The 570,908-nt window shown below is 55.0% G+C and overlaps 4 protein-coding genes and 5 long non-coding RNA genes across 23 annotated transcripts in view; 6 read left to right on the top strand and 3 right to left on the bottom strand.

Annotated features, from left to right (window-relative positions):
- The first annotated feature begins 37,995 nt into the window (after positions 1-37,995).
- On the top strand, positions 37,996-64,415 carry LOC116667821 (translation initiation factor IF-2-like). The gene is made up of 8 exons (XM_032493865.1): positions 37,996-38,185; positions 42,588-42,713; positions 46,094-46,147; positions 55,508-55,609; positions 55,832-56,007; positions 61,245-61,443; positions 61,540-61,831; positions 63,926-64,415. The coding sequence occupies exons 1-8, from the start codon at positions 37,996-37,998 to the stop codon at positions 64,413-64,415; spliced, it is 1,629 nt and encodes a 542-aa protein (XP_032349756.1).
- Positions 64,416-259,153: 194,738 nt separating this feature from the next.
- Positions 259,154-501,439, bottom strand: TBC1D22A (TBC1 domain family member 22A). Of its 9 annotated transcripts, XR_004324394.1 has the most exons (14): positions 501,233-501,439; positions 482,467-482,523; positions 481,320-481,660; positions 478,976-479,158; positions 427,767-427,837; positions 421,384-421,512; positions 418,152-418,214; positions 402,621-402,735; positions 360,671-360,780; positions 342,883-342,958; positions 324,208-324,335; positions 319,597-319,719; positions 318,599-318,700; positions 282,803-282,897 (listed from the first exon to the last, which is right to left on the bottom strand). XR_004324394.1 is itself a non-coding variant. In XM_032492502.1 (13 exons), exons 1-13 carry the CDS (start codon positions 501,292-501,294, stop codon positions 260,679-260,681), a joined length of 1,731 nt encoding a protein of 576 aa, XP_032348393.1. In that variant the 5' UTR covers positions 501,295-501,439; the 3' UTR covers positions 259,154-260,678. The 9 variants fall into 9 exon arrangements, 8 of the variants coding, with proteins under 8 accessions (XP_032348393.1, XP_032348394.1, XP_032348396.1 ...); XM_032492502.1 differs by lacking the exons at positions 318,599-318,700; positions 319,597-319,719 and adding an exon at positions 259,154-260,974 and having other exon boundaries at positions 282,798-282,897; XM_032492508.1 differs by lacking the exons at positions 318,599-318,700; positions 319,597-319,719 and adding an exon at positions 260,709-260,974 and having other exon boundaries at positions 282,802-282,897.
- LOC116667556 lies at positions 435,991-456,774 on the bottom strand. The gene is made up of 3 exons (XR_004324400.1): positions 456,763-456,774; positions 446,808-446,810; positions 435,991-436,096 (listed from the first exon to the last, which is right to left on the bottom strand). It is a non-coding gene; the product is annotated as an uncharacterized LOC116667556 (long non-coding RNA).
- On the top strand, positions 464,119-489,001 carry LOC116667555. Its single transcript, XR_004324399.1, has 3 exons — positions 464,119-464,133; positions 468,859-468,863; positions 488,611-489,001. It is a non-coding gene; the product is annotated as an uncharacterized LOC116667555 (long non-coding RNA).
- An 85-nt stretch (positions 501,440-501,524) lies between the features above and the next one.
- LOC106728662 lies at positions 501,525-516,346 on the top strand. Of its 4 annotated transcripts, XR_004324395.1 has the most exons (5): positions 501,525-501,730; positions 503,872-503,972; positions 505,501-505,632; positions 512,633-512,798; positions 513,406-513,941. It is a non-coding gene; the product is annotated as an uncharacterized LOC106728662 (long non-coding RNA). The 4 variants fall into 4 exon arrangements; XR_004324396.1 differs by lacking the exons at positions 512,633-512,798; positions 513,406-513,941 and adding an exon at positions 513,950-516,346 and having other exon boundaries at positions 501,530-501,730; XR_004324397.1 differs by lacking the exon at positions 512,633-512,798 and having other exon boundaries at positions 501,530-501,730.
- A 2,102-nt stretch (positions 516,347-518,448) lies between these two features.
- Positions 518,449-521,497, top strand: LOC116667554. The gene is made up of 3 exons (XR_004324398.1): positions 518,449-518,710; positions 519,292-520,968; positions 521,217-521,497. It is a non-coding gene; the product is annotated as an uncharacterized LOC116667554 (long non-coding RNA).
- Positions 521,498-527,034: 5,537 nt separating this feature from the next.
- On the top strand, positions 527,035-566,763 carry CERK (ceramide kinase). The gene is made up of 13 exons (XM_032492501.1): positions 527,035-527,329; positions 547,403-547,516; positions 547,863-547,985; positions 550,845-550,970; positions 552,078-552,141; positions 552,728-552,873; positions 556,027-556,101; positions 556,905-557,057; positions 560,188-560,293; positions 560,850-560,926; positions 561,601-561,806; positions 562,805-563,013; positions 564,686-566,763. The coding sequence occupies exons 1-13, from the start codon at positions 527,197-527,199 to the stop codon at positions 564,741-564,743; spliced, it is 1,590 nt and encodes a 529-aa protein (XP_032348392.1). The 5' UTR covers positions 527,035-527,196; the 3' UTR covers positions 564,744-566,763.
- On the top strand, positions 534,068-547,393 carry LOC116667553. Its single transcript, XR_004324393.1, has 3 exons — positions 534,068-542,833; positions 543,282-543,530; positions 544,150-547,393. It is a non-coding gene; the product is annotated as an uncharacterized LOC116667553 (long non-coding RNA).
- A 3,161-nt stretch (positions 566,764-569,924) lies between the features above and the next one.
- Positions 569,925-570,908, bottom strand: part of GRAMD4 (GRAM domain containing 4) — a 68,596-nt gene continuing 67,612 nt past the window's right edge. For all 4 annotated transcript variants that reach the window (XM_032492497.1, XM_032492498.1, XM_032492499.1 and 1 more), the window contains one exon: positions 569,925-570,908. This exon is cut by the window's right edge and continues 1,064 nt beyond it. The gene's annotated coding sequence lies outside the window, so the exon portion shown is untranslated.

Here is a 570,908-nt window from a genome sequence, read left to right as displayed (position 1 = left end):
GTGGTTCTGTTGGTTGTGGGTTTTGGTGGGAGCCTGGGAGAGGAGGGAGGACAGTGCCTGGCCCCATCAGGACACGGGGCATTTCCGGGAGAGTGACGGGTAAGGCCGGACATCGGCAGCCAGGGTCCTGGAGGGCCAGGACCCCCGTGGAAGGAGCTGAGACCTCCCCCGCGTACTGCACGGAAGGCCTGGGGATGCTTCCCCAGGCGCAGTGAGCTCAGCCCAGTGGGAGCACGGTGGGGAGGAGGGAGGGTGTTGAGGACATGACGTGGCTCCGGTTAGAGACCAGGAGGCCCATAATTTAAGCAGGGGCAATAGAGAGGTGGGGAGACTCTGCGAAAATAAGGACCTTCTGGGTGTTGTTCATGAGTAAATACGGGCATTGAAGACGGTTTCCAAATGCCCCGCCCTTGGCAGCGTCTTGAAGGATAATCCCATTAATTTAAATAGGAGCGCGGCAGGCAGGGAGGCAGGGAGGCAGCCGGGGGCGACTTGCTGCTTCGGAGTCCCCCGAGCAGGAAGTTTGGGGAAAGGACGCGATTGGGGATCCTCTTGGAGAACACAAGGTGGCTGAGGCTGTGGGGAGGGGGCTCACCAGGGAGAGAGGGCAGAGCGAAATGCCCAGGCTCAGGCCGACCTGGAGAGAGTCCCCTTGGCGTGAGAGGGACGCGCAGAGGCAGGCGCCTGGGAGAGGCAGGGGAGGTGCAGGGGCCAGCGGGGCGGCTGGTGGTGCAGCGTCAGAGCCCCGTGCCCCCCGATCACGCTGGCCTTCACGCCATCGTTCCTGTTGAGCCGACGTTTCCTTGTCTGCGCCGTGATTTTCGGAAACAATTTCCTGTTAACATTAACAACACAAAAATGCACTACATCCAGTTTCAATTTGGGGAAAGAGGACACTCTTCAGAATGCAGGCTCTGCTGGAAAAAATTTAATGACTTACAACTGACAGAATTCAAGATGTTAAAAGCATGGACTCAGTTAAACAGGGACGGGGGATCCTGAGTGTCCATCCACCTGGACGGTGAGTGTGAGGGCCCAGGAGGTGAAGAGACCTGCGCCCCACGCCTGGCCGCCACCCCTGTTGCAGCTCAGACCTGAAAAGGGAAACGTTTAAGGAAAGGAAATACGGGGCTGTGGAGGCACCGGGCGAGGGGCCTCACCCCTGGCCAGAATGTAGGGTGGCTCCTCGGGGGAGGGGCTGATTCGCGGAGAAACCATCGTGAAAACGGAGTGGATAGTTCCCATCCCCCGAGCTGGTCCTCAACACTGAAGCCCTGATGAAATTAGAGGAAGGGTCCTGGCAGGTCAAACAGAAATGGAAGCAGAGGCTGAGCCAACTTCGTCCTCCAAGACCCTCCAAGGCTGGGCCTCGTGCCTCCGGGAAGTCCCCGCGGGGACCCCAGGCCGGGCCGGTCCCTTCCCCGCTGCACATCCACCCTGACAAAGCTTGACAAACCATAGTTCCTTCTGGGTCAGAAATCAACTGACTGCTTGAAACACCGTGCTGAGGTGTGCCTGGCAGACAAAGCAACACGCGTTTAGTCTCTACAAGCAGTGGAGTCAGGAGGTGAGCGTCACCGTGTAGCCGTCACCACCATCACACCAGAAACACGGTCGTCACCCCCCGAGCTTCCCTCCCGCCGATTTACTTATTATGCGTGACAAGGACACTGAACACAGACCTACACTCTTGGCGTTTTAAGGTAACAGAGCAGCGCCACTAACCACAGGCCCATGCTCTGCAGCAGCCCTGGACCCCAGGGACTCACTCGGCAGGCACAGCGGGCCTTGGCTCTCCCCGTCGCCCTCCCCGCCGGCCAGCGCCGTGCTGCTCTCTGCCTCCGTGACTGTGACTACGCTGGGCTCCACGCGTAAGTGAGACCCCGCGGAATGCGTCTCATTTCACTCGGCATCACGTCCTCCGGGTTCACGTCCGTGGTCACGGGCGGCAGGGTCTCCTTCATCTTACGGCGGAGTAACGCTCCTTTGCAGGCGTGACCACATTTCTCTTCCACGCATCGGCCTGTGGCGCTTGGGTTGCTTCCGTGTCTCGGCTGCCGTGAGTCACGCTGCTGTGCCCGTGGGGGTGCGCTGTCTCTTCCAGACCCAGATTTCAGTGACTAACGGGCTAACGATCGCCTTGCGACTTGAAAGACAAGTGGGGCCTGTGGGAGCTGGGCACGGGGACGATCCACGCTTCCTGACCTGGGAACCGCGAGCTGCCAGCGTGTCCGGCTTCCCTTCGAGACCGTGACCTCCAGGAGGCAGGGGCCCGCGTCTCTGTGTCTCCGAGTCTCCGTGCCCAGCGTGGACCCGGTGCCCTGCAGGGCCTCACCGTGCGCCTGGTGGTGGATCGCGTGCACTACGGAGGGAACCGCGGCTGCTCTGTCTGACGGGAGAGGCCGGGCCTGGCCGTGGGCGCACAGAGGGCAGAGGCGGAGGTGGCCAGGTGTCCCTGCCACTCTGCCCGGAATGGCCAGGGAAGGCCCCGCTCCGGAGGGAGAAGGCGGAAGAGGACCAGCGCGTGGGGCGGGGTGGCAGTCTTGGCCTCGAAGGCAAATGACCCTCCCGGCTTCGGGCGCCACGTGCAGGAGGCGCAGCAGCAAGTTAAAACAGACCTTGTTAGGGGAGGGGGCTTGAGGCTTCTTCTCTGCCCGAGGCTGCCCCCCCGTGTGAGTTTGGAGTGTTGTAGACGGACACACATCAGCCAGTCAGTCACTAAGTAACCATGGAACAGGGTGGGCAGCAAAGCCGAGAGGGACCAATAGAAATTAGCCTCGTGGGAGAGGAGGGAAGGGGGCCGCCTGCCTGTCTTCTACCAACCGCGACACCGACGTCCCTGGCAGGCCTGGTAGATTTCCAGCACGGAGGAGCTTGGCCCTCAAGGGCCCGAGGAGTTACTCATGTGAACATTTAGGGGGGAAGCACCTCCACGTAACACGCTCTTCTCCAGGGGTGAGGACCAGCGCCCAGTGTGGATGCGTGGGTCACCCCAAGCATCCCCTGCGGGTCTCTGGTCTTGTGGGCACCGGGAATGTGGTCATGTCCAGGGGCTCAGACCCTTGTGGCCACTCTTTCCCATGAGCCCCCAGGGCAGCGTCTGGCAGGGCAGGCTGGCCTCCTCCAGGCCACTACATGGGGTCCGCCTGAGCCCGAGTCCTCCAGCGGGTGTGGCGGGGGGAGACTGGGACCCCACCTGCCACCTACTGCCCGGGCCACCTGACTTGGGGGTTGGGACAGCAGCTCTGTTCCCTGGGCTCTGCCCGCCAAGGTGTGGGCTCCAGCATCGGAACTCAGTGCACTTGGGTCCCGGGACCACAAGCAAACAGTGTCTGCAGCTGCCCCTAAGGTTTTAAAATCCTGTGTATTTTCATAGGGATAAAAAGTAGAAATGCACAAAAACCCACATAAGGGCTCACCTCTCTCAGGGCCCACTGGCCAGTGCTGTGGGGGACCAGGGAGGCCTGACCTCCATCTCAATACCACATCCTGGGCCCTGTGGGATGTTGGCCAGGTCCCTGGTCTCTTCCCACTGATGCCAGGAGCACCTTTCCCAGTTGTGGCCATCAGACATTGCTAAATGTTACCCCCCAGTTGAAAACAAATGACTCTCCTGAGCAGGGATTAGATTCGGACAACCCCCAAATTTGAGCGTGAAGACTGGGAGGTACCTTGGGGGGAGATGCTGGAACAGTCTTGGAGTTTGAGATTAGCCGTGTTCAGGAACGTCCCCCAGGGTACCAGGATGGAAGGCACATGTCAGGGTGCCCCAGGGTTCAGAGGCCCCCTGGGGAGAAGGAGTTGCCGGTGGGTGGGTGTGCCTGCCCCCCGACACCGAGGGATCCAGGTCTCCTTCTGGAGCAGCATACAGAAATGAAACCTTCAAGAGAACAAGAGATGTGCAGCAGTGGCCTGGAGCTGATGTGGCCCCCACCCCTAGATGAGCTGCAGCGAGACGGCCGAGGGACCAGCGGGGTCAGGGGATGCTGGAGGCCCTGGCCAAGCAGGGGCTGCGGTGACCCCAGGGCAAGGGGGCTCACAGGGCAAGTTCCCACATGCCTGTGCACCTGCTCTAGAGGCCGGACCCAGGACCCGTGCTCACGGTCCTGGCCTCCAGCCTCCAAGAGGATGTCAGTGTAGGAGGGAGGGGCACGCTGACCCAGGAAGACTACCAAAGGGGAGGGGCTCTCGGGGAGAGCTGAGCCCTCGGCCCCAGGAGCTGCCCCTTGACCTTGGAGGTGGATCTGTCCAACCATCCCATCCGTCCCCTCCTGAGCGTACAGCCAATTTCTGTCCCTACAACCAACCAGGCCTGGCCCAGAGGGTGAGGTCGGGGCCCTGAGAGGGTCTGCGAGGGGAGGGCTGCTGGCCGAGTTCTCCCCCCTGCTCCCACCCTGCAATGGATGCAGAGTAGAAGGGAAGCGAACACGACAGATTTGAGGAGCAGATGGCTTGAACCGTTTGGATTCTGCCGTTTAGCAGGCTGATGCGACGTGAAAACCCACCGAATAGCAGGGCTTAATTAGCAAATTAATAACAACTCAGCATCTGGTGACACTGGGAGGAAGCGCTGAGCTTCGGAGCCAGGCGGCGCTGGCCCCGGTCCTGCAGGGCCCTCCGCGCTGTGTGACCTTGGAGCCCCCCTCCCCCTGACCTCGGGAGGCCCCTTACCTTGGAGGACAGGTACCAGGATAACAGCAGCTTTTATCACTGCGGTAGTTACATGAAAGGACGCGCACCGCGCGGGCGAGGTGCCTGCATGAGCAGGAGCGGCGGGCGGCGGCCGCATCGCAGCACCGCGTAACCGGGGGTCTGAGTGGTCCGAGCAGCCCCACGCAGAGGGCAGGGCAGGGGCCACGTCGCTCCCCGGCCCGGGCTCTGCTGGCTTCACGCATGTCAGTTAGATGCACCTGATTTCCAGAAATTGTTGGGTTTACTTTGTTTCGTTGTTGTTGTGGTCTGTTTTTTTAATTTTATTTTTTTCAGTGACGTATAGTTGATTTACAGCAAAGTGTACAGCAAAGTGATCCTGTTATACGTATACGTATGTAGAGATATGTATTCATTTTCAGATTCTTTGCCATTATGCATTATTACAAGATATCGAATACAGTTCCCTGTGCTCTACAGTAGGTCCTTGTTTATCTAGTTTATATATAGTAGTGTGTGTCTGTTAATCCCCAAATTCCAAATTTGTCCCTCCCCTGTCAGCTTTAAATAAATGGATTTTCTAGGGTTTGGTGACGTCAGAAAAGCAAGGGAGGGCAGAGGTCCCCTCGGAGGGAGCTAGCCACGTTCCCACTGAAGGGCCTCCCGCCCAGCGCAGACGCAGAGCTCACCTGTAAACAGGCCCGAGGAGTGTTACTAAATCACTTTATTTTGGTGGGGGAAGTAACTGGGTTTATTTACCTGGGAGGAGGTGCTGGGGATTGAACCCCGGACCTCCTGCCCACTAAGCTCCTGCTCTAGGTACCGCTTGAGCTAGACCCCCTCCCACCAAGCCCAGGGTGTGAGCGCAGTCAGGAGGGGCGGGCTGGAGAGCGACCCAGGGTGTGCAGGGCTAAGACCGCCCGGGAGGGGGCGGAGGAGAGGAGGGAAGTCACTGGGCACTGTGCCCAGAGCTGGGGGCGGCACACCCAGGAGGCGGGCGGGAGGAGGGAGGGCAGGAGGGAGGCCCGCAGGAGGCCCCGCCCAGCCAGCTGAGAGTCCCGTCTCCCTCCCAAGGTCATCCTCGCGACCCAGCCCCCTGCTGCTCCTGCTTGTCGCACTGAATTTGTCCCCTGTGTCTCCATCTTTTAATGTGGGCATCTAACACCTCATCAGCGGGACTCAAATCCCCTGAGACCAACGAGAGCGAACAGCTCAGAGGTCGCAGCAAAACCCCTGGGTCTGCCTGGCGTCTGGGGGCCCTTGGGCGTGCTCCCTGACGGAAGAGCCCCTAAGCCTGCCTCCCAGGGTCACAGGCTCCGTGACCTCGCGGGCGACCACAGCTGCTCACTGGCTGTAAAACCCTCTGCAAACACGAGCCGTCTGGTTACATTCCTTCCCTTGGTGCAGAGAAGAACCTTGCAGGAACCGGACGAAATGCTACAACAGACTAAGTTTCCGCCTGCCCCTCGACCTGGGGCCGAGTGTAGCTGAATTTCCTGACTTTCAACCAGCTCTTCTGACAGAAAGGAACCATAGGTTCCCTTTGAGTCCTTTCATTATTTTGGAAACATCTGAACAGTAATTCTTTAAATTTATAGAGGGATCCTCTGGACAAAGCATTCTCACGGCATCACTTTGATCCATCTTAACGACAAGTCCCTGTCCAGCGGCTGGGGTGGGGGATTTTCTGCGGAGCCTGGGGGGCAACACGTGGGGCTGACCTGAGAAACAGCAGGTCTGGGGGAGAGGGGACCTCCAGGCACCTGGGGCTCCTCCTGCGATGCCCAGCATCACTGTCCTAGAGGGCTGTCGGCTCACCTGCTGAGACCAAGTGGGCCGGGCGGCCAGTGTCCCTGGACCTGGGGTGGTCCAGGTCTTGGTGGGGATGGTCAAGGGTCAGGTGGGTGATGAGGTTCAAGCCGGGGCGTTCTCTGGGATGCTTGGGGCTTGGGGGCTGGCCCCGCTCCCCACAACAGCCTCAGGAGTTCAAGTCCTGAAGCCTCAGAGCTGGCGGGGCGTTCAGAGGACCCCCAGGCCCAAGTGACAGTGTCGGGGGGCCCAGGTTCCCTCAGAGAGGGAAGGGCAGGGGCTCCAGGGAGAACCATCCGGCAGCCCGGCGTCGGCCACCCGCCTGCCTCACTGTGGGAACGGAGATGAGGCCCCTCATCAGGACCCCAAGGCCACACCTACAGTCTGTCCAAGAGAAACAAGGTAACAAAGAACATGGGTCTTGAAGGCAGCGGGTCCGGCTTCATTCCCAGCCCAGCTGCTTCGTCTAGTGGAGCCCCCGCTTCTCCACCCAGGAAACGAGAACCAAAGCCCCAGGCACGTCCTGCCCCACGGCAGGTCCCCGTCCTCCCTCCCTGCTACAGCCCAATTAGAACCTAAGCTGAAGGACCCAGAGATAAACAGACTCGGAGATGGCCCACGAGGGTGCTATTTAAAGCAATTTTGCCGATGGGGCACAGCGATCCAGGGAGACCAGCGGAGGGCAGGTGGTTGGGAAACTTTTGTTTTTTTAAATCACTTGGGCAAATGGTTTGTGCCCTGTGAACGTGACTTATCTGCGGTTCGACGTTCCCCCATGGCCATGCTTCATTCATGGAAGGGAGGAGAGGGTTGGCAAGAGCCCAGAGGTCTCACCAAGCGTTTCACTATTGATTTTTCGGGACTCGTTGACTAATGGGGCCATTTGGCACCAGGGTCCAGGGGAATGGAAGGGATCTCAGGTCTGCTGTTGATCCGGAAGCCGAAATGTGTATTCCTGGAAGGCGGATGGGGAGGACCTGTGCACATACATCTTCCCTTTTGTACAGATAAACCTCAGTCCAAGCCGGGTACTTACTTTGCAACCAGCACATAACTCAGGGTAATGGTTTAGAAATGTTTTACTGTGGGGCATTAAAAAATACACTTGGTCTTTGTCCCTGATTCCCAGAGCTGCTAAAACCCGCGGAATGTCTTGTTTGATAGAACCATTTTCTGTTATTCACAAGGAGCCCCTGTGGATCACCCCTGGGTTTATGCTAATGAGGCGGCTCAGGTGGGCCCCAGAGGTCACTTCAGGGTGGTGCTGGTCACCAGGGAGATCAAGTGATTAAAGGGGTGAGAATCTGAGCCCCACCCACCAACCTCCAGGGTGGGGAGGGGGCTGCGGACTGAGAAACACTAGAGCAGTGAGATCCCACGTGCCCCGGGTCTGTGGATGCTCGGGGTGCCGGGAGGGTGGCGCACTCGCAGGGGGCGCGGGGGGTCCATGCTGCCGCCCCCAGACCGTGCCCTGGGCACCTCTTCCCTTTGGCTGTTCTTGAATTGAAGCCTTTATAATAAACTAGTAAATGCAAGCGAAGCGTATTCTTGAGCTCTGTGGGATACACTAACACACTGCCGAGCGTGAGCGCGTGGCCGGCCCTGGACAAGCCGGCGGCAGCCCGAGGGCCCGCTGGCCGCTGGGTCTGAATCGGGGCCTCCAGGTGAGCCTGAGCCCTTAACCCACGGGGTCGGCGCAGCTGGCGCCAGAGTCGGATCGAACTGGAGGACAACCAGCTGGTGCTGGAGACCTGGAGGGTTGGTTGGCGCCAGGAATACCACACAGTTAAAATTGTGAAAATAAAAACAAATGGTAATAAGCAAATAGAATCCAACAGCACATAGAAAAGATTATACATCATGACCAAGTGGGGGTCACCCCAGGGACACAAGGATGGTTCAACACATGCAAATCTATCAATGCAATACATCACATCAACAAGAGAAAGGACAAAAACCACATGATCATCTCAACAGATGCAGAAAAAGCATTTGATAAAATTCAACACCCATTTATGATAGAAACTCTCACCAAAGTGGGTATAGAGGGAATATATCTCAACACAATAAAAGCTATATGTGACAAACCTACAGCCAGCATAGCACTCAACAGTGAAAAACTCAAAAGCTTCCCACTAAAATCTGGGACAAGACAGGGCTGCCCACTCTCACCACTCCTGTTCAACATAGTCCTGGAAGTCCTAGCCACAGCAATCAGGCAAGAGAGAGAAATAAAAGGGATCCAAATTGGAAAAGAAGAGGTAAAAGTGTCACTATATGCTGATGACATGTTACTATATATAGAAAACCCTTAAAGGTCCACACAAAACCTACCAGAGCTGATCGAAGAATTCAGCAAGGTAGCAGGTTACAAGATTAATGTTCAAAGGTCAGTTGCATTTCTTTACACTAACGATGAATCAACAGAAAAAGAACGTAAAGAAACAACCTCCTTTAAAATAGCACCCAAAGTAATAAAGTACTTAGGAATAAATCTAACCAAGGAGGGGTAAGAATGCAAGATAGAACAATGCAACCACAGCCCCGCATGTGTGGGAAGTGTCAGCTTGGACCCCAAGGAAGCTACTCCCTGTTACGCAAGGACCCCAGCCACACCCCCAGGGGGCCCTGTCATCCTGGCAGCCCCCACCCCCTGCAGCCCTTCCGGCTCCAACCTCTGCATCTCCCTCCTGCCCCGAGTTGGAGGAGAGAGGTTCTGTGTCCTCCGAGAACCTGCTGCCCCACCAGCTCTGTGCAGTCCTGAAGGGCAGCTTCATGACAGGCTGGCACTGCATCCCCGTTTGTCATTTTCACAGTTCCATCTCCTCCTCTGGACTCACAGACGCGCCTGCAGGCAATGCAGCCCTATTCGAATGGAGTCTCCCAGCAGCCCCCTGAACTACGGATGCTACCCTTTGTCAGTCACTCAGCCAGCACCTCCAGGCCTGCTCGTACCAAGAGGGGGGCGGGGGGGGGCAGGACTGACACATCAGCAGCGGCTGCCCTCAGGGAACCCACTGAGGACGCCACAAGAAAAGCTGGTACCTGGAGGTGGAGGGACACTGATGGTCTGGAGGGCCCAGAAGGACAGGCGGGCTCTTCCTGCTGCCCCATCCTCCAGATACAAGGAATCCTCAGGTTAACAAGAAGGTGGGCCTGAACAGGAGCCTCTCTCCCGGAGACACCTGGTGGTCCAGCCCTTTGCCCAGACAGTCGCTACGAACTCTCCACGAGAAAAATTCTCTCGAGCAAGAACTTTCTCTGGGCCAGTCTCAACTAACAGGCAACCTTGGGTGTTTACAAGAGCTCTGGTTGTAGGTTCAGGAAAGTGGAGGCTTCCAAGGGGGCTGGGGGGTGTCTTGTTGTAAACCGCCAGTGACTGCTGAACCGTTTCTTTTCCCGCTGCAAGCACCATCATCACACATGCCGCCCAGGATAAACGCACATGTGCACTCCTCACACACTCACCTTAAAAGCATCTACCTTCCCAAACAGCACCGGTCAAAATTGCCCAATATGTTAGAAGCGCCCAAAATATGGAGGAGGAAAGTGGTATATGGGACACATTGCTCTTTATGGATTCAGAACCCAACCACCAAGGGTGCTGACAAACCTCAGACTAACTCAGCTTTTAGTCCAAACTCTCACTTCCAAACTTGGAATATTGAAGTTTGGCCCCAAATGTCTTATCCCTGCAGGAAACAGGCGAAGTGATTCAAATGCAAAAACATAAGCTGAGAACACACACAACCTAACACATTTTGGGAATTAAATGAAGATAAATATGAAAAAGAGAGCCAGGAAATAAAAATATTTCACACACATACTCACACGAGACGTCAAAGTAGGTCCTCGCGGGCAGACCGCGGAGTGGGTGGATGGAAGGCTTGTGATGACAGCTTCCAGGAACGGGGTCAGGACAGAAGTGCTGCTGCAGGGGACGCAGATGGAGAAGCCGGGGAAGCGGGCTCACTGGTCCGCTTGAAGAAAAAGGGGAAACTTGAACAGGGCACATTGAAGGGAGATGTGTCAATTCTGCATGATACGGAAAATATTCCATATTAATGAGAAGCACGACCTACCATTCTTTGTGTGTGGAAAACTATTGCTGTGTTTTGAAAAAATAAATTAGTATTGACCAGACACACTCAAATATATAAAATGTGAACACACACACACACACACTCACTCACACACGGTGTGCAGCTGAAATCCAGCACCCCCACCATGTCACCCGCCATTGAGTGGGTGACGCTGTCCAGGAGCTGGGGGTCACAGCCCCAGATGAGATGACCATCCCACCAGGCCCTGCCTGCCCGTTACCACCTCTGCTGAGTGACAGCTTCCCAGATACTAACGCGATAAGCTCCGGAATACAGCTTGTTTGAATTCACTCCAGAATGAGAACGCCCAGTGTCATAACTGAGCAGGGCCCTACTGTCTTCATTGGTGACCATCTGGTATCTGCAGTGGGGTTTGTAACTGCTTAAAAGGGTTTTCTCATGCTCTTGCTGGCCAGGGTTGGGCTGGAGAGGAGGGAGGCTTAGGTGGTCCACCAAACCCCCTCGTGGTGCTGTGTGCAGGGATCATGCTCAGTGCCCTGCTCCTGACCCCAGTGCCCTGCTCACAGCCCCTTGTGGTTTCCTTGTATCCTGCTGTTTGAGCTGCAGGTCTCAGCCTGCAGCAGGAAGTCCCGGGCCTCAGCTGCCTAAAAGGCTAAAAGCATTTCTCAATCTGACTTTAAACTGCACAGGTTTTTCCCTAGAGCTCTTTCCATGGGGCCCCTCCCATGCATCCTTTGTTCCACGTACAAGAATATTAAGGGTCCCAAAGCCGAAGGTGACCTTCACACTGCAGCAGAGGGAGGGGACACTGCACCTGCAGAAACAAGAACAACTTTGCAACAGCTGGTTCCCCTGTATGTGGCCTCTGTGGAAACTGGACCCACCCCTTGAACTGGAAATTTTACTCTGAAACCCCCACCTTCCCACCCTAGCAGGCTCATAGTCGGAGGCATCAGCCCCCTGCGACCTCATTTGCTGGGCAAAGAAATAAAGCTGCCTTTTCTACTTCATCCAAAACCCTGTCCTCAAGTCTCAGTTTGGTAAGTGGGACACAGAGGCCGTGTTTCGGCAACATTGTGACTCTGGGTCCTTTGGGCTGATGGAGGACCAGGGTCTGAGGAACATCCCGCCTCACTCCTGCTTGTTAACCGCACATTCGGCAGAACCTTCCCCCACAGGCTTCCCTTCGGGATGGGGTGACAGTGAGATCATTTTGCTGTGGTCCCAGAGCACTTGAGAATGTCAGAGCCTAGCAACTGAGAGGAATACATTCTCAGCTCATTAAAGATTTAATCAAACGATTTACGCGATTCAGGGTCCCCAAACATATGTGGGGCCCGCGGCGCACCAGCTGCACAGGCGGGTGTGAGGACCTGGTGGCAGTCGGTGCCGGCGGGGCAGGGGCCGGGAGACAAACACGCCGCGGTCTGTAGAAACAGCTATTCTCACGTAAAGCAGCGAGGGAAATGGACTGGGGTCTGCGTAGGGAAGGGGCTTCTCCTCACACCTGATTCTGACTGCAGCAGCGGGGAGCACGTCTGCTCTGAGCCAGGGCTGCTGAGATGCCGAGCCCCCGGCACCTTTGTCTAGTGGAATCCGAGAGGGAGGGTCTGCAGCAGGACGCACGCACCTGCCTCGAGCCACCCCCCCCCACCCAGGAGGGGTGGGCTCACGCTGGGCACAGGTGGGCTCGCTGTGGGTGGTGATCCAGGAAGGGGCCCACGTCTGCTCCTCCACCTCTCGGAAGGAGCGAGTGGCCGCGGGGCTTTGCCGAGTGTGAGATCTTACCTGGTGGGTTCAGGCCAGCAGGTCTCGCCCGCATCCTCCAGGAACGCTGTCTGGTCCTGATGAAGGCAGGCACCTGAGCCAGGAGGGCCGACCTGAACCACGCTGAGCCTTCCACCTGGGCTTTCCAGAACTTTCTTGCTCTGGTCCTACTTCCCGCCTGTTTCCCACGGAGCCGTCTGTCAGCCAGGAGCTGTGTGTTCACGCGGGAGCAATGGCACTTTGTGGTGAGTGAAGTGATTTCTTGATGTGGCTTCTGTCACGTTATTTGTTTTATGATGTGCTTTTGATGGAAGGCGTCAGCCCCAGAGATGTTACTGATGGCTCCTGTGAATCTGCATTAAAAATACCCCGAGCTGGAAAATGTCATCCGTGGTGGCCCAAGCTGGCCGGGTCCCCACCACAGCCAGCTTACTCAAAGCAGCGGAAAGGCAGATTCAGCTCCACCAAGTGCCAGACCGGGCATGGAGGGGTCTCCAGAGAGGAAAGGACACAGACCGAGGTTAAGTCGCTCACATCGCTGGGACGGGGTGAGGTGGCTGATAGACACGACCAACCTCTGACCAACCTCCGCTTCGTGGATCCACTGCTGGCTTAGCTGATCTGCTGCTATTTCGGGACAAGCCGAGCCAACAAGTAACAACTTCCACCTTCTGCAAAACCCACCAACTTGCATTCACCCTTCAGCATCCCTCATCTGCACAACAGCTTGTGCCCGCCCAGACGTGAGTGGGAACGCGGTGGGAAAGTCCACCCCGCCCCGCTGTCTGTCAGACACGCCCTTTCACTTTCAGTACACCCAGCGACCGAAACTACCTCTCAGTACCCTTCATTTGCTTAAGAACCCACCAGTCAGCTCCCACCCGTGGGGATAAATAACCAAGCCTGTATGCAGAAAAGCGGGCTCCAGCCCAACTGGACAGCCCTCTGCAGGTTCCCAAAATAGACTTGACTCTGCCTTGAGCTGTCTCTCTCCTTTCTTTCTCTCCATCCGACTCTGACAGTGGTGTGGGTCATGGCTGGCAGCCCAGCGTGGAGCTGCAGAAGCATATAGAGTGTATGTGTCATTCTTGAGCCCCGGATGAGGGCCGGGAGCTGAGGGGACCTCACGCAGGACCGGCCTGGGGCCAGGAGTGGAGATGGAGTCGGTCCTTGTGGGGTCAGCTGAGCTGCGTCTCTGCCTGGGGCTGGTCGCTGAGACCCGTGAGTAAAGGACAGAGCCCAACACACCTGCTGGCTCCGGAACCAGCCCTCCATCTCTCCCAAGGCTCACCCGGCCAGCCGCTGGACAGAGGAATTGAAGGTCTCAACAGCGTTTCAAACTCTACACGTCCAAAACCAAGTTCATGACTGTTGACTGAAAAATATGCACAACCTGAAAGTTGAGAGTTATGTTTTAGTCAGTGGACTTTCTAAGGACTTAAGCCCAGAAGACAGCTTCTCAGACCCCTCTGAGGGACTGCTCCGGGGAAGCGGGGGAGGAGCCAGGATATGTAGGAGTTCTTGCAACAAAGACAGGTAGTCAGAACATCGAAAGATCACTGTTAATTAAAGAAAACCAGACAGCTTTTCTATGTGCGGGAAGGTGCAGAGGTCTGGGCTCATTGAAATCACCCCTCTGATCTGCACTGAGCGCTCCAGGGCCACTGTCCTGTGCTTTCCCATCCCGAGTCCCCTCAGGGGGCACCATGGGAGACGGTGGCAGAGGCCTGGCTGCCTGCTTGTCCGCATCCTGAGTCCCCCTGCTCACTGTCGGGGCGGCGGTAGCGGCAGGTGACTTGGTGGACAGCACCCTTTGTGCACTGACGTGGCTGCAATAGTTTTCATTCACGCGATCTTCCTGCAAACCCGCTCCCCTCCTCCCTCCCCACCCCACTGCCCGCCCCTCATCCCGGGCAGAAACCTGACTCCTCTGAGCCGTCCCCTCCCCTGACTGGCGTCTTCCTTGGGCCCCTCTAGTCGCTCTGCAGGCTGAGCTCAGGGCTCTTTCTAAAACGTCTCGCTCAGAGGCTGACATGGAGCCCTGCCCCCCTGGGCTTACCCCTCACAAGTGTATCACTCGGGCAATCCTTTAACCACTTCCGGCCTCAGTTTCCTCGTCTGTAAAGTGGGAAGAGTAACAGCACCCCCACACACAGGCACACGGAGGAGGAACTGAATTCCTGTAAACCTGCTTGGGGCAGTGACTGGCCCAGGAAGCGACCCCGAAACACGAGGTTCAATAAAGATAATAATGGGGGACTCTGTTCAAAACATTTTCTTACACTTTCTTCAAATGCTTGAACTATGTGCCTAAACAGGCACGTGAGTTGATGTATAATTAAAAAGATAATAGAATGTAAAATACATACGTATCCATTCCTTTTCAGATTCTCTTCCACTACAGGTTAGCACAAGCTATTGAATGTAGCTCCCTGCGCTGCACAGGAGGGCCTTGTTACTTACCTGCTGTGCGTAGGGCACTTTGTATCTGTTAATCCCAAGCTCCTAATTTATCCCTCCCCACCCCCTTTCCCCTTTGGTAGCCTAGTTTGTTTTCTGTGTCTGTGGGTCTGTTTCTGGTTGTAAACAAGGGCATTGTGTCGCACGTTTAGATCCACACTTAAGCGGTGTCGTGGTATTTGTCCCTCTCTGTCTGACTCACTGCACTCAGTATGATCATCTCCGGGCCCTTCTCACACTCAGCACAGGGTTGGGGGAGAGCACGGCTGTAAGATGTGGGGAGATTTGAACTTAATCCGTTGGCTCCAGGTTGAGGTCCCACCGCTGCAGTCGAGCTAACTGACGAGGACACAGGCCTCCTGTCTTGACCCGCGCTTAGCAAAGTGTCCGGGGAGACCGCTCCCACCCTGGCTGCAGACTCGGGCAGCCCACGTGGTGAGGCTGTGGCACCTGGGCCCGGACCGCACGGTAGCACGGGGCCGCGCTTCTGTGTCCCCACGTCGAGGACCAGCTGTGGACGGGGGTGCACATTCACCCCACGACAGAACCCCTTTCTTGCCTCCGCCAGCCGTCGCCGCATCCATCACCACATCCCAGAGGCCGGCTGCAGCTGTTCAGAGCAGACATCCATCCTTCCCTCGGAGAACTGTGTTATCGTCCCCCCGTGTCACGATGATTTTGACAGGATAATTTGAAAGATAACTTATTGAACGCTTAGTCATATTTGTCAAACAAACAATTGAAAACTGTCTGTTTCCTCGCAGTCACTGAGCACGCCCGCCCGCAGACTTCAGAACTCACGGCAGACAGGCGGGATTCATGGTTCTCTCCCGCTGAAAGCAGCAATTGTGGGCGCAGACAGAAGTCGGAGCTGGCCTCAGGCAAAATTTTGATAGGGTGACATTTTTCTCCCAAATATGTTGTCCAGCATCCCGGGGCCCCTTTCCCTGGACGGATCCAGCAGGTCTGGAAAGTTTTAGCATTCATGTTTCCTTTGTCCTCATGACTCAGTCCAACCTGAGGACAAGCCATTCTTTCCCACCTGATCAGCGAGTGACTGGACTCGGTCATTCCCTGGACGTGCAGACCGACGCCCACCCCAGATGCCCCACTCACCCGCCCGCCAAGCCGAGGACCTGGACCAACCCTACAGTCTGCCTCCGGGCATCACTCCTGGCCATGAGTCACAGGCATCCGACAGGCATCTGCCGGTCAGTTCCTCTCCATCGCCGGCTCGCATTCAGGCGCTGGGCCGCCCCCGCGTGGCCCGGCCCCTTCTCTGTGTGCACTTGCTCCCTCCACTGTCTCACCAGCCATGGCTGTAGGTGTCCCCAGGTACTGACAGCAGTCAGCTGCCCCTTGCCCGAGCTTGAGACTGGAGGGTCCAAGTCTCCCTAACACCCATGGGGTCATCTGACGGGGGTCTACACGCACACGCCCAGACCCTGACTGAGTCTCCACCCGCTGACGCCGTGCCCCCAGGCTCTTCCCTTCCCAGGAAACGGTGGACCCTTCACTCTATTCTTCAGACCAAAGTCCTTGATACATGGCCCGCCCGCAAACTCACTTCTACCTTCAAAACAGGGGAGAATCAGAGCCCCTGGCCTCTCCCCTGGTTCTGCAAAGCCTCCAGCAGGCTCCTCCCACTGCCCCTCAGCTCCGCCTCCAGCCCGTCCTCAGCGCTGGTGCCAAAGCTGATCCTTTTGAAGCCCAGGTCAGAGATGGGATGGTGCTCAGAGCTCCTCGGTGCTCCTTCTCATGTGGGGACAGCTGGGGTCTCACACTGGCCCTGGGACCTCAGCATCACCCACCCCCCACCAGAATACAAGCCACAAAAGGGAGGCTCTTTTCCTCGTTCGCGGCTGCACCCCCAGCCTGAGCCGCAGCCTGGCCCCCAGCAGGTGCTGTGCACGCGTGTGTTGGAGGCGCTCTGAGTGCGCGGGGGTGGGAAGCCAACAGCACCATCAGGGAAGGCCAAGTGGCCGCGGAGGCCAGGCTGGGGCAGGAGGCGATGGGGTCGCCGGGGGAGCCGGGCTGACACGCCTCGTGCCGGAGCAGGCGTGCACTTCGTCCTTAGCCGCGTGGGGAGCCCCTGGCGCCTCCGGGTGCAGGGAGCAGTGCAGCCCGACTTGTGCAGCAGGGAAGCCCCCCAAAGGAAGGAGGGCAGAGTGAGGGAGGAAGGGGTGCGACAGAGGAGGGGCAGCTGGGACAGGGGGCAGAGGATGCCCATCCACTGCCCAGTCCGTCGTCAGGTCCCAGCTTCGGCCGCCACCGGCTCTGCCACCCTTTTCCTTCCCCTTTGTCCGCCCCCTCCCCCCTGCGTGTCGGCTCCCAACACGCTGGACCCCTGTCACCTCCACCCTCCCTCTAATTCCTCAGCTCCGTGTCCTCAGAGTGACGAGAGCTCTGCCAGGCTGGCTTCTCCTTGTCTGCTCCCTGCAGAGATCAATGACCCATTTTCCCTCAAAGGAAAGAAAGATGCGACTGAACCAGTTCCTTCAGAGCCTCCTCCACTGGGTTCCCAAAACACTTGGGCCCCCCTCGCTGGAGCACTTAGGGGGAACTGTGGTCGCTTTGTCTGTCTCCTTTGTGGCCATGAGCTCGCCGGGTGTGGGGACTGCATCCCATTCATCCCTGTGCGCCCAGTGCCTCCCGCAGACACCGCCGGCGCGCAGTAGGAGGGCGGGGAGTGCCTCTGAATAAGCGCCCGAGGAAGGGAGGGGGGAGGGAGGGAGGTGGCTGCGGCTCCACCCTAGTATGGAGACGTCACACCTGTGCCTGCAATTCCTGGAGGGGTCGCAGCGAACGCCACTAATGGCGTAGCCGCCCCGGCTACGTGGAGACGGCTTCCGAGTCCGCCGTGGTGTATTTCACAGGAAAGCGGGATGTGGATTACCCTGAAATTAATGAAACATATACAAAAAATTAATGAGATGAAAATGGCTTATGAAAGCAGCAAATAGCTTCTATTGACGGCATGCCTGGCAAGTCCCGGCCTCCTAAATCATAATAAACCATCGCTGGAACACGACGCACCTGCGGTCGGAGCGGTTTGGTGCCGGCTGGTCCCGCCCTCGCTCTGCCTTCAGGCTCCCTCTCCGCCCGCAGACGGCGGGCGACGGCCGCTCCTGGGCCGTCTCAAGGTGCCCGGAGGAGGAGAGGAGCAGCACCTTTAACAAGTCAAATTGCTGGAGAGACGTGACTGGCGACTTGCAGACGCTACTAAGTCAGAATTTAAGCTCATTCAGAGGCGGAACTGAAACTCACGGAGCACGTTTGACAAAGCTGACCTTAAGGCACGTAGTCCAGCACGATTGTCGGTGCCCCCTAACCCAGCGGGGAAATCTCTAAAGGCCACCATTTTAATGCCATGGGTTGATTACAGGTGGTCCAACCTGGTAAGGTCTCTTGATCATCCTGCTTTGTTGGAGAACTGCTGATTCACAGTATCATGTCTAGAAACATCTTATTTTTAACACTGATGATTCGGACTTATCCTGGATCTTTAACCCCCGTCCCTGACCCTCAGCGCTCACCCGCTTAGTCCATTAACCTGGATTCTCCCGAGGCAGGTGGCTGAGAACTCGCGGCCTCGGGTCCTCACTGATGCGCTGCCTCCAGCCCCAGCCGGGCCCTCAGCCCAGAGGACCCCTTCCCCTACCTCCTCCTCCTCAGCCCCGTCACACGTCACACACACGGGGTGGGGGGTAAAGTCAGAGGCGGGGCAGTTTCCGAGGCCCCTGCAGAGAAGGGAGATTACAACTAACATTCAGGGTCCCAGGTGTACTGAACCCCCAGGTAAGACGCACCCCAGGTGGGCGCCTGATTCCGGGAGGCAGGGCTGACTCTCCAGACGGAACAGGATCTGCCTCCTCGGTCCTCCCTGACAAGGAGGAAGCCCCCGCCCGGGGTGTCCCCCCTCCCACTGCGCACTTCCCGCCTGGAGCAGCCCAGCGCCCCCACGTCTGCTCACTGGAGTCGGGGCCTCAGAAGAAACGCCAGGGCCCCTGTCCCCACCTGGGGCCACATTCATGGGCAGCAGCATTGATGCTCATGTCCCTGTGGGCATCATCTGGCCCCTTCTGCTCCCTGCCGTCACAGCCCCCATGGCCGCCGTGTCTCAGCACAGCCTGGGCCGCCACCTTTCTGCCCCTCTCCAGCTCTGGCAAGGAGGCAAAGATGTGGGCTCCTCATCCGTGCTTCGCAGCTGCAGGGGCTGCGTCAGCGGAGAGCCCTGCCCGCCCACCCCCCCCCCCCGGGTGGGACAGACCTACGGCCCTGTCAGGACAGAGCGTGGCCCTTCCAGGCACGTGCAGTAGGCGGCACCTCCCCAGGCTGCTCCATGGGGGGCACTTCGGTGTAGGAGTCAGTGCTGGGTCTCTCCAGTCCTCTTCAAGTCATCACCAGAGGGGTCCTGCTAACAAAGACCTCACTCCCTTCCCACCGGGAACCTTCACACTCTGCCCCCCTCACCACCACCAAGTGGAAATAACTCAGAGCCATAGCCCACCCGGCTGGCCCCTCCAGCCTCATCTCCCACTCTCCCCACCCCCTTTAGCCACCAGCAAACCCAGTCCTCTGGGGCGCTCCAAAACGCCACCACGGAAGTGCCCCTGTTACCTTCAGATCTTCCCGTTCCCCTAAAATGCTCTTCCCCATTTTACTCACTAGGCTAATGTCAACCCAACCCCACAGTATTTTGTTCAGCTTCACTTCCTTCAGGAAGCATTTCTCATGTTTTAACAACAATTTTGTTTTGTTCGATGCTTACCTGCATTAAATGCACGGGCATCATCACTGCACTTTTGTTTACAACAGAAAATAAAATTAACAATGAAATCACCCTCTTTTGTGGGCTGATTTGGAAAAACATCATGGTGGGTGTGTTGTGGAATAGCACGCAGCCATCACAAAGAACAAGGCAGAGTCCACTCCATGCTTATGAAACCCATCAAGCCAAAACTGGAAGGTCATCCCTCCAAATCAAAAGCAAAATGATACAGAGAATGTAACTGTGTGCCAACTGGCGCTCAACCACCGAGAGAGAACTTATTGCAATAAATTTAAAACACAGTTATTAGTCTCAATAGTTGGACGATTAGATAGATAGATAAATAGATGTAATTAGAAAATCCTCATTTGGTAACCATTGTAATAATAACTGATTCAGGCAGCAGCCATCAACAGATGGATGGCAAACCTAACGGGTGAACATCTGCAGAATAACAGGATATTTACATGAACTCAGAGCATCTCTGCACGAGGTCCTGTGAATCACAAAGGGGACAGTTGTCGCTTTCCAGTGGGGGAAGCTGGCTGGCCCCAAGTCCACCCGGTGATGAAACGGCACCTCACAGCGGGACAGCCCACCCCCGTGCCTCCTGGTACCGTGTGCAGAAAAGGACACGGTGTTGTCTGTGCACGTTTCTGCCCAGATTGCATAACCTGAATCTTTAGGGAACAGCAGAAAAATTTAAAAAAACAAGAGACACACCACAAAACTCACAATCCCCAAATGCCGTGTCATGAGAGACTCCGGCGGACGGAGGCATGTTTGCAGTTAGAGGGAACGCAGGATGCAGCCCAGAGACGGGATTCCATTTTGCTGCCAAGACCTCAGCCATTCATTTGGCAACATCTGAACAACACCTGCAGGAAAGACAGACATCTTCTTCCACGGCTGACATGCTGCCCTCTACAGCCGTAGGTGTGAGACGAAGTGCCGGGTTCTTCAGGAGGGCGCAGGAGCACCAGTCTACAGCTTGCTCTCGGATATCTCAGAGAGAGCACATCCGTCCCACGACCACGGTAAACACACCAGGGGAAAGGGTTCAGCAAAGCTCAAAATACATGAAAACCTCCAGGACAAACAGCAGATCAAGTGCAAGGGGAAGAAGGAGGGAAACACCGAGCTGACAGGAAGTAAAGAAGCACCATGACAAATGCAGTGTCTGAGCTCATTTGGGTTCATAAGTCAAAGAAACAGGAAAATAAAAATAACGACCCAAACAGGGAAATTTGAGTAACGGTTGTTTTATCACCTTAAGGAGTCGCTGTCAGATGATTCCGGTGTAGAGCAGCCCTGGCTCCTCCAAAGACAGGTGCTCGGGTATTTGCGAGAGGAAGGAGGTGACATCTGGAGTCTGGTTCACAAGGGCCCTGTCGGGGTGGAGAGCGGGCGGGACAGGCCGTGGCAACTGTGGGAGCTGGGCGATGGGTACGCGGGGGTTCATCATGACACACTTTGTGCTTTTATATATGCTTGAATTTTCCATCATGCAGAGCTTAAAAAATAATGAGGGAGAGCTTTACGTGCTGATGTGGGAAAAAATGGATAAGGCATATCCAGTGAATTGAACAAAGTGAATTTTTATATGCAAAACGACTCTTTTTCTGCAAAAAGGTGGATGGATGAATAGATAGACAGTTAGATGAAGGTATGCACTATAAATCTTGAATTTCTTGAATTATGCAGATTAAGTAATATACAAATACATACATATAAACACATGCTTGTGGGGCCTGGAAGCGTCCTGGGAAGGCACCGTTAGCAGCTATTGCTTCCCAAGACCAGGGGTGAGGGGAAGGGTGATTTTTTTCGGCCCTTCTGCACTATGAGTATTTTTTCCATGGCAGGTAGTAATTTTACTATTTAAAACCAATTTACATTTCAAAATAATGATGGTATTTGAAAAAAAAAACTGGAGAAGCTTCAATCTCCTACAATGGGAGACTGATTAAATAAATTAAAACCAAAGCAGACAGGTGAACATTCTGACTCAGCTAGGGAACGAATGATGTGGTTCTGGTCTAACTGTCATCGGAAGATGTGAAGGAAATAAAAAGACATGTTGCAAAATGCTGTGTGACCAAGCCCCCTTGTGAACACATGTCTGGATCTGGGTCCCAAAATGATTGCTTTCAGCTTGGGTTTAAGAATAAAATCTCTTATTTTTATTGACCCATAATTTCAAAACGTTCCTCAATGAACACGAAGTAATTCTGAAATGAAAAAGCTACAGCTGCACACATCTGCCCGTGTACCTCCCCCAGCCTCGACTCGGAGACCGAGACTCATGCCCACAGCCCCAGCCCCTGTGCCTGGGGGAATCGGGGCTCGGCAAACAGCTGCCAATCTGAACTGGACTGGCTCGTCCAAATCCATGAAGTCAGGACATGTATACGCTCTGATAGACATACGGCGAGTTCCTCATGAACAAAGCCATCTGCTTCTCCCCAACAAGCCACACGGCCCCGTCCAACCATCCAGGGATGCGAGTCTGCCTGCGAGGCACTGAGCTGAGCTCTGGAGACGAGCCGTTGCGGAGACGGGAGCCGGCGTAGACCAGCGGGCTGGGTGAAGAGCTAAGCAGCGGCTAGAGCAGAGGCGAGCACCTGGTGGAGGAGCCCGGGGGCCGCGACCTACAGGGGCCGGGGAGCACTTCCGTGGGACCGGAGCAGTCGGGCACCCAAGCACGGCTCCCGGAGATGCTGGGATGGGCTGGCAGCTGGCGGAGTCAAGCCAGTGATACAGGGAAATCACACAGCAAGCGTTACTCTCTGTGACCGCCCCGCAAATTGCCACAAACCGGGCAGCTCGGAACAGGAGACGCGAGTTCTCTCGCAGTCCTGAAGGCCAGGAGTCTGGGGCCAAGGTGTCTGTAAGCCCAGTCCTTCCGGAGGCTCAAGCACAGGGCCATCCTGCCTCCTCCTGCTCCCGGGGGCTCCAGGCCTCTTGGGTTGTGGCCGCCTCCCTCCCGTCTCTGCCTCCCCCTGCATGTGGCCTCGGTCTCTCATCAGGACGCTCTCACTGGGTCTAGGGCCCACGCTAATGATCTCAATGACCTCGCTGCAATCCTTAAACCCAGCTGCAAAGACCCCATTCCAAATAAGGCTGCCTTCCGAGGCTTCCCATAGGCGTGACCGTGGGGGGAGCTCTAGTCAGCTGTCTGCACCCAGACTCCAGGACAAGGATGCTCGGCCAAGATGAGGGGTGTCAGGTCGGCCCGGCTGTGCAGCTGAGCAAACATGAAGGCAGAGATGGGCTCCTGGGAGTGGGGGTCAGAGCAGTGGGGAGACGCGGAGGAGACAGACCACCCAGCCCGGAGCTCCCTCCGGAGGAGCCAAGGGGAGGAGGGGTGGCGGCCTCCCTCCCTCGGGACTCCCAGGATTTGCGCTGTCCACCGTTTCCGATCAACATTGGCTAGAAGGAGCAGGCAAGGCATGTCCTAGCTGGGGACCAGCCACAAGGAGAAGCCATCTGCAGGGGAGGCTGAACCCCCAGAGTGGGGTCTGTTTGGGGAACGCACCCCCTCAGGCACCCTGAGACCACAGGAGGCCCCCAGAGTAACCCGCGTGATGGCGCAACTTTGGGCAAAACGCGACGTCTCTGAGCCTCTGTCTCAAGCGTGACGTGGACAAAGCCCATCTCACGTGCCTCCGAGAGCTCTTGGGAAAACAGAACCCTGTGCCCTGGGAAAGCCTGTGGGAGACGCATCCCCGGTCAAACACGAGGAAGCGTCGCCACTGCTATCTTTGTTCTCGTCCGGGTCCTGGGTGGACCATTTGTTCATCTCTCCATCTTGACGGACAGGAAACCGAACAAGAATTATAACCAGTTGAGAATGTAGGGAGGTTGGAACCCTCATACACTGACAGCAGTGATGTAAATTGGTACCACGTCTTTGGAAAGCCCTTCAGCTCTTCCTCAAAAGGCTGAACACAGAGTGACCAGCTGACCCAGCACGCCCACTCTCAGGTGCACACCTAAGAGAAGTGAAAACACATGTCTGTACAAAATCCTGGACACAAATGTTCACAGGAGCATTATTCATAATAACCCCAAAGCGGGAACAACCCAAATGCTCATCAACAAATGAATGCATACATAACGTGGGGTATTCATACAAAGGACTGGAAAAAAAGAATTGTAACCAGATGATGTGGTTTTTGAAAATTGCTTTACCCCCTTACAACAAGAAGCATAAATCCTGAGGTTTTACAACCACTGGGGCTAAATGTGAAATGTTTCTTCCTGGTTGAAGGGGCAGCGGAGAGTTTCCTAGAAGGTGTTCACCTATGTTGTTGCCAGAAACCCAGTGAGCCTGCATCCTACGCAGCCAGGAAGGGGGGACGTTCTAGGAGAGCAAGAGGTGATGGAAGAGGCATTGCCAGGACTTCTAGACCTTGGTCAGGGCTGGGTGCTCGCCAAGGGCACTCTGGGTCACTGGCCAGTACGGCGAGCCCTTCCCTGGTCACTTCTCTCCTGTGACTGAACCCTCTTCTTGTCCTGAAGACAGGAGTCTCCCCACCATGGGCGCTCACCACCCCAGTCAGTCCTCTAGGAGTTACAGCAGAAGCAGGACATGTGGCCGCCATGGTCAGGAGGGCGCATGATGGCCCAGGGACCCCCTTCCTGGCCTCGGTAAGGACTCCAGCAGCAGGTCTTCAAAGCTATTTTCCTTGAGGTTTTCAACTGGCAGATTAGAGTCAACGTCTCGTATTTGCCGCTGCGCATTTCAGCAATCACAAGGTGTTACTGATTGGCAAATTCAAACGCATATTGTCCCTAATTTGAGGTTAATTATATATAACATTTCAAAGGAGGTAATCTCATTAATTTTGATTTGCTTCTAACAGTATTAAAGCACGCAGTGGAAGAACAACTCGATTAAAATGGAGCGCACGGGGAACCCCAGCTCCTTCAGCCGCACCGTTGCGGGCAGGCACTTTATTAGCTGGGAGGAGCCAGGAAGGACGCCGGTGGTGGAACTTCTCCAAAATCAACAGTGTGCTTCTCTGAAGCTCCACCGGTGGGCGGGTTCGCTCGTGGCGCCGGTCCCCAGCTCCGGCGGGTGTGCATCCGTGTTTCATACACTTCAGTTGGATGAATTAATGAATGAATGGGAGGCCCCTGTGGGACAGTCATGGCAGATGTGGGGGGGGGGCGGTGGTCTGTGATTGAATCCCTTCTTCGTGCACTGTTTCAACCAAAATAAAACACAGAGTGTCGTCCACGTGTCGGGCGCCGGGGGAGGGAATCGGCAAATGCAGACATGAGTGAAGAAGCAGGACTGGAGGTGCCGGCGGTGCCGTTAGAGCACCAGTCCCACAGGGGGCCCTGCAGGGCGGACGGACGGCTGGGACGGACAGACGGGCACTGGTCAGCCACGTGGCCGGGGTGGGCCAGGAGGCGGGGCCGGCCCTGCTGAGGGCGTGCGCCTGATGCAGACCCGCAGGCAGGGGAGCCTGCGCCAGCTGTCTGAAGTCAGCGGCACGCCCGGGGCTGCTCCAGGGCAGGTGGGGCCGGCGGGTGGGGGGTGAGGGGCCTGGGGAGACTTTAAGCAGCTGTCCCAGATCTGGTCGGCATCATTCCTTCAGTTCTTAGTGGAGAGAAGATTGTGAGTGGATAAGAGAGGCCAGTGCTGTGCTGTGATTTATTTGGTGTCCGGCAAGTGTGAGACACTGAGAATAAAAAGATTTTTAAAGTTTTAAATCGTTAAATAGCTGATAAACATCAAAGAGCACGGTGAGAGGGATGTTTTCCCCCAGGAAATTAGACGCTCACCCTTCTATAAACAGCCGAGCTTGGCCCCCCGTCTGAAGAGGGGCCATCCTGCCACGGTAATAATGCTCCCCAAGCATCCTTTTCGTCCCCAGGGGAGGAAAGAACGTCTCCACGGTTTAGATCATTTTCACACGGTGTGGACGTTTTTCACAGCTTATGTTACCTGCTGCCAAATCGTCTCCTGAGCAAGTCGTACCAGCTTAGGGCGCTGCCAGCAACCGGTGGCTCCCAGTCCCCCACGGCCTCCCCCCTGAGAGGCAGCTTCTGCGAATTCAGAGTTACTTTCTACTTTTGAGCAAAGTTTCGATCAACTCAGTCAACTTCCTTTTCCGTCTTCCTCCCTCCCTCCCGCCGTAACTGGTCACCAGGCAAGCAGAGGCTGGGCTCCCGGAGCAGAGGGCGGGGTGGGCCCTGCAGCCCGGGGGAGGGGCGGGGCCAGGCCTCTGAGCCTCACCTGCCCCACCTGAGATGGGAGTTTGTCATTCAAGAGCCTCTGGTGCACCTGAGTTAGGAGGGCGTCTTTGTCCTTTTCAGCTGTGGCAACAAAATACCGTCAACTCGGCAGCTTATAACCCGCAGACGTTGCTTCTCACAGTCGTGGAGGCTGGACGTTCAAGGTCGAGGCGCCCGCAGTTTCCATGTCTGGTGAGTCTGCTCCCTGGTACAGACAGCCACCTCTGCCCTGTGTCCTCACAGGGCGGCAGGGGCGAGGGCACTCCCTGGGGCGTCTTTGATCAGGGCACTAGCCCCACGCATGAGGGCTGCACCCTCGTGACAAGATCACCCCCAGAGGCCCCACCCCCAACTTCATCCCCCGGGGGTTAGGTTACACACAGGGGCATGAGAGGGACACATTCAGCCCGTCGCACAGGGTGGCTTGGCTGGAGTTCATTTTGAAGGCATCCTCGTGGCTTCCAGGCTCAGAGTGTACACAGGGACCCGACGTCAGACCCCCCTGCTCTGTGAGGAGGAGGTCAGGGTGCCTTGGACTGAGCTGGAGGTGCTGGAAGTAGAAGGGGGTGCTTCTGGGGGATAAAACTGGACCAGGTGGACAGACGCCGGAGGGTTTGGAAGCGTCTGCAGACGGGAAGGCCTCTGGGGACAGGTGTGCACAGCTGGAGGACAGGTGAAGCTGTGCCACTGAGGTGGGGAACCCCGGAGAGGAGGATGCAGGCAGAAGATGTCACCCTGTCACCGCCTCTGCCCAGTCTGCTTCTCTGGAGGGAGCCGGTCCCTCCGCCCCCGCCCCGGGGGACCAGACGGGGCCACGGAGCCGGGAGAGGACATGGCTCTCCCTCACCCGCTTGCCTCCTCCGGGCTCCCCGACTGCGCCGCGTGTAAGCGAAGCTCTTCCGACCAGGAGAACTAAGGCATCCTGGCTGTGCGCTGACAGCGTTTGGAAAGGAACCTGGACAGGCAGGCTCAGCAGGCGGACGGGGAATGTGACAGGGCGGGCGGCCATCGGAGCGGCTTGCAATCTTTATACTAAAAAGCACGCCCGGCCGCAGACAGAGCCAGTCGGGTGACAGCCCAGATGAGACAAGCAGGGAGCAGAAAATCAAATACCAGTCAGGTTATTTGATTTGGGGTACACATTTGTGGCAAGAGAACTAAATCATATATTGATCCCAAATAGGAGCAAGTTCAAGCTGTGGCTTTTCTCAAGGGGTAAAACACTTTGGAGCCTCAACCACCAGGAAAAGACACAAACAGAGGACGCGGGATGGGCGACTCTGAATCGGAAAGGCCGCTTGCATCTGACTGATTGGATGGATTTTCCACCTTATTTTGTTGGAGGGAAGTTCATTTTGTGCCTTTGCAGGTCCGGCCAGCTCAGGCAGGCCCAGAGGCCGCCTGAGTGGGAGGGGGTCCTCCTGGGGCCTCGCCGTCGAGTCGGGTGGGCCAGACGGAGGAGGCAGGCGGGGGCGCCTCGCTCTGCCTGCGGCGTCTCGGAAGGTTCCACTGAAGAGGCTACAGCTGGTCTTGACCTGGAAAGATGAGTAAATGCCCGCCAGGAAGAGGAACGGGGAGGGGCCCAAGCAGAGGGAGCAGCTGAGACAGAAGGATGCCTCGGGGAAGAGGTTTGGAGGAGACGACGTGGGGAAATGCCATGGAAAGGGAGGCACAGCCTGTCCACGGAGGGCTGTCGGCATCACTCAGAGGATGTCAGGGTTCACTCATTCATTCCAAATCACTAAGTGAATGCTTGCTTTCGTAGGTGCTGGGGGGACTGTGGTGAATAGGGTTCCTGCCCCATGGACTTCAAGTCCAGTCACTCGGGAGGGGGAGTATTAAGGATGTTCCAGGCGTGTACGTATATAATGATGCCTCGTGTCAGTGAACGAGGGAAGCGAGCTGGGTGCTGTAGGGGAAAATCCAGGCAGGGTCTCTCCCAGGGTTAGGGGTCAGTGTTGAGAGGAGAACCCAGCGTGGGCACGATTTCCCGGCGAGGCACACGGGGTGGGCGTATCCCCCAGGCCGCAGCAGGGAAGGCAAGGGGAACAGAGGGAAGACGGAATGAAATGAGACAGAAAGGCAGATTTTTATTTCTACAAATAACAGCCTTTAGGGAGAAAGGCCGAGCCCAGGTGGACATGGAATTATGATTTCAATGGATTCATTAATCACAAAATTGCGTCCACTTAGGTATCAAAGTCTATTCCAAAGCTACAATAGTTAAGAGTACGGTGTTAGCATCAGGATAGAAAAAAAAGAAACAGAGAACAAAAGAGAGAAAAGGTGAGGGCGGAAAATATGATAAAGGTGATGTTTCAAATCCAAGGGGAAAGGGAAGGCTTTCTTACAACCAATATAATTAGTATAATTAGCTAGCCATTTGGGGAAACACTGAGACGGATCTCTTTTATACGTACACCAAAATAGATCCCAGATGAACAGAAGATCTGAAATATTTTTAAACACTTAAACTGTGAGGCAATATTTACTTTTCTAATCTATGAAGCAATTATCCCGTTATAATCGCTGGGTGAGGAAAGCTTCTCTGCACCTGACTTCACTGGAAAATCTACAAAGTCACAGATCAGTAATTTGACTACATGACAATAAAAACTGCGTAGGGAAAATAATGAGCGCTGACAAGTTGAAAAGGCAGAGGAACCGGGAGACAAGAGTAATTTTTCTTAATATGTGAAGAGCCCTTACAGATCAGGGGTAACAGGGAGCCCTTCAAGAGAAGGAAAATGGGCCACAGGTTCAGTACAGGAAACCCAGCTCAGCCCCACGAGAAGGCAAGCAACACAGGTGAGATAAGAAGACATGTGCGCGTTGCGCCGGCCTGACTGTAGGAACCCTCTGTCCAGTGCTCGCGCGGGTGTGGCCGCGCACGTGCCGGCCCGAGCCGGGGGCCGCTTCCCGGCACAGAATCTCTCAAGAGCCCCGGGGGGAAGGTGCCAGAAAAGCTGAAAATGGGCACCTCCTTCCGCGTACCAGGGCAGGGACTTCACCCAAGTAAATAAATGTGTAAGTGCGCTTGCCGGAGCGCCCCTTCTGATAATGATTTTAGAATAATCTAAATACAGGATTTGTTGAATTTATTTTTTACGACTCCCTCCCACAAGGCAACACTATGAAAACGACCCTGCGAGGGGTGTTCCTAACATGAGGGGCTTTTCAGATCTGCTTACTGAGTGACAGAGTGCACCCCGTGTTTGTTTGAAACACGCTCTCTCCCTCTCTCTCCCCATCTGTCCATCTCATCTGAGCAGCAATTTTCACATTTCAGGAAGTGTCCAGTAGGACACGCAGCAGCCGACTCCTGCCCTCAGAGTCAGTGGTGCTCTGGTCCACTTTTGCTTTCTTCTGTAGACTTTTCTGTCTTTTTGTGATAAGCATAAAATACTTTGAGAATTAGGGGGAAAATAAAGCTATTTCCCACCCCCAAAAAAGAGGCAAAAAAAAAAATAGGTTACAATGGTATATAAGGGACAATCCCACTCTTGTTTTAAAACTGTTTCTGTGCAAAGGGCGGAAGCAAGCCCCGCTAAGTGTAACAATGGCTGTGGGGCGGCAGGGTTTGGAATAAATTCTCCCTCCAGAAGCTCCGCACTGGCTAAAATGCGTGCAATGTGTATACATTACTCTATGAAAACAAGCAGAAAATAGTAAATGCTTGAAGTCAGTCCATGGGGGAAAGCCAGCCATGCGCAAGGACAGCTAAGCCAGTGCCTTAAAGACAGGAAGTCTGGTGCCCTGTCACCCTCTGCCCCCAAGTGAGCTGCGTCCCCTGGGCTGCTCTGAGCCCCAGGGATTCAGGGGCTGAGGCAACCCCCACGTGGGGGACCCTGCCACCCTCTGGTTGTGGTGGCCCCAGTGAGGGGAGGTGGGGAGAGACCCACCAGCTGTGGCCCAGGCTAACCCATCACTTCCACTCAGGGTCCTGGAAAATTCATCACATGACCACTCCTGCAAAGGGTGCTGGGAAATGTAGTCCAGATGGGCAGCCAGGAGCCTGTGGTCATCCGGTCGCTCAGGAAGCAGGGAGAGTGGGCTTTGCAGGACAGCTGCCAACTCTGCACACAAGGGGCAGGTGGGGCCCTGCATGCCCAGCTCGGGGCAAGGGCTGCACTCAGGGCACCACACGTATCTCACACACACACACACACACACACACACACACACTGGGAGTGACTTAGCCAGTGGGTGACTTCAGTAAAGCAGCCAGCAAGCTCTGCTGGGCTCTGGGGTTGACCTTCTTTCAGATCACACGTCCACAAGGAGGGAGCGTCCTGGCCTACACTGGCCATGTGGTGAGCCTGCAGTGGGCTTAGTCCCTGGAGGGGAGAGGGCTGCACTCATCCATCTGTGTCCGGAGCTGGAGACGACTCTCCAGCTTAGGGAGACCGTTCAAACGCATCAGTCATGGGACGGTGGAGGCAGGAGACAGGAGAGACGCACCTGCAATGTCAAGGGATGTCAGGTCACCAGCAAAGCACCGGAAGCAGAGAGAGGACAGGAGCAGTTTGTACCTCGCAGCCCCAGGAGGAACCAGCTCTGCCGAGACCTGGATCTCGGATTCCAGCCTCCAGACCATGGGGCAGTAAGGTCCTGCTGTTTAAGCCGCCCGGTGTGCAGTGTTTGTTACCCAGCTGGAAACCAGCACCATGGAGAGAGCCCTGTGTCCTCCCACAGGGACCTCGGTGCCCAGGACGCAGGGCAGCTCCCGGGCGGACCTGCCGAGAGCCCCCTTCACAGGCACAGAGGCCAGCAGTCCAGCTGGTTTCTGCACGAGCCTGGCCGTCTGCAACCATGTGCCCGCCTCCAGCCGTGGGCTTCGGGGCAGCGGGGCCCCCGGGAGGAGAAGGGGCTGCAGGGACGCAGGCTCACGGCAGAGGCCTGCAGAGCGGCCTTCTGGCCCCCGCTGCCCACGTGGCTTCATGCCAAGCAGGTCGCCCTCGGGACGCCGGAACAGATCTCCCCCAAGAAGGAAGAACCACACTCAGTGGGAATTCACGTTCAGACATTTCAAGCCACCGTCTGCGGGGAGTGCCTTAGGAGTCCAGCAGGCATGGGAACTGCAGAACCAGCACAGAGCCAGCTGCCTGCTCCAGGGGGTCTCCATCCTCCCGGGGCTTTGCCAAGCCACATCCGGCCCAGACCGTTCAGTCCGTTTAACGCCTTCCAACTTCCTTGCTCACCTGCTTGTGACAACACAAACGATCATCCAGACAGGAAACAGGCCGGCTTGAACCCTCGCCTTCCTCTCCCTCCCACCATCACCACCACCTCTGCCTCCTGCCACCAGCACACGTGTCTCCTCAAACCCACATGAGGCCTGGTGGACGAGGAACAGTGAGGCATGTCCACCCCCGCTAGTGTGGGGACGAGCTGTCTGGGGATCTCATTAGAATCTGCTGCTTTTAGAGGCAATGAAAGGACAGTTTAGAAAGTTCCAGGCCTCCTAGGAATTCACCAGACGCTGGAGGAGCGGTGAGTGACAGCCTCTCCTCTCCCGGCCAGCTCTGAGTGTTGAATTGAAATGCAGCCCAGTCAATACAATTGTCAACTTCCAAAAATAGCCCTGTTAGAAATGCCAGTTGCCTTGGACCCTGAGGGGAAGTGCCTTCCGTGGGGTCCTCGTCAACCCCGGCAGAGCTGACGGAAGGCCTTAGGAACTTGCTCACAGAACAAATCAGGGAGTTGATTTCAGAATTCACTGGACATGGGTGAAGGCAGGTCACACACAGCATGTGGCTTACAGAACAAAACGTCGCCCTCCTGTCTGCACGTGGCTTTAGGGCTCCTGAGTGGTGTCCAAACCCTTTATTCCATTTGGTCCTCAAAGTGCTAGAGTAACTTCTTGTCACAAAGCAGCAGCAAGAAAACGCCACCTTTCATAAGGAAAATGAAAATCCTGTACCTCCAAGGTTGGCACTGAACAGAGTGCCAGGTGCAGACGGTGGGGGCACCTGTGGTCCAGATGCTTCTCCAAGACCCACCCCCTCCCCCAGGGCATCCCACAGATTCCAATGAAGCTGATATGATGTCATCGAGAATGCTGACCCCTCCAGCCCCTCTGCAGCCCGGGACCCATCCATCCCGCAGCCCAGCCTAGCCAGGTGGCACTGGGGCAGGTCCTCTCTCCAAGGTCAGGAGTAACAACGGGCAAACGCCACCCACAAAGGCTAATCCAGTTTATGCCCAAGGTCTCCTCTCATAGCTGCATTTTTTTTAAGTTTACCTTGAATCCCAGCCTCTTGAGATGAGTGTCTTCTCGACATTAAGAAGTGCCTGGGGGTGTGATAAGTCAGTTCTTTCTTTCACCTTTATGTCCTCTGATCCTCGTCTTCACCTGATGACATTAGTGGGTAATTAGCCTCCTTCTAGTTGAGGGAAGGTGACCTTATAGGTTATGAGATTTGCCCAAACTCAGAATTCTAGGAATGGTCGAGCAGGGCTTGAGGCAGAGGCAACTCCCAGCTCCCTTTCCCCCTCCCGAAGGTCTCTCCTCGGGGCTCTGTGCTGGCCCAGGCTCGCGCTCTCACCAGGTTCCTCTGTCATTCACCGTGGTTGCCATCCATTCCTCCCTGTCCGTGGGGGACCCACTCCCCAACCACCCCATCCTTGTTTTTGTGGGCTAGTTTTTCTTTCACCTTCTTTCAGAAATAAAGTTACAGTAATTTTACTGTTGATAGTTCAACTTGTTGACTCTCTTTCACTCATTTACTTTGTTTTTCTTGCTGTGTGTTGGATCTCAGGTGCACAGAACTGGATAATCATCATTCTTTGTTCGTGACTGTAACAGAGCTCATTTTCCAAAGATGCCCAAGTGGGTGTACACCCCATCCCAGGGGCTCTTCCCGCAACGTGCTGCTGGCACGCTTCCACCCACAGGTGAGGTCTTTCTCATACTGTCAAGGTTTCACTCAAATGTGAGTCTCTCTTCAGGGTCTCCGTTCTGTTCTGTGATGAGTCTGCCTACCCGTCCCCAGTATGGTGATGGCCAGGTTCTGCTGCTTCACATTAAGACCTGATTCGTCTAGTAGACAAAGTCCTCCTAGTCCTACAAAAGCATTCTGGCATTCTCGGCCATTGCCTCTTCCATACGATGTTTAGAATCATCTTGAAAATGTCGTTAAAATGTCTGATTTGGACTCCATTAAATCTTAGATCAAACTGGGGGTAATTTACGTATTTACCACGTGAAGTCTTCCTACCTGTGCACACATTATCCTTCTATTTATTCGATCCTCTTTAATACCTCATTAAAAAGTTTGAACATCCTCTGTTAGTTTCCTTCATAATCCTCGTTTTTTGATACTCTTAACTGATAGTGTCTCCTCCTTGATTATCCTATGCATTTTGTATGTTAACATGACTAAGCCATTTGGCTAAACACTCATTATTTCTGATAATTAGTGCGTGGGTCCTTTTGTAATTTCTATTTAAATAATCATGTCATCTCCAAATGATGACAGCTCTGTTTCCTCTTTCCAATTCTTTGCCTTTTTCTCATTAATGGCTTGGCCAGGACCTCTGGCACAGCATTAAAGAGAGGTAGCAACACAGAGTAGCCTTCTCCCCACTGGTTACAAAGAATGTTTCCAACATTTCCCCCTTTAGGATGGTGGACTATTTGTCTGTGTTTAATATCCCATTATCTTAATTACTGCTGCTTCATAATGAACTTTGATAATCAGGCATTAAAGTCCTCCATAACCCTTCTTTTTGTTCAATAGTTTCTTGGTGATTCTTGCTACCTTGGATTTCCATACAACTCTTTAAACAGCTTATAAGTGTCCTCAGAAAATTTACTGAAACTTTTAAAGGAATTACATTAGGTCTTTAGACAAAAGTATCTTAAGTGGATATCTTTACAACATTTAGTTTTCAATCCATGAACATGGTATAGCCACTGTGTGCTGGAAAACAGTGAATAACAGTGTCTTACAGCATTTGCCAGTTTCTGTGCTGCGAATACAGTCATCTTAGCCACTTTCAAAGCACACATGAGTGTTAGTGGACACAGACTTGGGAAGAGATACATAAAACTGGCTCTTAAAGGAAGTTATGGACAAGTCAGTGGATACAGCCCTGCATTTATTTGGGTCTCCTTTAATCTCTCCATAATGTTTTGTTTTTTCCTATGTAGGGAGTTGCATGATTTCCCTAGACTTTGGACGCTCTTGTAAATGTTATTGTAAATGGCACTTTGAGATTTGATTTTATAATATACATCAGACCGCCAAGGATGCAAAGACAGGCAAATGCATAATGAATGATTTGTTGATAACAGATCACAATAAAGGAGAAAATATTATCTATATTTTCAGACTTTGGAAACATTTTAAGGAAATACAATTGATGTCTGTGTATCGACCTCTTCCTAAAAGACCTGTCAAAGTCACACTTTTGCTAGCTTATTTCTATCTTCTTTTCACTTCTTTATGTATATAATCATTTTGTCTTCAAATAATGATAATTTTATTTCTTGCTTCCCAATTATTCCACATTCAGTTTCCCCTTCTTGCCTCTTTTTTATAATAGGCACCGTCTCCCTTTGTGTGGTACGACAGCATTAAGTCTGATGCGTTTGTAGTGGTTTCTTTTATAAACATACTTTCACATATTAAGGAATTGGCATACCTCTATTTCTAGTGTTCTAAAATTTTTGTATGGCTTTTGTGTTGAATTTATTAAATACTTTTTTAAATCTACTGTATCATGTAGCTTTATCTTTTATTCTGTTTTCGCTGTATATTACATGAAATGACTTTCAAGTGTTAAATCGACCTAAAATTGTTGGACGACAGCCAGCACGGCTGTGCCGTGTGATCTCTGTATATTGCTTGGCTTGTTGAGCTGATATTTGGTTTAGTATTTCTGCATTTATGTTCATGAGAAAGATTGTCCTGCAGTTCTCTTTTCTGTTAAAGTACTTGTCAGATTCTACTATTAAGGTTATGCTGGCCTCATGAAATGAATTAGGAAGTAGCCCTCTTATTCCATTTTCAACCTGTTTCACCATGAAGGGCCTTGGTGTGGTTTCCTTTTTATTAAATCCACTGAGGGTTTATCGTGCTTCTTGAATCTGCAGCTTAATGTTTTTGCCAATTCTGAAAATTTCCCAGTTGCATTGTTGCCTTCAAAAATTGCAGTTGCCCCATTCTCTTTCATCTCTGCTTATGGGGCTATTTTATGGGGGGAGCAGATCTTTCCACTGTGACCCATGTATGTCTTATAGTTGGCTTGAGTCTCTGTGAGGACTACTTTTTTCCAATTCACCCTTATTCCAGAGCGTAGGATATTTGAGTTCTCCACATTAAAATTCTAGAATGTGTACAAGGGTCCCTTATTTTGGTCAAGCCATGAATTGAACTTTTGTCCCCAAAGCACCATGGGTCTATAAAAACTGGTCAGCTACCCAGGCTTTTAGCCACAGCTAGTGAATCAGCAACTACCTGGAAGGAAAACGAAATTCCAGACGCTAGACTCTGGTCTCTCTGCTTCTCTCTAGAACTTCTCTCTGGAGTATAGCCACCCAAGTTCTGGCAGCTCGTTACTCTTACCCACTAACCTAGAGAGCTCATTTTTTGTCAACATTGTTCTGTCATATTGTCATGAAGTTGTAGCTTTATAGTAAGTCTTGAAATCAGGTAGCAAGAGTCTCCCCACTCTGTTCGTCCTTTCCAAAACTGTTTTGGATATAAGCTGTAGAATCATATATATATATATATATATATATATATATATATATATATATATATACACACACACACACACACACACACATAATACTATATATATAGTAATATATAAATATATAATATATTTTACATGCATTATATGCTACATATTCAATTGTTTTTCAATGAAAGTGCTAAGTCAATTCAATAGAAAATGATAACCATTTTAAAAAGTGGTGTTAAAAATAATTAGACTCTATCTGCAGAAAAATTAACCTCAGCCCATACCTTGTACCATATAGAAAAATTATCTGGGAATTAATCATGGATCAAAAACCTTAAAACTATAAAATGTCTAGCAGAAAATAGAAGAAAATCTTTGTAGCTTTGGGTTACTCAAGCAATTCTTCAATAGGGCACATAGAGCATAAATTGTGAAGGAAAAATTGTTACATTGGACTTCATCAAAACTGAAAAATTCTTTAAAAGGCACTCCTAGGAACACAAAAAAAACAAGCCAGAGAGTGAAAGAAAATATTTGCATATCCAGTGAAACACTGGTTTTAAAAATGTGTTTAAAAATTCACGAAAGTCAATGATAAGCAAATAAACTACCCAATTTAAAAAAAGAAATAGACAAAAGATTTGAACAGTCCCTTTACCAAAGGGACACAGGTACCAAATAGGCATGAAGCATGTAGAAAGATACTTGGCATCATTGGTCATTACAAAAATATAAATTAAAATGAAACACCATTACTCAGCTATAAGAATAATTAAGTAAAATCAAATTTATGAAAATACTGATAACATCAACTGTTGGCAAGAATGTGGAGCACCTAGAACTCTCACACACTGCTGTTAGGAATGCAAAATGGCACACCCCTTTGGAAACCAGTTTGATGAGTTCTTTTGAAGTCAAATATACAATTACCAAAAAATCCAGCAACCCGACTTCTGGGTGTTTGTCCAAGAGAAGTAGAACCATATGGTCTCACAAACACCTGTCTGTGAATGTTCACAGACGGTTCATTCACAGCTGGAAAAAATACAGTAAAAAAAATGCCCGTCACCTGGTGAGCGGATGAACAAGTCACGACATAGCCCTACAGATGGAATACTACTCAGCCGTCAGGGCTGACAGTACGTGCTACCGACTTCAGTAACAGGGATGTGTCTCAAACACATTGTACTCAGTTGAACGAAGACACAGACAAAGACTACACAGTGTGTGGTTCTGTTTGTGTAACAAACTACAAAAGACAAACTGTAGAGACAGCAGATAGATCAGGGGGTGCCGGCGAGTAGGGGTAGGGAGGGGATTTGTCTACTAAGGGGGATGAGAGAGCTTTTAGAAGGTAACGGAAATGTTCTTTATCTTGGTTAAGGAAGAAGTTACATGACCCTATGCTCCTGTCACAATTTGTAGGACTGCACATTTTTTATTAAAATCTTGCTTTTATATAAATTATAACTCAAGAAACCCAACTTTTAAGATAGTTGATCATTTCTCTTTAACATTTACCTGTTCTGTTTTCCCTTCCTCTGCTCATTGCCGCTCATGCTTGGCGCTCCCTTGCCTGCACAAGCCAGGGCTTATGTTATACTTCTGTTTTCTTGCTCCAAATGGAGACTGCAGTTCCCGAATGACCATTCACACTGCCTTGACTCTGGAGGGGCGTGTAGTCTCCAGTCCTGACTTCTCTGAGGGACCGATTGTAAGTTCTGACTGGTGTGAGGGCTGTGCCTGGCTTCTGCTGCTGGATTACCAGCTGCACAGCCGTCCTGTCCCTCACCTGGCCCGACACTCACCGTAGGACCCGTCGTTTCTGACTTTCTTTGCCTCTCGAGGTTTCTTCCTTGGTTATTGATATAATCAGGTTGTGTGTATTTCCTTGAGTTCATTTTGGTAATTACACACCGTCAGAATATCCTTCATTCGATTGATTTATTATTTAATAAATTTAAAATGTATTCAATTTTAAAAATATATTCATACATCACTGTCAATAGGATTCTTGAGTAACTTCAAGTTTTCCCTTATTTGTTCTTACGCGCTGTTTTTGACGCTAGTGGTGTTTATCTGTGTTTCTTTCTTTTTTGTTGTTTTTGTCAGTTGAAGTTTATCAGTTTTATTGTTTCTGTTGCAGACAGTAAGTTCTTGAATTACACTTACCAACTCTGCCACTTCTCCATTTTTTACATCTCTTGTTTCCACTTTCATCTTTAGTGTTTAATGATTGTCCTCCTTTCTTGTATCATTGTTTTTCTGTAGATTTTTACATTTTAATTAAAGCAGGTGGTTGCTGGCGGCAGTGGTTATAGCGACCGCCCTGCCTGCGTCCCCGCCCTGGGGAGCCCCTGCCCAGCCTGACCGGGGCTTCGCCGCGGCATCTGCTGGCTGCTGGGCCGATGTTGGGATGCACACAAGGGAGACCTGGAAGGCGCTTCATCCTGGGCTCGCCTACCTTGCCGTACTGGGGAACCTGAGCCCATCCCGTGAAGGAGCCCAGGCTGACCTGCTGGAGCAGCGCTCATGCAGAACCAGTGTGCCCCAGCCAACGGCCTGCCAGCCACGGTGAGCAGTCAGGGCAACGTTAGACCAGCCAGTGTATCCGCCAGGGACACGGACGCCAGGAGAAGCCCAGCAGAGACCAGCCTCACCCAGCCAGCTCTGAGGAAGGACTCAGCCGACCCACAGAGCCCAGCACGACGGTTGTCTGAAGGTACTGAGATTTGGGGTGGTTTCTCATGCACCTAAAGCTAACGAATATAATTGTTCTGTTCATAGTGTCATTTTCTGGTAAGGTAATTCCCAGTTATCAATTTTTCTTTGAGGGTTATCTGGCTGGATGCCTTAAATTTGGGTATATAGTTTTCAGCATAATCTGTAGTTGAAGTCTTCCTTCCTTCCCTCCCTCCTTCTTTCCCTCCTTCCTTCATCCCTTCCTTTCTGCTACGAATGAGTTAAGAGAACATTTATATTCTACCTTTCCTTAGTTTAAAAGCTTGTTCTTACTTTTCAGCACTATGACAGCGTGCTTTGCCAAAGGAAGCTGAATGATTCCTGCCTTTGTAGTGGATTGTTGGCTTCTTCACAGCTTAAGAGTTCATCTGTTTTTATAAACAGTTCAGGAAAAGAGTAGACATTCCCTACAGGATTCATGCTTCAGTGACTGATGTCTCTCCAGCCGCCTCTCCTAGACTGTGTGCTTCACAGGCGCGGGACGCCTGTCGCCTCACCGCCGCCCCGGCGCGTGCACGCTGCCTGGCATATAGGATGAAACAGGAAGTACAGGGGTTAGTTATTCTGTTACCATCGAGCTACTGCCAATTTCTCCATGTGTATCTAATGCCCTTTCTTTCTATATTACCTGTTGGTCATAAGGTCTCCTCTGTCTGTGAGGTTACCTTTCATCTCTATAAAATCATAACTTTGTCTTGTGATGCATTATGCCAAGAACACCCCTTGGTCTGATGTTGATATTGGAACTCCTGTGAATCCATTGCCTGCTCTGTTATTGCCCCTCCGTGGCAGAGGTGGCTAGGTGGCCACCCAATACCCATTCTCCATTCTATCCTTGGTTTAAAAAAAAAAAAACACTTTTACTGGGGGCATCAACATGCCCATCTAAACACTCACATTTCCTCTTAAGTAGGGATGGTGATATGACTAAGTTCTGGCCAATGAGATGTAAGGGGAAGTTGCTGAGTGAAACCTGAGGAAGACATCTTAAGGGATGGCCAGGGAGTGCTACCACACCCCTTACCTGTGCCCTGCTGCCTGGCAGGCAGATGTGGTAGCCAGCGCTTCCTGCAGCCATCTTGGATGCTGAGGTCCTCTGAGGGCAAAGGCTGTGCACCAAGTGACGGAGCAGCAGAAAGAGCAGGACTAGTCTCCGTGGCCTCATGGTGTGGCCACGTGTCCCAGTGCTCTGACGTCTGCACTTACATTACCTGAGAAGACAAGCTCTCACAGGTGTGTGCTGCAGCATCCAGACTTAATTCCAGATCAGCTCTCCCCAGTCAGTGGTCAAGACGCAACCAAGCAGCCTGAACCTCAGACCAGGAATTGGGTAGACTCACCTCGCTGTCTCCCATGCACCCACATCACCCGGCTTCAGCCCACATCTCCCCACTCATTCCATACCATCCCCCTCCCCTTTCTCATGCATTAATTACAAGATTTTTGTAAACTTCTTTCAGAATTTAAAAAAACTGCTTTATACTTAAGTAATTTCAATACTCAAAATAAATCCTGTTGTGCCATAACTTTGCCATCAGTGAACTCCTAATTTGTCTCATCTGTTGGTTAATGGGCGCAGATCTCCAAATGATATCTAAAAAGGCTACACAGGGTGTGTGTGTGTGTCTGTGTGTCTGGGTGTGAGTGATCCCTTGCTTGTGGCCTTCACACCTTAAAAATCAACCAACCTAATTCAATCAACCTTCACTGGAAACCAAGATATTGGATTATAAAGGTTTTCTCTTAAAAATCTTGGCAGAACCCACGGACACTTTCTTTCCTTCTTTCTCTGTAAGCATGGCTAAGTGAGCAGATTACAAAAGGTAGATGCGCAGAGCTCTCTGGACCAGGGCCTTCTGGGCATCACTCCCTCGGGAAGTCCGGATGGAAGATCAGGACACAGGCAAGTCCCTAGCTTCTTAGGACCATCCCAATTCAACCTCGAGCTCACATCCAGGAACTCAGCATCTCAGGATCCAGAGGGGCCCGTGCCATGGCCACAGCAAGGAGGGATTGTTGCTACCCCTGCTGAACACCGTGACTGCCTCCCCTACTCAGCACCACAGGTAAAGGGCTGGTGCTGGATCATCACGTGTGTCCCGCTGACCTTTGGAAAGTGAGAAGCGTGGACCCCTTGGAGCTTGGGGTCTGCCTCCTCCCCTGCGTGGATGTGCTGAACCAACCCCCCCCCCGCCCAGAGACTGCTCCACCGCCAGGCACCACCCAGACTCTGGAGGAGGCCCTCCTGGCTGAGCTTGGGCAGAAATTTCATCTGGGGCCTGTAGTGGGTTAGGTAGTGGCCCTCAAAAGATATGTCAGTGTCTTAACCCCAGGACCCTGTGAGTGTGACTGTACTTGGAGACGTAACCAACAAGGATCTCGGACAAGTGCATCCTGGGTTTAGAGGGGCCCCGAACCCTCAGGGGAGAAAGGCTATGGAGGTTTGAGACACAGGAGAGGAGGCCACGTGAAGACAGAGGCAGAGACTGAGTGATGCTGCCGCAAACCAGGGAACATCTGAAGCCTCCGGAAGGAGGTGGCCTTGCCAGCACCTTGACTTCTGACTTCTGGTCTCCAGACGGTGAGAGAATAAACTTCTGTTGCCTTAGGCTACCATGTGTGTGGTTAGTTGCCACAACAGCCCTAGGACACTAACACAGGGACTTGATTCATTAGCGGCAATTTATTAATAAAACTGAGTTCAAATTGTTCAAAGTTGGGGTGTCGTGGGCTGCCATCTGGTAGTGCTTGTGGGACACTCTCTGTGGATCTGTGAAAGGATGAAACAGAGGGTGCACCTGGGCCAGTCTGACCTTGGAGGTAACGCAAGTGCTGCCCTCCTTCCAGAGGCAGGAGGCAGCAGTGGCATGAAGGTGGGCACTGGATCCAGGCTGCCTGGTGCGAGCCCCGTTCTGTGCAACACACAACCGGGCCAGAGCTTTGGGAAAGCGAATCAGTCTTTCTGAGTCCCAGTTCTGTAGTGTGGGTGCCAGTACTTACCTCATGATTCAAATTATACACATAAGGAGTTCAGAGGATTGTCACATTATTATCACCATAATCATCACCATCACCAAGAGATAAACTGTCACCACCACCACCACCATCACCACTATCACCACGGACACCATCACCACCACAACAACCATCATCGCCATCACCAAGAGATAAACTGTCACCACCACCATCACCACTATCACCATGGGCACCATCACCATCACCACCACATCACCTCATTGTCACCATGAGAGCTAAACTGTCCACCATGTGAAACTCTACCAGAGCCCTGTGCTCCAGGAGAACAGCGATGGTTAAGAAATGCTTACCCACCATCCATATTCCAGGAAACCGCTTGCTACAAAGAATCCACTTGCCCATGTGACTTAGATAAGACCCCTGGATGCCTCTTGCTTACCTCGGACAAGACCAGATGCAGACCCTCAAAGTCCCATTCCGTGCCTCACAAATGACTAGGTGAGTGGCTTGTTCCCACTGATCGGTGGGAACAAGGTGCTTGCTAACTGGCTACAGCAAACTGGAGTTGAGTCCCCTCCCACCCCCAGTCAGCCTGAGCCAGCAGGCAGCTGTCCCTCGTGGCCCCTCCAGAGAGTCAGCTGACCACAAGGAAACACATTCCCTGCTCAGCTGTCCCATCACATGACCCATTCCCCATAGTTGGTTCTTTTTAGCCTCGTTTGCCCCTCCCTATAAAAGGAAATCCCTCTCTGCCTGACCTTCGAGGTGCTGCAGATCTGACCCTGAGAGCATGCTCCCTATTTCGATGGTCCCCCTCCATTATTGCAATGATCCTCACCTACGGAAGCGGTCCCTAAACCTGGACCTGTTTTCTTCGGCGCTGTCCATTTCAGCACTCCTCGTGTGAGGAATGCAGGAGGGTTGGGCCAGAGGTCTTCTGAAAAGCACTTCTGCGTCACAGCTGCTCCGGGCCTGGAGGGATGGCCACTTCCCCTCATTGACCATGGGCTTGGTTTCAAGTCTGAAGGGTTCAGAGCAATGGCCCTGTTAACTTCCCCTCTGTGGGTGAGGCTTGGGCTGGCCAGTTCCCTGGGCCACACCTCAGTGGTCACTGGTAGTGTCCTGGCTGCCTTCACAGAAACATCCAGCTCCTCACCGTCTGGAGGCTAGAAGTCCAACGGCAATGTGTCAGCGGGGCTGGTTCCTTCTGCGTTTTACCTCATCTTAACTAATTGCATCTGTCAAGACCCTATTTCCAAATAAAGTCACATCCTGAAGTCCTAGGGGGTAGGATTTCAACATAGGAATTTGAGGGGGACAAAGTTTGGCCCAGAACAGTCACCACACCTCCCACACGGAAGTCAGGCATCTGCGCCCACCACCCTCTTCTGCGTTTCCAACTCCAGGCGAGCTACCCACTGGGCAGCGGGCTCAGGACTGGCCAGCTCCGTCCCCAGCCGACCTGGCCACCCGCAGTGTGGAGGGCGTGGAGGACAAGCACCAGGCTGCCCTGCCCCAGCTCCCAGACTCCTGTGTGGGGAGGGGTCACCACTCACCCCCCTCCAGCACACACTCCTCCAGGCGGAGCCCTGCCCAGAGCGGGACTGGCTGCAGGAGCTGGAAACCCAGGGCTTCAGCTTTGACCGGGAGCCCCACGGACACACCTCCTAAGGCCCTGGCAGAAGCCGCCCCTCTGAGGGCATTTGGGCCTTGAATGCAGGAGGGGAGGAAGCCGAGGCCACAGGACCCTCGTCCAGGTTGGTGCACCGTCTCTCTTCTACCTGGATATTTACCCCATGGTTTCCTTTATCCTTGTAATTTAAATTTTTCACTGGATGTGTCTTATTTTGAGTTTCGTGTAATAAGCTGTTTCTACCTGATAAATGAGCTGTTTCTTCAAAGGAGAAAACTCATCTTCCATGTCTCCCATTTTTGCTCAGTTCTGTGTCTTCAGAGCTCTTACCGGACACATAAATTACCTGCTTGACGCTCTCTGTACTCTGTCTACTGCTCTGAACGTTGCTCTCATTCCTTCTGCCTCTCCGGTCTTTTCTTCCCCCACCAGGAGCAATTGCGAGCAGCTTCCCAGGGCCAGCTCTTCAGCCTCTGTGTGATGTACCAGGGGGGTTACTGTCACCGCTGTTCATAGATGGAGCAACCTGGGGACAGAGAGGGCAGGTAAACTGCCCAGGTTAATCAGCTTGTCAAGGGGCAGAGTCAGGATCCTCAAAGGAAGCCATCATATTCGCTCAGAAGAAACAGAACTGGGCCTGCCCCCCATCACCACACGTGTCCCATCCTCTCCTGAGCATCACCTCTGGTCCAGCGGGAACGCCATCCCCAGAGATGCAAGCAAACGCCCACGCCCTCTGGGACACCTCCCCGGGGCAGCGGGGCAGGTGTTAGGACAGGCAGGGCCCCCAGAGGGACGGGAGATCACCGGTCTGTCGGGAGCGTGTCTCAGCACATCCGGGGTAATTAACCAGGCCCCAAGTCCCCGGCTCCTCCCGAATGCACATATTCTAAAATGTTCCTCTGAACCCTGAACGCATCAGACAGTGGCAGAAACAAAAACACCACACAAGCGATCGCTTAGAAACACGACCTGTTTTTCCTTCCCCGAGCCAAAGCCTGTCTGCACACTTCCGTGCTTTTACAGCCTTTATTAAGAGAAGCGAGAACTCAGTCTATTTGATTTATAATTGAAAATCATAAACTATAGCGTTCACCTGCTGTTCCCGTGCACTGGTGAAACGATACAAGGCTGTTCCATCGCTCAGCCTGGTAATTGGCATGAGCCGGCATCAGTATGCACCGCGGCGTTCCCAGGGGCCCGCTAACAAGTTGATACAACTGCACAGGCTGGAGAGCAGAAACTTAGTAAAAATATTATTTCGCACTGATTTGTTCTCTGCCTCCCGCTTCGTGAAGAGTCACCAGGACGCACGAGGGCACTTCAGCAGCAGGGGCTGGCGGAGGAGCGGGCCTGGGTCTGGCTGCACACGTGGCCCCCGTCCTTGGCCACGCGCTGACCCCTTGGCCCCAGCCCAGAGCAGACCCAGGTGGTGCCTCAGGCACCACCATTCTCAAGCCTGGAGGGGCTCCGACATGGGCTCCCACAGCCAGAGAAGACACACGCCACCTTCGAGGACCCGCCTCTGGGCCTTGGTGCACCTCCAGCTCCAGCAGGGCTGGTCTTCTGCTGAGCGTGGTCCTGCGTCGTCCAGCTGGTCCTAGGGACACAGAGGTGACTGAGAGGCAGTGGCAGCCTCCCCTCCCCTCAGGGATCCTGGTCGTGCAGGGGAGGCTGGTGGGATGTGTCACAGCAGAGGAAGTAAACAGTCTGGACGAAGAGCGGGGGGTGGGGTCGATCACTTCAGACCACGAGGGAGTCACGACCGTTCCCCGCTGAGCTTAGCAGGGGCCCTCAGAGCTGAGACGCAGGAGGGTCAGGGTGAGCCTCGGGAGCCCTGCCAGGGTTGAAGGGGTGGCAGCAGGGCTGGGCGCTGCCCACACTGTGCACTGCCCATCAAAAACGTCCATTCTTCCTATAGCACTGCAGTAGAAACTTGTACAATTTTTTAATTAATAAAGAGAAGAATGACACCAACATATATAAGGTACACATGTGGATTTTTGTTTCATTATATCATTTTTCTAATTTTTAAAAAAATCAACATGCAGTGAAACTGACTTTGTTGGACTGACAGTCGTATGCGATTTAACACACGTATGGATTCTGTAACCTCCACTGTAATCAGAGTGGAGGGCGGTTTCATCACCCCCAAAACGCCCGCCAGGGCTGCCCCTTTGTGGCCACCCCCCTCCCACCTGCTGGCACCCCCTGACCTGCTCCGGTCCTTCTAGTTTGCTCTTCCGGGAAGATGGCACTCATGAATCCCACGGCGAGACCGCGTCTCTCCCACAGCGTCAAGCTTTGGAGACGCGCCCGGGTTGTACGTGGGTCAATATTCACTCATTTTTTATCACCAAACCATATTTCATTGTATGGATGTAGCACAGTTTGCTTATCCAGCTAAAGGACCAAGGGGCGGTTTCCATTTTTTGATGATTATGAATAAAACCTCTATAAATATCCATGCTGTGCAGAGCTTTCGTTTCTCTATGACAATTACCTGGGAACGCGGTTGCTGGATCATAGATAAGAGTAGGTTTCACTTGATAAGAAGCTGCCAGAGTTTTCCCAGAGGCCGTGAGTACCATTCTGCATTCCCGCCAGCACAGCGTGCGTGAGCCCCAGCGCTGCACACCCTCTCCTGCATTTGGCGGTGTCGGCGCTTGTGATCGCGTGTGGAGGCATCTCCCTGGGGTGCTAATGTGCACTTCCCTAGTGGCGAGTCACGGTGCCGGTCTCCTCCTGGGCTCGTGCACCTCAGTGTCTCTTCCTGGGGGAAGTGTCTGTTCAGATCTGGTGCTCAATTCTCTTCCCCACTGGGTTTGTTTCTAACTGCTGAGTTTTGCAAGCTCCTTATATGTTCTGAGTATTTTATCTGACATGTGATTTGCAAATACCTTCCCCGAGTCTGCAACTTGGGTTTTCATCCTCTGAACAGGGTCTTTCGCAGAACAGAAGTATCTAGTTTTGATGAAATCCTGGGGTTTTTTTCTTCTTAGACCACGTTTTTGGATTTCTTTACATGACAGGTCACAAATATTTACGCTTACCTTCTGAAAAATGTATCCATTTACTTTTGCATTTAGATCTACGACCTTTCTGAGTTTTTGCGAGGTGCCAAGTTTCACTCCAGATTCTAGATTTGCACGTGAGTGTCAAATTGCTCCAGCACCATTCGTTGGAAATGAGTCCTTTCTGCTTTCCATTACGTGTTAGCACGTGTCTGTTAGACGTATTCTGTTGGTTCATTTCTCTGCTTTCTGTTCTGTCCTTTAGGCCCACGAGCCCACCCCTTCGCCACACCTCAGCCTCGAGAGCCACAGCTCTATGGTAAGTCCTAAAACCAGGTAACGGGCCTCCTCCACGTCGATTCTTCTCTTTAAAAATGTTGCTTTGGCTATTCTAATTCCTTTGGTTTTCCATATACATTTTTTAATCCATTTGTCTATGCCTACAGAAAAAGAATCCACTGGGATTTTTGTTGAAACTGCACTAAATCTCTAGGTCCATTTGGAAAGAATTTAAGTCTTAGCTACATTGACTCTTCCCATCCATGAATATGGCGCCTCCCTCCCTTGACTTAGGTCTTATTTGATTCCTTACTTTCATGTTTCGTGGTTCTCAGCGCACTGATCCTGTATCTGTTCCATTAGATTTAAAGCCCAGTGTTTCATATGGTTTGGAAATATTTTAAATGGTAGCGTTTCTATTAACTTTGGTTTCAAAATGGTTTCCAAATTCATTGCTAGTATACAAATACATGATTTAATTTTGTCTGTTGATCTGTTTCCTACGTTGTCACAAAACCCACTTATCCTAGTAACTTTCTTGTTGATTCTTGGGATTTTCTGTGCATGCAGTTGCATCATACACAACGGCTACAACTTTCCTTCTTCCTTCCCAGCATGCATGCCTTTTACTCCTTTTTCTTGCTGTCATGCACGGCCTAGGACTCAGCGTGGTGTTGAACAGGAATGGTGGAAATGTGCATCCTTGCCTTGGTCCTGATCTTAGGAGGAGAACGTTGAGACTTTTCACTGTTAAGTCTGGAGAATGCCCTTCATCAGGTTGAAAAGGTGGCCTACTTTTCCTAGTTTGCTGACAGCTTCTGTTGTGAATGGAGCTGAATTTTGTCAAAAAGTTTTCTGCAGAATTTTATTTGACAAATGGGTTTTTTCTGTTTTTGTTTTTGTTTTTTTTTTTTTGGTCTTTTTCATGCTGGATCATGGTGATTGGTTTTTGAATACTGAACACGTCTTCTGTACCCTTGGACTCCATTTGTTAAGATTTTGCTGTCATTTTTGCACCTCTGTTCATGAAAGCTTGATCTTTTTTTTGGGCTCTCTTTTTTATCAGGGTAGTTTCAACCGCATAAAATGAATTAGGAAGTGGTCCCTCCTCTCTAATTGTCTGGGGGGAAAACCATATTGATACAGCATTACTTCATCTTTAAATATTGGACAGAATTGACCAGCGAAATCGTCTAGGCCCGGGCATTTGTTTTCCTTTGTTCCTTTGGAAGATTTTAAGCTATAAATTCAATTTCTTTGATGGATATGGGACTCCTCAGGTTATCTATTTCTTCTTGAGTGAATTATGGTGGTTTGTGGCTTTGGAGGAATTGATTCATTTCATCAAAGTTGTCAAATGTGTGTGTGTAGAGTTGTTTGTAGTGTTTGCTTATTAACCCTTGAATGTCTGTGGATTGTGTAGTGATGTCCCCTCTTTGTTCAAACTGAAAATGTGTCCCTTTCTTTCTTTCTCTCTCTCTCTCTTTCTCCATTTCTGTTTTTCTCTCTTTCTTCCTTTGCCGGTCTGGCTAGAAGTTTATCCATTTATTGATCTTTTTAGAAAAAACAGGCTTTCATTCCTCTTTTTTTTTTTTTTTTTTTGGTCTGTTTTTGTGCTCTCACCGTATTGTTTTCCACCCCAGCCATCACGACTCCTTTTCTTCTCATCTGGGCTTACTAGGCCCTTCGTTTCTGTAGTCTTAAGGTGGCGACACGTTTTTGATTCTGAGCATTTCTTTCTCACGTAAATACTAAACACCATACATCGCCCTCCGAGCGCCCCTGGCTGCCCCCCACAGACTCTTACTCGTGGTTTATACGCTGTGTTTCCATTTTCGTTCTGTTCAAAGTATTTTTTAATCTCCCATAAGGCTTCCTCTTTGGCCCGTATATTACTTAGAAGTTTTCTGTTCAACTATCAAATATTAAAGATTCACCAGCTATCTTTCTCTTATCCATTTCTGGTTTAATTCCATTTTGTTCAGAGAACATACTTTGCGTGACTTCAATTATTTTAAAATGCATTGGGGTCTGTTTCACGGTTAGAATAGAGTCTATTGGGGGTAACATTCCACGTGCACTTGTAAAGAATCCACAATTCTTCTAATGTGGGTTAGAGTATTACTTAAGTGTCATTCAGACCCAGCTGGCCGACAGGGTCCTCGGTCTCCTAGGTCTTTGCTGACTTTCTGCCTGTTTGTTGCATCGATCGCTGACAAGGGAATGTGTTGAAGTCTACAATACAGTTGTTAACCTGTTCATTTCGCCTTTCAGTTCTATCACTTTTTACTTCATTTACTTTGAAGTTCAGTGTTTTAAGACTGTTGCCTCCTCTTGGTAGATCGGCCCCTTTATGACATGTAATGTCCCTCTTTACCCCTGATCACCTTCTTTGCCCTGAAGTCCGTGTGGCCCAGGTTCCTTTGGATCAGAGAACACATGCTGTCTGTTCACCCATTGTTCTGCTTTCACGTCACCTGTATCCTTATGTTCAAAGCGGGTTTTTGAAAGGGCCCACCACTGTGTCTTTTCTTAATCAATCCTGACCATCTCTAACTTTTAAAAGATACAATTTGTTATTATACTAATGTTTATTTTCTTAGCCATCAGTGTATACAGCGTTATTGAAATTCATTTTAAACACCACAAAATTCACCCACTTGGAGTGTCCAGCTGCTTGACTCTGGTGTATCCACAGAGTCTGTAACCATCCGACAACCTGATTTTGGAGCAGTTTCAACCCCACGCTCAGCAGCGTCTGTCTCCGCTCCCTGGGCCCACCCCAGGAGGCCACTGCTTTACGTTCTGTCTCTGCGGACGTCCCCGTTCTGGACGTTTCACCTACGATACGTGGTTTCTCTGACTGACTTCCCATCTCTCTCTCTTCTAGATGGTATGTTTAGACTATCTGCATTCTGGTTTTCTTCCCTATTTCCCATTTTCGGATTTAATTAATTGAATTTGTTTTAATATTCCCCCTTATTCTGCTTTCTGAGGTTTGGACCATGCCTTTTGCGGGGTTATGTCCGGGCTTGCTGTAGGAGTTACAATGCACGCACTGAACGTCTCACGGTGCGTGTTGACTCTGTGTCTCACCACATCAGGTGGCCTGCATAAGCCCGAGCGTCATGGGAGTGCTTCCCAGTGCCTCTGCGCTGCCTCCCGCAGTGGAATCACGCCCACAAACCTTGAACATCCCATCAGACAGCATTCTAATTTTTGCTTTCGGTGGTCTTATTTTAAAGAACTTCAGAGAACATTCTGTTTACTTGGAAAGTCGTCATTCCCTTATTTCTTCCTTTCTACCTAGTATTTCACATTTCCCTCTGGTGTAATCTCCCTTATTTCTGAAAAAACCTCCTTCGGCATTTCTATGAGAGCAGATCTGCTGGCAGCAAATTCTCCCAGGGTTCCTTCATCTGTCTCTTCTCTTCTTTACCCCGGGTGTAGAATTCTGGGCTGACAGCTCTCTTCTTCCGGTTCTTTTAAAAGGTTGTATCAGTTCCTCCTGGCTGTTCCTCTTTCTTAGGAGAGATCTGCAGTCACTTGGTTCGTTGCTTCCTTAGATGCTGTTCGGTGTCTTTCTCTCAACACCTTTGTTTGGTTTATCTTGTTGTTTGGTCTTTGAATTTGGGTTTGGGGCGGGGTGGTCGTTAGTTTTCAGCAGCTCAGTTATTATGTGTCTGGTCCAGGATTTCTTTGAGTTCACCTTCTTGGAGGTTTTTGACTATGAACGAACGTTTATGTCTTCCCCAAATTTAGGGAGTTTTCAGCCAACATTTTTTTTTCAAATAATTTTTCTGCATCACGTTCTGTTTTTCTCTTTTCCTGAGACTCTGATGGCACGCATGCTGGAGCTTTCTTACTGCCCCAGAGGCCTGGAGGTTCTGTTCACTTTCTCCCAGTGCCTCCTCTCTGGTGTTCAGAACTGGTCTTTTGTTGGCTTGTCTTCCAGTTCACCAGCTCTTTCTTCTGTCATCGCCAATCTGCTAGTGACTCCATCTGTGAAATTTCTATTTCAGGGATTATATGCAGCCCTAAAACTTCCATTTGCTTCTTCTTTATACTTTTTTTTCCTTTGTTGAGAGCTCCATTCTTACCATTTATTTCCAGAGGGTTTGCCCTTACTTCTTAAGCCATGGTTTTTAAAGTACTTTTCTAAGATGCCAGCATCTGTGTCTTCTCAGCTCTGACGTCTGCTGATTGGCTTTCGTCTTGCAAGCTGGCTTTCCCCTTTTCTGTGTGTGCGCCTGTCACTTTGGGGTTGTGGTGATGTTGGACTGGACATTTTGATTGTTATGCTGTGAGGCTCTAGGTCCTGTTCAAATCCTCTGGATCATGCAGGTGTTCGGTGTAGCAGACAGTCAACCTGATTATGTTCAGAACAAAGCTCAGGCACTCCTCCTGAGGGCTGTAGCTTCAATGTCAGCTCAGTTTCAAAGTCTCTGTGGTGCTTTGCAGGTCTGTCCAGCATGTGTGCACTCGGGGGCCAGTGTGGGACGTGGGCAGCAGAGTATCTCATAATTTAGCTCTCAGAATCCAAGGCGTGCTCCTTAACATCAGATCCGTGTGTGCACAGCTTAGAGAAGCCAGGAGCTCGTGCTCCACTTCACAGGACAGCTGTCTTGACTTCCTTTCTCATCATGATTGCCTCACACTTTTTGGTTCTCTGGGGCCCCTTTTGCAGTCCTCAAGCCAAAAGCCTGGGCTGCAATTTTTTTCTGCTTCGCTGTGTATTTTCCTCAACTGCATTTGGGTCTGGACCGAACATTAGGAGAACAGAAGACAAAGCAATAAGAACTCACCTCTTGCTGTTAGGACCACATCTAGGAGGGGGGAAACCCCCTCCCTGTGCCTCTGAGGTGCCCGCCCAGCCCCGTCTTTTCCGCTGCATCCTCTTGGGTTGTGGCAAGACAGAAAGGATAAGAGGGAAAGCAACACAGTGGGTTCCCCTCACTGCCCCTAAGCCTCGGGGGGCTCCTTTTCTGTCCCTCGGGCCGAAGTGCAGGGGTTTTTCCTGAGGCTCTTTCAGACCACACCTGGTCTGTACGTCCACGTTTCGTGCTGCCTTTAACGCCAGGCTGGGAGACACCAATGGGAAGCTCCCCGCCTGTTTGGTACCTGTCTGCTTCCTCGGTCTGCTGGCTGCCACCTCCCTCTCCAAGCCCCACGTAACCTCTGCCCAAGCTTCACATTTGTGCTCAGCAGGATAACAAGACAGGATGCACTTAATATTTCTTGCTCAAAATTGGAACTCAACATTGTGTCTTTAACCTGCTTGACAATCCTGCAGGAAGTGAACGTTACCTCCCGGTTGCAAACAAGGAAGCTGCGGCTCAGAGCATTTACATCATGGACCCAGGATCACACAGCCAGTGACTAGGGCTCAGAGCCAGGTCCGTGTGGCTTCAGATCCTGTGCTTTGTCTCCACAGCGCCCCGACCCTTTGGGGGTCACCATGTAGGGAGGGGATGTGGGGTGTGGAGTGGGTACCCTGGGCCCTGCGCCAGCTCACTCTCCTTGGGACCCCCCTGTGCCAGCTCCTGCCTTTGTGCTCGCTTTCACCACCTGGAAGATGTGGGAGGCTCTTCTAAATGGTCTGTCTTGGGGCCTCGCAGGTCTGGCAGCACATGGTTTTCTCTTGGAACAGGTTACACCAGAGGCAGTTTGCGAACGCTTCTGGTTGCCAGGGGCAACCCGGGTGGACGCCTAGGATGACTCACCTGAGTTACTCTTCCCCTGATAGCCAGGATCCCCTCGCCCAGGCTGTCCTGGGGCCCTGCTGCTGGGAAGGGGTTAACAGGTGGCTTCCTCCTGTTTTAATGTTGACAGAACATACCTGTTTGGTGTTGGGGGAACCCCGTGGTCTCCCCCACCCCCAGGGCTACAAGCTGCCTGGCCCTGCAGCCACACAGACGGTGAGATGCACCCTCGGCCCCCGGGTGGAGCCTAGGAACGAGAGACTACATGGCTGGTGTCTGAGGGGCTAGGAGCGTGGGCTCCGGTTTTGCACAGGACTCCGCGGGTCCTCAGTGCCTGTGGGGGACTCCGCTCCCAGGCGTGAGGTTTGCCTTCATTTTCCAGACAGTGCCCAGGAGGTGGGGTAGAGCCCCAGCCAGCCCCTGCTGATCCCCAGGACTTCTCACCCCTGCCCTTCCCTGGAGCCCTCTGCCCCGAGCGTCAGGCTGGACAAGGCAGGGCCCCGCCCAGCCACAGGCTGCGCCCTGAGGGCTCAGCTGCAAGGCCCGTCCTCCCGTGGGCCAGCTCCTCCGCCCACGCTGACCTCCTTCTAGGGCTCTGCCTTTTATTTATCTAGAGCAAGAAAGTAAACCACCTGGCCAGGGTCCCAAGACCCCAGAGCCCGGGCCGCTGAGAGCCTGTGCCTCCAGCCAGCCTGGGCCTGGCTCCCGCCGGCCGGGCCTCCCCCTTCTCCACCCAGCGCCAGGGGCGCCCAAAGCGAGCGGTTCTGTGCTCGTGAATTGCAAGCAGGCAGGAAGCTGTGTGCGCCACAAATGGGGTTTTTCTGGGTCACAGCTCAGAAGGAATAAAAGATTCTGATGGAGTTACAGAGAGGAGCGGCTGGGTTCCAGGTGCGATAGCAGAGCCGGGGCCAGGCCCGGAGCGCCCTCCTGCCCAGCGGCCAATAAGGAGGCCAGCAGAGGGGGCTGGACAGAGGGTTCAGGGGCTGGCCCGCCCCCACTAAGTGACTGTGTGCCCTTGAGCTGGCCCCCCACCTCTCGGGACCCCACTGCTGTAAATGACCGCGGCTCTGAGCCCCGCGGCTCACTGTATCTCAGGGAGGTCGCACCGAGGGGACCAGCAGCTCTGCACCTATTTGCCTGTCTTCTCAGCAGCCCCCCAGGGCTCCCTGGCACGTGAGTGCTGAGGGACCCCGGCCAGCAGCACTCAGGAAATGCCGGCAGCTCCCACCACTGGGCCGTTTCCCACACGGCAAAACTGAGGCCCAGGTGGGGATGCAGAGGGGCAGTTTAGAGAGGGGCCTGGCGCCCGTGGCAGGGCTGCGCCCGGCAAGGCAGCGGTGCCACGGGGCCACCAAAGAAGCTGCCTAGTGTTTGGTCTTCCCGGCGCTTGTCAGCGTTTAACACAGGGCTGCACCGCTGTGTTCTTTACAGGAGGCACCGCCATCCCCCTTCCCCTACCCCCTTTACATTATAATAGAAAAGTTATTCACCAGACACTTGTTAAAACCAGCAAGACAGGCTCTATTCAAGATCCCTGCCATGGGCCAAGAGATTGAACTCAGCTCCCAGTATAGGGGGTTTAAAACCAAAGCGCAGGGGTAGGCGGTCAGTGGGTGGACAGTCGTGAAGAGGGACCCACTGAGGCACAAGGAAAGGGGACGTCTTGCTTAAGTGGCCCCTCGGGACTCTTGCGGAAGGCGGGCCAAGATGATCGGTTATCCAGGTGGGGGACACTCAGCAAAGGGACCAGCAGGATTCTGCGCTCAAACTGGGCTCAGCCGGCCAAGGCCCAGGCCCAGCTGAGAAGGGCCGGAGGGGCGCAGCTCTCTCTTGGTCCAGAAGCATGTCCCCGTCAGAGGGCACGGCTCACTTCATCCCGTCCCCACAGCACGCAGGGCCCCCCTCGGGCCAGGGCCAAGGACGTTTAGTTTCCTGCCTGCAGCGCTCAGCCGGCTGCCCGCCTCCTCTTGACGTTCTCTGCTGTCTTGTCCTCAGTCACCTGCTCCCCCAGGTCGGTTTACTCCCCCATGAAATGAAGAGCGACATGCTTCTGTGATCCGGTGGGGGGGGGGAATGGGGGGAAGCTCTGTGCTTTGAGCAGATCCACCTAGCTTGGGGTCTGTGCTCAGGGCACCTCCCAGACAGCCTCTCCTCACCGCACCTGCACCCCAGCACCCCCATGCCAGGCCGCCTGGCGTCTCCCACCCTCAGCGTCCCCCACACCCCCTCCTCCCTGCCCCCTCCTCCGATGCACTTGACGTTCGGCAGATGTGCGGTGTGTTCGTGGCTGTCAGTCTCCTCCCTCCAGGACTCACGCTCTGGGAAGGGGGACCTGGGACTCTGTTCCCCCCGCCCCACCGCACACATCCTGGACGAGGTGCCCGGCCAGTGCCTGGTGACGGAGTGGCGGGTGGCGTGGCGGGTGGCGTGCCAGGCTCCACCTGGGTTGGCACTTCGGATGCGCTCTGCCTCGTCCTTCCCTGGCCCTGGACTCAAAGCCAGGGCTGATGACAGGCCCCTGGTGGACGAGGAGCCTGGAGTGGGCCCCCGGGAGGAGAGGGAGGTCCCGGTGTCCATCCCAGGGCAGGGACCGGTCGGAGGAGGCTCCTTGTTGTTGGCTGTGGTGACCTGGCTTGTTTTGATTTGTTGGTGGAAGAGTTTCCGGCATGTTCACGTGGCGGCGGGGGAAAGAGAGGGGCAGGAGAGACTGAAGATACCAAGAGCCTCTGACCTGGATCAGGGTGCAGAGCGGGTGGAGGGCCACCCAGCCAGCAGCCAGGCTCAGACGGCAGGCTCACTGCCCAGCCCTGTGCCCACGCCCTGGCCGCTCCGAGGTCCCCTGGGATGCCCAGGGCCTCGTCCGGTCGCACCTCTGCTCCCACCCCAGGCTCCGGGTGCTGCTGGGGACCAACCCAAGAGGGTGGCACACCTGACAGCCCCTGACCCCCACCCAACGGGCCCCCATGCGGCTCGTCACTCCTCCTGCATCCTTGGTCCACTGTGCTTCTGTGCCAGCAGAGAGGGTAATGATCGCAGCTATAACAGGGACACCAGCTGCCCAAGGACGCTGAGCCGACGCGAGCAGGGACCCATCTCAGCCCCGGGACAGGGAGCTCGGTGGTCAGTGCTCACTAAGCAGGAAGATGTGGCCACCAGGAGGACGCTGCACAGGGCAGGGGGTGGTGCCGAGCCCAGCACCCAGATGACCCGAGGGGAGGGAGCAGGCACAGGCCAGCGTCCCTGGGGGGGATGGGCCGCAGGTCCCCCAGCAGCCTCAGCAGCAGGAGCTGGCCACCCCCAGAGCTGCCCGCCCTCCCCGCTGCACCCCGCCTGTCCCTCTCGGTCCCGCCCCGCTCCCATCCAGCCCTCCCCGACCAGAGAGCAGGACCGGGCCGAGGGTCCCTGGGCCTGCGCCCAGCCCAGTCCTGCCCCGAGCGGGCCCTGAGGGAAGCCTGCGGATGAAACAGCAGATGCAGCTGTGAGAACAGCCATCCTTCGGGGAGCGATAAGGCCGTGCAGCCCATCAGTCAGTGGGAAAGAGACATTCTCACAGATTTATTAAAAAGCATCTTCAGAGTGTAATTGCTAAACACTATTTTGCTGTCATCTGCCTTTTCAAAACGGGGTTATCTACACATATCTGTGTGCGGTCTCACGGGAACCGGCGCTCTGACTGATCCACCCTTTCTTTTATTCAGCCCACAGACGCCTCTCTGAGAGGATGCATCAGCGGAGAGGCAAAGACTCAGAGCAGCTGAAGCTGGTGGGGAAGGTCGGCCCTGAGCGGGCCCTCCTGGACTGTGACACACCCACCCCCTGCACCCAACTCCCCTCACCCACCCCGTCCTGGGGACCGTCCCCTGCCGAGGGGGCCAGCTGGAGGACCAGGGCCTCCTGTTGGTCCCTGGGACCATCAGCCACGCACAGCATCGTTCACCCTCCCCTCCCCCACCCCTGGGCGCGCGTGCCTTCGTTCACGCAGCGGACGTGCCCTGACACTCCCGCCCGTGGCCCCGTTGCAGCGGCGCGGGTGGAAGCGCTAGTGAGGATGGAAGCGGCGACGGAGGAGCCTCAGTCCCGTCAGTCACTCAGCACAAGCTCCCTGCGCCCCTACTGCGTGCGGGACGGGACGGCACCACCGAGGACACACGGCGAGCACAGCAGCCGCCAGCGCTGGCACACGGTGGAGGCGACACAGGTGGGTGCACGGGCGATGCAGGAGGCGGCTGGAAACCGGCGGGCGGGATGGAGGATAAGGGAATGAGAACACAGATGAGAGGAACACCGGAAACTCCCGGCGAGCGAGTCCCCCGGCCACGCCCAGCGGCACGCGCCTGCCACCTGCTCCCCGCTGAGCAGAGGGGAGACCGAGGCCGGGAGCTTACGGATGCGGCCAGGCCTCCCGGCCGGGCGGGGCTGCAGGCCCCGGTGGCGGCCTCTGGGGCAGCGCTGCCCGGCGCAGGCCTCACAGCTCGCCTCGCGCTTAGAGTCGTGTGCACTTTTGCGTTTCATAGCAGCCACATTTCACAAAGTCAAAAGAAACGGGTGAAATTAATTTCAGTAGCAAAGTTCGTTAAACCCAATTGATCCAAAATATTATCATTTCAATGAGGGAGCAATATGAAAAAAAATTATTGAGCTCTTTTTTTTTTTTCAAAAGAAGTGTTTGAAATCCAGAGTGTGTGTGTCCTCAGCACACCTCAACGCCGACCAGCCACGTTCCATGTGCGCCACAGACACACGTGGCTCGTGGCCGCCACATTGGACAGTGAAGAGTGGATCTGGGGAGACAGGCGAGCGGGCATGAGGCTGGCGTGGAAGGATGGTCAGGACGACGTGACGCTCTCCGTGAGTTCTGGATGTTGGGAAAGAGCCAGCTTTAAGAATCTCTATGGGAAGAACTTCACCGGCCAAAGGAACGGAGGAGGCATTGGCCCTAGGCTAGGAATGGTCTGGGTATGTCTGAGGAGCAGGAGAAAGGTCACTGGGTGAGGGCACGCGGGGCCACGGGGAATGTGGCAGAGGAGAAGCGTCAGGAGCCAGGTGGGAGGACGAGGTGAGGACACAGAGGAGGAGCAGGCAAAGGACACGTGGCTGGGCACCCCCGGCACTCAGGAGCCTGCTGGGGAAGCAGCCGGCCAGGAAGGGACACGCTCAGGGACGAGAAGTCGGCCGGCATCGCTGTGTCACAGGAGCCACGTGCAGACTTCATCTCGCAGGCACAGCAGCGGTCCACACTGCCGGCAGGGGCCGCACTCGGGGCGGGGGCTCCGCGGCTATGAGGATGTGGGCGTGGGGAGCGCACTGCAGTCGCCTTCAGCTTTTCCCTGGTTTCGGCTGTCCCAGCTTTCTGGCCTTCAGGGAGGTGGACGCCTTCTGTGGAATGAAAAATTCCCCTCCACACTCAGCCCACACAAATAAGATCAATCCAGTGAGAAAGCTCTGAGGGGCCGGCGTCTCCTGTGGGGCCGTCGTCCGGCCGGAATTACCTTCGTTAGACTGATGGGGAGGAAAGGGAGGTCACACAGCAAGAACCACTGCTCCCGCCCAAGGCCGCCGGGGGGCTCACGGTCGCCTGGCGTGGCCCCCGTTTCTGCCCATTGTGGCACTGAATAAACATGCCGCCTGTTTTCGGTGACCGTACAGACCAGCTCTCCCCTTTTGCTTCTCCAGGGCTGCAGGGTCCACGTCTGCTGGAAGCTTGATGGGAATCTGTTACCTTTCCTGAGATGATTTAAATGCGCAGTTATTCCCAGGGAGCAGCATTCAGCCCCCGTCTGCAAGCGGGGTCTGTGACTCTGCGCAGCCACGGCCTCAGCACTGCCAGGTGTGGCCTCCAGAGCTACCTGTACTCACAACCCCCAGGGGTCGAAGGCGGGCTCCGCCCTTCATCCCCTGTGGTGGGGGACCTCGGCGAGGGACCTCGGAACACGGAGAGAGGGTTTGCGAGGCTCAGCTGTCTTCATTGCAAAGTCCTGCGTGGGCAGCCGTCAGGGAACCCCTGCAAGAAAGACGCACAGGGGGAGATGGTTCGGTAGAAAGTTCTGGAGCAAGAGTTCAGAGGGGCTTGGGGGTCAATGGCCCAGTCTGTCCATGACTCTCTGTGGAGCCTCAGGGGACCGGTCTAGAACCAGGGAGGCCGGGATGGGTAAGGCAGACCAGGTCGCTGGGTCCACGAGCACACATCCTGGTGGGGGGCGTCCAGCTGTATTTGCTCCCACTCTCACCCCTTCACCTTGACTCCCGGGAGTCTAACTCCTCAGCTCTGCAGTGGAAGCAAGGACAGCTCAGATGGCCCTTCCTGAAACCCAGGGCCGCGCCATCGCAGTGAAGTTCTGTGCAAAGTACTCACAGCTGCCACGAGGAGAAAGCAGCCAGCGCCTGCGGACAGAGGAGCGGACACACGAAGTGCGGCGCGTCCACGCGGCGGAGTCTTGTCTGGCCGCAAACAGGGAGGAAATGCTGATACATGGATGGACCTTAAAACCCTTAAAGAGGCATCTGCCTTGTATTAGGTGATAGAATGCATTCACTATAGGACAGGTGCCACACAATTCCACTGTGTGCCGTCCCTTGTGTAGGCAAGTCCGCAGAGACAGAAAGGAGGAGGGTGGTCACCAGGGCTGGGGGAGCGGCAGGGGGAGCTGTCCTTCAGTGGGGACACAGTTTCTGTCTGGACACATGAAGAAGCTCTGGAGACGGAGGGTGGTGATCATTGCACAACAGTGTGAATGTCGTTAATGCCGCTGAATCGTACACTGACAAATGGCTAAACTGGTACATTTTATGTTATGTGTATTTGGCCCCAATAAAAAGAAAATTAAAACATTTTAACTTTTTTTTAAAAAATGAGGCATTATTACTATTTGTGAGACAGTGGTCTGGCCTATGGGTGCAAGAACCCTGTCCGGTCGGTCACCCCCCAACATTTCCGAGGGTCCACGAAGCACCAGGGAGTGTTCCGAGCGCCGGGGACCCAGAGGTGCGCCGCACAGCCAGGGCCGGCGCCCCTGCAGCCTTCGCCCGGTGGGAGGATCACACTACAAGTTAACAAACTCCAGATGCAGTAACTCCAGATCCTGTGAAGGCTTGAGAAGGAGATGTGAAAGGGTGGTGAGCGAACCCCTAAAGAGCTGGGGTGTCTGGTGTGGAGAGTCAGAGGGGTGTGGGGAGGGGCGGCTGGAACGGGAGGCCCCTGGCCGTGGAGGTGGGCGTGGGGCCCTGCGTGGGGGCAGCAGACAGCGCTGGGGCAGGTAGGGGAGGCTGGAAGTTCACCAATTAATGTTCCACCCTCGGGGCTGAAAAAGAATAGGTGAGTCGCGGAAGAAAGAGGAAAGGAAACAATGGAGACAGTGAGCGCTGGTGGATAAATGGAAAGCAGAGTGGGCGAGTGCGCTGGGCGTTATCAGCGTCCTAGCTCTGCAAGAAAAGTGAGGCACCGAAGGGTGATTAGAGGAAAAGGCAGAGGTTCACACGCTGCCGAAGTGAGAGTTATTGAAAATAAATGAACTAAGTGTTCTGCTTTAGAAGCTGAAAAAAAAATTAAATGAACTCAAGAAGATAGAAGAGAGGAAGTAAGGTAATGAGCTCAAATTCATAAACAGGAAGCAAAGGTAAAATAGAAACAGCCCACAAAGCTAAAGCTGCTTCTTCGGAAGTCCTGAGAGTCCCGACAAACCTCCCACCGCGGGGCTGAGAGAGAGAGGGGGGCGCCTCTGGCGGGGCGTCGGCTGGAGCAGCCGCTCTGCAGACCAGGTCACCGAGAGCACAGGCAAGGAAGTCTGTCCCTCGTGGAACAGAAACTGTTCCTCTAGATAGTCTGGGAGAGTTATTCCTCCAGCCTCTTTCTTTCTCTTCAGTAATGCTTTGGCAATTCTAGGTCTTTGATGGTTCCATATAAATTTTGTTATGATTTGTTCTAGTTCTGTGAAATATGTCCTGGGTAATTTGATAGGGATTGCATTAAATCTGTAGATTGCCTTGGAGACATACAAATGATCAAAAGGCACATGAAAAAAATGCTCAATATCACTAATTATCAGAGAAATGCAAATCAAAACTACAATGAGGTATCACCTCACACCAGTCAGAATGGCCATCATTCAAAAATCCACAAATGACAAATGCTGGAGAGGCTGTGGAGAAATGGGAACCCTCCTACACTGCTGGTGGGAATGCAGTTTGGTGCAGCCACTATGGAAAACAGTGTGGAGATTCCTCAAAAGACTAGGAATAGACTTACCATATGACCCAGGAATCCCACTCCTGGGCTTGTATCCAGAAGGAAATCTACTTCAGGATGACACCTGCACCCCAATGTTCATAGCAGCACTATTTACAATAGCCAAAACATGGAAACAGCCTAAATGTCCATCAACAGGTGACTGGATAAAGAAGATGTGGTATATTTATACAATGGAATACTACTCAGCCATAAAAACTGACAACATAATGCCATTTGCAGCAACATGGATGCTCCTGGAGAATGTCATTCTAAGTGAAGTAAGCCAGAAAGAGAAAGAAAAATACCATATGAGATCGCTCATATGTGGAATCTAAAAACAAAAACAAAAACAAACAAACAAACAAAAACAAAGCATAAATACAGGACAGAAATAAACTCATAGACAGAGAATACAGACTTGTGGTTGCCAGGGTGGTGGAGATGGGAAGGGATAGACTGGGATTTCAAAATTGTAGAATAGATAAACAAGATTACACTGTATAGCACAGGGAAATATACACAAAATGTTATGATAACTCACAGAGAAAAAAATGTGACAATGAGTGTGTACATGTCCATGAATGACTGAAAAATTGTGCTGAGCACTGGAATTTGACACAACATTGTAAAGTGATTATAAATCAGTGAAAAATGTTAAAAAAAGAAAAAAAAAAAAGAAAGAAACTGTTCCTCTAGATAAATACACAGCAGGAACTCCACACCTGCTCGCAAGGAGGCACGGGTAAGGGTGATGGTTGGTCATGGAAAAAACAGACCCAAATTAGAAGTTCACCAAAAAGAGGAGGTGTGGCCAAAATGGCAGAGCAGGAATCCCCTGGGCTCCCCAACCCCCACAATTACACCGGAATTACAGCTATTTACAGAGCAGCTCTCTCTGAAAATGACAGGAAGCCGACAGGAAAGATTTTCCGCGACTAAAGATGTGAAGAAGGAGGCACAATGAGACGGGCAGGAGGCGCGGAGATGCTCTGCAGCCAAGGCCACGCCCCCGGGTAGGCGGCCCACCAACAGGAGGGTAGTTAAAACTGCAGAGTTTCCCCAGGGAGCGAGGGGTCGGAGCCGCGCAGCAGCCTCCCCAGCCCGTGTCCTGCACTGAGATGAGCCCCCAGAACGTCTGACTTTGAAGGCCAGCAGGTCCTGCGTTCAGGAGAGCCCGAGAGCAGTAGGAAACACGGACTCGGCTCCTATAGGGTGCTTACGAAATCTCCCACGTTCTGAGTCCCAGTGCAGAAGCAGTCACTGGAAAGGAGCCAGCCCGCTTGCTGGTCTTGGAGAGCCACCTGGAGAGGCTGGAGGCCCCTGGGGCTCTCTCTGGGGACATGGATGCTGACAAAGGCCCACTCTGCCACAAGGACACTGCTGCCGAAAAGCGCCATTCTGGAGTCCTCAGTCTAACCTAGTAGCACCAGGGGCTTACCACCCCCACAGCCAGGACACCCCCAGGCCGTGCAGCCAGCCCCACGAAGACACGACCCCTCCCACCAGTGGCCCGGCATCAGCCTCAGGACCCCCCAGGCCATGCAGCCAGCCACGCCAGGATCCGGCCCACCCACCGGCAGCCCGGCAGCGCAGCAGCCACTGCACAAGGCAGGGCCCGGCAGCCAGCCAGGCCGGGGGCCAGCCCCGGCGACAGCACACCCACAGCAGCCAGCGAGGCCCACGGACCCCGCGTGGGGGCACCCCGAGAGCACAGCACTCCGAAGGCCAGAGGGGAGCGTGCTGCTCCACCCAGCAGGGCGTCTCCCTCAGCAGGGCCACTTCTCCAAGACCCGGAAAGGTAAGCAAGCTACCGAACACACGGAAATAAACACAGAGAAATGGGCAGAGTGAGGAGACAGAGGGGTACGTCCCAAATGAAAGAACAAGACAAAGCCCCAGAAGCGCTGTGAAGTTGCGGCAAGCGATCCGCCAGGTGAACAGCCCCGGTGCTCTCATGAAGATGCTCGCAGACTCAGCCTGGGTGAAGAGCGAGAAGGGTACAAAGAGAAAACACAGAGAAGAACCAAACAGAGCTGAAGATGCAGTAACTTAAACAAAAGCACCCTCAGAGACACCGGCGGTCGGTTAGCTGATACAGACGAGCGGGTCTGAGAACCAGAAGACAGAGCCGTGGAGATCTCCCAAGCTGAGCAGAAAACAAGGATTTTCAGAAAAAAATGAGTGTAGTTTGAGAGACCTCTGGGACAGCGTTAAGAGCACTGACGTTCGCGTTGCAGGGGTCCCAGCAGGAGACGAGAAGGAAGAAGGGACGGACAACTTACTTCCAGAAAAAAATAGCTGAAAACTTCCCACAACAGAGGAAAGAAACTGACACGCAGGTCCGGGAACCACAGCGAGTCCCACACAAGATCAACCCAAAGAGGTCCACACCGAGGCACGCCACAATTAACACGGCAAAAACCGAAGACAAAGAGGGAAAAGTAAGGCAGTAAGAAAAAAGCCGCCAGTGACACGCGAGGGAGCCCCCGTCAGGCGGGCACCTGCCCTTCCAGCTCAGAGTGCAGGCCGGGGGAGGGGGGGGTGTATGCCTTCAGAGTCATCAAAGGAAAACCCACAACCAAGAATCCTCTACCCCTCAGATTTGCAGGAGAGAGAGAGAGTCTGGAGGCCTGTGAAAGCGGAGAGCGCGCGTCGCTGCTGAACTCGCTTTACAAGAGATGCTGGAGGCACGTGTCTAAGCAGGAGAGAAAAGAGCGCGGCTGGAAATCTGAAAATCACGGAAAGGATCATCTCGCTGGTGGAGGCAAATGCGTGGTAAGTGGGGCATCAGGGCTTACAAGGCCAGGAGGGAGGCGAGGGCACAAAAGTGGTGGAAACCGCCGATGGCCACGGTGAGCGGCTTGTGTGTTAAGGGACACACAAGGCAAAATGATGCCAAACGTGACACCCGAGTATCAGCCACGGGCGGAGGCACAGTTAAGACCACGGGTGTTCAGAGCGCGTTGGGTGTGAGAGCTCATCAGCTTCCTGTCCTCGCAGCGCAGGAGCGTAAGGGGGAAGGGGGAAGGGCTGGGGCCGCGGAGCCAGTGACATTCCAAATCAGATGGGACCGTAAACCGACTGCATGACCATCCGGCTCCGGGCTGGACTCTGACCTCCCGCCATTTGCCAGTTAAATATTCGAGTGGTGTATGGAGTGGGGGACAAACACTAGTGACAGACCAGGAGGAAACGTGACAAACGGTTTCCTGACTCAGGACAGGAGCCCGTCCCATGCATAGCATCAAAGAAAAACACCCTAACGGGCAAGACGGAGAAAAATTTACTGTTTCACTCCATAAAGATTAAAAAAATAATAATTTTTTGCAAAAATACTATAAACAACATTTAAAAACAAATGACACACTTTACAAGGTGCAGAGAGCTGAGATGCGCACGGGCGGAGGGCAGAGTGGCCTCGGAGGCAAGGCGGGTCACTGGGGGTGGGGGAGATCCCTGGGGGAGAGGACCAGGGCCGGGACACCCCCTCTCCCCCCGCCCGCCCCAGGCCCCTCTGCGGACTGGCCGCCTCCCCTCCTCAGATTTCCAGCCGCGCTCTTTTCTCTCCTGCTTAGACACGTGCCTCCAGCATCTCTTGTAAAGCGAGTTCAGCAGCGACGCGCGCTCTCCGCTTTCACAGGCCTCCAGACTCTCTCTCTCTCCCTCAAATCTGAGGGGTAGAGGATTCTTGGTTGTGGGTTTTCCTTTGATGACTCTGAAGGTGGCTGATCACTAACACCAGGGGCCTAAGGAAGCGACTCAGGAATGGTGAAATCTCAGAGCAAGTTCCTGGGGCTCACAGCACAGAAAGGTTTCTTTTTTAATGCCCCTACTCCTGTGCTGTGGCCTTTAAGTTCAGAAATAAGTGTGACAGCCCAAGATGTGTTTGTAGAAATACTCCTTCAAGAACCCTAAACTCCCGGCCTGAGCATGAGCATGTGGGTGTTGGTGAGAACCTCAACCCAGCAGCCATTCCTCCTGGAGACATCGCAGAGCAGGCCTCAGAGGCGTCCCACCCACGGAGCTGGGGGCCCGGGCACGCCGCCTCCATCCCTCCAGCGGCTTCGCCCGGCCCGGGGCCTCCGCCAGCCCCGTGGGCAGAGCCGGCCCCGGGCACGGAGGACAGTCCCCGCAGCACAGCGATGCAGAGGGGCGCAGGCAAGACAGCAGGGGCCCCCGCCACGGGGGGCGGGCGACAGGCAGGAGAAGGGGAACGGCACGGTCGCTCGGTGGCCGTGGCAGGACCAGGAGCCCTCAGCTCAGGGGGAGCCCCGGGAGCCGCCCAGAGCGGTGGTCGCAGAGCCCTGAAGCAGCAGGAGGAGGGGGAGGAGCTCCGAGGCAGCGACCAGGAGCCGAGCGCCCCCGGGAAGGGGGAGTCGTGAGCGGCCCTCCCCGCACACCCGGCCCGGGGGCTGCTGGGGGGGCTCACGCTGAGTGTCATCGCTCCCCCGTCGCTGCCACCGCGCCTGCCGCCCTGCAGAGGGGACGGCTCCCTGCTGGGCGGGCTTATGTCTCACTGGAAGTGCTGGTGCCTCGTCCCGACAGGTAGCCGGCCCCCCCCCCCCCCGGAGACTCGGGGATGGCACCACGCCGCCTCGGGGGGCCAGGGGCGGGGCGGCGGGCCTGCTCCAGGCGCTGATGCGCGGAGGGGCCCGGGGAAGCCCCCTCGCGGTGGGAGGGCCCGCGCCCGCCCCCCGCCCCTTCCCCAGCCGCCACCCACCACCCACCGGCTCCTGGTGCCGCATGAATATAAATTCACTGCTTCTCTTAATAACTGGAGGTAAAAGTCTATGTAAACCCAATTGTCGGAGCGCTAATAATCCGGTTTCTCTCGGCAGGGTCAGTCCTCTGGGCTCCATCTACAGAACAAATGTTTGCCATCCCCCGGTAAGCGCTTCTCGGGGATAAATAAATAATCGAGGAGCTGATCGCGTGTACACCTGGCCACACATTTATGTATTCTTTTCTTTGCACATCCATAACCCCACTGGAACTGGACTTACAAATTCAAGTTGTCTTCCCGTATCTTCCTTTCCACCGGCAGAGCCAGCACAGAGGCAAGGAGAGCGGCATGTCCGGAGGGTGGCCGACCGGGCGCCCGGGACCCCACGCCTCCCCGCCCGGAGCTTGGCTGCGCCCCCCCCCCCCGCCCCCCGATCTCCCCACCCACGGCCCAGCAGCCCGGCTGGCAGAGACACATTTGCAGAACACCTACTGTTGCCAAGACGGGTCGTGGGCTCCTCACCTCTCCTGGGGCTGGGTCCTTCTTCTGGAACTAGAGGGCACCCGGTGTCAAGGAGTAGGGGGCTGTCGGGCTGCATGGGTTGGGGTCCTGAATGCTGATGCTTCCTCACCTCCACCCTCCACGGGAGCAAGAGGAAGAGGAGCGGGCGGGGAACCCTGGGCAGGTGTCAGGGCTGCTCTGAACCTCGGCTTCTTCACCCCTCTCATAATGCACAGAGTGCTCCCAGAGAGACCCACGTAGGTTTGTTAAAAAGTCACCAAATATTTATTTTTAATGAGGGGCTGCTGGGGCAAGACGAGGTCCCTGCTTGGAGGGCCAGGAAGTGAGGGCTGCAGAAAAGGCACAAAGAAGGCTGGGAGCACAGAGGCGGATGGGCTAATTCTGACTAGAGTGTGAAGGTGCAGGGGGAGGGGTTTGGGGAAAGTCTCATCAAGGAAGAGGCCAATAGCCAGATGCTGAGGGAAGAAGGGTAGGCGCTGGGGAGCCTGAGAAGCAAGAACAGACAGGGACAGAGGTGGGGGTGCTGGGAGGTGCGGGAGAGCGGGCCCTGCAGAGGCGGGGCCCAGGCAGGGGCGGGCAGTGCGGACGCCGTGTAGGCCCGTCTGGTAGCTGAGGGGCGGTCTCAGAACACCCATACCCAGGAGAGCCGTGGGGCAGTCAGCCCTGGGCGACCCCCTGAGCCCCAGCCAGAGGGCTCCTGGGTGAGCCGAGCGCACCCACCCTGACCAGGCAGGACCCTGACCGTTTTGTACCCGGGTTCCCTCTCCTTTGGCTCAGGTGTCACCACCCGCCCTCAGCAGCCTTTACCGTCTGCAAGGAGCCTGGCGGGGCGTCGGGGCTGGCCCGTGGGGCAGCCTCTGCTTGGCCAACATCAAAGCATGTGTCACAGCCCATCCTCCGGTGCGCACCTGGGAGGGCACAGTGAGAGTGCCCACTCCCTGTGGAAGCAGAGGAGGGAGGCTCAGCCAGGAAGCCACGCGGCGAGGACCCCCGCTCACGGCTGCAGAGCCAGGCCCAGGGCAGGGCTCCCCCGGCTCTCCCAGGCCGTCTCAGAGCCCAGCACTCCACCTCTGCGGCCGCTTCGGGCTGGCAGAGTCTGGGGGCCCTGGGGACCTCAGGACACCGTGCCAGGGAGGACTCCGCAGGGCCCAAGCCCTCCGCGTGTCTGGGACCGCTCCGAGCACCCAGTGTGTGAACTTGGCAGGGCTGCCCCCACCCTGCACACCCACCGTCCCGTCCCCCCAGCCCCGGGGAAGGAACTGGGGGCCACACCTACCTTGGACTCCCCTGGAAAAGAAGGCCTTGTGTCACCGGTTTCCGAGGCCGAGGAGAGAGCTGGCTTGTCTCCGAATCTCACATTTCATTGCTCCTTCCCAAACGAAGTAAGTAAAGAAAGAAAGAAGCGAGGCCGGCTCCCCCGCTGGCCTGCGCCTGCAGGCTGAAATTGATTATTTTCTTTGCCTGGTGCCCAATATCCGTGCTCACTGAGAAACATAGCTCTGAAGCAGTGGGTTTTTAAACTTGTCTGCACACCGGGCCCTCTCAGGAAGCATCTTTCTTGCCTTTGAACAGCCGGGCCCTCGCGGCAGGGGTCTGCTGGGCCTTTTTATAAGCAGCAGAGGCATTTTTCTTCCCCGCAACAAGAGCCTGGCCAGCGAGTCCCCAGGAGCTGCCAAGGCTATCTGGAGAAGTGTCCTTCCCTTCCTTCCAGGGCCAGATCTGCCCTCCCGGGGGTGTCCTGGAACTGGGGCCCCTGACTAGGGGGAAGAGTGGGTCTGGCCGAATCCTGACACCTGGGGCGGGCGGGCCTCGTCCCTCTGCCCCTCCCCCAAGTCTGCAGGGCTGGCGGCGACACACACTCATGTGCACAGGACGGCAGGAGCTCTCGGGGATCTCTGGACGGGAAAGACGAGGGACTCCCTACTGTCATCTCTCAAGTAGGAGGGAGGGATTCTGGGCCTCAGCCCCCCAGCAGGGTCGGTCCCCCCAGCAGCACCCTCGTCTCCACAGAAGCACCAGGGGTTGGAGGAACAGAGTGAAGGTAAAAGCTGACTCCCTGTCAATTTGGGAAACAGAGCGACACGAGCAGACGAGAGGTGCAGGGGGCTCTCCGGGCGCCGGGCTCTGTGCGGTAGGGCAGCAGCCACGCCCTTTAGAGCCCCCAGCCCCGCTCTACCTGTGCAAGCAGCTGTGCTTGGGCCCTTTCATCTCATCCATCAGCAGCCCTGAGACGCAAGACTTTTTGCCTGTTTTATATTCGATGGAACTAGCGGGTAGGGGTGGAGCTCAGGGGTGGAGCACGTGCTTAGCATGCATGGCGTCCTGGGCTCAGTCCCCAGGACCTCCGTTAAAAAACGAATAACTGAATGTAATTACCTGTCCCCCCCCCCAAATAAAAAGGGTTGCTAAGTAAACATTAAAAACAAAAGACAAAATAGTTGTTTAGTAAACATAAAATTTTTTAAAAAGACAAAATATAATCAGTGGAACTAAAAGCAGAGACGTTGGGCTGCCCACCTGGGCTCCCCCAGCCAGCAGGGGCAGAGCTGCGTCCTGGCCCGGCGAGCCCACGGCACGCCCAGCCTCGCCTTGTCCGGAAGAGCTGGCCCAAGCGTGCTTGTTTGGTGTTCGCTCGCCGCCCCTCCCAGCCCCACAGAAAAGCTGCCTGAGCTCGGAGACGCTCGGCAGGAGCGCAGACACACAGAGCCGGGCGGGGGGGGAGGATGAGACCCCTGTCCGGGGCCCCCTCTCCCGGACCCGTGCCGGCCCCCTGCCTACACACGGGTCTGCGGCGACGAGCCAAGCGCAGAATCAGCGCTCACCCCGGCCCCCCCACCACGCGCAGGGCCGCGCAGGGGGCGCAACGACCGGACCGGGAAGAGGCAGCACTTTTACAGAGCTTATGGGTTGAAGGAAAAGAAAACCCTGGCATTCTGTCCTGTTCGGAGCAATGCTCCTGCGGCTGTTTGGATTATAAACTATCATCGAGCGGTTCCTGTAATGTAAAGTCTACAAGATGGACATAATTAAAAACCATTGATTAATTTTTTTTTCCCCAAACCTCCAGGTGAGACTATAAACTCGATGTGATGGAGAAATGCCAGACCTGGAGTGACCGGAGCTAAGACAGTCTTTGTAACAAGACGGCCGCCGTGAGAGTGGAGGTGACCGCGGCCTGCAGCGGGGGTGGGGACACACTCACCAGTAGGAGGGACGTCAGCGCAGCCGTGGGGGTGCTGGCACACGCAAGGGAGAGCGACACACCAGCCGCAGAGTAACAGAGACAACGCCACCTGCATGGACTCCGACAGCACGTCACAGCGCCGGGCGCCAGGCACGGGGCACAGGACCGGTGACACAGCCAAGAGCGAAGCAGACGCCCTTCCCGCCCCCGATGCTTTACCGCCCGGAGCATGGACACCAGCAGCAGACTTCGCAGGGAGGGTGGGAGGACTCCAGGGCCGTCGGGAAGCAGGGAGCCAGGGGCACCGGGGCCAGGAGCCGGGGCCTCGCAGGGTCCGCTGGGTGGGAGGCCCCACAGTGCTGACGGTGCCTGGGGCCGTGCTGGATAGGCACATCCAAGCCCAGGCCACGCGAGCCCCCCGGCCTGCCTGGAAACTGAGATGTGCGTTTGGTTCAGTCACACTGCCAGGGAACTTCGCCAAACACCCCAAGTGGCCAAGTCACCTGGAAATCGGTTTGTCCCGACAGCAAGGCCGCCCTCCCCACCACGGTTTCCTGGATAGGCCACAGCAGAGCAAATGAGGGTGCCCCCTGGTCCTCTGTCCACTGGCCCAGGGCAGAGTGGGAGGGGGGAGGCGTGCCCGGGAGAGGCCAGCTTCCCAGAACGCCAAGTGCAGGAAGGCGGTGCCGTGGGGCACAGAGACTGTTAGGAAAGAGACACAAAAGAGAAGCAGGAGAAAGCAAAGCGGAAGGATCCGGCGGCAGCAGCCCTGGGCCCAGGCGGGGGTGCTGGTCAGCACCCGGAAGCCTGCGGTCCCCGCCGGGTGGGGGGGTAGGACCGGGGTCCTCACCAGCATCCGTCATCCCCACCAGCATCTGCGGCGCCAGGGCTCCCACGGGGGCTGGTTTCAAGCTCCCAATGTGATACCAGCTGACAGGCCAAGCTCCTGGAGATTCAGCGGCCAGCAGTACCGGCCAGCCCCAGCGCGACCCCTTCCTCTCTGCTGGCTCCTGGTTAGGTCTCATGGAGGAGCTGCAAAGAAAGCCCCCAGAGCAGGCCCCTTGGGGGGCAGGGGGCTGGGCACTGCGGTCTGTTTACTGTAGGCCCCCAGGAGCTTGGGTCCTAAAGTGTCCTTTCCATTCACGGCACTCAAATCAGCTCTCCATTACCTTTCATTTAAAACATTATTTTTGTTTGTTTTTATTTTTATTAATTTTGGGGGGGGTGTAATTAGGTTTTTATTTATTTATAATAGTGGTACTGGGGACTGAACGTAGGACCTCACGCAGGCCAGACACACGCTCAGCCACTGAGCCATACCCTCCCCCTCCGCCGCCACCGCTTGATTTATCAGCCGCGTGTGCGCACCAGGCAAGTTCAAGGTCTGTGCTCGACTGGAAAGCTACACACTCAGGGTGGGCCCACCCTCGTGGAAACCCCCAGAGGCCCAGGAGGCACCCTCCCAGCAGAGGGCCGGGGCGGAAGAAAGAGAAAGCTTGCGGAAGGCCGTGCACCATGAGGTCCAGGGACGGAGGGCTTGGCCCAGCTCGGAGACGGGGCCGGGCCGTCCCCAGGCCGCCGAGCAGAGCAGGTGTCCCCTCCAGGAAGGTGAGGAGCTGCCCAGACACAGATGCGCAGGTGGGCCCAGCAAGGGTCAGCTCAAGGATGGGGTGGCCCGGAGGGACAAGAGGTCGGGGCCGCAGCGGGGAGAGCCCGCCCCCCACTCACTCCCCCGGGGGTGTCCCAGGCTTACCCGGTGCTCCTGCCCCCCACGACCCGGGCTTTCCATCTGCAGACCCCACAGCCCAGTGAGACGTGCCTGAGGGTGTCCCCACGGAAAACCAGAAGACCAGGGTGAGAGCTGACGGGATCCGAGCCAGCATCTGAACTGGATCCAGGCCGGCGGCTCACAGTGCCGAGCGCGCCAGGCAGGCCCGTGGATCTCTCTGCAGCGCCCAGGAGAGCGCGCCCTGAGTGTCCGCCTGCCCGAAGCCCCCCGCCCCCCGTCCCTGCCGGCTGCCGGCAGAGCCTCCAGGACCCTCGCGGGGCCGGGCGCAGGGGCAGAGGGAAGACGTAAAGCAGGAGCTCTGGACGCAGCGGGGACACCTGGCCACACCTGCCCACGGACCCAGCGAGTGACTGCACGGTCACGGGGGAGGGCATGATGGGGGCATGCCCAGACTTTCCCGAACGTGCCCGAATGGCTCTGGCTGCCCCCTCGAGGTGGAGCGGAGAGGGGCGCCGATGAGGAAGGCGGTGCTCGCCGCCCCGGCGCCCCAGCCTCTGGTGTCCTCTTTTCGCTCCCCCGGCTCGCCCGGGACTCCATCTCCCCGCTGCACAGTCCCCGTCGTTGACTTTCCGGGATACGTCCTTCTCCCTTCAGCACTCACTTCATACATCTCCCCAGCGTGGTCAGACCCAGGCCCCCTCGGTCTCACCGTTCACGTCACCCTGGTGGGTATTTGCACTCTTTAATCTCTGCACACGTTCAGGGAGGAGGAGGCAGGATGGAAAGCGAGGCAGCGGGGCCCGTAAGGAGTACAGCCGTCCTGGGGCCCCCCAGGGTTTGGAGGTGACCACTGGAGCAGGAATCTGGCGCTCTCACTGACCCCACTCAGACAAAAGGAAGAGGGAGGCAGCCTCGTAGACACGACTCACAGTCCCTGCCGCAACGGAGCATTTAGAGCCAGGCAAGCGGGCGCACCCGTGCAGAGGACAGGCCTCCCGTGGGTGCGGGGGCGCGGACCTGGTGAACAAACCGATGCAGAGGCCATGCGTGGGGACACCCTGACGGCCACCATGGCCACGCTCGGAGCCCCACGGCCGCAGGGCCGCCGGGCCTCACTGTGAGGCCTGAGTTCTCTGCTCTGCGTGTGGGAACCCTTTTATTTCCTAATGCCTCAGTTAAAAGCCACAGCCTGTTCAAAGCTCAGTCCCACGTCTGATCAGAAACTTGCTCCTTCCCGAGTTCAGTCGGTCCCTCGACCAGCAGGGCCCCCGCCCTCTTCCTAGACTGACTGAGGAAAAGCAAGAGGCGAAACCAAGGGGAACCTGGGGACAAGACGAAGCGAGGCAGGTCCCAAAACAAAGCAACCAGAGAGGCGCCATGGGAGCCGGGAGGCGAGGGGCGTGGCTCTGCCTGACCCCACCAGGGAGGCCGGAGGGCTTCCTGGAGGAGGGGAGCTTCCCTGTTTTTGTCTGTGTCGACCTCTTGGGGGTCTGTTACCCACAGTTAGAGTGTAAGCTCCCCAGAGGCAGAGGTGTGACCCGTGGGGATCCGAACAGCGAATGGTGGGACCCTGCACCCCACGACAGGCAGCGCATCCTGGGCACTGGGCTCTGAGTTCGGAGTGTGGACGGTGGAGCTGGGTCTGCGAGGCCAGGGGTCTCCCTCTGAGCCCCTCCATGCAGCACACTGGCACGGCCGTGGTCGGGGGCTCATCTCTGACCTGCGCGGCCCAAGGACACAGCACAAAGTCTGCACCTCCCTTCCCGCCAGGGCAGCCTGGACCGCAGAGTCCAACCCCATGGGAGCAGCTGGGGCTTCTCATGTCAGATTTAGAGTCAAGACGACAGAGACACCAGACACCTAAAATCCATCTGCAACGTAATTGAAAATTTTTCCATTTTTATTTAGAGTTGTCGAGCTCTGATTCAAGGCTGAGAAGAGGAAAGGCAACTTCTCATTTCCTTTGCTCATCCCTAATCTCTGCCGCTGAGGGTTTAATTTCCAAGTCAAAGTTAATAAATCGTGGAGGCACCCGATGGCTTCATGGCCCTCCTGACTCCTTCCCCAGCCTGCGGGGCGGCACTGGCCAGCCCCCCAGGGCAGGAGCTCAGAGGACTCCAGAAACAGAGCCACCCCATGGGATGTCATCCTGGGAGCCCCTGGAGAGGGGGGACCGACCAGTGTCCTCAACCTGGATCGTCACCGGCAGGTTTGAATAAAATAAACAGAATATGAGTCAGTTAACTAAGAATGAAGAAAGATGAATTGAAATGTATCAGTAATACTAATAGCTCAGACTTAGCAAGTGCCATTTATTTATCTGCAAACACGTTCAGTCTTCCCTCCGCAGCATTTAAAACACCGCAGGAAGAGACGGTCCTATCGGCCCCCTGCGGGGGGAGGGCACTGTGGCCACGGCGGGGGGGACCCCGCTGCCCATGGACGCAGAACGCCAACGCGTCAAGCTGGGCTGGAGCCTGTGTCTGCCCAGAAACAGCCTCATTCCTCAGACCCTGAAGTCCACCTGCCCGAAAGTCTCCTGTGTTGATGTCCCTGGGGGTGGCGTGAGTCAGAGTTGGCCCAGAACATTCTAGGGGCATCTGGAATCCAAACTTCTCTGCAGAGATGAGCTCCTGAGCCCTCCTGAACCCTGGTCTGATGTCACCCTCTTTGTCTCCACACTGAACGCTGAGCGAATGTGCTATTTCTGAGAAGACAATCTGTGGTTTCAAAGTGGTTGAGTAAGAGTAATCCGAGAAAATTAACGTCTGCAGGTGGAAGGGGAGACATGCCATTCTGAAAATAGTAAAGCTCTGCCCAGCCTGCTGGTGCCCACAGCCCATCACCCTGCTCTCGCCCCTAAGCATTGCCACATGCTGCGTCCCCATCAGGGATGCCCGTTCCCTCCCTCCTCTGCCTGTGTCCACCTGACAAATGCCCAGAGTCTGCCACAGCTCAGGTCTAATTGTCACCACCTCCAGGAAGCCTTCCTGGGCCTGCGCTCCCTCCTGTGCGCTCACGTTCTCATCCTCCTCTCCACTGCAGTGCTTACCAACCGGGTGTAATTGCCAGTCTGTGTGCCCCTCATGTGTGGCCCTGGGAGCTACCAAGGCAGGGACCCAGGCTTGCTTTTGCCCCCGTGGGAACAGGGAGATGGAACACCCCAGTGAACCCAAACAAGGCTTTTACAGGAAAAACCTTTCTCCCCTCGAGGTGCTTTCTAGTCCTCTTCCAATTCCTGCACAAACCTATCCTGTAACAGCCCGACTGCTGGAAAGGGCAGAGGAGCAGAATCATGACAGACAGAAGCAACCAGCTGTCCTCTGCAGGTCCCCTCCAACCTCTTCTTTCAAAGTGTCATTTGTTCGATCAGTGGACAAAGACCTGCTGAGCACCTCCATTCCTGGGCGTGCTCCAGGCACCGTGGAATGACAGTGGCTAGGATGAAAGTGGTCCCTGCCCTCACGGGGGTCAAGCCTCGGTGAACAAACAGACAACAAAATTAGCAGAAAGAGCTGAGCCAGGCTCTTCCACTCCAAGTACACGGGAAACCTGTGTCAAGTGTAACTTTTAAAAGTTGCAAACATAGTTAAGGTTAAAATGAGAGGAGCCAGGTCCCTGAAACAGAGTGGGAACTCGAGGCCGGGGCATTGCGGGGCATCTGACCAGATACGAGGCCCAGGGGCTGGGTCTAGGACTTTCATGTCCACACTGGGCAGAAGACACGGCCTTGTGTAAAGTCAGGACAAGGAAGCGAGGTCCCTGCATAAAGGCAGGATCCGAGATGGGCAACCCACCCAGAAAAGTGGACAGAAACTGCCCCCCAAGTAGGCGGCTGAAGGAGGAGGTCACCTTGTTTCCAGATGTGTTCAGAAACAAAGGCTCTCATGAAAATTAAACACATAAGCCTTGACCACATATAGGTTTGGGGTCTGAACTTAGAAGAGCAATATAGAGTAAAAGTCTGCAAAGAACAAAGGCCCCAGACTGGTGAAAACCTGGGGTTTCTGGGCAGAAGGAAGAAAAGAAACAAAATATATATCAGCAGAGACACACCCACCACTCAGAGTCCGTGAGACTCCCACAGCCAAAAACAAAAACAACTCACAGTGAAGACAGATTCACAACAACAAAATGACAAACCACACAAGTAATTAACCCACCGTGAGCCAGCACGAGCAGATACCACAAAAGAAGAGTTAGTGCCAGTGTCAGCAGGCTTAGACTAGGCCATGCTGTGTAACAAAACCCCCCAAATCCCCGTGGCTGAAAGAAGCAAGCATGTTTGCCTCACTCACACTATGTGGCATCCTGCAGGTTGGCTTTGACTCTGTCCACGTGTCTTTGTCATCCTAAAAGCCCATTAGCGTGAGTAGCCACTATTTGGGACATGTTCTCACAGGCAAAGGTTCATAAGCCTACTGTTAAAATGTGGCACTTTTGCTTGTATTCATTTAGCCAAAGTTATCCCCAAACTGATGTTGGGGGGTGGGAAAGCATCTGTTCAGCATCTACAACCCTCTTAGAAAGGCTGAGAATAATTGGGGGCAGCACACTAAATGTGAGGATTCTGCAAAACCATAAAATGGTTATGTTTAAAATAATTACAGGGATGAAATAAGGAATAGAAACCATGTGGAAAACACGAGATTCTGGAAAGAACAAGCAGATTTAGAAAAAAGCCATATAGAGTTTCTCAGAACAAAGAAGACCATCATTTAAACTTCAAAGTCCGACAGTCATTTCAATGGTAGACTGAAGCAGCTGAACAGAGAATCAGTGAACTGGAAGGCAGGAATGAGGACGTAGCCTGGAACGCAGCACGGAGAGGAGGAGGATTTGAAAGCACAACTGAGGTTGGAGGAAGCTGAGACTAAACAAACACAATCCTGACATGGGTCTCACTTGAATTCCAGACGAAAATCATAAAGAGAAGGAGGCAGTACAGAAGAGCTTCAGAAGTCCGTGAGGAGAGTGACTTCAAGCCTAGAATTCTCTACCAAGGTAAGCCAGCGAAGACTGTTTAAGTCAGCTGTACCATATTCCGTGACAAAAAGCGATACCCGTTGTCTCTTGACAGTCCTGCTGGATAAATTAGAATGTCGGCTGAAACATCGCTGAATCCTGGGGCAGCTTTTATTCCAGAGCTGTAACTGGGAGCACACTAACTCGTTCCATTTTACCTGTTGCCATTGTCAGCGAAGACAAAGTTAATGGCAGAAGTCAGCTTAATAGAAGTGGGAGATAGAAAATGCATCGTGGCCCGAAGGCTGGTGTAGCATTGGCTGCATTCACCAAAGTGGTGTAAACTGAGTGAGGGAGGTGAGGACCTTCAGATTAGAGGATGCGTACCAGTCAGAAGTAAACCTTCCTGGCAAGTAGAGATTGAGTTTCTTAGTGTCTATTTACAGCACTCCTCTCTTCCATCTTAACACGTTTAATGAAGCTCTCCAGACCACTGTGTCCTGGTCCGCGGATTTGAAGACAGGAGACTGTCTCTCCTTTGTAGAAAGCAGATGCTGGGCAGAGCTTCTGAAAAGAATTACTCAGCCCCTGCCTCCTGGCGCAAGCACCCCCCGGTCACTAAGGCGCAGCACAGCCTCCTCCCTCCTGCTCGTCCCTGGGGCAGGGTCGTTTCCTGAAAAGCTCAAGGAATCAGGCTTGAAAATGTACTTGGAAAGCAGTGGCAGTGCATGTCAGTAAGTGCGTATCCGGAAACACTAACCCTCAAGGAATTCAAGCGGGATTATCGTGGAAGAGTATTGTTGCATTGCACAGACTTCTGAAAGTCATTCTGACTTTATTTATTACTCTGGAGTAATAAAGGAAGCACGTGCCCAGAAGAGCCGCACAGAGCAGCAAACGCAGCTGCCGGGAAGACGGGCAGAGAGAGCGAGGGAGGCTGCCCGTCCTGGGCCAGCACGGCTCCCGGTTGGCAGCCGCTCGCCGGGGAGCGCGCTCTGTCTCGGCGTGTTCGTGAACAGCCACGGGAGCCCCCCTGCGTTCCGGCATCCGGCGGAAGATCGAGAGGCTGCTGTCCCAGTCGTTTGCTGTTGGGTCCCTGAAGACGAGTAACACATAGCTTCTAACCCGGGAATTTCCAGTCTAGCCGGAGACAGAGCGCACCCCCGCGTCCACACCGGATGCTCGCTGACCTCACGTGCGCCGAAGTCTAGTCCCTGGAGGGGCGGCAGGGAGAGGGGGCCCTGCCCAGCAAGGCTCCCGGCGAGCGGTGCCCCGGAGCACAGCGTGGGCCGGCCGGAGCCGGCCAGGCTGGGCAGCAAGCTGCGGAGAAGGTGGGGTCTCGGCTTGCCCCTGGCCTTTAGCAGAAGGCAGGCAGGCGGCTTTGTTCAGCACACAGGCAGAGGCTTCCTCGACACCCATGACGAGACTGGAAGGCTCACCGCGGGTCTTGGTGAACCGCGACGCAGCGGCTCGGAGGACCCGCTGTGGTCTATTGACACCAAACCATGTGCGCCGCTCTTTATGGGCAATTGAAGGAAATTTCAGGAGTAATTTTGATTACAAGCAATTTTCACCTCCTAGGTGACTTTAGGACCAAACTCTATAAAAGATCCAGCTCCACTGTAAACAAGCAATTACATCCCAAGTGCTGCACGTAGTGACAACAGGGTGTCGGAGGCGAGGGGAAAATACAAAGAGGGGTGATTATCTCTGTTTGGGGTTTTCAAGAGAGACTTCAGACAGAGGGTGAGGGCTGAATAGGGCCTGGAAACTGAAAAGAAGCCTTTCAGGTGCTGAGATGGGGGTGGGCATTCCAGGCAGAGGGCAGCCTTTGAAAGCACAGCTGGGAAGCGGCGTGCTTGCTGTCAGGACAGCAGGCGGCTTGGTGTTCACGGAGCACAGGCGCCAGGAGGGCAGACGGCGCCCTTTTAAGGCGCCAAGGAGCTCGGTGCCTCCCGAAGGCACAGGGGAGACAGAGCACTTCTCACAGGGCAGCGCTGTGATTGGATTTGCATTTTTCAAAATCCGCTATGGCTGCCTGGTAAAGAAAATTACTGAAAGGGTAAAACTGGAAGCAAAGAAACCCACTAGCAGCTTTGAGGGCCTGGGGAGACGCGCCAGAGGGCGCCAGCACCTGGGATGCCAGCCCCCGGGCGGCGGGCGGGCTGCATCCCACCCCTCCCAACAGGGGCTTGTGGGACCCCCCGGGGGGTGCTGTTACTGAATGAAGTAAAAGCTACAAAGGAGATTCAAGGCGGAGTTCAAGCCACCTGCAGGAGCGCCGAGGCCGTGGGCCGCCTGGGACCTTCCAGGGTGAGGGCCCGACGTGCCTCCCAGGAGGAGAAGGCCGAGAGCGGGCCGCCCCCGCCGGGAAAGCCAGAAGCCCCACAAAGCAACGCTAGTGCAAGAAGGCGGCAGAAGGCTGGGGCCGCGCCCCCGGGAGGCACGCTCGCCTGCCCGCGGCCGCCTGAGACCCCAAGAAGAAGAGACTTTCAATGCTTGAATGAGAACAGCAGGGAGAGCCTTGGCCAAGGGCAAGGCCCCCTGCCACGTGCTCAGCCTCCCGGACACACGCACGACCAGCACATAGCTACTGGGCCTCCCCGGGAGCCTCGTGCTCTCCAAGGACACGCGACGCACGGCCGCGCTGCCCTGCCCTCGGGGAGCTCGCGCTGCAGGAGGAGACACGGCGGCCGCCCCGTCACCCGCGGGAGCGTCGGCCGTCTTCAGACCGTCCTGCCTGGGCCTCCACACTCACTGCAAAGATGAATGGATTGTGCTCCCTGGCCTGGGGGGTTGGAAGCATGCACAGACCTCCGCATTCTAGGATGACTGCGAGTGCTCTAGAGCTGGGGTACGGAGGAAGAGTGGGAGCAGGAGGGAGGTGGACTGGCAGTGGTGACGAGCCTCCAGAGGCCTTCCAGGAGGGGCGGGAACTGCGCTGGGGCTTGAAAGATGGGTGGTAGGAAGAGAAATCCAAGCGAGAGATGGACCACAAATAGGTATGGCTCTGGAAGACTCAAGCCATGGCACATAACGTGAGAGGGCAAATGTGGCTAACACAGGGGGAGTGGAGGGGTGAGAGACGACTCGAACCAGGTGGAGAGCAGGCCGTGGGGAGCTAGTCTGCTCGGATCAAGAAGCCAGAAGCTGTCTTTCTGGTCGTGGGAAGACACCAGGCGTGGTCAACGGCCAGCTGGCGGGACAAGCGTGGTCTCTTCCTCTCTGGCAGATAGCGACATCCAGGGATGCTGGAAGGAATGCATGGACCCCGTTGCAGACATGGGTGGGGGTGAGGGAGAAGGACGTTGCTCGCCCCCCACGGTGGCTTGAGCACACTTCCCACGTGTCTCTCCTGCTGGCCCAGGGCAGAGCCCCTCTTCTGCACATCCCCCACACTTAGACTCGGCACATTCCAGGACGACGCTTGGTGCTCTGTGAATCTGAACTCAAGGACAGACTCGACAGAACCAAAATGAGGAGAAGGAACCATAGGCAATGACCATCAAAGGGCATTGTTTGCTATTATTATTGTTTATTATTATTCCATGTAATAGGAGATACAATTAAGGCTCAAAGAGGCTGAATAATAAAACCCAAAGTCGTGGAGTTCTTGGAAGACGGGGGGTTGGGTCCAGGTACGTGGGATTCCGCGCCATTATTCCAACACTGTGGAGTCAGCTAGATTTGGGTCAGGGCTCCAGCCTTCTCTCACTGTATGACCTTCCGCCAGTCACTTAGCCTCTCTGACCACTTACTAGAACTTTTCCAATGAAACTTTCATTGACTCTACAGAACAGGCCCTTTACTGCGTGCAGCATCAGTCTCCTTTTACAGCCGAAGACGCTGAGACTAAGAAAACACCCCGAACCGCCAGCCGTGCTGTGGCTTCCTCTCAGGCTCGGACCCGTGTCAGCTTGGTCCTCAGCCCCGGTCACTTCCCAGCGCACCGGGCACTCCAAGCGTGGAGGTCCGCGCGGGAGCCCAGCTCATGCCGAGCTCGTCGTGTCCCTGCTGAGTGGATCGATGCTCCCTTCAACCATCACTTTCACTTTAAAAGCCACAGAATCCGAAGAAAGGAAAAGAATTGCCATGAGAAATGACACTGATCAGAACCACGGGGAACGCACATGACGGGGAGTCCAAGGAGAGGAGACTGGGAACAAACAAACAGAGAGGGTCGGTGACAGGCCCCGGAGACGTGTCATCAGAGAAGCCCCATGTGAAGAGGAAGGGGAGCTGGCAGCTCCAGAGGCTGCCAGGCTTTTCTTCAAGGGCATTTGCCATCGTCGGGCGGCCCACAACGTGTTCCTGCTTAGAGAAGGTGCAGCCCCTTCGCGCGGCTCCGGACAGACGGCCCTCGCCTCTGCTGGTTAGCCGGTGCAGACGAGGTGTGCTGGCTGGTTAGTCGATGGGTAGATGGGTGAGGGGTGGTTGGTTAGCGGTTTTCTCCCTAAACGACAACACTTGGACCCTCATAATCTAACAGGAAGCTCCCCCTGCACCAGTGAGGGGGTGTGAACTGAGCGCTTCCAGTGGAGACACATTGCACAGGACCTTCATTTGTGTCGCTTCTGCTCTATTTTCTTGGCACAAAAGAAAAGGAAAAGAAAAGAACTCGGGTGGTGTGTGGTTTATTTCCTGCCTTTCCATCCAGCCGGTGGGACAGGAGACAGAACTCGCCCTTCTTCCCGTTCACGCACAGCCCTCACGATACAAGCAGCTGGTCAGCTGTGTGTGAGTCCAGCGATTTAAGACAGTGTTTAATACAAAATAGCCCCTCATGCAATCCAGTGCCTTTATCAAGTTCTCAACCAAAGACAGACCCACCAGTCAGAGCTCCGTAACCCTCTGAGGGATCACACTGCAAAGAAGTTTATAGAAGCTTTGAGGAATTATCAAAAGGAAACTGGCTTACTCAGGACTTCTGTCATCACAAAGAATTTAAACCCCACAGAAGGAGCTCCTCGAAGGCAGCGCACGATTGATGCTCTTTCCTTCGGTGTTTATGGAGCGCGCGCAGCGGGCGGGACGTGTGCTGAGAAATACGCCCGGCCTGCTCCTGCTCCCAGAGGCGCTGCTGGCTTTCCCACAGAAGCACGTCCTCAGAACGGAGCACGGAATGACTGAGAGATGATCCCTGTTCCACAGTCATCCACCCAGTAAACGCTTTCTGAACACGAGGTGCCGTGATCTGTCCTAAGCCCTGAAGGCGGAGGGAGGCCAAGCCACATGCCCACAGCGGTAGAAACGGGGGTTCCAGATGGCTGCAAACCCTGGTTAGCGCCACAATGAAGTCAGCTTCTGGGCTCGGCTCTGCGACACCCACCTCGATGGCTCGGGTCTGCTGTGTTTGACAAACATTGTCCCCAGGTCCTGGAAGCCATGCGTGGTGTTTCCAGGAGAAGCCATCTGGCTCTGAAGTGACGTTTAAACAGAAGTGGCAGAGCAGCTACACCATGAAATGTCCTTGACCGCACGGGCCGGGCAGGCCTTTGCAAGTTCGTCACAGCCTCCCCTGCGCTGCCAGCCCCTCGTGGGTGGGGAGGCGAGGCCCCCGCCCTGTTATCCACACTCGGTGCTCCACTCCCTCCAACACCGTTGGAGGCCCATGTTCAGAAGTAAAACTCTTCCCAGGGGCCTTTTATAAAATCCCCTCCCAGTGGGAGACTTTCTGGAGACAAAAGCAAACCCGTCTAACTTATTGTGGAAATTGATTATCCATTCCCGAGGCCCTGTTGCGGGCTGCTTGGAAGGGAGGCACGAGACTGATTTTGCCAGAGGGAAAACGGGGCAGAACCAGGCAGGACTCTGCCAGCGGGAGACCTCTCCCAGCTGACTCACAGCCACCTTTCCACGTTGTGCCGAGGGCTGCGGGTGATCGGAGCAGATGCACGGGGTGCGGGACTCAAAATAGCCCTCCCTGTGGGTGCTGTCAGCCCCGCCGGCACCAGAGCTGGCAGGCGGGGCTCGGAATAACGACCTTGAGCTTGCCGAGGGCGCGTGCCCCTGACCCACAGGACTGACAGTGAGGCTGGGCATCTCCTTCAGTCCAGAGATGAGGGCACCTTTGCCCAAGTGAATGAACTTCTGGGGACTCACGGGAAAGGGAGAGGGAGGGCAGAAGGAGACCCTCGAGGAGTCAGTCACTCACCCCTGGGGCTCCAGGTAAGAGGGGCCACTTCCACGGTTCCCACGGGGACCTCGGCGTCCCCACAGTGCGTCTGCTCAGACAGGTTGAACTGGGACATGAGAAGGCCCTCAGAAGGTTATTAGCACCTTACAAATGGTCCTCATTTTATCAAGTTCACAGCAAAAGAAAAGGGCTCTTGCCCCCTCCCCAGGCCAACAGAACACAGGACAGAGCTGCCCAGTAAACCCAGCTCAGCCCAGAGAAGGCCTCTGGCATCTGGGCTGGTGACTGGAAAGGAAGAGAGGGACTCACCCAGACCCTCTCCCGCCGGGGCTGGCAATTCCATAGAGGTGAACTGTGATCAGGGCCAGAATCCACATCCTGGGCGGAGGTAATTACAACTTGGAAGCACTGCTTTAATTCCTCCGTTTGTGCCCCGCACTGCGGAGCAGCCTGTCGTGTGCGGGGCCCCGCGGGGCGGCAGCCTCGCACCCACGCTTGGACCAGCTCACTCGGTGGAAGGTGCTGGGCCCTCTGTGCCCACAGCAGAGGTCAGGAGAGCAGTCCCGGGTCCTAGGGTTTTCGGACAAAGGTTTCCAATCCCAGCGGGCCCTGGGGCAGGTTGACCCTGGAGGACCAGATGGCCAAAGCAGGGGTGTGTGTGCTCGGCGGAGGGCACTGCAGTGAAGAGGCTGCAGACCCGCAGGCGACATGCAGCAGGGGGTGCGTGACCGGGGCCTCTGAACACCCCCAGCAGCTCTCCATCAGTGGCACAGGCGTCCGGGCCGACCGGGTGTGGGCAGGGAAATCTCTCTGCAGCCAGAGGAAGCCAAGGCAGCCTGGAAGGAGGGGCCGGTGAGCCCCGCAGAGGGGGGATGATGTCCTCTTAGTAATTAAACACAGCAATTAATCATGGTGCCACTTTGGAAAAATCAGGTTCCCAGCAGGAAGCAGAATTCCATTCAGAGGCTGAACTGGGGGGATGGACGGACTGTTTACAGAAAGAAGGGCAGGTCTGGGAGCCGCCCCGGAGACTGAAGCCAGAGCTGGCGGCTGCAGGAAGCCACGGCCACCCCGGGTCAGGGACACGGGGCAGGAGTGGCCGCTGGAGCTGCAGGAGGGAGTAAGGAGGGGCTGTTCTGGGGTTCAGCCAGAACGCAGCCCAAGAGTCGGGTGGGAGGAGGCACCGAGTTCTGCTCCTGCCCCATCTCCTGCCAGAACTTTCAGTGGCTGCACGCACTGGGGCGCGGGGCAGGGCAAGGCCTGGATCTGGGGGGCAGACAGAGAGTAACCAGGTTCCCTCCCAGCTGGAGAAGTCAGAAGAGCCAGGGCACCCCCAGGGGGACGCTGGCTCCTGGAGCAGACGCCAGCATCCTCCCAGGCCCCTGGGGGCCCTGGGGGCCTCCATCCCGGCCCATCCTGAGAGCCAGGGGAGCAGCACCAGTGCTGCTCTTACCTGTACCGCTGGGTTGGGACTGTCGTCTCTGCGCACCTGCCTGGGCCCCAGCTGGGTCCTTGGTCCCACGATGGCAGAACTGCCACCCACACCCTCTCTGTCCCGAAGGAGGGCAGCTGGCACCGGCTGAGCACCCGCCGCACGCAGGCGGGGCCCAGGGGTGCACTGTGTTTGCCACTTCTGTTCTCTCGCTCCTGCCTCACAGTCAGGCCCCAGCTGGACGGAGCAGGGACTGTGGTCCCGTCCAGATGAGGGGATTACATAGGACGATGAAGCCACAGCCCAGGACCACCTGGAGCCGCCAGGACCCAGAAGAGGCAGGAGGGACCCTCCCACCCATGGAGTCTCCAGCAGGAGACCCCCCGCGACCCCCCCCGCGACTGTGGATTCTGACTCTAGAACTGTGGGAGCATCGATGTCTGTTGTTTTAAGCCCCTGGTTGGTGGTAATCGGTTCCATCAAAGTCCCAGGACACTGAAGTGACCTTTGAGGTCGCCCCCACTGGAAATCGGCACAGACTGGGCGGAGCCTTGTGGGAAGCCAGTATGAGATCGGCGGCCCCTCTGCGGCCCGAGCCCCCTGCGGGGTCTGGAGAAAGGCAGGCCGGCTGGACTCCCCCACCCAGGACACGCGATGCGGAGATGGATGTGTGACTGCGGCGCCCAACAAGCCGGAGACACTCAGTTCAGGGCAGCTGCCATCACCAGAGGTTTAGAAACAAAACCAGGAGAGGGAGGGGAGCTGGGGCCGTGGTGAGGGCAGCGGAGAACGGGGGAGAACCGACAGCCGGCTCGATAAACCGGGAAACGTCTGTGACACAAATAGAACCAAAGCCAATCTAGTGATGGAAGGAGCCAGCCGGCCGTTAGGTATTGATAAACGGCTCATTAATATGAAACTTTGCTCCATTTAGTATCTCTTATTGCCAATTAGCAGTAATGTCTCCACCACACTTTAGACGATTGCAAATTAATGGTTATCCATTTTCCTGGGACAAGCCTGGCAGAGGGCTTCTGCGGGGTCACGCTGAGCCGACCAGTAGAGCCTTGTGGAGCACTGCACCCGAGCTGGAGGCACCTGGGACCTGGGGCTGCCGAAGCGCCAGGCAGCAAGGACACTGTCCACGGGCACAGAGGAGTCCCCAGATCCTCGTGTGCTGTGCAGCCGTGGGAACGGGGACCCTTCCCGAGTTCCCCCCGCTTCTCACGCCAGCCGCCAACCCCATCTCTCTTCCCGGGTGATTAATGGTGGTAAGCTTGCGTCACCAGGTGAACAGTGGACCTGTGCTCCTGAGAGTTATGGGGGAAGTAAAGCCATCCCTCTCCTGGCCCAGACAGATAGCGGGACTTACGGCAGGGCATTCAGCATTCTTTCTGGGGCAGAAGGACATCGATCTGTGTTGAACGCATCAGGCTGTTTACGTGGTTGGTTATCGGAAAAACCTGACCCAAAGCATGCCGCGTGGGTTCGGGCCCCTCGTCCACAGCGGGGGCTCCTGGGGACGCCTCGTGGTCCCGGGGAGGGTGTGGACGGGCAGTCAGAACTGGGCTCCAGGTCCCCACTGCGGCCCAGAGAGATGAGCCGCTGGGACCACAGGGGTCACACGCACATCCACCCAAAGCCTGCGGGGCCGTGTACACACACCCGCTCGCACCTCCCAGGAGCCCACGGACAGGTGTGTGCACACACAGGGGTAGACACCCTCACCTCCAGTTCCTGCTACACATGACTTTTGCTCCCAGGGGCCTCCCTTATAAGCCGGCCTCCACCTGGGACCCGAGTTCTTGGGAGGAGGACCCTGATCTCCAGGGCTCATCCCTGATGCCCCAGCAGAGCCCAGGGACTGGTACACAGAGGGGGAAGCACACATCTGATGGGGGGTGGACCAACTCAGAAACAAATGCCTGGTTCGGTGAGGCTCACACACCTGCGCAGGTGTGTGCACCCGCAGAGCCGGGCCTCCCCCCTCCCCCGCCCCACGGCACGGCCCCCTCACTTCCCCGCCCCCCCTCCCCCGGGCTCACCTTCAGCTTCCGGCTCCTGCCCCGGCTGCCTGGGAGTCTCCACCTCCTCCTGCGCTCACAGCAGCAGGCTCCTTCCTCCGCCCCACACAGGTTCCTGCGGCCCCGGCTGCCTGTGGGGCTGGCCCCCCGCACCACCCTCACCCCCTTCACCCGTCACCACCCAGCCCCCTCACCTTGACGTTCTGTCCTCCATGGAACCCGCGTGTCCCAGCGCAGCCCCCCTCCCGTGGGACAGAATCCACTCTTAAAACTGATCCCAAATCAACACGGCCCCCTGCTTGCTCTGAAGGGCCGGGACACGGGGATGTCCTGTGGCTGCTGTGGCCACAGACTTAGTGGCTTTCACAACATACGTTTCTTCTCTTCCAATTCCGGGGAATGGAGGTCCCAAAGGTTCTAGGGCGAACGTTTCCAGCCTCAGAGCTGCACCTCCTGCATCCCTTCCTCCGCCTTCAGGGCCCGCACGCGCGTCCCCGCCCTCTCCCCGCCTCTGTGTCATGGGGCCTTCTCCTCTTCTGAGCTCTCGTCTGTAAGGACCCTTGTGATGACATTGGGCCACCCACATAATCCGGGTCACCTCCTGCCTCATTCAGGGTCCTTAACTTATTCACGTTTGCAAAGTCCCTCCCTGCCCGCACCGCCAGCTCCCCGTGCCCCGCACACAGCGCCCTCCCTCCCGGCTCACGGCCCCACTGCAGTACACAGGGACTCCCCGAGGCTCCACATGGGGTTTCACTCCTAAATCTTGTGTCCTGTGTTGATGCAACTTGGTGACGGGTGCCCGGGGTGTGGACGTAGAAGGTGTGGGTTCAAATCCACCTTCCACCTTCCCGTGTTCTGGCCCCTCAGCCCTAGAATAAGTCCTCATGACCATTCGGCCCAGGGCCGGCGCTGAGCCTTGGGGAGACATCATCCCTGGGCCCCGAGCCTCGAGTCCCTTGGCCCTGGACAGTCGCCACTCAGCATGGGGCTGCTGGTTCTGTGGTCTCCACCCTCAGACCGTCCGCTGCTTCGGGCGAGCCCTTCCTTTCCTGCCTCTGCCGTCCTGGCACTCAGTGGCATCAGCAGCATTGGCCACGTGCCCAGGACCAGTCCCACATTTGCCGCGTAGAGCCTCAACAGCAGGGACCTTGTCCCCAGGGCGGGGGGTGGCCTCAGAAAGCACCTACCATGAGGTCTGGGGCGTGGTGGTCCCCTTATGCTCAGTGCACCTGCTTCTGTCCCTGCACAGCGCCCTGGACAGGTAAGCGCAGCCCTGCAGACCAGCTCCCCCAGGGCCGAGTGTGCCTTCAAGAGTGAGCAGGAAAGGGAGGGGCTGGGGAGAGGAGGCCCACCCTAACCGGGGAACCTCTAAGTGACCTCAGCTGACACCCTGCCTCGATGGAGTGGCCTCTGAGCAGGGTGGTTGGGAGCAAGTGGATGTGGTCAAGGCCAGGCCTGACAATGACCCCAAAGGTCCAGCTGACTGGAGGCAGGCACCTGATCCCAGGCCCCAGCAGAGGGACGGGGCTCATTCACATTAAGACTTGAGCATGTCCGCTGTCTCCAGGGGGGCAGCTGAGCCTGCGTCCATCACCGCCAAGCCCGGCAGGATACTGATTCTGTGTCAAGACCAGTAAAGGAAGACATTCGGGCGTGGCTGGTCTCACCGGCCCACCCCAGCTCCCAGCCCAGACCACCCCCCCGATCTGAGAATGACCTCAGGACTCCCAGGCGCTCCACTCCTGCCCCTGCCCCTCCCACTCAGGCCCCTGACTTCAGCTCCATGGGGGCGGGGCGGGGCAGGGGTGATGGGCCTGGACTAGAGGAAGTGGCTCCCACAATAGGGTTAGACATCGCACCCCCCCCCAATTTCTTTGGCAGACTCGGCTAAAAGCTGCCCCCTAGACATTCCATCCAATTATTTAAATTCCAGCCTCTTCGCTTGCTCTGAAGATTGGACAGGATTGGACATTTATTAGCTAACTGAATGGCTGTAATAAGATAGCAAATCCAAAGGAGCAGAAAATTAAATGTTCTTGAGTTATCTTATTGAAATTTCCCTTCTACGGCTTTTATTGGAGGCGACAGTGCCAGAATTTCAAAGATGCATTTTAAGAGACTTCTTTCCAGGGTTACCCTGCGGAAGCTGAAGCCATCAAAATGGAAGCAGCCAGCTCCAACCACCGAGTTGGGCCACCTCCGGGCGAGGCAGGGACGCCAGCCCCGCAGCCCGGCTGGCGTTCCTCACCAGTCCCCGGGGAATCCAGAACAAGCACCCGCGTGCCCGGAGGATGGTTCTGCCAATGCAGACATTGCATTTTATTAAGAGGGTTCACTGTTTTATTCATTGAATTTTGATTGCTTATTATCATATGGAGATACACTGATGTCATCAGAGAGGCCGGAGACAAAACCACCATGGGTCTGCGGTGGGCTCGGCCCACCAAACCAGGACCCCGCCCAAGCGCCAGTGCGCGTCTTGATGCGGGCACAGTGAAGTCGTCAGGACGGGAGGGCAGGCTCCTGAGATGGTGGGGCCCAGCTGGGAAGGGCCGCGGAGCGCCACGTGGGGGCTGTTTGAAGCCCCAGGCCCAGCAGGCCTTCCCTCAGGGTGGGAGACCCTTCGTGCTGGGCTCAGTGGCTCCTGCCAGGGTCCCTGCCTCGACTCAGGTCAACCTTTCTGGAAAAGTTCACCCTACCCCTCAGACTGCTTTACCTGCCTGCAGACCATGGGGTGGTAAGAATAATGGTGACCGTCTGCACCAGAGTGGGTGGAGCTTGAGACGATCATACTAAGTGAAGTAAGTCAGACAGAGAAAGACAAATGTCACGTGGTATCACTTCCATGTGGAGTCTAGACAAAAAGAGACAAATGAACTTATTTACAAAACAAACAGATTTACAAACAGAGCAAAAAAAAAAAAAAAATACTCATGGTTACCAAAGGGGAAAGGGCTCAAAGGGGAAAAGGAGTTTGGGATTAACAGATACACACCGCAGAATGTAAAATGAACAGCAAGGACCTACTGCAGCGCACAGGGCACTGTAGTCAATAGCTTGTGATGCCTACAGTGGAAAACAGTATGAAAAAGAACACATGCACGTGCATGGCCGAGCCACCGTGCTGTCCGCCAGAAACTGACACAGCGTTGCAGATCAACTACACTGCAATTAAAAAAAAAACCAGAATGGTAACAGCAGGACTTGTGCCTGGTCTTAACCGCTAAAGGGGGCAGAGTGACGACATGCAAAGAAAAAGTGCAGTGGTGCTCACGGTCCCCTGGAAACGGGAGGCGTGCTGCCCTGCGGGGCCACTGGGAGAAGCACCAGACCTGACAGGAGACGGGGAGGAGGGAGGGGGGCCCAGCCCAGCCTGCATCAGAGTCTCTGAGGGAAGGGACGGGGGAGGAATTAGCCAGCCGGGGAGGGGCGCCTCTCCTAGCCAGCAAGGCCCCTCCCCCGCCAAGGTGTCAAACCCTTACAAAATAGGAGAAAATGAGGAACGTGATGAACGCACAGCACATCTTTCTTGCTCCCACAAGCAGAGGATCTACTCGACTTGAGAGGAAAGATTCCGTGGCTGAGAACATAAGAGCAGGACCCTGGTTCAGGGACAGGATGCAGGGCATCTCCAGAGCGACGCCCAGGGCCCTGGGCTGCTCAGCACAACGGGGCTCAGGGGAAGGGGTCAGGAAAGATGTCCCCATTCTGGGGCTGCAGTGCCCCTAGACCGACAGGCGGGGAGGCGGGGCTGGGTGTGGGGTTGGAGAGCAGATGGACAGGCGCCTCGAGAGCCCTTGGTGGCAGGCGCTGCGCGTGCCAGTCCCCTGAGCCCCCCGTGCCGAGCACCTGTGGGGCATGGGCTCAGGGCCAAGCAAGGGCTACTAGGCCCTCGCTGGTGAGCTGGCTGTCCACAGGGAGAGAGACACACACGCAGAGCCACACGTGCTTACACACGGCAGCAGCCAAGGCCCTCGTGCGGGGGTCCTCAGCCCTGGGTGGCCTCACTTCTCCCCTTCAGACAGGAAGACCTCCAGGCTGAGACTGGAGCTGAATGGGCCATCCTGCCCGGGACGGAGGACTGCAGGTTCCAGGAGGCGGGGCAAGGAATCTGGTGACTAGGAGCCCACTGGGGGTGGCATGTGCGGAGGAAGGAGGGGGTGGTCCCAGAGGATCGGGAGAAGCAGGCCCCCGGGGCAGGGGGACAGGGGAGGGGGGGTGGCAGCCATGTCTCGTTCATTGCCACCCCAGATCCTGGCTCAGAAGAGAAACCCCACAAATGTTTGTTAGTTAATGAGATGATTGCAAAGCAAGCTTTTTGTGATCCAACAAGGAAAAACTGAGCACCGAACAGAAGATTCGGGGACTCGTTCTGCAGGCGAGGAGGCCTTAGGAGGCAGTCGAGCATGACCTTCTTCAGTGAGATTCGCCGCTTAACAAGCACGCGGTCAGCCTCCAAAGGCACTGATGTGTGACAGGCCGGGAGTGAGGCCCGAGGACGCACCACGGGCTGGGGCAGCCCTGCCCCGAGCGGCTCACAGGGTCAGGAGCAGAGGCGGTGGCGGCCAGTGGCCAGCAAGTGGGGGCGCGGTGGGCGGCCTGAGACGCAGCAGGGTGACCGCTGCCAGGGCGTCATGGCGGCCGGGAAAGGTGTCCCAGAGAATCTGAGCTCATGCCTGGAAGATCCGTCCGGGGTTCACCAGGTACAGTGGTTCCCTGTGACCCCATAACCAGGCAGCACAAACGGATTGGCTTCAATAACAGATATTGATTCTCTCACCGTCTGGAGACCAGAAGTCCGGGATCAAGGTGTGGGCGGAGCTGGTCCCTTCTGGAGGCTGCGAGGGGAGCCCACCCCAGGCCTCTCTCCCAGCTTCCGATGCTGTGAGCAACCCTCAGTGCTCGCTGGCTGCAGATGCCCCACCCCAGCCTCTGCCTCCATGGTCACGGGGCCTCCTGGTGTGTGTCTGCGTCCTCTCCTCTTCTCTTAAGGACAGTCACTGGATTTAGGGCCACTCCAATCCCGGGTGATGTCCTCAACTCAAGAGCCTTACTCAAGTATGTCTTCAAAAGCCCTAGTTCCAAAGACAGTCACATCCTGAGGTTTTCGGTGGGCGTGCGCTTGTCTGAGCCACGATTCAGCTCCCTGCACCAGGGAGGCCAGGTGGGGTGGGGAGGTGGCAGCCGGCAGCACCAAGAGCACGGTGGCCCCTGGAACGGCCAGGCCGCTGCTCCCCACCCCCACGGTCACTCCAGAAAGTGTTGAGAACCCCCGTGGTGGAGGGAAGGGGTGGAGGGGATGTAAGTCTCCGAACTCCAACCAAAAGTTACCTGCGTGAGTTTTACTGAGAGCGTTTATGAAGTTGCAGCCATCTGACAGCCGTTCCGGCGTTCTGTTGACGCTGCTAAACCCGTCCACACTCAGGGCCGGGAAGACCCATGGTTGCTTTGTGCATCACACAGACATCTGTAAACTGGATCCTCCTTTCCTCCCTTTAAAAAATAATTTCCCTCAACCGTGATACGCAGACAGGTTTGCACTGAGGAGTGCTGCCTGCGAGGCTGGAAATGCTGGGTGGGAGTGGGAAAGGCAGATGTGGAACGGCCCCCCAGCCACAGAGGGGCTTTCTGGCAAATGCAGTCAGATACTTGATAAGTTGCTAACAGTACGGGTGTTAAAGGGCTGCCTTCCTCTTTCCCAGAGAGCGAGAGCATGTATGGGAATTTGCGACACAATGGAAAACAGGAGGCGACGGAAAGGGGCTTCTTGGGGTTAATATTTACAGTGCTTTCCATTCCTAAAGGGCTCACGACCCTCTCTGAGCTTCTGCCTGCCCACCGCGGGCTCCCGGGAGCTCCCTTCCCAACGCTGGGGTGCGGACGAGAGCACGTGCGCCCAGCCCTGCCCGGCTCTCTCCAGGTGGGGCCGTCCCGGCAGCCCTGGGAGACGGACACCCTCACAGCCCTGCCCTCAAGCTGCCTCCCGCCAGCTAGTGGCCTCCTGACCCGGGGAGAATTAGCCGGTCTCTGCGGGACTCAGTTTCCCTGTCCTCACAGCGGGAGGGAAGACGGCAACACCCCTTGTTAGGGTGAGGCAGTGAAATGGTAAGACGGGAAGCGCTCAGATGAGGCTCGGACACGTGAGTCTAGAGAAACACCGGTGGGGCATTTGCAGGCAAGGATGGGCGAAGGGCGGACCATCACCCCTGGATCAGGTCACTCCCTGTGGAGCAGGAAACCACACTCGCTGCCCTCTGAGGGGGAGGGGAGGCGGGGCTGGCAGGAATCACTGGTCAGGAACTGCCAAAGGGTGGGGCTAGGGTGTCCATCACTAATCGGGTGGTTGGCTAGGATCAGGGCTGCAAGACTTTAACATTCATCACTTGTTCATTCACCAGAATATGCCAGGGTCTTTGTTAGACGCAGGACATCAGTGTTCGAAGGGCTCTCGTGATTCGGCTGGTCCTGCTGGCTCTTCACCTCCCCCCATGGCCAGCACTGGGCAGATCAGTAAACTGAGGCTCAGGGAAGCATGTGACCATCTACGCAGGAAAGGGATTCCTGTTCTTCAGAACCTGCTCCCTGCTCCCATCACCCCCCCAGACGCAAGCCTCTGGTCACAGCACCCCACAGGTTGCAAAGTCTGTCAAAGCAAGGCTCCCAGGTACCCCCCCACCCGTCAACCTCCCCGCCACCATCCCCCAGAGCACACACTCCTCCCCTGTAACGGGGTGCCGGGGTGCCCTCAGGACCAGCACGGGGCCTGGAGCCGAGCACACACCTGCAGGACCAGTGAGTGAAGGGCAGAGCCTCTTCCCAGTGTCTGCGGCTCCCCCCAGGGTTACTCTGCACCGCGGAGGCTCGGAGCTGCCTCGCTTGCACCCCTCCGTTCTCACCTTGGCCCTGTCAGGCTTGCGACACCATGAGCCACAGCCCTCACGCAGGACTGTCTCCCGAGGAGCAGCAGCAGCCTTTACATCTCCACAGCGACCTCTCACCCTCACACAGAGGGACCGAGATGCAGCTGGAAGTATCACGTCCTGGTTTTACAGGTGAGGAGGCTGAAGTTCAGCCCAGTCACTGGTTGTCCCAGGCTCACACAGCCGTAATCCCAGCTCCAACCTGGGGCTGCTGCCTGGGGGCCCTGCTCCCCACAGGAACGGCTCCCTTTCCTACCGAGCACACCCCGGCCCCCGCCAAAGGACTCATGGACTACTGGTACCTTCCATCTTGTTTAAGGTGATGCCCTAAAACACACCTGGAAGTTCAGAAGGCAGTGCGGACAAGAAAAGGAGGGGCTCTGGGATGAGCCGAGCGGTGGGGAGGGGTTGGAGGTTTTCACTGTATATAGACGCGGGGTGACCAAAGGGGGCAGGGCAGGGGAGGGGTAAATTAGGAGTTTGGGATTCACATATACACACTGCTATATATAAAACAGATACACAGCAAGTACCTACTGTACAGCACAGGGAACAGTATTCAATTTCATGTAATAACATACAATGGGAAAGAATCTGAAAAAATACGTGTATATGGACACATATAACTGAGTCACTGGGCTGTACACCTGAAACTAACGTTGTAAACCAACTGCACTTCATTTTTAAAAAGTAAAAAAAAAAAAAAAAAAAATCTGTGTATAAATCGGAAAAAAACAGATGTAAGTGCATATATACATACAATCCCCAAACTGAGAGACGCTGAGAGACACTGACGGCAGTGACATTCCAGCAGCAATGAGCGTACTTTGTGCCCAGATCTTGTCTGAATACCATTCTCCACCAAAGGAACCAGGGCTCCTCAGAGAAATGGTCGATTCCAGGGCTGAGACGGGGGAAGCACAAATTGAGGCTTAAATACCTTGATGGGCCAGAACACAAGGAAGGGGTCAAAGAATGCCAGAGACATGTCACAAAAGACACAGAAGTGACTTTTGCTACCAGGGACTGAATTTATGCTGCCCCGAAAAACAATCTAAAAAATGGTCAACAAACATGAAATAAAGGATTGCAGGACCTCAGACATCAGGCCTTGATGTGAGTGAGTGATACTGAGGGAGGGAAAACAAATGAGAGGTCCCAGGATTTCCTCAGTTTACAACCCGGAGGGAGTTTCCAGCCCAGGGGCACTCCCTGAGCGGAGGAGACAGAGCAGACAGTCTGGGGAAACCAAGGAGGGTAGCGTTCATTTGACAGAGCACCAGAGAGAAGGGAGATGCCCAGAGAGGAATTCCAGAGGTCTGCAGAGGGTCCCTCCACCAGTCGGCTGAAAACTGATTGGCACATAAATATGAGGGAACAACCTGAAACCACAGAAGGAGGAGTAAAGGTAACAATGACCAGTGTGCACACACAGGACTGGGAATGGTGCCTCTCCACAAGCCAGACTGGAAAATGTCACCTTTCACCAGGCTTTGGGGGGATACTCAGGAGAGCCTTGCCCCAGCAGCAGAGAATAAACAGCTGTGGACTGGACCCTGTTTCAATTCCCAAAGAAATCTTAAAAGCAGGACCTGAAAAGATCAAATTGTTTCAAATAACTTAACTGCATCCCATTAAAAAAAAGCTCAAGAATATTTCTAGGAGTACAAATTATGCCCTGGATTGGACACTGCTTCAATTCCCAAAGAAATCTTAAAAGCAGGACCTGAAAAGATCAAATTGTTTCAAATAACTTAACTGCATCCCATTAAAAAAAAGCTCAAGAATATTTCTAGGAGTACAAATTATGCCCTGGATTGGACACTGCTTCAATTCCCAAAGAAATCTTAAAAGCAGGACCTGAAAAGACCAAACTGTTTCAAATAACTTAACTGCATCCCATAAAAAAAAAAAAAAGCTCAAGAATGCTTCTAGGAGTACAAATTATCCAGCATCAAACAAGGCAAAATTCACAATGTTTGGCATCCAACCAGATTACCAGGCGTGCAAAGAAGTAGAAAAATATGACCTAGGATAAGGGAATAATCAATTGAAACTAACCCAGAACTGACACAGATATTAAAATCAGCAGAGAAGGACATTAAAACAGTTATTATGACTTCATTCCATATGTTCAAGAAGCTAATCCCATATGTTCATGAAAGATGGAAAACAAAATGTCCCAAATTGAACATTTAGAGATGAAACTACAAAGCATAAGATGAAAAATACACTGACTAAGATTAAAGGCAGAAGGAAAGATTAGTAAACTTGAAGATACAGCCACAGAAACTACCCAAAATAAAACACAGTGGGGAGAAAAAGAACTTTTAGAAAGTGAACCGAGCATCAGTGAGATTTGGGACAGCCTCAATTTGCCTAATTTGTTTCAGGTTCTGAGAAAGAGGATGCTGGGGGAGGGAGGGAGAAAGAAATATTTTCAGAGATATTTCAAGTGTTATAACTATAAACCCACAGATCCAAGAAGCTCAATGAACCCCAAGTGTAAGAAAGATGAAGAAAACAACACCGAGGCACATCATAATCAAACCCAAAAAGCAGCCAGAGATGAAGGACACGTCATACACAAAGGAGCAAAGGTTAGTATAACGACAAATTTCTCTTCACAAAAGGTGGAAGCAAGAAATTTCCCATCAAAGATGATGTGAGCAAGAAGACAGAGAAAAGTACTGAAAGAAAAAACTGCCAATCCAGAATTCTATATCCACCAAGTACACCATTAATACAAAGATTTCTGCTCTCACGGCTTGCAGTCTACTTTCCACTGGAGATACTAGCTAGTGAAATAAGACAAGTAAAATAAACAAAAGGAAGTTGTAAAGTGAAAGTGTCTTTGTTCGCAGACAACATGATTGTCTACGTAGGAAATTGGATGAAATATAAGCAAAAGAACCCCTAGAATGAATGACGTTAGCAAGATTACTAGACACAAGACCAAAACACAAATCAGCTGTGTATCTACGTATTAGTAACAATCAAATTTTAAAATTTTAAAAACAATAACAATTACAATAGCATAAAATATGAAATACTTAGGGATAAATCTGACAAAAGATGTACAACGTCTATAAACTGCAAACTACAAAACATTGCCAGGAGAAATTAAAGAAGACAAATTACATAAGATATGCCCTGCTAATTCATTGAAAGACTCGATACTGTTAAGATGTCAGTCCTTCCCAAATTGATCTGTAGGTTTAAGACAATTCAAAAAAATTTTATAGCAGTTTTTTTTTTGTAGAAGTTAACAATCTGTTCTAAAATTTCTATGAAAATTCAAAGACTGTTGAACAACTAAACAAAGGAAAACAAGAACAAAAATAGGACAACTAAAATTCCCTGATCTCAAGACTTATGATGATAACCAGGACAAGCTGGTATTGGCAGCAAATTAGAAGAAAACAGATCAATGGGGCAGAACAGGGTCCAGAAATAGACCCAAAAGACCCACACATATGTGGGCCACCAAGTGTTTTTAAAGATGTAAAGGCAGTGCAGTGGAGAAGGGATAACTGTTCTCACAAATGGCGCTAGAACAAATGGATATGCATATGCAAGAAATGTGCTTCAATCCATACCTCTCACCACGTACTAAAATTAACTCAATGTGCTACTGAAAACTATAAAACTTCTAGGAGCAAAAAAAAAAAAAAACAGAAAAAAACCTTGTGGCCTTAAATTAGGCTAAGTTTTCTTTGATATGGTGCCAAAAGTTAAATCTAAAAAAGAAAAAAGAAAATTAAATTTTCTTCTCTTTGAAAAAAACTTTTAAGAGGATGGAAAAGAAAACCACAGACTTGGAGAAAATATTTGCAAATCATGTATCAGACAAAAGACACGTATCCAGACAATGTAGAGAATTTTCAAAACTCAAGAATGTGAACAACTTAATTTTTTTAGAAGGCAGAATGAAACATCATGAACAGACACACACACTTCATGGAAGAAAATACAGCTAGCAGCTATGCACATAAAAAGATGCTCAGAATTACTGTCATCAGGGAAATGCAAATTAAAAACCTCAAGGAGATACCACTCCGCGTATGCCAGAAGGGCTACATGTAAGACGAGTGACCTTCCCAAGCGCAGAGGGTGCTGTGAGAAACCACAGCCTCTAGAAGCAGAAACTGGAAGCCATGGAAAACTGACGTTTCTGAAAATGTTGAACTCACGTGGACTGTACGATCCTGTCAGTACCCCTAGGTATTTGCCGAAGGGATAAGGCAAGCGTGGGTCCATGCAAACACCTGTGCGTGGGGGTTCATAGCAGCTTTATTTTGTAATATTCAGTTATATTTCAATCAAGCTGTTTTTAAAAAAAAAAAGGCACAAAAGCCAGAAGAGGTTCTTACAGGCTAAATCTGAGAACATCTCAGCATCATAGTAAATTCTGATCATGACATATTAGAATCCTTTGAACAGCACAGGAACTTCTGAGTTCATGTTATCAGTATATACCAAGTGTATGTCAACATCTATTACACTCATACCAATTAGTTAATCGATTATTATGGAGCAGGGAATTTTATTTCTTATAGAAGAATGCTAACAATAAATGCAGAGCCACACTGCTGTATTGTATAGCACAAGGGAATACAACCATTATTTTGCAATAATTTTAAATGGAGTATAATCTATAAAAATATTGAATCATTATGACTATGTTGTACACCTGAAACTAATATAATGTTGTAAGTCAACTATACTTTACTATGAATAAGTAAATGAAGTAGAAAATGATAAAATTTAAAAATTGTCACTTATCGACCTATACAGAAATAAGTAATTCAAATAAGAACTATCAAGACATGATAAAACTAATAGGTGATAATGGAATGAGGAATATTATTTCATATAGTCACACAGTATCTCCCAAATACTTATAAATTGCAAAAACAAACCAGGAAAAAAAAGCAGTAACCCAACAGAAAAGAAGCCTGACAGATACTATCTTAATCAAATAATGTGACAGATTGTATTTTCCAAAGATGCCTTCTACAGTATCTCCCATCCTACCTGCCCTTCTTGCAGGACCTGACACTCCCCCATCACGGGGTGAGGTCTGTCCCCTCCCTTTGAACATGGATTGGTCTAGTGACTTCCTTGGCCAACAGAATATGGTGGAAGTGTGACACCTGAGGCTAGGTCATCAAAATGCCATGCACTTCCACCTTGCGTTCTTAGAACATGCACTCTGAGGAAGCCAGCTGCCCCGTCAGGAGTCCAACAGCCCTGGAATGGCATGCTGTTGGAAAGTCTAAACTGGCCTGCATGGAGTGGTCCTAAGACTATAGGAAGAAAGAGAGGGAGAAAGGTCCAGCCACCAGTTGTAGCCACCTCTCACTGTCACCACATGAGAGATCCCAAATCTGAACTCCCAGCTGAGGCTTCCCTGAAGTCCCAATACACAGAAACCATCAAGCTTATACAATGGTTGTTTTATGCTACTAAGTGCTGGGGTTGTTTGTCACACAGCAATAGCTAACTGCAACAGTGATGAAAGTTATCATCGATAACATGACACCTGATAAGATGTAATGAGACATACACAGCAGTGTGTGTGTAATATTCTGGATAAAGATACATAACCTGGGTCCAATCATAAGGAACCATCAGACAACCCTAAATTAATGGACATACTACAAAATGACCAGCCTGTCATCTGAAAACATACCAAGGTCATGAAAGTCAAGGAACTGTTCCAGAAAGATCCTAAAGAGAGATTGTAAGAGGCTGTGATGAGTGGTCCTGAATTGGGTTCTTCTGCTATTAAAGGGCATCGTTGGGACAACTGGTGAAACTTGAGTAGGGTCTTCCAGTGATGGGCACTATTTTTGCAACTTTTTTCTTGCAAGTTTGAGATCGTTTCAAAATAAAAAGGAAAAGAAAAGAAATGGTCTTGCTTGCGCTAAATTCTGATGAAAGGGCTTGTGTGTGCTCAAGGCTAAGAAAGGAAGTCATTTCTACACCATTCAGGCTTTCTTCTCCCAGCCCTGGGGATTCATCAGGTAATGAGGCTCCATTTAGACACCTGGACCAAAGAAACACTTACAGCCCCATCAGGAGGCTGACGGGGCCACAGAGGTCACAGGTGAGTGATCAGGGAAGAAGTCGTGTTGGGGAGAGGAGCCTCCTGAGGTCATCATTTTGCATATGGTTCTTAATAATGCAACATTGAGTCTATTAAACAGAGTAAAAGGTAACTTTGGCCTGTGGGAAAGGACCATTATGCAAATTCAGGCAGAAGTAAGCCTTTTAAAATGCACATATTTAACTAAAGCATCCAGAGTTTTGGTCATTAGTTTCTTTTAAAAATGTTCCCCAGGAAGCATTGTTTCCACCAATTGCCGTTGTACAGGAAAAAAGCTAAGAATTTGGGTTCAAGTGAGCCAGGGCGCCAGCTCCACTTTGTTGCTTAATCTACCGTGGGGGATTGAGGGTGCTACTTAAAGTCTCTGAGGCCCAGTGTCCTCACCAGCGCTTTTTTTTTTTTTTTTTTCCTAAATCCTTTCCAGACCTAATTAGTATGCTTCTGAAGTTCTGAGTTAGTGCAGAATCTTTGGGGTGGAGCTGTCCAGAGACTTGCAGTGCTGAAGCTTGTTGTTGCCAAAGCCCTGGCATGAATGTGCCCTCTCTGAAATATGTCTCTGGGATCCACCTGTACCATCCTGTCTGTTGGTGGCGGAACGTCTGCTCTGCAGCCATGGAAACAGCTCTCAGAAAAGCAATTAGTGCACAGGTGTATGCTTTAGGTCTGTGATGTTCTGAATTTATTTATAACTGTAAAAGCAATTAGTCTACATAATGAACTAATCACTTACTGGAATTTGGAGCTCTTTTGGAACTCCATGTAACACACATGTATCAAGCAAAATTTATTTTTCTAAATGCCGATAATTAAATCAACTACAATTTCATTGCAATTAGATTTGAGCACAGCTATCATAGTAGATTTGGAAATTGCCTTGTGGGGTTTTTTTCTCCCTCCTTCCTGCTGGTTTAAAAAGTTAAGTGAGAATATACTAAGGCAAATAATATTTCTTTGGAGAACTGTCCACGGGAGCATGTATTTAAAGTGCGATACTAAGCAAGGCCCTAGGATGAGAGGGGGAGCCAGGAGGTATCGGGAATGTGAGGAGAAAAGAGGAGGGAAAGTCATCTAGGAAAGCAGGAGAGAGAATGGACTGGAAAATGTGGTGGAAATTTCTGGGCAGTTTCAAGAGCCCACTTAAAGGTAGGGATCAAGAATTTAAAGTGACTATATTCAGTATCTTGTAATAACCTTTAATAAAAAAGAATATGAAAAAAACCTATATGTATTTCCATGACTGGGACATTGTGCTACATGCCAGAAATTGAAACATTGTAACTGACTGTACTTTAATTTTAAAAAGAATTTAAAATGAGACCTTTCAGCATGGTGCTGCGTTTTTCTCCAGCTACACTCACCTGAGCAGGTGCAGGTGAGTAGGTATCTAGTTGGAGATGATCAGAGATGTGGTTTGGCCCAAGTGAGGATGATGAAATGAAAGAGGGGCAAGAGAGTTGAGGGTACAGCCAAGGGAGTGGGCACGACTAGATCATGAAACGCCATGCAGTATCAGCTGTGTGGTCACGGCGAGACTTTAAAACCCTTAACTCACATGGCATCGTTCTTCTGCTCAAAGCCACCAGTGCTTCAGAAGCACTTACGGTGAACCCTACCTCAAAGCCCCCCCCCCACCGTGGCCTGGCCCCTCACAGTCTCTCTGACCCCAGCTGCTCCTGCTCCGCCCCACCCCCACTGTGCTCAGTCACACTGTTGCCAGTAGATGCAGTTGGTGTTCCGGGTTCTCATATCGTCGCAGAAAGAATTCAGAGATAAGACGTAGTGGTTAAAAAAAGTAAAGTGAGGGTTTATTAAAGGATGGATAGTACCCGCTCAAGGGGAGAGCGGGCAGGCTCAGGTGAGCGGCTGCCCTGTGTTTCTTCGGCAAGTTAGTTACATGGGGTGTAAAAATGAATGGGTGGACTATTCACTGGGGAGGGAAGCGTTTGGGGTCGTGTTCCCTGATTATCATCCCAACTCCACCTTCCCGAAGGGAGGAGGGATTTCTGTCCTTATTTAGTCTGGATCGGAAGTGTCCTGGCGTCAGTGCATGATGGGTACTTCTGATCTGCAAGGCTAATTTTATCGAAATGAGGGCATAATGAGCAAAAAGGTTACATTCGGACACTGGAGATTGCTGCCTTTTCTCACCTTTCTTTGTTTGTCTCCAGGCCACTCATCACCCCAAAAGTTGTGACCACTTATCAGCCCAAAGGTTCCTGCTTTTCTTTCTCTGCCCAGGGACCCCTGGTGCTTACATGATGTGTGGTTTCCTGCATTTGGCTTGTGCCCCTCCTTTCTGCCCGATTGCTGCCATTTGGTCTGTGTCCCCCTTTCTCTACTCGTTTCTAGCTATCTGCCTGCTCTAACAACACTGATCCCTTTGGTTTGCCTCAAGCCCACAGGCACACTCCCACCTCAGGACCTTTGCACTTGCTGTCTCCCCACCTGGAACACTTCTCTCTCAAGTATCCCTTTGCCTCACTCTCTCACTTGCCTGAGATCTTTACTCATAGACCTCTTCTCACAAAGACGATCCCAGCCACTCCACTTAGAAGTCACCCCAGCTTGTCCCCCTTCCTTACCCTAGCCTTCTACTGAAATACATCTCACCCTCCTGCTGTATATTTTGTTCCTTTGCTAGACTGTACACATGAGGTCAGGGATGGTGTCTGTCTTCCTGAGTGCTCAGTTCCGGCGTCCAGCACACAGTAGGTGCTCAGCAAGCATCAAATGAATAAACGCCCTTTGTGTCCACATCACTAGCCCCTGTTTATAACTGGTTTAGAACGCTTATCATATTTTACTTAAATTATTTGTTCACATGTAAGTATCACTCATGTCTTCATCTTTGTGTCCCATTGGCTAGCAACGGCCAGGCAGAGGCAGGACCTAGCAAATATGTGTTAGAAGAATGAATAACAGACACATGAGCTTGTTTGTAGGACAGAGGCGGACTCACAGACATAGAGAACAGGAAGCGGGTGTGGGGGATGGATTGGGAGTTCAAGATTTGCAGATACTGACTGGTGTATATAAGACAGACGGACAGGCTTGTGCTGTGTCGCCCAGGGAACTATATTCGATATCTTGTGGCAGCTTGCGGTGAAAAGGAATGTGAACACGAACATACGTATACTCACGTGTGGCTGGGGCAGTGTGCTGTACACCGGAAACTGACACAAACTGTACTTCAATTTAAAAAATGAATGAATGGAGTGTTGAAAAATGTAACTTACCACGACAAGACGGGGGCCCATGAAACTGACTTCTTGTACATCCCCAGGATTTGGCACGGAGCTCTGGCACGGAGCTCTGGCACAGAGCAATTCGTCTCGGCGTAAAGTGTGTGGTGAAGAACCCACTCATCTCCTCCTGCTGTCCATTCACACATCCTTCTCGCCATCTCAGCATCTCCCACACAAGGCTCTCACCATCCCAGGATACCCACTCCCCACCTTCTTTAATTGCCTCCCAGTCTAGCCCTCCCTTCCGTGATCACAACACCCCCCAGCACAAGAGACAGTCAGGGCACCCCCCAGCAAGGAGAGCAAAGGAGATCTGAAGTTTGCTTTTTGGATGCATCACCCAGAGCTCTTCCCGTCTTCCTGCGAGACTTGCAGCTCGTGGCAGGCGGCGCCCTTACATCGCCCTGCACCGTCCCAAATGGGTCCAGGCGCTCCTACACCTCGGGTGCAAGTTCATCATTCAGATGTCTGTGTCCTCACCAGGATCATCATCAGCACAAGCCAAGCACCGCAGGTGCATGGCGTCCGCGCAGTAAAGAGGTAAAGGTGAGGACGCCTCTCCAGCTCTCTAAGGGGAACGCAAGATGACTGCAGCCGGCGGGATGTCAGAGCAGGTGTTACCATCATAAAGAAACCAGGGAACTGTTCACGCAAAGGGGAAAAGCAGACTGCAGCAAAGCGGGATGTGCTTACGACCCTGTATTTTTTGTCCAGGCTCCAAGCATAGCTGTCCTCAACTCCATCCCTTCCCTCTTCTCCAGCAGTGTAAGTACTGGTGAAGGATGTGATAAAATGCCATTTTAAGAAATAGTTAACATTTCTATAATTGTATTCACCGTCAGGGCAACTTTATATTCATTGGCCCATTCACCTGTCGTAACACACCTGAGAGAACTACTCTCATTCCCGTCACGCTGAGATGCGGGGGATTTCAAGGTCGGCTGCTGGAAAGCTGGGATTCGAATCCCAGACCCCCGGCACCCACCCGTGCCTGCTCCCCAGTTGGCCGCAGGAGGACGCCGCTCCGTGCCGCACGGCGGGGAGAAGGGGGCGTCCACGGCTGGGGCTGCCCTGCCCTGCCCTGCCCTGGAGAATCACCGCAGCCAGCGTGCGAGCTCCTCACCTCCATCCTCTCGTTTCCACAAGTTACTCCATTAAGAGGAAAGGTTAGATAAACGCTGTGCTCCGAGTCGATGCCGGCAGGCTGCCTCTCCCGCTGGCTGCCAGCCCCACTGCCGGCCCCGAGAGCGCTCTAAACGCCTTTTACTGCCTCATGATCACCCGCGCTGTGCTCAAGCTCACCTGGTTATTTAAACTCCAATAAAAGGTAAAATAAAAAAAAAAAAACCTTAATGGTCTAAAACTTGCTTTTTTGAACAACCTAAGAGGACACTTTACTCATAAACGTAAGCGAGGAAACAGGATTCCATTTCTGCGGTTATGAGACAAATAAATACCCCCGCAGGGCCCCGCCGCCATGGCGTCGAGCACCCCTAGCCGGTGCCGACGGCTCTCACCGTGCTGCTTCAGCATCCGGGGCTCTTCACAGCCGTGGAAGCGGCTCCTGGGAGGGAGAGGACGCGACCCCTGTGGGCAGGCCCGCCCTCCTGTCCCGCATAGGGCGGGACCACCATCCCCTCCCGCAGTCAGCTCTGGAGCACCTGGGACACTGCAGACCTGGGATGGGAACCTAGAGCTGGGCACAGCTCCCACCCTCCAGGCCCCGGTGAGGACACATGTAAACCACGGAAGCCCAACACATTCAGGTGCCATTGAGGAAGGTCAGGGTGTCCCTGGGGCTCAGAGAAAGACACTCAGTCCAGCCTGGGCATTCATAGAAGGCTTCCTCGAGGAGACTGGATTCACGCTCAAAGAAATTAATAGGATTTCGCCAGGTAAAGAAAAGAAGAGAATTTCCCAGACCAAGGGGAGAGCCCCGGTGACAGTGGGGGAAGCAAAGCATTTCATTCATGACAGTGGGGGACCTAGAGCAGGAGACGGCGGGACAGCCCGAATGCAGGCTGGATGGGGGGTGACCGACTGTGCAGAGCCTGGGACGCCTGGCTGGAGCACTTCACAAGTGGGGGACAGGCCGGAGTGGCTCTGAGCACGCAGGAGCCTCATGTGAACGGCACTCAGGAGTACAACGCTCCCTCCCACTGCGCTCCCTGACGCGGGAACGGATGCAAACGATGAAGGGCAGAGAAGTGGCTCCTCCCTCCCAGGCATCCTCTCCCCACAGGACCGTGGCTCCTGCATCACGTCTGGCAGAGGAGCCAGGAGGTCCAGGGGCAGCGGCGGGTCTGCACGCCTACCAGCAGGGGACCTGGGCCCGCCCTCCCGTGCGCCTGTGCCACTCCGAGCACACACCTCCCTCAGGGTCTGGCTGGCCTCTTGCACCAGCAGTGCCCCACACGTGTGTGTACAGTGAGCCAGGTGACAGGGGCAGGGAGAGCGGGAGCAGGCTCCCCTAGCCGCTGGCAGGACACAGTCGATTCCAAGAAAATCTGTGAGAACACGTAACACCGTGTGTGGGTGCAGACCTGGACCAGCCCCTGCAGGGTCCCCTGGAGGAGTGGGCTCTGGCTCTAGGGGCCCTCAGTCTGCAGGGAGGGCCGACCAACAACACAAGGGACCGTAAGAGATCAGATGTCCCCTTCATCACCCTCTGCTGGACATGGATGGAGTCTGCTCAGCGCATTGGCTCCAAGCCTCATCTGCTCACGGAAAGCATCTCTCACCCCCAGCCAGCCTCTCTTGGCTTCCTGAATATGGTGGTCAGTGGTGTGTGTCCGTGTGGCTGGGCCAGATGTTTGGTCAGACGCTATTCTGGGTGTGGCTGCGATGGTGTCTTTTGGACAAGATTAATATTTAAATTTAAATTAATGTTTAAATTTGAGTGAAGCAGATGCCCATCCACGATGTGGGTGGGCCTCGCCCAATCAGGGGAAGACCCAAATGGACCAAAGACTGGCTTCCTCCAACTAAGAGGGAGCTCTGCCAGCAAATGGGCTTTGAACATGAGCTGCAACATCAGCTCTTCCCTGGGCCTCCAGCCTGCCCGCCCACCCTGCATATTTTGGATTTACCACCTTCCTTAATAATGTGAGCCAGTTCCTTAAAATAAATCTCTCCCTCCCTCCCTCTCTCTCTCTCTCATTGTCGTTCTCTCATTGGTTCTGTTTCTCTGAAGAACCCTGACTGATCCAATAAATCAGGATGAGCTGCCCCTGCAGGCTGGCCTGTTGCTCCACAGCCCACCATCTCCTCCAGTTGTCCCATCCAGACTGTCCGCATGAGACACAGCTCCTGTCCTTACGCAGAAGTCTCCATGCCAGGTTACAGGCCATTGGGAAGGCCCCCAGCAGTGGTGCCTGGGCTCCAAAGTGCTGTGGGCTTCCTGACGTGGCCCTTCCTGCCTTTTCTGTAGCCACAGGATCGTGAGGTCAGAATTCATTTGCATCCCAGACCCACACTGTGCCCAAACCACCCCCGTGGACCTTCCGGCTGCCTCCTGACCCTGCTCCTCACTGCCTGGGGAGCATTCCTTGGGTTCTGCTGTAGATCATGTCATGTTTTCCAAGTTGTCACGGTTACCCCTGTCACCATGTGACCTGTGGTGTCTCCCCAGGGGAGGGGGGACGCATTCCACCCCCCACCCTGTGGGCCACGTCACTTGCTTTACCCATTAAATGTGAGCAGAGAGCTTTAAGGACACTGCGTGTTTCCATCAGCCTTCGCACTTTTCCCTCTGCTTTAAGAACGGAAAACCCGAACAAATAGCTCCTCCCTCTACCTGGTTCCCAGAAGAGAGAAGATACAAGGAGCAGAGCCATGGGCAGGTCACACCCGACGTATAATATGAAGTAAGTCTTTTTGCGGTGAGACACTGGATGCGACGTTGTGTGTTGCCACGGCACAATTTAGCAAAAGCTGTCTAAGGTGGGCTCCACCCACCCTCCTCACAACCTGACTTCTGACTCTGCACATCCTCACCCTCCCACCCAAAGGGTCCCAGCTGGATCCATCAGTCCAGCAGACCCAGCTCTCTATGTCCACGTAGACACGAGTGACTTCTGCTCCTGCTCAGAGTGTCTTCAGGTCCCATGTAAGTCAGTAAATGCAAGTGGAGAAGCATGGAGGAGTGGTACCTTCCTCCATGATGGAGACCCCCTAAGACAGATGCTACAGCTCCAGCCTGAAGCGGAGAGCGCCTGGTGCCACAGGAGAGAAGCCAACGAGGCCCACCAGCACTGAGATGCAGGACAGACCCCCCTCTGAGCGGCTCACTCATCCAGCTGCCCCAGATGCTCAGCTAGCCATTAAAACCAAATCAAATGAGTCTGAGTCCAGTGTCACTATTCTAAGTCCCATCCCACCAAAACCAATTTCCACCCTGCCTAAAAAGAACAGCTTTAAAGTGCCTGTTTGACCCTTTTACTCTCCCCCAAGTGCCCATCTGCAGGGATGGATGAACAGCAGGAGGTAACTGCTTCTTGCAAAACCACACTCAGTAATGAGAAGTGAACTGGAGGTGCTTCCCGCATGGACAGCTCTTAAAGCACAGAGTCGAGAGGACCCTACGAGAAAGCTGGTCCTCCAAGGGCTGTACCTTCATATAACACTGACCTGGAAAGACCTCAGGTAAAGACAACAAAGAATCTACTTTGGTTCCAATTTGGTGTTCAGTGGATGGAAAATCAAAATCTCCCCTGATTCTTTGGAACCCCAAGCAAGTCCCCACGTGGTTTTGCAGCCTCAACTCATACCAACTGTGTTAAAAAGAAAAAAAAAAATAACCTCAAGTGAGAGATTATTTTAAAGTTGTCCTATCCTGAGCTGGTAACAACCCAAAGCTCCTACAGAATCAAATACAGGCCTTCAACACAGGCCTCACACAATTCTCACTTGTAAAGTTATAAGGAAAATGAGCCTTGGTCAAAAATCACAGAAGGAACAAAAAGGCAGGCTGCATGCATGAGAGCCAGCAGGGGCAGGAGGCAGCAGAATCGCAGCTCAAAGACTCCAGCTATTGCATCTGTAAAGGCTGGAATAAAGAATAAGCAAGTGAAATATGCTTCAAGAAATCACACTTTAAATATGCAGAAAGTACAAAAGACTCTGAAAAAGAAGGGTGCAGATTTGAAAAGTAACTAGAAGTTCTAGAAATTGAAAAAATAAAAGATAATAATTGGAATAAAAAACGCAACAGACAGGTTATAGCAGATTATACACAGCTGACAGAACAATTATTAAACTGGAAGGAAAGCTGTAGCACAACACAAAAAGAGGTGATAGAGGTGAAAGCTGGTTAGCAGGGGACAGAGCGGGGAGGGGATGCAATCAGAGTTCTACAAGGTGCAAATACGGAGGAGGAGGGAGAGGCCAGACTCATTAGGTGCTGGGTAGGAGTTTTCAGAAACAGAAGAAAGGCAGATTTGGGCAGTCTAACCAAACACAACAAGAATACATTTCTAAAGAGAAGTCCACACACAAATACATCACAGCAAACCACAGGACAAGCAAGGAGAATATCAAAGAGACAAAAATATTCAGAGAAGCAAGAAGAAAACAAATACCACCCACAAAGTACCAGCAGTCAGAGTGAGGGTTGATTTCTCACCAGCAGCTGAGGATGCCAAAAAGTGCAGTTATCCTTCAGCGTGTTTCAGAGAGAGAACAGAGTGCTCAGAAAAACGATCATTTAACAACCATTGAAAATGAAGACACCTTTCAGACGTAAAATAACTTAAGATGATGTGCCATCAGTTACCTTGATGGACAACCAACAGTGTCATGTAAAACCATAACTTGGGAATCCCAGAGGGGATGGTGGGAAAAGAGATGGAAAAGTAGGCAAATAAGTCTACACGACGTTAAGCTACATAAACTCTAAACAACAACAAAAGCACCAACGACAGCACCAAAATGACCTAATTTGGGGGCTTAAAATTATACAAATTGTTAACATTTGGACAAAATCACACCTAAGTAGAGAAGGGAATGCTGGAAGGTAAAGTATTCTGAGACCCTTGAGTTGTTGGGGGAAAGGGCAGATTCATGACCTAGTTTTTACTTTGTTGGGTATAAAAGTAAAGGCTTCTTGGGGAACGATTGAAATAAAATAAATAAATAAAAGTGCAAAAGCCTCCTAAGACGCATTGAGGAAAAATGGAATGAACAAAACAAATTCCATAATACATAGGAGGAAATGGTAAGAAAGGAAACAGAAGAAGGAAGAGAAATAGACAAAGTTGATTGAACTGGATTTTTAAAAGATCTATCTACTATATGCTATTTACAAGAAAACTTGCAAAACCTCAAGGAGCAGGAAGGATGGAAGAAAAGGATGGAAGAAGATCTATCAGAAGGGTTAGAATCAGGAGCAACACGTGGGGAAGCTTGAGAGCACATTGCCCATTGCACGAAGTACAAAAAGCATTTAGAGAAGATAAGATCGTGGCCAGCAGGATAGGGGTGGCAGGAGTCAGTCACAGAAGGTCAAGAGGGAAGAGCATGTGCATTAAATGTGATGGCCCAGCATAGATCCAAAGAAAACCCTAATTTGAAAAGATACATGAACCTCAATGTTCATAGCAGCACTATTTACAATAGCCAAGACATGGAAGCAACCTAAATGTCCATCGACAGATGACTGGATAAAGAAGAAGTGGTACATATATACAATGGCATACTACTCAGGCATAAAAAAGAATGAAATAATGCCATGTGCAGCAATATGGATGGACCTAGAGATTATCATATTAAGTGAAGTAAGCCAGACAGAGAAAGAAAAATATCATATGATATCACTTATATGTGGAATCTTTAAAAAATGATACAAGTGAACTTATTTATAAAAACAGAAACAGATTCACAAACATAGAAAACAAACTTATGGTTATGCAAGAGAAAAATGGTTAGGGGAGGAATCATTTAGAAGTTTGGGATTAACAGATACAAACTACTGTATATAAAATAGATAAACAACAAATTGCTACCATATAGCACAGGGAAGTACATTCAATATCCTGTAATAAACCATAATGGAAAAAAATATGACTGCCTGGGTTTTGCATCTGGTTTTCTTTGAATTGCTAGCTATGTGTCCTGAGAGAGATGTGTTTTATTCCAACAAATATTATTTTGAAGTTAATTAAACTCACCATCATCATACCTTCTAAGTTTGTCATGGGGAATAAATGAGACCACGAGTGTTCTGCACAATGCCTGGGGCGTGGTAACGAGCCCCTAAACCTCTGCCATTTTTGCAGAGCTGTGATGCTGGACAGAGAGGCTGGGAACAAGCTGTGCAGAGGCCCCAAATGTCATTGAAAGGTGTTTGGATATTATCCTGAAAGGGAGAAAGGCCCCTTAAGAATTCTGAGTAGGTCAAGTGTAGAGCACAGGGAACTATATTCAATTTCTTGTAATAACATACAATGGAAAAGAATCTGAAAAGAAAACATATATGTGTATGTATATGTGTAACTGAATCACTGTGCTGTACCCTTGAAACTAACACTGTAAATCAACTACAATTCAGTAAAAAATATTTTTAAAATAAATTTTTTTAACAAATAAACAAACAAACAAATAAATAAATATTTACTTACATTTTAACACATTTATATCTGTTTGGGGAAATCCTCCCATGTACTCATTTCACTGTATTTCTGATTTGTTGGTATCTATTGCTGCACAACAAAACACCAAAAAATCTTAGTGGTTTGAGCCATCAACACACTTTTTCCTTGCTTCCACATCCACACTCTGGGCCAGCAGCGATGGCACGGTCTTTGTTGGGTGGGGTCACCTAGGACAGCTGGATAGAAGCTGGAGGACTCGTGTCCAATATGGCTCGTGCACCTGACCAATAGGCTGTGCTGGCACGATGCTGGAGCTTGGCTGGAGTGCTGTCTGCCGGGGGCCTTGGTGCCTCTCCACATGGGCAACTGGGCTTCCTCACAACATGGCAGCTTGGTGCCAAAGACCAGCATTTCAAGAGCAGTGAAAGTGACCAGCCTCTTAAGGGCTGTGCCCGAACACTGACACAACGTCATTTCTGCCATACTCTGCCCAGGTTCAAAGGGCGAGGGCATAGATCATGACTCTAAATGGGATGACCAACAAAGATTTTGCAGCCATCTTTAATTCACCATGATCTTCTTTTCTTTACATGCTAGATTTTTAAAACACTTCTTGCTGGAAATGCATTTGAGGGTGCCCACAATCCTACCTTCCTCATACTCCAAATTTTCTCTTTCCTTTTTGAAATAAGTTTCCCAGCATGCCTAGGATGGGGTCCTACCACTTCTTTACCCAAAATCACCAAACATAAAGCAATTTTCCTAATGATGTATAGCTGAATTCCCAGCTGACTTAAACTTCAGCATCCTTTATAACACATTCATATGCATCTACAAATCCTATCTTTTTTCTCCCTTTGGTCTGAAGGGGGTTGTACTTTGAGATATTTTAAGAACATTTTTTCACGTATTCTTCCAAAAGCATGTCTGAAAAAAAAGTGCTTCTGATAAATATGTATTAAATGTGAAGTCTTTAAAGGTGGTCGGACCTGTTTTGCATCCTTATACGTGGCTTTCTGAATTAATTTTGAATCCTTAAAGGGCTTCTTAGTCATTAATTACAATTAACTCCATCAATTGTTATGCTCCATGCATTCCTGATCCAGTCCCTGAAGGCTGATCAATCTGCATAATGGATGCCTCCTCCAGCGCATCTCACTGGGTCCTGGTGGCAAATAAGTCAGTGAGTCCCTGGAGCCTCAGGCGACCACCAGGAGCTGCTCCCAGACTTGAATTTTTGCCCTGGAATTTGCCCTTAGGAATGCAAGCTTTTCACATAAAGCCATTCATGCCACCCAAACAGGATGCCTGGAGGCAGGAGCACTCCCATAATGGACACGGTCAAGGGTCAAGGCCCGGGCTGTGGTCAGAGGGTTGGGAGGATAAAATGTATGCCCCCAAAGAGCCTTCCTGAAACAGCTGAATGTTGCCAAATTAATCATTGAGGAAATTGATCTCTACGCCTTTGGCAAAGTGACCTCGCTTTGCATGGGAGATGCAGTCACGGTCAGAGCCAAGCCGTGTGCGTGCTGGTGCCTTTGTTCCTCCACGGCACGTCCTGCTGCAGAACTGATCATGCGGTGATTGTGTCACGGAGCAGGGCCCTACGGGGTGTCCCCGGACAGAACCCTCATGTCCTCCGCCTGCCTCTCGTCTGCAGAGAAACTTTAGCCAAAGAATAAATTTTATCAGAGAAGCGAGAAAGTGCAGAAAGATAGGAAACCAGTCAAGCAAGACAAAATAATAACAGCTCGGTCATTAAACAAAGTCAGGGGCCTCTAGCTCCTCCCCCAGGGCTAGAGGTCGTATTCTGAGCCCCGTCCTCTGAGCTGCTTTGCAGGAACCCCACCCCAGGTGGAAGGAGTTACCTACAGGATGACCAGGCTGCAGCCATGACGGAAGCGGCCCCAGTTCCGAGAACTGGCCTCAAGGAAATGGGAACAAACCGAGCCTGGAGCTGAAGACTAACTGCACGTAAAGCAATCAAGACGACGCTGCTCAGACCGTCACTGACTGACACGGGTGTCAGAGCCGACCGTGCTGTTCTGTGCGTGGCCCCTCCCTCCGCCTGTGCGCCCCTGGGACTCCCCCTTGAAAACTCTTGCCTCCTAATCAGCAACAGGGAGTTGGTTCTTTGGGACATGAGCCCACCTTCTCCCCAGGATTGCTGCTTCCTCGGTAAACGTATCTTTCCTTTTACCCAACACTTGTCTCTCAGCATTGGATTCTTGGGCAACGAGCAGCTGACCCTGAGTTGGGTGACAATGACACAAAGTGGCCGTGCAGTCCTCAGACCCAGGCTCAGTCCAAGGACTGGGACAGCACAGTCCCCTGCATCCCCAGGTCTCAGCCTCCTCTCCTGTGGCGGGGCCAATAGCTGACTCCCTGGAAGGGCTGTCAGAATTAATCGGGCAGGTGCCCGTGAAAGGCTCGGCTCCGTTCCTGGACAGAGGGAACTATGAATAAACGCTCCACGTTATTTTTACTTCCCAAGGCCTGTCTCCCTCGGGAGATTGTAAATTCACAATGGAGATGGCAGATGGGAGCTTGGCCATATCTTTTGCTTTCTTATCCTATTTCCAAAGACTGGAACCAGCTCAAATTCTATATGCTTAGGACAACGGCCTTAGGAATGGGACCAGAGGCCATCAAAGCTCTTCCTCCTTCCCAGGATCCCATTTTTCCATCCTTAGAATTTCCCTGCGAGTCCTCTCTTTTTAAATACCTATTTAATTCTTCACCATGCCCTAATTCTGCCTATGCAGTCCGTTCCTTCATCTTGCTGAAAAACTTAAACATGTTTATTTTTAAATCTTCTTCAGACTGTTCCGTCATCTGTAGTTCTGGGATGTGAATTTGAGTGTGTGCTGTGTGGTCTCTGTACTTTTTACTCTGAGTGCGTCTTGCATGAGAATTGTTGTCCGGGGGCGTCCCGAGCACCCTAGGTGGTGGGAGCACCGCTGTGCAGCGGTCTGGGGTTTGTGTTCTTTGGAACAAGTGGCTTCGACCCATTCCAGATGCATTTTTTCCCAGACCCAGCCCTGACCTCTCACCTCAAGGCCTGTGTGGCATAAATAAGAACGCTATGCATCCAGGGTTGGCATCACAGAACAGGAGCCCACAGCTCAGAGCAGGCACTCACTCGGTTGTCTCATTCCCAGAAGCGACAGCCTTCATCAGACCCTGGCTTTGTGAAGGGGGCCCAGTCCAGCTCTCCCCCACCCCTACTCCCGACTCTGCCCTGAAACTCACACCCCTACGCTAGTCTCGAACCCCGTCTGCTCCTGGTCCCCGAGGCTTCCCCTTGCTTTCAAGGTCTGCATGCATTTACAGTTTCCTCTTATACTTTATCTGTCATTGCGGCATGTTTGAAGCAGGCGAGGCATCCTGTATCAATTCAGTTTGCCATGTTGACTGTAAGTCATAAAAACACAGAGGCAATGCCGGTGGCACGGTGACAGCACCAGCCAAGGTGGCGATGCTGGTCAAGTGCGTGCCGCAGCCTCACGGGGCTGCCCTAGCTTAACCCTCACAGCCATGCTGTGGGTCAGATATTCTGATCCTGATTTGATAGATAAGAAACTCAGAATTAATATTTTCTTTCTTTTCCAAAAGGGAAGGCCAGAATTGGCTGGGCTCATCCAGAACGAGGGAGAAGCTTCCAGAGCTCAGGGCTTCCAGGATGACCAGCAGTCCCCCCCCCCCCAACCCCGGGATCGCACAACGTGGGGGGGGGGGCTAGGAAGGGGGCAGGAGCAAGGACGTTAGCCCATCCCGTGACGTGGTCCTGGGAGATCTGAGGGCCACCCCACCTGCGTCAAGGCCGCTAAGCACCACCTGAGGCCATTAGGAACCAAGGCGCAGAGCTGACCTTGTCTAGAGGTGGTTCCCTCCTGTCCCCGCCCACATGAAAGAGTGGCCAGATGGGGAGGTTGTGGGCTCATGTCTGTGTCCTCCCCAACCCCCACGTGGAAGCTCCAGCCCCCAGTGGGACGGCGTTAGTGTCTCCAAATCAGGTCCTTGGCCTCCTTAATCAATAGAAATTGATAAAAGGCCAGACAAGGAGGTCAGGCAAGGCTTTCCTGGGACTCGTGCTGCAGCAGGAGGAAGCAAAACTGAGTCACAGGTTCCCTTGCTCGCTCCCCAGGGAGCAGTGAGCTGGCCCCTTAAATGGGGTGAGGGTGGGGACAGATCCGGGGGTCGGGTGAGGGGTGGCTCAGGAGGTCTGCCTGCCCCGTGGTGGGGCCGTGTGCAGGGGTCACGTGCGGGACCTGTTTTGCTCCCGGCATCTCAGAAGAGGCAGCTCGGTTTTTGGTCTTTTTGTATCTTGTTCATAACTCACCCCAGCTGCTCACACATGCAGTTATTTTCCACCCCTTTTGTTTCTTTCTGTTCTGCTGCCGGAGGAGACGTTTGTCCCCCTGTAAGCTCTGCGGTAAAGGGTCCCAGGCCCCAGGTCCCAGGTCCCCGCCTGTCTCACACTGAGACTTCTCAAGGCAAGACTTCAAGGCAAGATCTGCCGACAGCCACACGAAACCCACTTCTGATTGGAGGGGCCACAGGCAGGAAGGAGGGAGTGGACACCCACAAGAATCTCAAGTTCACGTGCTGAGCCGTTGCAGCTCTGACTGTGAGCAAAGGCAAGTAGGTCACGTCCAAACCCTGGGCACCCAGCCGGAGGGAAACCAGGACCAAGTGGGACCGGCCGTGGGTGCTGGAGTCACAGGCACCTGGGACGTCGCCGGGGCGCCCTGAGGCCCCTGACTCCAGGCAGCATCCCCTTCTGTCTTCTCTTGTGGCCTCTGAGTCTGGAAGTCAGCTGGTCCAGGAGGGAGTCCCTGAGTGTTGAATGAATGGATGGATGGCTTCCCAACTGATGCCACTGAGGGACCCCACCCAGTGCTCCAGGTTGGAAACCCTTAACCAGAAGCTCCCTCCCCGCCCTCCCCCGGGGGGTGTCACAGGGGCATGCTCTGTGGCTCCCTCCATGGGCTCAGCCGTGCTCGGCAAGGACCCGCAGACAACACACGCTCATCTTACTGGCTGCCTGCGCCCTGGCCCCACTCCCCCTGGGGTGCACCAACCCCCAGAGGCTGTGAGCTCCTTGCTGACAGGCGCCGTGTCCTGCACGTGGAGAACAATCCAGAAGCCAACATCAGGCCTGGCCGGGAGCACAGTCCATGCCTGTGTGTGCCGGGCTGGTGGGGTGTGGATGGGGCAGACACAGGCAGAACAGGCTGTGGGGGGTGGGGGCAGAACCCCCACATTCCGAGGCCTGACTGGGGTACTTTGCAGACCCCCGGTACAGAAGCAGTGATTCCCTCCTTTGCACAAAGGAGGTTTAATACGGTTTACAGAGGTTAGTGTCTCCCCAGGGGCCGCAGCTCAAGACGCAGCACACACGCTTCAACTCACCTCTGTCTGTCTGTCTGTCTGTCTGCAAGCCTGTGCTCTCAGCAGTGACGCCACAGCAGGCGGCCTTCCTGGTGCCCCTGAGGCCCGTCGCCCAGTCCCCAACATCCCAGCCCTCAGGTCGAGCCTCCCTGGTTCCAGGCACCTCCTGTCGGATCCCCAGCGGGTGGGGTGCTGTGAGCAGAAGGGGAGGTGCTGGGAGGGGCTTCTGTGGGCAGGTGGTCGTGAGGTCTGCGGGCAGAAGGCAGCTGCACAGAGACTAGAGCCCAGGCGGGGCAGCCCCAGGACTGTCCCCTCCCGTGGCCCTGGTGTCACGGAGCCCTGACCACACACTCTCTCCATCAGCAACAGTCAACACACCCGCCGCAGCATTTAGAACACACTAAGTGGCCCCGCGTTTACAACCCAGATAAACTCCTCTTTAATGAGAATACTTTCCCTTCCATTATTTTATGGGCAGCCGGTTAGAGACGTTTAGTAAAAAATCATTTAAAACAGCAATAAGGCAGCTGATGGGGGGAAAATGGGATCTGGGCCCTGAGCATCATTTAACACTGCAAACACCGTGGAAAAAGCGAGGGCCTCGACGGGCAGTGTGTGAGTAAAGGCCAACGCGCAGCCGCCCTGGGTGCGTGTTTAAGACCAAAGGTGCCAGCAGGGTGCAGCTCAGGGAGAGGCGCAGGGCTGGGAGCCGCGTGGGAGCGCAGCGGACACCGGGGTCCAGCTGGGGGGAGAGGCCCCAGGAGGGGAGGGACTGAGAGGCCCACTCAGAGTTCAGACCAGAAAGAGTCTGAAGGAGGAGCAGGGAGGGAGCCACCACTACAGGGCCCCCTGGGGCAGCAGGGTCCCGGGGCCGGGCACCAGGGTAACCATGTGAGTGATGGTGCTTCCAAACCCGGACACGGTGACCATGACGCTGACCTGCTGGAGACGGGAGCCTGCATTTCACAGGCCCACCTCTGTGCCCACCGTTCCACACGTAACCATGCGTCCATGCCCACACCAGCCTTCAAGGTGGGGATTGTGAAGGTTCCCGTCTTACCAAAGGGGGAAACGGAGGCACAGAGAAGCATGAAGTATTGAACTCACCCCAAAGGCATGGTAAGGTGTAGAGAGGATGGTGAACCTCTAAGCCTGTCCTGCCTCAGCCTCCACCCCACCCTGAGGACCCCAGGAGGCCCACATCACCCACCCCAGGCAGAGCTGGGAGCCATGGTCCCAAATTCCACTTGGTCTCATACGAGTTTGTCCTTTGCGAGCTGGGGTGGACTGTGCGACGCCTAGAGCTCAGCTCCCGGCCTCCAGGTGCCCAGCCGCAGAAGCAGCACTGAGGACAGAAGCAGAGACCACGGCTCGCGGAGAGAGGGGCCAGCTCAGGGAGGAAGGGCGCTGAGCCGAGGAGGGACAGGGCCAAGACCCTCGGGATGGGGCCCACGGACCACACTCTGGTCCGCCCACCAAGCCTCCACTGCTGCCAGTGTCCTCAGCCCTCAGAGCCCCGCTGGAAAGCAGCACCCGCCCTCGAAGTGCAGCCAGGAGAGAGGGCAGGTGAGCGGCCCTCCGGGACTCGGGCTGCCACAGGGGGCGTGGGCGTAACTTCCAGGGCTGGAGCAGGGGAGCCCCGCACCCTGAGGGCAGACGTGTGTGCAGCCCAGGGGCAGCTTACCCCGGCGGAGGCGGCTGCAGATTAAAGGCAGCCTGCAGACATTTTCCAACATGAAAGAATTTGGAAACTAAAGCCCCTATGAGCACTTCTTGATAAAAATCACTCACATAAAATGCATCCGGGCAGGAGATGAAGCAAGAAAAGAAACTGGGAGTGAGGGAGACACGGGGGGGGGGGGGGGGGGGCGGGAGCCACCCATGAGCACGGACAGCTGCGCGCGCGCACGGGCATCGAAAGCTGAGCCTGCGTCCGCATCCACACGTAACTAAGGCTTTTAAGCAACTCGAGGAGCACGTTTGCACTAGGATGGTGACGTCATAAACCCTGACAAAATAAAAATTAAATGAGCGACAAAATTTGGGCGAGGGGGCGAGGGAGAGGAAGCAGAAGTGCAAAACCTAGAATCGTTGCATTTTTTTCCAGCCGTGAGTTAGTCCTCACTGTCTAAAGCTGCAAAAGAAATGTGTCTTAAAAAATAATGACTCCGGGCTTTTCACGGTTTTTATAATTTATTTCCTATTCTTAGATCATTTAGGAACTAAAATCTCTTGCGGCTTAAAAAAAATGATCTGAAGGTTCTGAAAGTCTTTCCGTTTTGTATCAGTTTCTCTTCCGTCTGTTAAATGCAAATGGAGTTAAATTTACGAATTTGTATGTTTTGAAAGCATGATTAAATAATGCTGCCCTTACAACAGTACGTCTACGAGCCTGCCTGTGTAGATTCTGCACCTGCTACAGGGGCTGCCGCCTCCCCTACGCCCTGCCCTCCACTCCCCTGTGTCCACGCCACGGTCACCCGAGGGAGAGCGCAGTTTTCAAAGATGGTGACGGTGATGTCTTGCTTCCCGACGCTCTAGGCAGTGCGACCTTGTTCTCTTATCAGGAGGTGGCCCTGATCCCCCTCCTCTTGAATTTGGCCTCAGGGAGACACTCGCGATTGGGGAGGACACAGTGTGACGGGGCAGGGGGGCCAGAAGAGGCTCGCCGCTGTGCCGTGCTCTCTGGGAACACTCACTCTGCAGGCCCTTTCCTGGGGGCTCCCCCTCCGTGGACCCGGCCGCCCCAGCCATGGGTCTTCCCAGCTGAAGCCGCAGGGACACACCCCAGTCCCAGTTCCCGGCCCACAGGGTCCACGAGCACAAGAAGCGCAACACGACACCGTGGCGCGCGCCGCTGCGTGCGGGGCTGCGTGTCCGGAACGGCGGACGCCCGAGAAGGTCCCTGACCGCAGGTCGTCTCTGAGCAGGAGGGCTCTAGGTCATTTGGTGCTTTCTTCCTTATACACGGCTTGAATTGTCTTTAAATGAATACTTACTGCCTTTACACAAATGCCATCACTTGTTTATTTTTAATTACATTTCATCAGATCTTTTTTTGGAGGGGGAGGCAATTAGGTTTATTTATTCATTTTTTAGTGGAGGGCCTGGGGACTGAACCCAGGACCCGGTGCACGCTGAGCACGCGCCCCACCCCGAGCGCTCCCCTCTCCACCTGCGTCGCTCGCTTCTGGTTGACTATGCTAGCCATTCGGGGGTTGCTCTCAGCTCCACGGACGTCTCTGCAAACCTGAGTTTCCGTATCCTGCGTTCATTCAAGACTGGGTTCAGTGGCATGAGACGGCCAGCTCCCTGGGGCAGTCTGTCCGGGGCCAGGGAGCATCATCCATCAACTCTGACCCTACGCAGCTACCGCTGCGGCTGGCGAGGACGAGGGGCCCAGTGTTGACGGCAGGTGGCCTGGCTCCCAGGGTCACTGCTCGTGGTCCACACCACTTGGGACTGGGCTCAGCTGGGACAAGGGTTCCTGCCTCTGCCGGTTTGGGTGGAGGGCTGAACTCCCTGAAAACTCAGCTTGGAGGGCTGCTGTACGCCAATGACCTTCCCAGGAAAGCTGTCCTGACTTCTGTTCTTCAAGAGCCACCCTGTCACTCAGCACCAGAATATCATCCTAATTAAAAGCCTCTCTGCTCCAAATAGCTCCCTTACTTAAGGCTGTTTCTTTCACTAATCACAGAAAAGCTGTTCCAAAGTCACTTTTTTTACATAAGATCCATATGTCAGCACTCCAGCCTGTTAATGGGATCATCCCAAAACAAAACAGAAAGAAAAGACTTAACGGCATGTATCTGAGGGTCCTCCGCGTGAGAGCACCATCAAAGCGGGCTTGCAGACAAGTTTATGAATGGGTCAGGTGCATTAAAGAGATGCATGGTCATCGTGAGGAGATCTGATAAATGACTTCAAAATAAAGGAACCCAGTGTAAATGGACATGTTTGATGTTTCAAGGCATTTTCCGGCAGGCTGGAAAGATGGTTAGCAGCAGAAAGCACCAAGGCTGCAATTGGGGGGGAGGATGCTGCTGGAATCCTGGGCTGCGGACTCAGACACCCGAAGCTCCTTCGGACGCACCTCCTCCGGGCTGCATGACCTTGGGCGGGTTACGTAAGCCTCTGCACCAAGGGGTGGGCTCCTAGGACTGGGTTGACGATCACATGAGACAATCTACGTAAAAAGTACTGAGCAGGGAGCCCGGCTCCCCAAGAGCACACAAGGACTGTTAGCTAACGTCATCTGACCCACTTCTGCGTTTAGCCAGCGGTGAGCGGGCCCCCCTGCACTGGAAGACGCCCAGCCAGTGGTGGGCTGGGACAGGCCTGCACGGCTCAAGGTTATAAGCATCTCTTCCCAACTCAGCATTCAGTGGCATCACGTGGGTGGCCTGAAATGAGCCACCGTGGAGTGTATGCACCACAAAAACTGACAAACACCATAACTTGAGGCTTTCTTTCCATCGAGTAGCCATTAAATACTGACCAGCACAGCTCTGGACCCAACAGAAGAGAGATGGATGGGGATGATTTAAAGGACCCTGAAAACCTGGTTGGGAGGGGAGACTGGGCATCAGACCATCTGACCTTGAAGGGTCACTCTTCAAACATGGTGAATGCCGCACATTGCTGGGGACAGAGCTTGGGCTGCAGTGTCAGAGCTGGATGTGAACTCTCCCATTTTAGAGACGGGAGATCTGAGGCTCCCGTTGGGCCTGGGACCTGCTTGGGATACGAGGATTATGAATGATGGAGTCAGGACTAGAGCTCAGCCCTGCTTTTTCTCATCAAGGAGCCCCTCATGCCACCTACCCTGGACCCAGAAGGCGTCCGGAGGCCCTGAAGACGCCTGAACAGCGATGGGACCCAGTGGGTGGCGCGCCTGGAAGGCAGTCCGCGCGGGCTGAGGGGTCCTGGCTGAGCTCCTGGTGCTGGGGCTTGTGTTTTTCCACAGGAACTACAGGGAGCAAACCAAATAAACACTCAAAGCCCCAGATGAACCCACGTTGCTAAATCCCGCTGGGAAACAGTTTTTAAAAGAGGAAGAAGCTTCCACCGGCTCCGCATTCACTTGCACAAGCCGCAGAGCAGGGTTCTTTTATTTTTATCAGGGAACAAGTCGAAACAGCCCTGCAAATTAAGGAAATAACTTTGCAAAACTCAAGTTTTATGTTTTCTTATTTTAGAAATATTCATTGCCTCGAAATGCGTCGCCCATGTACTTATATAAAAGCATTTTTCTCTCCCATTTGCCAATTTTTAATGATTTTTCTTTCCCTCTACTTACAACAAATCAATCATTTCAAATTAATTAAGTTTTCATTAAAATGTATTATTGTAATATCCCAGGTACTGCATAGTGATTTTGTTTCCAGGAGAACAAGCCTGCAAGAAAACACTATGAATTTTTTTGCAAGGAGACAATTCCAACCCCATTATTCCTCCAGCATCTGGCACAGGGAATTTGCACACAGTAGGGTCCAAATAAATGTCTGCTAGAAGAACGAATAGCAGTTCTAATTATTAGTGTCATTAATAAGGCGAGGACATTCACAGAGGGTTTTCAAAGGCGTGAAGCTATTTCGCATAGGTTATTTCATTTTGTTCTTACCGTCCTCTGACGGAGCCTGAATAGATCCTTTTTCATTGGTTAATGAGAAAACCAAGACTTAGAATGTGAAGCCGTTCACCGAGGAGCACACAGCATGGGGCAGAGTTGCCGCTCAGACGTGCGTCCCTCCAACCCCGAACGCACTTGGGGGTGAGGTCGGGCGGCGGGGGGGGGGGGTCCTGGTCCCAGGAGACGGAAGGTGTCTCCGCCGTCAGGCTCTCCCCGCTCTTAGCTCCAGACCGTGTTGCTTCTCAGTTTGGGGCACAGCTGTTCTCTTTTCAAGACCGACCAGCTTGATTCAAAATCAGAGCCAGTTGCATGTTTTGAGACTATCAAGGAACTTAGAAAATTTGAACACTGCAGGGGAAGCAGTTCCCAAGTTATTTAGAAAGAAGAAAATTGACCTTGATTTTGAGGGCCATTAAGCCTTCTATTCACTCCTTTTCAGTGATGCTGCTTCAGAGGCATGGGTGGAGGGGCAGGTACCATGAGGGGCACGGAGACCTGAGCGAAACCTCCAAAAGTTTGGGGGGGAAATGGAAAGCACTAATCTGGATGATTGAAGGGGATTATAAACGTTCTTGACTTGGCGTCTTGCAGACTTGGCCTTGAAGCACCTTGGGTGAAGTCTCTGAGTCCTAGGAGCATCCACATGGCAAGCGTCCCAGCCGCTGGGCCAGAAGGATGGACAGGGGAAGACAATCTGGGTTCTTTGGTATAAGAATTAAACAAATTCCTAGTTTGTTCATTATTGAATTTCACAGTCTTACTCTGGGAGCCTGTCTGCATCGAGGCAGAGGGGACACGCCAGCCCCTGCCCCATCCTGTTCCCCGCACTGAACGTTTCTACCAGGGACGCTGTCTTGGGGACTCTCAAAGTCCCTCCAGCAGGACAAGGAGCCATCCCCACCTAAGCAGCCTGGAAGGGAAACACCCCAGGAGACACCTTGGAGATGACAAAGCTGGCCTCCTGGGCCAGCCTGCCTGCCCCAGGCCCTTTGCTTGTGCCATGTCCTCCAACAAGAACTCTGAGCAGGCACAGAGGGAGGTGGGCCTCTGTGGCAGACAGACCATGTTCCCTGGATCCAGCACCTGTGGGTTCAAATCCCGCTGGGGTATTCCATGTTGTCTTACCACCGGCGAGTTAGGTCTCTGGCTCCACTGGTGACGCCCGTCAGAAAGCCAGCTTACACACTCTGGGTAACGCAGTCAGGTGGCATCGTTGCAGACAGCACCCTTGAGAGTGGGTGCCTAGCACCCCCAGGGATGACATCTGGTCCCTACCAACAGGACAAAGGCAGTCGTTCTGTAAATGCCACATCACTCTGATGGAACTGGGGTGGGTGGGGTGGGGTGGGGGTGGGCCCCCCCTCCCAGGTGGGCCCCCCCTCCCCTCTCCCCGGGAAAGTGGAACTGGGCCCAAGAAAACCCGTGTCTTCCAGGGGCTGCACTTGTGCCCCCAGGTCGGGAGCTGCAGGAGGCTCCATGGAGCAGGGGCACGTCCCTAGAGAAAGCGGGGTGGAAGCCAAGCGGTGTACACACCAAGAGCAGAGAGAAAGTTGCTTCTCCAGATCTGACCCTGCTCTGACCCTCATCTGTCTGACCCTGATCTGACCCTCATCTGACCTTGCTCTGACCATCATCTGACACTCATCTGACCCTCATCTGACTGACCCTCATCTGACCCTTGTGGGACCTTCCCCCTCCCAGGGTCCAGGCTGCACTCCCCACCGCATCACACAAGACACTTGAGAATTCCCATAACCAGCCCCTGTTTCCCGTTGGTGGTGCCCTGAGTTTGCTTCTGTTCTTTGCAAGCAAATGGCTTAATTAAAGCCATAAAGGAGCAGCCAGCGGGGCTCCCATCTCACGACTGGAGCTCAACACTGCACCTCTTTTCTCTCCACCAATGGCTGGAATCAGACCCATTCAGCCCAAAACTATCGCCTCCCCACACTCAGAGCAAGGCTGCAGGGGCCGGGGGCCAGAACCCATGTGGCGCCCCACCAAGCTTCTGGAGAAATCAAACTCTCCTTGGAGGGGGCCCCAGGGCCGAGGTTGCCTGCACCTGTGCAGGGGCAAGCAGGGGAGACGCAAGGATAGCCTGGGCCTTGGGCCAGAGGCTCAGGTGGCAGCCACCTTCAGCTGTCACAGATCACCCAGCAGAGCCCCCTCCCCCTCGCCCAGTGCCACCCAGGGACACAGACATTCTGCAGCACCAGCCCAGCCCCCTTCATGCCCCGGACACGGTCCGCGCTCCAGGCTCTAGCCGCTGCTTGCCCACTGCCCCCAGAGCGGCCAGGTCAGGACCACAGGACACACAGGCCGAGGCGTGAGCCCGGGGCCCTGGCCCCTCCCCAGATGGCCCCTCCCCAGAGGCCCCGAGTGTCAAGACACTGCCCACCCTTTGAAGCAACGGCTGCTTGGCTGGGTCGGAACCCACAGAATTTATGCTCCTTGACTCCTGATGGCATTATTTAAATTGCCTCTGATTTATCACTGACTCAATATGCATTGTCATTTTTAAGTAATTACAGAAAATACTGCGATCTAAGTGCTACCGCACCAGGCGCACAGGCTCCAGATAAACACCGCGCCTGCCGTCAGTCAGCGCGGCGGTGCGAATCGACGCCGACTGAGTTGTTCTGGCGCGGCTGGTCCCGCAAGCCCCGCTGCTGCGGCTGGGGCCCGGGCCCCGCCGTTGGAGGACAGGGGCCGGGAGCAGCCCGCGCCCCTCGCCGCTTCTGCGGGCGCCTGTCTCCCCGGGGGCCCCGCGGGCGTCCTCCCCCACACGCCCCCGGGGGCCGGCAAGGGCACAGGACGCTGCAGGAGGGACTCGGCCACCGCCCTGGCCGGAGACACACGGAGCCCACTCTCTCCTCGGCTCCTTTACCAAACACTCGTTTATGTAAATACACCACATGCCCAGGCATGTGCTATGTCCAGTGAGAGAGACCAGGACAGCTGTGACGCCTGCCCAGGAGCTGTTCTGAGTCCTGTCTGGGGGATCCGATGCAGGTGTGTAGGTGACGAGAGGGTCTGAGCTGTGGCTCTGCTCTGCTTACTGGCAGGGTGGCCCCAGGGACAGACCTAGCTGTCGGAGCCTCAGGTGTCCTCTGGAGAACAGTCTGCCCCCATCCACCTCCCACCACAGCTGATGAAGAGGGTAACTGAGCTGACTGACAAGAGGGCATTTGCAGGTGGCAAAGTGCTGTTCAGGAGTGAAGGGCTGGTGTCGCAGCAGCAGGACAGTGGCTCGCAGAAAACGCAGTGATCCATGAAGGAAGCGAGAAGAGCTCCGCACAGAACAGGGGCTGGTCCGCTCACCTCCTTGTGGGTGAGAGCAGGGCTCGTGACACTACTTAATGTAAACAATAATCAATAAACTAGGACTCATTTCCATAAAAAGGGTCATTCAAAGGAGGAAACAGAAGATGGGACAGAGGTTGGTACCTACTTGGTGTCCAAAAATACTTGTTGCTTGAACAAATGAGAAGAGAAATGTCAAGAGGGGAGAATCTGGGAGCCCCACCAGAAGCTGATGGAGAAAAGCAGGAAGAATCAGAGAGAGACACAGCACAAGGGTGCGAGGGACACACAGGAGCTGGGTGGGGTCAGGGAGTGACTGGGAATGGCTGAAAACCTGCCCCAGAATGAGGGACAAGCATGATGGAAGAAAAATGGGGTGGGGGAAGAAAACCCAAAACCCCCTCTCACCCTCAGCACAAGAATGTTCTAACTCTAACACAGTCAATCGGCAGAGTAAGAAGTGACTCCGGAAGGAGCTGACTGCATGGAACAATTAGCCCGTGAAAGAATTACAGTCTGGGGTTCTCGAAGAAATGAGGGAGACTGTCCCTTTAAAAGCACAAAGAAGGTACAGAAAAATGGGAAAGGCGCAGAAGAAACAATAGACATGTGTTTTAAAAACTAATTGGAAAACTAGGGGGAAAGTTTAAGTTCTTGAAATGAAATTTGTGATAAAAAGAACACCTTTGGGGCAGAACACAGTTAAAGAGAGAATTGGTGAATTGGAGAGAGTGTCGAGGCATGCAGCTTGACTGCCCCCAGAGAGACACGATTTATGGAGATGAACAGGTGTGGGCGTGTAAACACACACACCCCGAATCTCATTAGTTCCGTGTATTTTTTTTCATACTTGAACATTTCTGAAATTGGGATCCCTGTTACAACTGAAGCTCACTTACAACCCCTCTCAGTCCAGACTGGAGATGAAGATGGGGGAAGTGGCATTTTCCCTGCCCGGCACCTAAACACACGACGCACCTACAAGCACTTGGAGTTAAAGTTTGTGGTTAAGATTTGAATTCATGGCCATAAACCTGAGTATGTAGACTTGGTTTAAAATCTCAGGAGGAGGGTGCAGGGCTTTTGCAACCCTTTCTGCATGGTGGGTTTTCCTCACGCACAGCAAGGCTGCAGCCCTTTGGGACCTCAGCTTCAGGCAGGGGTCTCCAACCGGACTCCTGACCGTGCACATGTTTCTTAGTGACACATGGAAAAAGTACCCTCCTTCTAAGGAGGAAGGGCAGGGGTGTGCATCCAGGGATGTTGCCGGTCCTGAGAGAGGCATCACCTGAAGAGGGCCCTGCGGATGCAGCGTCAGACACTAGCCTTGAGTGTCAGTCATATGATGGGAGGCTTCAAAGAGAAGGGGGAAAGACAGCTTGACGTCTCCCAGAGCCACAAACAAGTGAGTTTATGAAAGTAAACATCAAGGCAGCACGTAAGGCTGCACTTTGTAATTGTTTCATCCAAAAGTGCCAACCACGTCCTCGGAAGATCTGTCCGGCCTCCTTCCTCAGAATTCTCTTCAGCAGCCCCTAAATGGTGCAGACTTCCCCGCAGGTGCCTGAGTCTGCCGACCTGCCTGGAAGGGCCAGGACACGCCATCCGGGCCAGGACACGCCTTCCACACCAGGACACGCCGGCCTTGACAGGACACATGGTCCACACCAGGACACGCCATCCACACCAGGACACGCCGGCCACACCAGGACACGCCATCCACACCAGGACACACCGGCCACACCAGGACACACCGGCCACACCAGGATGCACTGGCCACACCAGGACACACCATCCATGCCAGCCTGCCCCGCCACCCTGCCCCGCCACCCCTCTTCTCAGCTGGCTTGGAGCCTCAAGGCTCCAACTCGCCTGGGGGGCAGTTGGCCCTGAGTTTATTAAATTTTTAGCTTGCACTTTTCTAACAAGTATATTTACTACCAGGTGTGATTTTCCATGAGAGGTGGCAAACATAATGTTTGCAGAACAGCATATAAATGAGATATATTACCGCCCGCACCGCAGCGGTTTGTCAGCAGCAGAACGAGGGCTGGTGAGCTGGAAGCGACGCTCAGACACTTTATGTCCTGATCAGCTCGGCTTTCCGTTTATACAGGCGCTCTTCCAGGTCTTGGACACAGTCGAGGAAACTAGTTGAGAGTTTGGGATGGATGTATAATGCATTATAAATTTTTCCCTTTTCAAATAATGGGAAATAAACTCCTGGTTAACACATTTACACAGAACTGATTTTCCGTGGTTCTCGGGTGACTGACGTGAGAGAGAGAAGCCTGTATTAAGCACTTGCATTTCCCCGAGAAAAAAAATATATACAGCTCGCTGTTAATGTTTAAAAATGTAAAGAAAAACCACTAAAATCATGTAATTTATATAACCTCCAAACAAACAAAGAAAAACACAAATTTAGAAAGTACCATTAATTCTATAGAAGGCAAAAATGAAAAGGGTTAAAAGCAAGAAACATAGGATAATCTGGATATGACTCTACACATACAGGGAACCACAGCAAAGGCAAAAGGACTGGAGTCATGGAGTGAAAGTCCCAGAACACCGTGCTGGATTTTTAAACATGACTAATAACTGACTGCAAGAAACATACCTGAAAGCAAACCACACAGAGAAGCTGAAAATAAGTGGATGGAAAAATACATACAAGAGAAATACTACACAAAAGAAAGGGATGTCTCAAGGCAGAGGGAATAGCCCACAAAAGACATGTGTCAACAGATGAGGAACTATGAAAGCTCAGCAATAAGGAAACAACACCCCATTTTTAAAAACAGGCAAAAAATTGGGGGCAGACATCTCACCAAAGAAGATACCTGGTTGGCAAATGATCATACGAACAGGTGCTCAGTCGGCATCGCTGGTCACCAGGGAAACGCAGCTTAAAGCCCCGAGGAGACATCACTTCCACCCACTGCAACTGCTGAAACTGGGAGAAACCCAACAGCAGCAAAGGCTGCAATACTGGGGCAGTTAGGACGCAGAACAAGCAAGTGCGTTTCTCATCCATCGCCCGTGGAGACGCGGGCGGTACAGTCACTACAGGAACGAAGAGGCTTCTCATAAAAAGGCAGTTCCTTGTACAGTTCAATATCCAGTTGCCATGTGACCCAGCAATCTTACTCCTTGGTGTGAGAACAAAGTACAACTTACAGTCACACACAAGTCTGATCGTAAGATCTTATGGCAACCCCAACCTGGAAACAACCCAAATGTCCTTCAACAGGTGAACAGAGAAACAAATAAACAGACAAAGACAACTTTTTTAACCTGATTAGGACTCAGAAACTGCCACCAAATTTGAGAAGCCATTTCACTGGACTCGCAAACTCTCTGTACAAAGGAACAGCACTCAGAAACATGACGCAACTGAGTTCGTGATTCACACTCAAAAGTGGGTGACTGAACTGTATGTTGTAAAAAGCACCTGCCACATGAGGCTAAGTGTATCACCCCATCTCTATGACATTCTTTTTTTTTTTTAACTGAAGTATATTCAGTTACAATGTGTCAATTCCTGGTGTACAGCATAATGTTTCAGTCACACATTTGCATTCATATATTCATTTTCATATTCTTTTTCATTATATGTTATTACAAGATATTGAATATAGTTCCCTATGCTACACAGAAGAAATTTTGTATATCTATTTTTATATATAGTAGTTAATATCTGCACATCTGGGGAGGACCCTCTTCCAGGACTGCAGACAGCCACCTTCTCACTGCGTCTTCACAGGTGGAGACAGTAATTGTGTCTCTCCTCTCTTTTCTTATAAGGGCACTAATCCCATTGCAGGAGCCCCACCCTCATGACCTATTACCCCACCTCCAAAGACTCTCAGAGGTTTGGGCTTCAACACATAAATGGGGAGGGGATACACAATTCAGCTCATCGTATTGACACATTGTTCATTGAAGAAGCCGTTCCATTTTATAATCTCGCTAGCACAGCATGAGGATTCCAAATTCTCCACATCATCCCCAACATTTGTAATTATCTATCTTTTCTTGCTATAACCACCCTAATGGGTCCGAAGCAGTAACCCATTGTGATTCTGACTTGCATTTTTCTGATGACTAATGAGGTTAAGCCACTTCTCATGCATTTATTGTCCGTTTGTTTATCCTCCTTGGAGGAACGTCTATTCAAATCCTTGCCCATTTTTAATTGGGCCATTCATCTTTTTCCCGCTGAGCTAGAAGTTCTTTATGTAGTCTAGGTACAAGTCCCTTCTCAGATAGAAGATTCGCAAATATTTCCCCTCATCCTGTGGGTATTTTTCTCCTTCTTTCCACTTTCTTGGTGTGTCCTGTACGGCACAAAATTTTTTTCTCTCGATGGAGTCCAACTTGCCTGTTTTCATCTTGTCGCTTGTGCTTTGATGTAATATCTAAGAAGCCACTGCCTCTCTGGTCTAAGGCCATGAAAGCTTTATACCCGCTTTTTTATAATAGTTTCATAGTTTCAGCTCTTACATTTAAGAGCTAACTTTTGTGTCTGTTACAGTTTGAGTTAATTCTTTATCCATGTTGTGAGATAGAAGAGTAACTTGATTCCTTCACACGTGGAAATCCAATTGTCTCAGCAGCAACAGTTGGAAAAGTTATCCTTTTCCCCATTGAATTGTCTTGGCACTCTATTCGGAAATCAATCCGCCATAGATACACGGGTTTATTTCTGAACTCTCAAATCCATTCCACAGATCCACCTGTCCATCCTTGCATCAGGACCACACTGTCTTGAATATGGTAGCAAGGCAGTAAGGTTTGAAATTGTAGAAAGTGAGCCCTCCAACTCTGTTGTTCTTTTTGACATAGTATTGGATATTCTGGGTGCCTTGATGTTACCCATGAATTTTAGGACCAGCTTGACTACAGCTTCAAGGAAGGCAGTGGAGATTATCACAGGGATTGTGTTGAACATACAAATCTACTGGGGGAGGATTATCATCTTAATATTAATACTTCCAATCCATGAACACGAGGATTCTTGCCAGTTATTAAATCTTCTTTAATTTTCCAACAATGTTTTGCAGTTTTCAGAGTATGCATTTTGTGCTTGTTTCTTAAAATAGTTTTGAAATATTTTATTATTTCAATGCTACTGTAATTGAAATTATTTTCTTAGTTTCCCTTTTGAATTGTTCCTTGCAAGAATGTAGAAATAAAATTTATTTTATATATTGACCTTGCATCTTGCAATCTTGGTGAACATGCTCATTAGTTTAATGGTTTCGGGGGATTCCTTCTGGTTTTCTGTGTACAAGTTTATATTATCTGCACAAAATCTACACACAGGAATATCATACTTAAAATACAAAACAAACAAACAAAAAAGAGAAACTTTTGAAATAAGTCAGAAAATAACAGCTTCTTGCCATTAAAAGAACACAAATAAGAATGACATTTTTCTCATCAGAAACCATGCAAGCAGGAAGAGAGGGAAGTGAAACAGTTAAAACACTGAAAGGAAAAAAATTGACCTAGAATTCTGTACAGAGAAAGTATTCCTTCAAAAGTTAAGGAAAAATACTTTTCAGAAAAGTTAAAATTTAGAGAACTTGTTGCCAGCAGACGCACCTTGCATGAAATACTAAAAGAAGTTCTTTATAGAGAAAGAAAATGATGCAAACCGTATACTCAGATCAAAATAAAGAAAGAAAAAGCTTAGGAGAGGAAACAAACAAAGGTAAAATAAAATATTTTATTTTTCTTAAACTTACCTGATCTAATAACTAATTGTTCAAAGCAATAATGGTAACAGTGTGTTGGGAGATGATTGCATACAGACAAGTGAAATGCATGACAGCAACTAGATGAGGAACACGGGAGAGTAATTGGGGATATTCTGTTAAGTTACCTGAATCACCTACAAACTGGTTGGATGTTGTTAAGAGCAGACTTAGATTGGTCATAAGAGGATGTTGCAAACTCTAGGGCAACCACCTCAAAAGTTTAAAAAAGAAGTGTAATCGCTGTGCTAAGAGAGGAGTGAATGGACAGCACATTGGATTTCTAATAGAGGAGCAAAAACAGAATCATATAAAATGTTCAATTAAACCTGCAGAAAAAGAGAGAGAGGAAAAAGCAACCAAGTGTGAGTGCAGCTGATAGAAACAAGCGTGGCAGGTCTGAGTCCAGCCGCACCACCGATCGCTTCGTATGTGAGTGGTCTAAGCGCACCAGTTAAGACAGACTTTCAGAGCATTAAAAAAAGATGAAATTATACATTGTCTACAAGAGATTAAACATAAAGACATAGGTACATTATAAGTAAAGAGACAGAAAAGATATTTTATACTAACACTAATCAAAAGAGAACTGGAGGAAAGTACATTAATTTCAGACAAAGCAGGCTTCAGAACAAGGAAAATGCCAGTGATGAAGAGGGGCACCACGCAATGACCAAACTCACACAAGAGGAAACAGACATCCTGAATCTAAATCTATTCAATGAACTGAGTCAATAATTAACAACATTCTGAGAAAAGAAAGCCCCAGGCCCAGATGCTCTCACTGGTGAATTCTGCCAAACATATCAGCAAGAAATGGTACCAGTCCTCTCCAACTTAGTCCAGAAAACAGAAGTGGAAGGACAATTTTCTAACTCAGTGTTCTATGAGGTCACCTTTGCGCTTGTGCTAAAGCCAAATAAAGACATTACAGGAAAGGAAAATTACAGGTCAACATTCATCGTGGACAAAGATGCAAAAATTCTCCACAAAATGTCAGCAAATTGAAGTCCAACAATGTGTAAAAAGAAATGTCCACCACACTCAAGTGGTACTTGTTCCAGGTACACATTCAGTTCATGTAAGTCATCACATAACAGATTAAACAAGAAAGAACCAATGATCACACCAATAGATACAGAAAGCGCTTTTGACAAAATCCAACCTCCATTCATGGCTTTTACATTTTTCAGCAAACTAAGAATAGAAGGGAATTTCCTCAACTTGATAAAATACATCTGCAAAAAAATCTTACAGCTGATCTCATACTCAACACTGAGAAACTAGATGTTTGCCCCTTCGGTCGAGACCTAGGCAAGAATGCTTCTTCCCTCCCCTCCTATGTAACATTGTACTAGAATTGGTAGCTAAAGCAATAAGGCAAGAAAGAAGCCAATCGGAAAATGGTGCAAGCTGTATGATTCCAACCATAGGACATTCTGGAAAAGGCAAAGCTGTACATTTAAAAAAAAAAAGTTAGTGGTTGCCAGGGGTTGGGGGGAGGCAAGAAGAAAGAACAAATAAACAAAACACGGGATTTTTAGGGCAGGGAAGCTAGTCTGTATGAGATTGTAACAGCGGATACATGAAATCACATGTTCGTCCAAACCCACAGAACATACAACATAGAGTGAACCTTTGTGTAACCAGGAGCTTGAGTGGACAACAGTGTATCTGTGTTGGTTCATCAGTGGTAACAGATGTGGCACGCTAACGCAAGGTTATGAAAATGGGGGAGAGGTGTATGGGGACTCTCCATACTCTCTAAGTTCTTCTGTAAAGCTGAAACTATTTTAAAAAATAGAATCTATTTCTTTGTGAAGAACAGATAAGCAAGACAAGCGCGACACTGCAGCGCAGCTGGGAAGTGCGCTGCGCTCCCGCACGGAAAGGGCCCCAGCGGCAAGACGCCGTTTCCCGAAGCCAGGGCGCGCTCTTGTCACAACCCCAGCCAGACGTCAGCAAAGTGCTTCGGGGAACCTGATCAGCTCACCTTAGAACTCACCTGGTGGAGCACAGCCTCTGCGCCGGCTAAGGAGATGCTGAAGGAGAAAACGGGACGGGCTCTGTCCCACCGAAGGGCAGCGCAGTCGGAGGAGTGTGGTGTGAGCACGGGGACAGAAAGTAAGCCACCGGAACAGGACGCGCCACACAGAAACAGACTCACCTGCCAACGGAAACCTGAAGTTAACAGGGTGCTGGGGACCCCTCTCCTTCCCTGATACCTGGAGAAGAAAGAACGGAGCCGTCCCAGGGACGAGAGCCCAGCTCCGAACCGCCCAGGCCCCCAGGAGCGGAGGAAGGGGATCCTGGGCTCCAAGAGCCCCTGATTCTGGCCAGACACGCAGGAAACCTTCTCCAGAGGAAGGTGATAAAGATTCCAGGCTTAAAACCGTTTCCCGCAGTTTTCCATATACAACACCCAACATCCAATCAGCGTCAGCCCCGTGCACAGCGAGGCAAAGCACACGCCGGGAGGGAACAAATGAGTTACTCCGTAAATGTTGCTGGAATGAGTGTTCACGCACAAAAAAAAAAAAAATATCTGAAGCCTGACACAGTCCTGCACAGGTGGGGCTGGAGGCTTGGCTGAACTATTTCATAGCAGGAACAGCTGGTTTCGTAAGTTCAGTGGTACGGTCCCAGCCGATCCTGTACAAGTCAGGCTGGACCGTGAGCGGGGCTGAGCTCCGGGGCGCTTAGGCCTCCAATCACGCCACGTTGAGATCCCAGCATAAATACTTCATATGGTTGAAGAAAATCTCCTTTAAGAAGACACATGCCAGGGGAGGGTGGAGGGATAAATTGGGAGTTCAGAATTTGCAGATACAAATTACTATGTATAAAATAAACAACATCCTACCGTACAGCACAGGGAACCATAGTCAGTATCTTGTAATGGCCTGTAATGGAAAAGAATCTGAAAAGGAATATGTGTGTGTGAATGAATCACTATGCTGTACACATGAAACTAGATAACATCACAAACCGACTACAGTCCAATAAAAACAAAGGCACGTTCCGCAGTCTAACAGCCTGTCCTGGGCAGGGTCTTCCCAACTCCACCGCGCTGCCCTCCCCACAGAAGCGGAATACTGGCCAGAAGCCCTTGGCGCCAGTCTCTGCTAGGTGGCCAGTGCTGGTGTCTGCCATGGATCGTCAGTGACACCCAGGAGGGGCTGCACACCCGGCACGACCCCAACCCCACACAGCACACACAAATCCGTTCTGTCAGATGAAAGACCTAAATGGTAGAAAGCAAACTGCAAAAGTTTTTAAGAGAAAATCCGGGAGAATATCTTTAGGATCTAAAGGCAGCGATGTCTTAACAACACACACGTACGCGTGCACACACACACACACAAACCCACAAACTATAAAGGAAGATAACTTTGTTTTCAAAGAATAGCATAATTTTTTTCAAATAGCATAATTTTTGTTTTCAAAAAATAGCATAAAAATCGCATAATCATAACCTGGGACACGCTATTCCAACTAACATAACCGACCGGGTGGCAGCACTTGGAATATGTCAAGATGCAACAGGCAAGTCACGGAAGAGAAAGCATGGGTGGCCACTGTGTCAGTCCGAGCTCTCTAGGGACACAGAGCCCACAAGGGGTCCGTACCATTTATTCTGAGGAACCAACTCGCACCATCACAGAGCCGACAAGTCTGAAATCCGCTCGGCGGCCCAGCGGGTGGGACCCGAGGCAGGAGTCAACACTGCAGTCTTCGCGGAGAATTTCTCCTTTTCTGGGAAAACATAGTGTTTCCTCACAGGGCCTTCAACTGATTGGGTGAGGCCCACCCACAGTCCCCAAGAATGTCCTTCACTTAAAGTCTCCAGGCTGCAGATCCCCCGCATCTACAGAACACCCTCACGGCAGCTCCTGGGTGTGGTGCAATTAAACTCCTGGGGACGACAGCCCAGAGTTCGCATGATCTCACCATCATGGCATCAAACATGAAAGGACGCCCACGGTCGCGAACCACCAGGGAAGTGCCCACTAAGCTCCCTGGTGTCCCTCAGATGGACAGCGGGCCCAGGCAACCATACCACACGTGGTTGAGGGTGTGGCAGGATTGACTTTGTGTGCATGCTGGTGGCAGAGACAGTGGGTGAGGACCTTGGAGGGCCCCCGGGCGCAGAACCTGTAGTGTCTCTCTCTGCCCCGAAGTGGGATGGCCCGGCTTTACACCTAGGCTCTGCCACTTCTCAGCCACATGACCTTGGGTGGACTATTTAGCCTCCATGTGCCTCGACTGTCTCATCTGTAAATTGGGGTCGTGTGAGCTGCAACCTCCGGCAGTACCTAACAAAGGGCGCACACCCTACAGTTCAGCCAGCCCATCTCCAGGTGCTTCTGACCGCTGAACTCTGCCGCCTACATTCACGGGGAGGGGACAGGGAACTTGCCAGAAGAAGACGGAAAGTTACCCTACAGAGCGTGGAAACAGAATCACCAATTTCTGGGTGGCCCAGCGGCCAGCGTTCATCCCCAGGATGCAGCCTCAGCTCCCTCCTTGCTCCTTACCAGGGGGACCGACCCTCATGTCCACTTGCCTCTGGCCCCTCCGGACCAGCATTCGGACAGCGCCACAGCCCCCAAGATTCCCTAGCAAGGCCCCACCCATGGGCGGGGCACACGCATCAGCCCCAGGGGAGCAGAAGCCGGCGGCCCCAGCAGGATGAGCCCCGCCGTTCACACAGTAGGAGCGCAGTAGACACTTGCTGAGTCAACGCATCAGCTGTGTTCATGGAAGGTCCTGCATCGTGGGCCTGAATTCCAGAGCTTCTCAAGGAATGTGTCTAGAGCAAACGCAGGCGTGCAGCGGGAGACGTCGAGCCGAGTCAGCGCAGCCGCCATGTCCCGGGCCATCCAGGAGCTCAGGGCTTTCCCGCGGACACAGCACTGCTGGGTGCTGAGGGACTTGGACTCCCCAACAGAAGGGAGGTGGGGAAGGCTGCCTTTCCCAGCGGACCTTGGAAGTGGTGACGTGGAGCATCTCGGGAGCCCACCTGGGCGCACACCTGGGGACCAGCAGCCTCGTGGCCCCCGGCTCGAGGCAGGAAGGGGGCTCAGGAATGAACTGTCACCTTGGTGCCTGTTTATCCAAAGCGGCTTCACTCCTGTGCCAGGAGGGGCGGGGGAAAGGGGTCTTGGCCGAGGCAGGAGGGGACTGAGAGGCCTCCTGCCAGGATGGAGCTGAGACGCGAGGGCGGCAGGGTCTGCATGACAGAGCCACACCCAGCATGACAGGCAGTCAGGGGCTCGGGCTCGGAGCCGGGAGAATCTTAACACAGGCAAGATTTATCGCCTGCCACTCACCAAATGTACTTACAATAAAACCTGACATCACTGGAGTTTCTGGAACAAATATTCATTTGTTTTTGGGCTCTGGCATTGAGGCCAATCCATCTCTGAGTGACGCCACGGGTGTGGACAAACAGCATCCCGGCACGGGAGCCGTGGGGGCCGGGGGAGGCTGTCCTCTCAGGCCCAGGAGCCGGGGCGCTGGGCACTAGCCACCCAAGCCCGGGGCGCGTGGGGCGGCCACCCCCCCAATGCGCTGGTCACACCCGGAGCCTGGGGACTGACGCGTGGGGACGCGCGTTCCTGCACTCGGGTGAGGAAGCTCAGAGCCCCAGGGTGCTCTGACAGATGGGCAGGCTGCACTCCCTGGGCCCCTGGCTGGCTTCGGGGTGGCTTCAAATGAGAAAATGAGAGCGTGTGGGTCTGGACAGGGTGACCCCCCTGCACCCACCAGAGAACAACATGAGGAGATCCAGGCCCAGATACCTGGACCACCCGTGGCCACGTCCGTCTGGGGATGGGCTGGACCATGAGGAGAGTCCCACCCCTCACTCTCATACCAGGAAGGAGCTGAAGACGGAGGAGGGAGGAGAGGGTTGGGTTTGGTTTTGGTTTGTGAGCACTTACAGTGTTCGAGGAACCCAGCTTGGGGCCCCACGGACATTACAGCTTTTAACCCTCCCCAAGGCCCTAAAGCGGAATCTACACCATTCTACAGATGAGAACACTGAGACTCGGGAAAGGTGAATAACCACCCAAGGTCCTGCAGACAGTAACAAGCATCATGGAGATGGGAGGCCAGGCCCACCTGTCCCCTCCCCCCAAGGACATGCTCCTGGCATCACTCCAGGGACCCAGGCCTGCCACAGTGCGTCAGCGACCTTCCCATCTCCCCGGGACCATCAGCGTGTCCTCGACTGTCCTTCCCCGTTCCTGCTGCACCCCAGTGCTACCAAGGATCCACACCTCACCTCTCCCAGGAAGCCCCCCAGTTCCTGCCCACTTCTGTTGGCCCCCAGGCTCCTAGGGAGGACGTGGCAGATCCAGGAACGCAGGACGGGGGCTGACACAGGAGCCCAGGGAGCAGTGGGGACTATGATGAACCAGAGACACTGGCGCTTTCCAAGGGGACAGGCTACTTATTTCCAGCGGGCTGTACTCCATGCACATCCAGCTCAAGGATGGCCAAATCTCTTCATTTTTCAACAAAAAACAAAAGAAATACAGAGTGCAATTGAACCCTCTCAGGGTTTACACATTGGTTTGAGATTTTGTGAAAACACTAAGCAATGTTCAATTGCAGGTGGATGGCCGTCCAAGTGGCCACCACTGTGATCAGGGCCATCAGCCAACGATCACAAGGGTGCAGCACAGAACAGAGCAAGGGCTGTGCCTGAGCAAGCCGGACCTGAAGGCGCCATTGCTCTAAAGAATGTTTCACCAAGGGAGGGCACCCCTGGGAGGCAGGCAGATGCCAGGCAGGCCAGTGTGCATGGTGGGGGGGGGGGGCTCCTGACTCAAGTTCTCAAGGGAAGGGACGCTGTCAGATCCCCCTGTGTCTCCACTGCAAGCACGTGGGCCTCGCTGACAGCACTCAATTGCCCAGTGAGTGAACACTCTCACCTGCCCTTTCCTTCTTTTTCAGATTTTCTAACAGATCTTCTCCCCTTGGCCGAGTTGAAGTGCAAAGCTCTTGTTTTCTAGAAGAGATTGTCTGAGACGCTCTCTGTGCTTGGACAGAGAGAGAATGACTTTTTGAGATAAAGCAGTTAATTAATGCAGGGCTTCCAGGCCTCAGCCGGGGCTGCGCTCGGAGCTGGAGGGGTCCACAGATAAGGGGGCGTGTGAGAGGTCGGCTGAGCCCCACAGAGGACTAGGCACAGTCCAAGCTGCCCTCAGACTCGAGCACACAGCGGCCCCACCTAGAGAAACAGACCCCGGGCCCATCCCCAGAGCTCCTGCTGCAGCCGGTCTGGGTGGGCCCTGAGAGTCTGCATTTCCAACAAGTTCCCCTCCCACCACACCCCCTCCACCCCCGCCCGGGGCTGGTGCTGCTCTGCCCTTTGTGAGCCTAGAACAGGAGAATGGGGTGGGGAGACCCCTTCCCTCCCATGGCAGCTGAAACGCGAGACTGGCGTTCAGACAGATCTGAGTTCAAAGCTCTGCTCTTGGACTGACCGCCTCTGGACTCGAGATGCCACTCGGCTTCCCCAGGCCCCCGACCAATAGGGACAGGATGGCCTGGCTCTCGCCGTGAGGACTGGAGGGCACGATGGGCAGGAACGTGAGCACATGGTGTGCGCCCAGGGAACCCGGCACGGGGGAGGGAACGCGGGATGACCCGGAGTAGCAGGCACAGCCACCAGGGGGCAGCAGTGAGCGGCCAAGACCTCCCACTGCTGCCAACAGAAGACCACAAACTCAGCCACTTCAGCCCCACAAATGTTGCATCTCGAAGCTCTGGAGGCTGAGTCTGACCTGGGTCTCACTGATGTCAGGGTGCACTGGGGCCAGCTCCTTCTGGAGTCTCCTGGCGAGGGCCTGCCTCCTGGCCCCTTCCAGCCTCTTGGGTGGTGCCCCTTCTGCCGTCCTCAGAACCAGCAGTGCAGCGTCTTCAGATCTCTCTGCCTCCGTCATCACGTCTCCCCCTCTGATACTGACCCTCTTGCTTCCCTCTCACGAGGATGCTTGTGATTTTGGACCCACCAGATAGCCCAGGACCACCTCCCCATCTCAAGGCCCTGAACTGAGTCACGTCTGCAAAGTCCCTTTGCCGTGTAAGGAAATGCAGGCACAATTTCCAGGGACTAGGACATGAGCATCTCTGGGGTCCTTATTCCACCCCCAACAAGTGGGCTTCCCCTCCAGCCTGCCCTTAATGGATGCATGGCCCTGCCCCCCAGGCTTTGGTGGTGAAGACCAGGGCCAGCCTTGGGCAGAGCGAGCAGGTGCAAACCTGGGAGTGAAGGGAGGCAAGCCCGAGAAAAGGGTGGGGTGTCAGGCTCCTGCCAGGGGAGAGCACAGGCAGGGCCCCAGGGATGCGGAGGGGCCCCCACGCTTCTCATCTCAGCAGGACCCGAGGAATGAGGGTGCCCGGGTCTCCTGGAGGATGGCAGCTTTCAGCTCTGTTTCCGTCCTCACTGCTGGCTCTGGAAGCAGAATCCCTGCAGAGAACCTCAGGAGGCTGGTGGGGGTAATCCAACACGGGTGTAAGGCACGGTCCAGGGAGAATCCGAGGCCAGCATCCGGCGAGCCGTGAGTGTCCTCCAGACCCCCACGGGGGAGCTCGGCGCCTCCCGAGAGCCAGCACCTCTGATGGTCTTTGATGTCAGCATGGCAGGGATCTGGCCATCATTTCTGAAGCCAACTTTAACCTGACATACCGGCTGAGCTCCCTCTGAGCTGTTTCCCAAAAGGTTCAGAGCTGCCCAGAGTTCCATGTTGGGCAGAAGTGTGGTAGAAAACTATGGGAGTTAGGAGGCCCCATTAGAAGGTGGATCCAAAAGCATTTCTATCTTTGGGGACCCAAGTCAGAGTCCATCCATGCACACAGGCCTAGCACTGCCAGCATCTGCCTGCCTCCGTGGAGCACCTTTCCCCTAGGAAGCTCCTTTAGAGTAAAGACACCTTCAGGTGTGGCTTGCTCAAGCACAGCCATCACTCCATCCTGCACTGCACCCTTTACATTGTTCACAGTGGAGGTCACACGGGCCACTCTCCACCTGCAAAAAGGCCTTGTTAAGTGTTTTAACAAATTTCAAACTGATGTCTAAGCCCTGAGAGAATCATCTGAACTATCTTTTTCTGTTTATTTGGTGTTTTTTTAAATTTTCTTTCTTTTATAAAAAAATGTGGTAACATACATAAAATTTACCATCTTGTTGTAAAACAGCAACCCAGGGGATCTGTGGGCACCGCAGGAAAGGGTCACCTTGGTCTGCCTATGGTGGAAGGGAGGAGGGGTTCCTGGGTGCAGGTGACGTGAACTGAGGCTTAAGGCTGGGGGGGAACAGCCCACAGAGAGCCCGGGTGGGGGGGCTACTCTGGCTGATACTCCCAAGCCCAGGACTCGGGCCGCGCGGTCAGGAGAGCCCACCGTGGTGGGCAGGACCCCAGGCAGCCTGGCAGTGCCACCAGCTCGCCCTGCCCTCTTGGGGAGCTCTGGGGCCCTCTCCCCTCTAGAGAACCCCAAGAAAACAGGACAGGGCTCAGTGGTTCTGGAGGCCCTTAAGGGCTCACATTCCTGATAAGCCAACTCTTCGCCGCCGCCACGAAAGTCATGGCCCCCAGGACTCCCCGTGGATACAGTGAACATCCGATCCCATGGGTCAAGGGTGCAAAACTGGTGTCAGCAGCCCAAAGACAGGCTTAGCACTGGGGACAGACGCCGCCCCGCGTCCCCACTGTGTGCCTCCTCTCCCACCCTCGCCGGCGCAGCCGCGGCCCCTGTGGCATCAGGGGAAGGGCCCCCACAGGTGGCCCTGCGCTGGCAGCCCTGCAGAGGACACAGTTATGTGAAACGAATCCTTCTCCCAAAATTAAACCTCAGAAACATGTTTAATAAGCGGGCATCCCCATCTCCCGGGCGGTGGGCAGCGGGACCCTCTTCACAAACAATCAGCCATGACTCCGGCACGTTTCCCGACAGCGAGCGGCGGCAGGCTCTCAGAGGGTTCCCCCATTCTGCTTGTTAGGACGTGGTCTTTAAAACTGAGTTCCTCCCAAACACCTTGGAAAATTGGGGCTGTTCATCGCACCAGTTATGAAATACTGCAGACGCCGTCCGCGATCTGAAAGAAAGGTGTCCCGGATCCTGGCGAGACGCCGCCTGTGCTCCCTCAGGCCCTGCTCTCGCGCCTGGGTGCCCGTCGGGGCGGGAGGGATTGAAGGGGGCTCCGCGAAGCTCCACGGGGCAGAGCACCCAGACTTACAGTCTGAGTGAGTTGGATGCCCCACGGGTCCACTCACTCATCACCTCCGTCCCAGTCCCCCAGCACCTCCTCGGCCACGTCTGCCGATGGGGAGGCCTCTCGGAGAGTAAGCAGTGCACGGTGGGACCCAGAGGCCACGCCTGGACCCCGCGTGGCGGGAGAGGGAGGCTGGGAGGCAGTCCTTGCGGGGCTGAGGCTGCAGGAAGCCCAGGAGCCGTGCCAGACAGAGAAGAGACGTCGCCAAGCACGAGGCCTGAAGAAAGGCATCTTCCAGGCGTCTGCATGCGCCCGGCCCCGGCCAGGAGGCGGTGGGCGGGGAGGCACGGTGTGGCCATCGGAGAGGCCAAGCCCAGAGGGGCTGACCAACATGATGTGACTGACGCACAGGGTCTAGCGGCAGGGAGGGCGTCCCTAGGTGATTTCATACCCCCACTGCACAGCCAGGTTCTCCGTGGCGCTGTGGGGCAGCTGGCGGAAAGGCCTGAGGCCAGAGGCTGGGAGACCAGGATGCAGGCCTGTGGTCGGGGCAGAGGGGCTGCTGGGCCCTGGAGGGGGAACTTCAGTTGCTCACAGAAGGGTACTTGAGCTGCAAAGCTCAGAGCTGGAAGGGTCCCTAGTGGGACAAATGTTGTCCCTGAGCCAGGAGATGGGTGTGGGGTCTCACGCTGGCTTTGTGGCCCTTTCTTCTGTGACTCAGTTTCTCCAGGGAGCCGGGGAATGACCGAGGCTGTAGGTAAGATTCCAGCCTCCTGTGATGTTTTGAGGGCACAACCATCTGGGCCTGTCCTCGGGGTCCCTGGTCCCGCCCACCCAGCAGGTAACCCCGCCCTGGCCCACCTCCCCCTCCAGGCAGCCCTTCTGAAGACACGTGAACCCTATCAAAAGGCTGCCCTCCTCCGAGAGCCTCCTGGGGCTCCCAGGATGAAGACGGAACCTTCAAGCCTCCAGCCTCACCGGCCCCAGGCTCCACTTCTGTCTGTGGTGGGTCACCCTGACCGCCCCTGGTTCCTAATCCCACCCCACTGTGTGCAGCTCAGGGCGTGGGCACACAGCACGCCTTCGTTCTGGAATATTCTGCGCCCAATCGGGGGCCCCGTCAACGTTCCTGGTGATGCCCTCCCCCCATTATTCCCACGGCACTCGGTCCCTCTCACAGCCCTGGCCCAGCTGGATTTTACATCTGCACGTGTGACACTTAAACTCACTCCCCCATCAGACCCCCTGTGAGGGCCAGAGCCCCGCCCGTTCCGGCTCCCACCCCAGGGGAGGCCGCCCTCCCCTGACCAGGCTGCTGTGTGCTCCTTCATCCCCAGGAGACGAAGTTCCGGACGAGCAGGAAGGAGGCAGAGACTAAAGGGTCTTGTGCCCCAGCCCCCGTGGAAAGCAGCCCCTAACTGCCCGGGTCTAGCGCGTCGCCCACACCGTCCAGACTCCTGCCCAGAGGCAGAGTTACAAACCCCGGGGCTGGTGCCCCCTCCCTCTGTGATGGAAGCAACTGAGCTTTTGCGAGCTCAAGGCTCTGCGTTCCAGGGAGACAGTGGGGGCCTCCTTGGCGGAGATGGAGGGACGCGGAGAAAGGCAGCCCCAGCCTCCAGCCACCTGCGGCGAAACACAAGGATAGGTTATTTGGGACTCAAAGGGACACTGCCCCCGCCTCCACTGATCGAGATCAGGTCCGGATCAGAAGGCGCTCCCAGCACGAGCCCCGCCCGGAGAACAGGGCTGCGAGGAGGGGGCTCGGCCTCGGGGCCGTCATTTCCACGCACCTGTTCCGGTGGGAGGGGAGCGTCGCGTTGCCAGCGCTGCAGTGCAGGCTGCAGGGAAAGTTTTGTTTCCTGCCTCCTCTGTAGCACAGACGTCCAGGAAACTGGCGAATCAACACGTGGGCGGATCCAGTCCACGCGACACGTTGTGCCGACAAGGACACCCAAGACGGCGGCTCAGCTGAAGCACCAGCCCTGGAGTCCAGGGCGCTGAGTCCCGGCCTAGCCATCCCGGGTGGCGCGATTCGAGCCTGGCCCGGGGTCGGGGACGAGGTCCCCGCAGGTGTGGGTACCGGGTACCGAGCCAGGCCTGGGGTTGGGGGGTGAGGAGGGGCAGAGCCTGGTCCTCACCACCCTCATCTCCCAGCTGCCCGGGCTGCTCCTGCCAAGGTTTAAATCACACGTGTGTGAGAATTAATGCATTCTCTCTAATTGTAATAAATTCATTTGAAAGCCCCACAGTAACGGGAAAATGGTGTTCTTGTCCTCAAAGAGCCCGGCTGGCGTGTGCCTAAGCCCCCTCGCTGTCAGCACCAGTGAGCCCTGCATGTCCTCTCTTGAATCCTCCCTGCACCCTGATATTCGGGATGGGGGGAGCCCAGGATGGGGTATCTCCTTCCCCCTCCCTCCTCCTCACTGTAAATCTGTGCCCACCTCCCTGTTCGTGGTGTTTCTCATGCAAAAGACAGATGTTTCAAGGTTGCTCTCAGAGCCGCCCGGCAGGGCCCCGTCAGGTTAGCCAGATCTCTGCACCACGCCGTCCTGGTCGAGAGTGGGTGACAGGGTGTGGACTGCCCAGCGCCCTCCCCTTGTCTCTGTGACTCAAAGCCGGGCACTGGGAGGGAAGTGGATTCCTAGCAGTCACACGCACAGACCCCTCATTCAGCTGGGCACGGGCCCTGCCACCTCCCCCTCCTCAGTACTGGCCCACCTGACCTCCCTGGCCTCTCCGCACTGCCAGCAGAGCCACCCCAATTCAGGCCTTCCTGCAAACACTGTTGGAAACCACTGTCCCACCCTACGCCTGGGCCCCCATCCATTCTCCAACACGCCCGACCATGTCAGCCCGGGCACCAGCTGCCCCGTCGCCCACCCTCCACCGGAAGCTCCAACAGAGCCCTGGGTCCTAGGCGCCCACATGGGTGTCACATAACCAGGAGAGCCCGTCTGCCCTGCTGGACGTGATCGTCCTGGGAGCGGGCACTGGGCTGGGGACCACCAGCCCTGTATCCTATCATCCAGCGCGGCCGCCTGTCAGATCCCAGTCTGAGCGCAGGTGGGCGCCAGCATCCTGGAAGCGTCAGACAGACCAGTGTCCACATTGTGCTCTCAGAGCTTCTACAGAGGTGATCTAGAAGCTTATATTTGGGGCAGGGGTCCAGGAACCCACACAGCTTTGCCCGAGTGCATTCAGGGCAGTCTTTGGAAGCCAAGCTGCAGCAAACACAGGATGCAGCCCCAGTGACCAGGGAGGCTCACGTCTCACCAAATGTGATCAGTGATGAACCCCAGGGGCCTGGCCTGGGGTCATGGGGACATGAGATGCGAGACACCTCGGAGGGGCTTTCTCACCACAGGAGCTGTGAGGCCGGACACAGGTTGTACCTGATAAAGAACCACAAGCAGGTTAAAACCTCCCTCATCTGCCGTGGAGACCAGAGAAGCGCAGGTGAGCCGCGAACACGAGGCCAGGAGGCAGGCGCTGCGCTGAGGTTCTGCACAGAGCAGGAGCGGACGGGCGTGCGACCCACAGCCCTGCACAGGGTCGCGGTCGGTAAATGCAAGGAGCAGGTGAAGATCCCGGGGTCAAAGTGTGACCTCGGGATGCTGCGGAGGATTCCGAGGGTTTCACGATGACCATCAGGGCTCTGGTCCACTGGAATGAGGCCCGTCCACTGCGATGGCTCAGCACCTGGGACAGCGGGGAGCCCAGGACAGGGTCTGCGTGGGACTCAAGAGTCAGGACGGCCAAGGGGACCGGGACCAAGATGAGAAACACTCCCAGGGCCTCGTCAGCTCCTTAACGAGGACTCGGAGTGTCCTTGAGGTGGTCACGCTGTGTCCTTACGTGGTTGCTTCGAGAAAACTGCACCTAATCCATTCAAGTGTGGTTTAGTCACTGTGACAAACCCTCTGCCGACTTTGTGGCGGCCATCAGCTGAACCCTACTTGCTGTGAGGACTTAGACGGCTGAGAGGCACTTGGGGTCTCTCTCCCAGCGCAGGAAGTTCAGGGCTTCACGACTTGCAGGGTGGACATCAGTGAGGCCGTTCCCACGCCACACAGGGCTCTTTTTTTTTTTTAGTTTTCTTTCCTTTTTGTTTAGTTTTCTTTCTTTCTATTTTTTTTCTTTTTCTTTTTTTAGTATAGCCAGTTTACCGTGGTGGGTCAATTTCTGGTGTACACTAATAGTTCAGTCATAAATACACATACACATATCCTTTTTCAGATTCTTCTTCACTACGCTTTTTTTTTTAATTTTTTAAAAATTTTAATTGAAGTATAGTCAGTTGCGACGTGTGAATTTGATGCACAGCACAATGTCCCAGCCAGGCGTACACATATATAGATTGGTTTCCATATTTTTTCCATTAAAAAATTACAAGATATTGAACCTAGTTCCCTGTCCTAGACAAAAGAAACTTTTTTTTACTTGATTTCTGTAAATTCCTTATGGAGAATATATGATCAGTATTCAGCTTCACCAATAATCCATGCAAGGCAGAGTTAAATAAAAATAAAAGCAGGTTTTCAAATGGCAAGGGAAAGATAGCGGTTCCCCCTGCCTCTCTTCAGACATTAACCACAAAGCACAGGAGGAAATGAAACACAGAAGCGTGTGTAGGCCTGAACCTCAGGTGCCGGGGGTGCTGCCGCGCGCAGTGGGTCCACAGACTCGGGGAAAGGGGCCAGGAAGGGCTGCCTGTCGGGGCAGGTGTCAGGGGGAAGCCCACGCCACAGCAAGGACTTTCCACCAGTTTTGGATGAGGGGACCCAGACACAGACCTGTGACAGAGCATCCTTGCACCAAGCTGGCAGTTTCCCAGAAGAGAAAAACGGGACTGAACCGGGCGTCCCACTGAGATGCTCCATTGGCAGGAAGCCATTTCATAAAGAGTTGGGCCGGGGAGGGGCTCTGCTGTGAATTAAGTGTGGCCCCCAGTGCGGCCAGGGAGACGCAGAACCAAAACCATGCAGCCTGAGCCCTCAGGAGACTCTCCGCTGGTCTGTAACACACACCAGACACTTCACCGCAATCAGGGGACATGTTCAGTTTAATGGGGAATCAGTTCTATACGTACAAGAGCCCAAAGCAGAGGTAAAAGGATGGAGAGAAAACCAAGAGGAGATGGATGAAAAGTGACAGCTCACAGGAAGAAAGCGCAAGGAACACGTAAAACCACACCCGCAGCAGCAAACCCAGCTGAGCGTGGTGTGGAGACAAATGCACACACTGAGGACAGCATGGTGATAGACACGGAACGGGGCCGAGAAAGGCAGGCAAATGGGGTGGGAACCCACAGACGTGGGAGACAACAGGGGTACAGACAGGGCTGGTGTCTGCGAAGGAGAGAGCAAGTTAATCAAACAGGAAAATGTCTAATATCATTCAAGAACAACTCTCATAAGGAAACAGGACTGGAGTCTACAGAGGGAAAGGCGCATGTCTCAGGGGAAAAAAACTGGCAAAAGATGCTAGCAAGGTTGCTCAAGGTTAAAGATGAAGAAAGCATTACTTCAGCAGCCAGAGGGAAAAACCAAGCCACGGAAAGGGAAGGCCAGTAGCCCGGCCTCAGCCGTCCCCATGACACACCCGCGCGGGCATCGGACGACTGAAGCCCGCCGCGTCCTCAAAGGGGAGACGGGGGCCCACGAGCTTCGCAGCCAGCCCACCCGCCGTCCAAGCACAAAGACAAAAGACAAAGAAGTTTTGAAATCTCAGCATCCAGAGGAAAAGCCTTAAAACGAGCTCATCCTGCAGGAGCCACCGGAAGGCAGCTCTGGGCGAGAGACGTGCGGTGGAAGCGGAGCGGAGGCACGGCGGCGAGGACGCGCACACGGCTAACTGGGAGAGAGACAGAAACGCGTGTGGGGTGTTAGTTACCAGAGAAACTGTAAGTGTTAAGTATGAGCACAGCTGAGAAACCCTGAGACTCTCAGAGGCTGGAAGAGAAAGGGTAGGTCATTCGGGGGGAGCCAGAGGGACACAGACTTCCTCACGTGTCATGACCAGAGACAAAATGTGCTTCAGTCTGGTAAGTCAATTGCTAGGTGTGCAAGGATGTGGGGACGCACAGCCGCAGACTCTGAGAGGGAAAAGGGAAACCAAGCAACGTTGCAGAGGAAGCCGAGGCGTGCTTGTGCCGTAGTTTCTCATCGTGTGTCGTCAGTAAAGGACTGAGCCGAGCACGCCAAGCCAGAACCACGAGGCGGCCACTAGGCAAACTCCTGCACACTAAACACAGACGACACAGCGAAAGGACACCAAGGACCTGCAGTGACGGACATTCTTCAGACGTGATCAAAAGCAGCAAATCTGACGACAACAGAGGGCGCCCCAGAAAGAGGGTAAAACTGGGCCAGGAAGGAAAACCCAGGCTCCGTCCTGAGATGATTGGAAAACAACGTGACTCGAGTTAAAGATCGATGCGTCCAAGACAAACGCATAGAGAAGTGCAGGATGGCAGTCGATGTCGGAGAGGGGACGAGAGGGACTATGCCAAACCAGAAAGGCACTTCGGAATGTCAGAGACTGCAGTCCACAGAGCAGCCTGCAATCAGGGACATGAACGCAACGGGACATGGGGCCGCTCGCAGGGCGGGGGCCCGGAGGAGGCCCGATGCAGCGGCGGTGCGCTCAGGGAGGAGACGCGCGTGCTCACGTCTTGGGCCAGGACAGATCACGGTGGGACGATGCGCAGAACCGCAGGAGCTCGCGGTGGAGCTTCAGGGGAGCAGAGGGTCGTCGGGAAGCACACGGAATCATGGGTGGTCCTGCCTCGGCCACACGCAGGGCAGCACAAAACCTGGAATCCAAAGAAGAAAACGAGTTTGATGGCAAAAGAATTATTTTAACCTTCACGTCAAGAAATCTATAAGCTAAATCAAAAGACCAACTACAAACCGGGGAAAGGGCTTGGAATTTATGTCACAAAGTGTTATTTCTTCTTCATCAAAAAAAAGAGTTCTTCAGATCGGTAAGAAAACCAATAGGACAAGAGAAAGGCAATCCGAGGCCACGAGCCCAGTTTACTGGAAAAGGAAGGACAAACAGCATTAAGCACATGAAGACTGTCCGGCCTCACACACGCTCTTCCGAAATTAAAACTGCAGGAGGCGGCATTTTCAGTTTGATTCTGTCAACTTCCGTTTGATCTTGTCAGACGCCGACAAAACGCTGACAGGTGCTTGGTGGTTAGAAGACAGAGCCACAGACACTGCGACAGAATTCTACTGGGTACCAGCCAGCGGTGAGCCTGGAAAAGGGAGCACCCCCGGCACGTCAGTCAAGAGGGGCTTCACGCAGGCACTTACGGGCGCACAGAGCTGTCCGAAAGAGCCGAGGGCGGGGAAGCTTCCGGAGTGCTCGGGAATCTCAGGAGGGCAGAGGCTGCAGGGAGCCCACCGCAGGCCCCAGCTGTGCACGTGTGGGGCGCGCAGGGAAGCACACCTGCGAACCACTGGCAAACGCACACCAGGTTTCATCGAAACCCCCACCTCCCACCCTCGCCCACACCAGCTTCTCCTTCTGTCGGGCTTCTGCAGTTCACAGCAGCGCCCTCGCTGGCAGACACTGAACAAGATCCCTGCTGTCAAAAGGTTTGGGGAAAGTCGTTTCCAGGCTGTGGCCCTTGCAATATGGGGGTGGGGGGCACAAAAGGGGAGAAGGAATGAGAAGGAACAACAGATGACGCAGAAGAGTGGGCTGATTGGTTCAACCTCTCTGATTAACGACACCCATCAGATGTGCCCTAAGACCCAGTAATTACACCTCCAGGAATTTATCCTACTGGTATTTTAGGGCATCTGCAAAATGACACGTCTGCCAAGCTGTTATTCACAGCGCTGTTAGTAACATCAAAAGATTAGAAACACCATGAAAGCACATTAGTCCATGACTGGTAAAACCAGTTTCTATGCATTCATGTAACAGAATATTGGGCGTCCATTCAAAGCAACAAGGCAAAGTGCTGGAGAGCGTGTGAGGGGAAGGGCCCCCCCGCCCCGCACTGCTGGTGGGACTGCAATCTGGCACAGCCACCATGGAGAGCAGTATGGAGATTCCTTAAAAAGCTAAAAACAGACCTACTATATGACCCAGCAATCCCACTCCTGGGCATATGTCTGGAGGGAAAGCCAATTCAAAAGATATGTGCACCCCGATATTCAGAGCAGCACTGTTTACAACAGCCAAGACATGGAAGCAGCCTGAACGTCTGCTGACAGATGACTGGATAAAGAAGATGCGATACACACACACACAATGGATACTACTCTGCCGTAGAAAAGAGTGAAATAATGCCATTTGCAGCAACGTGGACGGACCTGGAGATCATTATACTAAGTGAAGTAAGTCAGATAAAGAAAAACAAACTATCATATGATATCACTTATATGTGGAATCTAAAACAATGGCACAAGTGAATTTATTTACAAAACAGAAACAGATTCACAGACAGAAAACAAACTTACAGTTACTGGTGAGGGGGCAGAGGGGAGGAGGGGTAAATTGTAGTTTGGGATTAGAAGACACACACTACTGTGTATAAAATAGATAAACAACAAGGACCTATGTGCAGCACAGGGAACTGGATTCAATATCTTGCAGTAAACTATAATGAAAAATAATACACGTGTGTGTGGATAACTGAATAACCATGCTGCACACCAGAGACAAACACAACATTGTAAATCAACTATACTTCAATTTAGGAAAAATTCAATGAGGCAGTTTTACATGACAATGTGGTTCCATCTCCAAGACACATTGTCAAGTGAATAAAGCAAAAACAGCGGATGCAATGTGCTGCCATTTGTGCAAAAAGTGTACAGTTGTGTAAAAAATAAAATAACCACGGGTACATAAGCATGTCTGTGCATGGACTTACTTTCCAAGGTTCACAAGAAACAGCAAGTGAAGTTACATTTGGAGAGGAGAACTGGGCACAGGCTGGCCAGGAAGGGTCACCCTACTCTGCCTGCATTGTTTGCTTCCCCACGTACTGCTAATCGCAACAAGGATGCTGTTTGTGTCAGTCAAGGTCCAATCAGAGAAGGAGAACCATTAAGTACAGATGTGGTGATGGAGACGGAGGTGGTGACAGAGATGGAGGTGGAGTTGGAGATGGTGATGGTGGTGGAGATGGAGGAGGAGGGGGAGATAAAGATGGATTTTTTACAGGGATTTGACCTCACACAACGGTGGGAGCTGGTTAAGGGGTCTCTCGAGGGAGCCTAACATCCCCAGGACGGGAGGTGGGGAGGGAAGAAGACTGTGGGTGCGGGAGCCTGGGGGTGGACAGATACCACGTCCCACTGTTGCCTCTGACCTTGGCAGTGTGGGTGACCTCAGGATCCGGCCCTCCATCATGGACTTGAATGTGCACACCTGAAGCCAGAGGAGCTGGAGGAACAGAGTCGGCCAGCGGATAAAGGGCGACACACGGAAGCCACCAGGTCCAGCCTCCACGTTTCCCTCCACTGCTCACAGTGAGACGCCTCCTGCCCCGCTCTGCCCGAAGCCCCCGGGAAGGGAATTCGGGGAAGCGTCTTCCACCCAGCCAAGGGGACATGTCACAAAACCGCCACCCTTTCAAAAATATTAATAGGGTTGTACTTTATATCCACTTTAAAAATACTGAGAAATGGGTCTTAATCCTGGCCAGAGCATCAATAAAGTCGATGCAGCCATATGTCCTTGGTGTCCGTATAAACTGGTACGGACTGAGGAGCAGCAAGTTGGATGGACAGCTCGAGAAGCAGCTGGAGCTCTCACACCACTTCTGGGAATCGGACAAAAAAATCATTGCCATCCAGAGTCAGGGGGAGAGGGGAGGCTCCATCCCGCCATCATAACATGTCCTCTAACAACGGTTAGAAGCAAGCGAAATACCCAAAAAGTTACCCAGGCGCGTGCAGCCTCGCTCTTCACAGCTTTTACGCATTTTGATGCTGCAAGCTCTGCCCACGTGAAAAATGCGTGCCACATTAAGGCAAGAGGAGCAGGACACCAGAATGTGTTTGTGCTTCGCTGGCGTCTGCGCAGCAAGGCGAGTTACACGAGGCCCAGTGTGCAACGCCCCGGGGACGCCCTGCCCTCCACGGCCGACAGGCCCCGACAGCTCCCCAAATATCGGAGCTTTCCCAGGAAGCAGGTGCCCGGGGCTGCCAACTATCGACCCCTCCTCGACGTGAAAGGCTTCACACAGGTTATCAGCGATGCTCTGAGCAGCCCAGCCAGGTGGGCCCCAGCATCCCTGCATCGGCCCCGAGGACACGGAGGTTCAGGCAGGTGAAGCCGAGGCCTCGCAGCTCTGAGCGGCAGACCAGCCGGGAGCCCGCGCCGGGCCCTCCTCGGCAGCGCGCCGCGACTCCCCGGTCCTCCCGGAGATCTGTGACGGGACGCGGGCGCCTGCTGACGGCTTTTTTCAGATTAATCTAATTTTTCATCCTATTCAGAGTAAGGGTTTGGCAGGGATTTCTATTCCCTGACCGTGTCCGTTCGCATTACATGGAAGTGATTTCCAATTGATTTAAGAGCCTTACTCCCGGGTGCTGGGTCCCCGCAGGCTGGACATGCTTCCAGCTTGGTTTCTAAGTGATTCGATATATTTTAGAACAGAACTGACTACAGGAAAGAGACTTCTCAGCGGTGCCCGTGGACAGACAGGCTCCGGAAGGAGGGGATTGGGCGGCGAGCATAGAAAGAGTTTGGCCCATTTTCCCTTCCCACTTGGGAAGGATGCCCAGGGGGTCCTAGGAGGAGGGAGGCGAGACACTACGCCCTCCGCTGTCTTCCAGGAACTGCCTCCCCCTCATTCTCTCTCCTGCCATGAAAAGGGCCAAGCTGCTCGTCTGACTGGCCAAATCCGGGCAGGACTGGCCCCGGCTGGGTCTTCTCCAACAGCAGGGCACTGATTCCCTCCCGGCACCCGTGCTCCTCCGAGGGGGACCTTCATTTCCTCTCGCCAGGAAGCGGTCTTTCTCCAGGCGCCGGTCTGGGCCGGACGCATAGAGAGTGCTGGAAGGGGCGGACTGCGCACCTGCCCCAGCCCAGGCCTCAAGCGGCCGCACGTCCTCTGGGAAACCCACCAGTGGCCAGCGCACGGCGGGGCCACCTGCTGGCCCGGGAGCCGCACGTGGGCCACCACCCACTGCTCCAGCGGACTGCCTGCCGCCCCCGGGAGCAGAGCCACCTCGCCAGCCTGAGGCTGCCCGCACACACGTCGGGGAGCCCCGGGGGGCCGGAAGGACCTGCCCGCAAGTCCGTTGGGGCCGGTTCCCGTGGATTTGCTAACGGGTGGGGTCTCGGCTTCTAATCCCTGCTCTGCCGCCTGGCCCCTCCCGTCCAGGCAGCCTGGTCCCCTCCCGTCCAGGCAGCAGGAAGGAGCTAACCCGGGCTGGCCCTGGGGGCCAGGCTGCCATCCCTTCTCCCTACCCACTCCTCTGTCCCACAGGGCGCTGTGCCTCAGGGGCCAGCCCAGCACTGGCGGCAACCACAGCCACACTCCCCGCAGGCAAGCTGCTGCCCAGGGTCACCACCATCCGGCCACCCGAGAGGAGCCCTGGGGAGGAGGGCACAGGGTCCCGTCCGGGTCTCGGGCTTCACCTGCACGCCCTGACCAACCAGGGAGGCTGGGGCACCAGGGCGCGGACACCCTCGTCACACTCCCTGTTTGGCTGGCGCTTCTGAGCTCTCGGAGCTGAGGACGGGCAGGATGGGGGTAGGCACACCTGGGTTCCTGGTCACACGCAGGAGCACCGTCCAAATCCCAACTCGATCCCCTAGGAAAAAACACAATCCTGTTCACACGAGTCTGGGATCCTATTTTAAGGGAGTAATCGGAGAAGAGCGTTCAGATTGATCATCAGGGCTGTTCCCTGCAGCCTTACGACTCTGGAAAGCAACTCGGGCAAGTTATCAAGTAAACGTCGGTGCCTCGAGGGTGCAACGTCCCCGAGGACCAGTCGGTTGTCTTCACCAACTGTCTTCACCAGGATGCTTGGTCCGCAGACCACGAGCCCCTCGGGGCCCCGCCCGCAGAAAGTGGTCCAGGACCAGGGGGCCGGGGGGCTCAGTTACTGACTCATCACAGTTGCGAGCGGTCCCTAAGCCCCTGTGTACCAGAGCCCGCGGGGCTGAGCCTACAAGCTGGCGGGCTGCTGGGGAGGAGCAAGGTGGTCACAGCCCGCCACTGCGAGGAGAGGGCGGGGCGTGCCCCAGGCAGGAGACGGGGCTCGGGGCCCAAGGACCTGGGTCTGCTCTCGGCCACTCTACACCCACCCACTCCCCAAGCCCACCAGCCCAGCACCTGGCCTCACCCTGACCAGGACACCAGCCTGGGCACCCAACTCTCTCCTGTCCTGCCCCCCTGCCCCCTTGTCCTTGGAGAGTGTCACCAACGCCTGCCACTGAAGCCCTCTCCTCGGCCTCGGGCCCCGGCTTCCCGCTTCTCCACCAGGACAGAGCCAGAGCTCTCACTCCACTGCCCTGTCCTCAGCTCTGTCCCCTCCTGGCCAGCCTTGCCACTCACCCTCCAGGTTGGTCCATTTTACCCATCCAGTTGGCCAGGCCAAGGCGCCCAGACATGTGATCAGACGCCAGCCTGGATGTGGCTGTGAGGGTGTTTTGGGAGATGCGGTGAACAGCCACAGCCAGCCGACTTGGACTGGAGCCAAGCAGGAGGTGACCCTCCACGTGTGGGTGGGCCTCGTCCAGTCAGTTGAAGGCTTTAAGAGAGAAAAGCGTGAGCTCCCTGAGGAAGAAGGGAATGCTGCCAGCAGAGCCTTGGGGCCCAAGACACTGCAACCTCAGCCCTTCTCGGGTCGCCAGCCATTAGCCCGCCCTGCGGGTCCGCAAATCCACAGTCACATGGGCTGGTGCCTTGAAATGAATCTCTCTGTCCCTCTTTCTCTCCGTCTCTCTTTCTCCCCGCCCCCCACGTGTATATACATAGCCTCCTGTTGGTGCTGGTTCCCGGAAGAACCCAGCTCCCATCCCACAGGGTCTCCTCTGCTGGTGGAACTCGGTCAGTGGAACCCTGGCCCTCCTGTCGGTGCTGAGGTCCCAGGGCCCCCAGCTGAGTCCTCCTCTCCCTAATGACCCCTGGGGCGCCCTCCTTGGAGTCTTATGGAACCGTGTGAAGCGAGAACAGCTGTTTACATGTGAGGGGTCAGAGCGCAGGGGTCATGTAAGCCACCCTGCCCCACAGCTCAGCCGCAGAGCCTGTCACAGCCGGCCGGGCCCCAGAGTCCCCAGCCATGTCCCCAGCCACGTCCCCGGCCACAGCCGCCACACCAAGCTCCCGCAGCCTTCCCCAGCCCTGACCGCTGTCTCTGGGTTTCCTTGCCCACCACGCACCCTCCCAGCTCGCACACAGGCCCCCAGACGTCACTGCCCCTGGGGATCCGGGCCCCACCAACCCAGCCCCATGGTGCGTGTGGTCTCCCGGCCAGGACTCCGCACTGTCCTCACCGGGCAGCCAGTCCTCACCCAGCATCCGCATCACCATGTGCGGCCTCTCCGCCGCAGCCGCTCTCGCACAGTCCTGCGCAGGGACCCGCAGGGCCCAGGCGTGGGGCTGGGATGAAGGACTAACCGTGTTGCTCTGTCTGCTGCTGTTGCTGCTGAAGATTTCTCAATCATCAAATAATTTGATACCTCGAATCCAAAAAGGGTATAAAAGCAATTTTGCTTCAGTTTGCAGTGTGCATTTTTATCTCTTACCTTGGAAAAGTGCTCATTCACAGACTGTGCATGGGCTTCGGGGAAGAAAGGTGACCATACCTCCCTCTGGGGATTTCTCTTCTTTTAAGCCGGTCCGTTAACCATTTCTGTTGCTTTGACGTGGATTAGCCAACCAGTCAGGCAAGGCAGGGCTTATTTAGTTGCTTGGAAGGGAGGGATTTTCAACACTGAAGTTTAGGAAAGTAACAGGCATCTGCATGCTGTGGGGGCGTGGATGGGGTTCGGGGGGGACCTGTCACCTCAGCTGCGCCGTCCCTGCATGTCCAACACTCCCCCTGCCCCCCGAGTGCCGCCAGAGTCAGGGAGCGGGCCACAAGCACCATCGGGGCAGCTGCTGTCCTGAGAGCATCCTCGCCGGTCTGCTCAGGACCCTGGGGTCTGGGGAAGAGCAGGGGTAGGGTGGGAGGAAGGGGGGACAGGAGATGGATGGACAGAGGAAGACCAAGGCATGTGAGTCAGAGACGGAGAGCGGGAGGCCCTGCTGGGCAAGCTCCTGGGGACGGCACGTCTCCTGGGCTGGGCAGGTGCGGCGCAAGGGGGTCGGGGCCGCACCAGCCGGCAGTCCCAGCGCCCCAGCTCCGAGAGGCTCGGGGGTGGGTGTTCGCCGTGCATCACACAGGCCCCAGACACACACACACACACACACACACACACACACACGAGCCGTGAGACTCTGCGGTGCAGGAATCACTCTGAGGCCGATGCACAGCCCACCCCTCGGGGGTGTTCCCCTCTAGAAGGTGAGAACAGTGAGGGCGTTTGGGTTCCAAGTGAGAGCAACAAAACTGAGCTAGTTTGCACCAAAAAGGGGGGGAGGAGGGAGAGAAAAAAAGAGGAGGCGGAGGAAGAGAGGAAGAAGACGTGTCTTTGAACGGCTGGGGCGGAGCTCTGACAGGAACACACCAGATCCAGACCAATCAGACCTTCCTTCCTCGAGGAGAGAGCAAAACTGGCTCAAACTGGTCCAGCAGACCCGCTCCCGGACTGTCTCCACCAGGACCACATCAGAAGCACCAGGAGGCATTTTGTTGTCGTCGTAAAATGCACTTAACCTGAAATTTACCATCTTAACTGTTTTCAAGTGTCCAGTTCAATGGCACTAAGCACATCCATGTTGTGTGCAACCATCCCCACCCTCCGTCTCCAGGGTGCTTTTCACCTTCCCAACCGGACACTCTGTCCCCACTGGACACTAACTGACCGTCCCCCCAACCCCAGCCCCTGACCCCGCCATCCTACTTTCTGTCCCTGTGAGTCTGACTCCTTAAGCGAAATCCCACAGCGCGTACCTTTTGGGGACTGGTTTATTTCACTGCACACAGTGTCCTCAGGTTTCATCCGTGTTGCAGCGTGTCAGAATTTCTCTCCTTTTAAGGCTAAATAAACGGCCATTGGATGTGTGTGTATCGCATTCGGTTGATCCGTTCACCCACTGACGGACACCTGGGTTGTTTCCGCCTCTCGGCTGTTGTAAACAACGCTGCTATAGATAATGCTGCTGGGAATGTGGGTGCGCAAACATCTCTTCGAGACCCTGCTTTCAGTTATCCTGGGTGACCACCCTGAAGCGGGGTGGCTGGATCACTTAATAATAGTATTTTTTATTTTATTGAGGAACCGCCATACCGTTTTCTATAATAGCTCACCTAGAAAGTTTTAACCAAGTCTCCAAGTGACCGGATAAGCCCTGGAGTTCGGAAGTGACTACACGGGCTCCTCACCTGATGTGACTCTGTTATGACGACCGGAACATGACGTCTCTTCCCGGGAATCCAAAGCCCCCAGAGGATCTGACCTGGGGGGCCGACGCTGGTTGACCATCCCTGGGCCAGTCAGCTGCGTCCAGACGGCCAAGCAGAACCACGGCCGCTGGGAGCCCCACCCAGAGGCTGGCCGAGGGTCCTGGAAAAGAGGACCCGAAACACCCCAGCAGGTGTCTACCAACTGGGAGATAGTCTTTCAACGTCTCAAAGCCTCAGGGAGCAATGAAGTCATTCCAGCAAAGGGGCGTGGAGAAGGCTGGAGGAGACTGGGGCTCCCGGGGACGGGCGGCTCACGGGGAGGACTCAGGCTTTGGGGTCACGGACCGGCGTTCACACGCAGCCCTGCCACTGGCAGCCGTGTGGCTGTGGTCTCCGAACCGCGGGTGCCTCACCTAGAAGGCAGGATGATGGGGCACGTTTCCCAAGGTGCAGGGCGTTAGTGAGATGTCTGCTGCACATGGCAGGAATTCTGACTGCCCGCAGGGACCCTGAGAGCAGGGGCTGGAGACTAGGGAGACCCACAGGTCCACAGCCTGGGGCTCGTTGAGTGGCCTCTGATGCCACCAGGGATCTGCTTCCGTCTACCTTTCCGCTCCGCGATCCTCGGGGGTGTGAGCTGAGCCGTGTCCTCCCAGAAGACGCTGAAGTGCTAACTGCCGAGGCCCCAGCTCGTGACCTTGTGTGGAAAACGGGGCCACTGCAGGCGTTCTTAGTGACGATGAGGCCATCCTGGAGGAGCGCGGGCCCAAAGGCATGATGACCGGCGTCGTCACAGGAAGAGAAGACAGGGAGGTTGGCGAGATGACGGAGCAGAAGGACGTGGTGCGCCCCCTCCCACGAACACAGTGAAGCTGCAGCTACGTACGGAACCAATCTCTCACGTACCCGCTGAACTTCGGCAGAATAGCTCTTACAATCGGAAATACAAGGAAATCTTCACAAAACCGGATGAACAACAAGGTCCCACTGTCTAGCATAGGGAACTGTAGTCAGTATCTTACAGTAACCTACAATGAAAAAGCACAGGAAAACAAATACATGTACGTGCGTGTGCCTGAAACACGACGCTGTGCACCAGGAACTGACACAACGCATAAACTGATGACACTTCAATTAAAAAAAGAAGAAGAGAAGAAAGACACAGACCCACAGAGAGAAGCCACGTGAAGGCAGAGGGAGAGGCTGAGAGACGCAGCTGCAAACCAAGGACGCTGACGGCACAGAAGCTAAGAGAAGGAGCCGGGACAGATGCCCCCCAGGAGCCTCAGAGGGAGCTCTGCCCTGCCGGGGCCTCGATCTCAGACTCCCGCCTCCGCCACAGGGAGGGAATCCGCGTCTGTTCCTTCACGCCCCTCAGTTTGTTACAGGAACCGCAGGGAACCCATGCGCTTCCCATGTGCGCGTCCACCAGTTGCAAACGGCCGCTCCTCCAGCAACTTCTCACATCTCAGCAGAGAGAACTGGGGTCACATGGCCTGAATCCCAGGGCAGGATAGAAAAGAGAGTTGTTGGGAAAAAAGAAAGAAAGAGAAAGAAACCAAAAAAATGAAAAAAATCAAGTAAAAATCAAAGTTAAAATAGAGAGAAAAATATTTTAACAATAAAAAATTTTTAAATAAAAAAAAAAAAGAAAATAGAGTTGTGCATGGTGCTGTTCTCGGGCTGGACTCGTTTCCCCCCCACCCCCAACAGGATCAGGATTCTGTTGATAAGAAAGCGGGGGAAGCTGATACTCTGAAGACAGCCAGCAGTGGTATGGGGGGGGGGGGGGGCGGGAGGGGCGGGGTCCTGGTCCCAAGTCACGCCCTCTGTCTGGTAGCTCCCTGCTTCCCTGAGACCACAGCTCATTTCTCAAAAACAGACATATATATGTACACACATACATTACATGTAATATAATCTTATCACTTGTCTAATGTTTGCCATGTGCCACGAACTCCCCTAAGAGCTTTCTCTGGGCTACTCATTTAATCCTCACAGCACATCTGTGAGCAGTAACCTCGTCTCTCCTTTTACAGACGAGGCAAAGAGAGGTTAAGAAACTTGCCCAAGGTCACACAGCCAGAAAGTGGAGGAGCTGGAATTTGAACCAAGTCTCTGTCATCTCTCCACGGTGCTTCACCAGATCTGCTAACATCATACTTGCTTGAAAAATACATCTATTTATTTGGCTAATGGGATCGAATAGGAAGAAAATAAATTTTTAAAAAAACTCATTGGAGTCATTCATTAAAAATACACAAAACCATGTGGATCTGCTTTTAACCCTCAGCGGGGGGTGAGCCCAGCGGGCTGGGTGTTTCCAGTGGAAAGGCTTCCGAGGCTGGCACTCACCCCATGTGCTTGTCCTTCGTGACACCGGCTGAGTTCTGATTTCTGGAAACTGGAGAAGTGGATATTTATGTCATCAAGAAGAGCTTCTAGGAAGCGCTTCCCAGCCACAAATCAGAGGCAAGCGCTCACCCAGATGGACTCCCTTCTCATCCTCTGTGTCAGACACAGCGTCTCAGCCCCAAAGCCATCTGAACTTTGGCTCGCCGGTCTGCATTTTCAGGCGTCCCCCGTGCACCCAGCATTGTCTCAAGTCTGTAAATCCCGTCCTCCATGCAGCCTCTGGCCCCATCCTGGTCCCCGTGGGCTGTCACAGACTGTGCGCTTCATTAAGAGGGTTTTATTATTATTACTATTATTACTACTATTACATGAAATTTTCCACGCCAGCTCCTCCAGGGCCATGAAGCCAGAGTGCTCTGAACTTTGCCCTGATTTCCAAGAAAATAGCTCAGCTTTTTGACAGTGGTCATCAGTGTTCCGGCCCATCTCTGCCCCCGGAGACCCATTCGGTCCCAAGTTGCGGTGGGGCCCTCAATCCTTCGTCCGCAGCTTCGTCCGGGCCCTTCTCGGCTCAGCCCCTGCTGGGTCTTAGCCCTGCACGCGTCCTGGCTGCTTGCCTGACACTCGCGTCTAGGACTTTTTCTGGCTTTTGGCCCAGATCCCCTCCAGGCTCCCAGGAACCTTCCAAAAAGAAGATGAGGGAAGAAAGGTGGACCGAGACAAGCAGACAGTCAGAGACACAGGTGACAACCAGGAGTAGCTCGAACTCATGTTCAGCCGGGGCTCCAGGAGAAAAGGGACAGTGCGGGGCCGAGGCCACGTTTGAGAAGATGAGCGCTGAGAGTTCTCTGGAACTGATGAGGGACGTCAGCAGACACATGCTGGAAGCCAAACCAACTGCAGGCAGAGCAGGTAAAGAACAAGCATGCCTGGTACTTCACAGTGAGACTGCAGAACTCGAACTACAAGAGGAAGTCTTCAGACTTGAGGACTAAATAAAAGGCGGAGTCCCTTCAAAGGCACAGGCTTAGAAGGCGGGCCGGGCTTCTCCAGGGCGGGCGCGGAAGCCCAGAGAAGCCGCAGGACCTCAGCATGGCCGAGTCGTGCTGCCACACCCCGCTCAGGCGCTCCGGAGGGAGCAGGGTCGGGGAGAAGGCAGCTCTCAAGGATTTCGCCAACAGCAAACCTACACCGAGAGAGAGTCCAAATGACGTTCAACGGACAGGAGGAAATTATCCAGACGCAACTGAGCAGTAAACAGGGGACTCAGTCTAAACACACACTGTGCAGACCAACGACGCAGCACCTGTGGGTTTATAAACACAGGACTAAGATGCCGGCACCACAGCATGCATGTCAGGGGGAGAAGGAAGAGTTAAGTGTCCTAGAGTTCTTGCAGTGCCCCGGGCGGCGGGTGGATATCCATTAGCAGTGAAGTTGATGTGCCAATGAGGCCTGTTGTAATTTCTAAGGTGATCACTAAAATTAAAGAGGGCATATTTCTAAATTAAAAGAGGAAAAAGTGGAACCATTTTTTTTAAAAAAAAAACCTCTCAAATCAGCCCAAAAGAAAGCAAGAAAATGAGAAAAAGGACCTAGAACAGGTGTAACAAAGACTTGGCAGTAAAAGCAGAATCTTAATTTTAAAATGTCAGTAATCATATTAAACGTAAACGGTCGCTATGGACTGAATTCCCCCCAGCACCCCCCCCCCGAATCCATGTTGAAGCCGTAACCCCAACGTGGCTGCATCTGGAGACAGAACTTCTAGGAAGTAATTCAGGGTAAATGAGGTCACAAGGGTAGGGTCCTCATCCCACATGGCTGGCGTCCTTTTCTTTTGTTTCTCTCTCTCTCTTTTTTTAATCTAAAAATGTCTTTATTTCACACTCATTTTTTGCATTCTTTTTTATTGAAATGTGGAACAATATAAAATAAAATAAAACCAATATACACTAAAAAATAAAATATAAAAAATAGAATAAAATATTTTTTAAAAATAAAACCAATGTAAAATTTTAAAGGTGATACCTACAGAATCTACAGGAACAATCTGCCTTTGTGCTAAGAATTTTTGACCATTTAGATGAAGATAACTAATTTCTGGGGAAACACAGCATCCCAGAACTGCCTGAAGAAAATAAAATCAAAATTGTCTTATAAACTATGAAATTATTGTATCGGTAATATAAAAACCCTCCCCACAAAGAAAACTCTAAGCAAAGGTTTATTCAGTGGAAAGTTCTACCAAACATTGAATGAGGAAAGAATTCCCAACATACACAAATTCTTTCAGACAAAAGAGGAAAAAAAGGAGCCCTTCCCAACGCGTTCTCTTAGACGGGCATGCTTCTGCTCCAGACGTGACGAAGATGGTGTTGAGAAGAACATAGAAGGCAGACATCAGTTATGAATGCAGATGGGAACATTCTAAATGAAGTGCTAGCATACTGCGTTAATAATTATCTAAGAAAGATAACAGCCACATAATGACCTGATCTGTTTATCCCCAGAATGCAAATTAGTTCCAACGTTAGAAAATTGATCAGTGTAATTTGTCACTCTGACAGCTGAAGGAGGAAAATCATGATCCTCTCCAAACAAAGAAAATGTGGTTTGAAAAATTCAATATTCATTATGATTTTAAAAACATAATTGAATCAATTTAAAAATAGAATGAAACGTCCTTAATCTGAGATGTGTCTTCCAAAAATCCCACACAAAGTATCGCTCTTCATGGTGAAAAATTTAAATCTCTGTTGAGAGTAGGGAAGACACATTTCCATCCAATATCTTCCAGTAGGGCTGATTGGTGCATGAAGTCAAGGAAAATAAACAATACATGCAAGAACTGGGGGGAAAATTAAAAAATAAACTGAACTGTTACTATTTGCAGATGCTATAGTATAAAGGTAATGCAAAGACATTTTTGCCATGTAATTTGAGTTAATGTAAAATTTTTCTAATGCAGCAGAATATATAAATTTATATTAAAAATCTATTTTATTTCTACATGCCAGAAAACAATTTTTTACAGAGAGCACCCATAGGCTTTTCGGATTCTGATAGTAGTGGAGAAGCCTATTTCAAACTAATCATCGTGCTGATAACAATTATAAACTCTGAGCAAAACGTAAAAAGCAAATTTTTGAAGTCACAGGAGAGCAAAGACTTTAGACAGAAACTGGGCGGCGATACCACACGTGGAAGAAGACAGTCCTGCTGGGTGAGACCTACTTACCAGGCTCTTCCCGGAGGGGCAGCACGCAGGAGACGGCGTTCGTGCAGAGAACAGCGTCTTAGTCGCGAATAAAATATTTCAGAAAAGAAAAAAAACATGTTAGACGTTAGGTGTCAGAGCGTCTGGAAAATGAGGGTGAAAAGAACCTGAACGAGAAAGAAGTGATGTGGAAGTGTAGTCCCTGAAAAACCAAGGCAAGGTGACGAGGGGTTTAAAACATATAATCGAAGAAGTGTTGCTGGAAATTCTTCTCTTTTCTACTATATCCAACATCTTGTAATGGAAAAGAGTCTGAAAGAGTATATATGTGTGTGTGTAACTGAATCACTGTGCTGTACACCTGAAAATAGCACAGCATTGTAAATCAACTATAATAAAAATAAATAAATAAGATTTCTAAATGTGACCAGAATCAACCTACAGCTGCAAGTCTCAACAAATTCCAGTCAAGATAAACACACACACACACACACACACACACACATTTGGACACTTCATAATCAAACTGATGGAAAAAATAATGAGAAAAAATCGTCATCAGCCAAAGAAACTTCCTCACTGGGCAGGAGAGAGAATTGATGCAGAATTTCCCTTCTCACCTTAAACAACTTGAAAACTGCTCAAAATACATAAAACAACCATTTCATACGTTGGAGCAAAACGCCGTGCAGGACAGGAGTCCCTGAGATAGGACAACGAGCATGGTTAAGTCCTGCGGTCGCCCTGGCTTTCCTGGGGCAGAGTGCAGACGTCCTGACAAAGGGAGGGGAGAGCTGGGGGCAGGTCGGGGAGCTCAGCACTGGAATGCGCAAGGCAGATTACCAGAGAACGAACTCTAGAAACCTTCATAAGCATCTCCTGGAGGAGACTGGCTGGATGCTAGTCTCTGCGTGCATGTAGCAAAGCAGCACAAAGCCAGTCTGCTGGGGCAGTCATCACGGAGACGCTCCCAGACCTCACTGAGGGATGGAAGACATTTTAATTCATCCTTCCAGAGCAGAAAGTCCTCGGGAGGGTGGGGGGCTTAGCTCAGTGGTAGAGCGTGAGCTTGGCAGGCACAAGGTCCTGGGATCGATCTCTAGTGCCTCCGTTTAAGAAAAGAAAGAAGGAAATTATGAGTAGAAAGACTTTGTTAAAACGTAGTGTTCTATGAAGACCTTCCAAGGGGCCCCATGGCAGAGCACTGGTACTCGGGCTAAAAGTTCCCTGGCAGGGGCTACTCTAGACTCCACCAACAAAGCTCAAACACAGCCTTCAAGAGATCAACTTGATCTCCAAGTGATCTGAGTGCCTGTCGAAGCAGCAAACATCAACACAGAAACGTCAACAGCGTAGACTTTGAACAGCCTGGCATCCAAATAAAACCTGCAAACTCTAAACATTCAAAAAAGAAAGTTCATAGAGAAACATCCATCACCCAGACAAGGACTTAAAGACAGCTAACGTAAGTGTTTAAATTTGCTCAGCTATTTAAAGGACAGCATGAACACTGAAAAAAATGGAAAAGAGCCAGAGAGCCAGCAGCAAGTATCTAGAATCAGCAAGTACAATCCCTCAAAGGAAGATTTCACGAGGTGGGGCTGGCAGCACAGGGCCCACTGGAGAGCAGACGGCTAATCAATTCAAAACCACAGCAAAAGAAACTACACAGTGTGAAGCAGGAGGGGGAAAGGATTCAAAGAGCAAGTCGCCCTGAATGCAGCTTCCGTAACCAATGGGATGCTATCACACAGCTGGGACGTGTGCATCGGAGACACAGACAGGGGAAGAGACTGCTTCAAGAACTACGTTTTTAATTTTTCCAAATTTGATGACAACTCTAAATCTGCAAATGCAAACAGCTCAGGATAAAAAAATTTTTAAAGAAAGAAAGAAAAGGAGACCACACAAAGTCACAACTAAACTAAACCAAAATTGCTGAAAGCCAGTGATAAAGAAAAAAATCTTAAAAGCAGCCAGGGTTGGGGGAGAAGACCTTCAGGCAGCAGACGCAGCCTCTGAAACCACACAAGTCAGAAGACACGGAATGCCGTCTCTAAAGCACTGAAAGAAAACACTGTCAACCTGAAATCCTATATCCAGCCAGAGAAGCCTGTAAAAGTGAAGGTCAAATTTCAACACTTGCCTCCCAGTAACTAACAGAGCGTATGGACAGACCACCGGTGAGTTTAAGGAAATACTTAATGTTATCAACCTACCAGACTAGTGACGCTTACATAGCACTCCACCCAGGGGCAACATTCTGTTCAAATAAACGTAAAACATGCACCAAAGATACACTATTTGCTGGACCACAAAGTAAATCTCAAATGTTTAAAAAATATCTATGAAACAGAAACAGACTTGTGGACATAGTAAACAATCTTATGGTCCCCAGGGGAAAGAGGGTGGGAAGGGATAAATTTGGGAGTTTGAGATTTGCAAAAGTTAACCACTGTATATAAAAATAGATTAAAAAAACAAATTTCTTCTGTAGAGCACAGGGAACTATATTCAATATCTTATGATAACCTTTAATGAAAAAGAATATGAAAACGAATATATATATATATATATATATATATATATATATATATATATATATATATAGAATATGTATATATATGCATGACTGGGACATGGTGCTGTGCACCAGGAAAGGACACGTTGTAACTGACTATACTTCAATTTTAAAAATGTTGAAATTATACTATAACAGAAATTTTATAAAAGCAGAATTAAATTAGAAACCAATAATAGAAAAAGATATTTTGAAAAACCCCAAACATTTGAAAATTAAATGATATACAAGCAAACAATGCACAGGGCAAAGGAGAAATCCCAAGGGAAGCCAGAAAATAATTTAGGCCAAAAAAATAAGAAGGAAATTACCAACCTTTATGATTTGCCGCCAATATAGCAAATAAAAGAGAATTAAGAGCTTTAAATGTTTGCATTGGAAAATCAGAAACATCTAAGATCGGTAACCCTATTTTCGACCTTAAGAAGCTGGAGAAAGCGTATGGAAGATGCAAAGTCATTAGAAGGAAAGAAATCGTCAAGTTAATGGCAGAAATAAAGTGGAAAAGAGGCAAAGAGAAGATCGATAAAATCAAACTATGGTTCTTATGAAAAACTGACTAATCTGATAAACGCCTAGGGTATCTGATGGAGACTGTAAGACAGGACAGAAGTCTGCCATCAGGAATAAAAGATGCAACATAATTGCAGACCTCGCATCATCAAAGGGGTAATATAAAAACGTTATGAAAAAAACGTATGCCGACAAATTCAACTACTTGTACGAACTAGACAAATTCGTTGAAAGACTCAAATTACCAAAACTGACTCAGAAAGAAATGGAAAATCTGAATAGCCCTCTGACTATTAAAGAAATTAAATTCACAAAAACTTGTCCGCAAAAGTAACTCCAGGCCCAGACGTTTTCACTGACAAGCTGTACAACACGTTAGAAAAAAGTAAAACCAATTCTACACAATTACTTTTGGAAAATGGAGGAACAGGGCAAAGCTCACGATTTATTTTATAAAGCCAGCATCACCAGCCACTAAAGCCCGATAAAGACATGACAAGACAAGGAAATTATCACCAGTATTTCCCACATACATATCTGCAAAACCTTTCACAGACTCTTAGAAATCAAATCCACCAAAATGTGAAAGGCGGTGTATTCCAGAAATGCAAGTTTGCTTCCACATTCAAAGTAACAGGAAAGGCACCATCCTAACAGAATAGAGGAGAAAACCAATGTGTTTTCTCAACAGAGCAAACGCGTCTAACGCAATTTAATGTCCATCTGTGTTAACAATTCTCCACAAACTAGGAATAGAAAGGAACTTCTTCAAAATAATAAAAGCACCCCCAGAAACAGCAGCTAACAAAATCTTTAACAATGAAAACCCAACTCTCTCCCCGAAAACGGGGAACAGGGCACAGTGCAGGCCACTCTCTTTCATCGTCTCTGCTCAGCACTCTAGCGGAGGTCCCAGCCAGGGCCACGAGCAAGGAATGGAAATAAAAAGCATCCAATTGAAAAAACAGGAGCAAAATGTTTTTATTCATAAACGATGGGCTTGGATCTGATATGATTAACGGAAATGAGTCAGAGAGTCACATGTAAGTGCTAAGACTATAAAAGTTTTGAGAAAAGATCTTTGCAACCCTGAGATAGCAAAGATTTCTTAGCTGTGATACAAAAAGCACAAACATCAAAGGAGCTGTTGATAAATTGGACTTCATAAAATTCGAAACTTCTGCTCTCCAAAAACATCACAGGGAAAATGAAAAGGCCAGTCTCAGATTGTCCCGTGGTGTCTGCAACCGTCTATCTTAACAAGGAACTGGCACCCAGGACATACAAAGAGCTCCTACAACTCAATTATCAGAAGACAAGTAAAAGTGGAAGAAAGATTTGAAAAGACCTCTCATAAAAGAAGAAAAAAATAGTCAATGCGAACGTGAACAAACATTTAACGCCACTCGTCATCAGAGAAAAGCAGATTAAAGCCACGGCCAGATGCCACAACACACCCGGCGCGGCGGCAGGAGCGTAATGCCACACGGAGACAGCGTGGAGTGATGGGGACCCTCACACAACGTGGGGGTGGCCTTCAGGGCTGCCATCGCTATGAGACACCTTAGGCAGCTAATCCTGTACCTACGCTGTGACTCGGACGACTTACTCCTAGCGCTTACCCAAGATAAACAAAAACATTTGCTGAGATCTGTACATCGATGCTCATAACAGCTTAATTCATAAGAGCCAGAGACTGAGCGCAGCCCAGACGACCCCATACACGCAGCAACACGGTGAATCTAAACCCGTCACACTAAATGAAAAAACCGAGACACTGAACAATGCCTACTGTATGGCCCCATTTACATCAAATTCTGGAACAAACGGAAGTGCTCTCCAGTGATGAAAAGGCGCTCAGAGGCGGCTTGGGGCTGGGGGTCAGCGTGGTCATTGGCTCTGGGCAAAGGGGCGAGGGGACTTGGGGTGACGGAAACAGCCTCTGCCTTGACTGGGGTGGCAGCACACCCAGGCGTACATTTGTCAAGACTTCACTTCGCTGCACACTTAAAGTGACTGTGATTGTCTGCATGTACAATGTAACCTTACAAAGTTGCTTTCAAAAAGAATAAAAGACTTGCCCGGACCCAACGCAAAAGAAGATACAGGAAAAGCCGACAAGCTTGTGAAAGTTGCTCGGCATCATCAGCCATCAGGGAAACGCACGTTCAAGTCCCAGCCAGGCGCGCCTCCCGCTGGCTCGGGAGGGGTGGAGTTTAAGTGGCAGAGAACACCTGCCAGGGCGAGGGCGGCCGGGGCCCGCAGGCGGCGGCTGGCGGACGTGTGAAACGCTGCAAGCGCTTTGGCAACGTTTCTGTATTTTCTCCTAAAGCTAAACACACCCCACCTACAAACCAGGAACCTCACGTCCAGGTGTTCACCCAGGAAACGGGAAGGCACACCCACACGGGGACTCCCACCAGAACGTTGACAGCAGCTGTGTTCGCAACCGCCAAAAGCTGAAGGCAACCAGATAGCCGTCAGCAGGGGGCGGCACCCTCGGTGGCGTGTTCACCCGGCGGAACGCCGCGCGGAAATGAAAGGAGCGGCCACGGACACGCGGACGACACGCGCAAGCCCCACAGGCGTCGAAGGAGAGCCGCCGGGCACCGACGGGCAAACGCAGTCTGATTCCAGCGGCACGCCGTTCTCAGCCAGGCAGATCCAACCCGCAGCGACAGAAAGCCAGACGGCGGTCGCCTCAGCAAGACGGACGGGGCCCCTGCCCGGAGAGAGGTGCCCGGGAGCCTTCCTGAGTGAGGTCTCGTTGCCTTGAGTGCGCGCCAAGTGTCAGAGCTCACTGCACTGTCCTCCAAATTTGGTGTGATTCATTGTACGCAAATCATACCAATGAGGAAAGCGCGGGGGGAATAAATTTACAACAGCATCTAAAAATATGAAGAAGGAAGACATCTCACAAAGATGAGAGAAGTCTTTATTCAGGAAACTGTCAAACATTATCGAGACATTTAAAGGAAGCTGGTAAAATGGAGAAAACACACTTTGCATTGACCGGTGGAGACAACCTCACGCAGACGCTCACGGGCGCCGCGCACAGACGGTCTGTAACGCCGGCCCAAAGCCCCGGCAGCCGGCCTGTGGGTCTCGGCGCTGGTTCTAGAGTGAATGTGGAGACGCGGTGGGCGCGAATAGTCCAGACAGCGTTGGCAAGACACAAGCGCGTTTGCTCTGCCAGATGCCAGGACTGACTGTAAGGCTCCTGTGATCAGTGTAGAAACAGGCCGCGGGCACCGGACGCTTGATTTAGAGCAAAGATGGGTCTGAGGGCACAGAAGGGGAGAAACAGTTCTGGGACGACTGGTCGTCCAGACGGGAAACAGTGACACTTGACTTCTCCACCCATGGCACGTGGATGCCACACAGACGGAGGTCCCAACAGGGTAGTCACGACACTCAGTAAAGCTCTCAAATGATGGTATGAAAAAGCCTCCTCATGACCTTCAGGTGCGGAAGGATTTTTGAACAGCATCCAAAATGCCATCATCATAAAGGGAGAATTGGGTGAATCTGACCACATAAAAATTAAGGGTCCTTTTGGGAAGGTGGGGAGGTGGTTAGGTTCATTTATTTATTTATTTAATGGAGGTGCTGGGGACTGAACCCAGGGCCTCGTGCGTGCTAAGCAGGTGCTCCGCCGCTGAGCTGCGCCCTCCCACCCCCCAGATTAAGTATTTCTATAAATCCACAAACACCAGGAGGGGAGTGGGAAGGCGTGCACGTCGTGGCAGAAAATACCTGCATGTGACTTTGAAGGTCTCGCCTCTGCAGGAGGTAAGGAGCCCTACAAACCCAGGAGACGTGAGGGCCCAGCGCGCCCACCAGCACCATCACGGAAGCACATCTCCGACTGTCGCTGTACATGGAAAACAGCGGCCCGCCCACCACGAGGGAAACTCGGTGAGAAACGACCACGAACCACCAGGAGAGCTCAGACGGTGAGAACCAGGGAGGTCGCAGAGCGACGGGAGGGCTCCTACGATGCCATCCCCCCCGAGCCCCGCGCAGCAGACCTGCCCAAGGAACGTACAGGCGCGCGTGCTCCGTGACCCAGCCTTCTCTCCCGGGCGCACGCTCAGCAGGGAAGCGCGCACTCCGGTGCCGGGACCCCGCGCTCCCCGACTAGCACGTGCACGAGGTAGCGGAGACGAGATCGAACCCCCCGCAGCCGCACGCAGCCCGGGATTAACCTGTGAAGCGCAGAGCTGGGTGAGCCAGCCAGGCACAGACGTGCGTGCTCTGTTGTTTCTCTGGTTAAATATTTAGAACACGCAGAACTAAGCTGTATTGTTGAAAGACACCTGCCTTGCTGTTTGAGGATGGCAAAGTGACAGTAAGGCAAGGAAGGGACTGCCTAAGGACCAGGGTTACCGTCGCCTTCCAGGAGGCCCGGACCCAGGCAGGGAGGGGTCCTCGGTGGGGTGGGGGGCCTGGTGACGGGCTGGAGGTGGGAACGCGGGCGGAAGCTGGGCGTGCTTCGGAGTCAGAGTCAAGGGAGGATTTCTCTGGGACCTGGGAGCTGGTGCGGCTCATTTGGATGCTGATGGCCAAGGACCAGAAAGGCAAGCAGAAGCTGGGCAGGGAGGAGGAGACAGCGGGGTGGACCTCGGGCGCCTGCGCAGTTCCTCCCGCGGAACACGGGTCCAGGACAGGAGGCTGATAGGGTCAGGGGAGGGAAGCTGAGAGGATCTACTGTCTGTTCCCGCCTCCTTTCTCAGAAAAATAGGAAGCAGGGTCAGGGCTCCCTGCCAGGGCTTCTGCAACCACCTAGATTTCTCAGCAGCCCTGGACCAGGCCCAAGACCAGGTCAGCAGGTCCCCAGCACCATCCCCAGAGGGCCGCAGCATCTCACGTGGACTGGGAGGGGCCCACACAGAAACAGTGGGGACACTGCGCCCGCTGTGTCAGAGCCACAGAGCCAGGGGCTGGGGGCTGTCACTTGACAGAGCACAAATCAAGGCCTGAAGGAAAACGCTTTAAAAAAACACCATCTGTGTTGCCAAAAAAAAGACTCGAACAAGTTGCACCAGTGCAATTCTCCAAGTGGTCAGCGCTCCATGATGGTGTTGAAAATGTTACAGAAACCCTGGGCACATCTCCACCAGGCAGCGCAGCTGCAGGGATGGGAAGGAGGCAAGTTGGTTCTGAAAACTCTGAATTTAAGATCTGCCGTGAAAAACGTGTCTGTGCGGCTGACATGGTAAAACTGAGGAACTGGGGAAGCACCGGCTGTTCTCGGCTTTCTGGGAGGAAATGGATCGGCGCCCCCGGCACCGCCCCCTCCCCGCACACCGGCCGCCGCCCGAGGGCAGGTTCCGCCTGGAGTTCAGGTGCTAAAATATGGATTCTCACTCCACAGACTCAACCTCGCAGTCACCGACTTCAGCGCCGGCTTCCCTGGCTGACATTCTTGCGCACTGAAATGAACTTCTTTGAAAATGGCAAGAATTATAGGAAACTATGGTAACAGTTAATGATCAAGCGTGCAGCTTTGAAGGGAAACCATCAGACGCGCTCGCCCACGCTGTTTGGGGAGGGTGACTGTTCGATTCCTAGAGGAGAATTATGAAGATCTCCAGAGCAACATCTGTGGATGGGGAGGAAAACGTCGTCATTATTTTGAAATATTCGATATAAAAAGTTCAATTAGATTCAAAATCCATTTGCATTATCACCCAAAAACCCCACCATTATCTTTGTCAACGGAAGAAAAAGACGATTGTGAGACCAGAAGACGGCGCGCTCCCTTGGAGTTCAGTCGAGAGATTCGAAATGGCTTGGACTCGGGTTAACGGTGAGAAAGGAGCTTCTGCCCGGCTGAGAAGCCCCAACAATGACCTGCGTGGCGTTCGCTCTGGCTGGGCTGGGGTCTGGCAGTTAACGAGGGAGGAGCTCCTCGACCCAGGAGCTGCCTGAGGCCCTTTCAGATGTAAACCTGACGTTAAGAAGGTCATGTGCGTGGCAAGCTATCTCTGAGTTTTAATTTTTGAGAGGGTTTGATTTGGAAGTTTTACATAAATTCAACAGTCGATCTGTCCTACAACTTTGCATCTTTTTCTTAAAACCATACAGTATGAAAACGTACGGGCACTTCACCACACCCCACATGTGTGGCCCCGAGGCCCCTGCGGTGTGCCCCCAGCTCGGCGCACAAAGGTGGCAGCTTCTGGGTCTGCAGGACACGAACAGGCCTCAGGAGCTTCTCCATCTTGGGCCCAGGATTGCAACAGTGGGCCCAGACACAGGCAGCCCACGAGTGAAGCCCCACTCCAGCCCGAGGCTGTCGGGCTCGCACTGGGCTGCCCTGAGCCTCAGTTTCCTCATCTGTAAAATGGGTCAAATAACCTATGCAGGTTTTGAGCACAGTGAAGCAGCCAATCTTGACCCAAAATGACCACTCGGTTTGCATGTGAAACAACTTTGCAGAAGGAGGGCAGACAGTCCCGAAAGGCAGACCCAGGCCACCGGCGGGAGCAGCCCGGTGGGTGACTGAGGCCGTGTGACCAGGCACTTAGGTGGCGACACCTGTCGTGAGCCCCAGGTGGGTCAGAGCTGAGTCTGGCCAAGACCCCCAGTCCAGCCCCCGGGTCAGGGCTCGGCTCACCACATGCACCCCAGGGTGTCCCGGTGGGGCAGGTGGAGCAGAGCCTGGTCTGAAATCACCCCAGCTGGCCCGCACTCAATGCAGCTCTGTGCTGCGGGGACACCAAGGCCCACGAAGCCCCCTTCTCGGCCAGCCTTGGGGGAGGGCTCTGCTCTCACGTGGGGCCATCAGCAGAGCCAGGTCTCTGGGAAGCATCCGGCCACAGGCCACCATGGCTCCCAGGAAGATGTGAGACATAGTGGGCCTGGCTGGTCAGGGCCTCGGGCAGCAGGGCCCCCAGCTCCCAAGGGCTCCTGACTCCCAGACTCCTCTCCTGGCTCCAGCCAAAGGCAACCCCGAAGAACCCACCAACCTGCTGGAACACGGGAGGGCAGAGCAGTGGCCCTGGGCCCCGCCACTCCTTTTCGGTGGCCGCTGGGCTGTGCCCGCAGGCCTGCAAAGCCCCGCACTCTCCCAGCTCTAGACCAAAGACAGAGCCCAGGGTCAGGGACAGGCATCAGCACTTTAGTGAGTGGGGGCGCTTCCACTCCTGAGGGGAGGCCCCGGAGTGAGTCCCCGCTGTGTGCGGCCGACAGCAGGCAGGACATGGCAGCGGGCTTTGCTCCCGGGGGCAGATAGGGGGGTTACCAGTTACAGGGGAAACTGACATCAGGTTGGGGCATCAGTTACCAGGGAAACCAGCTGAGGGCCACCCCCTCACCACCCCTTTGATAAGCACAGCGGGGAGCTCTGATCTAAAGCTGGACAAGGAGGGAGGGTGTAGCTCAGTGGTGGAGCGTGTGCTTAGCATGGACAAGGTCCTGGGTTCCATCCCCAGCACCTCCATTAAGTAAAATAAAAATAAATAAACCTCATTGCCTCCCCCTGCTAAAAGTAAATAAATGAAACTAAAGCTAGCGAATCACTCGCTGGGGCCTGGGGCGAGCGTGCGGGAAGGCAGGCCAGTGAGCGGGGCAGGAGAAGCAGGGACAGGCCAAGCAGAGGGCGCACAGAGAGCCGGAGGCCAGCCGTCTGAAGTGGCCTGTCCACACAGTGGCCGAGTGACCCACGGGTTCAAAAGCATTTTAAATCTGCCTACTTTTTACCCCAACGTATATATGCCCTTCTAAGGGGAGGCCGGGGGACCCAGACCCCTGGGTGGGTGGCATCCTTGCACTCTGCTCTCTTCCACGAGCAGGGACAGACATCCTGGAGGAAGGATTTGGGAGCAAAGAGCCCCGTGGGTTGTTCCATGTGGTCACTGGAACCAGACAGACCCAAATAGCACAAAGACCTCTTCGCACGAGTCCAGGGCCCCATGGCCACCTCTAGTCCACCTGGAAGCTTCTCAGCACCAGGCTCCATCCCAGTGGGGCTGCTGGGGGCCTCCCTTCAAGTCTCGTGGAGGGAGGTTTCTGAACTTGTTAGAAGAGGCACAAATCACCCTCCCTCGCCTCTAAGATGTCTGGTGGGGGGACCTCAATTGACAAAATCAGTATTGGCACGTACAGGTTCATTGCATCTTCCCAGCGAATTCCCAGCCCTCCCCCCTTCGGATATCTCACGCACAGCCGTCATGGCAGGGCACCAACCGGTAATTAGCTCCCCAAACCTCCAGTGGAAACCAGTCCTCTTCGATTCTTGTCAAACTCTTTTAATTATGGATGTGCAGGCAGCCTGCTCAGAAACTCATCTTAGATGTAAGACAGCCTACCTTCTGCCGTGCCAGGTTTAAAGAAGAGAGTTTAATGAGCCTGGAAGTTAGCAAAGAAATGAACTTTTTAAAACACACTGGTGGGTGGGATTGGAAAGACGCACCTCCCGCAAGAAGCTTTTCCTGACCAGAATCCTACTGCCTGCATCCTGCCCAGAAGCCCCCCCTCCCTCCCTGGACACCCCTCCCCCCCCCCCCCCCCCCGCCACAAGGTGACGTGGCAGCTCCTGCCGGGAGAGGCGGAGTCTGAGCACCACGCCCTGGAATCTGGACGGGCCCTGCCACTTGCTTCGGGCCAAAGAGCCCTGCAAAAATGCCATCGTCCCATTCTGAGCCTGGCCTCAGCGGGCCCTGCGGGCCTCTGCTCCCTCCCAGCCCAGGCCCGCCCACTGCAGGGCCAGACACCAGCCGGAGCGGCCTGTCCCAGGCAGCCAGACCTCAGCCGACCCACCCTCTGGCCCCCAGTGCAGGAGTGAGCCCAGCCCACCCCCGCCCAGCCAGGCCAGGTCAGCCCCGCAGGCCTGCAGATAGAGGAGTCAGAAGCAATTGTCCTTTTGAGTTATTAGACGTGAGGGTAGCTTGTTATGTGCTGAGAGCTAACTGATACAAAAGACATGGGCCTCGGTTTTCTCATCTGTGAAATGGATATAGAGATGCCGGCCCCAGTCCAGGGCAGCCACCAAGTCCTTCTAACTTAGTCACTTAAATCCCTCCTGAGGTGTGGGTCTCCAGCCCAGACCCATCTCACCCACCCCTACTCTGGCAGGGACCCTGGGAAGAAATTTCCAAGCACACAGCTGGCCTTGACTTCACACACAGCTCAGCTCAGGGTACCCCAGGGGCACCCTGGGCCCTGGGTGAGGACCTGCCTCTGGTGCAGGACACTGGACCCTTTCGACACGGCTCCCACACACCCCCTCGTGCTACCCAGAGCTGCCCCATCTCTGTCCTGCTCTGTACCCTTCGCACACTCTGTTCCCTCTGCCTGAAATGTACATTCTCCTCCCAAACCCTCCAGCTCCTGGCAAACTCCTGCGCCATCTTCAGGACCTACCTTCCCCAATGGCCCATGGCCAGCCCTCTGCCAAGTTCCCAGTGGGCAGCCATGCTCCCCAGTGGTCAGGAATACAGGTAAGTCCCCAGGCTGGCACCCTGCCTGTGCTGCTGACCAGCAGGGTGACCTCAGGGCCACCGCCTGTCCTCTCTGAGCCTCAGTTTCCCCATCTCTCTCATGGATGTGATTTGGGAAGGGTCCCCACAGTTTTGCCACGAGGAGTGGGCCATCCATGTGGGGGGCCATGCAGCACACAGCTGATGGGGTCAGGGGTAGACATGAAGACTGAGAGCTCCCTGCTTCCCCTCCAGGCCCAAATCCTGGTCGGTTTACTGGGCTCTCTCAAACCCACTGATTTCTAAGTCAGGGACCTCCAAAAATGAGTGTTCCAATCTGGCCTTTCAGCCAAAGGACAGGACTGGGGAGGACTCGGGGACGCAGCCCTCACCCCCTGTGCCCGATGGACCTTCCCCGGCCGGCCACCAGTCTCTCTTTCCACCCGGACCTCTGGAGCCACCCGGACCCCACCTCCAATGCCGTCCTTGAGAGGTAATTAGTCCACAAGCCACAATCTCTGCCTTTTTGAAATTCATGCCCGAACCCTCGCGACCCGCTGGGCTTCATCTCAGACGCCCGCGCCCTTTCATCTTCCCAGCTGCCTTCATTAATCCGCACACCCCGGCTCAGCGCCGCGGCCTCGGCCCTGCACCCTGCCCGGGCCTCCTCCTCCCGGCCTCTGCACGACGGGGGACGGGCTGCTTGTCTGCCACCGGCCCGGCTCGCCTTTCCCTTCGATTTGCAGAAAGCCTCAGGTCCCTGGCGAAGGCAGGTGGGGGCAGATTAATTGGCCGAGGCAGACGGGGTCCGTTCCGCCCCTACATGGGCGAGGGGCAGTGCAGAGGCCGCCGTCTAATTGGTTACCTGTAACCCTCTCCTTTTGTTTTTGATTTCATTCTAACTTCTAACATTTGAAGCTGCATCATATTAATTATTGCCGCCTCTTTCTGAGGCTCCCCTCGCCCAGCAAAGGGCAGGTCCATTTCTCAAAGGCAGGAGGACAGCCGTCGTGTGCGCGGCCGCGAGCAGCCCTGGGGGCTCCGGCCCCGAGTCCAGCGCAGACCCCTGCGCGTGGGGAGACTGAGGCTGGGAGAGGCGGTGCCCACCCAGGCCTGCGGCGCCCTGCCCCGGGGGCCCCCGCTCCGCTGCCCTCTGCCTGCTCCCGCGTCTGCAGGTCCCGGGCAACGGGGTGGAGGAGAAGGGACGAGGGACAAAGCCGCTCGTTTTCACTCTCCCGTCCTCTGGCGCTCCGCGGGAGCTCTGGAGGCATCCTCTCTTGATGTTTCTGAAGGCTGGCAACTCAGCATGCCACCCGGCCCGCCTGCCACGTCACCCTCAGGAGGAGGACGCTGACGTGGCCACGAAGCCTGAGGCCGGGTCTGGGCGGAGGTCTTGGGAGCGACCCGCCCGGACTCTCCGGGCCTGAGCAGGGTCTGTAGGCACTCTGGCCACTGAGGATGCCCCCTGCCGCCACCCGGCACGGCCCCTTCACGGTCCCCTGCCACTCAGGGCAGACTGGAGAGAGACGGGCATCAACAGGACCCGCGACTTTCTCCATCACTTGGGCTGCCCTGAAGGATGTCACAGACCAGGGGCTGACACAGGAAGCGGCCTCGAGGTTGGGAGGATGCAGTTCAAGGTGCCGGCAGATGTGGAGCCTCAGGGTGAGACACCCCTCCTCCCTGTGTGTGCAGGTGTCCCTGTCCTCGCGCTGTCCTCTCCTTACAAGGCACCTCCCTTGTGGCCTTGTCACCTCCCAAAGGTCCCATCGCACTGAGGATCAGGCTTCGACATGTGAATCTGACGGGGTCACACTCAGTCTGGAGCGGCCGCTGGAAGGCAGGCGTGCTGACCCCGAGCACTGGTGCTGGACCTCTGCTCGGCCACGGCAAGGGCTAACGCAGGGCTGGGTCACAAGCCACCTCTAGGGAGCCCTCGGCGGCGAGCGGGTTCTGCAGGGCCGCTGGACCCGAGCTCAGCCCCCCCAGCCAGGGGCTCTGGGACGGCCGCGTCCCTGCTCCGGGAGGCAGGTGCTTGATGGCCAACGTGGAGGGGGGTGCAGGACCCTCCCTGTGCTCACCCTTCATGCCTTCACCCCAGGACTCATACTTCTCGGGCGCCCCTGCAGTCCAGGTGCGGGGGACGTGGGATCCTCACTCCTGCAGATCTGCGAGGGGTCTGACCGTCGGCAGAAACGGGTGCTGATGGATCTAAGTGGAGAGAAAACCCTTTGAAGGATGTGGGGCCTCTCAGGACTGAGAGGCCTGGAAAAGGGGCCTGGGGCCAAGGCGGCTCCCGCCACAGCCTCATCCCAGGCGCGGGGATCAGCAGAAAAGCAGGAAAGGACGAGCCCCTCCGTGTCTTCCCTCCGCGTCCCCAGCCGCTGACAACGCAAGAGACGGCATGGGGGGGGGTGCAGCTCAGTGGCAGAGCACGTGCTTAGTGTGCACGAGGTCCTGGGTTCAATCCCCAGTGCCCCAACTTAAAAAAAAAAAAAAAGTTTTTTAAAAAAATGCAAGAAGCCTCTAGTGACCCGAGGGCACCGGCCACACCAGGGCGGCTGGCTTCCCGGTCGCTCTTACTAACCCTAATCAGATGCACCCCTGGGGCCTGGCCCTGACCTTACAGCCTGCCGCCCGGATCCTCCTTCCCAAAAGGCCCCAGGGCCACCTGCCTAAAGTTTCAAGGCCTCCTTTTCCAGAAACTTCCACCGCCCGCCAGAGTGCAGTGCTTTGAGCCTCCTGCCCTAATTGCAGGCAGCGATTGTCCCCACAGTTTCAGGGCCAACAGCTAGGCTAAGTGGCCGTCCCCAAAACCCATTTCCTGCCTGGCTGGGCACCGAATGTTCTTTCCCTCTAAGTAAAATAAACAGGCCTCCACTCCCCGCACTTTTCTATTTGCCGTCCACTAAAGCCTTCTAGCTCCTGGGTTTTACACAACTAAGATTTATAGTATCTATTCTCCCCTGTGCAGAAGCCCCAGATAATGTTAATAGATGGATAGTTTTGCCAATAAATCCCTCCGGCAGTGGAGAGAAATATCTATTTCAGATGAGTTCTCAAGACCCAAATCCGCATTCCACACGGCGGAGGGCACCTGGGCTGAACCACAACTCCGCTCACCAGGCAAGGGAGGGCCCTTCGTCAAGGCCCAGCCTGGGGCCCCCACCTCTGCATCCTGGTAGCTGGAGAGACGCCAGGACCAACGTGGGGAGGGCGGCTGCCTCGGGGAAGTGCCCCTGGGACGGGTAGACCAGAAGGCCACCCCTCGATCGTCTGGGATTGCCCAGGGAGCTCTGCCCAGGAAAGGGGTTCAGTGAACACTCACCAGTCAGGCAGCTGATCGGCCACCACGACACCCTCTCACAGCTCACATCCCTGCCAGCCTCAGGGCCCCCGGCGGCGACCTCAGGAGCAGCCCTGGCCCTCCTCTTCTGGACGCCCGCTCCCAGGCACCCAGTTCTCTCTGCTTCCAGCTCACCCCTCTTCCCAGGGCTGCTGACAGGGTCCCCTGGCCTCAGATTCTCCCACCATCCACCCTCACCCGTGGCCAGTCACCCATCCTGAATGACTGACCTTCCTGACCAAGAACCCTCGGCCACCCCAGGCTCTCCATTCAAAGCGAGAATGGTGACCTTCCAACTGTGTTTGACAGGACTCTCCCATGCATTCAAGGCCCTCCGAGGTGGGGACCCATGCCACTTCTCCAGAGGCCCCCACCAGTCCCCTTCACTCACCACAACTGGGCCCCACAGGGGCCTGTGCCTTGGACACACAGACCCACATTGGCTCCCTGCTCCTTCTTCCCCCACCAGCTGAGGTCACCCAGCTTCCTGATTCCCAGCAGAGATGCCACCGCCTCCAGGCAGTTCTCCTGATCATCTTGTTTGCCAAGTGCCCATCACACACAGGGCACTGTCCCTGTGCTGGCAAGAGGGCAGCGGACGCAGCTTCCTGGCCGTCCTCCCACACACCTCCGTGCGTGCTCTCTTCCTGGAGGGCTCGGCTCTTCTCGGCCTCCCAGTTAGGACCAGAGTCCAGCTCCCAGCACGGGGCCATCTGTGCTCTGCCTGCCTGGCAGCATCCGGGGCGAGGGCTGCCTCAATCCAGGGCCACAGAGGCCAGCACAGCTGGCAGGGAGAGAAGCAGTCCACCTGCATCTCTTACTTATATATATATAAAATACATATATATATTATGTCTCCAAATCGCTTAAGCAGTATGATCTCCAAGATAGAGAAGTGGAAATGTGGTCACAACAAACACTAACCCGCACTGCACCCCTGCGTTCACAATTATTCTCCTGTGATCCTGGAGGGACCCTTGGAGGCGGTCCCCGCCCTGGACACACGGACAAATGACATCCTCAGGCTGGGAAGACAGCAGGTGTCCCGCCAGGGCCTCGGACTCGGGGGGGACCCGCTGGGAGGGGGCAGGACTACGCAGCGATGGGTTCTCTCCACGCCCGCCCCAGATTCAGGATTTTGTCTCAACTTCTATGTGAATTTACCTGCTGGCTCCACCGGGACTCACAACCCCGGGCGGGCCATCTAATTCCTCACACTTTTCTTTTACTTTAACCTTTCTTTTCTCATCTGAAAATTGGGGTGACAGCAGTTTCACTGGTTAACGCGGGGTGTGTGGGGCCAGTGGGAGAAGTGGACGCCGGGCTCGGCGCAACCTGGCCTGGCTTCGGCGCTCACCCGGTGAGCTGTCGCTGTGCCACTGCACAAGCCTGTCTGTCAGGAGGAAATCTCACCCTCAGCGAAAGGGAAATAACTCCATAAAGAGAACGGCCTCCGGTCACGCCTGGAGGTAAGGACGGCGCGGGGTGGCTGCCCCCTTCAGTGTCAGCGAGGGGAGTCGGCTGCGCTCGCCCCGGGGCGTCGGCGTGGAAGTCGCCGTCTTGCCTCGTGCAGCTTCTGATGCTCACCTGCATGTGTTCCTGCACAAAGGAGGCCGAGGGCTCTGACCCGCCTCCTCCGAGTTGGGACATCCCAGGGCCCCGAAGCAGCAGGGACCTGCTCACAGCCTCTACGGGGATCCCACCCCGACGCCCTGCAGCCTGAATCCCCCCACGCCCCCCGCCATCCCCAACACAGGAGCTGGGAACACTGGGAACGCCAGGGTGGGCACGGGCCCAGGGTGGCCCCCATCCCCTCTCTAGCCGCAAGCCCAGCATCTCCCAGTCCTGAGCCCACCCAGACCTGCCCATGGCTCCTCCTCATCACAGGACAAGGCCTGGACGCCCTCCGCCAAGTGGCCAGTCCACCCGGAGGGCCGCCCCGGGGGCCTCGCAGGTAGGCAGGCAGGACGATGGGCCCCCCTGCGGTTCCCTTCATGAACGTTCTTGCACAAGTACGCGAGGTCAGGCCGGCCTCAGGAGTTAGCTTGTGCCACAGAATCACTGTGCTTTTTCCTGACCCGTCCTCACATCTTCCCTACAAATTCGTAAGTTACAATCACCTCCCCAAGCTATTAAATAGAGTTCCCTGTACCCTGTAAGGAAAAAGAATACGATAAAGAATACGTATGTGTGACTGAGTCACCCACTCCACATTGTAAATCAACTATAACGTCTTTAAAGAGTAATAAAGGAAACAAAAAAAAACTCACCTCTCCAGGTACCCTTTCCAGGTGGGTCTCCTGGCTCCCCACCCCCACCTTCCTCGTGAGGCGCCCCTCCCGCCGCGCCAGGCTCCCTGACGCCCTCGCGCGGCCTTGGACCTGTGCGGGGCTGCCCTGTGCACTCGCTCTCCCTTTTCAGCATCGTCTGCTTCCATAAATGAAGTCTGAGCTCTGCGGGGCAGTGTCCTCCTGGAACGAGCTGGCAAGTGTGGTCGCAAGCAACAGAGTCCAGTGCACGAGAAAGGGCCGCTGGGCCAGGCACCCACCGTCTCCGCCCCAGTCGTAGGCCACCCGACTCCAGCGGGCAAGGCGGAGGGGGCGAGCGGTGGGCAGTGACCCCCACAGGCCCAGTCGGGACCTCTCTCCTGAGCCCTGGGCTTCAAGGAGCAGAACCTTCATCCACAACGGTGCCCCGCATGCTGAGCCGTGGGGCCCAGGACACGGGCCCCAGAGGGGGCACTGATCGTGGACAGGGCAGACCTGGGGATGGGAGGAAGTCAGTCTGTGGAGGGAACAGGGGCCTGGGGTCCCTGGGAGGGATTGGGGAGAGGGAGCCTGAGACAAGCCGGGTCCCGTGGTGACCCGGCCAGCAGGGCCCCCCGCTCCCATCCCGACCTCCCATGCCCCTGGGTCACACCCATGATCACCCAGAAGACAGGCCCAGCCGGAGGTACCACACAGCTAATCCCAAACAGGCAGCAGGGCCGGGCCAGCCCACACCACCTCCACTGCCCACCCGGACCTGACGTGCAGCTCTGACACCCAGCGTCCCCCACCCCCAGGCCTCTTCCACGGAGAGCAGACAAGCACCAGACCCCAGAGACCCACCTCCAAGGGGGGCAAGGCGGCACTCTGCCCACAGGCGCCCCCTGCCCACCCCAGGCCTGCCAGGCTTCTCCACCTCCATTGGACCTCTGTCTGGTCATCAGGATCATGGGCCCTCTGGCTCACATTCCAAATGGACGCCTGGGGACGTGGGCTCATAAACACCCCTTTCAAATCTCAAACTCCCAATTTGTCCCTTCCCACCCCCTTTTCCCCCGATAACCATAGGTTTGTTTACCGTGTCTGTGAGTCTGTACTGCGTATAAAATAGATAAAACAATAAGGTCCTCCTGTGCAGCACAGGGAACTATATTCAATATCTTGTAGTCGCCTACAATGAAAAAGAATCTGAAAACAAACACATGCATGTATGTGTATGACTGAAACACGATGCTGTGCACCAGAAACTGACACATTGTAAACTGACTGTACTTCAATAAAAAAAAAACAAAACAAAACAAAATAAAAAACCTTTTCAGAACAGAGGCTCCGAGAAGCTGAGACACCTTGATTCAGAGGCTTGGCAAAATTAGATCCTGGAGTCGCTGGGTTTTTTGAAGCATTAAATCTCTAGATTGCAGAGCGTGCGCCCCATTCAGAAGGTAACGGGGGTTCCGGGAGGCCAGGTAGCGCAATGGTTAGGGGTGTGGCTCTGGGGTCAGGCTGCTGGGACTTCAAAATGCCTTAAAGAATAAAAAGACAGAATAAACCATTCTATATACATGTAACGGATACCAGAAGTCCCAGAAAAATGAGCTGCAATTCTGTGCTGATCTGAAAGGTCTCCTAGGCACACTGTTGTCCTAGAATGTTCTCTGGTCTTTAATTATTCACTCCCTTTTCCCTGAGAGGATTCCCCTCTCCACCGGGTGCTTACAATTCAAAAATCTTCCAGGAGAGAGACCATACCCCCACCCAATGACAAGGGACCTGACCGCGTGACTCCCTTGGGCCAAGGACAAGCCAGCAGAAGGGACAAGCCTCCCATCTGAGCAGCAGCTCCAAGAGGTGCCCCAGGAAGGACAGGTCCCCATGGGAGCACACGCTCAGCCTCTGATTTGGAAAGTCGCCAAGGTCTGGGCACAGTGGCGCCTGTCCCATGACCTCGGAGGCTGTGTGCACACGATGAACAGTGGCAGACAGGTGCAGAGCCGTCCTCTCGTCCCGGGGCGGGGCCACTCCAGAAGATAAACCAAAGCCCGGTGGGAGCAGAGGGATGGGGGCAGGAGCTGGAAATGTCACCACAGTCCCCAAAGTGCCACGTGCTTTCTCATCCCGTGCACTCTTCCCCCAGGAGAGCAGCCAGTCCTTTCCAACACCTCTTTGCGCATGGGGACGGTGACACCACGGCTGTCCAGCTCTCGCAGGGACAGAGAGACCCTGACAACCAGCCAGGGGACAGGAAGGCCAACCAGCCTGGGTCCAGCTCCCCGAAAGAGTGGCCCCTCGGAGCAGAGGTGGGCACCAGGGCTCAGCAGGTGCCGGGTGGCCCCCATGCCAGGCCAGCACAGGCCCTGCCTAGAGCCCACAGCTGCACCCCGGACCAAGGGGAGACCAGGCTCCCTCCGGGGCCGGCCTCCTGAGCTCTGCGCCTTGCTGAGGGCTCCTGGTGGCTCACCTCTCTTCCCCACCCATTTTCCCAGCAAAACAATTGCTTGATACTGTCCCAAGGTGCTCAGAAGTCATCCAGCCATGAAATAGCAGAGCCACGTGCCATCCAGATAAACTAACCATTTCTTAGAGCTGCCCAACTCAGACTGTGGGGTCCTCAGGGCGAGGCCGGGGGGACCACGGAGCCGAGGGGGTGAAAGAACCTTTCTCTTCCCTCCCGAGTGGTTCAGGTCCTCGCAGCCCCTCCCCTGCCTTTGATGGAGTGGCGGTTAATGCTGTTTTACCAACTTTCCCTCGACGGGGGCTGCCTCCATCCAGGAGCTAATTGTATTGACATTAACCTGTTTGAGCAGGTCTCAAGTATCAATAAATCATGTTTTAGTAGCCCGTCTTATTACCGCACTTTGTTAATGTATTCCACTTGAAGTGGCAAATAGCCCGAGAAATCATTGCTTTCCTGTAATATACTTTGTCTTTTTAAGTCTTTTCTTTCCTCCTGGTAGTTCAGATAGTTCTCATGTTGATTTAGAGGTGAATAAAAATGAAGGCAGGGCTGGTGCTGGGCATGGGGCCACAATCCCCCTCCATCCACAGGGCTCCGTCTCACCCAGGCAACAGCCCTCCGCGTGTCCCTCCATGTCCATAAACAAGCAGAATGTGAATAATTGCTTGTAATTTACTTGTTTCTCTGTAAGAAGGATCCAGGGCGTGTATAATCCAAGACTTCTGAGAAGGGCTTGGGGCTGAGCATCGCAAAGAACCACCTTCATTTAGGCTATTTTAAAATATCAAAATTAGTAGATGAGCAAAGAAATAAAAATTGCAAAAAAAAAAAAAAGGAACTTACAGGTGGCCAAAATCTAGCTCTGAGCTTACCGGCAGCCAGGGCAAAAAGAGAAATACTTTTTGAATTTAATTCACATTTGGAATATAATGGAAGCTGGCACCCATCACTGAGAGGAGGGCCTGGTCCGCAGCTCCAGCCCTGGCCAGAGCACGCCTGGAAAATCTTCCATGACTGAGTAAACTGTGACAGGGAAGAACACGTCAGTCTCCATATTAGACCTGTGCCTTTGGCTCTGCCCTGGGCTCTGTGTCCTGGACTCAGTGGTGCTGGTTCTTCTCCTTCTGTAAGAGAATGTTGCTTGGAGCCTGAAATACACAGGCGAGCCCACTCTCAAGGCTCTGACCTTTAAGGGTGTGACACTTTTCCATTCATCTAGTAATACAAAGTTGCAGAACGAAGAAAAATATTTGTCTATGTTTTTAATGGAGGCACTGGGGATTGACTCCAGGGCCTTGTGCGTGCTGACCATGTGCTCTGCCACTGAGCTGCGCCCTCCTCCCTAGAATAACATGTCTTGTTGGAGGTTTACAGGGACATCCTGACCTGACCCACGTGGACGGCTGCAAGAACAAAGGATTCCCACACCAAGAAGTTTGCAACAGCCAGCCACACCCACTTCCCTTTTTAGTATAAAAGGAGCCTGAATTCTGACTTGGGGAAGATGGTTCTCCAGGGCATTAGTCCCCCGTCTTCTCGGTCTGCCTTCTTTCCAAGTAAAGTCATCATTCCTGCCCCAACACCTCGTCTCCCAATTTATTAGCCTGTTGTGTGGCGAGCAGAACGGGTTTGGACTCGGTAACAAAATGACTGTGCCTTCATTTAGATACAAATATCTTTGGGGTTTCATTTCTTTCCAAGATCTCTCCTTCACATACTTAAAGGACTGAAATCATTTCAATTGCTAAATAAATGTTTGTTTATGAACTTGAGCTTTGCAGTCAGACAAGAAGGAGCATATAACCTGGTTGTGACACGGACCATCTCTGCACCTGGGACAAGCCCCGTCCCGACTCCGAGCCTCAGTCCCCGCCTCTCTCAGATGAGGATGGTAATGCCTTGTGCAGGTTAAATGAGAAAATACATGTGAGTTCTTGGCAGACAGCAAGTTCTCTGTGGTCAGCTGCTGGGGACAGAGGTGCCGAGAGCCTGCCCCCACCTTCCCAAGAGCCAAGAACCAGTTCCCTCTAACTAGGGAGGAATCTGACGCATCAGTTTTGTTGGCGGGTTTTACATGCAGACCCCAGGAATGAGAGTACCACTCGCTCATTCAAACCCTCATTCTTATCTTGTGGGTCCTGGCCTGTTCAGGGAACAAACATCTTTTTTTCTAACAGCTTCCAATGGGGTGTCTGTGTTCCAGCCCTCGCGTGGACATCTGTCTCTTTAGAGGAAGCCTCCTCAGGCAAGAATGGCTCCAGAAGCCCAGCCAACATCACAAAGGCGTTTACGTCATCCAGGAGCCTCCGTGTCATTCACCATGTCTTGACATGAGTCAAACAATCTACTCCCTAAGCAAGAATGTCCCGTGCCCTAAATAAGTCAGAGCAGAAGCTCTGCAAAAGCTGAGCCCTCAGAAGCCCGCTCGGTGTTTCTACCGTGATGCCTACTTCCCGCTGCAGATGGAATATCCACCCCTTGGCTGCGCTCCGGAGCCCTGGGCGCCCTGGGAGCCCTGGTGGGGAGGGGGGCAGAGCTTGCCGCGGTCGCCCACTGCTCTGGGAGCGGGCGTGTCTGCCCGTGGTCAGGAGCGTGTCCTCCCTATAGGGATCCGGGTACGTGCATGAGGCTGCACCCCAGAGAGAGCCGGGCTGGGAGACGGGTGGGGTCCTGGCATAAGGCGGAAGGAGCCACGGGAGGAGGGACGTCGGGGAGGGAGGGCAGGAAGCAGAGGAAGGGAGGAAGGGAGGGAGGGTGGAAGGAAGTCGTCCGCTCCTCCCAGCCGCAGGCCTCCTCCACCCCTGCGTCTCCCTGGGCAAGGTCCCCTCCAGGGGCCCACAGCCTCAGAGGACGTGCTCAGAGCAGACACAGAACCACACTCGCTGCAGCAGGTGCCAAAAGCAGGTGCACTTTTTGTTGAAACCTGCACAAGTCCTGGAGGCCAGACTGACAAAGAGCTTACAGCCAGTCCAGCAGCTCCCCGAGCGAAGGGGGAGGTGAGGGCTGATGCCACACACACACACACACACACACACACACACATACACACACATACACACACATACACACACACACATACACACACACACACACACACGGGTGTGCAGGGCACCGTGGGTAAGGCACACATCCAGGGGAGCACGTCTGTGGGTATGTGCAGGTGCTCACACGTGTGAGCACCAGCATCTGTGCACGTGTGCCCGTGCATGCAGATACACACAGGTGCACATGCCAACATGTGTGTGATGTGTCCCTGAGCACACACGGTGATGCACAGGGGCACCTGCATGTTCACATGTGTGTGCACCTGCAGACGTGTGTGCGTGTGCATGGGTGTGTGCAGATACACACATGGGTACAAGTGTACATGTGTGGACATGTGTGCACATACGTGCAGATGCACACGGGCACCGTGGGCTCCTTCCTGTGACTGCTCTGGTTTGGAGAATTGCTGCAGCCAAGGGAGGCCGTGCACCAGAAGGAGCCCTTCCCTCCAGCCCCCCTGAGTCTCAGAGACCTGAGGGGACAGAGCCAGGCCGGGGCGCCCTTCCTGACGGGCGGGGATCCTCCTGTCCAGAACCTGGGGCAGCGTCTCCTGCAGGAGTGCACTTGCAGCGCAGTATTTTAACAAGGTGGAGGTGGGGCCGTGGGAGAGCGGAGCCCTGTGCACTGTGATGGGACTCCTCGAGGGCACAGCCGCTGTTGAGAACAGTACGCAACTTCCTCCAAAATTTAAAACAGAACCACCATGTGATCCAGCAAGCCCAATTCTGGGTATAAACCCCAAAGAACTGAAAGCAGGGTCTCAAAAAGGCAGCTGCACTCCCGTGTTCGTGGCAGCATTGTTCGCAACAGCCAAGTGTGGAAACAACCCACACGGCCAGCAGCTGATCCCTGAGGGGTGGTGTGGACCACTAGCCTCCACTGGCCAACACGCTGGATTGAAACTTACCTCGGCCACTTCGCGCGGAGCTGATAACACGCTGTTCCCGGACTGGGGCCGCTTGTGTCTATTGAAACCCTGCGTCTTTCCTGCTGGGAGGCAGGGACACCCAGTTCTCTGGGTTCCCGCTTCCTGGTTTCCGCCCAGAGAGAGCATCAGTGCTGCGGATCCCTGACTGACTTCAGGTGGTTCCAATACCAAACACGGACACCGTGCCCTCAGTGAATAACTTCTTCACTTAAAGTGGCTTCCGTCTCTTTGGAAGAAAAGAATAAGAAAATGAAAGCTGCAGGAAGACAACACGGCACCGAGTAAAGCGTGTTTACATATGCAGGCAGGCACCCGCCTGCCGTGGGGAAGCGGCGGGGAAGCTGCCAGCGAACGAACAGCCTACCCCAAGAAAGCGGTTCTCACCCTGGAGCGCGAGCCGTGGGCTCGGGGCTGGGCTGCAGGAGAGACGCCCAGGAGGCCAAGCCTCTCAGCCCCAGCGCCGGGCGTCCAGAACCTTCCATGGCTGGTGGGAAGGCCGAGGAGACCCTGAGCTGTCCCCAGCCACCATCAGGGGGCCCTGGTCTCCCGGAAGTGCCATTGTCACCGAGGCCCGGCCACCGAGGGCACGTCCTCCCAGCGGACCAGGAGGGGCTGCTCAGAGCACAGAGACAAAGCCTGCCCATCGCAGGGGGCTGGGGGGAGGCCGGGCTTACAAGCACAGTCTTCACTATTTTTTAACCTTTTTTTATTGAGTTACAGTCATTTTACAATGTTGTCAAATTCCAGCCTCGAGCACAATTTTTCAGTTACACGTGAACATACGTATATTCATTGTCACATTCTTTTTCTCTGTGAGCTACCACCAGATCTTGTATCTATTTCCCTGTGCTACACAGTATAATATTATTTATCTATTCTGCATACGCCTGTCAGTATCTACAAATTTTGAACTACTTATTTAGCAGCTGGGGACAGGGAGTGTGTGGGTGCAGCTCAAGGCGTGTCATGGACGTCACGCTGGCTAATGACCCCCCCCCATCCTGCAGAGCCCGGCTCCTGCCTCGTCACACTGCTGCCGCCAGCCCCGCCAGCCCCAGGCCTGCTCAGGTCCCACCGGAGGCGCGGGGGGTGCGAGCTCCTGCCCCACTCCCTCCCCTGGGCCCTGGGGCGCCAGGCCTGCTCAGGGGAGAATCTGGGTCTCATGCTCGCAGTGAGGGGCACAGGGAGGCCAGGCCAGCTGGTCATTCCCATCAATTCACTCAGTGAAACAGACTCTGAGGGACCAGCGCAAACCAGGCACTGGTGCCGCCCACGTGGGCTGTTATGTGGCTTATCTGGCCTGAGAGAGCCAAAGCCCAAACCTACAGCCTGAAAATTCGAGAATCAATCAGACCAACAAGGTTAGACACTGAGAAACCGGCACTTCTGGAAGCTGAGACGAAAGGAGGGCTGGCGGGGTGGAGAGGACTGGGTGAAGCGTGCGAGAGGCTGTGAAGTCCTGCGCGCTTCCTGCACCCCGGGGCACGTCCACCCTGGCGGAAGTTTGGGTTTACTCCCTGGAGAAGGAGGACAGACTCTGGGCCAGGCGTCCCAGCAGAGCTGATGGACGTTGCAACGTGGATAATGAAGCTCAAAGTCCACTGGAGGGCGAATCTCCTGCCATCCTGGGCCTCCAGCTCTATTGGGAGTTGAGTTTTCCATCCCCTTGGTGCTAAATGGCTGGGTCATTTCTTTAGTGATTGTGCCCTGTCCCCTTCCCTCCTGTCTCAGAAGAACCGCTAGGAGAACACCACCAGGCCAAGAGGAACGTCCAGTAACTGCTGATGTCACGGGTCCCCAGACATGGTCCACCCAGATCGCCCTGCAGTGAGACTCGACACTGACCACCCCCACCAGCACTCAGAGCTTCCACCTGCTTCTTGGACCCCCGTTCCCTTCTCTGAGCTGAGAGCCCGGATGAGCAGACGTCCGCCTCCAGCATAGAACAGATGCCAAAGCCAACCGCAGGAAAGAGGGGGGCGAGCAAGGGCTGGCAGGAAGAGGGCTCCCCGCACACCTCAGAGAGAGAGACATTGCATCCACGAGGCAAAACCAGGAGCTCCAAAGAAAGGGAGGGAAGGACGTCATTCTGAAGGGGTGGCGGGTGCACCAGGAATTCAGGACTTGCAGACACGCACTGCTGTACACGAAACAGATGAACAGCGGGTCCTGGGCACAGCACGGGGAACCACAGCCAAGCCCTGTGATAACACGTAGTGGAAAAGAACAGAAGGGACATGCGCGCAAGTGCGTGGAGGACGGAGTCACCGTGATGTACGCTGCAAAGTAGCGCAACACTGTACACTGACTACTTCAGTTTTTTTCTTTAAAGGCTACCAAGCGCCCAGAACACACAGATGAGGATGGACCAGACCAGGACACGTCGCTGGGAAGTGTCAGAATCCAGGACAAGCGCGGAAGACGCCTCGGCCCTCCAGATGGGGCCAGAAAACAGGGCCCACACAAAGGACCAGAAAGCGACGTGGAGTCGGGCCTCTCAGGGGCAGCCCTGAAGCGCAGAGCGCGGCGAGGCCGCCCGTATCCCCAGGGGGAGCACTTCCAGCTAGAATTCTTTACCCCGGGAAATGCTCAGGCGAGCGCATGGGTACCGTGATGGCATTTCCAGACACACAGGGCCTGGACTCAAAACTTAACTTCCTCGCGTTGTTCTTCGAGCAGGTACTGGGGGATGACTCCACCAAAACCAATGAATAAAAGAAGAAAAGAAGCAACTAGACTCAGGAAGCAGGGGGTCGATGCAGAGGGCCCCCAGGAGGAGGAGGAGATCAGCGCAGAGGCTGACAGCCCAGGCTGGGGTGGTCCAGCCCAAGAGACAGACATGCTTAGATGCACCCAGATGCTCCCTGTTGTCATATCATCACCCAAAGGACAGAACGCCCAGGCGACACCGGCCCGAGTCCTGACCTGCGCTGGGCACAGCCACACACAGAGGGAGCCCTGGCCTCCCCTCGACCCGGTGCTTGCAGGACCACCAGAAGCATGCACTCTCGGTCATCCACAGCCACGTTCTGCAGAGACCTGGTCCTGAAACCATGAAACAGAAACACGGGCCGCCCTGCAGTGTTTCCAGACACTGGGGATCCCTGGGTCTTGCCCACCGATTTCCCCAAGAGGGACTTGCAAACCCTCAGGAAAGCTGAAATTGAGGGCGACCCAGGGTCTGTGAGCCCTGTGTTCTCAGCCTCTCTTCCTCCACTGGGGTGACGTACCCTTCCTTACACGTCACACGTGTGCTGCACTGCCCCGAGGCCTTCTGGTATTTACAACCGATTGTCCTGGATGGTCCAGAAGAGCCAGGAAGGAATGACAGCAAGTCACGATCCTGCCTCCAGAAGGTCCCTCCAGAAGGGTCCCTGTTCTGAACTTGCTGCTTTGGGGCCCCCAGAAGCCATCCATTAAAGCACCCCTGGGCGCCCGCCTCACTCCAGCCCAGCGAGAGCTGTGCCCCAGCACCCGAGAAGCACGCCCTGTCTCCGGCCCCCGGGACCAGCCCGAGTCCATCAGAGGCCGATGCTGCCGTCAGGGAGAGAGGGCTCGGGAGGAGGTAGCACAGGGAAGACCGAACAGGGAAGAACAAATCTGACTCCATCCTGGATGTTTCTTTTACGTCAACCTTTGTATTTCTTCCACTTTTAACCTCATTCTATTGCTTTGGCTACAAGTTAACCACTAAAGGGCTGCTGCCTGTAAGCTTACTAACATAATGGCCCATCTCTGGGAACCCTGCCTCCCAGGCCATGGGCGTTTAGCTCACAGGAAACATCCTGGCCAGACCCGCCTGTGAACGAGGTCAGGAAGGAAGAAATTAACACCTCCCCTCCAGGCCCAGGAAATGTTTGGCTCTGCTGCCTCACCTTTTAGTATCAATGAAGCATAAATTCTAAGCCGGGTAAGATGGTTCTTTGGGACACTAGTCCACCACCTTCTCGGTCTGCTGGCTTTCCTAATAAAGTTGCTATTCCTTGCCCCAACACCTCATCCCTTGATTTATTGGCCTGACATACGAGCTTGGACTTGGGAACCAGAGGAGAGGCTAATTGTCGAATTCTTCCCCCAAATAGTGTGGACAAGGTCGGTTGCTGTGTAGCCATCATCTTACCCACCTTTTCAGTTTGGTTATTAGGAAGGTGTCCTGCCCAGCAGTGCCAAGGGACCTCTGTCTTGCCTCTCCCTGGACAGCAGCTCTGGTTTCTAAGGCCCTCATCAGTCAGGAGGCACAGGTGACAGTCACACGTGGAAGCTGGGAACCATCGTGCAGCATGAGGTAACCCCCTCAGTCTACATCACAAAGAATTAGATGTAACATGGACGGGGCTTGGTATCTATTCTTTACAGTGTTACAAGAATCTTTTGGGTTCTTTAAATGAAGTATCATCAGTTACACTGTGTCAGTTTCTGGTGTACAGCATAATGTTTCAGTCATACATATACATACACATTCGTTTTCATATTCTTTCTCATTACAGCTTACTACAAGATATTGAATACAGTTGCCTGTGCTGTACAGAAGAAATTTCTTGTTTTTTTATTTCATATATAGTAGTTAGTATTTGCAAATCTTGAAATCTCAATTTCTCTCTTCCCACCACCTTTTCCCCCAGTAACCATACATGTGTTCTCTATGTCTGTGAGTCTGTTTCTGTTTTGTAGATAAGTTTATTCATGTCTCCTTTTTTCTTTTTTTAGATTCCACATGTGAGTGATCTCATATGGTATTTTTCTTTCTCTTTCTGGCTTACTTCACTTAGAATGACGATCTCCAGGTCCATCCATGTTGCTGCAAATGGCGTTATTTTGTTCTGTTTTATGGCTGAGTACTATCCCATTGTATAAATATATCACATCTTCTTTATCCAGTCATCTGTCAATGGATATTTAAGTTGTTCACATGTCTTGATACCAACAATGAAACAGGATGAATACTGTGAGATAAGTGATAGTGATTCTCTACAATGAAATTAAAATACGTTAGGATGTTTCCGTTTTAATGATCACGTAGAATATGCAGCCCCATTACAATGATTAAACCTTATAAATAACATTTCAAAGAATTTTGGGTAATTTCCAAGTCAATATCTTTCTTTAAGAATGTTATTGACCATCTCAGCTACTACTGCTCCGGCGGATCAAAGAGTTTCTCCAAACTGAAATTCCTTTTTTAAAACGTATCTAAGAACTACAATGGCTGGAGAAAGGGTGTCTAATTTGTCATTACTGTCAATGAAATGCAAATTGTGTGAAAATCTTAATTATACAACACAATTAGCGACATTGCTGAAATGAAGGCAAGAAAATCAATTTTATAGAATAAACATACAGTCATTTATAAATTATGCAAGTTTTTGTTTTATTACTCATCCAGGCTTTATTGGCCCATCAACAGAACACCCAGGCATCTGCAATAATAATTAAATTCCATTCTCTGACAGTTTGCCAGCTTCCAGTTACCAGAAAATAACCCATCACTTTATATATCTTTTCAATTTTGTTGTTATGAAGGTATATTTGTCAAATCAGGAGGCTAGAACATTTTTTATTTACTGGTTCGTTAACTTGATTTATAATTTCTAAATATTCCGACATATGGTGGATGTGGGGCTGTGTTTGTCCTTTTGCCCCGAGCCCCATAAATGTCAGGGAGGGAGGCAGACAGAATTAGGAAGGGGTACACAGAAGATCTCAGCTACCAGAATATTCTCTTTCCCTTCCCAGGAGCTGGATGTGTGGGTGTTTGTCTTGTTATTTCTCTGCCAACTGTATTTATATTTTATGCATTCTTTTGCATGTATGGTATAAATGACAATAACAAACAAAATCAAAATAAAGCTGAGAAGAAGGACCTGCCCTGTTTACCACACAAAAGGGGTCTGCTTACCAGACAAGGTCACGTACAGAAATGCACATTGTAAACCCAAAACCTGGCTCCAGTGCAAACCACCCTTCCTGTTGCTCTGCCTCTAGCCGGGGGTGGGGGTGGGGGGTGAGCATTATCAGCTCAGTCGAGAACAAAAGCCCTGTTGCCATTTTCCTCACCAGAATTTTTAATATCATGTTTTCTCCTGCACTGACTCGAAACACAACACTCACCTATCTTGGAAATTTTGGAAACTAAGAATAAAAAGGAAGCACAGATCTCACCAGCCAGAGAAAACCACAGTGGAGACAAATTTCAGTCTTTTAAAACCTGCGTCTGTCTTTCAATCTATAACTGTGTGTGGGTGAGGTCAGCCTCCAAATGTAATGCTGGCCTGGTTGTGCTTCTCACTTAGCATGCTAGACACTTCCCCATGTTATTACAAACTCATTGTAAGCATCTTTGGCTGCATAATTTACTTAATCATTTCCTCATTAGAGGACATTTAGGCAGGTTCTAATTTCTCCCTCTCACAAATTGCCCAGTGATGAATGAACAGCAGTCTTCCTGAGTCTGTGTGTGGACTTCGGAGCCTTTCCTCAGGACCAATACCTAGAAATGGCCTTGAGAGCCGTTGAGATTCCAGGTGTGGCTCTTGAAGACATTGGTTTTATAGGTACCCACGCATCCTGACCTTTCTCATTCGGGCGAGGACGTGCTGGCAGCCTGGAGCGCAGCGCCAGGTACTAAGGGAGCCTGAAAGCCACGTGGAGAGAGACAGGCTGGGAACCCCGTCCTGGCTTTGCAAACACTGTCAGGTGACCTCAGGACACTCACAGCCTCCCTCAGGGTTGATCTCCTCACCTGCAACAAAGAGAGGATCCTGACTACCAGGCCCAGTGCTTGTCAGGATCACAAACAATGTGGGCAAACACCTAACCCAGTGCCTGGTACACAGCAGACACTCAGACTTTTTAAAAGTGCCCTGTTCCTAATTTTTCTGAATAAAGGTTTCAGGGGAGACTCTGATTGGCCTGCCTGGAGTCATGTGCCCCCCTCTGAGCCAATCACCATGGACTCTGAGCCAATTGCCATGGGCTCTGATTGGCCAGCCCTGGGTGTCTTGCTCATCCTGACAGGGGAGGTAGACATGGGGTCAGCCCATCAGAACTACAAGGACTGAGAGTCGCGGGTCCCCCAGAGAGGGATTCTGCCACCAGAGGGGTAAGGGGGCTGGACACCAGATGTCCATGGCGTCAATAACAAGGCCTCCCACGCTGCTTGTCTGGGGACAGGCTGGGTCCCCAGACAGCGTCCCAGGACCACGTGGGCGTGGGAGGATGATCCCATAAGGGACAAAACAAAGCAAACCAAGGATGGAGCTCGCTGCTGGCTGCCACAGACACAGAGGGTTCCCAAGACCCGGAGGGTGGTTGACCCCAGTGAGCTTGAAAATCTCTCCAACCTTGAGAGACTAAAACTACAGGCAGGTCTAGAAAAGGGGCACTTTCGCCAACCCGAGGAGGCAAAGGCTTCGCCACCTGGGAAATCCAATGCTCTGCTAGAAATCCGTGGCCAGAGCCTTCACTGCCAGGACACGAACACACCAGCTGGCCCCCCAGCCCCAGGCCAGCCCCAGAGCCGCTTGTCCGCGAGGCCTCCCTGACCCCTGGCGTGGGCAAACAGGGCCGGCACCAGCTGAAGGCGACTAAACCAGATTTCACCCCCACTGTTGCCGTAGGGAGAGGATCCAGGGTACCCTGAGCTCATCTCCACCTGTGCAGAGGTGACTGGGCATCTTAAAGGGAGGGGGAGGAGGGAAGACGGGGTTGCAGCAGAGGCAGAGAAGCAGGAATTTACAAAAAGCGGGGAGGTGGGCCACGGGACACCCTCTGGCCCAGGTGAGGCTCCTTCCCCCCCAGCGAGGATGGGGACAGGGCCCATCTTCAGGTGTCGGCGGGAACCAACAAGCATCTCTCCTGGCAGCCTGGAGCTTTCCCGGGCAGGAACTGAAGAGACCGTGAGCTGTGAGAAATGATGCCAGCGCGGGTCCGAGTCTCCTGGGGAGGGTGGACAGGATCGTTTGTGCGGAGGCACACACGTGGCACACCGCGCAGGCCTCTTCAAGAACAGGGCTCAGGGGGGCCTACGCTGGGGAAAGTGTGTGTCAGCCCCACTGCACCCCTCTACCATGGCCACAGCCCCGAATTACAGCTGTTTGAGTGCCTAACTCTCAGCCCAGACCTCTGTCAGATGCCCGAGGACGCCTTCCACCTCCACGGCCCTGTGCCCTACGCGGGGAGTGATGGAGGATAAACTCCCAGGTGAGCCCAGGGACAGACGGCGAGACAAGCTGGGCCAGGCAGGTGCACGGCTCCGAGCCCCTCACAGACCTAGGCCCACACGCTGGGGTTTTGACCCAGGATCTGGATTGAGGGCGCTCAGGGGCTGGCTTTAAACTCCCTGACGCCCCTGAACCCACTGGCTTAGCACCTGCAGCTGCGCCTCTCAAGTGACCCCTCGGCTGCACAGAGTCGGGCCTCCAGGTGGCTCCCCTGGGCCCTCCCACTCCCTTCTCCACGCCGCCCCTCTGGGCATAGGAGTCAGGGATCCCACTCCCACTTCTCTGCACCTCCCTTGGGGTGACGAGTCCTCAGACTCAGGTCAGGCTTTGGAGGCAGACAGACAAAGGAAACCCCTCAGCCCGGTTGGCTGGAGACTGCCTGAGCCCTCAGGCCACCACCCCGCCACCACCCTGCCACCCCGGGGCTGGGCCGCGGCCAGAGCTCCGGGCAGCAAGGAAGCCCGCTTCTCCGGGCACCGCCCACGTTCCCGGGCTCGCTGAGGGGGCAGGAGCATTCCCGGCCGTGCTGGAGTCCCCAGTTATAACACAGTCCAACTCAGCTCTGCCCATCCCTCCTCCCACGGGAGCCACAAGTAGTAGAGGGTAAAGGCAGGGAAGGCCTAAGATCATCTCACCCGCCACCAGCTTTGACAGACGGGGAACCTGAGGCCGGGGAGGCGCTCGGTCCCGCACGGCGGACTGCGTTGCGTCTCCCAGGAACAGGCCTCCATGCCTTGTTTCCTCATTTCACTCACAGTTTGGGCACCACCACCCGGCACCACGTCCTTCCTAAGGCTGAACATGTTAGCTTCAGGGTTTGGTTTTGGAAAACCACAGAAAGGGCACATTGATGTGGTGTGTCCCTTCTGCGGGGTCCCTTCCTGGCAGCGTCTCAGATTCTAATTCAAAACTGTGCTCGCTTTGAAGACGGAAACAGCTGGAGGAGAGAAATGGACGGGCCAGGACAGGACAGCGGGCTTTTCTAGGCCTCTGCGGGAGAAGGGAGGGAGGGACGGGCGGGCTGAGCACGTGGGCTTCTTGGTGACACAGGGGACGGAGGCCGCACCTGGCTAGTCTGGGGCTGTCAGGCGGACCAGGGGCAGGCTTTCAGAGAGCAGAGAGGGGCTTTGGGAGGGCCGCCCGCTCCCGGCAAACACAGCCACTGTCTAGTAAGTGGCATCGTGCAAACCCTGACAGCCACTCAGACTCGGAGCTGACGGATTAATTTTATCTTAAATCTTTAGCCAGAGGAAATAGATCACGATGTAGCTTTTTACAACCAGACACGGTGACAAAACAGAAGTTACATCTGCACTTGGGCAGCCATTGCTGGTGCCACACGCCCACCATTACAGATCAGGTGCCACGGGGCAGGCGTCTCTGTCCAGGTCACAGCTGTGCCCGGGGGCGTAGAGCAGTCCCTGGCCCGAAGCAGGCACCTGCCAAGCACCCGCCAAGCACGAGGGCAGTGACGACGTACCCACGTACCCAGTGGCCTCCCTGGGGGAGGGGGAGGGTGGGGAAGAGGGGACGATACAGTGACAGCAAGCAAAGTGGGGAGCAGCCCAGGCCCCCAGGCGGCACACGATGCCAAGGGGGGCGGCGCAGGGCTGTGGGGGCAGCTCACCCAGACGGGGGGCAATCCGGGAGGGCTTCCCAGAGACAGTGGTGCCTGGTCTTAGAGCAAAGGGGGATTCACAGATTTTTAAAAAGTAGAGAAAGGTGAGTCCAGAGAGAGGGCCACTCAGTCACTCATCAGCTCTTCCCAGAGCACGTACCACGTGCAGGAGATGCGAGGCTGAGGCAAGACGGTCAGGCCGGGTCACTGAGGAGCTGACGGCCTAGGAGGACAGACGCCCATGAGAAGGAGACGACCACAGCATCGGGCACACGACAGACCATCAGGTCTGGGAAGGAGGGATGGGCTCCGGGAGGCAGGCACGGCCCTGGGGGACCCGGCAGAGAGCACGGCACCCGAGGCTGAGAGGCGGGGCGGGGTGGGACGTGTGGGCGCGGTGCCTGGGCCTCGCCCCGCTCAGGCCAGAGCACGTCAGGGGGCTGGTTTCACTGCAGAAGGAGCCACGCCCCCCCGGGCGGGGCAGGAAAGGCTCTCCGGCCTCCCCTCCTGAGGAACGGCAGGGGACAGGAAAGAACAGAACGGGGGCCCCAAAGGAGGTTTCTGGGTCTCCAGGCAAGAGAGAGCAGGGCTCAGGGCCACAGCAGCAGAAGGTGCTGGAACACCAACGGGTGACAGTCTGGCCCTTTTAGCCCCCGCCCTCATCCCAGCCAGTGCCAGGAGGTGAAGGAGCCGGGCCCTCGGAGATTCACAGGGATGTTCACAAGCCCTTGTAGCCCCGCGTCTGCCCGGAGCAGGCGGGGGAGGTGGGGGGGGCAGACAGCATCCCCCACACTGATGAGAAACCCAGGCTGGGACTGGAGGCGACGAGCCCAAGGCCCTGGAGAGCTGGGCCAGCTCTACTGACACCCGGCCCCGCCAGCCTGGCCTGGGCCTGGCTCTGGCCAGACCCTCCTTTACTGCGCTCCTGCGGCCGCACTAACACACTGAGAGGCTCAAAACAACGTGGATTTATTGTCCTACGGATCTGCGGTCAGAAGTCCAAAGTGGGGGGCAAGCTCAGGGGAAACCCATTTCCTGGCCTTTCCGGGCTCCTGGGGAGCCCACATTCGTGGGCTTGTGACCCCATTCATTCAACCTCCAAGGCTACATGCCCTCTCTGCTTCTGACTCTGATTATTGACAGACAACACTGGGCCCGCCGGGGTGATCCAGGGTCCTCTGGGGGAGCCCAGGGCTGACCACAGGCCCCCTCTGCAGCCGGGCCCCCCACTGCCCTAAGACCCCCTCGCTCAGAGACCCCCGAACACCCAGCCTCGGGGCCAGTGGCTGACGTTTGGTGCTTTTTCCCTGTATCATCAGAATCAAAAATGCTGACCGGAGAGTTTCAAATCTTTATCTAAACCAAGATCAGAAACGTCTTCAAAGATGTGAGTACCTGACTCTCATTAGTTGGAAAAGTGGGGATCTGATAAAAACTGGCGTTGGTCCTTTAAAGCAAGAGGAAGCAGGGTAGGGGGGTGTCAGGGGGAGGAAGGGACACTCACTACGAGCCAGGAACCCAGGGCATCCTGCACACACCCCTCAGCGCCCACAGAATCATCCAGGAAAGGGGTTCGGTTGACTTTTTACAGACTCAGCATGGTCAGCTGTCTCGTCATCAACGCTTCACTGCCCACCCCCGCAGCAGGATGTGCGTCCGGCCCCCCTGAGGCTGGGCACGGCTGCGGGCTCACTCTGGCCAATGAGATGTGAGTGGAAGGGCCGTGTGCTGCTTCCTGAAGAAATGTTGAATCTCCACTGGGTCCACTACCGCTCTGTTCCTCTGCCTGGACCCTAGAACGTCCCAGAGGGGGCTCAGCGGGTCCCGTAGTGAAGAGCTGAGCTGCTCGCGTGAGTGTGGACGGAGGGGGTATGTGTCACGGCACCGGATCTCAGCCTACGCTGACGGACATTCACGGAGCCTGGGACTCAGGATAGCAGAGCTAATCCAACACGGCAGCAAGCCAGCACCTACGAGTCCACCATAAAAACAACAAGAAAACAGTATCCAATAGCCAATATCCATCCTTGAGCGTTTTCCTCATGGCAGGCACTGTGTCAGACGCTTACAGCCTTTCATCACAGCAGCCCTCTGAAGTAGGAGAAACTCGAACTGTCATTTTACAGGTGAGAAAACTGGGGTTCATGTCCCTTCATTCCAGTGTATCTCTACCTGACTCTTTTTAACATCTGCATAATATTCCACAATATGAATGCAGTCAAGTATGGGCACTCGTTCCCCTTCAATAAGTAATTCAGTCACTTCCACTATTTTAGGTTTGCAAACCACGCTGCAATCACTGTCCTGCTGCACACAGACCTGTGCACTTATGCCTGTGGGTAAAGCCCCAGAGTGGGATTGTAGAGTCAAGAACATACAATGCAGGCGGAGTTTTGATGGAAACTGAAACATTATCCATCCAAAAAGGGAAAAAAAAAAAAATAGTACCTTTTGATTAATTTCCATTCTCCTTGACAGGTAAGGAAGTGATTTCTCACTGCAGCACCAGCCCTGGACATCAGCAATATTTAAAATTTTACAACCCTGAGAGCTGAAAAGTAATCTCTCATTGTGTTTTCATTTGGATTTTTTAATTATTGATGAGGCTGTACCAGTCCTCCAGTATTCATCAGACGTCTGAGTTTGTCTTCTGTGAGGAGCAGGTGCCCGTCTTGAAACAAAGACCTGCTCCTGGTGGGGAACTTACTGTGACCTCGCACCCCCACCCGAACCCAAGCGACCTGGGAGGCGAGGTCCGTGTCTGCCGTGTCTCCACGCCCCCAGAGGGGACAGACGAGGGGAAAGGCTGTCTACTGAAAACTTCCTAAGTGCCCCGCACTGCTGCTGGACAATTTCCCCCGGAGTCTCTTTACCTCATGACAACCTGTGACTCACGTACACATCTGCCATTTCATCCCCAAATCCCAAAGTCCAAAATGCTCTAAAATCCAAAAGATTTTTCATAATTCATTTGGCAGAAAAACCGGAACTGAAGTCTCACGAGACCATTTATAATCCATTTACCACCTTAATTTGAGGAGTCATGTTTTGCTGCTAAAATAACAAATCTGATTCTGGGGTATTTGCCCTGGACCTGCTGGCAAGATTAGGAATATGTAATCCACGCTGGATTATTGTTCCAAAATCTGGAAGAAAATTTCTGAAAGTGGAACCCATATGCCTCAAGAGCTTCAGCTGAGGAGCTGCAGACCTGCGCGTTACCCCAAGTTATGAATGAAGACGCAGAGACTGGTGGCTTTCCCCTGGTGCGAAATTGCTGAAGGACAAAGCAGGAAATCCAGCTCTGCCCCCTAAGCCTGTGCCCCTCTCGGCCTCCTGCTTTCCGCTGACTTTTCACGCCAGATGATGGGGCCTCCAACCTTTGAGCTTTGGGACTGGTAAGAGCTCGGTGAGAGCCCCACATTCGCGAAGGCGACACTGGCCTTGCTTCCGCAGGGAGGGTGCAGGGCTTTTAAGCTGACTGGTTTCCCTGGGGTTTTAATGCCGGTGTGTTGTCATGGGTCCTAACTGCCACACAGGGGGCCATACCCCGCAGCCTGTGCCCAGGGCGCCAGGCGGCTCTCGCCCTGGGCGCGGCTGAAGGCGGCTGGGTCGGGAAGCAGGCTGCCTCCTCTAACAGATTAGTTTAATTAAAAGTGGGCTGGAGGCTTAGCCCGCACTGGAGACGGTCATTAGACAATCAAAATGCTTGGGTACAAGGAAGTAATTGCATCTCACAGAGACCTTTTTGCCATCAAGGCAGAATCAATCAATAATTAAATTAGAAGTGAAAATTAGTTGCTCAAGCCCTCAGCTCACAGACAAAGCGGACACTTCATGGCCCACTACAGGCGGAGGGCGTGGACACGAGGGGCCTCGGCCGCCAAAGCCCCCCCGAGGCCAAACCCCCAGGGACCCGAGCGAGGGCCCGTGCTCTCATCCGTGGTTGGAAGGGGCTTGACACAGTTGATTCCAAAATCCTGTAACAGTATGATTTCTTCACAGTTTGAGGAATCTGAGACAAATAGGAAAGGGGAATGGAGCAGGTGGCTACTGTTACAGAACGACTCAGTAGGGCGTGAGCAGTGAGGGCGGAGCCGGCAGGAGTCGGCAGGTGGGTGGGGTGGCCCCGCTGATCTTAGCTGGGTTTGCTCCTGGTCCGCGGGTCCGCGGGGATGGCCTGGCCTGGGCTGGGGGTTCTCTTCCAATGGCCGGAGCACCCTCCCTCTGCTGTCCAGCTCATCCTCCTGAGCCCAGGAGGCTGGCCAGGGCGTGGTCTACTGGGGCGTGGTCTTAAAGGGTGTGGTCTCCTATGGATGTGGGGGCGTGGTCTTCTAGGGTGTGGTCTTCTGGGGCGAGGTCTTCAAGAGTGCGGTCTTCTAAAGGGCGTGGTCTCCTAGGGCTACGGCAGAGGCCCAAGAGAGCAAGCAGAAGCACGTGGGGCCTTTTAAGGCTTGGAACTGGCACGCCATCACTAGAACCAGAAGGTCCCCAGCTAAAGCAAGCCACCTGCCAAGTCCCAAGTCAAGATGCAAGGGGACACTTGTGACAAGGGCGTGGATGCAGGTAGGGATGAAGAAATGGGGTTGATAGTTCAAACTTCTGCAGGGAATTCAGATTTTCTGTAACTCCTTTTGTAAGCCAGCCACGTTATGCGCGTTATCTCCAGGAATCTGCATAGCCACTCTATGATATGCATTATTACCACCCCCTTTTTAGAGACGGGGGAGCTGAGACTCTCAGAAGCAACCCCATCCAGTTAATGAGGCTGGACACAGACCTGCCTGCTTCCAGCACATTCCACCACCCCACCGCCTTCACCCTGGATGGAGTCAGGGCAGCTGGGCGCTAGTCCACACCCTGCCTCGCCTGCAGTGGGGGGCCTGGGACCAAGCGCTCCCATTTCTGGCCTGATTTTCTTCACTTGTGGACAAGGAAGCTTCCCGGCGCTTCAGAGGCCCCTGAGGTTCTGGGAGTCCCGGGCGTAAGGTCTAACTGACTGCGGAATCCAGCGAGTTTCTGTCGTGCTGCACGAGCGGGTGATGGCGCAGGAGATAGGGTGGACACGAAGCGCAGAGGCCGGCAGGCTAGCCCGCTTTGGTTCTAGTCCCAGAGGCGTGGGGCTTGAAAGGACTTTCAGGGTCGTCTGGCCGAGAGGCTTCCAAATATCTCTGCGCACGGCTCTGCTCGGCTGAATAATGGTCCCCACGATGTCCACATCTTAATCCCCCAAACCCGCGACGAGGGTACTTTACAAGGTGAAAGGGACTTTGCAGAAGTGGGTCCTCGCTGGAGAGACTCTCCTGGATCCTCCGAGTGGGTCCAGTCAAACCACGTGAGCTCTTAAAACTGGAAAACCTTTTCTGGCTGCGGTCAGAGAAATTCTATGCTGCTGGCTTTGAAGACAGAAGAGGGGCTGTGGGCAGCCCTCTACAAACTGGAAAAGGCCAAGGAACAGAGTCTCCCCTCGACTTTCCAGAAAGGCCTGGTGTCACCTCAAGTTTAATCCCGGGAGTCTCATTTCACTTCTGATCAAGAGGACTGTGAAAGCATAATTTGTGTTGTTTTAAGCCACTAAATTGGTGGTGACTTGTTATAGCAGCAACAGGAAACTAATGCAGTGAACTTCAGTACAAAACCTGTTGTATTACACGCCCAGGGGATATGCCATAGGAACTCTCCCACAAGTGACCAGGAACGTTCAGGTCCCAGTGGGAAACCGAACCACACAAGCCTGGAATCAGTCCATCAGGAGGAGAAAGGACGTGTTGAATTTTCTTACGGTTCTACAGTGGGATCCCACTCAAGGGAGAATGAAAGAACCACAGTGTGGACACCAGCACGGCTGGGCAGGCGCTCGAGGGTGACACACTGCGTGCCTTTGCCACCCCCTCTGTACAGCCCAAGACACGCAAAACCCACGATGTGCTGTAGACAGATACACACTTGCAAAGTTAGGAGCAAAATAAGAGAACGATAAATACAAGACTCAGGGCAGCGGTTGCTTCTCAGGGGAGGGGGCCGAGCGGGACTCGGAGGGCAAACCCAGGGGCTGCAAAGGTCACGTGTAACTCCCCAAGGTCATGCTCACTGCCAGGGTGTTCAGTGACGTGTTTGTCTGGGTACGCTACAGCTCCCAGATAAATATTATTTTAATTTTACCCAATGTTTAATTTTAAAACAAAACAAAAAAAAACAACAGAAATTTGGGAGGGTAGAGGAAAAATAGGAATCTCTGGCTCTATTAGTAGCTAAAATTCTGTATCTTACAATATAAACATTAAAAATGAAAATAAAGTTATTCTTTTTTAATTCAAGTACAGTTGATTTACAATGTTGCATTAGTTCCAAGTGTACAGCAAAGTGATTCAGTTATACATATACATATGTATATATTCTTTTTCAGATTCTTTTCCATTATAGGTTATTATAAGATACAGAATATAGTTCCCAAAATAAAATTATTACCGACACCTGTTTACTTACTTGTGTCGCTCTCCTTTCTCCATAGATCAGCACTGGGCCAGTAGTACTTGTCAGAAGAATGTATTTCTAACATGATTATATTACTTTAAATTTTTCCTAACTTTGCAGGTAATGGTCTTCAAATTGCATTTTTAAATTGTTAACATTCCACCTGACTCTTCTCAACAGGCTGTGTTTTTAATTTAAAAATATTATCTCTGCAGGAATGAAGTACCCGGTGAGCTCAGAGTAAATGCTGTGAAACGGAGAGTGTTTTCAGTCCTCGCATTTTGGCGCTGGAATGCGGAGCGGCTTCAGCAGCAATGTTGTCACAGACACTGCCTTCTGCCTCCACTCAGGGCACCCTGTCTCAATGCATATTTTTTCACGATGAAACATGTCAAGTACATCATCTCTATTCATGACTCTTTTGAAGGTTTTACCGAAGGAAGATGCTGTAAAACCCCAATCCTGGCTCTTCTCTGCTAGATTCCACTCCTGCCCCCAAACAAAGCCTTGTCCAAGCAGCTGCAGCCTACGCCCACGTCATCAATGTATCCAAATAAACTTACAGGAGCTTCATTGAAAGATTCTTCCTGGCTGTCAAGACCTACCAAGATTTAATGAGAATCTCAAAATAAAGACTTGCCCCCTCAGCCTCACCCCACACCATGTCCAGCTCCCCCGGGCTCCTGCAGGGATAAATCCCACTGTCTTCCTGTTTGCAAGTTTTCTCTGCAAAAATCACAATTTGTGGGAAATGTTCAGACCTGACGTTCTGCAGCTTCCATCTATTAAATACCTCAGTTAAAGATTTCCCACTGATTTTATAAAACTGCCTCCAACATCTAGAGGATTTGTTTATAAAAAAAAGTCTGGTACCGTTAGAGGACACTTGATTTACCAAGTAATGGAGCAAAGGTGCAAACGTTTCTCAAATCTGATTGATGACGTGAAAAGGGGAGAAAGGAGGGTCTACCATGCCGGAAAAATTAAACCGGAGGTTATTTAGCGTCTAACGTCAGCTTCGTCACCAAGCTGTTTATTTCGAGTCATCCTGGGCACACACATGATAGCTGCACGCTGTGACAGCGGCCACTTTGCTCAGGCTGGCCGGCCACCGCAGCTTGTCTGAAGGCACCACCAGAACCCAAGCCCGTGTCTGCACTTAGCTTGGAGAGAACGTTGCTTTTACCGTGACACCAGTGTCGCCAAAGTCACGTCGTTTCACCAGCTGCAGGAGAAATTTTAAAAGCTCTACTTCGATTCCATAAATTGGATGACGACGATCCAGCTGTCACTGGAGTTAAGTGGTTTTTTGGAAGCCTCTGGTAAAAACGACACAAAACTGGAATAATGTCGTGGATTCCAAATTCTGCTAATGGAGCCAACACAGCAAGGCCATCGCTTCCAGGAAAGACAGCCACCTGCTGTGGGGGGCGCGGCCGGGGCAGACCCTGCAGGGCTGCCTGACCGCGACCAGCGGGCTCACCCCTGACCTGGGCTTGGATGGTGGAGCCGGTGGGTTGAGGCCTGGCTGTCTTGAGAGGGCTCACTGCCTCCACCGCACCTCAGTGCAGCCGGGAGGGTGGGACTGTGTCCAAGGTGGAAAGCTCTGGCCAGATGCTGAGAAGAACCAGGCGAGCGTCAGCCCAGTCACCTGGAGAGCAGGGACACGGATGCCTCGGGGCCTCTGGGCTGCCTGCGGACCGTGTGGTCCACCTCTGTCCCCTCCCCTGGGCAGTTCTACAGTTTGCTGTCTTGTTATCATCACTTAATGCCTTTGAGGACAGTTGAGAGGAGATGATTTTAATGTTCCAGGCAAGAGCTGGGGACGGTGGCTGTCGAGATGCACGATAAGGTCACCTCACCAGCTGATGAACTGTGGACCCTGTCAAGCCCTGTAACTCCCCGATGAGCAGCGTTTTCCGCACCGTTTCTGTTCTGCATGAGAACGGCCATCGCTAGGAATGGGGGCCTGGAGGTCAGCAGGCACCGGCTGAGGCCACAGAGCCAGCAGGAGACGGAGTCGGGGTTCAGCCAGGCTTGTTGGGAACCTCAGGGCCCCCGGCTGCTTCATGTGAGGCAGAGATGCAAAGGCCACCAGGCAAGACAGAGCAGGAAGGAAAAACTCTGCAAACCTACAGACTTGATCGAGAACCAGGCGCAGAAAGACCCTCACACCCATGGCCTCCCGTCCCTCTTGGCTGGGCCCACCTGTGCCCAGCCGGGCAGCAGGGAAGTCCAGGCCAACACAGGGGTCACCAGCCTTGGGTTGACCTCCCTACAGGTGGATGCAATGGTCCCGGGGCCCCTCCCTGACACCCCATCCTGCAGAGGGAGGAGGTGCTAAACACCAACTACTCTCTCCGTAGCAGGAGCACTCGCATTTCTCAGGTCCCTGTGGCCCAGCGTCAGCCTGAACGGGGTCCGGAGAAGCCGCAAAGCTAGAGGCTATTTTTCAGACGCCCTCCCTCACCCGCTTATCAGGCTGTGTGCTGCTCCGTATGCACGAGCAGTGGCAGTCCTGCCCCGCTGCGGAGCAGCCGCAACGGTGCCCGTGGGACACAGCTTCCCAGTCGAGCGCCGACCTGCCCCGTGGTGTCCCCCACACTGTCCCCAGCTCGTGTCCACTCCAGTCCTGAGATCTGAGGCAGCACAGCCAAGTGCGCCTGGACTTTGGTGGCAAAGCGCCAGCTGGGGGACCCTGGGCAGCTCATGTCCCTTCATGCAGAGCTCATGTCCTCCTGCAGAGCTGCTGCGATGACCGAGCACCATGCCCGTGTCCGGCTTCCGCCCTGAGTGCCCGGGACCCTCAGACGCCCGGTTTGGGGCGAGTCCACAGGGAGGACCATCTTATCCCCGAGTCTTAGGGAAGCTGGCTGGAGGGGAGCCTTTTCCACGCCCCGCCCTCCCCACCCCCTGCTGAAGTGGGCGTCACTTCACAGAATGCAGATCCCGGCCATCGGACGCCCCCCTGGGCAGCGGCAACAAGAGAGCTGAAAGCCGCAGTGATAAACACACTCAGCAGACGATGGCGCAGGCGCCTCCTGATGGGTCCCGACAGGAAGCCAGGCCTCTCATCTCTCCGCGTCCCGGCCCACGGCCGGGCCCTGCCTCCCAGGGGGCTTTATCAGAAGCCCACCCCGGTTCACCTGTCCACACGTCCACTGGCGAGCCATCTCCCCGCGTGAGCGCCCGGGCACAGACAGCACGTGACTGCGCTGTGCGCGCGGAGGAGCCCGGCCCTCGCGCGGCGGGGCGGGGCCGGCGCTGGGGAGCGGCCGGGGAGGCAGCCGGCGGGGTGACTCCGGCGCCCAGTCTCCCGACTGTGCTGCGTCCGCCTGTCTCAGGCCTCCTGGTTCCGGGCTGGAGCCTCCAGCCCCACTCCCGCCACACCCCACAGCAGCCCTTCCAGTGACAAAGGGCCTTCCTGCGCGCTGCTCCCTCCGGATGAAGCCCCAACCTCTCAGCCTGGCCTCCCGCCCGTAGACTCCAGACCCAGGCCCGCTGGCTGGCCAGCCTCACCCACCCACCGTGGGCACTGAAGACGCCTGGTCCACAGAACACACCACACTGTCACTCACCCCTGGGCCTTTGCAAGTGCTGCTCCCTCCAGCTGGAAGGCCCACCCTTTTCTTCTTACCTGATTCTAGGACCCCACCTTCAAAACTCAGCACAAGGGTGTCCCCACCCCTGGAAGGCTAGTGATCTGACCCCACCACAGTCTGTGCTCCCACAGCACATGGTCCTGCCTTTCCATGCTGCGTGCCCATGATCTGTCCGTGTGTCCATCGTCCCAGCTCAACTTGAGCCACCTTCAGGCAGGTGGTCCTCGCTGGAGTCAGCACAGCACACACTCCTGGGCCCAAGCTGAGCCGAACACAGTACGCCCCTGCGTGTGTGAACAGAGGGGCCCATGGGCACAGCCGTCATGGTGTGGGCATGGGTGAGGGAGCCCAGAGGAGGCCCTGGCTTGGCCTGGGAACAGGAAAGCTCCCTGAGGCCTCCTGCACCCATCCTGGAGGCGAGAGAGGGAGGCAGCTGGGAAGAATGGGAGGGTGTTCAGGAGGAGGGAGCCTGAGAGCAAAGTCTACGAGCACAGACAGACCCCTACCCACTTTGGGACAGTCCAATTTTAGCAGGTTCTTGGGTTAAGACCCTCCCACCTTCTCTGAGTGTCCGGACACTCAGAATCAGCCTGGTAGGCAGGATGTACGGCTTGCCAGGTAGAGGAGCCTCCAGGCAGGGGTTGAGTCTGCTCTGGTCACACCCGCCCTGCTTCTCACCTAATGACCTAACTTCTCACCTAATGACCCTGAAGGGATAAACGGTCTGGGCGAGAATGCCCAACCCACAGGCCAGACAAAACCACCAGAGATGAACTTGCGCTGAGCCTGGGGCTCGCAGTGCACAGGTGGCAGGTGTTCCCAGGGTGCGTCTCTGAGTGAGGATCCTGAAAGCGGAGGGGCAGCTGAAAAACCTTGCCTCTCTGGGCACTGCTGCCCAGTGCAGAGGCAGAGAGAGCCCTCGCTGGCTGTGCTTCCAAACCACCAGCCCCTCTTCTGTCCTGGAGGGTGGGGGTCGGTGGGGGTCGGTGGGGGCAGGGTGTCTCTGCTGCAGACCTGGGGCCTGTGCTCCCCGCCAGCCTCAGCTAAGAGCCCCACAGCACACAGAGCCAGGAGAGGCTCCTTCTCCGCCTGGCGCCCCTCGATGCCGGGGGTTCTCCTTGGACACCAGGAGTAGTTATACCCAAGGGGGTCGACTGGGCTGAGTGGTGCCCCCCAAATTCACGCCCACCCAGAACCTCAGTACATGACCATATTTGGAAATAGGGTCTTTCCAGGTGTTTAGCTGAGATGAGGTCAGACTGGGTTCGATGAGCCCTGAGTCCAGTGACCGCGCCCCTCCGAGCAGACCGTGTGGGCACAGACGGGGAAGGGGTGGTGGTGGCGTGATGTGCTACCTGCCAGGGACTGCCGGCCACCACCAGAAGCTGGAAGAGGCAAGGAGACATTTTCTTCCAGAGCCTTCGGAGGAGGCAAGGCCCTGTCCACACCTGGACTCGGGACTTCTGGTGTCCAGGGCTGCGAGCGGCTACATCCCTGTTGTCTGAAGGCCCCGTTTGTGGTGCTTCGCGAGGCAGCCCCAGGAGCCCGCACCGGGGTACCTGAGTACCGGGCACTGTTCCATGGGCTCTGCATCAAATGTCATTTAATGTTTGCAGCAGCTTGTAAGGAGACTCCCGCAGACCCCCCACAGTACAGATGGGGACACTGCGGCACAGAGAGGCCAAGTAACCTGGCAGAGGTCACAGAGCCCTGGAGGCCACTGCCCGCGTGCCGCTGTCAGGCCCCGCCACGAGGAGCCCCAGGACCAGATACAGACACGCCGTCTGCGGGATCACAGAGCACCTAGGTGGCTGGCCGTGCTCGGACTGCACGGCCGTGAGCCCAGCGCTTGGACCTGCCGGGGGCCAGGGTTCCCCCAAGACCACCCAGCCGTTCCCGGACGTGCTGCACGAAGGAGCCCTCCCAGAAACCACTCTCCAGCCGTCTCGTCATCCTCCTCACCTCAGAAGGCAGCTCTGAAGAGTCACTCTGAGCTCAGAAAAGCTAATGAACCACATTCTTGCTCAGAGGGCTTGACGGGCCCATGGGAGGCAGAGGGCCCTTCCCCTGGGAGCTTCCAGATGGTGGGGGGTCCCAGGACATGGGTGTGAGGGGGCAGGCCTAGAGTGCCCCATCACAGCCTCCTTCAGGACTCCCCTCAGATGTCACCCCCTGGAAACTGACCTCCCCCCGGAACGCGGCTCTGAAGGGGCTGTGCTCTGTCTGGTTCCACAGTCAGGCGCCCCTGCAGCCCAAAGCATCAGCAGGATCTCTGTGGAGAGGCAGCCTGACAGTGTTCACCATGGGCCTTAACCTTGTCTTTACTGCTGCCCAGCTAGAGCTGGGCCTCAGTTTCCTCATCTGCACAATGGAGCTAATAACACTTCCCAGGAAGGCTGGGAGGCTAATAAAGACTGATGTAGTCAGCCCCCTAGTGCCACGGGCGGAGTCACTGCTCAGCAGGAGTTGCTCCTCCCCTCTGCACCTGTGGAGGACCACCGATAGAGGGTGACCGCCACGGAGCCCTCACTGCCTTAAAGTCACAAGGCTTCGTGTAAGCACTCCTCCTGTATAACCAAACTGTAATCCTGGCAACAGCCCTATGAAGTAAGCACTACTCCCCATTTTATAGATGAGAAAACTGAGTCACAGCAGACAAGTAATTGTCGTGGTCACCCCTGGCCGGTGGCAGAGCCAGGGTTAGCCTCCAGCTCCACCCTGTGGGCCCTGCCGTTGGGGGGAGAGGGCTGGTCCTCAGCTGGGTGACCTGGTGGTCACTCTGGCTCCATTCCTTCCCAGCCGGTGACGGGTCTCCCTGTGCCTCTGTCTCTCTCCCATAAAGGCTTCCATCACTGTCCTCAGAGGGCTGATCAGGGGACCAATGGGAAGCAGGATGCTGAGGCCCCGGCTGGCCCGGCTCCATCTCTGCCGGCCTCCCTGCAGACATGGGTTCAGGTGATGTGTTTTGAGAGAAGACACTATTGCAGACAAGAAGACGATGGGTAATTGATGCCTTAGCAGCCAGGACCAGAACCTAATTAATCTGTGCATCCAGACCACATAAATATTCACCCCCAATAAATCCCAGCATGCTGGGTGACGGCAGCTTGCTCAGAATCACTCTGTGTTCAACCCTCAGAAAGGCTAGCACAGCCAGCAATGCTGCCCCCGGCCCCAGCCAGTGGTATGTGAAATGCCACCTGCGCCCCCCGCTCCTCCGGGAGGGCCTCCCGGCCACCTCCTCCCCTAGACATTTCTTTGCTAGAGCATTCATTCTGACTTGGTGCTATGTGCTGGGGACAAGGAGACCAATTAAAGACGGGACCCTCCCTTAAGGAGTCCCACTCCAGGGGACAATCACACAGGAAGAGTGACCATGCACGGGGTTGTGTGGGGCACAGTTGGATGCCAGATCTGTGGGAGCCTCACAGAGGGAGCAACCAGGAGAGTCAGAGTGGAGAGCAGAGGAAAGGAAGCAGGAGGAGAGGAGGGAGGGGAGGGGGAGGGCCGAGAACCGGGTTTGACATCAGCCTGTGCATCACGCGTGCCCTGGTCACCAGCTGCTCTGCTCCGCCTCTACACCGGAAAGCCCAGAGGGCAGGGCCAGGGTCTTACTCGTTCTTCCTTTGATTCGCTCGTGATGTTTACAGCGCACCCACTGGGCACTGGGCGCTGTCCTGGGTGCTGAAAACGCAGCACTAGCAAAGCAGACGGGCCCCTGGCTTTGGGAACTGGAGCTTACGTTCTTTCCCATCTTGGAGCCCCATCCCTGCACCTGGTGCCCGCAGGTCCCGCGTAAATACTGGGGAAGGAGACTGGTGCAGCGTGCAGGATGTTATCCTACTGAACTGCCAGTTCCAGGTGCTACGTGGCCAGTGGCTCAGTTAGAACTGTGGGCCAGTGGAAAGGAACGCTCAGGGAACCACCTCCCAGTAATAGCTGCACACAGCTCTGGGCTGCACACCACGTCCTGGCAGAGCTGCAGACACCCTGCTGCGCCAAATAGCCGTCAGAAGCAAGGATGGATGGCAGACACATCTGTGTTCCAAGTGAATCATGAGGTTGACCAATCCTAGGCTAATGAGAAACATGGCAGGGGAGTCTGGAATTAGTCCCTTCCCACCTCAGACACTATCTGCTCACTCATAAAAGTCAGGACTGCAGAGATGTCAGCCCCCTGCTTAGCTTGGAGCTTCATTTAATTGTGGAGTCAGTGAATGAATAAATGAATGAATGAACAAAAGTATCATCCAGTCCAACCCCCTTAGTTTGGAGATGAAACTGAGGCCCCACAGTGGGAAGTCTCATCCAGCATCACAGAGAATGCTTCACAAGAGGTGGACCCAGGGAGGTCTCCGGTAAGAGGCATCAGGACCCAAGGCAGGGGTCCTCTCCCACCGTAAGGTCCAAAAACCAAGAGGGCCACTTGGACCAACAGAATGCATACTGCAGGGGATTGTTGCAGCTGCAACTTGGGAATCCAAGAAAGCGCAGGGCTAGCCCAGTATCCCCCAGATACCTGATGCTGGGACCCATCCCAGGCTCCTTCCTAGTGAGCCTGCTCACCTGTACCTGCCCTGGCAGGCCCTGCATGGGGTGCCTGACTGGACACCAAATCCAGCCCTTGTGAGTGGCCTCGAGCCACAGGGGTCCTAGAGCGCCCTTTGCAGGTCAGGACGTGCAGGGGGGTCTCGGGGGCTCAGACAGTGGCTGTACCCACCGTGAGTCTCTCAGTGCAGCTCTGCCAGCCTCCTCTCTCCCAAAACTGGAGACTGAAGCTGGCTGTTTTTGTGAACACAGCTCTCCCTTCCCCGACGATTACTTTTTCTGAAGTTTAAACAACCATGATTTCCCTTTCATGCTGCTGCATTTGTTTTCCGAGAAGACAATTACCCATTCATGGAGTACTAATGATCTATTAATATGGAAAGACTGGGGAGAGAGCTGGGTTCTGAAAGAACACACATTTTCATTCAAATAAATTACATGGATTTTTGATTAAAATGCTCCACTTAGAATGGACACTTAGTCATAGCCCTTTCTGGGCATCTGCTGCCAAGTCCTCTCCTTCATTATGGCCACGCTGAACAAAAGGCCTATTCAGAACGCAGGCTACTTGCAAGCCCTGGATGGCCCCCAGTCCTGGCATTCTCACTGCTTGCTTTGGTACCCCTCACCCCCCAGCGAGCTTCTGCAGAAATAAATCAGACCGGCGGGCTGGTGCAGAGTCGGGAGGAAGTGCCCCTGTCTCGGGTCCTGCTTCTCCAGAATCTCCTCCATGGCCAGGTTCTTGCCTCCCATCAGCTGTCTGAGCCCCCGTCGCATCATGACAGCAACCGACAGAAGGTTGATCAGCCCCAAAGCTTCCTCCTTACGCAGGACTCAGCCCCACATCTCTGTCTGATGGCTCAGGAGAAGCTGTTTCTTCTGACAGCCCTGCCGCGGCTGTCATGACAGCTGCTGATGCTGGTGCCTACATCCGCCCCCAAACGGATCAATGAGTCCAAACAGAACCGGGACTGACTTTGGCCGCAGAGATGAAATGCTTTCTGAATCTCCTTGGGACTTCTGCCTGTCTGCAACAACACTCCCGCCTGGGCCCCGGCACAGGCTTTCTTTCTAGTGGTGCCCCCAAGAACTCAGGGCTGTAGGATGGGGCTGTCCCAGGACACAGACATGTAGTGTTGCCTGGGGGAAGAGGCAGCAAGTTTCTACGGAGCTCCTGCCACCCGTCGGCTGCCTGCCTTGTACGTGGTCTCCTCTGTGCCTCAGTGTTCTCTTCTGTAAAGCGGACACGATCAGGACTCAGCCATGCTCTCCTCACAAGGAGCTGTGAGCACTGAATAAAGTCATAGAGTAAAACAGTAGGTGTCTTTATTCTTACAGACAAAACCACACCAGGGCCAGAGTCTGCGCAGGCTGCTTTAGAGACCTGACTTCTAATTCAGGCCAGAACAAAAGGTATTGTTTCCCTTTGACAGGAGAGGAACTGACTGCTTGGGGATTATATGACTCACCCAAGATAACGCTGATAAAAAAATAATAGCAGAGCTGAATTTCCCACACTCCGCACCACGTATCTTCCCTTCCACTGGGAAACGTCTTGGTTCTCTGGCGTTTGGGGGCCCTTCTCACTCCCTTCTGTGTCCCTCAGACCTTCCAGAACAAGTATTTGTGTGGGGTTTGCTGAAATTCTGGCTTGGTCAGTGTCACAGTTGTTCATTCCTGGAGCCAAAACCCCATTGGGCAACCTCTGAGGAACGGAATCTGCCCAGAGCTGGGTCAGCCCGAAGTTCCTGCTGGAAATGTGGCAGCGGCCAGATCCGTTGGGACCCACTGGTCTCAGGATGCAGCCTGGGGGTCACTCCAGAGCAGCAAGAAGCAACTGAGGAGTTGTGTTTCTGGAGACTCTCTCCTTGACGAGGCAGCCCTACTGCACGCATGAGAGCCCCTGGCAGACCGCACCACTCTTTCGTCAGACTCGACACAGTCCCACTGACTACTGCCTCTTGGAAATCAGCCCAGCTCTGGTGCCGGGGCGGCCTGGGGTCGAAGTCCGCCTCCTCTTGTGAGGGACGGCTAGGGGGCAGGGGGCAGTTACAGAATTTCCCCAAGGGCAGCATCCTGAGACGAAGCCCCTGCTTTGGGGGCTCCCAAGGGGCTGAGGACTCGGCACGTTGGGACAATGCTGTCACTGTGGTCCCGTGGAAGACGGGTGTGGCCCCCAAGACCCATCTCCAGCCCCAGAACGGGGGTATCTGGCTGAAGTGTCACCTCAAGGATGTAGCGTGCCGAGCTCCGAGCTCCAGGCTCAGGCAAGGCAGGGAGCTGGGTCTGGGAACAGGAGGTCCCCCAGGGCTGGGGTGGGGTCTCCACGCCTCCCTTGAGAAAGTCAGTCTCGGAAATCCTGAGGTAGCCTGAGGGCACACACCCTGAGGGTATTCAGCTGGGGCCAGGAGGTGGACATGGAAGTGGCCACAGGCAGAGAGCTGGCTGGTGACCTCTCCAGGGCCCCAGCTGGAAAGTGGCAGAGTCAGGACTTGAACTCAAGCTGCCTGGCCCCAAGGACAGTGCAGTTAACCACAGTGCTGTGCCGCCTCTGGGTGAGATGGTGCCAGCACATGGGCACCACTCAGCCAGTGGCGCCTGCCTCCCCTCAGCTTCCTGCGCATCCCTCGATGCCCTGCTCCAACAGCCCCTCCCCCAGGGAGTCTGCTGGAAGCCCGAGAGGCTGTTCCGGCCCCTGTGTCTGCTCTCAGGCTGCACGAACCGAAGTTCAGCTAGGTGCCAGCATCAGGTGGAACCCCAAGTCCTAAGTCCTGGTTGCAATTCTCCAGGGCCTCCCAGCCTTGGGGCCAAGAGACCATTGTCCCAGATCTGTCCCAGCCTCCAGCGAGAGGTAGGCCCTGATTTTCCCTTCTGCTCTCGAGTTTCAGTCTCCTTATCTAAAATGGAGAGTTTGGACCCCTCCCAGGTCACCTTGGCACTACAGTCATCTTCCAGAGGGACCTCCTAGGTTCCCCCCGGGTCACCTCCCCCAGGTAACCTACCCCCAGGTGTCTCCCCCTTCAAAGCCTTCAAAGAGCTATAAATGCAAAAAATTCTAAATGAACCAAATTCCAAAGAAAGACAAAACCTTCATAAGTGAAGGCTGCCAAGTCTGAGATCTCACTCCTCTGCCTGCCATAGGCCAGGAGACTTCAGGCCCAAGGAAAAGCCAGACAAACCTTTTAAGCACTGTGAGCTCATGTGACAGTAAGCTGGGATTTGAAATTGCCCCAAAGGTAAAAGTAATCTCTATCACCTGACAATGCCACATTAGAGACAGACGGGGGTGGGGCTGGAAAGCAGAGAGAGAGATCTTGAAGTTTCATGATGTTTGGATTCCAGGGCCCTGCTGGGGATGAAATGGTGTTTGAATTTATTCTCAAAAGAGTTGAACCCGTGCATAAACTAGAATTAATCAAAGAGTAACTGAATTCCCAATGAGCTCAACTCCTGCTAAGACCACAGAAGTCATCCCTTCAGGGAGACTGCAAGAGGAACTGGAGCTTGAGGTTGACAGCAAAGAGAGTGCCACACGGTCTCTTGGTACTTGCAGAAGAAAAGGGCCTGACCCCACCCTTCAGCACATCTGAAACCAGAGATGAACCAAACTTATGAGAGGTAAGGTCAGCCCCAGCTCGGCTGGACTCTTGGTTGAAAACGTGACCAATAATCAAGAGAAAAAACAGTTAGCAGAGGTAAATGCACAGATGACTGAGAGGCTGAAATTAGCACACAACAGCCTTAAACTTTTATTATAAGTTTGTTAATAATTTAGAGGAAAATACGATCAGAATGAATGAACAGAGATTATCGACTGATTAAAGCAAAGATCTTATCACTCTATGGGATATAGAACACGTAGAAATAAAGTACATAACGGTAATAGCACAGGGGAAGAGGAGTGAAAGGGAATTACACTGCTGTAACGTCCTTGTGCTGTGCCGGAAGTGGAATAATGTTAATGCAGTGTAGATTGCGATCATTTAAGGACGTACGTTGTAATACTCAGAGCACTTTAAAGAAAAGAGATACCAAAAGGCCAAGAGAGGACATACAATAGAATGTTTTAAAATTCTCAGTTAATCCAAGAGAAAGCAGTAAAGAATCAGAGAACAGATGGCACAAATAGAAAGCAAATAGCAAGAAAGTAGATGTAAACTCAACTTCATCAGTAATTTAATTAAATGTAAATGGAGTAAGTGTTCCAATTAGCAAGCAGGATTGTCAGATGGTACAAAATTAGAATAAAGTAAAATTACAGAACAATATCTCTTAAAATCATGTAAAAAGTTTGAACAAAGTATTAGTGAACCAAAACCTCTGTGTATATGTGTGTGCATCTGTGTGTGTGTGTTATAAACAAATGGGATTTATCCAGGCGCAAGGTTGGTTTAACATTTAAAACTCACCGTAATTCACCAAATCAAAAGAATAAAGGAGAAAAAAAAAATCATCATCATCTCAACAGATGCAGAAAAAGCATTTGATAAGATTCAACACAAAAGAAATCTCTCAGCAAAATGGAACAGACGAAACATCTTCAATCTAACAAAGAGTATCTGTTTTAAAGTCCTACAGCTAACATCATACTTAACAATGAAACACTGAGCACTTTACTTTAAGATTAGGAACCAGGCAAGGTGTCCTCCTTTGTTACTTCTGCTTGACATCACTGAGGGGTCCTAGCTGGTGCAGGAAAATAAGAAAAAGAAACAAAAGACAAAAAGATGAGCAGGAAGACGTAAAACTGTCTGTATGGGCAGACATGACTGTGTATATTGAGGTCTTAAGGAAGCTGTGACAAAACTACTAAAATTAACAGGCAAATTGAACAAATTTGTAAAAGGTAAAGTCGATATACCAAAATTAATTTTATTTCTATGCATCAGTAATGAACAATTGGAAAATGAACACTTTCAGTTCCATTTATAATGGGATCAAAACATACCAGATGCCTAAGAATCCATGCAGTAAAAGATACGTAAGATCTCCACACTGTGAACTATAAAAAACGTCGAGGGGATTAATGCTTTCAGAAACCTGAGTCAGCACAGCATTTTCGTAGATGAGAAAATTCAACGTTGCCAGGATGTCAATTCTCCCTAAACTGGTCCATAGAGTCCACCCAACCCCAGTAAAACCCAAGCAGGCTTTGTATTGACACTGAAGAGCTAATTTTAAAATTAATCTGATAATGTAAAGAGCTTAGAATTTCCAAGAAAATCTTTGGAAAAAAACAATAAAGTTGGAGAATACTCTCTGATATCAAGATTTACCATAAAGCTACAATAATTAAGATTGTGTGATCTTAGCTCAAAGACAGATCAATGGAGTAGAACAGAGTCCAGAAATAGGTCCACATCCATACAGTCAACTGAGGCACCAGGGCAAATCATCAGACAAAGGAGAGTCTCTCCAGCAAGCAGTAGTGGAAATACTGGCTGACAGTACAGAAAAAATAAAATTTGCTCCCTCCCTCACGCCATTCACACACATTAATTCAAGGCACATCATTGACCAAAAGGTAGAATGATGAATCGCCTAGAAGAGAAAACTCTCCTCACTGTTCTGGAGTAGGCAAATATTGTTTAGAGAGGACACAAAGAAGTAATTATAAAGGAAAAACTATAAATTTAATTTCATCAAAACTTAAAACTTCTGCTCATCAAAGACACTATTAAGTGAAAAGCAATCCATGGATCAGGAGAAATACACATGATACACATTTCTGACAAAGAACTCCTGAATGTCATATATAAAGAGCTGCCATAAATCAATAACAAAAAAAGCCAGCCCAATTAAAAATGGGCAAAAGGCATGAATGGGCTATTCACAAAGAGACGTGCTCGTGGCCTGTAAGTACAGGCAAAGAGCTCAAACTAATCGCCTGAAATCCACAGCAGGATGCCATCGCTGACTCACCAGAAGGGCTGGGAAGGTGAGACTGACTGTGACCAGTGCTGGCGAGGACGCAGGACCACTGGGGCTCTCACACTGCTCGTGAGAATGTAAAACGGGTAAACTGCTCTGGGAAGCTGTTTGGTGGTGTGTACTAAAACTAAGCACACGTTTACCACGCAGCCCCACAATTCAACTCCTAGGAGACACCTGAGAGGACGCACATGGCCACCAAAAAAGGAACCAGGATAATAGCTAGAAACTGGAGACAGTCCAGGTGCCCATCGACAGGGGAACGGGTGAACATCTGTTATCCATGCACACAGTGGCACACCCTTGTCAAGGAGAGGACACGGCCCGCAGGCACCTGCACGGGAGGCGCCCGTCAGAGAAGAGGGTCCTCCACGTGGCGGAGGCAGACGTCTCACCTGTGCTGCTTCCGGTGTTTGTCAAGGGCCACCCTGGGGAGCCTGTGGGCAGCTACAGTGGGTGTGCTTGTGGTCACCAGGCCTGGACGGCTGGGGCAAAAGGAGCCCACACCTCACATCAGAGGAGCTGGTTTGGGCACTTTGGGCCCTGTGCCCGCCCTCGAGTGTGTCACGGAGACTCTCGGAGCCTCAGTAGCCTCACCTCTAAAATGGGGCTGGTTAGCTGACTCCCGTGCCCTGTGCCCCACCTCCAACACCCCCAGAACCTGCCCTTTGCCACAGTTTCCCTCCTCCTGTCGACCAGTGACCAGCACGGGGCAGCTCCTGGGCCAGGTAGCCCTCGGGACATCCATCTCCGGCAAATGAAGGGGCGGGGGCTGGGATGCACGCGGGGGCGGGGAGAGGGGAGGAGGGAGGCCCTCTCCCTGTGCAGCAGGCGCACAGGTGGGCTCTACTCACAAGTCCACACTAAGAACTTCCTCCCATCCTCCGCTCTGCAAAGGGCAGAGGGGACGCCCCAGGGCTCTGCCACTGATGCAGATTCCTATCAACAGGAGGCAGGGTTACCCTCAGGAGGGCCGGGGGAGCGCCTTAGGAAGAGCCCGGGAGCCCGTGCCTACCCCACAGCCGGGGGCGGACGGAGGAAGGGCGCCTCCTGTCGCTCACGCTGCTGGCAGAACCTCGGGGGCCCCCACCCGCTGGGACTCCGGGGCCTGGGGCCTGGGGCCTGTTCTCCCTCTTGTCCTTGCTTCGTGGAGCCAGCATCTCCCCTTTCAGGCTCTGCTTCCTTGGCCACGTGAGACAGCAGGACTGAGTGGTCTATCGCATCACCAACTCTGCGGGCTCTCCAGGCAGGACTTGGACTCCCCGGGGCCCCTGCTGGCTGCTTCCTTGCTCCAGACGCCAGCAGTGGGGAGTCACTGGCTCCCTGGGGCTCCGGGCAGATGACAAGAGGCGTTTATGGGCTCAGAATAAGCAATGACCACACCTGTGGGGGGGCGTGGGGGGGAACCCAGGGTGACGGGGGTGACGGGCAGCCTGACCCTCTGGACAGGACAGGATGTGACTCGGGTCACAAGCAGCCCTTGAATCTCAGCTGTAGATTTGGCCCTCAGCCTCCTTGTGGCTACAGCAAAGAGGGAAGGGAGGGCAGGGACCAGATGCTCGCTGCTCCACAGTCCTTGTGCCGGCGATAGACGTGTCCCTTCTGGCAGTGCCCTGCCTGGAACTTGGGCCTGGGACCCCGGGACTTTCTGAGGCAAGGACCTCAACCCCATCTCAAAGGCCGGTGACCCCCTGCACATCCTGCCTGTCCCACGGCCCCATCTGGCTGCATTCCATGACTGGGCTGCCAGCGAGATGCTGGCCACCCTCCCTGCGACCTACGGGGCCTCCACCCATCTTGGTCAGAATCTGCCCTGGGCCCCAGCAGGGCTGGGGCCTCGCATCCCCCAAAAGGGCAGAGTCAGCTGCCCTCCTGTCCAGCCCTGTGTGTCCAGCGACATCCCCTTGACTCCAGGGCACTCCTGGGCCTGAGATTGTGATTAATTTTTTTCTTTAGAGAAGATGCATTTAAATTTAATTGCTGCTTGAAAGAGAAGGGGTGGGATGGGGCAGCTGGGGAGGAGGGACTGGAACAAAAGGAGAAAAGCAAAGGCCTGATCAATTGTTTCAATTTAAAGAGGCTGCAGTAAAATGGCTGGAAGACAGAGTTATGTGCCTCCTGAAAATGTGGCAATAAATAAGGGAAATCACCCAGAACAAATAGCACCAGCTGTTTAGATGAACAGAGGAGCCAGGAAATGTGAAGCATGGACGACCACAGCCGAAAATGATGGACAGAGACAGCAGGGGAGAGCAGAGACCCTCACACGGATGCCTGGTCCCAGGGAGGAGCCAGGGTGCTCAGACACCTTGAGGAGGGAGCACGGAGGGACCCTCTAGCCCCTCAGCCTGGGATGCCCTGGGGGGCGGGCCTCGGGGATCAGAAAGTCCTTGGGGGGAAATTGCCCAGCCAGGGCTCTGCAGTACAGACGCATCCCCAAGCCGTCGTTTATTCGTTCAGGGAACACCCGTGAGCTCCCACAACGTGCGCCTCATCCTCACAACAGCTCCACTTCACAGATGAAGAACCCACACTCAGGGCAGGTAACTGGTCTACCCAAGGCCCCATGGCATCTCTCCTCATGACCTGCCTGGATGCCCTCCCTGGTGAGCCACTCGGTCCCTGAGATCCTGGGAGAGGCCAAGTCAGGCTGAGCAGGACACTAGGACCCAGAGCGTTGGTTTAGCAGAACCCCTCCCTTCCACACCTGGGTCCAAGAGTGTTACACAAAGGGATGTCCCTCCACATGGAAACATGAGGAGGTGAGGAAAAAGTGTTCCCATATGCCAACTCCGAGCAGTGGCTAAAAGGAAGGAGCCCTGGGTATGGCATCCATGGACGAGTCACCCCATGGAGGCTCAGTTTCCCCATCTGTGAAATGGGGACAATAGGGTCCCAGAGCTGAAAGGGGCTGCGAAAGTCACCAAGCCCAAGCGCTTAGACCATGGTCATAGACGGCTTTGCACCCTGCTGAAGGGGGAGCTCACTGTATCCCCACATTGTTCACCCCACATCTGTGGGGATAAAGCTTCCCTCCCTACTGAGCCCGAAGCTCTCTCTCTTCCCCTAGAACGACTCAGAGCACGTGTGGCTTGGAGCAGACCTCTCAAAGCCTTCGCCATCCTCACCACCTCTCCCTCCCTCCCTCCTTCCGTGCAATGCCTGGATACCCAGCCCAGGCGCAGGTCAAGGCCAAATGCTCCCTGCAGAATCACCAGTCACTTACAATAACCCCGGTTCTCATCCTTGCCTGCTGGCTAAGGATTTTCTCCAGAATGTTTTCTTCCCTTGGCATAAACTGCTGGATAATGAGAATGCTGGTTGGTGTGCTGTGTAAAATGGGGCAAGACACATGAGCCTCCCTGCGCCTTGGGGTCCCCACGTGTAAAGCAGGGATGATAATGCCTCCCCATAGGGCTTTTGTAAGGATTAAATTAGCTATTTAGGTTAAGTGCTTACAATAGTGACCAGCAAACAGTAGGAACACTATAAATGTTAATAGTCATCATAATCGTACCATCACTGTCACCACCATCCTCACCATCACCATCACTGTCATCACCATCATCATCGCCCTCATCACCATCATCACCACCACATCATCATCACCATCACTGTCATCACCATCAACACCACCATCACAATCACCATCACCACTACCATCGCCACCATCCTCATCATCACCATCACTGTCACCACCACCATCACAATCACCATCACCACTACCATCGCCACCATCTTCATCACCTCCATAATGTTTATCATTACGTGTGGTTGTCACTATTTTTTCACCCATCAGATGAGGCTGCACTAGGTGCTCGGAAAGGGACCCTCCTGCGCTGGAACAAGAGATTCCTTAGCTCTCAACATCTGCCACACATTTCTGCTGTCAAGAGACTGCTGCATCTCAGGCTTACATGAGGTCACTTGTCTCATTGGTGTAATTGACCTAAACAGCCTTAATGAACTCAGTGCCTTCCCCCCCGCCCTCAGGGCATAAAGGGGCTGCTCCGTCTCTGTTCATCCCTGACACCGTGGCCTTCTCTGGGCAAAGTGTCACTCAGAGGAGAGTGGTGACACACATCTCACTGGCAATATTCATTTAGGGCGGCCCAGCCCCACCCCCGTGCCTATAAAACCCAAGGTAATGGTTGGTCTGCTCCGTGCCCACCCTGTTCACACAGGAAGGGAAACATCTGATGTTTCCATGGCAGCCACCCGACCCATATGTTCACAGGCTTTGCCAGACGTGTCTTCCCAGCACGCTGAGGATTTGAGCCCCTCACGGCCTTGTCAGGACCCAGGCCCACTGTCCCTCACCTGGCCTGTGCTCTGCACTGCCGCTGTCCCAGAGAGAGTTATAAAAGGCAAATGCGATCCAGTCACTCCGTGTCCAAAGACTTCAGAGCTTTCCACTGCCCACAAGATAAAGCCCAAGCTACTCAGCCTGAAGTCAGTGACCCCAGGACCCCAACCTCTTCAGCCTTGTGTTCCTGCCCCCACCTTCAGGGACCTTCCCCACCCCATGCCAATGGTATGTATGCATTCAGTTCCCTCTGACTGGGGGGCCCCTTCCCCACCCCCTTTGCTACAGACCAGCATTCAATCATCTCTTAAGGCCCAACTTATGCAATTCACCTCCTCTAAGACGCTCTCCTGATTGCCCAGCAGACACGCCGTCCATCAGACCCCCACGACACTGACTACATCTCGTCAACATGTCTGTTTACAGATCGCTCTTCACCAAGTATGCTCTGAAAGATGCAAGGGTGAGAACCACAGAAGAACCCTCTGAATCCTGGGGCCTAGCACAGAGGGACGCTCAGGACATGTTTAATGAATGAATGATTGAATGGATGCATGGTGGCTGGATAGATGGATGAATGGATGGTGGATGGATGGATGGATGGATGGATGGATGAATAGATTCATGTTACCAGAAGCAGGGCAAGCATGTCTTCTGCCAGGTCCCTGAGCAATGAGCTGCCTCTGACTGGGGCTGGAGCTGGGTCACAGGGCTGCTTCAGGATCCACTTCAGGATTCATGGATGGGTTGATGGGTGGGTGGATGGATGGATGGTAGACGGATTGATGGACGGGTGGATGGCCGCATCAGTGTATGACTGGTGGGTGGGTGGATGTGTAGGTGAGTATTTTTAAATTCAATTTGAGAACATTTTTTTCTTTAGTAAGGACATTAAGCTTTTCTATTTATCTATGACCTGAATGGATGTGTTATCTGCTGTATCTTTTTCTGTTTTATGCTTTTAGGATTTTGTGCTTATTTATCATGTTCTTTCATTTCTGAAAAAAAAAAAGCATGTATATGGATATGGTCATTTTGGGCTTTCATTCTTAACCAGTGATTTGGAAGCATGAATCCTGTTTCTAATTCTGTAAGCTTGCCTTTATGTTGTTAGAAGCATTCTTTAGTCTCCAAGTCTCTGAGGTCAAAGACAGGAAGGAACCTTTATCTTTTGACTCCTCTTTAAGAAAAAAGTATTGAATGCACTCTCTTTTCAGGGCCCCCCTCTGCCAGGGCCAGTGGGAGCATCAGGGAAGCCTCACTGCCGGGGCGCAATCCCGGGAGGCAGCTGGGAGGAGGGGTTCTGAAACCCCACGCCTCAGACCCATGTCCTCATCCGGCCTCTCCACGTGGCTGCCTGTGGCGCCTCCTGGGTCGGCTCTGGCCTGGCTCCGCTCTGGCCTGGCTCCAAGCAGCCCCCACGGGTCTGTTGGCGGCAGAGCCGTCACCACATCCTGGGAGAGGCTGACGGCCAGCACGTGTGCCCACATTCTGGGTCGCTGACCTTTGCTATAGCAACCATGCGTTTTGAATGAAATGCACGCTGAGGAGTGGAAGGCTATTTTCTCCCTGCTAAAGCAAGAGAAGTCCCATGTTGGCTGTCATCTGGGGGCAGGAGGCTCAGATCCTGTAAAGCATGACCTGAGAAAAGAGCATTCCAAGGCCAGGGGCTGAGGGGTGGCCCTCTGCTCCGAGCTCGCCCCTCCCGAGCTGTGGGCTGACTCCCTCACACACACCATGCCTCTCACCCACGCCGGCAGCCCTCTGAGTGGGGATGCGAGCCCCCCATCACAGGTGGGGCACAGGAGAGATGGAACTCGCCCCACGTCAGCAGCAGCGACTAGCAGCGTGGAGTTTCCACCCCAGAGGCGTGACTCCCAGGTCACCCTCTTTCCGATGCCCCAGGGCTCATCCCTGGGGGTCCCTCTGCCCCCTCTGCCACCTGCCACAAGGCTGGGGTCACCTGGTCTGATCCGCCCCAGTGGCCCAAGGGCCTCACCCCTCCCGGGTGTGCTTCACCCTACCTACATCACCTGCAGTGTTTCCTCTCCTTGGAACATTCTCTCCCCTCCTCCCCAGCCTCTGCGGACCCTGACATCCTTCTCAGTAGACGCAGGGAGGCTCCAAGCACAGGCCTCCGAGGGAGGCCACCCGAGGTGAAGCCCCAGCTTTGCCCCTTGCCTGCTGGGGAGTCAGGAGCCAAGTCCCAGAGCCATGGAACCTCGGTTCCTTGGTGCTGCAAAGACGACGGGGCGTCATCTTCCAAGCTGCCGAGAGAGATGATGACCGGGGACGCGAACGAGGCTCCTGGAGGCACCGCTGCTGGGTGGGGGCGCTGAGGTTGGACAGCCCCGCCCCCTGGGGGGATGTGGAGAATCCGTGAAGATGGAGGCTGACCTTGCGTTTCCCGACAGCTCCCCAGAAAGCTCAAGTCAGAGGGAAGCAGAGGTCTCCCAGGAGTGTGGGAAGGAGGAGGCCACAGCCCACGCCTTGGGGGTGGGGAGGGTGGAGGTGACAAAGCTCGGTGCTGGGGAGGAAGGGGGACCCAGGGCATTTGGTGTCTCCCAAGCCAGGGGAGGGGTCTAAAAATGATCCAAGTCTTCCAGAACGGCCGAAAGGCTGAGTTGTGAGAGAGCTCTGGGGAAGACTGGTTTGGAGATGAGGGGCCACTGGAGACCTTGGGAGGAGCGGTGGGTGACAGAGGACAGACTCCAGGGCTTGGAACCTTCAAAGTCGTTGAGCCCAAGCTCCCACTGGACGATGAGCCTCTTCCACAGTCTTCCAGACTACTTCTGTCCAGTCACTGCTTGATTACCTCCAATGACGGGGAACTCACTCCCCCAAGACAGTAGTCTTATTGTTGGACAACGCTCATCCGTTCTGAGAAGGACTTTCCTTTTCGCTTAACTCCAACCTATTTCTTTTCATTGTCTTATTTGGCAAAAGTATTTTAATTTGGGGGAAAATTTTCCAAATGTTAAAAATTTTATCAAAATTGTCTTCTCTTCAAATTTAATAATATTCTATTTGAAAATTAAAACTTACTTAGGATATATTTTTATTACATTTAATGAAGGATTGTTGGCTTCATAAGATGAAGAGGTTCACTTTCTCAGCCCCCATCTGTGCCATCCATGTCGAAAAATGCTGAAAATGATGAATGAAAGGAAACTGGGTGGAAGTGGAAGTAAGAAACAAAAATACAGTGAAAGGTATTTCCTTGGCTTTACAAATGTTCGTGTGCACTGTGTCTTACACTACAGAACATCCTCACCTGGTATTATGGTGTCAGTGAAGTTGCAGCAGCATTTTGAGACCAGCGTTCAGAGTTTAAAGAAAAAAGGGTGGACTATTTTAAATATCAGTGTGATGAGAGATTGAAAAGCCAAAAATCGTTCTCTACAGTTTCTCAAAGTAAAATGTAAAAGCCACCGAGGCCTCTTCCGGAGTTACCCCGTCACTAGCCGGAGACACGCGCGTGCGTCACCAGGAGACGGCGCTGGGCAGAAAGTCAGCACTGACCCTGCCCAGCACTGTGGTCACTCCTCGTAGAAATACTTCACTGCAAAAGTGAAGATCGAGCCAGCGGTGTGCGGGCAGGGCGCACTCTGGCCTGCGTGCGGGAGACTCCACAGACGTGCTGTCTGCTCGCACCGCTCCCACATCAGCTCCAGCTTGTGGCCTAAGAACTTCTCTCCAGGGCCTTCTTGACAGCGAACACAAGAGGGAGGAAGTACTCAGACGGCGGAAGGACTTTGTGAAGCCCATCGTTTATTCTGGAATGAGTGTGTTGACATTTGCACGGATGGTGCAAACCAGTGGCAGGCGAAGCTGGCACGGCCCTCAGCACAGTCGAGGCGGTGACACCCGCCGTCCCAGCAGCTATGGGATTCGTCACCACCACGTGCTTGCAGGGGGGAAATGTGTCCTTGAAGAGCAGCAAAAATTATTAATTTTATTCGGTTCTGATGCTTGAAGGTACAGGGTCTTTTTAACTTTCTCTGTGCTACGGTCTGAATGGTTGTGTTTCCCCAATATGTGGGTGGTGAAACCCTAACCCTAAAGGTGACAGTGTCAGGAGGTGGGTCTTCAGGGGGTGGTTAGGTCACAAGGGCGGAGCCCCCCCGGGATGGGATTAGTGTTCTTATAAGAGACTAAAACCACAGGGGCGGGGAGAGCTCAGTGGTAGGGTATGTGGTCAGCATGTATGAGGTCCCGGGTTCAATCAATCAATTTAATAAATAATACCTAATTTTCCCCACTTCAAAGCAATTACAAAAAAAGTTTAAAAAGTTTTTTTTAAAGAGACTGAAACAGAGCAGAACCCTATGGAGCCTTCTCAGGACAGACCACTCCCCATGTGCTCCGCCTGCCTCTCGTCTGCAGAGAAACTTTAGCCAAAGAATAAATTTCATCAGAGAAGCGAGAAAGTGCAGAAAGATAGGAAACCAGTCAAGCAAGACAAAATAATAACAGCTCGGTCATTAAACAAAGTCAGGGGCCTCTAGCTCCTCCCCCAGGGCTAGAGGTCGTATTCTGAGCCCCGTCCTCTGAGCTGCTTTGCAGGAACCCCACCCCCGGTGGAAGGAGTTACCTACAGGATGACCAGGCTGCAGCCATGACGGAAGCGGCCCCAGTTCCGAGAACTGGCCTCAAGGAAATGGGAACAAACCGAGCCTGGAGCTGAAGACTAACTGCACGTAAAGCAATCAAGACGACGCAGCTCAGACCGTCACTGACTGACACGGGTGTCAGAGCCGACCGTGCTGTTCTGTGCGTGGCCCCTCCCTCCGCCTGTGCGCCCCTGGGACTCCCCTTCAAAAGCTCCCGCCCACTGAGAGTCGGCGGGGGTTGGCCTCTGGACATGAGTCCACCTCCTCCTCCACAGCCCCCAGGTTGCTGGGCTCCAGCAAACTTTCCTTTCTACCAACGTGCCTCCTGAGTATTTCAAGCAGCGAGCAGCCAGGCCCGAGTCTCAGTAACAAGACCCCCCAGGGCTCCCTCGCCCCCTGCAGCACGCGCGGACACAGGGGGAAGATGCCGCCATAAACCAGGAAGAGAGCCCTCACCAAAGAGCACAGCCCAGCTGGTGCCCTGAGCTCAGACTTTCAGCCTCCAGATGGCGGGAAATAAATTTCTGTTGTTTATAAGCCACTCCGTCTGGGGTGTTTGGTCCCAGCAGCGTGGGCGGGGACAGTCGGGGACAAAACAGGAAGCACTCAGAAAGCACCTCCGCCTTGCACTGGGGACGGTGGTCATCTTCAGGGAAAGCTCTGCACAGATGTTTGAGTTCTGAGCTGAACTCACTCCCATTTCGTGCAATTTTTACTAAAAAGAGCAACAGACAAAATATGTTTATCCAGATATGGGTCGTGGGCAGGTATTTCCTTTGTTCAAAAATGAACGAAGCCAGCCTGTCATTCAAAGAAAACAACTGAGAGTCGTTGCCAATAATAAAACTTGAGTTTTGTGTGAAAATTAGAATTTTGGAAAAGGTGTGACCATCACTGCAAATTGATTGCCTCTCAATACTTAAAGCGTTTTCCAGTGAGATCGGTGGTGATGCTAACAAAGCTGATTTTTTTGACATAAATAAAACACATAACATAAAGTTTACCGTCTTGACCAATTTTCAGTGTGCAGTTCAGTGGCAGTAAGTGCACTCCTATTACTGTGAAATAGACCTCGCGGACCCCCCATTCTGCAAATCTGAAATGTCTGCACCCCTTAAATGACGTCGCCCCCTGCCCCTCCCCCAGCCCCAGGTCACAACCGCTCTGTTTCGCCCTATGAACCTGACTACTTTACATACCTTGTATCAGCACAACCATACAGTGTTAGTCTTGGTGTGACTGGCTTCTTTCACTTAGCGTGATGTCCTCAAGGTTCAGCCCTGTTGTGTGTGACAGAACCGCCTTCCTTTTCACAGGGATGGAAATACCCCACTGCCTGTGTCGACCACATTTTGCTTAGCCACTCATCCATCAGAGGAAATCTAGGTTGCTTCCACCTCTTGGCCCCTGTGAACGGCGCTGCTATGAACACAGGTGAGCAAATGTCTCTTTGAGACCCTGCTTTCGATTATTTTGGGGACATGCCCCAAAGTGGGATTGCTCGATCATATGATAGGTCTATTTTTAATTTTTTGAGGGGCTTCCATCCTGTTTCCCATGGCGACTGCACCATTTTACAAGCCCACCAACAGTACACAGGTGTTCTAACCCCCCTACACGCTCACCAGTACTTCCTTCTGCTGCCGTTGTAGTGCTTTTAGGAGCAGCCATCCTAGTGGGTGTTGGCCGGCATCTCACTGTGGCTCGGCTTTGCATTTTTCTGAATATTAGTGATACTGCAAATCTTCATATGCTTGTTGGTATTTGTATATCATCTTTGTAGAATAAAAATGTCTATTCAAGTCCTCGGCCCATTTTAAAACCTGGATTATTTCATTTTGTTGTTGTTGTTGTTGTTGTAGTTGAGTTGTAGGAGTTGTTCATATGCTGCAGATATTAACCCCTTATCAGATACACGATTCACAAATATTTTCTCTCATTCCAGAGGTTGCTCTTTACTTTGCCATGGCCTTTGATGTACAAACGTTTTTACGTTGGACGTGGTCCCATTTGTCTAGTTTTGCTTTTGTTGCCTGTGCTTTTGATGTCATATCCCAGAAACCACTGCCAAGTTCAATGTCACAAAGCTTGTCCCCTCTGTTTTCTTCTAGGAATTTTGTAGTTTTAGGTCTTATGTCTGTCTTTAATCCTTTTTGAGTTAATTCTGTATATGTTGCAAGATAAGGGTCTACCTCATTCTTTTGCATGTGGACATTCCATTTTCTCAACATCACTTGTTGAAGAGACTTTCTTTTCCCCACCAAGTGGTCTTGCCATCCTTGTTGAAGGTCACTTGATCAAATACATAAGGGTTCATTTCTGGGTTCTCTGTTCTCTTACATGATCTGTTTGTCTGCTTCTATGCCAGTACCACACTGTTTCAATCACCATAGCTTTGTAATATATTTTGCAATCAGGAAGTGTGAGTCCTTCCTACTTTTTTTCAAAATTATTTTTGGCTATTTGGATTTAGATTCCATGTGAATCTTAAGGTGTTTTTCCATGTGCAAAAAAATGTCACTAGGATTTTGATAGGGGTTGTGTTAGATCTGTAGCTTGTTTTAGGTAGCACTGACATCCTGACAATGTAGTCTTCCAGTCCGTGGACGTGGCTCTCTTTCTGTTTATAAACATATCTTCTTTCATTTCTTTCAGCAACGTTCTGCAGTTTGTCAGAGCACAAGGCTTCGCCTCCCTGGGTATGGTTAACACATGTGATTTTGTGGATAATATATAATGTAATGCATCAACATTTGGAGTATCTGCAAAACCAGATCATTTTCCAAATGACCAATGCATGACGTTACAAAGTCATAAAGGGTTAAATGATCCAGTCAAAATGCAGAATAGACAAGTTGAGTTTAATGTAACAGAGTACAAAAAGGTCACTGATACGGTTTCAGATTCCACAGTGCAACCGACCTTTAAAAAACCACCACTTGTCGGAGAAGAACAGCCACACTTATCTGAAAACACTGTTAAAGTACTCCTCCCTTTTCCAATTACATATCTGTGCTAAGCCAGGCTTTCCTCAAAATTCAAAACAAACAATATATTACAACAGATTGAATGCAGAAGCAGATATGAGAATCCATCTGTCTTCTTAAGTCAAACACTAAAGAGATTTGCAAAAACATGTAAAATAATGCCATTCTTCTTACTAACTTTTCTGTGTTTCAGAAATACAGTTATATTTTAGTAAAATGTTATTTATGTTACCACATAATGGGTTTATCACTGTGATTTTTAAGTGAAATCATTCACATTTTCAAAATTTCCCAGTTTTTGTTTCTAATATGGTATCAGTAGATATTGGCCACATAAAGAAAAGCAATTTTTTTCTTCTTGGGGTCCTTGATGGTTTTCAAAAGTGTAAAGGAACTGCTGATCTAAAGCACACTGAGAACAATTATGAATAGTCTGTAAATGTACAATTAAAAGTCATAACCATCACTGAATTATACACTTAAAAATGGGTAACGGCCCACTTTATCTTATGTGGATTTTACCTCAATAAAAAAGAAACGTAGCCACTGAAACAAAACACACACACACTAAATTACCCAAAGTAACAGGGACAAGAAAACAAAAGAGGGTGACATAGACTGTACAATAAAAAATAATTAAGATTTGAACAGAAAGCATAATTTTAAAATCATGACAGAATTAAAGTCGAACTATCTTACCACTATATCTATATATTGTAACTTATGTTAGCTAAACTTACATAATAAAAGAAAATGACTAAGAAGATACTGTTTGGAAACTCCATGTGTGGTCATCCCTGGGGAACTGCCCCTGCCAGGCAGCGATGAGGGGGTTGCTGCCAGGAACCCACTGGTAATAACCAATGGCTTGTCTCAAAGGGTGTGCTTTTCACTCATAAAAAGAACACAAAATGATCCTAAGATTAAGTCACAAAAAATCCATATCTACACTACGTGCAAGAAACACACTTCAAGCAAAGTGACTCAAAAAGATTAGGGGGTAAAAATTAACATAAAGAAAAAATAAAATAGAGGTCTCAATCTTAAGTAAGATTGAATTCAGAACAAAAAGCATTAAAGGGAGAAAAGCAGAGCCCATAATAATGCTAAAGGACGCAGTCCACAGATGGAGACCCAGTGTCTACGGACACCATGCACCGAACAGCAAAGCATCAACATCCACGAAGAAAACTCTTCAGGAAATTCAACACAAAGAGAAGGAAACACAATTCACCCCCCTTCATAAATGCATGTACCAATATAAGTCAATGTATTCATATAAACCATCATATTACCAGATCTAAAACAAACCACATGATCATCTCTAAGCTGGAAAAGCACTGATAAAACTCAATATCCATATTTTATTTTTAAAACCTCTCAAAGATGACTGGATTGATACTTACTGTAATAAAATACATTTATCTCATCTCAGAGGTCAGCATTATGTTTAATAGGAAAATACTTGTAAACATCCTCCCATTAACTACTCTAATTCAAAAAGACACATGCACACCAGTGTTCATAGCAGTACTATTTACAACAGCCAAGACATGGAAGCAATGCCCAATAATGGATGACTGGGTAAAGATGATGTTGTATACATATATACAATGGAATACTACTCAGCCTTTAAAAAGAATAAAATAACACCATTTGCAGCAATATGGATGGACGTAGAGATTGTCATTCTAAGTGAAGTAAGACAGAAAGAGAAAGAAAAATACCATATGAAATCGCTCATATGTGGAATCTTAAAAAAAAGAAAAAGAAGAAAAGAGGACATTAGTGAACTCATCTACAAAACAGAAACAGACTCGTAGACATAGTAAACAATCTTATGGTTACTGGGGGAAAGGGGGTGGGAAGGGATAAACTTGAGAGTTTGAGATTTGCAAAGGTTAACCACTATATATAAAAAAGATTAAAAAAACAAATTTCTTCTGTATAGCACACATAACTATATTCAATATCTTGTAATAACCTTTAATGAAAAAGAATATGAAAACAAATACATGTATGTATATGCATGACTGGGACACTGTGCTGTACACCAGAAATGGACACATTGTAACTGTACTTCAACTTAAAAAAATCCTCCCATTAAAGTTAAGACAAGACAAAAGACATCCACGATTGCAACTATTACTGAATCTTATCCTGAGATTTAAACACTCAGCACAACAGGAGAAAGAAATAAGATACATAAAAATTGAGATGAGATAAAATTATTATTGTTTGCAGATAAGATAAATGTCTGGAAGTTCCAAGAAAATGGATTGAAAAACTATTACAAATGATGACAGAATTCACCAAAGATGTTGACATAAAATTGGTATAAAGAAGGCGATAGCTTTTATGCACCTACAACAAAATTCACGAGAAGCTATAATGAAAAGAAGAGTAAAATACCTGGAAATACGCCTAAGAAATGTGCAAGCTCTATTGAAAAAGAAAATGTTAAAATAGAACTAAATATGAAAGCTGACTTAAGCACATGTGTACATATACTATGTTTTTGGATGGGAAGGCTAGACACCAATATGTCAATTATCCTCATGAAAAATATCAGCTGGGTGTTTTGAGGAACTAGATAAACTGGTCCAAACATTCTCATGAAAAAGAAGAAGAAGTGAGTAGACTTACCAGATAGTTAAATACATTAAAATTATAATAACGTTTAAATTGTGGTGCAGGTGCCTTCATATGCAGATCAAAGTACGGAAAAGAAAATCTCAAACACATGTGAGGATTGGCTACATAATGAAGGTGGAAAACCTAATTAAGAGAGAAGATGAATTACAAAACAAATGGCATCTGGAAAAAAGTTGAATCCCTACCTTACATCTCACAGAAAAATAATTTGCAGATGAATCAAATATTTCACCTGAAAACCAGGGCTATAAAAGTATTAGAAGAAAACATAAGAAAATTAGTTGAATCTCAGGCTGGCCAACCCTTCTGAGTATGTTAAAGCAGGCACATACACACACACACAGAAAAAACCTGAAAATTTTGACTACAGAAAACTTTCCAATTATGTGCTGTAAAAATCATATAAAGAAAATCGAAAGACATGTAAAAGAGTAGGAGGATGTGTGCATTCCATATCACAGAAGGGAATAGTTATTTTAATATATAAAGAACATCTACAAATCAGTAAGTAGCCAATGGCCAAAATGAAAAAACGGACAAGTCATGAGCAAACATTCACAGACAGGGAAAAGCACATGCCTCTTAAACATCTGAAGGAAGGCTCACCCTTACTCACAGCAAGGAAATGCAAATTAAAACTAAAATGAGACTGTTTTTTTTTAACTTACCATAGTTGCGAAGATCAAAACATTTGTCAACTCCATGATGATAACGTTGTGAGAAAACAGGCAGCTTGGTGTGCTGGTTAAGAGCATGAACTCGGCGGCCGGAATGTCCAGGTCTGAGTTTCAGTTTCACCGCTCAGTACACATGAGAAAATCACTTCATCCCACTAAGCCTCAGTTTCCTCTTCTGTAAAGGGGGTTGCTCTGAGGGTTAAGTGAGTTAACATTGCTCGAGTGCCTGGTAGAGTGTGTGTTGAATGTGACGCTAACTAAAATGAAATAAAAATATTGCTGATGGAAATGTAAATTGACACCAATTCTATGGAGAAAAGAAATTAATCCATTAAAAGTAGAAATGGATACAGCTTCCGGATGGTAATTCTGCTGGAAATACGCACTCATATGTGGGAGATGAACACGGAACACATTTCATTGTCTGAAAACGTGGCACATTGAAAACAACCCACACATGCTCACACAGGACTGGTGAGCAAATCGAGGCACATCCGCGTAACGGCAATTAGAGAGAAAACAAGACAAATCCAAGAAAAACCAAGGAGGGAAAAAGCAAAGATCACTGAATTAGAAAAGCAAGGGAAAGCACCGATAAATGACTATGATGACTTCTGTTGTTTTTGTTTTGTGTGAGAAAATAGGTAAATCTCTGGAAAACGTAATTCAAAAGGGAAGAAAGCAAGCAAACAAGATGCATAAATTATAAGAATACACAGCCGTCCCTCGGCATCCATCAGGGACTGGTTCCAGGACCCCTGCAGATACCAAAACTCACAGACACGAGTCCCTCGTGTAAAATGGGGGAGCACCGGCACGCAACCCGCACCATCCTTCACGCACTAAATCGTCTCTAGATGACCTGTGACACCCGGCACAACGTAAGTGCTGTGGCAGCAGCAAGTTCAAGTCTTGCTTTCTGGAACTCTCTGGAATTTTTTCCCGAGCATTTTCAATCTGATTTTGGTTGACACCACAGCTGCTGATACAAAGGGCCGGCTGTGTGTGTTTCTGTGTTAATGTATTTTGAGCTCCCCACGAAATGGGACATTATCCTTGGAAAATAGAACTTATAAAATTTCTAGACTATCGCGAGGAAGAGTAACAGTGCAAGGGAATGTTAAAGTGCGGTATAAAACCCTCCAAACCGTGCCGGGTTCAGATGGTTTCACATAACAGATCCCTCCAGTGCCAGATAAACAGCTTCAGACTTAAAAAAAAAAAAAAGAAGTGCCCTGATTTGTGTTAGAACATCATCTAACGTTAAGCAGCAGGACAGCAAGGAGAAGAACAGCCCGATCTCGCCTATTGCTGGACGTGTCAGGTCCCTTCCCTCCTTGGAGAGAGGACAAGGTTTGCTATGTGGCAGGCACAGCGGGGAGCAGAGACCTGTCTCCGGCTGAGCGCAGCGCTGCGCCCTAAGGACCCCGCAGGCGGCCAGCACGCGCTGCTGCCTGAGGAAGTGACGCCGAGCTGGGGCGGAGGGGCCTGAGAGACCCCAGCACGAGTGTCCAGGGAGGAGGGGGGCTGCCGGGCGGCTGAGGGAGAAGCCAGAGCAGGACAAGGGGAGAGGCGGCTTCAGGGCAGGGGAAGGGGTCCGGGTCTCTGACGGTGCCTGATACGGCGTCTTAACTAAGACGAGGGCTTCAGAGACCCGCGGGCTCTGGGGACTTCTGAGCGATGGGGTCTTTTCGCCACGGGGGTGGGAGCCGCGTACAGAGGGCTAAGGGGTGAGGGGAGGAGTGGGCTGGTGGCAGAGCCGGAGGTCAAAGATAAGAAAAGAGAAAGGACCATCAGCCAGGGTCCCTGAGAAGGTGAACCGCGGTGGGACCTCCCCCCCCCCCCACTCTACAATCTAAGGCCTGAAATCTCAACCAACTGAATGAAACCACTACAGATACTGACAAATGGCCCAACCAGGGGGCTCAACTCCAGTCATCTCAGGTCAAGGTGCTTTCAGAATGGGACACCTGCTGGATACACACCAATCTCCCTGATGGTCCAGCAAGGAAGCGCTTCTGCCTCCCCCTCCTCCCCCGTAGATGTCCCCCAAGGCGGTTGGTCAAGCCCTGGAAAGCTTCTCTAAACGCCGGTAACCTCTAGAGGGACCACGGCGCCACACGGCTCCTCCCCGTGATGTGCCAAGGAAGCTACATTCTCACTCTTGTTTTGCCACTTTCTGAAGTTTCAGCGGATGCTTCAAAGATCCAATAGGTATAATTATGGGAAAGGAGGCAGGAACAGTTTCGAGTTTCACCAAGGACACACAGACTAACACCCAGAAAACCCCTGAGAAGCAATTTTAAAAGAAAAGCACATACAACCTGCAACTAATCACAGTTCGGCAAGCTGGCCGGATTCTAAACGAACGTCTCACAACCTCTAGTTTCCCTGCAGAGTAGCAGTGACAGGTTAGCGCCTGTAACGGGGGTAAAAAAGTCCACTGGAAATATCAGCAGGTGGAAAACAAAAATGTAACTCCCAGGGGGAACTGCGACAAACATACTCGTAAATGTGGAAGCCAGTCTGTGTGTGTAGACGCAGGACTGGGACACTGTGCTGCACACCGGAAACGGACACATTGTCACTGACTGTACTTCAATTAAAAAAAAATTCAGTTCTTGTGTGAAGAAAAAACGCTAAGTTCTACAGAGAAGGTAACTCCCTACGTATACGGAGGGCCGTTCCACGCTGACGGAAACTCTGAGCGCTGTAAATACGTCAGTTCTCCCCAGATATTTCAAACATTTGGCCTTGAAGTCCTGGCTAAACAGCAACATTGTTTCCCAGTGAATCTGTTTAAAAAAATAAACAAATAAATAAACCTAAAATTACCTCCCCTTGATGGAAAAAAATTTTTTAACAAGAAAAAAAGGAAAAACATTAAAAACAACAACAAAACTCAGCGACATTGTCCTAAACTGCACCCTGAAACACTAGCAGGAGACAATCACAAAGGAAACTTGGAAAAGAAGGAAACAGGGGACGCCCCCCCCCACCCCCCGAGCTACTGAAACGTTCATTTAAAGCAACAGAGACAACGGCGCTGTGGTCCTAACACGGGCAGCCGCTGGTCAGGGGCCTTGTGAAACTGACGGCACCAAGGCTCAGCGGGACGGCTAAGCTTCCGGAGTAAAAGGAAAATGAACTGCCTGCAGCAGGCCTTCACCCCTCCGAAGACTGGGAACGCACTCAATCGACTCTCAACAACGGTTCCAGGAGGTGATGAAAACGTTCCAAAACTGATCTATGGTGATGGTTGCACAACTTGGAAAAATAACTTAGCTCGTTAAAATGTACCCTTGAAAAGGGTAAATTATACGACATGCAAAATACATCTCAATAAAGCTACTTTTAAAAAGTAGGAAGGGAAAAGAATTCCAGGAGACTTCCAGATCAAGATGGAGGTCCGAACTCACAGGCTTAGCTCTTTTTTCCTCCCCAGATCTCATATAAGTACTTTAAAAATATGAAAATAGACGGCAGCATTGGGGAACAGGAAATGATGAGTTAGGAATCAGAAAACCTGAGAAAACTCTGAAACACACAACGTGGATGAGATGGACTGGCACAGAGGTGGGACCGCCGAGAGACGGCGGGGACGGCAGCCCAGGCGCTGGAGGAGTCCCGGCAAGTCAGCCTTGAAGCCCCGGAGCCCCAGGGTTCGGCGGACAAGGTGGGGGAGGGAAGGGAAGGCAGTGATGGGGGACTGGTTGGCCCCTCAGCCACACCGGGCAGCGTCGCGTCGAGGCCGGGCCACACAGGCAGGACGGGCAGGTAGAAACAGTGCCTCCGTGAGGCCGGGGGCGGGGGGCTCCCACCGCTCCCAGCCCCGGGTCGAGGCCACAGCCAGGCGCGGTAGAGTCACGCCGGCCCACAGCCGCACCGCTGGTGTACACACTGCCTAGGGCTGCTTTCCTGCCACAAGGGCCGAGCAGAGGAGCTGTGACAGAGGCTGTGTGGCCTGCAGGGCTGAAATACATACGGAAAAACTTATCAACCCCCCGGTTAGAGAGAAAAGCCTGATGGCAGCCACTGGGGCCGCTGGAGGCCATTCCAGACCACGTGGATACAGAATACACTGATCTACAGAAAGAGTGGCTCCGTGGGGCGCTTAAATCCTCTCAGCCATGTCTCCAGCAGGACCTGGTGGTCAGATAATCCCTGATGAAACAGGATTAATGCCGGAAACAGAAGAGAATTTTAAACTTCTAATTAGTGTCCTCGGAGAGGCTCAGAAGGATGTTGTGTCCGTGAAATAAGAACTGAGCATGGTTTTTTAAATGGGGGATTACAGAGCAAGAAAGGGATCTTTGAAATTAAAAAACATGATTACTAAATCAGTGAAACTCAAAAGACGCCATGGGTAGCACGGCTGAAACCCCAACTGGTGAATCAGAGGCGAAGTCATTAAAGTCTCTTGGATCATAAAGAGACATGAGAGCTGGAAGCCGTGGGGATGAGGTTCAGAGACGTGGATGGACCCAGAGGAAGCCCCCGGGAGAGAAAGGAGGGGAAACGTAACTAGAGAAATTAGAGAAGAAGAGTTCCTGTGAGATGGGAAAGGCTTGCGCCTTCAGATCTTGGGCGTGTGAAGAAGGAATGATGGGAAAACAGTCATTCTCCGTATGCCCAGATGTCCTGCTGAAACGATGACTCCAAGGCTTCGAAAGACCTTTAAGCCTCCAGAGTAAAAGGAAAATAAATCATCTTAAAAAAAAAAAAAGAGTAAAGGTCCACTCCGCTGCTGACTGTCGCCTGCAACGCAGTGTGAGCACTGGCTCCGAGGCCTGAGGAGAAGGACTTCGGAACTGAGGTCCCAGGCGCGGGCGCGGCTCCGTGGTGGGGCACGCGCCTGGCATGCACGAGGCCCTGGGTTCCGTCCGTGGTATCGCCATTAAAACAAACAAACAAATAACCTGAATTACCTCTCCTCCAAAACAAACAAAAAAATGTTTTTAAAAACCTTGAATTCCATATCCCGACAAAATAAGGCTCCACATGTATTTACATATTTTCGGGGACTGGGCGACTGTATTACACGCCGTCCCCTCTGGGAGAACTATGACTGTGGGGTACAGCTCAGCAGGGCAAGGGAGAGAGAACCCGTACGGGGCACGAGAAACAAGAGTGAGCAAACAGACAATTAACGTGTAAGTTATGTTCAAATAATTACTGAGAAAATGAGGCTTTGTGCAGTTGTTGGACAATAATTCTGCCAATAGTTGGGGCATAATTTTCCTAAAGCAATGGACATAATGTGAAAGAAATTAATACCATTCTGGAGCTAAAATTCTGAACGATTGCAATAAAATTGTGCCAAATGTCGTGTCATATGCAAGTGTCAATTGATGACTTGGGTTAACTCTCAGAGTTTGACAGAAATGTGTGTGTTAATATTTCATTGAGTAGGACTCTGTGGGTTGCACGGAAACCCAACTCAACCCAGCTTAAAAACTAGGACTGGGAGTTGGAGATTTGTAGGTGTGTACAGAACAGATAGACAAGTTTATACTGTCAGCGCAGGGAAATATATTCAAGATCTCGCAGTAGCTCAGGGTGAAAAAGAACATGAAAACGAACACACGTATATTCGTGAATGACTGGAAAACTGCGCTGTGCACCAGAAATTGACACAGCATTGTACACTGACTAACTCAATCAAGAAGGGAAAAACTAGGACTGTGTTGTGAGGACACTGGGGCGACTCCCAGGACCCAAGGAGGAGACGCGGGTGGGGCCGCAGAACACAAGGAACCGGAAATTCAAACGCCGGGCGCCGCCTGGGCGTCCCTCCGCCCGACCGTCTTCCCGCCTCTGCGCGCATCCGGCCCCCAAGCAGCCCTGCAAGCGAGCGCGCGGCAGCGGGGCCCCGGCAGCACGGGCACTCGGGGACGAGGCAGGTCCTCCTTCTCCGCGCGGCTCCAGAACCTCTCGGGGAGACTAAGTGGCAGAGCTGGGTCAAGTGCGCACTCCAGAACCCATCAGCTGGGGCCCCGGGGCAAGAGCGAGTGCTTCCCGGGCTGATCGAGGCGCACGAAGGGCTTAGGGAGGGATCCGCACCCTAGAAAAGGGGGCACCGGGGCACGTGAGCCCACCAGCGACCACCACCGCCGCCCCGCCCACCCACAGGCAACCCCCTCACTCCGGGAAAGCCCCGCCCACGAGGAAATCAGGCCCAGGTGTGGGGCACATTCAGGGACCCGACAGCGCAGGAGCGGCAGGCGCTGGGAGGGGCCTCCCGTGCCCCCTAGTGTCCCACTCCCTGGGCCAGAGCCAGGAGGAGCGTCACCAGCCCCGGCTGGAGACCAGGGGCGCCACGGTGAGCAACACAGGCGTTCCCCTTCCCCCAGGTCCAGCGGGAGAGAGAGACGCTGGCCTCAGACTCATCCACAATTGCACGCCCCACACCCTCTGGTGCCAGGGCAGCGCGGACACACACACAGCTAAAAGTGCTGGCGCCTCCGCCGGCCACGCGCAACGTCTCCAGTGTGTAATGGCGTCTCCCTGCTGCTCCCTGGGGGACCTACTGGCGATGCCCCTGGATGGGAGGGGACAGAGCAGGCGTTGTTTAGAGGCTGCGATGACTTCCACCCGTCCCCACACTTCGGCAGCTGCCGCTCCCTGCGCTGGGGCGCCCTGTTCTGAGGGTCACTGCTACAGCTCCGAGCCTCTGGGTGACCCCTACTGCACAGCAAAACATTTAAACTTCGTGACTTAAAACAACAACCACTTGATTGTCTCGATTCTCCTGTTAGGTCAGTCCCGCTGGATGAGTGCAGGGTCCCGCCCGCAGCTGCAGTCACAGGGCGCTCACCTGCGCCCCCATCCCTCCTGCGTGGCCGCAGGCCCTCTCTCCACGGCCACCCCAGGAGGCAGTCAGACTTCCACGCGCCTGGAAGGGGCACGGCCTCCTGGGTGCTCCCGCTGGGCTCTCCTGGTGAGAGGAAACCACAGGCCCAGCCCAGAGTCGGTGCGTCCAGGACTCCTGCAGGTGTGACCGCCGGGAGGGGTGGCATCTTCAGAGACTGGCCGCCCCACCCACTCATTGTACAGTGGCCACCGGAACCGCTCCTGACCACGGGCTGGGCCAGGGCCACCTCGGGCTGTCCAAGTCCCCTGCGTGCTCTTAATCACTTTTCAAGCTCCTTGGTCTGCTCCCAGAGGTGTCCCCCCACCCGCAGCTGAGCTATGAGCTGCTGTGGGACAATGACTCATTTCCCCAGGCGCCCATCCCAGCGCCAGGCACACCAGTCATTGGCTGGATGAGTGACTCTGTCCCAGGACGTAGCAGGTGACAGCAGGGACCAAACGGGTGAAGTGAGCTCAAAGCACTGACGAAAGGACACAGGCAGAGAGCTTGGGGAGGACACAGTGCTCCTGGGATGTGGCCTCTCACTCTTCCTCCACACCCCCTGGGGACGCCCGGCCAGATGCAGAAGGCTGACTTAGGAGGAGGTCCTGCAGACAAGGGGGCTGGGCGGCCACAGCTGAGGGGTCCCTGCCTCCCCCTGCCTGCAGCCTGCCCAAGGCTGATCACCCTTACGACCCCACCTCCTCCCCTGAAGTGACCTGGGCCTCCCAAGGCATCTGCGCATCTCTGTGGGCTGACAGCTCTGGGCTCCAGACCCACCAGGCCCAGCCCGGCCCCGTCGGCAGCATCCTGGAGGCACAGCCCCTGCAGGTGGGCTCAGCACCCGGACTCAGATCCAGGCAGGACCACTTGGTAACACCAAGCAGAAACCACGGGCTCAGGGCCCAGGGTCTTCCCAACGCAAGCAAAGGGCCGGCCCGGAGCCCCCCTTCCTGGATGAGTGGGGGGCAGTGGGAGGCCCTGGGCCTCTGTGGGCAGCCAGGGCTGGGAGGTCTCCCTCGGCCTCGGCCCCCACCCTGCAAAGAAATGATTCATGCTCATGAGTCACGGTGGTGGGGGCTGCAGGGCCCGCACGTGGTGTCTCAGTCAATGAAGGCAGCCTCCCTGGGGGGAAGGGGCTGGAGACCCCCCCCCGACACACTAGCAGGCATGGAAGAGACAGGGGGGTGGCCAGGAGGGGCACGGCCACTATCCCCTAGATGGGTCGTCCTTGCCCGGCTCCCAGGCAGCCCAGCCTCCCGGTCCCCAGAGCCCTACCCCCTGTTCGATGTCCACCCCTTGCCCCTCGGTCTCCCTGCGTTGAGACTCCCTGCCCCTCCGCCCCACCCTCCCCCTCCAGAGAGTCCCAGAATGCACATTCCAGCCACTGGAATTCTCTCCTTGTGAACTGAACACGGGGGACCATTCAACAGGCGAGATGATGCAGGATGAATCCAGCAGAGAGGGTCCCGGCCCCCCACCCAGCCCACAGCGTGTGGCAGCTCCCAGGGCAGCCACGCCGGGGACCTCGGGCCCCTCCGCACACACCTCCTCTCCAGGAGGAAAGCCACCGTGACTGGGCTTCCCGCCCGGAGGGTGCCGGGCAGCCAGGCCGTCGGCAGAGGGAGCGGAAGCAGCATCTGATCATTTAATGGGGCACCCGGGGGGATACCTCGGAGACTGAGGGAGGAGACGTTTTAAAAGCACAGCGATAAACACACTGAACCGCGCAGAACCAACAGAGGCGGCGGCTTTGCTGATGAATACTGAAGTTCCGAAACTTTCAAGGGGACGCGGCCGGGCCCGAAGCAGACCGGAGGGGAGGCAGGGGCACCGCCCGCCGGGGGCCCAGGCTGCCGGGGCCTGGACAGGTGGGGTCCTCCCTCCGGGGAGACCGCCTGGCCTTTGGTTTTAAGACGAGCTGGCGGTCATGAGCTGCCGGTTTACCATCACGCTGCCATCGAGTCCCCTGTGCGTGGGAGTACCCACTGGGGAATGAACATATTTTGAGGGTGGCCCTTGGAGGCTGAGTAAGGCGGCCCCGGGCCAGGCGCTCCGACCTCCCTGCCCGGAGAGCCGTGCGGCCGCCTCCCCCTTAGCCACCAGCCCCCGCGGGTTCATCTGGTCTCCAGAGCCACCCTGTGGAGAAGACTCAGCCCTGACTCTCGTTCCCCCCTTACAGGGGTACCACTGAGGCCCGGCAAGGGCGGGCAAGATCCCACGGCCTGACAGGGCTGGGACCGTGTCCCTGACCAGGCAGCTGTGTCCGCGGCGCTGCGGGCACAGCACGTGCTCTGTGCCCGTCTCAGGAGCCTTCAGTGGAGGTGACAGCCTGTGCCCCCAGGGGAACGGAAGGCAGGCCTGTGTCCCGAGGGAGGTGGGGGGGTAGGAGTGCCAGGCACAGAATTAGGCACCGATACTGCGAGGGGGATTGAGGCGGGAGGCAGGGGGCAGGGCACAGCCACTAAAAGAATGACACTGCCGTTGAGCATGCGACATACACTGGTTAGAACCAGCTCAGCCCAAGGTGGCGAAGACCAGCGTCCAGTGACCTTGAGCTTCGTTATGCCCCCACTGCAACATATTAGCTGCCAATTAACATACCCACGGGCGCCAGGACAGCTCCCAGGCTGGCGGGAAAGGCCCCAAAGTGGGCGGGGCCCACTCCCCGGACACCCCCACCCCTCCCCCCAAGTAGCTGGAATCATCCTCCCACTCGTTAGCCTGTGAAGTGACCCGGTCCCTGAAAACACCACCCCGCACCTCGTGGCCGCTGTCCCCTCTGAGTGAGGCGCCCGCGCTGTCCATGGAGAGCGTCTCTCCCTGAATAAACCTGCTTTCACTTTACTGTGACTCGCTCTTGGGTTCTTCCCTGCCCGAGACACGAACTTCCTCCCTGCTAACAGTATTATGAGCTGGTTCCAAACAAGGCTCCGGAGGAAGACCGACCTGGTTCCAAGGCCACCCTGGCGCCGGGGGCTGTGTGATGGGGCGGGTTCTCCGCCATTCTGTGCCTCAGCTGCTTCACCTGGAAACGATGCCAATGCGCGTGTCTGCTCCCTCACGGGGCCGGGGAAGATCGAACCAGCGCCCAGGACACAGGAAGCGCTTGACAAGCATCCTCAGCTCTGGCTATTCGTGCTAGTTAGCCATCCCCGAATTCAGCAGCTTAGCGCGTCACACGCACTGATCGTCTCACCGAGTCTGCGGGGCGGAGCGGCCGGCTGGGCGGTTCCAGCTCAGTTCTCCTGGCAGGCGGCTGACGGCCCCAGTGGGGCGGGGGGGACCTCTTCCAAGACAGCCGTGGTGGGAGGCCCTGGGGTCCCCACAGCGTGGCAGCAGCCTCCCCAGAGCGAGCGACCAGAGAGAGGACCGGGAGAGAAGCTGGCAGGTCCCCACCGCCCCTCTGCCGCGCTTCGCCGTCAGAAGTGACTCGTTGCGTCCAGCCACACTCGAGGGAGCAGACCGGGCTCTGTCTTTCGAAGTGAGAAGATCTAAGAATATGGGGGACGTATTTTAAAACCATGGTGGTGTTGCTGGAAGAACCCAGCCCGATCTCCGCAGAGGGGAGACAGGACATTGTCTAGACAGCCCCACAGAAAGAGCCAGATGGTAACTAAAAGCAACTTGGAACATTCTTGACTTTCTGGCCAAGAGCCAGGTCCGCCTGCCCTGCTGACCCAGGTCCACCGGCCCAGGTGCACGACCAGGTCACCCCCGCCCCCGGCCACGCAGCCCCGCCCAGGGAGCAGTGTCCTCGCCATCCCCTCCCCACCAGGCATCATTCCTCCAGCCGGACCCCACAGGACACACCTCTCCTGGCTCAAGGAGGGGTCGCCCGCAGGCACCCAGGCTTCAGACACCCCACCATGACCCTGAGGGCCCCTGTTCAGGGGAGGTGGGGCGCCTGTGCCTTCCAGAAGGATCCCTCGCCGGAGGGGCAGCCTCAGGAGGGAGGCCGGGGAGGCTGCTCCACGGGAAGGAGGAGGGGGGGCCGGGGCGGGCAAGGAGGCTGTCCACGTCCAAGCTGGGGAGCAGCGGGCCTTCCTGCCGCACCTCCCGCCACCAGCAGCAGTGCGCAGGATGCGTGAGTCGCTCAGGTAAGGTGATGGTGTCGACAGCGAGAGGGGGAGACCGACCTTCCGAGCAACGAATATGTTTTGAAAACGGTCTTGGCCTTGGGGAAATGTTTGCACTGCTGTGCGTTCATCTGTCTATAAAATTCTAATCTATCCGCTTAAAACACGCGGGAAAATATTGTCTAACTGTGAAAAATCTTTTGTATGGAAAGTTTCAGTGTGTTTGTGCTCATTTGTGTGTGCATGTGTGCGCGTGTGTGCACGTGTGCGTGTGTTGTGTGTGTGCGTGTGTAAGTGTGTGTGAGTGTGTCGCCCACAAGAACAAGGGACGGCATCTCTGGGAAGATGGGGAGGGTACCAGCCACATCCCGGCGCATCTCACGTGCGTGGTGGAAGATGGACACCGTGGTCGACGGGGAGCCCCGGCGGCGAGGCTCCCCTCCCTTGGGCCCGCGGTCTGTGAGACTGTGTGACCACTGATGTTGTTAAAACCAAGCACGGGAGTGACAAGACTTAGAACCACACCTTCAGATCCCAGGATCACAAAATTCTCAGGCAAGATCCCCCCAAAACAGAGGTACAATCAGATGGCACTCACTAAAGGAAAACGTTTAATAACATTTTAGTGAAAACAAAATGGTTTTAGTACTGTTGATAGAATGAGATTCGAATACTACTTTAGCAATATGTTAGTTACTTCATCTTTATTTCAGTGTTTCTCACTTCAATTACAAATATCTCATAATGCACATACGTGTGTGTAATTTATAAATGAATAATTACACTTACGTTGGCTCATTGACTCAAACTTTTTTTTTCCTGCTGAGAAGGGGGACTCAGTTCCAGACTTTGGAGGCCACAGGTGTGGGGGGCTGGGGCCAGGTGACCGAGCTCAAGTCCGGCCCCATCACATGAGCTGCAGGACCCTCCCCCGGAGGTGGGGATGGTAACAGGCCAGCCTCAGAGACAAGATGGGACAAGATAATTCGTAAACTGTCCTCATCCCAGGACCCAGGAGAAGGCTCCAGCCCCCCGTTTACAGTGCAAAGTGGATCCTATGGGAATATTTCCCCCAAACACTCACCCCCCCACACACACACACACCGTGTACCCAGACAAAATGACCCAGTCAGTACTCCCTTCAGCCCCAACCCTGGTGACAAACCACACAGCCAACTTACCTGACAAACATGGTCACCACCACGCCTCTGAGAAGTTACCACCTGGCACGCCTCATCTGCTTTGACTTCACCAAAGGTCACATCATGTTATAGAACAGGAAGCTGGGTCCAGAGAGAAGGGACCGGCCCGGAGCCGCACAGCTGGTCAGTGCAGGGACCAGGACGTAACCCTTCTCTGCCTGGCTCCAGAGCCTGTCCCCTTCGTCAATCTCTAACCCTGCACCCGTCCCCGAGGGACAAGTCAGCCCCAGTTTCATGAGGGTTTTCCCCCACGAAAGGTGCTCCCTTACCCGTATGCCTAAGTGTGGTTCCTCTTTTAGACGCTCCGAAGGGTCTTCACGCGAATAAATGCACAAACCCTGGAGAGGCTCGGGAACCCCGCGCCCGTCCTCAGGGGCCGCTGCCCCTGGGTCAGCTCTGTCCCCACGGGGCTGAGGACACACCTGTGCCCAGATGCGCCCCAGGCAGCAACAGAGACCAAGCACTAACGAGCCAGAACCCGTCCTCCCTGAAGACAAAGCCCCAGATAGCTGACCAGACGCCTGGTGAGCCCTACAGCAAAGGCCTGAGCTTAACGGCCAGCGACACGGTGAGCAGGGGGCAGCGCTCTCTCCAGTCCCCACGCAGCCGTGAGCGCCTGACAACTGGGCCGTCTCCCCAAGTGCACGGCGTCGTTAAGGAAATGCTGCGCTCGGGCGCTTGTGGGGGCCCAGAGACGGAACAGCTGGGGCAGAGCGCCCTCAGCGATGAGCACACAGGGCTCTCCCGTGGTCCGGGGTGGGGGGGTCCAGAATGAAGACCGCAGGCGGGGCCTGGGCGGCCTGCGTCAGGTGATGGGGGACGGAGCGGGATGAGCCTGGGAAAGAGGAGACAACGGGGGCGGGGTCCCCACGTCAAACACTCGGATGGAGGAACGGGGTGCAGTCTGCCCCGGCGCCAGCGCTGGGCTGCGGTGGGGAACGCGCTGGGGGCGGACTTCAGGGAGAGCCTCTGGGCCGCGTGGGAGCTGAGTCCCCGGAAGGGATTCCGAGGGCTGGGGGCATGCAGCCCTGTCAGCATGGAGGCTGCCAGGGATACAGACCCCGCCAGGAAGCCTCAGTTACCAGGGGCACCGAGGCCAAACATGGAGCTCCGGCGAGCATTTTCAGGGCCTGGCAGCGCTGGCCAGCGCCGGGACACCCTGACCCCAACGAGGCATCTTGCTCCCTCCGCCGCGGTCCATGAGGGGTGACTCAGGGCCTCTCCCCACCTCCGCATCTCCCCAGGTGGTCCCAAATCCAACCCTGCTGCCAACAGGCTCAGCGCTCACATGTCCCCTCGAAGTTCCCAAGCGAGAGAATCCAGTCCAGTTGAAAAACACGTAGTGAGTGCTTCCCGTGTGCCAGGCACTGGGCCTGACAGTGAGCCCGGGGGTGGGCAGAGGGACCCGGGATCACAGAGAGTGCAGGTCAGATGGCTGCAGGCACACAGGAGAGCAGCGTGTGTGGCTCACCCAGGGGACTCTGAGAAGGTGATGCTGAGCAAAGAACTTAACTGGATGGAAGGGTGACCCCGCAGGTGTCTGGGAGGATGCTCCAGGCTGGGGGACATGCAAAGGCCCTGGGGCAGCCACATGTGGTGTGTTTGAGGGACAGCAGGCCGGCCAGTAGGCTTCTGTTGCAAAGGGAGCAGACACGGGGTAGAACGAGCCAGAAGTGGGTGAGGCCAGGGAGGGCTGTCTAAGATGCGCTGTTTCCGCCTGTGTGGGTGCTGATGGGAGATCCCAGGAGGTCGGGAAATACAGATGATACAGGAGCAGAGAGGGACAGTGAGGGGAAGGAGTCCGGGAATAATGTTAAAGGTAACGATTCACCAGACACTTGCTAAAAATGGCAAGACAGATTTTATAGGCGCTGCTGCAGAGGGAGAGATTGGGTGCAGGGCAGAGCTCAGCTCTGAAAGCAGCAAGGAGCCGGGCCCTGTAGCCAGAGCGGAGTGAGGGGTCTGTGGGGGGAAGCATAGGAGGGACCAGAGGAAGCGAGGCTCTGGCAAACCTGCCCACAGAATTCTTGTTCGAGGAAGGCCAAGGACTTAGAGGCCGGATGCCTAAGCCATCGGAGGAGCCTGTCTAACAAACAAGAAGCTGGTCAGCTAACCAAGGAGTTTGGCCAAGGAGGGCGCCCTTGTCAGGAGGCCAGGAGGGGTGGTTCTGGCCAGAGAGGCGGGGGCTGCCATCTGTCCATCAGTGCCCAGCAAATGACCAGTGCGGGGTGGGGGGCTGTGCTGCTGGAGCTCGTCAGTCACCACCGGCCCCAGGGCACCGCTGCTGGCGCCCCGCCCCCGGCCGGGTCCCGCCCTACCCCATCAGCTTCCTCCACAAGGTGGCAAATTTGAGCACCACACCGACCAGCCTCTCCTCCCAGAGGGAACCGGTTTCTCTGATTCACCCTAGTCCTGGCGGTTCCAGCGGGGCTGTGGGATGCCAGGACACACAGAGGGGGCCTAGATGAGCCCCTGGCCCCCAGCTCTGCTCTTGATCACCCCGCCCTGGTGTCCTCCAGGGACGCCGTGCTCTCTGAACTTGGACAGGGCCCTGCGGAAGCCATGAGCCGGCAGAGGAAAGGACCAGGGTGTGAGGTCGGCTGCCCCGCCAACCCCAAACACCCACCCCGAAATCCAGACACACATACAGATGTCACCCCCACCCACCCCAGCCCCGCCAGGCCCCTGGATGTGAACCGAACGTGGTTCTTAGAACCCTGTTCACCATGGCAGCCATTCTGGGGAACGAACTCACACAAGGCCTTCTGAGCAACCCCGAACAGCCGTCCACACAGCGGAGCGCTGGCTACAGACGTGCGGGGGTGGGCCCGCTCCCTGGGTTCCCCTGGGTCCTGAAATCCTGGCTCAGCTGACCACAGACCAGCGTGGGTCCAGAGGGGCTTCCCAAAACTGAGTGTGGACTGAGGCGCTCACCCGCCGGGCCCCTCCCCTCGGGGCCGGAGCGCCGTCACAGCCGCAGCAGGTCATCCGCTCGTTCGGAGAACGCCCCACGTTCGCTGCTCCGAGCTCCCCACTTACCTGGGGGTCAGGCCAGCCCCTCCCCGCCACATGCATGTTCTCCGGGGCCCTTTTTTGGGCACAAGGAGAGGGAAGCTCCTTCCTGCCCTCCTTCTGCTTTGAAGCAGCAAAGACTCGGGCCTTCGGTGGAGCACAGGGCGCGGCCGTGGGGGCCCTGCTGGTGGCCTCGAGTTCCATGCCATTGACTCTGAGGACTGTGTGACCACCACGTGTGGGAATCAGCCATCTTTGCCGATTAAGACGCAGGTGGGGGCGGAGGTGCGGGGAGAAGGCGAGAGGGGCCGTGGCATCATCCAGTTCCTGCTGAACAAGGAACAAGGGACACGAGGGTCCTGCCGTGAGCAGGGCGGTCACAGCCCCCTCGCACACCCATGGACAGATGGCCGGTGCATCCGAGAAACCCAAGATGACTCGGCAAGTCTCCGCAGGAGCAGCGCGTTCCAGGTGCCAGAACTGTTTCTCCGCGAAGGCTGGCTGGCAGCCTCACGGGGACCCTGAGGTCAGAGGCTCACGTCTGGGCGGGGTTCCAGGGATGGGGGCCGGGGCCCTGCAGGGGTGGGGTGCAGCAGGCCCCAGCGGGGAACCGGCTTTTCTGTCAAGATGCCCCCACCAGAGCCGGGAGGGGGCCGGGGGGTGCCCAGGACCCCAGACAGAGCATGGGAGCCCATGCCCTTTGACCAGCACAGCTCCGCTCAGGGACGACCGTCCACGCCGGGGCCTGAGAGGCCGGCAAGGCTCCCGCGACCCTAAGCCTGTCGGCCGCCCTTTCTGGTGACCACAGACCCATCCAGGGCTAAACGGAGCGGCCGCCCGCAGGGCCTGCAGCCGGCAAGGACCAGAGGCCATCCCACTGCTGAGTAGCCAGCTCCCTGAGTCACACCCCACGTGGGTAAGCTCTCGGGCTGCCTGCCACACATAAGCATCAACTGAGTGTGTTTCTTAAACGGAAGCATGAGCTGAGCCCAGGATGACTACCACCGACGTCACGGCCAGGGGTGAGAGCCACAGGCACGGAAGCCCCTGCAGCGCGCGGCCCTGTGAGGAAGAGCCGAGGGCGCTGTTTCACCGCCACCTTAGTCGGCTACAGTCCACGACCTCGTAACGTTCCAATTACTGGGAGTTAGGACTCAGCACCCAAGTGGCTGGTCCTGTGGCCTTCAGGCAAGGACAGGTTTAATTCCACAGCCTGATGGTTCCACACTGAGTCATGCTGGTCCTCCGGGTTCAAGAACAGGACATCCCCAGGGCACAGCCCCGGGTGCAGGGAAAGACATGGTCTGCCCTGGACGCCCCCTTCCTCTGCCAGGATCCGGGAGCATCAGGCCCGCCCGTCCTGCCGCCCGACTCGCTCCCCCAGTTGCTCGCCCAGGCTCCCGGGAGGAGGGAAGGACAGTCACACGCAGGTGAGCGACCTGGGGCCCAGCCAGCACACCCAGCCCCTGGCACTGACTGGCCAGAGCTACCGGGGCTGGGTGGACAGAGGGGCAGCCAAGGGGAGGCCTCTTTCCTCCTTACTTTCCTCTAAGATGTGCCTCGGCTGTCACCCACCTGGTCTGACCGCCAGGCTGGGTTGAGCGGGGACAAGGTGCCTCCTCCAGGGAGGGAGACCTTAGAAAGAAGCTTGGCGCTCACGGCGCCCACCTCCCCAGTGTGAACTCCGGTCACTGGAAAGGTCGGCTCTAACGCCCTGAACCAAAGGATGGGGGGACGGGGCGCCCGCCTCTGAGTCCACCTTGGAAGACAGGGCCTGGCCTTGGGGCTTAGAGGTCACGGGGCCACAGTAACAGGCTCTCACCCGCCCTCAGCTGAGCCCCCCGAAGTGGAGGCCGTGCCCAGGCCCCCAGGGAGGGAGAATTCAAAGAGCAGGCCTCCGCACCGCAGAACAGGACGGAGCAGGGCAGCCCTGCAGAGCCCTCGCCGGGGCTGGTTCCGCAGATCCGCGTCATTTCAGCCACACGCAGCCCCCCGGGAAGACAGCGAGCCCCCCAGGCTGTGCCCGTGGGGGAGAAGCACCTCCGGCCGGCACCCCTCCTGCCCCAGGAAGGCGGACGGGGTGGTCACCTTCTCGGGCCCAGCGGGTCTCTATGGTTTGTTAACGTGACGCAGCCGCCATCTCTGATGCAGCCACCGGTGGTATAAATTAATGACCTCTGCGGGCTGAGGGAAGGCACCTCGCTGTCCTGCTGGAAATTCTGCACATCAGCAAAACGCCCTCCTGGAAACCAGGCCGAGGAACCGCTCGCCCGCGGTGGAGGCCTCTCCATCTCTCCGTGGGGCTGTGTGGGCGGCGGGGCTCTGGATCCGGGGCCGGGCAGCCTGTGCAGAGGCCCCACACGGAGCTTGGACGGCCTCTGCGCCCGCGGGGACGCGCCATGGGCACTGGGTCCAGCTATTCGGACGCCGCGACCTTGGGCACCGAGAGCGCCCAGAAGAGTGAAGGGGTGCGGGTGGTGTCGGGGCTGGAGTTAGGGGTGTGGGGTCACCTGTAGGCCTCACTGGATGGCGCTCCAGTGCCTCTGCCTCTGTTGACACCCCTGTGGCCACAGCCAGTGCCCACCCGGTCCAGCAGTAGCCAAACCAGGAGGTGAGTTCACCCAGAGATGCTTTAGCGCTGTCCTGAACACTGAGCTCTCGGACCTGGGCAGGCTGGTGGGCTGGCCCACGGGGTGGCAGACGCACCCAGGGACAGAGTGGGGGGCCCCGTGCAGTGAAGGCAGGAGCCCTTCCAGCCTCGATGCATCACTTTCTACGCCCACAGCCGCAGGAGGCTCATGTCCGGCAAGTCTGGTGTGAGGGAACAGCACACGGGCACAGATTCAGGAAGGATGAGATAAATGTGGGCATTACTTACTGCAGCAGTCGGGCCTGCATCCTGTCCTACAAACCCAGCCACCCACCCAGGGGTGCGAGGGGCGGGGAGAACACAGGGGAGGGGAGCAGGGCTGAGAGACGAAGACAGGAGACCCTCCCGGCCCCACAAGGGGCCCAGGCAGCTGACCAGGCCCTGGGGTGCAGAAGCAGAAAGCAGGCCAGGCCCCCGGACCAAGCAGATGCAGCCCCTGCACGGGGAGCAGCCACGAGTCCGCAGAAAGGAAACCCAGGCTCCCCGGTCCCCCACCAGGTCCCCACATCACCCCAGATGCCCCGCCCCCACCCTGGACTGCCAAGCTCAGCGGTTCTGGTCCCTCCCAGGGAGCCCTCTCCCGCCCTATGATGTGGACACCGGGACCCCCATCGTGCATCGCTCTCCTGGGCTCTCCTCAGACTCCAGTCCTTTTATCCAACGCCTTGCAGTCTCCTTCACCCAACAGGCATCTCCCAGGTCACGTGTCCAGGACTAACCTCAACCCCACCCTGCCTGGGGGCACCTCCTCCCAAGGCACCCCCGTCTCAGGTCGTGGCAGGGGTGGCCCCTCCTCTCAGTCAGAGACACACCTTGAACATGGCAGGAGGCCCGCGTCGCTCCCCCGTCGGCACTGCTGCTACAGGATGAGCTCCTGAGCACGGTGTTCAAGCCCCCCAAGGGGCTGGTCCCAGACTACTTTTCCAGCCTGTCCTGCTTCCCCTTCCCGCCCGCCCCACCACGCCCCCAGGCTCTGCTCCGGGCTGGGCCCCCGGCCAGCCCCTCCCCACCTCTGCTTGTGCTCTTCTTTCCCTAGAACGCCCTCTTCTAGCCAGCGAACTCCTATGCATCCTTCAGGGCCCAGCTGAGAGGTCCCATTCTCTGGGAGGAGGTCCCTGAACCTCGAAGGCTGGACGAGCCCCCAGAGCGCTCATGTCCGGCCCTGAGCCCCTCTATCAGCGTTCATCCCACCCCAGGGCTAAGAGCCAGACAGAGACCAAGTCGTGACAAGTCCCTGGGCTCCGTCAGGCCTCGGCGCAGGGCTGGGCGCAGCATGTGCATGAGCGAGGCTCAGATCCAGAGGACAGAGGAAGCTGGGACCCAGGGCCCAGGAGCCCCAAGGGATGGAGGGTGTGGAGTGGGAGGACAAGCCCTAACCTTTCCAGGGTAATTATTACACCAGGAACCTTGAACCGCACACGTCTTCCGTAGGTGACCAAATAAATGACTACATTATGACACTTTAAGTTGACAAGTAAATCTTATTATAAGATGTAATGACACCATAAAAGACATCTTATTCATTCTTTTAGTCCTCTCGTTCAGTTGACACTTCATTACAGCTCCCGCGATGTGGAGGACTAAAACATTAATTTGGCGAATCGATGGAACTCTTTTCAGGAGCACGGTTTCCCGGCTCTGCCCGGCAGCCCCAGTGAGCACGCAGGACGGGGACCCTCAGCCCAGGGCGTGGGTCAGACCCAGGGGCCAGGGACTCAGTGTCCCCAGTGGGGGCGAGACCCCTTGCCTGAACACGCAGGGAGGGGAGCCCACCCACAGCCCCGTCTGTGACAAGGGGCTGCGCAGGGCAGAGGAGTGAGCATAAGGGGGCCATGTGGCCCTCTCCCGCCCACCCTGGGACCTGGGAAAGACGAGGGAGGGAGGGGACACAGCCCTGCCACAGGGACCCCGTCTATCCAGGTAGTCGTGCAGGAGCTGAAAGCGTGGCTCAGGTGGCTGGGATGCTTTGCAAGGACGATGAGGTTCAGAGACGCCAGGGGAAGGCCCCACCCGCAGCTCCTGGGACTGCCCTGCCTCCTCCCCTTCCTCTACTTTCCAATTTTCTAACGGCTCCCCCACCATCTTCATCATGGAAAAAACACATCTGGACATAGAGACAGAGAAGAATTGAAGTCACGCGCTAAACACATTCGGACCCTTTCCATCCTGCACCTGCCACCCCCCACCCCCACCCCGGGTCACAGGGCAGTGCCGCTCTCCCTCTTTCCCTCCGAAATTCAGTGATTGACGTGTCTCTTCCATCTTCACACCTGCCTCCAACTTGGAAACTGAACTGTTTAAAACAGCTCCATTTGAAGTTGTGATTTTTAAGGCTGATCATTTTTCCCTTCTTCTCACTATTAGCAAAATGCCAGAGACATATCTAAGCAAATTCTTTGAAACTGGAATAAAAGCAGGAAATAGCCTTCACAGAACTGTGAGGAGAGAACAGGAAGTGAGTGAGGAGGGCCACGGATGGGCAAGCGTGCCGGCCACGCCCATTGCCACACCACGCCCACCGCCACGCCACGCCCACCACCATGCCACGCCCACCGCCATGTCATACCCACACCACACACCCACTCTGCACCCAGACCTCCCTGGATGTCCACTCCTTCCCTCCACAGCCCCCAGATGAAGCGCACGTCCACTCGGGGATGACCGGAGAGCGCCTGGGCTCCATCCCGGCTCCCTGTGGCCAGGGGCCTGTCACCCCAGGAGGAGATGCAGGAAAGCCTGCTGCCTGGGGCTCCGGGCACGAGGCCCCCTGTGCTGGCTGAAGGCCCTGCTCCTGCACAATCCCTCCGCTCACGCCCAAGACTCCTCCCTAGGAGGCTGCCGGGGCCTGGGTGGCCAAGGCTGCTCCCTGCCAGGAGGAGGGGACAGAGGTGGCAGGTCCTCTGTTGTCACCTAAGGCAAACGTGGGGGCCAGTGCTAGGTGGGGCTTCTGGAGGAGGGGTGGTGGGGTCTCCAGGGACAGGGATGGAGCCTTGCATGGAGCCTTGACAGTGGCCTTAAAAACAGAAAGGGATTTCCCAGCCAGAGAAAGCCATTCTGAGCAGAGGGAGCGTCCCAGCAAAGGCAGAAGGTGCAGGACAGGACTGCAGGGGAACAGGGAGGGGACAGAGGGCATGGGGGCAGCTGTCTGATGGAGGTGGAGCCGCCAGAGTCAGGTGTCCCACCAAGCCGCGGCCAGTGTCCCGTACCGCCCAGGACCCCAGGTTCCCTACAGGAGCCCGGCCTCCAGTCCCAGAGGTCAGGGCACGGCCCTCTGTGGTCACTGCCCTGTGGGCATCCGCCTGGCAGGGGCTCAGGCTCCCCAGCCCCATCTGTGGCTGTCTATCTCCCCCACTTCCTCTCCACCTCTCTCTCCCTTCCCGCTCCCTCCCTCAGCCTCCTGCTTCTCTGAGGAGCTCACAGGGTCATCTCTGGGCCCACAAAATTAAATATCTGAAAGATGTGGGAACGTATCTTGGTTTCTATGGCAACAGGAGAATAATTCACATCTCCCAGGCAGACTGAAGAAGAACACATTTTTCTTGGCATCATGGGTGGCCAATTATTTTTAATAGCGGGTCAGGGCCGCTGTCCCCAGGTCCCTCTCCCCAACAGCGTTCCCTGGCGGTGGCGGTGGCCTGGTGAGGACGGTGGCCACTGAGAGCTAATTAAGAGACTCCAGCCTGGAGTGGGGAGCAGGGGCAACTTCCTGCCACTTGCCACCTGGGAGACCAAGGTCATACTATGACCATCTTCGTCCTGTGGCCTCGACTCCACTGGGGTGACCACGGAGGGTCACCACGGGGAGGCGTGGGCTTTGGGGTCCGGCCTCCCTGAGCCCAGGCACCACCCAGCATCTCACTTACTGGGGTGACCTTGAACATCATCTGAGTCCACGCCAGTGGGTGTCCTCCCTAGGTCACAGTGCCGGGAAGATAGGAGGCCTCAGTGAACGCTTGCTGAGTAAATGGACAGCCACTCAACCCCATGCGCCAGGCCAGCCCCTCACGACCCCTGCTGGGTAAAACCCCTCCTCTAGGGACGCCTGGGGGCCAGGCCAGCCCAGGCCTCACTGGCTGCAGGGCCCTGGCCTCTCCAGGAGGCCCCAAGCACTGTCATTCATTCGCTCCTCAAATATCATAAAGGACCAGTCAGAGGTCTGGTGGAGGCAGCTCTGAGCTCCGGAACAAGAGGTCCTGGAGGTGGTGGTTCTGGCTCTGAAGAAACAAACAGGTGGGGGTGGAGGAGAAGGAGGTGGGCTGACCTAAGGCATCGGCTCTGGGGATCTCGGGGGCCTCAGGTCCGAACCTAGCCGCCCCCGACTAACGCCCATCCCCGCATCAGAGACAGGTGGACGCGCACTCTCGGGCCTGGACGCCTGCGGCGAGGCCGCGCCCTCCTGGCCCGGCTGCACCTGCTCCGCCCCGCCCCTCAGGGCGAGGAGGCCCCGCCCCCTCCGGGTGCTCCCCTTGGTCCTGACCTGAGCGCCTTCCCTCTCGCGCAGTCTGGGTGCATCTCTGTTTCAAGTTTCCATGTTGGCCTCAGGCGCTTCTCCGCCTCAGACCGAGCTGGTCTCCCACAGAGACCTCTCTCCTCCCCCGCCTCCCTCGCATCTTCTGCTTCCGTGCTCTCGCCAAGCCTGGCTCCCCGACTTCTGAGCAAGCTGAGGTCTGCTGAGTTGTTCCTCTACCTCCATCTAAGAAGAGGCCATGTTCTCTGGGCAGTAAGCACACTGCCCCCACCCCAACTCTTTCTGTTTGTTTTTAAGATAAACCGACCCCCAGTTTGGGTCACTGAACACTAAGGCCCTGGTCACAGGCTGTAATTAACCAGTACAGTCTAAGGTCAGCATTTCCTTCAGTGACTCCTGGATCCAATTTAAAACCACATGCATGCCGGGTGGTCCAGCCCTAAAGAGTTATAAATAAAAGCTGCATTATTAACTCCACAGCACGGAGGTGGGGTTGGGGGCCTGTAGACTCTCAGCCCGCAGAATTGGTGGAAAAAAATAAACAAAACGCGACAAGCAGCAAATAACCCCCCTGTGGCTGCATTCTGGCCTCAGCTCCCCCAAGCCACATCCCTGCTCAGTGGGGGCCGAAGTCAGGCTGTTCCCCGTGAAAAGCACCAGACCCCACTCTCGGCAGACTCCGCAACCGCTCCTCAGGTTCACAGAAGCGAAAAGCACCCTCACAGCTGTGGACATGTAGGCCGCCCCGGCGTTCAAGCCCTCACCCCAGCTGTGCCCGGAGCCCCCAGCCCATGCTTTGCTCTCTAAATTCTGATCACTGGGGTTTGGTAGCATAGGCTGTAAAACCATCCGGCACACCGCCTTCGGAAAGGGAGCCATGTGGCCACCTGTGCAAGGTATTCAGTGACTACTGATCTACTCAGCGTTGAGTTCCTTCTTGAGTCAAGTTTTGGAATTTGTATTTTTTCTTAAAATTGTCCATTTCATCCAGGTTTTCAAATTCATAGGTACAAAAGCCATTCCTAGGACGCCCTTATGAGTTTTTAAAAATTAATAGATTACATTTTTAGAGAAGTTTTGAGTCACAGTAATGTTGAGAAGAAAGTACAGAGACTTCCCACGTACCCCCATGTGCCTCCTCCTCCCACAGGTGCACAGCCTCCTCCGCCATCAGCATCCCCCACCAGCTGCTACGTTTGTTACAGCCGGTGAACCCACATTGACACATCATCACCCGAAGCCCACAGCTGACACCAGAGTTCACTCTTGGTGTTGAACATTCTATGGGTTTGAACAGACGTCTAACGGCATGTATCTGCCAACATGGAATCACACAGAGTAGTCTCATGGCCCTAAAAAATCCTGTGTGTTCTGTCTGTTCTTTCCCCCACCCCACAACCACTGATCTTTTTACAGTCTTCATAGTTTTGCCTTTTCTAGAATGTCAGAGTTGGAATCGCACAGCATGCAACCTTTTCAGATTGGCTTCTTTCATTTGCTAATGAATCTAAGGTTCTTGCATATCTTTTCAAGGCTTTATGAAGCCTTTTCGAGGCCCATTTCTTTTTAGTGCTGCATAACATTCCATTGCTGGGGTGCATCATACTTTACCCAGTCACCTACTGAAGGACATCTTGCTTGTTTCCAAGTGCTGGCAATTATGAATAAACATCTGTCTGTAGGTTTCTGTGTGGATGTAAGTTTTCAAGCTCCCTTGGGTAGATACCAAGGAGCATGTGGTGAGCGTATGCTTAGTTTTAGGGAACCACCAAACTGTCCTCCACAGTGGCCGCACCATGTTGCGATCTCAGAGCCATCATGAGAGTTGCTGTTGCTCCGCATCCTTACCAGCATCTGATGTTGTCAAGTTTTCAGACTCCCGCCATTCTGTTGGGTATGCAGCGATGCCCCGCTGCTGGTTTAGTCTGCGTTTCCCTGATGACTTGAGATGCGGAGCACCTTTTCATAGGCTTACTTGCCATCTGTGCATCTTCTCTGGTGAGGCGTCTGCTCGGTTCTTCTGCCCATTTTTGAATCAGGTTGCTTGCTTTCTTGTTGTCGCATTTTAAGAGTTCATTGTGTATTTTGGAACACAGTCTTGTATCAGATTTGTTTTTCCAATATTTTCTCCCAGTCTGTGGCTTGTCTTCTCATTCTCTGATAATTATGATTTTTAAAATTTCTTCAGTATCTGTAGTTTGCCTCCTTTTTTTCCTTAATGTGGTTGAATTTTATTCCTTAGACATTTTTCTGTTTTTCATTCAGCATATATTCATTCAACCCCTGCTACATGTACATGCTGTTTTTGAGTGCTGGAAACACATCAACTGCAAAACAAAGGCCCCTGATGACATCGCTGGTCTAGTCTAAAAATTAACTTTGGTTTTATCAGTGATTTCCGTTATTTGTGTTTCTTTTCTACGGCAGTAACTTCTGCTTCTTTCTTATTTTAATCCTTATGAGTTTTTTTCCTGCACTTTTGCCCTCATTCATTGTCCAGCTTAAGCGGAATGTTGAGCTAAATTCTTTTAAATATTTGTCTTCCTATGATGTATTTGAGGCTATAAAGTCTCTAATTACTACTTTAGCTGCATCCCACAAGTGTTGACATTTTAGACTTTACTATTGTTTTATAATTTCCAGCAGGATTCCATTTTTCACTTCAGTGGGTTATTTATATGGGGACTTGGGCATTTAAATGTTCTCTTCGGTTGTGATTTCTAGTATCATTGCATTGTGGACAGAAGGCACAGGTCTGTATATTGTCAAGATTTCCTTTTGGTTTATTGAAATTCCCCTTATAATAGGCCAAACATTTGTAAATGTTTTTCATGTGCTGGAAATAAATGCATACTCTGTGGAAAGCAAAATTCTTTCTATTACATCAAACCATCATTCTTCTTTAAATCTCTTTTTTTAAACTGTTTCCCCTGTTGGTCCACACTTTTCTGTAAGAGACGGGTTCACACGTCCAGTTATGCTGTGGGAATGTCACTCTCTGCTTTCTGTCGGGGTCATGATGCCCTGTTTACACAGGCCCAGGGGTCACCCAGGTCCTCTCTTCATCGTAGGACACACCCCTTTGTCCTTGTGAACGCTCTTCAAAACTCTTTTTAGGGGAATAGATATTCTCAGCCTTCCTGTTGTTCGGTTAGTATTTCCTCACATTTATTTTTTTCATCTTCTTACTTCAAATCTTGTGCTGTTTTTTTTTTTTTTTGGTGTATCTCGTGTAAATAGTACACAGTATTTAAAAAGTATAATGTGACTCTCTCTGAATTAGGAATTTATTCATCATGATCACATCAGATCATATCTGAACTCCTTGGACAGTGTTAATATTTCCTCTTTACCCAATTTTTCCTTTGCGTCTCCCCACCTCCTTTCCTGTCTTCTCTTGACTTGATCAGTTTTGTTCATTAGCTTTCTTTTTCCTCTCCTGGAAGTTACACTCTATTTCTATTCTTTCAAGTTATCCTTAACTTTTTGTTTGTTCTTTGTTTCTTTGGTGGGGGAGGGTAATTAGGTTTATTTTTAATGGAGGTGCTGGGGATTGAACCCAGGACCTTGCGCATGCTAAGCACATGCTCTGCCACTGAGCTATACTTTCCCCCAAGTTAGTCTTAATTTTTTTTAAATAATTTCTTATAAACGTGTATTTTCTAAGACGTTCTCAAGTCAACCAGGTGAGTGGGCACCTGGACTGGAGAGAAGTGGTCGTTTTGCCAACACATCCGTTCATTGGGCAGCAACGACTGAAGAATCCCACCAGTGGAAACTAACGCTGGGAAAGTGCTCAGAAACACACGTTTATCAGCATCGTTTGCAATAGGAAAAAAAACCCTGTTATACAGCAAGGGGATAAACAAATTATGTTAATCCACACATAGAATATTATGCAGTCATTCAAGTCATGTTTCTGAGGAATTCTAATGACAGGAGAAAATGCTTCTGATGTTAGCATCACAAGATGTCCTCAGCAGGTCCCTTTCTGTCTGTTTCGGCTGCAGCAGGAACAGGAGATGCGGGAGGGGCCGCCTCAACTCTCTGAGCAGGAGGGAGGACTCAGGGATGGAGATAACGTGCCCCCCACACTGAGGCTGACCACACCAAGAGCTGGCAGTGAGGATGTCAAGGAGCAAACAAGAACCCTCGTAAGCCCCAGGTGGACACGTGAATTGGAAAACGTCTTTGGCCAATAGCTGGTCATCATCTATTACAGTGGAAGACACAGACGCCATGTGGTCACGTCCGTCCACTTCTGGGCGAACACCCAGCAGAACTGTGGGCACGTGTCTGCCAAGGAACCTGCATGCAGATGTCCAGGGCAGCAGTATTTACAATAGCCCCAAATGGAAACAACCCCAGCGTCCACCTGCAGTGGGAAGGACACGCTGAGGTCCGCGCATCTGTGAGAAAACAGCGGCACTGGGAGAAACCCGAAGCCCGGCTCCCCAGCCACGCGGACAGGCTCACAGACAGAAACGTCACTTGCAGAAGGGTCGGTCCTGTGTGACCCCCCAGGATGACACAGTTTAGGAAGGAGCAAAGCCACACTGCGGTGTCAGAGCTCAGGGCGGCATCCTCCTTGGGGAGGGGCATCAGGGGAGACTGGGGGTGTGGCCAGCGCTGCCTCCTGACGGAGGTGGTGGCCCCCTGTTGGCCTTGTGACAACTCACTGTCGCTCGATTTGTGTTGTGCGGTCTGCTGTGAGTACCCTACACCACCATTTTAAAGTAAAAACAACAAAGATCATTGCCAAATCTTCAGGAAAAAAAGTACAAAGCTTAGGAGGGTGGAGCTCAGTGGCAGAGCATGTGCCTAGCATGCCTGAGGTCCTGGGTTCAGTCCCCAGCGCCTCCATTAAATAAACAAATAGATAAATAAATAGATAAATAATCTGTTATTACTTCCCCCCCAAAACCAAAAAAACAAACAAAAATAAATTAAAAAAATATAAAGACTAAAAAGAGTGTAGTGGTTTTCTATTGCTGCTAACAATTACTGCAGACTTAGCCAGGGTGGGTCAGCTGCTCAGAACTCTCATGATTTCATTTTTTTTTTTTTTTGGACTATGAGTGATGTGGACATCTTAACAGTCACTGTATCTCTTCTTTTTGTGAATGGCCTATTTTCCGTGCTGGGCGCACTTTTATTTGCAGGAGTTATTATTGCCAGACTTATTTCCAAGACCTCTGTACGTACGAACGAGTTTAACTGCCTCACCGGTTGCAGACCTGCTTGCCGAGCTTGGTGTGATTTGCCTTTGTCCGCTGAGGTTTTTGAGCTCTGCTGGTCACTGCAGCGCGTTCTCCCGGTAGCAGACGGTAGATGTTTGTCATCTCTTCTCCTTTATTGTTTTGGTCCCTGGCACCACTCCATTTATTTCTATTTTGAGTATTTTCAGGGGGTGGTTTAGTTCTTGAATCCATTTATATGGAATTTACTTGGGCAAATTTTTTTTTAACTAAATGAATGATTAGCCTCAGTTTGACAATGAAACGGGCTCAGGAGCGGGATGCTTCAAGCACAGTCACACGGTCACGGAGTGGCTGCGAGCACTCCCTCCTTGTTGAGATCACCTCCGTCCCAGGGACAGGGGCTGGGGAGAGGCTACAGGAGGAGTGAGACAAGGCCTTGCAGCTGAGGGGGGCAGACCCCGTGGGGCTGGAGGGAAGGGGACGAGAAGAGTTGGTGGGGAGAGGGTCTGCTGGTGGGGCGGGAGCAGGGAAGCTCAGGGAGGGCCGCAGCTGCCTGACACTGGGAGCAAACCCCACTCACCAGCAGCCCTGAGAGCTGGCCCACGGGGCTGCAGGCCCAGCAGAAACCCCTGGCTCCAGGTGGACAGGCCGGAGGCCCAGGCGAGCTGTGGCCTGGCAGGTCCCGCCTTCCTGCAGCACGTCCTCCCCGCCACCGACTCCGTGTCAATGGGACCGGTTTGTTCAAACACAGGGAATCCCCCCGTTTCAGGTCCACGGTCAGCACCAGCACAAGAGCTCTTCCCGCCCACCAGTCACTGCAAAAGCACAAGTCCCTCAGCCCTCTCCCAGCCCCGCCCCCCGGACCCCATTCTCCCTGGCACCGGACCTCGGGGGGGCCGGCTGCCCCATGGGCTCCCTCGCAGCCATGGTGCAATGGGCAGGGCCTCTCCTGGTGCGAGACACTGCACAGGGACGGCTACCACCCAAAGCCAGGGGAGGGGCTGGACATTCAGGGCTGGGACAAGACGGACAGTCTTGTCCCCAGTCCTAGGAGCAGGGAAGATGGGCCGCAGACCCTGGTGTCTGCCCCAGGCAGGCGTCTGACAGACTGGCCAGATGGGGAGGCCCCTTCTAGTCCCAGGCCTGGCAGAGGGTCAGCTGAGGGCCAGCCTGGATCCTGACCCCGAGGCGGTGCCGTGGGTTTGGGCTGCAGGTCGAGGCTGGATCATACCCACCTTGTGTCCTCAGCTCCCTGTGAGGCCCTGGTGGGCTGCCCTCCCCCGCCCCCCCGACCCCCACCAGGCCTGGCGTACTGCAGGCGGCCTGTGTGGAGAGGCCCAGACCCTGGACTGTCCAGCAGCAGCTGCCGGGCTGGGCCAGTGCCCATGCCCCTGGCTCCCAGCTCTTGCCCGGCCCCGGGCCAGACAGCCAAGGCCCCTGAGCGGCTGGGCCGGCTCCCATCCCTTCAGGAAAGTCCTTGAATCAAGGATCGAGGCTGGGGGTTTCACTGCATCTTTATTCCTTGTTCAGCACATTGTATTCCAGACAGAACACCCTTAATCACTTCAGATTGATCGGCTCAGACCCCAAGGACCCTCGTCAACACCCCTCACATTCAGTTTCAGGTTTACACACACATGAAAATAGGCACTCGGCCTCAGTGAACTTCACAGACTCTTCCTATTTGAAAAATAAACTGTCTCTGGAGGCACATCCTTTGAGTCCCCAGCGTTCTGGCGGTGCAGGCAGCCCGGGCTACCGGCGGGCGGGGCGGGGCGGGGCTGCCTGCACCCAGCGGCTCTTCCTGGAAGGGGCTGCCTGGCGGGGGAGCAGCCACAGGCCCGGGGTCTGGGGGGGCGGGGGGGGGCGCTCAGGGTCTGGTCTAAGGCAAGCGGTTGCTCTGCTGACTGGGAGCTTCTGCCGTTCGCACAGGGTTTTGTGCTGATCTCTACACCACATCTCATCACCCAAGAACCCTTTTTTAAAACAAGGAGCGCACACCCATCCCACACGTGCATCTGCGCTCCCAGCCGCGGCCTCACAGCCTCCAGGCAGCATCCTGGTGCCTGAGCCGTGTGAGGACAGGCAGTGGCCCGGCTGCTCCCGGAGGACTGGCCCGCGGAGGCAGACACGCCTGCAAGCGGGTCGCTGAGGCCAGGGCTCCAGGGTCAGAGCCCCAGAGGGGTGTCCACGTCGCTGCCAGCCACACGTCTGTGACAGGTGCTCCTCTGCCCGGGCAGGGAGCGTGTGAGAAGCCAGACCGGGCCCGCGGAGCCTCGGGCAGGGCCCGCCTGGGACCTTCCGCCCTGGGCTCCCTGCCTGCGGACCAGCCAACAGCAGCAGCAGCAACTCTGCCTCCAGGCCCCCGAGACGCAGAAAGGGCGCCCCGAGAGGCCGGGTCCTCTCCTGGCCCCGCGGTGGCAGGTGGACGTGGAGGAGCCCTTCATGGCTCTGCGGCCGGACCGTCCCGTCCAGGGAGCCCAGCCGAGCCGACGCCCCGCACCTCCCGCAGAACAGCTCCCGCAGTGCGGCCTGCTCTCTCTTTGCGGAGGTGGTGGATAGAAAGTAAGGCAACTTCCAGCGGCCTCGCCCTGCCCCGCCTGCTCGTCAGAGCCTCCCAGGCCCTCGCCCGAGGCTTCCAAGCCAAGGGCAAGCCGAGAAAGCAAGTACACAGCAAAACTAAAGTGACGGCGGTCACAGACACCCGCCTGCTGGCAGAGGCCGGTGAGAGCCCAGACGTCGCAGGGGAGTGCAACGCTTCACTTACTGTTTTGTGTTTTATTCTCTCTCACTCAACAGAATAAAATTTTTCACTTTCCAAGTAAGAGTGAGATGACGCCACCCGCTCCGCCCCAGCGCCCAGACAGCAGCCTCTCCCAGAGGGCCGGCCGCCCGGCTGCCACAGGCCCACGGGCCGGGCTCCACGAGGGGGTCATTTGGCAAGGAGGCTCCAGGAGGGGGCAAGGAGGCGCCGGCCGTCTTGGGCCGCACGGCAGGGGCCCCCCAGCTCTCTTTGGTATCTCAGAAAACAAGACAGCCCAGCCCTCCCCGGGCCCTGGACCGCAGCCGGCGCCCCGTCCCCGTCCCGGCAGGTCGCTCCAGCAAGGCCTCTCCCTGGCCACAGGCCTCCAGCCGGCAGGTGGGGCGCGCTGCCCAGGGCGGGGGAGGCCGGCTGTGGCGGCCCGGGCTCACTTCTTGTAGTGATTGGGGGCGTCGGCGAAAGCAAACTTGAGGCGGTAGGCCTCGGCCAGCAGCAGGCTGATGTCCTCGTCGCCCCAGTGGGCCGTGGGCAGGTTCTGGAGGAAGAGTAGCAGCTCCTGGGGGGAGACAGACAGCCCGGGTCAGAGGGGGTGACCAGTGGGGTGGGGGTGGGAGGGGGGCTCCCTGCCCAGGGGCCCCAAAGAAACACACCGAGGCCGCAGAGGGCTGAGCAGAGGGGCTCCGTGGCTGTCCAGCCCCCATGGATCGTGTCCCCTCCCAGCGCAACCCCAACAGGCCCCAAGCCCTGCAGCCGGGAGGGAGCCCACGTGTGCTGGGATGCAGAGGGCCATGCCACCTGGCATGTCACAGCCACAGCCTCACGTAAGCGCTCTCCCAGGGCCCCAGGGTCCAGGCACCACCCCGCTCAGGAGGTTCAGAGCCTGGCTGCTGTGGGCACTCAGGACACAGACCCAGAAGCCAGGCCTGGGCTCGAATCCGGGCAGTGCCGCCTCCTGGCTGACCACCCCGGTTCCTCGGGGCCTGAGGAGGGTTCCCAGCTCCCACCTGGGCCATCGGCGCTTGGCGACATGGCGGCCCTGTCTGTGCCAGGCCTGCCGTCCTCACAGGCCACTCCCCCCGACCTGGTGAAGGGCCCTCTCCCCACTCCCGAACACAAGCCTCTCTGCCGATGTCGCCTCCCTGTTCCTGCTTCCCCTTCCTCCATCCCATTTCCTTTTGCATTTTGGACACTTTCTGGGGGCCTTTAAATTGAATTCACAGAGCAAATTTCCCTGGCAGAATGTCCCCGGGGACACATTCACATCAATCTGCTGTCTTTCACCATTAGCTGCGACTTACACGGGTGCCAATCCAATTCTGAGCAGGTCGTAAATAAATACCTTTGGTTTTATTTTTAATCCACTTCGCTTCATATTATCATGACCTCGCTCCTTGCAAGGTGAGAAGCAACACCCTCCCATCATGGTAACTCGCCAACTCCACCGCGCACTCAATTTCAGAATCTAATTTAGTCCCCGGGTTCACTGGATAAAGGGAGAATCGAAATGCCCAGTGCTCCGTGGCCTGCAATGCTAAAGAAGGAAAAATCTATCTGGGTGACCTTTACGGGAGGCGGTGAACACAGCCAAACACGCCCTTAAATACAGATTTCTTTCTTTAAGAGGCCTGTCTTATTTACGCGCTGGGCAGAGGCATCTCGGGTCCGGGAGCCTCGGCACAGCTCAGTCGCAAGCTGCTCTGCACTAACCACATCATTCGGGGAAAGGGCCGTCGGTCAGGCTGCTGGCGCTGGGTCACGTCGCAGGGCACCCGCTCTCCAGGGCAGCGAGGGCCCAGTCCAGCAAACTGGAAGGGCGATTCAGTTTTTATCGTAACTTTTCCATAAACAGTGCTGTGACCACGTTAGCAGATCCAAGAAGGAGAGGTTTGCTGGCGACACCACTGTCACAGAGAATCGAAATGAGTCAGGTCCCTGGGTTCTCCTCTCCCCACGTTCACGAGACGCTGCCACGGCAACAAAGCCGTGGCCCAGTGCACCCAGGGCTCCTGCCACCCTTAACAGCCTGTGTCACCTGTGTCCTTCCACAAAGGCAAAAACTGTCTGTGGTGGTCGGTGGGGGTTCAGAGTGGTGGCACCGCCCCCGCTGCACAGCCTGAGGCTGGCAGTTCTCGGCCCTAAGCACACGACAGTCACCCCCAGCCCCACTGAAGGCAGCAGCCCGAATCCCGACTGTCTTTGTTCTCAGTGTGAGGACTGGCTTTGACTGTCCTCTGGACGCTGAACGTCACATCATGGGCATGTGGATCGTGGCCGGCCCGTTCCCAGGCAGTCCCCCGCAGAGGCCCCGCCAGCACCTCCCCGGGAAACAGGGAGCCCCGCCGGCAGGCGAGCAGGTGGAGGGGGTGGGCAGAGCTCCCGCCCCGCTGGCCACCATGAACATCGCTGCACGGGACATCTTTGAGATGAAATCCTTCCTGCCACTGATTTCCACCTCTGGGCAGGTTCCAAGAGGTGAGCCTTCCAAAGTTAAAGGGCAAATAACGGTTACAGCTTTGGGGACTTCTTGCCAAAAGGGTTTCATTTTCCAGAGAGATGAGTCACATCACCACCTGCAAAGTATGATGACCTCCCCGTGTGCACCCGCCCACGAAGGACAGGATGGTGACAGGTGGGCGTCCGGGAGAGTGGACCGGGGTCCCCGCTCAGGGTCCCGGGTTCTCTGTCTGGTTGGCCCCCTGCAGAGGCTCCCACAAGCCCAGCAGCAAGACCACAGCCGGATGTAGAGGACCCGGGTCCCGGCCCGGCCCTGCTGCCACCAGGGCCCCACAGCGCTCTGTAGGCGTGTCCTTGCCGTCTTGACCTATGTCATGAGGTGGTCTGTCTCTTCTGTGACATCAACTGGTCCCCGTGTCCCCCACATGAAGCACCCGGGCCGCGGTGCCGACAGCAAACGTCTGCTCAGGCAGCCGGGCTGTCAGCTAAAAGCACACACCCCTTTGAAGGCTGCTGACCTGCCAGGGTTCAAACCCCAGACCCGCACTGATCCTCCACGCAAGTCTCGTGGCCCTTGGGGCCTCGATTTCCTCACCTGTAACGGGGGCGGTAACAGCCCTCCCTCCCGGGGCAGTTAGCACGTGCGCAGCACCCCCCGACGGCGCCAGGATGCAGCGAGCGCAAGGTGAGTGTCACCGCTGCTGTCACTGCTTAGCTGTCACTCAGGTCACTGTTGGTGGCCGTGCTGAAGTCCCAGCCGCAGTAACATTTGGTGCTGAATCAACCGTTTTCCGAGGGAAATGCCAGGTCGTCTGGCAAACAAGTTCAAGAGGAGACGGAATTCTCCCTGGATGGTTCACTCAGAGAGGGCGGCACCTACGCCTCGAGGGAGGAGATACCCACAGGGGTGGCCCCACGGGCTGTGGACGGGCCCCCGAGCGGGGAGCCTGCGTGAACAGGCCCCATCTGCTCACTTTGAGGGGAGGCCAAGGGACGAGACAGGACGCTGCTTTTCAGTAACGTCTTTGGACCGGATCCTCGAGTTCTGATGTCTGATACAGGAGGTGCTGTGTGCAACTTAAAATGGTCCCGAACTACTGATTAAGCAGGAGCTGTTTGGTGCACAAAACAGAAAGGCCCCATCACTCCATCTGCCTCGGCGCCAGGGCCACCCGGACCACGCCGCATCGGGGCAGGTGCCCCTCGCCCACCCAGGCCAGGGATCACACCTGCCCCTCGGACAGGACTCTGCAGAGCAGCCTCCTCCAAACCTCTCGACAGCCAACACGCCCCTCTGGTGCGGGGGCGAGTCCCAGGTGCCTCGAGGGAGGACCCCGCCCAGGTCCCCAGGACTCTGAGCTCCAGGTCCCAAGAACACAGCTCTTCCTCAGTGGACGTACAACTCCCTCCCTGGGCGACAGGGAGCAGGTCTGTCTGCTGGAGGAGCAAAGCGCCCTGCACCCTGTCCTGGTTCAGCACTGGGACAGCGAGGCGGGACCCCAGACAGGGCAGGGCAGAGGCTGAGTGCTGCTCCCGGCTGGCTCTCGCTGGCTGGCTGCGCGTTCATTCGGCGAGGAAGGCCAGGCCCAGGCGCCTGTGTGCCCAGTGCCGGCCCACGCTCTGGGCCCCAGGCAGCGGGAAGCGGGCAGCCCCGCCCCGGGGCCGGTGTGCGTGCAGGGTTGCGGGGTCCCCTCAGCTCTGAGCAGGGTCACAGCCGGGCGTGCGGCCGCTGGCTGCTCTCCCCGTGGCTCCCGGCCTGGGCTGGTCCCCCACCACAGGGCCTCCGTGGAGACGTGGGACCACACTGCAGATCTCAGATACTCAGTCTGAACCAAAGCCTATGAAGTGTTTCTTAACGTTCATGGTGGTCACAGGCTGAAAGATGTCCTGGCGTACACAGCATATAAAGTGAGCCTCACCTGTTCCCTCCATTTCTGTGAGGCCACCACTCAGCTTAAGCTCTCCCACGCGGTGGGCGTTCCCCTTGAGTGGACGGCACCACTCTGAGTGCACCACGACGGCACGGACCAGGCCCCCCTCCGCGGGACCCTCCGGCAGAGAACTTACCAGAAGGCTCCCATCAGTGGCAGCTCCTCCGCACCAGGGGCGGATAGCGCACCAGGGTCAGGAGTGCACCGACGGGCGACGGGGCCCGAGGCCCACGTGACCACTCGTTACTTCTCCTTTAACTGAGAAGAAATAGCAGCCCCTGCGCTGACGCACGGCCTAACTGGTCTAATTGACTTTCCCACTACGTCCCGATGGTCAATTTGTGCAGCTCGACAGCACACCCACCCCTGAGGTGCCCCGGCCACCTGGGGAGGCTGCGGGGACGCTCGGGGAGCAGGCCGGGGCACCTGGAGGCCCGGCCTGGGGGGCTCAGCGCCCGTGCAGCAGATGTGAGGTCGGAGCCCGGGCGGCCAGGGGCCCGGGAAGCCAGGGCCATTGCCTGCGAGGCGGGCACAGTCCCAGGAGAGACCTCCAGGCTGGGAGGGTCTGAGGGTCCATGACTCAGAGCCGTGCTGGGTGCACAGGAAGCCCACTGTCCACCACCGTCGTCATCACTGTCCCCCCGTTTACACCTGGGGGCCCTGGGCATGTCCCCAATGCCTCCTCAGAGGTGACGGGCTGCTCCTTCCAGAGCGTGCCGGGGACCAGAGGACCCCTCCCACACAGGCCCAGCGTGACGCCCAGCACGCGGGAGCTCCACCACCACTGCCACCATCCCCGCTGTGGCCATGGCCCTGCCCACCAGGGACCTGAGACGGCGAGTGTGGGGGGCACACAAAGCGGCCGCACCTGCCCTGCGCTCGGGGCCGACACCCTCCCTCTGCGAGCGCACGTCTGGTCGGGCCCACGAGGCAGGGCCCCCGCCCCCGCCCAGGCCACAGAAGGCTTAGGGACGGCTCAGCTGACCCCAGCAACGGGAGGGCTGCCCTCCTGAGCCCTGAACCTGGCCTCTATAGGACCCTGCCTCTCTGAGCGGCCACAGGCTCAGATGGGACGGTCCCCCTCAAATGCATCCCCACTCTCCCCCCCGAAACTTAGAAGGACATCTCACTGGAGCCCCGCAGCCCTGGACTGGTGGTCAGACAGCCGAGGCTCTGACCTGGTCCCAGCTGGGGCCCCTGCCCGTCAGCCCTCCAGCTCCAGCTGCCGAGGGCAAGCTGGCAGGGAGCTGGCTGGGGCGGGAGGAGCGCTGTGATGCTCCCGGAGCGGCGGAGGGGTTAATAAACCGAGACCCCGTCCCACTCCTGCTCCTCGGTGTCGGCACCACGCCACAGGAGGGGCCGCGAGGCCCGAGCGTGAACACTGCCTGTGAAAACCTTCTCATCTCCCTTATTTTTAACTGGGATTCTGTCACACCTGAGGTCCCTCAGTCAGTAGATCAAAGAATGCTGAGCACAGCCTGCCGCGCAGCAGCGTGGAGACGGCCCCACGGAGCTCGGCCCCGCCGGCGGCAGCTCCCACCTGGGCGGACCCGCGCTCAGGGGCCCAACGCGCCACATTCGTCCCTGCGGACGCACCAGGCTCTGACCCCAGCATCTCCCATCTCACGTGCCGTGGCTGTGAGGTGACCCCCGCCCCCCCAGCGGCCTCCCGCCTCCTCTCTCCCCTCTGCCTCCCAGGCTGTCCTGTGACAGCTGGTTTCTTTGACAATCTAGTTATTAGTTTGAAAATCTTGTCAAGTTCTGGACCAAACCAGGCCTAAAAATAGAAGGCCGGTGACAGCTGGCTGGGATGGACGGCCAGCTGCCAAGCTGGCCAGCTCGCTGGTGACAGCCCTCCCGAAGGTGGGACATGAAGGTGACACGGCGATAGAGTGGTCTTCCGAGGGGCCTCTGATGGCTCAGGGAGGGGCACTGTCCTTGCAATTAATCTCATAGTTCTTTGCCAGAAAAGGAATTCTAGAGAGAAGGCACCTGTGGGCACTGAAACCCAGCCTGACCGCGCACCCCAATCGAGCCAGCCCCTCCGCTTCCTGCCCTGCGCACGGCCGAGGGACGTGCCATCAGCACACGCAGAACACTTAAAATCCCGGCCCGGCAATCAGAGCTGGCTTCACCCTGCAAGGACCTCTCTGCTCCGAGGGATTCGGGGCCGGGTGGCCGGCCAGACGGGATGCTGTGGAGACGCCGTCCAGGGAGGGCCCTGGAGGACCCCCAGTCGGAAGGACACCTACTCACAGGGGAGTCCCAGCCCAGTTTACCTGCCGGGGAGGGTGTGGAGCTGGACGCGTGTGAAAGGAGGAGGGCGCGATGTGTCAGGCTCTCCCGCGTCTCCCACGCGTCCTCCCCGGGGCTCTGCCAGGACTCAGGGACTGATACCGGGCAGGCTCGTCCGGGCAGGGCCTTTCCCTCACATGCAGGGCCAGAGCAGCTGTCAGAGAGCACGGGGTGCCGAGGGACACTGAGGCAGGGCGGCCGGGAAGGGGCCCCGTGCCCCGTCATTCAAGCCCCCTGCTTCCCTCGCCGCGGGCAGGCACGGCGTCCACGGCATCCTGGGGGTGGCACCCCGCAGGCTGCAGAACAAGTGCCCTGGCGGCAGCAACTAAAACGCAAGCTTATTCCTGGAAGCCGCTCAAAACTAATCAACCAGCCTGCACGGCAGGGCTGTTGCCTCCTGGTCCCAGGAACACCCCGACTGTAAACCGTCTGCCGTTAGGACACTGCCCTTCTGTTTTCAGGGATGTTACAGGGTCACTGCCAAGAACTCTGCACCTGAGGTTTATGGACTTACAGGAGCAAAAGTTTCCTTTCAGTCTTCATCAATTCACTGAGGTGTCTACAGAGGAGATTCTCCCCTGACCCCCACCCCCATCCCCTCCACAAGGCCCTCAGTGACGGAGGGGACACCGCCAGGCTCAGCTGGGCCAAGGTGTGGGGGGTGGGGAGAGAGGTGGCTCCTAGGTCCTGATCCTCAGGCACGGCGCACTCCCTGGGGAGCGGAGCCAGGTTTCCAGAAGAGGTCCTCCCGGAGCCACGTTCTGGGGAGCTGTGTGGTTCCTTAAAACATCTCCACAGGCTGGTTGTCCTCAGGGCCTGTCACGATTTTACCATGTGACTCGGTTCCTTGAGGGCAGACGCTCAGACAGATGGCCCAGGAGGCCTCCAGAACTTCATGGTGTTCGACTAACTGCAGCAAAGCATGTGTCCCAGTACAGGTCGAGTCATGAGTGGGCGGGTGAGGGCGTGGGCAGGCAGATGGATGGAGGGATGGGTGGATGGATGGAGAGTAGGTGGATAGATGAGCGGGTGGGTGAGGGGGTAGGTGGGCAGATGAGTGGATGGATGGATGGATGAGTGCGTGGATGGATAGATGGGTGGGTGGGCAAATAAGCTGATAGGTGAGTGGATGGATGGATGGATAGATGGAGAATGGGTGGGTGGATAGATACGTGGGTGGGCGGATGGGTCAGTGGGCAGATGAGTGTGTGGGTGGACAGAAGCGTGGGCGGATGGGTGATGGGCAGATGAGTGTGTGGGTGGACAGATGGGTGGGCGGGTGCAGGGGCAGGCAGGAGGAGGAACAGATAAAAGAGTAAACAGAACAACTTCCGAGATGGTCCTGAAAGTAGGCCCTCGGCTCCAACTTTGCCGCTGGAAGCCAGCTAGTCCCACGAGCAGCCACCCTCAGCCCACCTGTGGGGCCACAGCTGTGGCAGATCCAGGTGCACACCCCCGGTGCCTGGCAGAGGGCCCAGCACACAGGAGGCTTATGTTCCATTAGCACCGTCACTGATCAAACTGAGGCATGAGAACCCTAACACACCCCGTGCCAGGAAACCACCTCGCAGAGCAGAGTTCCAGCCACGCTCGGCACCATCCACCTGAGCGCAGCTGGGAAACAGGTGGAACCTGACACACAGACTGTGGTCTTGAAACCAAGATAGCAGCCAGGTCAGTCCCTGCCCCTCCTGCCCTGCCTCTCACGCAGCCACGCTTCTTCTGCTTCCAGTGGGGTGGTCGGGGGCCTTCCCAAGGCATCTGCCAGGCAGGTGGGGCGGGGTGCGGCTGGACATCCCTGGGGCCCAGGCAGCTGCATGAGCCGGGGCAGGTCAACCTCTGGGCCCCAGACCTGGGGATACACCCACCCTCTGGAAGAGCCGCTTCAAGGATTAAAATGTACACGGAGAACACGCTGAGCGCCACAGAAGACACGCAATACGTTGGGCAGCTCAAGATGGCTGGGGTCCGGACCTCCGGCATGGGGGACTCGGACGGTGAGGACAAGTGACTTGACCAAGGCCACAGGCCAACGAGTGACCGAGCTGACCTCACCCCAGGCGCGGGGGCCTGAATCTCAGGCGCCCTCACTTCCAGCTGCCAGGCTGTAGGCGGGGGCAAGGCCGGGCTGGGCACCCTCCCCGACCCGAGGGCCGGCGGCCGCCCCAGGGCAGCTTCCCGTAACAGCCCGCTTCCTGCAATGTCCCCGCGCGGAATACTGCTCATAACCCGGAAGCGCAGCCTGAAACGGGTGGAACCAACTGGCCGCTGGGAAGGCAGAGAGAATTCAGCACACGCACTCAGAGCTGGAGCCACCTGACCACTGCCACTGATCTCCAAATACACGCAGCTCGATTTCTGCTCAAAATTATGTCCGCCAACCCCAAGGAGGGGGCACTACGTTGAGAAACGCCCGGCTTCACTGGGGGCGTGGTGGCCCCTCCCCACCTCCAGAGTGACAGCGGGCACCTGGTAGTGATTATAAAGGGACACTAGCGAGGCAGGAGCCAGGCACACCGCAGACTGGTATTAAGAGTGAGATTCTGGTCAAGAGAGCTCGTGTACTAGCAGACGTCACGTCATTCGACTTTGTGACAGGTTCACAGGCTGGCGCACCTGTTCCAACAGGAAGCAAGTTTATTGCAACAGGATTATGTGGAAACGTGAAACACGGCACCGGGAGCAGAGGTCTTCCCCGACCCCAGCAATGCCTGCGTCCAAGCGTGTGCACCGACTAAGGCTGTACGCTGTGGGCGCACGGCGAGACCCGCGCCCCGCTGGGGAGCCCGCCGCCTCCAGCGTGGCTGAGAGCAGGCCGGGGCGTCTGCGGGTGGGAGCTGGCTCATCGCCCTGAGACCCTGGGAAAGGAGGCTTCACACCTGCCCCAGCGGGCTGCCCTCCACCCAGCCCTTCAGAACACCCTGGGAGCACAGTCCAAAGCCCCTGCATAGAACAAGGTGGGTGGTGACCCCGCTGTGACAAGGAGGCAGGAACCCCCAGGGCAGCCCCATGTCTGAGCCACGGGGCTCCTGGCGCGCGCCCCAGGAAGGCGTGTGGAGGTGTTACCCACCCTAGTGCCAACGGTGCCCTAAGATGCTCTCTGAGCAGCCTGTGCTCCAGACAGAGCAGTGTTTGGATGCCCGAGTCCCGGGATGTAACCGTCACCGCACGAGCCCAGCGGTGACTCAGCGCACGCACGGCAGCGAGACACACAAGGTCAACTCCCAGCACAGGCTCCGTGTGGGATTCACGGGGGCCCTTCCAGGCCAAAGGGCCCACATCCAGGCTGGCTGCCTGCGGGAACGGCCACAGATGCAGGAGCTGGCCACGTGTGTGTCCTGGGCTTCCGCCAAACAGGCAGCTGGGAAGCACGCGGCGGTCCACAGACCCCCGAGGAGGCTCCCCGAGGATGTGCCGACTGGGACAAGCAGAGGAGGTCCCTGGAGCCTCTCCCCCGAGGGACTGCTCGCCAAGTAGGGGCCTGGGGGCTGCAGACACATGGCACTCGCAGCTTCTCCAGGAAAAGACGTGGACATCACGCTCGACTGCAGATAAACCCGTCCGCCACCTGACCCGCTGCACTGCAAGGCTGAGCACTCCTGGAGGCCATGTGTTCTCCACTGGAACACACAAAGCACCCGCGAGCAGCGGGTTGGGTGAGGCGTGTCCACGGCCACTTTCCCCAGCTGTAATTCCGGACAATGCCTCCTCCGTGAGCGAGGGGCCGGGGGCCGAGCCCAAGATACCCTGCCATCCTGACTCCTTGACTAGGATGGTGGGTTCACACGCAGTATCCCCCAGCCTCAGAATTACAGGGGACGTGGAAGCCTTCAGGTGACAGTGACCCTGGTGAGGATACTCCACGAGCGCCTGTGCGCCCCTGCACCTGCAGCAGCCCTGAGAGGGTGCTGGGCCCTCGAGACGGATGCCACCTGCTCTCAGCCGTGGGTTCTCCGGGGACTGGAGGTGCTCGGCAGGGAGGGGTTCCTGCCTCCAGCACAGAGCAGGGCTGGGGGCAGAGACATCCCAGCTCCCGCAGACAGAGCCCCAGGAGAGCCTGCCCCAGTGGAGAAGGAATGATGGGTGGGGTCCTCAGCTCCCTGACGAGGGGCAACCAGTTCCCATCTGCACCGAGGAAGGGTCAGGCGTCCACAGGACTCCTGCACCCCGTGCAGCTGGACCCTCCACCCGGCCAGCCCAGCTGAGGATCAGACACACTAAATAGGAGAAGAGCAAATATTTTCTCTTTGTATGAGGAATTAAAAGATCAATGCAACTTCTTCTGTGTGCTTTATCTCAAAAAACAAACACCCCAAAATTGAATTGAGAAATCCTATCGTGTTTGCCCTGAAAATCCTCAAACTCATTAGGGTAACAAAATGAACAGTCCGTACAGATCAAGGGCTTTTAGGATTGAAAGTGGATCGGAAGGCAGATTTCTCCAAACACTTCCAGGCCCTTCCATCTTAGCTTAATTTATTTTTCACGTGGCAGGAGGGGTGGGGACTTGACGAGCCCAGGACACTGTGGCCCCGTTTGTTAACTCTGTGCTAGACCCTGCCTGGGCCTGTGCTGGGTGAGGCAGGTCTGGGGGATACTGGGGGGGGGGGGGCGTGCCATGTGTCGGCCGGCACTTCGTCTGCATGGCGGTGGCCCCCACTCCCAGAGGGCCCCAGGTGTGCAGACAGAGTGGTGATTCCGCAGGTGCCTGCCCCCTGATGCTCTCTGAGTTCCTCTCAAGTCCCGCTCCGGGGGTGGGCAGGGGAAGTGGCCATGCAGGGTCACACAGGGGGTGGTCGCCTGGGCTCTTCGTGCCCCCCAGGGTCCGGGTCTGAGGAGGCGTACAGCCTCCTCCCCCATTGGTCTCCCGCCTCTGACGGAGACCCCCACGAAGGACCAGGGCGGGGCCGAGGCTGCAGGGGGTGCTGAGGAGGGGGGGCTGATGCTGGGAGCCTCAGGAAGCTGGACGCCAGGTGGCACCCAAGTCCTATGGTCCCTTTGCTTCTCTGAGCCTCATTTTCTAGCCTGGAAGTGGGGGATCTGAGACCCTCAAAGCCACCTGCTCCTTCCTCTTCCTGCCTGGGCCCCGCAGTGCCAACACCCACGGGGGACCTGGGCACCCCTCAGCAGTCTCCTGGCCAATCTTCTTCAGCCGGAGGGGTCTGGTCAGGACGCTGCCAGTACATGACGCGCGGGCGGCCACTTCCTGGAGGGTGGACGGAGCCCGAGCCCCTCGGTGCGGTGCCCCCTCCCCAGCACGGAGCCCTGGAGGCCTGGGGGTGCGTGACAGTCAGGTGGAAATCCCAGACGTGGTTAAGTGAGCGGAGAGGACACAGGAGAGAAAACAGCCACCATGAGGCACAAGGAGTTCTTTCCACAGAGGCGCCCCGAGCTGGCGGTTAATCCATCTGGGCCCGGCTGGGTGGGAGGCCCCACCTGGGGACACGCCCTCCGGGGCCGTCAGTTCCCACCTGGCTTCCTCTCCGTCCCAGGGTCGCAGGAAGCAGCCCCGCCCTCTCAGTCTCAGCGGCCAAGCAGCTAGTGGGCCTGTTAGGGTCGACTCCACCCCTCGCAGGTTCAGCACCTGAAAACCCCGAATCAGACCTGCCCACGGACAGGAAGCTTCCAAGCAGCAGCGGGCCCATCAGTGCCCGGGAAGGCAGCGGGCTGCGGACCGGCCAGCACAACGGCCTCGTGCGCCTCCCTGAACACCCCGACCACGCGCGCGCACGCGGGGCGTCGGGCCCCCCCTCGGGCCCGTGAAATCCTATTTCCACGCTGGATTCGTTGGGGTGTCCACGCAAGGCTGCAAGATGGAAGGCGTGACAGCTGAGCAGGAGACGATTTAATAAGTCCCGAGATGTAATTACATTTCTTCAGGGATGGAACAGATGAGCTTCTCCTAGTTTATCTGCCTTGGATATCAAACACCATTAATGCGATAATAACAGCCTTTCAATTAATGGTTTGAATGGTGGGTGTAATTTTTTCTTTAATGGCAAGACTGATTCAGGGCAGAAATGAGCAGGGAGAGAGACGCTGGCAAAATCCGTCAGTCGCATCTGCCCTCCGCCTCACCTGCGGGCAGGCCTGTCCTGATGGAGGTTCGGCCGGGAGCCCTGGGAACAACTGGGCTGGGGGAGATGCTGGGGGAGGCGCGACCCAGACCCAGGGGAGAGGGAGTCAGTGCGGGCGCTGAAATGTCACCTTCCGCCAGGAGAGAGAGCGTCTCCTTTATGAAAGGTGGGGGAGGAGCGGGGGTGGGAGGGAGAACACAGGCGCTTAGGCAGAGGACACCCCCAGGGAAGGGTGCCTGGGGCTGACGGTGCAGTGTTTAGTTTTAGTTGGGGGGGGATAAGTAATTAGATTTATTTAATTCTGTTTTTAGTAGAAGTGCTGGAGATTGAACCCAGGACCTCGTGCACGCGAAGCACACGCTCTACCACCGAGCTGCCCCCTCTGAACCTGCTGCGGGTCAGTGAAGTGTTCCTGGCGCCAGCTGACACGAGCACCGGCACGGGGGGCACCACGAATGCACCCCCCCGGGAGGGGGGCTCAGGCTGCCCTAGCGTCTCCTCCAGCAGCAGGAAGGCAGCTCCGGGCGGAGGCCCAGGAGCCCTGCGAGGCCTGGCCTGGAGGGCTGTGCCGTAATCCTGCACACAGATGGAGAAGCGGCCTACAAAGCAGGCCTGCAGGACCAAGGTCACCTCCCCCGAGGACCCCAACTCTGCTGCACAAGCAGGAGATCCCTGGGCTTCCACAGAGGTGCCCTGTACTGAAGGCAAAGCCTGGACGGTGGGCGGCCCTGTCTAGCTGGCAGGGCGAATGCTGGGACTCTGTCTGGCGCTCTTCCCAGGAGGTACCACAATAGGGGGACGGGGGCCTGGCCTGGGCACAGCCCCATGGCCCACGGGCTTGGGTTCCAGTGGCTCAGCACCCCCAGAACGTGAAACCCACCACAGACAGGGCTGACTTAATAGAAGCACAGACACGTCTGAGGATGGTCCTGGGACACAATTGATTTTCCGCAGCCTCAGGCGCTCCTGTCTATCCAAACAGAGTCCAGAGGTTCCCCTCTTAAAGGGAAAGGACCGCAGCAAAGGGCCCACCGTGGGCGGGCAGGGGCTGCAGGGGTGGGGACAGCCAGCTGAGTCACCCCGAGTCTCCCAAGCCCAGCGCCACCCCAGGGGGCTGCCCTGGGGGGAGAGGGAGGAACTAGGGAAACTGGTGAGGGCGGAGGGGTGGGCGGGCGGGCAGCAAGGAGGGTCCCTCAAATCAGCGAGCCCAGGCCTGTGTGGCTCAAGGGCACGCGAGGGCCACCTGCCCCAAAGAACACACGCCAGGCACCCATCAGCAGGCCTGGCAGGTGGACGGCCACTCTCTCTGCCGCCCCAGCCCCTCCTGCGATGCTGAGAAGGTACCTGGAGTTATTCAACGGACCCTGAGGCAGATGTGGCCACTTTCACAAGCCACCCTCCCCGTGACCCAGAAGGAGCAGCCCGGCCACGCGCGGCAGCCGGATGCCAGTGGCCACAGGAATGAATGCACGAGGGGCCGCAAGCAGAGGGACACAAACAGGTTGTGTGTGTGGCCCAGGGGTCGTTTCCTTAATGGCTATTTCAGTAAGAATTCCCCACCCGCAGAGGGAGGGGGCTGGTTTTTCAGAGATCAGGAAACAGCGGAAACACTTCTTTTCCTTGGCTCGTTTCTAAGAGGTTCTGAGGGTGCGTGCGCGGGGGCGTGCAAGCAGCGGCGGCTCCAAGCCCCTCCTCTGTCTGTGCCCTCACTCACCCCTTGCGGTAACCCTACGGGCACAGTGAGCGGGAGGCTGCGTGCGCCTTTCCGACGGGGAAAACCGAGGGTAGAGGGTCAGGAACGCCCCTCGCCGTCCCACCTCCCCGTGGGTCCGTGGGCGGATACCTTGGGGCGCCCCCAGCCTAGGCAGGGCCAGTGCCCCCGCCGTGGACGCCGTTCACGCCGTGGCCTCGGGCGGCCCTGCGTCCCACCTCCTAGTAAGCAGCTCTGCTGCCAGGCCCCAGCCCGGGCAGGCGGGGGAGAAGCAGGCCCGGGTCGTCCCCCCGCCTCACCTACCACTTGCGCTACAGTGGGGCCAGCGCCACGGGGAGCACAGGGCGCCCGCTGAGTGGATGGCAGCCGCGGACAGACACACAGACTTCCCACCAGGCTGCAGGGATGGGACCGTGCGGGCTCCCCCCATGCAGCCCCTGCTGCCCACACCTCCCCTGGACCCGGAGACGAGAAGACAGTGTGTGCCATCCTCGGGCTGAGGAATGGGGAAGGGGCTCCCTCCCTCTTCTCCTGACAAAGTCACTGTGCGCGTTCTGTGCTCTCGGTGCCGTAAGTGGGTCCCACTCTGAGGACACTCCTGACACTTGTACGGGACAAGCCTCGGTCACTTACACCCCCTCCCGGGACGAGGAGTGCCCCCCCCCGGCCATCGCTGCCCACCCTCCCGGGGCCTGGGGGCTGAGCACGGGGGCCCACGCTCCGCCTTCCAGTGCCTGCAAAGCTGCTGGCAGACGCCTTCCCAAGTTACTTCAAGGGGGCGGGAGGAGGGTCTTCCCTGGGTGTGGCCCAAATTCCTCCTGCTTTAACGGAGGGAAAACGCTCCCATGACGCCGGCGCACTTCCAGCCCCTCGGAGCCACGCTGAGCCCCTCGGACAAGTTCTCCTCCCGTCCTTCCACACACCCCGCCCCTCACGCTTCACTCGTGAACTCCAGCAAGGACGCTGCCCTTCAACTTGGCAGCACACGCCCGCCTCAGTCCTGACCAGCGTGCTTCGGTGACCACGGCGAGGGGCCGTCTCCCCACATCCGGTGAGGAGATGACAGCCGCTGTGCGGGGAGGGCGCCAGGCAGAGAAATGCCCGTGAGGGACAGGCCCCCGCGCTGGGCTTCACAGACAGGGCGCCATCGGCTGGCCCCACACAGGAGTCCACCTGGATACAGGGCAGGGGAATCTTCCAGAAAGTCCCACTGACTCTGCCGCTCTCTGCTTTCAGGGCAAAGGTAAGGGCGGGGGCGCCAAGGAGGACAGAGGTGCTCTCCCCGCCCGGCCCCGCACCACCTTCAAGGAGGTCCTGGCCTCCTGGAGGGCTGAGACCTCAGAGTCATGATACCTGGGCCTCAAGGATGCAGAGAACACTCACTGCAGGTGGCAAAGGCCCCCCCGGTGCGAGCACGGGCTGTCCCTCCCCGCTCCCCCCCCCCATGTGATTCCAAAGCTGCAAAGGATACTCAAAGGCCGGAGGCCAGCCAGACGAAGGCTCTAGCTGAGGAGCACCTGCTTCGAGAGCTCCGGTGAAGCAAATGGAAGCCACGGGGCTGCGGCCAGAGGCCGAGCACACTGGGCCCCGGCGTCCGGGCTGGAGCACAGCTGAGGGGCCAGGTCACCCGGCCCGGTTGCCGCAAAGCTCGGGCCTCGGGTGTTGTCCCTTTCTGTCTTTGTAAATGACCTCCCCCAGCCCCTCTCTGGTGCTGAGGAACCAATACTCGGCAGAAGGAAGCTTGGGCCAGCGAATGAAAGACACTTTGAGAGTGACTTACGGGCTGGACCAGGCAGGGTACAAGAGCCCCTCCATCACGGCATCCGGACCAGAGGGAGGGGACAGCCTGGGCACCTGAGTGGGTGCAGCTCCTGAGCTGTCAGTCGTGGGCAGGTGGGGGCAACCCGCAGGCACTGAGGGTCCTCAGATGAGCAGGACGCACTTCTCGCCTCTGGGGACCATGTGGAGTGCATGCATGTATGTCTGCACGTGCACATGTGTGTGAGCCGAGGGACAGACGTGCGTCTGTGGGGATCCCAGGACACCTGCTGCAGCGTCCAGGGCCTGCGAGCCAGTCACCAGGCACCTCCCCGCGGGGTCCCACCCCTTTACGGGGAATGAACCCGAGAGAGAAGCAGATGACCACCCACAGCGGGGACGTGGAAAATAAACACTCAGCCAAGAAAATGAAACATCCGTAATTCTCCTAACCCAGGCTAAATGACGACCCCCGGGCTCTGCCTCCGGCAGTTCTCATCTGAGCACCTGACACAAGTAACCTTAAGATCCTTTCTGTATATAGTTAATATATGCGGGTACTTACATGTGTAAGTATATGTCCTTACACACGTGGGTGTGTGTTTCCTACGTGTGTAGTGGGTAGATCTGCAATGTCCACATGCACGTGTGGACATGTGCTTTATATGCACGCATGCAGATTGTCTCCTGTATGCATCTTACATATGTGGACACACGTACATGTGAACATTTATACACATATACATATGCAGACTGTGTTTTCTACGTGTGTGTGAGCGTGGGTTTTCCATGCATATACACGTGCAGGCGTGCGTGCGTATTTACATGCATTTAGACGTATGTGATTTCAGATCACGCCTTTCCCCACATAGACACACGCTGAGAGCGTTTTCCCACGTCAGTAACTGTTACTTGAAGCTGCGACTTAGGGGGGTTACACTCCAACCAGCAGTGTCCCGTGACCCAGGGGACGGTTCCTCTAAGGCTGGATACCTAGACTGCGGACAATCTGTTTTCCCCTCATTATGAACCAGGGGAATTGCTGATCAAAGGTGAGGCTCCTGACGTACTACTAACGGCTCTCCAGAAAGGCTGCATCTCACCCGCCGGGGAGGAGGGAAGGCACAGGCCTGCTCCATGCCAACTTCATCGGTCTTAAGGAAGCACGCTTTTAAGAGCACGGCTGAGTGGACGGGCAGCATCTGTTTCGATTTCAATCCTTCAGGAGGGACAGAGGCGTCTTAGCTTTACGGGGCGGCCACACAGACTCTCCTGTGGGCCACCTGACGGCCTGCACCCACTGTCTTCTCCACATGGACATTTTCTCCTGATTACAGACACAGCCCCAAGGCCGAGCTTAGAATGCGTCACTCTCGCGAGGGCTGGCACATTCTCAGGTCAGGCCCCTGGCGCTCTGGCCGTTTTAAATTCACGTTGCAGCGGGGGGCGGGGGGGGGGGGTCAGTCACAAAAGTAATGTGAGTTCCAAGCGAGTGGGAGGAGAGCGTGTGGCTGGGAATTCTCCAGGGAGACTTTCACTCCTGTCCCACTCAGAGCCAAGTCTCAGACAGGAAAACCCACCCACCCAGCTCTGTCTGTCCGTCTGGTGCCCTCGCTTGGGCTCCGAGGTCCTGACTTGTGCAAAGGGTTTCTGGCTCACCTCCATCTGCTCGGACTCCAGGTTTTGTCCTGTGTCCTGGGCTGGGCTGTCTACGCCTGGGAGCTGGGTCCCCCCAGCAGGAACGAGCAGGTGCCTTCAGGGCCAACAGCATTCCAGGGCTGGCTACTCCTGGAAGAGTCCGCACGTTTAGAAAATCCGTTTTCCACCTCCCTGGTGCGTGTCTGTGCGTGCACCACGCAGGGGAAGTGGGGGAAGGCGTCCCTGGACACTGATTCATCAGGCGCAGAAACAAAGGAGACCGGGGGTTTTATGGGGCTGTCCCTGGTGTCCCCGGTGTTCCTGGCTGTCGATCTGAGACATTCTCTAGCATGTTAAGGTGAGTAATCTCTTATTCTACTTCCTTAAGAGCAGAACTTGGCTGAAGTTGTGATGAAGCTGTGTCCCCGGACCAGCTGCCGAGACTGCTTGTACAATCCGCAAGATTCCCGGTGGCCTTTCCTTCCGGGCTCTTGGAATTTCGGTGGGCACAGGGCGCTCTGCCACCTGCCCCAGCAACAGCCTTGGGCCCTGGTCTCGGTCGGCTGCGGGAGGGCGGCGGGCTCTGCGGGGCTCCCGTGCGGAGGGCGGGAGGAGCTACGCGCCCACTCGCTCTGCCAGTCCGGCCACTTACTTCACACGTGAGCTCCTTCACCGTCTTCACCACAGGTGACTGTTTCTCCACTGCCAGCTTCTTCAGTTGAGTTTATTCATGTTTCTAAGTAATAAAAAGCACTCTGGCTGTGGGTTTGCTTGCAAGCCCAGCGCGGCCGCACCCCACGCGGGCGGGAGCCTGCCCTGCGACACCAGGGCCGCCTTCCCCTCGGCAGAAGGCCTCTGATTTCCCAGCGCTCGGTTCCTCTGCTTTACCTTCACTACTGTCTGGTTTTAAAGGACTGTGCTCAGCAAATGTACCCGTGTGATTCCAGTTTTTCAGATTCTGGCAATTTCTATGGCCTCGATCAGATGATTAATTTTGCAAATATTTCACAAACACTTACCAGAAAAGATGCATCTCTGTACCATTCAAATTCCACCCAGAGCTCTTCAGCCACCCTGTGTCTCTGGCCAGCGGACCCACAGCAGCCCCGTGTCCAGCCTGATCCAATCCGCTGAGTCCCTCTTCCGGCCGCTCCACTCGACCCCCTTCTGTCCTGTAAAGTCCTAAATGCAGGTTTCATCGGCAGAGGGGAGAGGCCACAGGTGGAGACTTCTGCGAATGGAGACGTGGGGCTTCGTGTCCGTGAGCCCAGGAGTCTCTGCCGGGCGGTTCCTCACAGCAGAGGCCCCTCCGAGCCGCTGTCTTCACTGCGGTGTGGTCGCTTCCTCCTTGAAGTCCGACAGGGAGCCCGCCGAGCCTGCACCCCCGAATCTGTCCAGCTGCCGCCCTTCACCTGTGCTCCGGCTCCTCACAGCCTGGTCCCCCACCCGCCCCCCTCCTCTCTGTGCCCCCAGCCCTCCCGCCTCGGGCGGCTTCTCCAGCCCGACTGCCCCACCCCCACTGCATCCAGCCCCCTCCCCACACCTGGCCCTGCCTTGGGAGGCAGCCCAGGTTGAGAAGCCTCTGGCCTCCCACCAAGGCCTCCCTGGCTCTCTCGTTCCTTCTCAGGCTCATCACCCAATCGCCACCCCGACCCTGACCCCACACTCCCAGCACCAGCCTGACTTCCCTCCCCTGCAGAGCAGGCCGGTATCTGATCCGCTCCCACTCTGCGTCCTGGGTTCTCTCTCCCCCACCTGCCCCCGCACCTGATTCATGACGCCCATCCATCCTGTTCCCTGGCCCCAGGCCCCGGGCAGAGCCAGGAGCGGCCCTTCCTTCGTCTGTCACCCCTAGCCTGTCCAGCCCATCAGAGAGTCTCCCACAGACAGCACGGGCCTGGCCCAGATGGAGGGCCTGAGGGGACACCGGGGGACCAGGGACATCCCAGCAGACCGAGGCCTCCCAGCGGGCACTGCCCTTGCCTGTTCCCACCTGGTCCCCGCTAAGCTGCCGCTTACGATCCAAAGGACACAGGGGAAGGGTCTGAGACAGCAGAGGCCAGCACCGCCAGGGGCCTCCTCAGCCACGGGCCAAGCAGCCCAGAGCTCCACCCGGACACGGGCGCCGGGCGAGGCGTCCACGACGCACACACTGAGCACCCCTCTGTGGATTAAGTGGGGTTTCCAGACGGGGCCTCGCAGCCGGTCCTGCCCTCGCTCAGAGCCTCCCGCAGGCACGGGAAGCCGTCTCTCCTCGTGAGGCTGGTCGTTTGTCAGCAAACACGCAGCAGTGGGTTAAGTCACTGGGGGTGTTGACAGACCTCTGAGCTCCGGAGGGCTCCACGGAGAGGGAGGCTCCCTGGAAGTTCCACGCTCTGCTCGCCATAAATTTATGAACTTCTCTACTTCAAAAATCCAAACACTGCACACTGGCACCTCCCTTTGTATCAAAATCAAGAACCACACTGCCAATCTCTATGTAGAGAGAACTTGCCCACATCACAGAGCATCTCTGCGCCCGCAGTGCTGGGTCACAGCCCCAGGAGGCGGCGGGGCAGGAACCGCCCTGCCTGGGCGCTGCCCCCCCACCACGCAGCAGGGTGAGGGCAAACCGGGCCCTGGAGGCTGACTGAGGACCAGGGGGCCCCCCAGGGGCTGCAGTCAGACCCCTGGTGTCCCGGGATGCAAACGAAGCAGCTCAGACTTTGAGGGGATAAAATTGAACGTGTTTCCAGGATTTTATCAAGTGCACCTATGAATCAGCCAAAGAGCCCAGGACCCCAGCACCCTCATCTCACCTGCACCCCCCACTTGCGGGGGGTACACTCTGCCTCACAGCGTGTGGCAGCTCCAGGTCAAGACCTGAGCCCGGCCCTTCAGAGAGGTCTTCAGCCACCTGTGCCCCCCGGGAGCAGAGGGGCCTCGGCCGCTCACCCTCTCTGGGCCCCGAGTTCTCACCCCACAGACGACCAGGACGAGGTCGACATGCCAGGCGCACTGCCGGGGCACAGAAGGCCACACACAGGGAGCTCCTTCCACCAAAGACCCGACAAAACCTGGCTGGGAAAAAGTAGCCAGGTGGGCGGTGACATCCGCCTGGGGCCTGCAGGAAACGGTTTCCCAGCCAGAGAATCCCAAACGTGACTGGGGCAGGCACACCTGAGACACCGTCAGCCTGGTGAGCCTGAACCTCGGGGACCCAGGTGCCTGCACCACCCGGTCTCCAGGAGGCGCTCGGGGAGCCAGCCAGGCGCAGGTGCGAACGCTGTTCACGGTCACCAGGGAAGCTGGGCCCTTCCCCCAGCAAACGCATGGCCAGGCCGGTCCGCGGGCTCTCCCGCGCCTCCCGCGACCAAAGGACAGTGCAGTGGGAGCCCCAGTTTCTTGTCTGCGTTGATCCCACCTCACTGGGAACCCCAGGTAGGTGTGGTCCCGTCAACACCTCCAGGCCTGTGACGCACAGAGACGAGGGTGGGCGGAGTGGGTGGTGGGGCCCTAGCCCCCCAGCCTCGAGCAGGCCGCACACAAGCCCGACAGGGCAGGGCAGGAGGTGCGCCTCCCCCTTCACAGACCAGGACAGGAGGCTGGAAGAGGCTGGACCCGGCTACCGTCCCTCCGCTCCCCGCAGCGCACGGCCGGCCCTGTGCTGACCACAAGGGCAGGAGCCTGAGGGAGAAATGACCTCATATCCCCGTCCACCACCTCGGGTGGGGCAGGCTGGGCGCTGCGCTCTGCTGGCCCAGGTAGGGGTCCCTCTGGGTGGCCAAGGTGGAAAGCCACGGGGCAGGGCGGCAGGGCTGGCTGGCTCCTCCCACGGCCCTCGGGGGGAGGGGGAGGGTTCTCAGAGCGCCTGTCCGGCCCAGGAGCCGAGGGAGCACAGGCCAGGCGAGCTGCCCGGGGCCCTGTACTGTGACCCAGGACCGTAGGGCCTCCCTACTCATCCCCTCTCCTGAAAGATGAGGGGCTTGAGGAGGTGAAGCGGCTGGAAGGTGAGCCCCAGCCTGTCAGGGTGGAGCCTGGTCCCTGGTCCCCACCGCTGGGTCTCTTCACTGCAACACAGACAGCCCAGCCCTCCCCGGGGTCAGCACCCACGCAGGCCCTGGGCCACCGCACAAGGCCCACGTGGGGATGGGGACGGGGCTGGGACTTGGCCCTGGGTCAACCAAGCTGGGCAGCCAGGCGTCTGATCACGTGCCCAGCCCCTTCCTGGTAAACCACAGCCCATGGCCAACCCGAGGCTTCCGGGAGCCTCCAGGCCACCCTGCCGAGGACACACACCTGCCGGCGCAGCAGGCTTCTCTGGGGGCCTTGTGACAGCACGTTTAACAAGGCAGGGGTCCGCAGAGCCCAGGCCCCACGTGACCTGTGCCCTCCATCAGGGATTTCAAACAGCAGGTCAGTAGTGACCACGAGGAGTGCGGCTCAAAGTCCTTCTGCAAATAACCCTGAGAACTAAACGTAATACGTTCTCTCCTGCAGAAGGTCAAGCTCGGGTTCTTCTGAAAAGGCACTTACTTACTTGAAAATCTCTTTCTTCCAGAATTTCCTTCCTCCATCTCACGAGGAAAGCAGCGCAGACGTACAAGTGGAAATGCGCGAAGCCCTCGGGTTCCGACTGCAAGAGAGAACACGGCGGAGAGTGAGAGCGCGGCCGGCCAGGCGGGGCTCCGGGAGGACCGAGCTGCCGGCTCCCACCCAGGGCCTTCCTTTCAAGTCCTCGGCTCATGACAGTAAGCATGATCTTCTAAGTCCCGGCAGCCTGACGCGTGGAACGTGCACAGCAGACCTGCTGTCCACCTGCTTCTCCTGCCTGGGTGCGAGCAGCGGCGATAGAAGCCGAACCCAAGGGGCGCCATCCTACGCTGCCCCGTGGTGGGGGCACTTTCCCGGAGAGGCCACGGAGGCTGAGTCACTCGCCCCCGGGCGGGAGGAAAGGGGCCAAGCAGGGCAGACGCCCAGCCTGGGTCCAGCCCATGTGGTCCTGGGGCACCAGGAGACGCTGCCGACCCTGAAGCGGCTGGGGGAACAAGATGCTGCGTGTCCCTGCCCGCCTCCTCGGGCACAGATCACCGGTGGGTTCCGCTCGCCCTCCCAGGGCTCATGCCCCCTGACTTCAGGAGCCCCTGCACCTCTGTGGAGGCCGCCCAAGTTCAAGTGCACACCACCCACGCTGAGACAGGGGTTCCCTCGTCTGTGCCACACCTGTACGACCAGCGGCAACAGTTTACTAGGTAAAAATATAAAACAGATGCCGTGTAAGAGGATGCCACGCCCCAGGGAAAAATAAGGCAAGGAAGGTGGATGGGAAATGGCGGGGGCACTCGGGACGGGGTGGTTTGCAATTTAAATACAGCGGTCAGCCACCTAAGGGGACACTTAAATGAAGACCCAGAGAGGGGACACTGCTAGGTACCTGGGGGACAAACGCAAAGACCCTGAAGTTGGACAGTGTCTGGTGGGTGCGTCCATAAGTGCGGTGGGCCCAGCAGGGGCCGCGGGTGGAGGGGGAGGTGCAGACTCTCAGGGCCTCGCCAGTTGCTGGCTTGTTCCCGTGACACTGGAAGCTCTGAGCAGAGGAAAGACCCGGGCTTCCAAAGGGCGCCTCTGGCCGCCACGGACAGGCCTGGACTGGGCCAAGCGCTCTGCCGGCTCACCAGTCACCTCTTGCACTGTGCCCCACTTCCTGAGTTTCCCTTCCCTCCTTCTTTTTTATTCAGCATGTTCTTCTTTATCATTTTAAACATGTAACACGTCTTCCAGCACATCTCACGACTCTAAAATCTCTAGTGTTTCTGGGTAAAGAAGCTGTGGTATATTTATGCAGTGGAACACCACTCAGCCGTAAAAAAGAATAAATAATGCCATTTGCAGCAACACGGATGGACCTAGAGATCGGCATTCTAAGTGAAGCCAGAAAGAGAAAGAAAAATACCATATGAGATCGCTCATATGAGGACTCTTAAAAAAATGACACAAATGAACTTATTTACAAAACAGAGACTCACAAACAGAGAAAACAAACTTACAGTTACGGGGCAGGGAAGGGAGTGGGAAGGGGTAAGTTGGGAGTTCAAGATTTGCAGATACTAACTGATACATATAAAATAAACAAACAAGTTTCTTCTGTGCAGCATAGAGAACTGTATTCAATACCTTGTAATAAACTATAACGAAAAAGAAAATGAAAAGGAACGTACGTGTGCTCACGTACGACCGAAGCACTGTGCTGTGCACCAGACACTGGCACAACACTGTACGCTGACCGTACTACAACAAAAAAATAAAAATTTAAAAAAATAAAATAAAATCTGGAGATCTGTTCCTGCAACTGGACTTCTCTGCGGAGTCTCGCTCTCAGTGACCTGCTTCCTTGTACATCAGTGATCTTCCCCCTCTTGGAACTTATGTTTGATGGAATGAAATTATTTTTAAGGCAGGACAAAAAAAAAAATTCAAAGATAAAATTCCCTCTGCCCACCTGCGCTGTGCGTCTACAGCGCACACCAGCCAGGCCTTAGAAGACACAGGGGAGCCCGCTCAGGCTCACAGAGCAGTTTCCCCTGGCGCCAGCGAGGCACCGCCTTAGGAGACACTCCTTTCTCGGTCCTGCAGGGGCCACGATGACCCGCTGCTCAGCTTGTACGTAGGACACGGGCTGCGTAAACTGTCAGCATGTCGTCTGCTGTGCAAGTCCTTCTCTGTTTAACTTCTTGCGGGAGGAACGGTCCTCAGAGCTTTCTGAAAGCCTGTCTCCCGGGTTGTCATCCTCAGGTGGGCTCGAATAAAACTCTCCATTTCTTTCTTAGATTGACTATCAATTAATTTTTCGTTGGCGTGTTCCTCGGAACTTTCATCTGTTGGAATTCTTTGAGGCATGTATCAAAAATGGTTTTCTTTGGGGAAAAAATTTTTTTTGTATTGGCTTCTGCCAGCACCTAGGGCACTTTAGTTCCAGGATGATTTTCAACTAAGTTTCCAGCTTGGAATTTTTTAGGACAAGTGAGTAACGTGAACTGGGACTCAAACCCACGTGCCTGCAGGCCTGCAGCTGGACATCCTGGGGGAGGTGTTTTCCTCCCTTCCTCCCTAACCCCCGCGGCCAAGGCCAAGACAGGTGACACTGACGCCTGCTCAGCCCCTGGCCGGGCTCCAGGCTCCTCTCCCACCTGAGGCGCATTAACACCAGGCAGAAGGCCCCGGACATCAACTGGCAGGCGCCCCGGGTGGGGGGTGCTCGCCCTCATGTCCCCCCTTATTTCTCTCGATTTACGTTTTCTGGACGTTTCTGGTCTACAGTTGTCTCTCTTCCTTCGCGGCTACGTTTTTAAAAACTACGCCGGCACCCTCCGGGGTGTTCTGTGGCTTTTGTGACAGAGGGGCCTCTTAGTCTGCTCGACAGCTTTTAATCTAACCAGAGTGCAGAGGATCACCCTCACTCAGAATCCAGGAGACTGGCTGTGAGCTCTGTCTCCCGCAGGTGTCCCCGGCTGGGGAGCAGAATGTACTAGAAGCCACACGGTCATAGGGACGCAGCATTCGGGGAAAATGGAGTTTTATGGCTTCGCTTAAGCGGATTATTTGTCTTCAATGACTTGGTAAATTATATTAAAATAGCAATTTAATAAATAAAAATTCCCTATCATAATGGAAAATGGGCTTCTGTGCCAATGAGGCTTCACCTGAACAATAAACACCATCCCTGGCTGCCCAGGGCTGATCAGGGGGCTGGGTCTCAGGAGTGATACCCGCACGTTCCCAGGTGCCACTCAGCATAAAGGGGTCTCTGTCACCTTCGGGACTGGGGACGTTCAATCAGAGCCTCCCTGATGGGGGCCGAGTCAGCCCAGTCCACCAGCTGTTCCCAAAGAAGCCCAGAGGGAGCCGGCCCAGCACGCACAGCTCCCCAAGGGACGAGGATGAGACTTCAGGGAGCGCCCGGGCAGGGGTGCTGCCGGATGACCACAGGGCCGACCCGCTGGCAGCACCGAGCCGGGGCCCCTTCAGAGCGGCTCTGGGGAGGGGTGACTCCCAGGCCAGGCCTCTGGCCGCTGCACGGAGCCCAGCTTCACATCCTTATCTCCAGTCTTCCCAGGCTCCAAACTCCTTGGGAGGGAAAGGCGCCCAGAGGGCTGGAAAGAGCCCTCAGCGGTAGCCCGAAAGCAGGCCCTCTGCCTGGGGGCGCCCGGCAGAGCAGGCGAGGGGCTGAGCGGGGCACAGGAGCCCCAGGGAGCCGGGGAGGGGCAGCGGGGGGAGTCCTGCCACGGGCCTGGCTTCCCGGTCGTTCTGACCCCACCCCCAACCGCCATAGGGCAGGGACGATTCCGGCTGCCCTGGCCCTGCTCACACAGCCGTCAGCTCCGATGTCCCCTCAGCCTGAGCCCCGCTCCTGCAGCCCGGGGCCCAGCCTCCCCGCAAGCCCCCCAGCCCCTCCCCACAACACCTGCCGTCTGGAAACGAGCGCATGGGGGCCTTAGCTGGGCCGCCCTCTCAATGGCTTTGCTCCCAGCTGCCGTCTAAGCCCCCAGGGGCTGGGGTCTGTCCGCATCTTAACACCCTGCCCAGTGCAGAGCAAGTCGAGGACCCCTGGCTTCCCGGGGTGGAGCCCCCCTCTCTGCAACGACCTCGGCGTCGTCATCCTGTGTGAGGGACCGGAAGGAGCAGCGGTCTGCCCTGGAGCAGCCCACCGTCTGGGATGGGACCGAGGAAGGAAGCTTCAGGAAGCCTCTGGCACAGGGTTTTGGTCCCAGGGCCCTGGCCCGACAAGTCTAGGGCCAGCACCCGCGCCTCCGGGTGCCCATGGGCTTCTCCCACTGTGGTCAGAGGGGTGCTCACCCTGGGGATGTGCTTTCTTAGAACCACCTGCCTTGTTCTCACAGAAGTCCCAGCCTGAACTCAGGGCACAGCTGTCTGCACAGACATCCTGTCACCACGGCCGCATCACCCCCGTCAGTAAAGGTGATGGGTAACGGGGGGCTCCCAGGACGGCCAGGTCGCGCCGATGAGCCGCACCTGCTCCACACCCCCTCGAGACATGGAGCTTTGGAGACATGGTAACATCTCGATGTTGGCATCCTGGGACCAGGACATTCCTCTCCCGAACGGAGCATCTCCCACAGCAGAGTATAAGGAGACGTACACCAGTGTCGGAGGGAGCGCTGCTCGTCAGAACCCTGGGAACAGCTCAGTGCCCTTCACCAGGAGACCGGACACGGGTCCGCCTGCTCATACAGTCTAGAACTGTAGAGGGTGAAAGCAGATGCAATACAGCTACACCCGTCAACGTGCATACATGTTACACTGTAAAGCTGAACAAAGAGGCAGCTGCAGGATATGCACGCGCGGCGCGTTTATGAGAAGTTTCAGGACAGTCATTAGGGTCATACACACTGTTTACTGATGTATGTATGTGGTGAAAATACGAAAGCACATTTAGACATTGTAAAAACCAAGTTCAAGGTCGCGGTTACTTCTGAAAAGAAGGAAGGACGCTTCCGTGATAACGTCAAATTTAATTTTTAAATAATAAAGGATCTGAAACAGAAAGGAAAAAGGAACCTTCAGATGCGACGAGCCTGGGTATGGGGAGCATGCAGGCGTTCTGGTTGCCCACACTTTGCTGTGCACTGAAGACTTTTTATAATTAAAATAAAAGAAAAAGAGGACTCACTTGAAATGGCCTTTCCAAGGGTCACCAAGAGACCCGGCTCTGCAGGGGGGCCACTCAGCCCTGTGGCCACCGCCCAGCCCGGGGACCCGTCGGGCCCCTGTCCCCTTGCTGCCACTGGCTCTGAGGCCTCTGGCGCCCCGGTCCTTGGACTCTGACTCCCACCACCCTGGGCAACCCCCGCTCAGGTCACCCCCCCAGGGCCACAGGCATAGGTGTGGGGCGGCCCCCAACCTTCCTTCCGAGGGCCCTTCCCCAGTCCTTCAGCAAGGGGGGCTGTTGGCATGTCTGCACTTTTACGAAGCCTTGATTTTTGAGAGAAGCTCAAAGGAAGAGAACACAATGCAGAAGAGCTGTCCCCGGGGCCACCCTGCCCGCCCCCTCCCGTTACCGCTGGAAGCAGAAGATAAATCCAGACGCCTCCTAACATTACGCGTTTTCTTCAAACTGCGTGTCAGGTTCCGCAGCGGGCCTAGTTTTCGCTTATAAAATGACAAAGTGGAAGTTCAAAACGACTCCACACGATTAACTAAATGCAAATGACTTACGCACGACATACACTTTTTAAAATGTAGGAAATCAGGCAAAGAAACAGTTTTCCTTCTATTTTTTATAACAGAGAAATTGTGATAAAAGGAACCATTTTTCACCTTTAATTGCCTCATTAAACCTTCCTTATAATTCTGGGCACTGAAATAAAACCCAACGGCCTTCTGGCCCAGGAGATTTTCCTATGTACACGTATTTATGTAGATGTATTTCTGAGGCCATTCAAATGACAGGAATTGCTTCCCATTCTCTGTGCAGATTTGAGTGCACCAACTTCAGCTGTGCAAGCAAAACCTTTGCTATGACTTCCTTTGAAATATTCATCACCAGGCCAGTGCATCACACAATTACCTCCCAGGAATGCAGAGCACGGCCATTTTAAAACTCACACCAACACGCCCGTGGTTGGGGCAGGGGCTCGGAATGGAACTGTAAATCACATTTCATTATGCAGCCAAAGCCTGAAGCATAAATGAGCCTGGTGCTCATCCAGCCGGCCTCGGAGCAACTGATCCATTATCTGCACGCCAATCGCTATCAGCTCATGCTGGACGGACTCTTACTGGCACGTGTCTGTCTGTGTCTGAGAACACTCCACGTGGCTGAAAGACAGAGGTCATGGCCATTTGAGTTCAGTCCGGGAGTCCCTGGTGGGACACTCCTCTCTGCAGGCTGGGGAGGATGGGGACCCACAGTCTGCCCCCAGGCCTGGGGCTGTGGCTGTTCCCCTAAAGGACCAATCATTCCCAACTGAAATGAACATTTTAAAGCTGGAAAAGACACAAAACAACACAGAACATTGGAATACTTTAAAATTCCTAATAAATGTTGATTCCTTGGTTGATGATGTACAGAGATCTCTGGAGAAACAGGACCAAGAGGATATGTGTGTGTCGGGACAGCATGACACACACATCCAGAGAGAGAGATAGACAGACACACACATGTATGAAGACAGGCTGACTGCAGAGGCTTGGAGAGTCCAACATCTGCTGGGGAAGCCGGCAGGCTGGAGGCCCAGGCGAGAGCTGACGTTGCAGCTGAAGGGCAAAGGCCTCCCGGAGGCAGAAGGCTTTGGGTCTTTGTTTCATACGGGCCTTCAACTGATGAGACAGGCCCACCCACGTTACGGAGGGCAGTTCGCTTTATGCAAAGGCCACCAACTTAAATGTTAATCTCATCCAAGAATACCTTCACAGAAACATCCAGAATAACATTTGAACAAATATCTGGGTATCGTGGCCCAGCCTGGCTGACACAAAACTGACCATCACAGTTGACGACCACCCAGACCACGATCCAGCTTTAATTCTGAAAGGTGTTCTTTCAGGGCTGTGTTCCTCGGTCCTTTTAAATGCCAAAAAATTGGCTTACATATTCAATTAATCAACAACAACAAACAAATCAACAGTCCCTGAGGAGTCGCAAACTCCTAAGGCTCACAGAGCCATAAAGGAGGACAAGATCCACCGGCAAAGCCCAGTTCAGAGTCAAACAATGGCTTTGATTTAAATACGTCCGCCCGGGGCCTCAGGACAGACGCAGAGTCCCCCAGCACCGGCAGGCGGAACAGGCCGTGTGCCCCTCAGCCCGCCAGAGCACAGGCCGCCACCTCCGGGAGACCCCGGGGGAGTGGGGTTCGCACCACAAGTTCACATCGCAGGTGTGCTGCCTGCAAATGCCTGTCTCCTTCATGGATGAAATCAAAGACATCCTTTTAATGCTGCTCTGTCAAAACTTCATGAACTATATAGGCTCTCAGGGACCGCGGGGGCCAGGGTCAGCACGCACTGGCACCGGCTGCCCTTGTGACAGGCCCTCCCATTTCCCACGTCTACACACCATGTCCCTGACGGCCGGCATCTTCGAGGCCACGTGTCAGCGTCTGGTCTCTGGGCACCACCTGACAGGCGTGTTTCTACCCTGTGCAACCTGACCGTCTCCACCGTCGTTTAGTTTGTCAAGGACGTTCCTGGCAAATTAAAAGGAAAAAGACCCTGCTGTGGGTCCTGACTATTTTTCCTTTGAAGCAAGAAATGACATCACACCAGTGAACTACTCAGAGCTTCAATCCTCTCTGTAGACTGAATTTAGCCAAAAGAGCAGGAAGGTCGGGGAGGGGGGGCACGGCAGCTCTCGGTGAGCAAGCCAACTTTCTGTCCGCAGCCCTTTTCAAAATTTCCGCAAACTAGAAAGCACAGAATAAAGCAGCCCAGGTACCCGTCCCTCCGGCCCCACAAGGATCATATGTGGCCACCCTGTTTCAGCCATTAACCAATCCCCACGCCGCCCACACGCTGCCAGAATATTCCAAGGGCCTCCCCAGCATCACAAGTCATCCATGACAGTCTCCCTCGGAGCTGAGGACCTGACAAGACCACGCCACGTCTAAAAACGTGACAGTAACTCCTGACGGTGGCGAAGCAGGTCTCCGACGGGGCTCAGGACACGTCACCTGAACGTGTCATGCTGAAGGAGTTTGGGAAATGACAGGTGCTGGGAGGACGGTGTGCCTGTCCCCTGAAGCAGGTCACCGACCCTCCGGGAGAGGGGTCGCCCCCTCCCTGGAACAAAGGAGCGTCCACAGCTCCAATGACAACAGACAAGGAGAGGAAGGTGGACCCCAGGCCTTGCTGGGACCCAGCTCACAGACGCACCTCCTGCCCCCACGCCAACCCAGCACGTGACCCTCCGGTCTGACCGTCCCTCTGGGCCCTCACTTCCCCCAAGGCCCCGCGTCGCTCCGCGGCTTGTATCACATCCATCTGCGCGCCCGTCTCCTGTGACTCCGTCTTTTGTAACAAGAACCCCAGGCAGGGAGCGCTCCTCCCTCTCTAGTGTCCGAATCAAGTGTCTCCTGACTGAGACTCCGGAGAAGCACACTCCCCGTCCCCTCCCTCCCGTTTCTGTCCTGTCCCAGGGGCGTTTCAGCTCTGGTTCTGCAGCTGAAGCAGGGCTCGTGTCCCCTCTGCCAGGGTTTCCTGTAAGCTGGGACCCAGGTCTGGAAGCTGGACCGGTCTCAGGTGCGATTTCGTTTCGCCGGAACTGATGGGGACGCGCGCCCTGTGTGCTTCGCGGGTCTCGGGTCTCTCCCTCTGTGACGCTGCGCTGATGAGCGGGTCCAGGTGCTGCCGGATGGAGTCCCTCCGCATGGCGTTCCCTGCGAGCCACCTCACAAGGTCTTCAGAGCCATGGGTAAGCGCCCCTACCCGCTATTTCACTGGGGTGACAACGCGTCCTTTCATTCTCTGCATTGCTATCTGCATTTTTCCTGTAAGGAATAACTTTTCCTCAAAAACGACCTGTTTCCCCGAAAAGCACGACACTTGCAAGCCGGTGAGGGTTTAATGTAAAAACCGTCATGAATTCTGACTTTGATATACTCGGCACGTTTTAATCCGCAGGCGTCGTAACTCCCCCTGGTGCTCAGGTTCCCGTCTCTGGCCAGGAGGCGCCCGTCGCCTCTGAGAGGCTCCGACCGGAGGCCCGGGAACCAGCCCTCCTGCCCCGCCGGGAGAGGGCGCTTCTCTGAGGGGCCGGGTTCCTTCTCACGGGGGGAGGTGGGGACAGAGGCCCCACAGAGCCGCCTGTCTCCACCGGGTTCATCCCTGGTCCCGATAGTTCTCAGTGGTGGGAAGTAGAAGATATTTTATTTTATTTTTCTTAAAAAGAATACATCACCAGTTCTACGGAGTCTTAATTCATATTTAAGATTACAGCGTTTTTACTTCTTTGATTTTATGCTTGATTCTCTTTTACGTTAAAAACCTTAGCTCCTATAACATTATCATAATGACTTATTTGCTTTATCCTAATGTATGCCTTCACGTGTAATGTGTGTATATAAATAGCAGTTTCAAGACAGCACTAATATGATCACCAACAATCTGATTACTGAGAGGGGTTTAAACACTCTGGCAATTCATCCTGTGCTTGAGATGTACCCTTCCGGGGCTGTACATTCAAACTGCTGGAGAGTCTATCTGAAGTCATTCTTCTCTGTGATTAAGCCACCTAACTTGTACACAGTTAGGTTCATTTATTAAGTTTTAATTTCACTCTAGCTTTTCAAGGCCAGCTTTCCTATTCACGTTTAGTTTGGTTTTACAGTTAGGAAAAGCAATGCATGATTCCACAGTTTAAAAAATAAACAATCCAAACAAGGTGCACTTGGGGAAGTCAGGCTGCACCCCTGCCCCGCGCCCTGCCCGGCCCTCCACAAAGGCCACAGCTTTCGCACTGGGCTCTGGCTCATGCTTTCACTGACATTTTGCTTTGTTTGGAATATAAGGAAATTCACGTGTGCTCAGGAAAGGCGTGTCTGTCTGTGTGTCCATGCGTCTGCTTGTGCTCTCCAACCAACCAACCGACCGACCGAGCAGTGACGGGACACCACACACGTGGTCTGCGCCTTCTCCTCCCAGGACGCAGCGCCACCCAGAGCCCACCAGCCACGCCCAGAGAGCACCTGTCCCCTCCGCGCCCCGCGTGGCGCACCATCCCATGGGTGCGTCTGATTGTTCAACCAGCCCCGAGCTGCTGGACATCCATGGGGCTTCTGATCTTGCCGTCACAAACAACGCTGCAGTGAACAAGCCCATCACTACGGCATCTTGTGTCTTCTCCAGCTTGCCTTTTGGATGACTCCCGGCCAGCAGGTAAGAGCCTGTGTTGTTTGCTAGAGCACCGAACACCCCTGTGTGTGTTCTCACTGGGTGGCCCTGCTTTCCACCTGCTACAGCGCTGACCTCACTGCCCTGCACCTGCCGCCTCTCCCATCAGCCTACAGGCGAGTCACCACCAGCTGAAGGCTCAGGCTCAGTGGGCGTCAGACAACGTGGCCCCCTGCACAAACGTCACTGCACATACACTAACAGTACAGGGGAACAGGGGCCACGCTGTTGTTTTTTCCTTAAACTTCTCATTTTGTGATAACTGCAGACTCACACCCACTTGTGAGAAGAGACCCCACGGCCCCTTTACCTGGTTAGAGGCCATACTTCAAACTTGCAGGAAACGGAGTAACGGTCAACGCCCTGGCCTGGTGCGCTGAAAGTTTTTAATCTTCATTGTTTTTGTTTTGTTTTGTTTTGGTTTTGTTTTTTAGGGGGAGGTAATTAGTTTTTACTTACTTACTTACTTACTTATTTATTTGTTTATTTATTTATTTATTTTAGGGGAGGTACTGGGTTTTGAACGCAGGACCTTGTGTGTGCTGAGCATGTGCTCTACCTCTTGAGCTCTACCCTCCCCCCATCTTCACTGTTTAAATGAAAATTCATTTGTTTTGCATTACACATTCATCTGTGCACATATATGTGGACGCGGAATGCGTGTGCGTCCACGTGTCTGTATGTGGAAGTCGGTGTGATTTCTTCGAAGCAAAGTCTAGCCACTCTCCCATCTCTGGATTCCCGGTGAATAAATGTTACTTTGACCATAAAAATTACACTGTTCAGATCCTTGGCCATTATTTTTTTCCTACTTGATAACTCAAACACTGATAAGAAAGAATGAAAGCTCTCCGTTACCACTGCAATCTTTCTATCAGATTCTGACTTTCTGTTTTGTTATCTCCATGACTTAGGACATATATATTTAATATCGTTTTGCTACAGTAAAATGGCTGCCTTTAATTAACTCAGTACAATTTTCCTTAGTCTTTTTAATCTTACAATTATCATTTCTATTTCGCTTCTGCTCGAGTTTGATCGGGGGAGCTTTGCCAGGCATTTTATTTCTAATCCTCTGTGTCCCAAAAGGAGGAATAAATGCCAAGAAGGAAAATTCAAGGAAAATCAGACAAATAGACTTTAAGATTACATGAATGAAATATGCATCGACTCTGTGGGTATTTAAAATAATGTTTTGGGGGCTCTGTTTTACTTTTCGGAAAAACTTAACTCATGACCAATCAAGAACTTTGATATTTCACCATTTTTAAATTGTTTAGCTAAATATTGAGTTAACACAAAATATTTTTAAAATACTTGTAAGTAAAAGAATCCCAAGAGAACAAGAATTCTGAGACCTGCCATCACTTGCTCAAGAAGGAACTAACCTCTCACTGGGTCACGTTCCCCAAGGTCAGTCCAGCCCTCTCCTTTCACTCCCAAGCCCCGAAGGTAGAGACCAGCCCACATCGTGTGTCTGCCGTTTCCTTGACTTTCTCCATCTTGGCACCTGCAGTTGTTTCCTTCTGGATCTGAGTTTTAGATCAAGATAGCACAAGGTGCGTATGGATCGAGGGCTTCTATTCCATCCGACGCTACGTCCCTGAAATGCACGCCTGTCGCTTCACGTGACCGCAGACCGCGGCTAACTCTCACTGCCTCACGGGTGCCCTACTACCTGCTTACCCACACTGCTGCGCCGGGTCTGTAGGTCCTTCCCCGTTTCTTGCTGTCACAAGTCAGTAACCCTCGTGCACAGTTTAAGGGTCTCTGGAGAGCGCGGGTTCTCAGGCTGCTGTGTGCCCCGGAATCACGCCGAGGCCCGCCCCGGCACGTCTGAGTCAGGGGCCAGCTGGGCTGGGGCCAGACACCTGCATCTCCGAAGAGCTGCCGGTGCTGCTGCTGCTGCAGGCCCGGGGAGCACACGCAGGAGCCCCGCACCGTGGGGACACTGCGGGGACGGGGGCGCCCTGCAGTCCGCACCATCCACTCGGCTGCCACAGGCCACAGCGGGGTCCTGAGCGCTGCAAAGGTAGCCGGTGGGACTGAGGAACTAAAATGCTTTAAGTCTTTTATTTTTCATTAATATTCATTTAAATAACCACATGGCTGGTGACAGTGCAGCTCCAAGTACCCACAACCCAGGAGAGGAGCAGCTGGTCAAGAAGAAAGCATCTCCTCGGCTTTCCCAGGAAAAGCCGAATTATTTTTTGAGTTGTTTTTTTTTACTAGTTTACACCCCCGCCAGTGTATATAATGGTTCTTATCACCCCACAGCCTCACTTCTTCCCAAAATGTGATATTTTAGTGGGGGCAGGGTGTAGCTCAGTGGTAGAGTGTGTGCTTAGCAACCCCAGCACCTCCGTTAAAAATAATGAATAAACAAATAAATAAATAAAGCCTAATTTACCCCCCCCCAAATCAAGTAAATCAATAAAAAGAAACTGCCACTTAAAAAAAATAAAACGTGACACCTTACCTTTCACATTTGAGCTCAGGGTCCTGACACTCCCCCTGGTCGCAGGCAGGCGCACACAGCCCAGCACGAGGGGCCCGGGGCAGGCAAGGCGGGGCTCCGCCAACCAGCCTGGCCCCGGGCACAGAGCCCCGTGGGGGTGACTGCTTTACTCAGAGGGCGCTCCCCTCTGCCTCGCGGTTCGCGGTGAACCTTTCCTTTAGGCCTCAACACTGAAGCTCAAGTTCAAAAGACTTGAAAAAATGACTTCAGCGTTCCACTTACTCTGGGCTCACGTGCTGGCTCTGTGTTTGTTTGGTTTTATGGTTTGGGGTGGGGGTTCAGTCTGAGTATTTCTAGCCCGTGTTTTTAAACTATATTAGCTTTTGCTGACGTGTAAATCATCAGGTGAAACACAGAAACCAGAGAATCCTGTCTGATGAGTTCTGACAAGCAAAAGCCGCAGGGGAACCAACACCCCTGCCAACAAGAACACGCCCCTTGCGGGGGGTCGCCCCCGCCCCGCTAGTTCTCAGCCTGGGGGGGGGGTGCGCATGCGCCCCAGCGCTCCGCTCTTGTCGGCTCACACGACATCGCTGAGACTCACCCCCGGTGTCGCTGGCCAGCGCCCACTGTAGGAAGCTGTTTCTCCGTCTTTGCTGGTAGACGTGGAGCTGCTCTCAGTTTGGGTTGATGTGAGTAAAGAGCGACGGTCTCTCGCGCACAGGCTGTGAGTGCAAACACACACATTCGCGTCTCTTGTGTAAAGACCTAGGGGCAGAGCTGTTGGTCCGGGGCAGGTGCCCGCTTAGCTTTGTGAGAGGTCGCCAGTTCAACGTGCCCACCGGCCATGTGTGAGACTCCACGTACTTGCCATGCTGAGTGCCGCCAATCCTTCAACCTGAGCCACTCTGGGGAGTGTGCGGCGGTCCCTCACTGCGGTCTGGTCTGCGTTTCCCTGGTGACTAATGATGCTGAGCACTTTTTCGAGTGTTAACTGGCCATTCATCCATCTTCTGCCGTGAAACATCTGAGCCTTCTGTCCACTTTCTGATTGGGCTGTGTGTCTCTGTAACACCGAGCTACGGGGACTTCTACACACCCCGGAGAGGAGTCCTCTGTCAGGTGTGTGTATGATACACTTCCCCCGGTGTGCCTCTTGTCTATTCTGGACTCCACCTGGCTCCATTATCCTAGAATCCCCCGTATGTTGACACTGCACCACCCTGGTTCCTGCAGCTTCAGAGAACATCCTGAAATCAAGAGGTGAAGTTCTCCAACTTAGCTCTTCTTTAACCAAATGCTGTAAAGGTTGCAATCTGAGGCCCTTTGCGTTTCCATCTACAGTTTAGAATAAACTTGTTGGCTTCTACAAAAAAGCTCGGTACAAGGTGATTGAGACTGCACTGACTCCACAGATCAGCATGGGGAGAGTTAAGACCTTAATGTTAAGTCTTTATAAACATGGTAGATCTCACCAAATATTTCTTCATTTCTCTCAGTAATGCTTTGCAATTTTCAATGTAAAAATCCTAAGTAGCTTTGGTTAAACGTATCTGTAAGTATTTTTATGACTTTTATGTTACTATAAGTGGTACTGGTCTCTACACTTCACCTTCTAATCGTTCATTCCTATATACAGAAATAAATTAATTTTTGCATATTAACCTGTATCCAGCATCTTTATTAGCTCTTTTCTTTTTCCTTTGGTAGAATCTTCAGGATTTTCTACGTATGCAATCAATAAGGGAAGTTCAGCGTTTTCCTTTCCAATCATTGTAACTTTTATTTCATTGTCATCTCTGATCACCCTAGCTAGACCTTCAAGTACAATGCTGAACAGAATTAGTGAGAACAAATACTCCTGCCTTGTTCTCAACGTAGGGGGAAGCATTTGATGACCTTGCCATTAAATACGATGTGAGCGCCTGGATTCTGTCAGTGCCCTTTACCTCTGAGGAAGCCGCCTTCTGCTTCTCGTTTACTGAGAGCTCTCCTCGTGAACGGGTGTTGCATTTTGTCGAGTGCTTTTTCTGCATCTTTTGACACGACCATATCCTTCTCCCCCTTATTCTGTGCATGCGATCAGTCACGTTGATTTATTTTTCAATGCTCAACCAACCTTGCCCGTCGGAGGTAAGTTCCCTTCATCACGATGCACTGGCATTTCTATAATTCACCTGACTCAGTTTGCTAACACTCCGTCAGAGACTTCCGCAGCGTTGTTAATCAAGGTATTGGTTCATAATCTTTTCTAATAACACCCACGTCTCATTTTGGTATCTTTGATTGATAAAAAGAGCTGAGAACTCGGTGTCCCCTCTTCCTCCACACTGAATCTGTGTGCGACCGGCATTATTTCCTCCTTCAGCTCTGAAAGCCGGCCGGGGAAGCCGTGGGGGCCTGCAGCTGTCTTTGCGGGAAGCTGCTTAATCATGAAGCCGTTTCTTCAGCGAATTGCAGGGCTTTCGGGCTTCTCATCTCTTCCTGTGCAGAGCTGGGTGATTTTCGTCCTTCAGGGGTCTGTCCATTTCCTCTAGGCTGTTAATGTTACTGTCACAAGGTTGTCAATAAGATTCCGTCACCAGCTTCTGAACGTCTGTAGGGTCCGTATTGATGCCCCTCTTGTGCGTGACTCTGGTCTTCACTTCCGCTCTTCTTTCGGCTTCGGTTTCCCTGCCTGCAGACTTGTCACTGTTATTGACCTTATTTAAGCCAACTTTCCGTCTTGCTGGTTTCCTCTGCCGTTTGCCCATGTTCTGTTCTGGTGGTTGTTGCTCTTGTCATTTTTGTTTCCTTCCTCTGCTCACTTGGGTATTAATCTCCTCTTCTTTTTCTAGCTTCTGAAAGTAGAAACTAAAATTACTGATATTCAATCTTTCTTCTTTTCTGATGGATGCATGTATAGGAATATGTGAGCTCCCCATGCACAGCTTTCGCTGCACACTACAAATTCAAATGTTACCTTCTCATTATTCATCCAGTTTAAAATATTTCCTGATTTCCCTCTGATTTCTTTGACTCAAGGAGTAGCTAGAGGTGTGCTGCCTAATTCTCAAAAATTTGGAGAATTTTAGAATCATTCCCACTGATTTCTAACTTAATTCTCTTATGTAACATCCTCTGCATGATTTTGATCCTTTTAAACTTTCAGACTCGTTTTGTGGCCCAGGAAGCAGACTGTCTTGGCTGTTGGTCGCTCTGTACTTGAACGTTGTTGGCTCTCCCGGCTGTTGGATTTTAAGGGAATCATGCAAGTTGCCTGATGACATTTCTCTCTCTTCTCTGTCTTTACTGGTTTTTGGCCCATTTTATCAACCACTGAGACAGAAAAACCGAGATCTCCAGTTCTGACTGTGCAAGGTGTTCCAGTGACATTAATAGCCTTTAGCATCTTTTTATGCTAACTGCTCAGTTTACTGGCTCCCAGATTATGCAGTTCTTGTTAATTCAAATGCTAAACATAGCCCTGGGTAAAACCTCAACAGAGAATAACACCCCGCTCCCCCCCCCACCCCCCCAGTGCCCAGGCTGAGACAGGGGCGCGTGTCCCGCTGCCTCCCAGGCTGGGAAGTGCATTTGTTTTCTTCTAGTTTATTCTTCGTCCAAGGGTATACTCCATGCTCCGGCTTTACTTGCATGCCTTAGCTCCACATTCCCTAGCTGTGGGGACACAAAGTCTATCTCTTGTCCCAAGTGTGTGTTCAAACCCAAACCTACAGACTGGCAGCACCCCCTCCCACCTGTTTCCACTCGGGCCTCTGGGGATGACCCTGCCTCCCTGCAAGCACTTCCAAGTCTGCTTCTGACAGTCAGCCAGCAGTTCTGCGTGCTCCGAGGGTCACGAGGCATGCCGTATTAAAGCTCAGCCTGCTGTGAGGCTGCCTCTGACCCATACGGAAGTGACCTGGGGCTCTGAGTCCCCCTGGAACTCCTGGGTTTGCACGTGGGCTCCTGACTGTCCCACTCTGTTCAGTCTGGTTTCTCCAGCACGCGGTGTCCGGGACTGTGTCCTGCTCGCCTCTGTGCTTTCTCCCCGCCTCCCCCAACCTGGCCTGGGCCTAACGTGAAGGAGGTGCCCCCCAGAGTCCTGATGGGTGGGCTGGAAGAACAGGATGGGGCTGGATGGTAGCGTCCCCAAAGGCCAGCCTGCAGCTTTTGGGCTTTATCCGATGGGCAGTAGAGGCGACTAGGCAGGCAGGCGGTGGGACAGCTGCCCGGGGGCATGGAGCTCCCGGGACTCAGGGGACCAACAGAACAGCAGAACTGAGGAAGCACGGTCCACAGGGCCCTGCTTCTTCCCTGGGAAAGCGGCCATCAAAGAGCAGCTCAGAGAAGCCAGCATCCGAGTGAGTGAAGGAAGGGCACTGCACAGACCACGTGCACCTGTCCTTCTAAACCTACACACAAAGGTAAATTACCCACTTGAGTGGGTGTAGCTGAGGAACAATGAGAGACACAGCTCACAAGTGAGCCTATTTCTCTCCAGAGAAGGGATTCTCGAGTTGCCCAGGAAGGGTTAGGACTCAGAGTTAACAAAGTGCCTGCTTCCAGCACCTCCTCGGTTGTCATGGTGACATTTCCAACTGGAAATCATTGACACCGGCCAGTCCTTTCTCTTAACTTCTTCTAATAGACTGTGGCAACACATTGCAAGGGGAAAGCACATGTGGCCAGGAGCGCCAACCTGGGCCACCTCATCCAGCTGCTGCCTGGGGCCCACGGACGCCACCGCCTGGCCCGGATTACTGGTCCGGGAGGCACCCTCACCTCCACTGCTCTGGAGGAAAACAACGGTCAGGAGGGCAAGTCTGAATCTCTTTCTTCCAATACTGTGCTTTTGAAAACACCTGCCGTGGAATGACGTTCCCGAGGCCCACAGAACACAGGGAACAAAGCATGCCCCGCAGGCACGCCCCCCAGACGGCGCGGGGTGTGAGGCCCGTGTCTGGTCTGCACGCCCTTCCCTCCCTCCTGCCGGCCTGTGGTCTGGCTGCCAGGTTGCCTTCTGGCCACCACCACCGAGCCCGGGCAGGGCAGTCCCAACTGTGTTGGCGGAACTCTCTGGAAAGGCGCTCTGAGAGGGCCAGGAAGGTTCACAGGACTAACAGACACAAGCTGTCACAGGGGATGCTTCTGACCTCAGTTTTAAGGCTCCGGCCTTCCTGCTCCTTTGCTGGGACCCTGCGGCGTTCCAGGTAGGAAAGGCGACACACTGAATTCTAGAAAGGCACGGCGTTACTAAGTGAACAGAGGCGCCAACAGCACAGAACATATTCGGTACTTTAACACCATGAGTAAAAACTGCTGTTTTCCACAGCCCGGAACACCTTACGTGGTTGCAGTCCCACAGAGCACTGACTTTCTCTTTCCTTGTGAGCTTCCTGGGTCACGTGTGTTTCCTCGCTGAGTCTATGCTTCAGCTTCAACAGTTAGAAGACTCTCAGTATCATTTTTCCTGGAATAATTTGTTATCCATCATTTTTATGGCAGCATTAAATTTTAAGAGAGAATTGAGAGGGATAGAAAATCTATTGCATATTTCCAGCCCCAAAAGAAAGCCTTTAATAAATTTAGAACTTTGGAGTTTTACATTCAAATCTGACCCCAGGACAGAAAACCTGTGGGGAGCCATTTGTCCTCCACACGGGCATGTGGGGGCCGGTCGGCAGCCAGCAGGAAGGCCCCCAGGCCCCCGGCTGGCAGAAAAGAGCTCAGTCTGTTGAGCTCAGACCATGAGATGCGTGCCTACGAGCAGAGCAGCGAGGCCTGGGGGACACGGCGGCATTACCTTCCCCAGATAAGGTCTGGCAGGTGTTTGAAAGAGGCCCGCTCACAAGACACCAGGTAAATCAGAGCGGGGTGCCAGACACCCACCACCTACCCATGCAGCCCCCAGTGAATGCCGGCGAGCCAGGCCCTGTGCAGGGCAGAGGGACGTGGGCCCCAGCCAGGCAGCCCTACCCTCAAGGACTTCCTGGCTACTGTGCACAGCAGGTATGAAGACAGTGGCCCCAAGAAACAGCAGGAATGCTAACAGGTCCAGCAAAGTGCTGCAGGTACAGAGAGATGGGCCCCTACGTCTGAAACCCAGTGGAAGAGTTACTCTGCGGCTCCAACTTAGTAGGTCACTTCCAGCCACGCGTGGGGTCAGGCACCGCGCTGCTGGAAGCCAAGAGCGCAGCGAAGAGACGCCCAGACCGCACAGCAGCCCCCGCTGGAGAGCCAGTGGCGTGGCAGAGTGGCCCTGGGGAGAAGCAGTGGTCTGACCCAGGGAGCCTGAGTGCCAGTCCCTCCAGCCAGCTGTGCAGCTGGGCAGCCGCCCTCCCCGGCCCCCTGCAGGCCGTCTCCCCAGGCTGTGTCCCCTCCCTTTCACTCACTCCTGGAGCATAGCAGTGTCCCCCCCAGGCCTCTGCTTCCGGCCCTCCAGAGCAAGCACACTTTTCTAAGCAAACTCAGAGCGTCCCTAGATACCCACAATGTGCTCACCCACCCCGAACCAGGGAGGCTCACACGACAGTGCTTGCCCAGACTGAGGGGACACAGCCGGCGGCAGCACTAGGCTGAGTGTGTCACTTGCAATACAAAGAGGCAGCCGTCCCGGGGAGGAGCTGAGCCGGCCAAACGCAGGAGCACCTCTCATCAGAACCCTGCATGACGCATGATGAGAAATCATGCCTCCCCTTCAGGACGGGGAAGATTGATGTCTGCATCATATGGACTCTCTGGACTCCGAAATTCAAATGAGGAAATAACTTTTATTTATTAGGACTTGCCTGTTTGTTCTCCTCTCTCCCAGAATTTCAACAAACCAGAGCCATAAAACACGAGCAAGTGCTTCTGGGCTGACAGATGGAATCACGGGCTGATTAATGGACGGAGTTTCACTTAAAAGCAAAGGATGTGAAATTGACACAACACTGTAAACTGACAATATCTCAATGAAAAAAAAAGCAAATGATGGAAATGCAGGGCTGGATCAGGGCTTCCTGATTCACTTCTGGCTGCAGAAGCAAAGACTAAGCAAAGGTGGGGTGCGGCCGACCAGGAGCAAGCAGCCCCGGGGACAGCCGAGAGCACCAGCATTTCAGGGGGAGCGGGGAGGAGGGCGGGCCGGCACGGCCCCCAGAAAGCAACAGAGGACCAGCAGGGACAGACAGAGGACCACACACGCAGCCACAGCCTTGTGAAACCCAGAAGACTGCGTTCCGCAAGCGGGGCTGCAGGCGGAGGCTGGGCGGCCTGGGGCAGTGCCTGCTCCGCTCCAAGCCTCCCGAGCACCAACTGCAGACGCAGGCGCAGCCCAGCTCCCGGCGCAGCACCAGGCAGCAACGCGGCCAGGCGTGCTGGTGCTCACAGCAGCGCTGCCGCGCGTGGGCTCCCCGGAACTGGCACTATTATTACTGTCGTTGTTGTTGTTGTTGTTGATGCGAATGTTCTGCTGGATGAGCCTGGCCTGGAGAACTGCGGACGCGGCCCAGCACTCAGCCAGGACCACCTAGACCTCTCCCATCCACAGCAGGAAATCGACGCCAGGAATTGACACAACACTGTAAACTGACTACACTACAGTTAAAAAAAAAGAAAAACACAAAAAACCAGCAGGTTGGTGCTCGAGGCTCATCCCCTGGATCAAACCTGCAACAGAAATAATGTGAACCTGGAGATTCTTTGCTGAAAACTCTTCCACTTGGGTCCCAACGCCCAGAGTTTCACTTGGTAATTTAGTCAAATTAACTCCTTCCAAAACCGGCTTTTGCAACTTTTGTTGTATTATTAGATTTTGCGACTGGAGTTATTTTAACAACATACAATATAATTAGCTGCTTAATGTCATTAAGAAAATTTATGAGCCTTTATGAGTTGAAAAACAGCCCCAAATGGTATTTACGAGCTTTCCAGTACTAAAAATAGGGCCCCACTGCCTCAGTGAAACACACTTAAAAAAAAGTACAGTCACAAATAATATGTCTAATTATGTGTTAGAGTAATTCTCCGCTTCACCTTCTGAATTTCTAAACTCCTTACCTCATGTATCATTTTAATGATTTTTCCAGTTCATTCCCGGGGAAACTGGCTGATGGGGAATTAATTAATGGGTCCAATAAAGAGGCTGCCCGCATTGTTCCCACCAGCCTGAGCCCTGGCCTCATCTGCATGTCTCCTTTTGTTCTAAACAATAGCACTGCTGAGATTTCGGCATGAAATTGTTAGCTCATTAACGGGGACACAGTCGGATCCGTTTCCACAGATATTCATCAATTATCACATTTCACTGCGACATGAAGCCATGAATAGAGCAACCACTGGAGCATCTGGCCCCAGGGCCGGAGGGACACTACAGGTGTTTAAACGCGACGCTGCGATTCCACTTAATGCCATGACTCAGGATTATCCGAGCCCAGGAAAGACCCGCATGGAAGGGGAGAGCCCCTGTGAGATGGAGGGGAGGCTGCAGGTGCAGCTTTGGCATCATCCCACTGTGAGGACTTCCGGGGGAGAAGCACGGACGGCCTGGGTGAGGCAGGCTCTCCAAACAGCCCAGTGTGATGTCCGCATCCCAGGGACGCTGGCAGAGGAGGGCAGGCCCGGGGGACAGGGTCCTCTCCCCGATGGTGGGTCATGCGAAGGCACCCCCAAAGCCCAGGCTGTGTTGCCGCACCAACAGTCTGGCACCCAGACTTCTGCCCACAAGGCCCCCGCTGCCCGCCTGCCAGGAAAACAAGCTGGGAGACCAGAAGCCTGCCTGTGGCCCGACAGTCAGGCCATCCTCCCCGGCCATCCCTCCCTCGCACTTTGTATTGGCTGCAGTGAGGGAGCACCTGCCCTGACCCTCCTCACCCGAAGGCCCCCACAGCAGGATGCACTCTCCTTTGTCTTTCCACGTCCAGCATGTAGCACTAGGGCAGGTCCAAGTCTCCACACAGGTGCTCAGAGCATCAAATATGAATGGATGGACAGACAGACAGATGGACAAGTGTGCTACAGAGAGACAAGGCTGGCAGACCCCAGAGAGCTTTGAGAAGCTGGCCAAACGCTAAGCAAAGCATGGGGTGGGTGGGTGTGTGTGTGTGTGTCTGTGTGTGTGCGTGTGTGTCTGTGTGTGTGTGCGTGTGTGTCTGTGTGTGTGTGTGTTCTTAATCTGTGTTTTTCGAGTTACTGCAGAAACGGCCACGTTCCCCTCTGAGGTCCTGGCTCCAGCCCCAGCATCTCTGCCTGTTCTAGCCTGATCCCTGAAGACGCACGAAACCTCCCACCACGCAGGGCTGGAAAGGGCAGAGCTGGGTGGCCGGCCTGTGCCCTCCTGCAGGAAGCCCGGGCCGCTGGCACCTGCGCAGCTGGCGTCTTCACCCGCTGCACCGACTGTGTTCAGAGGTCACCACGTCCACACAACGGGAAGCCGCCAGGAGGGCAGGGAGGCCCTGTCTGTCCCTCTGTGAGTCCGTGCCCATCTCTGCGCACCTGGCTCTCCCTCCTGAGTCTCGCCTCTTCGTTATTACGATGAACAAAGGAAGAGGCAGGATTTCTTAATGCAAAACAATGGCGGGAAAGCCGGCACTGGGCTCACCTTCCAGCTGCCCCCACCCCCCCCCCCGCCTCCAGGGTCCTGGACGGAGAGGCAGAGTGCTTAGGAGGGGTCATCACGGCGCGCTGGCGCCAGGCCAGGCACATCAGGCCTCGGACACCGCAGGGGGCCTGCAGGCACAGAGCCGCCCCAGTTCAGCCCTCCTCCAAACACTTCTGCAGTTGCCCATCCAGAGCAAGCATCCAACCAGACAAAGAAGCAGGCTGGGGTGAGAGCAGGGACACTTGCGTGATCTGAGGCCGAGTCCATCCCAGGGCGGGGGAGTCCTCACCGCCCCAGGGGACAGCTGCTCCCGGGCAGGACTCAGTGGGTGATGCAGGGAAGCTGGCTGCCCGGGTGAGCTCAGCCCTCCAGGACCCTGAGCACGGACCTGCAGGAGTTGTGTGACAGGGACGGCAGCTCGGCAGCACAGCGCCGGGTGTGGCGAGTCCGACCCTAAAGGAGCAGGGCCCCCCGGGCGAGCTTCTGCGCTGCCGGGCTGAGCCACAGGCCAGCTGGGGCTTTGGGGGCCCAGCAGCCAGCCCACTCCCTCCTCCCCAACCTCCCCCTGCGGCCACCCACTTGGGGATTCCAGGCATCAACCTTCCTGCACTGAGCGGGAGGTGGCTTTGCGGCTGTTTTCACGTCTTTGGGGGCACTTTCTCTTTTCAGCAAAACCACCGACTCTTTGAGCAGTGACCCTGTGCTTTGCACGTATTCACTGCCAGTGGCTTAGTTCCCAAAACGCTGCTGGCATGTCACAGTGGCAAAGTGTCTGATGAAGTCAACTGCCTTCCCTACCTGTCCTCCCGGCTTGCTTTAAGCACACTTTCTGTACTCCCGCCAGCCCGCAGCGCCATGGGGCCCGCAGATGAGGCCGGTCTTTCCCGGACCCCTGCATCTAGCTGGCCACTGGCGATGGTCCCCAGATATGCCCAAGGTCCTCCAGCTCAGTGGATCCACAACACAGCTCAGCGTCTCCCCAGACTCCTCCTACCTACCCCGGCACACATCGCAGCCAGCCAGGGACCAGGCTCCGGGCAGAGTGGCCCTGGCTCCCCCTCCCTCCCCACGTTTGGTCCAGAGGAGGTATAGGGCAGGGAAAAACAGAGACTTCAAGACCTTTAACCTCTCAGCCCCTAAAACTAGAGGGGGAAATCTGAGGACACCATCCCTTAGGTCTCCTCCAGGGACCCAACCAATCAGCTCAGCCCTCCGAATTGAGAGACCCTGCCGGGTCCCCTTGGAGAAGCACAGCAGCGAGAGGAAATCTTTAACAAAATATATTCCTCGACCCCCCTGTCCCGGAGCAGCTCCAGGCACGCCTGGCCAGGTAGGTGGCGGGAGACGGCCCTGCCGAGGTGCCCTCTGACCTGCCAGGGAGAAAGGCCACCCCTGGGCAAGACGACGTCTGTGCTCACACGACTCTGCAGCCGGAGCTGGAGCTCGGTAACCTTTCACTGGTGTTATTAGTAAAGAGCCAGAAACAGATTAAAAAATAACCTTAATTTACGACTGAGATGCCTCTGGTTTACAGAAACACTGACACATCCTTTACAGCTGCCACGCGGTGACGACGGAGATTAACATGTATGGTCTGTTTTCCAAAAGACACGTCAGCTGCAGGAAAGAAAGTCACTTCTGGAGTTAACCTTCTTTTCTTTGTAAAATTTAGTTAAAAGCAGCTCAGCCCTGACACCTCGCCGCGCCGGAGACCCGAGGATAATGGAAAATGAAGCCCCTCGTGGAGACCGCAAGCTGTGCCCAGGGTTTGGCTTCACGGTGCCAGTGACGGCACCAGGGGGCCCAGCTCTGTCCCACTGCTGGGCAGGGCCAGGCCCAGGTTGGTCTCCAAAGCCACGGAGGTTTACTTGTAACTGCATTCACAGCCATGAGAAAAGGACTTTTTTTTTTTTTTCTGAAAATGTATTATCATTTCTGTACTTAAAATGCCATCAGGCGAAATGGATCAGATTGAACCATTTAATCCTTCCTGACATTAACCACAGAGTCGAACAGCTCAATCTGTACATTCGACAGAGATTGCAATTTTCCTGATCCTGTGTTTACTGAGCACACGTGGCCTCCCGGGACACAGCTGCCCAGAACGGAGCAGTGAGACTGTCCCATACAGCTCCCCGGGCCGACCAAGCACTGGTCTGCCCGGCACGCCGACCAGGAGGGCAGGGACAGGCTGACACGAAGGAGGGTCCCGCCGGCCGGTGCTCCTCACTCAGCACGACCACCACACTCGGGGCCAGGAGAGCCCATGTGATGCAGGTTTAACTGCACCCCCCAGAAAGACATCCTCACGGCCAGCTGCGGGGGACCTGTGAACACGGCTTTCCTGGGAACCAGAGTTTCTGAGACACAGTTAAGATGAAGTCACACCACCCAGTGTGCGGTGCTGGGCGGCTGAGCCCCAGGAAACAAACACACCACACAAGCAACACCCCACCGCGGCCTGCACCTCCTCGGCCTGGGTGGAAGGGGACCCTGACTTCCCCTCGAGACTGTGCTCCCCAAGCGTTTCTGGGGCCCCCCAGAGGCTTGTCATGTAAGCTGAGCAGCACCCATGCCCTGTCCCTCCGAGATCCCTGCAGCCCTCCCTGCAGGCTGCGGTCTGTCTGTCTGTCCAGATGAGGCCTCACTCTGTAGGGCTCCAGGTTCACGGCTGGGCAAAGCGACATCTGCCAAAGCTTTTCAAGGGCCTTTCGGAGGCTGTGAGCTCAGAGCAGAGGCAGAGGGAGGGACGCCGCACACGCCACACGCCACACGCCAGCCCCCGACCCCGGGGGGGCCAGTTCAAGTGCCCACGCTGGCAGGGAGGGATAAAGCGGAGTTTGGGACGCACAGATGCACACTGCTACGGATAGAGCAGATAACCGGCAAGGCCCTGCTGTGCAGCATGGGGAACTGTATCAATGCCTTATAGTAACACCACGTAAGGGAGAAGACCAGGAGAAGGACACAGACGTGCACACGTGTGACTGAATCACTGTGCTGTGCACCTGGAATTACACAGCGTTGTAAACCCACGCACTTCAATTAAAAAAACCTGAGCCACGTGGAAGAGGTTTCAGAAACCAGACAGGCGGGATGCTGAGGACAGCAGCAGACCCCAGCGTGAGAACACGGGGAGGGATCCACACCGGCCTTGAGGGTGGGCACCGTGGTGAGTGCTCTCCCACAGCTGGGAGCCGGTGGCTAGGAGGGGACTCACGGACCTCGGCCACCAACAGAGGGAGGTGTGGTTACAGGTCGGGCTCCAGCCCCCATCACCTCCCAGAGAGGGAACCCAAGGATCACGTGTGAGCCTGAGCCACAGGCGTGCGACACAAGCGGAGAGCCAGGCCACAGACACGCCCAAGGCCACTCCGCTGCAGGCGCAGGACTCGGGATCTGAACCCAGGTCCAGAGAGGGCGAGCCCGTCAACCCTGACACACAGGCCTCTACCCACGACGACACAGCCGAACATCAGGGATCCGTGGAGTGGCCTGTGAGAGGCAAGGACGGAAAGGCCAACAACTAGAAAGTTCCAGCCATGGAAATAGAGAGGGGCGCTGCAGCCGCACAGGAGGACGGGGCCCCCTGCCCAGAAGGAAGCTGCCGTCACCAGGCGCCCAGCAGCTGGATGCTGGGAGGTCAGACGGCTGATTAAACTGCATTTGCATATATATTCCCATTTTTAATATTCAAGAAATTAAAGTTTGTAATACATTTTTTAAAAACATAGTTTGGACTTAGTGCATATTCGGCTACTTCTCTGTGCGCAGCGTCTTGCCCCGTGGCTGGGCTGGCGCAGACGTTCCCTTTGGAGGCCGCACCCGCTCCCTATGCAGGCTGCCCGACGCCTGCCGGCCCGAGGCCGGGGATTCGGGGCTCCCAGGCTCCTTGGGGCCAGTGCTGGACGTGACACCTGGCAAACACCGGGTGCTCAAAACAGGGATGTGGGTCTGGACCGGACGGGTCCCGGCCACTGGGGCAAGTTCATACACTGAAAGGAAGAAACTCAAGTTTGCCAACGTCAGACTGATGGCCTAACAGAAAGTCCTTGTCCCTATTAGCCTGACGTCGCCCTTCAATGCTGTCGGGGTAAATGCGCACACAGCCGCAGGCCCGCGGGCAGCAGGCCCGGGGACACCGGCTCTCGGATGTGGAGCAGAACCCCACGCACCTGCCTGTCCCTGCACACGCACCCCACGCGGCACAGGAGGCGTCGGCAGGGCCTCCTGCCGGGCGGCTGGGACCCGGGGGACACAGGGCAGCTGAAGGAGGCTGCGCCAGCCTGGCCCTGCGGAGACCCCAGCCTGGAGAGTCCGACCAGCATGAGCACATCACAGGCTCCCTGAACCTCTGCAGGGAAGAACTCGGGCTGGGTTTCACCCTGTCGGCCATGCCTGGGTGACCAGGGGGCACTGTGGGGGCAAAGACATGCAGAAACTCCACCTCAGAAGGTGGCTGGGCCCCCGTGCGGGTGGAGGGGCCCCCGCTGCAGGCCCAGTGATAAACGGAGCCGACAGGGGCACAGAATACGCCTGACAAACGGACGCCCAGTAACTGGGCTGATGACGAGGCAGAAAGCGGGCTGGCAGGCCGCAGCGCTGCTCCCAACGCACGGGCGACACCCAGGAGCGGCTCTTCAAGGAGCTTAAGGCTGGAGAGGGGAACGGCCAGGCCAGGTGGGGCCTGGGGCCACAGGGAGACCTGTCCATCGCCTGGGGTGGGGGGGACATGCCCCCGGGCTCCCACCAGGGGTCAATGAGGGCACAGCCGGCCGGACCCGTGTCCTCCAGAGCCAGCCACCCAGGGCAGGGCAGCAGCAAGACGACCAATCAGGAGACCTGACGGCGGCTGGACGGGAGAAGGGTCTGGAGAGGGGGCTTGGTGACAGGTGACAAGGGTGGGGAATGGATGGCTCCCATCTCTGGCTTCCAGACTGGGAAGGGAGGTGGTCTCCTTTACTAGGAACAGTGCCCTAACCGGGAGAGTACGGCAGAATCACCGGCTGGACCTCTGGGCCCGTAAATGATTTGATATTACCTGGTGGACTCCAGTCTTCAAAACAAATGCAGGCTGCTCTAAATAAGCATTCGCAAGGACAAGCGACCAGGTTAGAAGCGTCCCACGGTCCCTCCAGACTCAGCTCCCGGGGCACCTGTGATGGTCTCAGCGGGGCTGTGGAGGTGCGTGCGGCAAAGTGACTCACAGGCCTTCCGAGGCACCACTCGGTGTCAGGGGCGCGGCGGGGCCAGCGAGCCTCCCGTGTGCTGCCGGGCACCGCCCTGTGCTGCCCACTCATGCTCCCGGCCTCTGGAGGCCGTGCAGCCCAGTGAGCACTGCCCTCGGCCCCCGCAGCCTAGGGACGGTCTGCAAGCCTGAGACTGAAATTGCAGGCGGCCAGGACAGTACCGTGGAGGAAAACCTGGCTCCCGAGGACAAGGTAAGGCGGGACGCTGCCCTACGTCTGTAAGAATAAAAGAGGAGCAGAGAAGGAGCGGGAGAGGAAGGGGCAGGAAGGAGAGGTGCCCCCGAGGTGCCTGTACCCGCCTGCACCGTCTCACCCTCCCCCCTCAAGACATAGGGTCCCCTCCACCAAAGCCCCGCACAGCGCAGCGCAGGGACCCGGACAGGCTGCCCAGCGGTGCTCCACCGGATGGGGAGCTTCTGAGCTGCACAGCACCCTGGATCCCAGCTCCAGGGAACGAGGTCCCCAGGGAGGTGGCTCCGGGCAGGGAGCGCAGCCCCAGGCGAGCACAGGTCCCAGGGGAGCCACGGTGCAGGCTCAGGACCACGGTCCCCGGACCGAAACCATCTCCTAAGGCCTGGAAGGGTTATTTTCCAAAAGTGCACATCTGAGAATATGAAAATCTTACAAAGATTTAAAAATAAAGTCATTTAATTACATATAACCACGCACCTTCCCTGATAAAATATGATTGTACGAGAATCTGCTCTAGTCTGGAAAATGCAAGGCTTATGTATTCACAGACCATCAAGAGTACTAGAATTTTCTGCTGAGGCCAAGATGGGAACTCCTCTCTGCTGCCCCTCCCCCACCCCTTTGCAACAATCCCCAGCCCCCAAAGGAGGAGAGGTCACCACAGGGACCCCCAGCCTTCCCAAGAGCAGCGCCTGACCACAGGCAGACAGGCAGACAGCTCCTCCCAGCTGTCCCGCCACCTCCCCCCTCGCCCTGCATGTCACCCCCCCAGCCTGGTCCTCTAGTCCCACCCAAATGCCTCCTCCCCCACAGAGCACTTCCTGAGCCACCCTTCCCCCAGAGTGCCCTCTCCCTGGCTCCAAACCCTTCTGTGTCCCTCCCTGCCCTTAGGAACTGTCTCCTGGGGCTATTTTGTGTTTTAGACAGACCACAGCTCCCTGACCCTCGTGCCTTCCTGCAGGTACAGCTCAGCGCCTGGGACCCTACAGGTCACAGCCCAGGGTCCGGACGAACACTGGCTGCAGCAGTGGGTACAACCAGCGGATCCCCTGGAGTTTAAACATGTCCACCAAGGAACTATGGATAAAGAAAAAGGTTACCTTGAAATGCAGCACAGCAAACTGCTAGATACATCCGAACTTCAGAAATCTAACAGTAACCACAGAAACAGAGACAGAATCAAGAGATTACTGCCAGCGCTCAGTCATATAACGAAAAACAGCATTGCAGCTGGTGAACCCATTACAGAAAGCAATATGGATGTTCCCTAAAAAGCCAAAAATAGAGTTATCGTGTGATCGAGCAGTCCCGCTCCTGGGCACACATCCGGAGGGAACTCTCATTCTGAAAGACACCTGCACCCCAGTGTTCACAGCGGCACTATTTACAGTAGCCAAGGCATGGAAGCAACCTAAATGTCCATCGACAGATGAATGGATAAAGTTGTGGTTTATTTGTACAATGCAGTACTACTCAGCCACAAAAAAGAATAAAATAATGCCATTTACAGCAACATGGATGGACCTAGAGATTATCATGCTAAGCGAAATAAGTCAAAGACAAACACCGTATGATATCAGTCATGGGAATCTAAAACAAAATGGCACAAATGGACTTATTTACAAAACAGAAACAGACTCACAGACTTAGAGAACAGACTTCTGGTTTCCAGGGAAGGGGGCGGGAGAGGGGTAAATTGAGATTTCAAGATTTGCAGATACTAACTACTGCATATAAAATAGATAAACAACAGGTTTCTACCGTAGAGCACAGGGAACTATACTCAATAACTTGCAGTAACCTATGATGGAAAAGAACATGGAAAGGAACATATATATGTACACGTATGACTGAAACATCACGCTGTGCACCAGAAATTGACACAACACTGTAAACTGACTAGACTTCAATTATTAAAAAGAAAAGAAAAGAGAAATGACATTAATTAAAATGCCCAATTCTCACAAGGCTGAAGACCATGTCACTGGCCGCAACCTACACGTGACGCTCCACAAAGCGACTGGCATCAGGGACTCTGGACACGCCTTGCCTATTCACCCCGAATCTGTCTTCAGGGACTATTAACACAGAAATAGCTTAAAGCAGAAATCACATCACGGTCATAAGGGCCCTGCAGACGGCCCACCACCCTTAAGCAGACAGTAATACATCCGCAGGGCAGGACACTCACTGCGCGCCCATGTGAAGCGCTGGCTACAAAGGCTGGGAGCCACTGGGGTGGAGACGTCGGACGGGGAGCACGGCACGCGCAGGAGTGCACCTGCGCCTCACATGTGATCACCACGTTTAAAGCATCCCCGGGCAGGGACAGAGAGGAGCCCTGCCGCGAGCCCAGCGGCTCTAGGTGTCGGGCTGGAGCTACCCGAGGTGGGGGGCTTTCTTTTCTCCACAGTTTCCACAACACACTCTCAGGTGAAATAAGAGAACGTGAAATTTTAGCAAACAAGCAGTGAAGGAGGCCTGTCGGGAATTTCATCACGGTCTGCAGGTTTATTTAGGCAAACCAACTGGCACCAGCCGAGGCCGCCTGGACGACCTTGGGTGAGCCCAGGTGAGGCCCGCCTCTCCCGGGGAGCTGTTCCGAGCTCAGCACTCAGGTGGGAAGAGGCCTGCGGAGGAGCTGGGAGGTGAACGTGTGGAAATCTCAGGACTCACACAGGGAGGCAGCCAACGGCTGGCCCAGGTCGGCGTCCAACATCACGGAGCCTGACCCCAGGGCCCAGGAAGGAGCGAGACTGCCGGCCACACGGAGTGACCCCCAGGGCCCCTGGCAGAGCACTGCCTCTCCTCGCGGTCACTAACAGAAGGTCACAGAAAATTGGACTGGAAACCTTGAGAACACTCCCCACACATGGGACACACAGGCCTCTCTTGAAAGCAGTTCTTAGGTAACTTTATGTGCTGGATTTCTTCCAGAAAACATAAACATCAAGGTAATCACCAGGCAATGCCAGAGCCTTAAAGGAGTGTGTATAGACCCAGGGCAGGTGGTCAGGAGGAGTGCCCTGCACCGATGGCCACGATGCGCCCCCTCAGCACGGCCCCTGACTGAGGGGCAGCAGGTGCCACCAGGCCCTGGGGTCAGTAAATCAGACAGCCCCCATGCCACGCCCCTCAGGCACTCCCAGGGCGAGGAGGCAGGCGGGGCCGGAGCACTCCCCACTCAAGTCCCCGCGTGTGGGTCCGCACGGGCGTGGCGTCGGGGCCCGAGCAGGGTCTGAGGGGGTGGAGGGCAGTGTCCTGGTGCCTACGTGACTCTGACTGTCCCCAGCCCTCACACTGGCAGCGGCCATCACTCCTGTCTCAGACGCCACGTCCACCCTGCCCTTTGCCCTTTTCCCTCTGCCTGGTAAGGGGGCCTGGGTAACCAGGGGTAGGGGGCGAGGCAGAGTCAGTGGATACACTGCGGAATGTACCAGGCCCAGCTCCCGCCCCTCGCTGGTCCTGCCACCCCACACCCACCTAGGAAGCATGGGGGCTGTGTCACACCTGGAGCCAATGCCCCCACCCCTCCTGACAACAATGAAATCTGTCCTTTCCAGAGCAACATGCCAGGGCCCGGCTGACCCCAGGAAGTGCTCTCCACAAAGGACCTGCACACCAAGGAGCGGCAGGCCCCACCCTGGGCCTCGTTTCTCGGCCGCCGTGGGGAGCCAGCTCCCAGATGAAACACTCCTGTCCAAGGAGCAGGGACCCTCTTCGCCGGTCTCCGTTCTTTCCTTCGTCCTCCAGGCTGACAGCAGTCTGGCCTGCATTTAAGGGACAGGCAGCCAAGTCCTTCCTGTTGCCCTCAACCCACTTCCACAGGCACGCCCAGCCCAGGCGGCCCGGGGGAGAGGCCAGCCCCCTTGGCCTCCAGATGGGGGCAAGTCCGGGCTGCTGAACGGAGGTCCTGCCGGGGCCAGTGAACATACGGGAGATTTTGCAGCAGGAAGAAGGCACGGCCTAAGCAAGGCAGGGCCGCGGGACCCCGCACCGCACAGCCCCTCCTCACAGCCTTTCAGGGCCGCCGCCGGAGCTGCACTCGCTCGGGGACGCTAACCCGCCACCCAGCGTGTTTTACCAGCTGCACGTCCTGCACCAGCTGCCAGCACACGGCACACGGAGTGGCCTCCCGAGCGCACATCCCAGGGGCCCTGCCTCCCCGCCTCCACCCGGCGCACAGCAGGGACCAGGGACGCGGGGCCAGCGGCCTGCAGGGGAGGACGCAGCAGAAAGCCCGCCTGCCAGGTAACAACGGGGCCGTGGGGCGCGCGCTCTCACTGTTAGAAAAGAGCTTTTATCGCTTCTTAGAAGACCTCCTTGCCATTAAATTCAGCTCCACAATTGGCTAGGCATCCCTGTCTACTTCAGAGCGAGGACAAATAGGAGTTCATTCAGACTGCGGGTTAGGGCGGCGCCGTCCCCGGCCTCTGGGCAGCCCCTGCGGGGAGCGGGCTGGGCGCCGGGCGATCGGGGAGCCCTTCGCCCTCCCGCCTGCACCGACGGCTCAGCAGAGGCATCCGCATCCGTGAGACCCAGCTGCCTGCCGTCCCGCCGCGTCCACCCGGCCGCGGACCAGTGGCTGCCTGCGTGGCCTGCCGCTCGGCCAACGCAGGTTACAGTCGCTCAGCAAATGACTTTTCAGAAATAATGAAGATTTCCATCTTTATAAAATTAAAATCAGAGACCACAATGTGAGAACATTACTTTTCTTGCTCCGAGGACAACTCGGAATTTCACCCGCAAAGGGACAGAGGCCTGCCCGAGTTGGCACCCGAGTGGAAGCTGATAGGTGTCCCACCTGCAGGTGATTCCAGTCCCAGGAAGTGCCCGGACCAAAGCTCCGGGCCCCGGACACCAGGCCAGCTGTGCCGGTGTGAACCAGGCCTGCAGAGGGAAGAAATCTTCCCCCAGTCCCCAAGCCCCGAGAAAGCTCTGGCAAAACCCAATCTTATTAAAACATGAAGAAAGAAAGTCCTAGAGTCACGAAGGACATCCTAGATACTCCTCTAAATACGGCCTCTAAGTCCCCAGGCCCCTGTCTTTATTGCCACCCTGCAAGGGTGACGCACCCCCTCCCAGCTCCTCCCTGCAAACTTATCAGCAGGGAGCACAGTCTTGCTGAATATTCTCATTTCTAAATCCTTCCCCAGCTGACAGTGATCTATGCCTGCCTCCTGTAGGAGGGCCGACATGAAAAGCTAACGACCTCAAATCTTAATGGGCTTATGAAAAAGTATGTTGTAAGGAGATCTGCTTCTCCAGTTTTATTAGATTAACCCAATCCATCAGCTTCCCCACCACCTGGTTCGCTGAGGGTGAATCAGGCGCCTGTGGCGCCCTGGAAGGTTCCGGAGAACCACGCGGCTCTGGGACACACTGGGTGCTCCCCACCCAGGCACAGCGACAGACACTCTGCAGGTACTGGGGAGTCTGATGGCCCACGGCCACCTTCCAGAGCCGGAGAGCAGGTCCCCACGACCCTGGGAAATGCAAGACCGCAGGATAGAGGATGGATCCCTGCACACAGTTTAAATGCTCCCCCATCGCTAAGTCACACACGACTAGGAGACAGAGCCGGGATGAGCAGCGGGGCTGACCGAGGGCTGAAGGCCTGGCACCAACACCACCCACCCCCTGACCTTCACCTGGGCCTGGAGGCAGGTGTGACAGCAGCCACGGGCCCCCTCACAGGTGGGGCTGGCGGTGTGGCCACAAGAACAGCGCTGCTTCCTTTACAGGCAGGAAACCAAGGTTTGCAGGAGTGAAAGCACCAACATGAACAGAGCTGGTCCACCCCCATGGAGGAGACCATGGGCCTGACCCCCGCACGGCCCCGCTGAGCTGAGCAGGTCCCGTGCCGCCGCGGCTCCCAAACAGCCCCGGTACAGCTGCACCCAGCTCAGCCCTCCACGGCGCAGGCCACGCCCACCTGACTCCTAAAGCCCTGGATACACGCCCTCTCCTCCAGGGAGGCCACCCTGCTTCGCTCTGCTGGAGTAGGGCTCTGGGTCCTACTCCAGGCAGGTGTGACTGCAGCCAAGGGCCCCCTCACAGGTGGGGCTGGAGGCCGCCCTGCTTCGCACTCCTGGAGTAGGGCTCTGGGTCCCGCCCTCGGTGCGAGGCCCTGCCCTCACAGAGCTGAATCCCCGTCACCCTCCTGACCCTCAAGGTCCAGCTGAGACGTGCCCCAGGGAAGCCTCAGCACCCCTGGGCAGGTGCGGTGCCCCCAATCCCCTCCCTCCTTCGTCACGTCCGTCACAGTGCTTCCTGCCCGGGCTGAACCGACGTCCCGCGGTGCCCCCACCCCAGGCTGCGGACACCCAGGGGGTGGGTGCCTCAGGCGTCGCAGTGGAGGCCCGAGGCTTTGTTGCCGTTGCCCAGACCAGGGTTCTGATTGTACCTGGTGGGTGGACGGATGGAGGAGCAGATGGGTGGACATAAGTAAAGACAGACGCACATACAACATCAGAAGGTACGCCCCCTTTGGGCTCAGGAAACTGTTAGTAGAGCTAACCTGCATTTCCAGTCAGAACTCTACTGCAATTCCATGGACTGACAGGCTGAGCTCCAAATTCGAAACTGTTTCTGGGAAGATGCACCCACCCCCTCAATCTTTGCAAAACGAATCTTTTCCCTTTAAAAGCGTCAGTGGTGCCCACGCTGCGCCGGACGCCACGGGCAGGTCTGTGACGAGCGAGGGCCCGGGCAAGGGCCACGTCTGCCTCCCGCCGTCACCGACGGCAGCCACCTCGCACCTCCTGCCCGCGCGTCTCCAGAGCGCGCCTCGGGCCGGGCCGCAGCTCCCGGCCCTCCCGGGTCTCACGGGCGTCTTCCTACCCGCTCCCGGTCTCCAGTCTGCGCTACCGACACCAAGACTCTGCGTATTCATTTCCTCTCGCCGTGTAACCAAGGTCAAACAGAGCAGGGCAGGCGTCCCTTCTCTTGCTGTTTCCGCAGGTCAGACCCGGGTTCAGCTGGGTCTCCTGGCTCAGGGCCTCTCGCGGGCTCAGCCCAGGGCTGGCAGGGACCTCCCTCGGAGCCCGCCACATGGGAGTCAGAGAACCACAAGTCCCAGGCTCACAGGCACATAATGTAAGACCACGTGGAGGGAGGGGCTTGGGCAAGTCACCAGAGCTCCGAGACCCCGGATCCAATTTCTGCAACGCCTGGCTGGTAGCAGCGAGAGCCCGGCAGTAGGACCCAGAGTCTGGACAGCTCTGCAGCTGAGACGCGACGAGGGAAGAACGGTGCTCCTTTCTAGCGCCCACAGTGTGCTCGGCACCTTCTAGCCTCAGAGCAGGCAAGCACCCGCCTCCCCGTGAAGTCCCCTGGCACAGGCCCATGCCATGCACTCCTGGGCCACTGCACAGCCCGGCTGCGACAGCCCACACAGCCCCCAGCCCCCGAACAAGGCCCACCAGGCCCTTCACAGAACCGTGGGCCAACCTCTGCATCAGAAACACCTCCTCCCACCTGCACAGCGACGCCAGGGGCTGAGCTTCAGGAACGGGGCTCACCTAAGGCTCCGAGGGGCAGCACTGGGCTGGGATGGAGATTCCAACAGCTCACAGGCAGTGTCCTCTGCTCCGTCTGGGGCAAGTGGGCGATTCGGAGCTTCACTAGCATAAAATGCCCTCAAGCCATGTGCCTCCAACAGCGCATGCACCGAGGCCTTGGGGCCAAAGGCCCGGGTACCAGCGAGCCTGTCGTGAGCCTCCGGGAGACGGCCCTGCCCCAAGGGGTCGCCCGAGAGGGCACGGTGACTAAACGAGCAGATCCAAAGCCACACCCCAGAGCACTGTCCGCACTTGGCCTCCCGCGCTCACAGCCAGCCCTAAGGATGCACTCGGGGACATGGGCAGCGCCAGTGTCTTACTTAGGATTCAAGCGACCTGTGGACACCACTAGGAAGGAATTTAACAAATGCCCAAAGCCAATGACGTTACTGTGTGATACTCACCTGGCCAAAGGAAGTTTTCCCTCGCCTTGAGACACAATCACTAGCCTGTGGGAAATGTGCCCTCCGAGGGGCCCTCAGCACCGCCGGCGTCCTCCCCGTCCTCTGGATGGGGGAGAGGAGCCACTGTCATCGCACAGCCACACACACAGTCACCTCCACGTGGACGCGAGGCTGTGACACCCCCTCCCATGACCCAGGGGCCCGACTCCCCAGGCTCACGCCCCAAGTATCAACCAGGGAAGGTAAGACCTCAGTCAGAACTCAGGTGTTTCTGGGAAGGAAGTTCTAAAATTCAGAGAAGACGCCACCACTTTCAGACCCTGGCCCTAACGTTTCCTTCCAGAAAGTGCTGACATTCCTTCTCACTCCAAGACGCTTCCCAGGGGCACAGTCACTTCTGGGTCAGCCTCACAGGGCCCCAGGGACGGAGGGACAGGCCGGCAGCATCCTCCGCCGCCTCCTGGGATCTGCACCCCTCCCACCACCACCAGCCAGCTCAGGGTCTTCCACTGCACGGCCACCCTCCCAGGCCCCTACCATCGGCGGGGGGGCCTCCAGCCAGTCCGTCTCCTCGTGGTCACCTCAGAGCCAGCTGAAGTCCCTGCCCCACTGACTCCACCAGCCCCTCCCACAACTGCACCCACCACGGGCAGCCACTCCGTGGGGGCCTATTCAGTTTACATCCAAGTGAACGAAGATGAAATGTAAAATGCAGTTCTTCAGTCACACTAATCATGTTTCTCAAGTGCTGAGAACCCACATGAAGCCAGAGGCCACGCCTGGGTGTTCCTGTCACCCTTGGACCTTCTGCCTCTTGGGAGCCTCCCTCCCCGGCTCCACGCTCCGGATGGTCCTCTCCTGCCTGGGGGGCGCCCCCTCCCTCTGGCCGCACCTCCTCCTCTCCCCTGACCTTCCCTAAGCCATCCCGGCCACGCCCATGGACTTCCTTCCTTTAAAGGCCAAATGTAATTTTATTGTGTGTGGATGTGTACACACACCCGATGTCTTCATCCTGCCATCCATCGATGCACACCTAGGCGGCCCTGTGTCTTGGCTGCTGTGAATCATGCTGCCATGGACAGGAGGGTGCAGGTCTCTCTCCGCGATAATGATTTCATTTCCTTTGGGTAAATTCAGTAAAGTTACAGGATTAAAGAAAAACAATATACAAAAATCAGCTGCATCTCTATACACTAACAACAAACTACTGGAGAGAGAAATTAAGAAAGCAATCCCATTTACAACTGTATCAAAAAGAATAAAATGCATAGAAATAAATTTAACCAAGAAAGCGTAAACTCTGTATACTGAAAAGTACAAACTGTTGATAAACGGAATTGAAGAGGACATAAAGCAATGGAAAGACATTCCACATTCACAGACTGCAAGAACTAACACTGTGAAAGCGTCCGGGTCACCCAAAGCGAGCCACAGACTCGAGGCGTTTCCTATCAAAGTTCCAAGGGCATTTGTCCCAGAAATAGGAAAACAAACCTAAAACGTGTCTGGAACCACAGAAGATCCTGAACAGCAGAAGCGATCTGGCTGACGCCCTAATACCACCTCGTGAAGGAGAACCACAAACCAGAAACTGCACCTCAGCGTCCTGCCCCTCAGGAGGCCTGCGTGTGTGGACCCCTCCGGGCGGCGCCTCTGCAGCAGGGCCCCTCTGGTGCAGGCACGCCCCACGCACGGGAGGCAGGACACGTGGGAGAAGCTGACGCGGCGGGACAGGAGCCCCAGTGCCCACCCCAGACAGCGTGTCGGGGGTCAGCGCCCTCTGCAACAGGGCACATGCATACCGACTCCCGTGGTCTGGGAGGAGGTCAAGCAGCTCAGACAAAAAGGTGGCTTCTGTCCCAGGGCCTGCAGGTGAGGGGCTGGGCCTCGGGGTCACGGATCCTGGGCCCTGCAGGCACCTGTGCCCACCAGGCCTCAAGCATGAAGTGCAGCCAGGGACACGGGGAGGGGGTGCGGCCCCCAGACCCACCCCTGCACCCGGGGCACCGGCCACTGCAGGGAGACACCCAAGGGGCAGGCCCTGGGCTCCGGGACATAGAGGCCCATGAGCCCGGAGCCAGGGCCACCATCCCTGGCCTGCCAGCGTTACAATAAATAAAAGCCGCACTGGTGGCTGTTTTTCCATAGATAAGCAATTCAGGAGAACGTGCGTGAGGTCCAAAGACAGGGAGGGGCCGCCAAGGCTCAGCAAGCCCTGGGCGAGCAGAGGGCACGGGCTGAGCGCCTCTGGTCACCCCGGAGCAGGCGGGCCCTGGAGTCACAAGCTCCCTAAATGCGCAGCTGTGGTGCTCTCCTGCCACAGGCTCCCCGTCCCCTACAGGGGCCCCCGAGGAGGGTCCCGGGGTCCAGCCTCAAGAGGTCACAGTGCCACTGTGCACTGTCACTCCTGTGACCTGTGGTCCCATGGCAGGGTCAGCCTGGGGTGCTCCAGACACCCCAGCTCTGTATCAGCTAAACTATGTCCCCCCAAATTCATAGGTTGAAGCCCAAACCCCCAACGGGCCCTTTAAGGAGGTTGACAAAGGAGAGGCCCTAATGCAGCAAGACTAAAGGAGGCTGAAGAGAACCAGACATCTCTCTCTCTCTCTCCACGTGAGGCCTGCAAGGACAGACTCTTCTCACAGGGCATGACGCTCAGACCTGCCCTCAGAGGCCCCTCCCAGGGACGTACGTGACTGGTGTCCAGTCTCAGGCCAGGCGCAGCCACGAGCGGCGGTGTGGCCCTGGGAGCGGCTGGAGGAGCCGCCTGGCCCAGGGGGGCCCCACGAGAAGGGCCGCACGCCTGGAAGGCAGAGGGGCTGAGCTTTCGCCTGCCCCCCAGACAGACGGCCGCTCACAGGCAGGAACCCTGCGTGGCCGGAGGCCAAGGGCCTCTGCCCTCCCTCGCATCCAGTGTGCCCCCTGCCCCACTGGGGAGAAGCCAGAGGGAGTGGCTCCAGCCAGCACCTCCATGGGGCCCAGTGAGGACACGGAGACTCTGAGAGAGCCCCCGGGAGGCTGCGGGTCCCCCCGGAGCCCACACCAGCCCACAACGGCACCCAGCGGCCTCTGCGGAGCCTGATAAACTCCAGCTACACTTCTCTGTCCACACCACACAGGAGGCGGTGGCTGTGGCCCAGAAACACCCCTGTGACCTCTCCTGTCAACCCGAAGCCCGTGCCTCCTCCAGACAGAGTGGGGCCGGGGGGAGGGGCCCCGAGGAGGAGCAGCGAGGGGCGGGAGGAGACGACTGGGACAGGAGCCGCCCCGACGGCCCCGACTCCCCGGCTGCAGACCGACAGCACGGGAAACACGCCAAGCATTCGAGGTCATCAAAATCCACGCGTGGGTCCAGCCGTGGAGGGCGGGATGCATTCTTGCAACAGCCCAGGGACGGGGAGACTGAGACCAGCCTGGCGGCCTGCTGGATGGGGCCTCACCACCTGCTTCCGCCCACGGCCGAGGCTCCCGGGAGCTGGACCACGGCAGCCGGCGCGCGGAGCCCTGCTCGTGCGGAGCACATGGGGCGGCCGGGGAGCAGGGGGCGTCTCCCCGCTGTCTGGGCTGCTTCTGGGCGGTCTGTGCTTTCTAACCGCCATCTTTCACGCTTGCGACGAACACCCCGCGCTCAGTTCTGTGCGGTGCCTAGTTCCCAGCCTGGGCCAGGGCGGGCGGCACCCATCCCAGAGGGTTTTAAGCTACTTTCTAAGGGGTTAAAGAGTCAACAAAACCTGTAATGGCCCAGCTAATAAACACCCAGCTTAGGGGAGAGTAATCACCCGATCGCCAGCCTGTGATTACCAGGTACTTTCATTGCCAAAAGATGCAATACAATTTCATGGTTACTTGGACCTGTAAAATAGAAACGCCCCCCATTTTTAAGATATGAAAAGGTTCACGAGCAGGGAACTGTCAGCTCAACAATGAGCCCGTGGTACAAATGAGTCAATTCATGACAAAATTTAATTTCAGGAAAATTAACTCAATAAAGATGCCACAATTGTGCTTAAAGTTTTAATACCTATTAGGAGTTTTAGCGAAGTGGTGCAGATCCATTTTCTGGCTCCTCAAAAGGCGACTGACTTAATACCTAATTTATTCGTAATGGGGACAGTATTACATGGAAGTCTGTGTTTAATGAGGGGACCCAGGACCTCGGCCTAACCCATCATGAGTGCAGAGCGTTTGCAGTTTACGGGATATTAAGTTTTGTTTCCTGGGATGTTACAGGGTCCTGATTGATAACACCCGCTGACGGCCGCTTGAACCAAACAGCCCCCAAAAAAAGGCTTTATGTCCCAGGAAATGTTAGCGGCCAGCAGTTCTGTAGCTGCCGAGTACCTAGAAAGCCAAACCAAAGTGGGGGACTTGGGTGCAATCTACTGACCAGTCTTAATTTCGGTCGTGAACACCATTAGAACGCACAGGCTGCGGCAGAGGACAGCAAAGGCGAAGCATAGCGCCGAGAGCCACCCAGCGCCCGTGGCCCCGCACAGGGCACACGGCCCACCAGGAACAAGGCTTCGGGTTACTGTTCCAGACAACCTGGGAGGGGCGAGCTCAGGGTGTGAGGTCGGCGAGCGTGGGGCCCAGCGGGGCAGCAGCCGGAGATCCCCATCCCGCGGGAAGAACACTCCATCCAGACCAAGGGCGCCCTCGACGGGGGAGGAGGGCTGGCCCGTCCAGCCTGCCCCTGGGCCCGGCCTCCCACCACCCCCCGCATGGACGGCCACAGGCGGGAGCCCAAGCCCACGTCTGGACTCCTGCTGCCCCACAGAAAGCCCGCTGCCTGGGGCTCCCACTCCCAGCCTCCGAAGCCAGCTGCCCGTCCAAGGCCCACGAAGGGATGACGCTCAGGGCAGGAACAACTCGGCTTCCCAGAGTTCAGAATGGAACCCAGCCTCCACAGGGATCCCATTCCAAGTCCACACAGCAGTGGCTACTCTGCACATGAGGAGGAGAGGCTGGCGTGCAGACCCGCAGCACGGCTCAGCGGCAGCGAGTGTCTCCACCCAGATGAGAAGGTGCCAGGATGAGCAACAGGACACTCGAGGGAACAAAGGTGGTTTGTTGCAGAAAACTCAATCTCCTGAAGAAATGAATTCCATCAAAATCGGTGGAGAGGAGAAAATTTCATATTGCTCTGACTCTGTCAGTGATCTTCAAAAAATCCTTATTATGAATAACTCAAAACAGACAACGTGCGAGTCCTGAGTGTGAATGTTTCCGGCAGCCGCAGCCCAGGCTCATGCCGGAGTTACCAGCCTCCTCGCCACGCTGACCCACCCCGGGGACCGGAGAAAATGCAAACTGCCAGCAAGCCCTGGGGACGCTGTCACTGCATGGTGGAATGAAATTCAGCTACAAATAAAACTGCAGAAAGTTCCTGCTCGACCTCATACCTAATCAAACGACAAGAACACCAGAAACGGACTTCAAGGCCGCATTTCCATGGAGAGGATGCTCCGAAGACAAAGCCAAGTACGGCACAGACCCGGAGCAGAGCGTGGCCAAGGCAAGCTGCGGCGGACAGGGCCCGGCCCTCGTCGGGGGGGGGGGGGGCCCGGCCCGGCTCCTGGCCCCCCTCCTTGGGAAGGGTGGGTGCTCACCTGGTAGGTGTCCCACAGGCGGACGGTGCACCTCAGGGGCAGCTCCCTCATCAGCAGGTTGTTCATCCAGCGGAAGGCAAACTGCAGGTACCTGACCTCGTGCTGCTCCAGGTGCCGGTGGACTTGCTCTGCGGGAGACGACACGGGCCCCAAGGCTGTCAGGAGAACCCGAGGTCCACCAGCAGCCCCGCATCCCTTCCCCGAGGCCCCGTGCCCGCCTCAGAAGCCCCTCCACCCACCCCAGCACCGCCCCCCAAGGAGCAAGGAAGTAATGAGTGCTTTCTAGCACAAGGCTCTTCCTCTCGTTCCGCCACGGGCGGCGGCGGAAGAAATATCCGGGATCACGACAGCTCCGTGCGTCGAGCGTGTGCCCCATGTGGGGTGCCCCGTGTGGGACGCCCCATGCCCCCCACCAGCAAGGTGAGCAGCCCCCTCCTGCCTCACACATGGGCACGTTGGTCTGAGAGGCCAGGGGACACCCTGGGACCTGAGGCGGAGCCCAGGCTGACCTGCATCTGTCTGGTCCCACGGGCGGTGTCCCAAGAGAAGGGACAAGCTCCTGGCTTCCAAGACACCTTCAGTCTCATGCCAGGCAAATGCTCCATGTGCTCCCACCCTGGCCAGTGAGGGGGCAGGCAGACACACCCCCGGACCCCCAGTTTAGGGCCCTGAGGGGAACCGAGCCCGCTGCGCGATCTCCCACCAGCCACAGGGTCCTTCTTCCTCACAGAGCTGCACGAACCGCATCTCCACAGCCGAGTCCCCAGCGTCCCCCACCCAGCCTCCCTGCAGGGTGACAACAACCACTGGAAAGGCTGCAGATCTCAGGCGCTCTGCGGTGTGGGGTCCTGGAAGGGCCCCTCCAGGGGGCAAAACACCCTGGCAATCCTGGGGACTAGCGCCTTTTCCCAGCATTCTGCCCACCAAGTGTGCTCGAAGGACCTGGGGAGCATGGGCGCTGCCGTAACACTGAGCAGATGCGGCCAATCCTCCAGGCTGGGAACCAGGGTGCTCCTATACTGACTTCTTTGAACCGGGGCCCCCGAGGACTGCTAACTGCCCTGTTTCTGCACACATCCCTTCTCCCACGTCGTGACTCACACATTCCTTCTCTCTAGGTCTTACCTCCCCCATCAGCCTGCCCTGAGAAGCAACCCTGAAAAGAGTTCTCCCAAAGAAAGTTCTAGAAATGGCACACAAACCAGTGTGAGAGAGAAGCTGGAGCTCTGCTGTTCACGGATCTGTCTTTACGCCTGTTCCTGATCACTTACAACGGCGCAGGAACTTATTTACAGAACCACTAAGCAAGAGGGAGGGGCCGGGGGGAGCCGGAGGACCCTGCCCTGAGACCCTCACCACGTTTTAACAATCGGGAAGGCAGTGCCGACTCCAAGCGTATCCAGTGGATTCAGGTGACTCTTCCTGGGTTCCGGAGCCCTGAGCATTTGTTCACGTCCCTCATCCTGCACAGCAAGGCGGAGGCTCGCCAGCTGAGGGGCCGGCAGGACCCTGACCTCCCAGGGTGCCCCCTGGATGCGATGCCCATGGGGTGGTGGCCTCGTCTGGGCCCGGCAAGCGGTGAGTGCCTGGCACGTCCGTGGATGGGGGGAAGCGAGTCTCCCGGCCAGGCCCCGTGCCCGCAGCGCCGTGGGCTTCCTCAGCTACAGGAGGGCGCCATTCTCGAGCGGGGAAGACAAACAACCCTGACAAGCGCCTGGGGGGCACATGGCACCGTCCTGCCGGAAAACGGCAAGCCACCAGTTTGGGAAATTAAACACATATTTCTGGAACATCTGTCACTGAAGGAACCTAACCAGATAAAAATTAACCCTTTCCACCTGAGGGGCCCCCCACCCCGTCTCAGGCTCGGGCAGAGGAGCCCACCCAGCCAGATCCAGTGGCCGACAGCCCTCCGGCAGCTCCCGCCCGCAGCACCCTCACCTGCGCCCGTGTGAGGCCAGCGAGGTGGCTCGCCCAGGGCTCACATGAGCCGCAGATGGGACCGCAGACCATCGCCCTCCTTGTCCTGAAGTGACCCCACAGACCCTCCCGGCGTCCCTGGGTACCAGCTGCCTGGGCACAGCCGTGCCCTCTGCAGACGGGGGCGGACCCCTCCTCCACAGGGGGCCCCTCACCCACCAGCTCTTTCAGGGAAGCTAATCAGGGCCTCCACGTGCCCCGCCGCCCGTGACAGTGAAGCCCCAGAAGAGACACGGCCAGCATCCTGTCCTCCAGGAGCCTGGCCACTCGCAGGAGAGACAAAGAAAACGCAGCCTTGAGCCTCCAAGTTGCCTCTTTTATCAGGATTGCCGACTCCGAGTGCCCAGAGCTTCTGGGCTTCTCTTCGCCCTGCCGCAGGCCCGAGCTGCTGAGCGGGGCTACGGAGGCCACCTCGTGCCCACCTGGTGGGGAGGCGCCTTGGGGGAGCGCCCGCCAGGCAGCCCACCCCCCGGCCGGGCCACGTCAGCTGGGTTCTGGCCAGCAGGAGCAGCCACCCCAGAACAACAGGGGGCAGGCCTCGCTCACGCGGACCGGCCTCTGTTCTGAGGCTGGGGCTTCTCTGGAAGCAGTGACAGAGAGTGACAGAGCGGGCCAGCCACCGCTCTCCCACCACCTCCTAACGTGCCGCCTCCGACGTGAGCGTGGTGAGAAATGGACTACTAAACTCTGGGCATTACTTTCAATTTACATACATCAGAGTGCAAATGTTTATGCTGAAAAGATTCATTTTTCCTGTTTTGTAAGTAATTGTGAGCAGATGCTCCATCACTGATAAAGGTAATTTGGTTAGCAATAATTCTGAATTTGAAATTTCCATTCCACTGGAAGTCAGAGTGTACACAGAGCGAACGAGCAGGCAGATGTAATTATTGTCATCTTTCAGGCTGAAGAGATAGATGCTTTTCATCAGACCCTTCCGCGGCAGGCCAGGGCGGGGACTGCTGCAAAGTCACAGCAGGCGGCTGTCCCCCAGCGCGCGCTGGGCGCGGCACCCGGCACCCGAAGCCGCGGGCCTGCAGACGGGCGCTCCTGCTGCAGCATCCCGTCTCCTCAGTTGAAAATAAAAATAAACAACACACACACACTGTGTCCCAGGATTGGCGCTAAAAGGAAAAAACCTGTACCCCTTCGACACGGCAGAGAAACACGTGCTGTTCACGCGTGGCCAGCGCCACTTAGATTAATTTGCCCAAAGAGTGAACGCAGTTGCTCGCACAAAGAGACCCGCCCAAAGCCCGTCCACAACGCCAAGCACAGACGTGACCGCGTCAGGCTTCCGCGGGCAAGGCCGGAATAGGCTTTGAGGGGGGAAGATTTCAATTCCCCAATCTGTTCAAAAGAGAAGAACAAAAACACGAGCCCACTGTCACTGAACACGGGCCCCTCTGCGCCCAAGGAGGCCCTCGCCCTGGGCTCCCCCGCCTCGTGTGCAGGGCTTGCTTTACGGTGAGAGTAAACAGCTACACAGAGGCGCCAGGCCCCAGAGGCAGGGCTGAGCCGCACCCCGCGAGGACCCAGGGCCCACGGCCGTGCCGAGGGGGCCGGAGAAAGAGGCCGAGGCAGAGGGCGACACGCACCAGGCCCGGCCCATAGCTCCGGGGAGCAGCAGCCCGGGGCCCCCGCTGCAGACTGACCTGCCACGGCCGCCCAGGGGGGTGCACCAGGGGGACAGAGGCCCGAGCTGGGAAGGGACCGGGCGGCAGGGGGAGTGAAGGACACAGAGCAGAATCCAGGCCCTGTGGTTCCACTCTCCAAGCAGCGGACACCCCCCAGCAAATCCTCGCAGGCCAGCAGTCCTGCCAGCCCCACATCGGGGCAGCGAGGAGGCCTGAGTCTGGGTGGCTGGACTGCCCTCTCCCTCAGCAGAGAGCCCGGCCAGACTGGTGAGTCGTGGAAAGACCTCGAGTTTCAGGGTTAGGAGAGCTGGGCTCCAAACCCAGGTCAGCTTCTGGAAGGTTCTCTAGGCTCTCAGGGCCTCCAGGTGCCCCCCTGGAAAACAGGGCGGGCCGCAGCTCCCGCACAGGACCCTCTCAGGAAAGTTCCTGACACAGGGGAATGCCAGCAGTGGGCACATGACTGGGTCCAGACCAAGAATGGGGAGGAGACGGCAGCTGAGCCTCACCCAGAAATAAAACCAGTGGAAGCTCTGACCAGGCAAATGGGGCCTCCACCAAACAGCCAGGGAGCCTGCTGTCATCTGTCTCCATGATCCAAGCTGTGAGCAGACGCAGCTTCAGGCCGACAGGTGCAGCTCAGGCTCCCCGTGGACTCTTCCCAGCAGCACAGCACAGGGAGCGAAGGGACAGGGCAGAGGGGACTAAAGACGTAAGGACCTGGACACACGGGGGCAGGAGGCCAGGCTGGGGGCCGTGGGTATGCAGGACCAGAGACGGGAGCACGAGGCCCACCCTGCAGCCCACGGTGGGACGCACCTTCCCAGTGCCGGGTGGGGTCCCAGCTGCCGGACGTCAGGGAAGAGGCGCCGGGGCCCACGACGCGGTCAGTCGTGCCTGCGCGACGACTCCAGACGCCCAGGCTCAGCAAGCGTCCCAGCGGGTGAACACGCAGACATGCGGGAGGGTGACAGGCCCTGACGCGGGGGCCGAAGGAGCTCCGAGTCCCAGGACCCTCCCCAACCTCGTCCTACTCCTGTCTCCCCCGGCTGGCCCTCCTGAGCTGCACCCTCTGTGACATGCTTTCCCAAGGTCTGCAAGCCACTCAGGCAAGTGACTGCAGCGGGGCCCGGGGACTGCGGCCTTCATCACTGCTCGGTCAGACGTGCGGCACCTGGGGGCCACGGGGCATGGCTGGATCTCGCAGAGAACAGAGCCCTCCGTGCGGGGGCCTGACGCTAACTCCGGGCGTGCTGTGGGGCATCCACTTTGGACTCGTGTTTCAGCAGAGGACTTCTGCCAGCATTAAAGGACCCTGAGAGCTGAGATCCAGACACACATCAGGGCAGGGGCCACACTGCACTTCCCCAAAAATCACTCCTCCCAGGCCAGGCCGTGTGGTGGCTAACCTCTCACGGGCTCCCCAGGGGAGGGTGAGGAAGGTGGCTCAGACCCTGGAGGCACCACCCACTTGTAAAGCCGTGGTGGCACAGCCCCAGGAAGAGGTCACAGCAAGCCGCCTGGCCTTGGGGACAGCGACGCCCCCACACTCTCGGGACCCCAGCATAGACAGCAGCGTGGGAAGGAAATGAGCCTCCCAGCAGGTCGTAAAGAAACCGTGTTTATCTGACACCACCACACACCATCTCTCCATCCCTAGGGACATGTTAAGGTCTATTTTTTTGACAGTAACATAATCTAAAATACGAGTTCTTCTGGCGCTACACAGAATCGCAGCGACGCAGCATTAAATCATCCCCACTTCACAGATGTCTTCATGGGCCTCAACAAACACCTCCGAGCCAGGGCCATTTCCACCCAAGGTTGCCGCACGGGGCCTGGGGGACAGAACGCAGGGGACAGAGCGGCCTTCCTGGGGGCCCAGGCACGGTACTGACTGCTCCAGAAGCCCCATAACGGCCGCCCTGGCCATGGACACAGGCAGATCGGGGAGGCCCAGGGGAGACGGCAGGCGGGTTAGGAGCCAGATCTGGTGGGTGGGGGCTGGAGGGGGCCCGGTTCTTGGCTCCGTCCCACTAACACCTGTGGAAGGTTTTAGGTGGGGACAGTGATGATGCTGACGGGGAGAGGAGCTCTCAAGGCCGCAGTGTGGACGGGATGCCATCAAACCTCAGACCTGGTGTCAGCCGAAAGGAAGTCTGACCCTACCCAAGGCCGCCCGGAAGTGGGGGCGCGCGGCCTTCCCAGAGCACGCCTCTCTCTCCGGGTGCGCATCAAGACTGAGAATGCGCCATCAACAAGGATGTGTCTCAGTGTGACTCCCACGCCCCTGCTGGCCCACACCTCCCCACGCTCAATACTCCGCTGCCCTTCGGAAGCCTTTGTGACCTCTCCCCACACTGGAGCTGACACCGCCCACCTCAGGGCCCCCCCAGCCACTCCTGCCTCAACTTATAGAGAGCACCTGGGACCCTTAGTGGCTTTGGTGGCTTGAATGGCTGACTATCCCTTTGAACTGTGGGCTCATAAGGATAAGAAATCCTGATTCCTTTCCATGTCCTGGACCCAAAGGGCAAGGTAGGAGGAGTTTTCCATGAAAGTGGGATGAAGGGATGGATGGAGGGAGGGGTGGAGGGAGGGGGGGGTGGGTAGATGGACAGAGGGAGGGAGGGAGGGAGGGAGGGATGGATGGAGGGATGGGTGGGTGGGTAGATGGACAGAGGGAGGGAGGGATGGTTAGCGGGTGGGTGAGCGGATGGATCACAGGAGAGAGGAGAGGAGGGAGGAGGTTGCTCAGTGAGGGAAGGGACAGAGGACAGGAGGGTGGAACTCGCATGTCTATGGAAAAGCACTGAAGCACTTTCCAAAGCGATTTCTATGACCGACACTTTCCTCATCACCTACTGGAAGACTGGAACACAGCTGAGAGAACGGACGTGTTCTGAGGGAGAGAAGGCATGTTATTGTGTCTCTGAGTAGAACCTTCGTGTAGGAAAGGGGATGAAATCAAACCACACACGTGCGTGGAGGGACTACGTATAGCTCTGGGCAGGGAATTACTCGTTCTGGCCCATGCTCTTATCAGGAAGAAAACAGAACAGCACAGGTGGCCCTACCTGTATAATCTAAGGTGCACTTTCAGAGCAAACAGGACGCGACCTAAGGTACACACGTGAAAACCGCGACACTGGTCTGGATGAGGGGAGAGAGCACAACAGGTCAGTCCACCTGGTTCCCGCTCCACGTTCCCGACACCACTCTGGCCACGCCCGCTGGTACTCAACCCTCCCGACAGCTCCTCGAGAAGCTGAAATGCCTCCCGAAGCTGTCCAGGTCCGCCCCAGCCCTCCTTCTCTGCACAGCGCTGCGCTGGTCAGCGCTGAACGACAGATCCTCTGGGAAGAGGCCTTGATTCCCAGCACTTGCCGATTCTGCGGCATAAATTCTGCTCCTGAGGCCACGTGGATGCGAGTCCCGGGACGCAGAGGTGGGAGGAGACACCGGCCGGTGCCCACCTGTTCCAACCCCTCCTCGGGCCTGTCCCCACACACACCCTCCCGGCACCCCCCCTTCACCCCCCCTTCACCCCCACACAGTCCAGCACCCACAGGCACGTCGCTGCTTCACCATTTCACACCAGCCCCTACTCAACACAGCAAACGGCCACCAAGGCTCAGAGCTGGTGCCGTCTTCCACGAAGCCCTCCCGGACCGCCTCCACCCCGGCCGCCACGCCCTCACTGCCAGCGTCCACAGGCATCTCAACTCATCGGGGCCTGTGTGGCTCCAGTGGAACGCCCCGGGGCCTCCACTCCCGTCTGTCAAGGGCAGATGCTGCCAGCTCCGACCTCACCAGCTGCCAGGAAGGGCGACGAGGTGCAGAGTGCCCAGTGGGGCCAAGCACGGGACCAGGCGGAGCTCCGTGGGCAGGGGGCACCCCAGCACCCAGAGGGCACCTATAATTGCTGGGTGCGGAAGCATTCCAGGCCACGCCCCATGGAGACCCCTGGTGCCCGGGGGCTGGGGCCCCCCTCCCAGACCAGGGGGCTTCAGAGGCCGTTCGAGAGGCATCTGAGCACCCTGCACGTACTTCCCTCCTTCCTGGCACCTTGCAAATTGACAGAAGAGGGCAAACATGGTGCCCGAAACAGGCAGAAAGACAGAAGTGAGAACAGAAAGGTGGACAAAGTCTCCCTCAACGGCAGGGCGGCTCCAGCCTGCACCAGTGCGGCACACAGCAGGAAGCAGCCCCGCACCCTGGGTCCACGGCACCGCGGACCCAGCGGGGAAGGGCGGCTGGGGCAGAGTGGGGCCTCGAGAAGCCGCTGGATGGCCTGGTGCCTGTAGCAGCCCTGCCCTCCCCACCTGTCCGGCCCCCAGAACCCGGGAGGACTTCACCACAGACTGAAACCGTGGGTCTCTGCATGGGGGCCCAGGCCTGGCAGAGGGCAGGGGACTGATCGTGCGGAGAGCTGCGGGCATGTGCTCGGCCTGCACTGTCCACGGCGCAGTGACAGGGTGTGACTGCAGGCGCGGCTGGGAGCACGGACACAGGGACCCGTGGCCCGAAGTACGGAGGGTCCACCTTCGTGAAACAGCAAGTGCCCCTCCTCCTTCTCCCAGCGCCGGCAGCTGACCAGCACGGGAAGGACTGTGACCTCGGTAACGAGAGGCGGTCCTCCTTCCCCGAGCCCGGCCCCCGATGCTGCCCCGTCCTGACCTTAAGCTGGACGCTGGTTCTTTAAGGGAGGGAGATAAAACGGCTCAGGGCGTCTCCAGCAACGTGTAAACACGATCAAAAATGACTTCGGGGAATCACTGCAAAACCAGATTTGATGGCCTACATTCAAAACCAAGACAACCTTGCCTTCTTAAGATCAAGGAGAATCGCTTTATTTGGACGTCTCTCCTTACAGTTTAATTAACTACTCTCAGTTTGGCCATAAACCTGGAACATAAATCTCGGACACAGGGACGCAAAGATACCATCATTGAGGAGCAGAGCAGCCACGCCCCAGCTCCGAGGGCCCTGCTCGTGCTCCACTGCTCACCGGGTGGCCATCGCTGCCTCCGGCACAAACATGCTCCCCACTTGAGCGCCCCCCAAGTGAGCCAGTGACCCTGGAGCTGCCTTCTGTGACTGCTCTGCTGAGTGGTTCCAGGAGGAAAGGTCAGCCAGGTCACAGACACAGCGTCTCGAAGCCAAGCAGATTCACCTGCCTCGGTGGCCCGTGGGGGGGGGCACCCAAGAGCTGAATGGGGACACGCCCGCCCAGGCCCACCCACCCCGTTCTCCGGCTGTAACGTGGGCTGGGTGGTGGTGGCCAGGCCTCCCGGGACCCTGCAGCCCAGACCTGCAAGGAGAGTTGTCCTTTGATTTTTAGAAAGTAAATCCTGCTCTACCTGCTCTCGGGAACACCTGACCACAGGCTTACACCGGGAGGAAAACACAAAGGGCTGGGGAGGCAGCGAGCCCAGGAAAGACAGAGCAGGGAAAGCGGGAGGGTCAGGGAGGCCCAGGCAACAGGGCCACAGCCTGCCTCCCCACACGGCCCTCTGGCCTGGGAGATGGCCGGGAGGGGCTACGGGCCTGACCCCAGGGTCCCAAGACGACAGTGGGGAGGCCTCTAGGACCGGGCTCCCTCTATTCAGAGAAGCCAAGTTTGATTTTCTGCCCCCTCCCTCTTCGCAGGGCGTCACAATGTGGGGGGGGGGGGCACCAGAAGGCACAAGACACAGCCAGGAGTCCCCAGAGAAACCGTGCACAGAGGGTGTGGGTCTGGGGAGGGCATCGCCTCTGTGCGGCTGCAGCCTGCTCCTCCCCCAGGAACCCTGGGGTGCAGGCAGGGCCAGGCGTGACTCTGAGCCCGGAAGACAGCGCTGGGCCCCCAGGAGGCTGGGGGAAGGCTGAGGGGGCTCGCCCGAGCTCAGTACTGACCCAGGAGGGGCAGAGCTGGAGGCCGCTGGAGACCATCCAGCCTGCGGGGAACCTGAGGCCAGGGAAGGGGCGGCGTAGTCCCACCTCAAAGGGGCGCTGTGACAAATCAACACAACAACGCAGATGAAGAGCTGGGGGCGGTGCCTCTGACTCGGCAGGTGCTTAATAGCTGCTGCTGCTCCCTCTCCCTCTCCCTCCCCATCTCCTGATGATGATGACCATTATCAGCAGCGACCAGCTTCAGAGTCAGTGCGGGAGGCTGAGCCAGAACCCGGGGGTAACCCTAACATGCTATTTTTTAGATTACAGGGAACTTCCACTATTTCTTTGATTTTTTTGGACTGGGTAATGCATCCCTCTTCTCAAAAATGCAACCAAATAGCCACGTAGGTTTTCAACTGAAGGCACGTTAAATCTACTGGACACCACTGGGAGAGTGAGAACCCACAGGGCACCTGCTGCCCAAAGGCCTTGGGCAGGCCCAGCACCGAGCCACCGGAGTAAGGACCCCTGTCCACGGAGACAAAGCCTCAGCCTGAGACAGGGAGGCAGGCTGGTAAGCGGACACACGGAGGCATCCCCGAGAGTCTACATGACCTCCCACAGCTGACGTCACCGCCCTCCATGTGTGATCTGCCAACCCTGGGCCCTGCATCTCCAGTGAAACCTCCCTTCATCCCAAAGGCGCCCCGGCCGTCTGGGGTCTGACGAGCGGGGGGGGGGGGGGGGGGGGTCCCTGCGAGTTCTCACGGTGCATGCCGACTGCTCCAGGGCCAGGCCGCACTGCTGGTGTATCCTCTGCTCTCTGACTGCTCACCGTGCAGCAGAAATAAAAATATTTTCACTTGGGTGGTAATAAAGCTGAATCTCGTTTCCAGCTGTAACCGAGTTCTCTCTTGAAAGAATAAGTCAATTTTAACCTTACAATGTAGGCAAGACAGCTTTCAGAGAAATTTCATTAAAATCACATTTAACCTAAATTAAAAAACACAGGAAAGGGAAAATGTACCCGCAACAGAGCTGGTTAGCACACCGAGGCAGAACCATTCTCCAGGAGCACGTTCTGGCATCTTTCCCCCTAGGGCGGACGTGTCCATTTTAGTAATAATGAAGCCTGGCGCCCGCCCTGGTCTCCCTGGGTTGGGGCAGTATCGGCCCCGCTAAGCGGCCTCCCAGGCCAGACAGGGGAGCCTGCCCAGGGAGCCAGCGCCAGACAGGCCCTTTGCCCACGAGGTCCAACACTCTGTGTCGACAGAGCCCCCAGACCAACCGCAGCCCCCACTGGGAAGGGGAGCCCACGCCCCCAACCCCACCACCTAACTGATAAAAATGCTAAAAACGCCGATGAGGTGATGGCGGTGCCCAGGTCGGCTGCAGCTCACGATGCGCCAGCACTGGTGTGAGCACTTCACCTGCCCTGACTCTCCCAGCCCCGGGGAAACCACCGCCAGTGTGGGGCTGCCACTCGCCGGCCACACCCCGTGGGGTGACAGAGCCCGAGCCTGAGCCCACACCAGCCAGCCTCCCAAGTCCCCCCGATGTCAGTCTCTGGCTCCCGGTGCCAACTTCCTCCTCAGCTGCGGCTCTGAAGGACAAAGTCCCACCTGACACGTACCCCACCTGCCTCCCCTGCTCAACCCAGGGACCACCGCCCCGCTCTGCTGCGCACAGGCAGTGGAAGAGGGCCGGGGGAGGCGGGGGGGGGGGCAGCCGAAGTGCATTGCAGGCAAAGGAAACAAACTGGAAGAGCAAAGCTGAGGTCACATGTGGTGCGTAAGGACAAACAAACTGCTCTAGGGTTCAACGCGGCCTAAAGCCGGCTGGAGGAGGCAGGGCCGTGGGTCAGACTGAGAAGGGCCTCGGAGGCCACTGCACGGCGAGTCTCGGCAGCCGCGTGGAGGATGGACAAGAGGAGGAAGGTGTGCATCTCAGGAAGTGACTGGAAGGTGGAAAGCAAGAACCTCCTAGGAGCTTGGCCTGCATCTGACTGTCACTAAAGATCAACAAGGTTAGTGTCCTGGGCAGCCATGGGCCGCCCCGCACGGCCGTGCCTGAGGACTTGGGTGACTGGCACACAACAGTTTCTCCGCATGTCATCCGTGGTCCTCGCGAAAACTCCAACTGCCCTGCCAGGGTGGTCAGTCTCTGCAGGACTGTGAACAGATTCACCAGCCAAGGGTTTCTAGGCCAGCCTGTCGGAGAATAATCACTCATAAGTCAGAAATCAGCCAGAAATTGATCTAACCTAGTGAAAAACACTGACTTCTCTTCAAACAATCACGTGGTGACCAGTGGAAAGTCAACACCGCTCAGCTGGTGTGCAGGTCAGTGCCAGCCTTTGGCCAGGAGAAGAACCCCCTCCCCGGAGGAGACAGGCTGCCCCTCCGGGGATGTGTAACGAGGTCAGTGTGCCCGGCGGGGGTGCGGGAAAGTCAGCGACCTCACACACAGCTGCCACACCCAGAAAACGAACCACACCTGAAGTGTACACTGGTGTGTACATGCGTGTTGGGGGGGGGTGTATGTGTGTACAGGTGCAGGTGTGAGTGTATTGGCGGGGCACATATACTGGCATGTGTGAACTTTAATTTCAAATGGCCATCACATGTAAGCAGTATTTTCGTCGCCACCTGCAACCTCCAGGACAAAAGGACTAAGTTTGAATTCAACTTGACGCCGTTCTGAACTCACCACTCGCAGGGCTGCCAGATAAGATACAGGAGGCCCAGCGAAATCTGGCTTTCAGTATGTGCCAAATATTGCATACTCATATTAAAAAATGGTCCGTTATTTACCTGAATTTCAAATTTAACTGAGTGTTTGATATTTTTATTTGCTAAATCTGACACCGCTAAGATCAGATGGGAAGGATTTACCCCGGCTTTTTTCTGCATAGGGAGAAAGCAGAGTTTGGGTGCGAAGACTGAAAAGGCACACTCCTGATGGTGGCTCCGGCCGCCCTGAGCAGCCCCGGGGGTGGTTCAGGCTTCTCTGCCTCCCTGGCCCACCAGAACCTCGGCTTTATGGTCCCTCAACAACCTGAGGGCAGAGCCCAGCAGACCTCGGCTGGCCAAGTCCCACCAGGAGCCACCCACTGGCTTCCCTCTTCATGCCCGTTTCCTTCCCTGGGGACAACTCACTAATCTGTGACACAATTCTTTAAATGTGATATTAAGTCTTCTGAGAAAGCCAAGCGTGGCCGTAACCAGATACACACATCTGCTGAGGCTATCTTCAAATATTTCTTTTTAATACTGAAATAGGTTCTCCATGATTTTTTTCGATCAAAAGACACAGCCAGGATTCCATTTACATGATCTCCTGTCACAAAAGATGCAGGTACAGAACCCAAGGTGGGGCTGCCCGCAGGTGGGCCCAGTCCCAGGACTCGGGCTAAGGGGCTCAGACTGCAGTCTTTCGAAGAGCCCGAGGGCTGAACGTGGGGGCAACTGGAGATCATGTGACCTCAAAGGTTAACATCAGGTGTAACAGATCCAAGGACAACAGATGCACAAGGTATGTCACCTGAGTAGACTGCGAAAGTTGAAATTTCACTTTCAAATACACAAAAATTTCCTCCAGTGCTTTGTATGTTAAAATTCTATCAGTCCACGGAGTGTTAACATGTATTTATTACTGAGGCAATAAACTACCGATGACTGGTGTGACCTGTTAATTTTATGCAGAGCAATCCTTTGCCAAGTAGGGAACAGTCTGACAGTTAACAAAAATATTGAGAGCACATGCTTCTAACTCCGAACTCCTCCCTACACCATGCCTGTTACTCTGTCCACAAGAGCGTGGGGCTCTCCCAGCCCAGGGCGGGGGGCACTTCTCTTTCCTCCTGCCTCTCGCCACAGCACGTGACTTGCTTTGGCCAATGAAATGCAGCCGAGTGTTGGGTACCACTTTCTGCTGAAAGCGTTAAGAGCCCGTGAGCAACCCCCAGAGCTTCTCCCTCATCACAGCAACGGGGCCAGGAAACTGCTGAAGGCAACAGCTCCAGCAGCCTGAGCCCCAAAGTGAGGACCACACAGAACAGGAACCCCAGTCAAGCCACAGGGGACGTGCCGTGTAAGGGAGAAACAAATGTTTGTTATTTAAGCTGCTGAGATTTCAGGCTGTCTGTTCACAATGCAGAGCTGAGCCTCCCGACTGGCAACAGTGACATCTGGCTTCTGCCTGGTGAGACCCTTACACTGAGCACTCAGAGCTCGGTCCCTGTGTGCACTGAGCCCCAACGCACTCCTGGGGCAAAGCTGTGTGCTCGTACCCTGTGCGAGGGGGTTCAAATCTAACCTGCCCCAAATAAGCAGAGGACACAGCACTGGTTTCCCAGACTCATCCTTCCGTCACCCACCTGCAGCCAGAGTGCCCCAAGGAAACAGCAAACGTCCCCAGCAGGGCTCGGAGGTGGCCTGCTGGAGGGTGACTGGCCCCATAGCAGCAACTCATTTGCACAAGAAGCAGCTCACTCCACTCCAGGGCCAAAATAAAGCTCAGTTTGGCAGGAACGAGAAATCCCTAGGCAAGCCCTTGCCCCAAAAAACGGGGCATGAGAATTCACCTTGTAGAAGCAAGTAACCGTTAGAAACAGATCTGGCTAAGGCTGCAGCTGCTGCTCATCCGGAAACCCCAAATCCTCTCCAATTTCCCAGTAGCCAGTGCGGTGATCTCCTGGGCCACAGACCCACTCTTAGTATTTCCCCATTCTGGCTGGGGTTTTGCCTTCCTGCACTGATTTCATCTGGTTCTGCTCCTAAGATGCCCATAAACCCACTCCTTTTCCCACAGACGTTTTGCACTGACCCCCTGGCTCCCAGGCTGGATGGGGTGCCGACTTCCAGGGCCCCTGATGGTCATAGCGACTGTGGCCCTGGGTGTGCTGCAGGGCGGGTGTGTGCCTGACTTGCTTTCCTTCTCGGTTATATCGCTTCTTAGAGGCAGCAAGGAACAACTCAGATTTAGGCAGCCTCTCGGAGGAATTTCAGATTCATTCTTGGAGCATGTTTCTGCTGGATGTGACTCTAGGGTGACTCTAGGGTGACAGCGCTGGTTCTCTCAGCACATTGAAGGTGTCTCCTTGTATTTTTGTTGAGAAGTCAGTGCTCAGACAGCTATTCTTAGAAAATAACCTTTTACTCTAGCTGCTTTAAGAATCAGTCTTCAGTTAACTCTTCCTGTGATGTGTTTACATAGTTTTCGCTTCACTCTCCTGAAGGTTCAACGAGCTCTTCAGTCAGTGAATTGGTTTATTTCAGTAGTTTTGGAAAACAACTCAATCATTATCTCTTCCAATTCTCACTTCCTCTCTCCTCTCCTTCTAGGGCTCCAGATAAATGTAAATGAGGCCCTTACCCATACTCTCTACACTCTCACTTCCTATATTTTTCATATTCTTTTCTCTCCATGTTTCATTTTGATTATTTTCTTCCAACCAATCTTCCAGTTCACTAATTTTCTCTACAGCTGTGTCTAATTTGTTAACCTTGCCCACTGAGTTTTTACTTTGGTTATCATATTTTTCAAATCTCTTATGCAAAAACATGTATTTCCTACTACCCTGGAAAACATTTTTAAGCTTCTCTTTTCGGTGTTTCTCCACACACAGTAGAGAGACTAGTTTTGTGGTCTACGTCTAAGAATTACAGAAGCTTAACATCTTATAGGCCTGCTTCTGTTATCTGTTATTTCTGTCTGTTCTCACTTAAGGAGCCATGAACGTATGTTTATCTTTAACTATGTGTAGATAATTTTATGTGGGGAAAAAATGTAGGGACAACCTGAGGAACAACTTTCCAGTAACTTCCTCCAGAGAAGAGCTTGTTTTGCTTCTCCCAAGAACTCCGCTCCAGCACAGAAGCACCACAGTCAAGGTCCAAACAACCCCGGGCCTCTCCGCTGAGGTACACCCGGACTGCAGGTCTGTACGGGGGCCCTTTCACTTCAACTCCACCCTGAGGGTCAGTCTTCTGGGTCTCAGAAAGCCCCTGGGCATTTCCTGGACTCCGTCCTTCAGGCAGGCTAGGGTTTGACCCTTCCCTCCATGAAGCTGTCAAAACTACAAATCATGTGGGGATTATTTCTTCTGGATTAGCAAGTACCCTCAGAGCAGTAGTGCCTTCAGGGCTGGGCTCATCTCTCCGGGCTGTAGCATTCTCCCAGAATCTGGCCAGGAATTTTTGTTTCCTTGTTAGCAGTTCAACGTTTCTAAGAAATCTGTTTCTTTTTTTCCCTCTTTCTTTCCTTTTTTCCTCTGTTTCGTTCTCCCCACCCCCATCAATTTTTTGCTCGTTTGCTGGCTTTAAAAAAAAAATCATCCTTGTTTTTCCACTGGCAAGTAGAAGATCCTCCTACTCTCACCTTCTAGATTCCCAGGTAAGTGGCTCAAGGCTCCATCTCTCATTCTGTGGGACGTTCTAAAAGATCTGCCCCAAAGATGACAGGTGATTCCCCTGGGGTTTCTCATCAGCCCGCTTACCTCTCTCGGGATGATTATCACCCAAAATACAGTCTCTTGGCCCAACGCCCATCACCTTTCCACTTGGTCTCCATTACAGACACAAGCCTCCTTCTTCACTCACACCACCTTCTGTCCACGTAACAGACTTTTTCTAAAGATTTAAGGGTAACACGGAGTAGGGTATGGCCGTACTCAAAACAGAAAACTGCTCAAAAGTGCTTTTCAGAAATTCTTTAGCCACTCGTCACATTAGAAAATAAGACGGTGACGCGGACCCTCTTCCAACCCACCCTCGCCCCACTGCCCTCCCTCCCCTCCCCCAGGCCTCTGCCCTCCTCCACCTCTCCATCCTTTTCTGACTTCCAAGCACATATCCTTCCAACATGACTACTGGAATCCCAAAATTCCTCTAACTTTTCTTTGTGGAGCAGTTTAGCTCATTTCTAAACCATTCCCATCTGGGCCACACCCACAGAACCTCAGCTTTCCTTATCAACAAGTCCATGAAGCTGTGTTCCTTCACCAAACTGCCAAAAAGCTCTGAAACCAACACTGTCCTTCCCCTTAAATGCAGAAATGGAGCAGCGGTCTCTTTTAAGAAGCAGTGTTTTCTTCCCAGTGTGTCCTGCCTTTAATAAAATCCTCCCAGCCCCTGCACAGTCTCAAGCCCACAAATGCTTTCTCCAGGGGGAGGGGGAGGGAACAGGGCCTGTGGGCACTTCCCCCTCATTTCACCTGCATAAAAGTAGTGCCGAGGCAGGCGGACCAGGGTTCTTTAAGACTCTGGCCAAGCAGTCATCCTTAGCATGTAGTCTGATGCTTCAGGGTCACAAAGAGCATCTCCGTGTCCACCTTCCTCTCCACGAAGCAGGAAGAAAGAAGGGGAAGGGCAAACCATGCATGCCAGGGCTGCTGAGGGGGCGGCGCCCACGGGCCAGAGCCCACACCTTCAACTCTCACACTTCCTGCTTGGAAAGCCTGGGAATTTCTCGTTCCAGCGCATCACAGAACTCCTGAAGGTTTCATTACAAGAACAGTCACCAACAGGTGACACAGCCGAACCTATTACAAAAAAGAATTTCCTCTGTTGTGAAGAACTGATCATCTAAACAAACAAACCAACAAACAAAAAACACCACAGGATGGACATGCCCTCCTCAGACACTGCGGAAGAATAAAAATGGGATTTACTAAAAAGTACGGATCTGGCTGGGATTCCTTTGGCCGCTGGTGCCGCTCTTTCAGACAACATCCAGCAAATCTGTGATGTGCTTCTTCTAAACCTCAGCGCCAGAGAAAATCAATGCAGGCATTTCCCAAACTGCAGCCCGGGAACAAATGAGCACTAACCACAACTTTCTAACCTCCACAAACACATAAAATATGCCTTCTACGGGACACAGGAGGAAAGGAAGGACCACTGAGAAAGCGTAATTCACAGCTACTGCAAATCGTATTTCAAAGAACTAAATGAGACGGCGCGGGGGCAGGTGTGAGTGCTGGTGGGGAAAGAGGCCAACAACAGCAAGCACGTCTCCCCGTGACGTTAAGAACAAATGTACGTAAACGCAGTTACGTAAGCAAAAAGCAGAACTCTGAGCAGGTACTGGAAAGGCGGCTGAGCAGACTGACTCAGACGCAGTCTTACTGGAAGTTCTGTGTAGAAGTCCATAACATGGAAATTAGGTAATAACCATTAGATACAGCTGAAAATCGGATGCCATCAAGGAACAGAATGGAGTTTATAATTTGTGTGACTCCACTCTATAATGTCACCCAACAGTTTCCCAAACCAAGTGCCTTTCTTGGGAAGATCATTACTGCTGCAGCTTCTGCTGCTGAAGGGGCGGCCAGGGAAACGGCACTGCCCACGCATGGGCTCGGAGGGCAGCCCGGGGCGCGGGCGCCGCGGCCACATTTAAGCCAAGCGCACTTCCTCAGCACATTCGGTGAGACCGCCTGCCAAGCTCACACGGGGCCCTGGCGACAGACTCTCTTCTCCACAGACCATCGCTGGCCGGCCGGGGTCGCACGCCCAAGCCCGGCTCTGCCTGCTATCCCTCTGGTCACGCTCTGCTCGTCAATTTAACAAACTGTCAGGAGACTACGCGTGGAATGGCGAGCATTCTCTCTCCGCTTTCACTTAATTGAACTCTGCTACTGCAATATGACAGTCAGCACATCACACGGGGAATTGTCTGAAGGATGAAGGTAGAAAGTGTTGCAAAGCCCCCACTTAAACATGAAAGCATAATCTAAAATGGCCGAGCACACACTATAATTTTTCTACAATATTAAAGATGTTATTTTCAGACCTGGTAATTAATTGGATTCCGTGGAGAAATTACACCAACTTCCTTGATAGCAAAATGGTGTGCGAAGGCAGGAACAGTGTGCCAGAGGACGGCCATAAACGACCAGGCTGTCGCCCAGATTATGACAATCATCGGGCTTAATAAGGAGTGAGAGCTGCCTGCTTCGAGGACGCACTCATTACTTCCTGCAAAGTGGCTGCACTGAATTCTGATTACATCGTCTTAACAGAAGGAACTGGAGCGGCTCCTGCCCTGGTGGGTCCTCAGAAGGATGTGCATGGGGTTGAGCCAGGGGCTGCGGGCTGCGCATCCTGTCAGGCAAGGCCCGGAGCCTCCCCCCGCCGCGCCGCCCCCCGGGAGAGGGGCACCTGGGCAGCTGGCTTACCATCAATCCGGCTCACGAGCTCCTCCAACATCTTCACTTTCATCTGAATCCCAGGTTGGGCAAAGGTGTAGTTGTCCTAAGGGAAGAAGGACAACGAACATCATGAGCCCAGCAAATGAAACACTCTTCCCAGAGGGGGAAAGGGCAGAGGGATAAACGCGAACCGCCTGAGAACAGAACAGATTCACAAAGTGATCGACACGCAGTGCGTCAGGCTGCGTGTGCAGTGTGACCCCGTCTCACACTGAGAAGGTGCAGCCCAACACTTCCCGAAGTCAGGGGAGCACACCAGCCCTGGGAATGTCTGCAAGAGCATTTCTAGATGGAAATTAAGGTATTTACATTTAGATTGAACAAAGAGCTGGAGAGGCAGGGTCTGCTGGCTGGGAACACGCAGCATTGCGGGCGGCTGATGCGAAGCGGGACCCCGCCAGGTGCCAGCAGCACCAGCATCATGCTGGTGACCCAAGGGCCCCCGACACAGGCACCATCACCGCGTGAGCAGAGTCCACTTCTGGCTTCGGTCTCAGTGAACTCAGGCGGAGGGGTTCACAGACTAAGACGGGAAGATGGTGGAGGAGACGAGGGTCTTCAGTCAGACAGCCCTGGAGTGAGAGCCCAGCTCTATTACTCAGGAGCTGTGTGACTTCGGCCAGTAACACCCCCTCTCTGGGCTCCTATAAGAACAACAGTGCTGCCTATAAGGCCCCGCTGGGTCTCATGGAAACGCTGCGGGGGAGGCGCACGAGGGTTCACTTGGGATCAGGAGGCCAGGTGCCTGCCACTGTCATCACCCGAGGGAACACAAACCAGCCAGAGAGGATGGTGGCGCCGCCCACCACATCCCACCCCAGGGCGTCCACACAGAACTGCCCTTGGGAGTCTCAGCCACCGCTTGGGGACCGTTTTCAGGATGAGGGTTTCAACTGGACTCGTGCAGTAACAGACTTACACTGGGTGCCCAAGAAACAGAATAAGGACCCACCAAAGCTGCTCAGGCCTGATTCCTGGAACCTGGCAAGGGGACTTAAAGTTGCTAATAAACCGGCTGAAATGGGAAATTACCCTGGACCACTCATGTGGGCCCAGTGTGATCCCGGGGTCCCTGAAGGTGGACAGGAGGCAGGAGGGTCAACGCAAGAGCTCAAGAACCTGCAACCCACCATCAAGGACTTGGAAGGAGGACAAAGGGGCCACAAGGCAAGCAACTCAGGCCAGAAAAAAGCGAGGGAGCAAACTCCCCCCTGGAGCCCCAGAGAGGCCTCAGTGCGTCCATGCCCCGACCAGCCCTGCAAGACCCCCGTGGGCTTCTGGGACTGAGACGATCAACCTGTGCTGTTTGAAGTCGTGAGGTGCTGCACCTGCGGGTCCTGGTGGTTCACGCAGGCTTGTGCCGGGCTGGTGCTGAGAGAGGACAATGTGTCCTCATGGAGGCCTGGGGGAGGCACAGGGAACAGCCTCAGGAGGCCCCGGGGACAGGGAGACAGCATTCGCGGCCCCAGGATCTGCGGGGACAGGGCTCCAGGTGACAGGAGCACAATGAGAGGATGACCGTCACGCGAGCAGCCAGGTGTGGAAGGCACTCGACCCCGTGCAGTCAGGACTCCCTGGGCTGAACACGTGCACACGTGTCCTCGCACACACACACTCCCAACTGGAGCAGGAGCGCCAGCCACCGTGACGCAGAACTGAAAATGCCCACAAGGCAAGAGGATCCTTCCCCACAGAAATGGAGAATGAACAGATGCAGACCTGACTTCTTGCTGGAAGACGTCTGCCTAGTGGGTTTTCAGTGAAGGGCTCTGGATTCCAAACTGTCACGTCTCCGCGAGGGCAGGACCACAGACAGCTCCGCGCAGCCACCTTCACTCAGGGGGTGCTCCCCGGTGCTCCCCCAGGGCCTGGCCGGATGTGTTCTCCAGACCAGGTGACAAGCGTGTGGGTTTCGTGGAACTTTGAACTCTTGACAAAGGAAGACTGTCATGGACTGGCACTTGAGAAAAAGGACTTCTCTGGGCCTGAAAGCCCTGGGCACGACCCAGGGAGACCCTGGATGCCCCTCTAGGTAAGACAGAGCAACAGCTCAAGGACCAATTGTGAGCTTCAAGGTACTCAAACTTGAATGGGCAAAATAAATCTCAGTTTTGGACTTGAACTTGCAAGGGTTAGCCTTTAAGACTTAACGTCTCTGGGGAAACTGGGCAACAGGAGATTCATACTTGAATTTGGGGCACGCTGTGTGGTCGGAAGCTCCCTGTCACTGCACCTAACAGCAGAGCTTCTGACGAGCCAGGATGAGCAGTAGAGCTGGACCCAGTCAAAGATGAGAAATCAGCGAGGGAGTGGTCTTGCAGCCTGGGGTACAGGCCCTGCAGATTATTTAATTACTGTTCGATTCTGACAAATTTCACAACCATCAGGACCAGCTCTGACACCCTTCCCCCACAGGCCCAGGAGAATACTCAAAGGAACAGGGCATTTCACTGGGGGCTGGCCTGTCCCGATGGACTGTGTCCTCCAAGGGGAGGCCAGGCGCCTGGCTGAGCAGGGACATAATGGTTACGCAGCCAGCCAGCTGAAGGCGTTGGAGGTGACACCCCCCAAATCCGGAGTCTGCTTCCAAGTGGAGGGAACTGGGCTGATGCCTCTGCTGCACTTTCTCCAGACCCAGAAATACTCACCCCGAGAAAGCAACTCATCAGTTGCTAAGCCGGAGAGAATTAACAGCCAGGAGGTTCACCCTCCTCCCACCTCTCAGAATCGGCTGACTCCCCAGGAAGGATGCTCTCCCCGCCCGGGGAAGACTGCACCCCCGGGAAGAGAGGACGGATTCCCGGCACAGCTCTGCTGCCCGTGAGGTGGCCGGCCCATGCCCAGCGCTGGCTCCGACAGGGTGGGTCAGCCTGAATGATCCCGGGACGCAGTCGGCCAGTTTATCTGGCTCTCACACTAAGACAGGATTTCAAGCTTCTCATTTAGAAGAAACAAAAGTTATTCTTTGGTCTCCATCTGCCACTATTTTGTTTTCTCAATTTGTTCAAAACCCAGGTAGAGAAGGTGCGTTTTCTTGAAAATCCAAGCGATAAGAAAAGAATGACACCTGAAAGCCTTAAAAAAAAAAAAAAATCTGTATTTTGAAAGGACTTGAAAAGACTGACAGGTATGGCGTCAGTATCTGGATTTAGGCAGGGGGCGGGGATGACCAGCCTTCAGACTGGGCCCAGCGTGGTCAGCTGAGGGGTCCAGGCTGAGGACAGCCCTGCTCGGCGGCCAGGAAGCCTCTGACCAACGCACCCCAGACGTCCCAGAGCCAGAGGCCGAGTGGGAAGGCGTGAAGGGAAAAGAATGTTCTGTGGCCCCAGCGACAGCCTCTCTGGAGAGGCCCTGGGCACTCAGGCCTCCTGCGCGCCGACTGCCCAGGAAGGCTCCACCAGCACCCCCATCGGACGGTGGGTTCTGCCCGCTTACGGCGGGGACACCACCCCAGCACCCCGTCCAAACACGCCTGGCGCAGAAAACGTCTCCCGAGTTACTACACAGCGGGCAGGCAACGCAGGGACTAAGGCGGAATGCTGCGTACATATAGAAACATGAATCATAATAACACTAATGACACTCAACGAAAAGTAAACATCCATGTCCTTTCAAACTGAGATTTGATTTTGTGTCTTAAAAAAAAGACAACAGAATCTACCAAATCTGTGGGCCAGAGGGAAGCAGGGACGGTCTGAGGCAGACAACGGCCTTTTGGGAAGTGTTTCACAGAAGGTAGAGTCTGTGTTGGCAGGAAAAAAAAAAAATCAAAGCACACACGCTGGCCTGCCTCGCCCCTGCCGCTGCTTCAGCCTCGCGCTCCAGCCACAGCGCAGCCACGAAAGCAGAGTAAAACCTTCTGAAGGAGCATTTCAGGGAAGAGCCAGGAGGGCACTCAAGTCGGCTCAGCCAGGCAGGGCCCACAGCACCCGCCACGGAGACTCCCAGCCCAGGAGAGCTGAGAACCCCCACACCTCTGACGAGGGCCTGCCCCCGGGCCAGAGGTGCCCTTCCCGGCCAGTCTCACTTGGGGAAGCGTGTTTCCTGTGCTGAAACCAAACGTGCCTTCCTCGCCCTCTGGGCCTGTGTCTGGAACAGATCAGCGATCTAAGGCCCTGCTCCAGGCACCCCGATAATCCAATTAGTGCAACTAACACATCAATCCATGGAGGCGGGACCACACCGGTCAGTGAGCTCTGCCGTCTGCTCTGGGGCACGGACTGGTGCCTCCTACGTGCAGCCCAGACCCCGAGTCTGGGCAGAGACGGCGCAGAAAGGCAGGCCCGAGACTGCCGTCCTGAGACAGGCCCGCCCGCAAGGGCGGCCCTCCCTCGGCCGGCAGGATTTTGGGGGGTTCCCACCTCTAACTGGTAAGAATGGCTCGCTGGCCTCAGCTGAGCACTGCGGTTCACGCTGAACCCCTGCTTGCAGCTGGGAGCCTGGGGTTCCGGTATGAGCCGGGCAAAGGCTCCGTGTGAACAGCACTCAGGACAGACCCCGGACACGGAGGCTCAGTGAGCTCCTGACAGACGGTGACGCTGGCCGCTGGGGGAGCTGAGGGTCCCCCATGCGACTCCACCGGACGGGAGTCCGGGAAGCCCGCGCCTGGCTTCCTCCGGGCCTTTCCCAGGGGCTGGCTCCGCTGCACGACTTGCACTGGAATGAGCCACGAGGACAGCTGTGTGCTGAGTCCTGGAACCGGCGGTGGTCCTGGGTCCCCGAGACTGATGGGCAGGAAAACAAACCCAGGCCTTCTGTCCAGAGATGACAGTCCGGTCATTAAGCAAATGTCCATCACGCAGGCCAGGCAAACGCATGTGAGGCCCCTCTGCCCAAGGGAGCCCTCGCATCACAGCACGTGACGGGGCCCGACCCGAGGACCACTGTGAGGCCCAGGCCGAGAAGCAGAAAGAGGGGAGTCTGGGCGCGCTCCAGGGATGGAGTGAAGGCTGCTGCAGACGGAGGGGTGACGAGGAAGCTGGGCTCGACGGGAGAAGGCCATTTCAAGGCTGGACGGCCACGTGGGGCACAAAGCTAAGACCCAGCAAAGCTACGGGATGAAGCCAATGGCAGCGAAAAGGGGTAGCCACCAGGGTTAAGAGATCTGCATTTGGAAAAGACGACTCTGGCTGTGAGGGAGCGTCACAGAAGGGGCCGGAGAGGATGCAAGGTGTCAGCTACGAGACCAAAGCCAGAGGCCGGGCAAAGGAACGATCGGGGCGTTCCGTCAGAGAGGCAGTCAGCGCAGCCTGGCCAGGCTGCGCTCAACGCCCAGGCTGCTGGGCCTGCACCGGAACGAGGGATTCTCAGCTACTCCTGTGGGCTGGCTCGTGCGACGGGCTCCCGGCTGGCACGCAGGCAGCAGAGCTCGTTCTGGGTCCTGATGATGTCATCTGTCACATCAGCTGGCCCTCCGAGCCGAGGAGCCCTCCATGTCCTCATGAGGTCTCTGGATGAGGGGAGAAGGACGAGGACACAGCAGAGATCCGAGCCCGCCTCACAGGTGGGAGAGCCTTGTAAGAGGGAATCAAGCCAACTCCTTTCCCACCTGCTGGCCTCGTTCCTCTGACTTCTGTTTCCTTGTCTGTGAAATGGAGAGAGGAGAGGCTCCTTCATGAGGCGCCGGGGGTGTGACGCGAGTGCCTGCACCTCCAGGAGCCTGGACGGCACCCACACAGGGTGAGCCCCTGCCCCGCCCCGCCCCGCCCCGCCCGGCCCACAGCTTCCGCGGCGACCTCGGTCCTGGGACGGCGGTGAAGACCCAAGGCTCCTGCCGCCCCAGCAGGGCAGCCAGCGCCTCCCGCCAGCCACTCGGAAAGGGGGAAGGGCTGAACGCCGGTTCTCAGACACATGCCGGCCAACAGCACGAGGGGTGTGACAGCGCTTGAAGGGGCCACTAGTAAATCGCAGGCTCGCACGGGGAGGAGCAGAGTCACCACTAACTGAAAAGAGGCTGGGACAGGAGGGATGGCCAACAGGCCAGGGCGAAGACACACAGGAATAATAATAAGTAAAAGGACTCTCTGAGTGAAAGGAGCCAGATCTGAAAAGACGACACGCTGTGTGGTTGCAAGGAAATGGCATTCTGGGAGAGGCACGGGAATAGTCGGAAGGCCGGCGGCTGTCGGGGTCAGGGAGGCGGAGGGTGAACAGGTGGAGGCAGGGACCTTCGGGCAGTAAAACGACAGGGCGCTCCTCTGTCATCTGGACACCTGTCACCATGTGTTTCTCTAAACCATAGAGCACACAGCCCGGGGAGGGACCCGAATGTCCACTGTGGACTCTAGTTGATAATGACGCGGCAGCACCGGCTCATCAGTGTAACAGGTGCACGACACGCGTGCCAGATGTGAGGAGGAGAGACTGCGTGCGTGAGAGGAGGTGGTGACGGAGTATACCAAACTCTCTGCCCTTTCTGCCCGATACTTTGGTAAATTTAAAACTGCTCTAAAAAACAGTCCATTAATTTTAAAAGCACTCCATGCATCCATAAGAAGACAGGAAAATGGGAGGAAATAAGAAGAAATGAATAGAAAATAAACAGCAAAATGGGAGCCTAAAACCCAGCCACATAAATAATTATGTGCGTGCGTATAAACTAAACACACGTGGAAAAGACAGGAGAGCCAACTCCAACTAGAAGCGATCGACAAGAAATGCACTCTAAATAGGAAGATACAAACAGACTGAAAGCAAGGGGCTGGAAAAGATGCACCAAGGAAACACTCGTCAGAAGGAAGCTGGGAGGGCTGTGCCGCGATCCGGTGAACTGGGATCCAGGACAGGGACATAACCAGGAAGAGAGGAGCCTCTCACGACAGCAAACTTACAAACTCACCAAGAAAACGTAACCATCCTACATGTGTACGTCTCCAATAACCAAGATTCAAATAGCATGAAGCAAACCTAGCACAACAAAGACGAGACAAATAGACCACTATGGTTAGGCATTCCAGAAGCCCGTACTGAATAACTGATCGAAAAAGCAGGCGGACACTCATGTGAGGGCAGAGAAGGCAGGAGTCACACCACCCACCCACATGCCTGACCTGACACCAACAGAAACTTCACCCAACAAAGCAGGACACGTGTTCTTTTTAAGAACGCATGAAACATTCACCAAGAGAGACCGCGTGGCAGGTCTCCTATCAAGTAGTTTAACCAATATTAGGAATCAAAGACATCACTTTAGTTCCTATAGACATTAAAATAATTAGGGAATAGTGTAAATAAAGGCATGTCAATAAATTGGACAACCGTTTAAAATGACCAAGGTCTTTAAAATACACAAATTATCAAAACTAACAAAGAAGAAATAGAAAATCTGGAGCCCCACTCAGAGCAGAGAATGAATTTATAGGTAAAACTTTCCTACAAAGGAAGTTCTAGGCCAAGATGGCCTCACTGTTGAATTCTATCAAATATTTAAAGAAGAAATAATACCAATCTTACACAAACTCAGAAATCATGAGAGCGTTTTATGAAATCCTCATTTCCCTAATGCCAAAACAGAAAAAGACAGCAGAAGAAAAGAAAATGGAAGACAGCACTGTCACCCCTTAGGAAACACAGGGGACTGCTTCCAGGAGCCCCTGTGGGTACCAAAATCCATGGAGGCTCAAGTCCCTCTGTATCTGCAGCTCTGCATCTGCGGATTCCACCAACCCTGGATCATGCAGTACTGTACATATTTATTGGAAAAAAAAGTATAGAAGTGGACCTGCACAGTTCAAACATATGTTGTTCACAAGTCACTTGTATTCCTCGTGAACAGAGATTTAAAACCTTAAAATATATTACCAAAGAGAATCCAGAAATATATAAAAAGGCTAATATCTCATGACAAAGTGGAGTTTACCTCAGGAATGCAAGTTGGCTTAACATTAAAATTAATCAATGTCCTTTGCTACAGAAACAGAGTAAGAAAAGTCATACGACCACCTATCTCAACAGAAAAAAAAGCATTCAACAAAATACTGATTCATAATTTTTTAAAAGTCTCAGCAAACTATGATCTGTCTTCCTGCTCTTTTACCAAGTCTTACAAATTCCATCCTTAACCTCTTCATCCATTATATACTGGTATTCTTCAAATATAAAAAGATAAATATCGATCAAAATAAACCAGAATAATTATTAAAAATATAAACTCCTTGTGGAATCTGGACCATCAACAACCTTCCTAAGAAAGGGCGCCTACAAGAAGCCAACAGCTAACATCAAACTTAATGGTGAGAGCCTGAATGTTCTACCTTCTCCACCAACATCTGGAAGGAGGTAAAAATGTCTGCTCTTATCACTCCCATTCAAAATTGTACTTGAGTTTCTTGACAATGCAATAAGGCAAGAAAAGGAAATAAAAGCCACACACATTATACAGACAGAAGTAAGTGTTTATTTGCAGGCGACATGATTGTGCATATAGAAGATCCTAAGGCATCTACCCAAAAGCTCCTAGAACTAACAAGGAAATTTAGCGGCATCACCGGAAACAAGGTGTGGCACACTGCCTTTTCCAAAAGTGGCTGTAACTGGGTCTCTTATCCCATGTGTTCTTTTACGATGTGACTAGGCCACGCCTGCATCAACAGATGGAGCCTAACTTCCCTCTTGGAATCTGGGCCGGCTTGTGACTGCTTCAACCACAAGAGCAGAGTGGAACCTTATGCGACTTCTGAGTCTCAGTCATGACAAATGCAACTTACACCTTGCTTTCTGGAAGTCTTACTGGGAGCCATGAACCATTACACCAGAAGTCTGACTTTCTAAGGCCACCGTGCCATGAGGATGAAGAGCCATGTGGAGAGGCCATGTGTGGGCAGCTCAGTCTACAGCCTCAGTCTTAGGGTCATCAAGCCCAGGCACCAGACACTTAAAAGAGGGAGCCTTCAGATGATTCCAGCCCCCAGCTATCAACCTGTGCCAGCCCTCAAGCCTCCCGACTCGAGGCGCCAGAGCCTGTGGTGCACAGCCAGCCACTCATGGCATGCCCTGACTGACATCCTGACCCACAGAATCTGGGAGAATAAAACAGTGGCTTTAAGTCAGGGCATTCTGGAGTAGTTTTGTTATGCAACAACAGGAAAACTGCCAGCTTACAAAAATCAACTATATTTGTAGAAATCATCAGTAAAAATCAAAAAGCAAAATTTACAAACAAAGCGATACCATTTAAGGTAGCATCAAAAAAAAAAAAAAAAAAAAAACCCCCACAGCAAACTAGCTAGAAACAAATCTAACAAAAGATGAGCAAAACCCATACACTGAAAAGTACAAAATGCTTATGAGAATAAGGTAAAGAACATTTAAATAAATTTTAAAATATACGATGCTTATGGATTAGAAAAAAGTCAATGTTATTAATACTGTTAACCCTGACAATTAGATTCAGTACAATTCCATTCAAAATCCCAGCTCCTGAGGCTTTTTCTAAGGCCTGTTTGGCAGGAAATGGCTAACAATAACTTTAGATAAAAATGCAAAGGACTAAAAATACTCTAGAAAAAAATTTTTTAAAAAAGAACATACCTGGAGGACTGACTTTACCCAACCCCAAGAAAAGCTACAGTAATTAAGACAGTACATGCTGGCGTTAACAGTCCATTAACAGATTAATGGAACATAACAGAGTGTCCAGAAATAGACACACGCTTACACGAGCATCTGATTTTCAGAAAAGGTGCCAATGCAATCTATTGCGGAAACAAAACAAGACTCTTTTCAGCAAGTGGTGCTGTGTTAACCAGGAAATCTCAATTTAAAAGATGAACCAGGATGCCTTCCTCACACCATGCAGGAAAATTAAGTCAAGCTAGAAGACAGATCTGAAAGTAAAAACTACTATTACAAAGCATCTAGAAGAAAAACACAGGAGACCACCCTGCCTGCTGGGGGTAGGCGAAGGCTTTTTAGTGAGGACACAGAAAACCACTGCCAGAAAAAATCAGTGAGATTTCATCGAAATCAAAATCGTGTTCTCATCAGAAGACACTATTAAAAACTGAACTGACAAGCCATAAATGGGAAAAAATATTACCATATTTTTCCTCCCTCTCTCTACACACGTACACAAACACACACACACACACACAGGCACGCACACGCACACTTGAACACTCACACATGCACATACACGCACACACACACGTGCACAGGACTATCCTGCATAAATAAAGGCAGGGAAGGCAACGTTGGTGAGGACATGGGGCGGCCGGACCTCACGCACACTGCTGAGGGGTTTGTGAAATCATGGACCCAATCTGGGGAAAAGATCAGGATGTGCTTCATGAAAACTAAATACCCCCATGCCATGACCCAGCAGGTCCAACCCCGGGAGCTGCACGGGGAACTGGGACCCGCGTCAGCGTGAGGACGTGTGCGCGGACGTTCGCGGTAACCTGAGTCACACAGGAGCCGGGGCCTGGCTTCCGCCAGTGGCGGACGTCTACCCGACCTGGGACAGACCCACACGACGGAGCACTGTGTGGTAATTAAAAGGAATGACCTGCTCATTCAGGCAACAATGCGGGGTTTCACTATTTTCAATGCTTACTGTAAACTGAATTTTTTTTAATTTTCATTTTTAAATTGTCACGCAATAACTCATTCTTAATGAATCTTCTGCTGTGGTCCAGGAACCCACACATTCTGGTCTATTTAATAAACCTTTCTAACATGGTGCCAAGAATCCTCCATCTTATTGACTAAAACTGACACCACACACATCTCCAGAGATGCTTCCACACTGAGCATGACTCTCCTGGGTTCGAGGCAGGAGAGAATCACACGGACCCGGCGCTCCATCCATCCACGCTCCGCCCGCGAGCCGGGCACGAGGCCCACTCTCCATCCTCCACTGCCCTTCCAGGTGGAGGCTCCTGATGTGAACGGCAGAAGCCAGGCTGGGCCAGGTGAGCATCCTCTCTGTCCCGACCTGAGCAACAGACCCCTCTGTTGTCTCTCCTTGGATCCCAGGGGGGAGGTAACAGGGCCCCAGGCTCCGGCCGAATAAGCCCCTTCCGAGGCTCCTGGGCCGCCCCTGAGCGTCAGCTGTTCCGAGGGCTCCCTGCGGGCTCGGGCGTCCTGTGGCACGTGTCCCTTTCCTCTCACTGGCACCATCGCCGCTGGCTCAGTCACAGCAGCCGTATTTGAGGGACGGCCCCTCCTCAGCCACCTCCAGCCCCTCCGGCCCCTCCGGACCCTCTGGTCCCCAGGCACAGGTCTGGTCGTTCCCGGCCTTTCTCTGCCAGAGTCACTACACCACCACAGTCCTGGCTTTTTCTCTGATGAATTCCAAGACAATATAGTCACTTTCCCCAACATTCCCATCACTTCCACGCCACCAGCCAGTTCTTAGAATTGAGTAATTCTTCCCCAAGGAAAGGAAATGTAAATGACTAATTATAAAAGGCAATGGTTCCCTTCTGCTGGAAGAGGCTGTCCTGCTAAGTAATGAATCTAAGAGTAATGGTGTGGCTTCAGGGCAGGCAGGGAGGGGCCGTAATTCAGGCGAGAGTCCCCGACAACCCGGGCGTCATGCTGTCAGCGAAGCGAGGAGACTGGAGACTGGCGAAACCCCAGGAATGACCCCCGAGAAGCCTAGGAAGGGCCCACCAGCCTGGCCTGGCGCTCGGCACCGGACGCAGCCCTGCCCCGGCGTCGCAGGGGAGAACAAGCCTGACCCCACGCTGGACCTGCCCCTTTGGCTCTGCCCTGGGCTCTGGGTCCCTGGGCCCAGTCGGGCTGGTTCTGCTCCTCCTGTAAGAGAATGCTGCCTGGAGCCTGAGACCCACGGGAGGGCCGGTTCCCAGGGCTCTGACCTTTAAGGGTGTAGCGCTTTCCATTCATATAAAAATCAAAAGGTGCAGAACAGAGAATAACGTGTGTCTTGCGGGAGGTTTACAAGAACATCCTGACCTGACCCACGTGGACGGCTGCAAGAACAAAGGATTCCGACACCAAGATGTCTGCAACAGCCAGCCACACTTCCTCCCCTTTCTAGTATAAAAGGAGCCTGAATTCTGACTTGGGGAAGATGGATCTCCAGGGCATTAGTCCCCCATCTTCTCAGTCCGCCGACTTTCTGAATAAACTTGTTATTCCTGGCCCCAACACCTCAGCTCCCGATTTGCTGGCCTGTCGTGCAGCGAGCAGAACGAGTCTGTAACACAGGGAGGGCAGGCAGAGCCACCACTAGGGCCCTCCCGCCGGAAGCACATGGGAACACTCCTCTTCCCGGGCCCCACCGCCCACGTCCTGTCCTAAGAGGTCCTTTGTAAAGACACAGTCCACTCGCTGGGACTGGCTCAGGTGGCCTTCTGTGACTGAACCAAAAATCATCCCCAGAGGAAGCATTAGAAAGACAATCTGAGAAACCACTGGAAGAAATGATGGCCCAGCGAATTATTCTTAAAAATCAAATCTCACAGCATAGCAAGAACTGGCCTCGTCATGAGACCGAAGTGTGGTTTCTACTCTGCCAGCTAGACAGGAAAGGCCACACCGGGTCCCCCCCTCACCCCTCACACGGACCCTGGACGTACTGTCAACTCGGGACGCCCGGGAAGCGAGGAGCAGAAACGGCAGAAAGACCAACTGTTCCAGGATCCCGAGTCCTGCTGCGGCTCCCCAGGCCGGGGCCGGCAGGCGTCCACGCAAGGGGGGCTCTCTCTGCCTTGTGCTGCTTCTGCCGTGAGCTCCTCTGGAGGCCTTTCCGTGAGGGCGTCCCTCCTGCCGGGCAGTGGCTCCCAGGGAGCTCGGCCCCCCGCTGGGCTCCCTGGGACACTTCCAAGCGGCCTGTGCAGTCAAAACTGCGTTCACAAGGGCGCTGAGACATCATCTCCCTTTGTCGCCGGGTCGGCCTTTGCTGTGATGCTGCATAACTGGAGAGACTAAACCGCCGGCAGGTGGCATGGACCAAGGCAGCGCCACCACTGTACCCAGTGCCGCACACTCACGGTTCAAAAAAAAAGCTGTTTCACTTAAGGATGTCCCGGGTGACAAAGGAAAAGTTCCTAGTCTTATGATTAGTATTGCATTAAATCTCCACTGTTGATAAACATCTTTTCTATGTCATATGGGAAAATGAGAAAAACACACACAGGTCCGGAGACCTGCACCCAAAATGGCTGATTTCTTCCAGAAAAGCAGTTGGTGCAATTTTTTGAGCTGAGAGTGGAACCGGATACACTTCAAGAAACATGATTTGTACCTGAAAGAATGACTAACAAGCAAACTGGTTATTCAAACTTGAACAAAGTTCACCTGTCACTTCAACAAGTGTTACATGCTGCCAACAATCACATTTGAGATTTTAAGCCAAAATTCTGAATTTTGGAGAACTTTAATCTGCCAGTCTGGGCTTGACAGCTCCTTATGAGATGGTGGTAATACTAACAAGTGTGATTTTTTTGGACACTGTATGATGGAGCGTGTCAGTGCTTAGTTCTGCACACCTCAGTCATCCAATATTTTCCAAATGACCCATGTCTGATGTTACAGAACCACGTGTTTGTAAAAGATCCATTCAAAGTGCAAGACAGGCCAATGGATTTTACTGTGACCGAGCACAAAATGCTCACCGATACGGCTTTAGATTCACACTGTAACTAACCTTCAAGAAACTCCTATTAGGCTGTGGCCCGGTACTAAAGCATCTGAAAGGGCTGCGAAAACACTCCTCCTTTTCCGACTGCTCGCCCGCGTGAGGCTGGGTCTGCTTCACGTACTCCAGCCAGACACACCGCATTACAGCAGACTGAATGTAGAAGCACTTATGAGAATTCCTCTGTCTCCCCTCAGGGGAGACATTAAGGGTTTTGCAAAAAAGTAAAATCATGCCTTTCTTCCTACTAAACATTTTTGTTTTGGAAAATACCATTTATCATAAAAATGTGTTACTTGTAATAGTGTGCAATGGGTTTATCATCATTTTACAGCAAATAACTAAACGCTCTCTAAGTTATCTGAGTTCTAAGTGGTAAACACTGGTAGAACTAGCCCACCTAAGAGCTCTTTGATCCCAGACGCGTCTCAGGAGCGCACAGCAGTCCTGGGACGCGGAGCTGAGGGGCTCACCACAGCACTGCCGCGTGCCGTTACCTAAGGGCGGCACCTGCATTTCCCCAGGCCCGGCTCTCATCCTCCTCTACTCCTGGCCGCCACTGCGCCTGGCGGCCCCCCTGCAGGCTCCCCGCGTCAGCCCACGGCTCACCCGCTCATTTCCGGGCTCCCCTTGCCTGTCTGCCCCGCGGGCGGGGCCCGGGCCCCTCCCCCAGCACCCTGCCCGCCGTCAGCAGGCCTCTCCCCACGCCTGCCACCGGCTGCGAGCTCCTCGGGGACACTGGGGCGTGAATCCCATGCGCGCAGCCCCGTGGCTGCAGGTGCCGGGCGCTCCCCACACTCTGGCCAAAAGCGGAGCAGGGTCTCACGCTGAGGCCCCCAGAGAGCCAGAAACACGGCTGCTCCCACCCAGGCCACCCGAGGGCAAAGACGTGAGCAGACGTGGCTTCTGCCCTCCAGGACGTCTCCCGCAGAGCGGAACCCACTTCCACTTCTTTTCGCTGGAGAAGGTGGTCCAGCAGGGTAGGAAACCACAGGCTTCGGGGCTGGGTGTGGGCCCGACCCAGGCCGCCTGATCGTGGGGGAGGGGCTCGCCGCTCTGCGTGCCCGGGCTGCGACAACGGCTCCGCTGCGAGGCCAAGTCGCCGGCAAGGAGCACCGGCGGGCAGGAGGTGCGGCGTGAGCGGCACCGGGGGTCACTTCCCCCCCTCCCCTCGCCACCACCCCACCAGTCACGAGAGGCCTGTCATCCCCCAAGAGGATGGCCACTGTGCGGTCCCCTCAGCCCCGACTGTGGCTCCTGGAGCCCCTTTGGCACAGGTGTGGACCGTTACCCCCATGAGATAAACCTGAACTTCATAAAATGAGGCGAGTGACTGGTGAGGGCCAGGCGGAGGGTCTGCACTAAACCAAACCAAAAAAATAAATATTTGCAAATGATGTGACCGAGGGACAAATTTCCAAAATATACAAACAACTCATAGAGCTTAAAAAAAAACAACAACTAGCAATCCACTCAAAAAATGGGCAGAAGACCTAAACAGACATTTCTCCAGTGAAGACATTCAGATGGCCACCAGGCACATGAAAAGATGCTCAGTATCACTAATTATCAGAGAAATGCAAGTCACGACTACAGCGAGGTAGCACCTCCCTCTGGTCAGAACGGCCGTCATCAGAAAGTCCACAAGTGATCAGTGCTGGAGAGGGTGTGGAGGGAGGGGGTCCTCCTGCACCGCTGGTGGGAATGCAAACTGGCGCAGCCCCTGCGGAGGACAGCATGGAGGCTCCTTACAAAACTAAAACTAGACTTACCATATGATCCAGCCATCCCACTCCTGGGCATGTATCAGGAAAAAATATTTATTCAATGGTTTTCAAACAGGACATGCTGTGATGAAAAGGCTGCTTAAATTAAGGAAGACACAGTCTAGAAGTTCTAAGAAGCATGGACAGAGGGGGTGAGACCAGGAGCGGGGACTTGAGCTAAGACGTGGAAGCAGCCAACAATGGGGGACAGAAGCACCTGGGTCCTGGGGTGCTGACGTCCCGGCCCCTTTCCCTCCTGACCTTACAGCAGCTCACACCCTCACACTCACCAGGCCTGAAGGGCAGTGGTGCTACCACACACCAGAAAGTCCCCCAGAGGAGCTCGCACGGGCTCACTGGGGACAACGGCCTCATCCAAGGAATCGCAGAAGAGCTCCCGAAATTCTCCAGATGCAGCTAACGGGTGCCCCCAAACACTAGTCCCGTGGGGATCGTGTGGGATCCACCGTGACTGTGGGACAGACAGGTGGCCACTGCCGGCTGCTGTGCGTCGCGAACACACCCATGCCAGAGAAGCATTATGCCTCGCACGCAGCACCCCGTCAAGTAACCATTTCATCAGGCAACAAATCTCAGCTGAAAAATGAAAAGCCAGCATCGATCTCATTGTACAGCTGATTTTATTTACAAATAGGAGCTGGATAATCTTGTATTTAAGTGGCAGAAGTTCTGTCACTCATGATCAGAGAAGTGACATTTGAAATTGATAAAGTTTCACGTTAGGATTCAATCCCTTTCCTAAGGAGGAAAAAAGTCTTACGTTTTGGGAGAAAGATTAAAAAAGTATGAAAACATTAGCAATGTAAGGAAATGATGAATTGATGCTGGGGCCAAAAGATGTCTCCAGCAGGCACATTTTTCTCTACAGGACACAAAGTCAGTCACAGGAGACCTGGACTGGCCTGCGGACACACGTCTCCACTGTTCAGTTCCAGGAAGGGCTTCCACCTTCCCTCTGTCAGTTCCTGAGCTGTCAAAGGGAACGTGAAGCCACACAGTTTTCAACAGAATCGTGCTAGCTGATTCATTCAAGCTAAACCCCAGGGCCTCAGCCTTCACACCGCATCTCGATACAGCCCCACTTGGACCAGTTCGAACCGAGCAGCCTGGCTGAGACCTCTCCACTTAGCGTCAGGAGCGCCTGCCGTGACAGCAGCTCAGAAAAGCCAAGCCTGTGGGAAACGCACGTGCCAGGGCACCCCCAGCTCACGTCCAGTCTCCAAGTGAGACAAAGGGGCCCTGGCAGAACCCAAGACCCCCGCCCCGCCTGGCCTCACCATGCCCCTGTGGCAGCCGTCTCTGCAACGGACAGCCTTTAAGTGAGAAACCAGAACGAACTTCGGACCAAAACCCTGCCCTGGGCTTTCCTGTCCTCTGTCGGCAAATTCACGGTCCTCCTGCCAGGTCCCACTCCACCCCACGTGTGTGTACTCGGGAGTGGCTTTGTGCCTCCGGTGAGGCACCACGGCATCTACCGTCCACCCCTGGGGGGCCCCCGGGACCCCTCCCCTCACTTTCCTCTCCTTCCCCAGGGCCAGAGCAGCACTGGGCGCGGAGCAGGTGTCCAGGAACGCTGTGTGGGCGTCAGATGAGCATAAACAGGCCTGCAGGCCATGGGGGCATCTGTCTACCTCGGCTGCTTCCTGCTCCCGACCAGGCTCCAGCCCTCCTCCTGCTCCTGACCCACCAACGACATCCTTGGCGGGCATGTGTAGAGGCACCCCCGATTCATGGGGAATGGATGATTCCTTAAAACCACCCCTGGCACTGGGAGACTGGCTTTTCTGCAGAAACCCCAGCCGTTGGCCCCAGCTGACACCAGGTCCAGCAGGGCTCCCCCAGCCCCCACTCCCTGTGTCCTGGCCCGGCCGCAGGCCCATAAGCACTGAGAATCTCTGACCCGAGGCTGGCAGGGGCAGTGGGGCCAGCCACTCGCAGGCCCCAGCGTCACCAATGAGGAGCCCAGGCCCTAAGTCAGATGCCCTTTAAGGGGCAGGTTCCTCTGAATACAGTTCATGGGGACAGTGAAACGGCTGATCGAGGACAGCCCACGTGTCGGGGCAGGACCACCTGGTGTCACAGGCAGCAGAGCCAGGGAAGTGGGAACCAGTGGGGACCCGACTCTGCAGGGAAGGGCCCCTCCCTCCCAGCCCTGCACTGCGGCTTCCCGACGAGGATGCCCTCAGCAGGACACCGCGACCGGCCCCAGAACAGGGGCACCTGTCCCCCGCCAGACGGACAGACACACAGACACACACACGGTGTTTCTCACAGCCAGTCAAGCCTGAGGAGTACAGACTACTCCAGATGGAGACAGGGGCTCCTGTGGCACGGGAGTGGATGCGGGCCAGGCCGCAGGGCTCACCTGGATGCCGTCCAGCAGCTTGCTCATGCACCAGTACGTGTCAGCCTCCACGTTGCGCAGCACGTCCGCGGGCACGTGGGACACGTCGGCAGCGGCCACGTCCTCGCCGTCTGGGCGCCGCGGGCGGGAGAGACAGAGCGCAGTTAGTGCTCAGGGTGGATAAACCAGCCTGCAGCTGCTGGCCAGACCCCTCCGCCCAGCTCCCCTGCTCCAGCTAGAGGCCTCACAGCCTTCCACCTCATCACTTACTGGCTCTCAATCTTAATACCTAATTACTTGCAGATAATTGATATTCTGAATCCTCTCCAATAAATTAGCATAATTAATATACTATAAATCGCTGCTTCTTGGGCACTTCACAAACTAGTAAGAGAGAACCTATAATATATTTCTTATTCCTAACGAAAATCTGAATTTTTTTCTAAGATTATTTAAATTCTGCTTCTAATATGTTCACATATTTGTAATCAGTAATAATTCTGCTGAAAACCTCCTTCCAAGATTAGTCCAAAATATTTTCACACTGGAAAATACTTCTATGCTACAAGCAAACACCAAGAAAGCAAAACCCAGATGTATTTGAGAAAACAGGCAACGGTGCTCTAAATCATTTCCTCCTTCAAGTATAAAAAGTCTAACAAGAAAACATAACTTAAAAGTTTTAAAATGCAAAACAGATGCCTAATTGAAATGGCTTATCAGACATTTGAACAAACTAATTTTAGATCATAACAAAAATTGCTACCATCCAGCATTAACACTCATAAATGTTTTAAAAAACTGCATCCCATTTTTAAAATTCTATTTACTTTTGTTTTATTTTGCAAATGTGCATGCCATCTTTGGAAGGAAGATGTTCTTTAAGAAAAGAAAGATGTCAGCCTAGAATATATTCCAGGAAGTTTTAAGTGGGTAAAATGACAACATAATATAATATAATCTGCTGACATTTACTGAGTGGTTATTATATGCCAGACACCCTTCCTCGTGGTTTAAATGCATTAACTCTATAAACACCACCATTGTGCCCCACGGAAAATGGGATGTGGAGAAACGAGGAGCCCGGCCTGGTGGCGGCCTGGGAAGCGGCGGGGCCGGGGTGTGGACCCGCACCTGTCCAACACCGGTGCAGGTACCGGCTCCCACAAGCATGCCACCTCTCCATGCAGGCATACCTCATGTGAGCACTGCAGTCGCTTCCCCGGTGGCACCGAACACGTCTCACTCACACTGGGTGTGTGGCTGCGAAAGCCGCCACCAACACCCTCCCACCGCCCTGTTCCCTGCGCACAGCAGAAATCGGAAAGCAAAGCAGGGAGGGCGTTTCCAGGCCAGCTTCCCGGAGTGGCTGACCGCCTGGGGCCTCCGTGCAGGGCTCGCGAGCCCCGACCGGCCCCAGCCCTGGACACCAGGCCCCCGTCCTTGGTCGAGATGAAGCTCACGGACAGGGCTGCAAGCGGCCCCCTCTCGGGGGCCACCTCCCCGCTGGGAAAACAGCTTCGGCAGAATCGACTCTGCACCCCACCAAGCCAGAGCAGACCTGGTCCTCTCTCCCCGCCTCGGGGAGCTGAGCCAACGGCATTCACAGGGCTCCTTCGGAGAAGTTTCCTGTCGACAGAATCTCTTTCAAGGGCCTTCAAAGCACAGAGATACCTCCTCAGCCACAATCAAAGGCAGACAGGGACCAAAGCCGCCACCCCCAGGCCTCGGGCTCCCCTCCTCGTTCGCAGACGCAGCTGGTCTGCCCCTGCCCAGACCCGCAGGCGGAGGCCTTGGCGATTTTTCTTAGTCTGTTTAGCTTATTACTTTATCCCGGGAAGTGTCGGCGGCCCATTCCAGGTGTCATTTCTCACAACGGGCCATTTGTTACTCTTCGACGTAATGAAGTAATGACATTTAACTCAGAGCGCCCCTATGCCAATTTGTCTTTGAAAACCCGAGCGCGTCGGAATGACCCTTATTGTCAGAGTGAGATAAATACCACCCTGCCAGAGAAAGCGCCCACCTCCACAGGGAAGCTCAGAGAGCCGCACAGAACATGCTGGAAGCCCCCGGCTGTGACGGCAGCGCGAGAGCCGAGGGACGGGCCCAAGGGCAGCACACACCGTGGCTGGCGGGGCTGGCCCCTGGCAGGGGCACAGGAGAGGTGCGTGGGGGTCCCGGGGGCACAGTGGGACAAAACCACAGATAAAAGCAGCAGGTGGCGCACAGGCGCCACCTGCTAGAGGCCAGCCTGCTGTCCACCCGCTTGGGCCCGGAAACGCACGCCGTGGGGCTGGGACGAGCTCCTGGGTCAAGGCCACTGGCTTCAGTGGTGTCTCTGCTGCTCCAACCCGGCCAGGCACTCAGGCCTTGACCTGCAAGGACAGGAGGGCAGAGGACCACTCGCTCAGCTGTCTGTGCAGCCACAAGTCCGCAAGGCAGGGCCTGGTGCGCAGGAACAACCACCCCTCGGCAGTCAGACACGACCCACGTCCCCTCCGCCAGATGGCACGACAGCTGGGAGCTGGGTCTCCCAGGGGCGGAATTTGCACGACCTCCGCTGCCTCCATGAGACCCCCGCCCGCCCCCGGCAGTGGTGCCGCCTGGCCAGCACGGACAGACGGGAACCACCCCTCCTGGCGATTGGGGGTGCTCACAGCTAGGTCCTCCCTCGCAGTAAGGCACCCGGGGGTGCAGCCTGCTAATTAGGGAGGAGAAACAGCTCAGGTTCACACAGCGCCTGGAACTTCAGGGGATTCCGACACTGCTGGTGAGTCTACGGTCGTCACCCCCCCCCCCCCACCGCACAGGCCCTGCGACAGGCCTCTCCACATAATCAGGAGCTCCGCCGGTGATCAGGACCCGCCCTCCTTCAGAAGCGCGCGGGCACCGCTCCACGTCCAGTCTGCATCGCTAGACTTGGGAGTTTTACGTTTGAAGCCCCAACACTTTGGTGATGGAGATCTCAGCAATTAAGTAAATGGATTTGGGTTCCAATGCAGGGAGAAGTCCTGTTTTTGCAAGAGAAACGTCACAACCCAAGACTATGAATTCACAAAACGCCTTGGCCCAGCAAAACAACCCACGTTCTGGTCAGACTGGTTGAGCAGCAGGAACGCTTAATTTCAACATAAACAATGTGCAGCTCAAGGTCACAGACTAAACCCCATCAGGGCTCCCAACTCTGTGGCATGGTTGACAATCAGCAGCCCACAGACACGGGCCCATGGGGGCTGGATGGGACGTCAGGGGACAGTGGTCACAGACCAAGGACAGGACAAGACGAGGCGCCCCCTCCTGGCCAGGCAAGATGGCACCCTTCAGCCACATCCAACCATCAACCTCCTGGCCCCGAGAGGGACCCCATGTGACAAACAGCACGGCTCTGTTCCCAGCCCACCACCACCCCAAGCACACCCCCCAGCCAGGGCTCTCCAGCCTCACAAAGATGCAGCCCCGCGTGGATGGCACGGGACCGGAAACAGGGCCGGGCAGTGACTGACTCTCCCTCTGACCAACGGGTACCCGGTTCCAAGTAGAAAGGATCTCTGACGACACCTGGGAAATGACAGCAGCGGAGTGGATGTGGGGCTATAAAAAGTGCAGGGGCTTTTCTGCGTCGTTAGGGATTCTCGTTTTCACTGTGTCACTTCTGCAAAAGAAAACATTTTCATTTCGTAACATTCTTAGGGTTACGTTTATCTATTTATTTATTTATTTAATGAGTGGCGGTGCTGGGACTACATCCAGGACCTCGTGCGTGCTAAGCACGTGCTCTACTGCTCAGCTACACCCTCCCCGCCCACAGCTTTCTTTTGGCTTGGCTGGATCTTTGATTCTTTTTCATAATGCTGTGAGTAGGAGTTTTTGTTCACGGAAATACTATTGGTTGAAACGCTGACTGATTCTATTACCACGTATCGAGCACCTGCGTGTGCGGGCAACCGTGGGGCGGGGGCGAAGGTGAAAGTGAACAAGAAACCACCGTCCAGGCTGGGGGAAGAGGGCCCGATGCCTCCGTTCACCTCCTGGCTCACGGGTCCCTCTGCCCCCCGTTTATCGATCTTGCTAATTTATCGCATTTGTTGACCTGATTTATTTCTAGGGAGATGCAGTTTGGACGGCCCTGTCTGTGAACAGAGAACCAGCCACGTGGAGAGTGAGCAGTGACAAGGGACGGACAGGCCCAGAAAAGCACAGAGTCCCTGGTCCCCAGAGAGGCGTTGGCAGGGAAGAGGCGGCGTTGGGACTGAGCCAGAGAAGATGCAGAACAGAGCACACAGTACGGAGAATGAGGCGGCGGGAGGGAAGGCGCACGGGAGTCAGAGCCAGGGAGCCGGGCGGACATCTGCACAACTGAGGCTGGGACGAGAGTCTGTGAGGATCGCGGTTGTGGGGCCCCAGGTGCCAGGCTCCACAGCCAGACTCCCCAGCAGGCAGGGAGACCCCGTGCATTAGAGGCTGCACGCGAGCGAGTTGCGGGGAGAGGGGATCTGACGGAGGCCCACGCAGTGGACAGGGAGGGAAGGCCAAGGCGGTGGAGCCTGCAAGCCCCAACCATCACAGAGGCACAGACGAGAGTGTGGGCCCCACCACTAATGCCCCCTGTTCATAAAAACATCACCAGAGAACAGATCAATTCCGCACCACTAATGCCACGCCCTGGGCCACCCGCTGCATTTCTCCCATGACACGTGTCACCAGCCGCATCACTGCCTGCTGCCTCACCTGTGTGCTCTGTCCCCCCGCTGCAGTAAGAGCTCGAGAGCAGGGCTGCAGCCCCCTGGCTCTCCGTGTCCCCGGCACCCAGTAAGCCGTGCCAGGTGGATGAAGGGACAGCTGCCGCGGAGCTTGCGGTCTAGGAGGGAGGAGTCGTGACACGCACAGCTAGACCCAGAGCACAGTGCAAACCACACAACGCCGTCCACGAAGAGGAGAAGAGATTTCACCCCAAGTTCTCTGCTGAAGAGAAGCATCCAAATTACTGCTGAATTTAAGATAACAGACGAAGTCTAACCTGCTTCCAGTAACGACAACGCAAACAGCACGTAAATCACTGAGAGTTCATTCGAACTGAAGGCCGCACTCTTCCCAGTGGGCCCAGATCAGCCGTGTAACCGCCTCCTCTCCATGGAAGCTCGGGGTCTCTAAGGAGGTCACCCCCTTCTGACCTTGAGGCCCCCCAAAGGCTGCAGCTGTGGCTGGGCTCGCCTTCGAGACTCACAGGCCAGTTTCTCGGGACAACAGGTCTGCAGGGCCAGCTGTCCTGACAGAGCGGGCTCTCGGCTGGTCCCCCCACCCCCGCAGTCCGAGAGGCCCACACAGCCTGGGGAGCCCACGATTTGTCCGGGATGCCGCGGCACCGGGCACCCTCGTCAGGCTCACAGGACGGAAGCTTTCCTTCCCGTCCGTCCCCTGCCTGTAAGGGCTTAGCCCCTTGTTACGACTTAACAAGGAAAGGGCTGGAAGCCGTGTTGGTCAGGACCTGTCCGATGCCTCATTTCCAGTCAGAAGCAGCTTCCTATGGAGACAATCATCTTTCAGAAGGCGGACAGCAGTCATTTATACAGAGAATAAGCTTCTTGAGTCATAATAATCTGAAAACGCAAACCGATCATAAATCAATCCACTAAATTGATTTACTCCCTTTATCTAATTAAGTCAAAAATAATTCCTCAAAGGATAAACAGGTCTTTAAATCCATCAGCAAACACTCCCTCACTCAGATCATTACTAATGCAGCCAAATGGAAAGAAAGATCGACCAGCGCAGGACCGGGCTTGTTCCCGAAAGCCTCAGGGAGCCAGGTCCGGGGGGTGGGGGGGATGCTGAGCACCGCGCGCGGGGCTCTGCTGAGGCCGGAAGCCGCCCCGGAAGGTGCCCCGGAAGGCGTGTGCAGAGACACTCCCCGTGGTGAGGATGGGGACAAGGGGGCAGGACCAGCCCGGGGGAGCCCGCCGCCGCGCGTGTGCAGCTCAGAAACAGACCCTTCCAGGATAGCCGGGATGACAGGAAAACCGGGCCCACGCGCCGCACACGAACTTGGCGTGGCTGTAAGCGGAAACCCAGAAAGCAAAGCAGCGGGAGAGCAGCTGGGACGGCACGGGCCAAGGACTGACAGCAAACAACCTACCGAGAGTCACGGCCCAGGAAGAAGAGCACGTGAGAAGCCCAGTGAAAGGGAGGGAGACGCGTGGGAAGGCTGTGCGTTTCAAAACTCAGTTAAAAACATACAGAAATGATCAACAGCACTAGTATTTAATAACATGAAATAAACATAATGAACTCGCCTACAAGCCTGTTCAAGCTTCAAAATTTAAAATATCCACTACTGACACAGCTAAAGAGAAACAGACTTCCTGGACCAAAAGGAACACACAGACCACAGGAGTTTCACTCAAGGAAGGGTAAATGGGTTCTGAACAACAATCTGACAACAGAGGTCAGAGGCCATGAAAATCCAGAGCTCAGCGGTGCCGGATGGGGGCCAGGTGCTGAGACGGGGCCTGGGCCCTGGGCCCTGCCCTTCCATGGCTCATGGTCTGGCTGGGGACCTGGGCTCCAAGGTGCAAGTCCCAAGTCCCCACGAGAACAGGCGGGCCACCCCGAGCCCCCGGGGAGGAGGTGCCATCAGGATGAATACGGTGCTGCTCTACTTCACTCCCAATAACTGCCACTAAGACAGCGAAAGCCCAGAAGGACGCTCACAGGGGCCAGAGCACAGGCACAACTCTGCTGAGATGAAGCAGGCCTTTAAAGCACAGGTTCACCTGATGGACCACCCAGCTGCCACTGACCACGCCACAAGTGACTGGCCGGGGCCACCTGCAAATAAGCAAGGTGCTTTCATTGACAATTCTTGGTCCTCAATAAATCATCACACATCACCGCCAAACTTCTGCTCATGGTTTCATGGTCCTGACACACCAAGTGTGGTGCAGATTACAGCCAGAGAGGGCAGCGGTGCCCAACATCTGCGCTCCGTGCACAGGCTGCAGTGGGGCCCACGGCCATCGCCTCTGCAGCAACTCACTGCGTCTGCGGCCACTCACCCGGCACGGCCTCGCCAGGGAGCAGGCTTTCTGTGCCTCTGGCGACGCCCCTGGCAACCCATCAGTCCAGAACTGATACCCCGGTTCTCCCCGCTGGTACATCCAGCCAACGGGCCGTGAACAGGAAGGAGAACACTGCTTACACTGCAACTATCCCGAGCGGGTGGAATCTCATCACAGAAAGGGGAGGCTACTTTATCACAACAAAACCCAGCCAGACGTGCCAGGGTTACAGCACAAGGTCAGAGCACAATGGGCCTTCTCCTTGCAACGTTCTTGGATGCAGACTTCTGTTCAAAATAATATAATCAATTGTGTGGCTCTCCAATTCGTCAGTAAGAATTTCACTCCCCCAAAAAGAACACTTGGACCTCCTGTACAATAGGGGCCCTCCCCTTGCTACCAGTCAGGCGGCCTCCCGGCTCTTGGCCATAGCAAACTGCGACAGGTCCCCCCAGCAAGGCAGGGCCACTGGGGCTGCTGGGCGCCAGTAAGTTCCTCAAAAGGCCCGACTGCAGAGAAGTCCAACAAATACATTTCTCTTTCTTATGTGTGACAAACATTTATTTCACACACAGCACTGCCCTGAGAAGCGTTCAGACACGGAGGGCGTGTCCAGGCAGCCCAGCCTTCCATGCAGCGAGCACAGAACCACAGCTGCCACTGACACCACGAGGGGTGGTGGCCCCGTACACACACCAGCGGGCAGCCGTGTCCCCATACTTCAGCCCTGATGTTCTGGCATCACAAGTGGACTCTCAGAGCCCCACAGAAGAGGGCACAGCTGCTGCTGGACTCAAGACAGAGCACAGGGAAGCTGGCTCCCGAGAGCCGCCAGGGGAAGACCCCTCCCGCCATCTGGATGCCCGGCTCCACGCCCGCCTCTCTGCTCACTCAAAGGCTGAAGAGCGAGCCTGCAGGAACAGCCTCACTGCGTCTCCCCAGACCGCACACCCCGCTCAGCCCAAAGACCCGCCCGGGGCAGGGCCTGGGCCTGGGGAGTGGCCGGGCCTCACCTCCGGGGTCCCCTGAACCACTAACACGACCATCGCCCGCACACCCTTGAACCAAAGAGGAAAAGCCAGTGCAGACACAGGTCCTCAAAGGGGCCCCAAACAGCTGGTCCCTTGGGTTTATCCTGAGAGGTTTCCACTCCTCAGTGAGCATACGGTGCCCTGGGAGCTGGGGAAGGCCATGGGGCCCAGTGTGGGCACTAAAGGGGCACTGTGCACCGAGTGGGGTCCCCGGGGCACATCTGAGGCCCCAGAGGGGTATGATGATCAAGTACGATTATTTTAATCCACGGTCACAGGAGAAAACCTGAAAACCCAAAAATTTAAATAAAGGTGGACACTGGCCACACGTCCATCATTTAAAACACAACCAGGAGGTCACCTGAGTATAATTTTTCTCCCCTTTCCCCACACACGTTTCCGCTCGGCTCTCTTCTGGCTCCGGCTGCGCTGTGAATGTCACTTTGCACCTGCTGACGGGTGACGCTGGTAGGATGATTTTCCACTTTCCCACACGCTGCGGGAGGTCGTTCACGGCTGCCTGAACCACACCCCCGCTGCGGGCGCACACACCACCTCCAACACTTCACAGTCAGGAACGCCCCTGAGTGTCCTTTGTGCATAAGGGGTTTGATCCACACTGAGAATCACCTGCTTAAAGTAAACATCTCCAAGAAAACTGGCAGGTCAAGAGTGAGAGCATTTTCGGGCTCCTGATGAATATTAGTGAAATATTTTAACGGAGTGAGTAGTTTGAAGTTCAGACCACAGACACGCGCCCGAGAATGTCGACCCCACCATCTCTCGCCCGCAGTTCTTTCTCCCACCTCTGCTCATGGTACAGACAGCTCAGTAAAATGAGTTATTAATTTGCATTTTTTAATGTCCTGGTGAAGTTTCAACTTCTTTCCGTAAGTGTCTTTGTGACCGCTCCTTAGATCCATTCTCGATGCACTTAGTTTCCAGGGCGGGGAGTGAAGAGGGAGGGAGGCCGGGAGGCGGCGGGGCTCTCTCCCTGCGGGTGGGTGTCAGGCACCTGCGCCTCCCACTAGGCACCCTCCTCCAGGGCAGACCCCGCATGGCAGTCGCCTCGCCCAGGCCTCCCGCCAGGCTGGGGACCATGTGCCCGACCAGCACGGCTCCCAGCTCCACAGGAACCCAGGTCCTGTGAGAAAAGACACGGGAAACGAAGCAACCCAAACTGCAACAATCCAGACAAGTCTGTCAACATCCACACACACTCTCCATGGAACTGTCTGAACAGTAGCCCGTGCAGGCCCCCGCGGGTCCCTCTGGACCCCCCCGGAGACGCGGCGTGTCTGCGCTCCCCTCCAGCACGCGGCACGCACAGGCCATCGGCCAGTCCATGTGCGGCTGTGGGAGGCCTCAGCGCTGACAGAGCCCCGCCCCAGCGTCTGGTGGGGGGGAGGGTAGAATGGTCACAGGTGGGGGAGGGTAGAAGTCTCCTACGTCTATCGAGCCAACTGCCCGAGTTTGTGCTCTGTCGCGTCTGTGCTGGGATTACAAAATGCAAAACCAGGGATGCAGGCCTGGACCGCCACAGGCCACGCAGACATCGGGAGCCGCAAAACACTGTCTACTCCCCAGGCAGTCTGTCTGTCTGTCCCATGACTAGAAACCCTGAGGATGGGCCTAAAAATGTCCGTCCGGAGCCACTTGAAAAGCTAAGTGCACCACGAACAGAAAATCACACAGAAACGCATTAGGATCTGAAGGTGCTGGTCTCCTTGTGCGCTGGTCGGGGTAGAGCCCAAGGGTGAGCCTACAGCAATTACTCAACTTGAACTTGGGAGCAAAACTTTAAAAACACTTTCTGACCTTTACCCACCACATTTTCTGAAACCCTTAACTAGTTTTTAAAAAGTTAGACTATTTTAATGTATTGGTACAATGAATGTTTACTCAAAGGCAGTTAAGAGATTCAATTCAATCCTGCAGCTGCCCAGAATAAAAGATGAACAAACACCGGCTACCACACACTATTTCCGGGGAAATGAGGGAGTAAAGCCTTTGTCAAAGCAAAGCCTCAAAGGCCTGATCTTCATGAATCACCCCGTATCACCTTCTGCGAGCTCCACAGACCCCCCTCCGTGCGAGGGGTTCTGGGCGAGGGATCCTGGTTGTTTTTGAGGAAACCTAGGCCCAGCTGCGTGTACGTGGCACTAACCGGGGGGCCTGCCTGGACCTGCTCGCTGCAGGGCAGCTTGAGAGCCCTTAAGCTGCCAAGAAAAAACAGGTTTCTAAGTAGGGGTCCAAGTCCGCCTCTCACACATAGGACCTGTCACGGCGCCTGCTGACACATCTCCGCCGAGGGGCGGGCGGGGGACGCTTCCCTGTGAAGGCAGGAGAGCAGGAATGTGGTAAAGTGGGGGGACAGCAGAATCCCGGCCTCTCTCTGCTCGGTCACCAGTGGCCAGTCGCCACCGTGGGACCCTCCTTCCCCGAGGGCTCGCGGGAAGTCCAGGCTTCAGTCTCTGTTGCCAGCCCGCGCGGCAAGGAACCGGGGCTCTGGGAGAGCAGCCGGTCTATGTCTGGGGCAGAAAAATCTTACAGGAGCCTGTTGACCAACTGGAGGCTTCAGAGGTCCCTGGGGGGCACTGCTGGAAAGGTGAAGTAGGAAAGTCAGCGCAAAGGATCAAGGGGCAAACTCTGACCACAGGCCATTTGAACGAGTGGAGCCTGAAAAGCCCAGTCCAGGTGGCTGCTCAGAGGGACACAGGACACACAACACGCCAGGGCCAGCACCGTGCCAGGCTGCTCCCGGAACAGGCGGGTGGGGCACGCGGAGTCCCGATCCGCTCCGACCCCAGGAGCACTATCAGGGCCAAAGGAGCTCAACGGGAGGGGAAGGGAGGCGCTCAGCACGGGGGTGAAGAGGTGGGCCTCTCCCTTCCAGGGTCCCCCACCCACGGTGTGACAACAGGGGGCAGCCTGGGTCCCCGGCTGGCCTCGCAGACAGGGGCCGGTGGGCAACAGAGGATCGATCCTGAAGGAGCATCGGCGAACACTTCACACTGCCCACAAGCCACAGCTCTCCGAGAGCAAGAGCGCCACCTAAGTGGGGCAGGGGGTCCTCCTCACATGCCCGTGCAGAGACCCTTGCCTACAGACAGCCCTTGTCCCAGCCCAGTGTAACAGAGACAGAGGACTCAGTGTGCCTGGGTGAAGGGGATTAAGATGCCGGCTCCAGTGGGACCACGGAAACAGGAAAGTGTTGGGGTGACGCAGCTGGCCCGGGCCCTGGGGGCAGGACAGCCAGATGAACCAAAAGGACTGGATCCAGTTTTAACTACCCTACAAGGCTGGCATGTGGGCACACAAAAGGAGCCGCAACGCCCTTGGGCTAGGCACTTAGGACCCGCTGGTCAGAGCCACCACCACCTCCCAGGCTCCTGTTCCAGGCTGTCACCTCCTCCAGGAGCCCAGTATCCCTGGGCCGCCCAGCACGCCCCACCCCCTGCCACCTGAGAATACCGTCCCCAGCCTGGGATGCAGGACCAGCTCCCTCCCAGTGCCCTTTGGGGAAGTCTGCCACAATCAGGCTAACGGGGGAGGGCCCGTGTCTCCTGCCTCCAGTCCATCCTCCACAAGGGCCCCTGCTGCTGGCAGGGATGCCCCCAGCACCGCACAGGCCGGGCGCTTCCCTCTCCTCCAGGGAGACATGCTGGTCTCTGGGCAGTAACAAGGGACGAGCGGGGCCCAGCAGTGCCCCTCTTCCTCTCCCAGGGTGTGTGGGACGGGCTCCCGCCGGGAGCAGACTGCCCGTCCCCATCCCAGGACCCTGACGGGGCTCACACTCCAGCCTGGCAGCATCCGTATACAAGGGGCTACTCTGGCCTCCATCTGTTAGGCCTTTGTTTACCTACATGGTCGGGGCCCAGGTGAAGAGGAGGGCGTTTTCACTGGGTCCCCCGGACCCTGGCACTGGGTGCCCAGACTGGGCACCAGAGCTGGGTGAAGGCACAGGCCACAGCGTGACTCCATGTGCAAAGCCTCCTGGTTCCCCGTGGACTCCGCGGCCAGGCCTCCACGGCCTCCACTGACTGCCTGGCTTGGCCTCAAGGAGCCTCCGCAGTCGCATGCTGCCTGCTGCCTGCCCTCCCCAGCCTCCCTCTCTCACAACCCGCCCAGCTCACAGGCGGCCTTCAGGACAACTTAATCCAGGCTGGATCCCGCTCCAGGCCTCACCAGCAGCAGAGGGGACATAAATCCAGACCCCAGAGGACGGCAGTGGTTTTCCCATGGAAGCCCTCATCTGCGGGGGGTGGGGGGGGTGGGGGGGGAACGACTCCCTCTGCCAGAGCCCGCAGCCCCTCCCTCACAGCCCTCGGACCCCCCTCAGGGCTGGACGAGGCACTAAATCTGCCCAGTGCAAGTCCATCGACCGTGGGGTGACCGGCTGAGCCCTGAGAAAGGGGCCTCCTGTCTGGGTCTTCCAGCTCACTACACACAGGGAGGCCGTCTTTCCAGTAATGCTTTTATCACAGGGCGTGGTTCCTGAAAATAATCTGGACGGTTCAGAACGCACATCAAAGCCCAGTGTCCATAAACGCACCGCGCAGGCCCAGCTGGCCTCGGGCACAGTCACTGGATTACAGCTTCCTCCATAGCATTCACACACACACACACACACACACACACACACTCCAATAAACCGGCACTGAGACTAAAGACGAAGCTCTGTGTCCTACTTTTATACACGCCCTGGTCATTTCCACAGACTGAAAAAGGAATTCTCGTGGCATCACATTCAAGGCTGTGTGGAAATCACCTACCACAACCGGGTTACACGTTCTCGGTGGTCACACATGTGGGTCCGGCTGAGCTTCCGCAGGAAGTAAGGCTGCAAAGAGGCCCCGCAGCCCAGCCTGTGTGCCGCCTCCGCCCCCTGAGATGGGGGGTGCCTCCCAGACTTTGAATAAGCACCGAGCGCTTTCCAGCAAGATTCCAGGGTGTCAATCTCCCCTCACCTGAAGAGCACTGAGCGTTATCCTTTTCCATCTTCGCTAATTTGATGGACAAAAATAGAACCGCGTTGTTGGTTCAATTTGCATTTTCATTACCTGCGACACTGAACTTCTTTTTGTTTTAGTTCATTATTCCTTCCCGTTTCCTTCTTTGTAGCATCCCTGCTTATTTCCAGAAAGGATTTTTTTAAACTATCGTCGGTTTGCTTTTCACAAACAGAAGAAATGGTTCGCAAGGATAAACTCTATGGGAAACCGCCCCCAGGCAGCAAGGAGGGGCCACAGGTGGCTGTGAGAATGTCAAGGCCACGTCCAACCGCACGGGATGCCAATGGCACCACCGATCAGAGCCAACCAACGTTTCTAGTCCACGTGAAGCCACCTTCTCACGTAAGCACGAAAGATAACTGAACTCACGATGGCCTTCTGGGGTGGCTGGAAAATAATTTATTTTGTTTCACCTTCCTTATTCAATTCAACACTAGAGTACTTTTAATCAAATATATCAATACGTACTAATTAACCCCGCTTGGGGTGAGTCAAAATTAACCAACCACTGCAATAATAAATCAAAAAATCATAATTGGTATTTTAATTTTTTATAAGTAACATACCATGTAACACCAGACTGAATATCATATCACCACCACGTAATTACACCGCAACACACTCCGAGGCCCATCCTTCACACTGTTATTAGACTCTTAAAATATGCTTCCAAAATGACAAAAAATAGCTGTCAAGAACTGCATCTTATTATTCAACTATTAAACTTTCTTAATCATCAATCAGTTTAATTGCTCCTGACATGGGTTATAAATAACATTCTGTGGTTCCACAAAACACGACAAGGATAACCCCTTCATTTCCGGAGCTGATCAGAAACTCCTTCCTGGACATCCCGAGAGGATCTGCGTGTCCGTCCCTGGGAGTCTGTCATTTCCATTTCAACTGCATGTAACATTCTGAAGCATTTTGCTAATTTATGCAAAAAATGTTAAGAAACTGCCGCATTAAATTGCCCGGTATTATTTTCAATTAGATCCCTAATGGGTAGATGGCCCATTTCACTCTGGTCCACACCAGCAGCTGAGTGGAGACACTGATGCTCAGCCACGTGCAGCTAATGTGAATTCCGTCTCCTCCTCAACTCACCAGCCCCGTGCCCCAGCCTCCTGCTCCCCGCCAGAGCCCGGGCTGCAGTAGGTGCAGGGACCAGAGGAGCCACTCACCTCCAAGGGACTCACACTGAGAGTGATAAGGAAAAGCGGGACTCAGACTGTGGAGGCCACACGTCAGGCTGCATGCGACTCAGCACGGTGTCCCTCTGCGCCAGCCCTGCTCTCACAGGGTGGTTGCCATGGGGGGGGGGGCCGCTCAGCCATCCCAGGGGCCTCGTGAACCTGGTGGGCCTGCCCCCCACCAGACACTCACACAGGCCTTTCTTCTCCCCTGGAGTAGCCCCACCAGCACCGTAATCAATTAGGTGTGTAGATTTCTGGGTCTACGGTGGTTTTTCCTGACGAAGCGTAGGCTTGAAAGACCCGGGGAGGGACGCCCGACACGAAGTCACCTAAGAGGTGCCCAAGACATACCAGCTGAAGGCAGGATGGCCAGCCAGCCTCCCAGGGCCTGACTGGAGAGAGACAGGCCGCATGCTGGCCTCCAAGGAGGGGGAAAGCCCATCCCGCTCCACAGGGAGGCCTGGGAAGGCTGCATGGAGGAGGGGGCCCACTGACTTGAGACCTGGATGATAAATAAGCATAGCTTCAAAAATGCACACATCCAACTGCCTCACTCTCCTAAATGACACTGCTCTGCCACAGCCCCCTGGCACCCCGCGTCAGCCTGAGCCCGCTGGCCGGGCCCGCGAGGCTCTCCACAGAGGCCCCCTCTGGGTTCTGCCCCTTCAGTCACCAGCACGAGCCCCTCGTGGTCGCTGCAAGGTTCCAGGACCTCACACCACTGGCCTTGCAGCGTGCCCTCCCCTCCTCCCCGAGGTCCTCCTGGGCGGGCGGCCCCAGCAAACACAGCACGTCTCTCAGGGAGGGACCACCCTGTGGCCCGCTCCCAGGCAGTGCAGCCGCGGGGCTCCAGGAACCCAGGGCGCGGGGCTCAGCCCAGAGCAGGCTCCTGGAAGCACTGGTGGGACGCACGGCAGCCCGACCCGCAGACGGGGGTGCCGAGTGCCTTCCCGGGGCTTTGTGGTTTATGATGTGCTTTCTGTTCGTCGCCATCTTTGGGGTTTTGTTGCTGCTATTTTTAACACAGTTAGGCCTAAGAAATGTGGTTTCAATCCAAGGAAGTAGACTGACAGAGGCCCAGAGGTTGGCCCAGTCACGGGGCAGGTTCTCAGAACCGCGGGCAGAACAGCAGGCCTGGCTCCGTGGGTCTGGATCTGGATGAGGGAGTCGCAGGCGGCCACTTCATGCACTGGGAGATGCCGTCCCTGGGGCCGCCCAGGAGAGGTGAGCCGGCAGTGGGGGCCAATCAGAGGGCGGGGCCCGTGCTGTGAGCCACGATTCTTAGCCTTGAACAGGGAACCCAGTGTGGTTTCTAACCTGGGCAAAACCTCAACTCACTGATTTAACTGATGTGCACTGAGCACAACTCAGCCAAGAAAAGCTTCCACGTTCCGACTGAACGCCGGGTGGCACGCAGCTCACAAGTCGCGCATCACGTCCCTCGTCCTAGCCCAGAGCCGAGCACAGGTGTGACCCTCGCCTGTTGGAGAGGTGAGACAGCAGACCCAGCAGGGCCACAGGACACGTGCAAGTCACACAGCCGAGCGGGAAGGCGGCCCAGGCCCGAGCACCGCCTGCCACGGAGACGACATTTTAACCAGACTGGGACAGTGGAACTGGTTAACTTCCAGGGAATTCTACCAAATTCTAAGAAGGGGAACAAAAGTCATAATTTTAGCAGACTTCCCATAGAAACTACGCAGGACAAAAGACGATGCAGTGATGTCACTAAAGTACCGAGAGAAAAACCTGCCAACCCAGGATCCCACACTCCGCGAACAACACCCTTCGCGAAGTGAAGTAAACACTTCTCCAGACAAAGAAAAGCTGCGGCACGAGAAACGCCAAACACAGCTCTTCTGGCAGAAAGAATATAACACAAGGTGGAAACAGGTCCACCCAGAGAAGACCACAGATAATGGCAGGCAAATGACGAAACGATGGCGAACGATGAACGCAGCTTCCCTTCCTTAGAATTTCTTTAAGAGGTGCCTGGCAAGGGTGCACCAGTCACACAGATCTGGGCTTCTGCTGCCACGCTCCCATCAAAGGGCTCCCCGGAGAAACAGCCACACACACGCACTGGTGGTGGTGGGGGGGGTGTCTGAGGGACCCAGGCGCCAACAGAAACAGTGCCCAGTGGCCAGAGCGCAAACACTTTGAGCAAGAACAGACAACACAGCGCTGTTGGGCCATCACCCGAAATGTAAAATAAATACCTGTGCATCCGTACTGATTGAAGTGACTGAATAAATTAACAAATGGGGAAAACACACACGTCTCTCAGGCAGAATTCCAACTAACTTACACAGATGCCACCCCTTACGTCTGGGCACGTCGTGGCTTCCTTCCAAAGAGGACAGGGTGGAAAGGAGAGGGAAACAGAGGAACTCCGCCGTGGAGAAAAGCGACAGATACACCTCAGCCGGGAGATCCACGTGGACATGAGCCCCGCCGCCAGAGCACCCCGGCGTGACGTGACCAGAGGGCCTCAGTCATCCGTCCCACCCCTCCCACCCCTGTAACCCCAGTCTCACTACAAGAGAAAATCAGGCAAACCCAGATTTAGGGGCATTCTACAAAACAACCCGCAAGTACTCAACTATCAAGCTCATTAAAACAAGGGAAATCTGAGAAAATGTCAGCCGAGCGGAGCTCAAAGACGTGATGAGCTGTGGCGACCTGGACAGGGTCCTGGACCAGAAAGGGGTCAACAGTAAAAACTGAGAAAATCTAAATAGAGGTCATAGTAACCTCTCGATATTGACTCCTTAGCGGAGGCAAATGTACAAGAGGGAGGGGGAACCCAAGGCAGCAAGACAGGAGGGCACATCCTGAAGCCAGCCAAGGAGAAAGCGCAGAGATGGAAGGGGCTGCAGATGGACACAGACGAGCCTCTGTTCTCATCCGCCCATCGCACGCCACTGCCCTGTGCTGTGCAGCTCAGCAGGACACATCTTAATTTCAAAACTAATAATGATGTCCATTGACAGATGAATGGATAAAGATGTGGTGTGTATATATGTAGGTGTGTGTGAGTGGAATACTACTCAGCCATAAAAAAAAGAATGAAATAATGCCATTTGCAGCAACATGGATGGACCTGGAGATTGTCATATTAAGTGAAGTTAAGTCAGACCAAGAAAGACAAATATGTGGTATCACTTACACGTGGAATCTTAAAAAATGACACAAATGAACCTATTTACAAACCAGAAACAGATTCACAGACACAGAAAACAAACTTATGGTTACCAGGAACGGGAAAGGGGAGAGAGGGGTAAGTTGGGAGTCCGGGATTTGCAGATACTGACTACTGCACACAAAATAGATGAACAAGGCGCTACTGCAGAGCACACGGAGCTCTAGTTCAACATCTTGTAACAGCCTATAATGAAAAACACATGTATGTGTAGCAGAATCACTCTGCTGTACACCAGAAACCAGCACAACACTGTGAATCAACTACACTCCAATTAAAAAACAAACTAACGATAAACAGGCACGTCTTGCTGCCTCTGCTCTGAGTGTGGTAGCCGGTCCAACCCCAGTAAGCTGAATGTGACGTCCGGTGAGATGGAAGGAGACAGGCTTGCGCTGTTCCCCCATCTCCCCACCAGCCACGCAGCCTCCAGGTTCACCCTGTAACATCCTCAGGGACCGGAGTGCCAGGGCACCTGAGAGAGCACCATTTCCCACTAAGTAAAGCTCTGCATCTGAGACTTTTGCTTGAGTAGCGCAAATTCCATCAGTTAGAAATCAGGTTTATGAATGTTGTACGTACCTGCAAGGAAAAAAGCAGCCCCGCTGAGCTGCTGGCCCACCGCACGGCTCGGCCGTAACCGCACAGCTGACAGCAGGCACTCGGCCCTGATGACACGTTGCCCCAAGGCCCAGCAGCGCGGGCTCAGAACCAGCACCAAAGGCTGCTGACTGCCCCGCCCCGCGTGAAATGCAACCGCGTCAACGCAGGCGGCCGAGCGCTCGCTCAGCGCAGCTGCACCAAGCGTGCGTTTCCCACACTCGCTGCCCTGGGCAACACTGCACACCCTTGATTATTCTGTACAAATACATAACACGTGAATCACGAAGCCAATTGTGAAGGCCCCAAATTAGACGCTGCTGACCAGCCCCAGAAAACGCTATCATTTTAGAATGCTCTTCTGAAGTGGTTTTGTGTTTTATTGGCAAAATGGTAGATTATTGCAATAACGATGATTTAAATATAAATACCATTACAGCTATAATAATAATGCACATGTGTTTTGTGATTTGACTTCAAAGACTACACACCACTGTACACATACTAAGTCATCAGCCTCCCAGCGAGACAGAAAGCCGGGAAGAACGCCCGTTTCATGGGCGGCAGGTCTCAGGCAGAGACGCAAAGGGCAGGCAGGGCCCGAGGCTGTGCGCAGGGGCAGGTGAAGGCAGGAAAGCCGTTGGGCTGTTTCCACCCACAGATACCTACAAAGGCCCACATCCCTCTGCACGGCTGCGGGCTCGCACACGTCTCAGCACAACACCGTTCCCTGCGTATCTACAAGGAGCGTGGGCCCCAGAAATCTCTGGAGAGAAAGAACAGCAGAACTCAGCTCCATTCGTAGCCCAGAGAGATGTGCGGCGGAGCTGAGGGGCGGGGGCCTGCTGTCCAAGCCCTTCCACACGCACAAGCATCTGGAAGACGCACAGATGTCTCTTCTTCACCAGCGTCCCACCAGCATCCATCCGCCGTCTGCACTCGTCTCCAACGACCACCTCACCGATGGAAGCTGCCACCACTCTCATCACACTGGCCCAGAACCTCCTGACTCGGGTCCCTGAGCTCCGACTGTGAACCAAGAGCAGGGAGCTCAGAGGACGGAGCTGGCCCTGACCTTGGGAGGAAAGAGAGAGCCAGCAGGGCGCAGAGCCTCAGCCTCGGCCACCCGCCCTGGAGGAGGGGCCTGCATTTCATGGTGGACGCAGACCTGAAAAAGGGCCCAAATCCACAGCTCCTGGGGAGGAGAAGGCCAAGACCAGCAGCGTTCTGACACAAGGGTGACACTGGGCTCCTCACCAGGGCCCTCCCCGCCCACCTCCTCTGGAAGAGGTGATGCCATCCCTTCCTGCTGGGGAGGGAAAGCCTGGGGTCCCCCCAACCACTCTCTCCCCTTCACCCAAGCTCTCAGCAAAACTTCCAGGTCTACCTCCAAACCAGTCAACCCAACCCCGTGTACACGAGGGGTGTGTGTGCACGGGACAGGGGGGTGGGGTTGGCGCACGGGGCTGTGTGTACATGGGTGTGTGCACGTGGGGGTGTGTGCATAGGGGTGTGTGCATGGGTGTGTGTGCATGTCTTCGTGCTGGCCCAGCATGTAGGGTTGAATCTGCACCATAAACATGTCGATGGCGTGCCTCTCCTGGGCTTTCTGACCCACCTCGTACACCTCTGCTTGGCGGTGTCTGCAAGATGATCTTGCTTCCAGGGGGACTGACAGTCCCTGCCTGCTTCACAGGGTCTCTGAGCAGCAGGTAGGGATGCGCTGAGTTTAAACAACCATTCTTCCCTCTTGAGACACTGCAGCTGCTGCCTCACACACAAAAAGCACAGTCAGGAGACACCCCTGCACCTGCATCAAAGGCTCCCCAAACCGAGCTGAGCAGAAGCCATCCCACAGAACAGATGTGGCCCATGGTCACTGGCTGACGCACCACAGTGAGGGGACAGCAGCAAAGCCCGCGACGGTGACCATGGCCGGGAGGAGGCCCCACCCCAGGAAGCAGGGCACAGTGGGGTCGGGAAAGGCAGAACCGAGAGTGAGGAACCGTACGGGGCTGTGACCACGTACAGAACTGATGCTTCCTGGCAGGTCCCTACGGGTTCACTACAAACTACAGTCCTGTTTGTGCAGGTCCTGCTATGAACAGAACTGTCCAAAAGGGAACAAGTACTTGCCCATTTAAGGGCTAAAAGGTACACAAAGTCTTTTCTGCTTAAAGAGCTTTGATTTCTTATTTTCTGCCTTTGATCTAAAACATTTTATTTGAGGATACGCTGTGTTGAGTCTACCTGCTTGGCTGTGTCCATCTCTCCTGCGCCCCTCCAACACCCAGGCCTGGGGTCCTTGCAGCCAACAAAGGCCTATTTCCTAGACAACACTGAGGCTGCAAGCCCTCACTTCCGCGAGGGCACCAAGAGCGGCCTTCCCTCCCTCACAGCCGGCACTGGAAGGCGAGCCTCTCAGGGGAGAGCAGAGCCCTGAAGCCCCAGTCACTTTCCTGCACCCCTCCTGAGAAGAGAAACCAGGTCCCTAAGTAACCGGGTCCCTGCCGGGAGCAGCAGACCAGCAGGCAGCGGCAGGGTCACCGGGGGAACGGCCAGGCTGCTCAACAGGCCAAGAACACCGAGGCCGGGCTGCAGTCAGGACCTCCGGCCACACTGGAGTCCCTGGCCCACCCCCCAGCTGAGACAGATGATCTACGTACTGCAGTGGAGAGAGACAGAAACAGAGAGGGAGAGGGAGGGGAGGAGCCGGTGGGGAGGGGGAGAGAGAGGTGGCACTGCCACGCTGGAGGCAACACAGGGAGGAACCCAGGCCTCGCAGCACAACAGACGGGTGAGCAAACGAGACACCGTGGGCACGGCTCCCACGCGGGCCGCGGCCTGCAGGAGGCGCCTGAGGACCGGTCTCTGCAGCCCAGCTGTCTCTCAGACTGCAGGGGCCACAGCGGATGCCCACACAGGGCAGGAGGTGCAGTCCGCCCAGCAGGAAAACTCCCAGTGCTGCGCTCAGAAGGCACCTCCTGCCCCAGCCAGGCCAGCTGGGCTGCGAGGTGGGAGGGAGAGACTCGGGCGCATTCTTGGAGGCGTGGTCTTGCTGATTAACAGAGAACAGGCCACTGACCGACAATGAGATGCCTCCATCCCCAAATGACACGGCCTGCGAAGCCTCCCAGTGCAGCGAAGGGGGCTTGCATGCCTGTCATCCCCAGGGCCCTTCTCATCCAACTGCTGAGCGCCGTTCCGGACCACACAGTGGAAGCAAGTCTGTCCCGGGCACCCGAACACTACCATCTGCTCCATCAGACTTTCTGGCCTCAGGGCTCGAGTCTGCTCTGATCCCCGTGCTGCCCTTCAGATAAGAAGGCAGAGTAACCTGAGGCCGGCGGGCCTGAGCTGCCCAGGCAGGGGGACACCCAGGCCCCCACATGGCGAGGACACCCACCTCCCCGCCCCTCGCAGCCCACCAACTGCACGCAGTCTTGCAGGGTAGCAGCTGTGTGTTGTGGCTGCCCCCACCCCCAGACAGGACACTCTCTGCAGGAAGCATGGGGATGTCGTCGGTGCTGAGCACGTCCAGGACACAGTGTCCACCGCGCAGGCAGGACCAGTGAGCAGCTTCGCCGCGCACCAGCTGTCTGGCCGAGAAAATGAACCTCAATGGAGCTAGTTGGTAGATTCAACAAAAACACTCCATTCCCTCATTTTCAGAAGCTGTGTTCACAACTCTAAGGGGCAAAAGGAGAAAGAAGGGTTCATCCTAACACTGGGCGCTAACAAAATTGCTCTTCCAAGCAGTTAGAATTGCACATAATGACCCTGCTGCTGCAACCACTGATCAGCTCACACCGAAGTCCTTTAGCGCACAGCTCTGCCAGCTGGGCAAGAGAGCAGCTCCTAGCGGAAAGCACCCAAAACATTAACCTGAAAGAGGAAGCTCACTGCAACCAAGTCTGAGCTGTAGGAGGTGGACAAGCTACTGACCTCCACTGCATCTCAGGACAGGCCCGCTGAGCCCATGAAGGCACCAGTCAGCAATACTTCATTAGTGAAGAGTCTGTCTTGACAGATGGGACCCCTGTGAACTCTCCACCCTGATATAGGCCCACAGAGGAAAGGACAGAAGCCTGAGGACACAGCTCATTCGGCTGCCCCTTCCCCCATAAAAGAGAAATGCCGTCAGCACAGCAGGAGACTGCTGGGGTCGACCCTGGCTCTGACGGTCAGTAGTTTGAAGACCATGATCAATCTACTTAATCTCTTTGTGCCTCAGTTTGCTGATTTGCAAAATAGGGATGCAAATAGCTTCAACCTCAGAGTAGTGACATAATAACAAGGAAAGTTCTTTGAAAGCTCCTGGTGCAAAGGAAGCTGGCTGCTGCCACTACCACCATCACCACCACCATCATCATCACCATCATCACCACCACCAACACCATCACATCACCACCATCACCACCACCACCACCATCATCATCATCATCATGTGACATCATCATCACCATCATCATCACCACCACCATCATCATCATCACCATCACCACCATCATTACCATCATCACCATCACCACCACCATCACCATCACCACCACCACCACCACCATCACCACCACCACCATCACCATCATGTGACATCATCATCACCATCAACATCATCACCACCACCATCATCACCATCACCACCATCATTACCATCATCACCATCACCACCACCATCATCATCACCATCATCACCACCACCATCACCATCACCACCATCACCACCATCACCACCACCACCATCACCATCATCATGTGACATCATCATCACCATCAACATCATCACCACCACCATCATCATCATCACCATCACCACCATCATTACCATCATCACCATCACCACCTCCATCACCACCACCACCATCACCACCACCATCACCACCACCATCATCATCACCACCACCACCACCACCATCACCACACCACCACCATCACCACCATCACCACCACCACCACCATCACCACCATCCACCACCACCATCATCATCACCATCATCACCACCACCACCACCATCACCATCACCACCATCACCACCACCACCATCATCACCACCACCATCACCACCATCACCACTACCACCATCACAATCAGCAACATCTTTAATCTCCAGCAGTAACTGCTGAGTGAATGAATATAATAAATTATCATTTATCCCTTCTGAAATTTAAACTACCTCAGAGCAAAAATCATGTCATCATGTCTTACATAACTTGGTATGCTGAAAACCTACCACCGTGAGTGATTTTATAAAAGCCTGTGGAATTGAAAGAAACTGCACACACCAGAAGACAGGGATTCTTGACTTTTAAGAGCCACAATCATGACTAACCCACAGATTCCAAAGAGGCTCAGCTGCTGAAAGTGTAAAGTTGCAAAGTTAGAATAGGTGGCTTCTCATTTCAAATTGTCCCTTTAATCTCTCTCAAGCACACGATGGCAGAAATTGAAATAACCTACTCTCTATAAACCTGTATCTCCATTTTAAAAGAACCAACCTACACTTCAGCTTTGTGAATAAGAAAATAAATCAAATTTTTGCACTCAAACTTCTCTGAGGACACTTTTTCCTCTTAAAGAAAAAAAGAAGCAACAGTAATGAAAAAGAAAGTATCCTCATTTTACAAAACTCAAGACCAATTTCAGTTGAGTTATTAAAGATCAAAAAGCATCAAGCATCAAGTGAAGCATCAAGCCTGGTGTTTACAGACTTTCATGCTAATAAAGGAGTCTAAAGTTTAAAAGACTTTTGAATTATCCAATCAGCATCAAATACAATCTCACCACATTAAAAAATAAATAGTCACAACGGGACAGGGTGGCTGGGAGGGGCTCACGAGACCGACATGGGGCTGGCAGCGCCCTCCCAGTCCCTCTCTGCCCGGTTACGCAAACTGCAGTTAGCTCTCTCCTCCTCGACACTCCTGCCCCGAGCCTGCGCGAGTCCCCTGGGCCTGCTCCACGCCGCGTCCCCGCTGCCATCGGTCCCAGAAGCAGGTGCTCCTCCGCCCGCGGTGCTGGGAGGACGTGCCTGTGCGGGCGCTCCCTGCTCCCACTGACCGACCGACACCTCATCTTCATAACAAGATCAATGTCCCTCGCACTCGGCCCTGAAATGAGGTTACCGATGACAGATACTTCATTTTTTCCTCATAATTCACTCACCCTTAAGGAAAAGTTTCCTAAGTAATTAAATTGATTTTCCTTTCTTTTTGGAACTCAGATTTATTTAGAAGAGCGGAGTAACAGACAGCACACGATTCTGGGTGAGGATGCCATCGGGAGGCGGCGGGCTGAGTGCTGGGGCAGGACGCGCTTCCCGCACAGACGGGAGCCCGGCGTGAGCCCCTCCTAACCAACGTGTGCTGTGTGTATTAGACTCGGGAGGGCTTCGCAGGCACCTTCTGGATTCAGAAAGGCTCCTGAATATTAATGAGGTTTGAATCCTTCTTTAATACAATTCTGATCACTGAAGCAAAAACTCAGCCGTCTGGCATTAGCAGCATAGCCAAGCCTCTGGAAGACAGTGACCAGAGAAACCAGGTCTCATCACCTGCAGGAGAGCCCCCGAAACTTCCCCAAAGAGACAAACAGCAGTGGTGAAGCCGGGGCCTTCAGAAGTCAGAAAACCCTCCTTACACAGAATGAGGGAACACCCAAAACCAAGCTGAAGGAAGAAAACCACGGCAGAAGACAGCTCCATGACCGACATACAATGTAAAGAGTGTGCGGAGCAGCCTGAACTCCAAGTGCAGGAGGAACGGACAAAAGACCCACGAGCACCACTGCCTCGTCCAGACCCGGAGGGCAGCCAGCCGCGCGGCCCGGGGCCTGGCCAGCCCCCCAGCTCAGGGGCCTGCCTCCCCAGCTGCGCTGGCAGCCCTGTGAGGTCAAGCAGGCGTGAGACGCGGTGCCTGGCACACCAGGGTGAGCACTCCTGCTAAAACAAGCAACTCCAAGGTCTCATTCTTCTTCCGGGGGTGGCAGGAAGAGGGGGAAGGGCCCTACCATCCAGGTCCAGTTTGGCCAATTAACTTATCACAACACCGAGTTTTAATTTTGAAAAATCGGCTGGCTGCCTGCAAGGCGCACACATGCTCCAGCCCTCCAGAGGGAGTGGTCAATCTGCATGGACCGACTGCCTACCCGGCTGCTCCAAGTCTCCCAGCGTCACCTGAATCCGGGAAGGCGACACAGGCCCTCTCCACCACCCACGGTGCTGTAGAAACAAGAACTGGAGCCCAGCCACATTAGAGGCAGCACAGAAGTCCATCTGTCACTGCCTCGCGGTGACTCTAAACTCTGAAAGGCTCTCGGAAAGCCCTGGGGACACCAGGCGCCTGCTCACTGCTGCCTCCATGAACCCATAGCCTACCGGGAAAAACCATCACCATTCCTCACCGGAGTCCAAGGGACCCATTCATTTTTACATATTTTAAGTCACTTTACAAGTAATTTACAGAATAAAGAATAAAGTGAGGGTCAAAGGCAACTATGCTGGAAACTTTAATACGATTTTAAACATAGTAAACTCAACTTCCCCCCATATATTCCTAATTTTGAAGGTATAAAAATGGGCAACATCTTCTGAAAGGAGATAATCGCTCACTCACTGTCATGACGGAATCTGGAGCGTACTCGTCCGTGAATACTGATAACAGCTCGCAGTCCATCCCTGGCAGTTCCCAAGCCTGTCGCGACTCCCGGTTTTTCTCGCACTCGCGTTGCTGAAATGCAACCATGTTTCAAGTCCGTCTCTGGTCAGAGTCTCAGCTTACTGTTACTTCTAGTTCTTCTTGTATTTGTTTCCAAACCCAATACTTTTGTTGAAGGGAGGAGAGCCACTTATCTGCCACAGACTTACAAAGAGTTTGCATTTGTAAACTGAGACGCACGGAGCAGAATGATCAAGCCAGTGGATTTTTTTCATTTCTACAACTTCCTCTTCACCCTGCTTCTAGTCACCTCCTGCAGACACACCTACTCTCAGCATTTATCCATTTGCATCCAAGTTTGGTCCACAAATATCATAAAAGATGAAAGATGTCACATATCTTTTTGGCAAAAGGGGATGGTCCACATTCTTGTCACAAGATATAAAGTGATGAAGTCCTTCCTGTTGGATGACTAATTGGAGGAAAAACCGTAATTCCTTCATGTCCGTAAGAGTTACACGGTTCACTCACTGACGCCTGAGTTTGAGAAAATCCATCTGAGATACCTTCAGCTGAAAACCCAGTCTGGGAATCTGCTTAAATAATCGATTCCGCCATCACCATCAGCATCTAGAGAGCTGCCCTCCGTCTCTCTGCGTTCATCTCCTGGCCCGTCTGACAATGGAGAAACACCTTCCTCTGCCAGTTTTCCTCTCTTTGTCATTATGGGTGAAAAGTATAAAAATTCTAAACTATCTAGTTTGTTCAATGAAAGCTTCCCAAAAAAGAGACAGAAAATGCCTGCAGACTTCTTTGCACCTTCTGGGAAGACAATGCAGCCACTTGGGGACACAGCACGGAGGCTAAAGGACCATGCAGAAGGGAAGGTCTATTTCTCCGCCACACATTCTTCCAGATGATTCCATCTCCTAGTCTTCCATTGTCTTATTAGTCTTTTTTTTTAACCACAGTTAGGAATAATTGATGAGTAATGATAAAATAATTCCTAGGATGATACAATAGCGAAATATTTTAAGACACAGGAAAAAAACTACAATTACTATGATCTAACACTGTATCTCAGGTTTATAAAAAGGTCCAATGGACCCATAGGGTAGCTGCAAGAGAATGGATTTTATTCTATTTTTCAAAAATAAGTAGACTTTTCTCCTCGATCTTTGAAGAACAGAATAAAGGTCATCAAACATCAAGCCTTGCACAGTTTTGAGATGTTCAAACTGGAAACTCCAAAACTAAAATTGGGTCGCGTGGTCGTCCCCAAAGGTCCACACCCTCCCCGACATGAGGACGACCCCAGGACACGCCTGCAGCCTGAACAAAGCCCCTCGCCCTTCGCGTGGGCCCACCAGGGAACCCGACAGCCCTGACCAAGAAAACCCAGCGCCGTGCTCATGAGGGACAAAGCAGGAATCCTGAGACTGACGGTCCGCTTCCAGAAATGGACAAAACTTTCAACAGTCCCCAGGTCTGCTTAGTCTGTTAGCTGATGATGAGCTTCTGTTGTTTGGTTTTGGGACAGTAATTGTTTTCCCTTGGAGTTTAAAGCTGACCAGACACTTCAGGCCCAGTCGGAGCAGCTCGTGAAGACGTCCTTGGTCGGTCAGTGAATGCTCAGGACCGCTTTCTGCTCTGCTGGTCTCTGCTGGCTGGTGTCCATGCCCACAAGAGGTCCGCCTGCAAGGCCCGCTCCCACCCCGTTCTTCATTCAGAGACCGCCGCGCTGAGCTCCAGCAGCCACCCGACAGCCCGTCTCATGTTCTGCTCGCCAGGCGTCCTCGCCCCTGCCTGGCTCTGGAGGTCACCAGAGGGGACTCGAAAGCCTGGCCTGGGGTGGGGGTAGGGGGTGACCCTCACCCAGGCTTCCTCTCCAGACTTGTGGCACCACCCGCGTTTTCCAAGCTGTTGGTGGAGGACTCCTGAGAGCTCGGCCAGGGAGCCGTGCGGGGCTGTGCCACCAGCTGGGCCCACCGTGCCCGTCTCCACATGCCCCCGACCGCACCCCAGAGCTGCTCCCCCACATCACCTCTGTTCGCTGCACAGAGGGACCTAGGGTGGAATCGTGACCGACCCGTGTTTCTGTGGAGAAAAGAACGTCCTGAAAAGAACGTCACCTGCAGGGCCTGGCGATGGACACGAAAGGCTCAGAGAGGAGTGAGGGCTGATGGGTCTCCGAAAATAAAGGTTTCTGGAGGGAGGACGTGCAGGCGGCGAAAACCAACAGCCGCCACCAAGCCACCCACCCCCCAGCATCTCTCCCCGGTCAGTACAGGACGTCGAGAGGGAAAGTGAAACTGCTTCAGACCAGGGCCACACAGCTTGAAAACAAGGATGCCCAGGCATCCAGCTGCCGATGAAAAAGAAAACTCCCCGCTCCCCGTCCCAGCACACAATCCCTCCCCCCACCTCGGGGGGGGGGACTTCAGGACGAGGAGCAGGGGGCGCAGGGGTGGGGGGAGCCGGCCACTGAAATGAAGGAAAACCTCCCCAGTCCTTGCATTTACACCTGAACCAGAGGGAAACAACCGAAACCCGACAGACTGGCACCACTCTGTGCACAGCACTGCGGAGTACTACTACCCAGAGAACACGCCCCCACAGCTGAGAGCCTACCTGCTCTGTCCCAGGCTCCTCCCAACAGGCGGCAGGGCGGTGGGGTCAGCGGCCCGGTCACACCGGCACCTGAGGGTGACCTCACACCCTGCGCCCTCCGGTAAAGCGGGTTTTCAGGGTGACCTGGATGTCACTAAGCACACAGCGCGGTCTGGCGCGGCGAACTCGCTAACGGTTGCTGCCGTTTTCAGTCATAAAGTCCCACTGTGGTGAGCAGAGCACGCGCCCTCTCCGAGAACGCACAGGTGGCCACGCGTGCGTCAGAAACGAACCCTCCCCACGTCAGAACAAGGAGTTCCTTCACAACTTATCAGCCAGCAAGCAGGTATTTTTTTCCCCAAGTTGTCACGCTGAATTAGAAATACACATAACACAGCAGACCACAGAACACACCATGAGGACCTCACGACCAAGCGCCAGCAAGTTTTTACAATTCTAATGAAGTTTCAATGGATAAAATAAAACATATACAACACTCAACTGCCAGGAACAGGTGACGCCACACCCAAAACTAAGCCCGGGGGTTGCTCGGGGGGGGCGTGGGGCTTGCCTGCAGACCCCGCACAGCAGAGCTGGGTTCCCATCTCCCTCTCCCGCCGGCCCCTCAGCCAGCACACGGGACGGAGGGAGGCCTCCCCAGCGCTGCCCACCGCCTGGGTGGCACAGGGCAGAACCCGACACAGAGAACGGTCCCGTCCCTAAGAGGCTGTGACCACCACACGTGGCACTTTAAGGAGGAATAAGCCTGTGGCCTGTGTGCACAAAGACGTATGACGTGTTTGGAGTTGTTAAATGAGTATTAACAAGATGTAATTTGATCTGGTAAGAAACATTCTGCAAACTCCTGCTTCTAACACAGTGAAGTGTAATAATTCAGAAAGCAAGCTAGAGCTGGCAGCGGGGGAATGAGGGTCTCCAGAAGTGAACGGCAGAGCCCTCAGCCCAGCCCACCCCCTCTGTGGGCCTCTCCCTATCACACAGGAATGCTGAGGCCAGGCCCGGCAAACAGGGCCCAGGAAATTAGGAACCACTGCAGTGTGCGGGCTGGGGTCCTTCTGGGAAGAGGACGCAGGGCCGGCACCACATCCTCCCAGGGGTGCCGCTCCCCCTCCGAGCTGGGTGGGCTTCATACTCCGGGATGAGTCCGAACGTCCCCCAGGGCTCTGGGCTGAACGGCTGAGGGTTCCGGCTGTCAGATTACGTGGCACTTTACATGGGGAGGGTGAAAAGTGAAGGGCACACTAACGTAATTGTCAGCTTGCCCCTCTTAGCCAGAGCCAGGCCCACTTCAGCAGTGACTCCGATTTAAAACAGGAAAGAAAGGAAATGAATTAGGGAAAATCGTGAAGCTGCACTTCAGTGGAGAGGAACTAAGCTTGCTCCTGATGGAAGGGTTTAAAGGCGGTACAGAGGGTCCCAATTAAGGAAGGTAAGACCCCACCACCCCCGCCTTGAGGACCGATCCGACCTGAGAACTCCGGTGGTGTGTCACTAAGACACAAACTGGGGGAACCAACTCTTGGCTTCGGTGTCAGCGGCTGGCACAAAACACGGGCGCGAGGCACCCGCGGCGGGTGGGGAGACGAGCCGGGGGCTGGTGGCGTGGGAGGGTCCGCAGGGCAGGGCCGCCCGCCGGGCTGCCCGAGGGAACAGACGTGCACTCCGGGTCGGGAAGGCCAGGGCCCTGGCAAGTTCCTTAACCTCTTCAAGCCTCCTTTTTTCTAAACTCAAAGCAGTAATGCCCACCCCAGAGGGCACCATTAGAATGACAAGAAATGTACACTGAAGCTCATTAAACCGTATGTTTAGCTCAGAGATTTGGGGAGGAGTCAGCAGAGACCCCCATCGGTGGCCCCACAATCCTACACCACTCCAGCTGGACAGCGGCTGCGGCCTAGAGGAAGGGGAGGCCGTCGTCCGAGAGCAAGGAGAAACGGGGTGGATTAATTCTCGGATCTGGGGCATCGGAGGCCCAAGTTCTGAGAGACTTTGAGGGCAGTTTTGTCTTGAAACCCTCAGCCGCCCCCCCACATCAGCCCAGGGAGAGTGCTCCGGAGATGTCGGGGACCGTCACCTAACGCGTAAAAGCCTGCACCCGAGCCACCACTGTTGGTGCCAGAGGAAAAGCCTGCAGACACATGCGGTCTGACTAGGGAGCAAGGGGAGGGTGGCACCGGGACCAGCTGACAGAGAGCAGGGCCAGCGGAAGGGCGGGCTTCCTTGTGGGGCGGCTCATGCTTGTGCAGCTTTTCTTCGTCGTTCATAAAAAACACCAGCTGCTTCTCCGCATGAGGGCGCATCAGAGACCAGACGGACAGCCACGCGGACACCACACACACTGCATTTCCAGAAAACCGCCCCGACAGACCCCTCGCCCACCAAGCCCCAATGAGCCGGCGCCCGCCTCGGGGACCAGAAAAAGACAGCCCTGCGTGCAACAACCCTGAGAAGGGGCTCTCCGTCAAAACGTGCCTCTGCCACACCAGTGCACGCCAACACAGGGACTGCAGCCACCAGGCTCCAATCCAGCCACCGTTCCACTACACACGCGCACACACACCCCTTCGTCTCTTCGAGTTCCTAATTAGGCCCGCTGAATAAGGCTGCTGCAGGCTGAAAACTCAAACGTCAATACTGCAGAGCGTACTGATTGCTTCTGGCTCTTCAACTAATTCACCGAGTCACTTAATATCTTTGAGCTCTGGCCCCAGTTGGCGCGGCCTCACAGACAAGCAAACACTAAAGTACCTATAAATGTGGACAAGATGCACATGCCAGCACATGGGCACAGATGTTGGTCCTGTCTCCACCAGGGACCTGCCCATAATCAACGCCCAGACACCCCGAAGACAGAGAGGCTGCAGGGCAGGCATCCAAACATCTTCCTGGTAAACAAGCGGGCAAATGTTATCAAGACCTAGAAGTACCCAACCGTCGTCTCAGGCCTCTTCTAGGAACGCACGTCAAGAAAATAATTCAAAATGCAACCGAGACTGTATTTCCAAAGAACATGAAAACGAATACACGTATGCATATGCATGACTGGGACATGGTGCTGTGCACCAGAAACTGACACACTGTAACCGACTGTACTCCAATTACAAAAAGGAAAAACAAAAACAAAACTAAAAATATTTTTTAAAAAACCCTAAAAAAAAAACTAAAAAAAAACAGAATTTACGTCCAGAGATGCTGCATGTAGTATCAGTAACAGCAAACAAGTAGAAACCACACAAATCTTCATAGAAAACTGCTGACTCTGACGCCCCCTCACAAGGGAAGAACGGGCTGAGGGGCCTGAGCACGTGTCCCCACGAAACGTGGGTGCTGACGTCCCAACCCCACGGCGACGGTGTTAGGAGGTGGGGCCTCTGGGAGGTGCTCTGGTCACGAGGGATTGGTGTCCTTACAAAAGAGGACTCCCCCGAGCTCCCTCGCCCCCGACACCATGAGGACAGGAGGACACCATGTCTCCGAGAACCCAGAAGAGAGCCCTCACCAGAACGCGGCCATGCGGCCCGACCTCAGACTTGCAGCCTCCGGAGCCGTGAGAAGCACACTTCCCCCTCACCATGCCCCTGTACGGCGGCCACACAGCCTGAGACAGGGCCTCTGCTTCCTCCATGACAGCTTTACCGAGACACAATTCACACGCCACAGGACTGGCCACGTGAGTACATTCACAGTCGTGCAACAATCACTGCAACCTGATTTTAGAACATGTCGCCCTCCTAAAGGAAGCCCTGAACCCAGCAACAGTCAACCCCAAGCTCCCCCAGATCTGCTCCCAAGCCGCAAGCAAGCACTAATCTATGTTCCGTCTCTACAGATTTGCCTGTTCTGGACGTTTCATATAAATGGAATCACATGATGTGTGGCCTCTTGTGACCAGCTTCTTTTGCTGAGCACGGTGTTTTCAAAGATCCTCCATGTTACAGTGTGTATCTCAGTACCTCATCCTTTTTCACTGCTGAATAATACTCCACTGTCTGGGTAGATCATCCTTTACTTACATCTTCATCGGCTGATGAACATCTGGATTGGGCTTCGGTTTTGGAGGCTGTAATAACAACGTTCCTGTCAGTCTGCCTGCACAGATTTTTGCCAGATCACACAGTAACCGTCTTCCTGATGAAGTGCCAACTGTCTGCCAAAGCTGCTGCGCCAGTTTCACGTCCCCCAAAATACAGGAGACTTGTAATTTCTCCCCAGCCTTGCCAACATTTGTTACTGTTCCTCTTTTTGATGACAGCTTACTTGGGGAGTGAGGTGGTAGCTCACTGTGGCTGTGATTTGCATTCCCTAATGAATGATGTCAAGCATCTTTTCATGTGTTTATTGGCCATTTATCTATCTTCTTCAGACAAATGTCTATTCAAATGCTTTGCCCATTGTTTAAAATTAGATTGTCTTATTCAGCTGTAAGAGTTCTTCACATACAATGGCTATGTCTCTTACCAGAAATATGACTTGCTAACATTTCCCCCCTCTGCAGATGCCTTTTCCCTCTCCTGAGAGTAGGAGCTCCAGCACAACGTTTAAACTTCCCTGTAGTCCAACATACCTGTTTTTCCTTCTGCCATTTTTGCTTTGGGTGTCATACCTAGGAAACCACAGGCCTAACCCAAGGCCATAAAGATTTACTCGAATGCTTCTTCTAACAGTTTTCAAGTTTTAGCTCTTACATTAGGCCCATGATTCACTGTATTTTTGTGTAAGGTGAGAGGCAGGGATGGAACCTCATCTTTCTGCATGCTGGTATCTAGCTGTCCCAGCACCACGTGTTGAAAAAGACCGTTTCCCCACAGAGCTGTCTTGGCATCCTTGTCAAAGATCAACTGGCCACAAATACGAAGGTTCTGTGCCATTACGTACGTGTCTACCCAGAGTCGGAATGACACTTTCCTGATGACTGCAGTTTTGTAGTTAAGTTTTGATAACAGAAAATGTGAATCCTCCAACTTTGTTCTGCCTCAAGACTGTTTTGGCAACTCTGGGTCTCTTGAATTTTCATATGAATTTAAAGATAAGATTTTCTCAATTTCTGCTACAGGTTTGACAGGGATAGCACTGAATCTTAAGATTCATTTGGGGGAGGACTCCCATCTCAACACTATTAAGTCTTCCAATCCACGATGTGCAATGTCTTTTCATCTATTTAGATATTATTTAGTATCTTTCAACAATGTTTTATAGTTTTCAGAGTTATTATTGTACTTTTTTTGCTAAATTTAAAGCGTTCTATTCATTTTGATACTACTATAAGTGAAACTGTTCATAATTTCATTTTTGGATACTACATTGCAAGTGTATAGACATGTAACTGATGTTTCGATCTTGATCCTGTATCCTACAACCTTGTTGAGCCCATTTACTAGCATTCATAATTTTTTGGTGGATTCCTTTGGATTTTCTATATACAGATCATGTCACTTGCAAAGGCCGACAGTTTTACTTCTTCATTTCCATTCTCAATGCCTCTTGCTTCATTCTCGTGCTCACCTGCCCTGGCTACAACAGTACGATGGTGAACAGAAGTGGAGAACACAGACATCCTCATCTGCTCCCCATCATAGGGTGAAAGCATTCAGTCTTTCCCATTAAGTATGATACTGATTCTGGGTTTTTCATGCGCGCTCTTTTTTTTAAAAAAACATCTTTATTGTGGTATAATTCCTGCACAGTAAACTACATGTACGTGTTTCAGATTACAATTTGATGAATTCTGATAGATGTGTACACCAATGAAACCACCACCACAATCAAGAGAGCTGACATTTCCATCACCCCCCAAGAGGTGCAAATTTCAAATTCCCAATTTATCCCTTCCCACCCCCTTTTCCCTTTGGTAACAATGAGTTTGTTCTCTGTGTCTGTGAGTCTGTTTCTGTTTTGAAGAAAAGTTCATTTGTGTCCTTTTTTTAAGATTCCAAGAGGAAGTTCTTCTATTTCCAGTTTGTTGAGTGTTTTTATCATGAAAGAGTGCTGGATTTTGTCAGAAGCTTTTTCTGTGTCAATTGAGATGATTATGCTGTTTTGTCCTTTATTCTGTTGGTGCAGTGTATTACACTGATTAATTTTCATATGCTGAACCAACCTTGAATTCCTGAGATAAATCCCATTTGCCATGATGCATAGTCCCTTTACTATGTTGCTACATTCAGTTTCTTAATATTTCATCAAGGACTGTTACATCTATCTTCATAAGGGATATTGGTCTGTGGTTTCCTTTCCTTGTGATGTCATTGTCTCATTTTGGTATCAGGATAATACTGGCCTCATAGAATAAATTGAAAACTGTTTCCTCGCTTCTATTTTTGGAAGAGTCTTTGAAGAAGTGGTGTTACTTCTTTGTTAAATGTTTGGTAGAATTCACCAGTGAAGTCATCTGATTCTAGGCTTTCCTTTGTGGGAATTTTTTAGATTACTAATTTAATCTGTTCATATATATATCCACACACATATATACATACACATATTGACAAATAAACATGATAGAGAAATTCATTTTAAAGAATAAGCTCACACAATTTTGGGGGCTGGCAAGCCTGAAATTTGTATGATAGGCTAGTGGGATGGAAACTCTGGCAGGATTTCTATGTCTTAAGGAAAATTTCTTCCACTTCAGGAAATCTCAGTCTTTGCTCTTAAGGCCTTCAACTGATTAAATGAGGCCCACCCACACTATGCAGCATAATCTGCTTTATTAAAAGACTAATTTAAATGTTAATTACATCCAAAATAATACCTTCACAGCAATATCTAAACAGGTCTTTGACCAAATAAGTAGGCACCATAGCCTAGCCAAGTTTATGCAAAAATTAATCATCACAGTCTGGTTTGGTAACTTCTGCCTTTCCAGGAAAATCTCCATTTCATCTACATTCTTTCATTTGGAAAATTGTTCACAGCATTTTCTTAATGCTGTTTGTTTCTAAAAGCGCTCATAATTTCAGTAATTTGAGTCTTCTCCCCTTTTTTCTAGGTCAGTCTAGCTAAAGGTTTGCCAGCCTTTGCTGATGTTTCTGAAGAAACAACTTTGATTGTATTAACTTTTCTCCACTGTTTATCTATTCCCTAGTTCATTTACTTCTGTTCTAGTCTTTATTCCCTCCTTCTGCTTGTTTTGGCTTTAATTTGCTCTTCTTTCTCTAGTTCCTGATATTGAAAACTCAAGTCAATGGCTTGAGATGTTCTTTTTTAGCAGAAATACCTCTTGGAGCACTGCTTTCACTGCATCCCACAAGTTTCGGTATGTTGTGTTTTCATCCGCATTCATCTCAAAGTAATTTTTAATTTCCTCTGTGATTTCTGCTCCGACACATTGCTTATTCATGGCTATGTTCTAACATTTCCACATATTTGTCAAATTCTTCAAATTGTTTCTGTTACTGATATCGAACTCCACATCACTGTGGTCAAAGAACACAGTCCGTGTATTTCCATCCTTGCGAATGTCCTGGCACTTACTTTATGACCTAGCATATGGGCTCTCCTGGAGAACGTTCTGTGTGCACTTGAGAAGTACGTGATCCTGTGGTGAGGGGTGCACTGCTCTGCAGTCGTCTGGTAGGTCTAGTGGGTTTTCAGGTGCTTAGCTTTCTCTCTAGTTTCTTGTTGATCTTCTGACTAGTTTTCCTACTCGTTATTGAAAGGAGTGTGTCACTATGTTTTAAAAAGACGTTTTTAAAAATGCTTCATGAATTTGGGGAATGCTTAGATATTAAACAAAAAGGAATATTAAAATGTAAGTGCATAATATAATTGCTGCATTGTTAAAAAAAGAAAAGAAAAGTCCGTTGCCAAAAAGGCCAGAAGGACGATAGTAAAAATGTTCCAGGGACGGCTTCTGCGACATGGAGCTATTCTGTGAGTGAGTTTTCCAATGTTTTAATAGTAAGTCCATTACTTTGATCATCATCAAGATGTTTCTAAGTAGAAAACATGACTACACACGAGTCGCGGGCTAGGCAAGGATACAGCGCCTTACTGTCACTCTGGGGGCTGCAGAGCCAGTGGCCCCTGCTCTCTGGCTCTAATCCACTGGCCTTCCCAGGTCCTCTGCTCTCCTCCTCCCTCACCTGGAAGAGAACGGCCGCAGTAAACTGCCAGCACTCAGATGCTCTCGTTTTCACCTTTGAACTGTTTCTGAGATTAACTGTGGAGCAGAAAATTGTGTGAGGTGTGAGGAACACTGAGGGAAACCATGGGAAGATGCGTTTAGCAGCAGCCTCAGCTCACGTAACGTGGGGGAAAAAAGTGCAAGGAGGTACAGCCTAATGCAAACAAGGAAAGTTTCAACAACTACTTCTAAAACCGCACTCTATCGGTGAGAAGCTACAGCAGCTCTCCCCTCCCTCACTGTCGCCCGGAGCCCAGCCTCTCCTGACCGTGGGGAGGGCACGAGGACCGCAGCCCTGACGCTCAGTGGACAGCACGCTCCTCGCATCACTTCTCCTCTGCGTCCCGCCTGCTGGCGGGAACTTACTGCCCTCGCCGCCCGTACACGTTCCAATTCCAGCACGCCCCAGCCTCCACGGACCGCACACTAATATGCCCTCTCTGGGCAAAACTAACAGGTATAAAAACAACCTGTACTTTTGAGATTCTGACTTACAAACCGGAACATAAAAATAAGTACCTTTAATGCTCATAATTAAATACATTGCTTATTCCAGTCCCTTTCCATCTTTGCTTTCAAGAGTAATTTATTTTATGAGCCAATGACATATAAGCAAAAGACAAATATCATATATCACTTAAATGTGAAATGTAAAAAAAAAATGACACCAGCGAACTTATTTACAAAACAAAGACAAACTCACAGACCCAGAAAACAAACTTATGGTTACCAGGGGGAGAAAGGAGGTGGGGAGGGATAAATTAGGAGTTCAAGATTTATAGATACACACTCCCATATATATAATAGATAAAAATAAAATAAAATAAATAAACAGTAAGTTTCTACTGTACAGGACAGGGGGCTATATTCACTATCTTGTATTAAGCTATAATGAAAAATATGAAAAGGAATATCTACATGTATACATATGACTGAAATATGATGCTGCACACCATAAACTGACACCACATTGTAACTGACTATATGTCAATAAAAAAGAAGGAAAAAATGACATATAAAATCAAATCAATCAGAGCTTACACGTGCTGATACTGAGAATCAATTGTAAAACACGCCTCAGCTTCCAAAATTCAGCCACCATCACTCCTCCTACGTGCCCAACTCATATTCAATCCCTCTGAAATGATGCTCCAAAGTGCCGGGTCAGAAGAGTTTCTAAATTTAAATGGCACAGGAGGGTGAGGTGGGGGGGGGGGGGTCAATGCTTCTTCATTTTTTGCTATGCTGAAATTACTTAAACTAAAATATAATTCTCTACTTAAATTGTGGGATTCAAGGTGACAGAATAATGGTTCTTAATTTTAAATCAAATTTATCATTGTTAAAAGGAATATGGCAGTCCGTGTTTGAAAAATACAGGTTTTACTTAAAAATTACACCATGCCTGGGGAGGGAAAAACCTAAAAAAAAAAAACAACCGTGAAATGGTTTCATGAATTATGCTACTCTATCTCAACAGACTATTATGTGCAAGAGGTGGAAATGATCTTTACAAAGATTCCTTAATGTAGAGAAAAGCTTACGTTACAAGGTTAAATGCGAAAAAAAGCACAACACAGAATTTTATTTGGAACACACTCTGGACTACACAAACACATGCATGGCAAACACTCAGAGGACCTCGCCCCAGCAGCAGTTCCCCAGGCACCCGGGGGCCTGAGCCCTGTCCCCACGCCAGCCTGACGGACACACATACAGGCACTCAAACCACAGTGTGATGACTAAGGAGCGACCGCGGGACCCCAGCACAGGGGACAGTTGGAAAATGCAGCAGGTTCAAGGCTGAATGAGGCCCCCTCCCTCCCAGCCCACACATCTAGATGCTGGGATCCAGAGGCTCAGCTGCGCCCAGAGGAAGGAGCTGGAGTCACTCCGGCCTCCCAGCCAGGAGCCAGGGAAGCGGCTCAGGGATGCACCTTCCCGGCCCAGGGTTCTCTTCCACCACCGCCTCCTCTGAGCACGTGATGCCCTCCCAAGCTCCATGCCCCCCAAGCTTCAGTGCTGCCCACAGGACCATGTTTACTCGCACACGGCAACCCCTGCCCTGAGGTCACAGCGCTCTCCTGACCTCCTCCCCCACCGTCCTCCTCTGGGAGATGGCGGGCACCTCCAGGGCCCAGCCAAGACCACGGGCTCCACTGGGAGGCGAGTTGAGGATTTGGGGAGGCTGTGGCTGGCACTGCTGGTGACAGTGCGTGCGCGCGTGTGTGTGTGTCTGTGTGTCTGTGTGTGCCCCAGGCATGCATGCACATGTGAGGACGCTGTGTCCTTCAACAATGGGACCAATGCCTGTCCCTGGGGGGTAATGCGCCCCTGAAGGAGACCAGTCAGGGCCGCCGCACTGCCTCCTCCTCCCCCCACCTTCCCAGGGCACTCCTGCTTCTCCCCCGGCCCCGCCCTGTTACCAGTCCACTTCTCTGAGCATATCTTCCCTCCAAGCAAGCTGTTTCTGCGACCTTGACCATCCTGGCCAGCCTCCTGATGAAGACGAACCCTCCGGTGCTGTAAGGAACAGCCCCTCCTTGTCCAATCCTGTTTGTGAGCCCCAAATGTGTCAGCCGCTGTTCACTTCCCATGTCCTTTTTAAGTCAAAACACGTGGTGCTAAGGGGCTGCTACATGCCAGCGCTTGAAAGTTAGGGCCCCTGCGGGCTCAGAGGGCTGCTCCCTGCCTGGGACGCCCCAGCCATCCAAGCTGTGCCCCAGGCGTGAAGCCCAGGAGCCGGGCGCACGGCAAAAACTCCTGCAGGAACCTCACACCCAGACGGCGTCTCTCACCACCGAGGAACAGGGCTGCTTCCTGTATCTCAGCCGAGAAGGGGGGAAACACATCACAACGCAACACAGCCCGCCCTGGGAGCTGAGGCGGGTTTGCGTTCAGAAAGCGGTGCACACGCGGCCGAGCCCAGTGCCACCTGCACTCCGACAGTCTGGACGGTCACGTCACAACCAGGGAGCTGACCCGCAAGGGCCACCACGGCGCTCAAGAATCCGAACCACAGAGCCCTTTGGCCAGTTCTACCCTCTGAAGGAAAAATGCGTGTTCTCGGTACCTTCAATTAGCAGAGCGTCTGAGGCCTGCCTACCACAAAGCCCAGCGAAGCAGAAGACCCCCGGCCCAGTGGTCCACGCATGTGCGTTCCCCAAAGCCCCGGGATCTCTGCGGCCGGAGAGGACGTGGACGGGCAGCATCTGAGCGGGTCACTCTCAGCTGCATGTCACTTGCTGGTCCCCCACGCCCCTGGAGACTCGGCCGGGGGGCCTTACCAGGCTCCCCACCGCCCCCCAGGCCCACCCGAGTGCCCCTACCTGCTATCCCTCATCACTGCCCGGCCACTCCACTGAGCCCCCCGCTCCGGGCTGCACCCCTGCTGAGCTCTCTCATCAGACAGGGCGCTGCTGTAAGGTCCTGGAGTCCGGGAAGGCCCCATGGAGCCAGCCCGGGGGGTTCTCAGCGCAGTCACACTTCCTCTTAGTAACATGAATGTCTAACTGCTGTAATTAAACTTCGTAATTACTTGCTTAAAATCTGGCTTCCCTCCTACCACCAAAAGCTCCAAGGGGGCAGGAACCACGCTCAGCTCACCCACCTGCATCCCCACCACCTGCAGAGGCCAGGAGACGCCCAATCAGCACTGGCCCAAAGGGGCTGACAGGTCTCACCCGCCGCCGCAGGCGCCCTGGGCAGGGCTGCGTGAACGGGCGCGCCTCTGCCTGGAAGATGGGGGGGCAGTGCTCCGGGCGCCTTAAGCCGACATGGACCCTGCAAGATGATGAGGGCCGGCCTGGACCATACCACGAATGCTCCCCAGCTTGGGAGACAATCTGAAAGACTCTCCACCCACCAATGACATCGCAAAGCCAGGACCAAAGTAACAAAGGCCCACTTGCTAACACCAGCAGGAGTCAACGGCACCCTTTACACAAGGTTCCAGCTCGCACTGGACATGCACTCGGGGCGCACGTGTGCTCTTGTGTGTGTGTGCGTGTGTACACGTGTGCACGTGTCTGCGTGAGCGGATGTGGCGGGGGTTACAGCAAGGCAAGGAGAGTCCCTCTGAGTTTCACTGAAGGCACCACGTGGACAAATTCTATTTTCTCCCGCTTTTCTCTCCTCTGGACAATTAACATCACGGTCATGTCCCTCGCCCTCACTGGCTGGTAATTCAGACAGAGGCATTAAGGATCACTTGGGCCTCACAATGAAAGTTGGTGGTAGAGTCGTTAAGGCAGACTTATTTACCACATTAATTAAATAGTCTATTTAACATGGAATATCAATTCTCTAATCACATCTCAGCTGAGCTTCTTTCAATTAGCAGCTCTGAAGTCTGCTGACAGGGGTCCTACTGTTCCGGGGCCATTAGGAACATTTCCACGCCGTGTCAGACGAGGGGCGAGACGCGGGAGCGCCAGCCCTCTCGGGAGCCGGCCTCCCCGCCTGGGGAGGTGCTGCGGGCCGGGCGCCAGGCCATCAGCTGTCACAGTGGAGTGGCCGCCTGGGAAACCCTGGGGCCGTGAGGGGTGGGGCGGCAGACAGGGAGTGAGGGGGTAAGTCCTCACCCCAGGGGATAACCTGCCCTCGGAACCCCCTCTCCTGATTACGACGGCAGGATCTGAAGCGGACCAGACACCAAAACGGCTAAAGACGCAACCCCAGAAAAACCCAGTACCAAGTTGGGAAGTTTCACATAAAGCCAGATTAATACCAGTTTTAAACAAAAACGTCACCACGGAAGAGTAAATCCCTCCTTTGGTTATTTATTTTTTTACCCATAGCTGAATTAAAAAGTAGATCCTGCACATATATTGTCAGAATTTTTAAAAAACCTGAACTATAAACTGGGGAAAGCATATTCCCTGCTGTAACATAAACAGGAAACAAAATACGCAAACAAAAATTCCTCAGACAGAAAAAGGTCGCCCAAACTAAACGCCCGATAAACCAATTATTTTGCATGTAATTAATATTCCCATAAAATGAAATGCTACTGGTATATCAGAGGGAGAAAGGTGATGCAAAGCTGCAGAAATGCAATTAAAGAAGATTCGGTTTTCAGCTTGTAAGCAAAACATTCAACTGACTATCTATCACCTTAACCTGGTCCACAGACATCCCAACCGTTAAAGCCAGCGCCCTGACGGCCATTAACACAAAGCCGCGTTCCCCGAATGCATCACCTTTCCCCTCATATATTATTAGAAAGAAGACATTAATAATAGTAACTGCATCTTAATTTCTCCAGCAGTTGAGCACGTGGATTTAAAGACTTTAAGCTAGCACCAATGAGAAGACTGCTATTCCTTATTATTAGTGGTCATTAATAACTAAACTTAACGGCAGATTTCAGTACTAGAATAACTGTGCATCAGAGTGACGTCCCAAGGCCACCACAGCTCACATTTAGTGTCTGTGAGCAGAAGCACCATGGCGTGGTCTTACCTAGGTATTCGCAGATGAAGACCACGAAGAAAGGGGTGACAAGGTCGTTGATGCCCTGAACATACCCACTGGCAGGGTGACGGATGGCCCATATAAACAGGATCCTTTCAAAAATCTGGAAGAAAATGACAGGTGGGGAAGCAAAAAGTCAGCATGTCAGAAACTTTTAAAAGGTATGCAAGCTTAAAAGAGGTGCTATCAATATTTGCCAATCTCTCATTTTAAAATACAAGTATGTTTAATGTTTTTTGGTAGAATGCCAGTTACCTTAATGTTTTACTGACTCACAAGCAATACGCAGTATTTCACCGACGCCTGGACTCAGTCCTACCACTCGAGCTGGCTCCCGCAAAGGATGCTCTCTGCTCCTCACAGCCCCGGGGAAACCACTGCACACGGCTGCCCCGGACGCGGTCTGGCAGCACGCAGCCCCTCGGCCCACCAGGGAGCACCTCTTCAGGGAGGGAGGGACAGGCGGGCAGGCAGAGGGAAGGGTGGATGGGTGGGGGGTGCACGCATGGATGGTACGTGGGCGGGCGGGTGGCTGGATGGAAGGATGCACGAGAGGGAGGGGTGGGTGGGTGGGTGGATGCTCTACGTTCCCTCGTATGGTAGGCAGCCTTTCTTAACTGAGGTATAGTTGACATGCAACAACGTATCAGTTTCAGGTGTACATCGTAACAGTTCAATATTTGTATACGCTGTGCTGTGAAGTGATCACCACAGTGCGTCTAGCTAACGCCCATCACCACACACAGTTACAACATGCTCTTCTTGTTTTGAGAACTGTAACAGCCATTCTCTTAGCAACTTCCAAAAACACGCACCGCCTGGACTCACCAAGCTGCACGTAGCAGCCAGGACTTGTTTTCTTCAGCCCCTTTCCCCACGTCACCCTGCCAAGCCCCACCTCTGGCGACCACCAATCTGCTCTCTGTAGCTTTGCGCTTGGTGGAGTCTTCTAAATAGATTTTTTTCAGATTATTTCCCATTACAGGTTATTACAAGACACTGGATACAGTTCCCTGTGCCGTGCTGTAAACCCCTGTTGCGTGTCTATTTTACGTGCTGTAGTGTGGGTCTTTGAATCCCGTACTCCTAATTTATGCCCGCCCTCCCCCTCAGGTAGCCATGAGTGTGTTTTCTGTCTGTGAGTCTGTTTCTGTTCTGTCCAGATTCATCTGTATTATTTTTAGGCTCCACACATAAGTGACAAGAGACGTTTTTCAAATTCCTGGAGAGTTGTCACCATCTTCCCGTCACATCCACTCCCACTGCAATTACCCGGACCACAAACGTGGGCGCTGCCTCCCCTCCCTTCTGCTCACAACACCCCCCTCAGGTGACCTTCCTCTTCTCTCGCCCACCCGCTCTCTGCCAGCTTCATTAGTGAGAGGTACCCCACCAGGCGCAACAAGCCCCGTCGCCTGCCCGCATCTGCACACATGGGCACACACACCCGGCTTCCAGCCCTCTGCTCCCTCCGCACCTCCTGCAGTCTGGCCCCTGCATCGCAGTCCTCTCCCACCCAGCCCCCAAATTCTAGCCACACTGAGCCCACCAGGCCGCCACCTCCCCCAGTGCCTGCTGCCTGGAAAGCCTGTCACCCTGCACTACCTGCCTTCAGCTCCACTTCAAACAGCACCCCTCGGTGGGGTGAGAGCGGCCACCTGCTCCCCACTCCGCCCTTCTAGGAGAGCCAACTACTGCCGGCCTTGTGACCCTCCCTCCCGACCCCTCCTCCCTAGGCAGCGGGTCCCTCCGTGACTCGCCAGCCGCCAGCTCCAGCTGAGCTGGGCTCCAGGCCCTGCAGTCCGGGCTCCCCGCTGTCCTGGGCCCCGCGCTAACAGTGCAGGCTGCACCAGCAAAAGCTCAAAGGATTAATTACATCATTTACAAACAAGCCAACCTTACAAAGCCAACTATATCCGAGGTCAACCCCTCCCAACACTGCCCACATCCCTAGGGCTCACTGCGCCCGTCGTCCAGATACCCCAGATCACCACCAGTCATTACACTGCGGAGCCTGGGGTGCAGACAGGGAAGCCTCTTGACCCAGGGCCCACAGCTGAGCAGGGCACGACCGGCCCTAGAATCCAGGCCACGGCCCAGTTCCCAGCCTGGCACACCGTCCCCTGTGGGTGTTCCAGGCGCAGCTCAGCGCACACCTGTAACAGCGGGCGCCTGAGAGACGTTCGCTGTATGAGCAACACATTCATGCACATATATTCATACACATTTTTCATTTCAAGTCAACAGCTTTCTAGGGAGAACTCAGTATTTAAACAAGATCAGAAGACCAAAATCATTCTCCAACGGGCACCACTCACGGGGTCTCAGGACAACACTAAGCAGGGAGCCTGCTGCCCCAGCGTCAGGCTCCATCACCCCTGGGGACACCAGGAGCAGCGCCCCACAAGCCAGCGTCACGTAAGATCATAACCCACCCTGCCAGGAGCCCCGAGGAAGCCGGCGGCCAGGCGAGAGCGGCACAGGGCGAGGGCCAGGAGTCAGGGAACTGAGGGCAGCCAAGAGCCAGCAAGACCCGAGGCTCCAGCGCTGCAGCCCACAGGCCACTGAGCCCAGCCAAGGACCACGTGTGCCCGGGGGGTCCCCCGGGGGCCGCAGGTGGGTCTGGGGCACAGACAACACCCTGGTCCTCGCTTCATGAATCTGCCCTGACTCCTGACCCACAGCAACTGAGGCGACAACCGTGAATAAACGTGCACTGTCGTAGGCTGCTGGGACGGTGGTGGTGCTGTTACCCAGCAAAGAAGAACTAAGACAAGGGGCGGCACAACCCAGCAGTGGAGCGTGCGCTTAGCACACGCGGGCCTGGGTGCAGCCCCAGCACCCCCATCAAATAAACTAACTAATTAACCTAGTGTTCTCTCCCCCACCAAAAAATATCTTTTAAGAGAACTAAAACGGATGAGAAAACTGAGGCACAGAGAAGTTAAAAGAGATTTGCCCAAAGTCATACAGCCTGCGGGCAGCACAGCACAGCCTGACTGAATAGGGGCCTTCCAAGGCCTATAAAGTGCCATCACCGCTATGCTTTAGGGTAAAAGAGCTGTTTTCATACATAAATCAAAAAGAAGAGAAGACCATGAAATTATAATTTTGTAGGAGAAACAGAAGGGACTGTGAGCTCCTGGTGAGCAAAACCTGCATTGAATTGATGGGTACCTGCCCAGGGTCCAGGAGGGAGCCAGGCACACAGCAGGGGCTTGGGGCGTGCAGGTGTATGTGAGCACATGTGTGTGCACACGTGTGTGTGCATGTGTGTGTGCGGAATGAAGGAAACGCCAGAGCCCAGAACACAGAGACCTCTTCCCCCTTTGCGATCTCGACGTCCTGGCAAGTGGTAATTTAAGCAGGGGCGCACTCCCACCTTGAGCTAGCCCCGCACTCGGGGGTTTGTCACACACACACGTGTGCACACACACACAGCTGTAAACCTGCTCACAAGCACGGACATAGTTTTGCCCTCAGCGGCCTGGGCACCAAGAAAAGCATTTCAGAGCAGATGAGTTTGCCAGCGTCACCCTGGGAGCACTGACCAGGAAGCTACGGTCCAGCCAAGTGCAAGCGACCCGGGGTCTGCGTGCGTGACTGGAGGGGACAGTTGGCTGTGCCACGAAAGGCCTGAGAAAGCCACAGGGGCCTGGGCCGGCCCGGGCGCCTGCCTCAGTCCCAGAGCAAAGCCTCCCCTGGCCCGACCTCTCCCGGGGAGAGTCCGGAGCAAACTGTCCTGCAATGGGCTGGGCCCCCGAGTGCTGTGTGAGGGCCCTGAGGACAGCACGCGGGGAGAATCAGTCCTGGAGCAAGGCGGGCGGCGTGGCGGGGTGGCCAAGCCGTCCCACCAGGGGACAGGCCTCTAGAGCCCAGCACCGGCACGGCTCCCGCCACGAAGGAGCAGTCGGCCGTCACCGCTGACCTCCGCATCCTGGCCGCGGTGCAGGCGCCCTGAGACGTTAGCGCGCGTGGAAAGGGAGCAGTCAGACTACTTTGAGGGAAAATTCAGAATTCAAATTTCCTAGTAACTAAGGAAAGTTATCAGTCAGTTCAAATTACTTAGGTTTACTCAACTTGATCTCTCTTGATAACGTGGAAATGTTATTTTTAAGACTTTAATCCCAGTAACGTGTAAATAAAGGGACAGGTAGCTCAAGCATAAAACAAAAGCGTCTCTCACCGTGGCGGGCAGGCGGAAGGGGCGAAAAGAGCGCGCCCACAGAGGCCTGTAAGCCGGTGTGAGTCCTGGCCCTGCCACCAAAGAGACGCAGGCTTCCGGGCCGTCCCGCCCTGAGGTCAGGCCGAGCATGCCAGGAATGGAGCTGTGACTCCCACGGGCCTTCTCCCCCCAAAACAGCCCCCAAAAGAGCCAGCTCCGTGCCCTCTCCCCGGTCCCCTGCAGCAGGCCCGGTGGCCACCATCTCCTGGGTGGTCTCCCTGCCGACACCCTGCACTGGCCGCCCCACGGAGTGGTTCGGGGGCTGCCAGGGTGTGACCACATCAGGTCCCACCACCCGTGCCCCGTGGCTTCCCAGAGGTAAGACGTAAATTCCTAGCAGTGATCCAAGGGGCCTGAGCTTCGGGCCCGCCTCCACAGGGCCCTCCGTGCCGAGACCACCCACTCCGGCGTCTGCCCCGCACCTGCTGCCCTGAGCTGTCCGGCTGTCCAGCACTGCCCGCCCCCATCCCCGCTCTGTGAGCCCTCCCCCGGGGCACCAGCTGCAGGGGCCAGGAGTGGAGCTGGGCCCTGAGGCCCCGGGCGGCAGGGCTGCAGGACGCCTGGCGCAGCCCCAGATCCATCAGCTATGTGACCACCTGGCTCAGCGAAGGCTGCAGGCAGAGGGGCAGCGACCACAGGCCGGCCGGGACGCTGCTGGGCAGCACGGCGCCTGCGATCGGGACCCACAGGCCCAGATGCAAGGGCGAGGGGCCCCTTCTCCTTCGTCTTCCTCCTTCACTGATCTGTTCTGTATCCGTTGTCTTCAATCACTGCACTTGCGTGCCCCTCTACTTCTGTGTTGAAGTCACAGAAAGCAGTGCTGACTCCAGAGTCACTCAGTGGAAAGCTGGAAAGCTCCCCCCAATCACGCGACACGGGACTGCGGGCCCCGGGTCCCCACCCCCGGGAGTTCCTGCCTTCGTGACCTTCGGCTCGGATGCCAGCAAGGCCACCGCACGGCCCGGGAAGGCGCTCCCGACCGAGCCAGCGTCAGGATGGCATCTCAGAGGGCTCTCCTGAGGCCACTTTGTCATTTGATGCCACCACGTAGTGAGTGTCCACAGATCAGACAGCAGTGAGCCGGACGCGGGAAAAGGGACCCCAGCACAGAGGGACCTGCACCGCAGGACCTCTAGGGCCGCGTCAAATAACCGTGTGCTCATCTGTCAAGGAACGCACCGAGTCGTTCTGAGCTTTTGCTCTCAAATCATAAATGACTGACTGTGGGTCGCTTTTTCCAAACGGGTGTTTCCAAAGTGCAGCAGTGTGACACTTAAGGGGGTAGGAGTTAAGGCTGGGACCTCTGCTGGGTCCACGCACAGCTGTCAGTGCCCCACCCTCCGATAGCACACTGCTGGGGACAGACACCGTGGTCCTCACATGCCCAGCGGTCGGCCACTGGCACTCCTTCGAAGGGGCCGCAGTCCCCACAACTCTGCATGTCAAAAATCCAGGTATTTTGTTAACGGCTGCCCCAGGAAAGGTGAGAACAAGGCACTCCCTTACACAAGACAACGGCAGAGGCAGGGCAGTTTAGGACACGGCAGACGGAGAGGGCAAAAGCTCTGCCACAGAGCATGAACTCACACTGACGTGAACGTGCCAGCAGTTTACGTGGTGGTATCACCTGCCAACGGACCAGCAAGGACGGGTGCCCTCCGGGTGAGGACATGTTTAATGAAAATACGGACAGTCTGAGGCAGCTCTAGCAATGGAGACTCACTGGATTTTATTAGCTATTGAAGTTCTGTCGCCATCCCCAGCGTTCTTTACTTTATTAGACAGAAGGAATTCATTCAAAGTAGTTCAAACTGTAAGCACTTCCCAGAGTCTCTCTTCTGCAGATCAATTTATACTCAACAACACTAGTAAAAATACTTGCTACGATTACCATCAGGGCTGAAAAAAATGAAAAGCGACAGGTATTCCCCGTTCGCTCGCCCAACTGCAGAAACCTGAGCACCAGGCACGGTTTCTCCTAAAAGACTCGACGTCGGCGGCGGTGTTCTTCCACAGAGGGCTCCCCGGAGGGGCTCAGAGGCCCTCTACTGACTCCGTCTTCCTCACTTTCTAAACCTTACCGCCCTCCCTCCACATGCCTCCCAGGCAGGACCGGGGGCCAGCAACTCAGCGCACTTGGGGAGCGGAGGTGTTTTGCATTATTAAAAAATGAAATCTACTGAAATTGAAATGTCGCCATGCTATGATTACTTATAAAAAAATCTGATATTTGAAAACACCGTAATTCTACCATACACATCAGCAACACGCCTTCGCAGCATATAAAGCACTATGGTGATAATTTCTGTGAGACGGGCAACAAAATACACAGCTCTGCTGAGGAGACCTGAGGGATTTATATCCCCCCAAATCCAGGAGCAACGTGGGCTCAGAAAGAAGGGATATTTACAACATGAGAGTCTGCAACATGATTCAAGGGACATTCTCCCCATACGAATTACAACACCTGATGAATGAATCACAAGTAAGAGTCTAGAACAAATCTAAAATGCGGATTAAGAGGCCACCATCTATCACATAAACACACACAGAGTATACCAAGGCAGCCACCGACTGCAGGTTCACAGCACCATTAGCAGGGAGCGCCCTCTGAAGCAAGCGGCAATGCCGAGCTGGGTGTGTGAACCACTCCACCCTCACCTCTTCCCAATAGGCTGGCTTGCGTCCCACATTCAGTTGTTTTGATAGGTTAGCAAAGCACAGACGCTTCACCACACTCAAAACCGAAGCACAGAAGAGAAACACCACCTCCAAACAAAACATCACAGTGCCGCCGCTGCGGGACCAAACATTCAACACAGCTGGTGGGGCAAGGCACCAAGGCGTAAATGAAGCATCGGGGGCTGGTCAGAGAGCATGCTGCAATTTAAAGAGCAGCCAGCCTCCCCCTCCTGGCAGGGCGGCACATTAGATGTTAACACACTTAATCCTGCAAGGCATGAAAAGACTCCATCCTGACCACGTGGGGTTTGTCTCAGGGACATACGGTCGCCTCGCTCCTAGGAAGTCTACTGAAAAAATCCACCACATCAGTACAATAGACGAGCAAACTCATACTGCCGTCTAGGACAAAAAGGGGGAAAGGATGTTTTAAACCTCAACAGCCATTTATGGTTTTAAAGCTACGAGCGAGGTACCATCCTTAACATAAGCTATCTATAAAGCCGAGAGTAAACACCGTGAGGTCAATGACGCAACGCTGAAGACTTCCTTTAGGCTGGGAATGACATCAGGACGCCTGCTTTCACCACTAACGTCAGTACTGCAGTGGAAGTTGTGGCCGGCAAAGAGAAGCATATACAGAACAGAGAGAGGAAAAATGAAACTGTTGGGAAGGAATAAATTGGGAATTTGAGACTTGCAGATACTAACTACTATATGTAAAATAGATAAACAACGTTTATAGTGCAGAGCACAGGGAACTATATTCAATATCTTATAGTAACTTACAGTGAAAAAGAACATGAAAATGAATATATGAATGTTCCTATGTGGCTGAAGCATTGTGCTGTACACCACAAATTGACACACTGTAAACTGACTATAATCCAATAAAAATATATTTAAAAAATGAAACCGTCACTGTTCATAAGTGATATGATTAACTTCTTTAAAAACTCAAATATTCCTACACACAAAATATGAGATTTGATGAAACAGATTAATGACTTTACCAGCTATAAAAATAACTGCAAATGTCAAATGCATTTCTATATACTGTCAATAACAAATTAGACAATGCCACTAAAAATTAAACAGACTTTATTAGAAACATATCTGTGAATAAATTTATAAGTTGTATAATATACTTAAGGAGAAAACACAGTTTAAAAGATCAGAAGAACTAAATAAACGCAAAAACAAAATGTTAATTTTCTCCAACTGTTCAACAGATTCAATGTAATTTCTGAGATTTCTATGACACATAACAAGTTAATTTTAAATTTACATCTGAAAGCAGAAGGCCATGAGGAGCCAGAGACAAGAACCAGGGCCTGTTCTACCAGACAAAGAGACCATGTGACCAAGGCAGGCTGAAGGCAGCCAGGGACGGACAGATGGGACGGGGGCATGGCTGGGAGCTCGGGAGGAGCCCACACACATGAAAGCCTGTGTGACAGGGCTGACCGGGGCAAGGGGCCCCACTGCTGACCCACGTGGGGACGTCTAGAGAAACCAGGCTGCTTTATCAGACTCTGCGCAAAGTCAACCTGAATGGATTACGTGTAAAAGGCAAAATTTTAAAAACTCTTATGACAAAACATTTCTTTGAAATCATGAGTCTGGAAAGGATATCTTAGGCCGTGAAAAGGCCTAATCGTAAAGGAAAGACAGCTGAACTGGCCGCACTGAAGAAAGAGCGGCTGTTCACCAGTGAGAGTGAAAACTCAACCTACTAACCGAAATACATGCATCCGTGTATTTCCAAAGAAGAATCTGTATCCAGATTATATTAAGAACTCCTACAAATCAGCAGGACAAACAAACAGTCACAACAGAGGCAAAGGTGTCCCACGAGAGGACATCAAATGGCCAAGAAATCAATGGAAAAACACTTAACCTCAACAGCAGCGAGAGAAGTGGAACTCAACTGCACAGAGACAGCACTTCACCCCCACCGGGAAGTCTGGGGCACATTCAGTATCACAGGTCCATGTGGAGGTGAGGGGCAGCACTGGGCACTCACCGCCAGCCCCACGGCACCCTCCCGGGCGCCCCACACACACACCGGGACTCATAATGCTCACAGCGACACTCTGAGAAAAAGCACAGGTGCTTGCTGACAGTGGGCTGGATCAGTAAAGCACAGAGCACATGACGGAGTACTACACAGCCATGAACATGAACTACGCCCACTCACAGCAGTGGGCGGAGCCTAGAGCCTCAATTCTGTAACATGAAGCCTGGTGACAAGTGAGCACAGTTAGCACAGCTCCACTACAAACACAGGTTAAAAATGCAAACCACACACACGAACTCGTGGTAAAACTACAGAAAAACAGGAGACTAGTCAAAACTCAAGAGAACGGCTACCTGGGGTGGAGCAAGGACTGGGACCTGAATGGAGCTCGTCTGCTCTATTCCTTCAGCTTGACAGTAGGTATTGGGAAGCTAATTTTTAGTTTTTTCTTTAAATTGAACGTACGTGTTATGGACACCTTTCTGCTCTATTTCACCATAAAACCGAAAAGAGAGAAAAGGAAAGATCTACAGGTTAGATGCCCAAAATATATACCAGAAGAGTGTAATGAATTGATTATAGAACAAGTATGTCTCTCTCGGGCTCCCACAAATGCATCCCCACCTCTGTGGAAAAAAGGGTGAACTGAGACCGAGTGAGGAGATGAGGAGTAAGACGACACAGACTCGGGGGTCGCTGAGCCCGCCCAGGGCGGCCCGGCCCTCAGGACCCGCCCACACCACCTCTCACGTCGAGGACCTAGCGGCTGCCCGCCCGGGAGCAGCACACGTTTCAGTTCACTCATCTTGCCAACGCTGGTCCGGCGCTTGCTGTGCTTCATGCCGGGCCCACTGTAGGGACCAGGGGACCCTGGGGAGAAAGGAGCCCCAGGCTCTGCCCGGGGAGAGCCCCAGTCTGAGAAGAGGGACCCAGAGCCCCCGGCCACGGCCAGGATCCCAGCAGGACAGTTCAGACTTGCAGTTCAGGCCAAAAAACGTCCGTCAGGCACCAGAGGTGGAAACGCCAAGCAGAGGCTGCCGCCCTTGAGAATTCAGTCTGCAGGGACAGAGACGGGGCCGGCCCGTGGGAAACTGGTGGGTGCTGTCGGGCCAGCCATGGCAGGAAGCGGGGTGCTGGCCAGCTCGAGGGGGCTGCCGAGCAAGGCGGGCCGGGGAAGAGTCCCCTAGGCAGCAGAGCCGGCACGTGCAACGCCAAAAGCCCAGAAACCTGGGGGACAGAGCCAACGCCTGCTCCTCCAGGTCCTTCCCCGACGCCCCCGGGGCCCAGGTGTCCAGGGAGCCACGCCCCTCCACGCAAACGCTCTGGTCGGGAGATCTGTCTACACAGAGTTCACAGCTGGGAAGGGAGACCAGTATAAGGACACCTGCGCTCTGCTGACACGCGTCTCCCAGAACGTGACCGCCTTTAGGGCCCGGGAAACTCATCACACCAGTTCTAAGGCTGTACACAGATAATGCGGTTTACAAGCCTGCGTGCTTCATTATCCTCTGTGTCTGTCTGAATGTAATGAGACATCACTTCTCCATGGCTAATCAGAAAAAGCATCCTATTTCCCTAATTTGTGAAACTGCTCTAAGAAGCAGATAACCAGAGGGCAGATAATATAATAATTACGGAGGAGAAGGGACTCAGAGATGATGAGCTTATCAGCTGAAGAGGCCCAGCCACGCACTGAGCAAGGCTCTTCCAAAGAGTGCAGCACACCCACCGCAGGGGCCACAGGGCCTCCGCTCAGAGTCCAGACTTTCCCAAGCAACAGGCGGCGTTTACTCAGCGCTGCACTGAGGATAAAAAGAGCAAGCGGGAATAAAAGTTACGCGTTTTGCTTTCAAATAACCGTGTTGGATAAAAAGATTAATTAGGAATTTCAACAAAATCTCTGACATCCTGTGCGGCTCCAGGCAGCCGGGACAGTCAAGGGGCCCAGGGCCCTTGGGCTCTCAGGAGCTGACAGACAGGCAGAGTGAGGCCTCGTGGACAGAAGACGAACCCCATCAGACCGTAAGCTCCGTGAAACATGCCAAGTGGGAATGAGAGTGGGGGAGGGGCTGCCACACCAGCCAGGGTGTTAGGAACGGCGTCTCCACAACACAACATCCCTCTGGAGGCCCAGAAGGGACCAGACACTTGGGGTCACAGGTAAGAGGAGGAATCCAGACAGCTGCTCATGCAGCCAGCACCTGGGAACAGCTGCTCTGTGCCGTGCACCACTTGGGGCACCAGAATCAGGGCTGAAAACCAGACAGACATAAGGTCTGCTCAGATGGACCTTAGACGGAAGAGCAGAGCAAAGGCTGAGAGGCAGCCCCAGCTCAGGAGGTCCCCAGGGAGGTCAGGTGGGAGCAGCCCCCAGAAGAGTCACCCAAGCGGTCCCATCTTCACAGCACAGCTAAGAGGAGGGAAATCCGGGAGGGGAGCCGCCTGGCCCCGCCCAGCTCCTCCTGGGCCCTGTACTGCCCACCTGCTGCCTAGGGGTGGGGACATCCCGGCAAAGGCCTCGGCTCCAGCCCTGCTTCTGTTTCCTGAGTGCAAACAACCCGGCCTGCATCTTTTGCTCACTTCAAGACCCCTCTCTCCATCGGCAGCTAAATCCAGCTGTGCTTCCTTAAAATAGGGATTTCCAGGCTCCACCCCAGAAGCCTGACTCAGAAGGCCTAAGAGAGGCCAGGGAACAGGCAGGCAAAGGTTTCGAAAGCAATTAAAGAGCAAAAAAGGAAAAGACCCTTCACCGAAGGGACCTGCGCACGACAGGCCAGCACGGGAAAGGACGCCGACCATCAGCAGCCAGCAGGGAAGAGCAAGTTACAGCCCTGGGAGACACCACCACACGCCGGTTTCAAAAAATAGCTGAAATTAAGACTGGCAATACCACGAACCGACAACGATGTGGAGCGACCAGGACCCTCACTCACGGCTGGGGGTGTGAACTGGGCCAGCCTCCTTGGACGAGAGTCTGGAAGTTAAGTGCATGAACACTCACTTACCACACCACCCAGTAGCTCCCCTCCTAGGCCCTCACCAGACGCGGACACAGAGGCCTCTCCTGGACTTAGGCATGAAGGTGTTGGTGCTCAGAGAGGGCATTTCGTAGTGGCCTGGAAATGGAAAGCGCCCAGCACCCACCCCCGGCGAGGGGGCAGAGCTCCCCAGGAAGACGGCGGCTCACGGGGCGGTGAATGCGCACCCGCACCGCTACCCAGGCGAGGGAGCCCCTCCCCAGTCCCTGCAAGCCTGCCATTCCAGGCCTGTGAAATTCTTGAAAGCGAAGCACTGAGGCAGAGAGCAGACCAGCAGGAGCCAGGGCAGGGGCAGGGACGGGAGACGGCAGGAAGGCAGGAGGGGCGGTCCCAAGGGTGGGGAGTGCTCCGCGTCGTGACTCAAGTGGCTCTTACCGTCCCAGACACAGGCGTCAGATCTAACCTGCCTGCACGCCTAACGCAGGTCAATTTCAGTGCATGTCAATCATCTCTCAACAGAGCTGACGGGGGGGGGGGGGGGGAGGGCGGGGGAGAAGCGTCCAGAGCAGAAGCGGGCAACACCCGCTGAGCGGATAAACGGAAGTGCGGACAGACGGGGAAATGCTTAGGGCAGAAGAAGACCCTCCTTCCGGGGTCATCAAGCCCAACTTCAGTGCAGCACACGACCAACTAAAATCAGAGGTCCACGTTCTGGTTCTGCACAGCCAGGTACAAGCACACGGGGTGTGAGCAGAAGTACTATGAGCAACTTCTCCCAAACATCTCTGAAGGGAGGGGCATACCCTCCTCTCCACGTCTCCCTCTGCCTGCTGGTGGAATGCCGATGTGATGCAAGGAGCCAGAGCAGCCAGCCTGGACCATGAAGCGAGTGAACACGGAGGAGCAGCGGACGACTGCGTGCCTAAGAGGGCAGTGAGCTCCCGCCTGGCATGAAGCCACTGCTGTCATGGCCCTGCTGTCAGCTGCAGTACATCCAAGCCTCACCCCCACGGAGCCAGAAACCACAGCCTGACTTTGCCTGTTGGCTAACACGAGACCCGCACCCCCAGGCTCTTCCTAAAGCCCCCTGTCTGTCACTTCATTCTCTTCCCACCCCTCCCCTCAACTCATACAACCTGCCCCAGGAGAGCAGAAGGGAGGACCATGCTGCGGGAAACCCGCTGCCGGGCAGAGCCACTTCGAACAACAGGCTGGTGGTCCCCGCACGTCACAGACAGGCAGACCAGCAGTGGCTGGACCCCTCTCTGAAACCAGGGGACCCGCGAGCTCAGCCCCACAAAGAGTGGGTAAAGCGGCAGGAAAACATACAAGCGAAGGTGACCTGGAGGTCACGTGGTGGACTCTATTCCCACTAAAAATAAGTCAAAACAAGGTTATAATACATCGTCTCCTGTTTTCCAAACACAATAGCGCAGCTGTTGAAAAGGACAATCAGACAGAAGTACCTCAAAACGACGACTTCGGTGCAAATCTAATTTTCTCCTTTTGTGTTCTATAACCTAAAAGTGCTTTTGCTTTAATAACCCTGGATTTTTTTTTTTTTTTACAAACTTACTAAACAGACAAGAGATATAAGAGTTTAAAAGTGCATTTCCTGGAGCAATCGAGATGCAAAACAAGTATTTAAAACACTAAAAAAAAATTCAATTTTAAAGAGATACCACTTGTAATAGCAACAAAAAATATGATAACGAAGAATAAACCTAATAAAAAATACACAAAACCTTTACAGAGCAAATTTTAAAACTTCATTGAAAGGCATTAAAGAATGGCCAAAAAAAAATGGGGCATCAGCATGTTCATGGAAATGAAGACTAAATTTCATAAAGATGTCAATTCTCACAAATTGATCTACAGATTCTGTGCAATTCCAACCATAAATCAAACAGACATTAAAAACAAACAAAAGTGGAATCTAAAAAATACAAGAAACTAGTGAAGATCACAAAAAAGCAGCAGACTCACAATCTAGGGAACAAACTAGTGGTTACCAGTGGGGAGGAGGGGAGGAGCAGGACGGGAGAGGGGACGGAGGGGTACAAAGTACTGGGTGTAAAACAAGGCACAGGAACACGCTGTACAGCACAGGGAGTACAGCCAGGGCTTCATAACCACACACTGAGCACAGCCTTCACAAGCTGTGAGCCGCTACACTGCCCACCTGCAACGTGTGCAACCCTGTACATCAGCCGTGCTTCAATGCAGAGACAGAGCGAAAACCTTGGCCCTGAGACCTCCGTGGGAGAGCAAGGTTCTAAGACGATCTGATGGCTTCAGATGAGGAAGAGGGCGTGCGGGCTCCCCTCCCAAACACCGAGACAACACGCAGCACAGAGCTCTGCAAGCAGGAAGAGGACGTGGAGAGAGGGGCCACGGCAGATGTGGGGGGCGATGGGGCCCGAGCACGGCACTGGAAGGGCTGCCGTGTGAGACAGGCACTCTGCAGCCCTGCCTCACGGCCATGGGCACAGAGGAGTTAAAGCAGGGTGAACAGTGAGACGCCAGGGCCCTGCGATGGACACGAGTGAGGAAGAACAGCTCTAAGATGCATGGGGAGGGGAGGGTCTCCCAAGGAACGCTAACCCTGCAGGACAGATGGACGAGCTCAACCACACTACAACAGCCGCCAGGAAGACAGCATCTGAAACAAGCCACATACGAACTGTGGAGCGCCAGACTCCCTAACGTGCTCAGACCAACCGCCCACGAGGACAGCGGGCAGAGATGGGAGCGAGCATTTCCCAGAAGCGGTGCAGACAGACACAAATAACCGGAGAGACGCCTGCTCCTCTGTGATCGGAGAAAGGACAATGACAGTGCCACAAGAAGGACAAAACTGGAGAAGCCTCGCAGCACAAAGCCCCAGGGGTGGGGCACCAGGACCCCCCGGATCCCGCAGACCAAGGCTGAGTGGGGACGGCACACCTGGAAAGCGTGTGGACATCACCTGGCAAGTTTAACAGGCCGACACCCAAGCAACAAAAACCTCACTTCTTCGTCAACACTCCTGAGCAGCTCTTCCCGTGGGCCCTGCAGAAATGTACACGAAGGTTGCAGGCAACCCCATTCCTCACAGCAAAATGAGGAACCCACCCGGGTGCCCACCAGCCGGAAGAAGGCACAGAAGTGGGGACATTTAAATAACAGCTGGACACACTGGGTGGCCGAGTCTTAGAAAACAACGTAGATGGAAAAAAGGGACCAGACCACACCAGGGAGCCGCCCGGGTCCAGAACGCTGCTTTCCCCGCAGCCCGGGACACACGTTAGAGGCATGAAGAGCCACAAACGTGAGTCAGGAGAGCAGCCAGCCTCCAGGCACGGGCCTGGAGGACCCAGGCGGCTTCCACACTGCCGGTCAGACTGAGCGGGTTCTCGGTCCCAACCTGGGGCGGACCCGTTGAGTGTCCCCCACACACACAGCACACCACACTGCACTGTCACAACCGCTGAAGAACACCAGTGACTCCCAGGGGTGCTGACGTCCCCAGGGGCCACCCCACCTGCCGCGGGGAGAGCCACCAGGACCGTGGGCGCCGACCTCCCCCACGAAGGGACGCGCCCTCCACAGCAGTGTGCAGACCCCGCTCTTACCTCCGTCACTTTGGGCTGAAGGATCAACGCTTCGGGGCTCATTCGAGGGATGTCTATGTGGATCTGCAGATGGGGAGAAACACACATGGATTTTAAAAGACGGTGAACATCATCACAAGCACTAAGATGACAAGAGCAGAACTTAGTAACCACAAGGGGTTTCCTCCGGATCCGAACCTGCTCTCTGGACACACTGGCCTCTGGGCTGCCCGTGCACCGGTGGGGGAGAAGGCAGGCTCCACCTGAGGGGCCCAGTCCCAGCAGGACAGGCTGGGCTGAGCGTCCCAGCCAACAGCAGCCGCTGCATGATGGGGAACGGAGCGGGCCCTCGGCTACTTAGGAACATAATCCATAGCAATTAGTAAACATTGATTTCCAGCCTCGGACACGGGGAGCAATTCAAGTCCATCAATAGTACAAGGTTTCAGCTGTTGACGGCTTCGTCCTGGCGCCCAGACCACGTTTTTCTCCACTTCACAAAGCCCTTGGGGAATCCTGGATGCTTTTCAAAGGAAGCATTTCCAAACCTCTGGAAGAATCAGCTGATCCCCGCCTGACCCCTACACCCGCGGGTTCAAGAGGCAACCAAGGCAGAACACGCGGGGCCAGCACTGGTGTCCCACACGAACAGCCCGCCCCGCCAGCGCTGGCACTGTCCCCGTCCACCCGGAGCATGGCCCGCACAGGCTGGGGAGACAGGCACGTTTCAGTGCCGTGGGGGGCCCACAGTTCAGACTGTCACCCCCGTCCTTGCTCATGACACAAGAGCTCCGACACCCCCGAGGCCTGAGGGCCTCCTCGCGGCCCTGCTAGCACTGTGGCCCCAGCACATGGCTGGCCCTGGGACCCAGCACGCTCGTCCATCAGGTGCCGGCTGTGTGACCTGGGGGTCAGCAGCCCCTCAGTGGTACTAAGGGAGGACATGGACCTGCTCTGGATGAGGAGCCCGCAGACTGAAGTGTTCAAGGAACAGGGACCGTGAGGCAGCAATGAAAGCAAGTGGAGAGGAAAGTCAGAGCGGTGAAGAGAGGACACTGAAGGAGTACGAGAAACAACCATCCTCACCCCCTCTGAGCAAGGAGGCAAGCGCGCTGAGACGGGCACACGTCGCTGACGTGTGAAGGAGACCTGGAGGACAAGGGGAGGGAGTAGGTGGGAGGGGAGGGAACGTTCCAGTCTGGTGGGGTCAAAAGACTGCAGCAGGCCACCTGCAGGAGCTCAGAACCCCCCAGATCTCACCCCCTTCACCAGGGCGTCCTCCAGGGCCACGCTCAGCTCAGTGTTCCCACGCAATGACAGTCACATGGGCGCACGTCTGCCCTGGGCACGCCAGGGGCCAGCACAGCCCATCTGACAGAGGGTGCTCGTGGCACCCTCCAGACCACCTGCCCGCCCTCACGCACAGGACCGGGCAAGTCAGGGCGGCCACGATGTCTGCAGAACCCGCAGAGTGGGGAGGACACCCCAGATGAATCTGTAGCTCTGACTGACTGTGTGCTTTGGACATGGCATTTTCATCCAAAGAGGAAACACAAAACCCAAAGAAAGAGAGGACAAGAGAGGTATGGGGGCTGTGGGAGGATCAGGCCACACCCCTCGGGGCGATGGTCGGCCAAGGTCCGACTATGGGTCAAACACCGCGAGTGGGCAGCGGGGAGAGACCAGGGTGCCCAGCCCCACACCCAGGCCAGTCCACCCTGACCTAACGGTGAGCCTGGATCAGCCGTGGCTGGACCACACAGGGTCCAAGTCCAGGGGGCACGTGTGCTCCGCACAAAGCAAGCGGACCCATGGAAACACCGCCACGGCTTCCATTTTTCTCAGTTATATTAATGTAGGAACATTTGGGGAATTCACAATAATATGGGAGCTTTTTGTTACCTATCACAGTAACCGAATAAACATGTATGCAGCCCGTTTTTAATTAACTTTCCCTTAAGAAGTTCATACTAGAATACAGCTTGGTAAATCTTGCAGATAGATGCTTGTGTCAGCCTTTGGACGTCTTTTTCTTGAATAAAAACACATCAAAAACACATTCAAAACAATCCAAAGTTTACCCACCCCTGAAAACCAGTGAGGTGGGAAGTTAAACCAGGTGAGCTAACACTTCCCCAACCAAACACAAATGCGATGTCTCAAGTCAGTTTCCCAGGGTGACAGGTGGCAGCTCCGTGTGGCCCGGGAGCCGCCAGGTATGAGACGGAGGCCAAGTCCAGCAGAGGGAGCACGGGCAGAGGCGGAGGGGCCCGCGGCCCCGTCTGCCTGCTCTCACGCCTAAGCCAGACACTCCTCCCCCAGAGCTCCCGCGGCACCCATGTTGGGAAGGGGCTTTCCAAGAGCCCGTGTGACTTAAGGAACCCCAGATGATCAATCAGAGGGAAGGCCCGTCTTTGGCCCTTTTTCACAGCATGTCCTAAACTGGCAGAGAGAGGTGGCTCACTCACATATGAGGTAGAAAAATCTGGCAAATCTCCTTCACCTAGAGGGGGGTTTCCAAAAGGAAACACTGACCAGCCTCAGGAAAACCAGAAGTTCATTTTAGAAAAATGAGGCAGTGCTACCAATGAACACCAAGCGCTTTGCTAAACTGCAGCACAAGCCATTCTCACTCCTCACATGTTACGAAGACAGTGGGAATCACGAAGGCTTGAGCCGTTCTAACGGCAAGTCCTGGGCGCACTGTGAGCTGTGAATCAGCTTTAAGTATTTTTCCCATTATGCACACAGACTGTCGACGGACCATTCAAGGCCATAATTACATCCATTTTGTATTCAACTAAAAAGCAAAATTATAAACTGGCTACACTTCTCCTATGGACTGAACCGCGTCTCCCTGGGGCCCAGCCGGCCAGCACAGCTCTCCTGTGCCGACATCCCGTCCTCGTCTGACCCGATCCAGACACCGTCTGCTCCCGACCTTCCGGGCAGACAGCAGCTCATGAGCCACAAGACATGTCCCCACCAGGGATGCAGATCCCAGCACTCTGCCTGGGTCTCGGCTGTCAGCTGCGTGCCTCTCGTTAAACACGCCCTTTCCCCTTCGGCAGAAGGAACTGGAGGTAAACAAGGTCCCACTATTAGAAGAAACTCACCGCTATTCGCTTTCAAATTTACTTCTTTATCAGAAAATAAAGATCTGGGAGCCAGTGAGGGTAGAGCATTTCCCTCAGCAAGACCTCACCAAGTCAAAGCACTGCAAGTAACATGAAGAAGGAAAAAGCATCCCCACCTGTCTGTAGGTGTCCTGGTGAACTTCGTCATTCCGAGAATCGTAATAGTGATCAATAAAGGCAAAATACTCTTTTTGTTTTCTTTGGAGAGTGGCTGGTCTTCGGTCAACGTTGGCAGGAAGGTAACCCTGGGTGAGAAAAAAACAAAAACAAAAACATACATGTGTGTATACGCATGACTGGGACATTGTGCTGTACATCGGAAACAGACACGTTGTAACCAACTATACTTCAATCAACAAAAACAAAAACAAAGTACTAAGTTTAATGGTGATCCATGGAGTCTCTACTGGAAGTCTGAAGTTAAAAAGCTCACACCTTAAACGAGCGTGGCACTCTGAAATCTGACCCAGGGGAGGACAAACGAGCTGCGAGAAAAGAAAGGGACACAGGGAGGCAGCAGCTGAGCACAGCAGCGGGCACCCCCCTCCCCGCTGGCAGCAGGACATGAGGCTGGGCTCGGGCACGGCGGCTCCGCCCAGGAGACCAACCTTGCCCTGCGGCCGGGCCAGATGCGGTGGGGGCCAGGGCAGCTGGTGTTGAACGCGTTTCTCAAGCACAGCTGACAGGCAGAACCAGCCTCCTCTAACCGCCTCACCACTGTGAGCCCGAAGTCTGCAGGCCCCACGATCACTGAGCGTGTGCGCACACAGGCATGAGCGTCCGTGCAGACCACATGCACACGTATGCACACGTGTGTACACACCCAGACGTCCGTACGACCCCTCCCTCCAGGCACTGCTGTGCTTTTGGCAGCCACAGGCCCCACACCTAAAGAGACTCACATCCACAAGGGGTGGCCGTGAAGAGGCCAGACTCCTGTCTTGTATTTTGTACTTTTAAGTCAACAGCACCGCCAGATCATACACAAAACAAAAGGGGCCTCTTCTGAGTAAGCAGTTCCGGGACATCGGGCAAAGGGAACAATCAGAGTGCCCCATCGCCCCACAGCAGTCCCCAGGGCCCTCTGCGGTCCAGCCCCATCCTCCCGGCCAGGAGAAGCGGGGCCACTGCCCTCCTCCCGCCCGGGTCGCTGATGCCCCTCCCACCTGCTCCCTAACGCTCTGTATTGTCAATCTAGATTTCAGCCATTCTGTCCAGCAGTTTTAAGGTCACTTCCCGAATGACTGACGAGGCTAAGCATCTTCCCTCGCTGGACCAGATGCCCAGGCGGGCCAGCCTCCATCTCCACCCCTGCACGGCCACCTCCTGCTCCTCGGGTCTGAGCCTCCCTCAGGGGCGTCCACTGCCCGTCGCCCACTCTCCTCTGTGCAGCAGGGCCGAGGGGCCCTTCTTGTTACTGGTGCTCACCCTCCAGCGTCAGGGCTCCATTCCCTTCCCCAGGGCCATCTGGCCTGCACCATATCCCACAGGACACACAGTGCTGGAATCAACACATTCCTCACCAAAGACTGGATGAACCTGAACTCACCTCCCCGGACGCCTGCATGGCCCAGCCCCTCCCCTCCCCAGCTCCCTGCTCACAGGCCGCCGCCCCTGGTACCACCCTCGTCCTCAGACCTCCTGCTTACGTGTTCATATTCCTTCTGTGGCACTAGCACCTTCTAAGACACTGGGAAGTCGACTTACACAGTTTACTGCTCATCTTCTTCCACTAAAATACAAGCCCCATCAAGGCAGGAGTCTTCACCTCTTCTGTCCACAGACGCCTGCCAAGGGCTCAGAGCAGTGTCTGGACACAACAGATGCTCTGCAGATACTTGGTGAGTGAATGGATGTCAGCAGATGTGCAATGACACTGTCACACCCCAGGGAGGGCCCCGCCCTTGGAAGCCAGGGAGACAGGTCTGCGCTAACTGGTGACCAAGAAGGACTAGCTTGCATACTGTTCTGGGCTGGGTCTGATGGGCAATGGAGGAGGACGGAGAGAGACACAGATGCACTGAGAAAGTGGCAGAGCCACGTAGAGCACGCAGGGACATGTGTCCAGGCTGGCCTGAGCAAGACTTGGCAGAGGAGGGGCGTGGACAAGTCGGCAGCAGCCGGGGCAGCAGGCCCTGTGCGCCGGGCCAGGGCGGTGGGCCGCCACGAGGTGTAAGCCGGGGCAGGTGTGGACGGCCTCATGCGGACCCCCTGCGGTGCCGCCAGCAGATTCTTAGCGAAGGTGAACCAGTACCCAGATTCTCGCCACCCCTAATTAACTGACGTACTGAAAAGGAAGCCCTAAAAGCAGGTGTGTCAAAGTGGGAAGAGCCCCCACGTCCTCCTGACTGCCCCCATCCCTACAGGGAAACACACACGCAAGTCGAGGTCTCCAGACAATTCAGCAAGACTGGAAATTATGCAAATGAAGTATACTCAAGTATGCAATGAATTTTAAATGACAGAACTACAGAAAACTTAATTGCTGTATTAGCAAGCTATAAAAACACTAATCATAAACGTAAAACAGTGCATGCGAAGGCCTGTACAGAAATTCCCAGCGACACAAACATCGCATCACTCCCTCCTCCTGGGTTCACGTGCATCCTGCCCCAACATCGAAGGAGGAGAGACGACACCAGAGCCAACTTACCGTTTTTAACCATTCTGCTGACTTGCACAAACATCAGATGTTTACTAGGTCTCTGGTCGATGTCTCTGAACAGTTACTTTTAAAAAGAGCCAAAAATATGGTACTCTGCAGCATTAATTCTTAAAAGTCACTGCACTGCTTGCATGGAACTTCGGCGTTCAGCAGTGTTAATGGAGTTTAATGGTAAGTTCTAGACTGGAGTCCGGGCTCGTTCTCCCCCAGTGACAAGAGCCAAGGTCCTCACCTTCCTTCACGACAGGAGCACCTCCTCCCGTCAGTTCAGAACAGAGCTCGTCGATGAGCCTCAGGGGCTTCATTACCGTCAAACCCTGAGCACAGCCCTTGTCGGCCAGGTCTTGAGAGAGCCTCCTACCCAAGTGCAGCTGTGCTGGCTTGTCTTTTCAAAGGGGACAAAGGATAAATTCCTCCCGACCCCGGGTTCCACGCTGAGGCTCCTGAGCCCAGGCACGAGTGGGCTGGGACATCCCGCCCTCCGGCCCCGCAGCCGAGCCCCTGGACAGCGTGCCCTCAGTGAGTCAGGCCCAGCGGCTCCCCTGCCCTGGCACTCAGCCCAGGGGTGCTGCCTTCAGGGCCCTGCCCTGTCCCGCCTGGAGCCTGGGTGTCCTAGGGCAGCGGTCCCCAACCCTGGGCACGTGTGAGAACCCCCAGGGAACCTCAGCTCCCCAGGTGACACAAATGTGGACCCAGGATGAAAAACCACAGGTCAGGAGGGGGCCCTCATCTGTGCTGCTCCCTTGACCCCCACCGGGCCTGGGGCAGGGGCTCTGCAGACCCTGGGTCACAGTGCGCCGCAGTGGCACAAACCCCGACAGCTCAGGCCACCCGACCCGGGTCCGCTTCCGGGGCCTGGAAGTCAGGGTCTGCAGAAGCTTCCCAGGGAGAGGGGTGCGCGGGCCTCGGATTCAGAGACCCCTGTCCACACCCCTCATGGCCCAAAGAGCCCACAGGGCTTCCTCCCCGCCATTCTCCACGATACCCTCGGGCCTGGCACTTGCAAAGGGTCCAGCCAAGGACAGACTTGTGAGAAACACCTGCAGAATCAGGGATGCGGGAGGAGCATCATTCGCTGTGCGCACCAAACCTCCCATCACGTGCTTAGGCCGCGCCAGGGAGCAACCAGAGGACAAGCAGAGAGGCGGGTGAGCGTGCTCTTGGCTGGTGCTGACCGGGCCAGAGGCGGCGGCCCCACGGTCCCGCCCTCCGACCGCCCACCCACACTCACATGTGACTAGCACCCCTCAACCAGCTGGGTTCCCTCCCCTAGACACCCAGAGCCCGGCCATACCCCCACAGCATCACTGCCGGCCCGCGTGGGCCCAGAGCAGGGCGGCCAGGGAGCACAGGTCCGCAGCACCCAGGCTGGCTTCCTCCTCCAGCTGCCGAGTGCCGCCCACATCTGCAGCCCAGGCAGCTCCTCCCTCCCCGTTCTCCACGCCCCGGCTCTAGCCCCTCCCAAGGGGCACTCGGGAGCAGCCCCCTCACACCCAGCACCTCTTCCTCCTCCAGCACAGTCAGAAATTACCCTAACTGACTGCCTGCTCGCGCACTCTGCACTCAGACCACCGCGTCCATGGGTCCTCTTGCAATGGGCACAGTCCGCACACAGCAAGCCCTCAATAAATGCTTATATGACAAGCAAAAAAGCGAAGGAAGAGACCTGGAGTGAGCAGTGCGCTGGGGACATGGACTCCTGAGAGGATGGACTGCTTCCGTGTGGCAAGACCCAGCCCTGTCCTGGGGGCTCAGAGGAGGGCAGGGACTCCACCCTTTTCTGCAAGCCCCGTGAGGGACAGGCACTGCGTCGCCCTTCCCTTCCCTGCTACCTCCCAGCACCAACTGTGCCTGAGACACAGAAAGCACCCAGTAAGTACTGATCTGATGAATGGATGAACCAACCAATGGTCCTTGCAACAGGCTCCAGGCTTGAGTCTCCCAGAGCACAGCCTCATCTCTCCCTCACATTGCTCCCTCAGGGCGCAGCCCAAGCAATGTGCCCCCGGCCCCTGAGCACCTGGCCTCCCCCGACCCAGTGACCCCAGGCTCCCCATTCCCTCCTCAGCCAAGTGGTCAAACTGCTGGTTCCTGGGGAGCCAACTCACCTCGGCCTTGACCCCTGCTGGCCCTACACCCCCACTGTCCCCTCCCCGGGTCACGTGACCTACCCACCTGCCTGACCCAGGGAACACGGACACAGCCTCCGAGAAGGCATCCCATTGTCTCCAAGAAGCCCTGCCCGCCATTCCGTGCGTCCGCACTGCCCTGGGACGGCCACCCCTTTTTGGTGTCCTACCCTTTGGAAGGACAGGCTCTGCTCACTGATCCCAACACTTTTTTCTTGCTTATCCATCAACAGAAGCCTAGGAGTCAGAACTACCCCTCCTCCCCTCCTGCCCACCAGCCGCCACCTGCAGACCCAGAGCGAAGCCTCCTCCCCCAGACACGTGCCCCCCTCTCACCCACAGGGCCCGCCTGCATCCCGAACATCTCACAGCACGTGGCCCCCAGACCCTGCCGCACCCCCAGTGGTGGCCCAGTGTCTAATGCACCCCACCTCCGGGCAAAGGGCCCTGTAATTAGTGGCAGTTAAATGGGTAAACGTGCCTGAGAAGGCCGGACTTCCTGTCACCTGCACTCCCAGCATTCCTGGTTACAGACTCGACCCCCTCCCCCCCTCCCCTGCAAACCAGTGAAGTGGAGCCTCTGTCACCCCTCCTTTTGCTCCTGTGTCCGCAGACTCCCAGGAGGCCCTTTCCCAAGTCACTCACTGGGCAGCATGTCAGGGGATCTAAACCAGGACCCACAGAGATGGAGAACTAAGGAAGGAACAGGACGAAATGACTCACACGAGGCTTTCCACCAGATGCAGCACGTCCCTAGTAAATACAAACCTGCAACACGGGGTCTGAAAGGTGCTCTCCCCATAACTTCCTCCAAGCCCATCGGAAAGGCCCGTAACCTATTTTGGAGGACGTCTGGAGAGCTGGATATTAACGCCTGACACAGAAGACACCGAACAAAAACATAAGCAATCACCGCAGGTCTAATTTTAATTGCAAGAGGATGTTTCATCCATAAATATCCACTGTTCGGAGCTGCATCTGCACGGGGGGCTATGAGGTACTAAGATGCACATTTATCCAGACTCATTAGCAAGAAAGAGCCTTTTAAATACTGAAAGTCAGGCCCAATTTAGAGTAAACACGCAGGGTTCCCTGCCGACTTAGCTGCAAAAATATTTTTTTTAAAAAAGGAGAAGGGACAAAAGCTGTCTCTAAACCATTCTGAAGTGTTCAGCAGGGCCAAGCTCCCTTCTGACATGAACTCGGGCGAAGCACCTTCCCCAGGAGTCTCCAGTCCTAGCCGTGAGGAAGACACAGCTCCAGCCCCCATCACAGAAACACAAATGACTTCTTTTTCCCCTAACATCATTACTAGTGTTTTTAAAAAGTAAAAATTAAAAAAAAAAAAACTTGCTGGTCAAAAATACTTCCCTGTTTGAATCCTCAGGGCTGAAATAATCTATGCCAGAACTTTTCTATGTCTCAGGTTCTGAAATATTACAAAGACTTTTAAAATAGCAGAATGAGAGAAAAAGAACACAGCTGTCATAAACTATTGCTTATTCTCCTTTGCTGCCAGCCTTGTCAAGCCAAGCTTGAAACTGAGCAAAGGACGGGAAATGCCATCCTAGCCCCAGCTCAGGCCCCGCTCGCTGCGACAGAGACCGGGCACGTGCCCGGGCCGCGGAGCCCACAGCCCGGCCAACCCCGGGAGCTGGCCTCGCGGGAGGAAGCGGCGCTGGGCAGCAGGCCTGGGGAGACTTACTGAGAGCAGCTTCCACGTGATGGGGCGCACCGGCTTCGGGATTCCGGACCAGCTCAACCTCCGCAATTCTTCTGCAGACAGAAAAGAGACGGAAAAACAGGGTTTACAAACAGTGAGTAAACCCCCCCAGTGTTGTAACATCCTCCCCCAGGGTTACTAGGGGACAAGGAGCCCCAGAAATGAAAGCAGAATGAACCTAAGTGGTAACAATTTCAGGTACGGAATTGTTCTCAATAGAGGAGAGGAGTGAAGCGACCGCTCTATTCAGACAGAGCTACTTAAGTCTTGGCACATGTTCACCAAATGCACCCAAGTGTCCCAGAGCCCCTGGGACAGGGGAGGCCCCTTCACCTCTCCTTTCTCCCCAGCCACTTCCTTCTGTCTCTCCCGTGCACCCCTCTCCCCCAGCTTAACCCCTTAACGCGTTTCCTTCCTGTCATCCCGCCACCGCTCGCTGATTAAGGAGGGAGGTGCCTCTCTCAGGCTTGGTCCTGAGCAGCACTCGCTCTCGTGGGGGTGCGCTTGTCTGCACAGCACTGATTAAGGATGCAGCCACAGTACACACACTGAGGACAGCGAAGGTTCAGTGCACACTAACATGTACAAGTCACCACTGCCTACAAACCACCTACTAACACCTACGGGTGGGAGGGTCACGGAGGGTGGGGCTGGCCAGGGACAGGGGGCCTGGACGGGGTGACAGGGCCTGGGCCACACTTGGGGGGCAAGGACCAGGGCCCCGTGAGACCTTCTGGGTCTCCCCACATGTCTCCATCACACGCCCTGAATGGCTAGAGAACCCACTCCAGCGTGTAGGTATGTGACACTCAGTCATCCCCAGGAAATGGAAATAATTTTGTCTTTAAGTTAGGGATCCACCGTCAGGTTCCTCCCCCAACAGCTCAGAGCTAATGATTAACACTAGGAGTAGAAGAAGTGATTAAAGAGAAGACGTCGGTAACATTATCAACCAAACACACAGTCCTGACACCTAATCTGTCTCCAATTACAGAAGTCTCAGTAAGGTGCAGCGTAACTGGGCGCCGGCACGGGCAATAGCCTGCATTTTACAGCAGTCTCAGAAAGCATCAGATCTTCCCTGGCTCCCTAAGGATATTATGAAAAGCAGGAACCTCATATCCGAACACCAATAACGCCGTGTTTACCAGTCGTCTTCCCGGGGCCTCTCCTGCCACACAAGCCTGGCTTTCTGATTATTGTTTATGAAGAAAGCTGACAGACACCTCGGCCGTTAATGTTCTCTGAGCCTCTCTCGTCATGAAAGAAACCACAAAAATGGTATCTGAAATCTGTAGTCTGAGACAAAGTACTGACTCGATGTGAGTTTTAGTGCGCAAAAGGAGCTTTCATGTATATCATTCGATCCTCAAAACAGCCCGAGTTAATTAGGGCTGCGACCCTAATGAGTGGAGGAGGAACCACCTCAGAGAGGTTGGGTGACTCGGCCGTGGTGGCACAGGAACTAAGTGACCTTCCTATCCCAGAGTCTCCCCATTCCATTAACCCCCATTACTAAAAGGGCTTCTTGAAACACAGACAAATCTCACGGACAAAAAGGCCCAAAATAAAATCTTAGCCGATTTTTTACAACACAGCTGGGTGTCCACAGACTAGGAGATGTGAGGCGAATTCACTCCAGGAATGAACGGATGGTCCCACACCAGGAACCCCTGTAACTTTATTAAGGTGTTGAAGGGGTCGATGGGAAAAGCCACAGGACCATTCTCACAGACGTCCGGTGTAGACTTCCACCCAGGGCCCATTCCCCCTTCCACCTCTCTGGAAGAATCCTGGCTGTGCACAGTGACCACACCTCCCCCAGCCACCCAGGGGAAGCTGACCCCTCTCACCCCACTGCAACGTCAGGGCTGGCTGGCAGGTGCAGAGCTAAGGCATGCCCTCACCAGTGGCCCTGGGACCCTAGCTGAGCCACTGAGCAGGCAGGGCAAGTTAGCTGGGGGCTCTGAGGAGGCTCCTCGCTGCTCTTGGGAAATCTTTTGGAGGCCACCCTCTTTTGCTTCCTTTGAAGGTTGCTAGGGTCAGATGTGAGGCTGGAGCTGCTGCCGTCACCCAGCAACCGACCAGCCTGAGGACGAGGCCAGCAGAGGGAGGCAGGCAGTACCAGGAGACAGGCAGGAACCAGGGTTCTGCACTTGGCAAGACGGCAGACTCAAGAGTCAAAAACCAATAGCTTTTCTCTACTGACAAAAGCATAAACAGAAAATATTAGAGGCACAAGCTTAATAAGAAATGCACAATACCATACGCAGAAAACCACAGGGTTTTACGTAAAGACATAAAGAAACAGGAAAACACCAAGCTCACTGACATGAACAAGCATTCAAGGAGCACGTCCTCCGGGCGGGAACTAGGCCAGGGGTACGGGAATTACAAAGCCCCCCTGCTCAGAGGACTCACCCTCCACTCCTAGGACGCAGCAAGTGTAAACTTACAACCGGACCAAGTGCTTAGAAGAGGTAAGGAGGGCAATGAATCGTAAGTGGAAAGGTTTACCTACTTGCAAAGGGTTCCTTGGGGACATGACAACTGAAATAAGACCTACAGATGAGGAATAATTAACTGAGTGACGAGGGGGCTGGAGCGGGAACATTGTAACCCAGGAACAGCTCACGCAAAGCCTTGACCACAGCGTGCAAAACAGATCGGGAGGCCAGTGGGCACAAGGAGACCACTTCGTGGGCTACTTACAAAGCCCAGTGCAGAGGTCGTGGTGGCCAGGATGGTGGCAGTGAAAGAGGAACAATGAGCAAAGAGATATTTAGGCCACAAAAGCAAGAAGACACAAACGATGTATCAGTGGAGCTAAGACTCAAAATCACAATGCCGTCACCGTCGCCTACAAAAACGCTCAGGTTCATCAATTAAAAAAAAATCTTCACGTTCAGTGCAAAGCCAATCAAAATTCCAACAGGCTTCACTGTATGTGTTCTGAAACTTAGCAAGCTGACCCGAGGATCGTCTGGAAGAGCAAGTGCGTAAGAACAGCCCACAAAATCTCCATAAAGAATAGCGTACAAGAACTTGCCTTCACACACAAGGAAACGCGCCACGGAGCCACAGCAATTAAGACAGTCAAGGTGAAGAGACCGCCTGTCCAGAGACATCTGGGCTCCTGGCAAGCTCTGGCTCCGTGGGAAGCTGCCGTGAGCGCTCCTGTGCACGCTGCTGCGCGGAGCTACGCTTCTATCTCCATTAGGCAAACAGGAAGTCGTGGGACTGCTGGCTCATGCTAAGTTCATGCTTAACTTCATTAAAAAACTGCCCTATGATTTGACACAACATTGTAAAATGACTGTAACTCAATTTAAAAAATGTTATTAAAAAAAAAAAAAACTGCCCTATGGTTCTTCAAAGTGGTTGCACAATTTTACAGCTCTCACCATTAACGTGTGAGAGTTTCACCGCTCCCACATCCTGGTCCAATTTTAGTGTTTGTCGGTCTTTCAATTAAGCCATTCTACTCAATGTTAGATGGCATCTCATTACAAGTTAACTAGCCATTCTGCGATGACTAATGATGCTGCAGTTGAACAGACTTCCACGTGCTCACCGGCCACTTCCATCCCTTCTGTGAAGTTTACACTGAAATCCTCCGCCCAGCTTTTGATTGGGCTGCTCATGTTTTTGTTGCTGATTTGTGGGTCTGCTTCTATGGCTGACCTTCCTTCTCATCCTGGGTCATATCTTCCCGGCTCCTTACGTGCCTCTTAATTTTTTTTTTTTTTTTTGAATGACAGATGTGCCAGTTAGCAATTTACTGCCTCTGTGATGATGGACCTGGGCCCTGTAAGTATTTCTGCTTGGCCAGCTGGCAGGAAGTCCTCCGTCTCAGCAGAGTGAAGGGGGACAGAAGGGGGGCTGCTCTGGCCCAGGTCCCCCTGTGCCTGCCGCATAGGCTCCTGCAGACGCTGCCCCCACACTCAGCTCACACAGGGTTTCTCCCACATTCAGCCACGAGACAGTGACCTTCCAGTCCTAGGGAGCTGCAGAGAGCAATGGCCAGCTACACCCCACGGCCAGCGCCACGGCAGCTCCAGGCGTTGTTCCACTGACTCTTCCCCTGGTGCGTGGAACGTCACCCCACCCGTGACAGATCAGCACCCGCCAAGGACTGGGGGGGGGCCTCTGCAGACACCCAGGCTCTACCTCTGGTAGCTCCCTGCTCTGCAGCATCCTGTTCCATGCATTCTGTCTCGGCCTCTGGAACCCCCTTCCTGCTTTCTGGACTCCAGTCCCCGGTCCCCTCCCTGTGCTGCGGCCTGCAAACCGTCTCCCACTGTACACAGGAGCGAATGCGAAGCTCACCCTGTTTGTCCCCTTCTCGCGGGGCTCAAGGTCCTGCATTGCCTGCTCTACGTGGTCCAAAGGCGGCTGTTTCACAAACCTGGTGCGGTCCTCCAGCTGTTACAACAGGAGAGCGATTCCTTTGGCAGTTAATCCTCCTCAAAGCAAAAGTCAACGTATTAACATATTTTAAGGCCACGTTTTGTCTATATTCATCAGGGAGACTGGTCGCTAGTTTCCTTTTCTTACCATGTCTCTGTAACGGTTCAGTATCAGGGTCAGGCTGCTTTAATGAAATGAGCTGAGAAGTGTTTTCCCCTCCCTCTTCTCAAAGAGCTTCTGGAGAACTGGTACTGTTTCTTCCCTGTTTGACAGTGTTCACTAAAAGCCATTGGACCCTGACACTTTCCTCTCATGAAGGTGTTTTGTTTTTTGGTTTTTTTTTTTTTTTTTTTGTACAAATGTATTTTTAAAATTGCTACGGGGATATAAAAGTTTCCCATTTCCTCAGTTTTGTTGGGTCAGATCTCTCAAGAAATATGTCCACTTCGTGTGAGTTCTTGAATTTATTGGCATGAAGTTGTAAACAATATCCCCTTTATCTTCTGTAATGTCTGTAGGGTCTGTAGTGATGTTTCCTCTTTCCTTTCGGACGCTGGAAATTTGTGTGTTCTCTTTTTTCCCACTGGTCAAGTCTAACTAAAAGTTTTTATTGACCTTTTCAAAAACCTAATTTTAGACTTAGTTGGCTCTTGCTCTTGTTTATCCATTTGCCAGTCTACTGACTTCCACCCTTATTTCATTTCCCTTCTTTTACTTGGTTTTAGTTAATTTCCTCCTCTTTCCCTAACTTCTTAAGGTAGACGCTTTGATCACTGATTTGAACTCCTATTCTTTTCTAATAGAGGCATTTAAAGGCACAAATTTCCCTTCAAGCACGACTTTAGTTGCATCACACACATTTTGATATGTGCTGCCATTATCATTCAGTTGGAAATACTTCCCAATTTCCCTTGTGATTTCTTTGATCTGTGAGTTACTTAGAAGTATGCCGACAAATCTCCAAATGCTTGAGGACTTCCTGGGTGTCGTACTAGACCAAGCATTCGGTCAGATGGACTTGGCACTACTTCAGCGCTTCGACCGCTCTGATGTCTATCAGCCCTGTTCTGGCAGAGCGTGTGGCCCACTTGGTGAATGTGCCATGCGTCCATGAGAAGACCCTGCACTCTCCAGTCGGTGATGTGATGTTCTATAAACCAGTTAGATCCAGTTGGCTCACAGTGCTATCCATGTCTTCCAAATCTTTACTGATTTTCTAAATGTACCCAATCTATCAGTTACTCAGGGAAGAGCGTTAAAATGTCTGCCTACGATTGTGAATTTGCTTCTCTCTCTGCATTTCTATCCGTGTTTGCTTCATGCGTCGTGAGCTGTATTACTAGGGACCGGCACGCTTAGGAACGGTGTCTCTGCTTCATGAGTTGAACCTTTCATCATGATGAAACACCCCTTGTTGTCTCTAATAAAACTTGCCTCAGTGTTTATTTTTCCTGACACTATTATAAGCAAATCAGTTTTCTTACGATTAATACTTCTCTGGCATATTTTTTCCAACCCTTTTATTTCAACTGCCTGAGTCTTTATGTTTAAAGCACATATTTTGGCTTTTCTTTCAGCTTTCTGTCCCCACATTTCTTGCAATCAGACTGCAAAATCACTAGTCATTGAAGAGAGAAAACGGAAGCAAAAGAAAAAATTTAATAAGCAGAAAATGAATGATAAATAGCATTTCTTTCTTCAACAACAGTACACTTTCTTTCTAAAAGAATAAAATTTGTAAATATTTTTATGGAAACACCACCAATATGGTAATTCCAGACTCCTGTATCGTGAACCTTTTCTTCTCAATAGAACTCCCACCTGGGAGCCTGTCAGAGCAGACACTCCAACCGAAGGAAGCAGAAGGGAACAGAGGGACAAACACTGGTCGTGGAGCCGACGGACCCGGGCTCGAGGCCCAGCTTGGCCAGCAAGAATCTGCGCGGCTTCCCTCGTTCAGTCCTCCTAACCTACCTTGAGCTCCGGTTTCTTCCTCTTAAACTTGTAACAGAACAAAAATACCTGACTTGCTCAAGTCACAGAACTTTCACAAGGACCAAGGAGACGACACTGGGGGAAGCACTTGTAGACAGTGACAGACGCTACAAACGCGAGGGCACGAGTCTGTTACGCTTGTTGAGGTAACTGTTCCCCACACACCGTGAAGCCAAACCACACAGCCCCTGAGACACATCCATCCTAACTGGACGTAAAACACCACGTTTGAGGCTGAACCAGAAACCTGTCACAAAGAGGTGTATGCGGGAACTCCCGATGATTATAAGTAACTTTTTTCTGAAAAGCCAGGAATAACAGAAAAATCAACCCATAATTTAAGCTGGTTCTTTTTTTTTTTAACGAGTACTCATCTCTGTCTTTAATTGAAGTGTAGTTGCTGTGCAGTGTTGCGCTGGTTTCCAGTGCGCGGCACAGTGACTCAGTCGCACGAGACGCACGCTCCCGTCGCGTCCTTTCTCACCACAGGTCACGACGAGGTGCAGAGCAGAGCTCCCCGTGCCACTTGGCAGCGCCTCGTCCGTCCGTTTTACATGCAGGAGTCAGTATCTGCATCTCTTCTCTACTGGTTTCCATTCTTATTTTTTAAACCTTCTGCGGCAATAGAACCGAGGAGAAACACTGAACAGGAACAAGACGCGTGTGTCCGTTTCGATTGCCGGGGCTCCCGGGCGAGTCTAACCCAGAGGCTGAGCTGCCCCCGGCACCAGAAGCGCCTGCAGGACAAGAGCACTTCTCGTTCCTGAAAGCCACGGGGCATCTCGTAAATCACCCCTTCTGACCAGCATTCACTGAGCGCCCCTATGTGGCTGCCTCCGGGGCCAAAGCCACATAAACATGGCCCCACTCCGAGTCCATCGCACACATGGGTTTATCCAGTCGGTGAACACACAGCGGCTCTGAGGGGGCCTCGGGAGGCAGGGGGAGACCCCGTTCCTCCCCGCCGGGGGCTCACTGGCAAGGAGGGAGGAGCGCCCAGGAGTGCAAGTGTGAAGGGGTGCACTGGGGACGAGGGACACCAGGGCAGAGTGGGGCCCCTCCCAGGAGAAGGTGACATCAGGAAGGAGCTGCTGCTTGAGAGGCCCCTGAAGCCAAGTTACAACCTAGTAGATTCATCTCTGCCCCCACCCTCCACCTCATGAACAGTGAAGGAATAATGTTACCAGCAAAGACAAGGGCAGCGAGGAGACAGGAGCAGACAAGAAATGCCAGCAGAAACCGGGGCGATGGGGAGCGGAAAAGAGAGAGTGGGCGCGGACTTAGCAGAGTGGTGAGGGCTCACACCTGCTCCCTCAGAGAGCCCCCAGTGGACCCCTCCCCAGGCCCAGGAGGCAGCGAGACCCCACCCCACAGGAGCCCCTGCCTCTCCGCAGAAACAGCTCCAGGGGAGGGATAAATTAGGAGCTGGGGATTAACAGATACACACTTGTATAAACAGAATAGATAAACAACAAGGACCTACTGTAGAGCACAGGGAACTGTATTCGATTTCTTGTAATAGCATAAAATGGAAAAGAATCCTAAAAGAAAATATATATATGTATGTATATGTATAATTGAGTCACATTTGCTGTACACCTGAAACTAACACTATAAATCAATTACACTTTCATAAAAAATAAAATTTTAAAAAAAAAAGAGGATAAAACGAAGTAACACACGGCTGCTCCTGGCAGCTCAGTACTGACCCAGAGCTACAGTCCTAACAGCACAGTGAATCCCAGTTTCCCCAAAGCTGTGACATTAACTGCACGGAGAGGGTGGGGAAGGGGGGGGGGGATGTAAGCGGGTTATCTCCCTACTCCCAGAGTAGAAAGGCGATCATTTGGCTAGACTGTAAAAATCCGCAGGCTCTGCACAGTATTTAGAAATATAAAGGAAAGTACCTTCTTACACCAAGAGATAAAGCGACAGTCGGTGGGGATGGGACGCAGGGACTACTGTTTCCAGGGTGTCTTAGATGACACTTCATTTTTCAAGCCAGGTGCATGGATGACTGATAAAAATTAGCTCCGTAAAGTGCAGGCCGAGAGCCCACACACAGAACCTCCGTGGGTAGCTGCACGGAGCGCAACCCGGGCACCCGCGTGGGGCGGGGAGGGGTGCCCGCGAGGACTCAGGCCGGTGAGGGAGGCAGGGCCTGGAGCACGCAGAGGCCAGTGCGGCGTGCCACTCGCCTGCGTTGACACAGGAGCCGAGGGGCTGATGGGGGCCGGGGGAGGGGCGTGGAGGGCTAAGCAAAGACTTCGGAGGCATCATGACCGGACGTGGGTTTCAGTGAGAAGAAACACCTGTACCTGGAGTGGATGGCGCAGGGCTGGCTGAGCGACAGCTGGAAGGAGAGCAGGGGCCACACCCCCGCTTCCAGATCTAGGGGCAGAGCAGCCAGTCAACAAGCAAAGGATGGGCCCGGAGCTGGCTGCCCCCCGGTCCTGCTCTTCGCCCAGTCACCCCACAGCCACGCACACACAGTGCACCAGGATGTGGCTGCTGCGTCCTGGACTCGGCTGCACCGCTGCATGTCCCCACACGGAAGCATAAGCATTTTAAGAAGAATGAAAAATTAAAACGGAGATGCATTTTATTGTAGAAAGTGGGCTGCAACTAACTGCTGTATCATCCTACATTGAGACAAAACACAGTTCTAAACATTAGTTTATTACCAGCTTTCAAATGTCCCTTCATCAGGAAGAGCTGCTTGCAGCAGCAACGCCCCCACCCTTCCCCCAGGTACCACGCACTGCAACCCCGCTTACTGCCACACCAAACACTCCTGTGATTTACAAAAGAGCTGAATAATGAGTATCTTGCTCATCCGCTTAATTCGCAGGTGCTGCAAGAAATGCGCCTGGCAAAACAGGATTCCTCCCTCACATCATTTTAGAACAAATTTCCAGGAAGTGTTTTGTTCACCAGATGAAGCTGGCCATGTCGTCATCAGAAAGAAACACAGGACTGAGTGCGCTTGCATCTAAAAGGAATCTGACCATCTTAGTTTTTCTCTTGTCACTTGTTTTTGTTTTGCTTGATTCTGCTGGTTTTAACACAGTTACTTGGACAGTATTAAGTGTCAAGATATCAATAATAAAAAGACCAAGAACCCAATTAAAAATGGGCCAAAGGATCTGAAGAGATATTTCTTCAAAGAAGATGCACAAACAGCCAATAAGCACATGAAAAGATGCTCAAAATCACTAGCCATCAGGGAAATCGAAACCACAATGAGATGCCACTTCACAGCCACTCGGACGGCTAGAGTAAACAGTGCAGGAGAAACACGACTGCCGAGGGGATGTAAAATGCTGCAGCCCCCTTGGAAAGCCGTCTGGCAGTTCCTTAAGGGGTTAAGCGGAGTCACCTCGGGACACAGCGAGTCCACTCCTAGGTAGATACCCAACAGGAATGAAAAAGGAACCACGCAAAAGCACACACACACGTGAGTGTTCATGGCAGCCAAAAAGTAGAAACACTCCGAACAGTCATCAACTGATGGATGGATAAACAAAGCGCGGCCTATCCCTACACAGGAATAGTATTTGGCCAGAAAAAGGGCTGAAGGGTCCACACGACGACTTGGATGAGCCTGGAAAGCATCACCTAAGCGAAAGAAGCCACTCTCAAAAGGCCAAGTGTCGTGTGACTCCTTCCACACGAGACGCCCGGAACAGGCGAATCCACAGAGACAGACAGGAGATCCATGGTGCCTCGAGCGGCGGGGAGGGAGGCCAGGGGGTGGGGAGCGACGGTCCCCAGGCCCAAGGTTTCCTCTGAGGTCTGACACATGCTGCAGTGAGGGCCACACAGCTCCACACGCACGCTAAAACCCACGGAAGGGCCGAGTTGTGTGGTATGTGGATTATCTCTCAGTAAAGATGCTTTTTATAAGTCTTGGATGAGGAATTTTTAAAGGCGACTTATAACCCCAACTGCCTTCTAAGGAAGGTGGAAGGCGGCACTCTGCTGTAGGGGGTCTTGTGAGGGACACTGGCGGGCAGGCTTCTGACCAGAAGTGAGGGGCTGAGCGGCGCTGCGCAGAGGAAGGAGGGGCCTGAACGTGGAAGAGCCCCCGACAGGCTCCGACAGGAGCCTGCAGAGCCCTCCCACTGACCCCAGGCTTCAGGACACCAACTGAAAACCCAGCGGAGGCCAGCTTGGCAGGATGCGCGCCCTGGGTCCGTTCACGACTGGAGAGGCCCGCAGACTGACCCGAGGGCGCCAGCGCCCAGCAACGCCCTCAGAGCCCTGCGCATGAGCCGGGCACCCGCCAGCCCAGGAAACGCTCCGTTCCACACCGGGCATGCAGGGCGGAGGGCAATGCTCCGACGAGAGGTCCCGGGGGCAGGGCCTCCAGCCCCGCGGATCCCGTGCTCATAGCCTCTGAGCCGGTGGTTCCACTCCTGGGAATCCGCCCCAAAGAAATGCTCCAAAAATGCAAGCAAACATTTATGCCCAAGGATCTATGTATTAAAGAAAGATATGATCTACACGTCTAACAGTAGGGAGCCGGCTAAACCAGAGCCCTATCCACTTGTCCCTACAGGAGAGCAGGAAGTACACCCAAAATGTCTCGGGGAAAACTCTGTGTCTCCAAGTGGTCGGCGAGGAAAAGCACAGCGCGCTGCTCCCCGCGTCCCGGAGCCGCCCCGCCCACGCCCCCGCCAGGCAGAGGCCCCGGGCGGCCGGGCGCCCTTCACAGGGTCTAATCACACTGGTTTCCCTCAACACCATCGATCCCACAGCCAGCGCCGTGCGGCATTTAATTAAAGGAAAGGCTGCTGCTACTCCATGTTAAATCCAAGCCCTTTCAAACAAATTAGAAGCCTGAGCTTCACTTCTTCGCTCTCCAGGAGGACTCAATGAAGACAGACCCTCAGTCTCCTGTAATTTCTGCATTATCTCTCACACATACACGCACACGCACGCACACACGCACCGCAAGACTCAGCTCTGCCCCTTCTCGGGTCAGCAGTGTTTGCTGATCACACTGCCCAGCAGCCAGCGACTCCAGTCCTTACCAGGCAAAGTCAGTAAGAAGACAGGTCAGCAAGTCCAGGCGTCCTGATGCTGCGATGTCTGAACGTCAACAGGAGAGCATCGCGGCCCCTAAGAGAGCGTTCTGCCGTGTCCACGTGTCTGGCTAGGACCCCGGGGTGATCACGACCTCTTCCAGGTCACTGTCCCTCCTGCACCTGCTCGCTCTGGAGAAGCCCCCAGGTCAGACACCCTCGGGGAAGTGGAAAAGAGAGAGGTGCCACCTCCGAGCTCCCAAGGGCCTCCCATACCCACTGTGACCCTGAAGGCCAGCGAGCACACTCCTAGACGTCACTCGCGGCTGAGGAACCCACCAGACAGGAAGCCGGACTCGGCCCACAGACAGGCTGAAGACAGGCTGGTCAGAGGTGCACGCGGCTCCTCGGAGACGAGCATGCGGCGCGTTTCCCAGCGCAAAGCGGCACGGGCCCCCGGGCCCCGCATACAAGCTCACGTGGAAGTCACAGAGAAGGCTGGGCAGCAATGAGTCACAACTGAACTACTACAACGGCTCCTGCCTTCTGTCTGTCGTGCCATCAGAGCATTCTGCGTTCAGTGCCTACTGTAATCGTCACGATCGTCACTGCTCACGAGGGTCAGTAAAGAGCAATAATCAACAGTCCAGCACCGGTAGGCTCCTACTCCGGGTGGAGCGGAAGAACGAACAGGTAATTAAGAGTCCGATCACGCGGAGCCCTCTGTCCTGGAAGCAGCGGGGCGCTGCTGAAGTCGAGGAGAAGCCACGCTGCAGTCTGACTCAGCTCCTGCTGGTGCACGGGGCGTGCTGCGGGGCAGGGGTGCGCGCAGACTAGCTGCAAGCCACCTCAGGGGACGGGCAGAGACAACAAAGGTCCGAGGCAGGGCAGGCCATCAGAGACAGGAAGGAAGGAGGCAGGAAACAACCCAAGGATATCGTGGAAGAACAAGAACAGACGCGCGTGAGCAGTAACGAGGCGCGGAGACAGACGCAAAGGCTTGACAGTGACCCCCAGCACTGCCGGGAGTAAGAGACGGCGACACGTGTGACTTACACAGGAAGCGGGGGGGGGGGGGGCCAGCGGAGGACCCCCCCAACATTGCCATAAGAGACAGGGACGTGTGTGACTTACATGGGAAGTGGGGGAGGAGGGGCCAGGCCAGCAGAGGAGGAGGAGGAAAAGGGATGAGGACCCAGAGTGCCGGGCGCTGCCAGGCACTCACCCCTGCGGGACAGTTCTCACCCCTGGGGGGCAATTCTTGTCCCCACCCTACAGATGAGGGCATGAGACTCAGCTGCCCGACTCGAAACCAAAGCTCACAGTCCGTCTACCACACTTTGCACGTTCCAGCCAGACAGAGTCTGAGGATGCGGCCGTGGGCTTCTCTACAAGACAGTGGGACTGGGGGCGGAGGCTCGGAGAGTGGAAGCCAGGAGAACTGTGGATCATGCCAGAGAGAACTAGTGGGGGGGAGGGGGGACGACACACAGTGGTTACCAAAACAAAGTGGGCAGAGCAGAACGGGGTCACAGGAGACCTTCAGAGATGGCGGGGTCACAGAAATCCAGGGAGAACAGCTTCTCAAGGTGCGAGATGCTTCAGGTCAGAACGAGGAGGGCAAACGTGACACTCTGTGTCTCAAACCACACCTGAGGCAGCAGTGACATCCACGACCCTAACAGGGTGCGGCGTCCTGGCACCCTCGCAGCCAGAGGACTCGTCCCGGCGGAGGTCACAGCCGGCCACGCTGAACGGTCAGCAAGCCAAGGCACGAGGACCCCCAATGGAAAGGAACTGGCGGTTTTCAAATGTCCAAAAATTCTCGGCCCCAGGCTCCCACGGTGAGTTTGGTTAGTACGTTTGTGGAAGCAGGTGTCTGACTCCTCCCTCACCTGCTCTCAACGTTCCCGAGCTTCTGAGGGAAGAACTGATAAACAGAGAGAGAGCCGAGGGGAAAGGTGGGAAGGGGGAGAAGAGGTCTGAAAACACAAAAGGCTTCTTAACTGGGGCAGGTCGTCCCTTCAAGCCTCTGGCTTTCTTCAGACACTTGCCTGCTAAGCTCCTGGCCTTAAAGGCCCTTCGGAGTGCTGCCCACAGCAAGGCAGGGCTGCCGGGGAGCAGGTTCCCCACAAGAGCAGCACCAGGGCCCCTGAGCCAGGCAAGCAGTCTCCAAGTCCGGGGGGCCGCGGGCCCCAGAACCGGGCCCCGCACATGGGATTCAGACCTGAGCTCGAGCGGCAGGCACGCAGGGAGCTCTGGGCCGGGACGCGGGGACGGCCACCCACCCCCCCAGAAGAGGCAATGGGAAGGGCTCTGTGTGACCTGCAGTGACACCCGCCCTGCCCAGGTCCCACCAAAACGTTACCTGTTCAGCTGGCATCTTCTCGCCGTCTAATGCTGTCCCTCACCACCTAACAGACTGTCACCCTCCCAGGGCAGAGCCTCTCTGCATCCCCTCACAGGCATCCCACAGCGAACACAAACAGGTACATTTGAAATGTTTTTTTATTGAGACATAATCCACATACCATAAAATCTAAAGCATCCAAGTCAATGGTTCTAGTATATACACAGAGTTGTGCAGCCAGCACCACCATCTAACTCGAGAACATCTTCATCACCCCCAGACACACCACGTACCACTAGCCCCACCCCCAGCCCCGGCAACCACCAATCCACCTCTGTCCCCACAGATCTGCCTGTCCTGACCGTTCCTGTCAACGGAGTCACACAACATGTGACCTTCTATGACTGGCATTCTTCACTGAGCAGAGTGTTTTCTGGGTTTGTCCACGCTGGAGCCTGAGTCAGTGCTTCACACTTTTTGTGGATGAATAATGCTCCATTGTACAGATCAACCATGCTTTACTTTTCTATTCATCACCTGATGGACATTTGGGTTGCTTCCACTTTGGGGCTATTATAAATAATGTTGCTACAAACATTGTCATGTACGTTTTTGTATGAAGTAAGTTTAAGATTCTCCTGAGTATATACATACCTAGGGGTGTAACTGCTGGGTCATATGGTGGCTCTAAGTTACATTGTTTGAGAAACTGTCAGACTGTTTCCAAGGCGGCTGCATCATTTTACATTCCCACCAGCAGTGTGTAAGGTTCTGATTTCTCCATGTCCTTGCCAACGCTTGTTATTGCCTGTCTTTTCATTATAACTATCCTAGTGGGTGTGACAGACACATTTTTTGAATGGGCTAATGTTATTTCTCAAAATCTTGGGTCTAGTGTTATCCCTCCCCAGAAGGGCTCTGCACACTATATTTTATTGTGAATTACACACACACACAGACACACACACGGTCACTATGCTGGCATCAGCCCTGAGACATCAAGTCTACGAAGCTGTCAGTGGGTGAAACACGTAACAGCACACTCCAGAAGCAGCCCCGGTGCTGGCGCTGCCTGGCCCCAGCAGCACGACGCAGCCTGTCTCCTGTGCTCTCCTGCCCACCCTCACCTCCCCGGCCCTGCACTGCGAGCTCCAGGCGGGCAGGGGCCCTGGGCCACCCACTGTGCACGCGGCCAGCCGCTTGGCAGGTGCGCAGAGGGGCTGTGGGGCTGGGACAGAGGAAGGAAGGGCCCCGGCCCCACACACGCGGCAGCGGGTCCAGGGTTGGTTAACTTCCTCCCGATGCTCCCCTGAGAGCAGCCACAGCTCAGCTGGAACAGCATCACCAGATTCCTTTACCTGAGTCCATCCAAAATCACCTGGCCGGACACGTGAGTAACAAGAACAGCTTAAACAAAGACGAAACAGGCACGTCCCACCCGCCAACTGCCGCCACGCCAAGCAGAGGGAGCGCCCACAACCCAACAGGAGACGCCCGCCTCCACATGGGGCCCACAGGGCTGGGCAGAGCGCGTGTGTCAGCCTCGCTGCATCTCTGCAAGCCTTTCACGTGGAAGCAGAAGCACAGAAAGAGCTGCGGGACCAGTCCAATCCCTCGGTCCGAGAGAGGCAGAGACAACCAGAGAACCAGGCGCTGCGACCCACAGCTGTGACCGTGTGCCCCCACTGCCCAGCCTCTCCTGACGGGCCCTACAGGCTGGGATGTGGGGAAGAAGGTGGTTGAACGGGCATCCAGCCCAGGACAGGCAATCTGACCACGCTGTTTTCCAACGGAGATGACAGAGGCTTGCGGCTTAGTCAATAGCAGGCTCAGGAGAGCACGTGCAGCCGCCCTGAGAGGCAGCAGGATGCAAGGCCGCGGGAAGGGAGGAGACGGCCCACTGCTCCCCACCACCAATCAGTCCAGAATTCCAGAGAAACGCTGACCCACAGCTGCTGGTCAAGGGAGGAAGTCAGGTTGTGAAGGGTCCTGCCATCACGGCCGGGAGCGGCCTGAGAAAGGGCAGCAGAGCAAGGACGGCATGGGAGACCACCTGCCATGTGGACAGGGACGTGCTTGGGCAGCCAGAGCCAGACCAGCGGGAAACCCTGTACGCAGAGTGTGCCTCCTGGAAGAAAGAATGTTCCACTGCTGGAGTAACAGCCACGACAGGCGCCCTGCCTAGAGTGTTGTACGAATTAGGGTGTTTGATGCCCGTGACCACCCTCCGAGAGAGCCCACACCCGTTCTCCGCACAGGTGAGGCTAAGGGATGCGTCCAGCGCGGGCGGGAGAGGAGATGCATTGTTAAGGGTCCCCGTGAGCTCCCTGTCAGCAGTGAAGTGTTGTCAGAGTTCGGGAACCACACAGTGAAGGTCTGCAGGTCTAGAAAGGAGGCGACGAGGCCCCGTCACTGTGGACTGAAACACACTCAGAAAGGAGCACCAAGGCAAACCACAAAGTGTTCAGCCCTGCAGCCCTAAGTGTACGTGAGACTACTTAGAGAAACATGTCATAATGCAGTCAAAACTGTAACAATATTTATGACTATTTGCAACAGAAATAGTATGCAGTAAAAAAGTAACACACAGTAACGGAATGAACATCAGCCCACAGCTTCAGCAACGCCAGCCGAAGCCCCTGTTACCAAGGCAGAGGCGACAAGTACTCGTACCAGGGAGCGTAACCGGACCTGCCTGAGCTGCTGGCAGGGAGGCTGCGGGCCGGTGGTCCACCCCCGGCTCCCAGGTCCCTCCCTGGGCTCCCAGAACCCCACGGCCTGCTCCAAACGGGGCCAGGTCGCAGCTGTCTCAGTGAGGAAGCACTTAAAATTCATACACAACCTGCTTTAAAACTCACTGCAGTTAGTCACAGACCAATTTATGGGCCCAGAATCAACTCCAAATGGCTCTGCACTCACGGCCTTCCTACAGAGAGCCCTACCTCCCTGTTCTCCTGGGTCCCCCGATGGAAAGCTTCCACCGCGAGATTCACACGGCAAGGGCAGGCGGCCCACGTCCCGCTGGATACTTAAAGCGCTCTTCTGAAACCCCCTCCCTAACCGGTTTCGGGGTGGGGGGAAGGGTGGAAGATGCAAAGGCAAAGGAAACGTTTCAGTGCCACTGTTAACCAGCAAAACTCCCCATCAGCATCGCTGTTAACCAGCAAAACCCCTCACCAGACCCACTGTTAACCAGCAAAACTCCCCATCAGCATCGCTGTTAACCAGCAAAACCCCTCACCAGACCCACTGTTAACCAGCAAAACTCCCGCTGCAAAGCTGTTTCCAGGTGACCGAGACCAAATTCACTCTCCCAACTCGGTTCCCTCTCCGTCTTCTAAGACAGGACTGTCACCCCAGAAGGACGTCACCGCGGGCAGAGGCTTGGGGCTCTCCCCGTGGGTGTGTGCCGCACAGATCCCCTCCACGCTCCGCTAGTTTTTCACAGCTTCCCAGGGAGCCACGAGAACAGGCCCTGTACATACACTGTAATGCTTTATATAGAAATGTCCACTTGGAACTGAGCCTCTTGTCATTTCAAACCTCACTTCCCCTCCCTTGAGTGAGTGGGACCCCCTCTGCAAACACAAGGCACCACCGAGCTTGGTCGCCTTGAGTACAGGGTCATTTATACACCTTGTCGTGAAAGACTCAAAAGTCCTACTTGGGAAAAACATACACCTTGGACGCCATCAACAAACCTGACGAGCATGATTTCAGGTAACAGAGAAAACCTAGCGCACCACCGCCTCTCCCCACAGTCACGTGAAATGGGGCGGCAGGGGAAGACGGGGCAGGAAAGATGTGTCACGAAACCAAAGATCATGTCAGCCAAGCCCATCTAATTCCTTAGGCCCTATCGGACAAGTCTCCTGTAGACAGACATCAGCGGATACGCACACCTGAGGGCCAGCTGCTCCTCCCAGAATAAGCGCTCTGACTTCTAGACCCGTACAGGACATCCCAGGTCCAGCCACACTGCCTCCCACGATGTCTCCTACGACACTCCTCACGCTAGGAAATCTGAGCAGCAAACCTAGCACCAAAAACAGAACAAACGCCTCAGGTCAGGCCCACCTCTCCAACGCTGAGAGAGGGATCTAGACAACTGTTTTTTCAAACTGCAAGGCCTTCCACACAATTAGCCAAAGATCATTGGATTCACTGACTCCCAAAGAAGGCTGATGCCCCAAGACACAGCCCTGCCTGCGAAACCCACACACGAGTCAGCGGAGGGGAACACCTGCCTGAAGGGCCTCTCCACCAGCACCATGTGCTTAAAATAGCAAGAGGTTTTTTCTTCTCGGAATGCATACTCAAGTAGGGAAAGGTGAAATGACATGATGTCTGGGATTTGCTTTGAAATACTACAGCAAAGGGAAAGGAAGAAAAAAAGGGGCTGGATGAGCCAATCACGGCAGAATCCTGATCACTGTGGAATCCGGGTGACAGGGGGGCTGGCTTCACCGTGCTGTTCTCTCCACCTCTGCGGACGTTTGAAATTTCTCATAACACGATTGTTTTACAGCAGGAGGGAAGGTAAGGGCAGCGTGGGCCCGCTGACAGTGACTGATCACTCTCACTTCGAGAACCGCGTCCGGCGGTCCCCCAAGTTGCAGAGTCCTCACCCTTCTGGGAGAAGCTGCCTCCCCTCTCGCCCGCTGCTCCCCCACAACCCCCCACCATGAACTGCCCCCTCCGACCTCAGCGTCTCCGGCAGCACATCTGTGCACAGGCCCAAAGCTCAGGTGAGGAGGCTGCGTCTCCACGGCTGGCGATGAACACACACGCGGGAGGAGACGCGCTAACGACAAACCTACCCCGGGAGTCGCCCGAACTGAAAAACACAGCACTGCGGCCTGTTAACCTCACCACTGGAACGACAGCAGCACCAGCCGCGCCGCGATCCGATGTGCTGGAGACAGACGAGAAACCGGCGGGAGGGAAGGACCGAGCACATCCTCCTTCCGACCTCGTGCGCGCTCCGCGGCGGCGGCCTTGCAACGATCTCCGGCGGCAAGAGCCCTATTTCTTGCCCCAGACAGAGGGAAGACTCAAAAGCATCTTATCTTGGACACACAGCTCTTCTCCTCTGCACCAGCACCCCAGCCCTCCCGGAGCCCGTGGTCGCACCTCGCCCGCTGCAGTGTGGCTGCAGCAGGGTGCCGGGTCCTGCCGGAGACGGCTCGTCGCCAATGCTTCCCTCCCGAGCGCGGGCGGCCCAACGCGCCTGAGAATGACAGACTCTGAAGCCCCGGGTCGCACCTACTACACAACAGGCCGTCATTCTATCACTTTCAAATCAAAGAGCCTCCTATTTTGAGCATAATGATTTTAAGGAGCTCAACAATTTCTTTGCATGCATTATTCATCTCGTGACACAAAACTGTTATTTCCCTGAGATTACTGTAAATCGCTACACAAAGAGCTGGCTTGCATGAACAATTAAATGATAGATATGATAAACTAGATTTACAAGCTTTATGTCCCTGTAACGTAAATTCCTTGAATGATTTAACTCAACAGAGCTAGAAAATTCTTTCCAGGCACCAGGTTCGTGGATCTGCAGCTCCCCCATCAGCACAGAACAAAAACCGACTACGGGCGGAAGCAAAAAACATTTAATAAAAGGTTTAATATTACTATGGTAACCACAGCAACTTGTTTCAGAAATGAATAATAGCTCTGTTAGGTGCTTCATTAAAATTTTTTCAACAAAATACTGCCCTTAATCTTCTCAATGGAACAGAAGACTTACTCAGAATCCACGCAGAAGACAGGAAGCCGAGTGCCCGAGCACAAACGTCCTCACGTCTGAAGCAGAGAAAGACGGATTCTCATCAGCTGAGATGAGAATGTGGGCTATTGCTTCTAAAGCAATTCATTGAAAACCTCAGTTTTACCGCACTCTTTCTCCACTAGTCAACAAAGGGCAGACACCCCTCACCTCGCCAGCACGGCTCTCTCCCGACAGCAGGGAGCTGCCCGCAGACCAGGCAGGAATCCAGACCGGGAACGCCAGGCCCACTCAGGGCTCTGTGCCCCAGACAGCCCCGGAGCAGAAGGCACCCGGGAGTCAAGGCCTGACTGCGGGATGGGGCCCTCAAGACCACCTGCGCAAGACCTCCTTCACCGTGAGAGGATGCTGTGCCTCCGGGACAGTCCAGAACCTGCTGTCCCCAACCCAGGGGCCACACGAGGTCCCCAAGCCTGTGACTGCACTCAGATTTATGGCCCAGCCTCGCTCTGCTCCACCTCCAGCCACTACAAAGCTCACAGGTGGTGCGGAGGCTTTGTCATGCCTGCGACCCAGTAAGGGCTCAGCAACAGACCCCTGGGGACCCATGGGGAACTGTCCAGCCCAGCCCGTCCAGGACCACCTCGGCCCCACCCACACCTGCCCCTCCCAGCTGTGCTGCACCCCTGGACTGTGCACCCCCGCAGCGGTCCCACTGACGACCCGCCACAGCCACTCACCACGCAGATCACTCACGGGCTGTGTGACTGTGGCCCCCGGCCTGGCGGCACGGAGGCGCCTATAGGACATCTGGGGGTGCCCGACTGGAGGGAGTCGGGGCTGCCCAGGGGCCTCATGGGTACACATTTTATTGTTACAAATAAGTTTATCAACTTCTCCAAACAGGGGAGAGAGGAGGAGGAAAAAGTAGGCAGTGGATGTTTCCCTTCCCAGCACAGTTAAAGGGGCCACACTGGTCACCACCTTGGACCTGTGGCCCAGGGAGACGGGGAGATGCTTTGAACATCACTTCCGTCCCAACACTCGAGTGGCTTCTGAGAGCAGCACTGAGCCCAGCGCATCTCCAGCATCCCCCCTGCTCCACAGACACTGAGGTTGGCGTGGCAAGGCCCACACTCCTGCAGGTGACAGCCTGGAAGACAGGCCTTGTGACCCTGTCAGGACTGGACAACCCACAGACATCTGGGTGCGGGTTCCCTGATGCCTCCCTAAATGCTCGCTGGGGACAACTCAGTCTGCAAATGCGTCTGTCTGTCTGATGAGAGGAAAGCAGCTGTCTGTCCTTATGGACACGTGCGGCGGCCGTCCTGAGTACCCCAGGTGGTGGGAGGTGCTGCTGACTGCAGAGCATCTGTTGTCACGGCTGAGCCATCTTGGAGCATGATGCAATTTCCCTCCTTTAATACAAAGGAGGCCTCGCCTCTTCAGCCCTGAGAACCAGGGCAACGTCTGAGCCAGCTGGCCCCGTTCACTCCCCATTTGCCCCTCTTTCACTGTTAACAGTAACCCTTTACCCTCAAAATACATGACAAACGGTACAGCCCCTCTACGGAGAACCTTCCAGAACTCTCCAGGAGTCAACCATAGAATGAGTGGCCCGCTCCAGCTCCAACTCACTTCTGAAACGGGCACAGGCTTCAGCCGACGTGTGCCGCGGCCCCGCGGGCCCCTCTGTGCACAGGTGACGAGAGGTCGCCCTCCAGCAGCGCGGTAACGAGGCATGGCTACACGCGAGACAGCTTGACGACGGGGCCGAGCAGCTCAGAGCAGGGGCCGGGCTCGCGGCAGGGAACCGGGCTCGGAGCGGCTGTGCGCAGCAGCACTTTCAGTGCTGGGAACAAGCCTGGGACGGGAGGTCGGCAGCGCTGCTTCTCCTTGACAGACGTGGACACTGAGGCACACGGAAGTGACAATCTGTACCTCCGGACCCCCACCACAGCGCCTGCGCCCGGAGTCAGCACACCCCTCGGACTATCTCACAAACAAGGACGCTGACGTATGGGGGGGTCAAGAACGTGTTCAAGTTGCAGAATTAGGACGAGGAGAGGGATATTTCGAAGTCCACAGCCACCACTCTGAACAGGTGGGACTAGATGCATTTGCCACCAAGCGCCTCAGGCACACACAGCACCTGCCAGACCGTATGGACGCTCAAGGAGGGCCAGGACCCTGTGGTCCCAGCAACACAGCCCCCACCACTGTCCTCTCCTCCCACCTTCCCATCAGCACGCGCTGCGCGCCTCGCTGAGTGCCCTTCTCGTCCATGTGACCCAGTCGCTGCTCAGTCCACCAGCAACGCCCTCCAGGCACCGACCTGGACACACAGACGATCGTCATGCTGCCCGTCAGCTCTGGCAAGTGTCCCTACACACAAACGTGTGAAGGAGCCATGGCCTTCCTTTCCACACGCACCGACCGAGGCTGCCCACCGTGTACGGCTGTACAGTCCATGCACCGCAAAGTGGCACCTTGGAGAACTCTTTAGAATGAGGGTAGTAATCTACAGTCTGATCAGAGTTTGGGCTTTACAGGTCGTGCATTTGTCAAAACTCATCCCACTGAATTCTGTGCTCGACATTTGTACGTGTCATGATGTAAATTTTACCTCCAATAATAAATAAATAAACCTAGTTAGGGACAAGCATGCTGAAGTGTTTGGGGTGAACTGATGTCTACATCTGAGTTTGAAATTCATTTTCTGAAAAGATGGATTAAAGGATGGATAGAGATCAACATGGAGAGAGAAATAACACACCCTCGACAGTGGCTGGTACGGGCAATCACTGACAAGTCTCCCAACTTTTCTCTATGTTTGAAATATTTCACTAATAAAATGTTAAAAATAAATTACTGGTCTTGGACCCCACAGAGGCCCAAACTCAGCAGCCGGCCAGCCTATTTGGACGAATAATATTCCACACCTTAGTGGCTCCCGTCTTTCATGTGACCCAAAGAAAGTAGCTCAGTATTTCATCTGTGGGTTGTCTGTGACTTTGCAGAGAAAGCAAAATTGGTGGTGTGCGTTGTAAATCACAGAAGAGTTTGAGAAGTTGTAGTGAAAATATCTACACCCATAACCTGCAAATCTCTCTGTGCTTCTTGTATGTTGAACAGACCAAATTATAACATTACAACATATGGAAGTTATCGGTGAGGGCACCAGGAATATCTAAATGCAATTTAAATAAAACACTTCTTAAAAAAAGTTAGCAGAGGTGTAGCCAAGATGACAGAGCAGGACAGACCTGGACTCACCTCCTCCCGCAAGCACAGCAAAATCACAACTATTCACAGAGCAGCGATCAGCAAGAACCACCTGACGACGAGCAGGAAGGATCTTCCACGACCAAAGATGTAAAGAAGAAGCCACAACAAGACAGGCAGGAGAGGCAGAGGCAAGGTATAGTCAAGACCCACATCGCCCAGGCTGGTGACCCAGAAATCCCAACTGCAGAGGTCCTCCCTGAGGAGCGCAGGCTCGGAGCCCCACATCAGGCTCCCCAGCCCAGGGACCCTGCACCAGGAAGGTGAGTCCCCATAATGCCTGGCTTTGAGGCCAGCAGGGAGAGCAGAGGGCTGGAGAAAGGAGAGACCCACCCTTAAGTGGGTCGAAATCTCATACGCCCCGAGACCCACGGCAGAGGAAGCAATCTGAAAGACGCCTGGGTCAGGGGAGGGTGTAGCTCGGTGGCAGAGCACGTGTTTAGCATGCACGAGGTCCTGGGTTCAATCCCCAGTGCTGCCATTTTAAAAAGTACATAAATAAACAAATAAATAAACCTAATAACCCCCCACCACTGCAAAACAGTTCTTTTTAAAGAGCCTGGATCAGACCACTTGCTGCTCTTGAAGAGCCTGAAGGCAGGTGGCAACTGGGAACACAGATGCCAGCAGCAGCCATTCTGGGGAGCTTGTCTTCCACGAGAACACTGGCAAGAGTCATTCTGGAGTCCTCTCTCTAGCCCGGGGGCTTACCCACCCACCAGCTGGTTGGCACAAGTCTCAGGACCCCACTCCCAGGCCAGCACCAGCCCCAGGCCCCCCAGCCCCGCAGCCAGCCAAGCCAGGATCCAGCCCTACCCGTCAGTGAGACAGCACCAGCCCTGGGACCCCCTAGGCTCTGCAGCCAGCCACGCCAGGACCTGGCCCTGCTCGCCAGTGGGCCAGGAGCCTCCACAGGGCAGAGGCCAACCAGCCAGAGGCCAGCCCCACCGACAGGCACACCCACATTAGTCAGCCCCACCACAACAGAAGGGCCCACGCGCAGCCCCCACAGGGGCACCCCAAGAGCGTAAAGCTCTAACGGCCTGAGGAGAGCGTGCTGCTACAACCAAAAGGGTGCCTCCCGCAGCAAGGCCACTTCTCCAAGACCCGGAAATGTAACCAACCTACCGAACACAGTGGAAATAAACAGAGAATCAGGCAAAATGAAACGAGAGACAAATATGTTCCAAACAAAGAAATGAGATGAAACCCCAGAAGAAGAACTAAGCACAGTGGAGACAGGCAATCGACCTGATAGAGAGTTCAAGTAATAATAAGTAATAATCATAAAGATGCTCGACAAACTTGGGGGAAGGATGGATGATCACAGTGAGAAAGTTAACAGAGAGTCAGAAACATAAAGAAGAACCAAACAGAGATGAGCAATACAATAACTGAAATAAAAAACAAACCAGAAGGAAGCAACAGTAAATTAGACGATACAGAGGAACAAATCAGTGAACTGGAAGGCAGAGGAGTCAAAATCATCTTCTGAGCACTTTTCCGAAGAAAACAGAAACACTAATTTGAAAAGATGTATGTACCCAGCAGCATTATTTATAACAGCCAAGATATGACAGCAACCTCAGTGCCCACTGATAGACGAATGGATAAAGAAGGTGCGGAATATATACATAAATATATATTACATATACATATATAATGTATACGTACACACAATGGGTTACTACTCAGCCATGAAAAAGAATGAAATCTTGCCATCTGTGACATGGACGGACCTAGAGGGCATTATGCTAAGTGCAGTAAGTCAGACAGAAAAAGACAAATACTGCACGATTTCACTTGGCTGTAGAATCTAAAAAACGAAACAAATGAACAAACACAACAGAACAGAAACACTCGTGGATACAGAGAACAAACAGGTGGTTGCCAGAGGGGAGGGCGGGGAGGGAACGAGTGAAACAGGTGAGGGAGACGAAGAGGTGCAAACTTCCAGCTATGAAGTAAGTGAGGCACAGGGATGGAGGCACAGGGATGAAGGCACAGCACGGGGAGCGCGGTCAAAAGCATCGTAAGGACCTTGCACGGTGACAGGTGGTGACTAGACTCACCCTGCCGATCACTTCGAAATGCACAGAAACTGAATCCTTGTGTTGTGCGCCTGGAACTCAGGAGTCGTAAAGTCCCCGAGGACAGGACAGGCAGCTCAGAGCCCTGCAGGCGAGGCCCCGGGGGCCCCACATGAGAAGGCACTGTGGGCTTCACCAGGGACAGGAGCTGGCAGTCCAGGCTGAGTAGCAGCCGCCAGCCCTGAAAGGCCGTCCGTCAAGAGCTCCAGGTAGCCCGGCAGCTGCCCTGTCTCCAGGCCGTCTCCAGGCCAGTCTAACGGTGAGTCCTCTGCCTACAATTCAAGGGCATTTAAAATGAGGCCTGAGCTGTGACCTTCAAGTCCAAACAACTCAGCCTTTCCTCTGTCCACTGAGTTAAGTCACTTAAGTGCTCTTACACGCAGCAAACGAATATTGTAGGCCTGCCCAGGCGGCATACGTACCATCAAGACGCCCGGGAGACCAACACTGAGACCAACACGTGTGCGTGCTCCCAGCAACCAGACGGATGACACTAACTCGCCATCCTCGCCCCGGGCCGAGCCTCCGGGCCCTTCCCCACCCCGCAGGGCCTCTGTCCCGCCCTCCCTGGGCTTCAGCTCTCCCTGACGCTCATCCCAGCGGGAGGCGGGCCTGGTGCCTTCTCTCTGGGTCTGTCCCGTCTTCCTCTTCACAGAGCCCCCAGGGAACCAGAAAGGCGCAGCATCAAAGTGCTTGCCTGGGAAGGTCTCCGCCCAGCGAGGAAGGAGTTCTCTGGCAACGCGGGCAGCCTGCTAAATACTCACCACACCAGATACCCAGGAACTAACAATGCAGTTACCGTGTGTCCCAGCAGAGTAAACACAAAGACAACTCTGCAAAAGTAAGCCTTCTGTGGGGGGCGTCGCTCCGCAATCGGGCACGCGCTTAGAGCGCACGAGGTCCTGGGCTCAACCCCAGTGCCTCTGTGAAAACAAACAAACAAACCTAATCACCTTCCCCCCAACAAAAAATAAAAAGAAAGAAATAAAATTATTTCAGTTTTTTAAATAAATAAATGAATAATAAAAGTAAACCTTTTATTAAACCTATTTTCAGAAACTTGCCCTTTTTCATCGATTACAACTGAGACACCACCCATTGAAACACAGCGAGGTTTCAATAGAGACAACGTGATTTCTCTGAGCATGAGCCCGTAGCTCCCTCTGCCCCCAGGTCCCCGGGGCCCCCCGCCTCCAGTGGGCCCTTCCCTGCCGCGGTCACACACGCAATCTGCTCAAATGCAGCCCCTCCCGGGGCCTCACCAGTCCTCCGTGACATCAGTCCAGGGGCTGACTTGAATAAGAAAAGGAGGGACAGGAATACTGCCTGCCTCCCCAGCCATCCTGCACCTTCAACTGACCGCTTTCCCCCCGTGAGGCAGGACCCACCTGGGACTTTCCAACAGCACTGACACCAGAAAGCACTTCGGTGGATCAGCTGTTTTCATATTTAGAACATTCCCACAGCGCGGCCTGGCCTTCACTTTCCCGACTCTGCCACAGTCATCTACCGCCCCTCCTCTTTCAAACAGATCACCAGACAGTGTTTTATCAAGAATTTCCTCTAAAAGGCAACTGGAGGTTCCTGCAACACAATTTATAGGTGCATTGTTTCCATTTATTTTAATTTTATTTATAGCCCTCTGCCCAGAGCCCGCTGGGCGCAGGCAGCTATAAATCAAAGATCACAACACAGAGCTGCTTTGTTCCTCTGTTGATGCTCAAATATCAGGGAATTGTTTGGTGAGCTCTAATATGAATGCTAATTACTTTTTCAATCAGACCATGGGTGTAAACTCACTCGAAAAACTGCATAAAACAAAATTTCATTACACACTAGATATTATCTTGAATCAGAGGACACTGGGAGTGCCCTACTTGAGCAGGAATACGGCGGGGGTGGGGGGTGCACCCCAAACACAGGGGCTTGACTGCAGGCTCGGCGCTGCTCACTGGATGACCTTCGGTAAGTTCCTTGACCTCTGTGTTCCCTCAACTGTTGAACAAAATGGTGGTCAAGAGACTCTGTGCTTGAGAATCTGCCGGCAACCAAACGAGAGGCTCCCCGGAGACTCCTGGAACTACACACCCCACCCAGCAGGTCGGGGTCCGGCCCCGTCAGAGCCACCGCATCGCCCCCACGTGCAGTGCTGGGGGCCCCGGCGGCCCTCTCGGCGCTCACGGCGCCACTCACCCAGCGTCAGCTCTGCCCGCCTGCTCCTCCCTGCGGGCTTCCTCTCCCACGAGCTCACTGCGTCACCCAGCGCCCAGCACACAGCCTCTCTCCTGACCCTGCGGCCCTCACGCCACGTCCCCCAACCCTGGTGACGCCACGTCCCTGGGAGACACCTGTCACATCTTTCGTCTCTTCTCCACACCCCCAGGTCAGCCCCAGCCTCCTCACTTCCTGCCTTCCTCCCCTCGAATCTCACCTCACCTCTGCACCACCCTCCACACCGCTGCCAGGATGAACTTTCCAGAATGTGCACACGGGCTGGCTGGTAGGCTGTTCCACCGCTCCCAGGACTCCTTCCCTAGGGAAGGACTGCATCCCTGTCCACGGAGGTCGGCCTTGGCTGGGTGCTACTCTCTGGCCAAGGGAACACGAGTTGTGGTGACACACTGTGCCCTGGCTAGAGCCTTAAGAGGCACCAGGAGTTTCCGCCAGGCCCTGGCTCCCCCTGCCCGCCGTCAGCACAGTCCCAGGTACAGGCTGCACTTCCAAATCAGGGCTTGGGCTGAGGACACGCAGAGCCCCCACAGCAGAGCCAAGCCCTCCCGCAGCCTGCAGGGACACGCAGCCTGGGATCTCTGGTCCTCAGGGACTGGACAGCTGCCCGAGAAGCTGCAGTGGATGCTCGTGATTCAGTGAGGAAGGTGGGCCCTGCCCTCTGGGGCCATGGGCGGTGGGAGGCAGGCAGGTGGGACCCCGGCCCCAGCATCCTCACACGTCTGCCTCTGGGGCGGCTGGGCCGACACCCGCGATGCCCTCACATGGCTGCACGTCCACCTGCCCTGCTGCACCGCCCGCTGCTGGGGGACCCGCCCCCCTCTGGACCCCTCCTCCCTGAGGCCACTGCGCTCCTGCAGTCAGGCCTACAGCATGTCTCTCCAGCACCTGGCAGCACCCTGGGGAGGGGCCCATCTCACTTCTCTCCGTGCCCCCGCCCCGTTCCTGGTGCCCAGCACATTTGGCGCTACATCAGTCCATTTGGAGGGTATTTTAAAAAACATCATTATGTAGAAATACTGATACATTCAGTTTTCATAACATCATTTCCATCTGAATTTCGAAGCTCTGATCCGCAAACAGGAGGAGAGACAGTTCTGGAGAGAGAGGCTGGCGATCACCCCAGAAGCCACGGAGGGGACTCCACGGCAGAAGACCTTAGGAGGCATACAACGCCACAGTCCCCATCGCCGTGAGTAATAGCCACATTATCACTTCCTACCTTGGGCAAACAGGCCATCGTAAATGCTTATTTTATGATTCAGTCTCTCATAAATTATGCAGAAGATTCTCTTAACTTGGCTCTCCTCTGGCCTTCCAGACGCAGTACTAATTTGGCAGCAATGCTAAGCAGACACATTCTCTCCGGGCTAGCAAGTCAGTTGTAAGAGTTCTGTCTCTAATCAGCCGCAGAGACAGAGATGACCTCATAAAGGTCACGGAGCTTAGAAGAGAGAAGCCACGACAGAACGTTCCTCATGAGGGGCCCGCACTCACCAGGCCATCAGGACAGTGAAGTCCGACACACGAATTCTAAGAAACTCAAAATGCCCCCAGGCATTCGAAGTACCTAGTAGTCACTAAGTGGACTGTGGGGTCTGGAACATGCACAAGACGCCCCCACCCCCACCCCGGGGCCCACCGCCCAGACCACAGCAACCATCGGCACAGGGATCCCGCCAGGACGGACAGAGGGGCTGCCGTCCGGTCCGGGAGGCAGAGAAGACACAGCAGCGCCAAGAGGGAAGGCAGGTGAACTCCAACTGCAACAGCAGAAGCAAGGAGGCTGGAGGGGGGCTGGGGGGCACTGCACAGGAACAGGAGCCCGTCCTGCCTCGAGTCCTGGTCCGGGAACTCGGAGGAGCACCTGGCCGGTAGGACAGAGGTGCTAGGGCTTGTGTGTGCTTGTGCATGTGCGCACACGTGTGTGTGCCTGTGAGTGGCACATTCAAAGAGCACAGACAAGTCCATGCGGCCAGAGGGAAGTGAGTGGCAGAGAGCAGCCCGCAGTCAGGCAAGGGGGCAGGCCGAGCAGACCGGGAAGGGCCCGGCCTCGTGTCCCAGGCGAAGACGTCTGAACTTCACTCTTGAACCACGGGAAGCCTAGCAAAGGCTTTGAAGCAGAAGCTAACGGGCAGACGGCCGCTGTCTTTCACCACGTGTGGAAGGTGGGCGGCCAGAAAAGCTACACACGAAGGCCAGACAGGAGACCCGCAAGCGGTCCAGACCAGAGATGGCGGAATCGGGACTCGCACGGTGGCGGGGGAGGGAGACAGCCACGTGGTTTCCAGGGACCGGGCAGCACCCGGGAGAAGGTGTGCTGAGCAGGACTCCCGAGGAGGACCGCAGGCCGCTGCAGAGGCTGCCTTGGTCTCTCAAGCCTTCCCCTTTCTTCCTGAAGCAATCACCTGGCTTCGTTTTTTTTTTTTTACCTTATCACCTTTACGTACAATTATTAGTTCCAGGGTGGGAGGCGTTATGCTCAGCAAGTATGTCCCATCTGCTTACAGGCTCTGAAACAGGGCAAGACGGCACCCTGCGTGCTGGCCGCAGGGGAGCCTCTGTGCACGCAGCCCTGCCCTCAGGCTGCTTCCGACCCCAGAGGAGGGTGCCGGGGGTCTACGGGTATCCGGGGACAGGCGTGCTGAAGCAGGCACTGGCCTAGGGACGGTGTGGGGGTGGGCTTTTGGGGGGTGGGGGTAGGAAGGGGAGGCTCACGTCACCTGATCTGCATGCAGAACCGCAGGAGGTTTTAACTACTCACGTAGTCCCATAGGACATTCTGGGCAAACGAGACGGCCAAACCCTAGGGAAGCCTTTGCCGATTCCCCACCAGCAAGGGGCCTGTCGTCCTGGGGACCCCTGGGCACCTCAGCTCAGTTCTCTTGGGGCCCTGGCCCAGCACCACACCTCAAAAGCCCCCCTGGAACAGAGACCCCACTTGCCCTGCAGGGCTGCACAGGCCAACCAAGCCGGTGGCACCTTCTAGCAGCAACGACGGCCCCGCCGCCCAGGCAGGCCGGTCAGCTGTGGTGCCCGGGCGTGCTGCCAACAGCCGGGCCTCCGGGCCTCCAAGGCTGTCACTTAGGAAGTGCATTTGTATACACGCTCTAAGTGTGTGTCCATGGGAAAGGAGGTCAGGGGACTTCACCGGGGTTCCGGTGGTAGAAGCTTCATCGGGACAGCCGATGAGGGTGAGGGACAGGCACGTTCGTACACAGAACCTACAGCAGCAGGGAGACGGCCGAGGGCACCTCGAGGAAGCGGACGTGTCCCTTCTCCCGAGCCCAGCCACCGCTGCCTGAGCTGGCCCCGGGCGGGGACACCACGCTGGGGGCCTCCACGGGAAGAGGCACCGCAGGGTAAGGGACCAGACCCCACCCTCCGCCTCCACGGGGCCAGGGTGGAGGCGGCAGCCCTGTCATCCGCGTGGCACCAGCTGTGTGGTAGGTAAGTGGTGGAACACAGGTCCTAACGAACAGTGCCGCTGAGCCGGGAAACTTATAAACAGATCATGAAGAACATTTTAACATAATTTGTTTTCCCGGCACAAAGGACCGTGTCAATCAACGCTACATCACCATAGAAGAGGAGTCTCTGCTGATGGCTCTCTGGCAAAGAGAGAAAAACAGGTTTTACAATGAGCTCATCTTTCACCAAAAAAAAAAAAAAAAGAAGAGAACGCTGAAACTGGGCTTGCTATCTCCATTTATTCAGTCAACAACTCCCTCAGCGCTCGCTGAGAGCCAGGAGCCGTCCCGGGCAGCGTGGCCTCGACCTGTACTTTGGAATCAGACACCAGCTCCTTCCCCACAGCCGTCCGGCCCCAGGAGGCTGCTGCAGGCGGCCTCCCTGAAGGCGGTAAAGGGCCACTGCATGGTTACACTATGACGGACCCAGCACAGGCTCTCGACAGACTTGCACGTGGGGGAAACTCACAAGATCAGGGCAGTAAGACACGAACAGCTTTGGGCTCCTCCAACTCAGTCCTCACATGACAATGCCACGCATCAGTCCACACCAAGGGAAGCCGAGTGGCCCTGAGCAGGCGGAGGGGGTGAACCCTTAAGACAGAAGCCTCATTTAGAAAATGCTGAAAACTTACACAGGAGAGAATACAGGAAAGCAGACCCCGCGTGTGCAGCCTCACACATCAAGTCATGTGAGGAAGCGCCTCAGAACAGAAACTTCAACCCAGAGATGACCGTGCTTGCATTTCAGGAAGATCTGGTATTTTTTAATAAGCCTACTTAGCACCCAGCCTGCTCGTGAGGCCCACCGACCAAGCGGCCGCGGGCTCGGATGTTCCTGTAACTCCATCACCACTGACTGTCGTACTTCTCCAACCCTGAAATGACACTGAGGGCCACTTTCCTTCTTCAAAACTCTGCACATGCTTTACAATTAGTGAGCAGCCTGAGGAGGCCAGGGCCCTGGGTTCTGAGCATCCAGGAAATGAAGCATTCCTCACGTCAGCCCCCCAGCAACTCCGCAAGGTGTGCGTCACTAACTCCCTGTGCAGAAGAGGAACCTGGATGAAAAATCCCAGGGAAGGTCACCAGCCAGGACGGGGAGAGCCAGGACTTGGGCCTCAGCCCGCCGCTGCTGCAGGCAGGAGGCCGACAGGCACCCGTGCAGAGGTGTGACCTGCAGGCGTCGCTGTTGAAAGCGCCAGCAGACAGCTATGAGCAAGTCTGTGGTCCCGGAACCCTCTGCAAAAAGCACAGACACGATGTCCAAAAAGAGAAAAAAAAACAGTAAAACAGTGCTGCCGAGTCTTCTTCAACACAAACTGGAAACGGGAGGGACAGTCAATAAAGAGAAGCAAGAAAAACTGTGACCAGCCCTCCGTGAGGGTGGCTTTGATGTGGGGTCACACTTCCTTTGAAGCAGAATTTGTGCCACGGTTCAGAGCATGGGTCCTGGAGCCAGACGGCCCAAGTTCAAGTCCTGACTCTACTGCTGAATGGCAGAGTTTACCTTCAACAAGGGAACTCTGAGCCTCATTTTCTCAGCTGTCAGATGGGCCTAAGTCTCCCTTTGTAGGATCACCACGAGAACTAAATATCAAAGGCTCTGAGCCCCTAACACTCCTGTCCCTGGCTGGACCCACCACCCAGGCGTGTGGCCCGCAGAGCGGTCACCTGGTGCCCTGGCACGTGCCGTACCTGCCTGAGTTGCCCGCCCGCCACCAGCACAAGGAGCTGCTAGGCCTAACACGAAAGGCCCTCTCACACACACATCATCGCGGGGAGACGTGCACAGAGAAACGACAGCAGAGATACAGACAGGCCGTGAAATGTGAAAAAGAGAAACCGTGATCAAGTCTTAAAAACAGGCACACTCTTTGAAGCAACCATTTTACGTCCAGTAATCACCCCAAGAAAAGATCCAGAGAGAAGGGCAAGGACGTGAGCTCCAGGATTCTCCACAGCGGTTAGCGGGGAAAACCTGGAGGAAACAAATCTGTGACAACGGGGGCGGCCACGTACACCACGGTGCATCCCAGCCATGGAGCCCAAAGCACATTTAATGTGGGAAGGGCCGTGGTCAGCGTCTCAGGGAGCAAAGAGCACTGTGTCCATAGCCTCGATGAGCTTTTCTTCTAAAAGTGCTCGCACATCACACATTTAATGCACGAGGGCGACTCTTACTTCCAACGACTCATCGTGATCTTTTCGGGCCACGAGGTGCAGCATAATATACAGACACTGACGGAGGAAGCAAATTTCCCCACAGCTCCGTTTTGCTTCGAGCATCCGGGGGAGAGACGCGGGCCGAATGGGAGGCCGCGCTGCGTCTGCGCGGAGCCATCGTCCGCGGGGGCAGAAGCGCCCACACCCACCGCGAGGGGGGAGCAGGGTGAGAAAGCGGCCCCCAGGGAGAAGAAGGTGCCTGTGAGACACTCCGGGGGGGACAGGGCATTTTTTTAACACGGATGTTCAGCAGGTGATTTTAAGCTATTTTCACCGCTGTTACGTTAAGCTCCCGAGACTCCAAAGCTTCCACAAGGCCTGCTGCACACACACCTTATTTTAAGCCAAAGTTCAGGCCCCAGAAGCATGCTGGCTGAGGAGGCTGGCGCAGGGAAAGGTGGGCAGGGCCAGCCATGCTGGGGGGGTCTCCACCAGACACCGCCCAGCCCCCGCCCCCAGCTGTGTGGAGATGCCTGTCTCACAGGCACCCAAGCACCATGTACCCCAAACCCTGTCTTTTCTCCCCACACCCTACCCATCTCAGTGAACAGCACGCCACCCCCCCAAAGCCCAGCCACAACCCTAACAACCCCTCTGGTGGCCCTTCCCTCATCCGTCACCTCCGGTCTGCTGGCAGGTCCACCTCTACAGCCTCAAAATATGCCCCAGACGACCCCCACACTTCTCAGCACAGGTGGCCACTGGGACAGGCTCTCAGTGTGACCCACGCCCCAGGTGGCAAAGACCTGGCACCAAAATGTGAGTTCACATTATTATTTACAGCTTTCATATGAGTTATGTGTTAAATACTAAGAGACTATGTTGTGTATCTTGGAATAACGAGTAAGTCAGAGCTCATTTCTGCTTCCCTGCACGTCCTCCCATGGTTACCGGAACACATGAAACCGCACACGTGGCTGCAGCATCTTCCCCTTGGAAGGCGCTGCCTGAGACCATCACTCATGCCACCTAAGTCACGGCCCTGGGCCCCATTTCTCCTATGTGCTGGTGGCACCCAGCAGGTGCTTGAGCCAAAAGCACAGCAGACTGATTATATTAAATCAAGAATTCAGGAGAAGGCAGGAGAGCAGAGGCAGAAGTGACCGGGAGAATGAAACCAAGCCTCACAGCTAACATCTGTGAAGGACTGTCTGGGTGCCGGGCACCGCTCTCAGTGCTTTCCTGAAGAGCCTTCACCGCATCCTCACCGCAAGTTCATCCTCACCTGGCGGGAAGTGGTGTGGACGGGAGTCACGCCAGGCTGACCAGCTGCAGCCTCCACCCCAAGCGGCATGGACACCCTGCCGGCTGACCTCTCACCTGCCCCGAGAACTCACTGCCAGCCTTGGACCTTCCAGAGGGGACCCGCCCCCTGTACCTGACCTCAGGTGGCAGGGAGGCACGGTAACACTGGCCATGCTAGGGGCCGGACCACCTTTTGGGCAGTGAGATACAGCTCCAGCCGATGGTCTGTTTGCAGCCATTCCCTGTATCTCCCAAACCTATAATAGGCACACGTCACTCATCCAATCATAGGGTCTTCTGTTCTGTCGCACCTTTGCCTCACTCTGAGTGGCAATGCTGTGGGTTATGGTGACTGACTGAGGTCTGGAGGAGCCCTACCACCTCCCAAAGTCGAGCACAGCCCAGCCCCATGGCTCCCGACAGTGAGCTCCAGATACAGCCTGAGCACTCCTGTTACGTCCACCCCAGAACGGGGGTTACCACCCAGGCTTCCGAGGCCACCAGCGTGGGGAGAGGCCAGGGACTGGGCTTGTCCCTTTTCTTTGAAGCTCCCTGGGAGACAGTGACCGACTGGTGCATGTGCCCAGGCTGACACAGCTCTGAGTCCTGGAGGCCCTTCTGTTGCTGACCTGACCCCCTCCCCAGCCCTTCAAGGCCAATCGAAGCCCCCCAGCCTCTGCCAGGCCCAGCCCGACGAGCTCACGTCCCCTTCTGCTCATGTGCAACCAGAGCTGGCCAAACCGCTCTGGGACACTCGGGAATCGTGACCTCGTCCTGTCACCTGCTGCATCACAACCTCACCCGTGCGCACCTTGGAGGCCAGGCACTAGCTGCGCTCCCCTCGCTGGGCTGCCCCCCGCACAGAGCCCAGCGCGCCACAGGCCCTGTGACAACCCAGTCCGGATAATGGTGCTGTGATTCTTGGATTCACTTCCAATGGGACTGACGCTCCTTCAAGCCCTCCTCAAAATTCACCTAATCCAACTGGACACTGGCAACCTCACCGGGTGCTTAGAGGGCGGTGCTGAACTTCTCAACTGAGATGAAGGCACGAGGCACACCACACGGCAGGGGGAGATGCGCTTCCGTTGACCAGAAATCACCGAGCAGGGCCCTGAGCCAGGCCCAGGCAGAGCCACCGGGATCCGAGGGGACTAAGCGTCCCCCCGAGACACCTCCCGAACCAGGATGTACAGGAGTGAAGCAGGGGCCCAGCACTGGGCGTGCACAGGGACAGCTGGCCTGGTGCTACGGAGCTTCAAGTACAAAGACGAGGACTGGCGAGAAGCTCGGCCAGAGAGGGAGAGGGGCCAACCAAGGATCCGAGACTTGCACAAGGGGGCGCGGGACATTCTTAAAGAGCTGTGAGCAGGGAGATGGATAAAATCCAAACTGCTTCACCCTTCCAGAGCCTGCTCTTCCAGCTGTGGCCAGACCGCCCTGACAAGCTCCATCTCCCACAGGTGCACACACACCCCACAGGCCCCTGCCACACCTTTCCACTGGACCCAAGCCACCAGCAGCACGTCTCACTCAGGCCACTCATCCTGTGGTCCCTGTCCCCATGCCACGCCTCCCCCCGCCCCCACCTTCCATCCATCCTTTCTCCCCCGACTGAGGTCAGAGATCCTTCCCCTATGCAGCCTGGAATTCAACTGGTCTCAGTTTCTCCACACCAGGGAGTGTGACTGACAATGCATCTTTGTATCCTCAGGGCCTAGTGTCAGCTGGAAGCTTAAGAAATTTTCTCCGGGGATGGGAGAGACAGTTCAGTGGTAGCCACACGCTTAGCATGCAGGAGGTCCCGGGTTCAATCCCCAGTACCCTCGTTAAAAATAAAAACTTTAAATTTAAAACATTTACGTTTCAATTTTTAAAAGTTTTTTTGAAAAAGAAACGTTCTCCAGATATATTAATGAATCAATCAACAAGCGAAAGACTGAATGAAGAGGACTTAGGGAGACAGTGAAGAGTTAACTAAAATAAGAAATGCCTGCAACCTTGTCAAAAATGCCTGCCCACCGAGAGGAACCTAGCAAGGCTTGAGCAGGAAAACCTTATCCGGTCCAACGCAGGACTGCAGACCCTGAGTGCAACAGCCTCAGAAGGGTCCAAATAAATGACTGTGTGCCCGGGGCACTTCAATTCACACACACTGACGGGGAGGGAACGAAAGGGCAGAGAGCAAGCGAGTCGGCAGCAGCTGTCGGACCACACAGGCCCGCCGGGGAGCGGAAGGGTTGTGCAGGGGGGCAGGGGCGCCCGGGTGGCCACGACGCTCCTCCGTTAATACCGAGTCCAGGCTAGGGATTTATGCTCAGGAGACACGGAAGTGGTCAGAGTTATGATGCGGGCGTGGTCCTCGGGGTTCATCGTGACGATAAATAAAGAACAAAACCAAAACTGAAAACAACTGAAATGCCCGAGTAATAGGGGAATGGCTTACGAAATGTCTCACCCGTGAGCAAATGGCAGAAATGGGTGTACTTTAATGACTTTCACACAGCCGTAAACAATCGTGCTTTCGGAGAGCATTACTGTCTTGGGAAAGACATCATTTATAATAAGTTAAACCAGGGAGACGCCCAGATAAGCACACGCTTGGTCTCAAGTCCACGGAGGAGACAGACACGCCACAAAGACCCTCCCAAAAGACACAGAGACGAGCTCTTTCCACCCGGGGCAGCCGGGGCAGCAGTGCACGGCTTGCTCCTGGGGGGCCGTGTCCACCTCGCAGGGTCTTGTAAGGATCAAGAAAATGCAGAGAAAGCAGTAAACACCACGCATGGCACACGGTGAACATCAAAAAAGTCAATCCTAGCTTTATTATTATTATTTGTAGCATGTGCTCAACTTCACACATTGAACACCTATCATTTTAAATTATACTTAAGAATATCAAAGATAAACAAAGTTAACACCCCACAAGGTAAGGCTGGGTTCCTGCGGCGCAAACACTCGGTGAAAGATGGCTGGGCGCCGTCCGGACACACAGCCGAGAGAAGGCGACCACCCCTGGCTCCCGCGCAGGCTCCAGCTGCGCCCCCAGCCCCCACACTGAGAGGCATACGTCACCCTCGCCCCCTCCCATCTACTCCCGAGGTTTTCAGGTCCCTGCCTGGCCCAGCAGGTGCCCCCCCTTACGGAGCACGCCGCCCGGTCTGGCATCCGGGCAGTGGCTCAGAGAGTGGCTCCGTCGTCCCTCTGGCCCAGGAGGGCCCACCCGCGCCCATCTCCAGCCCAAGCCCCAGGGAGAACGCACCACCTCTTCCCCTGTGTACACCCGGGCGCCCCGTCCCTCTGTGCACCACGGTAAGTGTCTGCACCAGATCTGTCTCCCTGGGGAAGCCTCGCCCACTAGAAGCTCACAGCGTAGTTTAATTGAATGAAATCATCAGAAACAACTTTCACTACTAGTAAACGGGTTCTCCCTCCAGCCCAGGAAGACGAAGGAGACAACAGAAAGTTAAAATGAAAATAAGGTTCCTCTCTCTCAAGAAAAATCTTGCCAAAGTAAATTTAAAATTTCACCGAAAAGAACTGTAAATTAAATGCGGCACGTTAAAGATCAAAAAAATGACTTTGCTAAATAGATTTTGTACTCAAATATTTGGTTTAGGTAATGGGGATAGAATTTTCAAGTACAGAAGGCCCAAATCTAGAAAAGCTTTAATGACTTTTGATTGAATTGGCACACACAGGAAATCCATGTCTTACTAACCCAGTATATATTCTACTGAGGAAATAACTATGAATAAAGAGAAGGAAAGAGTGGACGTTAGTGAAGTATTTAACGGTCTGACCTAGCAGGGCACCACAGTAAAGGGACAAGCGAATGAAGCCCAGTGCCCTGCATACAGAAAGACCCCGGGCATCCGAGAGCCGGGTGCTGGCGGGCCCGCAGTGGCGGCCACAGAACTCACGACATGGGCAGCTCCGGGCACCACGGAGTGTGTCAGCGATAAGGACGACACCGCGCACCGGGGAGACTGCATACCCACAAAGCGGGGAGGGCCAAAACAGCGTACAGTGATTTGGAAGAATCAAAGCAAAAATTAAATAAATTAATGTGAACTAAAGAGTAGGCTGAAACAGGCAGATGCAAGCTTACAAGGATGAAGAAGCAACTTCCTGGAAATCACCGGTAGTTCCTAAATTTAACAGCAGCACGATAACGACACAAGGATCAAGGAATCCAGTCCAAAGTCCCACACACGCTGGTGGCATCTTTAAAACTGAAACACGGTGAGCCTTCCGCCCTGCCTCGCCGACATCCACCGAACCCCGTTTAGGACGGCCTCAGGATCGAGAGGAAGGGTGTGCCGGCCCCAGGACCCCCGAGGGCCGCAACCTGCGGCTCCGAGTAGGGTGGGCCCAAGCAGGAGGAGCCAGGCCCACCTGAAGAGCCACAGAGCCTGCCCACCTCCAAGCCAGCCTGGGGCCTCTTGGGATGCGCAGGATGCGTGAACGTCCCCAGGTCTGTTCCCCACCACCACCAGCCCCGAAGAGCCTCATTACTCCTCAGCCTGCCGTGGCCGCAGGGTGCGCGGAGGAGAAAGGGCCAGCGCTGGGAGGGAGCAGGAGGAGGGCCAGGGAGCCATGGACCACACGGGGGAGTTCCCACAGCCACAGCTCAAAGCACAGCTGATTCCCTCGCAGCTGAATTTCAGTGTCACCTGCCGCCCTTCGGCGAGGTCATCACAAAGGAACAGAAGCCAGATTAACCTCCCAGAAGCGCAGTTCTGATCATTCCGCTCCTGACCCCAAAGCCTTCAGGCTCCCTACTGCCCACGGAACAGAGACACTATGTCCGACCTTCCGACCTCCGCTGCCCTCTGCACCGGTCCCTGCATTTTACAGACGAGGTACCTGAGACCAAGGATGGACCCGAGTGACGAGAAGACAGGAAGGTGGCCGAGGCAGGAGAGGCCGCCAGATCTCAGCATCCCTCCCCGTCGCAGTGTTTTCCCCACGGCGCCCTGGCTGCCTCAGAACCAAACGCCCTCGTCTGATGCGCCAGGCCCTCCAGGATCCAGCTGCTCCCACCACCGCGATCTTCAGAGACCCCTCACCCCACGGTGCTACAGACTCAAGAGGGAGACGAGCGCCCTCGGGCAACCAGGCCCAGGGGCAGGCTCTCCGGCTGGGTGGCCCTGAGACCTGAGGTCACTGCTACCTGCCTGTGCGGAGGAGACGCGGGGCTCCTGCACACATAGTCAGCGCTCAGCACCCCTGGGGCGGCTGCGCTGCCAACATCCCTGCTGCTGCTGCAGGCACCACCGCTCAGCCCCACCCTCCACGCGCTTCACCTGCACCACCCCCTCCGCCAGGGCCAGCCCTGCCCCATCTCCTGCCACTGACCTCACAGCCACAGGCGGCTCCCACAGTGCGTGGGTCAAACACATCACCTCCAGCACGGGACCTGGCACTCGGCGAAGCAGCTGCTAAACACCTGAGGATGCATGGAGGGAGGGATGAGCCCTGCTTCCTTCCCCCGCAGCCCCTGTGCTGCCTGACCACGGAGCCTGTCCCCTGACATCTCGCCACACATCCCAACAGGCCCTCCTGGCCCATCCAGCGACATCTGGCAAAAACAAGCTGGTCAAATATCAGGATGCCCATGGTCCCCTGTCCAAGGGAATCTGAGGCCAGCTTGCTGCCCTGTGCCCAGGACGTGTCCTGGACCACAGCCATGTGACCAGACAATGACACACAGCCTAGCACAGCTATGCTTCCCTGAAGCCAAAAGCCACCAAGGCCGGCTGTGGATGACAGCACCACCTGGGGACCCCCTTGGGGGCAAACTGGGGATAAAGCCTCCTGTCCTTTAGAAAAGCCCTGCCTCCAAGGGACACCCGAGGAGCCCCAGAGGCCCAGCTGGAGGGGTGCACGCACAAGGCCACGAGAGGGGAGGGAGGGAGTGGCCCGGGCGTGCCCAGTGCCTGGACACAGCACAGAGCAAGCTCAGCACCGCTGGTACCCTGACCCCACGAACTCAAAATGCCAGATCTTATGCCAATCACATGAACCTGGACAAAAGGGAAGGACAGAGGGCGTGAGCCTCAAAGAAAAGATGGACAGGGTCACAACCAAAGAGGTCACGGTGACAGCAGGCAGCAGCAGCCTCCCCTCTCCTGTGCTCCACCTGAAGAGCTCTGGGTGACTGATGCCTCACGTCCACAACAACGACTCGGAGCACAACAAGGGAACGCCCCACCTTCCACACTCCCCCAGACACTGCTCCACACCTGCGCCCCAAGTCCCTGAGAGAGGCAGCCTGCTGGAGCGAGTCAGAGGTGGGGGTTCAGTTCCAACGCGGCCACATCTACCAGGGGGCTCGGTAAGATGAGGAGGCACCACCGACCCGGGCCCGCTCCACGGGCTCAGGGTGCGAGGTTGGGCAGGGCACTCGGCACCCGGCACCTGGCGGGACCGGCTCTCAGAAAGCTCCATCACCCACTAGCCAGGAAGCGCAGAGCCCCGTGGGCTGGGCCACGCACTGCCGCCCTTCACGAGGTCATGCTGCTCACAGGCTGACCCTGATGCTGGTGGGACAAAGGAGACAGCATCCCAGCTGCCCCCGCGGCACTCACGTGTGCGCAAAAAGCCACAGAACTGATGTGTCATATTTCCCGGAAGGTCATTTAACCTGTAATTGAATTATGTCTAACCCCAGGGAACACCTGAAGGGGGGCAACCCAAAGAGTGCGGGGAGGCCTAGCTTTTCGTTTGATTACACAGATTAAAAAAACCCAATTATGTAATTGCTATTACACACACACACACACACACACACACACACACACACACACACAAAAGGCCTTGTCCTGATGACTAAATCTGGCCATTCTTCTGCATTAAGAATAATTCTGATGGAGGCATAACTGACGTGTGAGTTTCAGCTACACAACATAAGGACTGAATATTTGTACACGTGAAGTGATCACCACAGTAAGTCTAGTGAACACCCGTCACCACGCAGTTACAAAATGTTTTTTTCTTGTGAGGAGGACCTGTAAGTTCTACTCTCTCAGCAACTTCCAAATGCGCAGCACGGTATTATTTTATAACTGGAAGTTTGCACCCCTCGCCTCCCTCGGCCTTTTCACCGGCCCCTACCCCCCACCTCTGGCAACCACCAGTCTGTTCTCAGCAACTACGCTCAGGCTCAGCTGTTTGTTTCCATTTTTACTTTGGATCCCACATGTAACTGAGATCGCACGGCATCTGCCTTTCCCTGCCTGATTTACGTCACCTAGCGTAATACCCTCAAGGGCCAACCAGGTTGTCACAAATGACAAGATCTCAATCTTCGTATGGTTGAGTAATATTCCTTTGTGTGTGTGCGCGCGTGTGTGCCCATGTGTGTGTATCCCGTTTTCTTTACCCGTTCATCCACTGGTGGACACTTAGGCTGTTTCCGTGTCTCGGCTACCGCAGGTAATGCCACTGTGAACGTGGAGGGATGCAGGTCTCTTTTCGAGTCAGTGTTTTCGTTTCCTTTGGATAAATCTCGTAAGTGGAACTGCTGGATCGTATGGTAGCTCGATTCTCATTAAGAATATTTTAGGGGGTGGGGTCTAGCTCAGTGGTAGGGCATGTGCTTGGCACGCACAAGGTCCTGGGTTCAATCCTCAGTGCCTCTGATAAGAGGAAAAATAAAATAAATAAATAACAAAATAAAAATATGTTTCAAAAAAAGAAGACTATTTGAGGCAGCGCACAACACTGCGGACATGCTCAACACCACGGAATTGTACGGTTCAAAACGGTTAATTGTATGTCATGGGAACTTCACCTCAATTTTTTACAAGAGACTATTTCACTTGAAAACTTGATGCCTTTTATGCCATCTGAGGCTTGTGAATAAAGCGATGCCTGTGCACATGTGCTAACGCCGCCCACTCTCAGGCCCTCCGACACGGGAAAAGTGAGGAAAGGTGTGCTTGAGGCTAACGCGCTCCCATCTGTTTTCTAAGCAGAACAAGGGGTTGGGGGAGACAGCTACACGCACCTGCGTACAGAGCACCTGTGAAAGGAGGGAAGTCCAGGAGGGGGGCTGCTGGGCGGGGGCAGGAGGGAGGTGTGCCCTGCCATTGTGTAAGTGAATCTTTTCAACTTTGGATAATGTAGTTTCTCCGGTTTAAAAAGGGAAAAACAAACTGGAAAACAAAAACTACACATAAACATTACCAGTTCCCATACTTTAAGTGCTCTCACCCCTCCCCCTCCTCCAGAATCTCAAGGAACACGTTACTGAGTTTAGAGTACGTATTTGGAACACGATTAAATACGTCTAGATTTTGATTCAGCAAGTAAATTCAATGTTGATTTAGACAGATACACAATTTTAATAACGGTTTCAAGTAAAGATCATTTTCAAAACATTATGCAGTCACTCAAAATGATGGCTCTGAAGATCGCAGCAGCCAGGGAGAGGCGGACGGCATAGCAGCAGCAACTGGGAAGGGGTAACGCACGGCGCCTGTGTCCTCGCGGCCCCCGCGGGCGGGCAGGGAGGGAGGCGCGGCCCCGGCGCCAGGGCGCGCCCACCGCGCGGGCGCCGCCGCTGCTCCCGGAGCGGGATGCGGCAGCACCTTCACTCCCACCTGACAGATGAAGAAACCAATGCTCCAGGAAGTCTGGGGGTAAAAAAAACCTGCCAAGGTCATTCTGCCAGTAAATGGCAAAGCGTGCATGACCTATGAGGCCCCAGAGCACACAGTCTGTTTCCCACACTCCTCTGCCCCCCGAGATGCAGGCGTTAGGGGGCAGGGTGACTGGCTTTTCTGTAATTTAGGTGTTCTTACTCCTAGAACCTACAACGACACTTAGGTTAAAACATGGGCTTAAAACGTATCTTAACTCTTTTTTTCTGGACAGCTTATCTTAGGAAAAAGAACGTCACTTTTTTAAGCATTTTAAGCAAACCTGAACTTCTCCCTTGGGACCGACTTGAACGCGGTCTAAGACCGCGCCAGGGAGCCCTCGGTCTGTGCTCCTGTCTCAAGAGCTGGCGCAAGACCAAGCCAAAGCCTCACCTGGCAGGACTTCGCTCCTCGCAAGCCCCGCACCTCCCTGCACAGCGCCCAGTGCTCCCCGATCCTGTAGCTCCCGCCCCGTGTCGCCCGCTCTGCGGAGGCTGAATTACTTCCCTCCCAGGCCTCGCGCTCCTCTTCATCAGGAAGGCCTTCCTTTGTCTTAGTCGGTCATGGACCAGGTAACCCTCTACCCTCAGTTTCCAGAACTGACCTTCTCATGTCCCAGCAGACTGAGAGTGCGGCGTGGTGTCAGACTGAGTGGAGAACCCGGGGCCACAGCTACCGTGGGCAGGATCTCTGCAGGTCCTCCTCCTCCTCTGAGCCTCAGTTTCCCCATCTGCAGAATGGGGAGACGCTCCCGACTGCTGAGGGTCAAGGCTGAACTGAGGAGAGACTCTCCGAGGAAGACCTCTACAGACAGACGCCATCCACCCTGCAGAGCGTGGGGCAGGGACCAAGAGGGCTGTGTCTCATCAAGCAGGACAGCTGCCCCAGACTGGGGCTGTGCCCCCAAAACGCACGTGCTATCCCGACTCCCACAGTGATGGTGCTCGGAGGTGGGGCCTCAGGAGGTGCCTGGTCATGAGGTGGGGCCCTTGCGAGTGGGCCTGGCACCCTGAGCTCCCTTGCCCCTCCTGCCAGTGTGAGGACAGCAAGGAGGCTCGGTCTAGGAACCTGGAAGAGGGCCCTGACTGGGTACGGAGAGGAGCCTGCTGGGGCCTTGACCTTGGACTCAGCCTCCAGAGCCGCGAGACACGAATGCCAGTCGCAGCCACCCAGTCTCCAGCCTTCTGTCCCTGCAGTCCTGAGCAGCCCCTGACAAGGGCGTCACCATGCCAGTGAGGCCCTCCCTCCCTTCCTACCCTGGGCACAGACACCCACAGCGCCTCGGAACAGCTCAGAGCGAAGTGGCCCGTGGGCCTCAGAGCCGTGCACGCACGACGGAGTCCCCGGCAAGGGCTCCGAGGGCCACGCTGCCTGCGGCCTGGTCACCCACCATTTTGGACGGCGTCTGTGCGCACCTGCACCCCAACACCCCAAGAGCTTTCAAGTCACGCTTTCCAATGACCACAGTGTCAAGCTGAACAGGCCCGCAAGGCGACAAGCAGAGTGCCCACTCACCCCCAGAGCAGCGTGGCCCAGACTCCCGCTGCCCCTGGAAGCCCTCAGTCCCTGCTCCCTCGTGGCCCCAGGGCGTGTGGAGGACCCCTGCTCCTCCTGAGACGGTTTACCATCTCCTGACCCGCCACCACCAGTGTCCCCGCTCATCAACTCCATGTGCTTTTTCACCACACAGGCCCCCATCCCCAGGGCGCTGCAGAGCAGGGGTCCAGGACGTGTGAACCCAGGGCCCCACGTCGGCTTCCCCAGCCCCTGTCCCTGCACACATGACGGCTGTCTCCCTCCCAGGAAGGGATGATGACAGGCCCTTCAGGGCCACAGAGGGCCCGGGAGTGACGAGGCCAAACGGCGCCGACCTCTTTCCTCCCCCTTGTTCCTGCTTCTCGTCTCTAACACGCTCCTCGTCCTTCCTACTCATAAGTGCCAGACAGACAGACGGACAGACACAGGAAGGCAACCTGGCAAAGGGAGCTTGGAAGGAAAAGCTGCCATAGCGAGTCGGGGCTCTGTCTGTGGAAAACCCAGAGTGACAGGGACCAGGAGGACGGAAGCCGGAGCGGACAGCCGCCGTGCCGCGGCCTCTCTGAGAGGCTTCTCGGGGGCTCCGTGCGTTTCCACGTAACTGATGCACAGCAAGCACCCAGTCGAAGCTCGCCATCATCACCACCATCACTGCCACCACCATCACCACCACCAAGGCCACCGCCACTGCCGCCCCAAAGCCCCTGACCTGATCCTAGAGAAGTCAAACAGTCCTGCGGCTGCGTTCCCCGCCCTCCGCCACGCCCACAGCGGCTGCCAGCTGCTCACCGCCTCTTCCAGCTTCCCTCCTGGAAGACACCCTCTTCTCTCTAGCTTCACGGGCAAGTTTAGAAGATGTTGTTTCCAGAATGCACCAGACAGGGTCTGTCGTCACAGAGCCCGCCGGGAGCCTAGGAAAACGCAATACCCATGTGTCTGGGAGGGGCCTGGAAAACGAAAAGCGTCCTGTTTGCTCAGCAGCTCTCAGAAGGCCGACCCCTGGAGCAAGGGGGACTCCCAGCCCTCATTACCAAACCCAGTTCCACAAGCACCTACCCCAAATCTGGGTGGCAAGGACTGCCTCTGCTCTGCCCACTCCAGACCCAGGTGTGACCTCCTGCCACAGACACTCCCCTCTCCCCACCCGGGCTCCCGTCACCCCGTCCTCAGGCCGTGGATGACAGCTCACCGTTACAACCCAAGCCCCCAGAAGGTTAAAGTCATAACCACATCTCCCTAAGGCAACACATTTTCACATCCTTTCTCAGCTCAGCTCCATGTATCAGGGTGTGTGGTCGTTCTTTGTCTTTTTCTTTTTATTAACAGGTTCCAAGAAGCTTAAGTGGTCTTTAAACAAAAACTACTATTTTCTTTGCAGTTTGCAGGACTAGACACCTGGCTATGTTTTGGTTTGTAGCCCTTTGGAGTCTCAGCTACACTTTGGGGAAAAAACAGGACACAAGAGGGCTCATTCTGAAAGCCATGCCTTTGACTATGAAAAGTCAGAGTTCACTCACCCATCCCCTCCGCACCCAAGACTGTGGATACAGTTCAACACAGCTCAGACATTTCCTGGGTCTCCACTGCGGGGTCGGGACAGGGCCAGACTCCAGCCGCGGGTTAAATAACGCAATGTAAGGACAGTCCCTGACCTCGAGGAGTCGGAGATCTGGTGAGGTGACAGGCATACACACGCCTACCTGGGTGGCGCACACAGCGGCCATCTACTCGGTATCCGTCCCCTCCCTCGTCCCCGGCACCAGAACCCCAGTCCAAAGTGCCGATGGCCAAGCCCACGAGACCCCTACTTCTCAGCGCCCCTGCAGCCAGGGGCGGCCACGTGAGCCAGCTCTGGCCACACGCTGCTCTCCTGCTAAGAATACAGACATTGTGGGGACTGCCCTTCCCCTCGGCAAGGGTGGTGATCGCCATCTTGTGGCCACAAGCTCAGGTCCTTGATGGGGTCGCTGCGAGAACGCCAACAGGACACCTTGCTGAGGAACATAGAGCCCTACTGTCCAAAAGCCCTGGGTCTGGTTTCCTGTTACCCGCGAGCAACACAAACCCTAACCGACACCCCCGCACACAGAATAGCCCACATCAGCCAGAGGGCCAGGCAGGCCGTGGCCACTAAGGGGACGGTGCGGCGGGAGAGAGAAGCTGGATGACATCCACCGGCAGCTCCTGGGAGCACGCCCCACGCAGCGTCCCGGTCCCCGGGCACTGAACACGCAGAAGAGTGGTCCACAGCGCGGCCCGTGAGGAACTCCAGGTCCTGGCGTGAGAGGGACACGACCCGGAGACCTGGGGACCGCGGGAGGTAACGGAGGCTGAGTCACTGCACACAGGGCCGCAGAGCGAGGAGCAGCCGCTCACACCTGCTTCCCCGCCCTCAGCCTCAGAGACAGAAGACAGACCACGGGCTCTCGGTCATGCAGCTGCTTTTTCAACGTCCTGATTCACAAAAGAAATCATTAGAGCAAAAAGACAAACAGGTAACAGACTGATTTTTAAAACTACTCCTTTAAACCTGTATAGCCGACTTAACATTTTTTAACATTTGCTTGTAAGGTTATACAAAGAAAATCATCATCCATGAGACGCTTATCTGAAAGGACACTGAGAGGCTTCCTAATTAAACTGAATATTTGTTCAACCACAGACAGTAAATGAAATACTTAACTTTCACCACATCGTACCCACTTTGCTTTATTTTAAGCTGAATGATACCACGTGTAGTTCAAATGTCACATCTCGTAATGAAAACGCCACCTAAGAGGATGCTGGCGGTGACAGCGCGAGGAAGTCAGGAGCCGCCGTGTTTCCCCGCAGGGCTCACCCGCCGTCCGGGGCCCGGGGACGACACAAACTCAGGGGCCCCTGCTGCTGGGGCTCTGGGGGGCGGCGAGCAGCGGGCAGAGAGAAGAGGAGGGCACTGAGGCGGCGGCCTTGTGACCGGGGCAGCTTGGTGTGTGTGGGTCTCACGATCTTTTCCGCATCCCCCTTCAGTAACAGTTCATGAGGGGTGATCACGAACACCCCATAGCGGGCGCTCGACGCAGAGGGAAAGGCCGAGCAGAGCCCCCTCCTCCCAGGGGACGCAGCAGCCCTCCGGGTGCCAACTCCGGCTCTGAGCCGTGGGCAGGAACCGCAGGGCCTGGGCCGAGGCTGCCGGGCCTGTGGGTGGCAGCTGCAGGGGGACCTGGGTGCTGGCAGGCCCTCTGCCCGGACCTGCGGGAGCAGGAGCGCCCTCCTGGCCGCCACGTGCCAGAAGCCACCCCCCGCTGGCCCCTGCCTGCCACCCACACTAATGAGGAAGGGGAACGGCCGAGGCTGCTGGCGACCTGGTGGGCGCCCGGCCCTGCCCTCACCGTGAGGCCACAGGGTCACCTCTGGAGCCGGAGACTCGCCCTCCCCGGCTGAGAACAGGAGCCGGCTGCTACCGGGCACGGCCGGCCAGTGCATCTGGGTTAGGGGACAGCGCACACACAGATAAACGTACACAAAGTGCGGTGCCCAGCACAGAGCAAGGGTCCCAACAGCAGGTGTGCGATTGCCTGGGGACGCCGCTTTCCCGGCTCCGCTCCGTGAGCACCGGACTTTGTTTCCCACTGAAACGACATATTTTTGGGGTGTGCTCTGGTTTGTGTCCACCAGCTGTCCCTGCGTCTGCAGCCCCTGGGCTCCAGCAGTCACACAGTCCTGGTGTTCCTCCCTCTTCGGGCCACCCAGTTTCAAGTCTACCAGCCGCCACCCCCCAGCCTGCCCTGCACCCCTCTCAGTCTATCACCCAAGTGTACCCCCCTCCCACCCCTCCGCCTCTGCACTCCCAAGGGCTACCCAGGACTGTGCCTCGGCCTAAGGCCACTGGCGACACCAGCCCGCAGAGAAGTCAGCAACCACATATGGATGCTCAGATTCACACTTACTCCCCTGCTTCCCAACTTCCCAGAGCCTTCACGCCACTGCGCTCAGAGTAAAAGCTGAGGGCCTCCCGCTGGCCGCCTCCGCCAAGGACCTGCCCTTCCCACTGCGCTGGCTCCGGCCCCTCCACACCAGGCCCTGTTCACTCCAGAAGCCCTCTCGCCCAGCAGGACCTCTGCACCACTGGCCCGTCTGCCAGGGGTCGTTCCTCTCATCTTCAGGCCGGCCTTCGTGCTGACCGTGCCCCGATCACAGAATCCTTGCTGAGCACTCAGGCTGTGGCGGCGTCGGCCTCCGCCCTCAGCACGTCTTCTCCTCCACGGGCACCTGCCACCTCCTGCCAGCTCCCAGAGGACGGACTGCACGCGTCGTCTGTCCCCACACCAAACATCAGCTCCTGAGGGTAGGGACCCCGGGGTCTGGTTCCCTGTTTGTCCCCAGCGCCCACCCCCACAGCAGGTGCTCAATGAATACTGGTCAAATGAAGAACTCCATGGGGTCCTCACGGAAATGACCTCCAAGGTCACCTGGACCCCGCAGGGCAAGCCCCGCCCCCTTGTGGCTGATGAGACAGGAGGCTGAGTCACCTCCCACGTGGGCTCCCCCTCCTGCCACCACGGGACCCTGCAGGGCGGTCCCCCAGCCCCAGGCCCAGAAGGCACTGAAGGCAAACCCTCAGTCCTGGGCGAACACCTCTGCACCACCCCCTTTCCTCCCCACGGCCACCGCTCCACCCAGGGGCCCAGGTGCTCACGGGGAACCGGGCTGTGCCCGTGCCCCTGGCCTTGCTCCCTCAGCGCTCGCATCTGAGTGTCCGGTGCCAGGACCGCCCATCACACACCAGATGACCTTGGGGCCCCGCTGCTGTGAGCGGTCACCCCGCAGGCCTCAGGACATGCACGTTTGCATGCGGCCAGCTCACACAGATGCACATGATAGAAATGAAAGCCTCCAAGCATCATTTTCTTGACTTTGAAGCAGCAGCCTTTGTACGAGTGAATATTGAGTGGATGCTAAGAGCAGAATGAGCTGTTAAGTTCTATTTGCTACTTTCATCCCCGGGCTCGTAACACAGCACACGCTACACAAAGAGAAACAGCTCGGACGGACGGAGTGACATTCAGCAGGCGGAATCGTTTCTGGGGCACTTCCCACGTCAGGATTTGCTTCTCCAACATGGGCAAATATTTGCCACTTACGTCCCGTGAATGCAATACAGTCCTCTGTCCTCCGGAGCTACCTTAAATGCCTACGAACACAGGCAATTCACTGGCTGCGTTTCTCCTGCCACTAAATACAAATCCAGTCCTTGTTTCACTGTGAAAGCTTTGGTTTTAGCTTTTGGTGTTAGATTTGATATTTAAGTAGAATTCTGAAGAAAGGAAAAAACCCATAATCCCACAACCTAACACGAGAAGGACTTCTGCATGTCAGCCTTTCAGTCTGTCCATACGTGCTCGCGTTTCCCCGCAAGTCTTGAAAGCTTGATTTTTAAGTGTAATTTTAATGAGAAGGCAAATCAATCGAGTGAGTTCCCGCCAAAAGCACCCGCCGGAACCGCATCAGGAGGAATGTGGAACAAGCCACTCCAAGGGCCGCCCTCCTCAGAGGGCGCGACTCGAGCTCCAGCTCCCGGAGACGGGACGGCCGCCGGTCCTGCGGGGATGCTGGGCCGGGAGGGGGGCACACAGGAGGGTTTGGGAAGGCGGGCAGCGCGTTAGCTGACGGTGCCCTGTTGACATAGACTTCCTGACTTTGACAGCCAAACTGTGATGATTTGGAGAGGACAGCTTTGTTCTCAAGAAGTAAGGAAGTTCTGAGGAGCAGAGGGACATGACCTCTTCAGCTGACTCCAATGGTTCAGGAAAAACACGGATCCACGTCAGCGCGTGCATACACACACACACACACACACACACATACACAACAAAATGGGGCAAAATGTAAACAACTGGCGAATCCAGGTAAACAGTCTATGGGAGACCCTGGTACTGTTCTGGTGGCTTTTCTGTAAATTTGAAATGATGTCAAAATTAAAAGTTGCACACAACCTGTGGCCGGGCCATGTGTGGGAGGAGACACTGGACCCACGCGCTGGAGGTGCAGGGGAGCCGGGGAAGGGGCAGGGCTTGTTCTCCCTGCACGCCCTTCTGTGCCATGGACTGTGTAACCTGCATGAGCGCCAAGAACCTCCAGGGCGCCTCCTCCAGCCTCAGGAACCAGGCCGGCTTCAGCTTCCCAGGCTCAGCCCGGCCCGGCCGCCTCCATCCGTGAGCCTCATGCGCCACCTGCTGGCCACGCAGGGCACCGCCTACCCGGGCCCCAGCCCTCTGAGCGCAGCTGAGTGACCTCAGGACCAGGCCACCTGCATCCCCTGAAAGCCCCAACTCCAGCAAAATGAGGAGCACTCAGCAAAGAGGAGACACAGAAATGAAAGGACACAGATCTGGGTGGAATTCCAGCAGCACCTGAAAGCAAGCACGGGCCTCAGAGCCTGGCTGCAGAGCACCCACAAGGGGACCATGCCCCCCGAGAACCACGCTGGCGACCGTCCCGGCCCCTGCTGGCCCCTCCGCCCAGGCCATGCCGTGGCCCCTGCCCCCTGCAGTGCTCAGACTCCACGCCAACCCACAGCCCCAGCAGGAAGGTGCAAAGTCCACAGTGGTCAGGGTCCCCGATGCCCACTAGCCCCACGAGCAGCATGGACAGTGAGGACAAGCCCCCGGCCAGCCCGCAGGGCAGCAGAGAGTACGACTGGGGAGTGAGGGGAAAACGAGCAGAAAGTGCTTATCAAACTGCATCGGGAGCACAATTATGAACGCATCGGAAGTCAACCTTCAGGACAGACGGCACTCAACATAGTGACTTGGTGGCATGAAACACCACAGACTGGCCTCTTAGGAGCTAAGTCACACGGGAAACACATGCATTAAATGACAGCAGATGGGGCCTGGCAGGCCGGACCCCCCTGAGACAAGGCGCGCGGCACACGGCGCGCGGCCTCCCCATGGGGACTCACCGAGGTCTGTGTGGGGCCCGGCCAGGAGCTGCCTGAACTTGTCCAGCCGTGACGCCTCTCTCTCACTCAAGGCTGCACCACCGCCGCTGCAGGTGCCGGGCTCGGCCGCCCCTCCCAGCGCGCCGCTGGCCGAGTGGGGAAGAGACTGGGACCGCTGCAGAGGGACGGTGTCGCTGGCGCTTCCTGCAGAGGGAGGCAAGGACAGACGTGAGGCCTCCTGGACGCCCCGCACCTCACTCCCCACTAAGGAGGCCTCACACTTGCTGCGCTGCCCTCCCCTGGTGGATGCATGATGGCCCCTCCCTCCACTGCCGAGCAGCACGGACCTGAGGGAGAACGCGGGACCAGCTGAGGGAGCTGCCCCAACGACCAACAGGCCCAGAGGCCTGGGGACTGAAAACAGGCCCGCGCTCTGCCTGCTCCTCAGCTCCTGGGTCAGCTCCCCGCAGCAGGGGCTCACCCTCAGCTCTGTGCATTTTAGGGCTGCAAGGTTCTGGGTGGGGGGAGTCGGGGACACGCTGGGCACTGAGGATGCACCCCCTGCCCCAGCCCACCCCATGCCTATAGCACACACCCTGCCCTAGACATGGCAATCAAACTGCACCCAGCCACGGCCACATGGCCCCTGGGGCTGAGAAACCGCGCTCTAGGCCGACGAGGCCAGTGCTAAGAGCAGGGCCTCTGGGGTCTGGCGCCCTGGGCGTGAGGCGCGGCCCCGGGAAAGCTCCGCACTGCCCCGCCCCTCACCCGCACACAGTTGCCAGGCCTGCGCAGACTGTAACGAGTTCATGAACCCCAAGGTCTTGCTAGGGTACTGGCCAACACAGTGAGTGATCGACAAATGCTAACCATTAGTATTATAAATGCAGGACTCACGAGGCTTGCCTGGAAAGCAGGCAAAGGAAAGGGGGCCACCTCCCAGGCAGGCGTGGGCAGGAGGCTCCTCCCCTGGCACAAGCTGCGGGGAGCGTCCTTCACTGGGCCCTCACGGGAGGAGGCCGTCCCAGGGTGACATGCCAAGGCTCCCATCCTGGCTGGATGCCACCCAGTCTTGCCTCCGGTCAGGGTCCCCCCATACACCACACACCACAGACTGAATGTTGTGTGTCCCCCCCACATGCATACGCTGAGGCCCTACCCCCACCACGGGATGGCATCAGGAGGGCCTGGGGGAGGTGATTGGAGGTCAGGAGGGTGGAGCCCTTGCAAATGGGATCGGCGCCCTTACAGGAGCCACGAGACAGCTTCCTCGCCCTCAGCTCTCCACCACCTGAGGCTATGATGAGACAGTGGCCATCTGCAACCCAGGAGAGCACCCCCAGAACCCAACCCTGCCAGCACCCTGACTTCGGACTTCCAGCCTCCAGACTGTGAGACAAATTTCTGACCACTCTCAGCCAAGAGGACCCCCCACCTCCAGGCATGCGCCGACCACCGCCAGAAACTGCCCAGCGGCCTGAGCAGCCGCCTCTGTGCCTCGCAGGCTGTGGCGTCAGCAAAGCCCACCAGCAGCTGGAACCCAGGGTGCCTGGGGACGCCGAGTCACAGGGGCCAAGCGCACCGGGCCGGGCACACAGGAGGCAGTCGGCGTGCCTGTCACTAGTCACGGAAATTTCCATCAACTGTAAAAGCCCTACCTGGACCTCCTTCCATTTTTAAGCTCAAATACTTTAAAGTTCACCCCATTGAAAAAAAAAGTTTAGATTCCAACACAAAAACTGATCAAATGAAATAATTCATAGGATTCTCACCTAAGAAGACTGTGACATTTTAGAAGTTAATTCCTGGAAAGTTTTTGAAATCCAGCAATTTCTAGCTTTTGAAAACTGGACCTAAGTACGAAACCTAGTTCTGCATCCACCGGGGAGGGGGCAATCTGAGGCCATGACGACGACCTCGCTCTCTTATCTGACGTGAGGGGAGGGCGCCCTAAGCCCTAGAAGACCTTGGGTCTGAACCCGGCAATTCCAGAGAGGGGCCCCCGCCCCTCCTGACCCTGAGCCCGTGTGTGTCCCTGGAGGGAATCACCAGAAGCGGCCCGAGGAGGCCGAGCCCCTGAACATGCGGCTGGCCCGGCCCCTCCACTGGAACATCCCCCTGGAGCAGCCAGGGTATCCTCAGAAGGGCAGGGTCCCCCAAGCAGCCCACAAAAGCTCCACCTGCCACTCCATCTGGAGGGGAGATGCACTTAGCTCGGGGGGCACAGAGAGAGGGTGCAGGGCCCACGCCACTGCGATCTGAGAGCCTCAGAGGGCAGGGACTCCTGTTCGTCCCCACCCCACAGTGAGAGGCCTCCAGCTCCTCCGTCTGCCAGAAACACAGAGTCCCAGCAGCCCCCTCCCACCTGTGGGACAGGATGTGTGGCTCTCGCTGACGGACTTCACCAGCCGGAGGTCACCACTCGAGGCTGGGGGAGACTCCGTGGAAGGCTGGGGCCGGAGCTCGGGCCCCGGGGCCTCAGGCAGCCTGGGGCGCCCCTGGCGCTGGCTGTGGTCGCGCAGCACGCGGCGGGCCGTCTCCATGACCACGGCGGAGCCCAGGCTCCCCGCCGCCAGCGCCAGGAGCTCGTCCTCGTCCTCGCCGGCATCCCAGGCATCGCTGGTGTTGCTCTCAAACTCCTGGAAGGTGCTGACTCTCTTGGCCTTCAGCGGTGTGGTGGGCACCTTGGGTGCAGCCTTGAGCACACTGCAAAGCAAAGGCAGCCTTTACTGGTGTCCTGGGGGTGGAGAAGGGTCCCCCCAAGACCATCAGAGAGGAACCCTGGATGAGAGCTGAGGGTGAGGTCAAAGCGCAGACACAACCCAGAGACCTCCAACAGAGCCCGGACAGAGTTCACGAACGGCCGTGGCCGGAAGGGAGGAGAGATTTGGGGGAGGGTCCCGCTGGGAGTCTCTGCCCTGCAGACGGTGCAGCACCGCACTATGAGGGTGCAGCACCACACTATGAGGGTGCTCATACCCAACCCCCAGCCTCGTGTTATGGGAGCCCCCAAACCCCCGCTCTCAGCCCGACACCTCCGCAGACCTCCCCAGGCAGCAGCTGGGGGTCGGGGAGAGGCTGTTCACAGCAACAGGCCCCTGGCAGGTAGGTCTGGATACGGTACAATTCCAGGCTCCCCCACGGCAGGACGACCCTCGACACTGACCCCACCACAGTCGGAGACTCATCCAACAGGCGCGGTCCTGAGGGGCCCATGCATCCCCTCGCCCACCTCTGGGGGAAGAGCCCAGGCAGGGGGCAGAGCCAGCGGAGGGCGCTGCATGGGGGGCGCATGCAGAGAGCAAGGCAAGTCAAGTGGCCGCCGGCAGAGCCAGGCTCTGCGTCCAGCCTGGGGCACCACTCCCCCACACAGGCTCCCATTCTGGGACATGTCTGCTGAACGGAAGGCCACGTGCCTCCCCCGCAGGAGTCCCAGGGAGCTGGAGGGCCACCGCAGCCCCCCCCAGAACAAGCCTGGGGACAGCCTGGCGAAGAGGTGGGCCATCACTTACGTGCCGTGGAGCAGGGGGTCAAAGGGGGGGTGCTGGGCGCCGTATACGTGCTGGATGCTGCTCGGAGAGAAAGAGAAGACAATTAGCCTCTCCGCAGCTCTCCCGGGACCCCCACTCACTCGGGGAGGCGACCAGCTCCTCAGAACCCACACCTCAGGGAGCAACTCGGGCCACTGCGGGGCCCAGGGGCCCATCTGGAAAGGCAGAGGGGCGCCATCCAAGCCCACATCCCAAACAAGCAGGGCATTCAGCCTCCCTGCAGCTGGGCCCAGTGCAGGGACTCACGGCTCTGACAGCCTCCCCACAGAGCCTCAGGCACCGACTAGGGACAGGCTGCGGGGAGCGGCCCCGCCTCTGTGAGGTGCCCACAGCCTCTGCTCTAGGACCATGGGTCACAGGCAGGACTGAAAGACTGACAATGAAATGCCCATCTGGGAATTCTCACCTGGTCGCATTCTGTCTGAAGATAGACTACAGAGTTATGAAAAGGTAAATAAATATGTATGTATATGTATACGTATATGTATATGTACGTGTATATATACACACACATATATATTTTTTTTAAGACTTGATGGTTTCATTGTGAAAGTCCGTGTTCATCAGAGTACATTTGGGAACTAGATGGAAACAAAATAACCCGCGTGACAGACACCCAGGACTGTCAACTGAGCAACCCCACCGCCCCGCCCCTCCCCACCACCAGCCACGTGGTCACATGACCCGGAGCAGGCCAGTCTGAAATAAACGAGGATCTTCTGGGCCTAAGAGATGGAGAAAGGCTGGCCCAGCACAGCCCTGGCCCTGAGCTTTCCCCGTCATCCTGCCTGGAGCGCAGGCAGGAGACCGAGAGGCCCCTCAGCCATCCGCCATCAGGAGAAATGAGCATGAGAAATAAAGCCTCCCACGGGGGATGGCAGGGTCAGGAGATGGGGACGGGGCCAGGTCTCCAGTGGCTTTAGGGGCCGCCAGCCCAAGCTGGACTACCTCCCTCAGACTTCCATTTACAGGAAATAAACAAACCCCTGCTTGTGTAAGCCACCAGCGGTCAGTCCCGATGCAGTCCACGTGGAACAGACAACCACTGTAACACTCTAATGCAGAATCTTGTAGGGTGAGTGTGTGTAAAGATAAACACAGACGGAGAGCAAAATAAACAGAAAACAGAAAACCGCAGACACAGAGCTGTTAGTATAGAGATGAATGTCTTCTTAGCTTCTTAAAACAGAATGAAACTGACCTTGTTTACCTAGTAACACGTCATGACTACCTTCCCATATTACTGCACTTCAATTTACTTAGACGCATTTATTGACTTTACACATATTGTGTGATATACACAAAAAAATACATGCAGTTAACATACATTTTAAAACAATAATGAGGACACAGGCGATTTCCCCGTACATTTCTCTGCAACTCCTGAAATCTATAACTATTTCCGAGTTTCAAAAGTTCTTAAAAATCACGTGTGATGAGTACCAGTTACCTCACTGAGGTGGGAAGCCCCATGAAAAAAACTGGCAGGACCCCCAGGCAGGGACACTACTTTCCCACCAGTGCCATCCGGTTCCCTGACCCAGTGGCATTATCTTGCTTTTTGCTTCTGTAAAACGGCTTGCTTCTAGGAGAACGGAACTTACCCCTACGAATCTATTGGTTCCTAAAGCTCACTCCTGATTGGTCCATTTCTAACACCTCATTTCCATAAAGCTTACTCCTGATCGGTCCATTTCTAACACCTCATTTCCATAAAGCTTACTCCTGATTGGTCCATTTCAATCACTCCTGACTGGTCCATTTGTTATACCTTATTTGCATATGATGTTGCAAAATGTTGCAAAGTCTAGACTGGTAGCCTATAAACGCCTATGTAAACCCACAGACAGAGTCCAGAGCTTGGAGTGTTAACTTCTCTGGGCCTGCCAGCATAGTAAACCTGAGTTCTCCACCCTCCGAGTGCTGCCTAGTCTCTTGCCCGGATCCAGGTTGCTGTCACACCGAGCTGTCACACTGAGCTGTCACACTGAGCTGTAACACACTTGGCTGCAACATCATCACTGCCTGTGACATCCCCCTGGACAACTTCACCTCTAACTTCACAGTGTCCCACCAGATGGTGACACCGTAATTCGTTTAACCAACATTGACTGTGAGACATTTAACTTGTTTAAAGTTGTTTGTGATGATGAAAACAGCAATCAACTTCTCTGGGGACAACACTGTCACACATGTGAGGACTTCTTGAGGATAATGTCCTAGAACACCTGGGACATGAAGAATGCAGGTACAGAGGCCGTCGGCTCACAGAGCTGACCCTGGAGCCCATGGCACGGGGGTGCCGACTGCCCCGCACTAGAAAATCTGAGTGCCACTTCTAGTCGGCCCTCCACATCCACTAGCTCTCCACAACTGCAGCTCCCCATCCACAGATGGCACAGGACTCTAGTATTTACCACTGAAAAGCACGCACACATAAGCGGCCCCATGCCATTCAAACCCATGGACAGACCACGTGTCACTGTGACATGACAGGTGATGAGGACAGGACCGCTGCATGGCCCATGGGGAGGGACGCTGGGCAGGTCTGGGTGGGGAGCTTCCGCCAAAGGCATGAACCCACAGGAGGGGGAAGGGACAACACCATGCCCACCCTGCTATGCCCACCCCACCATGCCCACCCCACCGTGCACCCACCGCTCAGCCTCCACCTCTCCTCGCAGCCTCCAAATCTGCTCCCAACCCCTGCTTGTCCTTCAGCGTGAAATCCCACAGACAATAAAACACAGAACGTCACAGTTGGAGTTATCAGAGACCTAGATCTGAGTTATTCTAAACTCAGGGTGTTCACTCCTTCCATCTGCACAACCCAACAGGCAGACACGATGAGCCCTGCGGTGAGGATGGAGACGCTGACGGACAGGGAGCTTAAGGGGCCTGTCTGAGGTCACAGCCGGCTGGCAGGTTGCAAGGCCGGCTTAATGGCACAAAGACCATGAGAAATACCCACACAAACACCACAGAGTGATTCTGGGCCCATCGAATGCTATCACTTTGTCATACAAGAGAGTTGAAACCCTACCAACCTGAATCTGACATTCGTAATTCTTATCTAAGTGTTTACTCTTTCACTGAAGACTCTGGATCTCTAGGCAACATATGATATTATTCTGCCCATTTGTAAAGTTTGTGTTATCATTATATACGTATCTTTATATATCTTCCTGCAACTTTACTTTCTCTCAAGGTGCCTTTCAAGTGTCCGTGTTGGTACATGCAGCCCCAGTTTTGTTGTCCTGTGAGGTTTCATCTGTGTGTGAAGAGGGTTGTTTTAGCAGTAAACCAACTTTCCAAAAGAATTTTTACCTAGAAACACAGCAGAGGCAGAAGCAGCAGAGCTGTCCTGTAAAGGGGAGAGGGGCAGGAGCCTGCCCACTTCCCAGCTCATTCTATGAGGCCATTCTTTGGTATCCTGATACCAAAACCAAAAAGGACATCACAAGAGAAGAAAACTACAGACCAACATCTCATAAACACACCCACAAAGTCCTCAACAAAATACTAGCAAACCAAATCCAGCAACACAAAAAAAGGACTACACACCTTAACCAAGTGGGATTTATCCAAGGAATGCAAGGTTGGCTAAATAACCAAAAAAATCCCAATAGGGAAAGGACAAAACTACAGGATGGCTTCAATAGTTGCAGAAAAAGCCCTTGACAAAATTCAGCACTTCCTTTCATAATAAAAATGCTCAAGAAACTGGAAATAGAAGGAAATGTCCTTATCCTAATAAGGACATCTACAAAAAACCCATCGCTAACACCATACTTGAGGTGAAAGACTAAAGGTCTTCCCTGAGATCGGGAACAAGACAAGCACGCCCACTCTCACCATTTTTACCCAGTGTCGTACTGAGGTGCCAGGCAGGGCAATTAAGCAAGGGTGAGAAATAAACGGCACCCCTGTCAGAAAGGAAGAAGTGAAACTATCTAATGTGACGGTATACTTTTATACAGAAAATACTAAGGAAGCCACTAAAAAAGGGTAAGAGCTAAAAAGCAAACTCAGCAAGGTTTTAAGACACAAGATTTGTATTTGATCATAAAAATATCTGTGGCATTTCTAAACACTTTCAATGAACAATCCAGAAATGAAGTTAAGAAAACAATTCCACTTATAATAGCACCAAAAAGAATGATACGTTTAGGAACAGATTAAGAAAAGACGTATAAAAATGATACTCTGAAAACTAAAAACTACTGTTGAAAGAAATTAAAGAAAGCCTAAATCGATGGAAAGATACTCATGTTTGTGTATTAGAAGACTTAACATTGTTAAGACTCCCCAAATTCAGTACAGAGTCAACGCAATCCCTCCCCAAACACCACCCAGCTTCTGTGCAGAAAACTGGAAAGATGACCCTGAAATTCATATGGGAACGCAAGGGGCCCAGGAGGACCAGGTTAAGACAATCTTGAAAAAGAATAAAGTTGGGGGACTCACACCAACAGATTTCAAAACTCACTAAAAGATTCAGTAATCAGGTCCGTACGGTACTGGCGTCAGGATCAACACAGAGATCGATGGAACAGAACTGAGAGTCCAGAGTCCACACATTTACAGTCAGTCGATTTTCTATAAGGGCACCAACACCCTTCAATGGAGAAAGAACTGTTTTTCAGTAAATGGTGCTGGGACAACGAGATATCCACGTGCAAAAGAATAAAGCTGCAGCCTACTCAGCCTTAAAAAAGAATGGTATTTTTTGTCATTTGCAACAACCTGGATGGACCTGGAGGGCACTAAGCTTAGTGAAATAAGTCAGGCAGAGAAAGACAAATACTGCATTTGTCAAATACAGGCTGGTCCCAGCAAAGCCAGCACCAACTGCTACACATGTGAGCAACTCGGCCGTCCTCTGATCTCGGCCCCAGCCTTCAAGACTTCCCAGGGACACCCATGAACTTTCTTTTTCTTTCTTTCTTTCCTTTATTTTTTTCCGCTAAAAAAAAAGGTATCAGCCTACCTAGGTCAAGTACCAATCATCCATCGTGGTCCCTTTCCTAAAATTTCATGGTTGCCCTCCTGACCTTGGTAGGAAGCTTCCAGTTTTAAGACTCAAAAGGCCTGGGTCGTTCCTACACTGCTGGTAGGAATGCAAATTGGTGCAGCCACTATGGAAAACAGCATGGAGATTCCTGTAAAAACTAAAAATAGAGTTATTGTTCTATCCAGCAATTCCACTCCTGGCATATATCTGCAGAAAACTGTAATTCAAAAAGATACATGCACCTCAGTGTTCACAGCAACACTATGTACAGTAGCCAAGACATGGAAGCAACTTCAGTGTCCGTCGACAGATGACTGGATAAAGAAGATGAGGTATATATATACAATGGAATATTACTCAGCCATAAAAAAAGAATGAAATAATGCTATTTGCAGCAACATGGATGGACCTAGAGATTATCATACTAAGTGAAGTAAGTCAGACAGAGAAAGACAAGTATCATATGGTATCACTTACATGTGGAATCTAAAAAAAATGACACAATGAACTTATTTACAAAACAGAAAGAGAATCAGAGGCATAGAAAACAAACGTATGATTACCAGTTGTGGGGGAGATAAAAAGGAGTTTGGGATTAGCAGACACAAACTGCTATATATCAAACAGGTATAGCACAGGGAACCATATTCAATACCCTATAATAACCTATAATGAAAACAAATATGAAAAAGAATATATATGAATATATACACGTGTATAACTGAAACACTGTGATGTGCACCAGAAACTAACACAACATTGTAAACTGACTATACTTCAATTTAAAATTTTCCTTTTAATTTTTAAAAAAAGGCCTGGGTTCAAGTGCAAATACTTCAAAGCTGACAGAGTGTTAAGCAAGTAATTGTTCTGAGCTTTAGCTTCCTCACCCCAGAAATGGGGAGAAGAACGTGCATGGAACGAGAGAACCATACAGCAGCAGTGAGAATACGGCCAAGCGACCTACAGGCAGCACTTCCCAGTCCCACCAGCCTGACTCTCCCCAAGCCTCTGCCGTCTCCCACGATGCCCCGCTGCAAGTGCACGGCTCACGCCAGCGGGCAGGCTGATCCACAGCCCGCCACGCGCAGGTCGCTTCCACAGAGTCTGCAGCCTTACCACGACTGCAGGCCTCCCCCTCCCAGCACAGCAGGAAACTCATTCATTCTTTATGGGCAAACCATTTATGTTTACTGAGCAGAAAATGTCCCAGCAAAGTTCAAGCTCAGACTGAAAGGAACTTCATTTTATCTTATTAAAACTACATTTTGATTTGGTCTTGCACAGCTAAAAAGAAAAACAGGCTTCAACGAAAGCTGTTTTTAAAGAATCAGTGGCAAAGAACACACCTACCTCATTTCAGATAATGAAATCTTTCTTTAAAAAGTACATTAACCAATGAGCTTTTCAATAAATTATACTGCATTAAAACACTACAGTAATTTACTGAACCCTAATGATTCCTTACGAAAAGCAGAGCCACAGGACGTAATTCCACTTCCAGCCCTACGCCCTGGCAAAACGCTGGCAGAAGCACACAAGGAGACAGGCTCGGCGATGCCTGCTACACTCCAAAGAGAAAGGTTAGGAAAAATCCAGATGTCCATTATCGACGGAACAGTGAATAAATGAACTAGACACACGCATAGAATGAAACGCCAACCACAGCAACCACGAAGGACTACAGCCACGGGCGTCAGGACGGGGAAGCTCACCGACGTAACGGTGAGAGGCTGAACATGCACAGTACAACGTCACTTACAGAAAGATCTTAATGCAAAATGATACATCATTTCTGGATACCTACATGCATGGGCAAACACCCTCCTGCGGGCACAGCGGGGGCAAAGAGCACATGAAATTCCAAATCCAGAATCGAGGTGACCGGGGGAAGTGGGGGAAGGAGCTGGGTCAGGAAAAGAACACAGCAGCTCCCACCGTGTGCGTGCTCCACAAGCCCTGTACTCAGTCATCTGTGTGCCTTTTTGAACGTCCAAAATGTGCTGCAGCTTTTTAACTCTGGCTCTGGCTCTGTGAGGGCAGGGGTTTGCAGGCGCGGCTACCAGAGCACCGTCTCATGTGCACTGAGTGCCCAGGAGTGCCGTGCCTGGAGCGCCCCTCAAAGACACGATTCTGATAAGTCCAAGTCTCCCCCACTCTGTTCCTCCTACACGGGACACAGAAATCTCTCAAAAGGAAGCTCAGCATCACTAGCCACCTGAGAAACGCAAATCAGCAGCACAATCAGATGCCACTTCACAGCCAGGAGGATGGCGAAAGTTTGAGGATAACTAACGTGCTGGGGAAGATGCAGAGAAACTGAAACACTCGTACACCACTGACGCGAGAGAAAACTCCTGCCCCTCTCAGGAAAACAGCCTGGGAGGTCTTTCAAAAAGTCAAATATTCACCACATGACCCTGCGATTCCACTCCCAGGGATGTACCCAGAGAAATGGAAACACACGTCTACACAAAAGCCTTGCAGAGCATTATTTCATAAGAGGCAAAATGTGGACAGTCCAAAAGTCCATCAGCTGATGAACAGATGAATCAAATGTCCCGGCCATACAATGGAACATTAATTATTGGGCCATAAAAAGGAACACTCCCAACGTGGATGAACCTTGAAAACGTCACGCTCAACATAAGAAGCCAGTCAGCCAGGACCCACATACAATTCTATTTACGTGAAACGTCCAGAACAGGCAAATCTACAGAAACAAAAAGTCAATTAGTGGTTGCGAGGGGCTGGGGAGGAGGGGCTGGGGAACCACTGCTGATGAGAACTGGGCTTCTGTCTGTGGTGGTGAAAATGTTCTAAAACTGACGGTGGTGATGGTCGTACAAGTAGATGAATATATTAAAAACACTGAATTGTACGCTTTAAATGGGTGAAATGTACCGTGTGTAAATGATATCTCTAGACAGGTGTTCAAAGAGGAAGGGGTGGGAGGGGGAGCGAAGGTGGGAAGGACCAGGACGGTCGCCCCGGGCCCAGGTACCAGGCAGGTGGATGCGCCGTCGGGGGAGGCCCAGTGCAAAGGCCTCAGCTGACCAACGTCACCCAATAAACCTTTAAACAGGTCCAGGTCCACTTCTGCTGCCCCGAATAGCAGGTCTGGGCTGCCACCATCACAGAACCAAACATTTCAGTACACTTCTTGTGAAAATGATGGCATCTTATCATCCTCCAAACTAAGAACTGAAACTTAGGAAGGCCTAATTTGTTACCAGCAGGCAATAGCGGAGACCACGAGCTGTGTCTTCTGGGTCCAGTCCGTGCACATCCTGGTGACCACACAATCGAGCAGCCAGGAGGAACCCTCAGATGGAGGAACAAATGAGTGAGAACTGAGGAAGCATCACAGCTTCCAGCCCTGTGATGTAACAGAGGCTCACACCCAGGGAGAGGGCTGGGCCCACACAAAGGACAGGACAGCGCAGGACAGGCCAGGGAGGGGCAGGCAGAGGGGTGCCCCAGGATGTGCCCTGAAGAGGACCCCAAATAGGAGGACCTCCCCGAGAGCCCCGAGTTCTCATAAAGGTCACCTCTTCTGCATAAGGGACAGGGAGACTCCATGAAAATGCCCCCACTGGTAAGGGGAAGAGAGACGACAAACAAGGGGTAAAGCTGAGGTTTAAAGCGGTAACTGGGTGGGGCGGTCCGAGGCAGACGGGTCAGAGATGAGGACAGATCCAGGAACGGCCAAAAGAGAGCTGGGTCCTTGGGCCCAACACCGCCGCGTCTGGATTCCGTTCAGGCTGCTTTACACCGCAGTGCAGGAAAGGGTCTTAAAAACTCAGAATCAAAGGCTGGCTGAGGGCCTGCTTATGGACAGCCAAGCTCTGAGGCGTGGTCCTCACTGGAGAGCCCACAAAATGGTGATGTCTTGAACAGTCACGAACGGCCCTGAGTCCTGCTTCACTCAAGTCGCTCAGCAGACGCTGGCTGAGCAGCTGCCCCAGGCCAGGCCCCACACGGGGGCTGCAAAGGCGCCAGGGAGCCGGTGACCGCCTGCCCCCAGGGTGCTCCCACAACGGTGCACAGTCACTCAGATACAGGTAAGCGCCGCAGAGGGAGAAGGAAGGTGGAGACGGCACAGGGCACAGCGCAGGCGCCAAGAAGGGAGGAGTCCGGAGTCCAGGGTCGCATGGCTCCAGGTTGTAACAGTAAGGCCACTCCCTCCTGCGTATCCTGGCGAACTTCCATCCGGTGTGAACATGCATCCCCCTTGACCACGGCACCGGCTCTGAAACAAAACTGATGGGACTACACCAGGAGAGTTTGTTTTGTTTTTAATTAAAGGTTAATTAGCAGCGGGTAACAATGGAACTGAGCGAAAGAGTGAAGAGTGAGAGGAAATAAAAGTACAGAAAAGAACCGTATCCAAGCTGCAGTGTCCTAAGCATCATAAAGCAAATGAAGAACTCCATGAGCACATTCACGACTAAACGCCTCCCTGTATTTCAGACACACGAAGCCAACAGGCAGCCCCTGCAGTCAGCTCCAGCCGACAGCTCATCGACCCCTTCTCCATGCACAGGCATCGCTCACTGTCTCCTTCGGGCTCCACAGCAGTTTCCTGAAATATGAGCTAAACTAGCGACTGATTTACCATTAGACTCACCCTAACATGTAGTGATGCTCCCCAGATTTGTCAAATATGTTCAGGGGGGTAAGTTTTCCAAAGAAATTCACTTTAGAGGGCTTTGGAGGAAAATGAATGAAACACCATGACTACAACAGTAAACAATGCCGCCACCCCTCCGCCCACTGCGTGGTCGGGAGGCAGGCAGACGCACGGCCCCACAGGACCCAGACCAGAGGCCTGGCAGCACCGCCTGCCCCATCCCGGGGCTCGCAGCAATCTACTGTCCCCTCCGGGCCATGAGATGCCTGCAACAGGGACTAGGATCTCGTCTCCTGTCACACTCAGCACACCTGAAACTAACCCAGTGTTCTACATCAGTTACATCACAATAAAAGTGCAAAATATGAGTAAGGGGGTGGGGAAGGCTTTTGAAATTAACATGGAAAAGTCCAGTCCTACCAGCCCGGCAGCTGGCCGTCACCCCATCACCAAGCCCCATTTCCCGACCTCCCCTCCCTGCTGCTTCTGCCCGCCTCCTTCTGCCACACAGAGCCTTTCTCCCATCTCTTCCCGGTTCCCTGCCAGCCTATCTGGACACTCCTCAGACCCCTCAGCGCATCCAGAGCCCAGTCCCCAACTCTGCCTTCCCCCGAGGCTGTGGGCAATGACGCTCTCCCTGACCGTAGTGACCTTCCCTAGTTAACGCTTCTCAGATAGCTGCCTCTAGGCTGAACCACTGCCAGCTCTCGGCCACAAACTCACCACCCCACATTCATGGGTCCTGCACAAAAATCAGCTGTGCCCCAGCTGCCCCGCCTCCCACCCACCACTCAGCGTCCCACCCTCGGACAGGACCTCACTCCACAGTCACGCAGGAACAACATGGCACATTCACCCTGCCTCGTGCAGCTCCTCCCACCCTCTTCCAGCCAGCGGCCTCCTGGCTCTCCCCGGCCACCTGTGCCACCGAAGACCCACCTGCTGCCCCCAGTGCCCCTCTCCTCCTGACCCCGTCATCCACTCCTTCTGTGACTTCATCCCCCAAGACCTCACCCAACTGGCTGGCCTCGCCGCCTGCAGACACACTTACGTGACAAGAGAAGCGGTGCACTGAGCGCATCGAGGGTCTGCCTCCAGCCCCCAAGGTCCACGGTGATGCCCAGGGACCCCTCCCCTCTGCAGACCCCATCCTCAGCCCTGCCTCTCCACGCCCGCTGTGCTCGTGTCCTCTGACAAGCCCGCACACTGCCGAGGGAGGAGGCCGAGGACCAGGAGCCCACCCGGAAGGAGGAATCAAACATCGTTTGTCTCATCTGCCTGGAAGCCTTAGAGCCAGCAAGACGGAGTCTATGCTTGCGTTTAGTAGAAGTGTTCACTGAAAGAAGGCCCATCTCAACCCTGCAGCGAGGTGTACAAGGAGCAGGCACAGAGCGTCCACACGGCACACTTGAGAACTGTGTCAAGTCGGGCCCCAGCGGCACAGCCCAAGCTCAAGTGCGCAGCCCGTGTGAGAAGGAAGCCGGCAGACCGCGGACATGCCAGCGGCTGGGCGCACAGCAGGGCTGGAGCTGGCCCTCTGGCAGTGCCAGTGAATGCCAGACCCTGGGAGGAGGGCCCCCCGAGGAGCACAATACCCAGGAAGGCCCACGGGGAACAGAGCTAATGCGGTTGGGAGTCCAGAAACACACGGGGCAGTGTAGCCAGAGGGCTCTGCCCTGCACTGAGACGCCCGAGCTCAAAGCCAGCTCGCTCCCCGAGGGGCCACGGGCCTGGGGCGGAGACGGCCTCCTCCCTGCGGTTCGGGCAGAGCGCGGCTCCCAGCCTGGCGGCGTCAGTATCAGTAACAGCACCTCCAGCCCCGAATTCTCATCACTGTGGTCAGGGAACCCAGCTCCGCTCCTAGCGGTGCTACACGTGCCTCCGCCACCTCCAGTACTTGGCCTGGGACTTCCATGTTAATTCCCAGAAAGAGGAAACAGCCTTTCAGACTGAGGAGATGAAAGGACCAGGGATGCTCAAAACGAAAGGGCCCTGTAGCCCGGGGCCCAGAAACGAGAAGAACCCAGGCTGCTGCGGCCCCGCTGCCTCTTCCCTGCGGACGGAGCGCCTGGGTGAACCTAGAAGGAGCTGCTCGTCTCCCTCCTGAAGATCCCCCGACAGAGGCAGTCAACGTGCAGGAAGCGGGTTCCCAACCCCCCGCCTGGGACCCAGTCTGTGCAGTCTGTGCAGGACCACACGGCACCCCCGCAGCTGTGAGCACGCAGCAGGTTGTGTGTAAGGAGCCTGGCACAAGGGACGTGCTCAATAAGCAGGTGCTGGTAGGACATGTCACTGCGAGGCCGGCGCCACCTCCATTTCAAGGCCCCGCCTCCCATCTGGGGCACAGAACCAACACCTGCCCCTGGGCGGGGTTGGCAGGCTCCCCCCAGGCCGGCAGGCGAGTCTAGGCTCCCAGGGCCGAGCACAGCGGTGGCCCCGCATGCCCGTGTCCCCCGCACACCTGTCTGCAGGAGCAGGGAGCAGCCCAGCACCTCCAAGGGGGGCCCGCGGCCCCCATAGGGTACTTGCTGGACTGAGGGATGGATAAGCCAAGGAGGAGCTTGACAAAGGGCCCACTGGAGAAGGCAGGGAGGGCCGGTGTCACGCCCCGGCCCAGGGTCACTCGGCCACTGCCCTCTCCTCACTGCCCACGGGTTTGAAAACAGGAAAACAGAGACCTGGCCTCCCAGCACACGTTCTATTCGTTTCCACACACGACCTCTGACCTCGCCTTCACAATACTTAGGGGACTGAAATACTTCCTCCAGCTCTCATTTCAAAAATCTTTTAAAAAGCAAAAACCAAATCCAAAATCATCAGGGATTTATTTTTCAAAAGTCACTTTTGTCCTCATCTGAAATTATCCTCAAAGAGTCCAGGTCTGCCACATCAGACAAATACATAAGAGGGAAAAAAAAGACTTCACTTCAAATTTATTTTTCCAAAGTGTTTCCAGACAAAATAAAAGGCATTTAATAGCACAAAACGCAACCACTAAAAAGCAAACCAGTAAAACGGTCTGTGTATTTAGCGAAACCCCACCCACGGGTGCGTCCCTGGTGCTCAGCACAGCAAGACCCTCTCCACTCCCACAAAACAGAGTCACCGCCTGAGCACGGATGCCTGGGCTCCTCGCAACACAGAAAAATAGGAAAAAATAGACACTCAATCCACACAGCCGCTCCAAAAACACGAGCAAGGAAACAAGCACAGGTTTATACAAACACGAGAGAGCGAGCACAGGTGGGCCAGCAGCTCAGAACTCCTGAGAAGGGAGGCGGGGCCTCCACGTGGCTCAGGGACCGAGAGGACTCAGGACACAGGGAGACCCTCTGAGCTCAGTCCTTCATCCCACAGCACTGAACACCCTTGCAGATATCACGGTGAGGGCCCAGCCTGCCCACGAAGACTGGCCGAGGCTCCTACCCACCTGCAAGGGCAGGACTCTGCAGGGGCAGGCGTGGAGGGCTCCTGCAACCCCTGCCCACGCGCCACGCCCCCAGCATGCTGCGCTGACCCCTCCACCCGCCCCGGAGAGGTTTCCTGTGGCCACCGTAACAAATTAGCACAAACCTAGTGCATCAAAATACACATTCATCATCTCAAACTTCTGGAGGTCGGAAGTCCGGCATGGGTCTCACCAGGCTGGAGTCCAGGTGTCAGTTGGCTGCACACATTTCTAGGGGGCGATTCTGGGGAGAACCCGTTTCCTGCTCGTCCAGGTTGCTGGCGGAACTCGGTTTCTAGTGGCTGTGAGACCATGGTCCCTGTCTTCCTGCTGCTGTAAGCAGAAGGCTGTTCCCAGTTCTAGAGGCTTCCATCTGCCCCTGCTCGAGGCCCCTTCCTCCACCTTCAAAGCCAGCAACCACAGGTCACATGGAGTCACTTCGTGTCCAATCTCTGACAGAAGAGCTGATGCGATTACGCTGGCCCCACCAGATAACCCAGGACCATCTCTCCATCTCAAGGTCAGCTGATTAGCAACCTTAATTCCCTTTGCTGTGTACCTGGCACTTCACAGGTTCTGGGGACGAGGACGTGGACATCTCCGGGGGGCTATTATTCTGCCTAGCACGCCCCATTTCTCAGGCCAGAACCCTGGGATCACCTCAACCCCCAACACCCCATCCCACAGCAAACCCTGCGAGTTCCGCCTGCGGCAGGGGCCCTGGACCATCCACCCCCCTCCACAGCCGCTGCTCTGTCTCCCCTCCCGCACCTGCTTCCTCTCACGCCCTATTCAAGGAGGAGGAACAGCATCAAGTATCACCCCTCGGTGCTTTCTCACGGCTCTTAGCACCAAGACCCAAATCCTCTCCAGGGCCAGGAGGCCTGCATGCTCTGGGCCCTGCTCAGCCCCTCCCCTCATCTCCCCCTCCCCACCAGGAGTGCAGTGACCCCCGACCGGCAGCTCTGCGTGGCAGGCTGGCCCCTTCCCCGGCTTAGGTGAGACCTCCTCCAGGAGGATGTGACCTTCTCTGGATGCGGTGCCCGCTGTTCTGCCCACATCACCGGACTGTGCCCAGCAGGCTGTTTATGTGCCATGTGCTCACCGACCCCCTCAGCCCGGCAGCCCCTGGGGGCCTCCTCTCTGCTCAGAACTCAGCACAGCACCGGGCACATCAAAGATGCTCCTAATATCGTCTGAATGACCATCCCCACAGCAGCTGCTCTCCTCCAGCTGACCGCCACGCAGGGCCGTGCTAAGGCAGTGGGGATCGGACCCACGCGGAAAGGCGGCCTGTGTTCTCACACCCAGTGCGCTGTGATCGCGTCATGGCATTTACAGGTGAGCACGGCAGGAACGCCAAGTGCAACTGCAGAAAGCGATGGCCCTGAGAGAGCCAAGCGAGCCAGTGGCCCGAGAAAGAACAGGCCGAACCTTCTCTGATTCTTATCGTCCACTTCCTGACTCTCATCAAGGTGCCATCATCTCTCACCTGGATGCTCACAGAGCCTCCTAACTGGTCTCCCTTCTCCTGCCCACGCCCTCTCAGCCCCCAGTCTACCTACAACCCGGCAGCCAAAGCCCGCCTGCTACACCAAAGGCAGGTCATGCCCCGCCTCTGCCAAGAAGCCTCCAAAGGCTCCCCCTTCACTCAGAATAAAAGACTGAAAGTCCGTGTCTTTCCTGGGACGAGACCCACCCACAGCGCCTTTCAGGCCGCGTGCCCCAGGACTCTGTCTCCCTCTCGGCTATAGTCACACTGGCCCTCGCCCTTCTCTCCCACAAACCAGAATCACTCCCAAATCATCCCAAATCAGGGCCTTTGCACGTGCTCGCCCCTCTGCCCAGACCCCCCTTTCCCAGCCACCCAGGAGGCCTGTTCCCTCACCTGCTGCAAATCTTGCTCAAATGTCACCCACTGTGAGGGCTCACCTGGCCGCCTGGTGACCATGAAACCCTCCCCACTGCACCTGCCCCCGTACCATCTATCCCACTTCTCAGCTTTGTTTTGATAGTAGATGTCACCTCCCGACAGTGACATCTTCTAACTCTCTCCTTATGTATTCTCTGCCTCTCCCACTCTGCTGTTAGCTCTGTGAGCAGAGATTTTGGTCTGTTTTATTCACTGATGTATCCCTAGCACCTGGAACCATCACTGGCACGTAATATGGATTAAATAAATATTTGCTGAATCAATAAATTATCAAACTCTCAAAGCCAGTCCAAGAGGCCTCTCTCATCCTCACCAAAAAGAACAGGGTTAGGCCAAGCAAGTGCCCTCCCATAGGTCACAGCCACGAAGGCCCAACACAACTCCCTCAGGTTACACACACAGAAACTGCCGGCCCAGGGGCACTGTGACCTGGAAAAGGTCACGAAGAGATTAACAGACAAAGATGGCTGAGACCCAGACCACCCAATTCCTAGTGAGAACGTCTTTCCACATCACACATCCTGCCTCATCCAGAACAGAAACTTCCAAGGAAGCATCAGCCAAACACATAACCTAAGGATCCGGGTGTGCAAGGGGGAGCGGCTCTGCGAGCAAGACCACGCCTCACGCAGTGTGAGGCCCTGGCCGTCACCTACTCTCTCGAGGTTAATCTAGAAAGGAGTTCGGATCAACCACCACTCACTGATTCTGCACTAACGATGCAGCGATGAGTAAGACACCCTCCCTAAACCTGCAGAGCTTGCTGTCCGGTGGCGAAAACAAGCACATCCCAGCAACAGTGAGCGTGATGCACAAAGGGGCACTGTCGTCCAGACGGCGTGAAAACAGGCAAGGCTTTACAAGGAGGTACCCTGGAGTGAATTTTTTTAAATGTTTGCAAAGTAAGGCAGGCAAAGGAGAGGGGAGGGAGGGAAAGAACATTCTGGTCAGCTACGAAAGCCTGAAACTGTACAGCATGTACCCCAAGGAACCTACAAGTCCATCAGCACCACTGAGGGCAAGGCTCAGCACAAGAAGGGGCAGGAGATGGGGCAAAAGAGCTGAGTGGGATCGGCTTATAACGGGCCTTAGATATCACGCAAAACCACTTCTCAGCACGACGCTTTGGGGAAAACAACTAACAGGCTCTAAATGGAGCCTACCTCAGTGTCACCTGGAGCATGGGTTCCGAAAAGTCTAAAACAGGAGGGTGACAGAACACTAGCCCAGCACCAAGGACAGCGCCAGGGAGATAGTAAACGCTCGCTGAACGTCACCATCATTGCCATAAGGAGTTATTACTGAGGAATTAATCGTTGTAAAGGACTGCGCCACATCAAAGTGCCTTTAACAGCCCCGCATGTTGCAGTGGGTGTGTTCCCCCTCCTCTGAGGTTCTCTGGGTTGAGGTCCACCCTTGAGGAAAGGTAAACAATCCCAGGAACCCCCGGAAAGAGTCGCACAGCCACCGGAGCCTGTGAGGGGCCCTGACAGCTCCGCGTTTGCGTAGTTGAAGACTAGGCTAGTGACCGCCAGTGGAAGGTCACCAACTGAGAGGAAAATGGGCACCTTCGCAACACCTTCTGTAGCCCCAACAGCAGCACAGCCAGCGATGAGGCCACAGGAGGCCAGGGTCACGCAGCGGCTGTGCAGGCCTTTCCAGGGAGAGGGCCACCCTTTCCTCTCTGCCTGCCCTTGGCACGGACAGCCTCCAGGAGCTCTCCAAGACGCAACTTTAACTCTGAAACTCACCCGGGAGCTGCTCTCACAGATGCTTAAGACACAGCCCAGCACCAAAACCAAAGGAGAAAGAAATCCTGTCTGGTAATGCAGGATTTCACAGGACAAAGTTGAGGACAGTATAATTTTCCTGAGGCTGTCATAACAAAGTACCACAAACTTAGTTTAGCAGCTTAAGACAACAGGAATTAATCCTATCCCAGTGCTGGAGGCTGGAAGCCCAAAATCAAGGAATCAGCAGGGCCAGGCTCTCTAGGAAGTCTCTAGGAGAGGATCCTTCCTGCCTCTCCTAGCTTCTGCTGGTTGCCAAGAATCCTCGGCATTTCTTGGTCTGTAAATGCATCACTTCAACCTGTCTTCAGCTCCACATGCCTTCTTCCCTAGGTCTGTTTCTCTGCATCCAAATTTCCCTCTTCTTGTAAGGACGTCAGTCATTGGACCAGGGCTCACCCTAATCCAGTATGACCTCATTCCTCAGTTTAACTTGATTACATCAGCAAATACCCTATTTCCTAATAAGGGCACATTCAGAGGTTCCAGAGACCCGAATTTACAGGGGGCGGGGGGAGGCACTACTGAACCCAACACAAGGACAAATTACCAAGAGACACAGTCGTCAATCCAAAGGTCTATTTGCCATTAAAACTACACACAGGAGCTTGATTATTCTCATATCTCAGTTGGTTGTTAAGAAACAGTTTACTTAGACGGAGGAGGAACCAAAATCGCAAGACCTAAAAGCAACACACAGAAGTTCTCCTGCCACATGGCTCCTTTTCCCTGGAGTCTACGTTCTAGAGCATTTATTTGTTCCTGTCAGTATTGTGACCTCCCATTCTCTGCCATTCCAGAATTTTCACATCATCCTGGACCCTGACACTGGTCTTGACAAAACCTCTTACTGGTCTTCAATCCAGCACAATCGTATAGAGTGAAATACAGTCTTTGGCCAATGTTAATCACCCCCTCCAAAGTCACTGTTCCGGGCATTCAGTAACTTTACTTTTGCTAACTCCCAGACCACTCTGAAAATTAAATGTTTCTGACTGGACGCAGTGAATTCCAAAGCTTATGATTCCATCACTCAAACAACAGCGTTTACTGTGAATAATTATGAATAAACTGTGCTTATGAATGATTCTACTTGGAGTTAACACCACAATTCTTAATTTTCAGTATCTCAGACTTTAGTTTCCAAGCACAGCAGTGTTTAGAAATCTTATGGCTCATCTATTTTCACCGGCATCTGGTTTTACCCTACGTGTTTTCCATGTAACATCTGCACGCTTCCTAGGGCCCTGGCTGGGCTGGGTGACACATCAGTCAGAGGAGGACTCTGGAGTTGCACAGCTTCCAGGGTGCACACGGGTCACTACAGGCACTTAATTTTAAAAAAAAATTAATTTGCTTCCTGCTGCTGACTCAAGACAGGAGCTGGTTTTGAGGCCAGAGAGCGGGAACATGGAAATTCACAGGGAGCCTCAGTACTCTTCCCGGCTCGAAGCAAAAGCAGCAGCCCACGAGAGAGACAAGGCCAATCAAGTGGGTCAGAACCACCGCGCCCCCAGCAGAAACAGGTCACAGATCTCCCCGGCAGGCACAGCCTGTCCCGGCCACTTTCCTCACTCCACCAAACTCCTCGCGGCACGAGCCGAGTCACTCTTTTCAGCCTCCCCCGGGGCCGAGGAGTTTCGCAGAAGGGAGCCTGCCAGTCTCAGGACGAACCCGCCAGCCGCTGCTCCTTCTCCCTTCCAGCCTCGCTCCTACCTGCGGCCACTGCCACCTCCCAGACCCCACGCAACGACCCCCTGCTCCCCCTACGCCCCTCACACCCCAAGCAGTCTCCTCAGAGCCCAGGTGACCCGCCCCCCAGACCCCGACTCCACCCGCAGCCCAGGAGGCCGACGCGCCTACCTGACCTCTGACCCCTGACCCCGACCCAGGTCCCCGTCACACCCACCTGCCAGGGACCTTGCTGTTGCTGCGCTTCCAGAACTGCTTCCTGGCCCCGTCGCTGGCCATGGCCCCTCCTCATCCCTCAGGTCCGCGGCCCTGACACTCCGAGTGCTGCCAGTCAGCCCCGGCGGCCCGTTCCTGCACCCCGGGTGGCCCCTCAGCGGTCCCGGGATTCCCGAGCGTAGAGCCGAGACGTTCTTCCGCCTCCCTCCGGAAGTTGTGCCTCCGCGCGCCCGGAAGTCCCGCCTCCGTCCATGGCGCGCGTGACGCACGGCGCGGGCACCTGACGTCACTGAAGGGCGCTTTCGGGGCGTTTCCGCGGAGAGGGTACCGCGGCTGTGGTCTCGTCCGGCTGACTTGCTCGGCCCGGACTCTTGCCCAGGTGTCTCTTACTGGGCGAAGCAGAACAGTGGCCCTGTCCAAGGGCAGGGCGACGCGGAAACCGAAAGCTCCCGCTGCGGGTGGTGGTCGAGGCCGTGTCGCCCGCACTTGGGAGGGACCGGTAAGTACCAAGTGGCCGACTTACAGAGCCGCGGGGTGACAGCCTAACGAAGTGGCCGGGGCAGGGAGGGTGGGGCTAGGCCCGGCTGCGGCTGAGGAAGCGCTGCGCCTGGAGCGAGAGAAATTCCGCTGCCTGGGCCCTGGCTATCGCCGCTTGAAACGTGAAGGTAAAATACACCCAGGATTTCAAAGATTTAGTACAAAAGAAGGAATGAAAATGTTAATCTTTATGGTGGTTACATATTGAAGTGACAATATATTGTGTATGTTGTATTCAGTCAAATGTATTGCTTAAAGTTATTTTCATATTCTTTCTTTTTTTTGAATGTGACTACCAGAAAATTTGAAATTACGTACGTGGTTTGCATTGTATTTCTATCGGCCGTAGACCAAAACTGAGGGTCGGGGACTGGCATTTCAGACTGGAGCTGCAGCATGGCTTTTGGGGGCTCCTGGACACACCTCTGCTGGTTCTTGACTGTATTCTCTGATTACAGATTTTCCATGCCCTCAGCGCTGGGGACCTTGGGGATTCTCTCCAGCTCGGTCCCACTTATCACAAGGATCAGTGAGTGCAGTGACAGCAGGACTAAGAGGATAGAGTTTACAAAGGAACAAATGACAGCAGTTCGTGACTGACTGGATGTAACTGTAACATTTTAGATTTGGTTGCTCCTCATTACTGACCTCATGCTTTCTCATCTACTGTCTCTTAGGGGAAGGAGTAAGAGGGAGACCAAGACTGACTTGACGGCTTCAAGACTGTCTCAGCAAAGGATAACTCCCACCGCTGACAGAAACATCAAAGCAAGCAGTGAGCCTGTTTGGAACCAAGTTTAGGATTGGTTTATGATACGTTGGGTTTGAAGTCAGATGTGAGGCATCAGCCAGGCACTAGGTTAGAGGACATATTAGTCCCCAGATGAGGAGACAGGGTCAGACAGGGGAGGACAGGCCTGAGTGAAATCCCAGAACCAGTGGTCAGGCATAGGTCAGCAGTATGAGCAACATAATCAAAAAACAGTCAAGATAGAATCTCCAGAAAACGCCAGGGGCATGGTAGGGGTGGACGTGAAGGACTCTCTGGTGGAAGGCCGGGCGTGACACCCGGGGTGCGGCAGAGGGAGGCTAGGAGTGGGACTGCGCGGGAACCAGACGACAGATGTGGGAACACAGGGAAAAATGTGCAGAGCCTTCATTCATCTGTGCGACAAAGAACGATTGAGCAGGGGGAAGGTATAGCTCAGTGGTAGTGCACATGCCTAGCATGCACAGGGTCCTGGGTTCAATCCCCAGTACCTCCATTAAAAAAAAAAAAAAAAGGCTTACCTTCTCTAAGATTTAGGTGAATATAAAATTACAACCAAGGACGTACCATTTCACACTTAACAGGCTGGCATAGTATCTCACAATCTTGTCAGTGCCAAGTTGACGAGGATGTGGATTCATGAGCAGTGCAGAGTGCTGGTTCACTGCTGATGGGGCATAAATTCATTCAGTAACTTTGGGAGGCCGTAAGCAATTTCTAGTAGTCGCAGGTACGTACATTCTACAGCCCAGCGATCCCACTCCTTTGTGTACCCTCTAGCGACTTGCCTGTGCACAGAGACAGGAACGTTCGTTAGAAACGTGGCTCCTGGGGAAGGCTGATCGATCACACTTAGTGTTCCCGAGAACGCTTTATGGTAGTAAACATGAATAAGTTGCACATGTCAACAAATGGATTTCACAAGCAATTTTGAGTGAAAAAAAGTTGACTATGAATGCACATGGTATGATACCACGTAATTCCCTTTTTTTAAGTAAAAATACGGAAAGCTAAATTAAGGAATGTGGTTGCCTCTGTGTGCTGCTGAGAACGTTGAGGAATTCAGAGAAGATTCAGTTGTATTATGCTTCATTTCTTGAGGCAGATGGAGTGCATTCAGGTGTTTGTTTTATTCTTTATGGCGTTCTGCATGTGTAAATTGTTTTGTGATACGTTAAAATATAATTATGGAGCTCCTACCCTGTCATGCACTGAGCTGCTGTAACTTTTCTAGTTGGAAAAGGCAACTGTAAATGATGCGACAGTGAATGAATAGCCCTCACTGAGGCTCGGGGAGGCAGGTCGACTGATACGACTTGGGGCTGCTGTTTCAGGTGGAGGAGCTGCGACAGGACAATGCAAGGAGCCGTTCCAGGTAGAGGAAGCATCATCGCTGAAGCAAGGAGACAAGAGAGGACTGGACGCTGCGTAACAGGTGGTGATCTAGGGTGGCTCCATCTGTGATGCAAGTTGGGTCCCTGGGAAACAGGTGGTGAGATGGATATTTGCATGAAGGTGGCTCAGTGGGGAGAAGCTGAGCTGAGGGGCTGCCATGGAGCATCAGGCCAACCCAGGAGGGCCCCGGAGGTGTCTTGAATTGAGATGAGCAGGTAGAGCGTCTGTACGGCTGCACAGACCAGTCATCGAATGTGGGCTGCCCCTGGGAAGAGGAGGAAGTGCCCTTCTGCTGAGCGCAGTTCCTAAGGAGGGACTTACTGCTGAACCAGCAGCAGCCGATACTCCCCGCCCTGAGGGAAATGAGAGCCTCGGTCTTCCAGGGGGAGTCTGGGCAGCAGAGGGCAGCGTCTGCCGCTGCCCGCCCTGTGCACCACTCAGGTCCACTGGCTCCACGTAAGTTGGCCATCTAGCAACATCTCCAGGACTCCGGTTAGTCCCTTTACTGGGGAGACTTTCAAGAGGATCCTGGAGCCACGACAGTGACCCGTGCTGTCCCTCCACCATTACCTGTTGTAGACTCCCTCCCCCACCCCCACCCCAGTAGCACCTCTGCTGGTCTAGGTTTCTTAACCTATTGGATGACCCAGTCTCTCATCCGAGAGGCCTCACAGCCACTGGTCTCGTCAGAGAGGCCTCACGCCCTTCTCAGGTCATGGCCGCTGGACTTGCCCATATTCCATCAAACCCAGTGGTTCGTGTAGATGCCAGAAGCGTTCTCTGCCCCCACCGTGCGGTAGCATCCTTGCCTCCTCCAGTGTCAGAAGACCCCTTTCCTTGCCTGCTGCCTCCTCTTGGCACAAGGAGCCCAAAGCGAGTAGGCAGCAGCCGTAACTTTTAAGCTCAGTGAGACTTCCCGCGTCTTTTTCTGGAAGTGCTCCCGTGCTGGGATTGGGAACCTCCAGGAGAGGCCAGAACGGGGAGGACAGGAAAGACGGATGCCCCTGAGAGTGATGAGAGTCAGGGCCTCCTGCTCCCCCCGGCTCCCACAGCCCTGTCCTCACTGAGAGGATCACAGCACTGTGCAGGCTGGACGCTGTGTCCTGAAGGCCGTGCTCCGTCCTTGCAGGTCGCGGGCTCCGAGCGGAAAGCCTGTTTCCTTGCTCTGTCAGGCCACAGCCTCAGGGTGGGGCAGGATATGTTGTAGGACCAGTGGGTCCAGTGGCCATGGGCACAGCACCACCACCTCCTTGGCTGTAGAGTGGGTTCCCTGAGCCGGTGCCAGGCCTTGCAGGGCCTCCTGTAGGTGGATCAGACACTCAGACCCACACACAGAATACGTGTGCTCAAATCAAACACAAACAGAGGCCAAACTGGAAAATTCCCTGAGCAGACAAAACCAGTTTAGTCATACAAGCAAAGCTTAATTCAGCTTATTTTCCAAGACAAGTGACGCTAACGTGACCTGGGTCACTTCTTGCTTATTTGTCTGAAAATCATAAGCGAAACTTAAGTTGTTCCCCAAAGTTGATATGAGGTGACCACTGACCAGTTCTCTTTTATTTAAGGAAATTGTAGCCTGTCACTGTGGAGCGCACTCACTCACTGCCTTCAGACCATGTGGGCGGCTTCGTAACGTCCCTCTGAGCCTCGCTCCACATCTTGGTTTGGGTGAGCCTGGTTTGCAAACTATCCTTCTGGTGAGTGCTCGATAAACTTACTACTTCCTACTTCAGTGATTTCGTTGGTTTTACTTGTTTTTTTCCCTGAGCTTTTGACGTGTCAGTGAATCGCTGGCGCCTGTCACTTCCACTCACATCCCTCATGACCACCCCAGTCAAGAGATGCTGGGAAGCGGAGGTTTTGACTGGGTGTCCACCCTTCCACCTAAAACTCCCAGGCTTTGTTGTTGGAGAGTGGTTGGGTAGGATCCTGGTGGCCAGAGAGGATGCCCAGGGCAAGGGGGGCCCTGAGTGCCACCTGAAATTCAGAATGCAGAGCTTCCCTGCCCAGCTCCCAATCCCCCTCTCCCCGCCCACCCGACACCGCGCCGCACACGGACCTCATCCTAAGGCAGTGTCTCCTGTCCCAAACTCTCCGGGGGTCCCCCATCAGCCGTGGCTCCTGAGCTTGCTGCCAAAGATCTGTGTGTGTGAGCCCACTCGCCTTCTACCCCTCCACTCAGTAGCTGAACTTTCTGGCCAAACCAACTGTCATTGTGGGAAAAGCGCGCACTGCTTGTCTGTAGAGGAGACAGGAGTCTGAGTGAAAACAAGAGCACTGACAGGAGGAGGAAGGAGGCACATGCGCCCCGCCCCCGTGCACTGCGTCTTCCCCTCCTTGACTCAGCTCCTTCAGCCTCTCCCTGCCCTTCACCGGCACAGACGGCCACGCCTGCGTGGAGGGCCCGCCCCCGTGGCCTGCGCCCCCACGTGAAGGGGGGGGAGTAATAGTTGCCTTCCTTTCCCACATTTCCCAGTGCTGCTGTGGCAAGTTGCCCCGGACTAAGTGCCCGTAAACAGCACAAGCTACTCTCAGCCCCGGAGTTCAGAAGTGCAAAGTGTGGGCAGGGCTGCCTTCTTCTGGGGGCTCCAAGGGAGACTGCTTTCTCCCTTGTGGCCCCGTCCTCCATCCTGAGAGCGGGCCCCTCCAACCTCTGCCTCCGTCGTCACGCCATCTTCTCTCACCAACGGCTCCCAGGCACTCTCACAAGGACGTGCCCAGGGAGCCCGGGCTGATCTCCCCATCAGGGCCCTTAACCGAATCACACCTGCAAGCACCCTTTTGCCATATACAGTAATGCTCACAGTTTCCAGGGAGCAATGTGCAGATCTTGGGGGGTCGTTATTCAGCCGACCACAATAATTCATGACCTATAGCAAGGGTCCCCACCTTCCCACCATGAGAGACAGGGCCTCTCCCTCCCGCCCCCTCCCCTAACTCAGTTCAGCTGCTTTCAGAGTTGAGGGTCTGCACCTAGCGACATCCCAGTCCTAGTACAACTAAATTCTCCACAAGTTGGGATGTTGGAAGTTGCAGAAAAGACAAAATCCAGTCCAGATCAGCTCACACTCTAAAGGGAGTGTCTTGGCTTGCGTACTTGGCCATGTCCTGAGGGGACTGTGTGTTTGGAGAAGGCGCATGACCATTGAGGTCACCAGGTGCCTCTGCCGGCCCGCTTGGGTCACGTGCCTCCCCTGAACCAGTCACTGTGGCCTGGCGATACCACACCGGCGTGGTCAGTGAGTGTGCCTCTGTGTAGCTGCCATGGGAGTGGACCCTTCCCAGTTTGGTGGCCGCTCCCCAACCCGGGAGGGCTGGCACGGACACTGGGGAGGACCTCAGTATCTCCTGCACCGGCACCAGCCCCTGAGGCAGGGGCCATGGTGACAAAGCGATTGATTTGACCCCTAAAAATGCCACCTTGTTTGTGAATGTTTTTGTAATTGGACAGAATATATGCCGCGTATGGCGTACAGTGTACGCCAGTGCCAACATGTGGAAATCTGAGAAATGAGGAAGTAGAAGGCCCCAGGAGGAAGCAGTCTGATTTTTTTTTGATGAAGTATATATTTTAAATGTTTGAGTAAATACATCAAAGGGCACAAAGAGGAAATACAAGTGGCAGATGGTCAAATGAAAATGGGACTTTTTAATTTAAAAAAATTTAAAAAAATAAATGAAAAAGTAAATGAAATACCACTTGCCAGTGGGCCGGCGAAGATGGAAAAGGGTGATGCTGGTAACGGTGTAGGAGCGGGTCACAGCGGCGGCGGGGTGTCAGCGGCATCCCGCTGCTGAGGATGAGCCCAGAGCCCTGGGCGCACGCGCACACCTGGACACTGCGGCCGCCCTCCTGGGAGCTCGTCCTGAGGAGGTGGTTGGGCAGATGGCTGAAGGTACGTGCTCTCTGTCAACTACTGAAAACAGTCGAAAGTTGGAAACAATCTAAGCGTCCCACTACAGACGAGATGGGTTAAATGAATTGCGCGGCCACCACTGTGCCACAGCGCAGCCATTAAAAATGATGATTTCCACCTCTGTTTTTTTAACAGGGTTGCTCACAGTTTATTGTTAAGTGGACAAGGCAGGTTACACTCTTGTTGGAAAAAGTTTAACATGTACAGACAAAAGAAAATTCTAGAATGTCACTGGTTCAGTTAAGATGTCTCTAGACGAAGAAAACATAATCTAGCTGATTTAAACGCTAAAGGGGATTTACTGGTTCGGCAACTAGAAAGTCCAGGTGCGAGAAGGGCTTCTGACACAATCCAATCCGGGCTGCAGGTCCGTTTCTCAGCGGTGGTCTGGATTCTGCCCCTCTTTGTGGGCAGACTTGGTCTTCAGACTGGCTTCCCTCGTAGTCACAGCATGGCTGCCAGCAACCACCAGGACTACGGGCTTCCTTAGTCACAGCCAGGGGAGTGAGAGTTCTGCCTCCCAGAGCTTCACTCCAGTGAGGCCACCCCTGAACCAGCCACAGTAGCCAGGAGGGTGCCCCGCACTGCTCAGTTTAGACTTCAGATACTTGCTGTCCCTGAGGCAATTGCTTTGTAAAGGATCATAGCCTTACTCTGGCTGAGGCCAGTTGGGGCCCATCCCTGGAGCAAAGCAGGGGGTCAGCCCCTCCCAGACCCCATCGCCACTACAAAATGGGGTGTGAATTGGATGGATGACCACATGACAGCCACCACAGGAAGGCGTCAAAGTGCTTACAGTGGTCCCCGGGGGGGGCAGAGGGACAACAGGAAGTCACTGGCTTGGGCAGGGCTGGGCAGGATAAGGGCTGGACCTGGGGTGGAGGAGGGGCGCCCCAGGGGACAGCCCCAGGGCCAGCCTCTGTGTAGGAATCCTCAGTCCCTTCCCAGAGCCAGCTGAGTTCTTCCCAGCTGTGCTTCCTCCTTCACACGTGGCCCCCTGGTCTCCTGGCCCCCAGCCCACCTCAACCTTCACGACTCCAGATCCTTCCCAGACACCAGGAAGCAAGAAGGCTCTGCTCGGAGGCTAATTCCCTTGATGCAGCATTTTCCAGCCATCTCTAGGTGGCGCAGAGTGAAGCAAGATTTGGGCCACGGGCAGCCAGGAATCAGCCACAGGCAGCAGAATTATCAAGCACGGGAGGCTGCTTGGAATGGTGCCTGGTCAGGAGGAATGCATCCGGGTTTGAAGTGAGATGCCTGGACAGAGTTCTAGGAGCCTCGTGGGAGCCAGGCCCTGGGTGCCCTTCCCAAACCCTCCAGGGCTTCCCAGGTCCAGCAGCCTGCTGTGCGCCCCTGGCAGAGGGGAGCCCCAGCCTTGAACATCAGGCAGTGTGTAGACAGTGGTGGCCAGCAGGACAGACGTCCAGGCCAGCAAAGGCGAGCAGAGAGGGGTCTCTGGCAGGGGTCCACGATGCCAGGCGCCCTCCCAACTGATGGGCCTGGCAGCACCAGCTGGGCCCCCCGAAGTCACCTGTGGTGCCTCCTCTGTGCCCCTCTTGGCTAGAATCTGTGAGTCCCTGCGGCAGGCTGTGTCTGCATGCCCGCTCCCACTCCTGCCCCATCACTCTGGCTGTGGGGGTCTCAGGGGCTCCCCCAACTAGGACCCCTGTCCCAGAGGGGCTGCGTCAGGCCTGGGACCCCCTCATCCCTCCCTGGCCCTTCACCCCGGCCCTTCACCCCAGCCCTGCTGCCGGGTCCGTCTTGGCCACGGGATCTGCTCAGAGGGAGAGCTCTTGCTCTGCAGCTGGGCCACGTGGCTTATAAATGTCAGTGTCGAGTCCAGGAGAAGGGGCACTGCTTGGGCAGGCCCTGTGCAGGACATGGGAGGGAGGGAAGGAAGGGGGAAGATGCCTGAGCAAGCCCCAGCGCCTTCTGGCCTCACGTTCCCCATCTGTAAAACAGTGTCATAAAGTACCTCACGGGGTTCTCCTTCAGCTCAAAGGAGAGGGGAGGGAGAGGGCAGGGGCAGAGAGGAAGGAAGTAGGGAGACTGAAGCCCCAGGTGAGCTGCTGAAGGGCTGCCTGGTGGGTCACTCCTGGGAGCTGTTAAAGCCCGGCTGTGGCCCCACGTCCCAGCACTGCCACTCTGGGGCTCCCAGCCAAGGCCGGGCACTGAGCACCTGTCGAGCCTGGCCGAGTGTGGGCCCTGCCTGCTTCCCTGTTTCCTCATTTCCTCGGTCACTCCTGTTAGCCGCTGACCCCAGACGCTCCTCCACGGCTGCCCGCCTCGGCCACACCCAGCGTCCACCAGGCCAGGCGTCCTGCCCAGGGCCCGGCGGGGCTGTGGGAGCCGAGACGGGCCTGAGTCATCGCACTCACAGGCCACCCAGGGCGGCACGGAGGAGGAACCGATGGATTCGGAATTGGGAAGAGAGACTGGGTGTGTTTCCCCTGCCGTAGGACTGTCTGAGCTCCTTCACAGTAACCACCCACAGAGGCAGTGCCCGCCACCTGGAGTCCTGCCCCCGAGGCCCCCGCACCCTGCCGCACTGGACGCCCGGGACCCACATCCCACGAAAGCTCCCCAGCGCCCCTCTCCCTTTCTCTCCTGTGCACCCCTGAGTCACAGGCACCACACCATGTGCAGCCAGAGAGCTGGCGGGGGGTCAGGTGGCCCCAGCTGCATGTGATCCAGATGCATCCCAGCCCCTCCCCCAGCCTCACCTTCCCCGCTGTGAAGTGGGGGTGATGACCACAGCGTTCTTCTAAAGCTCAGAGGGGACAGTACGTGGGAAATTGCCTTGATGAGATGCCGGCGTCACACCAGGGATTTTGATCGGTTTGGGGGTGAAGGCAGGCCTGCCGCGGGATGGGACCTCCAGCACTCGGGAGTCCTCTGTGAATAGCTGAGAAATCAGTTTACGTGACCCTGAAGCCCATCCCACTTCACCACAGCACACTGACTTTCCTCTCAGGCTCCGACCAGGCCTGCAAGCTCCCGGGGAATTCCTGCCCCCGCTGTGTGGGTGGGGAGCCCGGGGTGGGGAATCAGCTGGCCCTGACTTGCAGGCTGTTTGCCCCCATGGGGGAGGTGGCAGCATCCTTTAAATGTCTTCCTGTGGATCTGAATTCACGCTGTGACTCATGGTCATGCCAGCTTCCACCTGTTTCTTTCTTGAAAGAGGAATAGAGTGAGGAAAGGGTGAATTTTTTTCCTGCAGGAGTTTAAGCAGGAGACAGAGCAAGCTCTGTGCACCTGGAACTCAGGCCTTTCCTACCCACTGCTTCCCGAGAGGTCGGAGCACAGAGTGTGGGAGGCCCTGGGCCGAGTGCCAAGGGCCAGGAAGTGCCCAGGAGACTCAGAGTGTCAGAACCCCCGGGGGCTCCTTACAGTCCTCACTTCTGCTCCCCCACTTTGTGGTTGGGCAAGTCGAGGCCCCAAAACTCGCAGTAAATCTAAGGCTGAGACAGACTCAGTCCCAGCACCCCTGACTCCCCAGCTGGCGTTGTCTCTGCTGCCCCTCCACTCTTAACAGGACGCAGCCCCTAGAGGGGAGGACAGAGGATGGGGCGGGGCGGGGCTGGAAAGGTGATGAGAATGGCCCAAGGTCACCTGGCCAGCCAGCCGAGCAGTCTGGACCAGAGGAAGTCCCTCAGCACGTAGCCAGGGGTCTCTGCCCAGGCCAGCTGCTGTGGGTCCAAGAGGCCAGAGTCGGAGTGGACAGAGAGGCAGAGACCAGCTCCCGGCAGCAGCAGCCTGTACCAGGCCCTGCCCAGCCGTCTACGCGTCAGCTGGCCTCTAGGGCAGGGCAGTGAGCAGGTGGCCCCCAGGCCAGGTGTAGAGCGGGTTCAGGGCCCAGGTGGGGCAGAGGGAGGCAGGACCCCACCTCATCTCACTGAGCAGTGCGAGGACACCCTGTGCCCAGATGGCATGGGGAGCGTGTGGGAAGCGCAGAATCTCACCTCCACCCCACAGAATCAGGATCCCTGGGGTCTGCGCCTCCCCTGGCCCCAAAGGCTCTCACCCTTGGCCTGCAGACAAGCAGGAGGCAAAGCTGAGTGTGTTCCCATCCTCACGGCCCTCCCACCAGTGGAGGAACGTCGCGTGTGGAATTTTCCACAACCCTGCACCGCCTGTCCTGGGGGAGGCTGTGGGGGATTTGCCACCCTCAGCTCACGAGCAGCTGCTAATTGGTGCTGCGTGTTCTATTTCTGCTCCGGGCCTAAATGAGGTCACCCAACCGGTGCCGCCTGAGGTGTGTCCAGCTGGAGAGCTGGTGGCCCAGGGGCCCCGCCGCCCGGCTGCACGCTTGGGGAAGGCTGGGGAAGCTGGGTCGGGACAGCCAGGGGTGGCCGCCCACCCGAAATGGGAAGATTTGCCAGGACGTGGGGCTTCAAGTGCCGAGACCAGGACATCCCAGGCAGGCCAGGAGGGGTGGACGCTGCTGGTGTGCCCACTGTGGAGCGAGTCCCCGGCTGAGTTGGTCAGTGGCTGCCCTGCAGGGAGAAAGACTAGGACCCTTCCGGCGGTCACAGAAGCCGGCTCCCCACTGCCTCAGAGCACCCCGCCCGGGCGGCAGCGCAGCGGCAGACCCAGGGCGGGCGCTCGGCTCAGGCTGCGGGGCCGCCAGGACCACCCAAGTGTCATGGCAGCAGGAATACCCAGAGGTCGCTCCTGAGCATTTCTCCCAGAGCTGCCTTGGGCTCCTTCCCCAAAGCCAGTCTCCAAAAGACACGGCCAGAACCCCCGGGTGATCACCGATCACCTGCTGTGTCCCCAGCACCAGGCCCGAGACTCCGAACCTCCTCTTCCCGTCGGAACTGACACTGGGAGCCCTTACGATGTGCCACGTGCGCTGTGTCTGTGATACTATCTGACCCTCACGGCATCCCAGGAGGTCACCTTTAGTATCTGCATTTACAGACGAAGAAACCAAAGCACTGACAGTACGTGATGTGTCCAAGGCGGTGGTTCTCAGTGGGGTGACATTTGGCAATGTCTAGATATTTGTGGTTGTCATAGCCCACCCAGGGGCCCCTCCTGACCTCTGGCGGGCAGAAGGCACTGCTGGATGTCCTCCAGTGCCCGGGGCAACTCTGCCCCAGGGAGTGGTCCTCCCCAAATGTCCTTAGTGCTAAGGTGCAGAAACCCTGGTCCAAGGTCTGCAGCTCCTCCCGGGCTGAGTGCAGGCTTGAGCCCTGAGCTCTCAGCCACGTTGCTCTGTAATCACCAGCCGGGTTGCACTTGTGTGGCAGCTGAGGCTCGGGCGGCTGAGGGCAAAGGCTCAGAGCTGGCACCGCCCCTGTGGGCGCCCTCAGCCCTGCCTCCCCCCAACCCCAGCTGGGCCGTGTCGGTTTCGCTCACGGCCCCTCCTCCGCCACCCTGCCCTTAGCTGTGGTGGGCTACCAGGAGAGTCGTCGCCCAGCAAGGGTTCTCCCGAGCGAAAGAGGCACCTGCTGCATTGAGGCAGTACGGTGAGTATGATCTAGGATTGCCCCCGATCACAAGGACGTGGGGCCCCTGCTCCCGGCCCCTCTCTCTCTCCCTGAGCAGATTCACTCCCATCTGTTCACCAAGGAGTCTGGACATGACGTGGCCTCCAGCCCAGACCCACGGCACAACTGCATGCGACATCCCACGGACATCACCAGGTCCAAACTGCTCCTCGCATGTGCTCCCACCCATGTGACAGGCACCCATCCACCCAGACACAGGGTGGCGTCAACCCGGATTCTCTGGTCTCCATCCCGCCCACATCCTGTCAATCACTGTGCTGGTCATTTCTGCCTTTTACCGCCCTGGCCTGAATTCATCTGTCTGCACCTCTGGTGCCACAGCCACTCTGGGGACACCCTGCTGTCCTGCTGGGCGGCTGCTGTAGGAGTCATTGTGGTCAAATACGCATAATACAAAGTTTGCCATTTTAACCAGTGAAAAGTGTACAATTCAGTGGCATTTAGGACATTCACGATGCTGGGCAACTAGTCCCAGAGTATTTCAGTCACCCCCGAAGGAAAGCTTGTACCCATCAGCAGTACCTCCCCCCTCCCCTCCCCCCAGCCCCTGTCAACTGCTAATCTACTTTCTGTTCCTACAGATTTGCCCTTTCTGGACATTTCGTACCAGTGGCTCGCACAGTAGGTGGTCCTTGGTGCCTGGCTCCTTTCACTTAGCATCATGTTTTCAAAGTCCATCCATGTTGTGTTGGTGCTTCGTTCCTTTTTACGGCTGAACAATGTTCCATGGTGTGGATGTGCCACACTGTGTTTGTCACTTATCTGTGGACATGCGTTTGGGTCATTTGCACCTTTTGGCTATTGTGATTAGTGCTGCTGTGAACATGAGCGTACAAGTATCTGCTTGAGTCCCTGCTTTCACATAACTGCCAGATCATGCGGAAACTCTAACTTGCTGAGAAACTGCCAAACTGTCTTCAACGGTGGCTGCCCCATTTTACACTCTCACCAGCAACGTACAGGGCTCTGGTTTCTCCACACCCACGTCAACACTTGTTATTTTCCATTTTTTAATTTTTATTTATTTTTATTATTTTTTGGTGGGGGAGGTAATTAGGTTTTTATTTATTTTAATGGAGATCCTGGGGATTGAACCCAGGACCTCGTGCATGTTAAGCATGCACTGTACTGCTGAGCTACACCCCCCAGTTTTGATTTTTTTCAATTTTTAATTATAGCACCTAGCAGGTGTAACATGGTGTTTCACTGTGAGTTTGATTTACGTTTCCCTGAGGACTGATGATATTGAACATCTTTTCACCTGCTCATTGGCCATTTGTAAATCTTTTCTGAAGAAATATCAGTGTGGATTTGATGGTCACCTTGCCCGTGATTCCTTATGTGGTGGTGGTTGTTTCAGATCTCAGTCCTGCCATGATCACTGTGCTCTTGGGAAAGCCTTTCTACAGAGCCCAGCGTCAGACCCTGGAGCTGGAGCTTTCTGGGAACCTGACTCCACACAGCCCCCACACCTGTGCTGCTGCTCCCTCCGGCCCAGTGGCAGACATCACCAATCAACTGTGGCCCCTGCACGCCCGGACATTTATTCACTGGGCCCAGCAGCTGGGCAATTGGATGGGTATCTGCCCTGGGGAGCTCATTACGAGGAGAAGAAGAAGAGATGAGTGGACCTAGGTTTTCAGGAGCTCAGGCAGAAGTCTACACTGGGGACAGGGCACCCCGGGGGGGTTCTGTTGTACCCAAGGGGGCACAGAGGCAGTGGTTGGGGTTTGGGGGGCTGGTAAATAGTACCCTGCGCACATTCTGAACCAAGTGAGACGAGACACAAAGACAAACAGATCAAATTGTCAGCTTTATTACTGATAAAGCCAGGCTGACCCACAATGAGATATCCTGCACACCCAGTAGAACGGCTATAACTGAAAACACAGGTGATGACAGATGTTGACAAAGATGTGCAGAAATGGGAATCCTCAAGCCCTGCTGGCGAGGACAAGATGGGACAGCCGCTGTGGAAAACAATCCAGTGGCTCCTCAGTTAAGCACAGAGTTACCACGTGACCCACCAGTTCCACGTCTAAGGGCACATCCTAGAGAACTGAGAACACATTCCCGTAAAAACTTGTCCACAAACGTTCATAGCGCCACAATTCATGCCATGAAAGAGTGGAAACAAGCAAAGGCCCATCAACTGATGAATACATGAAGCGTGGTCTGTCCATTCTCGTCATATAAAGAGAATGGAGACCCAGCGCCTGCTACAACACAATGACTTGTGACAACATTACGCAAGATGAAAGAAGCCCGTCACAAAAGGCCGCATGTTATGTGATTCCACTTACATGAAAGGTTCAGGACAGGCAAATTCATAGAGACAGGAAGTAGATTAGTAGCCGGGCAAGGCTGAGGCGAGGGAAGGCAAGGAAGTTAACTGTTAAGGGGTATGAGGTGTGGACAAAGAGTGTCACTTGCCGTCTCAGTGCACAAAGGATGCTGCGGCCATCAAGCCCTCAGCCACTGCAGCCACCCCGGCTGTGCACCCCGAGGGGATTCAGGACAGAGGAAAACAGGACACTGGCCCTAGAGAGTTAAGACACACATCAAAGGAATGATTCCATTAAGCCCAGATGCCGGCACCTTCCCGTATGTAGAGAAGTGCTAAGTTCATTAACTTGAGATGTCTGGTTTTCTCTAACTGGCAGTAATCTTTTGATGTTTGACTACCTGATTGTTCGTTTTGACTTTGTTTTGTTTTTTGTTGGGGTTTTGTTTGTTTGTTTTGCCAAACTTCCTGTATCTCCTGGCTCCTCCCTTGCCTGTTTGGGACAGTCCCACAGAGCTCTGTGAGAGGCTGTCTCCCGGCCTTAAGTCCTCAGCAAGTCCGCTGAATAAAGCATAATTTTCAGCTTTTAGGTTGTGCATTTTTTCCAGTTGACAGATTTCTTTATGGGTGATGAAAATGTCCTAGAACCGATTATGATAAATATACTAATAAACAGTGAGCTGTATACTTTGAAGGAGTGAATTGTATGGTGTGTGAACTATATCTCAATGAAGCTACCACTGAGAAAGCAAAGCTTGGCCCTTGGCTGTGACCTACATATGTGGCCTGGCCCAGCCACCCTGGCCAGGACTTTCTCTGGTCCCCTGTGACCCCAGTTACTTAGCTTAACCCAGACTCTCCCCTGCAATCCTCCCCACCCCCCTGGAGCCATGGCTCCCATGTGCTTTCTGCCTGCTCCTACTTCTGGAGTGACCTTTGCACCCTGGATTTTGAGCCTGGGCCTCTGTGCCTGTCGCCAAGGCTCTGTGTGGCTCTGGCTCCCGTCTAAAACCATTTCCATATAGTACCTTCCTGCCCATTATATTCTCCTTGCCTCTCTAAAAAGTTTTCCTTCATAGTTTTGTCTCTGTGCTGTTTGGGGCATGTCGACTGAAAAAAAAAAGTACAACCCTCAAGCTGAGAGTTACGGTTTATTTGGCAGACTTCCTGAGCCCGGGAGGCGGCCTCCCAGGGAGCGCTGAGGGACTGCGCTGCAGAGGCGGGGAGGAGCCAGGATACACAGGAGCTCTTACAACAAAGACCAGGTAGTCAGAACATCAGAAGATTACTGTTAATTAAAGAAAACCTCTCTCAAACTTCTCAAGTTAAGGAATTTAGCCCTTTTCTTTGTACGGGAAGGTGCAAAAGTCTGGGCTCATTGAAAGCATTCCTTTGATCTGCACCTGAGCTCCCCAGGGCCAGCGTCCTGCTCACACGTCGGGGCGGTGGGAGCGGCTGATGACTGATGGCCACAGCTTCCTTGTGCACTGACGTGGCTGCAGTAGCTCACACTCACAGGCATGTGTACCTACTCACTGCTGCTCTGTCTTCCTCAGTCTCTATCACGGAATAATGACTTTTTAAATCTAGCTTAACTTCTGTGGTTTCAAGTTAGGTGTCACAAACGGGCTGGTCTCTGAATGCTTCTGGCCAGGCTTTGTTGTCCTGCCAAACATTTTATATTTTGGATTGGAATTAGTGGCCAATCTTAAAATCACAAGGTTTCACACCCACACACTCACAAAATGTGGGCTCCTGGCTTCTCTTGAAAGCCCCAACAATCTGACAACAAGGATCCGTTCCCTACGTGGAGCTGAGGGGCCCTGACTCCTGACAAGCAAGGGCTGTCTGGCCAGCCCAGCCCCCACCACGCCCTAACATCTGCCCCAGTCAGTGCTTCTACGTACAACCCCTGACTTAAACTCCACTTTGTTTCAAATCGAAACTGTTCCATTGACTTCCCTGTGCTTACATTTCATTCACTCATTCACTCATTCAGCAATCATTTATTGAATACCTACACTTGGCCAGGCTCTGTACTGGCACCAGGAACACAAAATTGAAAAAGACAAGGCCCCGGGCCTCCTGGGGCCTCCCGGTCTGTGTCACCTAGGCCTCTTCGCAGCCTCGCCGCCTGCCTTTCACTCCAGCAGCTGCAGCACCACAGGTGCAGGTCTAACAACCTTCCTGCCAGGCTCAGCCACACTGGGTGCCGCCTCTCTGCCCCAGGCTTCTCTCACACCAGGCACGTGACGTCCACAAGAGAAAAGGCCGGACCCTTGCAAGAGCAGAGCCAAGTGCAAGGACGCGCACACCCTGGGCTCGGGGGGAGCCTGAGGATGGACGTGGGGCGGGCTGACCCCGGGGCCCCACCGACAGGGCTGCTGGCCAGCGGGATGGAGCCCAGCCGCAGGAAGGGCTGGCCGGCGCCACTGCCCCCAGGCCCCTGCTCCTGCCCCCAGGATCGCTCCCCCAGATAAACCGCCCGCTGGGCAGCCGTGTTCTCTGTGCTGGTTTGCGCAGTGTGCCTGAGACGCAGCCCGGCAGAAAGGCGGCACGGGCAGACACGCAGGGGGCTGACATGTCGGCAGGAGCACTTGAGGTGTGACGCCAGCGGGCAGCAAACAGTGGGGCGGGCCCGGGAGACGTCGCCCAGCTGCTGTTCTTCCAGCAGGACTGCAGACCACAGAGCAGGCGGCCGGGGCCCCAGGGCAGGGGAGGGTGTCCATCTCCCCAGCTTCACCCTTTATACATCTTTTGTTTCCAGAGCAGCCTCTGCCAGCCATATACCTTTGAGATTCGTGTTTTAATCTACCCAAGACTCTTTGCGTAACCATGGCAGACCAGCCCATAATCTCACATACATGTGATCACTGGGGGTCCAGCACGAAGCCTTGCCTTGTGGAGCCCGCATCCCAGCGTGGAGGATGGGCCTCAAGTGAACAACAGAGAAACACCTATGGCCTCAGCAAGTGTTGACAGATGTTCAGGAAAAACAAAGAGGGGCAGGGGTGAGCTCAATCAAGGAGGCGGCAGGCGGGAGTCTCTCACTGGACATGTAAGTAGGCCGGAGGGAAGGAAGATGGGAGCCCTGCAACCAGCTGAGGGTCCAGGGTCCAGGGTCAGGATGTTGCCAAGCCAAACTTGGGTCTGCTAGCCCGCACCCAGTATAGCAGTGTACTGAGCCCGGGTTGTGGGGAAGGCACGCGCAGCGTTTGTTGCAAGTGCCAAGCAAGGAGCCCAGGCCGCTGGTGCTCAGTAGATCCAGACTCCCCGAAGGCTTCCGGGGAAAGGATTTTAGAGACAGGGAGGCCGGGATTGGGTTGGGGGGGAGGTGCGGGGTGTGTGACCAGCTTGTGGACACTGTTCTGATCGGTGGGTGGTGAGGTCATGGGGAGTCAACATCATCAAGCTTCTGGTTCCAATGGGTCTGGGGTCTCCGGGCTTGTGGGCAGCACAGTTAACTTCCTCCCCCTGGTGGGGGTTTCAGCCTCTGCAAAACAGCTCGAAGGACAGGGCTCAGAATATGACCTATAACCTCTGAAGAGGAGCTAAAGGTCCTTGACTTTGCTTTATGACTAAACTTTTTTCTTTTTTACTTGACCATTCTCCTTTCTTTTTGCATTTTCTTTTTTTAAGTGGAGGTGATTGAACCCAGGACCTCGTGCATGCTAAGCACTGGCTCTACCACTGAGCTACACCCAACCCCCTGCATCTTCTCACTTCTCTGATTAAATGTCCTCTTTGGAACGTGGGGAAGCCTAGGAGACTAAAGTTTTCTACAAACAAGAGGCAGGCGGAGGGCACGGTGGAGGTGGGGAGAGGGGGGGAGTCTGTTCCAGGAAGGCCCAGAGGGTCCTGCTCGGTTACTAGGACAGAGTCGCAGGCAAAGACCCTGAGGTGGGATCATGCTTGGAGGTTCAAGAAGCAAGAGACCAGTTGCCTAGAAAGCTGAGCCAGGAGCAGAGAGGAGGCCCAGGCCACGCCCAGAGGGCTCTGAGGGTGCAGGGGAAGAATCTGGAAGGAATCTGGATTTCCATTTGAAAAGGACCCCTCTGGCCACCGAGTGAAAGCTGGGAGCTCAGCGTGTTGGAGGAGTTCTGCAGGACGCCCTCCGCTCCCAGGTGTGTTTATATCCCCCCCCCCCCCCCCCCCCAGTTCTAGGTGCGCTTGTTAATCTCGCTCCTGAAGCCACAGCAGTTTCCTGTAAGGAGTTCTGGAGGTAAGATGCAAGACTTGTACATTTCCCTAAGGCTGGCCTGTCTGCCCAGCTCCCTTGTCACCTTCCCGCTGGCAACCCAGGCAAGCAAAGGACCCGCGTAGGGACCTAAACACAGCTCCTGCGGCCCTGGGACATTAGGGCATCTCAGAAAGGGTTTAACGGGTTCTTGTTTATCTTTTTGTTTGGTTGTTTGAGGAGTTTTTGGATGTTTTTAAAACAGAAACAATGTTAAAGTCACTCTCTGTTGCTGATGTGGGGGTCTGCCTCTGGAAACAGAAAGCCTGTGTGTTTTAGCTCAGATAATGCGGGGCTCAAATACCAGCTCCAGCAGCAGGCGGTCCCTGAGCCTCCACTCCCTCAGCTGTAAAGTGGAGCCCACTGGTCTTATCTCCAAGGGGTGCTGGGAGGGGTCTGACTGACACAGAGCAGGCTGTCACTTCAAGGTGGGCACTGCTACCACCGCAGCAAATTGTGAAACGCATTCTTCTATGAGGACTTTCATCATTGACCCTGGGCGCCTCCGGCCCTCTCAGCCTTCCAGCGCTCCCCTGGTTCCCCTTCCAGACCTCAACTCCACGCCCTCTCCCAGGGGGCCTTGTGGACCCTGTGGACCAGGGGGGATTCTCTGCTAGGTGCTCTCAGGGCCAAAGCTGGCCGTCCCTCCTGGTGCTAACCGCAGGCCCTCATGAAACATGCGTTCCTGTGATGATTCGATTATCCAGGCCCACAGGGAGCTACATGCAGGCACCTTGTCCAGCTCTGACCCCGCACATGTCAGGACCTGGCACACAGTAGGGCTCAGTGAGCATGGGTCAGAGGAATGGCGACTTCCTGGGCTTCTTCAGAGGTCGCTGCCCCTCTCTGGCCTCAGCTTCTCCATCTGTAAAGGGGGTGGGGCGAGCTGGTCCAGGTTCCCTGATCTGAGCCCCACGCCCCAAGTTCACAATTGGTGCCCTTCTCCCCTCTGGTCTTCAGGCCTGCTACACAAACGTGCGTGTGAGGTGCAGCTCCCAGCTCACCCTGTATTCTCTTTGGTGTCCCTCCGGCCTGTGTCCTCCGGCCAGCCAGCACCGCCCAGCAATCTTTTCACCCTGGTGTGTCTTGCTTCCACAGTAGCTGATCTCAGTAATTGCCTAAGATGGGCTTGTAATTTATATTGTTTCCATTGATTTTTCTTCTTCCTCCTTTGTTTTTTGTGTATGGGGTTTTTTTTGTTTTGGTTTGGTTTGGTTTGGTTTTATTTTTGGACTCAATAGTCGCTTCCTTGTTTCTTTCAAAACTTCTGGACTGAACCCAGATTGTGTTTGTTTATTCCTCATCTTTAAGATCGTTTTTCCTCCAGGTGGTGTTTGCGTTTTCCTGGGTCCGTCTGAAGCAGGCTTTCTCTTCCTCCTTGGGGTGCACAGGCTCCAAACGCTGCCCCGTGCCCAGCCTCCTGTCCCCAGAGCCACCTGTCTCCTGTCCCTGGTTAATGGAACTTAAGTGCTGCCCTCCCCCACCATGGCTGACTCAGATCACCTGTCTCCCAAGCCTTTGTAATTGCTTCTATTTTTTCTAAACCTTGAATATAAAAAGGCAAATACACATGCGTGCCGAGCGAGCTACCCAGCCCCCTCATCAGCCTGAAAATCCCAGTTGACGGCTCTCCTGTGTTATCATCGCCCCGGCTGTGTGCCCGGCAGCCCTGGGCACCAGGTCAGGCTCCCCACCCCCACATCCCACTCCACACAGCCAAAGGCCACTCAGCAGCATGTGGGGTCATAGATGTCACCATCTATGGCAGCCTCTGGGGTACTCCTCCCCCAAGCCCCCAAGGCTGGACACTGTGGTAGCCCCCACCCTGGAAGGAGTCAAGGCCAAGCTGCATCAAGCAGCAGTGGACTCCACTCCAGGCCTGAGGGAGGGGAGGCCTGCGTGCAGATGCCTCTCAGCCTTCCCCGCCCCTGCCTTGGGTGTCCCCTGCCTCTAAGGACCCCAGCAGCTACACACGCTCCTCCAGCTGCAGAGATAGGGAGGGGAAGGCTCCCTCCACCCTGAGCAGGCCCAGAATTCACCCTACAGGAGCCGGCCTTTTTCTCAGGATGGTCTGCTGCCGAGCAAACTATACCCAGGCAGGCTGGGCCTCGGGGCCTCCTAACTGCTCCCCGTGGGGAGATGAAACCTGGAATGTTGCCGACAGGATGGCTGGGGGTGGCAGGGGTGGTGAGGCAGCCTTCGAAGTCTCACAGCCCCGTGTGTCATTCCCCATTCCAGCCCTTGCCACTGGGTTAGGCCCAGGCCCTAACCTCGCGGGGGCTGTCTCCTCACCTGCAGAGCAGTGTCACCTTGAAGATTAAGTGAGCTGTTGCTAAATACAATGCCAGGCATCCTGTCAGCACCCAACCCAGGCAGGTCCCCCAAGTAGGCCTGGGGAGCCCATGGGGTCCAGACTGAACCCCATCTGGCCTTCAGTGTCCCCCCAGGGTGCACTGCTCTGCATAGTACCCAGGTGTGCAGGCATCTCTGATCCCTGGCCACCTGCGGCCTTATTCTCCACCAGCCCCACCTGACTGGCCCTTCCAGCTCAGATCCGCTCTCTGGCCACCACCCCAAGAGCCACCCTCCCCGCCAGCCCAGGCTTGCGGCTTTCCCAGGTGGGCAGGTCTGAGTGAGGACCCACCAGAGCCAGTCAGGCAGGAGGGTCCTGTGTGCCCCGCTGGAGTGCCCGGGGCTGTCCCTGCTGGGGCCTAGGAGGCGGCTCCTGTGTGTCTCTCCTGGCCCCACATCTCAGACTCTCCCACCATCTAGTTACCTTTCTGTAGGCCTCAAGCAGGCCAGCTTAGTTTTGTGGGCCTCCAGTCTTTCCTGGTCTAAAATGGGGCAGAAGACTCTCATTTCCGGAGGTTGTTCTCTGCGTCACATAAGCAACGTAGGGGAGGGCGTTTTGTAACTTACTGGCTTACTCTCCCCAGAGCACTTCTTCCAGGCGGTCAGCCCTGACGGACAGCAGGTGGCAGCTCCTCCTCCTGCACGGAGGGCGGGGGGCAGTGTGGCGGGCAGGGGCAGCCAGTGTGCGGCTGGTGCAGGTGTCCTCCCTCCCCAACCCAGCAGCATTCTCATGTCAGGTCGGGCGCTGACTGCTCGGTGAGGAAGTCAGGGAAGATAAGCAGGTGGCTGTCACAGTAAACACGGCCAGGGGCTCCGGGGACAGAGGCAAAGTAGGTCAGAGGCCACGGAAGGGATGGCACTAGAAGGAGCTGCCCGTGCCAGGTCCCCATTGGCGGCCAGCGCTCTGTGGCAGGAGGGGCCCGTGGGCACCTGGCATGGATGATGCAGTGGGCGGGATGCTTATGGGTGTGGGGTGGCAGTACTGGGTGCCTAGACAGTGTCTCAGCATCCCGGCCGCCCACGTGGGACGTCACCTGGGCAGCTCCAGTGCAGCCCAGGGGCGTGGGCCAAGGCTGGGCAAGCTGTTCGGCCTAGACAAGCTGGCCAGTTCGGGCTGCAAGGCAGTCGGGCCACCAGGCAGCAGCCCACGCCTGCCGACTGGACCCAGCACCTGGCAGGGGGCACGGCAGGGCCTGGCCTATCGATCGGGGCTCTGGGCTGCTGAGCTGAGCCCACGCTGTCTGGCCTAGCTGCCTGCCAGGGCACATCTAAGCCCCAGTGAGGAACGGGCCAGCTGTGCACACACGAGGTTAGCGACAGGCTGGGGCCCCAGCATTGTCATTCTGCAGAGCTGCAGGCTGAAGGGAGGCCCCATGCGGGTGAAGCCCCAGGGAGTCAACCGCCCAGGGATCCACCTGCCTTAAAGAAGGCGGGGGAGGGGGCTTCCCAGGCAGACAGGCAGGAAGAGCATTTGGCCCGAGCCCAGCACAGGAAAGGGAGAGGCGAGGTGCCTGCGAGACCAGCAAGGGAGCTGAGAGTGCATTCTGAACGCAGAAGGTCGAGGCACCCCTGCCTTTGGAAGTAATCGTTGGCTGCTCTGACTGCCTTCACAGCCAGCTCCCCACTGGGACCTGGCACACAGCAGGGGCCCAGCAGCTGCTCCGGGGCAAAGCTGCCTCTTTCCTTCCATGTCCCCAGAGCTGTGCTCAGAGGCATGGGCCCCCAGCCCTCACTGGGCCCGACCCCCTGCCCAACCCTCTCTGAACTTCTGATTTCAGTACCTTCCCTCCACCCTAGTTTAAGCTTGGGGCCTTGCATTGGCCAGGTCCCTCCCCAGCCAACACCAGGATGACAGCCCCCTGGGGTGGAAGGCCACTGTAGCAGTTTGCCAGGGCTGTAAACTGCCACGGGCCAGGTGGCTTAAACAAGAGAGGTTTGCCTTCTCAGTTCCGGTTCAGAGAGGCTGCACGTCCAAGACCAAGGTGCCCAAAGCGTGCGCTTCCTCTGAGGCCTCTCTCCCGGGCTTGCAGACAGCCGCCCTCCTGCTGCCTCTCCCTACGTCTGACTCTCTGTGCACGGCACCCTGGTCTCTCCGAGCGTCCAAACTTCCTCCTCTAGTCAGACTTCCCGTCACACTGGGCTGGCGTCTACCCATAAGGCCTCATTTTATGTTAATCACCTCTAGAAAGACTCTCTCCAAACACACTCACCTTCTAAGTTACTGGAGATTAGGAATTCAACATGTGATTGAGGAGGGCTGGTCACAGTTCGGCTCATAACAGCCACCATGAGCCCCTGGCCCATGGACTTCCAGTCTACTGAGTAAAGAGAGGCAGGGGTTCCTCGGGGCTCCCCAGTGTTTTGTAGCTGAAGCTGTGGTCTCCCCAGCAGAGCTCCTTGAGGGCGGGGGGGGGGTCTGAGTCCTCTCTGCCCCGCCCTCCCCCCACTACAGGATTGTATGACCTGATGCGTGCTATTACAGGATCCTGGGTGAATAACCAGGAGGATGGGAGCCCAGCCCTGGGAGGCCACAGGAAGAGGCCCCCCGCAGGGTGGCTGGCATTCCTGCATCCCTGCCCATCGGCCCTTTCCTGCCATCCCTCTTCGTGAGCCGCAGTGGTGATACCAGCCACTGCCTGACCCTGGCGCAGGATTTCCAAAGAAGTTTCATGTCTACATTTTCTGAGCCTCAAAGCAGCAGCCGTGGGAGGGAGGAGGCAGGGCAGGCCTTTCTGCCATTGGCCACACTGCGCTTGGAGATCAGGTATGGCTTGCTCAAGGGAGGTGGGGCTAGAGAACTCACACCCCACCTTCTGCCCTGTCCTTACTGCTGACTCCCTGTACACGGCCTGAACAGAGGCTGGTCACCCTGGGAGGAGTGAATCACGGGGAACTGGTGGGATAAAACATGTATGTGTGGCTCCCCAGTGCCAGACACAGGCAGCAAGGCCTCGGGCCCACCCTCCCTCCATCTGCAGGGAAGGCTGGTGCAGGAGGAGGAGAGAGGAAGCAAGGCTGAGGAGGGCGGGCTGAGGTGAGAGGGCGCAGGTGGCTGGGGCCCCCAGAGCTGGACCTCTGTCACTTCTGAGCCCCGAGCCTCCACGAGAGCTAGTCAGCATCTCTGAGCAGCAGTTTCTTGATAATGTGGGTCAAATGCACTTGTGGGACTTACTACGCGTCCAACTGTTTTCAGTACTGGGACTCTGGGGACAGACAAGTCCACGTGCTCGTGGAGCTGAGGGGGTGAATGTGCTCTGGGAGGGGGGCTGGAGCCCTGCTGGGGTGAGTGCTCCACTTAGCTGCGTGGTCAGGGAAGGCCCCCTGTGGAGAGGGGTCAGGTGAGCTGGCAGGGTCATAAGGAAAAGAACCTGGGGGCCCTGGGGTGATGCCTCTCAGCAAAGTGCTCAGAACGGCAGCCCCGTCTCCTTGGGCCTGCTCAGGAGGAGAGGGGAGGACTCAGCTGCCAGTCCAGCTTTCTCCCAGGCCCCTAAGAGGAGGAACTCCTCCTCCAGAAAGCCTTCCCTGCCTGCCAGCCTGCAGGCCCCCTACCCGCTGGTGGTTCCGAGGCAACTAACATCCAGCATCCTCCCCTTGCAGCGGGCTGACCATGACCACCTGGGGCCGTGGGACACCCTGAGCTGCTCTCTGCAGCCCCCAGCCCAGACACCTACTCCAGCAGACAGTGAAGGCTGGCTGGACCCTGGCAGGCCTCCAAGCAGTGCCTCTGCTCCTGTGATCAGGATACACCTCCTCAGGGGATCTATCCTCAGACTCACGTGCAGACACAGCGGGATCCTCTGACCCACACTGCCAGTGTCTGAATGCTTATTGCTAAATCCCAGTGCCTAAATCCCTTATTGCTAAATCCCAGTGCCTAAAACTGTCCCCTTAGGAAGTGGGGGTGCAGCAGCGTCTGCCTCAGCGCCTAGTCGTGAGGATGGGCCTGTAAGCAGAGATGGTGCGCAGTTCCCTGCAGGGTCCAATAGGGTCTACGCCGTGGGTACCCGCGGGGCCTTCCAGGTTTATTTATTTCCAAGAGAAGGATAGGGCCAGACGGCCCAGAAGACAGGAGATCCAAGATGCGACTTGATGCCCAAAGTCACACCACCCATGCCGGCCCAGCGGGGATCAGCATGGGTCACCTCGCGCCCGCTGTAAGGCTAGGTCCTCCGCCCTGGGCCCACCGCCTCCCGCCGCGTCTACACGACCGCCCAGGCAGCATTTCTGCTCCACTGGAGGGACTCCGCCTGTCACGACGGCCTGCCAGGGAGGTGTTACTGAGCTCCACGCCCCCGGCGACTGCAGCCCGGACACTATACTGGCCGCGAGGGGAAGCCGCCTCCTCCTGGGCCTGAGCTGAACCTTGCGGACACGCCGGGCGAGCTCACCCGGTCGACGCAGCCCCAACCCCAGCCCAGCCTCCGCCCTCGCCCCCTCCTCGCTCCCCTCCCCCACCTCCCGTCCTCTTGCTCAGTACCCCCCACCCCTCTCCTCCACGACCCCTTACTGTCCCACCCCACCACGTTCCTTCCTCGGGCCCGGCCGGCCCCCTCCCCTTTACCGTGCCCCGCCCCCTCCCCTCCTCCTCCAGCCCCTCTCCCGGTCCCCCGCCCGGTCCTCCCACCGCAGCCCTTCCTCGTCCCCGCCCGGCCCCCTCCCAAGCCAGGATCCCCCCTCGTCCCCTTGGCCCAGCACCCCCTCCCCTGCTCCGCCCCCTCCCCTCCCCCGCCCGGTCCCCCGCGGCCCCTCCTCGGTCCCCGCGGCCGCTCTGCGTACGGGGTGACGCAGCGCCGCCCGCCCGCGCGCCCCGCCCGCCCCGCGCCGCCGCCGCCGCCGCCGCCGCGACCCGGCCGGGCTCCAGGGGCCGCTAACGGTCCCGCGCCCCTCGGCGTCCGCGTGCCCTCCTGGCGCCCCCCCGCCCGGCAGACCCAGCGGCGCCCCCGGGGCTGGGCGCGATGGGGGCGGCGGAGCCGCTGCGCTCGGTGCTGTGGGTGAAGCAGCAGCGCTGCGCCGTGAGCCTGGACCCCGCGCGGGCGCTGCTGCGCTGGTGGCGGAGCCCGGGGCCCGGAGCCGGCGACCCCGGCGCGGGTGAGTGTGGCCGCCGGCCCGCGGGCTCCGCCGGGCTGACCGGGGAGGGCGGGGTGGGGGCGAGGAGGCCGGCAGGCGGGGGCCCTGGGGACGGGAGGCCGGGGAGGTGGAAGCCGGGGTTTCGGCAGCAGCTGGCAGAGAAAAGCCCTGGGCGCCAAGGGTGCCTACGCTCCCGCGACCGGGATGACAAAGAGCGAGCCGGGAGGAGCCGGCGGGGAGGGCAGGAGCCCGGGCACCTGCGGCCCGGCGGGGATGCGACCCGGGAGGGCGAGGTGCGGGGTCATGACCGCGGGGGAGGTCTGCGGCCCGGGAGGAGGGCTGGAGGGGGCTGGAGGGGGCCGCATGGCTGTGACTGGCCCGCAAGTATCTGAAGGGCACGGCCCGGACTGATTGTGAGGTTGATTACGGATGGACCCCGAGGGACTGCCCGTGGCTCCCCTCCCAAACTTGGTTTCAGTTTAACCCGAGGACAGATGCTTTTTGTTAGCGGGGAACCAGAGGGGAGACAGGAATTCCTGTTGCAAAGTGAAAGAAGGGCTGATGCCCTTCCGTCTGGGATGTGCTCCCCGCGGGGCAAGGAGGGGTGTTAAGTTTGATGCAACAGGCTGGACACATGACCTGCAGAGGCCCTCCGATCTGGAGAAGTGTAGTTTAAATAAAAAGGACACACTTTCTCCCCAAGGAGAAGGGGCTGAGCTGTCCAGTGGCAGAGGGATGGACAGAGGCTTATCAGGGAGATGTCATTTGACCCTGGGGAGGAGGAGGAGGATTACAGAAGGCCCATTTGGACAGTGAGAAGGAGGGGGCATCTGTGGCAGAGGAAGCCCCGGGCTGGCGAGTGTGGGCATGTTCCATTTCATTCATTTGTCTTTCGCAAGTTTTATTGAAGGCCTGTTGGGGAGAGTGCAGCGGTCTCCTTGCCTCTGCTCAGTGCATATGGCAAAGTCCCTGCTGCAGTGGGGCATTTTCCATTAGGACAGGAAACAGGGGAGCACACAGAGGAGTGTGTGTCTGAACAGATGAGCCCTGCAGGGTGGGGGCAAGGAGGGTCCCAGGGCAGTGTTGGACAAGAGCCCTGGAGAGATCTGTGCATGCTGGGGGAGATGGCCCAGGCAGGGGGACAGCAGGTGCCAGGGCCTGAGACCAGCCGGGAGGCCCACGTGGTGTGGCCAAGAGGCTGGGGGTGGGGGTGGGGTAACAGGGCTGTTTGGGTAGCAAGGACTGAGATGCAGTCCCCTGGTGAGAGGACCCCTGCGGAGGCTTGGAGGAGAGTGGACAGAGGAGGGACAAGGAACTGCAGATAGGAGGTGCTGGCCTCGTCCAGGCAGGGGTGATGGGGAGCAGGGCTGGGTCTGCGTGGATTGAATGAGCAGGAGGGGAGCGTGAATTCCAAGTTTGTGGTGACGGAAGTTGCGGGAGGGGCAGGAATGGATGTTTTACTTACGGGGGGGGGGAGTGGGGGGGGTGGAGATCTGGATTCTCTTGTGGTCGTGCTGAGTTTGGGATGCCTTGCATATGCTTTGGGCGCAGTCGGTGTGCTTTCTGACACTGCTTGGGGGGTGGGGCCATGGTCAAGGGTGGTCTTGGATTCTTGGTTTCGGGCCTCGGGGCCACCAGACACAGATGGGAGCTTGTCTGTGGCTGGGTGTCTGAGGCTTTACACTTCTACCAGCTTCCTGTTGTCCCCTTTGGAAAAAATGTCCTTCCTTGGACGGCACCCTCCAGCCTCCTGGCACCACATGCCAGGGCCCGAGCTCTGGATTTGGCCTGGCCTGGCCTGGCCCCGAGGGCTTTTGAACTTGCCTGTCAATCTCTTGGCTTAAGAACGGGGAAGTGTTGTTTAATGGGGCAGTTGGGTGCAGCCACCATGCTTCTGTGCCATGTCCCATTCAGACTTGATGGGTTCCTGCAGAGCAGCTCTCCTGTCTTTTACAGATGAAGAGACAGAGCTACAGAGTTTAAGAAACTGGCCCAGTTAGTGGTTGAACCGGATTTGGATTGGAGGCTGTGCTTTTAAGCACCGGGTGGTGTGGCCTCCCACAGGCCTGAGCCGCCACGTGGACGCGGGATGGACCCCACCCTTCGGGGCGTCTGGGTGGGAGGCCACTTGTGGCCTGCTTTCAGCGTCGGCATCCTTGGCTGGCTACTATTATGGTTTCTAGTCACCGGATTCTGGGTCGTGCAGCGTGGCAGGGTCCACTTTGGGTCAGCTGACTTCTGCGGGCTCCTCACTTTCACAGCTGCCCACCCTCTTTCTTGGAATGGTGGCTGCTTCATTCTCACAAATCGTGAAGGCCCTTTCCTGCAGGTTCACGCGGAGCTTCCCAACTGGTACGCCGAGAGATTGGTCCTCCCCTCCCTGGAGAGGCCGGGGCCGCGGGATCCCTGACAGGTGGGCTTCCTCAGGGAGCAGCCTGTTCTCAGCACCCTCTGTGCTCTCTACCATGATGCAAAAACCCCGGGTCAGCAGCGCAGGAACCCCGCTGCTGCAGCTCGGGGCTCTCTTCCCACCTCTGCAGGCCCAAAGGACCGGGCACAAGTTCGGGGAGTCCATGCTCCAGGGCAGTCTGGTCAGTAGGGGAGACGTGAACCAGTCCCTGGGGCATTTAATTGAGTTCCAGAGTGGCAGTGCCCACCCTGCCACAGCCCCAGGTGTGTCCAGACTTTCCTGGAGGGACTGTGGCCTTGCGGCGGGGGGACGGTGGGTGGGAAGGGAGGTTGTGCAGAAACAGGCTCCAGGGGACGGTTGGGGTCAGAAGTGAATTGAAAACACCTTGAAAGAAGGACAGACAAGAAGGGACCTGGCGGGCCACTGTGTGCACTGGGTGTGACTGCCGCATCCGACCCGCTGGGTTTCTCGATAGTATCGCTCCTGTTTCAGACAGGAAAACTGAAGCTTTGAACTGATTGCTCAGAAGGTATGTGATGTACAAAAGGGAGCTGGCTTTTCATCCAGGCACATGCTCTTTCCTCTGCGGAGGGGTGAGTCGGCGTTTGAGAGCAAAGGTAGCACCAGGAATGGGGAGGGCGGAGTTTTCTGCACCCCAGGAGGGCTGCTTTCCAGGAAGCTGGGAGTCAGTGAATGCTCCCCGGGGCACCAGCCTGGTCGGAAGTCAGCGGACTGAAAACAGGAAACCCGACAGAGGCTCCTCACCCTGGAGGAGGTGGTTCAACTTGAAACAGACTGAAACTGTACTGGGTTATACCCCCGGGGCTGCAGGAAAACGCGCTCAGAGAGACTCTGGACGCAGGTTCCTCTAGAGTTGGGGTTGGGAGGAGGGGGTGTGTGTGTGAGTGAGATTGGTACCTTGGATAGGGGTAGGGTGCCGCCCAGGCTCTGCCTTTGAAGGACAACCCGCCCCTTCCTCCCACAGCCCCCTCCATGCCCCAGGGCTGCTGGCAAGCTCCTTGTGCAAGTCCCCTCTGTATTTACAGCGTCCCCAGCACCACCCCTAGGCAATGCACAGCAAAACGTAGGCACACAAATATTAAAACACTTTTTTTCTGCTCACAAAAGTAGACTCTTGTTGATCTAATAAAATCTGGAAAACACAGAAAAGCACACAGAAAAAAAATCACCCTCACCTTACCCTTCAGCAATGAATAATATTTAGAGCTCGTGTCTTTGTAAATATGCGTAGTACTGTCTCTTCTCTTGGAACATGATTTTTATTAACATCAACTTCATTGAGGTGTAATCTGCACTCAGTAAAATTCACACATTTTAAGGGAATCGTTCGGTGGATTTGCTGCGTTGGGTCATCTGTCCTAAGGACAAAGACTAGGGTCTAAGGGACTGTCTTTCATACTCCAGACGTGTTTTCTGTGTGGGTTTGTTAAGATACCGCTGATGTTTTTTGGCTTTCTGCCCCCCACCTGATTTAGCTATCTTCTCGAACAGTCTGGACTTTTGCACACAGCAATTTCTAGGGATTGTGGTTGGTCCCTGCCATTTGTGTGCTGTTTCCTGAATGAGAGGTTGGTCCAGGGTAAGCTATGCTTCACCTTCACACTGTGTCCTGACTTCGTGATTTCAGTGATTAGCACCATGTGGATTTCTCCTAACGCTCTGTCTTCTGTCCTGATTTCCCCCGAGCTTTGTTTCCAAGTTTCCGACGACGCCCAGTTTGCCACTGGAGACTGTCAGCATCTCAGACCCAACCCGGCCAGCTGGAGCTCTGGGCTTGCCCCCAGGCCCGTGTGCCCCCGCCGGCTGCTGCGGGTTCTCAGGGTCACCTGCCACTGGGTGACGATGTCTCAGCTCCCTCACCGGCTGGTTCAGATGACTGCCGCCACCACCTGCCCCTCGTCTTCCCGTCTCCATCCTGGCTCGCTGTGCAACCCCCACTGCCCTTCTCTGATGGCTGAACCCCAGCTTGTCGGGGTGGAAGTTTGGGAAGCACCTCAGAGCCCTGCTAATGGAGCTGCAGCGCCCCGGCCCTGCCCCGGCGGCTGGCTGGGCGCGCCTCCGCGGACGGCAGCTGGCCACTTCCCGCGGGGATGCTTGCCCTGCTAGAAGGTTCTTTCACGTGCTGCCAGGCTTGCATTCAGGGCTCCCCACGGTCTGACCCTGGCCACTCCACGCCCCCTTCTCTTCCTGAGCCCGCTCAGCCCGTCCCCTGCGCCCCGGCCCTCTCCGGCGGTGAGCCCCCTCCCCGGCCCTGCAGTCGGGCCTCGCCCTCGGTCAAGGCCAGTCTCTCTAGTTCCTGGCCCTTCGGTGATCTCTCTGTTGGTGGTTTGCAGAGCTGTTTGTCCCTCTCTGCTGCTTATGTCTTTGTACTTTGTGTTACTTGCTTTCTTTTTTCTTTCTTCTTTGTTGGACTCTGTGTCTCACCTCCCCTGCGTTCTCTCAGGGGCGGGAGTCCAGTGTCAGACGGACCCACCCCCGCCCCTTGGTGCCTCTCTCCCGCTCCTCCGGAGTTCCTCCTGTTGTTCTGTGTGCACAGTAGGTGCCGAGTAAACACTGAATTGCTGCGTGTGTGAGGAAGGAGACCGGCCCAGGACTGGGCTCGGGAGGGCCCTTTGTGGGGTCGGCGGGGTTGGCGGCTGATGGCAGGAGAGCACCGGGGGCCAGGGTCCTGCTGGTCACTCGCTCTCTGAGCACCTTTACTTTTCTCCAAAGAGATGTGGGTCTGAAACCATTGGAAGTGGCCAGGAAGCCAAATAATTTGTGTGAAGCCCACAAACGCTACGCAGTCATCAGGCGTGAACACCACAGATCCGAGGGGGCTGGGTTTCACTCCCCACCTGACGGGTCTCATTTCGGCCCCACTGTGAAGGCAGAAGTCCTGTCAGCAGTCAGATTACGTAGAAACAGTTACCAGCGCATCTTGATAGGGAGAAATCTCAGTGTATTTGAATAGGAAATAAATGGCAATCCTGTCTACTTACTTCTTCCCAGATTTGCACATGATTAGTTCAGGAAGAGATTTTTCAGAATCCAAGTTTTGTGGTTTCAAAAGCAGGTGTCAGAAAAACACCAGTCCTGCCCTCCGTGTCCCTTAGTGATTGTCCAATTACGCGAGTTAACAGTAGCTGAACGTGGTCATAAATATCGCAATTATTCTGAGATAATCCCAAGGTTAGCTTTTATTTGTTGCTCTAAAGTAGAACTAGCAAACACTTTCTTAAAGAACCAGATAGCAGATATTTTAGTCTTTGTGGGCCACAGCTTCTCAACTCTGCTGTTTTAGCACTGCAGGCAGCTGCAGGCAGCATGTGAATGAATGCACGTGGCCATGTGTCAATAAAAAATTTATTTACAGAAGTAGCCAGCAGGCTAGATTTGGCCTGGAGTTGGCTGACCCTGCTCTAAATTGTTATTCATGAGAAAAGAATACCAGTGTATTGTATTATGAAAGCAGCTAATCCAGATGACTGGAAATACTTTGACTGAAGCAAGCAGACAAATCTGGTCACCTGGAAAAATTGCTCCTGCAGTTTGGAGAACACACATATTTGGGCTCTGACCCAGCCATGCACTGCCTGCAAGCAGAAAGCCCATCAGACCAGGGGCGGTTTCAGCCTCCCCCGAGGAACAGCAGCCCTGTTTGCAGACTGGCCATAGGCACTGGAATTGGTCCAGTCCGTTCCCCTCTGACCAGTTTCATACAGACCCGCCCACACCAGCCCAAGTTTGAATGAACCGAAGAGCAAAAGGAGCCCCTGGAGCGACGGGGTCTGTCCTGGCACGTGTCCGCAGGCACGGGGAAAGAACACGCGGGGCTGTTGTCTGGTGGTGCTGGGGAAACGGTTGGCCCGTGTTGGTTGATGGTGGTGTTAGTTCTTCTGTATCCTTGCTGGTCTTCTGTCTGGCGGCTCTGTCAGTTGTCGAGAGAGGTGTGTTGAAGTCTCCAACCACGAGTGTGGGCTTTTCTGTTTCTCTCTGGAGTTCTGTCAGTTTTTGCTTTACGTGTTTTCCTGCTCTGTTGTTCGGTGCATACACGTCCAGGATTGCCATGTCTTCATTTTGGACGGACCCTTCTCCCACCATGTGATGCCCCTCCCCATCTCTGATCATTTTGTGTGTTCTGAAGTCTGCCGTGCTTCCTGACGCAGCCACTCCTGCCTCTCGCCTTCAGCCTGCTTACCTCATCAGATCTGAAGTGTTTCTTTAGGCTTCATAGAGTTGAGTCCTGTTTTTTAAATCAACTAGGCCACTTTGTGTCTTTTTAATGTAAATATACTAGGGCTTAGCTCTGCCGTTTTATTTTTGTTTTCTATTTTTCATTCCTCTTATTTTCTTTTTCTTGCCTTCCTGTGAATTACTTAAAAATATTTCTTTAGAATTGCATTCTGACTTGTCTATATATCTGAATCTTTTTGGTTGGTTTTTCGTTGCAGTGAGATGTCCATGTTGCTTTTGAGTGCGTGTCCGCGGTTGCCCTGGGTGTCGGTTTACGTGTGCGTGTCTCAGCCCCGCCTGGTGGCATTGTCACCTACCAGCTTGAGAGAAGTGTGGAAACCTTACCTCCCTCTGCATCACTTCACTTTCCTCTGTTTTATAGTAAGATGGTCTTAATTATTTCCTCTACGTGCGCTTAGAACCACATTAGTGTTACACTTTTATTTTCAACCCTCGAACATACTTTAGAAAACCCAGAAGAGGAAGAAATTCTACTGTCTTTACCCATATCTTCGATGACTGTGTTCTTTTTTCCTTTTTTCTTTTTCCTTCGGGGACTCATTTCCTTTCTACCTCCTTTCTTTTAGGATAGGTCTGCTGGCAACAAGTTTGCTAAGTTTTTCTTCAGCTAAGAATGTCTTGATTTCTTCCTTATCCCTGAAGGACAGCTTTGCTGGGTATAAGATTCAGGTTGACAGGTCTTTTCCTTCAGCACTGGGAACACATTGTGCCATTTCCCTCTGGTTTCCATTTATTTGTTTTAGGTTTTTGGTTTTTGTGTTTTTGAGGAGAAATCCACTGTCATTCAGGTTTTCTCCCCCTGTAGGTAAAGTGTTGTTTCTCTCTTGCTGACTTTAAGACTCTTTTCTTTGTACTCTGTACTGCTTTGTACTTCCAGAGTCTAGGCTGTGACATGTCTTGGGTTAGACTTCTTTGGATGAATCATAATTGAGGTTACATCTTTTGCAAATTTGGCAAGTTTTCAAGCCATTATTTTTTCGTGCACTTCTGCGGCCCCTCCTTCTTTACTTAGGGCCTGCGGGGACGCAGGGTGAGGCCTGCTGCTGTGATCCCCGGGTCCCTGAGGCTCCATCTGTTGTTGTTGGTTCTGTTTTCCTCTGTTCAGTTTGAGTGATTTCTTTTGTCCTATCTTCTAGTTCACTGATTCTCTGTCCCTCTGTTCTGCTGTTGAGTCCACCGTCGGGGAGAGAGGCGGTCGTGGGCCTGCTTCGGCCCGCTCAGAACTAGTCTGAGGGCTGCGTCTGTTAGGGTGGCGTTCCTGTGCCCACAGCTGTGTTTGCTGCCCCACGGAACCCTCGCCACAGCCCTCGGAGCGATCCTGGTGCAGTCCCTGCTTCACAGGTGGCCCTCTGGGGCTCACAGGGGTCTCAGCCAGCAGGTGGGGCAGGCGGCTCCGGAGCTCGGACCTAGGGATCCCATGGCGCACCCCCTCTGAGGATGTGGGTTCTAGAATTTATTTCAGTAGCTCCCACTGGCCTTTCCGAGCAGGTGGGTGGTGGAAGAGTGGGGTTCCAGGAGCAGGAGCCAGTCAGTGGGGTGAGGCACCACTCGGGCTCCTGAAGTTCTCTGTCCTCTTGGTCACTAGGCTGGAGGTGGGAGTGTGTGGCAGGTGTGACTCAGAGGTGGGCCGTGTCCTGTGTGTTCCCAGGTACAAGGTCCACAGATCAAGGGTGAATGCAGCCTGTCTGCTGAGCCCACGGCCTGGGGACACAAGGAAAGCCCCATTCCATGGGCCAGCTGAGAAATGGGCCCGTGCAGGTGCAGCCACGGCATTTCCCAAAAGGTGCTGATGGAGCGGAGCCCCAAGGGTGGCAGGGCTGGGGCCCTTAGAGCCGTCCATGCTTGATCAGGTGCCCGGCCCTCTGGTGCCCCAGGACTGCCAGGCTCTCCCCGCTGTGGCCAGAGTGAAGGGACAAAGGGCGATAAATGAGGTGGTCAGGACTGTGCTGGCATGTTGGGAAGCCACTCTGGTTTCCAGGTATCTTCTTAGGAAGACACAGTGAAGTATGGCCTTTCTGGAACGGTGTCGATGACGGCTCTTTACATGGGGGTTCCAGTGAACTGTCAGCAGTGCTAGTGTCTGCATCCTGTCTCCACACCCCAGTGCAAAGGGCAGGTGTGTGTGATAGTGAACACGTGTGCGTGTGCAGGTGTGAGTTTGTGCAGCCGTTCCTGGGTGGAAAGGAGCCAGGCCCTCCCCCGCCCTCCCAGCCCTCTGCCCCGGCAGTCCTGGCATCTCGCTGCTTCCGTGGTCACACGCCTTGAGAAGCCGTCCTTGGGACGCCACATTGTGCGCATTCCGTGAGGCCACAAAGGGTGACTCGTGCAGGGCACTGATTCCTGGGCCTCCATCCAGAGCACAGAGGCTGCATCCCTCCCAGGGCCCCGTCTCCAGCCCCCCAGCCATCAGCCCCCAGGTCTTTGCGGCCTCTCGGGGCCCCAGGTGGAAGGTGCCAGGCCTGCAGCAGGTCTGCTCCGATGCGCGGGGACCCCGGGTGGCCTGATGGAGAATGTTCCATGGAAGAGGGTCTGAGGGCCCGAGCTTTAGACTTACATCCACCAGGAGTCCAGGTCCCCTGAAACACACTCCTGACCTCTCGTTCTGTCCACTCGTCACCCAACAATTCGGCAAAGGCGCCCACGCCCCGAGAAGCGTCTTAGATTAGTGTCCGAGGCAGTGAGCGCACAGAGCCACTCCTCCCTGGCCAGGGCCGCCTGCGCTGCAGTCCCCGGGCCCCCCGAGCATCCATGGGAGACCGGCAGATGGGACAGGGACCCATGACTGCTGCTCCCGCGGAGGCCTCGCGTGGCCTCTGGGTCTGCCGTGGTCATCTGCCATGGGGGCGTCAAGCCCTGCAAACCCCGCACCACCTCTGTGATACTTCCCCACTCACTCTGCTCCAGTCCCGCAGCCTCCTCCTGTCCTGCTCCACATGGATGCTGTGCCCCAGGGCCTTTGCACGGCTCCTCACTGAGATTCCCAGGCCCCTCCAACCCCCAGCCTGTGAGCCTGCTTCACAGCCTTTTCTGTAGCATTTATGACTCTGGATAGCTTGATTAAACATTTATGTCAACTTTATTTGTCGGATGTCTCCACACGTCCGACTGTTAGTCACCAGAGGGCAGGGGTTTCTGGCCGTGCACCACCTCCCTGTCTGGAGCGTGTCGGCCCCTCGGTAACGCTGGGCCAGCGAGTGGAGGCTGGCGGACAGCGTGGGCACAGGGCCTGGGCTTTGTCATGGTTACTCGTAAGGAAGCCTCTGTGACTCACTTGTTTCAAAGTTCAACGTAAACCCACGCTCTGTCTGATCACTGAATAGCCTGTAAGAGAAAAGTGCATCTTGGAATATTTTAAGGCAGAAGGATTCCAAAGGTTTTGTGCCTGGAATTGTCTAGAAAGGTTCAAAAGTAGACTCAGCTGAGCTGGACACTGATTCTGCCCACAGAGACTCTTGAGAGCTTGGGGTTCCTGGTGGGACCCTGGCTTGCCCCCCAGCCTCCCCCACCCCACCTCTCTTCCTACGTAAACCTGACTCAAGACAGCTCAACTGTCTGCTTTTTCTAAGAAAGGTGCCCGATGCTGTCCCGCCTCCCCCCGGTTCTGGGTCTTCCTCTAAATGCCCGAGCCTGCTCCTTCGTGGCAGTCCTAGGCCTCTCTCCTCGGGCTTTGCCGTCCTGGGCTGGCGAGGACACATGGTGGCACTCCCCACTCTCTGGAGCTTCTTAAGCCGAAGGGGATGGAGGGTCTCAAGGGCAGGATGACCCCTGAGGACACTTCACCCGTGCAGCCGAGTCACAGCAGAAGACGTTACTGTCGCGTGCCCCAGCAAGTTCTAAGGTCAGCTAACGTGTGGATCCGGCCCAGGCGCCCTCTGGGTGAGAATCCTTTAACTCTCACATCTTCCCGTCTGGTAGAGAAGGTCCCTGCACACAGAAATGCTAGGTTTCCAGCCTCCGCTTCTGCTCTGGGTCCGCTCTCGCTCCTGGTCAGCAGTCAGGGTGGCTGGAGTGGCAGAAGGTGGGCTGGCGAGCCGGGCTTGACCCTGGGTCAGAAGAGGGTGAGGAGGGTGGTCCGAGTTGGGGGGCTGTCGGGAGGGTTCCTCAAGTACACACCCTTGGGCGTCTGCCGGGAGCCTCCGAGGTGGACAGACAGACGGACAGGCTCTTGCAGCGTGCCGGGCAGGCACACCAGGCTCCCTCCCAGGCTAGCGTCCTGGTGACATCATGGTGGCTGCTGCTGGTGTGCAGACAGGGGTCGAAGGTCACATTTTATTGGGTCAAGTAGCAATAAATTGCAGTTGACAGGCACCTCCTCTGAGCGTCGTGAACTTTGGGGCTGGGAATAGCTGGGATACACTTAGAGTTTTGTTTGAAATTATTGCATTGTTCAAACAAACCAATAAGAAATACTTAATAAATGGAAATTTCATTATAAAAATAGAACATTCAAGAGAAACAATGATTTTTCCCGTAGAAGCGGCGTCTGCTGTGGGTGAGTGCGTAGGACTCGCTGTTCTCACAGACAGGTGGCCTGGTGTGGCCGCCTCGCCGCCTCCCAGAGCTCGCAGAACCGCGGGGAGCCGCGCCGGTGTGCGTCCAGGGACGGGGTCTGAGTTCATTTTAAACTCCTTGTGTCGGGCTGGACCTGGTGAGGCGACTGTGATGAGGGTGCCGCCGTCTCACCTGGGATCCGTGTGGTCAGTAACCCCCGCTTGTCCTCCCGGGGGCTGCCAATGGGTGGTCCTCGGGCGAAATTTGGCCACGGTTATTTTTTTGTCTGACTTGCCAAGTGAGTTTTATTTTTCCTTTTAAAGTTGTAGCCAACACTAAGTCGGGAGATTTCACATAAAGATCCAAACTTGTGGCGCATCCCTGAGTGAACATGCCTGGGTCCCGTGATCAGGCCTGGGGCCTTTGGGTGGGCGGGGGACGGGGGGGCCCTCGGGGTCCCACAGCCCGTGGTTCCTGTGGCCTGTGCCCCCCGCCCACCACCGGCTGGAGCTTTGAGAACACGACCTTAAAACGTCAAACTCTAGGACCAATTTCCCATTTCTGTGGAGTTAGAAGACAATTTTTTCTATAGGAAAAAAGTCAGTGGGATTTACCTGGGTTTGGTAGGGGGGCCTGAGAAGTGGCTGTCTTCCAGATTTGCCTACTTTGACTGAAAATGAAACTGAAACAGACTGAAAACGCTCTAGAAACGTCCAGGGGGTGGGTAGGCACGCACAGGGTGCTCACACAGTGTCCGTCTGTCGGTCCCTGCGAGGACCTGGTGCAGGCGTGACCTGTGATCACAGGCTGTGTCTGCGGCGGGCCCTGTGAGACCAGGGTCTGTTCACGTTGGTGGCAGGGTCTCAGGCTCGTTTCTAGGAGTGGAGAAGTCCTCTCCGTGGCATTTACGCTGCAGGAGGATGTATGTAGTGCTTGAGAGGGGTTGGACTCCCCACTTACATGTGTGTTCTCAGGAGGCTTTGTTCTTGCTGGAAATCCACATTCTTCCCTGCTTTGGAGGCCATGTAAGCCTGCCCTCTCCTCGGCCTCCTGTTCTGAAGTCGGTGATGATGTGGTGTCACAGAACCCAGCCCCTGCAGTTCTTGAATCAGGCCTTGCGTGGAGGCGCCCAGGTGATGGGTGAGGAGGTGGGTCCTGGCAGGGTGGGGGGCGCAGGTTGGACCCGGGTCACCCAGCCAGTTACCAGCCACACCTGCTGGGGTCTGTCCTCGCTCCACCCCTTACCCCTCGGGGCCCCGTTTGCTCGTCTGTCCAGGAGGGGTGTAGGTGCACCTGTCCCAGCGGGCCATGGAGGGCCACCCTTGGGGACAGGGCCGTAGCTGGCGCACGGGAGTCTCTGCAACCAGCCAGGCCTGTGGGCCCCCTCTCCCCCTATCGGGGGCCTGCATGTGTGACAGCGCCCCTCCTCCCGGATCGCGTCCGAAAGCCTCGTCTCCTGGATGCGGGCCACGCTGCCCCCACCCCCGCTGGTGCTGAGCCCCTCGGTCAGGGCCTCCTGGGGACACTGTGTCTCCAGGCTCCGGGCAGTGTGGCCACATGGTCACTAAGTGACTGTAATTTGACTCTTGGGTGTGTGGGTTGTCGCATGACGCCAGCATGCGCTACCTGACTCTGGTTTTCAAAGTGAAGTGAGTACAGCACAGGGAAATATATTCAAGATCTTGTGGTAGCTCACAGTGAAAATGAACATATATATGTTTATGTACGACTGAAAAACTGTGCTGTACACCAGACACTGCCACAACATTGTAAACTGACTATAACTCAAAAAGAAAACAGAACATTAGATACTGTGGCCCTAAATTTTAATGATGGGACCTAATTTTCAAAGTAGTTACCATGTGGCAGATAAAGCTCTATATGACTGAAAAAAAACAAAACACAAAAACACAGTGAAGCGGGTGTTGACAGTGATAAGGAGGGGACCCCAGCACAGCAGGGCGTTCCAGAAGGTCTGCTGGCACTCGCAGGGGACACCTGGGGACACAGGCCAGGCTTAGCCCCCACGGAGCAACGTTTGCCTTCAGCCCCACATGCATCTGCAGAGTTGGGTCTGGAAAGTTGCAGCTCGGCTTTGCCCCCAGACGTGATGTCGTGTAACAGCCTGGGAGGGCTGTGCTGGCGTGGATGTGGCCGGTGGGGACGGTGGGGCAGGCTCTCTTTAACCTCTGCGTGAGGACAGGAAACATTATTTGATAGATTTGCCGAAAGCCCGCCCTGCCCATGGCACTTCCTGTCCCTGGCCTGGACGAGTTCTGTGACCTGAGCATCAGTCAGATGAGGATCTGTAAAGCCTTCTAGAAGCCCATGCGTCAAGCAGGGGTCCTGACATGCGCCTTCCAGGTTGTCGGGAGGGTTACGGGCGCTTATGCACTTGGCACGGGGATGCCCTCACGGGTGCCCGCCGCTGCTGCCGTTACCAACACGCCTCCAGGGGAAGCCAGCGAAGCCGTGCGGAGAAGCGGGACACGGAGACCAGGACTGGGAGGGGGACACACACAGCTCTGAACAGAACAGGCAGAGCCGCCTTCGGGAGCTGCCACCAAGTAGGAGGCAGAAAAGCGTCTGCAGGCCAGGCCAACTCACGGGTGAGGGAGGAGGGCCCGGCGGCCCCAGCCAGGTGATGGTGTGTGCGCTGAGAAGCAGGGGACCCTGCGCGAGTCAGGTGGCCGTGTGTGTGTGTGTCTGGTGTGTGCTGGGGGCGAGGTACCAGGTGTGCAGACAGACCACTTCCAGAGGCAGGAGCAGCAGGTGGGAACTCGTGTGTCTTGACGGGGGGACAGAGGTGGCCCCGTGTGCGTGTGTGGTTAGAACTTACTTTACATCCCTGGCAAGTCATTTGTGGGTCACAGATTCCCGTAAAACCTTGTAAGTTCATTCTTTGCTGCTTTTGGAATTGGTGATGTGTCAGATCAATGGTAGAATTTATTTATCAATGATTAAAAATGACCAAAATGAGAGTCACATCTAGAGATTAGGTTTTTGAGATGTTTAACAGTATAAAATAAAAATACCAAGCGAGTATCAAATGTTTTCTCATTGTATTGAAAGTTCGCCTCGTCCGTATTTGTTTTTATTTTGAGTTTGCTCAGTGTCTGCAGCACGGCAAAAGCTGATTCTACTTAAAATTTCAATTCTAAACTTAAAAAAAATTGTCCTAAATTATACTTTCATCACACGTGTCCTAAACTTTAATATCGTACCGAATGCAGTTTAATACCCAGTTAGGGGTGGACAAAAGGGGGAAGCACCTCCAGCAGACACTGCATTTATTACAGCGTTCTTTTCTTTTTTCTAAGTTTTTTTTTGGGGGGGTAGGTAATTTGGTTAACTTATGTATTTATTTAACGGAGGGGCTAGGGACTGAGCCCAGGACCTCTTGCAGGCTGAGCATGGGCTCCACCCCTGCGCTGTCCCCTCCCCCGCCACGCATTTTTACCACGTGGCTGTGGCCCCCTCGGGACATGGCCCCGGGACCCCGCGGCCTCCTCACCTGCAAACACGCCGGGTGCAACAGCGTTGCCCTCAGGACTCGATTTTACTCTCGACACAGATGGTTTTTTCTGTCCGTCCACCGTTTTCCTTTTCAACACTTCCCGTCACTCGGGAGCCAACGCCTGCTGTCCCAGGAAGGGCAGTCTTGTCATCAGTAATAAATAGCATCTCTTTAGTTCTTTGTTTTATGAACATCTCTTCCTAAACGGCTGTTTCTCAAACTTCGCAATATCCGTAGGGGGTAACAAAACAATTTGCTTCTGTGGGGTTATAAATTGGGCCTTTTCAAGACCAAAAATAACTGAAACCACGTTGGGATGAGGACACCGATGCCTGGGATGGATGCTTTCAGGGTCCCCGTGGTCTGCAGGGGGCCCAGCGCCCGTGCCCGGCGGGAGGACCAGGCACCAGTGTGTGGAGTGCGCCGGGCGCTGCCTGCTGGACCCTGGCACCGAGCGAGCTGTTTGCTGGCGGGAGGAGTTTGTTCTCTTAAATGTCCAAGACCCTTCAGCCTCCGACAGGATGCGCATCCTCAGGGCCTCGTCTACCTGTCCCGCAGGTTGTAAGCATCCCCTCCAGGTACCAGCAAGAGTTGCTGCCGGAGGCACAGAGTCAGTGTCCCCAAGGGTGTGCTTGTGGAATATATGTCCAGTGAGGACCATGCTGCCTGCGGTTAAACCTTCAGTGATGCCCATAGGTCACAGGTGTGGCAACAAATTCTTGGGACCTAATGAGTTTGAGAAGATGGGACAGGATTTTCGTGGAAGTTGTGTCCAAGCCATCTGGCCGTGGGTTGGTTTTCTCGGTGCTTCTGTGGAACGTCTGTCACAGCTGGCTCTCGAGGGTGTACGGTGAGCCCAGGGGAGGAGGCCTGAGGGTGAGGAGGTGTGGTGGTCAGAGCTGGGCCAGGGGGTCCAGCTGAAGCCCGAGTGTGTCCTGGGTCCCCTGCCTTCCCTAGCCACACACGCACACGTCTGCACACACGTCTACAACACTCACACGCACGTGCACACGCAGAGCCCCAGGGGTGTGGGCCTGCCGGCAGACGGGCGGGGGATCAGCCGGTGAGACAGCAGGTGCTGAGTCAGATCCGCTGCACCTGCCCCCACTAGTTCAGCTCGCGCTAAGGCCTGCGCGTCCTCCCCCCGGCACGGGCCCAGCAGCGAGCTGCTTGCCCGAGCTGTTTTCCAATGCACTTGGAGTCAGCTGGGCTGGCGGAGCCCGCACAGGCCCACCGACCCTCCACTGGGCCTGCGTGGTGACCTCTGGGCATCATAGGGCCGAAAACTGCCCCCTCAGGTGGCGCCAGGGCCCCGTTTGGGCACGTGCAGAGCCTGCAGCCTGGGCACACCTGTGCATGACGACAAGGCACCTCCCCACGCTCCCCGCACCAACGCCCCTGCATTGCCTGGGGCACCTGAGGCTCTCCGTCCCCTCGCGTGGCTGCCTCGCGAGCGAGCCGTCCCCGCAGCAGACCTCGGCTCCCCGGCTCGCTGCGCGTCTGGCAGGAGGAGCCAGGCTTGGTACCAGCGGCACTCAGGACGTTCGGTGCGTTTGTTGTTCTCTCACCTCATTAGGTGACCCCACGGTGGCTCGGCTTTCAAGCTGGAGACCCTCCGTGGGCGCAGCACAGGGGCCCTGCTGGCCTGGGAGGCGTCACTGAATCAGCACCCAGAGCCCGGCTGCTGGCGCTTCCACCGCCCCGGGCTCGGGCCCTGGCTTCTACCGGGGTGTGGGGGGCCTGGGGGTCTCCACCTTTTGTGTGACGCTGCCCAAGCATGAAGGGAGGTTTGGGGGGGCGCAGTCATCTTCCCCTGGCTCAGTGCCCACTCAGGGTGGCCGTGGGGACCCCGGGGGGGGAGCACGGGAGGACTGGCTCCTAGTGGGGGTCGGCCACCGTCACCAGGTCTGGTCCCGGGGTGGCTGTTGCCCCAGTTGCATGCCCTTTTCCATCTCAGGAATGTTAAAAAATTGCCCCAGAAAGGTCGTTTGGTTTAGTACTTTAGGGTAGTAGACCTTACAAATGCTGCCGGTAGAGCTGTGCCGTTCCTACAGGGATGTTCTATGATTTGCTGAACTTTGGTTGAAAATCTTCGAGCTCTGCTGTGGGCACACGTGGTGGCTGATTATCCCGACAGTTGTTTTGTTTTAATGTTTATCACGGCAGGTGCAGGCGCTGGGATCGGCATGCGATCAGGCCCAGCAGCGGCCCTACATGCTGCACGTGCTGGGGCCGGGCGGCCACCCCCTTCCCCACAGGCTTTGCCAGGAAGGTGGACGGGCGCCACACTCCCGGCCTGGGGTGTTGAATTAACCTGCACGCTGAGCGGCCGGGGAGCCACGGAAAGTTCCGGGTAGGACGGAGCCAGGTTCACATTTGTGTCTAAGGCGCTTGGTGGGGGGTGAATCCCCAGCAGCAAAGCGGGCTGCCGCCCGGGGACAGGGAGGAGTCAGGGAGGGGCCTGGCTTGTGGGCGCAGGAGCGCGTGGACAGAGCTGCCTTCACCAGGCCGGGGTGCAGGAGGGGCGAGGAGCGGAGAAGACGGGTGTGGGTTTAGAAGGCCGGGTGTGGGACACACACGCTCTCCGGGGACACTCCTGGGGTCTGTGATGTGGGAGTGTTCCAGGGTAGCAGGACAGCCACGTCAGCCGGTCCTGTGTCCCCGGGGCTGGCCGTGGTTTGCTTCCCTGCTTTCTGTTTAAAGAAGGGTTGCTAAACACACCTCGTGAGGCCCTGGTTCTCAATCAGGGACGTTGCCTTCGGGAGACACTGGCCAACCTCTGGCAGTGTGGGGGTAGGCGCCCCCAGCATTCGTGGCTGGAGCCCAGGGATGCTGCCCAAATCCTGCGGCACCCAGGATGGCTGCACCACAAGGAGGGGCCGGTGGGGAGAAGCCCTGGTGCTGGGAAACGCCTGGGGAGCTGAGGCTTTCGGTGTCCTCCTCTCCCTCAGGGGTGCTGTCTGTTCCAGAAGCAAGTTTCACTCAGAAGTTTGCTTCAGAGGGGTTTGGGTTGTTACTTTATAAGGAGAGAAGTGACACCCGAAGCCTTGGCCGCTGAGCCCTCCACGGTGGGGCCATGATCAGTGCACAGATGGATGGTTAGGGCCCACGGGGGCTCCAGCCACGGTGGAAGCAGCTGGGTCAGCAAGGGGGTGCCGTCTGTGTGCAGACACTGGCCCACACCAGGTGGGGCACTGCCCCTGGGGAGGGGTCGGCTGCCGCGGGACAAGGCAGCCAGGCTGTGAGGTGGCCAGTGCGAGCTCTGGGAGTTCTGTCCCAATATGTGGCCGGCGTGGACTTGTCCACCTGCCAGATTCCGTATGTCTTTCTCTGAGACCCCTGCTGCCCCTCACCTTGTGGCACGGTATTTTACAGAAGACCTTTCCTTTTGACCTGATCTCAGATGCTCTGCAAGCTGGTGCAAACTGCAGGCAGAGCTGGAGAGACGCTAATAACACGCAGAGGGTGGGAGTGGCCCCGAAGCCCCACCACGGCTCCTGGTGAGCTCCTCCCCCAGGGCCTGCCCCCCGTTCACGAGCGTGGTGCTTGGGGGGCCACGCGAGGCGCGCTCCTGTGCTTGGGCGCCTCCCCGTCCGGCACATGTGGGATGACAACGGGCCGTGTGTCATTTCCCCTCAGCCGGTGTCAGGGCCTCCACTGTGGCCTGTGATTGATTCTTCGGGTCAGGCTGAATTAGTGGGACTAGAGATGGCTAATTTGCAGCCTCTCTTAGTGGGACAGTCTGCGTCATTCAGAGCTTCTCAGTGACTCGCTCGGACTCCTGGTGCCTCCTAACTAGAGATGAAGGTTTTGCAGACTAGGGTGGAACACCGAGATGAGGAAGCTCCAAGTGGCCTAGAGCAGGAATGTGGCCTCGGGTCAGCGGGCAGGAGCCCCCGGGAGGCAGGAAGGAAGCCACCGCCGTTACCAGCGTTTCCTGCTGGAGCCCTCCTCACCCTGATCTTCACGTTTTCAACGCGACCGGCCCCACGTGTGGTCTGAAGTTGAGGCCCAGCGGACAGTGGTGTCTGATGGAGGAGGGTCGGACTGCCCTCCACTCCACGCCTTCCACCTGCGATGTCATCACGTCCCCTCCCTGGGCCCCCCCACCCCGTTTCCGATCGCCCTCCCCTGGTCCCCTGCTTCTCTCCCGCAGCCTCTGGCCACTGGCCATGCCTCCTTCAGGTCTCTGTCCAGGGTCCCAGAGCTGGCGTGTGGGTGTCCAGGTGCCCTGCTGAACCCGGGGCTATCCTGCGTCCACGCTGACCACAGGGAGAAGGGGCGAGACAAAGGCGCAGCAGCCGGCTGCTTGGGTAGCGGGCCTGAGGGAGGGGAGAATCAGCGGGGGTGGGTGCAGACCTGGGCCTGAGGCTCTACCAGGACAGGCGTGCCTGAGGGTGGGGCCCTGGCAGCCCCGCCCACTCACCCTTTGAGGCCGACTCCTCCTCCTCCTCGCCCCTCCCCAGCACGTCGAGTAGGGGGGCGGGGGTGGGATGGCCCTGCTCTCAGCCTTCCAGGCCCTCGGAGGGGGTTCTCATAAGTTGGTTTCCATAGGCAACGACTTTAAAGATGTTGTAAGGTTACCTCAAGTGTTACGGCAACATTTATTTTTCTGTTCTGCTGTTAAAAATACAGAACTTTACCGTATTGCAGGTTTCGCAGCCAACCTGGGGCCTGACCGCGAGCTAGGCTGTCCCGCGTAAAAGCAGGCGCCGACTCCGCCGGGCTCTCTGGTGGGCCAAGGAAGGTAGTCTGTTCACCTCGGGGAGTTCTCTCCAGCCCCCGCCTCAGCTCCAAGCTGTCGTCCCATGTTTCCCATGGCTGCGTTTATGTCCAGCTTGACCTGGAGGCCTGACTGCCGGCGTCCTGCCGTGAGGGCTGTCCCCGTCCTGCGGCTCTCGGTGGAGCTGACCTCCTGGTTTCCTGTAGCAGAGGATGCCCTGTGCCGTCATCCCTAGGTCCACGCAAGACTCCCCTCTCTCCTCCTGTATCTGATCGGGTGTTTGGACCCACTCAGGCCTTCCCAGACCCCCTGCCACCCCCGCCCTGCCCTGGCGTGAGCCGTGCACACGCAGGGGCCCCGGGTCCTGGTCGTCCCCAGGTCTGTTACATGCCTCTTTCACACTTGATTTCTGAGCCAGACTCTTACTGGCGTCTTTCCCCAAATTCAGCACAGCTGGCCTGGGAAAGTCGCAGCCTACACTTGGTGACTGTGGACACAATAGCCCGTCTTCTGGTAACGCTGAGTTTCCCAAACTTACTTAGCTCTGAGTTTTAAAATTGCACCTAACCTTCCCTCTTCCTTTTGGATTTCTAGTGAGATTCTCAAAGCAGAACGTCCAGGCACTTTGGAGTCGCCGTGCTCGTGCTGGTGTGGACTCTGTGACCCGCCTGACACGAGGGTGTGGTGTCTTTGCAGATGCGTGCTCTGTGCCCATCTCCGAGATCATCACCGTGGAGGAAACCGACGTTAACGGGAAGCACTACAGCAGCGGGAAGTGGCAGAAGATGGAAAAGCCTTACGCCTTCACAGGTGATGGGGCCTAGATGCTCGTCAGTGACCCCGTGCAGGTGACGGGGAAGGGGGCTTCGCGGTGACTTGTTTAACAAACTTGTTGGGTCCTTGGTTTATCTTTATGGAAACTTCCTTGTATCTTTTTTTTTAAGTTCTACTTTTGTTTAGTGTTTTGTTCATCTTTTTTTCTTGTTTTTTTTTTTTACATGACTTAAAAGAATTGAGAAGTAGGATCCTTTTCCTGTGTACTTGGGAAGTTACTAACCAGTCAGAAGAAGAGGGACCCTCGGGGCATTTTCGGGGGGCGGGCCTGGGGCTCGCTGCGGCGCGGGGCGCCCAGCCCACACGTGTTCTCTCCGCGCAGTGCATCGTGTGAGGAGGGCCCGGAGGCACCGCTGGAGGCGGGCGCAGGTGACCTTCTGCTGTGCCGACGAGCAGCTGCTCCACCTGTGGCTGCAGACCCTCAGGGAGCTGCTGGCGAAACTGAGTACGTGCGAGGCGCCCCAGGCCTGGGCCGCGAGGCTGGGTGTCTCCCCCGGGAGGTGGGGTGGGGTACCTGCCCCCCCACCCGGGCGATTGTGGGGATTAAACCAGGGGGCCGGGTGTGCCTGGACGTCTGGGCCGCGGGTTCCTGCTGCGTAACGAGGCGGCGTCTGTCCCTCAGGCTGCACTGCAGCGCCGGCTCGTGTCTGGGGATAGCCCTAACACACGGTCTCGGCAGCTCGGTGCCGGCTGCACCCAGAGGAGGGAGCGCGCGTGTATTTAGGTTGGCTTTATATCTTTTTAAATTAATTTCCCACGTTCCCACGCATTTCCCGCGCAGCTTCAGTGAGACTCCCTTGCTGGGAAAAGCCCGTCTTTGGGGTTGCACCCGGGCGGCGGGGCCCGGTTCCTGCGGGCCGGGCCATGCGCTCACTGCGCACTGCCTCCCCGGCGCGTCCTGCTGTTCGCTCACGCCCTGAGCCGCGGTCGCCCGGCCTCTGCTGGCCTTCCTGGACTTCTGACCGGGTCTGGACAGGAGGTGCCCCAGTTCCCCTGCCACCTCCTCCCCCACTTTCTCTAGACCCTTCCTGCTCATCCTCACCAGCTCTCTCCCGCTCTGCCCTCGCGTGGTTTTCACAAGACTCTGAGCCTGTAGACGCGGCCTGATGCCGTCCGTTCAGGCTCCAAGAGAGAGTCCTCTGCGCTGCTTCCTGCCGATGGCAGCATTACTTTTTCTGTGTAATTCATAGGGAAACCTGTGCGGTTGTACTCCTGCTGCAGTCTGCCTGTGTCTAGAAACACTGTGCGATTCTGCTTTTCCAGTCACGCTGCCATTTTAAGTCCAGTTGTGTGACTATTTCATGTTTAATTGAGGGGTAACGTAGTTACTGAAAGTCCTCGGACCCTGGGTGTGCGGCTCACACACTGAGCCCCAAGTCCAGGGATAATACTGCCAGCCCCCCCACCGTGGCCCCTGGCCCCCTGGAGTCACCCAAAGGTGACCGTCCCCTGACTGAGCCCCTGGGCTCACTCAGTTCCGCATGTGAATCACTCACACAGCAGACACTCTCATTCTGGTTTGCATGAAGCTCGTCCACATGGTCACACGTGGTGTCGGTGTCTTGCTCTCGTGGCTGCATCTTGTCACAAGGGCGGAGTGTCTGGCCACTTACTCAGCCGTTGTATTGTTGACGGGCATTTGGACAGCTTCCTGACGTGGCCATTCCAAACATTCTAGCCCATGTTTCATGGTGCGGCGCCTGGGGAGGGAGTTGCCGGGCCAGTGGCGCGTGTTCAGCCTCACTGGACGCGGCCACACTGCCCCCGCGCCGGGAGTCCCGGGCCACGCCCCCCAGCAGGGGCCAGAGCTCTGGTGGGTGCTGGCAGTCTCGCGGTGTGGCTTTAATTTGCGTTTCCCCAACGGCTGGTCGAGTTGAGAAATTCGCTGCTGTGTTCGTGAGCCGTTTGAAAATCCTCCTGTGAGGTGTCTGTCCAAGTCTTCTGTCCGATTTTCCCTTGGGTTGCCTTAATGACGCATAGAACTCTTTACATGTTGTGGATCTGAATCTTGTCTTGGATTTTTGAACGTCTCCCGTTGTGTGGCTTGTGCTTCCACACACTCTTCATTCTGCTGATGAACGGATAGTGTTAATTTTGATGCAGTTGTGTTTGTCTTTTTTCTTTTAACTGTGTGGTTGGTTTGTGTCCTAGTTATGCCAAGGCCATGAAGATGTGTTCGCCTCCAAGCTCTGTTTTACTTTCATGTTCAGAGCTGCAGTCCATTTGGAATTGACTTGTGTACATGGTTGGGATGACGTGGACAGATCGTAGGTTTAAATCAATGAATTTTGAAGCACACGTGTCCCTGTGTGGCCCAACCCCTGCGAGCCTGGCATCACCCATGACCCTTCCCAGCCAGTCCGGAGACAAGCACCAGTCTGATTCTGTCTCTCCTCTTTCCTTTTGTCCCTGTTGCCACGTGTTAGTTCCGCCACATGCACGAAATCAAGTAAGAGGAGCTGTCCTGCGTCAGCCCCCCTCTGTCAGCACCACTGCCCTGATAGTTTTTCTCATTGGCAAGCGTATCAGTGGCTCATTCCTTTGTACTGCTGAGTAATATTCCTTTGGTCACATCCGTGTACCCGGTTGTCGGGTGGTGGGCCTGTTCTGGCTGCTGTGAGTCGTGCCGCGGTGAGTGTTGGTGTGCAGGACTTTGCGTGGACCTAGGTGTCTGTTTTCTTGGGTCTGTACCTTTTTGCTACTCTTATCGATGTGTTAGTTAAATTTGGTTTTTAAGTGTCAGAATCTACTTGAACTGACCCAGACAGAAACATGGAACTTACGAGGAACAGAGCTAATTCAGGAGACCCGGGTGTGGGAGGGGAACCGGGGCCGGGGAGGCCACCTGCTGTCCCACTGTCCTTCTGTCTCTCTGTGTCTCCATGCCGAGCTCTCTCTGTGCCTGTCCGTCTGTCTTGCCCTCTTAATGCTGTACGTCTGTTTCTCTCGTTCTCTGCGGTCCAGTCCCTTGACATGGAGCAGAACGAGGCTGCTGCCTTCCGGAAGATGCGTCTTGCCGGCTCCTCGTCTGGAGTCTGTCCCAGGCGGCATCCTGTGTTCCCGGGGCCCTCGTCACCCCTCCCGGGGGGCCAGGCCCCTGGCCGGCAGCCTGCGCTGCCTGCTGCTGTTGTCTCTTCATAGATAAGGAAGCTCCGCGCGCTGTTCTTTAACTTAAGAATGCCTTTCACCACACGACACTGAGCCGAATTCTGGGAGCACTAGGGCTGGGGCCCTGTTCAGTCGCTCAGGTCTTCGTGTTGACTGCCCCTCACGTGCACTGTGATGTACCCCTGCTGTCTTGCAGCCTCGAGACCGAAGCACTTGCTGGTGTTCATCAACCCGTTTGGCGGGAAGGGGCAAGGCAAGCGCATCTACGACCGGAAGGTGGCGCCGCTGTTCACGCTGGCCTCCGTCTCCACCGAGATCATCGGTGAGCTGGGCGCGCGCTCCTGCCTGAGCCCCTCGGAGAGGGGCGCCAGGGAAGAGCCTGACAGATAAGATCATTTTAAAATAGGATTTTTTTTGCACACCAGAATGAGAAGAACACAAGATAAAGAGTGCAGACTTCTCTAGCCAAGGCTCAGCGTACAAGGTGCTGGAGAAACACGGGAGGACAGAGGCCTCAGGCCACGGGCAGGGAGTTCATGCAGGAGTTACCAGCGATGAGCAGGGCTCAGGAGTAACGCCTTTAGGAACACGGCGCGGTGCCACGGCAGCGCCGAGTCTCAGAGCAGGTTCTTGGTGCTGGGAGGCAGCTGGGAGAGGGCCTCCCCCACTCAGAGCTTTGAGGGTTTCATGTCAACTCACCGAAGAGCTGCTTGGCCGTGCGGGTCAAGAGCCTCGGAGCGGAGAGGGCTTTGCCCAGGCTTCAGAGCTTTCTAAACTTCCCTAGAAAAGCAGTCAGCTGCGTGCAGAGAGCAGTGTGCACAGGTGTGCACGGTCACACTGTGTGAAAGCAAAACGCTGGGGATCACTCGCCCCTCCAGACGGGAAGCATAAAGATAAACCCACAGTGAACCTGGACGAACAGCGGCAGCTCTTTAAAATGGCCTTTACAGGACCCTGTGATGATAAAACGGTGACGGTGACACAGTAAAACGCTGGGGACACAGGGACGCAGAACTGTGTGCGGGGGAAGTTCGGGGGTTTGTCACGGAGCACTGAGGCCATGTGCTGGCGTTCTCTTGTTCCTACGTTTTGGTGTAGTCTGAAACTCTCAAAGTGACTTGGATAAGAAGGGAAAACTGTAAGATAAAAGACGTAATCTATCTCCAGAAAGTCACTTTTGGGCAGTTAAATGCCAGGAACGTGACGTCTTACCAGTAGAACGTTCTGAGGGTCGTGGCCCCCTGGGTGAGGGAGCCTTTCCGTGGAAAGGATCTGGGTAAGACCGAAGAAGGCGTTTCTTGCAGGAAACCCTCCTGGAGATTTTATAGGACCTCGCTTTAGAAGCGTGGTTTATTTGCCTCTTATTTCAAGTGGGATTTACAGCTTTGAACGTAAACTGCACAACGCAGTGTTGTTTTTTCCTCCATAGTTACCGAACGTGCCAACCATGCCAAGGAGAGCTTGTATGAGCTCAGTATAGACAAGTTTGACGGGTGAGTGCGTGTCCTTCCATCTTGGCTGATAAACGGTAAATGCGGATCAAGCTTTACTCATCTGTCCTTGTTTCCTTCACTCCCTTTGCTTACATTTCTTCCCCGCGCTGTGAAAGTAAACGTGCTTCTGCTTGAAACTCAGGAAAGGCCGAGAAGTTCAGAGTCACGTGTTTTCCTTTTCATTCTTACTACCTACCTATGGATTTTTCCCCCATCACTTGAAAATACGTGACAGACATGATCGCCTTTGCCCCTGAGTATTTCAGTGTGCATTTCCTAAAAAAGCGAGGCTATTCTCCTACGGGACTAAACGCAGCGATCAAACCCGGGAAGTGAACACCGGCACCCGCTGTTACCGACCTGGGTGCTTACTCAGGTTCCTCCTGTTGTCCCAGTATTTCCTTAAAGCAGGGATCCTGGACCACACAGAATCGTTGGGTTCTCCCTGCAGGGCTTGGGCACAGACACGGAGGGTCTGAAGAGCTCTGACGAGGGAGGGGGTGTGAGCGGAGGCGGGAGGGGGGCCGTGCCGGCCGAGGGGCCCCCGAGGGCACGGCGCCAGGCCTGACCCTGTGTTCCTCTGCAGCATCGTCTGTGTGGGCGGCGACGGCATGTTCAGCGAGGTCCTGCACGGCCTGGTGGGCAGGACGCAGCGGGACGCCGGCGTGGACCAGAACCAGCCCCGCGCGGCACTGGCACCCAGCCCGCTGAGGATCGGCATCATCCCCGCGGGTGCGGAGGCGCAGGCGGGTGCTTGCTGGGCGGCCCGAGGAGGGGCGGGCTCAGGGGGCCATTCTCCACTAGCCCTTCAGGGTCATCCCTTTATCAAGCGTACTTGTCTCGCCGCACACCTGTCGCAGATTCTGTTGAGGGCCAGTTCTGGACCAGTTAGAGGACCCCTGCTGCCTGTGTGAAGGAGCCAGTCCTCCCTGAACGCCTGCGCCCCACCAGCCGCTCAGGCCAGCCCCTGGGGGACGGTCCCTGCTCTCCGGGAACCGGCCCTTTGCGGTGGTGGGGGCAGTAAATTGTCACAGAGGAGAAGGGGGCCCGGGGAGCAGGTGGCGTCCTGGGACTGACCGTACCTGGAGCTGGGGTTGGGGCAGGAGGGCCTGGGGTGTAAGTGAGGCGGGGGGCTGGCCGTGTCCGAGGGGGTGGCTGGCTCGGCGTGTTTCGTGTGTCTCCGGGCAGCACCTAGTTCTTTGAAGAATCGCAGTGTTAAGCCAGGTAGAGGGTGAGGCTGGGGCTTTGCAAACAACTCAGCAGGAGGGAGCGCCTTCCACGTCCCCAGGTCAGGGCCGCAGCTGCAGGAGCCCTGGTGGGTGCCGCTCGGGCAAACATCCGAGTCCTGACAGCTGTGAATGGTGCTTCTGCCCTGTCATCTGGGTGAAGCTACAGGGCGCCGGGGCAAGGCTGCAGGTTTGCCCGCAAGGGCGTGGACAGTGGGGCTCAGAGGCCGTGCTGCTTCCCCATCAGGAAGTCTGTCTCCACTTGACCGACCGGGTGTCGTCTGTGTGACTGAGGATGGTCCCCTAAGCGGCTCACATGTTTCCCAGCTTTTCCTCTGAGTCAGGGTTTTGCGCTTTGTGAAGCTTGTACGTAGGGTTTCTGGGCTACGTGAAGTTTTCTATGTTCTAATCTGTTTTTCCTTTGTGCCTCTTACTACCATTTGCCCACGTAGCACTGATACCTAAAACCCTAAGCTGTTGAAGTGGTTAAAGACCGCAAGAGCTCACACAGACCCCGCACTGGGGGTGCTCTCGGGCAGACGCCCTCTTCTCCGTGCCCTGGGGTGGACTGACTCGTTCTTTGTGTGTTCTGGGCCTTGAGGCTCAGCAGACACACAGACCAGCATGGCACAAAGGGGTCTCCGATAGTGGCCGTGCTGCCGGAAAGACGCCGCTGGAGGTGGGTTTGGGTGAGGGGCCGGGAGGGGCCTCTTCCGATATGGAGTCCAGGGCCCCTCTGAGAGGTAATGGGTGAGGGCCCAGGCAGAGTGAGGCCGGGCCTAGGGTCAGCTGGGGCAGAGGGCAGCCATCGCACCAGCTGTGAGTTCAGGGTGGGGGCCGGGGGGCGGGAGGGAAGCCCTGGGTCACGGGTGAGCCACAGCGGGAGGAAGTCTCAGAGGCTGGTCGGCAGAGGGGACGTCTGACTGCCCTGGAAGGCCACCCCTGCTGTCTGCTCTAGAGCAGCTGGGGGTGGGGGTGCTGCCCAAGCCTTGGGGGCATGCTGTGCTGTGGACGCTGGGCGTGTGGCTGGCTGTGGCTCGGGCATGGTTTCAGGGGCAGGGTCAACAGGACTTTCTGGCGAATCTGATGGGGGTGTGAGGGGGAGGGGCCTCAAGGGCGGCCCAGTGACCTTGGCCTTGACAGCCCGTGGGGTCAAGGCGAGGAATCAGTGTGGGGGCCGAGAGTCCCAGTGCAGACCCCAGAGGTGTGGCTTGGGGGCCCTGAAGCCAGTGGGTGGAAGGGGGTCCCTGGCACCAGGAGGAGCAGTCCGCGACAGGTTAGGATTGTGGGGTATAGACGGTGTTTGATGGCCTCGGGGTGACCGTGGTGCCTCTGGACAGAGCGTGACTGGAGACCGAAATGGGCTGAACCCACGTCCTGAAGGCACCACTTCAGATGCTCAGAGTCGATTCTGATGTTTTATAAATTCAACTCTCTGCCCATTGGGTGTCAACTCAGCAGTGTTAGCAAGTCTCTGGGAAGACACCATCCTTTGTGTCTCCTGCCTCGGGCCCACGTGCTTCGTCTGAGCCCCTGCCTGCCGCAGGGGTGCCGTGCCCTCGGCTCTGATGAAAACCAGCTCAGAGCATAGCCCGCTGCAGGGCGCAGGGCCCGAGCTGGCAGACGGCAGGCCCGGGGGTCTCAGACTCGCGGCCCAGCTCTCTCCCCTCTGCCACCTCTGGGGACCCAGGGCCCTCTCCACCCCTCGCCTGGCCAGGCCTGCATCAGTCTGTTCAGAACCACGGGCTTTCAGATGTCACTAGGACAAGGGACTTGTGGAAGGTTGTGGGGCCTGCGGCCGCGCGGCCTCGCCTGTCGATGCCACGGGGTTTCCTGGGGGATCTCGGGCCGCGCTGCTCGTGCGCTGGAGGCTTGCTGTGCAGCTCTGGGCGCCGTCGTGCGGCTTATTCGTGGGAAGCCTAGACTGAGGTGCTCAGCTGCTCAGCAGGCGTGTCGCAGTTCTGGTTGCTCGGCCCCGTCCCGGGCCTCCTGAGTCGGCACGTCCGGGCGGGGCGGGACTCAGGGGTCTGCCGTGAGTAAGTGCCCAGAAGAGTCTGCCCCTCAGGTGGGGACCCGGCGCTGACGCAGTTAGAACAGGACAGGCCTAGGGAGGCCCGGCACCAGCTGGGCGCTCTGGGGTCACCCCTGCGTTACAGATGAGGGTGCAGGCAGGCGGAGGCTGAGCCCTGGGCCCAGCCCATGGGGTTCAGGGAGGGCCCTGCCGGCCCCTCACGACTGGCGGCCGCCGCGCCCCAGTGCCCAGCAGTGGCTCCCACCAGCACACGGCAGGCCCCCCACGGGTGCCCTTGCTGTGTGCGCTTCCCCCTCCCCCCCGGCCGCATCTCTGTGCTGAGTCCCTTCGGTCTTGTGGTCTGGGCCCGTGTCGCGGCTGGGAGTGGGGCCGCATGTGCGGAGCACCGAGCTGTGTGCCCGCGGCTCCGCTCCCCGAGCCGGGGCACCATCTCCCGAAGCTGTGCGCGGAGCCAGCTGCCGTCTCCGCGGGGTCGGCCTCAGCGGTTGCTTCTGTAGCAAGCCGTACTCGTTCCTTCTCGCTCTGGGCCGTGGACGAGACAGCAGAGCACCCCCTCCCACACTGAACTGGAAACAGGTTACCACCTTAGCGACTCAGCGGTGCTCAGGACTCTCTCCCCCTCTGTAGGGTCGACAGACTGTGTGTGCTACTCCACCGTCGGCACGAACGACGCGGAAACGTCCGCCCTGCACATCATCGTGGGTACGCACCTTTCAGCCCTGCTGTCGGCTCGCTCAGCCCGGGGACACGCGGGCGGCCGTCTCTGGGCCGGTGCCCGCGGCCCGTCCGCCAGCAGGACTCTGTCTGAGCACTTTGCTGCCGCCTCCCATCTCATCCTGTCCTCCCACAGCCAGCAGTGGGTCCTCCAGAAATACAGGCGCTGCTCAGAGCCCTCCAGAGCCCCCTCCCTGAGTCCGGGGGTGCCAGCACCCCCCACCCAGGCCAGCTGTCCTCGGCGTCCCCATGCGCTGGCCAGATGTCCCCTGTGCATGGGGAGGATCCCTGCACTCTGCCCTCCTCCCCACTCAGACCTTCCTAGCCAGACCCCTACCTCGCTGCCCCTCTATTACACTGCGGGCCACACTGCTCAGAGCTGTCCAGGTGCCTGCGGGACAGATCTGTGGCTCCCCTCCCGTCCCTCGTCCCTGCTGGCGGTGCTGCTCACCTGTCACCCACACTCCCGGAAAGGCTGTGTTTACAGATGGCGTGTACGATTTTACATGTTAGCTACCATGTGCCTTTTCTTCATCGTCAAGTCCACCTTCCTTGCAGTTAGTGGCATTTAGCAAGCTTCACAGACACGTTGTTTTTCCGGCCTCAACAGAACAGCTCTTCCAAGCCTGTTCTGGGAATTTCAGTCGAGCGGGAGCCCCAGGCGCCAGGAGAACAGACTGTTGCTGGGACGGCCTTCTGCAGTATTTTACACTTGAGTTTAAAGTGACTGCCTCCGTGCCGGCAGGAGGGCGGAGGGGTGCGGTTTCCAGCCCGAGGCCTCTCTCCCGCAGGGGACTCGCTGGCCATGGACGTCTCCTCCGTGCACCATGACGGCGCGCTGCTGCGGTACTCAGTGTCCTTGCTGGGGTACGGCTTCTACGGGGACATCATCAGGGACAGCGAGAGGAAGCGCTGGATGGGGCTCGTCAGATACGACTTCTCAGGTAACTCAGAAACGCGGGCCGGGGGCTTCTGTGCTCTCTCTGCTCGCGATTGGGCCCCGCTCAGTGGATGGGCACCAAAGCCGTGTGGGGCCGACGGGTCCCTGGGTGCCGACGGGGCAGGGCCGGCCGCCCTGACCACCACCGCCCTCGGTCACAGGCAGCTCTCATATGTGACCAGACCTGCAGCGAAGAAGAAATGGAAGTCGATCCAGATGGTACAAAAAAGAGACAGGCTGCACGTTTCAGGTCGCGTGCAGCGTCACCCTTGCAGCATTTAAGTGCAAAAAAGAAGTTTGAAAGGGTGTAGGGTTCAAAGTTCGACACTTGTTGCTCAGGTGAACTCCTTGGCTGTATTTAATGAGTGTCATTTACCTGGTCACTGCCCTCTGTGGTTTGCTTTTGGGTAAATTTATTAGACACACTGGGGAGATACTTCGGGTTCCGTTTCAGATCTCCTCGAGAAAGCAATTAGCAAAATAAAGCAACATTCACACCGTACTGTCATGTAGTAAGTGTGCGTGGCATTGTGTGTAAAAAAGGTACCCAGCTTGGTTTAAAAATGCTGGCCACCACCTGAGCCTTCAGGAAGTGGTCATCTTTGCTGCTGGCGTGTCTGGCCCCGATGGGGAAGGCTGCTGCCCGGTCAGGGTGCTGCTTCTGAAGGCTGGCGAGGCTATGTCAATGTCTTAAAATAAGACAGCAGTGAAGTTTGCCACCTCGAGTAACTTCCGTGAACAGTTTCTCTGTAGCAGGCAGTGCTGTTTGACAGCATGTTACCCTCAGTGGAACTTCTTTCAAATTTGGAGTCAGTCCTCTCAGACCCGGCCGCTGCTTCCTCTGCTAAGTTTATGCACAGTTCTCGGTCATTTCAACAGTCTTCACAGCGTCTTCACCAGGGACAGAATCCGCCTCAAGAAGCCGCTCTCTTTCCTTACCCGTCAGCAGCAGCTCCTCCTCCGTTCGAGTCTCCTCCCGAGGCTGCGGCGGCTCAGTCCCGTCTCCGGCTCCACGTCTAGTTCTGGTCTCCTGCCGTTTCCGCCACGTCTGCAGTCACTTCCTCCACCGACGTCTTAAGCCCCTCAAAGTCGTCCGTGCGGGTGGGGACCAACTTCTTCCAAACTTCCTGTGAATGTTGGTATTTTTACCTTTTCCATGAATCACAAATGTTTTTAGCCGCATCTGGAATGGTGAACCCTTTCCAGAAAGTTCTCAGTGGACGTTGCTCAGATCCATCAAAGGAGCCACTGTCTGTGGCAGCCACAGCCTCACGAAAGGTATTTCTTAAAGAATAAGACTCGAAAGTTGACGTCACCTGCGGAATGGCTGTCGTGTTGCAGGCATGAGAACACGGATCTCACTGGCCGTGCCCATCAGCTCCTGGGTGACCAGGCGCTGCCAGCGAGCAGCCGTATCTGACAGGAATCTTTTTTACTGAGCAGTAGGTCTCAACAGTGGGCTTCAGATACTCAGTAAACCGTGTTGCTAACGAGTATTTACAAACGAGCCTTGACGGTGCTTTTCTAGAGCTCAGGCAGAGTGGATCTGGCGTGAATTGTAAGGGCCTAGGGATTTCGGAATGGGCGCCGAGCAGTGGCTTCAGCTGGAAGCCGCCAGCTGCGTGAGCCCCTCACGAGAGAGCCGGCCCGTCCCTCGAAGCTTCGAAGCCAGGCGCTGACTTCTCTCCGGCTATCGAAGTCCTCAGCGGCGTCTTCCAATACAAGGCCGCTCTGTCTGCGTTGAAAACGCGAGGCTGAGCGCGGCCGCCTTCACGAGGGGTCTGCGCTGCATCCTGTGGAGAACCTGCTGCTCCTGCGCTGAGTTGCGAGAGAGACTTCTTCCCCGAACCCTCGTGAACCCACCTCTGCCGGCTTCACACTTTTCCTCCGCAGTGTCCTCGCTTCTCAGCCTGTACACAGTTGTAGGGAGTTCGGGCCTCGCCCGGATTTGGCTTTGGCTTAGGGGGACGTTGGGCTGCTTTGATCTCCTGTCCAGACCACTCAGACTTTCTCCGTGTCAGCAATTAGGCTGTTTCGCTTTCTTATCGTTTCTCATCGTGTGTTCGCTGGGGCAGCACGTTCAGTTTCCCTCCGGAGCTTTTCCTTTGCGTCCACAGCCTGGGTGACTCTCTGGCACAAGACGCCTGGCTTTCAGCCTCTTCTGTCTTTCGACCTGCCTTCCTCACGAAGCTTAGTCATTTCTAGATTTTGATTTAAAATGAGAGACGCGGGACTCTCACTTGAATGCTTAGGGGCCATTGGGGGTTGTTAATTGGCCCACCTTTCAATATTGTTGTGTCTCAGGGACTAGGGAGGCCCTGAGGAGAGGGCGGGACCGGGGAACAGCAGTCGGGGGAGTCAGAACACGGGATGTGTATCAATTAAGTTTGCCGTCTTACACACGCACGGTTAGTCACGCCCCAAAACAGTGACCGTAGTAACATCAAAGGTCACTGATCACAGACGACTGCAACAAATATGATAGTAATGAAAAAGTCTGAAGTATTACAAGAATTACCAAAATATGACAGAAACAACGTGAGCAAAGGTTGTGGGGAGAGTGGCGCAGGGTTGCCGCAAACGTTCAACTTGTTTTAAGAAAAAATGCTGTCTCTGCGAAGCACCCCAAAGCCAGGTCTGCCTGTGTTAAGTTGAATAATTCCAAACATTAAAATCTAAACCCTTTGGGAGAGAAAGGAATGGTACCTTGGTGAACTTTATCCATTAAAAATGTCCACTTAATAAAACTAGCATGGTTTTAAAATTAAAACATAAGAAGTGCAAAGCTACATATTTATTAAAACCTTAATCTTGGGAACGGAATGATGAAGAACTTAGGAAAGCCAGGAGTCTCAGTTACTGAGCGGTGCCACGTCGTCGAGGCCACAAGGGGTCGCTGGTGGCAGAGATGTCCCCTTTGCCAGTGTGGAAGGCAGTGTGGTGGCCGGGAGCCTGCAGTCCCCGGGGTGGTGGCGGCAGCTGAGACAAGCGGGCGGGCCCTGCCTCCTGCGGACGCCCTGTCACCGGGTGTCTCGGGTCACCCATGCCCCCTGCCCTGCGGCAGCCGACGGTGAGGCCTCCTCCCTGAGAAGTGACGCGTGTGGATGTGTTTCTCCATCTTGCTCTGTTTTTAGGTTTGAAGACCTTCCTCTCCCATCACTGCTACGAAGGGACGGTGTCTTTCCTCCCGGCGCAGCACACGGTGGGCTCTCCGCGGGACGGGAAGCCCTGCCGGGCAGGGTAAGCACCTCCCTTGTGTGTTTTTGTTCAGATGATGCGATATGAGCCCAACCGGCTTCGGGCTCCTGCTGTGAAGTGGGTGCGCAGTCCTCGCAGTGTAGACCGGGGGGAGGAGGGTGGGTGCTGGTTCAGCGCGTCCAGAGGTCGGGGTCCTGCTACAGGCGGCCATGGAACTGACTATACGGGCCTCCTGTGCCCCCGCCAGTTGAGGGGCCCACCCTGTGGTCAGGAGGGGCCAGTCCAGACCCTGAGCCCCGGGGGGCTGAGTGAGGGGAGTGGGCCAGCCAGTGGGAGCCCCTCCGCACATCTGTGCGGACTTGGCATCGTGGACTGTGTGTGACTAGATGGACGTACAGGTGTTCTGCTCTTTGCCGTGTTTATAAATGTCAGAGGAAGGCCTGATGTCTGCAGTTTTTTAAAGTGGATCTAATTTTGAAAACCCAACATGCGAGCAAAGTATTTTTAAGGAAAGCTTTTTGAACTTTCTGTCGCGTGAAGAGAGCTGGAACACTCAGGCGTGTGTCCACGCGTTGAAGGCAGGGCTCTCGTCCCCCAGGTGCTTCGTTTGCAGGCAGAGCAGGCAGCAGCTGGAGGAGGAGCAGAAGCGGTCGCTGTACGGCTTGGAGAGCGGCGGTAAGGCCCGGGCCGGCTGCTGCCCGGCCGGGACCCCAGTCCAGCCCGGGTTCCCCCACCTGCCCCGTCCGCCCCACGGCTCTGTGCCTGCTCCCGCTTTAGCTCCAGGCAGGGCATGCGGTGGCCTTTGCCAGATATTGTGGTCGTGCCCATCCTGCCAGGTTCCTCTGAAATACCATTGTGGTGCCAGTCTCTAGAATGTTCTGGAACGGGGTCAGTGGTTGTGCTCCGGGCTCGAGTAAAGTTTTCAGGCTTTGCTAGCCACTTGGAAGGGAGTAGGCTCGGCGCTGCTCCAGCAACTCCTTACGGACACTGAAATTTGGATTTTGTGTCATTTTTCATATGTCACAAAATGCTTTTCTTCTTTTGGTCTTTTTCCCCCACCATTTAAAAATGTGCAAATCATTCTCAGCTCACAGGCCTCACAAAACCAGGTGGTGAGCCAGATTTGGTGAGCCCTGCTTTAAAATCATTGTCCAAAAGTCCCAGATGAGGACCCAAGAAACAGCTCTGCCTTTCGGGAGCGACCTCAGAGCCCAGCAGCCGCACGGTTTTCTCTGTGTTGATGGCTGATTGCAGGGAGCGTTCATGGCGGTGATCCCGTCCCTGTCAGCTCAGGACCCCCACCCACCAGCTCAGGTTCCATGCAGTGTCTGCAATTCTTTCTGCTTCAGAGGAGGTGGAGGAGTGGAAGGTCGTCTGCGGGCAGTTCCTGGCCATCAACGCCACCAACATGTCCTGCGCCTGTCCCCGGTGCCCCAGGGGCCTCTCCCCGTCCGCCCACCTGGGGGACGGCTCTTCTGACCTCATCCTCATCCGGAAATGCTCCAGGTTCAACTTCCTGAGGTTCCTGGTCAGGCACACCAACCAGGGCGACCAGGTGAGGGCTGCGTTTCCCTCACGTGGGCCGGGCTGGCGGGCGGCTTCCGCCTGGGTGACCCCGTCTGTGCTGTAGGAGAGCCACTGTGAGGTCAGGGGGCGGGGCGAGAGATTTTTGTTTGCATTTCACCTGTTTTAAATTCTCCTTCGTAGCTACTTCTTATAAAGTCTCATCTAAGAAGGTAAAGTCCTTGAGCACAGGAACTAGGAGGTGGGAATGTTGACATGTTTTCCTGTCCTTTCTCTTGCTATTAACAGAGCAAAGCGATGCGGTGACATTTTATGTTGCCCTGGCGGGTCACTTACAACAAAATCTTGCCTCCCAGAAAGGAGCTCTGTGGAGACCCTTCCAGCAAACCTTTCCTTAGTCCCCGGCACCCTTGTGGTGACCCAGGGGAGACCCCGGGTCTGACAGTGCCCGGACAAGTGCAGCTGCTGGTCAGCCTCTGGTTTCAGTAAGATTTGTGGGTTTATTTACTTAAATTGTTTGTAAGATCTAGTCTGATAATGGTTTTTGTTGTTTTTTAATGGAGGCACTGGGGGTTGAACCCAGGACCTCTGCGTGCTAAGCGCGCTCTGCGCTGAGCTGCACCCTCCCCGCGGTGGTGTTTTTATGTGGCTTTTTAAGTAGAGGTGGTTGAGGAGATAAACAATGGTACAAGTCAGTGCTCGGGAAGCACAGAATTCTCTTTCTTTCCATTTTTAATCTTGTTAGGGGAGGAGGTAGCTAGGTTTCCTTGTTTTACTTGTTTTTGGAGGAGGTGCTGGGGACTGACCGAGGACCTGTGTGCTGATTAAACGCGTGCTCTCCCACTTGCGCTGCACCCCCCCCCCCCACAGAATTCTTTAAGAAGCCTCTGTCCCTGCGAGTGAGCCGGGTTTTAAGAGTCTGGGACGCGGGCCTGGGGGACTCCTCGTCTCCAGCTGTGGGACGGCAGCTTGGAGGCGGTCCCGGCCCCGGCCTCCAGGAACACGGCCCGTCTCGCTGTCTCTTGGTAGTTCGACTTCACTTTCGTTGAAGTTTACCGCGTCAAGAGGTTCCAGTTTGTGTCCCAGGCGGCGGAGGACGAGGACGGCAGCGTCCGGGGCCGTGGGAAGAAGCGGTTCGGGCAGATCTGCAGCGACCAGCCGCCCTGCTGCTGCGCCGCGCCCAGCAGCTCCTGGAACTGCGACGGCGAGGTCCTGCGCAGCCCCGCCGTGGACGTCAGGTGAGCGGGGCTCGGAGGCCGCCGCCGCGCCATCTCCGGCGCCACACGGCGTGGGGGCCTCGGGAAGATGCTGGGGGGTTCGCCGGTTCGGAAGCCCCCCACTTTGTTTTTCTCTTCCATGCCCTGCACCCCAGCCCTGGCATTCTTGCTCCCATCTCCTAATTAAGCAGACAAGCCGCCTTCGTGGGCACTTCCGAGTCCTGGGTTCACTGGACCCCAGGAGGTGGTTCTGGAGCCCAGCTGCAGCCCTGCCGAGGGCCTGGCACCAGGCTCACGCCCTGGTCCCGGGCCTGCTGGGCCCATTGCGCTTGGACTTGGAAATCTGTAGTCTGACTACACGTATCACACAACCATACGAGTGCAAGGCGAGTTTCTTCCCCGTGGACAGGTACAGTGAAGGAAGCTGGCTTTTGCAGTAGGCTATTGGTTGAGGTGTGGGTGTAAAACTTAGATGAGATTAGGGAGAATGGTAGGCTTGCAGAAGGACCCTGCCCCCGGATGGATGTCTTCAGGATCTTGGTCCGCTTGAAGGAGACCAAGCTGGACACTCGCTGATGGCAGCGGCGCGGGCGTCACATGAGGAAGGTGAGGGGCAGCTGGAGGCCCGCCTGCCTGCCACGTGGAAGGATGAGTGATGTGGTGGGTGTCCCTTTCCACGTGTCCAGTTACAGTGTGGAAGGTGACTTGTGTCCCTGTTGATAAGTCCCCACTTTTTGGCTTCTCAGCTGACCAGCTGCTGGTCCCAGCTTTGTCGTCTTACCATCAGCGTCCAAACGAAGCCATCAGGGGCCTGAGTCCCACGCCCGCCTGCTCCCTGTTCTTGTGACCAGGATGTGGTTAGTGTGGCAGTGGCTGCCCAGCTCACGTCTGGGGACCAGGGGCTACGAGCTGACAGGAAACCCCACCATGCCAGTCGTACGTGCAGGGATTCGGCTTCTGTAGACTCATTTTACGAGTTAAGAAATGGAATTATTTTTCCTACTGGCTTATGAATTTTTGAAAATTAGGCAAGGCATTCTTTTGTGAAAAATATCTTAACTTGATAAATACTACGGTGCCTTGAAGAGTGAGTCAATTACGGGGTTTTTGTTGCTAAAGATCCAAGGAGGCTGTGACATCATTAATGAAATGGGAAGGTCGCCCTGCCAGCAGGGGGCCCAAGAGCCCACGCTGACCTCCGAGCCCCTCACCCATCACGTCCCGGAGCTGGTGTGGCAGGCAGGGGGGTCCCCGGGGACCTCGGCCCAGCCCTCCTCTCTGGCCATCATGGGGCTGCTTGTCTTCCATGACTGAAAATTTCCTGCGTCTCCTGCATGCGTGGGGCTGCCCTTCGTGGGACCCTCCCTGGGGCCTGTGCGGTCGGTGCTGATGAGGTCGGGGCAGTGGAGGCCTGTGGCTTTGTCACTCGCTGGCAAGTGTGGTGCTGGAATTAGAACCGGGTCTCTAGATCTCTGGGTTTCCGCTTGGCCACCAGCTGCCCTTTGAAGATGGGCCTCTCAGGGGTGTAGCTGAATCACTCTGCACCCCTGACCTGTCACTGCCGGGTGGGACCCGACGGCCGCGGTGAGACCCACTGTCCATGGTGAACGAGGCCCACCTCCGCCCTGGGCCGGCTGTGGGGCCGAGGGCCGGGGGACGCGCGGGGTGTGAGTGCGGCCCTTGGTCTCTGCAGGGTCCACTGCCAGCTGGTCCGGCTCTTTGCACGAGGAATCGAGGAACCAGGCAGCTGAGACACCACCTCGCGACGCCCGCCTTCCTGCTGTGCTCGGGAAGTGTGACGCTTACTTAAGGAAGTTACTGCAGACCAATTATGTTGATATACCTTTAAATTTAGAAATTTATTTTTGATAGTTAAATCTTGATTTTAGAAAAAATACCTTCTGTCACCAGTTCTGGGGCCACGTTTGGCATTTTCAGTTCTGTGTGAATCCCAGGGCTGCATGTGCTGTAACGTACTGTCAGCAGGCGGCACTGGCGGGCTTGGGGCGCCAGCTTCGCGACTGTAGCCGTGCCGCCGTGCAGATCTGACCATGTGAGTGCTGTGCATTGGGGGGGGGGGGGCGCGGCGTCTGCAGGGCCGCAGGTGGGATTCGCCGGCTCGTTCTGGTGGCTGTGAGCCAGGCCTGGAGAGCAGTTGGTGGTCTTTGCCTGCGTCCTGGCTCATGGCCGGGCGTCGTTACCGGGCCCTCCCTGTCCCTGCAACAGCAAGGCAACACTAGTCCTGCTTCAGGTCACACTTGCAGAGCAGCCCGATTTAGCGCGAGGAGGGCGCTGACAGTGATGGCGCTGTGTCTTTACGCCCTCGGTTCTGGCTTTCATCCTAGGGCTGTTTCTGAGACAATCCAGCTGGGAGCAGGACCAAGGCAGGAGCTCTGGGACTGGCAGCTTGTAAAGCCCTCGCACGTGTCTTACTGCTTTAAATATAGAAAAACCGTGCTCCCTGGAGGCGCAGGGTGGATGGCAGAGGGCAGCTGCGCGGTGGGTGAGCTTCACGCCGAGGGCCCACCCCTGGGGCGAGGGCCCCACCCTCCGGGCTGACTTTGGTGCAGCCCCGAGGCTGTGTCCGTGGGCCAGGTTTGTTCTTTTCTCATCTTCACACTTAACTTCTTTGTATTTATTGCAAGTTTTGTCCTTTAAGCCAGAAGGCTGCCTGCGGGGTCCTGACTGTCGATGTTTCGGTTTGCTCCCCGCTCGGGGGCGGGGCGCTCCCTCCGGGCCTCGTTTGGTCTGTGCTCCCCGTGTGCGTGGAAGGGTGAACTCCTGAAGCCCTTCACTGGAAGCGTGAGAGGCTGCGGCGGAGACCAGCGGTGGCGCGGGGCCAGGCGGTGGCAGCGGGCCGCCTGCGCACGCGGTGCATTCTCAGAATCGCTGGGAATGATTTCTGCTTTGCAGTTCACGTGAGAGCCCCCACTTCTTCCCTCAGTCCCGCCCAGGCCGGATGCGAGGGCAGCTTCAACAGCGGTTTTGATAGAGCATGTTGAGTGATCACGAACGTCAGAGGGGCCGATGATGGTGGGGGTGGGGAGCAAAGAGACGCTCCAGGCCCGCTGCTCCGCACGGGGGCGCGAGGGACCCCCGGGAGTCTCCATCTTTCTCATCCTGGTGAATGTTCCCGGTCGCTGGCCCGCCCTGGAATCCACTGCCAATTCTAGAAAAGCCATCCAGGCTGGAGGGTCAGGACTTTACGTTCTGCGAGAAACCAAGCCGCACTACGTGGCTCCCGGGTGGCTTTGGCGAGAATCAGTGACCACGTGCTGACCTTGGACATTGTGAACCTTGGAACTGTTCCTGGGGGTCGTGTGACTGTTGGGGCCCGTCCCCCTCATCCCCCAGAGTTGCGGAGGACACATCACGGGACCGTAGACCTTTCAGACCTCCCTGCACGCCAGGACTCTGGCCCAGCGACTACATCGCCTGCAGTCTTGATTTTTTAAGAGAAAAATCAGAACCAATGGCTGGAGAGTGAGCTCTCAGGATCACGGAGAGGCACTAGTCTAGGTTCTAACTTCCTTCGTGGCTCGGTGCGAAAGGGGCAGCAGCTACGCCCAGGCCCTCTTCCTGGTCGCCCGGATTCCGAGGTGAGGGCGTCAGTGGGCGTCTGACTCTGTCTCTCCGCCGTCTCCTGTCCCTGGGCGGTGTGTGTGGGGGGGTATCTTAATTTCCCTTCTAATCTTGCTGGATTCAAGGTTAGAAAATGGCATATTCACTCTGATGTGTTCGAGAAGAGAAATAAAGTTACTTTGGGCAGAATTTGGCTTTTTTTCCCTCTTACAAGTTCCTGTTATTTTCAAAGCAGTGTTTTCTGTGAAAACACGTACAAGTTAAAGAACGAGACACGGGGAATGATGGTGTGTGTCCCTGCCCCCCACACCTGGCCCAGCGCCAGGAAACCGGACTTCAGCCCAGAGCTCCCCGCGGTCCCACGTGGACCGAGCCTCCCCGGCCTCCTCCCGAAAGGTGACCATTTTGAAAGCTGAGTGTATCATTCCCTTACTTTTTTGTGCAAGACAGCCAGACCATGGCACCAAATATGCCACTTGGGCACAAGGACTGCTTAGAGCAGAAGGCAGTTAAGCAGCAAGTGCAAAAGGAGCCCTCTGCCCTCCCCCGCCTGCGGGGAAGGACAGCCCTTCCCCGGGGAGGGGCGCCCCCGCTCTCCGGAACCACTTTCAGCACTGGAGACCGTCCACACTGAGGCGGGTCCGTGCAGACGGGCCTCAGTGAGACCGCGCTCCTGTGCCCTTAGCCTCCCCCGCTCGCAGTTCCCCAGCGGTTACTTTTACCCCAGAAGCCCAAGCTGCCTTTCCTTTGTCTTGTCTCTTCCTGATTAATTTACGGCCCTTCATTTTTTGTTGTTGTTGGGTTTTGTTTTTTTAATTGAAGTACATTCCGTTTACAGTGTTGCATCAATTGCTGGTGTACAGTATGATGTTTCAGTCATACACATACACACATGTATTCCTTCTCGTGTTCTTTTTCATCATAGGTTACTGCAAGGTATTGAATATAGTTCCCTGTGCTGCACAGTAGAAGCTTGTTGTTTATCTATTTTATATATAGTAGTTAGTATCTGCAAATCTTGAACTCTCAATTTATCCCTTCCCACCCCCTTTCCCCCCGGTAACCATGAGTTTGTTTTCTCTGTCTGTGAGCCTGTTTCTATTTTGTGAATGAGTTCATTTGTGCTTTTTATTTTTATTCCATATATGAGTGATATCATATGGTATTTTTCTTTTTCTTTCTGGCTTACTTCACTTAGTACGACAGTCCCCAGGTCCATCCATGTTGCTGTGAATTTTATTCTTTTTCATGGCTGAGTAGTATTCCATTCTACATATAACCACATCTTCTTTCTCCAGTCATATGTTGATGGACATTTAGGTTGCTTCCATGCTTTGGCTGTTGTTAAGTAGTGCTGCTATAAACACTGGGGTGTGTGTGTCTTTTCCAATTAGCGTTCCCCCCAGATATTTGCCTGGGTATGGCCCTTTATTAAAATGGTACATAAGGCTCTGGGCCTAACCACCTCTTTGGGTCTCCACTGTTTCTCTAAAAAGCCTCCAGGCACATAAAAATAAATTTACACATTAGTATTTAAAAAATTGTATGCCTTTTCTTCTAGTTTGCCTTTTGTCAGTTTGATTCACAGGCCTCAGTTCCTGAATCTAAGAGGGTAGGAGAAAGGTTTTTCCCTGCCCTATGTGTTTATTCTCAGATGGTGTATTCAGTTTTGCAGGTTTTGCCCTTTATTTAAAGGCATTGTACTGCGTGTCATTTCCTGTAACTGTCATTCTGTGTGTTCTGAGAAGACCTTGTTATCATAAAACTGAGTTTCCTATGTCTGTGAACATCATGTGTGTTTCCATGTGTACGAAGCTGTGTGTCTTCAGTAGAGGTCGACAATCTTCCCGTCAGTCTCTTTACTCTGTTTAGATTTGTTCTTAAAAACTTCCTGTTTGCAATCTGTTATCCTTTAAAATGTGTTTTTGCACAGAAATGCAGTTGTTTTTTATTTGTCAGATTGTGTCCAGAACACGTGCCTCTTAAATGGTTTGTAGATTTGGGGCTTCTGTAATCACGAATCTCTGAGGCTCTTCTCTATGGTTTTGTTGTTGGTGTGAGGCCAGCCTGGGACAGTGAGGGCCACGGGGCCCCAGAGGGAGGAGCTGGGCTTCTGGTTGCAGGGCTTCTGGGGGCAGGTCGCAGCCAGCTGGGCGGCTCTCCTGCACACGACAGGGTCTTGGATCCTTCCGCTCATGCGCAGCCCTGGCCTACGGGCAGTGGCTGCTCCCCGTGCCTCCTGTGGTCTCCAGGGTCTACACCTTGGTAGCCACCCCCTCGCTCCAGTCCCTGTTACAGCCAACAACTGTGGAGTCGGCTCTGCCTGCTGGTTACCGTGAGGTGAACGGTATTAACCACAACCCTTGGCTCACCACGAACACCCCTCTTTCGTCAATGTGGGACCTTCTCTATTTACCCTACGTTCATCAGATCCACTCACCGACGCTGCTGTAAATAGTACGTTCCTGTGTTGTCAGGATTCACCAGGCAGGGGCAGCCTCCCGGGATGCTGGGTGTGTGCCAGGCCCCAGGGATTGTTCGTCGCTGCTGCATCCCAGCCCCTGGAACAGCCCTGGTGGTGGATGGATGGATGGATGAAAGGATAGGTGGACAGATGAACAGGTGTGGTGTGCGAGGCCACAGCTCTGAGAGTGGAGCTGGCCCACCGGACCTGGTTTCCATCCAGCTCTGGCCACTCCCTGGGACCCAGGCAGTCCTCTGCCTCTCAGGGGTTCAGGGTGCAGGAAGCTGGGTGCCCTCGGGTGTCTGTGTGCAAGCCCAGTGGCTGCAGTAGCCAGGTGGGTTCCTGCATCCTTCTGTGTCCAGTGTCAGTGACCAGACAGCTGAGCCACAAGTGCCATTAAGGCCACCTCTGAGCAGGGCCCCTCAGCCTGAGACCTCAGGGGGAGGGCCAAGGGCAGCACCTGGTCCCAGAGATGCCCACGGCCCCCAGGGAAGGCACCTCTGGGTGGGGCCAGGACCTGGACCCCAAACTGAAGGTGCTGCTTCTGCCCCATCTCTGGGCACCCCCACCGCCACTCCCCGCTGCCCCGAGCACTGGCCCCTGCATGCCCCTCCCTGCCGGCCACCAGCCACCAGCCTCCCAGCTTCTCGCCATCCCCCTGGACGCCCACCTCACTCCTTGGCCTTGTTGCCGAAATCCCTACTGCCCCTCAGTGCTAGTGGCCACAGGGGCCCTGGGCCACCCCAAGGGGCCAGTGGTGTCAGCCTGTCCCAGTCCAGCCGCCCACAGTGCATGGGGACCCTACCAGCAAAACCGAGCTGCCCCCCCGCCCCTGAGCACAAAGCATTTCAGGTTTATTTAAATAAAAATTATAATTTATACAAGACTTTTTCTTTAAACAAGGTTTTCTTTTAAAAAAAAAAGTTACAGCGTTTTTTTTCATCAGTTCATACAGTACAATCCTTTGTTGAACAAAAGTTACACAGGTAACGATTATGTACAGATTCAAAATAGACTCAAGCTTCAGACATAAAAAATTTAACATTCATTCTAGTTCAGTGATTAGTTGCAGAAATTAAGTATCTGCCCAGATTCACACAATTCAATAAAAGCTGCAGGTCCCCTCTGTCGGGGAGCCCCAAGCCTGCACAGGTGTGCCCTCTTCCTGACAAAGGTCCTGGGCTCCCGGGAAGGGCCTGCCAGCGGCCCCGCACAGCTGGGGGCAGCACCCCCAGCGCATGGTCAGCCTTCATCTCCCTCCGTCTTCAGAAGGGACTCCCGCCAACCACGCCGCTCTGAAGAGGGCAGGCCGCGCTGCAGGGCCCGCCCGCCCCACCTGGGGACAGGGGCCTTACAGGGACACGCGCTGGCCCCACGGCAGCCCCGAGGGAGAGGATTTAAACAGCATCCCGGACTCCCTGTCCACTGCAGCCGTTCCTGGGCCAGTTCAGCCCCCCTGCTTTGCCTCAGGCACAGGCTGGGTGTGTCCTCAGGGCCTCAGGGGCCCAGGAAGACCGGTCCACCGGCGCTGACCATGGGGCCAAAGCCAGGGTCAGGGTGGGCTCTGCCTTCATCTACTAAAGATCAACCTGCAGAATCACCCGAATGCCGAGGGCCGTGTGACTGAGAGCCGGGCGGGCCCTGGGGCTCCAAGATCTCACCCAGGGGCTGGGGCGTGTGCTTCGTCTGGCTGGTGGGCAGGTCCCCCCTGTGACGGGGTGACAAGAGCGATGCCACCAGCAAATGAGGATCAGAGCAAAGGTAAAAATTACATCTGAAAAATGATACAAAAATAAGAAAAACAGCTTGCTCTCTGTAAAAAATATAATCTTCTGTTTCTTCAAAAATCCACCTCAGCGACACCCAGAGG

Source organism: Camelus ferus, chromosome 12 (assembly GCF_009834535.1).
Source record: "Camelus ferus isolate YT-003-E chromosome 12, BCGSAC_Cfer_1.0, whole genome shotgun sequence".
In the NCBI taxonomy this organism is placed as follows: domain Eukaryota; kingdom Metazoa; phylum Chordata; class Mammalia; order Artiodactyla; family Camelidae; genus Camelus; species Camelus ferus.
This window is presented reverse-complemented; position numbering and strand designations above follow the sequence as displayed.

Coding starts and splice junctions, on each gene's coding strand:
- LOC116667821 (XM_032493865.1), top strand. CDS start 37,996: ATGCAGAACCAGTGTGCCCCAGCCAACGGCCTGCCAGCCACGGTGAGC. Junction 61,444..61,539: donor GCGCCATTCTGGAGTCCTCA/GTCTAACCTAGT, acceptor CCCTCCCACCAG/TGGCCCGGCATCAGCCTCAG. Junction 61,832..63,925: donor CTTCTCCAAGACCCGGAAAG/GTAAGCAAGCTA, acceptor ATGTGTTTGTAG/AAATACTCCTTCAAGAACCC.
- TBC1D22A (XM_032492502.1), bottom strand. CDS start 501,294: ATGGCCAGCGACGGGGCCAGGAAGCAGTTCTGGAAGCGCAGCAACAGC. Junction 481,661..482,466: donor GACCCCCTGCTCCACGGCAC/GTAAGTGATGGC, acceptor TTTGCTTTGCAG/TGTGCTCAAGGCTGCACCCA. Junction 342,959..360,670: donor AGCTGCTGGACGGCATCCAG/GTGAGCCCTGCG, acceptor TTCTTCCCTTAG/GACAACTACACCTTTGCCCA.
- CERK (XM_032492501.1), top strand. CDS start 527,197: ATGGGGGCGGCGGAGCCGCTGCGCTCGGTGCTGTGGGTGAAGCAGCAG. Junction 557,058..560,187: donor CGTCAGATACGACTTCTCAG/GTAACTCAGAAA, acceptor CTCTGTTTTTAG/GTTTGAAGACCTTCCTCTCC. Junction 560,927..561,600: donor GTACGGCTTGGAGAGCGGCG/GTAAGGCCCGGG, acceptor TTTCTGCTTCAG/AGGAGGTGGAGGAGTGGAAG.